Consider the following 449549-nt stretch of genomic DNA (forward strand, 5'->3'; position numbering starts at 1 on the left):
GACTCAGACAAGAAGCTCCTGCAGTCAGCATTGCAACCAAGGGTGACCTCACCTGCGCGTGGTAAACAGACCTGGGACTGAGTGAGGTGCACATGTCTGTTTTATTCCCCCGGTGGGTACACGTGACTTATTTGTCAGACTCTAGCGGACCTGAGCCTAGTGAGAGAATCCTTATTAAAATTAGGCTGTTAAATAATGACATCATATATGAGGGTGTTGTTAGTAAGCGTCACAGCTGCCATTTATTGAGTGCCTGTTATGTACCAGACGCTTTATATCCATATCCTCATTGAATCCTCCCAAAACTCTGATAAGGTAGGTGCCAAGATGATCCCCATTTTGCAGATGAGGAAACTGACGCTATGAGAGCTTCGATTGGCGAAGGCCCTGGTCGCTAGGAAATGAAGGGCTATTGTCTCCCCATCGCTAAACTGTCACTTTCCACTCCATCCTCTGCCCCACATTTCCTGAACACCTGCTCTGTGCAGGCCCTGAGGGGGACCGCAAGATGAATCATTCAAGTAGTTAGTCATTCAACAAACTCTTTTTGAGCACTTGCTATTTTGTATGAGCTTATTTATAGCCTGCCTTATTTCAGAAAGCAATTAGCTTCTTTACTTGATATACAAGAGAATTAAGATGTGAAAATGTGGTCATGAGATGGTGACAGATGGAAAATAGAGGTTGGAAAGGTCAGAAGAAGCCAGGAATGAAATAGGTACAAGAGTACAAACCGTGAGGTCCTACCTATGACGGAGCCAGATTGTCCTCTGAGCTTTCCAGCAGGCAAAGCCCCATCCCATGCGGTTCAGGGTCCATAAGACACTAACAAACCCGTTGCTGAGGCGAAACATGACTCTCGTAGGCCCTGAGACCAGGGGCCTTCCCTGGGGAGCTGGCACCGGAGCTGGCACCGTGGAGCCCAAGGAGCGGTGTCCTGAACAGCATGCTCCGTGCACGTACAGCAGAGCCTCGGGCAGTTTCCTGTGCTCCCCTCCGCGTGGCTCACGTCCCAAAGCAGAGAGGCCGCTCCGGAGAGAGAGTGACCCGCAGGCCAGGTGCGCCGCTCTCCAACTTCTCCACACGCAGGGTTTACAGGGAGCATGCGTAGCGAACTGGCACTCCACTAGCTAAACGCAGTCCTCAGCCAAGCTCCGTGTGACCTGAAAAGTGTATTTAAATAGTTTGAATTAGTTGTCAACCTTAAACAGATTTCACGTAAAAAATCCAGATTTGGGTGGTGTGTGTTTTTAAAAACGGATTTGACAACATGAGGCCCCAAGAACAAGAACTGGCCAGAGCAGAGTCCTTTTTCAGTCAGCCCCCCATGGTTCCCCAAAGCCCTTTTTGCTGTTAACTTCCCTGCCTGGCTTTGCAAGTCATTGGGAGTTTTCGGGCCTGCCGCGTTTTGGGAGATTTTGAGGTGAGGCACAGCACGGTGCATCAGAAGCGCTCAGTAGCTTGTTTATTGTGCGGAGTCCCAGGCCCTGCTCCTTGGGTTTTGGGCTCAGACAGGCATCTCTGTAACAGGTGATCTCCCAATGGACCCTGGAAGGCTAGGTGGGCCCTGGAGGGCTGGGTGGGCATGGCTGATCCAGCTACATGGATGAATAGGGTTTCTTTCAACACAACTTTTAGCAAGTACAGTGGGTTGTGAGTTCAAAGTCACGCTCCCCAACAGGGCCCTGGAGGGCAGTTCTTGTGAGTTGCTGGGGGAATCCCGAGTCACGTGCTGTAAATGACGGTGTTGCTCGACATTAGACCCACCTGGGGAACTTTTCAACCCATGCTCCCCAACCCCATGCCCAGGCCACCTCCCAGACCATTTAAATCAAGTTCCCTGCAGATGAGAACACAGGCATCAGCATTTTAAAGCTCCTCAGGTGACCCAAGGGTTCTGCCAGGTGTGAAGAGCAGGGCTGAAAAGGGAGCCCCTTCTCTGAACCAGAGCTCCCTGGAGGGGGGAGAGGCTGGAGGCAGTGAGTAAGTGGGCTGTGAGGTGCATGAGTGCTCTGGGGAGCCGAAGCAGGGGCACCTACCCAGCCTGGGGGATTCAAACTCTCCACCCCACCCCACCCCCTCCATCCTCCGGAGGAGAGGCCTGGGCTGGGTCTGGGGAATAAATACCATGCAGCCACATAAAGAAGGAAATCCAGCCAGTCCAAGGCTCGGAGGCCCCCATGGAGGAAAGAGGTAGAGCCAAAGGTTCTGGCATGGCTCTATCAAGGATGGAAGTGGGGAGTATGAGAAGAGGCCACAGAGAAGGGAGGGGGCTAAATCACAAAGGCTTTGCATGCCAAGCTAACAAAATTGAATTTGGGCTGGGGTTATCAAGGAGGACTTCTTGGAGGAGGTCAGACTTGAGGTAGGGGAAACGTAGGACTTGGAAAGCTGACAGAGAGGGGGAGGTGTGGCTATTGTGACTAGCTGCTGAAGTTAAAACTCTCAAAAACCCTTCCCTCCCCCATGTCCTTAGAAACGGCTGAATCACAAACTGCCTGGTTGAAGATGTGTTTGTCTGTTATTTGAAAGCTGCGGTTTCTCTTTAACAGATTCTGGGCCCCATCCTTTGACTAGGAACCAGGAAGGAAGGAAAAACGCATTCTCTTGCCCAGAGAGCTAATTATTGAAGTGCTGTGGGCCTCACCAGGGTGTATGGCGTCACCCGCTCTGTCCTCCAACAGCTCCGAACTTCTGACTGGTTGAAGTTTTCGGTACATTTTTATAGGCTTCCCCAAAGCCAACTGGAAGCTTTCTTTCCATAAACGCTCCCTGAGACAAGTAGCCAGGTTTCACATATTAAAATGTAAACGTCAAAAGGGTTGTTAAAAAAAAAAAAAAAAGATGCAGGCTCATTTATGAGGTCTCACTCAGCTCACGAAACCCACATCAGAGTTCAACAGCATTTGTCTTTTTTTTTCTGCAAAGCTGATGGTCAAATTATAAGGCTAAAGATCATCACTGATCACTTATTTATCCATTCACCCAACAAACACATACTGGGCATTTCCTGGGGACCAGGCCTTAAGCTGACTGCATCTAAGCTCAAAAAACTTCACAGTTTACAAAGCTGTCACTGCGATTTTGTGAGCTGTATGTAGTTTTATCCCCATTTTTCAGAGTAGGAAGTCAAGGCTCTTGCCCCAGAGTCACGATGCTAATTAGAGGTAGACCTTGACCTTGGGTCACCCCTGTTCGAACCCTCAGTTCTATCCGCTCTATCTTGCTCCTTTGTAAGCAATACCATCTAACTGTTATTGGCTTAGGTCAATAGCTCCAAGGATTCAGGTTTAGCTGTAATCAGTTACTTGCAATCAATTACTTGTAATCAATCTGTTTAGTATTTACCCCCACCTTTGAACCCTGGTTTCCCTCTTGGAGGAAATTCCCCTTTGTGAAGGAGAGAAACACTAGCATCCACTTCCCATGGCCACCATCACTACAAAAACCTAGTGAAGCAAAATTCTTTCCCAGCATCTCCTCCTGCCTAGACAGTGGACAAGCACATATGAAACATAATGTCTACCGATCGGCTACTCGTTCCCAGGGCTGCCACTGGAGTGAGTGGTGAGGGGACCCTGGCAGGTCAAAGTCAGGCTCAGTAGAGGGGCCTGGATCAAACTGTACCTGCAGCATGCCCTCGGCTGGGGTTCCTGCACTCTCTTGGCTCTGTCCTTTGTTCAAGCCTGTTCTCCAGCCTCGTGTCAGTTCTGTGAGCCCTCTCTACTTTCCAGTAAGTCCCTTCTTGCTTAAGATGACCAGAGATGGCCATGGTTATTGGTAACCAAGAATCCTGACTGATACAAGGTCATAGGTTCCCATCCTGTTTACATAGCCAGCAGGAAGTAGCCGCCTCCGTGGTGCTGTGGGCATTGATCCAGATTTTTACCAGGAAAACCATGTCTGAGGGCTGTGAAAATGTTGGCACAGTCTCTCTGGCCAAGGCCCAGGAATGATGAGAGCAGACAGACACAGTTGTCCAGGCTGCTGCCCGCGTCCTGAACAACCAGGCAGATCTGTTCCTGGCTCACCGCTGGGGTCCAGCCTTCAAGCCACCACCAACTTCGCTCTTCTGCGATTCCACTCCCACCTGGGTCCTCCTGGCCCCTTTAGGGTCCTGAGTGTGGAGAAGCAGGAAAACCCAGGAGTACTCTCTGCAGAGGAGTGACACGCTGGGGTGCACAGGCAGAGGGGCAGGAGGGCAAGGAATACGGGGGCCTGCATGCATATGTGTCAGTGGGTGCTCAGGAGATGGGCTATGAGAGACCTGCCCAGTGATCTGATCTCAGGGACTATGACAGATGGATCATCAGTCAGGGCTCTCCAGAGACAGAACTCATTGGCTATAGATATATTTGAAGATGTCTTTATTTTAGTTGTAAGAAGCTGGCTCACATGACTGTGGGTCTGCCAAGTCTGAGGTCTGTCGTGCTGGCTGACAAAACGGGCTGAGTTAATCCTGCATCTTGAGGAGGCGTTTCTTCTTCTTTGGGAAACCTCAGCTTTTGCTCCTAAAACCTCCTCCTGATTGGGCGAGGCCCCCACACTATGGAGGGTAATCTTCACTTAAATCAACTGGCTGTAGACGTTTACCACACCACACAATCCCTCACAGCCACACCTAGATTAGTGTCTGATTAAACAACTGGGTGCTAGAGCCCAGCCAAGTTGACACAAAATTAACCATCACAGAAGGGTCCTCCCCATACTGTCCCATGATTGGTGGTGTGTGGGGGGAGGGGTTGGGAGTGGAGTGGGAAACGCTCAAGCTGACATTGGATCATCTCCAGGCTGCAGAAGAGGACATGGTTCCTCATTCACACCAGGAGGTCGGGAGGGGGGGGGCGGGGGGAGGAGGGGAGGGGGTTGCAGAATGTCAGGCTGACCCTGGAGGGTTGTGAATAGGTTATTCACTACTTGAGCCTGGGCTCCTTGCTCTCCCTGTGACCTGCACAGACTGAGCCCCTTGCTGCAGAGACGTGTGCTGTCTCTCCCCTTTCACAGTGCTGCCCCCCCCCCCCCCCCCCCCGCTGCCTTAACATCTCTCTGTTTTAGCTGAAGATCCATGCATACTCTGCCTGCTGTCCCCACTGACCCTACATACATCCCGGGCCTCCTTCCTGAATGCCAGCTGCTCCGGATTCCCTCCCCTTCTCTCCTAGCCGCCTGGACACACCGCCACCACACACACCCTGGGCCTGTCGAAGCCTCACAGGTGGGATCCAGACCCAAAGGTCTGAACCACATCTGGAATGAGGACCTCTCAGCTCACAGGCTCCTACCCAGGGAGTCTCCCACCCAAGCTGGGCTACCCTCCACGCAGGTGTGGCCCAGATGGTTCCTCTCCTCTGTGGCAGGAGGCGTATGGGACCTTGAACTAGGATCTTGGAAGAAGCAGCCATAAGATGCAGATCTGAATGGTTCCATCTAAACCTCGTGGAGCTATTGCCCCAATTTATGCCCAATGATCAGGGAGCAGAACCCACCAAAGAGAGAGACCACAGCAAGTTTCTCAGCCAGAGACAGCAAAGATGATCTTAAATAGCCATGGAATTCCGGTGGCAGCCACAGCCTCTCTGAGCTGAAAGAGGTCCTGAAGGTCACACAGACACTCCCTCACCCAGGCACAAACGCCCTCCGCAATTTGTAAGAATGAACACTCAACCAGAAGGGTTTTAAAGAAGTTTTGGCAGAAAAATTCAAGAGGACTGCTGGAGAGCTGACAAAAGTAACATGATGTAAATCTGAGCTAATTATGGCTCATTTGCCCATTTACCCTTGACCTGCTGATTTACCTACTGATGTGTCTGTACCACTCCCCCTCTGCCCCCCCCCCCGCCCTGTCAGAGGCAGCATCATTCATCTTTATGGCACATTGTCCTTCCCCCACCCCCCATTCCTAGCAAAGTGCCTGCCCACAGCACGTTTCTGTAACCCATAACCGCTGCCTATGGAATGTTGAAAATGTAAACAAGGCACCACTTTATTTTTAACAGACAGGGAGACTACAGCTCAGAGAAGAGATAAGACCTACCCGTGATTCCACAGCAAGTTCGAGTTTCCAGGAGGACCCCCTGCGTGGGTGAAGGCTCCCTTTTTCTACCCTCCTGGGCTCGCAGAGAGGGCAGGCACTCATTTTCCCACTAAAGCCACAGGTAAAGGTGTTTATGGCTTGGCAGCTAACCAAGGCCACAAGCACTTCAGCAGGTCATAGTCTGACCCTGTCATCTGCTCTGTGTTTTTCTTTTTTGGTTTTTGTTTCTTTAATTTTTAAATGGTGTTAACAATAACTAGAGGCCTGGTGCACGAAATTCATGCATGGGGGGGGGGTCCCTCAGCCTGACCTGCACCCTCTCCAATCTGGGAGCCCTGATGGCTTAGGCCCACTCCCCGTGGTTCTCTGCTCTCTGCAGGACCTGGCTGCTCTGCACCCACTGCCCAGAGGCTCTCCACGGCCGGGGCGGAACACTTGCGTCGTCACCACAGCGATGAAGCAAGCATTCCGCCAGGCCGCTCACACTGCACCTCTCAGCAGCTGGCCCCCCAAGACTGGGGGACTCCAGCAAGGCTGAGGGGACTGGGCGCCGCCATCTTTGTGATGGTTAATTTGCATATTACCCTTTTATTAGATAGGATGGGTCCACCTAGCTGCCTACCTGCTTTTAAGGGCGACAGCACCTTTATCATAATTGTTTCCAAAAACTGCACTATAGCAGTAAGTATTCATACTTGTGAAAAAAATTTTCTTTTTTAGCAGAGCCCTTTCATATATTCTAACTAATCTAGTGGTCAACAGATTTCCCAAATGAAGCCACGTTCTCTCAAGATAGTACTGTGCGTTTAAAATAGGTGAATTTGCCTGACCAGTGATGCTCAATGGTTAAGAATCAACTCAGAAACCAAGAGGTCACTGGTTTAATTCCTGGTCAGGGCACATGCCCAGGTTGCAGGCTTAATCCCCAGTAGGGGGGTGCAGGGGGAAGCTGATAGATGACGTTTCTCTCTCATCAATGTTTCGAGCTCTCTATCTCTCTCCCTCTCGCTCTAAAAAAAATCAATTTAAAAAACTGATGATCTATTTTAAAAAAAGATGAATTTATTGTATGTGAATCACCTACATTCCTCTGAAGTTGACTTTTAAAAGACAGTGAAACGCCACAAATGAGTTTTATTTTCTTCCTTGTGCTTTTCTACATTTCCCAAGTTGTCTTTAATTGAAATAAAACATAGGATAATGTTGCAGATGTAGGAGGAGATGGAGGCAGGAGACTTTCTCTGATGATCTTTGGCCTGTGGTGGTCTCCCCTGCTGTGCAAGTGCAGACACAGCTGAGGGTCCCGGGAGGAGCCCTAACTCCCTACTCTGTGTGAGACCTTGGGAAATGGCTCCACCTCCCAGGCCTCCACTCGCTCCCCCACACGGAGATCTGCCCCTTCTGGGCCTGGTTCACCAAGCTGTGGCAAGTCACATAACAGACGTGTTGGGGCACTGAGCTCTAATGTCCCTGCACACGTGACCGAATCACTCCTTCTGCCATTCTGGCAGTCTCCCTGCTCCTTCCATGTTTATATTACCGAATGTTTCAAACACAGAGAAAAAGTTTTAGACTTGAGAAGGAGAAGGGTCCAAAAGAACAACCATGCCCCAGCATTGTGAAATCTTGACACCTTGTCACATTTGCTTCAGATATCTTCCTCTAAGAAATAAAACATTACAAATATAATTAAATCCCTGTGTACCTCTTTCTGATGGCATTGCCATCCCTCCCTTCCCAGAGATAACCACTCTTCTAGATGTGGGATCTTTGATATTCCATGCTTGTCCTATCTGACCGATCCCTAAAAATACATACGTAGCACAGTTTTGAATGTTTAAAACAACTGCTTGTATCACACTGTACCTACTCTACCGCCTGATCTTTTCTTTTCCTCCGCAATATCTCTGATAAAGCTTACAGCCTTAGTTTCTTTTTATTCTCAGCATATTGTTCCATGGTACAAATAGGTCACAGCGTATCTATCTGGATGGTTGTTCATGAATAATTAACCAATGTCTCATTTTCACAATTATATGTGGAGTAGAGCTGCGTCAGTGAACTGTGGATGAGAGCATCTTGAACTTGGTTGGATGTTACCCAAATCCACTCCAAAGCAGTGGTGGCCATTTATGCCTCCGTTGATGGTGTCGTGAGGGTTCCAAGCTGTCACATCCTCGCCACCCTTCTCCCTCTCCCCACATGGACAGACTTCTTCCTCTTTGCCAGTCTGCTGGATGTAAAACGGACTCTCCATTTGCATCTCTCACATGGCCAGTGAGGTTGAACCTTGTTTCATATTTTTGGCCATTACGTTTTCCTCTTTTGTGAATTGCCTGTTATTTTTAACCTTTTTTTTTTTTTAAATTGGACTGTTTATCTTTTTCTTGTTTGTCTTACACTTTCAACTTACTTCTACCAGGGCCCAAAGCAAATTCAGATTATGGCATTTCTCTGCTCTAGACATCCAATGTCTCCTCTAGAACATGCACTCTTGCCACCTTGCTCAGTGGCCCTGGATGGCCAGTGAGCTGAAAATCAAGTTCAGCCCATTATACTCAGCTCCACCTTCTCTTCCAACCTTGCCTTCCACTGCTTCCCTGCAGACACCTGAACTCCAGCCCAATGCACACAACTCACGGCATCCCAGGCTCCTGCAGGTACCATCTCCTACACCTGGCAGGCTCACCTCCCTAGTTCCACATTCTACCTAAATGCCACCTTTCCCATGATTTTATATATATATATATCCTCTCTTCTCAATTCAAAGTTACAGTTGCCTCTAAACATCACTGGTGACACTGTACCTTTCCGGTGACATTTGTAATTTCCTGTTTGAATAACACCTCACTTTACACACCGCTTTTTTTAATACAAAAGTACCTGATCCTTCATCATGCCATTTTAACCTTTATTCATAATCTAATTTTAACCTCATCTATGCAACAGCCCTGTGAGATGGAGTAGTATTATTACCCGCTTTGAGGAACAGCGCCCCAAAGGGGAACTAGCTCACCACCCCAGATCCCACACTGGCTCCAAGGCAGAGCTGAACTCAAAGGCAGGCCTCCTCCGATTCCACATCCCGTTCACCGCACCACGCCTGTCATGTTTACATGTGTTATCACTCCTTGTACCAACACCTGATGCCCCATGAGATTGTGCGCCCCGCAGCTCCCAGTCCTAGTCCCCCCGCAGGGGGGCACTCAGTGAATATACTTTGTTACTGTGCCTGTTTGTCTGCCTTACACGTCAGTCCCGTTGCCGCGTCTATACTGTGTCTCTCCTTGTTTGTATGTGTCTACACTCTGTGGCCGTCTGTTGTATGTTCGTGTCACATATACGGTGTGGTGTGAACTTGCGTCTGTGCTGTGTATGTTTCTGGGTTATGCTCAAGCTGTGCCTCCGTGCTGACCGCGCTGCCAGCGCAGGGTGTCGCGGCGTTGATGTTGTGTGAATCCCGTCTGGGTCGCCCTGGGTCGCGTCTACGCTGGGAGCCTGCACGTCCCTGCCGTCTGTGCCAGCTGCCGGTCTGTGGCTGCGCGCAGAGCTGTTTCCTCGGCAAGCGTGCGCCCGCCCTGAGCGCCCCGCGCGGTGCTTGTCCCGTGGGTGCCCGGGCTGTGCCTGCGCCCCGTGGCGCGGCCGCGTCTCGGCTCTGCCCCTGCGGCCGTGCACTCGCCGCGTGTGTGCGCCCGCCCGGCGCGCGGCGGCGGCAGCGGCGGCGGAGGAAGATGCGCGCCCGCGGCAGGCGGGGGCGGCCCGGGGCGGGCGCGCGGGCGGGCGGGGGCGCTGCAGGGCCCCGCGGCCGCGGGCTCCAATGGCGAGGCCGGCGCGGGCCCCGCTAATTACATAAGCGGGACGTCAATAATTCGCGGGAAAACGCGAAAAAGATGGCGCCCCGCGCCCGGGGGGCCCCTTCCTGAGCGCCCCGGCCCCTCCCTTCTTCTCCTCCCCCCTCCTCCCCACGGCGCCCCCGCCCCGCCCCGCCCCCGCCGAGACCCCGACCCCGGCCCCACGAGCGGACACTCGGCCGGGCAGCCGCGGGCCGAGCGCAGCCGTCTCTGCCGCGGATGCGCCTAGTGGCCAGACTCCGAGTGGGACCGGCGGACACGCAGGCTCGCGGTAAGTTGAGCGCTGCAGGCGGCCGGCCGGGCCGGGGACGCTGAGCCGCACGCTCTCCCTGCGCACGTCTCTCTTTCGCAATCTCCCAGAACTCGGGCTGGCGAACGCCGCGGGGCGGGGGGAGGGGGTTGGAGTCCTGGGGAGCCGCGCGCCGGGGGGATGGAGGGGGATGACCGGTGTCCGCGGCGGGCGCTCCGCCCGGGTCCCCGAGCCTTTGCGGAGCGTGGGTGACAGGTCTCTATTCCTTTGCCCTAAATCTTTACTTTTCCTGCTCCGGGGAGGAGTGGGGTGTAGGCGAGACCAACGGGTGCGTTTGGGATTTTGCTCACGTCCGAAGTCAGGCTGCGGCAGATTGGGGAAGGGGGAGGCCCGGCGTCCGAGTGACGGAAGAGCGGAGCGCGGATCCGTAGGGGGTACTTGTGCAGCTTTTTTCCTCCCCTCAACAACCTTTTTAAAAACCCAACGGCCGCCTTGGGAGAGGCCCCGGCGTATGAATCATCCTCGCTTCCTGCCCCCGCCTGGCCCCGCGCTCCGGGTGCCGCGGATTTGAACTGGACGCCGCCGGGAACCCGCAAAGAGGCATTTCTTTGCAGATGGGTTTGAATCAGCCAATCACAGCCCTCGGGGGCCCGCCCCGGGGGGGATGAGACGCAGGGCGGGGGGGCGCCACCCGGGGGCCCCCTCGCCCAGCCGGTGGGGCGGGGGCGCGGCGACCCGGCTGGCTCCTGGCGGCGCGGCAGGGGAGGAAGTGTCAGTTTGTGAACCTGCCGCGGCCCGGGCCCCGAGCCCGGCGGGCGGGGACCTCACCGAGCAGGGGAGTCAGGTGGTGGAGAAGGCAGGGATTCGGACCGAATGCTCTGCTCAGTGCGTGTGCGCTCTGAACTGGAGAAAAGAGAGGAATGGGGACAAGGGAGGCGGACGCGATGGCCGCGCTCCTGTCTGGAGAGCCAAGACCCCCGCCGTGCCCTGCCTGCCGGGGGCCCCTGACGTGCATACACAGGTATTTAGCTTCATATGCTCACCGACATACTGTTGTGGACATCCAACACAGTCTCACAGGAGTACACACTCAAACGGAAAATACATGGGACTCTCTCCCAGTGTAGAGATAATCATAACACCAGGTGCCCAGCGCCAAGGCAGAGAGAGAGAGGGGTGCAGGGAACAGAGGGAGGCAGCGTTTGGCTTAGTGGGGAGAGTGTGGCGGAGCTTGCAGCCAGGTAGGGCCGGAGGGGGCTTTGGGGAGGGCTTCAACTGCCATTGAAGGCTCTGGGAGTCACAGAAGGGTTCTCGAAGAGAAGAAGAAGATGGGAATTGGCCCCGTAGAAGAGTCTGGTGGGGAGGCAGGAAAGCAAGGAGTGGCCCGTTTAGCCCTGGGCGCGGGTGGTATCATTCCCACCCCCAGGTGCCCAGCATAGGAGAGGCACGAGGCTCAGGAAACAGTTATCGAATGACTCAATGGCCCAGGCAGGTGAGGCGCTAACTTAGATCAGGAAGAAGGGTGGAAAAGTCAGAGGGAAGTCACTGTGTGTAAAGTTGGCAGCTGTGGCAGCTCATTGGTTGGAGAGGTCTGATGTGCTTGGGGGTTCTGGGGACCCCAGTAGTATCATTAACAGGAAGAGTGAAAGCATTTGATAGGCTGGTGAGAACCAGGCATGGAGAGAGTAGCATGGGGGTGACAGCTATTCCAAGCAACTTTGCATCTGAGTAAAAGCGTAAGTACATTTAAATGTCCCAGCACTGGTTTCCATTAAATCATCCCATAATTGAGAGCAGAAAGGGAGATTACAGAAGACACAGATGGTCGAGTCTACACCAGTTCACAAAGCCACACAGGCGTTTTCCTTTCTGGGTAAATTTTCTCTGCCAGCTCTCCGGTTAGGAGTGGAGCGTATAAGACTTCCCGCTGCTCCCTGGAGAAGGTCTGCCCCTCAGAGAGCATGCACTATACTTGCTTATGGCAGTGATTTTCAACCCGCGTGGCACAAGAATTTTTAAAATATGCAATACCTGACTGGTTAGTCAGGGGCGCACTGATCTCTTTTCCCTTAGATTGTCAAATTATAAAATGACAACAGGTGTAGGGGAGGTGGAGGAGGGTATGGGGGTGATAAATGGTGATGGAAGGAGATTTGGCTTGGGGTGGTGAACACACAAGACAGTATACAGATGATGTGTTATAGAATTGTACACCTGAAACCTATATAATTTTGTTAACCAGTGTCACCCCAATAAATTCAATCAAAGGGGAAAAATGACAACAGCCAACACAAAAATAGCCTTCAGGTGTGAATGCCCTGAATTGAACCATAAATATAATTGCATCTTATTGGTTATGATGCATAATAAGGTTGGGTCTGATTAGTTAATTCTTGGTACCAGAAATCCTTATATACAAGTATAGGCACCTGATTTTTTTTTTTTTTTAATCCTCACCCAAGGATGTGTTTTTACTGATTTGAGAGAGAGAGAGGAAGGGAGAAGGAGAGAAAAGACATCAATTAGTTGCCTCTCATACCCACCCTGATCAGGGATCGAACCCTAAACCTGGGCATGTGCCCTGACTGCTTTTGGTACACAGGACGCTCCAACCAACTGAGCCACAGCGCCAGGGCTAGGCACCTGTCTTTTTAAAAAAGTCACTTTGGAGCAAAAGGATAGGCAATTACTACTACTATTCCTATTATTTTGTAAATCAGTCAAAATTATACCTATTTTTTTTGTCAGATTGGCAAAAAATACATTTTTGGGGTAGGCTGCAGAATTTTAGTAATTAGCTTATGTGTGCCATAAGGTAAAAAGGTTGAAAATCACCAGCTTAAGGGATAAAGCCTCAGGTTCCTAAGCCAGAGAGTGTGGTTCAGACCCCTGACCTGCAAGACTGCTTTGTGGCTGGCTGAGATTCTTCTCTGTAGAAGGCAGTGTGGTAGGGGTGGGAAGGAGAGCAGGACTTTGGCTGGGCTCTAATGCTGGCAGGTGGTTCTCGGCATCTAGAAGGGTTCAGGAATCTGGAGAAGGCGCTGCAGCGTAAATTAATAAAGAGACTAGAAATATAATATACATTTGTAATCCGTGGGGGAGCCAGAGGAGGCTTGGCTATAGGAACCAAGTTCTTTGAATCTCCAGACCCCTCGCTCTTTATTGACACAAATGCCCTAAGGCAAGGTAGATATACATATCAAAGGCTAAAGTTTGGTATACAGTAGGCATTGTTAGTTTTGGGGGAACTGCCTTGGGCTGTTCAGGTGTTTGGCCTGCAGGAGGCAATAACATGTAGATTAAAGTGCCCTCAGCTGTCTGCCAACAGGCAATAATGTATGCAAATCTTTAGGTGTGGGGAAATGCATTTAGCAGCTAAGTCTTAGCTATTCCAGCAGCAGGTAATATGTATTCAGCCCTGCTGAATCCCCAAGTTCCATCAACCTTTTGATGAAACTTCTTGCATTTATGACATGCTGGAATTAGCTTCCTGCAGGGCTCACCTGATTATGAGCCATGGCTCAACCCTGGACCAGCCACTTTCCCTTGCCAAAGCCCAGTTTTCCTACCTGTAAAATGGGAATAAGAGTGTCTCCCTTGCAGGGTTGTCATGAAGATCCAGTGAGATAATAAATGCATCTGGCACATACCACACATCACATAGATGGTGGTTCCCTTCCTTCTCCTGTGGCTGAAGCAAGGAGTAAAAAGCCTGTTCTCTTTCTCTTCCAGTAAGAGTGGAAACCGATGGAGAATCGAGCTCTGGACCCAGGGACTCGGGACTCCTATGGTGCCACCAGTCACCTCCCCAACAAGGGGGCCCTGGCAAAAGCCAAGAACAACTTCAAAGACCTGATGTCCAAGCTGACGGAGGGCCAGTATGTGCTGTGCCGGTGGACAGATGGGCTGTATTACCTTGGGAAGATCAAGAGGGTAAACCTTTTCTCCCCGGCCCCTGTCCCCAGGCTTAGCATCTCTCTGCTTATCCTATGGCCTAGGCTGGTGATGGAGGATGGAGGATTGCTGGGAAATTCCCTTCTTGTCCCTCATGCTCAAAAGCTGAATATGGAAGGAGCTTTTGCAGGTGCCAGTCTTAGAGCTAATATCACCCAACCAGTTCTTTAAAAAAGCGCCTTTCGAGCCTACAAAGCAAAATGGGATCAGATTGGAGAGGATCACAGATGACCATCTGGCTTGTTCTGTTCTCAACATTCCCACCAAGTTGTCCCTCATCCGTGACTGTACAAGTCCAGTGGCTGGGCATGTACTACCTCCAGGAGCTGCCATCTACCTTCCCTCTGGCCCACCTCTACTTTCTGGAGCACAAGGAGGGGGTCACGTTAATCTCTGTGTCCTGTGGGGACAAAAATGGGAGAGGAAGACCAGGTTCCATGGCTTCTCCCCAGCTACTTGCTCACATTGCTCCTTCCTCTCTGTGCCCAGGTCAGCAGTTCAAAGCAGAGCTGCCTTGTGACTTTTGAAGATAATTCCAAATACTGGGTCCTGTGGAAGGACATACAGCATGGTGAGTATTCCTAAGGTTTCAGACACCCCTGCCCCACCCACTCTCTGTCCTCTCCCCTCCTCCACCTCTGTTTTTTTCCTTCTCTTCTTCTGTCTCTTATTCCCGGTATCTGACCTTGTCCATGAACCCCCAAGCGCCCCTGAGATGCCAATCAGATAATCAGTTGTACATTTTCATGGAAAGGCCTTTGATGACATTCGTCATCCCCTCGAGTGTCCATGCCTTATGGAGGAGGCAGCAGCTGGAGAAGGTGGCTCGGGAGGTGCTGGGAGCGGCGTGGGTCCCGGCCTGCATCTGCCTCCTCGCTGCCCTTCATCTCCTGCTGCACGAAGCTTGGAGTCCCTCTGGGCTAGGAACAGGGAGCGGCCCAGGCAATCAGAATTGTCGTCTCTAGATGAGCACAGTGTCCCCTACCGGCATGTGAAGAAAACTAGTGGAGGCAGCTCTATCCATGGGGGGCAGAACAGGAAAGGAGAGATGGGCCAGGCAGGTGAAGGTGGGCATGCCAGTGGAGCAGGGCCAGCTTGCACAGTTGAAAGGGAGCTGGGTTGGGTATCATCCCTGCCCTCAGAGAGTTGACTGTCTTAAGTGATGGCATTCTTGCCACCATTCTCCCATCCCGCGTACATGACAGACATCACTAATGAGTCACAACACTCATATATTTTCAACATGGAGCTCCCAGCAGCCTGCCTGCCATTCATGCTCAAACAGGAGAATAGATGTGATGGTGGTGGGGTAGGGAGGCAGGCTTTAGGGTCAGATACTCCTTGACAGAGGTCTGGCTGTGCCATTTAATAGCTGCATATCCTTAGGCACGGGATATAATCTCTCTGACCCTCAGTCTCTTCTTAAAAAAAAGGAGATGATGAAAGCACTGACCTCACAGAGTGGTTAAATGAGATAATCCACATAAAATGCTTATCCCAGAGTTATAGGGGGGCAGTTTCTAAAGAATTTGTTACCATAAGAGATGATTGCAAGAAGCCTGCCAAGTAGGGGCCACAGAGCCCAGGCAGTCAGTAGAGTTTCTAAATGATCTTTATCACCAAGATGGTGTGGCTAAGGCAGACTGATTCTTTTCCAAGCCCCTCTCACCTCAATTTATTATATAAAGATCCAAAGCAATAAGGACCTCCTCTCCTGTTACCCTCTTACTGAAAGCGCAGGGAGCCAGCTACTAAGGAAAGACAGTTCACTTTAGCAGACCATGAGTAGGAGGCTCACCTGGGGAATCACTTGGCTCCCATCAGATACCTGCTCTGGGTGGGCAGGGCAGGACAGCAGCCCCTGGGGCTTCTCCCAAGGTGAGAGCACAGGCTGAGCACATCTTAGGTATTGATCCATCGCTTCACGAAGCCCAAGACTTACTGAGACCCACAAAGTGTGCAGATACTGAGGAATAAGGGACGAGAGCATTTATTGAACTCAACAAACAGGTATTGAACATGTGTCATACACCACACGGTGTATGAGGTCCTGGGGACACCCTGATGAACAGATAGCATTTCAGTCTGCTAGTGGAAATAAGACAGAAACACACATCAGCATGTATTTAATGTATTCACTCAAACCGTTCACACATAAACACATGTTTCTTCTTCAAGAGAAACAAAAAAAATGCAAAGGAAAAAAAGAGATGGAGAGGGAACCTATAGTTTAAAAGCAATCGAACAACCTTAAAATTGTTATGACACTTATTTGAGACCATTGGAAATGTGAATACTAACGGAAGGTATTGATATAAAAAACTTATTTTTAATTTTTAGGTGCAATAAAGATGCTGTCCTGGATTTCTTAAAAAAGAGAGTTTTAGTCTTTCAGAGATACATACTGAAATATTTATGGAAATAATTGGGTATCTGGGACTTGATGCAAAATAATAGCAGGAAGTGAGTGGGAATATTATCAAAACAAGATTGCCCATGAGTTCATAATTGTTAGTGAGAACACAGAGTTAAATTATAACATTTATAAACATTTTTTAAATTATTTAACATAAAAAACTGCTTAACAGATCAAGTTAAATCAGGCAGGAGAGGCTGCATGATATGGTCAGAAGAACAAAGGATTCGATGTCAAACAGATACGGGCTTGACTCCCACCTCCCTGCTTAGCAGATCAAGGGACTTAACATCTCTGGGCCTCCATTCCCCGTTTTTAGAATGGCGTGATGGCCACAGCCCCTCAGAGTGGTGGGGGGGAATCCGTGAGTTGGCGTGCGGGGCCCGGGGCAAGGCCCAGCGCACAGGCTCAGCACCTGGAATGCGATTTTTAACTCCCAGTTCCGCCAGCCAGACCCAGAGGGCTTCTCTTTTTCAGCTGGTGTTCCGGGGGAGGAGCCCAAGTGTAACATCTGCCTGGGGAAGACATCAGGGCCACTGAATGAGATCCTCATCTGTGGCAAGTGTGGCCTGGGTGAGTGTGATGAGCAGACGCTCAGACGGCCCTCACCTGTGGCTCCCCGCAACCCCCTCCACACACACACACACACACACACACACACACACACACACACGCCCCTGACAGGCAGTGCCTCAGACTGCTGGGTCTTCAGCTGGCTTCCTGCTTCTCCTCGAGCTCCAGAGTGACAGGGGCCAGTCTCTGGGAGTGAGGTCCCAGGGAGGTGACCCTTGGAGAGAGCGGGGCTTTGGAAAGTGAGATGAGTTACGGAACCTGGAGCCCCCCTGGGTGGAGAGCACAGGTGGGAGAGATGGGGCACGGAGGCTGAAGTCAGACTTTGGTGCCGCCTCCACTGGGGCCCAGGCAGTCTCTTAGTCGCCTGCGTGGACACCAGCTTGGCTGGCCTTGGTGAGAGTCCCCTGGCAGCTGGCAGGCACCCAGGTCCTGCTGCAGCCCTCCCCTGCCCTGCCGCGCCGCCTTTGGGCTGACGGCCTGGGGCCACGGCTGCGTCCTTGGGGCACCCACCACACTCCTCTGTCTAGGTTACCACCAGCAGTGCCACATCCCCACAGCAGGCAGCGCCGACCGGTCCCTGCTCACACCCTGGTTCTGCCGACGCTGCATCTTCGCGCTGGCTGTGCGGGTGAGCCCCTCATCCTTCAGTCCCTGCCTCTCCCCTCTCCAGTCACAAGTCCCGCGACTTTCTGAGCTCCGGTCTGAGTCACAGAGCCAACGTTTTGGAGGCAGACAGCGCCTCTGCCACACACTCGGCCAGGCTCCGTAGCCTTTCGGAGCCTCAGTTTCCTCAACTGTGAAATGGATGCGGTTTTGGTGTCAGGAGTAGGAGGCCCCCAATAAATGGAGCCTTACTATTAAAAGAGAAAACCATGTATGTGCCCACACTCACTAGTTATTATTGTGACTTTTATTGTGCTTATTACTATTAATGGCGATCTCCTGTGAAAGAGAGAGGATGGATTTTGGATTCTGGGGAAAAGCTCCTTGCGTCTGACTATGTTGGCGGATCTGCGGGTCCCCCTAGTGGGCATTTCCCTTGTGGCCCAACCGGCACCCATATCTCCCGCAGAAAGGCGGCGCGGTGAAGAAGGGCGCCATCGCCAGGACGCTGCAGGCGGTGAAGATGGTGCTCTCCTACCAGCCCGAGGAACTCGAGTGGGACTCGCCCCACCGCACCAACCAGCAGCAATGCTACTGCTACTGCGGCGGGCCCGGAGAGTAAGGCCGCCGGGCGTCCCCCTCCCCCCTCTGGCGGTGGCGGCTGTCTGTGGGCGGACCAAGAGTGGGAGGTTGAGTATCTCTTCAGTGGGCTAAGCAATCTGCGGTGTAACCCAGACCCCAGGTGATCCTGATGCTAGTGGTCCATGGACCACACCTGACCAGGTGTGAACCAAGCACTGTCATTACGGGAATACCCTTCTGCTGTTAGCTTATATTCAGTGAGTAGTTGCTGAATGGCCATGATAGGGCAGATCCAGTACCAGGCGAGGAACACCAGGCGTAGTGCTGCCCTGTTGGTTACAGGAGCCATTATTCTCCCATGAAGTCCCCTGAGCAAACTTGGCCCTGTTGGTGGTATTTGGGAAGAAGTGTGCGGGGCGCAGTCCAGAGGTGGGGACTGCGGTGTGGCCTGGTGGAGGGGTGCTAGGAAGTCAGGCAGGCCCGGATTTGAGTCACCATCCACCACTTGTTTTCTGAGTGACCCTGAGCAAGCCATTCATTCTCTGACTCGTCTATAAAATGGGGTTAGTGGCCCATCCTGAGCCCAAATGAAAGCAAAGCCCCTGCTTCCAGGACCTCCCCTGGCACAGCCTAGTGCTCGGTCACTGAGTTCCTTCCCTTACCCCAGTGGAGGGCAGGTTTCTGTTGGGAAAGGTTGCTGAGGCTCCTGTCTGGCTGGGGGTGCGGGCCCAGGTGACCCTGGCTCCTCTTGCTCTCCAGGTGGTACTTGCGGATGCTGCAGTGTTACCGGTGCCGGCAGTGGTTCCACGAGGCTTGCACCCAGTGCCTCAATGAGCCCATGATGTTTGGAGACCGGTAGGTGCCGATCTGTTCTGGCTCAGCCTTGAGTGTGAGGTGGGGGGACAGGGAGAGCAGTAGCAACTCCTTCAGTCTACCTGCCAGGCTCTAGTTAAGTGAGGGGGGGCATCTCTGGGGGAAATCCTCAGTAGAGGAATATTCTAGACCACATCCTAGTTGCCATTGATTTGTGGGGCTCTTAGACAAAGCCCTACCTTCTCTAAGCCCCGGTCTCTCTAAGTGTCTGGGGAGGAGGAATGACACAAGCCCTGCCCCATCCTGCCCAGGGGTTTGTAAGAACCACTGGGTGAATGGATGACTTGATCCAGCTTCTAATCAGTGGGGCTAAGCTCATGGGAGGCCTATGTGCATCAAACCAAATATGTGTGCCGGGGTGATTGTGTGTGTGTGTGTGTGTGTGTGTGTGTGTGTGTGTGTGTCAGAGGGGAAAGAGCGTGGCCACTGCAGCCCAGCCTAGCTCGACCCCTTCTCTCTGAACTCAGCCACACTCCAGGGTAGTGACACTGGGGAAAAGGGTTGAGGTAGGGGTTAGAGGGGGGGTAGGGGAGTATTTTTTTGGGGGTCTCTGTCCTGCCCGTACTCCTGCCCCCCTGGGCCTCCAGCCCTAGGAATGGGAACAAGCTGACTATGGGAAGGCAGTGGGAGGTGAGGGGGTGAGGGCGCTAGATTAGGGTGGGGTGTCAGAGCCTCGCCCACCACAGGCCTCCTCTCCACCTGCCCACAGGTTCTACCTGTTCTTCTGCTCCGTGTGTAACCAGGGCCCAGAATACATTGAGAGGCTACCCCTGCGATGGTGAGAGGATGGGGCTTGGCCCAGGCACCCTCTGTCCCTCCCAGCTCCCCCTCTCCCCCCCTTCCTCCAGGAACAATTCCATTTCCAACCACCAGGCCCCAGCTTTGCCCCTGTCCTTGAGCCCTGACCTTAGCCTGCTGCCTCACCCAGCCCCACCTCCTTGCCCCTTGCCCAGGGTGGATGTAGTTCACCTGGCCCTCTACAACCTGGGGGTGCAGAGCAAGAAGAAGTATTTTGACTTTGAGGAGATTCTGGCTTTCGTCAACCACCACTGGGAGCTCCTGCAGCTTGGCAAGGTAGGCAGGACAGGGGACGGCAGAATGGCGGGAGCCCGTTCCACAGTGGGGTTACACGGTTCCGAGAGGTTCCCCAGGGTCACACAGGGCAGGCTGGGATCCAAGTCCCAGTGCTCGCTCCTAAACTGCTGGCTGGGATTAAGACCCAGAGCCTTTGTGCTGCTGTATCCCTGAGTCCACACCTCTGAGCCTGTGCCTTGCAAGGGGCTTCCTGACCGAGATTTTGACAGTGGGCAGGTTAAGACCTCACAGGCTTAGCTGCAGGGAGCAAGGGATCAAGACTGGCTGAAGCAGGACAGAGCTGTTTGACCCACTCCAGATTACCTGGCTAGGATAGAAAGTGAAGTAGGCCTGCCCCCTGCTGGTCCTACTGTGAATAGCAGAAGTGGGCATCACAGGAGTTTCTGGATGTCAGAGGTGGACAGTGACTTGTCTAGACCCGTGGTCGGCAAACCGCGGCTCGCGAGCCACATGTGGATCTTTGGCCCCTTGAGTGTGGCTCTTCCTAAGCCTTAGGAGTACCCTAATTAAGTTAATAACAATGTACCCACCTATATAGTTTAAGTTTAAAAAAGTTGGCTCTCAAAAGAAATTTCAAGCGTTGTACTGTTGATATTTGGCTCTGTTGACTAGTGAGTTTGCCGACCACTGGCAGGGCATTTGGAGCTGAGCCAAACTGCAGCCAGGGCCTCCCCAGCCACTTCCACGTTCACCCTTAGAATCCTCTCCACCGCATGCAGAGTGAGGCATCTTCTCTCCTGACTGCCCCAAACCTTTCTTTGATGAGACAAGGATTTTTTTTTTTAACTTTTAAAAAAAGATTTTCATATAATATCTTCATTTACAGTGTTTGATAATTTATAAAAGACAAATATTAAAAGCCCTAAAATATAGGTAGAACTGGTATATTTTTAAAACAACATTTTTTGCTGATTTACAAAAAAAAATCATACATGCTTCTAGTAAAACAATTTTAAAGTATCAAAAAGCATAAGGAGTATGCTTGTTAAAAAAGCCACCCAAGTCCTGAGCAGTGGCTAGAGCGTCGGCCTGCGGACTGAAGGGTCCCAGGTTCGATTCCGGTCAAGGGCATGTACCTTGGTTGCGGGCACATCCCCAGTGGGAGGTGTGCAGGAGGCAGCTGATCGATGTTTCTCTCTCATTGATGTTTCTGGCTCTCTTCCCTCTCCCTTCCTCTCTGAAAAAAAACCAATAAATAAAAAAATTTTTTAAAAAGCCACCCAGCTTCCCACATCACACAACCCAGAAACAACTGCTGTTAACACATTTCCTTCCATCTTCTCTTCTCTGTGTACTTTTTATTACGTGGTTTAGGTTACACAGTATTTTAAACACCCCTTTTCAGTTTTCATTATGTTATAAATACCTTTTCTTATCATGAAAGAGCTTCAGAAACATTTTAAAGGCGGCGTTGATTCCCATCGTAGTTTTCCTGTTTCCTCCCCATTGGCCCAGCATTGGGAACATGCTGCTGCGAACATATTGTACGGAAAGCTTTGTCTGTGTTTCATAGTATGTCCGTATGATAGAGTCATGGAGTGGCATCATGGGTCAAGGGCATGGACACCTTTAAAGCTCTTGATATGTTTAGGACAGGAGTTACTCTCCCCAGTTACAGATGGGAACTGAGCTCAGGTGAAAAGACTTGTCTGGGGTCATGCAATAAGTCACTGGTTCTCACCTGGAGGACTCAGGAGACTGGAGGGGGGGGGGGTGTCGGTGGAGGCCTCCCCAGATGTCATTTGCCAGGGTCTGACTGTCCTGCTGGCCTGCTCCCCCTTAGCTCACCAGCACCCCCGTGACGGACCGAGGACCGCATCTCCTCAATGCGCTGAACAGTTACAAAAGCCGGTGCGTGCAGGGAAGGGAGTGCCGTGGGGCCCCCTACAAGTGGGATTTCAGTCTAAAGGTCTGTCCTACCTCGTAGCCTTTGCTCAAGCTTGCTCCCTGCCTGGGACTCCTGCCCCTTCTCTTTGACTGTACAAATCCTACCTGTCCTTCAAGATCCCGGGAGACACCCAGCTCCTCTGTGACACTCCCCCTGACCCCTCCAGCAGCGGGACACATTCTTGTCTGGGGGCTGCAGCCCTGATCTGAGGGCCCCTCCTGCCCTCGCCATCTAGTTCTGGGCCAGGCTCTGAGGGATTGACTCACCATCTCTCAGGTGAGTCAGTAGCTTCCCAGACAGACTTTTGAGTTCTTCTCAGAACCCACAGCTGCCACGCCCCTCGCTACCACCACAGGGAATGGCCAGGCTCCTTAGCACAGCATTCACGGCCCCTATGAGACCCTGCTGTGCCTTCTGCCTCTGGCCCTTTGCCTTGTTTATTCTGGATGTCAGCCATTCTGAAACCTTTGCTTTCGCTCCCATTCTTCTCTTTCATTCATTTGTTCCATCAACAACTATTTTATTGAACTGCTGCTCTGTGTCAGCCCTGTGTAGGCGTGAGGACACAGTGAGGATAAGCCCTGGTCCCTGCTTCCATCCGCCGCTGTCAGACTTACCCACTCTCTCTCCCACCTTCTCAGGGTTTGGGGCCCAGACACAGCCCTACTCTGCGTCCATGAGGCTCCTGTCCTTCCGGGGACAGTGTCCTGAGGGTAGGGCTGCGACTGAGCCCCCTCTGCAGCCTCAGAGCAGCCCAGAGGGTGTCGGAAAGATGAGGGCAGTGCCTGGAGGTGCTTTCCGTCTCCTTGTGGAGAGCAGAGAGCAGAATGAGGCTCCACTCAGGGCTGCAGGAGGCCTTCCTAAGGGAGGTGGCTTTGGGGCTGGTTGAGGCAGAGAAGAAAAGGGAGAGGAGGAGCAAGAGCCACCACAGGCAGTGGAAGAACAGGAACCACCAGCCACATCCTCAGCCTCCGCCTGGGTTCCCTGGTCCCACAGGCTTTGAGGAATCGGCGTCTCCTTAGGCCACTGTATTTTAGCTCTGGGTCCAGGGAAGTGAAGAGAGTAGTTTTAACGCTTGACTCTGCTCCCCAGGAGGATGGACCCGACAGACTCCAGAGCTTTCTCCTCCCCTACCCACCTCTAGGTTCCTCTGCGGCAAGGAGATCAAGAAGAAGAAGTGCATCTTCCGTCTGCGCATCCGCGTCCCGCCCAACCCGCCAGGGAAGCTGCTGCCTGACAAGGGCCTGGTGCCCACTGAGTACGGCGCCTCCTCTGAGCTGCGTAAGAGAGGAAAGAGCAAGCCTGGGTCAGTGCCCGGAGACCCAGGGACTAGGGCTGCAGCCAAACTCTGGATCCCAGCTCCCAGCCCCAGCGACACGCCACGCAATGGGCCCAGAGTGTGTGCTAGAGTCCAGGCAGGCAGGGAGGACCTGCACCTGCTGGTTCCGCTGGAGGCACCCTGGGGGGCCAGTCTGGCTGAGCCAGGGCCGATCCCACATGGGGACTCCTCCTGCCTCAGTCCCTTATGGACTGGCTTGGAGGAAAAGCCAGATCCGGGCACCCAGTCCTGCTGGCTGGGGGCTTAGGCAGAGAAATCAGCGTGAGGCGTCCCCGGCCTCCCTGGTGGAGGTGAGCCCCTCCTCCTGGGCGTGGGGACAGAGTATCCGGATGCATGTGCCTGAGGAGGCACCTTCTCTCTTCTGCCCATCATGCCTCCTCCAGCCCCTCCCGCCCTGCCGCCCCTTTCCCCTTCCCCCCCAAGTCTGGTGAAGGTGGCTGTCCTGCCCCCACGGCTGTGGCCCAGCCCCGCCCCGGCCCCTCCTCCCTCTGGCAACCTCAGGGGCCTGCAGGCTCTGAAGTGGCCACCCTCTGCCTTTTCTGTCTCCACAGTTTGTTGCCTCACGAATTCCAGCAGCAGAAAAGGCGAGTTTATAGAAGAAAAAGAGCCAAGTTTTTGCTGGAAGATGCTATTCCCAGTGTTAGTTTCTCATTCTCTTACTATCTCGCACACAGGGTCAGCACGTATTAGGGGAACTGTGTAGGAATTGTCCAGGCTCTGCAAGCCCAGTCCTTTATCTTCCCCAAGTTCTTTCCAGAACCTGAAGCGGGGGGCAAGGGTGGGTGATAATACCCTGTTCCCTCTGTCCAGGCGGGGAAACCGGGGCCAGGGAAGGGCAGTGACTTTCCTGAGGTCACAGCTCAGGGAGCAGCAGAGCCCAGCCTGCACTCAGGCTCCAGGGCTCGCTTCCCCCTTCAGCTGCCCACCTGGGGATGCAGTGTTTGCGGCGCCTCCTGCTCTTCATGCTCACACCGCCATCCCATTCTGCTGTCCTCCCACACCTCAGAGCGAACACTCCAGGGCTCACTGTCCACTTTTGCAGCTGAGACACTGAGACCCAGACATGGGAAGGTCATGCAGTCGGCTAGAGATGGAGTCAGGACGGGGTGACCTGCTCCCTAGTCAGGCAGGTCTGGGAATAAGAGGAATCGAGTCTTACCCTGGGAGGGTCCAGCCCTCAGAAGCTTGGCTGCACCGGCAGGCAGCTGTGTGGCCTGAGGCTCACTGGCCCCTCGCCCCTGCTCCTTCCTGTGTCCACAGAGCGACTTTACCTCGGCCTGGAGCACCAACCACCACCTGGCCAGCATATTTGACTTTTCGCTGGATGAAATTCAGAGTTTAAAGAGGTAACAGTGAGGGAGCCACCTCCACACCCCAGCAGCGAAGGCATCCTCTGGAAAGTGCAGAAAGCCTTTTGGGGGAGCGGGAGCTCTCCTAAAAGGGGAGGGTGACCAGGGAAGGCTTTCTTGACTCCTTGGACTCTGAAGTCTGGAAGAGGAGGACATGGACAGGCAGAGAGGAGGCCCATGTGTGTGCACATGTCTAACTTCAATCCAGACTCTTGGGTATGGAGTACGCTAATCTATAACTGCCACCCGACTGCAGGCGTGATGGCAGCAATGGGAGCGTGGGCCCCTGCTGGGAGGTCAGAGAGGCCCAAAGATGACTGGAGAGGTGTGTGTGGGGGGGGGGGGGGGCGTGCTGAGAGCCTATTACAGGCTCACCCTCTCTTCCCTCTCAGTGCCAGCTCAGGCCAGACCTTCTTCTCAGACTTGGACTCCACGGATGCCGCCAGCACCTCTGGCTCTGCCTCCACCAGCCTCTCCTATGACTCTAGGTAAGCTTCCTGGCAGCCTGGACTCCCATTCTACCCGCCCCCCCCCCCCCCCCACCCGCTGCCTCCACCAGCCTCTCCTATGACTCTAGGTAAGCTTCCTGGCAGCGTGGACTCCCATTCTACCCGCCCCACCACCCCCCCACCCGCTGCCTCCACCTCCCACTTCTTGCCATGTGCTCATTCTGTGAATCTGCGGGACCTGGCCTTCTGCAGCTGTGAGCCTGGGTCTGAGACCCTCTGGCTGAGTGGGCTTTCAGGTGGCTCCACTTTGATTGCTGGGTGGCATTTCTCTCTGGGTGGTTCTAGCTCAGGGCCATTTGACCAGCGGTTCTTTCTCTGGGGCTCTTGGCCTCTGCACGCCGGGAGGTTGCATGTCTGTGCCTCTGACCGCAAGGTCCCGACCCTAGTTCTGTGTTCCAGTCTCTGAGGAAAGGAGCCGTGGATTTGGAAGCCTGGTGGAGAGGAGAATGACATTCTGCAGGGTGTGGGGTCTGGGAGGGGGACAGAAACCCCAGAGGCCTCGCTGAGGGGCCAGCCCGGTTGGCAATAGCCGTCCTCAGCGGTGTAGGGAGGGTGAGCTTCTGAACTCTGGGCTCCTTTAGCTCTATTTTGGGGTCCCAGAGGTCCCTGCAAAGTAGAATTATGTATCTTGGGAGTTTTTCTCTTGTTTGGGTGTCTTTTTCTGCTGTTGCCTCTGTATTTTCACTTCTTTTTTTTTTAATTATTTTTTTAATCAGGGAGGAAGGGAGAGGAGAGAGAGATAGAAACATCAATGATGAGAGAATCATTGACCGACTGCCTCCTGCATGTCCTCCTTTGGGGATGGAGCCCGCAACCTGGGCATGTGCCCTTGCCTGGAATCAAAGCCAGGACCTTTCAGTCCGCAGGCCAGTGCTCTATCCACTGAGCCGAAACGGCCAGGGCTTCACTTATTTCTTCCTGTTTCTTCTCACTAGCCCTTTGGCTCTTTCTGTTTCAAGCGTCTGAATGTGTGCCTCTTCTTGTGTGGCCACTTCTCTACCAAGTCTGCCTCTTGCTGCCCGTGTGTGTGCACATGCCTGTCTGACTCTTGGATATGGGGTACTCTGACCCATAACTGCCATCCGGCCCCATTTGACTTGTCTAGCCCAGACGAGGGACAAGGCAGTGTAAGCGGGGCCTCTGCACAGCCTGACGTCAGGAGGCACCGAGGATGGAGCCCCGGCCCTGTGTAGGGCTGGTTTCCTAAATATAGAGCTGAAGTGCTAACCGGTTTGGCTCAGTGGATAGAGCGTCAGCCTGCGGACTGAAGGGTCCCAGGTTCGATTCCGGTCAAGGGCATGTACCTTGATTGCGGGCACATCCCCAGTGGGGAGTGTGCAGGAGGCAGCTCATCGATGTTTCTAACTATCTCTCTCCCTTCCTCTCTGTAAAAAAATCAATAAAATATATTTTTAAAAAATATATAGAGCTGGACACACCGAGGTCTGAATCCTGGCTCTGTCACTGCCCAGCTGGTGGCTTCTCCCCTGGAGCCTGTTTCCCTCCCGTGGGGCTGTTGTGAGGATCCAGTGGGTTGATCCACACCTGGGCGGGGGGGGGGGGGGGGGGGGGGCTTGGGGGGGGGCGCTGTGCCCAGGGGCGTGCTCAGGAGGCGGCTGTGAGGATTCCCCCTCATTCCCCTCTTCTGCTCCCCCCACCCACAGACGGACAGTGGGCAGCCGGAAGAGGAAGCTGGCAGCCACAGCCTACACGCCACTGCGGGCAAAGCGGCGGGCAGCCGAGCCGAGTGGACGCTGCCCCTCTGACAGCGGGGCCGAGGGTGCTTCGGGCCCTGAGAGGGCAGACGAAAGCATTGACAGCCACACATTTGAGAGCATCAGTGAGGACGACTCATCCCTGTCCCACCTCAAGTCATCCATCACTAACTACTTCGGTGCGGCTGGGCGGTTGGCCTGTGGGGAGAAGTACCAGGTGCTGGCTCGGAGGGTCACGCCCGAGGGCAAGGTTCAGTACCTGGTGGAGTGGGAAGGGACCACCCCTTATTGACTAGCCCACAGGGGGTGCCAGGAGCCCTGGAAGCAAAGAGACAGTGGAAGCCGCAGGCTCCCAGGTTCTCTTCAGGGAGTGGACGGGGAGGGAAGCAAGACACAGCTGAGGTGCCTGGCCCAGGCCCTTCTGCGCCTCCGCTCTGCCGCTCTGCCTTGGGCCTCAGGCTCATCACCCCTTTGCCCGTGTCTCTAAGGTCAAAATGCCCCCACACACTCTGCACTCCTTCAAACTGTTCCTTCCAATGTGTGTCGCCCTGGTTCTGGGATGCTTTTTCCTGAAGCCTGAATCTGTCTTTGTCCCCGATTTTGTGTCACTTACCTCTCTCTCCCCTTTTGGGTGTGTGTGATTAGACACCTACACATGCATGCTGTCCCTTGTGTAACTACACACACGAGCCCAGATAAGGGCAGAACAAGAACCGCTGAGAAAGTGGGTGAAGGTGGGAGCTTTTCTCTCCCACTTTCCTGCCCCCCCCCCCCCCGCCCCTGTCCCTCCCGATCCTGGGAAATGGTGGTGAGGATAGGAGGCTTCTGAGAGCCTGTGAGGCAGAGACCGGCCTCTTCACTCCTCAGGCCTTGGGAGTCCCGGGTCTCTGCCTCAGAGGCACCAACACCAGAGCCCTATGAAGGCTAAGGTGTCAGCTTCTGGGGTCCCAGTTTCCTTTCCTTGGCTACACTGCTACATGGTCTTGGTGACCATGGAGTGGGGCCTGGCCTTGCTGGAATAGGGGTGGCCTTGAAAACCTGAGACAGGGAAGGGGAGTGGGAGGAAAGGAAGGCATGTCCTGCTAAACCTCCGAATGTTTCTGACGCCTCCCACCCAGACCACCACACACGCAGCTCAGTACACATTCACTCACACATAAGCTTCCATCCACATGTGCTCTCACCCTCCAGGCACACACACACACACACACACACACACTCTCTCTCTCTCTCTCTCTCTCTCTCTCTCTCTCTCTCTCTCTCACACTCCCCTCTAGTGACAGCCTGGCTCCTGCCTTTGGCTCTCCCTTGGCCCTCTTCCAGGGACCATGTGCTGCAACTAAATGTGAAAGTCCTGCTCCTGCCCCTTCTTTCAGCCCCTGACCCAGCTCTGACCCCATTGGGAAGCACAGGGGACTTACCCCCTGGCTCCTCTGCTGTATCCCCTGCCCCCCACCCCCACCCCCACCCGCCCCTGAACTGACAATCACTTTCTGGGACAGGTTGGGAGTTTTAAAGGGCCTGTGTCGTTCAGTCCCCTCAAAGAGAAGCCCTTGTCAGTGGGAGATAAAAAGAATTCTTAGAACCAACATTAAAACTCATACCAATCTGGAGGGAAACCAAAAATGGGAGGGGACCCCTCATTTTTGCTGCTTCCAGAAATATTAGAAACTGACTCACTTGATTGAAAAATGGACCAACGTGCCTTGACTCGGGGTGGGGGCCGTGCACCAGATGGGGACCGGACCTGCCAACTGCTGCATGGCCTTCAGCTTGGCTGGGCTTTGCAGGCTGCCAGCTGCTAAGCGAAGGTGGATGAACAGTGAGGGGATGGTTTTTCCATTCTAGGCTGACCCCCTCCCCACCTGTGAGCCTCCCGGGGTCCCTTGGATAGTTCAGATGCCTCTTGCCTTAAGCCTCAGCTTCTACAGTGCCTTTTTGATGGGACCTCACTTCCCCTAGCTTCCCTGGTGTGGACCAGACAGGGGTGGTCTGGAGGTGGTTTCCCTGGTGTGGATTAGACAGGGATGATCTGAGGTTGGGCCCAGGTCTCCCCCTTCTCAGCCCCATAGCTGCTGCCACCAAAACCCCCAACGGGGGGTAGGTGGAAGGGGAGCTGAGAAGGCAGCACCCTGCTCGATCTGTGGCTTCCTGCCTGGCTTCAGAGAGCATAGCAACCTCCCAGGCCTGCTCTCTAGGCTTCTGAGAGCACAGGACGAGCAAGGCCTGTCACAGATGCACCGACTCTACTTGAGCTCCAGAGAGCTCTGAGCTGAAGAGGAAAAGGAGGGGAAGGGTACCTTCCCCACTTGGGAAGTCAGTATACGGCCTCGCAAGGTCGCCCTGACTCTACCCCAGCCTTTGATTCGTGCCAGATCATAGCTGCATTACTGCCAACTGACCTTACGATAATCCTGTGCACCTTCTAAAGATTTATGGTTTTGAGTTGCTGCTTTTAATAACATGTTATATTAAAGTTCTAATTAATGTGTCTGACTTGCCATTTAAAAGCTCCCTTTGAGAAGTCGCCTATCTCCCCCAGTGAACTATCAGCAGTTGGGTAGCAGGAGGAATTGGCTCTGGTTTCTGGTCTTGGTTCTCTGGAGACGGAGGAATAGTGGGACCCACCCTCTCCCTGGCCACCCTGCCACTGCCTACGAATGCTCTCAGCAGTATCCTCACCCTTACCACCAAAGGATGTGGGACCTTTTTTCTACTGTGAGTATCTGACCACTGGGGGAAAAAGACGTTAGCTGAGGGCCACAGAGAAGTAAAGGATGAGAAGTGAACTCAGAAGTTGCCCCTATTAAAATACATAAGTACAGGCACTGTAAGCTATTCCGTGCACACAAGCCTAGCGATGCAGAGTGAGTTCTGGGCGTGGTTCTGCTGGTTTGAACCTGTACCACTTTGGTCTGAGTCCTTTGGTTCAGTTCCTCTCCCTTTCCATGGCAGAGCTAATCCCTGCTGGATTCAATTCCTGGGTGTTGAGAGGGTTTAAAGTAATAACCCAATAAATATGATGGGTTATTACTTTAAATAAACTCTACATTTGGGGAAGTTTGGAGAGAGAAAAAGTCAGCTATAGGGAGGTGAAGACCAAGGATCTAACCAAATTCTGTAGTTTCAGGGGTAAAGTGTAGCCTGTTAATTCCCATAAGTGTTCACATCTGCCCTTAAAAATCTTCATTAACTATGGCTTCCCCTTTTATCTACCATCCTTTCACTTTCAACCTTTTAACTGCCCTTGGGACAAAACCACAGTTGGAGCTGGGGTGTTGTGGGGGGATGTAGGGATTGTTCTTTGAGCTGACACTGATGGAATGGAAAGACGGTGAATGGCACAGGTGTCAAGAGAGACCTGGTTTCTAGTTCGAGTTCTACAGTGAGCAGCTAAATAGACCCTCCTGAGAACAGGGGTCCTCCCCAAGCTGGAGAGGGCCTGGTTCTTTGTGGTCTGGGTTAGTGTTTACAAATCTACAACAAATAGTAATCTTTAGGAGCAAGAAATTCGAATTCTCAGAAATTCCCTAAATCAGCGGTTCTCAACCTGTGGGTCGTGACCCCTTTGGGGGTTGAACGACCCTTTCACAGGAGTCGCCTAAGACCATCGGAAAACACACATATAATTACATATTGTTTTGTGATTAATCACTATGCTTTAATTATGTTCAATTTGTAACAATGAAAATACATCCTGCACATCAGATATTTACATTACGATTCATAACAGTAGCAACATTACAGTTATGAAGTAGCAACAAAAATAATTTTATGGCTGGGGGTCACCACAACATGAGGAGCTGTATTAAAGGGTCACGGCATTAGGAAGGTTGAGAACCACTGCCCTAAATCATCAAATTATTCTTAAAATACTTCATTCTTTATACTCTTTCCTTATTGTTACCGATATCTGGGAAAAAATTGTTTAACAAATAAGTATATCAAGCTTAGCTGTATTTACAAAGAACTGGAGCCTAGAGGGAATATTTAAACCCCGGAACCAGGGGACATTACTGGATAGTTTTCAAATCATGTAACATTCAAATATCCTGGCAAGGTGAACAGTGTAAGAATCACATGTCAAAAATGCCAAAGTAAGAATTTATTTTGCTTTGAAAGCTTTTAACTTGGCACACTGCTCATGGAATTTGTATAAAGTATACTTTGTATAAACGTATTTTATTTGCAGGATAACACTTAGGACACAACAATCACAAGCAAGACTGATTAGACAGTAGCCATCTCTCTCCAACATGCTCCTGCCCTGCTTCTCCTAACCTTCAGCTCTGCTTGTTGGTGTTTCTTGCTCTTGTATTTTTATTTGATGGGTTCCTTCAAACCAGTAATGTCTCTATGCTTTTAAGCTTCCGTATTCACAGATAATTTTAAGACTTTTTCTCATTTCCTGAACTGATTTTTCTGGAGATTCCTGATGCAAAACACATACATGTCCTGAGAAATGCTGGGAAGGCATCCCACATGGAAACATTGGTCTAGGTCCCGGCCCCGTCCACAGCACTGTTTGGAGAGGACTGTGGTGGAGGCCAAACCATGCAAGGTGGAGTCATGCAGACCCTAAAAATCAGTGAACTCTAAATCTATCCTCTTATGTACAGAATAAAGATAGTCTCACCTACCGCCAGATCAGTGGGTAGAATTAGGCAATGCAATATGTTTTTAAGTGCCAGACCCACTTACCACATAGATGAAGAACTAAAAAACTCTTCCTTTAGAATAGGCTGCAGCAGGCTCTCTGAAAGGGATATTATCCAACCTCTTTGGAAGAGGCAGTAAACAGCATCAAGTTTAGAATCAGAGTTGGGGGTTCGGCCTTCCGTGCCCTCTTCCACCTGGGCAGGAGCAGGGATAGGCGCGCACCAGGCACAGGGGGCAGCCTGGCTGTCCTGGTAGTGACAGCACGCCACCCCCTTTCTGGACCTCAGTGCAGTTCCGTTTCCTCTAACCTGTAAACTGGAGACAGGCTTAATCCACTGGTTTGTAACTTCTGACGAAAACTTTTTTAAAAGCTCCACAAATCTCAGGCGAGCTCAGTACATTAAATAAACAGTCTGTTGCACTGGCTGAAGGTGGTGAAGGGCAGGCAATCCCCATACCTCTGTCAACCTCTGGGCTCTGTGGGTGAGTCTGAGAAACACTGGTCTGGAAGTTCCCCAGGGTTCTTTCTGCTTTAGGATGCTCAGTTTCAATGCTCCACTGAGCCAGCCTGTCTCCACTGAGCAAGGCACCAGAATCTTCTGATGCCGGTCACATTCAGGCTAGGAAGGTCAAGATGAATTCCCAACCCATGAGCTGTATCGAAGTGCTAATATCTCCCCAGTCCTACACACACTCCTGCAGCCCATTCCCGGACCCACTACTCAGGACTCAGGAATAACAAGTGCCATCCTTAGCTAGGAGAAATAATCTTGCTTGTCCCTGAAATTGCACCATTCACAATCCATCCTTTTGAATAAAGTGCTTGCCAGTTCCTCCAGAAGGTGACCTTCAACCCACGCACTTCTAGGTAAACAGATCACCGGGTCTATTTCTCCTGAAAACCAGGAGAGTAATTCCACCCGACACTTGAGGTGGCCCAGTGACTGCTGCCGATGACAAAACTCACCCTCATTGCCACCTCCCCTTGTCCCCCACACACCCTCCTGCCCTCACCTTGGCCACCTGTAAGCAGGAAGCACTCAGAGACACGCTCCACTGGGTTCTTGCGTGGCCCGATTGGCCCAGCATCCTCTTACAGCCTCAGGAGCCTCGGCCCTTCATCCTCTACAAGTTCCTTAGCTCCTCTGTGCTGACAAAAACAAGGAATCCAGAGATGCTGAGAGGCAGAAAGAGGCCTCCTTTCCCCAGAGTGCAGCTGATGAAGACTAGTGGCAGCCAGCAGGATCCACAGAAGGCCGCCCCCGCTCAGTCCTCCTCCATGCCCTCCTCCAGCCACTTCAAATAGTGCACATCTCCTTGGTCCATAGGAAGACTGAAGACCTCTGGGATCTCGAAAGGATGCACCAACCTTTAGGAAGAGAGCAGGGTCCTGTGAGTGACTATGATTAGCATCAGTCAGGCGATAAAACCCAGCAGGCCAGCCTCCCTTGAGGCCTCTGCAATCTGCTGCATCCCCTATCCACCTCCATAACCCACCACCCCTATCTACAGTGGTGAGTTGGGCCAGATAGCTTTACAGTCTCACAGACATGGGTTCAAATTCTAAGTCTGCCCCTTACTAGCTATGTAACCATGGACAAATCACTTACTTTCTCTAAAGGCCTACAAAAGAGGGAATGAAAATAGCACCTACATGACTGGATCACTGAGGATTAAATGAGACAAGGTACATAGAGCACTTAGCTGGTACACTGACTGGTACTGTGCATTCACTGAATGTTAGCTGCTGCCTCTATTACTATCCCACACTCATCACTGTGCCTTCCCCAACCACCACCCACCCCGATACCGCTGTATTCTCTGCTCCACTTAGAAAGTTCTCCCTGCTCCTGTTCATCAATCAAAATCCTCTTGATCCCTCAAGACCAAACAACCACTGACATTTTCCAAGGGATTTCTCTTGACATCCAAACCCACAGGAACCTCTCTCCCTTTCCCCTCTTCTTTCACTTGGCCCTCGGAACACCATGCAAGTTTTCTTCATTTTCCAGACTAAAGGAACGTGAGGCCTTGGGCTTCAGTTTCCCATCTGTCAGAGGGAGTCATAATCCTCTGCTTCCTTCCTGCAGAATGAGACACTGTAAAGCTCTCCTGAGACACACGCATCACAGCATGTGCCCAGGTGCTTACACGTTTAGGGTAATCTGGGTAATTTTACCTGGTGCCCCAGGACAATTAATTTTCTTATTTCATGGACACCTGGGCCAGTGTATGTGTTTTTATAAGCAAACATACAGTATTCAGAGAGAGTAGGACATTTGTAACACGTTAGCAGTAAGAGCTGCCACTGGTGGAGCGCTTCATGTGTCTACCTCACATACATTCATCCCAAGGGACCATTATGGCCCACATTTTATAGATGGGCAACTGAGCCACAGAAAGTATAACTAATTTGCATGTACTTCAGCTACACCTAGCAAGTAGAGTCAAGATTTGATGCTGGAAGTTAAGCTCTGGGTTTCACCATCTTAACCATGAGGCTGTCCCTCACCAGATAAGCTGTGGTTTCTTGGTAGTGCCGGTTCTACCAAAGGTGCCTATTCCCCCACCTCTACTAAGGTGGTAACATAGGGCCTTCTCTATCACTAGCTCTGAGGCCCGGGTACAGCCATCTATCTATTCACAGGATCCTGGTGGGAGTGAAGGAAAAGAGTTTCATCATCCAGTAAGTAACTTGCATCCTAGCCTCACATCAGAGTCAATCCGGATGCTTCTGAAGAACGTATCTGATCCCCATTTTAGATCAATTAAGTCCAAATCTGAAGTGGGGCTTAAATTGGTAATTTGAAAGACACCTCCAAGGGATAATAGTTATTAGCCAGTATTGTTTAGACCAGTCCTTCTCAAGCTTTTAACGTGCATGGGAATCACCTGGGGATCATGTTAAATGCAGTTGGGTTCAATAGGTTTAGGGTGAACATGAGACTCTGCAGCTCTATTAGCTTTCAGGCGATGCCAATTATTCCAGAACCACACTTTGAATGGAAGGGCTTGAAACTAGTAAGGCCCACTGACCCCTGGGCAACTCCAAGGTTCTTTCAGGAGTTCCATGAGTCCATTCGTTTATAATAATGCTAATTTGTTATTTATCTTTTCACTGTGTTGACATCTGCACTAATGATACAAAAGTGATGATGGGTAAAACTGCTAGCACCTTAGCACATGCATCAAGATGATGGCACCAAACTGTACACACCTGCACTTGCATAAAGTGAAATTCACTTAAGAACATCCTTGACAAAGTGGTAAAAATTACAATTTTTATTCAGTTTTGACCCTTGAGTACATGTATTTTTAGGCCTGTGTGACAACATGGGAAGTATACAGAAAGCACCGTGCTTGTGCCTCAATTCAATATGTCCTACACTTGTCGGACTGAGTCACAAGCTAAAACCAGACTTTCTCACGGAGCACCATTTTTAAGCCTGAGTTACTGTAAACTGTCATTTTTACAAATCATGGTTACTCAGATTTGAGGATTAGATAGACACTGTCTCAGACATGAACAACGTGAGTCCATCACTCAAAGACAATTTACATTATGTGTTGCCAATTTAAAAAAATTATGTTTTCAAGCAAAAATTAGAAGTTTGGAAAACTTGAATTTATCACCATGAGCTTTCCAAGTGTCCCAATACTTAAAGATGTTTCTTATTAAGCCATATTTTGCAAAAAATGTAAAATGATGCCATTCTTCTCACTTTTGGGGGGGGAGGGTGGAATATGGTTACTTTCCATAAAAATGCATTATTTACAACATTAATAACTAATGGTTTTATTATTGTTAATTTTTTAAAAAAATCTTAGTTTTAATTTCTAACATAGTTAACTTTTATATAACCCACATAAACAGAGCTCTTTTAGGTCCCTGATAATTTTTTAAAGTGTAAAGGAATCCTGAGACCAAAATTTTGAGAACTACTATTTTAAACTAACTCACTCTAGCCTCTCATTTTACATACGGAGAATCTGAGGGACAGGCACCTGTCCAGGGTCATATGGAAGGTTTGTTACTAGGTTTCCTGCTTTCCACACCCATTCACTTAATCCCTAGAGTGGTCCTGTCTGAGAAGAGACGCCAGTATTACCTGACATAGCTGGACAGCATGCGGACCTTGGAAGTCTTTGTCTTTATTAACTGTAAAAGAAAAAAAACAAAACACTGCTTTACCTCAGCCCAGCTCTGCAGCTGTTCATTTTCTCATCTGGCTATTTAGGAGACAGCATTCCCTCTAGGTCACCAGGCCCTGTCACTAACTTGCAAATGAATCTAAGGCAAGAACCTCAATCAGTTGATCTTTGCTAACTTTTCATTGGAACCTGGGAAAAAGGCCATGCTCTCACTCTTTCCATATCAAGGCCCATCCCCAAACCCAACTTTACTCACCAACAGAATCTCAGTGGCTTCTTCTATTTCTCCATTCCAAAAGTACCTGGAGACGAGAACAAAATCAAAGTATGATGCTCACAAAACAAGCCCACTGAAATGTCAAACCTGGCCCAGTTAGGTGACTTACTGAGGTGGAAACTTTAAAATCTTCCCAAGTCCACATAAAGAAGTCTACAGTTGGCCAAGGCGTGACAGGTCATCTAGTCCAATCATTCTAATGCATGCTTCCAGCATCTGCCTAAACATTCCTGGAGGTGAGAGGCTCGCCATTGCTTGAAAAGTCCATCTACCTTAAAGGTTTTCACATGAGGTGGTTTTTCTTATGGTGTGCCAACATCTGCCACCGAGTTGTTTTCCCCAACGTCCATATGGAGAACCACCTCAGGAGAGTCAACCTGACTCTCCTGCTGTACAGAAACTCCTACGTTTTCTCTCCTCCAAACTGGGCATCTCTGGCTTTTTCAACACTATTCTATACTCATGGCTTCCAGGCCCCTCCCCATCCTATGGAATGGGGCTACTTTTACCACTGACTCTCAATGTTGAGTGCCCATGAAAGGATAAATAAGAAGCAGAGGAGGCTTCAGGGAAGAAGTGAGCCTTACAAGACATGGAAACAAGTCCAAACGTTAAAAGTCAGTGATGACATTAAGAAAAGAGTATGAGAACAGCATCGCGTGAAGGGAAGGGAAAGAAATTTGGCCTGAAAATATCTACACTAACCCAGGGGAAATCTAAGATGACCTAAGCCACTGGCCCTGCCTCACAGAGCCATGGTAAAAGGATCAATTATAGGCCATCTGAAGGGAATGCCAGGCTGAAATTCTGTTGTAGGTCCCAAGCATTGGTTCCCAGACTGGCTTTATGTGAATCACCTATTCCACTTCTTAAAAATTCAAAGAACCAAACCCCACCCTCAGAGGGACTGATTAAACAGACCTAGAATGGAGCTCAGGAATTGGAAGCACAGCCAAACTTGGGAGCCATAGCAATAAATGATGTGAGCCACTGAGGCAATGACAATGTTGGCAAGTGGGAGGAGCTTTAACTATATAGCATTTTTCTGTTTTGACCTTCAGAGTAGATATTATTTTCTTCCCCATCTGTCCTTCCCTCCCCATGCCATGCCCTTATTCTCTCTCTCTTTCCAGGAGGGAAGATGAGGAACAGGCTAATCAGAGCGTTTAAGGCACAAGACAAATCCTGCACAAGGTGTAGTGGGATGCTAAACTATTTTAATGAAAGAAATGGGACAGACCAGACTTAACTAAAATAAAGGTGTCAATGAAATGAAAGGCAGGCAAGGCACAGAAACAGCTTGTCACATATGCCAAACTCTCGGTTTCCCAAAGAATCTAAAAGCAATGGAGATTATCTCTTTTGATAGCCCTACTTGCCTCGCTCAGGGATGGAATGCCCATTCTGGCTTCCTTGCTAACAGCAAACTAATTAATTTAAACAAAGAATGTGCAAGCAGGACTCACTATTCCTAAACTGGAGGGTTTCCCCTCCTTTCTCTATACACACACAGCACATTTTTGCTTTTGTTCATAGGATGACATAAACACACTGGTTCATTTCCTTTGAATAGAAATCACCCGTGAAGTGTTGATTAATTAAATGCCTCTGAGATGTTCTTTCACAATTCCCCATTAGTTCAGTACCCATCCCACCAGCTAGGACCTGACCTTCCACTGGCCACAGCAAAACTCACAATGAGGATGCCTTGGGCAGGATGTTCACAGAGGCAGCCAGCTTCTTATCCAGTATAGCCCTAAAGCAAAGAGAGTGACAGTCAGTGGGGCAAGTGTCCAGGACCTTAAGAGAAGGAACATTCCTGGGAGCTAGATAATCATTTAGAATGCCCCCCAACCCCAAACTCCTGGCACTTTTAATGACAGGCCCAGTCTGCCTGGGGAATAGGGATTAACTCTGGACAGAGAACAAGACCAGGATCTTTTCCTGGCCCTGCAGTAGTATGGCTGTGCGACCTTATGCAAATTCTTTCTCATTCCAGGAATAAGTATTTAAGTACCTCTCCAAGACAGGCATGTCCCCTCACTCAACCCGACTCTCCTGCTGTACAATGAGAAAATGGTTCAACCAGTAGCTTCCAATCCTTTCACCACCAAGAACTCCCTTCATTATGCCACCCCTGCTTCTATCCCACAGGTATGTATCAGGCTGCTCAGTGCTTCTGATCTTTAGGAAAAAAGCATCATAACTGTGTTTGTCTTTGGCAAATATAGGCTTGTTTCACCTTTTTTGGTAAAGGTTTCTATCGTAGCCCTAAGCACACGATCATCACCTTTGCAGACCTCTAAGACTTTTTTACTTTTTTTGACAGACTACAGATTGGACTTCCTGGTCTGATAATCTCAGATTCCTATGCAGCACCCTGGTGAACACAATACAAAGGGCTTGAACTAGTACAGGTGTCATAGAAATAGGAGCACCACCAAGTCACTGATGCAAAGAAGTGTCCCCAAACATCAAACCTCAAGCCCTCAGAATCAGGCCTTGCCAAATAAACTTCATCTGAGCTCTGCTCACTGTTCCCTCCTTCCTCCAGCTGCTGCCAAGAGAACCGACCTACTTTCTCTTCCCTGGGGTTCCAGGTTAAACAGTGCTCTCTATTTAAGGCTCCACGTTAATGTGGCATCACCACCACCTCATTCCTCTGCAAAGTTCTAGGAGCTAAATAAATCCCTGACCATAAGGAGAGGCACATGGCACAAATGTGTTTAAGCAACTGCTGCGAGTCTTGCTTCCTCAATCATATGCAAGTTCAGTGTAAGAAATTACATTTTATTAGTTCTGAAGGTGGCATGCAAACACAGGAAGTGAGTTAAACCTCTAGAAAAAAAATCCACTGCCTCATAACCACATCACTAAAGACGCCCCTTCAGATTTTAGAACACAGTAACGAGAACACTTCCTGTAACAGCAACTATGAGGAAGCCCCAAAGAATAAAAGGCAGCCCCGAGACACAGCATGGGAGCACACAGGGGGACTGCCCCAGAGATAAGAGCAACAGTCTGTACCTGGGGCAATGGGAACCAGAGGCAACAGCAAGGTGAACTGCGAGAATGCCATGGCAGGAGCAGGTAGATGCCTCAAATCTCCCATGGCCCCACAGCAAAAATGGGGTGTCTGTCTCCAGGAAGGAGCGGTAAGTGTAGGCACTTTGGGGGAAAAGGCAAAACAATGTACTAGCTGGTGATGGCCAAGGATAAAAGGGAGAATTCATACCCAGAAGACCAGTCACGAGGGCACCTCAGTCTATGGAATGTCCCCCCAAACCACACTCACACTGAAAACAGTGCTGCGAATAGCATTCCTTGCAGCTGTTCCCGTGACTCCCCACCAACATAGCTAAAAAGATGAGAGGTTACACTTAAGAATCACAAAGCATCTGAGGAAAGCCAATAGCAAGAGAAACAAAAATTCAACAAGTGAATTTACATAAGAGGACCAGCTAACAGTACATTCAAAACCAAGATTTAAAAATAAGTATAATCTCAGATTCCTATAATTATATACATCATTACAACTACTTGAAAGTTGCTAAAAGAGTAGATCTTAAAAGTTCTCACTCCTGAAAAAGGACTGTGTGAGGTGATGGATGTGCTCGCTAATCTTGTGCTGATCATTTTGTGATATATAAATGTATCAAATCATCATGTGTACTCCTTAAACTTAAACAATGTTATATGTCAATTCTATCTCAATAAAGCTGGAAAAATTAAAAATAAAATAAGTATAATTAATATCTACAGAAAGATAAGGCAAGATTATTGCATCCATAAAATAAAATCAGATTATAGGATCTGATATTGATGAAACGTGAGTAGTTGGTTATGAAAGAATAATTAGAAATCCTGAAAAGGAAAACTAATCGTTTAAACAAAAAACTCAATAGAGGGGCTGAATAGAAAAATAGATACCAATGAGAAGCAAATAAGAGAGAAGAATGGGCTCAGAAATTTTCTTAGTGTGCAGAATAAAGGAGCAGACAAGGAAAGAATATAGAAAGAATAGTTAACAAATTAATAGCTGAACATTAAGATAAACAGAGAATCCTAAAAATTATCAGAGAGAAAAAGTATTTCCTACAAAGGAATGAGCCCCTGATAAACACCTGACTGCTCATCAACAACCTTGGATGCAAGTAGAAAATAGAGATCTCTCTCCAAGCTGATACCGATCCATTTACCTGAACTGGCCTTTCAACCAGTTGGAATCCAGCCATTAGGATGATTTGCCTCCCAAGACTGAACTTCACAGATGTCAGCTGAAGTTGTTCCTTAACAGGACCCAGATGGCTGGTCCAGGAGTCCAGAGGAAAGAGTTCAGTATAGACCCTCGGTATAGCAGGAGTACCAGGAAGGTTTTCAGTTCCTAGCTACTAAATACCATGGGTATCTCTGGAGTAATTACAGTTCTTTTAGGTAAGAGCTGTTCTTCAAAGGTAATGTTAACGAAGGAAAATACACAGTCTGGTTGGAGGAAAGAGAGATGGAATCAAATGCAAGGCTAACCTGTGACCAACAATGTGGAGGCTGTTTGCTCCCAAAGACCAGATTCAACATTTGAAAACACTATAACCTAGCCTATCATCAACTTCAAGAATGTTGAGTTTTAGATCAAGAAGAAAGGGATCAAGGAGCCAAATCCATTATCCTCCAGTCCCACTAACCCTCTCCAAAGCTGCATCTATAAAGAGAAATGAAGGGGGCAAAATCCAGATACCACAAACATTTATTGAGCACCTACTACATTCAAATTACTAATGCTTAAAGAAGGGAAGTGACTTGCCCAAGTTAACACGGTAAGTGGTAGAGCCAAGACTGAAACTCTGGTCTGCTTACAAGTTCAGTGTTCTTCCACCATAACACAGCTGCTTCTAGAAATTTTCTAAATATTTGGAATGACTGCCTCCTCCTCCTCCTCACTGTCATAGTGAGCACCTCTGGGACTGAGCAAAGAGAGTATCTCCAAGAAGAAAGACCGATGGGCCAGGAATGAGGAGACTTAAATTCTCAACAGGTAGGATTCCACTGTTCTCTTAACACCTTGGATAAGCCGTACATCCCTCTGGGTCTCGTCTCCTTATATGCCCCCCCAACACGCCACTCAACATTTTAGGCCCAGCAGCAGGATCCATCAAATCATTCAGCTGTGTAGTTCATCACTGGATGGACAGGATTGTCAGAAGCAGAAGAAGGGCCTAAAAGTGGCCCCAGATAGCATCCTGGTAGCTCCCTGAGCCTCCTGGGGCAGCACCTAAGCCCCTTTACCATACCTGGCAATATCTCTGGCAATTTGCTCGTTGGGACAGTTGACAAAGACGATGGAGTAAGTGCCGGAGACATAACTGCCAGTGACAGCCGAATGGAGCTGCAGGCTAAGGGTCCTGAGCATGGGGTAAGTCAGGAAAGAAGCTGTCAGGATCTAAATGGTAGGAAAAAGCACAAGTCAGCAGTGACATGACAATTCGCTATCTCCTGCTCAAGCAGACTGGAACCAGGGCTGGGCATCATTTTTTCATATCCATTCCCCATCCAAAAAAATAATTCCTGGGATCTTGAGCTTTAGTACTTCAACAAAGTTCTGTAGATATTTACCTCTGCATTTTGCAGATGATTAAAAAAAATAGGCTCAGAAATCAAGAAGCTTGTTCAAAATCACATAGCTTTTATTTGGTTGAAGCCAGGATTAGGACTCAAGTCTGGATGACGGGAAATCCATTCTGATGGAGGTAATGCCAACTGGCATCCACTGAACTATCATCCTGTGGAGATTATAATGAATGATAAGCTCTTACATCTAATGATGTTTGAGGAGTTACCTTCACCTCCATTCATTTGTATATGTGCCAGGCACTGGGTAGGCTAATGGAAAGGGTAGCCTAATTCTAAGCAATGCAACCTGTGCTATTAAACTAGGTACTCAGGGACCATAAGGAAGGCTCTACCTGAGGGAGCAGAAAAAGGCTTGGAAGAGAAGATTCATCTAAGTTGAATCTGGAATGATAAGTGGGATTATAAGAGGAGAGGGACACATGCTAAGCAAATAGTAATATGTACAAACTCAAGAGGTGTTAAGGGATAGAGGAGTTAGAGTCTGCATGGGTCTTAGTCTGTGGGTATGAGGTCAGGAGGAAATGAAACTGACTACAACTATAGAGAAAAGGGTCAGGCTAAGGAGACTGGAGTTTGTACTCAAGTGGTATGGTATTTTTGGAGGTTTTAAGTAGCAGAGTAATAATATAGTGAGGGTGAGTAGGGTACCAGGAGAGAGGAGGGAGAATGACCAGTGATAGCCTACTTACACGGCCATTACAATAATCCAGGAAAAAGACTTGAAGCTAAGATGATAGCAGTGACAACATGAAAGGAAAAGGCACTCAAGAGATTTTTCTCACTATTTTAATGATAAACATTTAAAATAAGAAGAAATGAAAAGAACTGGAAAACACCTTCCTTCCCAGGTTCTCTGCTTGTGGAATATAATGGAGTCATTAACAGAGAGAGGCAGCTTGCAAGGAGTCCCACTGTGACTTAAGCCAGGCTGAACAAGAGGGTGTTTCTCCTGCCTCCCGCCCAGGGCTTCTTTCTTGCTCAAATAAACCTCTGTCCTCCCACTCCTTTTATGCTATTGCCTAAGTCCTGCCTCCTACTTCTTGGCAGGGCCTGAGCAGCGTTTTTGTCTTCAGCTTCAGTTTGACTACAGGCCTGACATGGTTGGGTTTTCTCATTCCCTCCCACTACCTCCACCAAACCACCAATTCAACATACTAGTCCACTGAACTAAACCAGTGACCATGCAAGAAAAAAAACACCCAGACTTCAAAAGCTTTTAGTATGTGTGCACAATAGGATTTAAATCCTAGTGTGACTACTGCTGCCTGTGGCCTTCAACAAGTTACCACCTCTCCTTCTATAAACCTTATCTAGAACGTGGAGATCATGACACTGTGCTGCCTATCTCAGTTGCTATGGGTTCACAGGAGATAGGAAAAATAATTTGTAATCACAAATTCAATAAAATTGAATTTCATGCTTTGCTCACCACTGTATCCCCAGCACAGTTCAGGGCACACAGCAGGTTCTCAATAAATACTTGCAGACTAGTGAATTAATTCATCAGCAAGATGTTATTATTAAAACTAAATAGTCTTGTGAAAAAGACAAGTCTTTGTTAGCAGTGCTTTTAACAGAGAACTAGGCAGACTAGAACACTGTAAGGAGTCCACTACATGACTCTATGGTAGCTTCTAGCAGACTCCAAACAAAAGGAACAATGGCCTGTCACCCAACCAAAAAAGCCACTCTGAGGGAAGATCTGAGCATTCCAGCCAGCAGGTAATAAGCAATAAGATTAGCAACACAGCTAATAAGATTAAATATAAGCTCACCCAAAATGTATTGAAACTCTTAGGTGAGCTCAAAGTCAAAATACTAAGTTCTTACATCTCTTGATGTTTGAGGAGTTAATTTCCCCTCCATTCAAGTGTATATGATATGTGCTAGGCACCATGGATAGGCTAGTGGAAAAAGTAGCCTAATTCTAAAGCAATGTGACCTGTGCTACTGAAGCTGAGAGCTGTGCTCTCAAGTATTATCTAAGATAACCCTAAATTTAACAAATAAGATAACTGAAGGCAGAACATTTAGAAACTCTGCAACAGAACCAAGACTTACATCCAAGACTCCTGCCTCCCATTCAGGGCTCTTGGAACCACAATGAACACAACTAGGAATTGATATAGTGGGGCCCATTTGGCTTCACTTAATCCAATGGTTCTCAAGGCAATTTTGTACGCCCAGGGGTCATCTGGCAATGTCTGGGGATAGTTTCTATTGTCATGACTGGGGAAGAGATGCTATTGGTATTTATTGGGTAGAGGCCAGAATTGCTGCTAAACATCCTCCTGCTGTACCACTGGTCACACTGAAATACAGATAGTTGTTTACATGTCTCCTCCATTAGACATATGCTCTTCAGTCCCATTCATTTCTGTATTCCCAGCACTCTACAATTCTGACAGGGAGTATGGGCTTGAGAAATGTTTGTGGACCATATCAACAAAGTGTCAGAAGCATGAAAGGTCAACCTGGAACCAAGGTTGGGCTACAATATATTAGAAAGTGACATTATATGAATGCAAAATTGATGGAAGATATACACATCACAATATTCCCTAATAGGAACATTTTAAGATAACTTTTAAGTCTACTCAACATTTTCCTATTTGTCTTTTACTACACACCTTTTCTATTTTTACATTTTTAAAAAGTATTTTATGTATTGTTTCAGTTATTTTTGCATTTTATTCTGCCTTTTTCCTTTTTTTTTTTTGGTCCTAGAATATTTGCATACCTCTAAGAGGTTATGGTTGACTTTATAGTCTGTGTTAAGGCAAAGGGGGCCTCAGAAACCACCTAGTGGTTCTAAATTATAATCCACCTAAATTTATAACCCACCTAGTTTGAAGGAATCCATGAATATTCTGAAAGACTACAACATTGTGTTTATCTATACAGTTTGCTTGTGTACAAATTTAGAACTTTCTAGAAAGATAATCAAGAAAACCTACAGGCCCCAAAAGGGTAAGAGCCACTGATATGTGCCAATTGTTACAGATGAGGAAATAAGAGTCGGAAGGAAGGAGAAATCACCCAAAAGTGATCATCAGAGCTGGGCTAGACCCTAGGCTTCCGACTCTCTCCATCTCCTGAACCACCTCCACCACTGGAGATACTCTGTAAATGGTCACTTCCCAACCTTAACATTCTAAGACATTGCTAAGACAGAAACAAAGCCCCCATAAAGGCAACATGGTAACTGCAACAGAAAGAAAACAATCTATCAAGTGACCCTTAGGCAAGAACTCACCACCAGATACCCCTGCACCTCCCTGGCAGTGTAACAGCCCAGCCACCCCAACTGACAGAGTGAAGAAGGGGAGCTAGTAAGCTTCAGAAAGAACCACACCACAGTCTCCAGGATACCGGTGGTGCCTCCAGGGCTTTTCCTGTCCATCCCCTACCTGCCTGCCCCCAGCTCAAAATGCCAAGAGCAGTAAAGGGAAGTGTGTCTTTTTCCCTCAGTTCCCAGGTTGGAGGTAAGGTCGTAGCGTGGGCACTCACCAGGAGGCATAAAAGGACAGAGGGCCGAGGGTAGCCTGGCAGAGGACACCGTGAGCCCAGCCTATCCATGGCGTCGCCGGTAATTTAGCGGCACAGCAGCAGCGAATGTGGCCTCTGGCTGAGTTGCCGGCAGGGGGCGGGAATTTACGGCCTAAACCGCCCTCCCTGCCCCCACCCTCCCACCTGCTGCCTGCCCTACTGCCCCGCCCCAGGCAGGCTGGTTGGAACGAGATAGTGGAGGGGGCGGGGTAAGAGGGAGAAATTTTTTCTGGGCAACCCTCTCCCTAGATTCTACATACAACCCAAGCACCACACGCAGACCTATAACCCTTACAAAAATAAATACAAATTTTCCCTTCCCATGCCAACAACAACAACAAAAATACCTTAAAATCCCCGGAGATGTACAGATAAAAAGACGTAAGTTTCTTGGGTATACAAAACCTTCAGAAAGCAAAACACACAAACACTAAGACATATACACTAAACTCTCCCACTTTATACAGCCCATCCAGCCAACAAGAAGTGAGATACCCTCTGCTGCTTTCCTGTCCCCCATATCAGCCCCCGCTCCCAGGATCTCCCTTCTAATCCTCCTGGGTTTAGAACACTCTTGCTCCCAACTGCTCTCCCTATGAACTCACTCAGCTGCTCTGTGCAGCCTTTCCCAGAGTTAATCCCAGGTCCTGTGTTCCCCTGAGGCACTTGGCACACACTTCTGTTGCAACATTTAACATCAACTATGGGGAGATGCAAATAAGCAAAGCAGCAAGCTTAAGACTGTTGCCCTTCAGGAGTGCAGAGTCCACTGTTGTCAGGGTTTCCAATTTTTTAATCCAGCCTTTTAATGTGAAATATCCTATGGCAGGAGAAGGGATTGAGTGCACAAGACTCAAGTAAACTTTTTAAAATTAAGGGAGCTGTTCTATATCTTGGTTGTGGTGGTAGTTACACAAGTGTTAAAAAAACTCTACGAAATGTACACTTTAATTGAATTGTATTGTATGTAAATAATACCTTAAACAGAAAGGCATTAGGGGGGCACTGGAAACCAATTCAAAACCGTTTTAAACTGAGCAGCTTCAACAAAACATATCTGGTAGCCAAATCTGGCCTGTGGGCTGCCAGTTCACAGCCTGATTGTTTTAAATTACCTGTTCGCCTGTTTTGTCCCATTCCCTGGGACTATGAATTCTCAAAGGAATGATGGACTTCTACCAGTGTCTGACAAATAAATCAGTTGCAGCCCTACTCTTATCATTTACATCATTAGCTGTGCAGACTCAGGCAGCTTACTTAACCTCTCTGAGCTTTGGGGGGATGGGGCTTGGTGAAGGATGGGCTGATAGACCTTCATAGGTCTCAAGTGAGGGTTAACAGAGTAGATTAATGTAAAAGTGCTTTGTAAAATGTAAGACCATGTCAGCATTTCAAGAGCAAGTATTCTCATGGCAACTATTGTTAACTTAGAAAATCTCCATTTGCAATGGAAGAACTTAATATCTGCGGGAAAACAGTTACAGTAAATGAGGCCCAGTGTCCTAAGAAAACCTTTATATTCAAGACTGTGATCTTGGATACCTATTACCTTATTAAGAAAGGCCACCGGTTAATGACCATTTACCTTAAATCCTGAGATGATGTCCCCAAGATTAGCACAAAACCCCACACAATTTAGGCTTATAAATGCTTGTTTAACAACGAAATGATATGGATTATAATAATGGTCATGATGAAGGTGATGTGGGGGCAACAGCGCCAAGGCTAGCAAGAAATTAACTGTTATTTGGAAGAAACTGCCTCTGGAATCTCTTCTTCCTTCAACTAAGGCGCCTTTAACCTTTCCAAATTCCATTCCAAGGTTAGATTCCAGAAGTCCAATCCTGCATTTCTGGTTTTGGCAGATTTTTCAGCTATAGTATGATTTTTAAAAAATATATTTTATTGATTTTTTACAGAGAGGAAGGGAGAGGGATAGAGAGCCAGAAACATCGATGAGAGAGAAACATCAATCAGCCGCCTCCTGCACACCCCCCACTGGGGATGCGCCCACAACCGAGGTACATGCCCTTGACCGGAATTGAACCCGGGACCCTCGAATCCGCAGGCCGACGCTCCATCCACTGAGCCAAACCAGTCAGGGCTATAGTATGATTCTTAGTGCCACTGCTTGAAGGCCCAGACCGCTCCTCTGGAGGCTTCCTATCCTCTAACTTTTCCTCCTCCTAATAGGATTTAGACTCAGGCTCAGACTCCCCTAGACTCATTCTGTATCCATCTTCTTCATCCACACTTCCTCTATATTATGTGTCTTCCTTCTCTTCAACTCCTTTATTTTGAAGCTCCTGCACCTTTTTATAGATATACAACAATTTATCAAAAACTTTTTTAAAAAGCCAATTTCAATCCAGGAAAGGATCCATATTAATTGCAGTATCAATGAAGACTTAGGCAGAGTGTAAGACAGTATTCAATTTCCTTAGGTTCATCTTTACCTCTAATTCTGGAGACTTATCTTCTTCCTTATCTATACTCTTATCACCAAAACCTGAAACTAGAGTAACTTATTATTTTCATCAATATTGATGAATTTAAAGCCCATCCATTTTTGTGGACTCTGATTTTTTCTCCCCAATGTCTTCTAGGGAAACATGCATAATCATTCACAACATCATCCCAAAGCTTCCACCAGACTTTAGTAAGAGTAGCTGGTTTTGCCCTGACCGGTTTGGCTCAGTGGATAGAGCGGCGGCCTGCGGACTGAAGGGTCCCAGGTTCGATTCAGGTCAAGGGCATGTACCTTGGTTGCGGGCACATCCCCAGTAGGGGCTGTGCAAGAGGCAGCTGATCGATGTTTCTAACTCTCTATCCCTCTCCCTTCCTCTCTGTAAAAAATCAATAAAATATATTTAAAAAAAAAAGAGTAGCTGGTTTTATATCATCCATTGCCTCTTTTATCACCACCAAAGTATCAGCAATGTTGTACTTGTTGCCATGTTTCTTTCAAATTAAGACAAGGTGTTTTTTTTTCAATACAGTCAGCAAAGTGGTCAAACATATGCTTGGTGTAATACCTCCTGAATGCTTCAATTATTCCCTGATCCAAGAGCTGATGATAACCAGTGCCTCCCAGAGGGAGAAACACATAGTATCATGCTAGGATAATAAGAAGTCTGGGTGATTGAGACCTCTGTCCAAAATTAGCAATACTCTGAATTCAAGGTTTTTTTGTTAAATAAATCTGGGCTTGATGGATAAAACAATTATGAAACCAATCCCAAAAGAGGGCAGCAGTTACTGATAGACCGGTGACTGCCAGGAAACAGGAAGAGTTTTTGTTGTTTTTTCATCTTTTTCCAAAAGACAAGGGGGCCCTAAACAGTTTGGCTCAGTGGATAGAGCGTCAGCCTGAGAACTGAAGGGTCCCAGGTTCGATTCTGGTCAAGGGCATGTACCTGGGTTGCGGGCACATCCCCAGGAGGGGGTGTGTAGGAGGCAGCAGGTGGTTTCTAACTCTCTATCCCTCTCCCTTCCTCTCTGTAAAAAAATGAATTATATATATTTTTTAAAAGACAAGTAGGCCCTAACCGGTTTGGCTCAGGGGATAGAGTGTCAGCCTGCGGACTGAAAGGTCCCAGGTTCGATTCCGGTCAAGGGCATGTACCTTGGTTGCGGGCACATCCCCAGCAGGAGGTGTGCAGGAGGCAGCTGATCGATGTTTCTAACTCTCTATCCCTCTCCCTTCCTCTCTGTAAAAAGTCAATAAAATATATTTTAAAAAAATAATAAAATAAATAAAAAAATAAAAGACAAGATTAGGGTCTTTATAAAGCAGCAGTTATTTTATCTTTTTGTCACTTGCAGCATCGGCACAACAAAATGAGGAAAATCCTGTTCTTAGCTTCCTCTAAGACTTCTAGATTGAATTTCCCCCCTAAAAGTACAGTAAGGGTGCACTTCCAAAACACGCTCCTGCCCTTGGCACGGAAGACCCGGTGAGGCACATAGGTTCTGGCTCTCATCAATTTCTGGAGTTGCCTGAAGTACTTAGGTGCCCACTGGGCATTTAATTTCGCAAACTGTAAAGATTTCCCAAGCCACCCCTTTTCCCCATGAAATGTATCTGGGTTGCCCTTCCTAGTGGTTTCCACCAGACGCTCGTACTGCATTCGGGATGGTTAGAGATGGCCTTCAGCTCCGGAACTGTCTCTCTCTCGCCCCCCACCCACCCCACCTCCCGTTTCCACCCCCTACCATCTGATCCCGTCCTTGACCCAAAAGGTTAACTCGGTCTCCGTCTTCTTGATGTTTACAGCCCGGGGAGTGCAGTAGCGAAGAGGTGCGAAACACTCCGTGATGGCCTTCTTGTTTTTCTCAATAGTGAGCGAGCATCGTTGACTCATTGAAGCCCAAAAAGCGCCCCACGTCGGCGTTACGCCTTCTTTCAACGTCTAGATACTTTTCATCGTGTCTTCCAGAGGCATGGCTCTCCGCCTCCTCTGGATACACGTCTAACCCGGGATGAGGAGGCCCATCGCCTCCGCTCCGCCTGGGGTAGCCTCATTTGCTGCCCAGGTCGCAGGGGCCACTCCCACGCCCGCCCTGGCCGTTGCCAAGAGCGTGATTTGAGAGCCGGGAGGGGGCTCGCGAGATCGCTTAACCTTCAGTTAGTTGGTTCTCACGCGCACGACTCCGCTGGCCAGGCATTCGTGGCGCCTCCGCGCTCCGTGGGAACTACGCCAGCCGCCGGGAAACGTATGACCGCACGGCCAATTGAGCAGCGCCTGAGAGGACGCCGCTCTGCGGCCCCGCAACCACGAACGATCATTGGTTTGGCTCTCACGGACCCACTTCTCGCGAGGCTTGGGAATACCGGGACCGTGCGCGGTCCGCCAGCTCCGCCTCGCTACTGAGGAGGCCGGACGGTTCGCAGTCACAGCCAATATTCAGCGAAGGGAGGTTGCGTTCCTCAGATCTCGCGAGACTCGGAGAATCCCGCCGGGATCCTGGAGCCGGGAGCCGGGAAGGCGGCCGTGGAAGCCCGTTTCTGCCGGAGGAGGCATGATGGCGGCCCAGGCGCTGTCGCTGCTGAGGGATGTGTCGCGGCTGGAAGCGCCGCTGGAGGAGCTGCGCGCGCTTCAGTCGGTGCTGCAGGCGGTGCCGCTCAGCGAGCTCCGCGAGCACGCGGCGGAACTGCGCCTGAGCCCGCTTTTCTCCCTGCTCATTGAGAACCACCGGTGAGAGGACCCCGCAGCTTGAGCGGCGTGGGGGTGGGGGAGGCGGACGGGGCGACTCCGCCAAGTGTGGAGACGGGAGCGGCTGGGCTGGAGGGAGGGCTTTACCCAGTCGCAAATAAAGGTTTTTAAAAAAACGCTGAAATTTCAGAGAGAGAAGGACCCTAGGCTGAGAGGCAAGAAATGGGATGCAAGTCCAGCCCCTGAGCGGTGCCCCTGACCATCTCCTGGCCTCTCTGCCTTCATCCTTGAAGCAGGACTTGAGGGCGGGGAAGCAAGGTTTCCCGCCGCAGGGAGGGCTCCACAGTCTTTGTGCACCAGTGCTTGACTTTTTTTCTCCTCAGGAGGAGTCCTATCCTGGCAATTTTGCTAGATCCATCAACATTTTAGATTCATACACCATTTGGTCCAGTAATTTAACATGCAGGTATACTTTGTATTCCATAATTTAGAAGAGTTAAAAATACTTGTGACCCAAAACTTTTCTACTTGAAAATATTGTAGGATCCCACTTACATGAGGTACCTAGAGTAGTCAAATGCGTAGAGAAAGTAGAATGATGGTCGCCAGGGGCTGGGGGAAAGGGAAAATGGGGCGTCAGTGTTTCATGGATGCAGTTTCAGTTTCAATGGGAGATGAGAAAGTTCCGGAGTTGGATCCTGGTGATGGCTGCACAGCACTGTGAATGTACTTAATGCTACAGCACTGTACTTACAAAATGGTTAAAACATAGGAGCATGGAGCAGACTGAGGAATTTCAGAGGATAGGTGGTGGTGGGGAGAGATAAACCGGGGAATTATATGATATGCATGTATGCATAGCCCATGGACACAGACAACAGTGTGGTGAAGGCCTAGGAGTGCGGTGGAGGAGGTCAATGGGGAAAACAAAGAAACAAAGGGGACATCTGTAATAGTTTCAATAATAAAGATAAATTTTTTTTTTTTTTTAAAGAAAAGATTAAAATGGGCCCGGTCACACCATTGACCCATGAACCAGGTCACAGTTTGATTCTCGGTCGGGGCACATGCCCAGGTTGTGGGCTCGATCCCCTGGAGGAGGCGTGCAGGAGGCAGTCCGTCAATGATTCTCTCATTGATATTTCTGTCTCTCTCTCTCCCACTCTCAGAAATCAGTGAAAAAGATGGTAAAAATTGTAAATTTTATGGTCTGTACAATTGCAATTTTTTTTTATTGATTGATTTTTGGAGAGAGAAACACTGATTTGTGGTTCCACTTATTTATGCATTCATTAGTTGAGTCTTGTATGTGAGCTGACTGGAGATCAAACCTGCCACCTCGGTATATGGGGACTGCACTCTAACCAACTGAGCCTACCTAGTCAGGACCGCAATTTTTTTTTTTTAAAGGAAAAGAAACCCTTTAGCGGTCTCTCCCCTTCCCCCTTTCATCCACTCCGCAGGTTCTGGCAGCCAGTGATCTGCTTTCTGCCTCTGCATTTGTCTATTCTGAACATTTCATGTAAATGGAATCATTGTCAAAAGGAAGCCTTTTGTGTCTGTCTCCTTTCACTTAACGCATTTTCAAGGTTCATGTTGCAGCATGCATCAGTACTTCATTCCTTTTTGTGAGGAATATTCCATTGTGTGGATATACCACATTTATGCATTTAATTGATGGTCATTTGGGTTGTTTCCACTGCTATGAATATTCGTGTACAAATTTTTGTGTGAACATGTTTTCAGTGATCTTGGGGATATGTTCATTTTTAAGGCTTTTGCTATCAAATTACTTGATCGCCTTTTAGCAAGATCATACCAGTTTAATAATGTGCTTCCTATTAGCAATGTGTGAGTACTCAGTTACTTTTGCTGCCTAAAAGAGATAAAGAAGTTATTCTTGAAACACCTTCTGAATTTACATCTGGTAGTCATCAAGTTCTAATTAATTTACTTCTTTAATAGCTTCTTAAACCTCTTTCACTCCTTCATCACCTCAACATAAACTTCTAACTGAAAATCCTTTCTCTAACACTGACAGTGATTTCTAGAAGTCAGATCTCATCATGTTAATTCTGCTTTAAAACCCCATCTTGACTTGCCATTGCCATCTGGGAAAAGGTGAAATTCCATAGCAGGACATAAAAGACCAATCAAAATCAGATTGCTGTGCTTTTTTTTAAAATTTCATTTCTTGACATTCATCTTTTTCCTTTTACCTACTTTCTTCCCATTTTTCTCCCTTTCTGATCCCAGTCATACCAAGTTACTTGTGGTTCCTTGAATGCTTACCACTCTGTGCCTTTTCATGTGCTACTATGCCCTTTACCTTTCTTCTCTTGGGTAACTTAAAAATTTGCCCAGGTATACCCTGTACCCTTTGTTCTTTACTGAGTTCCCACAGCTCCCAGCTTTAAGCTAGCATTTATCTAACTGTATTATAGTTGCCTATTTTTCTGTATCTTCCATTAGACTGAGCTCCTTGTGGTTATAGAATATATCTTATCATTCTTTGAAGCCCCAGCACAGGCATGGCACATAATAGGTACATGGTAAATGTCTAATGAACATTTAATGTTAAAGTAGAAGCTCATGTTTTGAAGAGAAGTCTGTATGGAGATCCTCATTGAGCCAGGGGTCAGATATTATTAGATCCCTTCTACCTGAAAGGACATGAACTAATGAGGTCTATGGTATCTCCTTTAGGGAACAGACCACTTTGTGTGTATCCATTCTGGAGAGATTGCTCCAGGCTCTGGAGCCCGTTCACGTGGCTCGGAACTTCAGGGTTGACCTGCAGAGGGGACTGACTCACCCCAATGATTCCGTAAAAATCCTCACTCTTTCCCAGGTATGAAATCTTGCTAGCACATAATGAGGGAACCAACCCTTAGTGACCACCTGCTCTGGGCGAGGTTCTGTGCAGGGAGATGAAGAAACATGATCTCTCGCTGTCCCTAGGGAGTGTCTAGTCTATTCGAGTGTACATAGCTAACTATGACCAGGGGAATACAAGTTAAAGTAAGAAGTTCTAAGTACCATCGGCAGTATTCATTCATCAAATACTGAGTTACTTTTACATGCCAGGCACTGTACCATATGTTGTTAGAGCTACCAAGGTAAATAAAACTTATTTCTTTCCTTAGAGGAGCCCCTAGTCTAGAGAAAAAGATTGCCATGTTAAGTCATGTTATTATACTGGCATGAACAAAGTTCTGTTGTAAAGGTTCCTAAACCAACAAATTAAAACAATTATCACTCTGGTAGTCAAAGTATGTGTTACTATTTGGATGAAGAACTGCTGCTGAGAATGTTAGGATCTGAGCAGTTAGTTTATCCAGTAGGTATTCAATTACTGTTTTTCCTTTTCTCCTCTACAGTGTTTATTCAACAGATTGGAGAAAGTATCAATTTATCATTTATGTGCCAGACACTGTAGTATGTGCTTTACCTACGTAATCTCATTTAATCTTCATTACTATCCTGTACTTAAGTATTATATTCCCACTTTACAGATAAGAAATTAGGCTCAGAGAAGTTATTTGCCCAGGGTTTCAGTTTAGCTAAAAGTGAATAGAACTAGGAATTTTATTGTTTTTTTATTTTTCTTTCATAGATATGACTGCCATTGTGTGCTTGGCTTTAATGAATGTGGGTTATTTGGAATTTTTAATGACTTGTCTTGTAGTTGTAATCAATAACTCTTAGAATTGCACACTCAGGTAATTTTACCGTCAGATGTTCACTTGTTGCCCTACCTTGGAAGATTATTTCTGATTGTTTTTTTCTTTCAGGTTGGAAGAATTGTTGAAAATTCTGATGCTGTTACTGAGGTTCTAAATAATCCTGAATTACTAAAACAAGTCATTTATTGTATTGGTGGAGAGAATCTATCTGTAGCTAAAGCGGTGAGTCAGCTGCAACAATCCACTGGAACATGCAGAGGTATTAGTGTCTTAAACGACAAAGAAAGGCTTTCTGGATTGAGAGGTGGAAGTTTAGGAGAGATGATTGTGTAATTGCAGCTTCATATAGATGGTGTCACATAAATAAATGGTGTCAAATAAGTACTAGTAAACTTCTACTTTCTAGAGTACACATATCTAAGTTATCTGTCATAGGGTTTATATTGGGTTACTTCCTAAGAAACAAAACTTACATAATTATTTTCTGTTGAGAATGCTATGTATCTTTTCCAATTATAAATAGTAATAACTAAAACAGAGTGAATGCTCATGGGACAAGGTGCATTCAAGACACTAATTTTCACATCAGTCTTATGTAGTAGATATTACTATTTCGTGTTTTTATGAATTAAGAGATATTTCCTTTCCTTACAAGGCCATTAAATCCCTGTCAAGAATATCACTGACCCAAGCTGGACTGGAGGCTTTATTTGAAAGCAATCTACTGGATGATTTGAAAACCGTAATGAAAACAAATGATATTGTTCGATATAGGGTCTATGAGGTAAGATGAAAAGCACACTTTCTGATGCCTACGATTCAGAATGCAGGAAGGGTTACCTTGGAATGCAAGATGGTCATTTAACATGCATTTATTGAGTATATAGTCTGTGTTAGGCCTTATACTAGGTACTGGGGATATAGAATGAACTCTCCACCTAGTATGTGAGACAGTCATAAAAATATGTATACTGCTTTATTAAGTACTACAGTAGAGTAGATACCATTGAAACTAGACTTTGAAAAATTTAGTTGTAGTAGTAGTAAGAAGAAATGGTTCCCATTTTTACCAGCTTTGTACTGAGTCCTGTCCTAAATCCTCACATGTATTGTCTTGGTCTCACAATAATCTCTATATACCATTATTATTAACCTCACTATTAATGGAGTAATTGACCCAAGGCCACACAATTACTAGGCTGCATATTTTATTTTATTTTATTTATTTATTTTATTTTTTAATATATTCCATTGATTTTCCACAGAGAGTAAGGGAGAGAGACAGAGAGTTAGAAACATCGATGAGAGAGAAACATCGATCAGCTGCCTCCTGCACATCTCCCACTGGGGGTATGCCCGCAACCCAGTCACATGCCCTTGACCGGAATCGAACCTGGGACCCTCCAGTCCGCAGGCCAACGCTCCATCCACTGAGCCAAACCGGCTTCGGCTAGGCTGCATATTTTAAAACAAATCCTCTACAGTCCAATTCCCTCTTCAGAGCTTACTTTTCATGCCTTGATAACTGATTTTCTTTCTGCCTCTCTAGCTGTTTCTTCTAAGTCTCCTGGCTTGTTATCCTCTATGGAGCTATTAATTGGTGGGGTTTGTGAAGGCAGAATCCCAAGCTCTCGTCTCCTTGTAATCTGTATCCATTTTTAGGCAATATTATTCATCCTGTGATTTCAGTGCCCACCAATAATGGTGATGACTTTCGAATGTAAACCTCCAACCCAGACCTATCTCTCTTTTGAGCTCAGATCTTCATGTCCAACTGTTTATTCTCTTCTTAAACATATTCTAGGCCCCTCACACCCATGTTGAAACCAAACTTCTGATCTTTTCTAACCACTTCATGCCTCTAATAAAAAACAAACCAACCAGCAACAACAAACTGGCCCTGTCTCATAGTCCATGTGGTTGGCTATTACACCTCTAGCTCATTCTCTGTGAGGCTTTGTTCTCTTGGCCACATATCCATTCAGTCATCACATTGTGTCAGTTTTTCTTAAACCCAAGCATTTGTCTTCCTTGATAAAGCCAGTAGCACCCAAATCTAAGCTACTGATCTCTCACCTGAACTACTTTAACTGCATCCAAACTAGTCTCATCCATTTTTGTCACTACTAGTCTATCTTAACATGTAGTTGGCATGATCTTTTAACCAAGAAGTTGTGGATTCAGTTCCTCGTCAGGGCACATACCTGGGTTGCCGGTTTGATGCCCGGTCAGGGCATGTATGGGAGGCAACCGACCGATGTTTCTTCTTATTAAATCAATAAACATATTCCCAGGTGAGGATTTAAAAACAAAAAACAAAATCTGGTTCTGTCATTTCTCTGCTTGAAATCCTCTAGTAAGCCCGTAGAACATACTTGATAAATGAGTAAGTGAATGACTGACAGATAGAATGCAGGCATGGATGAATGAATGATTTTTGCAATCTTTTTATCGTTACGGATTCAGGCTTTTGTACCTTGATAATAATTTCTTTTGTAAAAAGTGCACATACACCCAGATATAATGGAGTGTTATTGACTGCCTTCCATACGTGCCCCAACTGGGAATTGAACCGGCAACCTAGGTGTGTGCCCTGACTAGGAATCAAACCTGCAACTTTTTGGTGTATGAAATGACGCTCCAACCAACTGGGCCCCCTGGCCGGGGCCCAAAGTAATTATTTGTTTAGTGAAATTTTCCTACTTGTGGAGATAAATACATGTAACATATATTTTTTAAATTTCTTATAAAGTACCTAATCCTGCATTTATCATAAAATGAGATTTAACAAGTTTGGGGTTGTTTTGACCTTTCTGTTTTTCTGTTCTTTCAGCTAATTGTAGAGATCTCTTCTGTGTCACCAGAATCTCTAAACTACTGTTCCACCAGTGGGTTGGTAACCCAGCTCCTCAGAGAGCTGACTGGGGAGGATGTGCTAGTCAGGTATGTTGGCTGAGAGAGTTCTTAGAGCAAAGTGTCCTCCTTTGGAGGGCCAGAAAACAAACTTGGGACTTATCTTCCCTAGTGGAGCTTGTGCCTAGGTTGCAGTCTCATGACAAAGTATGTTCTGAAGAAAGGGCCTTTAGAAAATTGCTCAAGTGACATTGTTACAACATACTGGAACTTAGTAGAGCCCCATATGAGAATACAGCTACTTTTTTAAAAATATTGTTATTGATTTCAGAGAAGGAGAGATGGAAACATCAATGATGAGAGAGAATTATGGGTCGGTTGCTTCCTGCACGCCCCATCCTAGGGATTGAGACCGCAACTCCGGCATGTGCCTTTGACCGGAATTGAACCCGGGACCCTGCAGGCTGATGCTCTATCTACTGAGCCAAACCAGCTAGGGTAATACAGCTACTTTTGAATGACTGTGTTCCCTGTCCTTAGGCATACATGCCTGCTTAAAAAAAAAAAAAAATACATTTTTTTTTAACTTGATTTCAAAGAGGGAGAGAGATAGAAACATCAATGTTGAGAGAGAATTGGCTGCCTCCTACATGCCCCACACTGGGGAAATTGAGCCCATAACCCAGGAATGTGTTCTGACCAGGAATCGAACTGTGACCTCCTGGTTCATAGGCCAACGGTCCACCACTAAGTCACACCAGCTGGGCTTCCTGCCTGATTTTAAAAATTTGTAACCACTGCCATTTTGCATTACTTAATGTGCTACCATACATTTTTTGGTGTTGTTAAATAAATAGCACTATGGCATGATAGAAAACATGGACTTTTAAACATGAGTGAGACTTGGGCTTACATGCATCTCTGCTTATTAGCTGATTGACCTTGGGCAAATTATTGTAACCATTTTGCACCTCATCTAAATGTAGTAATGGCAAATCTATAAAGAAGGTAATATGAGGATTAAGTGCATTTATCATAGAGACCAAGACAGTGGCTGACATAGCTCCTCAAAGAAATGTTAATTCCAATCTTTTCACTCCCAGTACTCTGCTCTCTAAACCCCCTTGTCAAATGTTTCCTTGTTGATATTCCACAATTTACCAATATATCCTCACTGTTGAGCACTTAGTGTGCTTCAAATATTTTGCTGTTATAATAGCACTGTAGTTATCTTTGTGTATACAGAAGTTTGTTTTCCTTAAGTGATTTTTTGATTGTCCTGTGTTTTTTAAATGTGACCAAAGTTGTTAAACTCATATGCAAAAATCAGACACCAGTTACACTTTTTCAAAGCATTGGAAATTAATTTTGTTAATTTTTTAGTTCGGTGTCAGATTTTATGACATAGAAAAAACACACCTACAAATAGTTTTTTAGTTAATTGGGGAAATTGGATAATGTTTGGGTATTAAGTGATACCAAAGAATTACTATTAATTTTTAAATATGTGGTAAAAGCATTATAATTGTGTGAGAAAACATGTGTTTTAGAGATGTTTTAAAGTATGCAGGGGTAAATGGCAAAATGACTAGAACTGGTTTTAAAATAATTCAGCAAAAAAAAAATAGATAAAATAAGAAAAGCAAAATCTTGATAACTATATAATCAGGATTATGGTTACCTGGGGGCTTACTGTTCTATTCTCTGTACTTTTGTATATGTTTGACATATCAAGATAAAATAAAAGTTTTTTTAAAAATCTCTTAGGAGTAGCTTTATTATAGTAGAAATAATAAGTGCGCCTTAAGTCAGAAAGTCAAGATTTAGGTCTAAACTGTACCTTGTAATAAAGATGTGATTCTGGACAAGTTACTGCAATTTTCTCATCCAGTACCCTCATGTGAAAAGTAGAGCCAGGATTATTGACCTTTCAGATTTCATGGGAAGAATTAAATAAGATAACTTACATGAAAACAATTCCTAAACCATGCTAATCATATGCAAAATCTTGGCATTTCAGAGCTACCTGTATAGAAATGGTGACGTCAATGGCATATACTCATCATGGACGACAGTACCTTGCTCAAGAAGGAGTGATTGATCAGATATCTAATATAATTATTGGGGCAGATTCAGACCCTTTCTCTAGCTTCTATTTACCAGGTAAGAAATATTGATGCCTGTGGAAATGATGGCGCATGTTTTGTTTTTCTGAGTTAGTTCTGTCAGGGCAGACCAAGGATCATCATCTTTAGAGCTTATTCCCTTGAGATGATACCCAACTCATAGCCCCTTAATGAGGTAGAATCTATTGCTCTGGGAGCCATTGCAGTATTGATTCTGATTTTCTGGAAATACTACTGTTTAGATCATTAGGATTGTTTCCTGTGCATCTCAGCTACAAGAAACAAATTAAAATACTAATAGTGATATTTACAGTATATTCACAGATTCATCAAATCTTTGAGTTGTAATCTTTAGCTAATATAGGAACTATTCCAGCTATTCTGTTCAAGGACATGATTGATTAGTTTTTCTTGAACATTTCCAGAAATTGAAGATTTATTCCTTCATTAGGTAGCCTAGATTACTTCATTGAAGAAAATCTGCTTTAAAATTTCTTCCTAATAATAACTCCAAACTTACCTTCCTGTGATTTGTATCCACGTCCTTGTTCTTTGTTCTCCCTCTTGCTTGTGACAATGCTTTTTGCACCCAGCTCCATTAACACCCTGGGACCACTCTTTTTAGGTCCTTCAATATTTCCTTTTGGTCTGTCTGATTTTAAGACAACATAGTACTATAGCCTTTCACAGTAATAGTTTATTACTGTTGCTGTGAAAACATAGGACCTGCAATTTATGCTGTCTTCTTCCCCTATTAAAATATATTTTTGTAAATATCTCTAGGATTTGTGAAGTTTTTTGGGAACTTGGCCATCATGGATAGTCCTCAACAGATCTGTGAGCGTTTTCCAGTTTTTGTGGAAAAAGTCTTTGAAATGACAGAAAGTCAGGACCCCACCATGATTGGCGTAGCAGTGGACACAATTGGAATCCTGGGATCCAATATTGAAGGAAAACAGGTTTTGCAGAAGACAGGTTGGTATGACTTGTTTTAGCTTTCTTTAATGATATCTTAATTTTTAAAGTTTTTATTTAATATGTCTTTATTTATTTTAGAGAGAAAAGAAGGGAGAGAGAAACATCGATTGGCTGCCTCTTGCATGCCCTGACCAGGAATCAGACTGACCTCTCAGTACAGGAGATGATGCTCAACTAACTAATCTACAGCCAGCCAGGGCAGGGATATCCTTTTTTTTAAAAAAAAAAATATATTTTTATTGATTTCAGAGAGAAAGGGAGAGGGATCGAGAGATAGAAACATCAATGATGAGAAAGAATCATTGATCAACTGCCTCCCTCGCGCCCCCTTCTGGGGATTAAGCCTGCAACTTGGTCATGTGCCCTTGACCAGAATCAAACCTGGGACCCTTCAGTCCGCAGGCCGATGGCTCTATCCACTGAGCCAGGATTCAATATGTAAATTTGTTGGCTGGTACATTAATTGCATTGTTAAAACTGCTTTTATATATGGCAATCTTTTACCACGACCTTAGACGCATTCCTAAAAAGTCTAATTATTAGTGAATATTTTTTGAACTTGGCTGGAACAAGCACTCTTTCCCGCTACATCTTCCTCAAATAATATTCATGGTAAAAAGATGATGGGCTGGAGTCAGGAAGAACTAGGTTCTTTCACTGACTTAGCTTTTTTAATTATATTTACCTCACTACTTTAGGCCTTATTTTCCTCATTTTTTTCCCAAATCTTTATTGTTGAAAGTATTTCAATTTCCTCATTTTTAAAAAAGGGTATAACAACTACTTCTCAGGGTTGTTATGAATATTTAATGAAAGGACAGATTTTTATACCTGTAATGTCAAGGACCGGGGAAAAATTATTACAAGATGTCATGTTAAGAGTGATACTTTTGCCCTGGCCAGTGTTGCCCAGTTGGAAGAGTGTTGTCCTGTGCACCAAAAGGTCACTAGTTCAATTCCTGGTGGATGTTTCTCTCTCAGATCAGTGTTTCTCTCTCTTTCCCTCCCTTCCTCTCTCTCTCTCTAAAATCAATAAACCCATTTTTAAAAATGTGGTACTTTTATCGAAGATCCATGAGTATCTTGAAAGCACTGAATTTGGCACAATTTGGTGGCACTGTTAAAACCCTTGTGTGAAGTGTATGTTCAAAATTAATATACCGTTGTGCATCACAGTTAGTATCCTTGTTATATGTACTTTTTAAGTGCATTTTCCTATGACATAGAACCCTTTTACAATCCTTCAAAGAACATACTATTGTCATTCTCATTTTATAGATAAGGTAGTTGAAACTCAGAGAAGTTAAGAAAATTTTTTGCCGAAACCGGTTTGGCTCAGTGGATAGAGCGTCGGCCTGGGGACTGAAGGGTCCCGGGTTCGATTCCGGTCAAGGGCATGTGACTGGGTTGCAGGCACATCCCCAGTAGGAGATGTGCAGGAGGCAGCTGATCGATGTTTCTCTCTCATCGATGTTTCTAACTCTCTATCCATCTCCCTTCCTCTCTGTAAAAAATCAATAAAATATATTTTAAAAAAAAAAAAGAAAATTTTCTAAGATCATACAGCCTGTGTAGCAGCTGCTACTCAAATCCAGATCCTTTGATTCCTATTACTCCACACTTTGACTTATATATGCTGTATTGCATATGAATGTGTGTTGTAGGCTTCTCACTTGGTCTCTGGCTACATGTTTATTTTTATTTATTTATTTATTTATAAAATATATTTTATTGATTTTTTACAGAGAGGAAGGGAGAGGGATAGAGAGTAAGAAACATCCATGAGAGAGAAACATCGATCAGCTGCCTCTTGCACACTCCCTACTGGGTATGTGCCCGCAACCAAGGTACATGCCCTTGACCGGAATCGAACCTGGGACCCTTGAGTCCGCAGGCCGATGCTCTATCCACTGAGCCAAACCGGTTAGGGCCATGTTTATTTTTATATTGGTTTAGGTTGGAGGTCATAGTATATGAAAGCAAAGCACACTTTAAAAATACCTCTTCACTTAAGATAGCTATTATTTAAAAAAATAACAAGTGTTGACAAGGATGTGAAAATTTTATGTTACTTGTATTTTATTTTACCCTTGTATATATGTGGTGGGAATGTAAATGATGTGGCCATTGTGGAAAACTAGTGGTTCCTCAAAAAATTAAACATAGAATTACCATATGATCCAGCAATTCCACTTCTATGTATATACCCAAAATAATTGAAAAAAGACTTAAATAGATATTTGTACACCTGTGTTCATTAGTAGCTATTATTCACAATAGCTGAAAAGTAGAAATAACTCACGTTCGTTGATGGATGAAAGGATAAATAAAATGTGGTATACACATACAATGGAATGTTAATTAGCCTTAAGAATTAATGAAATTCCCATACATGCTGCAAGGAAAAACCTTGACGACATGCTGAGTTAAATAAGCCAGACACAAAAGGATAAAAACTGTATAATTGCACTTATACAGTACCTAAAGTTGTCAAATACACAGAAACAGAAAGTAAAATTCTGGTCACCAGGGAATGGGGACATAAGGGAATGGGGAGTTATTATTTAATGACTACAACTTTTAGTTTGAAATAATGCAAGTCCTGGAGATGGATGGTGGTGATGGATGCACAACAATGTGAATGTACTTAATGCCACTGAGCTATATGCTTAAAAATGGTTATAATGGTAAATTTCAAGTTATTTGTATTTTATGACAATCAAAACTATCTCATTATCCTTCAAAGGAACTCGATTTGAACGCTTACTGAAGAGAATAGGATATCAAGCAAAAAATGCCTCAACGGAGCTCAAAATTAGGTGTTTGGATGCAGTTTCATCTCTTCTTTATTTACCAGTAAGTAGAGTGGGAAGTTAATGAAACATAGTGGGATGTACTTGGGAGAATAAATATGTATGAGTTAACATAATACTGGTTAATTTAATATAAATGTTGATCAGATAAATGGCATCTTTCTTACTCTTAGTAAAAGAGTATAGCCTTCATTATATGACTAGTGACATTTTTTAAGTTAAAGTGGAATCATAAAATATTGGAACTGGACCAGACCTTAGATATTGCTTAATCAGCCTCATTAAAAAACAAACAAAAAACCTGATAAAATATGGGCTGGGTTTGGGGGAAGGTGCTCCAGACTTGGCAGAGATCACACAGCAAGTTAATGACAGAGTGCTGTGTTTCCTGACTTCCAGATGTCTTGCGATTTTTCTTTTCCATCCTGTAGCCTGAGCAGCAGACTGATGACCTCCTGAGGATGACAGAAACCTGGTTCTCTTCTTTATATCGGGACCCGCTGGAGCTCTTCCGTGGCATCAGTAATCAACCCTTTCCTGAACTACACTGTGGTGCCTTAAAAGTGTTCACGGTAGGCAACCCCCTCTTTTCCCCAGGTTCTTCTGGGACTCTGTTTAACACATGAGTACTGTCAGTGAGCCAGGCACTCTGCCGTGTCCCAGGGATACAAAAGTGCATAGTAGTTTCTGGCCTCTGCTATTACTATAGACTAATGAGGGAGACAGATGTGTTTACATACAGTTTCAGTAAATGGTATTAGATGCTGTGGCAGAGCACAGAGTACTATGGGTTCACAGAATTAATTCCAGATTCCTTATCTACCATCAAGTAAGTCCTTATTGTCCTAACCAGTCTTCTTTCCTAACCAGTCTTCTTTATGAGCCTTATTTATGGCATTCCCCTTCTGGCACTTAATGCTCTAGTGATACCAAACTGCTTGCTTCGTATCTCTGGGCCTTCACGTGCCCTCTGCTTTAAACATTCTTCCCTAACTTTGCTTGTTAACATCTTATTCATACTTCAAGGACTGATCAGGTATCTCCACAAGGTTGAGTGAAGAAATGTTGGTTCTCATATTTTGCATGTATTCATTCAGCAAAAACTTTTAAAATATATTTTTGTTTATTTCAGAGGGGAAGGGAGAGGGAGAGAGCTAGAAACACCAATGACGAGAGAATAATTGGTTGGCTGCCTCTGGCACAGCCCCTGCTAGGGTTTGAGCCTGCAACCCGGGCATTTGCCCTGACCAGGAATCGAACCATGACCTCCTGATCCATAGGTTGGCACTCAATCACTGAGCCACGCCAACCGGGCACATTTAGCAAATATTGATTGAGTTTTTGTTGGGGTTTTTTTGCTAGGTGCTAGGGATACAATAGTTAAGAAAAATATACAAAGATCTTCCTTTCATGTAGCTCACTGTCGGTTGAGGGACCCAGACAGTAAATATAATTGTATAACTCATTATATAATTAGAGTTGTGGTAAGGATTATACCTCTGTGTTCTATTTATTACATTATGTTGAAAATGTTTACTTATTGACCTATTAAACAGTTTGTTGAGAATAGGCACCATACCTGATTTATCTTTGTAGTCCTAGCATTTACCATATAACCAATTTATCTATTTTTTAATAAATATTATTCTTAATGTTTAATTCATTTTTGTATTTCTGTATACTATAATTTACTTACCATCCCCTCACTATTAGACATTTATACTGTAACTGTCGCACTGTAATGAATATCTTTTTTTTTTTAGTATATTTTTATTGATTCCAGAGAGGAAGGGAGAGGGAGAGAGAGATAGAAATATCAATGATGAAAGAGAATCATTGATCAGCTGCCTCTTGCATGCCCCCTACTGGGGATCGAGCCCACAACCCAGGCATGTGCCCTTGACCTGAATCGAACCCAGAACCCTTCAGTCCGCAGGTCAATGCTCTATCCACTGAGCAAAACCGGCTAGGGCTATAATGAATATCTTTGTATACAAAGACTTTTATTAACATTTAGATTTTCTTAAATTAGATTCCCAGGAGGGAATTTACTTGGGCAAAACATTAACATTTTTAAGGTTCGTGTTGCCAAATTTTTTCCTAAAGATTGTGCCATCCAGCTAACAAACTTAATTTCTTAAGCCTCAAAGGAATTGTGTTCTCTCTGCCTTCCATTTCAGGCCATTGCAAACCAACCCTGGGCTCAGAAACTTATGTTTAACAGTCCAGGTTTTGTAGAGTATGTGATGGACCGGTCCATAGAGCATGACAAAGCTTCAAAGGATGCCAAATATGAACTGGTGAAAGCACTCGCGAATTCCAAGACAATTGCAGAAATCTTTGGGAACCCATATTATTTGAGACTCAGAACTTATGTGAGTGAAGGTCCATACTATGTGAAACCTATTTCCACAACAGCAGTGGAAGGAGCTGAGTGATTTCTTCTAGAGTCTAAATCATTTTTGGACCAAAACTTCTCCTAAGGCATTTGACTCTATGTATTTTACTAAACAGAGACTTCTCTCCCCCCAGAATTATCATAGTGTGTTGAACCTAATTTTATCACCAGCATTTGTTGTGTTTCTACATAAAGTACAAGAGAGCACAAACTTGGTTATAATTGAAACATATTTTTCACATTCATTTGACTGCCTTACTGTTTACAAGAAGAAGGAAGTTTTGTTCTCCCAGAAAACTTTTGTGGATTTACTGTCTTTTTTAAAAGTTTGCTTTAGCCCTGGTGAGGTGGCTCAGTTGGTTGGAGCGTCATCCTGTACACCAAAGGTTTCAGATTTGAGTCCAGTCAGAGCACATACCTGGGTTGCAGGTTCGATCACTGGTTGGGTTGCATATGGGAGGCAACCAATCAATGTTTCTCCCTTCCTCTTTCTAAAATCAATAAACATATTCCTCTGGTGAGAATAAATAAACACATAAAATTTGCTTGAACTAAAATAGAACCAAATTGTTTCTCTTCGCCATCTTTTTTTTTTTTCCTTTCCCCTCTTCTGGTTCTACTTAGAAAGTCTTGGATAAAATTATTCTTTGAAAAACAAACCAAACGGGATCTCAAAATTATGTTCTCTATAATAAGAATAAATACTTTGAAAAGGCCTCTTTTTCTTTTTTGTTGTTACTATATTTCCTTTGAAAATAAACTTATACAAAATGTTTCTAGTATTCTTTGATGCTTTTTTTATATTTATCAATGAACTTTACGCTGTTGTGGTTTTGTTGGGGGGAGGAATGATAACTCAGAAAGGTCCCCAGACTATATTTATTGGTGGGTCTCATTGTTGAGGGTTTTGCTTTTAAAATTTCAAATTCATCAAGTTAATGTTGAGTTGATCAGAGAAAGGGAAACAAACTCCTAATAATCAAGTTAAGACGAGATCATTAGGATGGGCCCTAATCCAATGACTGATGTCCCTAAAATAAAAGGTTAGTTTGGACATAGACACAACACAGGAAATATATGAGGTCACAGCCACACAGGAGACAGCCATGTGAAGATGAAGGCAGAGATTAAAGTGATGCATCTGTAAGCCAAGGATTGCTGGCAACCACCAAAAGCTAGAAGAGACAAGGAAGGATTCTCCATTGCAGGCTTCAGAGAGAGCATGTCCCTGCTGACAACCTGATTTTGGCCTTCTAATCTCTAGAACTTAAAGTGAGTAAGTTTCTGCTGTTTCATGTCACCCTATTTGTGGTACTTTGTTAATGGCATCCCTAGGAAACATACAGAGTGTATACATAACATAAAATATGAATTGTTAACATCCCATCTATAAATCATCTAATTAGTACTTAATGAAAATTGTTTCACGAAACGTTAGAGGCCCAAGTTTTATACTAGTGAGGTTTAAGTTAATATATATACTGAGTAGCTAAAACTTTAAATTGAATATAAATCGCCACTCAGATTACTAAAATGTTTCCTATTTGTAGACAAGATGAACATTTGTTAAATTCCTTATTTTGCGTTTAATAGCATTCTCAAAAATTAGTCACCTCTGCTATCACTTGAGTCATGACAGTTTTATAAGTATGATTTTTTTAAATTCACTAGTTGTAAAGAGAAACCAGACTTTTGGTTGTAATTAAATTTAATGTTCTAACTTTTCTGGACGAGAGGTTTTATTTGGGAAAGAGTCATGCTATACCAACTCAAATTCTTTGAAATGAGATTTCAATATGATGTAGTGTATCAGGGCACTAAAACTTTGCAACTTTCTGAGTACAATTAAAACTACATAAAACAAAGAAGGAGGGGTGCTTTCTGTAACAAGGTTGGAGGTTGATTTAAAAAGAACACACGTAATAAGAAAAAGAAATCCTAATCACCAGAATACATTGCGTCGTTTTTTATGGTACCAATATGAAAACGTTTAAAGCTGTCAAGGTATGTCAGAAGCTTGCAGGAAATGAGTCCAGAGTAAGTTTCGAACAGTGTACATTCTTTCCCATCATTAATTTCCTTCCATGCCAAGGGCATTTCGGCATCAGTAGTTTCTGAAGATGTGAAGATGAACTTATAGCAACATCTGTTGTATCTGATGTGTCTTTTCCCAGAAAACCTTGAACTGTGGATGGGTATAAGGCCAACAAACTTGGCACAAATTCCTACAAACACATCAGCAGGCACCATAATGGGTACTTCTTTGAAAACTATATACATCATCCGAGCCACATCTTGGGACATAATAAAGGCCTCACCACTACAGTAATCTGGGTAGTACTTTTCTGGGTATTCAATAAGAGGGACAAATTCTTGACTAGTAGGGTCTCTATTGGGCACATCCTGGTGGATAACTCTTCCTACGTAGATATCTTCAAGGTGTTCTTTCAGATTGAGAAGATAATTTACCAAGCTTAGTAGATTGACAAACATATCTTCATCAACTTTGAGAATGAATAAGGCATTAGGGCAGAAAGTCACAGCCCACTGCGTCATTGTGATGATCTTTAGAGTTTGGTTCTCAGCACTGTCCAAAAAGATTCCTTCGATTATATCATTATTCTTATAGGACTCTTTGTCTATCTCTTGCTGGGTAGTTGCCAAAATAGGCATTCCCAAAGCAAACAGTGTGAGAATGGGATGCCCTTGGACACTGGTCATGTTACCCCAGGTTTTTCTGATGAGGTCCCGTCTTGTTCGATTTCCGGGGCTACTGAAGATAAGAGAGAGCAAAAATATGTTCTTCCCTTTACACACCTCTGACTGGCTCAAGATATAATATTTGGAAAGATTACTTCTTAGGGGCTCCATGTTCAGTTTTCTTGCTTTATCCTTAATTTCAAGAACTTTCATATCTACATAAGGCAAAGCATGCAGAAAGTATTCTTCCACAAAATCAGCCCCAAAAAACAAGGCATGAAATAGGATAACATTAAACAGAATGAAACACCACTGGTGAGTCCGAAGTCTGCAGAATGTCACCTAAATAAGAAAAGGACACATGTTCATTCAACCTTCATCTCCATTTCTGGTTTTGCCCCCCCCCCCCCCCCCATCAAACACTATATCGCTTACAACACTTAGTGGTACACTATTTTAAGTGTTTTTGTTAATCTTTCCCCAGCTAGATCATGGCCTTCTGGACAACAGGCATCATGCCTATCTCTTCTCCATACTGTAAGTTCAGTGTTTGGCACAAAGTGGAAACGGAATAAAATGTTAGTTGTTTTCTTGCCTGTTTGGATGAGAGCCTGCTTACTATATACAAGGCTCTGTGTCAAAGCAAAGAGTCCTACATAGGCACATGGATATAAAGTAGCAAGTGGCATCATTGTGCTAAAAGCCTATAGGAAAATACATGATGCTCTTCCTGGAATTGAAGCTCTTGGATCAGTTTCTTCTCTAATTACAAAGGTCAAGGGCTATTTTTCAATGATATGGTTGCTTTTGTTGGCCACTGCACGATGGCTACTATCAAACATTTACATTATTCCAGTATGACTTTTCAACTTACTCTAATACTTGATTCTGACATTGTCTGTCTTGACAAGGTTCGTTAATCCATCTGACATGTCTGTCAATATGGGCAAATTCCTGCTATCTGCTTAGCACCCCATTCAGAGATCTAGGACAGAGTGGTGCCAAGCTTCCGTCACTTTATCAAAGGAGATGGCAACTTTCCATTTAGAAGAGTATGTGCAGTATTGTAATATAATAGATCCAGGAAACATTAAAGGAATTAAATCTCTGTTCATTGGCGCTTCCATCAACAAAACTTCCCATAATAATAGGTACCTCTTATTGAATACTTGTCGTGGGCCAGTTGCATGCCTTAATCATTTAGCCATGGCAATATCCCTTTCAAATAGGTTTTTCAAAATTAAGCTGAGCATTGAGCTGTTGAGTAATTCGCCCAAGATCATTCAATGCGTAAGGGGGTGAAGTACGGCTATGATTTGAACTCAAGTATGTCAAATTCCAAAGCTCGCTCTTAACCACTGGAGCAGCAGTTCTCAACCTGTGGGTCACGACCCCTTTGAGGGTCGCCTAAAACCATCGGAAAACACATATATAATTACATATTGTTTTTGTGATTAATCACTGCTTTAATTATGTTCAATTTGTAACAATGAAAATACATCCTGCATATCAGATATTTACATTACGATTCATCACAGTAGCAACATTACAGTTATGAAGTAGCAACAAAAATAATTTTATGGTTGGGGGTCACCACACCATGAGGAACTGTATTAAAGGGTCGCGGCATTAGGAAGGTTGAGAACCACTGCACTAGAGAATCCTGACTCCTAGCTTTGACTTTTCCATGGCTGTTGAACAGGAAAAAACAACCAAACCGAAGTCCTGATATTAGAATCTGAATTCCTTTCCATTTTCTCAGTGCTGATTATTTGTACATAGAAGAAACTCCAGCCACCTCAAAGGCTATTGTAATAGATAGCAAATGCTTCAGAGATTAGAAGAAACTTACCTGCATGTTGTCTGTGAGCAATTTCAGGGCTTTGAAAATTACTGAGTCCAGATGCCAAATTATGCCCAAATGTGTCTCAGGATCAAGGCAGTCTAACAGCAATTGAAGTAAAGTACTTGGTGCCTCAGACTTTAAGGATAAGGTTTCTAGCCAATCAACCCGAGCTTTTGTCCCAGAATACCTACTGGCTGTATAGGAGAGCAAGTGCTGATCATGTTACAGCTAGAGTGAATCCAGAACAAAGAGTTAAAAAAAAAAAAAAGCAAACCTCTTCAAATGCTTCCACTCTTCTGTACCTCTCGAAACTGACCCTTTGTCTTTATGCCAGTTTCTGATGAAGTATGCCTGGGAGTTGAAAGAACAGTTCACCCACACCCCCTCTCCACAGCATCATCACACAAAGAGAAATGTCACATAGTGGCTTTGGAGTGCATCTCACACAACTGAACAGTTGAAGGAATTCATGCCCTCCACACATGCACATGCAAGAAAGGTACTAAACATCCAGGAATATGTGTCATACCAGTGGGTGCAATTTTTCTCCCCATACAAACAAATGGTGAGGTTTGGGCTATGTTTCATTGGGAAGGATTTTGAATTCCTAGTGTAGGCTATGGAAAAGCTTTACTAAATCATGTGTCATCCAACTACCTCTCCCAGGTAACTATCCCAGAATGGAAAATAACATGTAGTCTATTTTTGCCTGAATTGAAGAGACCGAGCATTTGATATTTAGCATTAGCTCTCCTAGAGCATATATATGTAGGAAGTATCTCAAACATTGTTTCCACCAGTAAGTTTACTTTCAGGAAAGAACAACATCTAGCATATTTTTATGTTTCTGTCGCAGAAGCAGTTGTGCTGAGCACTCTGTTATCTGACCAGGCTATTTTTTTTCTCTTTCTTCTTTTCACATGTTGATCTTCCTACTGGCTATTTGCATCAGTTTTTGTAATTACTTGACTAGGAATAACTCATGACATTTAAAGTTGTCTAGGTTTTCTCAACAATCATTGCTTAACATTGGAACTTTTTACAAAGTTGGAAAACCTATCCTTGAAAACCATTCAAATGAAAGGGATTTTTTACATATACTAAGTCTAACAATGAAATAGGTCTTAGAGATATTTAATTAAACATCCTATTTTGCAATTTTCTTTTCATTTTTTATAGAGCCATATATTTTGCTCCTGGGTCTCCTCTGAGCTTAAACTTACAGAATTTGATTTCTTTGTCCATAAGAGTTTCAAAGAATATATTGCCTCTAGAGCAGCTCCATCTGGAATTTCCAGTTTGAGTCATCAAACTTCTACCGTATTTGGATTGAGACTGCTGGAAACATATAGAGGTGTTTAGTTTTCTTGATTACCTTAGTTAGTACTGCCTTCCCTTTCATGGAGGTTATTTGATCTGTGTACTCATGTCTTCCTAAATTTTCTTATAATGTTGTCAACAGCTCTGTGTCTTAGAAGCCTGCAGAGTCATCCTGTTGCCTACTAAATCAAATTTGCTCTCTTGAGACTTGACTTTTCAGGACACCATACTTGGCTCCACCCCACACAGTCTTTTTAAAAAGAATTTCTTTATTGATTAAGGTATTACATATGTGTCCTCATCCCCCTATTATCCCCCCACCCCCCACTCACACAGTCATTTTTTATTTCCCATGTTTCAAGTACTGTAGATGGACTCAGGCTATTTGGAGCCCTGCTCTACCACTAACTATACATGTGATTGTCTTACATCTATATTATGTGTTATGCCTATATCAGTCAACTGAGCTGTTCAGTATAGTAGCCATTAGCCACATGCCAGCGCCCCAGAGCCCAGGACCTCACACAGGGCCCACACCAACCATTTAATTATTTTTGTTGTTTTTGAGAGAGAGAGAGAGAGATTTGTTGTTCCACTTATTTATGCATTCATTGGTTGATTCTTATATGTGTGCTGATCAGAGACCATGCATATTGGGATGGTGCTCTAACCAATTGAGCTACCAGCCAGGGTCAAAACTCCAATTAATTAAAATTAAATACAATTAAGATTTTATTTCCTTGGTCACATTAGGTAATTTTCAAGTGTTTGAGAACCACCAGAGGTTACTAGCTGTCCTATTGGACAGCACAGATAGAGAATACCATTGCTGAAAGTCCTATTGGACACTGCTGGGACAAGATACATGTAAATGTATGTGTGTGTGTGTGTGTGTGCGCACATGCACACACATGTGAGATTTATGAGCCCTTACGAAGAGATAAGGATACTTATGCTCTGAAGGCCTATGTTGAAATATTCTTTTGACCTGGGTTTCTCCATCTCTACAAATGGAGCTGATAATAGTAACTAACATGTAGGGTTGTGGTGGGAATTGAGTGCTATAACATAAAAAGTAGCTTGACACTAAAGGTTGTTTTATCTCCTTAGTTCTCAGAACGATCAGATGAGGAAAATAAAGCCAGAGGTTAAGTAACCATGCTGGGGCACAGCCAGAGTGTGTAAGAGTTGAGGTTCAAGTATAATCTCTCTTCTTTCCCTCACCAACCTTAATTTTTCGCCTTAGCACTTGCTAAAGTTTGCGTCATGTCTTATTTATCTGTCTGTCTCTTCCACTAGGAGATAAGCCCCAGAAGGCCAGGATTTTTGTGCTTTTTGTTCACTAACCCTATCTTCTTGGCAGTGTTTGGGACACAGTAGGTGCTTAGAAGGGTGTTTGACTTTGGACACGTCTCTTAACTTCTCCTCCCTCTCCTCCATGAAGTGAGGATAACAGAAAAAGTGCCGCAGAGTTGGAGCAAGATCAGATTGGAACATAAATGCGCCGGCTATGTTCCGATATTCTGGAAATAAGCTTAGGTCCAGGCTCCGCAACTGTCGAGAGAGCCGCACTGCGCATGCTCCGCCTCCCTCGCCGCTCTCCTCAGCCTGCTGCTTCCCCCTTGAGGCGGGGGCCGGAAGTGCAGCCGCGTCCGCTGGGCGCCGCGGGCGGAGGGACGCGCGGAGATGACGCAAGCAGCACCGGAAGCCGCTCCCGGGTTAGGTTGCGGACGGAGAGCGGCGGCCGTGGGTCCAGGTCTGTTCTGTATACGAGGCGGGGCCTGTCAGGGAGGGGGTTCGCAGCCGCCCGCGCTTCTGCTGACCCGCCGCACCTCCGGCCCTTGTTCCCTTCTCCCTGCAGGCGCCATGGCTGTGGAGCGGACCCGGCCGCTGCGAGGCTCTGGCGGCCCGAGCGCGCCTGGTCGGTGTGGGCCCCGCGCGAGGTCCCGGGCCCTGGGGCGCTCGCTCAGGTCAGTGCCGCGCGGAACACGCTCCCGGAGCCGGGGACCTGGGAGCGACGGACGGGTGGAAGGGCTCTGGAGTTGATGTTAGACTTGAGAAAATTGAGCCTCGGAGTTACTGCCTCGGTTTCCTTAGCTGCGAAATGCGTTAGCATTGACGTTCCAGGGCTGCCCTGAGGTTGAAAGATGAAGTGTCGAGAGGTGTATGAAGTGCAAGCGCTGTACTAACGTGAGGGACTGCGCCATAGTTGTGGGTATGCCATGGAAACAGGTGTGTATGTGGGGTGCTGCTTGAAATAAAGGTAACGGTATTCATGCCGATAATAATGGTTACTGGCATTTCTTGTAGGCTTACCGGTGTGTCAGGTACGGTGCTAAACGCTTCACATACATCCTCCTACACACAAACACCCTTGTAGGCAGCGTTGTTCATGGTTACAAGTGGCTACAACTCAGTTTGACAAGTGAGGCAACTGGGCTTTTGCAACAGGTGACGTGATTTGCCCAGGGTCACCCGACAGCAAGTGGAGTTGCAGAGCCCTCCATATATATAAATGGATCGTATATTCACGTAGTTTTCAATTCAAAAAAAGGGGCCCCTTACTCCTGTTCCTCAGCTCTTCAGTTTTCCCTGGAGACAACCAGTGTTACCAGCTTCTTGAATATTGAAAAGCTATTCTGTGTCTGTGAAAGCCTCTGTACTTTTTAACTGCTGATTATGCTCGATAAGAGAGGAAGATGAAGCCGCCTCCCCCAAAACAAAGGTCTTGCTTTTGCTCTTGACGAGGCCAGGTGCTGGTGGAGGAGAGAAAAATGCCTTCACCATGTTTTACCCAGAATGTCATGTCTCTAAGTAAGACCTATAGAGGTAGAGGTTTGGTTTGGGGAGGGTGGGGGCAGGGCAAGATGTTGATCCTGCTGCTGTCTGTGGGACCCTAGGAAAGTCACCCCATTCTTGGGCCATAAATTTCCTCATTTATTAGTTAAGGGCAGTAGTACTGACACCTTACACAAGGTTGTGAAAACCAAATGAAGTAATGTCTATGAGTAGACATTAAGCCAAAACAAATAGGAGAGTTGCCTAAGGGAACATAGGGGGTTAAAAGGGCAGAACAAGAGACCAAACCCAGGTCTCCCATCTCCCAATTTAAGAGTCTTTTTCATCACACCACCCATTTCAGAGCTTTGTGATTGTTAATATTGAGGGCAGGAGGGCAAGTTTAATCTTGAATGGAGGGGAAAAGGGCAAGATAGCACGAGTGTGGGTAAAGTGGAGAGAAAAATACACGTGGTGGGAAACTAGCCCCAAGTTGATAATGGCCCTTGATTATTAAAATTAAATGCCCAGTAATTTTGAGCCCTTGAGTTTTTCTTCCATATATCAAGCCATTTTAAGAGAAACTTTGTGATAAGATCATAGAGTTCAAAGGGATGTTAGTGCTCATGTCCCTTTCAGCCTCAGGGTCACTAAAAACTTGCCTGCTAGGTGTTTATAATAATAAAACTAACAAAAGTGCCATTTGAGTTACTCTGAGCTCTGTGCTAAGCATGTCCCTGCCCTGTTTCTGATTTTCACAACTCTCAGGGTGAATGATAGCTCAATCAGTAAAAATTTTGACTGTGAAGCATTTTCATTTTGCCTTTGTATTCAATTGTCTTTGACTGTTCCCAGTAACGGGAAGCTCACCACTCTGGAGGCAGCTATTCCATTATTAAAAAGCTCTGATGATTTAAAAGCTCCTCCTCACGTTGAATTGAAATTCCACTTCCTGAAGTTTTTCCCCTCGGGGCCTTATGCTGCCAGTATATAACACATACTCCTAGTAGCTTTCTTCTAAAAGTGTTCAGTTTAGCCTGTGGCCTTAAGAAAATTCCCTCCAAAGTTAGTTAATTTTTTTAGAGAAGTAAAAACTGGTGTTTTGTTTTTTTTTCATGATGCAGACAATGTTTAATAAACATTGAACATTGAATGCCAGTTCAATATACAGCTATAGGGATACCAAACTAAACTGTTCTTGTTGTCTATGGAAAAGCTCAAGAAGAAATCAGAATGGTGTTTTTTAATCATGCATTCTGCTGAGTTAATGGGCTTGCTTGATTAAAATAAAGATTCTTCTTTTTATTTTTCATGACAGTCAGAGATGAAGAACTGGAAAACAGCCACCCATAAGGGGTTCAGTAGCTTAAAGGGCAATCTCTAATTGTAAGGATTGGGGAAAAAAAATTTCTTAGGAGTTAGGAGAATACATAATTCTTAGAAATGGCTGGTGTTTTTTTAATAACGGTGCTCACTGAAAATCTTGTTCCTCAGTCTTCTGTGGTGTCATGAGCACATGGCATGCTGTAGGATGTCTCTTAAATAAGGATAATGGGAACCTGATCATATTTTCCTGGGTATTATAAATTTGTCTTGCGGCCATTTAAATAACAATTCCGTTTTCATTAATGTAAGCATTTTTATAATGGATTTGTGGAAAATTTTGTGTGTGTAGGTGTTAGAGGAAACCCTATTCCCTTTTCCACTAAAAAATTATTCTGGCAGATGTTTTGATGTATGTTTTTAATTGGCCAGTATTAAGTCATTAGCTGTTGTGACATTGTATAAATGTTCATCTAAAAGAGTTGTTTTATCTTGCTATGAATGCTTTTTTTAAACAAAATTTTTTTGAAGTGTTGTAGATAGATTGATTGTTAGGATTGAGAAGAGTCTTGTTATCTTGTTTTAAGTTGATAAAACTTTTGGTGAACTGATTATTTTTTGGCAGCCAAACAAATCCTTTAATAAATAAATCCTACCTAGCCCAAACCCTGATACTTCAAGAGCATTATTTTAAAGTCTATTCACTGCTCTAAAAAACAAAACTAGATGATATAATTGGTTGCTTCTACTTTTTTTGCCCAATAACATTCTTGCCAAACTTGATATTGGGGAAATTAATAAAAATGGTTTTTACTCAGCTTGCATAAAGGTAGAAGATGAGATCTAGCTTTTTGTGTAGACCTGATCTAGGTGACATATATAAAAAGGAATTTATTTTCCTCTTCCATATTAATTTGGACATACATTTTAAAAATGAGTTCGATAATCTGGTGGGAAATTGATCAGATTAGAAGGAATGTTTTTTTTTCTTTTTTTAATCATGGAAGTGTTAAACATGTAAAAAGAAAGAGAATAATAAATCTTGATCACCCAGCACTAACATCTATCAACATTTGGCCAATCTTGGGGAAAATGGTTTTTACTGATTTGCTTTATTTTTGTTCTTTTTCCATTAGTTTAGTCCCCATTGTTAGGAGTGATTTGACACCTTGGCACACTGTGTAATACTGGATACTGCAAATTTTTTTTTGTTCCAGTTAGCCCTGGAGCAATTTGTCCTTGTCCTAAGGGGGTAGGTGGTATAATCACAAAGGCACAGTGCCCCCAGATCGAGTTACAAGGTTGTGATGCTCCTGGTTGTAGCTGACTTCAGAGAGAGACAGCTTGATCTTGTTGGAAAATTACTGATCTTGAGAGCACTGACTTCCAAGTCTGTTCTGCTGCTGTTTTAGCTCTGTTGACTATAGGCAAATCACTTATCTCCTCTGATCTGTAACTTCCTTATCTGCACAGTGGAGATGATGATACCTGGGTTTTGGTGTTTTGTAAGTATCAGGAATATTTATTTGTTCAGACTTCTAAGACCCACATAACTCTGGGGCACATGATTAAGAGTTGTCACCAACTCACATGAGGCTTATAAAAAATAGACTATGTAAGGCCAGATAAGGCTTTTGGTAATTCATGTTCTAACAGGCAGTGCCATAAAGGAAGTGGAAGAACCAGAATAGCTGAGCTACCTAACTTATTAAATCTGTGTATTTTTCTTTCCCAAACATTTATGCCTGTACATCTACTACAAAAGCCAGTAATGAGTTCTGTGATTTTGGTAACAGGTCAGGTTGTGTCTAGCATGATAACTAATGTGTCAGGTTACTGCTCTAGACTTGCTTTCTGGTTGTCACATCATGGTACTTATTTTTGTGATTTTAATGCCTAAATAGGATATATTAAGGGAATCATGTTATGACTTTGATGAAGGAGGGATATATTATATAAAATACATTGTTTCATTATGAATGAATGCTTTGTAAATCTTTGTGAAAATGCATGTAGCATGTGCTAGACTTCAAAAGGAGCAAATCACACACATCAACATAAGTTTCATTGACTTATGTTTTGGAGATCATGATTTGTTAAAGAATGTTTTCTCAAATGTATTTTCTTTTGTGTGCATGGAAAAATGTCGATACAGTGTATTAACTGTTAAGTTGTAATGTTGTAACTAAGCAAAAAGTTGTAATGCCAAAATTTTTATACTAATTTTTAATACTTCATTTGTTAGTAGTCTTGCTTGAACGGTCTTTTGAGCAGAACTAATACAATATTTTGATGTGCCACAGGTAAATTTTTCCATAACCTTATGGAGAGAAAGGACTTTGAGACATGGCTTGATAACATTTCTGTTACATTTCTTTCTCTGACGGACTTGCAGAAAAATGAAACTCTGGATCACCTGATTAGTCTGAGTGGGGCAGTCCAGCTCAGGCACCTCTCTAATAACCTGGAGACTCTCCTCAAGCGGGACTTCCTCAAACTCCTGCCCTTGGAGCTCAGTTTTTATTTGTTAAAATGGCTCGATCCTCAGACTTTACTCACATGCTGCCTCGTCTCTAAACAGTGGAATAAGGTGATAAGTGCCTGTACAGAGGTGTGGCAGATTGCATGTAAAAATTTGGGCTGGCAGATAGATGATTCTGTTCAGGACGCTTTGCACTGGAAGAAGGTTTATTTGAAGGCTATTTTGAGAATGAAGCAACTGGAGGACCATGAAGCCTTTGAAACCTCATCATTAATTGGACACAGTGCCAGAGTGTATGCACTTTACTACAAAGATGGACTTCTATGTACAGGTAAGGGACCCTGGAACTGTTCTCCCCCCGCCCCCTGCCCCCCAATAGTGATTTTGGGGAAAAACCAGTGGAAAAAGTTGAGTTTAGTCCAAGCAAGTAGTAGTTAGATCTTTGTGGAAGAATTACATAACCTTCTCTGTGTTTTGTTTCCTTCTTTCTCTGTACTGGTTAGGAAGGGAGGTCTGTCTGTCTTGTTTTAAATTCCTGTGGTGCTAAGAAGAATTAGAAGTTAAGAGTTTGGGCATGGGAAGAAATACAGTGGATATTTTAACTAGGCCAGTGGTCAGCAAACTCATTAGTCAACAGAGCCAAATATCAACAGTATAATGATTGAAAGTTCTTTTGAGAGCCAAATTTTTTAAACTTGAACTATATAGGTGGGTACATTGTTATTAACTTAATTAGGGTACTCCTAAGGCTTAGGAAGAGCCACACTCGAGGGGCCAAAGAGCATCATGTGGCTCACAAGCCGCAGTTTGCCGACCACGGAACTAGGCAGTTAAGTAACTTTATATAACACTAGAGGCTTGGTGCATGAAAGTCGTGCACAGGTGGGGTCCCTCGGCCTGGCTAGTGATCAGGGCCTATTGGGGCCGGGCCAGCCAGGGAGGTTGGCTATGGGAGTGCACTGACCCCGAGGGGGCGGCTCCTGCATTGAGCATCTGCCCCCTAGTGGTCAGTGCAAATCATAGTGATTAGTCGTTTCAGTTGTTCTGGTTGCTTAAGCTTTTATATATATAGGTATCATTAAAATTTAAGATTTTGTATATCTTCCAGTTATAATGGGTATGTGTTTCTACATATGATTATAATCACTGCCCACATTTTAAGTAGTACATTTTGATAGGCATTGTAAATAATTCTTAGTGTTTCAAATGACTCTCAGCAGTTCTTATAAATGATTCCAATACCTATTCACTTTCATTGTGTATAATATATAGGGATACTCTGTATTCTTTCTTCATCCAAGATAATTTCTAATAAATATTTGAGTATTTCCTAAATTATTAAACTATTTTTCATAATATATACTGTTCTTTTGTGTAAATAAATCATCATTATATAGCCATTTTCATTTAGTGCATATTCAGTGTTTTGTTTGCATATTTTCCTTTTGAATTATTTATTTGGGGGAGAAGCCTCAAGGTAGAATCACCAGATCCAGAAATATGAATGATTTTATAGCTCCTCTTAATATCTTATCCAGATAGGTTGAATTGATGCCATGCCTACAGCAGTCTTAAATAACCTGCTTCTCCCTTAGAGTTCTACCAGGCTGCATTTTAACATTTATTTTAAAATACTTACATATGTAAATATATATATATTAAAGAAGGGTGGAGAGAGAGAGAGAAACATCCATTGGTTGCCTCCCACACGCACCCCCACCAGGGCTGAGGATGGAATCCAGGTACATGCCCTTGACTGGAATCAAGAGGCTCTAACTACTTAACCATACCAGCCAATTTTAATATTTTTAATAGTTAAAAGATACATTATTTCTCGATTGTTTTAAAATTTTATTTCTTACTCATGAAGATATGCATTTTGTTATATTACCCAAAATAGTTTGTTTTATAAAATAAACATTAAATGTAAGGCACTTTCTGGTTTTGTTTGTCATACTGAAGTTACTCCATGCTTATGCTATTTTTCTATAAGCCTGATTATTGGAACATCATCTGTTCTTTTATACTTTAATGTACTTTCCCAGTTGTGGTGAGGGCTTTTCCATGTCCTTTTTGCCTCATTATCAATGGCAGGTATTTTAAAAAAATTTTTAAAGCTTGAGATGCAGTGTTAACTCATTCGTACTTAGGTAAATACTGACAGTTGACTCATTTTCAGAACCACCTCTAGCTTTAAAAAATCTCATCAAACTTTACATTTTTGTGTGTGTGTTAATCCTCACTGAGGATTTTTTTTTCCATTGATTTTTAGAGAGAATGGAAGGGAGAGGGAGAGACAGAGAGAAACATTGATTGGTAGCTTCCTGCACATGCCCCACCAGCACTGGGGATCGAGCCTGCAACCAAAATAAATAATTCAATTGTATGTGCCCTTGATTGCAATTGAACCTGCGACCCTTCAGTCTGTGAGGGCCGACGCTCTCACTACTAAGCAGCCGGCCAGGGCTCAAACTTTACTTTTGAAGTACAATAAAAACTCCACTTACTTGAAGCAGAAGTAAATGGGACACATTCACTGAATTATTTAACTACCCAGAAAGTTAATATTTATAAAAACTGGGCCCAATCTTGCATTTTGTAATTATTCTCTTCTGTGTTCTGTTATTTTTATTCTGATTAAATTAATCAGGTTAGTGTATTGGAAGTCATGCTGTGTCTGTTGAAAATAATCCAAAGCATTCATTTAATTTTTTCTAATGTAGCATCCCTGGGACTGTTATTAGTGAGAAAAATATTTGTTACAAAATTACATAGGCATACCTTGTTTTATTGAGCTTTGCTTTAGTGTGCTTCACAGATACTGCCTTTCCCTCTCGCCACCATAAATTGAAGGCAGAACCCTATACCCATGGTCGGCAAACTGCGGCTCGCAAGCCACATGCGGCTCTTTGGCCCCTTGAGTGTGGCTCTTCCTAAGCCTTAGGAGTACCCTAATTAAGTTAATAACAATGTTCCTACCTATATAGTTTAAGTTTAAAAAATTTGGCTCTCAAAAGAAATTTCAATTGTTGTACTGTTGATATTTGGCTCTGTTAACTAATGAGTTTGACGATCACTGCCCTATACTAGCAAAAAGATTATGACTCGCTGAAGGCTCAGTGTATTTTAGCAATAAAGTATTTTTTAATTAAGGTATGTTGTGGGGGTTTTTTGACACTTGCTATTGCACACTCAGTAGACTACAGTATAGTGTAAAAACTTCTGTATGCACTGGGAAACCAAAAAATTTGTGAGACTCACTTTATTGCAGTGGTCTGGAACCAAACTTGCAATATCTCTGAGTTATGCCTGTGAAGTGTTTGTGTCATCTTGTCACTTAGCTTGTATTTTTCACTGTGGTTGAATTGGGAAATTCTGAATTTGGAAATAAGCTTATAGTGTCTTTCAGGTTAGCCCTTTGAACAGTAATAAAATGATATTGCCATAAAGATTGATGGCTAATGCTAAAATTAACATGGGATAGATTGAATGAGGTAATTATTGTGCTCATTTTTGAAATGGTAAGAAAGGGACCTGTTGTATTTTGTGCTGTTCAGTGAGCATTTATTTTTAAAATGCCTTCTATGTGAAAGACAATATAAAGGTATACATAAATAAGTTGGAGCAGAGAATACACATACTGGGATCAAGAAGGTAACCTGGTTAAGTAGAACTCTCCACATGGACTATGGCTAATCAGAGAACACCTGCCCTTTTAGAGAGGGTAGCTGCTGCTTCACTGTAGTGAATTATTGCCATGTGGGATTCAGGCTCAGAGTTGTCAGATCTGACTTAAGAGAAGCCTGCAAGCTGCCATATTGTGACATCTGGCTTATAGTCAAATAAGAAAAACAAGAGCTATACAAGAAGTATGATCAAATGATTTAGTTGAAATGTGTAAAAAGGAAATTCATGTAGTTCAGAAGGAGTGATTTCCATTTGAGAAAATGGAGCAGTGGTTTCTGTTGAGTCTTGAAGAATGGGTAGACTTTAGAGCAGGGGTGGGCAAACTTTTTGACTCGAGGGCCACAATGGGTTCTTAAACTGGACCGGAGGGCCGGAACAAAAGCATGGATGGAGTGTTTGTGTGAACTAATATAAATTCAAAGTAAACATCATTACATAAAAGGGTACGGTCTTTTTTTTTTTTTTTTTTTTAGTTTTATTCATTTCAAACGGGCCGGATTTGGCGGGCCCTAGTTTGCCCACGGCTGCTTTAGAGAGATGAGATTCAAAGTAGAGCTTTCTGCTAGAAAGATCAGCATTAGCAAACATATGACAGGGCTGAGCATAGAGAATGTAGGAAGAAAATTCATGTTAGCTGGACTTCTAGGATATAAGTAGGGAACTCTATAAGTGACTCTTAGAATGTAAAGAAATAAGCTTAGGTGTGTTGTGAAAGCCTTGAATGCTGTGAACATGAGTTTGGACAGTTTTCTATAAGCAGGAGGAAAAAAACTATGAAAGATTTTTGAGCAGAAAAGGGCCAGAGGGTCAGATTTTCTGCTTCAAGTAGACCAGTGTTTATTTTTTGTCAGTCCCAGGGCCTCTTTTTATAACATACTTTACAGTAGTTTCATCTTAAAATAAAATTCATAGAAATAATTTATCTACATGTACATCTATTTTAAAAATCAATATAATGCCTTAACTCTGTTTCAGAGGAGAAATAAGGCTGTAATTTAAAATAGTACACATTAAACATACAATTCTCAAGCATAGCTATGCTAGAAAACAGTAATCAGATGTTTGCGCCTCTATCTACTGACCGTGAACATGATAGCTATAAATACAGAACATTGTACTTGTGTCACAGATACCATCAGTGGTGTGATTTCTCAAATGATGGAAAATGCTTAACAAGTGCCCAACAAAACAAAGTATATTTTTCCTCAATTTACCTGGTAGTTACACTCTTAGAAAATTCAGAATAAACTGCAAATATGCTTTGTAAAACAGATTCTAGGCTCAGATAACTAAGAATAAGCTTTCCATTTATGGATATTTGGCCAAACCTTTAAGAATGTCATGCAAACTACAAGATAATTGTTTTGTGCATTGTCCCAATCATTGCAGTATGTCTAACATTCCTGGCCTCTGCCCAGTAGATGCCAGTAATAGCCCTCCACCCCCTAAATCATTATGACAATTGAAGCCACCCCAAAGAATTTCTAGCATGTCCTCTTAGGAGATGATCCTGCTTTTGCTGAGACTCTCTGACATAGAGAATACTAGAGGTTCCAAATTAAAGGATTAACCTGTTGCAGTTTAGATGAGGGTAAATAGGCCTAGGTTTAGGACAGTAAAGGTAGAGAGATTTTAAAAAGGAGAAGTTGAATGAAAGAGCAGCCACTGAAATAGAATTGACAGGATTTGGCAACAAATTGGGTTTGTGGTCAGATCCTAAAATGATTTCTTTACCTGCCTTAGCTCCCCAGGAATACAGTCACAAAATGCCCAATCTTAAAGATTATCTAGGCCTGCACTGTCCAATAACACTCACAGCTAACCACTAGCACTTACGGCTTTTGAGCACTAAGATGTGGCTAGTTCAAATTGAGATGTGAAATACTCATTTTTGGATTTCAAAGACTTAGGATATAACATTTTATTTATTTTTTAATATATTTTTTATTGATTTCAGAGAGGAAGGGAGAGGGAGAGAGAGATAGAAACATCAATGATGAGAGAGTATTATTGATTCGCTGCTTCCTGCACAACCCCTACTGGGGATTGAGCCCGCAACCCAGGCATGTACCCTTGACTGGAATCCGAGCCCCTGGACCCTTCAGTTTGCAGGCCGGTACTCTATCCACTGAGCCAGACAGGCTAGGGCTAACATATTTTATATTGATTATATGTTGAAATGATAATTTAACATTGTTAAGTTATATTAAGTTTTTATGTTTTTACTTTTTCAGTAATAGAAAATTTTAAAATACTAACATGGATTGCATTATATTTCTATTGAATAGCACTATTCTAGAATATTGGTTCTCAACATACTGCTCATACATTAGAGTCACTTGGCAAGCTTTTAAGATTATTGGACTCCTCAGATATTCTAATTTTAGAATTTCTGAAGGTAGGGCCCTGCATATATGCTTTGATATAGCTCCCCAGGTAATTCTGATGTCTTATATCCCCACTGAGAACCACCAACCAAGTATAGAGAGGAAACAGTCCTAAACAGTAAAGTTTCCATTTCAGTATGTTCTCATAGGGTTTGCCTAGGTTAAAATTTATGCTCTACTTCTTTCATAGTGATAGTTATTTTTCCATTGTCTGAAACAGTGGCTCTTGACCAAACCTTAAAGGTAGAATTGTGGCTGGTGTTAATTTAGTCATTTTAGGTTTTTGGCAGTGGGTCATTTGGTGCTTTTCTAGAATACTGTGTCCTTGTCATAGTGATGATATTTGTGTCCTCAAAATTTCCTTCGATTTTTTTTTTTAATTTTTATTTCAGAGAGGAAGGGCAAGGGAGAGAGAGATAGAAACATCAATGATGAGAGACAATCATTGACTGGCTGCCTCCTGCATGCCCCCTACTGGGGATCGAGCCTGCAACCTGGACATGTGCCCTTGACTGGAATCCAACCCAGGACCTTCAGTCCACAGGCTGCCGCTCTATCCACTGAACCAAACCAGCTAGGGCCCTTCGATTCTTATTACTACTTTTCTATTCTAAAGGTAACTTGTGAGATATTAATTAGTAATTAGGATTTTAAATATAATTAAAGCAAAATTCCGAATTGTCACTGTGATAAGTATAATGTCATCATAGGCAGAAATGAAACTACTTTTTTCTACAGAATCATAAGAGGCTTTCTTTATAAGCTCATTGTTGGGTTGTTGTGAATGCCTGGTAATAATTTATCCTTGGTTATGTTAGAATAGTGGTTCTCAACCTGTGGGTCGTGACCCTTTGGCGGTCGAATGACCCTTTCACAGGGGTCGCCTAAGACCATCCTGCATATCAGATATTTACATTACAATTCATAACAGTAGCAACATTACAGTTATGAAGTAGCAACGAAAATAATTTTATGGTTGGGTCACAACATGAGGAACTGTATTTAAAGGGCCAGAAGGTTGAGAACCACTGTCTTAGAAGTTCCTTTACACATTTCTAGATGGCCCAAGAAATTAGCAGTTAACCTTCTCAGAAGTTAACCTGTGATCTGAGGCTCCTCTTTGACCTGCCTTAGAGTAGAACATGTTCTAGCAACAGCTTTACTAACAGCATTCTTTATTTGTTCAGGGTTGTTGGGTAATGGACAAACATGCAAGTGTACACACGCAATCATAGGTAATGCCTTTGATTTCAAGCTCAAATTAGAGCTCATGATGGTGAAATATTTTATGATATTTTATAAGTGGAAGCACTAAGGGATGCTTTAGTCTAACACTTCTCTATAATCTGGAAAGTTACAGGAAAAGGACTAAGCCAAAAAGCTTGTGTTCAACCCCCATACTGTTAACACCATTTTGGTGACTCTGAACAAGTCCTGTTACTCTCCATGCTGTGGTTTTCTCTGCTATAAAGTGGGAATGCTAAAGGAAGTGACCCCAGAGGATCTCGTTTAAGAATACCATGGTTTGGAAATTGATTTTCCTTCTTCATCGTTTGTTTTCTTACTAATTACTCTGTTTTTCTCTTTAAGGGTCAGATGACTTGTCTGCAAAACTGTGGGATGTGAGTACAGGGCAGTGCGTTTATGGCATACAGACCCATACTTGTGCAGCGGTGAAGTTTGATGAGCAGAAACTTGTGACAGGCTCTTTTGACAACACTGTGGCCTGCTGGGAATGGAGTTCCGGAGCCAGGACCCAGCACTTTCGGGGGCACACAGGGGCCGGTGGGTTGCCCTTTTCCAAGAGTTTACATATTTTAACCTCATTCCGTAAAGCCAGGAGCCAAGAATGTGATAACTTTTTTGTTTTGTCTTTTAATTTAACTTGCACTCTCCTTTCTCAGTCATGACAATTAATCTTTTTATTCAAGTTATTATTTGGTATCTTTCCATGTCCCATTTTAAAACTCTTCTCTATCTATACACCTTTATGCTGTGAGGGGACAGTTCTTCTCTCCTGTTTCATTTATATCCTGTTGAACAGTCAGCCCCCTTTGCCTTTATCAGGCTTCTTACCTCCAAATTGAGTAAGTCCTACACTTACTGGTATATATTCAGTCTTCTTTATTTGTAGAAATAGAGCTAAAATCTTTTGGAGTGATAATCATTCCAAATTTCTGTGATCTACATATACTGTATTGAATTGGAGCTTGGTTGACAATTGATAACAAGCCACTGCCAAGAGATAAGATGAAAGAAACAGATACCTGAATATTTCCTAATAATTTTACAGCAGCCTTCATTTGTAGAAGCTGATCATTGGATTATAGCCTAGAGACCTGAGCTTCTTCCTCTATGCATTGTATTTTGGAATTTTGTGCAGGAATCATATTGAACTGTTTTCCAACCTCTTGTACAGCAACTCCCTTCCTCCTTTGTCCCATGTGCACACTGCATTCATCCCTGGAAGTCACAGATAATGCTCTTAAGCATCACATTTTATGAGTGGCCTTCCTGGACTCCCTAACAAGTTGAGTCTGCTGTAGGTTTCCCAATAATCTGTATTTTTGTCATAACACACATCATACAAGTAAGTATGATAATCTTGATTTCCTCACCAGGTGGTAAGCTCCAAAAAGACAGGGATACTGCCTGTCTCCTTCACCCTAAGGTCCCCAGGTTCCTTGCACCATACCTAGTATTCAGTAATTCTTTGAAGTAAACCTAGCTGTTTTATTGCTAAAAGCAAAATTTTTTCCCATTTTTGTTTGTCATTCCATACATTTTTTCTCTACTATCTGCTACCAATTGTTTATTGTAGGAATTAGTATTTGAAGATATACATTGACTACCAGGTAATTTTATATCTGATCAAATTTGAGAGCCCTGCTCCAAAAAATTTCCTCCTTGATGTTCCCTATGCTTTTACTATTCCCTCTACCTGCAGTGTTCTTTTTCTTTTCTTAATAAACTGTACTCATCCTTCAGGGCCCATCTTCAATATTACCTCTTCCCTGAAGTCCTCTCAGATACCCCTGGGCAGCGTTAGTCCTTGGTATTTCCTTAGCAAGAGATAACCTTTCCGCCCGCCCTCTCCCTCCCTCCAGGGCTTACTTAGATTGAGGTTCTTTAAAGAAAAGACCAGACCTAAACGGTTTGGCTCAGTGGATAGAGTGTCGGCCTGTGGACTGAAAGGTCCCAGGTTTGATTCCGGCCAAGGGCATGTACCTTGGTTGCGGGCACATCCCCAGTAGGTGTGCAGGAGGCAGCTGATCGATGTTTCTCTCTCATTGATGTTTCTAACTCTCTATCCCTCTCCCTTCCTCTCTGTAAAAAAAAAACAAAAACAAAAAAACATATATATATATCTCAATAAAAAAAAGAAAAGACCATTGTCTTTATCTTTGGGTCTCTAATATCCCTTTAGAGTTTGGTAGACATTGAAAAACAAATATTTGAGCACTTGCTATATACTCAGGCACTGTTTTAGGTGCTGGACGTATTGCTGTGAAGAAATGCAGACAGTTTTGAGAGAATGGGTTAGTCTGACCTTTGAGATCCTTGTTTGTGTTTTGTTTTCTCATTACAATGGCTTTTCTTGAGTATAGATATTGGTTTGTAGCTTACATTCTTGATGTTTTGTCTAACTGCAATAAATAGTGCAAATATGACTAGGGCCACCTGAGTTCTATTTTCCCTCCATAAGCTAGATAAGTTTTGTGTAGTGTCAGACAGACATTCTTGAGAAGAAATGTCATTATCTCCAAAACCGGTTTTACCTCTCACTTTGAAGCTAACACAGGCATAAAAGGTGATTAGTTTGGAGACTTTTCCATTCTTAGAATAATAATAACAAGAATTTTGAAATGCATATTTTTTTATAAAGTTGCTACTTGAGTGGTACCATCCTTATTGTACTCTGGTTGAGAAATTATAAAATTGGACAGCTTGGGAGAATAAACGCTATTAAACTGTTGAACTCTATTATAAAAGACTCAGACAAGCATGTTTTAACTTTGTATCTGTTATATATTAGTATTTAGTGTCGACTACAATGATGAACTTGATATCTTGGTGAGTGGCTCTGCAGACTTCACTGTGAAAGTATGGGCTTTATCTGCTGGGACATGCCTGAACACACTCACCGGGCACACAGAATGGGTTACCAAGGTAGGAAGACTTGCAAAAGAAATCTCCTTAACATCAGGTTTTGTGGGGGTGGGGGACGGGATGGTGCATGCTGCCTTAGAAGTGGTGGGTAAGCCATAGATGGAATAAATACAAGCATGATGGTGTACAACAGTGACCAGCATGTAAAAGACACTATAAATGTGAATGACTTATGGACATGGAAAGATGCCCACAATTGATAACAAGCCACTGCCTAGAGATACGATGAAAGAAACAGATACCTGAATTTCCTAATAATTTTACAGCAGCCTTAATTTGTAGAAGCTGGTCATTGGATTATAGCCTAGAGACCTGAGCTGCTTTCTCTATGCATTGTATTTTGGAATTTTGTGCAGGAATCATATTGAACTGTTTTCCAACACCTATTGTTTTCAATAGTAGGTGTATACAGGGAGCAAATAAAACAGGTCACATACAAAAAACTATATAGAATATGACACCATTTTCTGAATTTGTTCATGCACCAAAATGTTGAAGACAATTATTTCTTGTGGAATTGTGGATGCTTTTTTCCCTTTTAGGATAAGTGTATTTCTTTTTTTAATCAGAAAAGCCACTTGCATTTTGAAAAAAAAAAATAGTTGCAAGAAGTAGAATAAATAAACATGTATAGGATCTTTAGGAGAATATTGTGATGTTTTCTAGTTTTCAATAAAAGATTGCTGTGAAGATGGAATGCAGTAATTTTTTTTCAACTTTTTGTTTGTTTAAGGTATTACAAATAGTAGTACATATGTCTACTCCCCCCCCCCATTGACCTCCCCCCAGCCTTCTCTACCTCCCCTCCCTGTACTTGCTCTCACTCCCCCCAGCCCCCAGTGTCTTGCATCTGTTGGTTGTGCTTATATGCATGGCATGCATACAAATCCTTCGGTTGATCTCTTACCCCCCCCCCCCAACCCTCCCCTACCTTCCCGCTGTAGTTTGACAGTCTGTTCGATGCTTCTTTGGAATGCAGTATTAATAATGGAAATGCCATGCAGAAACATTTGAACCTGCCATGCTATTCTGTGAGGACACAGGAGTGAGCCACACAGACTGAGGCCTGACACAAATGTTAGTCTAGAAGGAGAAATACTTAATAAATAGTAACTTCACGTGTAAATACATAATTACACATTGTATTAAGTGCTATGAGGCAAAGTGTAGTGTTGTCTGAGAAAAAAATCTAGGAAGGTATCTAATTTGCTCAGGGAAAGCTTTTTGAGAAGGGACAAAATGTGAAGAATAAATTGGAGGTAGCTGTGTAGTGGAGTGTTTCAGAGGGTGCAGTGTGGCACAGGCCCTGGTGTGGAAAAGAACAGAGAACATTTGATGACCTAGAAGGACAGTGGAGCTGTGCAGTTCTTGGAGGAGGTGTAGACAGTGGCCATCATGTATGACTCGGCCATATTAAGGATTTTGGATATCACAAGTATAGCAGAAAGCATTGGTGAATACGTACTGTGAAAGGTTTTGGTGTGATTTATATTTTAAGAAAATAACTGCTCCCTTGCTGGGTAGGTCAGTTGGTTAGAGCATTGTCCTGATTTGTCAAGGTTGCAGGTTAAATCCCCAGTCAGGGCACATATAGGAAGAAAATAACTGCTAAGAAAAAAGTGGGTTTGAGTGGGGCACAGATGGATACAGGTGGCCACTTAGGTTTTTGCAGTATTCTAACCAAAAGATATCCATAGCTTGGAGTCTAGCGGCAATAAAGAAAGAGGAGGGCACACATGAAGGGTATGTCTTTAAGAAAAGCCAGTTAAACTTGCCGACTCATGGGGAACAGAGGAGAGTCAGAGGTGACTAGTGGGTTTTAGATGGGATGATGATTGTGTCTTTCTGAAATAGGTGGAGCTAAAGGAGAGCAGTTTGTGAGAAGGTTGATAAGACCACTAAACTGTAAAAACTGTTAAGATAGTACATTTTATGTTATGCCTGTTGTACCATCATAACAAGTTGGGAAAATACTCCCGTATTGGGCACATTGAGTATTTATGTGTTATATTTTATTTATTTTTATTTTTTTAGAGAGAGGAAGGGAGAGAGAAGGAGAGAGGGAGAAACATCAGTGTGAGAGAGAAACAGTTGCCTCCTGTGCATGCCCCGACCAGGGATTGAACCTGCAACCTGGGTATCAAACCTGCCACTTTTTGGTGCATGAGATTTGGTGGCTCTAGTCAACTGAGCCACACCGGCCAGGGCACGTTGAGTATTTAAAGAAGTTATATAAGGCAGTTTGGTGTTGTGTTAAAAACAGTGGACTTGGGGCCAGGACTCTGATTATGATGTCTTAGGTAAGTTCCTCTTACCTTCAGGGCATGAGTTTCATCATCTGCTAAATGTTCCTGTGAATATGAAAAGAGACGAGGGGGACATTACCATCAGGGTGCCTGGCACTTAGCAGGTCTGTCAGTTTCAGCTGAATGTGCAACCTAGGCTTCTGAATGAGTAAGCCTGACCTCCCAGCTCACTTTGTGCTGATTTACTACAAAAAATAACTAGAACCTAGTATTTATAGATTACCCCAGTGCTAGTAGAATGTTGGATTCTATTGCATTATTTTATTGTTATTTACATTGCTTTAGTTCATTTTCATTGCAGTTATGAGAGTTAATAAGTGTCTCATCCCCTATTTTAAAGATGAGGAAAATGAGAAAAAGATTAGGTGGCCTTGTCCAATGCTACAAAGTCAGTATATGGCAGATTTTAGTCCTAAGTCCAGTGCGTTTTCCTTTATAATGCACATGCTTATGAAAACAGATGATTTGTATTTTTTTCTATGTCTGTGGGCTTTTTTCTGTTCCTCACATTTTCTATAAAGTAACATTTTACAGTTTTTAAAACCAGTCCTAATGTTTGCTTCCAGACCAAAGCCAACATTAAATGCTGCCAACATTGGACATTTTAGATTCTGCTGGTAGTTTAGAGAGTCTGGTTGTAGTAAAACCCTTGGTGGAGATTAACTTGGTCGTAGAGTTTTAGCTCAGTTACTTTAGCATACAATATCATTTCAAGCTCTTTCTCATATTTTAATTTTTTTAAAAAAAGCAAGGTAACAGTAGCATTAAAAAGATCTTTCTGTAATGTGGATATTTATATTTCTAGGTGGTTTTGCAGAAGTGCAAAGTTAAGTCTCTCTTGCACAGCCCTGGAGACTACATCCTCTTAAGTGCAGACAAATATGAGATCAAGGTAAGGTTTTTTTCTCTATTATTTTGTCATCAAAGAAGACTGGCCAGTATAAGAACATTAAAATTAAATTAAAATGAAATTTCATGGTAGACAGAAAAGTGTTAGTCCAAGACATTTTAAACTTATTGCAAGGGGAATTATTCATTATCTCTTATGTTATGGGCAATTTCTAACCCTGATTTTTATTTGTTTTATGTGTGCATGTGTGTGTTTTGTTTTTTATTGAGAGAGAGAGAGAGAATGAACACAGTGTGAGAGAAACATTCACCGACTGCCTCCTGGGGATCGAGCCCAACCTGGGCATATGCCCTGACTGGGAATCGAACTGACGACTTTTTGGTGCATGGAACAATGCTCAACCAACTGAACCACACAGGCCAGGGCTAACTCTAATTTTAAAATGAAGAACAGAAAATAATCTTTAACGTATTCTGTTTTTTTATGACATGTATCTTCTACCCTCCTTAATTCTTAGGTCTGAACTATGAAAATAAAAACATTTATTTGTGTAATAAAAAAAATTTGCAAAAAGTTAACAGAGCAATCTTACATATGTTTTTAGTGCACCTTTAAAATTGTTCCATGTGGTAAGCATTTATTATCCTCATTGTGGGAACTGAGGTTCAGAGAGATTAAGTATTTTATCCAAGGCAGCACAGCACATACATGCAGAATCAGAGTTTGAACTCAACTGTAAAACCTGTTTTTCCAGTTTACTTCACTTTATATCTGACTTCAGCAGACAAAAGCCACATTAAGGGAACATGCTTTTCTATTGTGATGCATCTGTTATCTCTCCTGATTTTCTTTTATCTGTAGATTTGGCCAATTGGGAGAGAAATCAACTGCAAGTGCTTAAAGACACTGTCTGTCTCTGAGGATAGAAGTATCTGCCTGCAGCCAAGACTTCATTTTGATGGCAAATACATCGTCTGTAGTTCAGCACTGGGCCTCTACCAATGGGACTTTGCCAGTTACGATATTCTCAGGTAATGTTTCCTTGGACCTTTACCTTTGACAGTTCTTTGCGGTTTCTTTATTTTTTTGTTGCAGTTTAATAGTAAAGACAAGATTAAATATTGGGTAAACCAGTCACTTGCTTTGAGGAAATCTTTACATCAGTTATAAACAGGGTTATATGCTGAAAACCTCAGACATAAAAATGTTTTAGAGGCATAATGAGAAAGGTTTATATGCTAGAACCTAGAGGATCTAGAATCTAATTCTTCCCTTTACTCTGAGTTACTGCCTCTTTCAGAAGTTAACAAGCTTTTCTGGAAAATGAGGGTCTTGGATGGAAAGGTCTTTTACATCTCTAGTTCTAATATTTTAATTTCTGCTTCCTAGTTAGTTGAAATTTTTTTAAAAAAATATATTTTATTGATTTTTTACAGAGAGGAAGGGAAAGAGATAGAGAGTTAGAAACATTGATGAGAGAGAAATATCGATCAGCTGCCTCCTGCACATCTTCTACTGGGGATGTGCCCGCAACCCAGGTACATGCCCTTGACCGGAATCGAACCTGGGACCTTTCAGTCCGCAGGCCGACGCTCTATCCACTGAGCCAAACCGGTTTCGGCTAGTTGAAATTTTTAATTGAAGGATTGAGTGGCCTTCTGTTGACTAGTAGAAACACAGGTATTTAGAGAAAAATAGACTTGCAGAGAAATAAATAATAAAAGGTCCATGGACAAATAATTTTGTGAGACCACTCTTGGAGATTGGTGGTATCTGTTAGCATTTGGAGGCTAATGGAAGCCAGTACCATATGGTGATTAAGAGAACTTACTTTGATGATAAACAAACCTTGATTTAAGATCTAGTGCCATTGCTTATGAGCTGTGTGATATTATGTCAGTTTCTTAACCTCTCTGCCTTAGTTTCTCACCTGTAAAATAAAGAGTAAATGAAATGCCTATAATGAGGACCTAGCACAGGACCTGTTAGGTATTTATTACTTATAGCTCTGAGAAGCCCTACATAAAGAAACCTGTTTGAATTTGTTTAACCTACTGTACCTAACATTCATAGTACTAAAGCTCCCTTTTTTTTTTTTTTTTTTTTTGTTTGAGGAACACTTATTAACAGCACACAAAGTTAGTGCTTCACAGCATGGTTCAGGAAGTGCTGGCTTGGGGAAGTAGAGAAAATTGAACATTCTCTTCATTGTTTTTATGCATGACTGTTTGAGGTCAGCTCGTATGGGATCTGAGCCTATTAGCCAACGGGACTTTGATGGGCCCTGTCTCTCTGCTCATAAAGGTTGTAACAACCCCATTTATGACCTACATTTCTAACCAATTAGGTTTCCAAGCTGTCTATGCTTTGAGGAAAAAAAGACCAGAACAGATCTTGGAAAACTAGTCCAAGCTCTTCATCTTATAGGTGTGGAAACTGAAGATGAGAGAGCATAGGAGCCTTAACCAGTATCCCACAGCACACCCTAGTTCAGCATCCATCATTTATCCATCCATTCATCCATCCATTCATCTATCCATCCATCCATCCATCCATCCATCCATCCATCCATCCATTCATCCATAGCTGGGTCATCCAGCAAGCATGTGCTTAAAATACCAGCAAGCCATAGAGAAGGAACTTTTGAAAGAACTTCATACTTTGCAAAAAAAAAATCTAAGTAGTCATCATGGGGAAATCAGATCATTTACAGTTTAATTTTGTTTGTGTTTTGAATTAAAATTGGGGAGGGAATGATGTAAAGGTAAGGTAAAATAGAGGTATCGCCGTCTTTTAAATGCTTAGAGTCTCTAAAGGTTTTAATTTTATCCTTTATCATGTGTTCTTACTCAGAATATACAGTAAAGAGTCCAGAGTCCCAGTGAAAGTTCTTTTCGGTTTTGGTATTTGGAGCCACTAGCTTTAAGTAGTAAATCTATAAGATTGTTGGCTGCTAGGAAGTGATAGGTTCAGATTTTTCTTTGAAAGGGGGCTATTTTATCTCTTGCTTCCCCTTTCCCTCAAACACAAATAAAACAACCTCTTTTGAAATCTTAGTACTAATCCTGTGTCCTCAGTTGCCAAGAGCAGGTAGGGCATTTACTCTTAGAAGCAAACTGAAAAAAGGAAAGCACAAAGGGCAGTAAAACATTCAGTTCATCTAAGGTGCAGTCACTTACTAGACCTGCACCACAGGGATGTCCTTTTATAATTCTCAAGTCATCAGAAGGTGCTACTGTAAGCCTGTCAAAACCTGCATTCTATTCTGCAGCATATTTGTGCTTCAGTCTTTGGAGTCACAGGACCTCACCTTTGCTAGGCTAAAGTCCTGTCCCCTAGTTTTCTAAGTTTCTGATTATTTCCTGCTTTGCATTGATGTGGGACTTCACAGATTTTCTTGCTGTTTTTCCCAGTTTCTTTCAGATCTCTTTTGTAGGAATTTTTATTTGTCTGTGTTCATTGCACCATTGCTCTGTTCATTAGCAGATATTTATTGAGTACCTCCCTGTGTTAGGCATTGTGAGGTATCCTGGGAACTAGCAGAAGTACTTACCAAACTGGAAATTACTAGCCAGCAGAATGGAAGATTGACATTAAGTAGCTAATAACATACAGATGTTTTGATGGTTGTGATAAGAGCAACATAGTATTAGGTACTTTGAGATCTCACCTGGTTTGAGGAATAAGGGAAAGCTTCCTTGAGAAAGAGTTTGGGCTGAACCCTAAGGGTGAGTATTTGCATTGACTCAGCGCCAGGGACACAGTGAAGAGCATTGTAGACTGAGAGACCAGTCTGGGAGGCTCTGAGACTGAAGGAGCCTGCCAGGTGCGTTTAAGGAACTGAAAGAAGGCCAATGTGGCTGAAGATGTGAGTTCAATAGAGAACCATAGAAGGGTTTAGAAATCTAAATGAGATGGTAATAGGATTAGATTTTAGTGTGAGCTTAACTGATTGAAAGGGGCCAAGAATAGATATAGGGAGACCAATTGAAAACTCTTGGCAGTAGTGCAGTTGAAAGATGATGTCTTAAGGCTCAGAATTGTGGCAGTTCTGATAGTCATGAATAAATTGGGAAAATTTAGGATGTAAAATCAGTAGATCTTGGTGTTTGAATTTATGGCTTCAGTAAGGAGAAGAGGTGGATGGTTGCCATGCTTCCTAGCTTGAGCAACTGGGTGAATGAGAAACCAAGGAAGTAAAGAAGAGAAACAGGTTTGGCTAATAAGTTCAGTCTTGGACAGGTTGAGTGTGAGAAATAGGCCTTCTTCACTACTAAATCCCCTCCCTCATATCAAACTGAAGTCTGCTTCTATGTAACTCTCTTTCCCTTGGGCCCTATTTTCTCTTCTAGAGCTTGTAATGTCTTGCCTCTCACACATCCTTTACTCCTTAAAGGTGATGATCATGTATACTTTCTCTGTTCCTGCCAATTCTCTTTCTCCCCCTCTCAGCCGATCTCCTTCAGCTGTTTGTAACTTTTTCTGGTTACCAGGTCCTGCCATCTGGTTGACCTCTTGGACATAACACTAGATGGTAGCGTCCTTGTTAAAACATAGGCTAACCTAGCCTCTCATGGGGCCCAAACTTATTGTCCAGGGCAGAATTTGTAGATCCCTCATCTTGTAGTTCTTTTCCTAGGGCCTGTAAAGATAACGTCAACTTTTCTTGTCCATCTTTTACCTCACTAAGTATATAGACAACAGAGACTTAAGGTTTTTTCTGTGCTACCCTTTACCTAGATCCTTCCAATTTTGTACCTTTGTCATTGATGTTTTAGCAGCTGTGAACCTGAGAAGGTTAAGTTTGTCCTTCCAACTCCCCATATTCTCTAGCAAATACTTATGAATACATTATTAATGTTTCTGGATTATTTGGGAAACTTAATATTTCTAGTCTCTACTGTTTTAAAGAAGAACCTATGTATTTGCTACCTGCTGAGAATAGCCCCTAGGCCAGTGCTCTAGGATTTGATGAATAAATCTTTTCACCTAGTGGTAAGAATTGAGTCTTACATTTGAGTTCTGTCTAGTAGTACTTAATTAGGTGTGAATCTTTAGACAAAGTATATTTATCCTGGCCGGACTTTAGTCTTTACATCTTGGAAATGAAAATGTCACATGAGAATATGAGAGATCCTTTCCAGCTTGGATGGGCATTTGTGCTTTTACAACTGTTCATCAAATACCGCCTTTCTCCTTACATGCCTGTGTTATATTATTATGAACTCTTACCCACTTCCCCCCCTCGTTTTAAAGTAGGCTGAACTTTTTGTCCTTGTATTTTCCTTTTTATCAAAAACTTTCATTTAACTCTCTAAATTTGCTTGAATTGTGTATTGCTTTTAAATGTCTCCAGAAAAGATTACAGTAGCATAAACAAAAGCAAAGTTAGTTGCCTTCTGGTTCATGTTACTTATTCTCATCCTTGTAGAGTTATCAAGACTCCCGAGATAGCAAACTTGGCCTTGCTTGGTTTTGGAGATGTCTTTGCCCTGCTGTTTGACAACCGCTACCTATATATCATGGACTTGCGGACAGAGAGCCTGATTAGCCGCTGGCCCCTGCCAGAGTACAGGAAGTCAAAGAGAGGCTCAAGCTTCCTGGCAGGTGAAGCTTCCTGGCTGAACGGACTGGATGGGCACAATGACACGGGCTTGGTCTTTGCCACCAGCATGCCTGATCACAGTATTCACCTGGTGTTGTGGAAGGAGCCCGGCTGATGCTATGAGCCACCACCGCTGACTGACTTTGGGTGCCGGGGCCGCAGGGTTTGAGTGCAACCTCTATGGCAGCCGACTGCATGAACCAAAGTTCTCACCTAATGGTATCATCACGCAGTGCACAATCATTTACCTATGTTTGCCAGGGGGCCAGGGCTCTGGGTGGGGGAGGGCTCGTTTTACTGACATACATCACAGCATGCTAATGGATACAACATTGACTTCATTTGTATCTAGTTATGTTGGTCAGAGTAAGAGTATGCATTTTGGGTTCATCTTTCTTGAATTTTGGTTTTAAGTAAAGAAATTTAAATGGTTCATTAATATGCTAATTGGTTGCCTATAAAAACACATTCAGTCTATTATTAAAGCTTTTTACCATTGCCTTTTTTTCTTTTGAAGTTGAAGCAACGGTGCTATGATGTTTTACAGCAAATTTCTCACATGGAGCTTAGCTTTTATAACAACCAGTGTTATAAAGACCACCAAGTCCTGTGACATTCAAAACTTTCCACCAAATACCAGTTCTAAAGAAAATCTGTCTTCCAGTACAAATCCAGGTCTATAAATTGATTGATTGTAATGTACTAGTGGTCTAATCTCTGGTTCTTGGCAGAGTCAAGGTTAGCCACAGCTGAGCTGTGAGGGAGTTCTGTCATTTCTGTTTATATCTGGAGCAAGCTGGTTCTCGGTCTCCCAGGTGACTGCACAGAGGTGACATGGTGGAGTGGAAGATTGAAGACTGGCTCCCGTACTTAGGCATATCACTTCCCTGGCCCCATTCTCCTGTCTGTATAGCTAGTTGTTAAGCTAAGTGATTTGTAAGATTCTTTCTGGTCCTGCATCTGCTAAGTTGTGCAGAAGTTGACATTTGTGTTTTGTCTGATTCCTGATTTGTTTCTTTGGGGTTGGAGATAATATATAAATGAAATTACTGATACAAAGTTGTCATCTATAAGGAAATCAAATATATGAAAAGGATGGCTAAAAGGAGAATGTGGAAAATGCACATATTCCACTTAGAAGATGTAAATAATTGGTGGAAGAAATGCTTATAGCAGTTGTGGTTCTATAGAAAGGCAATGTGCTATGTTAGAAAGTATCTTCCCCTTTTGCCTCCAACTTGATGTGTGGCTTCAGGCAAATTAACTTTCTGTCCCTGGGCCCTCTTTTTTTTTTTTTTTTTTTAAATCAGATTTACAATGAAGGAATTGCCCTAGATTAGGGTTCACAAACTCACATGCAGATATAAATGAGTGATGCATGCTGGGTAGGATTGTGCTGAACCATGGAAAGCTTATTGAATAGGGCAGTTACTCAGCACAAGTGTTAGGCATAAATGAGCTCAATGTTGGCAGGTCTGATTTTTGAGGAGGAAGTAGAAATCCAAAATTTTATTGGGAAATTTCCTGATTTTAAAAAACATTTCCAACTAATTGAAGATCATTTAAAATACAGTGTGCTAAACAAATCGTGTCTATGGGCTGTCAGTTGGTGTCCTCCACCTCTCATTGCTGTAAAGTTAAAGAATACTGTGTTTCAGCAGTGGAAATGTTTTACCATAATTGTCTGACCATTCAAGTGTCCTAATGTTAGAGAGGAGTGAGGGGTCATGTTTCATTCACAGGCAGGAAAGACAACACAAGAACTAGCACCTCAGTGAGTGCTTCTGCCTGGGAACATGAGTTATTCATTCTTCTTGCTGACTATAATATAAAGCATATCCATTTTAGGTGGGGTAAAGGGGTTCCCAGAAGAGCTGAGAATGAAGCAAACTTTTTTTTTTAAAATATATATTTTATTGATTTTTTACAGAGAGGAAGGGAGAGAGATAGAGAGCCAGAAACATCGATGAGAGAGAAACATCGATCAGCTGCCTCCTGCACATCTCCCACTGGGGATGTGCCCGCAACCCAGGTACATGCCCTTGACCGGAATCGAACCCGGGACCTTTCAGTCCGCAGGCCAACGCTCTATCCACTGAGCCAAAACGGTTTTGGCTGAAGCAAACTTTATAGTGGGGACACAGCTCTCCCAGAATCTGCATTAGCAAGAGCCTGACATTGGACCTCTGACTGCTGTGAAGTTTAGAGAATTGATGGTCATTTTCAAGGACAGGTTTAGTTAATATCCATGTTGACACTAAAGGAATTAGGTAAAAGAACAATATCTTCATCCATCTCATACTGAGTTGTGTGTGAGCTCTGCTTGGTCCTCTAAAGAAATGGAATTGCAGCTGGAGTCTGTTTTGCAGGAGCCTCAGGAGACTGGGCAGTGGTGAGTGTAAATGACTTTTTCCCTCTAATGCGGCTAAACAAATAACAGATTACTGATTTCATGACCATTCCTACTCCCACCTCATTTTGAGATATATTCAGTAGCTTCAAAGCAAGTAATTCATAATAATAGTCATTTGTGGGAAATTTTTTTTGGAAATGATAAACCTGAAACTTGTATGGTGTGTTCCCCTTCCGTGTGCAGTGTGAACATGGAAGTTACCAAGGTGGTGCTTAGTAGGGCCGATTTTGACAGCAGTCCTTGGGGCAGGGGTTGGAGTCCTAACCGAGTCCTCCTCACAGCTGCATTTATTGTACCGGGGCATTTTACTTAATTGCTTTATAGATGCTAGATTTAGTCATACTATTGCCAGCTTTTATAAAAATGGAATACCAACTCATCCTTTAAAAAGATCGAACCAAGTGGGGAGTCAGTGAAAGAAGTGGTCAAAGGATAAGAAGCTGTGGTTGCTTAGCTTTCTTTCACTGAGTCAGGGGGCTGCCTTCCACACACGCTGAAGTCTGCTTCCTTAGCTCGGAGGCAAGGGTTTGCCTTTGCATCTTCTTTTGTGAAATTCTCATTTCTGAAAAATTCCAAAGTTATGAGCAGATGGACTCCATCCTTCTTTATGCGCATTGGATATCTTGAGTGACCCCGAGTTTGGTGGAAGAGAAGGGCTTCTCTCGGGTTCATACAGGCACATGACAACCCAGGCTCCAGGGTGCAGGGGTCTGGGGACAGCTGAGTAAGCATGAGGTTTGTAGCTAACTTTGTTCCCATTGCAAAGAAAGCTAGTTTCATCCGGCCTGGCCCTATTATTTGAGCCATCATTGTTGTCATAACTGGTTCTCACCTGACTTTCACACCTAGCAGAGAAATAGACTTCCTTCAGAGAGGGGGCTCTACTTTGAAGAATTTCAAAGAAAGGTTCACATGTTTGGATAGCTTCTCCTGAGTGGAAGGTGAGGACTATTGCTGTTCAATTTTAAGGTTTGCACTTAATTTTTCATAGTTTAAAATTTATTCTGGCCATTGAAAACGCTTAGTGTAAAGTGTAATTGAGGATTGTGTGATTATATTAGTATTTGCTCTCAGGAGAATGACCACTGCTCTGTATTTATAAAATACCTTAGGGAGAAAAGAAATACATTTGGAAACAGTATTATTTTAGACATGAAGAAATTGTTTCTGTTAGATAAGACATTTTGCCCAAGCAAAAGAAACAGGATAGTGGAGTCTGGCTTTACTTGCTTTGGCCAAATCCAGCCAGCTAGCTCCTTGAAGCCTTGATTGTGTGACCTGGCTTGTTGGGACCCTTGAGGTGTGTCTTCCCACCATCATTTCTAGCTTTCTGGGCCTCCTTCCCTGGGTCTCTTGTAGGCCTAGGTGACTGAATCACCTGCCTTTCTGTGCAGGGAAATGTGCAGAATCAGATCACTGCTCCAGGATGCAGCCTGGGGTAGGGCACACTGTCACCCTTCTCTTTAGGGACACGGAGTTGTCAGGATAGGGGAGAAGCCCTTTTAGGTCAGTCCTACTCAGCCTTTGTATCTGGTTATGCTGGTGATTGCCAGGATGTTGAAGACAACCAAGATACTGTTGAGAATTACTCAATCCCCAGATGGAGTGTCTGATAAAAGGAAGAGAAATGCCCACTAGGGGTGTTTGGCAGGGTCTCTGACCAGAGCTTCCCTGTGAATTTTTTCAGGATCAGTCCTCATGTGCGTGACTGAATAGTCTTGGGCCACTCCCATCAGCCTAATCAGGCTGAATGATCATGCTCCTGCAAAAAGGCTGCTGTCAAGTTGTTTCAATGTTGTTTCCAGACTTCTCTGGATGGTTTCCTTGCTTAAAGTTAGTGCTACAGGCCTGACCATTGTAAACCCACTGAATTATTATAGCTGAAAGAATCAGCTACTTCTCTTCAGGATTGTGCTCAAATAAAAATGTGTTGGCATTTTTAAAAAATATATTTTTATTGATTTCAGAGAGAAAGGGAGAGGGAAAGATAGAAACATCAATGATGAGAAAGAATCATTGATCGGCTGCCTTCTGCACACCCCCTACTGGGGATTGAGCCTGCAACCCCAGGCATGTGCCCTTGATCAGAATAGAAGTTGGGACCCTTCAGTCTGCAGGCCGATGCTCTATCCACTGAGCCAAACCGGCTAGGGCTGTGTTTGCATTTTTAAACCACGCAAATTATTCAGATGATAACAAACTCAACAGTTTTTTGGAGTCCCTGTACTCACATTATGAACAGACATATTTCACTAATTTAGATGTAGTACTCGATGAGAAGGCTCAGGTTGAAAAAGGCTGGTCTCACCAATCCAGCATCTAGGCAATGTGGCCAATTTCATCAACTCATGTTTCCCTAATTTGATGTATGTTGTGATCCAGTGGGAATGAGGGGAAGTTTATATTTGAACTGTCTGTGGGGCAGGGGGAGTAAGAATTGCTTAATTAGTGGAGTGATTGGGGTACAAGGTGTCTCCATAAGACAGGACGTTATTTTCATGCATCAGAACTTTCTTTTACCCATGAGTGATCGTGCTAACTATAAGTCATTTATATCTATACATTAAAACAGGTTCCTCAATTAGGCAACATTTGGTTAGCCAAGCTCAAGTTATTATTTGTACTTGAAAATAATAAAACTGCATTTCCTTAAAAATACACTCTGTAGTTAAGACTATTTTCTTACCTCCCCCTCCCCCCTGCAACCAATTCAGAGGGGACTTTTCAGAAGTGAACGTGTTTTAGAATGTGTTTTTAGAGATGGAACGGCCTCTTGTGATCGGAAGTGGCTCTGTTCCTTTACTTTTTCTGCATGCACTAGAGTGTAAGCCTGACAATATAATGATTTTGGATGAGGTTCAAGAGGGAAAACAATATGTTTAAAAGTAAAATGCAAGGAAGGAATTTTGGTGACAAGTGTAAATGTAAATGGAAAGGAAAAATAAAGTACCATTACGTAGTTCCGAGACCTTGGAATCATCTTCCTCTCTTTTGCCCTCTACTCAGCACATGCCCGAGTTGGTTCATTCTTTCTTCTTAATTTAAATTTGTAGGACTCCTTGTCATCAGACATGGCCCTGTACCTTTGCTCCTCAAAAGCACCATTATAGGGCAGATTTTAATTCCTCTTTTACCAATAAGAAAGCTGAGGCTTGGAAAAGTGGCTAATTGCTGAGCCCCAGCTCATCTCTTCAGACAGTTCTTGTTCTTTCTTTTCCTGCCTTTGCACTTTGACTCTTCCCCCACCCTCCTGGGAACGCCCTCTGTGCCTCTCCACCTGTCCTGGAGCCAGCCTTTAGGGCCAGCCTTCAGGACCTGGTTGACCTCCCACTACCTTTGAAGCTCTGCTGACTACCATCCCCCACTGACTCAACCTCTTTGTCTAGGACAGTTGTGCAATGTATTTGGCAATTCATCCAAAGAACCTTTTGCAGTTGGCAAAGCATTAATTTTCACCCTTGATCCATACATTTTTCACAATTTGGATGAATACCTTGTCTCCCCAGCTTCACTGTAAGATTGAGTTCTTACCCAATGCTCAGTAAGTTCTTGATGAGGTATTTTAATAAATTTCGTGGATTATCTTAGGGGCTATGTGTTATGGAGAAAAAATGACTCTGAGAATATCAGCACTGAAGCAAAATGAAAGACCAGTTACACACAGCTCTTCTTCTTGGGTCTCCTTGTTCTGCCGTATCGATAAACATCTACAGTGTTCTGTGTACATTGGGCAGAACGTTTGATGATTGCTCTTGATTAGACATGAGTAGTCCTTGCCAGTGGAAGGTCCTTGTGCTTTGTTTGCATTTTAACCACATGTTCTGTTCTCTTTGTGGTAAGATAACGATAACACCAATTTACAGAGAAAATTACCCAACGTTTCTTTATTGTAATGATTTTTAATATTCACATCTAATCCTTATGCACATGTGTATAGATTTATGTGATTGCAAGTCGTCGTTTTGCATTCTGCTGTCAGAAATGTGCTTTGAGTCTTTGCAATTACCACAATACTTTCTAATACTCCTTTACTACCTATAATTTGCTAAACCATTCATATTTTGGTGGATAGTTTCCAGTTTGGCTTTTTAGATAATGTTACAGAGAAGTTCTTTGCTCGTATTTCCTTTGAACGTGTTCCCGAGATGAACTTATTGATAAAAGCAAAGGAAATATTTTAACATTTTTGTTACGAGAAAGGGCACATAAAACACACACACACACACACACACACACACAGAGTTTACTGAATAATTATAAAGTGAACACCCAACTAACCACTGCCCAGGTCAAGAAAGAACATTTCTGATTTCTCAGAAACCTCTGTGTCCAAGAAGAAACATGTTGTGGCTTTTGCTTCATATTTATCAGGTGGCTTCCAAATGGATTAAAGGGACTTATGTTGTCATCTTGCTGGTTGGCGTGTGCATGTTTCAACACAACATCCATCACTTTTGAGCAATTATTGTCAACATGCTTCCTAATTTAGTAAATATAAAGAAGGTATCTCAAAGTTGCTTTAATTGACATGTCTTTAACATGTGAAGACAGGTATGTGTGCTTATTTATATTTCTTTTGAATTCTGTCTTCATCTTTTACCCATTTATTTTCATTACATTTTAAGGTACTATGGAAAACTTTTAGACAAGAGTCTCAAATACAATTTCATTACTCTAGGTATCACTAATTTAGATATAATAATTCAACACAAGGCATGCATTGAAATTTTCTTTCATTACATGAAAAGGATTGGTGTCAAGCAAACCTATCAACAATTCCTATTTAAGTCCCAGTAATTAATGCGATATGTCACAAATTATGCATTGCCTGTTAAAGTAATCCTGGTAAGACCTAGCACTTCAGAAGAGAGCTAATCAATAGCACTGGGCATATATAAAACTGTATTTTATTTTAAACTTTTCCTAATGAAGATGTATCACAGGTGATCAATATTTAAAGGAAAATATGGAGAATCAAGAATTAAAAGGTTTATTTTTTCCAAAATTAATTGTTGAATCTTAAAATGAGGGATTCATCAAGAAGGCAACCAAATGAGACTCCAAGGACATAGTAATCCTAGTGTTTTATTTTTACTCATTAATGCAGAGTCAGGGAAGGGCTGTGTCAGGTGTGTTTATGTGTCTGGCCTCTCTGATTTCAGGGAGGAGATTTTCCATCAGAGTTTCACAGGAGAGCAAACATTCCTGAGTTTGTTAGTTCAGCAGATTTAGCCATGTAAGACCACTCTGGAGCCAGTTGATCATTCAGGCTTTACGGACACAAAGCTGGAACTCTAAATGAGAGGGAATAAGTAAAGCAAACAAAAGCATGTTCAAAGGTTGTGTGTTAGCGTAGGGCAGCCGTGCCATTTGAAATGAATAAAACTATTGAAAAAAAAGACTGTACCCTTTTATGTAATGATGTTTACTTTGAATTTATATTAGTTCACACAAACACTCCATCCATGCTTTTGTTCCGGCCCTCCGGTCCAGTTTAAGAACCCATTGTGGCCCTCGAGTCAAAAAGTTTGCCCACCCCTGGCCTAGGGCCTAGGCTGACACAAGTAAGCATTAGAACAACTAAGTGTTAATTTCTTCATTTCTCTTTTCCTCCCTCACAAGACTGTCTTAAGAACAGGAATTGTATCTTATTCTCTATACCCATATCATCTAGAACTGGTACACAGTAAATAAACTCAGAAGGAGGGGCCAGATGGATGTGTGAATGAATGAGCTGTGGATTAGTCTACATTGATTCCCATAATCCAGTGTTCTCCAGGCGTGGTTTCCTTCCAGCACATTGGCATCACTTGGGAACTTGGAAGGAATGCAAAATATTGGGCCCCACTCCAGACCTAATCAGTCAGAAACTCAGGCTGGAGTCTGGCAGGTGTTGTGGTGCCCACTCAGGTTGAGAACCACTACTATTATCTAACCCAGCGGTTCTCAACCTCTGGGTCGAGACCCCGTTGGGGGTCGAACGACCCTTTCACAGGGGTCGCCTAAGACCATCGGAAAACACATATATAATTACATATTGTTTTTGTGATTAATCACTATGCTTTATGTTCAATTTGTAACAATGAAAATACATCCTGCATATCAGATATTTACATTACGATTCATAACAGTAGCAAAATTACAGTTATGAAGTAGCAACAAAAGTAATTTTATGGTTGGGGGCCACCACAACATGAGGAACCGTATTAAAGGGTCACAGCATTAGGAAGGTTGAGAACCACTGATCTAACCCATTCTGCCATCTACTGGAACTTTTGGGAATAGCATCTGGCTGTGAGTTGGCCTGAATTCAGTTGCTATTTGAATACATTGGGACTTCCTTACACTTAAGGTTACGGCCACTCTGGAGGCGTTCTAAAACTGGAATTGCCTTCTACTTTATTCCCAGCTATTATAGGACATGGCATGGCAAGACATCAGCAGGCAGTCTGCGTAAACTCATCCTTCTTGTTTTAGATTGTATTAGGATTGTATGGCTACTCATGGGGGTCTTTATAGTCAAGGTAGGAACATATAAGACAATGCCAGAATTTGAAGACAAATCATTAAGCAACAAAATTCAGCACAACAGTAGCAGGTTGTTGGTGGCAGCAGCATAGTTTTTCAATCTCTGAGTCCTCACCTAAAACCAACTAAACAGCATAACCAAAATAACCCAGACAATACCGATAAAAGCAGGTGACAAAGGTAACCCTATAAACCCCAAAATAAAGCAAATGGGGCAAATCAAACACTTCCACAAGAACAGCATTTCTGTAAGAAGAAAAGGAAAAAGGGAAGGAAGGAACAGAGATAATAGGTAATGGTCCTGAGAACAGGAGAACCCAAAATAGTGATCACTGAAGAGTTGGGCAGCCAATTTAAAAACGCCACTGAAGCTGGAGAGGTTCTGTCTCCTGCAACTGTGGTTGGGTGCAAGGGCCTAAACCTGAAAGGGCTGTAGCAGGGCAGCCCTGGTAAGCTCATGAGACTGACCTGCTGTCTTCCAGGACAGGGCTCCATACCAGGGAAAACGAACTAAAATAAAAATTGAGCAGGATAGAGATGGGGGGGGGGGGGCGCAGAGACTGTTTCTTTCATGGGGGTCTTTATAGTCCATATAGAAACATGTAAAACACTACCAGAATTTGAAGGCAAGGAAAGAGATGGACCAGATCTAACCAAGGATAAGAACCAGAGGCAAGAAGTCACAGAAAGCAAGCTGCCTTATTTTTATTATTTTACTTTTTAATATGTTTTTATTGATTTCAGAGAGGCAGGGAGAGGGAGAGAGACAGAAACATCAATGAGGAGAGGGAATCATCGATGGGCTGCCTCTGGCACGCCCTTCACTGGGGATCGAGCCTGCAACCCCTGGGCATGTGCCCTGATAGGGAATTGAATAGTGACCTCCTGGTTCATAGGTCGGCGCTCAACCACTGAGCCACACGGTCTGGGCGAGCTGCCTTATTTTTAAATGCCACACAAAAACAGCAAAGGAGGAGGCTCTGTGAAGGTTGAAAATCCTTTCTGAATGTAGCCTCATTCCAAAAGTCAGGAAAAATAATTTCACATAAAAATAAACAATAGAAAAGTATCAAGGCCAAATTCCATACAAAGTTATTAACACAGAAAGAGGGCTAAGAGGGAGCAAAATGATAGGTAGGCAGTGAAAGCGCACCAAGTTAAAACAACAATGAGATACCGCCTCATACTCATGAGCCTGGCTATTATTAAAGAGATAAGAAGTGTTGGCAAGCTTGGAGAAATTGGAATCCTCAGACATTGCTGGTGGGAATATGAAATGGTACAGCTTCTATGGAAAACACTTTGATGAATGACAATATGGCCCAGCAATTCCACTCCTAGATATAAAACCAAAAGAATTGAAAACAGAGACTCACAGATACTTGTATGTTCTTAGCAGCATTATTTACAAGGTGGAAACAACCTAACCGTCAACAGATGAATGTATAACAAAATGTGGTATATACATACCTATGGTACAATACTATTCAACCACAAAAACAAAGTTCTAATACATGCTACAACATGGATGAATCTCAACATGCTAGGGAATAGAACCCAGACTCAAAAGACACATTACATGATTCTACTTATATGAAATATCTAGACTAAGCAAATGTATAGAGAAAGAAAGTAGATCAGAGGTTACCAAGGCTGGGGGAGGAGAGAATGGGGAGTTATTCCTTACTGGATACAGAGTTTCTGTTCAGGGCGATGAAAAATTTTAGAAATAGATAATGGTGATGATTACACAACATTGCAAAGGTGATTAATGCCACTGAAGTGTACACTTTAAAATGGTTTAAATGGCAAATTTTATCTAGTATATATTTTACCACATTAAAAAAAAACTGTACATAAAAGTTAGCATTACATATAATTGCAAAGCTGGCTTTGGAGCTCAGCAATAAAGGCATTTCTTTTATAAAATTATTTTTAAAAAATGCTTTATAAGCAGTGCTCTTTTTAAAAAAAATATATTTTATTGATTTTTTACAGAGAGGAAGGGAGAGGGATAGAGAGCCAAAAACATCGATGAGAGAAGCATCGATCAGCCGCCTCCTGCACACCCCCCACTGGGGATGCACCCGCAACCAAGGTACACGCCCTTGACCGGAATCAAACCTGGGACCCTTAAGTCCCCAGGCTGACGCTCTATCCAGTGAGCCAAACCAGCCAGGGCAGCAGTGCCCTTGATAATATAAAAGATATATAGGAAATCACAGACATTGACAATCTTGACTTGAAAAGTGATTTAGAAGGACTGAACTCAGAATGTACAAAGGTTTTAAGAGTATCTTAACTAATGTATTTCACTATTGGTAAGCAGATAAACAAATTTAGGTATACCCACACAACAGAATACTATTCAATAAAAAGGAAAAACTAACAACACATACAATAGCATGGATGAATTTCAAGATTATTCTGCTGCGTGAAATAAGTCATACACAAAAGAATGTAAACTATATGTCTATTTATGCCTACTTCTCTTCGTAAAATGAACCTCTAGTGACAGCAGATCAGTGGCTGTCTGGGGATGGAGGTAGAGGGAAGGATGGATTACAAGGACCAGAAGGAACCTTTGGTGATGGAGATGTTCATTATCTTGATTATAGTGATGGCTTCATAGATGTATACTTATGTCAAAACTCATCAATTTGGACACTTTCAATATGGGCAGCTTATTTTATGTTAAACTAGGAGTCCAGTGCACGAATTCGTGCACCTTGAAAGGAACTGTGGGCCACAAGGCTGCAGTAGGCACAGGGGTGGGTCTTGGCTCACCCTCTGCACCCCTGCCCAGCCCCTCCCATCATGGCCCTCAGTCCCCTGTCTGCTGGCAGCCCTGCTCCTGCCACTGCTGCTCCCACACATTGATGGTCCTGGTCTTGCTTGCACCGCTGAAGGTGCGGAGTGATTGGTGCCGGCACCAGCAGCAGGTGCGAGCGGGGCTGGCATTGTCAGTGGTGTGAGTGGCAGCTGCTGCCCCGATCACCCCTCAGGAGCAGGGGGAGGTGGAAAAGCCCTCAGGGGTGATAGGGCCAGCAGCCACCGCTCGAACCCTTGGATGGCGCCGAGTGATTGGGACTGGCGCTGGGCACCAGCAGCGGGTGTAAACGGCAGCTCTGGTGTCGGCTGCAGTTGTGAATGGAGCCGTTGCTGGCAGTGGGTGCAAGAAACGGCTGCTGGCCCTGATCTCCCCTCAGGAGCAGGGGGAGGTGGAGAAGCCCTGAGGGGCTATTGGGGCTGGCAGCCACCACTTGCACCCGCTGATGGCGCCGAGTGATCAGGGCCGGCACCAGGTGCCAGCAATGGGTGTGAGCAGCAGTGCCAGCAGTGCGTGCAAGCGCTGGGTGGGACTGTCGTTTGCAGGAGTAAATAATTTTTAGTAACACCAGAGGCTCGCTCCAATGACAGCAACCAGGGCCCCGCCTTGGTCTGGTGCCCCTGCTCACCTGCTCCACAATCCCACCACGGCTGATGCCCGTCATGTTCCGTGCATGCCCCCTGGTGGTCAGTGCACGTCATAGCGACTGGTTGTTCAATTGTTCAGTTGCTCCAGTTGTTCCGCCATTCAGTCTATTTGCATATTAGCCTTTTATTATATAGGATGATACATCATTATAATTGTAAACAGTGATTTCTTGTTCTTGGTTTAATTTTCAAATCCTTATTTTCCTAAGTTCACTTCCCATTAGTGGCCAGTCTATCCCAATTGTTTTGTTTCCTATTGTAGACATTTGTCCTCCTGTTATGTGGTTGTGTTCCTCAGGTGGCTAATTAGTTTGGTCTGTGAGCTCACGCTCCCCTGGGCACTCCTCTGTAGAGCAGTGTTTGGGGGAAGGGCTGAGGACCAGGCTCTAGTCTATGTCCTTCTCACCGAGTTTAAGGAGAGAGGAGGGGATAAGACCCCAGTCACAGAACCCCAGGACCCACACAATCACTCCTGATCCCTCTGGTTTAATCCCACCTTTTCTGGTGGGATTGATCCTCGGCTCAGGGACTGTCCTTAAATTCACAGTAGGCAGCAGCCCTGGAAGGAGGCAGTCTCTCTGGGGCGTAATCTCTAACTCCATTTTACTTTTCTTCTCATGGGGGCTTTTTGCTTGCCAACATGTGGCCTGCTTGTGATGCTGGTCTCTGAAGGGAAGGGGCAGGCAGTATTTATCCCCAGACAGCAATGGGTGAGGCAATGACCAACTTTCCAGGTCTTTCCTGCAGCCTTCCTCCTCTCTGCTCCCTCCATCGGCCTTTCCCCTGGCTGTAGGCACCCTCTTCCCGCTCCCAAGCACACCCACCATCCCAGACAGACGTCTCTCCAGAGCCACTCCTGATATTTTGTTTTGCAAGTTTTAAAGCTCCATCCTTCCATTTCACTTCATTCCCCCAGAATGAATTTTGAGAGAGAGAGAGAGAGAGAAAACACCCAGTGTTAGTTTATCTTATTAGGGACCCCATCATTTATTTTTAACTGACTATAAACCATTTAATATTATTGGAGGATTAGTCTAGATCTGAAAATCAGGTTCTGAACATTGTAAGAAAACACCAAAGACAATGAGAACTACAAGTGGAAAATAGTTTGCTGATTCAAGAGCCAGAAAAATAACTTTTGAGACACATTTTGACTAATACTTCAGGACTAAATCCATTGGAGTTAGTGTTTAGTGAATGTGAGTGGTTGGCATTACCCTGTTCTGAGTGGTGGGAAAACTGAACTGTAAAGAATTCTAAATAAGTTAAAATGTGATCTCAAATAGAACATGTTGCATTCAGCCCATGCCACTGCCTCCAGGCTGTATTCTGAGTGTACCAAGATTTTTCCTGCTTAGGGGTCTTTGTACCGACATTTATTATTTCTCACAATTCAGTGGGTTGACTGGGTTGGTGGGGCTCCCCGGGCTTGCTTGGGCTGCTGCAGTCGCTGGTGGCTGGTCTGCTGATGCATGGTTGTAGATGACCTCCCTCACCTACACGTCTGGGACCTGAGCAGGGGCAGCTGGGTCTCTCCACCTGGTCTTTCAACCTGGGCTTCTTGATGACAGAGACCTTCCAAGAGGACAAAGGTATAAGCAGCAAGGCTTTAAGGTCCAGGCTCCAGAACTTCACAAGTTGCTTCCACCAGGTTCTCTTGGTAAAGCGAGTCAGGAGGCCAACAGAGAATCAAGGGGCAGGGAGATAAACTTCACATGCAAAATATTATAACCCGTTTTCTCATCTACACATTGCTCCAAAGCAGAGTTCCTCATTTGTAAACAACAGAATTATAGGAATTCTCCACCAGGGCCCAGCCCAGGGCCCAGCACCTGGCAGGCTTTCACTATTGGTCCAGTGAATGAATGAATGTCGTCACTTATTCATTCCACTCCCGTCAACAATGTAGTACTGCTTATCTAGACACACTGGCTTATACTGCTCCCTAGTGGAATGTGAGGATTGATACTTGCAACCTGGGGCCTGGGGATAGTTCCTTTCTTGGAAGATTGAATTGTAGGATTCCAGGTGACAAATTAAGGCAGTGGTTCCTAGACTTTAGCATATATGTAAAGTATGTGGGGATCTTATTAAGAACAGAAGATTCCTGAACACCATCCCAGTAAGTTCAGTAAGCCTGGATGGTCCAAATGTATTGAGTCTAGGTCTTTATTTAGGTTTTGTGATGAGTGGGTATTGGAGGGTGAAGTTGCTGTGCAGGGAACAGGGCCCTGGACTTAAGGGCAGAGAGACATGTATTGGAAAACATCTCTGCCATTTAGTATTTGTGTAACCTTGGGAAATTCACTTAACCTCTCTGATTCTCAGTTCTCTCCTCTGTAAAACGAGGTTAATGATAGCTCTCTCATAGAGTTGTTGTAAGATTGGAAATAGTGCCTAGTTACAGTGCATACCAGTTAGACTCTAACTCAATTAAGTGGGGGTTAATACTGTTGATGTAAGACAACAGACAAAGAGGTCTGTGAAAATGTAGAGTTAAAAATAAATAGATGTTCAACAACCATTACCAGGATTTAAATACTGCAAGCACAAAAAAAAAAAAAAAAAAAAAAATCCTGTCTGCTCACCATTGATGACCAGGATATAGTGCCTCAAAAATGTCATATAGCAGGTGCTCAATAATTTTTTTTTTAATGAATGAATGAAGTTCTCATAGCCTATCTCTATCGGGATGAATGTTTGTATTCCCAGTGTGCATTTCTTTATCGGCACTGGCTGTTTCAGAAGTTTGGGGTGTGTGTGTGTGTGTGTGTGTGTGTGTGTGTGTGTGTCTTATTTTAAGTTCTCCAGAGACTTCCAGGCACATTTTGTTTTTGCATACACCTCAACACCAGTAAGTTGTCAGGGTGTTTTTAGGAACCTTCTTTCTAGTGTGGCACCGTGAAAAGAATACCAGCCCTGCAGACAGAAGACCTGTTCAAATCCCGGTTCTGACCAGTAATTCTGACTAATGGTGTTTCTTTAGGCAACTCACCCTCTCTGAACCTCACTTTCTCCATTTGGAATATAAGGGAGTTTTTGCCGAGAATTCATTCTGCCCTAATGTGATAGGACTCTATAAGTCAAATTTCTAAGTTTTAAATAATCCCTTTATTATAAAAGTAATAGATGTTCATGGCAAAAATTTTTTGAGCAATGCTAAAAATAATAAATAAGGAAATAAACACCACTCCTAAGACCACTCACCCAGAAGAACTACTGTTAACATTTGGCTGAATATTCGAGTCCTTTTTATATCTCTGAATAATGTTAAGCAATAAATTGGAATCAGAGCATATATACTGCTTTGCAATGTGCTTTTCTCACTTAGTATATTATCAGAATTCTTATATAATTAATATTCTTCCAAAGCATGATTCTCATTGATGTGTAGTATGGATGGATGGGTTACAATTCATTTAAACAATTCCCTGTTGTTGGATGTTTAGGTTGGTTCCATTTTTTTACTGTTACAGATAAGCTTTGTTGGCTAGCCTTTTATGCAAATCTGTACTCACATCTCTGAATTGCCCCCATGGGTTAAATTTGTAAAGCTTTTGAGATCTATTACCAAACGGCCCTCCAGAAAAGTTGTACAAATGGACACCCTCATTAGTAACATTTGAAAATGACCATTTCTCTACTACCTCCTGCTGGCTACTGTGGTTTAATGTCACAGATGAAAAACAGTACATCATTGTTTTAACCTAATGTAATTTTCATACTGGTTAGGCTCTGGTAGCAGATAAAATTGCATACACATATTTTTACATCTTTGTAAAAATACATGTACATATTGAATGTGGGAGAGGCCATACAGAAATGTCAGTAGTTGTTTAATGGGACTATGATATAATTCTGTTGTTACACATTTTCTTAAATTAAAAAACAATCTTTGTAGCCAATGGCTGCCTGTTCCCCCAAGTCCCTCCTCTTCCTCTTCCTGGGCAGAGTGGAGACCACATTGCTGAGCCTCCCTTGCAGCAGCAGCTGGCGATGTGGTTGGGGGTGGACTAATAGGGTATAAAAGGAAGTGATGTGCACACTTTCTGGGTCATCTCTAACTTCAGTTCCTTATGTTGGATGTTGGTTCTTTTCTCTTTCCCAAGAGTAGCAACCCAACTTTAATTAAGCAAATGAGATCCCCCCAGGGGATGGCAGAGCAGCAGGGAGCCTGGTTCCTGTTTATAGCAGTCACTTCACCAACCTGGCCTGGCTGTTCCGTATTTTAAGAGAGAAATTAATTGATGAGGATGATGTTTGGCCCATTATATTTTTTTAGAGTCTTTTTGTGACAGCAGCTTAGCTGTGACCCAACAACTACAACCTCAGACTTCTCTGTAAGATTAGGGACACTTTGAATACTATTTCACACTTCATGGGGCTGGTTAGGGTCTGGGGCACAGCACATGGGACTCACTGTGCTCTTCACAGAACAGCATAGAATACCGGCCTTTATTATTCCTTCCTATAAGTGTTGATTTAACAAAAATTATACATTTTAACTTTAGGATATTTGGAAATAATACATATAATCTAAATTCTTATTTATTATGACTTATATTCTATTTATTATATTATATGTTTTATATGTATAATGTCATCTAAGTGTATTGATAGAACCCAACACAAGAATCACAATTACATACGACCAACATCCTTAGGGCTGACTGTCCCATTAATATTTAAAGGTTGCATGTTCATCTTTGGTTTTGCTGCACTGTACATTTTGAATAACGATGGTTGTAGTAGAAAAATAGAATGCATACATTGAAAGAAAAAAGTTTCATGTGATTGGTTCAATTGAATGCATTCACATTGCTTCCCTACTCTGGGAAGTACAGTATCAGGCAGTTCTCAAAGAAGTCAGCCTTCGTCCAAGATGCTGAATGCTGTCAAGAGACTTGAGCAGGCACACAAGCAAGTGCAGAAGGTACCCATCCCACAAGTCACCCATTACCTTCATGAATGACTGGGTCCATGGCCTCATGATGACCTTGGCCCATGATTCTTATCACAGTTACATAGCCCAGCTGTGACCCACCCTCTGAGCTCTTAAGGCAGTGATGGCGAACCTATGACACACGTGTCACCTCTGAACTCATCTTTTTGGTTGATTTTTCTTTGTTAAATGGCATTTAAATATATAAAATAAATATCAAAAATATAAGTCTTTGTTTTACTATGGTTGCAAATATCAAAAAATTTCTATATGTGACACGGCACCAGAAGTAAGTTAGGGTTTTTCAAAATGCTGACACGCCGAGCTCAAAAGGTTCGCCATCACTGACTTAAGGAGTTGCAATGAGACTGCTGCTCCTCCTTGTCACTTGGGAGGAGAGCCCTCTCCTCTGAGTGGGTCCTCACATGGCACCCTCAGCAGTACAGTCTGGCAGTGGTCCCCAGCCTGCCCCTTGCAGGAAGCCCAGCTTCTGTTGATCACGGTGACATGGCAGAGATGGGACACTCGAGGACAGGGGGTCTGGGTGTGCTTTCCCCCTCCACATCTTACTGTTGTAAGGACCAGTGTGGGTGAGTGATGCCAATTTACATTTTGTTGGTGGTGGTTTTTGTTTTGTTTTGTTTTTTCATTTAAAACCATCATTAGCAATTCACTTGATGCTGCATTGCCTTCATAATTATTATTTGTCCTGACTGTACATTATTTCACTACATAATAGAATTTATCTAACTAGCTCCTGATTTAGTAGTTCCAATTTTGTGTTGTAAAAATTGCTGTAATTAATATCTTTGTCGATATAACTTTTTCCATCGGATGGATAATTTCCTCAGGAAGCGGGGTAAGTTTTGACTACATATTATGGAAGACTAGAAGGATATTGTGGCAAACTCTTTTGTGTTAGCATTTTGCATGAGCAAAAAATGGAAAAGAGCAGAAATATCCTTCAGTACTTAAATAAACTATGCTCCATCCGATCAATGGAATACAATGCAACCATTAAAAAGAATGAGGATTATTCATAATAGCCCAAAAGTAGAAACAATCCAAATGCCCATCAACCAATGAATAGATAAGCAAAATATGGTATAATATTCATGCAATGGAATATTATTTAACCATAAAAAGAATGACATTCTAATCCATGCTACAACATAGATAACCTTGAAAACATTATGCTAAGTGAAAGAAGTCAGACCCAGAAAGCCTCATATAATATGATTCCATTTTTATGAAATGTCTAGAATAGGCAAATCCATAGAGACAGAAAATAGGTAGTACTGGGGGTTGGTGGGAGGGAGGAATGGGAAATGATTGCTAATGGCTATGAGGTTTCTTTTTGGGGTGATAAAATGGCTCTGGCACTAGCTAGTAGTGAATATACAAAAAAAAAAAACACACTGAATGGTACTCTTTAGGGTATGTGAATAAGAAAAAAAGAATAAGGAATCTATATTGACATGATTTGTCATTCATTGAAAAACAGAAAAGTGCAGAGCAATATCTAAAATATACCATTTTGGTGAAAGTGTTTTTTCTATTTTTGGTAGTTGAGATTGTGATGCCTCCCCAGGAATACACTGGGCCCGCCCTTACCCTGCCCCTTTGGCTGGACAGCAGAGAGCACCTACCATGTGCTGGGCGCTGAGATCATGTACAATGACTTCTATGCAATGTAGTTTCAGATGCAAAACTGAGAGATAAGAGAGACAAGTGGCTTGCCAAGGTTATTCAGTCAGCAAAGTCAACACCAAGTCTACCTAACTCCAGGGAAGATGAGTCAGAGGCCTGGGCACCTGGCGGCTCGTCCTCAGCTTCATTTGCTCCCTGTGGACTGGCCGGCTAGGGGCGTGAAGGCGGCTTCACCTCAGAGAGCATAGCTTACAAGAATGCTGGTTTATGCTTTATGCTGAGAGTCCTTTACAGTCTTTATTTGAGGACACAAGCATGGGGATTTCAGAGAGTCATCTAACTAAGGGCCAATTAGTCCCTGAGGGTATGATGAGAATATTCCATTAGTTCCTACCTGGTCTACTCATGCTGCTTGAGCCTTCTTCATCACAAAGCTGCCCTTGCTGTTGTTTTTAACTAGAAAACACTTTCTGCCCATCGGCCACTCAACAAACTCCTACTCCCCTGTCAAAACCCAGCTCATTTGTCCCTTTTGTTGTTTTCTCCTTAACACCACCATTTCTAAATGGCCCTACTTGCATCTTTATAATAATACTAGTCATATTAATACCAGTAGTTGTCATTTAGTGAGCACCCACTATGTGCGAGGCAATTTTAAGTGTTGATATATTTATTCCTTTTAATTCTCATGGGAATTATGCAATAAACGTATAATAATTTACATTTCTTACTGATGAAGAAACCACCTAGCGCGGTTAGGAAATTTGCCTCAAGTCGCACAACCAGGATGTGAAGCAACAGCTCTTTCTGACTCCAAAGTCCAGACTCTTCCCCTTGCACCACATGCCTCTCCTGCACCAGTCACCTTGAGTCGCAGATGCTGCGGTTCACTGTCTTCCCCGTTGCCCGAGGCAGGTGATGGCTCTGATTTCAGGACTGTGACCCTCTGCCCAGGAGAGGCTCTGCTCCCCAGAGCCTGATCCTAAAAATTCAGCAGGAGTGGATTGTTCCATTTGCAGGGACCCAGCCTGGAAAGTAAAAGCAGTATGTTTGTCCTCTCCCTGCTGAAGGGGCAGGCTGCTCTCTGTCCTAGAAGGCGATACAGGGGCAGGCTGTGCCTCCTTGAGGACTTGCAGATGTTTCCTGAGGCCATGAGAGCATTTCTGCTTCTTGCCAGTTCATGTGAGCTGCCGGGAAAGCCGGCTTCGTGGCCCTGCTCTTGTGAATGTCAACAAGCCACTCTAGCCAGCAATCTGGAAATTACCCTGAAATATGAAGGTTAGGAGAGGCCCACGGAGGATGGAGGCCCCATCACCAGTTTGTTGGATTCTTGCCAAAGCCCAGCAGAGGCTTCACTATAGAGGCAGCAAGACCTGGTGGTTGAGACACGCAGCTTTGCAGTCAGTTTTAGCTTTGAAAACCACCTTTGCCGCCTATGAAGTCTGTGACCGTGGGGCAAGTTTCTCCATCTTCCTAAACCTGAATTACTTCGTTTCTTTAACCAGAGAGTAACTGTCTCCTTTTCAGAGTTCTAGATAAAAAAGATATAATGTATATAAAACCCTGAGCACCAAGCCTAGCATAGTGCCCACATACAACAGTGACACCAATGATGATGACAACAATAATTATTAAACTATCCCTAGCAGATTTTTGCTGTTTGCAACTAAGAACCCTGACATACAGTTAATGCCATTCGTTGGGGGAGCAGAGCAGTTTTCTAGAAAGACAGGTCACTTGGGCCAGATGGATGGTTTCCCCTGGTCCAGGACAAGTGCTGTCTGCGAAAGTGACCCCTTGCACCGCTTCTCTGCCCTGACCCTGGGGCGTGCCATCCTTTGGGTGTGCGCATGTGCTGTCCTCCTCTGGGTCTCAATTCCTGGAGTAACCTTGGGAATGGAGAGGCCTGATGAAGACACGGTGGTCACTCTTCTGAATCCCAGGAAACACATAATCATTTCTCTGTCCCAACCACCAACACAAGATTGTGTTATTATTCTTTTTTTAATTTTTATTGATTTCAGAGAAGAAGGGAGAGGGAGAGGGAAATAGAAACATCAATGATGAGATAGAATCATTGATCAGCACCTCTTGCATACCCCCCACTGGGGATTGAGCCTGCAACCCCTGGGCATGTGCCCTGGCCGGGAATCGAACCGTGACCTCCTGGTTCACAGGTCGAGGCTCAACCACTGAGCTATGCCGGCTGGGCAGGATTGTGTTGTTTTTTGAAGAAAGTGCATAATTGGATATTGAACAATATTTAAAAGTTAGAGAGCATTTCGTAAGGATGATTTTATTTATATTATCTGGGCACACAAATATCCACAAAAAGATGGGCTTTATACAAATCTTATTCGAATCTCTCTTTCTTTTTAAATTTTATTTTGTTGTTGACAGTATTACAGATGTCTCCCATTTCCCCCACTTTACCCTCCTCAACCCATCCCCTACCTACCTCTCCCCACTTCAGATCTTCCCTACCCTATTACCTGTGTCCATGGGCTATGCATATAAGTATGTAAGTTCTTTGGTTTATCTCTCCTTGTCCTCCCACCCCCACATGGAGGTATGTCAGTCTGTTCCATGCCTCCATGCTTCAGGTCTTATTTTGTTGGCCAATTCATTGTGTTCATTAGTTTCCACATATAAGTGAGATCATGTGATATTTGTCTTTCTCAGATTGGCTTATTTCGCTTAGCATAATAGTCTCCAGGCCCAGCCATTGCTGTTCCAAAGGGTAAGAGATCCCTGTTTTTTGCAGCTGCATAGTATTTCATTGTGTATTGAGTCTTTGTTGAGCTCTTCCAGTTTTCATGTAGAGGACTCCAGGAAAGAAGCAGATAGCCTTGTGCAGTTTCGGTTTCTAATATTTTCACTGGTCATTCTTTCATATAGACTTTTCCATGTCTTGACTAGTTTTATATTTGTCATTCAAAATGTATTGATTGATTTGAGAGAGAGAGAGAGTGAGAGAGAGAAAAAAAACATTGATTTGGTGTTCCACTTATTTATGCATTCATTGATTGCTTCTTGTCTATGGCCAGGGATTGAACCCACAGCCTTGGCGTGTTGGGATGACGCTCCATTGTCATTTTTTAGCTTGTCATAGTATTCCTGCAAGTGAATGGGGCAGGGTTTGCCCCTCCACCTGTCATTTGGCACTTGGGTAGTTCCAATTTTCTGCTATTTTATATCTCTAGAAATATTTCTTTAGAACAAATTCCTAGAAGCAGACTGAGGAGTCAACAGGTAGGAATAGAGTTCCTTGGCCTTGTTATTTAAGGTTAGATCATCCTCAAGAAAGATAAAACCAACTCACACGTGTTCTCTCCTGTTCTAAAATGGAAAAGGAATACGGAAGCCGTGCCAATGAGATGACAACACAATTTGCTGAGCCAGGCAGAATTTTCTGGAAGGGGGTGGAAGGGCTGGGCTTCTCTGTGAGAATGCCCTCAACTGAAATCCCAGTGCTCTGTCAGCTTGTTCAGGGCCACCCCACCCCTGCCTTGAGCGCCTCTGCAGGAATTGTATCTTGGCAGTCAGCATAGAATGGGTGTTCTCTAGAATCTCCCACAAATTCTCAAGAGTCAAGTGCCTATAGTGGATGGGAGTAAATGTTATACCTGAACCAGGTAAGACAGCCTGGTGGAGGGAGCCCTACATTGACCCTGGATTTAGAAGACCTGGATCCAGGCAAGGCCCTGCCGTCATGCGGATGACTCACCAGGCCCTCCCTGTCACACTCACAGGGATGGCGCATTACTGACATTTCACAATTCTAGATGCATTCCTTTGACCTGGGACATTGACTCAATACCATACAGGCCACCAGGGACATGGTGCGTTCATACCCAGGGTGAACAGGCCTGTGTGGGGAAGGAGGTGAAGGGCCCCATGAAGACTCTGAAAGCAAGGAAGGAGCCCCAAGAAGCAGTTGCAGCTCAGTCTAGCCTTTCACAAAAACTCAACACCTAGGCTTCCTTCTCTCGTCGCCTCGGACCTGGGGGGCTCTCCTGGAAGTGCACAGAGCCGTCCTGAGGTTGTTTGGCCTGGACAGAAAGCTGGGATGGATGTTTCCTGTCAGCTTTGAGAATTGACCACAAATTCCCATGGAGTTGCCCAGTGACCCCACCCAAGCCACACTGTGTGTGAGTGCCTGGCCTGCATAGCTCACATCACACATGACGCCGTGACTCCTGTTCTGTGTGGCTCTCCTGTCCTACAAGTGGACTCAGCACCACGATTCAGTCTTTAGCCAAACCCAGTGCGGCTCAGACCGTCTCTGCACAGATTCTGTCTCCTTCCCCTCTTCCCCTCATTCCCTATCTTCTACCCATCCTGCCTTTTCTCTTCCTCAAACACACTAAGCTGGTTCCTGTGTTCCTGTGTGAGAGACTCGCCATGTGTGAGACCCTCTCCTTGGGTCTTCCCATGCTATCCCCTGGTTCTCATTCAGGCCTCAGTTTGATGGGCACCTTTTCCCAAGAGGTCATTCCGCTGAGTCATTTTCTATCCCCTTAACAGCCTGTGTTTTCTTCTTAGCACTGTCATTTCCAAAGATGATCTTATTTCCCCAGATATTGTCTGACTCCTTAGCTAGAACCTAAGTTCCATGAGGACAGTGACAGGGGCTGTTCTGTTCTCTGCTCAGAGCTGAGAAGGACGACAGCATCTGCAGGGGACCCATCCAGGAATCCCAGGCAGAGTGGCCCTCTCTGGGCTTCATTCAGCTCCTCAGTGGGATGTGCATATGGGCTTGGCAGCAGAGGGAGCCCTGGCTGGGCTGCGTGCAGATTGGGGTTCCTGCCCAACTCAGCAGTTGTACCTGTGTTGTAACCTGGACCACCTCCTACCCAAGTCTGTGGATGAAGCAGGCTGGACCCAGTGGGCAGAAGCTCATAGGGAAACTCTTTACTTTGGTATGAAGAGCACTTTTGAACAGAGCTGACGGGAGACAGAAGGGTAGTGCTGCTGTTCACCTGCGCCAGCTCCACGCCTTGCCCATCCACCCCTCTGTGGCTCGCTGCCCTCTGCCTCCAGGGGGCCTGCCCACCAACCTGCTGGCTCACTGAGCTCACTGGCTCCTGGGCCTATTTTCCAGCACAGATGCTGGGGAACTAGATCAGATGATCTGTGTGGGCCAGTTCATCTCCAGTTTCAGGGGCTTGGCCCAGAGCAGTTCATTTCTAATCTGCAGCCTGCGGACAGCAGGGTCTCCAGGGCGGACAGCAGGGCCTCCAGAGCATAGAGGGTGACAGATTGGGCTAAGATGCTAATGGCATGCCAGAGTTAAAGCTCAGTGACCCACAGGCCAGTACACCGGTTAGTGACCACATCTGACTCACGTGCTCTTTGCTTTGAACTGAAAGCTGGCGGTCTGAATCAGGAATGCAGCACCTAGGAGAAATATGAGCTCCAGCCTGCATCTGCTGCCGGGTTACTGTGTGGGCTCGACTAAGTCCTCTCCTTCTCAGAGCCTTATGTTTTTTTGTTTTGTTTTGTTTTTTAATCCCCACCTGAGGACATGCTAAGAGAGAGAGAGAGAAGAGAGAGAGACAGAAGGAACCGATGTGAGAGAGAAACAGCAATAGGTTGCCTCCCATACGTGCCCAGACCCAGATCAAACCTGAAACCTGGGTACATGCCCTGACTGGGAATTGAAACTGCAACCGTTCAGTGTACAGGATGACACTCCAACCAACTGAGCTGCACTGGCCAAGGCTTAAGGGCCTCTCTTCTAACCTTAACGTTCTAGGATTCTACCAGTGAACCTCAGACGTGAAAATCCTAGTGCTCGTGCCCAAGCTCCAGTTCTTCAGCAGGTCATTCTTCTTAGTTGACAGCCCAGCAAGGAACCAAGACCCCTCACCTCCATCAGCAGCCCAAGTCTTCTAGAGTATCTGTTTATTCACAGCTCTGGCTGGGCAGGTGACATCAGTTTGTGACCTGTCCGTGAACAGAGCTTGAGATGTCCATCATGAGAGAGGTGAGCTGAATCTAGTCCAGAGTCACCTGGAGGCGGTCCCACCAGCATCCAGACTGGTCTGCTCATCCTGAGGGCAGGAGAGGGACTTTGTGCCTCTGACTTTGACCATGTGGGCACCCCATGGGCAGCAAGCATCTTGGCCAAGACCTCCCTGGATGTGGCAGCACTGGGCAGACCTCCCTGCGATGAAAAGGAGCCTCTCCATGATGCCCTGTGATAATTGCATGATGTTTATAGTTCCACGCTGCTTTCCTGAAACTCATCTGAATTAACCTGAGGCACGACCACACAGGGAGAACAGGGAAACCTAAGACTGAGTTCCTGGGGCCACTCTCTGTCCTGAGCCAGCTTTTTCTTTCACCCTGTAGGATTCCTATAGGAATGAGAGACTCAGAAAGTCCAATAGCTGAATAAACCTTTCCCAAGCATTGTCTCTGTGCTAACTCCAGGCTGGGAATCAGGAATTAAAAATGAATCATTAGCTTCTTAATGCTCTGTGCAATATATATATCTACCTACACAAACACACAGTATAGAGTCTCAGGAGAATAGGTTTTTCATGAAACAAATCTTGTAGATACCACTGTAAGGATGGATACACTGGCTTTAAGGGAATATACTTGTCTTGTTTAAAAAATAAAGAAGTAAATACTAAAAGTAAAAAAAAGAATCAGACATGGTTCCTGTTCTCAGAGAGTTTGCATAAATCTTTTTTACCCTCTGAGCCCTAGTTCTGCAAAATGGAGTTAATGTTCCCTGCCTAGGGTTGTTAGATGGAGCAAATAAAAGTACACGATACTTAGTTAAATTTGAATTTCAGATATTCAAGGTATAATGGTTTAAGTACGAGTATGTCCCATGAAATATTTGGGACGTATTTATGCTTAAAAATTCGTCACAATGTATCTGAAATTCAAATTTTACTGGCATCTTGTACTTTATCTGGCAACCCTACCTCTGTCCAAACTAGTTCAGGGACTTTATGAGGTGCAACAAGAATAATATGTGAGCCCTAGCCGGCTTGGCTCAGTGGATAGAGCGTCAGCCTGCGGACTGAAGGGTCCCAGGTTCGATTCGGGCCGAGGGCACATTTCTGGGTTGCGGGCTCGTTCCCCACTGAGGGGTGTGCAGGAGGCAGCCAATCAATGATTCTCTCTCATCATTGATGTTTCTGTCTCTCCTTCTCCCTTCCTCTCTGAAATCAATAAAGAAATATATATATATTATTTTTAAAAAGAATAATATGTGAATTAATAAGGTCTGAAAGTGCTTTCCAGTTTGTAAAGTTCTGTCTCACCAATGAGTTTGGATTGCAGTGCTTTGATGGAAAAGGTTCTCTTGCAGGTCCAGGAGTCTCCTCTCACTGTGGAGATCCTACGTGACGAGGAGAAAGATTCAATGCTGCATCACAAGTGAACACCTTTTACTCTGGGGCAGTGGATCCAAAACCAATGGCACGAGAAGAAGCGGTGCATGTGAGAAAGCTGAGGGTTTTGGTTCACAGAAAACCCAAAAGAGGACCCACTAGGATGTGCACAGCACATGCATCTTCTAACTGCATCATGTCTCGAAGGCTGTGCTGCTCAGATTCCCCCTGGAGAACTGAAAAGGACAGAAAGGGCTGGAGTTAAGGGCCCTGGAGACCAGTGTCCTGGCAGGGATAGGAGGGATGAGAGGTATTTAACTTGGAGATCTGTGGATTCAGGCGACGTAAGCCATCTGCTGCCCATCCAGCAGGGGTCTTGCTTCTGGAAGGTGCCACTTCCATCCAAGGTGGCGTTTTGCTTTGGTAAAGGACCCCCAGCAGACATTCCTTTTTTGTCCAGTAGAGAAGCAGAGCACCAATAGCAGCAGCAACTGTTCACAATGTGAAGGCTGGACAAGCCCTTAGAATCCCCACTCCTCCCTCCTTCCATCTTCTGCAGAGGGAAGACCGGGCTAGAGAAATGACTCACCCAAAACCATGTAATAAGTTAGGGCAGAGCTAGGGTGGAACCCACACCTGCTGCTTTCCAAGTCACAGTCTGACTCACTTGAACTCATCCTCTCCTGAGATGTCCCCCTGCCTCCTCCCCCCTCCCCGCAAGCAGCCACTGTCCTCCAAGGCCAAACATCCAGAGACACTGCTGAGAAGCCTGTTTCCCACAGAGGAGAAGGTGGTTATTTAATAATAGCGATGATAATCTGCTTGGGGGCGGTACTTTATCGTTTGAAAAATACTTTCATGTCATTTATCTCACCTTCATCGACTCCTACCCTACTACACCCTATACTTTCTGCCCTCGTCCACCCCTGAGGTGCAGATCTCTCCCACGGAGAGGCAGGCTGTGTTACGGTTAGCGTGTGGCCTCTGGAGCCAAACTGCACGAGACTGAAGCCTGGAGTAAGATTGTGTGGCCTTTGGCAAATCACGTGACAGAGGTTAACTGTGCCTCAGAGTTCCCACGTGAGGATTACATGAGTTAGTGTGTGCTTACAATACCTGGCACGCTGTTAGGACTTCACAAATCTCAGCTACTGCCACAGCGATATTATTATTGTTGTTGCTACTTCAGAACTCTGTTCTATGGCCCAAAGCCTTTTCCATCTTCCTGTTGCTCCTTCAAAACTCAGTTCAAATTCCTCTCCCCTAGGGAGAGTTCTTTGATCCTTCTTCCTGAACAGAAGTAGATGTTCTCTAACATTGACTGCACCTACTTAAAAGTAGAAATTTGCCTATTTTCTGGTTTCTCCTAAGCTTTGAACTTCACCCCCTTATTTATCTGCAACATGTATGTGCTGAATTGATGTCTGTTGAATGAATGAGTGACCCCATTGATGCATCAATTTAGGAATCATTCTTGATTTCTTTCCTTCCTCACCCACACCCAATCCAAGAACAAGTCTTGACAATTCTATGTCTAAAATATATCCTCAGTCTGCCTCTAGGCCAGCCTAGGCCACCACCTTCTCACACCTGAACAACCTGGCCTTCTCACTGGTTCCCATGCCCCTGTCCTGCCGCCCTGTGATCCACCTTCATTCCCTCCCGAGAACCCTCTCTTGACATCTCATTGCTGTTAGAAGAAAATCTAGCCTACTGACATGGCTCCGGAGCTCTGCATAACTAGGTCCTACCCTATCTCACACCACTCTCTCCGTCACTGGTACTCTTCCTCCGCTCTGGTCTCCCTTCCAGTTCTTCCCCACCCCATAGTCCCACATTGGCTCTTCCTCGGGTCTTCGCAGAGCCAGCTCCTTCTTCCGATTTCAAGTTTAATGTTACATCCTCAAGGAGGCTTTCCCTGATCACCTTAAAGGAACGTCTCCCAGTTATTCGGTGTCACAACACCCTTTTAATCTCCTTTGTAACATTTACCATAATCGGTAAATACCTTGCTTGTTCACCCATTAATTTGCGAATTGATTATTCCACTCAATACATTGTAAGCACAAGTTCAGGACACACTTCTTTTTTCCTTCTACACTTCTTTTCACCAGAGTATCTCCAGATCAGCTCTTAATACATTTCCGATGAATGAATGACTCCCCTAGCACAGGATGAGTAGACCAAACATGTGTGCACACTTTACAGCGGGCAAAGCTGAAGTATAGAGAGGTTGATTGCTGCCTAGGTCACATAGGCTGGAAGTAAGGGCCCACTAGATTATGGACTTTTCCCATAGGACCATTTCACCTTGAAGGGAGACAGACTCGGGGTTGGAAGCCCGGCTTAGCTGATTCATAGACTCATTATCCAACGTGGAAGCAGATGGCAGACATCCCAAGGTTCTTGTCTCTAAAGAAGTAGTGCTTCTCTAGCTGGGTTGGCTCAGTGGATAGAGCGTCGCCCTGCGGACTGAAGGGTCCCAGGTTTGATTCCGGTCAATGGCACATGCCTGGGTTGCAGGCTTGATCCCTGGTGCGGGGCGCACAGGAGGCAGCCAATCAATGATTCTCATCATTGATGTTTCTATCTCTCCCTTCCTCTCTGAAATCAATGAAAATATATATTAAAAAAATAAAGAAAGAAGTAATGCTGCCAGTATGTGGCTAAGGATTACATCCAATTTCAAATTCTGGGCTGCACTTGAGGCATTGCACACACTTAATAAACACTCAACGGTCGTCAGAAAAGTGCCGCGATTGTGTGAAAAAGGAAGTCAGACCCACAGGCCTGAGAGCAGGCTTGCTCTCCCAGGACCCTCTTCAGGGCTGTTCTAATTTAGGCCTGATGGAATGGGAAGGATGTTGTTTCTAGTTCCCTTACACTAACGTGGCCTAATTTGGAAGATTTTGCCATTCCCGATTCCTGGCTGATGCCTGAGAGCAGACCCTGATTATTGCCATCATTTAAAATACTGCCTTGGCCATTGATCAAACACTGGCAGCAAGACACCATTTCTGTGAGATCAGGAGGCAAGTTCCTGGAGAGGGAGCCCGGTGACATGAGAATCCAGGTTGGGAAGTCAGAGGGCAGTGAGTGGCTGGAAAGACAGGCGCTTGGATTTCCAGCCAGCCGACTGTAGGTCCCTTGCTGACCCTCACCTGCCTCCTCTGTAAGACACGATTTGGTTCTGATGGTGGTCTGCGAGTCAGAGGGTTTGCATCTGATGTCAGGTCTGCTGCTGATGTGTGGTGAGGACCTTGTCAAGGCCCTTTTCTTTGCGTCTTGGTTTGTCATCTGCACAAGGACAGGTTTGAACCCAGCTCTGATATTTTCTCTTTCTGTGTCTTTTCCAGAGAAACAATTTCTCTTTTAGGACTGGGTTTCCATACCCTCCAGCCCTAGGAAGCCAGCATGAAATCAGCATGGCTACTTCAAAACAGTTCAACAAAGAGCATCGTAGTCCTAAAGGCCTGGGGACTTTAGGAGTCAAGTGGCCATTCCTGCCACAGCCCTAGAAGCTAGGTACACATTTCAATGACAGGTACCCACTCCAGTGAAGGAGGCTCTTCAAGAGGGCAAAGTCATGGAAGCAGGTTGGGTAGTGGTGCTCCTCTGAGAAGTTCTGGGCACTGAACCCCAAGGACATAGTACTTTCCTGGCCTGTGAGGAGATGAGGTTTAGGAAAATCAGGCATGTCCCAATGTCTTTTGAGCATTTACTGTGGGGCAGGCTTTGGCTCAACACTTTATATACATTGTTTTGTTTTAACTTGAGTCCTATGAGATAGATATTATGACCTTCATTATGCAGAGGAGACAGAAAGTAGAGACACAAAGCTAAAGTGACTTGTCCAAGGTTATACAGCTAGAAAGACCAGGATTGAACACAGCACTCTATTAGTAAACTCCTAATAAGAATAACAGTAAAAATAATCAAAGTTGCAGAAGTTTAGCTTGGCTGGTGTGTCTCAGTGGTCGAGCGTCAACCCTTGAACCAGGAGTTCATGGTTTGATTCCTGGTCAGGTCACATGCCTGGGGTTGCAGGCTTGATTCCCAGTGAGGGGCATGCAGGAAATAGCTGATCAATGATTCTCTCTCATCACTGATGTTTCTATCCCTTACTCCCTCTCCCTCTCTTTGAAATCAATAAAAACATAAACGATAAAAGAAAAAGAAAAGTGAAGACTTGTCTTATTGAATTAAAAAAAAATGTTGAAGAAGTTTAGTAAGCAGTTGTGGACATTACTCTGGACTTGAGGTCTAAATAAATGGCTATGAATTCTAGTCCTTTAATTGATAGTTTGGTGACCTTGGGCAACTCATTGGACTTATTTGGGTGGCAGTGTGTTAACATATAAAGTGGAGGCAATCACTCCTTCTACTTCATAGTGTAAGAGTAAAGGGAACAATGTGTGGGAATTGTTTAGCATTGGTGCCTGGCATTTAACAAGTGCTCAGTAAATGTTAGTCACGATTATTACTACCTTCCCCCCAGAGAGGTTGCAAAGCTTAGCTGAGGTAATGGTTGGGAAACCTCCGTGTCTGTTGCACCTGTCAGTAAGTCCCCTTTCTTACAATTATAGCAACCTAAGGGAAAGAGTTATTTGTGAAGCTCTGGCTTCATTCCTCCCCACAATGGTTCAAATTCTTTGCTTTGCAGCCAACACTGATGACGAGCAAGGGTTTGACTGGGTGCCCACTGTGACTGACGTCCTGCAGCAGATCTCCAAGAACTGCAGCAAATGCTTTTCTGAGCTTATTTTTAGACCAGAAGGTCTCTGAAGGAGGATTTCAATATTTAGCTTCATTGTATGGGGAAGGCGATTTGCAATTAATGTGAATTTATGAATTAAGGCTTTCTCCTCATCGTCATCTTAAAAAGATACCATGGAGGTAGATCAAGTATGTGGTTGGCAGACTTATGTCCAGACCTAAATGAGTTCTATTGTTGGTTATTCCTGATTCTTGAAACAATACGTAGTCATTGTAAAAAAATTTGGAAAATGCAAACAAACAAGTATGAAGGGGAAAAAAATGTAAATACCCATAAATGCAATCATTCAGAGACAAGATTGTTAATGTTTTGGTGTATTTTCTTTTGGTCTTCTACTTAATATATATATATCCACACATTGTTTTACATAATTGGGATCATAGTATAAGCCTATTTTTAAATAAAACTATATTTTTAGAGTAGTTTTTTGTTCACATCAAAAAGTGAGAGGAAGGTACAGGTACCCCCTGCCCCCACACATAGATAGCCTTACTCATTATCAGCATCCTCACCAGAGAATAGATTTGTTACAATTAATGAACCATATTGAAACATCATATTCACCCAAAGTTGATAGTGTACATTATTGTCCACTCTTGGTGTTGTACATTCCGTGGGTTTAGATGAATGTATAATACACATATCCATCATTATAATACTAGTGCTCTGGTGCACGGATTCCTGCACTTTGAAAGGAAATTAATTAGAAGGTGGCCAGGGGGGCAGGACTGGGTGAGACGGGCCAGACACACCCTAGAGCCAACCTCCTGCAGTCCCTCCCTGGCTGGCCGCACCTGGGGTGGTGCCATGGCTTAAAGGCATATGTGGAGTGAGCAGGTCCCTCCAGCAGGTGGGGTCCCTCGGCCTGGACTGCAGGGATCGGGCCAAAACCAGCTCTCCAACATCCCATGAGGGGTCCAGCATTGTGAGAGAATGGTTCTTGGGTGACGCACCCCGGAATTGGGCTTCTTCCTCTCTGGTTCTGGGGTGCATCACCCGAGAACCACCACTGCCAAGTCACCGCAGCTTGGCAGCTCCTGCATTGAGTGTCTGCCACCTGATGGTCAGTGCATGTCATACCTACTGGCTGGTTGGACGGTTGGATGGTTGGATGATTGCTTAGCCTTATTCAGAGTAATTTAACTGCCCTAAAATTCCTGTGTCCCACCTATTCATCCCCCCCTTTTCCCTCCCACAAAAACTGGCAACCACTGATCTTTTTATTGTCTCCATAGTTTTGCCTTTTCCAGAATGCCATATAATTGGAATCATACAGTATGCACCCTTTTCAAATTGGCTTCTTTCACTCAGTAATATACATTTAAGACCCTTCATGTCTTGTCATGGCTTGATAGCTAATTGTTTTGTGTTTTTTAAAAAATGTATTTTATTGATTTTTTACAGAGAAGGAGGGAGAGGGATAGAGAGTTAGAAACATCGATGAGAGAGAAACATTGATCAGTTGCCTCCTGCACACCCCCTACTGGGGTTGTGCCCGCAACCAGGGTACATGCCCTTGACCAGAATCGAACCTGGGACCCTTCAGTCCGCAGGCCGACACTCTATCCACTGAGCCAAACCGGTTAGGGCGAGCTAATTGTTTTTTAAATATATTTTTATTTATTTTAGAGAGAGGAAGGGAGAAGGATAGAGAGATAGAAATATCAATCAGCTGCCTCCCACACCCCTGATTCCTGCCACCTGGGCATGTGCCCTGCCTGACCAGAAACAAACAGTGACCTCCTGGTTCATGGGCTGACCCTCAACCACTGAGCCACAATGCCGGACCAGCTAATTTTTGTTATTATTGAATAATATTCTGTTGTCTGGATGTGCCACGGTTTATTTATCCATTCACCTACTAATAGACATCATGACTGCTTCCAAGCTTTGGCAATTATGAATAAAGTTGCTATAAGCATCTGTGTGCAGGTTTTGACGTGCACATACATTTTCAGCTCCTTTGGGCAAGTACCAAGGAGCATAACTGCTGTATCATAGGGTGAGTCTTCCCAAGTAGCTGTGGCATTTTGCCTTCCCACAAGTTATAAATAAGAGTTCATGTTGCTCTACATACTGGCCCTCCTTGGGTGCTGTGTGTCGAGATTTTGATAATTAAAAGAGGTGTAGAGCATAACCCATTTTTTCACAAAGAGTTCCCTTCGTGGGTATCATTTTTTATAGACGTATATGAGTCCAACCTAGGGAGTCCATAGACCACAAAGTATTTAACCTATCCCTTATTATCAGTTTAGACTTTTTTTCTAATATTCACTATTATCAATAACACTTTGATGAACGTTTTTGTATGTAAATCTTTATTTACATCTGCTTATTTATTTCCCTTGGATATATTCTTAGAAGTGGAAGTGAGTCAAAAGAGTACAAGCATTTTTCAGGACCCACGGTAGAAGCATGGATGATCCCCGGATGAGGCACAGAGCTGGCCTGGATCACTTTGGCAAGGTCTTCTAGTCTGGGAAGGTTCTATCGCTTTACATTCCTATCAACAGTGTGAGGCACTCCCTTGCCAGCAACAAGTATTACCAGTTGTTTTAAATGTTTCCCAAACTAATAGGTTAAACAATGATAATTTATTGTCTCAATCTGCAAATCTTTGATTACTTAAGTTTAATGTACAGTACAGGTATTTCATGCTTCTTAGCCACTTGTATTTCCCCGTGAGTTGTCTGTTCGTGTCCTTTTCCAGGCAGACTTTGTTAATAGTGGCTCTAATAATCCTAACGTTGATGCCAAACCTTGCATTTAGCCACATCTGATATGTGGCTGGGCTCCGGCAGGATTATAAATAGTCCGTGTCAGCACTGCTGTCTCAATGAAACCAGAAGGGGCAAAGTTTTCGTGTTTTACTGGAATCTGGGAGATGAAGTTATTTCGCTGAGCCACATCTATTATATTATTATGCCTTCTTTTCTTACTCCCAAAGCTTCTCTTTTCTTCCATTCTGCTCTAGCAGGAGAGCCAGGTGTGGTGTGCATGGATACTATATTTCAGTATGTGTTCATCAACCCCCTACTATGTGCTGCACAGTGGCCACATTAAAGGACTGTGGGGTCTAGAGAAGAGCCTGGGCTTTGAAGTTGGGCAGATCTTGGGCAAGTCCCTTATTAACCTTTCAGAAGCTCAGTTTCCTTTTCTTTTAAGTACCAGTGATAGCCCTCCCTTTGGGGAATAAATGCTTTACGGATGCAAAACTCCTGGAACAGTGTCTGTCCTACTATACGATTCCATTTAGCGCTATAAACACTTCTTGAGCCACTTCTGTGTATTTGACACCGTGCTCGATGCTGAGTGTACAAGGAGGAATCAGATGGGGCCCTTTGCCTTATAGGAGAAAGGCCAGGCTGCTCATGGACTCGGACAAGGCCCTCCCTGACCCCTGCTGTTCTGTGGCCCCTCATTAGTCCTGGGCCCACGGGTCATGGGTAGGTTGACAGCTCTCTTTAGAGCCCTGGGCCTTAGCTGCAATTCTGGAGCAACAGAAAGTGCCAGTCAACATTTAGTTACACAGAGTCACGACTATAATTTTCATTTTCTCTTTTCTTCTTAACATCATATCATAAGCATTTTTCCTTTACAGCACAGTTGTTAAGGGAACCACTAGAGCCAGCTATCCTTACTAAGTGAGCGTGGGCAAGTGGCTTAATCTCCCTGTGCCCTAGTTTCCCTATCTGTGAAATTGGGATAATAACAGTATCCACTTCCTGGGGGTTTTCTTAGAATTCAACAAAATACTTCATGTGTATCTCTTAATATAATGCCTAGCCCCTAGTAAGAGATCAATGATCTCGTATTACTAGTTGTTATACGGTCTTCTTAGCCACTCTTACAATGACTTTATATGATTAAATTGAAGATACAATACTTTTTTTTCTGGTGTTGGATACTTAAGGTGTTTCTGATTTTAAAACACAGAGTAAAGTATTATCCCTAAGAAAATTGTTAAAATTCATCTTGCGGTTTAGAGTTAAAGGCAGAGCAATAAATTTAAGAATTAAATGTTGAATGAGTAACATTAATACACTTAAGTTGCCTTTCAAAAGAATTTAATATCTCTGCACATATTACACGGTAACTAACTCATGGTAGAAGCATGGATGATCCCTGTGTGAGGCCCAGAGCTGGCCTGGGTCACTTTGGCAAGGTCTTCTAGTCTTTCTCCAGGCAAAGAAGCTGCATCAGCAATTCTCTCCTTCTGCCAGAGGATCTTGGATGTAGCACAGCTGAAGTTCAACCCAGCATTTTCAGCTATCGCTTGGGACTACCTGGTAGGGCACCTGTCAAGCCACATCTCCTGATGGGGAGGTTACGGGACAGAGGTTTCTGCTGTGGTTCTTCAGCCAGCAAGGCTCACAGTCAGCACTGGTGCACATAAAAGACGGATCTAGCATCTTCCATGTGCCAGGCTCTGTAAAAACATTCTCTCAGCTAAGTAAGACAGAATTTATTGGTCCCATTTTAGAGATGAGGAAACTGAGAGGTGCAAAAAGGTGCAAAGTTTCTTCTAAGGTTGCACACCTGGCAGAGTCATGACCCAGATCTGTCTGACTCTAAAGATACAAGCTCTTCCCATAGCACATGGATTACTTTTCAGTTTAATTCAATTTAACCAGCATGGATTAACACTCACATCTATGTATTACCCCTGTGAGTCTGAGAGCAGAGAGAGTAACCCAATGACAGAGACAGACATAAGTCGCAAGTTCTAGTAGTTTTAGTAGTAGGCAGATGCATGCCTGGGAGAAGTAATAAAGCCGTGTGGGAAGTTCAATTTATCTTGTGTATATTTCTGAAAGCCATCCTTAATCCTTTTAGGAAGAGGCAGGAGAGAGATAGATTGATGGACCAGGGTTGTAATCAATGAATAAACAAAGGACAGTGGGAAAACGGGGATGGAGCGACTAATTCTCACTCAGAGAACCACAAAAGTCTTAGAGGATATGGTACTTTGGTTGAGGTTTGAGGGAGAGGAAGAATCAGCCAGAGAATATTGGGAGGGCATGACGTGTTTATCCTGAGAGAAGTGAAAACAATCATGCTTTGTGTTTGCTAAATATTGCTCTGAAGCCAGATTACCCACACCCACCTCTCTCATCTTGCCCTCCTCCCCCTTACATACATAGACAGACCTACCAAAACACACTCATAAATACTCACAAATGAAACAAACACAGAAAATACACATAAGACACATCCGAGTGCACAACATACACAAATAGATAATAGCGCCCATATCGTAAGCTCACACAAATACATGTAATATTCATACACACAGACTCACAAGGATGTGTATGCTTTTATACACAAGCATGTACCTATCCGAGATCTCCCCACCCACCCACCACTCCTGCAGGCAAATAAATTCATTTCCTCATTAACATAGATGTAGGTTCACACGCAAATCTCATCCTGCCCCCCTGGTTGGAGGCCAATGACGAATGGGGAGCCACGCACAAAGGCAAGCATCACCTAGCGGGGCCAGGAATGGGCTGGCGGCCGGGCTGGGATGAAGCCCCGTCAGATGACAAACCCGCCCGCCTGGCTCCCTCTGAGCTGCCGAGCGAGCGGGGGCTGCGGCGCCCCAGAAAGCGCTGGGTCCTGGGCGGATGGTGCGAGGCTGTCAGGGTCTGAGTGTCACCCGGGGTCACGCTCTGCTCTCAGACCCACCCCACCCCTGCCATAGGCTGGGGCTCTCGGGACACCACCGGGCCGTGCGAGGGGCTTGTCCTAGCCCCGTCCACGGAGAGGAGTTCGCACTAATGCTGGTTTACTGGGGCCAGCACTGGGGTTAAGCCCTTTCAGAACACAATTCTTAAGCAGCTTTCTGTGCGGAGGGTGGCGGTGGAGTTACATCCTCAGTTTAGAGGTGAGAAAACTGCGCTCTGGGCACACAACCACTCGCAAGGGGCGGAGGTTTCACCCGTTCGGCCCTATTTCCCCCCAGGGTTTGGGGACAGCGCGTGTGAGTCCGTCTCCCCCGTGCAGGAAGCTCGCTCCTTCCGGTCTCTAGATGCCCTGGCCTGCATGGCACCGAGCTTGGCCCACAGCAGGTGCTTGGGGAGGGCGTGGGTCTTAGCTCAATGAGGCCCTCAACCAGGGCCTCAGTTTCCCCATCTCTGAAATGGGAATGGCAGCGCAGACCTCGCAGGGCCGAGGCCGGGCTCTCTTGGGCAGCAGAGGCAATGCTGCACTCTACATCCTTGTTGCTGTCGCCCTCGCCCATCGCCGGGGTTCCAGCCCAGTCCCCACCCGGGTGCGGCGCGGCGCCCCATTGTTCGAGAGGGCGGGATGCTCCCGAGAGCCGAATCCCCGCCCCGGGTCGCGCTCGCCGCCCAATGGAGCAGACGATTTGGCCCGGCGCCTGCCGCGCGGGACGCGTCCTTTGTCTGCTCCGCGGCGCCCGGTGCCCGAGGCCCGCGCCCCGCTCCCCGCTCCCCGATCCTCCGGCAGACAAAGCCGCGCGGCCGCGAGCCGAATCCGCCGGAGAGGGGCTCGCGCCACCCTCCTCCAGTCTTAGCACCGCCCCCTCCTCTTGACGCCCTCTGATTGGCTCGTGAGGCTACAAAGAGGCTGGGGCGCGGATGTGTCACGTGGGAGAGCGTGGCCTCCCATTGGTCGGACGGGGCTGCCAATCGGCGAGGGCGGGCTGTCCGCGCTCGGCCGGGTCGCTCCCTCCGCGCTGGGGCCCGCCCGCGGGGCCGGCCGCCTGTCAGAGGGAGGTGGCGATGGTGCGCCGGGTGGCGTTGGCGCTGGCGGCTGCGGCGGCTTCCCTGGTCCGAGTGCAGCGAGCAGAAGATGACTGACCGGCCGAATGACTGAATGAATGAATGGCGGAGCCGAGCGCGCCATGAGGAGCCTGCCGAGCCTGGGCGGCCTCGCCCTGTTGTGCTGCGCCGCCGCCGCGGCCGCCGCCGCCGCCTCAGTAACCGCGGCGGGGAATGTCACCGGTGGCAGCGGGGCCGCGGGGCAGGTGGACGCGTCACCGAGCCCGGGGCTGGAGGGCGAGCCCACTCACCCCTTCTCTAAGGCCACGGCTACTACGGCCCAGACCTCGAGGACCGGACCCCCGCGCACTGCTGTCCACCGACCCCTGACGGCGACCTCTTCAGCCGGGTCCCCGGAGACCCCCCCTCTTCGGGCGACGGCCGGACCCGCTCTGACCACCTCTCCGGCGCCGCTCGGCCCCTCGTCGACCGCCCCTGCGGCGGCGGAAAGCACCGCGACCACCCCTCGGGCGACGACCGGACCCGCGCCCACCACCCTCGCGGCGCCCACTGGCCCGGCGCCGACTACCCCTGCGGCGACCACCGTTCCGGCGCCCACGACCCGTCGTCCACCGACCCCGACGCCAGTCGTCCCCCGGAGCCGCGTCCCGCCCACCCCACCTGCCACCGAGGCCCCCTCGCCGCCGCCCCCTCCCCCAGGTGAGTCCCAGCGCTTCCTCGCCCGGCCGGACCCGCTCAGCGGCTGCCCATCCCGACCCCGGCCCCGAGTCTAGGATGGGCTGCGGGCTGGGAGGGACCATGTCTTGTCTCTGAGGCTCCCCAGATCTGGACTCCCAAGTCGGGGCGGGGGAGGCTCCAGCCAGCCTGCTTCCCACCCCCAGCCTGGAAAGTCTTTTGTCCCCCTGGGCCGGGCGGGAGGCTTCGCACCTCCCTCCACACGGGGCTTCCTGGCCTTGGTCAGACGCCCAGAATGGGCACCAACTTTTGGGTTCGGTTCGCCCATCCTGCCTCTCCGCCTGGGTCATTTGGGGAAGTTCGAAAGCCAGGACAATACCCCCCGTCAACCAACGAGTCCAAAGCTGAGTCTAAGGGGTTCCTCCCGAAGCCCCAGTTTCTTGTTCATTTCTCCTCGTTTATATAAACATCAGAGGTGCGTGTGACAGGTGGAAGGGGCGCCCGGAGCATTTTGTTGACAAATAGTAGCACAGACCACTTGAGGCCAAAAGAGGAAAAGAGAGATATTGTAACACCCCCCCTCCCCCGAAATAAGTGGATTCAGGAGGTCATTTGGGACAGGTGTGTATCTAGGTTGAGCACATTAATAAATTAGGTTAAATCCCTTCCTTGCACCATTTTTCCCCCCTCTCTCTCAGATACAAGGTCATTATGTTTGGACAAATACACAATTTAAGCAGGGACGTCCTTTTTTCCCTTTCCCTTAAGCTAGAATGTTAAATGTGCTGATGCCGATAAATGCTGATTTCTGTTTGAGTCTACATGGAAAATAAGGCTCTTCTTCCTGCTGGTTGAAGTCTTCAAGCAAAGTCAGAGTACTTCTATTCTCTCCTTTTTTTAAAAAAAAAAAAATAAAAATCTAAAATGGGCTTGGAACTAAACAAATAACACCTACCTTGTCCAAACGGTTTGCCTAGGTGTACTTGACATTAATGGATCTCTGACCTAATTCTTAGGCTCCGTGATTGACTGCGGAGTCAGGTATGGACTTTGGACTGTAATTGAATTTGCGGAGTTTCTCACATGATTATTAGTCTTAATACAGTCTTGAATCTTGAGTTCAAGCTTGGCATTGCAGATTATTCACTCATAAGAAGCCAAGATTGCATCTCTCCTAGCTTCAGGAGTGTATTAGCCTGCTGGAATATAATCCCTTTTGGCCTTCGTATGGAGAGATTGACATTATTGAGAGACAGGAAGCAAGTGGTTGAGAGTATGAACTCTGGAGAGCCTGTTCTTAGGTTTGAATCCTAACCTGTGAAATGAAAATAATAATAGTACAGCACTTTACTCTTCATAGGATTGCTGTAAAGAGTAAATAAGTTAACACATTTATTGTGCTTAGAGCAGTTCCTGGTGCAGAGTTAAGCGTGGTAGTAACTGTGTGTTAGTTATCCTTATGATCAGGCTGTGTGTGTGTGTGTGTGTGTGTGTGTGTGTGTGTGTGTGTGTGTGAGAGAGAGAGAGTGAGATAAAACATTTGAGAAACCTAGTAGGGACTTGTGGTGATTTTTATTTGTTTGAGTAAGGTGTAATAGAAAAAGGATGAATTAGATTTTCTGGAATTTGAAGCACACAGTAGCATTTTAGTAGCAAGATCACTTATTTTGAAGGGTCAGTATATGATAAATAAGTCTGTGTAATTGATGTTATTTTACTTTCATTATCTTTGTGTTGTTATTTTTAAATCACAATGTAACCATCACTTGCAAAAAATACTACAAATAACCAGAGGCCCTCCAAGGACCAAGTGAAAGTCATTCCTTTATTGCCTCCAGGTTCCAGTCAGTCCCTAGCGGTTACTACTGTTAATAGTTCGATCTCTTTTCAGATATTTTTCTGGGCATAGATGACCTTATACACAGGGTTTTCAGAAAATCCTGTGTGTAGCTCGGCCGGCGTTCCTCAGTGGTTGAGCATCAACCTATGAACTAGGAAGTCACCGTTCGATTCCCGGTCAGGGCACCTGCTCAGGTTGTGGGCTCCATCCCCAGTGGGGGGCATGCAGGAGGCAGCCAATCGATGATTCTCTCTTATCATTGATGTTTCTAAGTCATTCTCCCTCCCTTCCTCTCTGAAATAAAAAAAAATATATATTTTAAAAAATTAAAAAAATCCTGTGTATAAGTTCATATAAAATAGTTTTTAAAAACTTTAAATGAAATAATTCTGTACATATTGTTTTGCAACTTGCTTATTCACTTAACTATGTATCATGCCCCCCTCGCTGCCCCATGTTAGTACTGAGGTCTACCTTATTTATTTATTTTTAACAGTTGCCTTTTGTGTTGTAGAAAAGTATCATAACTTAATTAGTCTCTTATTATGGACACTTAGCTTGCTTCTGGGCTTCACTTTAAAAAGCACAGAGAAGAATGTGTTCTTGTTGAGTCCATTATATATATTATATTCTCTAATACTTTGGCTGGAGTTTTATAGACTCCAGATAAATTTTAGATGAAGTAAAGCAAGATTGATTATATTTGCGATCTGAACTGTTCAAGGCTTTTCAAGGACTAACATATACCTATGTCTGTGGTGGTATTTGGGTCACAAAAGTCTTAGGAGGATGCCCAACTTCGGTAACTCTTGTGTTTTTAAATTTTTTGTAGTTTGTACTTTTCTGTGAATTCACTATGGATTGCCTGTGATTCTCAGCGGCTGAACTGACTGGGCATATTAATAGGCAGTTTTAGCTTTACAGTGATATAATCAGGTGCAGCCTTTTTATCTGAGCATGGGTTCTAGTTTACTTCAAACAGTAAGCACATCTCTCTGACACAAGGACTGCTTCCACCTGAATTTGAGAGACCTGGTTTGGCTTACAAAGTTAGATTCCCTGGCATTTGGGAAGATGGTTGTACAGGGTGTTTTATTTTAATGCTCCTCTAAGTACTGAGTGCCTTTGATAATACGTTGTGTTGCTCTTTGAATTAATAAGAATTTCTTTCATGGAGGTCTAGCTGAGAGCTCCTTCCTGCCCCTCAGTTTGGGCCCTCTTTTATTTACAGGGACTCTGATCGCAAACTGAAACTAATTGCCCAGTAAGTAGGCACTTTTCCTCCCACAGAGCTGGCAAAACATTTGGCTGATTGGTTGGTTAGGTAGGACATTTTAAATAGGGTGAAAGGAGAGGCTGTGATACTAGAGAATAATAGTTATAACAACAGTAAGAGACTGAGGTGATAACACATGTTTGATTTGTAAGGTTATGGGCCTTTAATGCATCTATTTGACAGAGCTGGAGCAGTTACTGTCTGCTGCTAAGGTTCTAGTGCAGATGCAAGAAAAAGGGGTCCTTGCACGTTCTGTCTGATTGTGGCAGCCAAGATTGAATGCGGGACTACGGGAGAAAAAAATATGGATCTTTAGGGTCAGATAGAACGTTACCACTACCTCCTAATGGGGCTCTACATTTCAGGAAATACTTCCATAGACTTAGCTGAAATATTTCTCCCTGTGGTTAACACAGACTGGTTCTGGTTCTGCCCTTTGGAGCCACACAGAATAAGTCTGCTCTCTCTGTGTCATGACAGTTCTTCAGGGATTTGGGGACAGTGATCATGTTCCCTCTGAGTCTGGGCTAAATACCTTCAGCTCCCTCAACTGTTCTTTTTGTGACATGGTTTCAAATTCCCTCACTATCCTGGTCGCCCCACTTCTGAACTTTTAAAATCTTTCTGTATCTCTTCCAAAGTGTGGAACCCAGAGCTGGACATAATAGTCCAGATGTGTACTAGCTGTAGCCGAGAGGGCCGTTACCTCGTTCTTTCTGGATGCTTACCACGGTTGATGTCGTTATTCCTAATCAAGAGTAGCTTTTTTGGCAGCCACACTATGTTGTTGACTCATTGAGTCCATTAAGATAAGTCTTTTTTCTTTTCTTTCTTTTTTTTTTTAAACATGTGCTAGATGAATCTTCCTTTATTCTGGACTCGGAAATTTTTTTTTTTTTTAAAGTATAAGCTGAGGCATTTGCTAACCATGTAAGGTTTATTATGCTAGGTTCAAGTCATCCTTTTAGATCCCAGGTCTGTTGGTGTACCCCACCCAGTTTATTCATATTCACCTACAGGGTGTTCCTATAGCCAGAGTCTAAGGACAAGTTAGAGCAGGTTATTCTTACCTCATAGGGGAGAATAACTTTATGGATGTTAAACAGTTTGGAAGGAAAGGAATAATAGTTTAGATTAGTTCTCAAGCGTCTCTTCCAGCTCGAAGATGTGGTATGCATGATTGAGGACACATTAATGCCCCCCCCCCCAAAGATTCTTTTAAAAAATATATATTTTATTGATTTTTTATGGAGAGGAAGGGAGAGGGATAGAGAGTTAGAAACATCGATGAGAGAGAAACATTGATCAGCAGCCTCCTGCACACCTCCTGCTGGGGATGTGCCCGCAACCAAGGTACATGCCCTTGACCAGAATCGAACCTGGGACCTTTCAGTCCACAGGCTGACACCCTATCCACTGAGCCAAACCGGTTTGGGGCCCCCCCAAAGATTCTTAATCATTTATTTGTGATCTAAATTAAGAGAATAGGCCTTGTTTAGAGTTTGAAAAATCTGATTACTATGACACATACATAAATTATTACAAATGGATTTTATTTGAAAGGAACGTTCTGATAATGCTCCTAACTGTACTGGGAAATGTTTTCTTCATCTTAAAATTCTCTACTGCTAAATTCAGGGCCTTATTTGCTTATAGTTATTTAAGAATATGCCATTCATTTTAAGGAAATAGAAATTATTCAGACTCCAAAGGTAATGTAAGTCCATAATCTTATCCAAAACTTGTGGGGCTGGATGTATTTCACAATTTAGAATTTTTTAGGTTTTAGAAAGTTAATAAATACACCCCAGTGAAGTCTGGGGCAGTATCCTATAATCAAGCACATTAAAATATTTGTGGCAAAATGCATATATATTCACACCAAGTAGGATAAATAAAGACTATAAATAGCCTTGAATTTTTTTCAGCTCAGGTTTTGCTGCCAAATGAGTTACAGAAAAAATTTGGGTTTTGGAGCTTCTGGTATTTAGCATCAGGTCTGAGGGATTGTGGACCACTGTTATTGTAATTACAAACACATATAGTACTCACTATGTTCCAGGCAAAGTTCTAAATGCTTCACATATGTGATTTTTTAATCTTCACAACAATTAGGTGTAATCAAGTTATTATTATCCTCATTTTGTAGATAAGGAATCTGAAGCTTAGAGAAGCCTAGCTGTGACAGACCCTGGATTCAAACCAAGTTGTTCTGGTTCCAGAATCTGTATTATTGACATTTAAAGAAGTAGCTACAGCGTCATCTTGTACACATAAAAGGTTGTGGGTTCAATTCCTAGGTTTTGGGTTTGATCCCCGGTTAGGGCATATACAGCAACTGATGGATGTAGCTCTTTCACATCGTCTCACTCTCTCTCTCTGAAAAAACAACAAAAACAACGAACACTAAAACAACAAAAATCAACACAACACATATCCTTGGGTGAGGATAAAAAAATTTAAAAAGGAGGAGCTACATAGTAGAGAAGAGGAAAGCGTTTGCTAAAAATATTGGTTCTTGGATACTAAACTGAAAAAAACACCACACTGTTCTCTGGCATGTATTCCCTTTACTCAGTTGTGCACTATTCATTCACCTCATGTTTTTTGTTTTACAACTGTGATTTTAAATTATAGCTCTAATTCTTCCTTTGATTTGATTCTAATATGGTCTGTGACAGAGAAAAATTTAACTGTAGTCATTTTAGGGCCAGGCCCAAGACATCTCAAATTCACTATATCTTATTTCTAGGCTAAATACCTAGCTTTCTGTAGAAATTCCTTAGTCTGATTAGTTTCTGGAACATAATAGTTAAACTCCAGAACATTAGTTTCAATTATTCTGAATTATGTCCCCAGGAAGCCTTCTGGCTAGTTGAAAATTTACACATTGATATAATCTGACTAGGTCTTTTTATCTCAATTTTTTTTTAAAGACACATAAAATTAAAGTGTGCATTACTTTCATCTCAGCATTTCTAAACATGTATATGTTAACTTCCAGACGTCCTGGCACCCTTATAAAAAGAATGGAAGAAAAGTATCACAGTGCTGTTTTTACTGATGGGTAAATTATGAGTAGAGAGATTACTGCTCTAGGGCACTTAATAGATCAGAAGAGAATAGAAATATAAGATTGTGTTTGGCTGAAAGACAGTGTTAGATGATATTTTTAGTTATAAATAGCTTTAGTTTATGTTTTTTTGCCTTGATTTTGATTTTTTTTTTTTTTTTTTAGATATGATATGAAAACCTTTGTTACTAATGTTGAGATCATGTTACAGACACCTCTTCTGTGGTCCCTTCGTCTTTTTTCAAGAAAACATATGGTTTATCTGTTTTTCAGTAGAAACAATTACCCTAATTGTACTGGTAACCTTGAAGGGATATTTTCAAAAATTGTGACAAAAAAAGATAAAGATTATGTCTGAATACATATGTGTTTGGATCACAGTAAAAGTCCACTCAAAATAATTATCCTCTTAGATGTATCTAAGTACATGTGATAAATTTGTGTCAAAATAATCCCTCTGGTAATGTCACTGTTCCACAGATCACTATTATTGTCAGGTGATATCTTTTCCTATTACTTTTTCTTCATTAAAAAAAGTCTTTCGTTCCCCTTGCTAATTTATTTTTTAACTTTAAACTCCTATATGTTCCTCTCACTCTTATCTCTTATTCTTAGCCTCATCCATTCTTTCATGCTCTTTAAGGAACCAAATTATCCTCTCTATTTAACAATTTACCACTTTGTCCTTCTTCAGTGCCTTCTCAAAGCTCAATTCTTCCAAGAAATCTTTCTAGAGGAACAAAAGGTCCTTGAAGATGTCCTGGTAACAGGGTGCACAGAGTTGAACACTTTGCACTCAGAACAAAACCTGTCTTTCTCTGTGACTTTGACTTTCTTCCTTTGAATTTGTTTTTACTCTATTTAATTTAGATTATTAAGCCCACTTGAAAAGAAAATGTCATCATTTATATGGTATATAAAACATGGTATTACTTATCTATCCCTTTTTGAAAAAAGGAACTAGAAAAAAATGAGAGGAAAGTTTTGTTTTTGCTCTGGGGTCTTCTTTATTGCCCAGCTTCCAATCTCCCTCCCCTTAACCCATTCTCCTGAGGAACAATACAGAAAAAACTGTCTTAGCAGAAGTTATCTGTCTCAATTAAAAAAATCAAATACTTTGAATAAGTAGCAATTTTTTTTCTATTAATGAATAATATGAACTGGTTTTGGAGAGTAGGTGGATTGGTGCTGTATACCAGTATAAAGAGTTTAATTTGGTTGAGAAACAAATGTTTGCTCTTTTGAATGACAAAATGTTCCCTATAGAGATTTTATTAAAGTTAATAGTGAACAAAGTGCTTCTAATAAAGAATAAGTATGCGGTGTTTTATAGTTTACAAGATGCTCTTAGAATCTCCAAGACTTTGACATCCATATTTTGTTAATTTCCGAGTATTACTTGAATGAATAAAGGTTAAGCTTCTGTTTTCTGTTGGTACTTTTACTGGTGAATATTGACAAAATCGTTACAGGTTTTTTGTGGGTTTCACATTTGATATTTTTATTTCAAACTGTTGTCTTCTAAGTTTATCTTGTGAATGTAAATCTTTGGTTTAGCTTACCCACATTTATAGGATGGAAAATGGTATTTGGAAAAAAGGGTTGCTTACTTTACATTTTATTTCCTAGGTACAATATGGGGCTGAGTGTTATAGAAAAAGCCCAGTATTCATTGAAAGTGAATAGTGATGTAGGTAACAAAAGTGAACTACAGAACTTGATTGAGAGGGCTCATGTAAATCTCACTTCTTCAGATTGAAATATGATTTACTTCTCTCCTAGTGTAGGAATCTCTTTGGAATTATCTTAACATTATTTTAGTTGTAATTCCTCAAATCAGTGTGTCAGTGGCAAAGAGACGTGGTACTCTTTCACCTCTCATTTCTAATTTAATATTTAACACTTCATCAGGAAAGGTAATTAATATTAATTGAGCACATATTACAAGCCCAGTTACTTACCAGGATTTTTTTTACACACATCATGTTATTTAATTCTTTTTTAAAAAAAATATATTTTTTTGATTTTTTACAGAGAGGAAGGGAGAGGGTCTATAGAGACTTAGAAACATCGATGAGAGAGAAACATCGATCAGCTGCCTCCTGCACACTCCCCACTGGGGATGTGCCTGCAACCAAGGTACATGCCCTTGACTGGAATAGAACCCGGGACCCTTGAGTCCGCAGGCCGATGCTCTATCCACTGAGCCAAACCGGTTAGGGCATGTTATTTAATTCTTAAACAATGCAGTAGTAGTAAGGATAATATTATTATCCTTACTATATGGATGGCAAATATTTAGATTTAGAAATATAAAGTAGCTTGCTTAAACCTATCTATATAAAAACCTAAGCGACCAGACGTCCGAATGATTGGTTGACTGGTCACTATGATGCGCACTGACCACCAGGGGATAGATGCTCAATGCACAGGATTGGGCTCCCTCCTGTCTGGATCGGGCCTGTGGGGATTGGGCTCCCTCCTGTCTGGATCAGGCCTGCAGGGATCAGTTTGAAACTGGCTATCCAACATCCCCTGAGGGGTCCCGGATACGAGAAAGTGCAGGTCAGGCTGAGGGACCCCACCGGTACATGAATCTGTGCACCAGGCCTCTAGTCAGGTTTATAAAGTCCTTGAGGGCAGGGACTTCTGTTTGTTTTGTTCTCAATTGTATTCCAAGTGTTCAGCATAGATTAGATTCTCAATAAATAGTTGATGATTGAATGAGTAAAAAAGAAGGAATGGTTTGTAGCTATACTACAGTTGCAGTGTATTCTTAAGGAAAATAATGTAATCTCCTGGCCTCTTCCCTTATAGTTTAGAAATGAACTTTTCTCCTTCTTTTCCCCTTTACTACTTATGGCAAATGGAGTTCCTTGAAATCTAGCAAATTACATTATTTATTTATATTTTGTTACATAACTTTGTCCCTTCTATTTTTCTCAGTTAAAGGAAAGGAAGAACAGCAATAGACAAACACCTGCTGACTTTAGTACAAAGAGTAGCTAAGTTGGAAAAGCGGAGCACTTTTCTGTAAGTTATTTCTCAGGTCTTTCACCAGTTCTGATCTTGGGCAAGTAATTACATCTGTAAAGTGAGAGAGTTAGACTAGATTTGTGGTTTTTACTAGTAAACTGTATTATTTTGAGACCTAGGGTTCCTTGGATGTGTTTGGGAGGTCAAGTGGTTCTACTTCTGGGCCCTCCACCCCCAACTCCCACCCCCAAATCACCATCCACAATTTAGTCAGCTCCAGTCTCATCTGGTTTATATGCTGGGTTTCTTTCAGTAAAGATTTTTGAAATAGGAATTTTTCTACTCTACATTTCTACGATAATGAAATTATAGTAATCTGTGAACTATTATGCAAGCATTAAAATAATTATATTATGTTTAGTAGCAATATACTAATATACCATAGTGCAGTGGTTGGCAAACTCATTAGTTAACAGAGCCAAATATCAACAGTACAACGATTGAAATTTCTTTTGAGAGCCAGATTTTTTAAACTTAAACTATATAGGTAGGTACATTGTTACTAACTTAATTAGGGTACTCCTAAACTGGCCTTTGCTAAAAATGTCCTCAATCTGATTGCGGTACGTTCACTGAGGTTGACCCCTTCCAACTCTCCCTCCACACTCATCTTGTATACTTGTTTCGTCTATCTCCTTTCATTCATCCTCTCTATATGTCCAAACCATCTCAACATACCTTTCTCAATCCTCGACACTACATTTTCTTTCACTCCACAACGTTGTCTGTACGTGTGCGCCCGCACGTGGTATTTTGTGGAAGAGCCACACTCAAGGGGCCAAAGAGCCACATGTGGCTCAAGAGCCATGGTTTGCCGACCACTGCCATAGTGGCTAAAGCTAAATAATGAGATTATGGGTCATTTTAATTACCTTCTTTGTATTTTTCTGAAATTTCCACTGAATATATCTAATTTTAATTTCAGAATCATAAAAATAAATAAAAAATAGAAAAAAGTTTTGATAAGGTTGGTAAGCATTTATTTACATGACATCAAGTTAGTTGATATTACCTAGGGCCACTTAATTATAATTTCTGTCATTGACTTAGCAATTTTGATTTGCATCAGAGATAGTTGTTTAGTCTCAGTGAGTTGTGGTTCTGAAGAGAGGAGATTGCTGAAGAAAATACGGAAGAAAGGAAACTTTCCTGAGGCTTGACAAATCTTAGACATATGGTAGGGATGACATCTAAGATTTGGTACCTTTGGGAAGGTTTAACTGGGATCTAGAAGAGAATGAAAACAGAAGTGGTTCTTTATCCATTTAATTCTGTCTAGGGAATTTAAAGCATGCACTTAAAATTAATTAAAATAGCTTATTAAAATAGTTCTTGTTTAAATTGTACAAATTTTGAATTTATGTCATGGTTCATAGCCTTTGCTAATAGAAGGTCTTTGATTAGATCTTCCTTTAAAGATATAGAGCTCTCAAAAGTTTGGTTTCAGTCTGCCCATATGTTTTGCAATTAGATCATATGGGATTGCTTTTATTCTGGTAATATACCAGCAGCTCTATATGATATCCTTGCCAGGGAGACAGCTAAGCTCTGAGGGAAAGGGAATTTATTCAGTTAGAAAAAGGAATGTATTCTGATTAGTCACAGGGAAAATGATAAGGAGTAGGAATGTGTTCAACCTGGCTAGAGAATGGTAAATAACCTTTATTTAGTTTTAGATTGACTTTGGAAACTTTTGTTTCAGTCTTGCATGCTTCCCAGAAACTGTCATATTACCAGGAATTTTAATCTTACTATATTTTAATTATTTATTTTTTAAAATCTTTTTAAAAAAGTGCTTTTACTTGATGTATGTGAGCAAAAAGGTTAGGAGTAACAGTTAACTGTAAGGAGAAAATTGTATTCTCTATGACCATTTTAATTTTGGAAACGGTCTTTAAAGGTGAAATTTCTTCAAAAATATTCTAGGGAAAGTTTAGATGTTCATCTCTCTGAAGGAAGTTGGATGAATTGAGTACCTTTTAGATTCCCTTCAGTCCTATCATTTACAGGGATGTAATAGTTGTTTGGGAAGGGTTAATGGAAATAATAGGGGATAAGAGGAGATGATTGATATTCCAGTATAATTTTATTGTTTATTGAGGCTTGCTTGATTAGAAGAAGCTTCCCTTTGGGCTTTTTCTGCCATAGACTTCTCATTTGACTTCATATTCATTATAATCCTACCTTGTCTTTTGATTTGGCTGTTCTATATGAACTGCATTAACAATATGGCCCCATCATCCATTGATGTTGTGTGAGTTAATGAACAGTTATAAAGTGTATCAAAAACACAAAGCAATCTAGCTGTTGGGTATTATTATACTGAATTGTTGGTATGTTGCCTGCAAACCTATCCTGTTCAACTGGTTTTAGTTTTTAAGTTAATTTGTTGCTTAAACTTGTCCATGAAGGCTGAGTTGAATGGTCCAAACCAGTGGTCGGCAAACTCATTAGTCAACAGAGCCAAATATCAACAGTACAATGATTGAAATTTCTTTTGAGAGCCAAAATTTTTAAACTTAAACTATATAGGTAGTTACAGTGTTATTAACTTAATTACGGTACTCCTAAGGCAGTGATGGCGAACCTATGACACGCGTGTCAGAGGTGACACGCGAACTCATTTTTTTGGTTGATTTTTCTTTGTTAAATGGCATTTAAATATATAAAATAAATATCAAAAATATAAATCTTTGTTTTACTATGGTTGCAAGTATCAAAAAATTTCTATATGTGACACGGCACCAGAGTTAAGTTAGGGTTTTTCAAAATGTTGACACACCGAGCTCAAAGGTTCGCCATCACTGTCCTAAGCCTTAGGAAGAGCCACACTCAAGGGGCCAAAGAGCTGCATGTGGCTCACGAGCTGCAGTTTGCCAACCACGGGCAAACTAATCAGTGGAATAGCAGTCAGAAGAACTGCATTTCAGTTTTTATTTCCATTCACTTTGTGAGTTCTTGAGCACATTTTTAAATGGCTCTGTGACTTAGTTTCTCAGACTATAACATGAAGCCTGCTACTTCCAGTCTCCCAAGGTTTTTGATAAGTTATATGTGTAAATTATGGTGGGCTTTTCTCAACACAAAGGCTTTATAGAATTCAAACTGTTTTCTAGTATTCTTTCCTGATTACATGGTTTATGTAGCTTACAGTGTAATGTGAACAAGATAGCTTTTGATTAAACACAACAAAGAAGTAAACACATGCATTTTTAAGGGGCTTCTTTATGCAAAAATATTTTTATGTTATTTTGTAGTTAACAAATTTGTATTGGTATTTTCCAAAGATTTGGGATCCTAAAGTATTATTTTTCTTCCTGTACTACCTTGAAAATAAAATAATCCTTCTCATATTAAACTCATAAAATAAATCACTTATGCTTTTGTAGATCTTTAGTATTACTTTTAGTTGATCTCTTTAGAATGGGTTCCACTTAATCTTTTTATGATTTCAAAAATAATATATGTTTATTTTAGAAAATATAAAGAAATATAAAGACAAAATAGACCCAGATACAACTAAAGTTAACATTTTAGTGGTAACTACAGAATATTTTTACATCAATACTTATCTCCCTCCCTACCATTGAGGTAATTCTGTATTGTTTTGAAATTGGATGTATTGGATGTATTGTTTTGAAATTGTTGTTTAATGTAATATATTTCAAATACTTAGCACTGTGAAATGGAACACTTTTCAAATTAAGTTGAAAGTAGTACTTTTGGTGCTATTACTGTAATTTAAATGATCAAACTCTGAGTGCTTACTCTGTTCAAGCTACTATATTAGGTGTCTCCTAATAGTTACAGAAAAAAAACTATACCATAAAGCTCTTTAATCACTGACTGAATTTAACATTTTATTACTGCATACATTGCTTCATTTCTCACAGCAGTAAATTAGGTCACTTATTTGTTATGAAAACAGGTGTGGGTTCTAGAGTCAGGTATATGACAGATCAAAATGGGGAAAAATCGACCACATTTAAATTATTTGTCACGTCACCAAAAAGAACATAAATCTATTTTAAATAGAGATCTCAGACTCCATATGATGCTTTTCTTGGTACTCCTTGGCAGAACTAAACTTGTGATTATTTTTCTTGTGTCTGTTCCAGCACAAGCATGATTTTTTCTTGGGTTCAAGTGGTCTCTGAAAGCCCAAAGCAGTCTGAAACCAAGCCAGTCTTTTAGTATTTTCAATTCTGCGATGAGAGAAATCAAGGTGTCCATCTGCCTAGCTCATATATTGCCAAAAAATGCCTAGGTGCTGGGCTAAAGTATGGCTTTGACCTTCAGGAAACAGATATCTATTTCATACAGTGATCTCTGTTCTCTGAAATTTGTGAAAAAAGGGTTATAACTTTCAAATCAAAGCAATAATGAATAATAGTGTTATTGAGAAGGTTAAGTTATTAATGCATTTAAAACAATTCAGAAGTGTTTAATAACCAGCATAGATTAATAATCAGCATATACTAAATACTCAGAGTAAGCTGTCGTTATTATTAATAGTTTTTATTACCTACTTACAGTGTTTGAAAAACAGCAGAGAAAACTTTGTCAATTCTAGATTAATAAATTTACCAGGTTTCTTGACAGCGTCTGTAGACTGGCAAAACATTGGTATTCAGGAAGACTTGCACATCGTAACAGGTTAACCTTTCTAACAGGTAGTGCTAAGGTATCGAGTAATACTAATGTGCTTGACCACATCTTATCTTGTCAGAGTGGCCCAGGTTAGAGTGGCCAGAATTATCCTGTGACATGTTGCAGATACACAGGAATAGTAGTGCTCAGAACTGGACTAAATGGAAGCTGTTTTCAAAAAGCAAATGCAAAGATAGAACTCCAAGGAATCCCTGAAACAGCCATTGTCCAGTTCTGGCAGATGTATACTCTTCTGGGATCTTTTGAAGGTATCAGGCCATAGCCACAAATGACCCAGTAGAGTGAAAATAAGACTGGCCTATAGAAAGACATGACCACTCAACTTTATATTGGTTACACATTGATATTTTTGAGAGCCTGCCAAATACAACATGCACATACACATTGCAAGTCACATAATCTCCTCGGGCTTCTATACCATCATATGTAATATGGTTCTTGAGTGTTGACCTAGAATTGAAACCCAGCTCTGTCTGACTTAAAAGTCTGTGTTCTTTTTTCTTTTGACTACACTGAGCTGCATTGCCAAAGCAGATGGGAATGAAATAAAGCAGTCAGTGGCACAGAGCACATTTGGGCTTCTGTTTCTATCGCCTTACCTAGCCACCCCTGACAAGCCTATACATCGTCCTTCTCAGCACTCACTCTGAATTACAGTGACTCAGGTTTGATTTCAGTAGCTACTGTGAAAATCAAAATCAGATCAAAGAGTGTTTCTAAGCTGAAACTGGTTTGGCTCAGTGGATGGAGCGTTGGCCTGCGGACTGAAAGGTCCCGGGTTCGATTCTGGCCAGGGGCATGTGCCTGGGTTGCGGGCACATCCCCAGTAGGAGATGTGCAGGAAGCAGCTAATCGATGTTTCTCTCTCATCGATGTTTCTGACTCTCTCTCTCTCTCTCCCTTCCTCTCTGTAAAAAATCAATAAAATATATTTTAAAAAAAAAGAGTGTTTCTCAGAGGTAGGTATGGTTGTGGAGTGGAGCTAGGGAGAGGAGATAATAGTGGAAATTAGTTGAAAGTAAATAGGTAGACAACCATGATAAGTGTTAAGCAGAACCTAACAGTAACTATGAGGTTGTCTAGTCAGCGCCAGCAGGATTGGTCTAACAGAGACTGTAATGCTTATTAGCATTTGGCAAGAAATACCACACACTGCAAAATGGTAGTATCGATTGTTCTTGACTTGACAGTAAAACCTTTCATCTTTAACTTAATAGGGAATGTAGCTCAAGATGCTGATGCAAGTCAGTATGTTTTAAAAAGTAGCAGGTGAGCCCTAACCGGTTTGGCTCAGTGGATAGAGCGTCGGCCTGCGGACCCTGAAGGGTCCCAGGTTCGATTCCGGTCAAGAGCATGTACCTTGGTTGCGGACACATCCCCAGTAGGGGGTGTGCAGGAGGCATCTGATTGATGTTTCTCTCTCATTGATGTTTCTAACTCTCTATCCTTCTCTCTTCCTCTCTGTAAAAAATCAATAAGGTATATTTTTTAAAAAAAGTAGCAGGTGACATTTGATTTTATGAAAATCATAGAAGAATCTCAGACTTGCAAATGTAATGAATAGTTCTGCCAGTCACCTGAGGATGTATTATTTCCTTTCCCCATTTTATAAACTTCCCTCATTATGCAAAGTTCAGACAAAGGAGAAACTATTATTTTAAGTATAGACCCAGCTACTTCAGATATATTTGCAAAATATATTGGCAGATGATATACACAATTGTGAGGATTTGTATTTATTAAAAATAATTAAATAGCTTCAGTTTGTATAGTATCAGAACTCAACAATAACATGCTGCACGTGTACAAGGGCAGCGGTCAAGTCGAACTATGCAAATTTAGCTGTGGAGAATATATATACAGTGCAAAGCCTGGTCATATCATTCTCCTAGTTAATAATTTAATATAATTATACTTCAATATAATTCTCCTATTTAACCACATAAATAATTCCAGCCCAAAATGCTTAAGTTTCTTAATATGATTTAAAATGTCTTCATAATCTGTCTCTGTAATAATTTCCTACCATCTCCTTATGCTCTAAACTCCAGCACAAACTGCTTTTATTTCCCACAAATACCATGCTTATTGTTGTTAATAAGGCAGTCATCTGGGTCAGATACTCAGCGCTTTAAATGAATTATCATGACCTTGTTTAATTCTCAAAGAACCTAGCAAGAAATATGTATTATTATCCCCACTTTACTAAGCAGAAATTGAGACTTTGAGAGTTTAAGTACACCGAGCAAGGTCTTATAGCTAGTAAAATGTAGAACCTTGATTCCAATTCACATCTGTCTAGCTTCAAAGCCTCCTTTCTTAATCACTAAACTAACTGGTCTCTAGTTAGCTTTGCTTATGCTGTTCCCTCTGCCTGGAATTCCCTTCTCTTCAGTTTTAATAAGGGTCTTAATTATAGCAACAGAAATTGAATTTATTAAAAGGATATTGAAGAGTTCACAGAATCTCCAGGGAATTCACTTCCAGACATGGAGCTGGACATATGCCCTGTTGTGTCACAGACAAGTCCACTGAATATGCCACTGACACCACCACTGAACATTAGAGGCTATTGTTGCAATACTAAGTACTGCTGCCACTTATTATACCATAGCCATTTTCCCTTTGCCACTAGCAGTGATGGCGAACCTATGACACGCATGTCAGAGGTGACACGCGAACTCATTTTTTTGGTTGATTTTTCTTTGTTAAATGGCATTTAAATATATAAAATAAATATCAGAAATATAAATCTTTGGTTTACTATGGTTGCAAATGTCAAAAAATTTCTATATGTGACACGGCACCAGAGTTAAGTTAGGGTTTTTCAAAATGCTGACACGCCGAGCTCAAAAGGTTCGCCATCACTGCCCTAGAGCATCACGCTCATTGCTTTGGATCATTAGTCTCTAATTTCAAGCCAGGTGAGGGTGCATATGATTGTTAAAGCCTCAATCACTTGCCCATGCCCTGAAAGCAGGGAAAAAATGATCTGGTATTATGAACTTTTATGGTATGATAGCAAAATTTAAAAGATTGGTAATTTCCCCAAATAAGAAGGAATTCTGAAATAGTAGGAGATTAGACTATGACACTAAGCTGTCTACCACATCCCTTTCTTTCACTTGATCCACTTATTTGTCCTTGAAAAACATCCATGCAGCTTCCTATACTATTGTACCTTATATATTACTAGAGGCCTAGTACGTCGGGGGGAGGGGCCACGGGTAGTTGGCCAGCTGGCCCTGCCCCCTGGTCGAACTCCTGGTCGAGGGGGCAATTTGCATATTAGCCTTTTTATTATATAGGATATTACTGTACATATTTTATTTTTTATTACTTTGTAAGGATTCTTATTTTTAAAGTATTATTTGCTTATGCAACTGACTCCTTTATATCTTGTGTTCAAGTAGCCTATTGACTCTGTCTTTTTGATGTTTGTACTCTCTTACATCTACCTAGGACAGTGTTCAGCACATAATAAGTACTCAATAAATAGTTGAACTGAACATAAATCCTCCCCACCCACCACCATTAGAATGTAAGTTCCATAAGTGCAGGGATTTTTCTCCCTCTCTCGCTTCATTCTTTTTTCCTTTCCTCCCTCCCTATGCCCCCCCCCCCTCCACACACACACCTCTCTCCCACTATATGCCCAGCGCCTAGATTAATTCCTAGCATCTGGTAGGACCTCAGTAAATATTTATTAAATAAATGAATACTCCTTAATAGTAAATTATTTATCTCTGAGAATGGTATGACAAGGAAGATCATTAAGAACTATGTGATAATTTCCAACTAGACTGAATACTACAGTATGAGGCCAGAAACTGCCTTTTTCATCTCTTTTCATCTCTTCCTTCTCTGCAGAAGCATAACCAGAAAAGGGCAATTTGGAAATCTGGAATTCTTTCCCAGACCTATCATCATAATCACTAGCTACAAAAATGGCCCAAAATACCATACCTGCTTGACGTAAAACCTGTTTTTGTTGTCTCCTTTTGTATAACCAGCTACGTATATCCTGAGATTGCATCTACCCCTGAAAGAAAAGGTTGTTGGGCAAAATGTCTTGTATCTTGTTTTAAAGTATAATAACGTACGACAATAACATTTTACGTCGAAGAAATGAAGAAATGAAGTCTCATGATTATGAAATTATTTGTACAAAGGCAGTAGAGTAGCAGAGATGTACTGTAGATTAAAGTCCAGTAGCTTTTAGAGGTTAACTTTTTGGAGGTAACAGCACAATTATGTCAGTTTAAAAGAGAACTTGTTGTTCAAGCTAACCAAAGAATTATTATTAGTGGAAACTATCATCTCTGGATCCAGATTGCTTAGATTTGAGTAATTTTCTCTACTACTTATTAGTTGTGCGACCTTGGGCTGTGCCTCAATTTTCTCATCTGTAAAATGGGCTTAATAATAGCATTTACCTTACAGGGTTATTATAAGGATTAAGTGAAAACATATATGAAGTACTTAGAATGTCAGACATAAGTAAGCCTTCTAAATGTGAGCTGTTCTTTGTATTTTTTATTTTGAATAGCTGTGCACTTTCACTAATCCCATTCTCTTTGATTCTTCACTACCTCTACTTTTTTCAATTCTGAATTTGTATTGTTAACCTATTTTACAGAGAACCAGAATCTGAGATGAGATCTGGTTGTTTGCCCAATAGACATGTAGCTAGGAAATACTAGTTAGTTGGGATTCAAACCCAAATCTATCTTATTTTTTAAGCTCTTTCTATCATGGTAAATTAATATGCTAAAAGTAGTTTGAGTTTAATGTATTCTATTATATCTAATCTCTGTTGTTAATTTTAATGCATCTTTTTCCTTCTGCCACCTTCACTCTCTTTTCTGATTTGTAGTCATTGTTTTTCTGCCCATACCATAGATTTTTTTTTTAACCACCCTCGTTGGTTTTCCTTTAACTCTTTGGATTTGTAGTAGAAAGTATGCACTTTACCTGAAAGAGCAAAGCATATCCTCGCATACTAGTATAACTGTCCATTTTACTTTTACTTTTACTTTTTTGTTAGTCTAATTGACCTGTACAGTGAATTGGTTTCCAGAAGGGAAGACAGGTATCTGTTATGAATCAGATAAGTAATTTTACATATTAGCTAGGAAGGCATTTAAAGGTAAATTGCATAATTCCAAAAACTTAGTAGCATTTCAGTCAGTGTAAAAGATGACATACAAGTTTGTTAGAAATAGAGACAATATAAAAAATGCTATTGAATTGCTATAAAAACTTTTCAACTTAATAAAATACTTTTGTGCTTATTAATCATTGTTTAACTTTTGCATAAAATTTCTGTTGATAAATTCCAAATAGACTCCAGACATTTGTTGCAAACAAAAAGTAGTTTACTTAAACTTACTGCTTTAGAGAATTATTTCTCTTAACATATGATCTTTCTTGTTAACAACAGGACTTTTAACAGTTTATCAGAAAGTGCGGATTTATCTGTGCTATATTTCTTTTAGTTGATATTCTCATATAATAGGTCACTCAGAAATACACACACTTAAAATCAGTGATTAAGTAATCTTCAGGGTTTAAAGCCACAAGTGTCAGGAAGTTATTATTTTCTATTTCCTTATTGCTTAACCAAGCTTCTTTTTTCTTCTTCTTCTTTTCTTTCTTTTTTTTTCCAACCAGACAAGATTTCAGATCCTCTTTTTATTTTATATTTTTTGTCTCGCTATGTTCTACTGGGCCTTGAACTGTGTCTCAGTAAGATGGTTCAACTTAAGATTTTGCACTCATTTTTACTTAAGTAGTAGGGAAAAGGATATGTCAGTAAGTTTACAGTAGGATTTCCATTTTAACAAAATAAGATTCCTTTGTTTATCAGATCTTTGTTAATCACTTGCTATGCACTTAGAGCTGGGGTAGAGAGATGCTCCAGAGACAAATAAGATGGTTTCTGTCCTTGAGTACATATAGGATACAGAAAATCAGATGACAGGATGGTAAGTTCCATCACAGTGGTATGCACATACTATAACATCAAAGAGAGGACTCCTCACTCAGACTATTTGTGTGTGTGTGTGTGTGTGTGTGTGTGTGTGTGGGAGGGGGGTGGGGTGCAGGATAATGTCAGAGAAGGCTTTCTGGAGGAAGTTTTCTCTGAGCTGAGTCTTGGGGTGGAGGAGGGGTTAGGGTTAGGAAAAGGGAGCGGCATGTGAAAAAGTACAGAGGTAAGAAAGCACATGTACAGCCTATACAGAGGACTGAAGACCTGAGTGGCCTGAGTAGGGGAGGAGAGGATATGTGAGGATTGAACAAGGAATGGTGAAAGTTGAAGCTGGAATTTTCTGCAGTTGTGAAATAATGATGTACTTTATATATCATGCTCAGAAATTTGCTCTAAAAGCGATGAAGAAATATAAGCCTCAAAGTTACATGGTAAGGTTTGTGTTTTAGATTAGTCTGGAAACTACAGTGCACTTCCGAAAGAGTAAATGATCCCCAGAAAAGATAATTACAGGCCACTGGCTCTCTAAATTTTTTCCAGCATTAATTTTGAATTAAAGGGTTTACATGCTAAGATAATATAATAATAGGAGGGGGACATCAATTAGTTTTCTGTCCTCTCTTATTAAGCAAACATTTGAAACCTATTTTGCTTGTTGGTATAACACACAGACTTGACAAAGCCAGCAATTGATGCTAGACCTCTTAATGGATCTGCTGTTAGACTGAACAAACCTAAATGCTTCCTATGTGCCAGGTACTGTGCTAGGAGCTGAGGATAGAATGATGAATGAGTTAGGCATTTACAGTCTGATGGAAGACAGACTGGTATATAAATGCTTTAGGATACTTATGTAATAGATTAGTGGCCCGTTGCACGAAGATTCTCACAATAGCCTTCCTTCCCCTGGCTGCCGGCACTGGTTTTCTTCCGGCACCTGGGACCCAGGCCTTTGGTCTGGCCATAGCAGCAAGGCTTGGCTTCTCCGCTCCGGCTGCTGCCAGCCCCTCCTTTTTTTTTTTCCCAACTCCTTGAGCGGAGCCCAGGGTGGGCTGGAAGCCTGGGTCCCCCTGGCGACCCAGGCCCCAGCCACTCCTTGAGAGGAGTACAGGGCTGGCAGGAAGCTTGGCTTCCTCCGTCACCGGGAGCAACCCAAGCCTCCTGCTCGCTCCAGCTCCGTGGCCACCACCATGTTCAGTCCTCTTCAGTCTTCACTCCTCGCCTGTGTATGCAAATTAACCACCATCTTTGTTGGGTTAATTTGCATAGTTGCTCTGATTGGCTGGTGGGTGTAACAGAGTGGCGGGTGATGGAGTGATGGTTAATTTGCATGTTTCTCTTTTATTAGTGTAGATTATATTTTCACCTTCCATCCTTACCTCAAACCTTCAAAGTATGGGTGAGGAAACCAAGGATAAGAGAGGTTCCTCCCACCTTCATTGTCGCATATAACATTGTATAAGTTTAAGATGTACGGTGTGCTGATTTGATACACACATATATATTGCAAATGTTTAACTAATTAAGGTTAGTTAACATATCCTTCACCTTACACAATTACCATTTTGTTATTATTGCTGTGGTGAGAATATTAAAGCTGAATGTACTAAGATACTTAATTTAGTCAAGGTCATGTAATAATGAATGGTAACTAGCTATAATTCAGTATTTGATCTATCTACCTAATGTCAAATGTTTTCCATTCCCCCACCATATACATTGTTTCGCCTGACAAGGCAATGCATGTATATTTTTGAGCCGGAAGTAGTTTTTTTCTTCTCTTCTCCTAATTCTTTCCAACACTACAAAAACCAATATTGTTGAGCCTCAAAGTATTCAGTCCTTAGTACCTAAAAGTGTTGGCTCTAAAGTCATTGTCTGGATTCAAATCCTGGCTCCATCTCTTACCTTTCTGTAAATCTGTTTCATAATGTCATGTTATGAGATAATGTTGCTAAACCACTTAAAACAGTGAAAGCACAGGGAAAGAATTCAGTAAATGTTAGTTTTTAAAATGGTCTTTGAAATAGAAACTCATCTGCTTTCCAAACATTCAGGAAATTTTGTTAAAATGCATTTAAACCAACCTACTTTTTTTCAAATTAATCTTGGCAAAGAGCGTTTGTCTAGCATGCATATTTAAAATATGACCCTTTGCTCAGGGCATCAATGAATAACCTTACTATCACAAACAAAAACCTGCGAAAATATGTCTGTGAAAGTAGCATAGACACTTAAAAATTTTTTTATTATGGAAAAACTTGAAAATACACAAAAATTAACAGAATACCGGTAGTGTAATGACTTCTTTCATACCTGTCACCCACCCAGACAACCATACAGGCCAATACTGCCTCATTCATACCCCTATCCATTTACCTGCCTCCTGTTTTATTTTGAAATAAATTTCAGACATTTTATAATTTTTGTCTATGAATATTTCAGAATGTATTTCTAAAATCCAAGGCTTCTCCTATTTTTCTTAATTAGCCACAATGCTGTTATCATACCTAAGCAAAAAAAATTTGAATAATTTCTTATTATCATCAAATACAGAGTCAGCAAAATGCTTTCTTTATGATTAGGCAGAACATCTTTTCTTTTTAAAAAAATTAAATCTAGAGATTTGATTATTTTTTGGGAGAGGTAATGAAAATCGGTAATTTTCATGTTGCTTCTGACATTGCTAATTACTTTATATAGCCCAACTGAGGATGAAAACCAGCAATATAAATGGACTCGAATTGTTTGAGTAGGTTTGGTTATACTAGATTATCCAGTTTTTACGTGTGAGTAAACGAACTAAAAAAAATAATTTGTCAATGGTCATATAAACTGCAAATAATTTGTGCTGAAATTTGTCATTTGAACCATGCTCATTCCATAAATATTTATTTAGTTCAAGAAACTTACTATTTACATTTCTTTTTAAATACCTATGGCCCACATTATTTTTATAACAAGGACATTTTTCTCTTTGATCACCTAATTTCTTCCATCTCTTGTTGTCTTAGAAACACTTTCCCCCTCCTCTGCTCTATCCTAATTTTAAGCTGGTGAAGTGACTATATGGCTAATACAAGGGAAATTTTGGTCTCCAGCAGAGTCAGTTTCAACTATGAAAACAAGTCAGGCAAATGGTCTATTGATAGTGGAACTTTTCATTATAAAAAGTTCTTTTCAAATTCCTGGATAATTGTTGCTTGGTCACTGAAGAGTCTGTACTACCATTCACTAGCACCCTGGGTGTCTGAGCAGACCTGGTTAGGAATGTACTGCTTATATTGAATGAGAAAAAAGGATAGAGAAGCTGCCTCAAACATTACATCACTTAAGTCAAACATAGTACATGTTATATAGTTAATACAAAACATTAGTCTTTTTGAATATACCCTAACAAACAATTAATTTTTATTTTGAGTGGTTCTTCTGCCTTTGACTACAACCACATTTTTTACTACAATAACATTTTTTAATGTACACTTGATATATACAATATGAGTTCTAGAGGGCATTGATGAAAGTTATTTGCTTTTCTGGCCTCTCTCAGCGAATAAAATTGATTTAATGTGTCAGGTCTGGTGTTGTCAACAAAATACCCCAGTGTACCTACCTTTTTCAGTACCATTAAAAAATTTTAAGCCCTCGGACCTCATAATTTTCCCCAAATTTTACATACTGTCCACTGAACAATTCCGAAATGATAGTGTTAATGAATATGTCTTTGATATTGGTTTAGTTATATAGCCAGAATGTTTATTTCCCCGGGCTTTCCAACCGAGGAAGCTGGGCATGAACTCCTACTTTGGAAAATATCTGAGTGGGTATACTCATTTTGTTACATTACGCTCATTGTCTGTCTTTGTTTATTCAGCTGAAAAGCTGTACTTGTCTTTTACCCATTGATCTCAAGGTCTCAGAAGCTGTTAAAATGGGTAGAAAACTTGTTTTGGGAAGGGGAAGGAATGAAATTGTTATCAGATATTGACATAATGTATAATGAAGATGCTCTCTTAGGGGACAGCATAATTACTTTAGGTGGTTGTAAAGTACAATTACAATAATAATTTTTGTATGGGCCGGTTTTATTAGGGTCTTTGATTTTATATAATTTCCCTATCTTCGAGATAAGAGACTTTGATAATTTATTGGCACATATGATTTGTTTTTGCTACAGTAGAAAAACAAGTTTTAAGAACATGAACCTACTACCTGGCCCAGCTAATGATAAATTTCCTGTGGTCTTAGTAACATACACATTCGCTTGGAGGCTCCTAAAAGGTCTCCTTACCTTCATTGTTTCCCAGTCCATTCTTGGCATTGCAATCAGTAATCTTTCTGAAATGTAGATGTGATCATGTCATTCTCTCTTGTGTAAAATTCTTCCAGAGCTACCCAGCTGCTCTTAAAAAAGTCCTTCACCTGTCACCACTCCTACCTCCTATTCTATGCTGGAGCCAAAAAGAACTTGACTCAGTTCTCTATGTGCTGTGCTCTGTCTTACCTCCATGTCATTCCATATGCTACCCCCTTGCATTTGAGATAGTCTTCTCTATTCTTAGCCTGGCTAAACTTCCTCATTCTTTATGTGCCAGTTTAGATTTCTTCCTGGAAAACTTTACTTGTTTCTCCCTTTGCAAATAGGCACACCATCTTTTCCTAAAACATGGTGTGCATATTTCCCTTTTAGTACTTACCACACTATTATTGCTTCTTTGTTTTTCTCTTTGCTATGACACTGTCAGCTGTTATGAGGGTAGGGATCACGTCTTTCTTCCACATTATTGTATCTCCAGCATCTAGAAATTGCACTACCTATTTCGACACAATATTAATGTGTTGAGTGAATTAATAATCATGGACTTTACCAAGAATCTTTTCTCTAACAAACTCAGAGAGAAAAATAGTATGCTATTTTCATATTCTCAATATTTTCTCCCCATCTTCTAGTCATATTCATTCACTCATTTATTTATTCATTGTTATTTAATAGAAAATTGCTTTGTGCCTTTTAAACCTTAATACCTTGCCCAGAAGCACGCATAAAGAACATGAAAAAGGAAAACTCTTTCATACACTTAACATAGGCTTCCGATGTCCATCCTATCTAAAATTGCACTCCCCAACATACACACACGTAGTCCTTCCTCTTCCCTGCACTCCATGTTTTCCTTTCCTGCATTGCCTTTCCTCTTTACCATTAGCTATCTCCTAACATACTAGACATTTAACTTTAGTCAGTTATTGTATGTCTCCCTCATGCTGAGATATAAAGGGCATGAGGGCATGGATTTTGGTGTATGTTATTTACTATTGCATCCCCAGCACCTAATATAATGTGTGGCACATAGTGAATCAAAATATGTTTGCTGAGTGGATGAATAAATCCATGGCCTTAGATGTGCATCCTTTTTGTTTTTAAACCTTTCAGTACTCCTGATTCAGTTCTGTTTAAAATAATATGCTATTTTTCTTTTTTACCTTTCACTTTTCAGACTTATATATAGTCCTATTTTTTTTTTAATATTTTTTATTAAGATATTACATATGTGTACCCTCTACCCCCCCTCTCCCCGCTCACCCCCTCACCCCCCCGTTGTCCGTGTCCATTGGTTAGGCCTATATGCTTGCATATAAGTCCTTTGGTTGATCTTTCCCCCTTGCCCCCACCCTCCCCTACCTTCCCTCCAAGGCCCGACAGTCCAATCAATGCCTCTCCGTCTCTGGATCAGTCCTTGTTCATCAGTTTATGTTGTTCATTATATTCCACAAATAAGTGAGATCTTGTGGTATTTATCCACTCTCCAGTTCCATCCATGCTGTGGCAAATGGTAAGAGTTCCTTTTTCTTCTTCCTCTTCTTAAAGAATACCTTTCAGCTTTTCATATAATGCTGGTTTGGTGGTGATGAACTCCTTTAGCTTATTCTTATCCGTGAAGCTCTTTATCTGACCTTCCATTCTGAATGATAGCTTTGCTGGATAAAGTAATCTTGGTTGCAGGTTCTTGCTATTCATCTCTTTGAATATTTCTTGCCACTCTCTTCTGGCCTGCATGGTTTCTGTTGAGAAATCAGCTGACAGTCGGATGGGTACTCCCTTGTAGGTAACTGACTGTCTTTCTCTTGCTGCTTTTAAGATTCTCTCTTTATCTTTTGCTCTTGGCATTTTAATTATGATGTGTCTTGGTGTGGTCCTCTTTGGATTCCTTTTGTTTGGGGTTCTCTGCGCTTCCTGGACTTGTAAGTCCATTTCTTTCACCAGGTGGGGGAAGTTTTCTGTCATTATTTCTTCAAAAAGGTTTTCAATATCTTGCCCTCTCTCTCCTTCTGGTACCCCTATAATTCTGATGTTGGTACGCTTGAAGTTGTCCCAGAGGTTCCTTACACTATCTTCATATTTTTTGAATCTCTTTTCTTTTTTCTTTTTCGGTTGGGTATTTTTTGTTTCTTTGCATTTCAAATCTTTGACTTGATTCTTGGGATCCTCTTGTCTGCTGTTGGAGCTCTGTAAAGTATTCTTTATTTCAGTCAGTGTATGCATAATTTCTAATTGGTCCTTTTTCATGACCTCCATGGTCTCACCATACTCCTTGAGGGATTCATTAAATTTATCGGCGGTTTCCATAAAATTCTTGACAAACCTTATAAACGTGGCCTTGAACTCTATATCCAGTCGTCTGGCCTCCTCCGTTTCTGCCAATTGTGACCTGTTTCTTTGTCTCCGCATTTTGGCTGCTTCCCTGTGTTGATAGAGTGGCCTGCACGCCAGGTGTCCTGTAGGGCCCAGTGGCTCAGCCTCCCCAGTTACCCGGGGTGGACACTCTTGGTGCACTCTTGGTGCCTCGCTTGTTGTAGGATCACTGGGAGGAATTGACCTCCAGGCCAATTGGCTGTGGGAAGCAGCTGTGTCTGAAGTGGGAGAATGGTCCCCCTCTGACCACTGGGTACAGTGGCTCCTGGATCTAAGGAGGTGCTAATTCAGCCCCTGCCTGAGGCCACACAGCAGGAACTACGAAGAGGCTCAGCTGTGAAGCAATGCAAGCCGCTGCGGGGCCTTGGGCCTTCTCTTGGAAGTTCCGGGTCTGGCTGGCCCGGCTGCAGTTAGGTAATTATCAGGTTGCAAAGTTCTGGGGCATTCACATGCAAAAGCCTCTGCCGCAGCCCGGGTGGGGCGGGGTCTCAGGGAGGCAAAAGGCCGGAGAAAGAAGCTATGGCTGATTCTCTGCGCCCGGAGTCTCGCGTCTCAGTGTCCCGGCAATGGCTGCAAGCACCTCCGAGGGAAATCTGCCCCCAAGTTCGCCCGCTGCCGCCTGAGAGAGCAGCCTCTCCCCGTATGAGACCTGGGTCCCCAGAGACTTCCCGGAACCAGAGATCAGAGCAGTCGGGAGCTTGTGATTCAAAAAGACAGCCGCGTCCTCAGGTGCCACCCCCTTTCCGCGCGCGAGCCGCTGCGTACCTCTGCACTCAGCCTCCGCAGCTCCTCTGGCTCTCAGCGTGCTTTTCTTTTCTTCTAGTTGTAGAAATTACACTCAGCCAGCCTTCCTGTTGTTTTGGACGATGTTTGCTCCGTCCTTTGGGCTAATTTTCAATTGTTGTGGGAGGCGACTATTTCCCGGTGTTTATCTATGCCGCCATCTTAGTTTCTCCTATATAGTCCTATTTTGAGGCCATAATTTTGGATGCCCCAGGCAAAAATTGTTTATCTACTTTATTGCTTCAGGTAACTATCACTCAACTTAAGTTTGACCTCTATATCATCTAACTTCGTATCTGACTCTCACAGAGCCATGTATGTGTATTTTGGGGAGGGTTGAGGATGCATTTAGAAATAAGTCAGATGTAAAACCTTTTCTAGAATAGGGGTGGGGAATCTCTTTTCTGCCAAGGACCATTTGGATATTTATAACATCATTCACGGACCATACAAAATTATCAACTTAAAAATTAGCCTGCTATATTTGATAAAAGTTAACTCACCCCTAATACCTTGGCCCCACCCCTGTTCTAGAATCTAGGTAGGACAGGTAGATAAGTAACTATACTGTAATATAAGTTTGAGTAGAAGAATATTTACTAATGAGAAATGTAAATGGGGAGAAGCTTATGTCTTATAAAAAATGATGAAATATATCAAGCTTCCAAAAAAGTGTAGAAAGTAATAGAGTGCTATTCACTGTATACCTATCTCTCATATTTGTAATATCTGAATTTTCTCCCACATTTGCTTTGGATTTTTTCCCCATTTTGAGATAAAATGCCAGATATGATTAAAGCTTCAAGTGCTCCTTCTTTATCCAGTTTTCTTCCTTCCCTACTCAGATGTAGCCACTATTCTGAAGTTGGTCCTATGCATTTAAAGATGTTCCCATGAAATATAATTCCTTTTACACCCTCCCCACTCCAATCCCTGGTAATTACCATTCTAGTCTCTATTTTTATGAATTTGACTAATTTAGATACCTCATATAAATAGAATCATTAGTATTTGTCTTTTTGTCACTGACTGATTTTGTTTAACATAATAAGTTCAAGGTTCATCGATGTTGTAGATGTAGCAGAATTTCATTGCTTTTTAAGGTTGAATACTATTCCATTTTATGTGTATCTCTTATTTTGTGTACTCATTCATCCGTTGATGGGCATTTGGGTTGCTTCCACATCTTGGTTGTTATGAATAACTAGAAGCCCGGTGCACGAAAATCCGTGCACTTGGGGTGGTGGGCGGGGTCCCTCAACCTAGCCTGAGCCCTCTCGCAGTCCGGGAGCCCTTAGGCAATGTCCAACTGATGGCTTAGGCCCGCTCCCCTGCCTAAGCTGCAGTCTGGCCTTCCTCTGTGGGAGGCAACTAGGCAGGCTGATCAGGGGACAGTGCTGGGCCCCGCCCCACATTGCCCCACCACTGCCACTGCTGGTGGCCTCCCTCTGCAGGAGGCAACAGGGCAGGTGATCAAGGGGGCACTGGCCAGAGAGCAGCTGCACCCCCCCCATTGCCTCTCTGCTGCCGCTGGTCACCGCCCCCTTCCCTTCTCACCCCATTGCCGTCCCCTCCCTCTGCCCACTGGCACACGCTTTGGATGGCCTGGTGCTTACTGCTCGCTGGTACCCCCGCCAGTCCCACCCCCTCGCCAACTGGTCATGCTGCCATTAAGTTGATTTGCATATTATGCTTTTATTATATAGGATACTGCTCTGAACAGGGTTTGTACAAATGTCTCTTCAAGACCCTGCTTTCAATCCAGAAGGTGGGTCATATGGTAGTTCTATTTTTAACTTTTTGAGGAACCTCTAAACTTTTCTACAGCATTTGCACCATTTTAAAGTCCCACCAGCAGTGTGGTGATAGCTTTTAATGGTATAGAAAGTGATGAGTGGAATACATGAAATTAGAAGTGAAGTAGGAAGAATAGGTAAATTCCACTAGTGTGGAGATAAATTTCACTTTGCCTGCCCTGGCCTGTAGTTCAATGATTACAGCATTGGCCCTCGCACCAAAGGGTCACAGGTCACGTGCCTGGGTTGCAGGTTCGCTCTCATCCCCTGGTTGGAGCATATGTGGGGGCAACCAGTCTCTCTCTTTCTCTCCTTCCCTTCCTCCCTCCCTTCTACTTTCTCTGAAAAGCAATGAAAAAATATCCTCTGGTGAGGATTACAAGTTTCTGTTAGATATTTTAGCTAACATTGCTTGCTTCTCTAAGACTGACTAGAAAAAAAAATCTGAGATGCCCTAAATTAAATTATAGTAGGCGGAAGGGTGGAAGGAAGAGACAAGAGAGGTTAATCAGTTAACAACTGCAGGGCAAAACCAACAAAGACTGCTTACATTCCTAAATATATGTTGAAACTTTGAATTAACTTCCAGGTGGCTATTTTCCATGATTATCTAAAGAGAATAGCCAGGCAACTCCGTTTCTTGCTTGTACATGAACTTTCTGGACTGCTGCCCACAACCAGTCCTGAAGAACAAACACTTCTTCTTTATAGACTTGGTACCTATCTCAGAACTAGCGCCACTTCACCTTCTCCCACCCCCTTTAACTATAGTCAATTTAAATTCTTTCAAAACAACTTATGTCTTCTTCCCCCAAACTGTGTTCATGCAAGAGCCTCTTCAACTCCATGACAGTGGACATGTTTGTCTTTTCCACCTAGCCCTGCTGCTGGTGGTTTAGACTGCATGATCCAGGACCTGGTCTTTTTCTGGCTAGCATTTGGCTCAATAAATCCTTTCTTTCAGAAAAGCTTTTGGCCATGAAATTTTTTTTAAATAGACTATTACTTCAGGAGTGGAAAAGGAAGCCAAATAATTTCTTTTTGATTTATTACATTTTTATTTTATTTTTGTGGGCACTTAATGTAATATATATTTAATTGAGGTAATATTGATTTATAATATAAATTTCAGGTAGACAACATTATAATTTGATATCTCTATACACTATAATGTACTCACCATCAAAAGTCTAGTGTCTATCTGTCATTTTACATTTGACCTCCTTTACCCATTTGGCCCTCCTCTCACCCACCTTCCCCTCTGGTAACCACCAATGTGTTATCTGTGTCTGTGAGTTTATTTTTGTTTTGTTTGTTCATCTGTTTCTTTTTCTCTGTTTAGTTTTGTTTTATATTTAAGTTGTATTCCATTGTATACATACCAAATCTTCTTTATCCATTCATCTGTAGATGGGCACTTAGGTTGTTTCCATATTGGCTATTGTGAATAATGCAATGAATGTAGGGATGCATGTGTCTTTTTGAATTAGCATTTTTTATTTTTATTTTATTTTTTAAAAAAATATATTTTATTGATTTTTTTTTTACAGAGAGGGAGGAAGAGGGATAGAGAGTTAGAAACATCGATGAGAGAGAAACAGTGTGCCTGCAACCAAGGTACATGCCCTTGACCAGAATCGAACCTGGGACCCTTGAGTCTGCAGGCTGACGCTCTATCCACTGAGCCAAACCGGTTAGGGCGCATTTTTGTATTTTTTAGATAAATACCCAGTGGAATAGCTGATTCATATAGTAGTTCTATTCTTAATTTGTTGAGAAACTTTTACACTGTTTTGCATAGTAGTTGCACCATTTTGAAATCCCAGTGACAGTGTGTTGATAGCTTTTAATAGTATAGAAAGTGATGAATAGGATATGTGAAGTCAGAAGTGAAGTAGGAAGAACAGGTGAATTCCACTAATGTGGAGACAAATTTCATTTAGCCAGAGTGTATTTCCCTTAGATATATTAGCTAAATAAAATTGCTTGTTTCTTCAAGACTATTACTTCGGAGTGGAGGACAGAGACAAATAATTTATTTTTTAATTTGGTTTATTGACCACTGATCCTTGAGAATTTCTGAGATTGTTAACTTCCAGTAGTGCCTTAGCAATTATTGGCTAAGGAAGGTTGTGTTTTGTATTGTTTGCTAACTGGAACAAGGTCTTCAACATCATGTTGCTCCCAAATTCTTATTTGAAAAAAATGCAGCCTTCCAATCTGTGTTTAGACCACTTATGACCATTTCGATTTTCTTTTTAGGGATTGTGTGTATGCGCACATGTGCATGTGTTTTTAAAGAGGAGTGATTAAGATCCTCTAATGGTGTGTACAAGAGCAGGACTGAGCAGTGGAGTTGGAAGAGGGGTTTCTTCCTCCTCATGCCCTTATTTTTGAATTTGAGGTGTTACCCAAAAGCTTAGTCATGATGATAAAGCAAAGAACTTCATAGCTTGCAGTATAGAACAATGTTTATAGTGTATTTTGTATTTGATAATAGTGAAGAATGGCAGGAGAGTGGGAAGCATTTGTCAACATGTTTTGAGGAGTAAGAGAATTAGATAGGGAACACAAAATAGCCCACTATCCAGTTCCAAGAGAAGAAAGTACTTCTGTTAAGTGTTCTTTGGAATAATGTAAGGCTCAGCTATTTTACTTGGCTCTTAACTCCAAATCTATTAAAGTTTTAGCACTACAGACAGGTATATTTTCCACCTTGCAGTATTTATTTATTTAAAAAGCAAATAGACTTAATTTCACTGTATAATATACAGACAGGTATCTGTATGTTTGCAGAAGCAATCTTTACTAGTGACACTGCCCAGATTCCGATTTTCCTGTTAGACTGCTACAATAGTTTGTCAATAAATCTTCACCTCCAGTCTCCCCTGAATCTTTCATTTATGCTGCTGCTAAAGGTAATCTAATCACAAATGAATGCCTTATGGCATCGACCGTGGGGAAATTACTTAATTTCTCTGCGCCTCCATTTCTTTATATTATCCCCTCTCTCACCTGTACCTACCTTATTGGCTCCTTGAAAGTTTTTAATGTTCATACATGTAAAGTACATAAAATAGTGCCTTGCATGTAATAAGTAAATAAATAAGTGAACAAATAATAAATAGTAGAGATAAATACTGTTGACATTACTATTGTTGCTATTTTTGTTTTTGTCGTTTTTACTTTTGAAGGGCAACTCTGGCCACATCATTACTTTGCTCAAGAATCTTTCATATTTCCCTTTGCTAGAGAACTTTTTGGGTATCAGAATCACTTTTGAAACTTGTAAAAAAACAAACAAAACATATTTCTGAGTACCTCTACCAGAGATTTCTATTATGTAGGTACTAGAGGCCTGGTGCATGAAATTCATGCACGGGTTGGATCCCAAGGTCTGGCCGGCAACCAGGGCCAATCTGTGGGGCAACCGGCGGGGAGATTGGGGGGCCTCTGCTGGCACCAGCCTTATCCGGCCTGGCACTGGCTGCCCACTGGCCGCACCCTCCTGCCACTGCTGCCGGTCGCCTCCCTCTGCGAGGCGACTGGCGGGACAATCAGGGAACCCCCGCTGGCACCCACCCTGGCTGGCCTGGGGCCTGCAGACTGGGGGCAGCTCCTGTGTTGAGCATCTACCCGCTCGTGGTCAGTGCATGTCATAGTGATTGGTCGTTGCACCTGTCATTCCGCCGTTCGGTCGATTTGCATATTAGGCTTTTATTATATAGGATAGGATGGGACCCAGGAATCAGTGTTTTGCTGTGCTCCTCAGGTGATTTTGAAGCAGGTGGTACTCATTTGGAGAATCATTCCATGTAGGATGAGGTGTGAACTCCTTCACTGGAATTCAGAGTCCCAGTATGCCTTTGTAATATGTATTTTCTTCTTCTGTTACTTCCTGCCAGTCTTCGTTGCAACCCTAAAGTAGTTTTTTCTTTACTGACTCTTCCCTGTGTACCCCATGTATTTTTCCCAGGATAGTTTAGCATAATTTTGTAGTCAAATACATATTTATTACTAGTAATCCACAAACCATCCACTTAATAAAATGTTTAAGAATTGGCTGGGATGAATGCTAAATAATAATATCTGAGAACAACTTTACGTTTTTTGAAAATTAGGAAAGTTTCTAGGTTACATCACCGGGCATCTTAGACTGGTATTTTTAAATTGACCTTTCCGCCTGCTCTTTATGCACTCCTTTTCTCTGAATTAATTTTCCAGGTAGTATGATGAGCAAATACGTAGTTCTAGCCTTTAAGTTGCTCAGCTGTGCTCTGTAAACAGAGACACTAAGGCAAATCTAGTATTACTTGAAACAATTGGCAGTACCTGAAACTTAAGTTCTTTTATTTTTCTTACATTTTCTGTTCTATTGCTACAAAATTAAGGCATCAATGAATTTATTTAGGATACTTTTTTAGTGCATTCAGAAATCTCTGATGATCCCTTTTAGTTCTCGATTTTTGCAATCTGTATTAACATTTAAGGATGCTGCTTTGCTAAAAAATAAAATGTTGGCTTATAATAAAAAGTTGGGTGGGGATAGAGAAGGTCCTGTCCTAAGTATTTTCTTTGCCTTATCTTTTCTATTTCTTAGAATACCCTCCTAAGTTAGGTTTCATTACCCCAAATATGTGTGGTTGGACATTCTATATTTTAGAATGCTATATTAGCTAAAATTAATTGAACACGTGCAAGGCACTATTTTATGAAAAGTCTTTACAAAGAGAGCGTGAAATTTAAGATCAAAGAGCTTATAAACAATGGTTTCAGTATTTAAACCCAGGTCCCTTGACCTCATAGACTGATCTCTTTCTGTTGTGGCCTGGAGCCAGATTTTAAGTTGTTCAAATTCATTTTCTGTATTTGCTTTTCCTCCCACCTCATCTCCCCTTGAGCTCAAGGGTACTGTGAAAACTGCTATAAATAAAAAAGCTCATGTACCTTCAAAGTTTGTTAGGATAATTTTTATTTCAATCCACTTAGGCAGTGTTTGTTTATTTTTTAAATTTTATTTTTCAATTATACTTTATAATCAATATTATTTTGTATTAATTTCAGGTGTACAGTTAGTTCTTTTTAATACACCCTAGATTTGATAGGGGCCTTGCAGAATAAAATGCCCTTTCAAAAAGTAAGCCATTAACTCAGTAAATGGCAAAATGAGTTTTTTCAAAGCCTTGAAAAATGCAAACAAATGGGAAAATAATGGCACAAAAGGAAAAATTTTTTGCCTAGGTTCAGATAGCAGTTTGGCAATTTAGCATAGTTCATATCCAGAATTTCCAGAGATATTAGAAATGCTAATTAGCAGTATCATTTTATTTTAATTTTTAAGGTTATAATTAATTATTTTTTAAGTTTTAGCTATGAGACTACATTTAAATAAAATAAACAAATCCTAAATATTAAATCATGAGCATGTGTCTTTCGCTCTAAATAATATATTGAGATTCACCAGCCAAAAGCAAATGCGAGGTGTTCTAAGTCTCCAGTTGAGAAATTTTTGTACCTTGAGCAAGTCTTTTCCCCTACTGTACTTTTTGTTAATCATTTGACTCAGTGTCACTTGCTTAAAAAGAAAACAGAAAAAGAAAAAAAACATAACTCACGCAAACAATAAAACAATTGCATTTAACAGGACTAGGTGGAATTTTTTTCTTTTTTGCCCCTTCACTTCTTCCCTTCTTTTTAAGGAAGAAAGCTCTGTGGTGAAGTGGATTGATGAAGGGCATTGGAGTTAGATAAATCTGGGGTTTGAATCCTGTCTCAACTACTTTACTGTAACTCTGGTCTTGAGCAAGTACGTAGCTTCTTTAAATTCTAGTTTTTCTATTTCTAAATAACCACTGCAAGGTTGTTGTGAAGCTAAATGTTCATGCAAGTAAAATGCCTGACAAAGGCTGAGACATGATAGGTAATAGTAAATGGTAATTACTTTTATTATAATCAATAATAAGGCTGACCTAAGGATTAAGATATGCAGCTGTGTGAAATAGTTTGCTCTATTTTGCCAACAAGCCGTTGTCGTTGAGAAAACTCAGAATTATATCTATTGTAAGCTAGGTAAGATATGACCTTCAGTGGAAGACCTCACTCCATGTAACTTAAAAATAGAAGTCTCGCTCAGAAGAGTCAAGGGAAAAAACATTAGAAATAATAAAGGAGTTCATCAAAATGACTATGTAAGTATACCACAAAATCTAAGTTAATAAGTATTACTAACTAGAAGAGATAATGGGAAAAATCACAATTTTAACCATTACCATGAATAATGAAAGTTTAGAGATAATCTTAACAAGATATGTATGGTACTCATATACATATATTTTTTAGTATGAAATTTCACTGAGAGATATAAAAGAAGACTGAATAGATGGAGAAGCATACCAATGCTCATACATGGGAAAATTCAATATTGTAAAGCTATCAGTTCTTTTTTTTTTTAATTAAATCTTTATTGTTCAGATTATTACATTTGTTCCTCTTTTTTCCCCCCATAACTCCACTCCTCCCAGTTTACCACCCCACCCTCCGCCCTCACTCCCCACCCACTGTCCTCATCCATAGGTGCACGATTTTTGTCCAGTCTCTCCCTGCATCCCCCACACCCCTTCCCCCCGCAAGAATAGTCAGTCCACTCCCTTGCTATGTCCCTGATTCTATTATAATCACCAGTTCATTCTGTTCATCAGATTATTTATTCACTTGATTTTTAGATTCACTTGTTGATAGATGCGTATTTGTTGTTCATAATTTGTATCTTTACCTTTTTCTTCTTCTTCCTCTTCTTAAAGGATACCTTTCAGCATTTCATATAATACTGGTTTGGTGGTGATGAACTCCTTTAGCTTTTCCTTATCTGTGAAGCTCTTTATCTGACCTTCAATTCTGAATGATAGCTTTGCTGGGTAAAGTAATCTTGGTTGTAGGTTCTTGGTATTCATCACTTTGAATATTTCTTGCCACTCCCTTCTGGCCTGCAAAGTTTCTGTTGAGAAATCAGCTGACAGTCGTATGGGTATTCCCTTGTAGGTAACTGAGTTTCTTTCTCTTGCTGCTTTTAAGATTCTCTCTTTGTCTTTTGCTCTTGGCATTTTAATTATGATGTGTCTTGGTGTGGTCCTCTTTGAATTCCTTTTGTTTGGGGTTCTCTGCGCTTCCTGGACATGTAAGTCTCTTTCTTTCACCAGGTAGGGGAAGTTTTCTGTCATTATTTCTTCAACTAGGTTTTCAATATCTTGCTCTCTCTCATCTTCTGGCACCCCTATAATTTGGATGTTGGTACGCTTAAAGCTGTCCCAGAGGCTCCTTACACTATCTTCGTATTTTTGAATTCTTTTTTCATTTTTCTTTTACAGTTGGGTGTTTTTTGCTCCTTCGCATTTCAAATCTTTGACTTGATTCTTGTGATCTTCTGGTCTGCTGTTGGGAGTCTGTATAATATTCTTTGTTTCAGTCAGTGTATGCTTAATTTCCAGTTGGTCCTTTATCACAACATAGAGGGTCTCACTAGATTTCTTGAGGATCTCACTACATTTATCAGTGGTTTCTAGAAAGTTCTTGAGAAACCTTAAATGTGTGGTTTTGAATTCTATATCCAGTAGTTTGCTTTTCTCCATTTCTGACCTTTGTGTCCTGTTTCTTTGTCTCGGCATTTTTTATGCTTCGCTGTGTCGATAGAGTGGCTTTCTGTGCTAAGTGTCCTATAGGGCCCGGTGGCGCAGCCTCCCCAATTACCTGAGGTAGACACTCTTGGTGTACCCCCTTGTGGGCTTTGTGCACAGTCTTGTTGTAGTTAAGCCTTGATTGTTGTACGTAACACTGGGAGGATTTGACCTCAGGCCAATTGGCTATGAGAATCAGCTGTGTCTACGATGAGAGAACTTCTGTGCTGACTCCGCACCTTTGTATTTTACTTCGGCACCGCACCTCCTCTGAGTCTTGGTATACTTTTCTCTTTCCTTCTAGTTGTAGAATTTCCAGCCAGCCTTCCTGTGGTTCTGGATGATGTCCGTTCTGTCTTTTAGTTGTATTTTTGAAGTGGTTGTGCGAGGCAGCAATCTCCGGTGTTTACCTATGCCGCCATCTTGGTTCCCCCCAAGCTATCAGTTCTTGATACATTAATTATTAGAAAAAGTGGTATGGGGTTCCCTCTTTCTGGTGTCAGATATGAGGGGAATGGCGTTCTCTCTTCTTGCGACCAGTGCAGAGAGAGAGAATGTGGGGGTTGATGAAATCTTGAATAGAACTCGACGAGGTTTTCAGGGAAAAATGAATAAAACAAGACTGAGACAGAAATAGAGGAAAGCTGGGGCTGGGTGTGGCATCTCCTCTCTGATAGATGAACAGGGCCCACAGCCAGCACAGCAACATTTATTTATAGCCAAATACCAGCAAGTTTTACTAAGGGTCAATAGAAGGAGGAATGTGTGCATTCTTGTAGCTTCCTTGTAAATAGTCACCTCCGGGCAGGTCCGAATCTCATTCATTCCTGGTGCTGGACTGGATTTAGATAAGAACCCATTTCCCCCGGCACCTGGCTTTGAAGGTCAACTGAGGCATTCCCACCTCTTGGTTAGATATGCCCCCAAGATAAAGCTCTGCCTTCATCATGGGTTCAGTTGACATGAAATTAAAAGAAAGCCAGCACCTTCCCTGGCAGGGGGCCTTCCATAAGTGGAATTATTGGGGAAATTACAGTAGGATTTTTTTTTGGAGGAAATATGCCAATAGAGGGTTTTTTTTAAAATTAAATCTTTATTGTTCAGATTATTACAGTTGTTCCTCTTTTTCCCCCCATAACTCCCCTCCACCCAGTTCCCACCCCACCCTCTGCCCTTACTCCCCCCCCCACTGTCCTTATCCATAGGTGTATGACTTTTGTCCAGTCTCTTCCTGCACCCTCCACACTCCTTTCCCCCCCGAGAATAGTCAGTCCACTCCCTTTCTATGCCCCTGATTCTATTATATTCACCAGTTTATTCTGATCATCACATTATTTATTCACTTGATTTTTAGATTCACTTGTTGATAGATGTGTATTTGTTGTTCATAATTTGTATCTTTGCCTTTTTCTTCTTCTTCCTCTTCTTAAAGGATACCTTTCAGCATTTCATATAATACTGGTTTGGTGGTGATGAACTCCTTTAGCTTTTCCTTATCTGTGAAGCTCTTTATCTGACCTTCAATTCTGAAGGATAGCTTTGCTGGGTAAAGTAATCTTGGTTGTAGGTTCTCGGTATTCATCACTTTGAATATTTCTTGCCACTCCCTTCTGGCCTGCAAAGTTTCTGTTGAGAAATCAGCTGACAGTCGTATGGGTATTCCCTTGTAGGTAACTGAGTTTCTTTCTCTTGCTGCTTTTAAGATTCTCTCTTTGTCTTTTGCTCTTGGCATTTTAATTATGATGTGTCTTGGTGTGGTCCTCTTTGAATTCCTTTTGTTTGGGGTTCTCTGCGCTTCCTGGACTTGTAAGTCTCTTTCTTTCACCAGGTAGGGGAAGTTTTCTGTCATTATTTCTTCAAATAGTTTTCAGTATCTTGCTCTCTCTCATCTTCTGGCACCCCTATAATTTGGATGTTGGTACGCTTGAAGCTGTCCCAGAGGCTCCTTACACTATCTTCATATTTTTGGATTCTTTTTTCTTTTCCAGTTGGGTGTTTTTTGCTCCTTCGCATTTCAAATCTTTGACTTGATTCTTGTGATCTTCTGGTCTGTTGTTGGGAGTCTGCATAATATTCTTTATTTCAGTCAGTGTATGCTTAATTTCTAGTTGGTCCTTTATCACAACATAGAGGGTCTCACTAGATTTCTTGAGGGTCTCACTAAATTTATCAGCGGTTTCTAGAAAATTCTTGAAAAACCTTATAACCATGGTTTTGAACTCTCTATCCAGTAGTTTGCTTTCCTCCATTTCTGTCATTTGTAACCTGTTCTTTGTCTCCGCATTTTGGCTGCTTCGCTGTGTTGATAGAGTGGCTTTCTGTGCTAGGTGTCCTATAGTGCCCAGTGGCTCAGCCTCCTCAATTACCTGAGGTGGACACTCTTGGTGTACCCCTTTGTGGGCTTTGTGCATAGTCTTCTTGTAGTTAAGCCTTGATTGTTGTAGGTATCACTGGGAGGAATTGACCTCCAGGCCAACTGGCTGTGAGAATCGGCTGTGTCTGCAGTGGGAGAACTTCTGTGCTGGAGACACCCTTTTGGGGAAAGACTTGCTTCAGTGGGGCTTTCGTGCTCACTGAGTCTGCCCCCTGAGTGTGTCCCTTATGGATCTCAGGAGTTGTAATCTGGATGGTCCCACTCTGACCACTGGGTACACTACACTGGCTCTTGGATCTCTAAGGAGGTGCTAATTTAGCCTCTGCCTGAGGCTACCCAACAGGAGCTACGGAGAGATCTGCAGATTCCTCTTCTTTGTTTGGGGTTTGGAGGTGCCCAGATGAGGCCCAGCTGTAAAGCAATGCAAGCCTTCTTTTGGAAGTTCTGGGTCTCTCTGACCCAGCTGCAGTTTGTTAGGTAATTTTCAGATTGCAAAGGGCCAGGCCTTTCATATGCAAAAGCCTCTGTGCACAGCTTGGTTGGGGCGGGGTCTCAGGGGATCAACAGGGTGGAGCAAGCAGCTATGGCTGCTCCTCAGTCCTACCCTAAGAGGCCCCACGTCTCAGTGTCCCGCAGTAATTGCTGCAAGCACCTCTGAGAGAAAGCCTCCCTCGAGATCCGATTGATGCCAGACAGTCCAGTTTCTCCCCATATGAGTCTGGGTCCCCAGAGACTTACCTGGAACTGGAGTCCAGAGCAGTCGGGAGCTTGAGACTCCCTCCCGATTGAAAAAAACAACCGTGTCCTCAGTTGCCAGCCCTTTCCACGTGCGCCTCCATACCTCTGCACTTTACTTCCGCACCTCCTCTGAGTCTCAGTATGCTTTTCTCTTTCCTTCTAGTTGTAGAGTTTCCACTCAGCCAGCCTTCCTGTGGTTCTGGATGATGTCCGTTTTGTCTTTTAGTTGTATTTTTGAAATGGTTGTGCGAGGCAGCAATTTCAGGTGTTTACCTATGCCACCATCTTGGTTTCTACTGCCAACAGAGTTCTGATGGAAACATAACTATGAACAACTAAAAGAAAATGTAAAGAAGAGTAATACATTAGTGAAAGGTGATAAAGCTGCAGTTATTAAAACTTTAATATTGTACTGGTATAAGCATAGATCAACTTAATAAATCAGAAACAGATTCTGATGTGAAAAAATACATTAATGTAAGTCCAGCCAGCATGGCTAATGGTTGAGCATTGACCTATGAGCCAGGAGGTCACAATTCGATTCCTGGACAGGGCACATACCTAGGTTGCAGGCTCAATCCCCAGTGTGGGGCATATAGGAGGCAGCTGATCAATGATTCTCTCTCATCATTGATCTTTCTATCTCTCTCCCTCTCCTTTCCTCTCTGAAATCAATAAAAAGTATTAAAAATATATTAATATGATATGAAAAGAATAAACCAAAGTTTATTTAACAATTCACCAATTGAAGGTGGTTATTTTCAACTTTTAGTGATTATGAATAAAAGTGCTATAAACATTTACCAACACTTATGTGTGAACATAAGTTTTCATTTCTCTTGGGTAGATACCCAGGAGTGGATTGCTGGGTCGTACGGTAGGTGTAAATTTAACTTTATAAGAAACTTCCAGATTGTTTTCCAAGCATTCCTATTAGCAATATGTAAGAGTTCTATTTGCTAAGCATACTTTTTAGTACTTGGTATTGCCAGTTTTTTAAAAATTTGGTCATTCTATTAGGTGATTTGGTCATTCAGTTAGCTATTTATTTATGGCTTAATTTGCATTTTCCTAATAAAGGATTTGAACATCTTTTCAATTTTTATTTTCCATACATTCATTTTCTTTGGTGAAGTGTGTGTTCAGACCTTTCCCTCATTTAAAAGTTTCAGTTTTCTTATTGTTGAAATTTGAGAGTTTTTTTTGTATATTCTTTATGTAAGTCTTTGACAAAAATGTGATTTGCGAATAATCTCCCAGCCAGTAGCTATATTTACATTCTTTTAGTAGTCTTTTAAAGAGCAAATGCTTTTATTTTAATAAAGTCCGCTTTATAATTTTTTAAATGAATTTTATCTAAAAGTCTTTTGCCTAACCCAAAGTTAATTAAATTTTCTCCTGTGTTTTCTTCTACAAGTGTTATAGTTTTGCATTTTACATTTGGGGCAGTGATATATTTTGAGTTTATTTTTGTACAAGGTGTGAGACTAAGCTGAGATTCAATTTTTTGCACATGGATGTTTTAACTGTTTTAACACCATTTATTGAAAAATAATATCATTTTCCTGTTGAATTACCTTTGCACCTTGTAAAAAAATTAGTTGATATTTGTAAGGGTCTCTTCTTGCACTCTCTGTTCTGGTCCATTGACCATTGTATCTATTCTTTTTTTTTTTTTAGTTGATTTCTAGAGAGACAGGAAGGGAGAGAGAGAAACATTGACTGGCTGTCTCCTGCACGCCACCTCCCGGGGATTGAGCCCACAACCCAGGCATGTGCCCAGACCGGGAATAAAACAGGCAACCTTTTGGTACATGGGACAACCAATGCCCAACCAAGTGAGCCACACTGGCCAGGGCCATTTTGTCCATTCTTTTACCAATAACAAATTGTCTTGATTACTGTAGCTTTATAGTAAGTCTTGAAATCAGTTATGGAGAGTCCTCCAACTTTGTTATTCTTTGCTATTGAAGTTTCTTTGCTTTTTCATATTTATTTTGGAGTTAGCTTGTGAATATCTACCCAAAAAAAATCCTGCTGGGATTTTGATTGGGGTCATTGAATCTGTAGATCTAATTGTTACAGTATGCCTCTCCATTTACTTAGGTCTTTTTTGGTTTCTTTCATCAGGGTTTTGGAGTTTTTAGCATAAAGATCACACACATATTATGTTAGCTTTATACCTAAGTACTTCATAGAGACAGAGGACAAGAATCATTCACGTTTTATAGGTTGAGTCACTGAAACTCAGAGCATTAGACTTATTGAAGGTCACAGTGCTGGATAGTTAGCAGCAAATTCTGATTTTAAGGCATCCTGGCTCTGTCTAGTGTTTTTTCTACTTGTTTTCATAGGCAGAAGCTTGTTATGGTGAAAAGATGTGGACTTTGGAGTTACTCAGTTTGGGTTCCAAACTGTTCTCCAGTACTGGTTAGTTGAGTGATTTGTTTGACCTTTCTGAGAGTAATTTTCCTTATTCAAGGTACCTAACTCACAGGATTGTGGTGAAGACTAAAGAATACCATATGTATAAACTTTCTAGTGTGATGTTTGATGTACACATAGTATACACTCAATAACTTTTTTATTAGTAGTAGTAAATGCTAGTTATTATAACCTTTCCCAGAACTTGTCATCTTGTCTCATTAATTAGATGAATTTCTTTGAATTGTGGAAAAGTGGCAATGAGCCAGAGACAAGCACTAACAACATGGTCCTTAAGTTCGAGACAGAAAAAATTTCTACAAAACCGGTGTCATGTTATTCCCCCCTTTTCATGTCTACCATAAAGTAGAAGAAATGTTTTGCAGTAGTGAATTGTGATTTGAAATTTTAGTGGATACATTTTTATTTTAAAAGGTAAAGCATAAAGCTTTTCTTTAAAAGTGAAGGTTTTAAAACTTTCCAAATTTCTTCAAAGTCTGGTTTAACTCAAAAATCTCATCAGCTTTAAAATTAAGTTCCCAGCTTTGTAAAGATTTGTGACCCAGCCCTGACATAACATAAATGTGAAATGTAATTTGAGTATTACTGTTACGCTAGAGTAAAATATTTTATAAAAATAAAAACTCTGTATTGATAATTCCTCTTCCTTAGAATGAGGCCTTTCTAAGATTCCTATATTCTAAACCTACAAAGAGAAATATGGACCTAATAAAAAGTACATTTTTGAAATAAAGATACCATGCACTTAGGACAACAGGCCTATAGTCAAGATAGTATATTTCCTTGTTGTTATTTTCTGTTCTTTTGATGTCCAGAATGAGATTTGAATTAAGTATTATTACTCTTGATTCTGATATAATTATTTCTCCTTTTCTTTTCAATTAGAAAATCAAGAGAGATGTTATTTTTGTAGATGCTATCCTAGTTTTGTTAAAAAGGGTGAAGTTCTATGTTGGATAGGCAGGCTAGATTCAGAGTTGTCATACATGCATTTTCCTGGCCTTTGTTTAAATAGAGTAGGGTTTTTAATGATGAATCTCAAGGAAATAAATGATTGTATTTGAAAAAACAGCTGGAAATCCTATACATCTTTAGCTCTCATTTTCTCCTATTCTCCCTCATTCTACATTGGAGCAATTACAACATGACTTAAGCTAGAGCTAAAGGAGAAAGATTCTGCTTCTTTTAGTTAAATAGCGTTTTAAATCCTAAAACATTCCACAACTTCTTATGCAATCTATATATATATAAAAGGTTAATATGCTAAAGTGTCTGACTGTCCATCCAACTGGTTGCTATGATGTGTACTGACCACCAGGGGGCAGATGCTTAATGCAGGAGCTGCCGTGTCGCACACTGGCCATTTACAGAGAAACAGCACCATGGACCTGGTGCTGACAAAGCAACACTCGGCTTTCCCCAAATGGGACACAGGCCCTGCCACCACCCCAGAGTGACAGCCCACCATATCACCCACCAACGCTGCCGAGACCCCATGGTGCAAAATGCAGCCCACAGCCCAATCCAGCCCAGCCTGGCAACGGTGGCTGTGGGCTCCGGGTAGTGATATCACATAGCAACTCCCGTCTTCCTCTCCCTAGTGATTAGCCTCCTTGCAGTTTCTTCAGCCCAGGAACACCTTGCATTATAGCCAGGTAGAAACATTTTACACTTTAACCAGATGTCTGTGAGGCATTTTCCCGTGCCTTATCTCATTCCTCACAGAAGTCCTGGAGTAGGTAGATAGGAGACTCGGTGGAATCCTATTTTCTTTTCATTAGCCGGAAAAAAATTTAGGAAGCTTAGAAACTTGACCCGACTGAAAAGAAGTAAGAAATGGTGAACCTTGAAAATGACTTCAGGTTTTCTCACTGCACAGGATATAGTCAAACACTGCTGTAGTTAAATATTTTACCCTTCGTTCTCCCTGCATGATCTACAATAATAATCTGCTTCGTATTGATATTTACTGCTGTGTTTCTGACAGTTACCTGAAAGAGAAGTTGGGGTGCTTCACTTGGCTAGAAAAAGTTTAGCTAAATCAGAAAGCAGGTCTAATTAAGCAAGTTTATCTATATATATAAAGCTCTTGCTGGTGCCAATCGCATGCATGTGTTTCCATCTGTCATTGTCGATCGTGAACTTAGTTGACAGTTCTATTATAGAGAAAGGGTGAATAGCAGTATTAAAATATTTCTTCTAATTAATTTCCTTACAATGTGCACTGGGCCTCTAGTAATCAGATAAAGCGTTAGTCAATTCTTGCTATCTTAATTGTAACATTAGCTTTGAAAAAGTTTATTTATTTTTTTCATTGTATTGTCTTTTTTTTTTAATTAAATCTTTATTGTTCAGATTATTACATTTGTTCCTCTTTCCCCCCCCCCCCCATAACTCCCCTCCTCCCAGTTCCCGCCCCACCCTCCGCCCTCACTCCCCACCCACTGTCCTCATCCATAGGTGCACGATTTTTGTCCAGTCTCTTCCCGCATCTCCCACACCCCTTTCCCCCCCAAGAATAGTCAGTCCATTCCCTTTCTATGTCCCTGATTCTATTATAATCAACAGTTCATTCTGTTCATCAGATTATTTATTCACTTGATTCTTAGATTTGCTTGTTGATAGATGCATATTTGTTGTTCATAATTTGTATCTTTACCTTTTTCTTCCTCTTCCTCTTCTTAAAGGATACCTTTCAGCATTTCATATAATACTGGTTTGGTGGTGATGAACTCCTTTAGCTTTTCCTTATCTGTGAAGCTCTTTATCTGACCTTCAATTCTGAAGGATAGCTTTGCTGGGTAAAGTAATCTTGGTTGTAGGTTCTTGGTATTCATCACTTTGAATATTTCTTGCCACTCCCTTCTGGCCTGCAAAGTTTCTGTTGAGAAATCAGCTGACAGTCGTATGGGTATTCCCTTGTAGGTAACTGAGTTTCTTTCTCTTGCTGCTTTTAAGATTCTCTCTTTGTCTTTTGCTCTTGGCATTTTAATTATGATGTGTCTTGGTGTGTTCCTCTTTGGATTCCTTTTGTTTGGGGTTCTCTGCGCTTCTTGGATCTGTAAGTCTCTTTCTTTCACCAGGTAGGGGAAGTTTTCTGTCATTATTTCTTCAAATAGGTTTTCAATATCTTGCTCTCTCTCATCTTCTGGCACCCCTATAATTCTGATGTTGGTACGCTTGAAGCTGTCCCAGAGGCTCCTTACACTATCCTCGCATTTTTGGATTCTTTTTTCATTTTGCTTTTCCGGTTGGGTGTTTTTTGCTTCCTCGCATTTCAAATCTTTGACTTGATTCTTGCGCTTCTCTGGTCTGCTGTCGGGAGTCTGTATAATATTTGTTATTTCAGTCTGTGTATGCTTAATTTCTAGTTGGTTCTTTATCATAACATCGAGGGTCTCATTAGTTTTCTTGAGGATCTCACTACATTTATCGGCGGCTTCTAGAGAGTTCTTAAGAGACCTTAAAAGTGTGGTTCTGAACTCTATATCTTCCATTGACAATTTTGTCCAGTTTCTTTGTCTCCGCATTTTGTTATGCTTCCTTGGTGCACCCCCTAGTGGTCTTTGTTCGCAGCCTTATAGTTAAATCTTGATTGTTGTAGCTAATTCCAGGGAGGGTTTGACCTCCAGGCCAAGTGGCTATGAGAATCAGCTGTGTCAGCAGTGAGAGAACTTCTGTCCTCTAGGGAGGTGCTAATCTAGCCTTTGCCTGAGGCTATCTGGCAAATGCCTGTGTGCAGGGCTTGGGCTGCGCGGGTCGCACAGGATCAACAGGGTGGGCCGGAGAGAGCAGTTATGGCGGCTCTCAGTCCTGTCCCCAGGGGCTCTGCCTCTCTGAGTCCCAGCACCCGCTGCAAACCTCGGAGAGAAAGCTGCACTCTCTCTGACCGAAGCCAGACAGTCCCGCTTCTCCCGTTTGAGTCTGGGTCCCTAAAGACTCGCCGGGATCTGGAGCTCAGAGTCTGCGACTCCCTCCCGATTGAAAACGCCAACCGCGCCCTCCGCCGCCAGCCTGCTCTGCACACTCCGCACCTCAGAATTTGACTTCAGCACTGCGCCTCCTCTCAGTGTCTGTATGCGTTTCTCTTTCCTCCTAGTTGTAGGTCTTCCACTCAGCCAGCGTTCCTGTGGTTCTGGGTGATGTCCCTTCCGTTTTTTTGGTTTCACTTTTGAAGTAGTTGTTCAAAGCAGCAAACTCCGGCGTTAACCTATGCCGCCATCTTGGTTCTCTCGAAAAAGTTTATTAGTTGGGTGCCATGTTGACTTTAGTGCTACAGTCCAGCTAAAGTAGTTGCTTGTGGCATATCATGGCTTCCTTTTAGCAAAATTTAAGAATCTAGTAAAACTTCATTGCTTTTTTTAAAAGTTTTTGTTTGTAATGAAATTTACATTTGATAAAATTTACTCATTTGATATTCAGTTCTATTAGTTCTGACAAATGCACATTCAAGATGCAAAACAGTTTCATTACTCCTCAAAATTCCCTGTGCTTCCTTTTTTGTAGTTAGCCTTTCTTCCTACTTCCAATTCCTGGCAAACCCCTGATCTATTTTCTGCTCTTATAGTTTTGCCTTTATCAGAATATCATGTAAATGGAATCATACAATATGTAGTTTTTTGAGTCTGGCTTCTTTCATTCAACATAATGCATTTGATATCTTCTATACTCGTGCCTATTAGTGGTCCATTCCTTTTTATTGCTGAGTAGTATTACATTGTAAGGATGTACCAATTCACCAGTTGAAGGACATTCGGTTTGTTTCTAGATTTGGATGATTATGAATATAGCTACTATAAGAATTTGTATACCAGTTTTTTTTTTTTTTTAAATATATTTTATTGATTTTTTACAGAGAGGAAGGGAGAGAGATAGAGAGTTAGAAACATCGATGAGAGAGAAACATCGATCAGCTGCCTCCTGCACATCTCCTACTGGGGATATGCCCGCAACCCAGGTACATGCCCTTGACCGGAATCGAACCTGGGACCTTTCAGTCCGCAGGCCGACGCTCTATCCACTGAGCCAAACCAGTTTAGGCTGTATACCAGTTTTTATGTAAACATAGGTTTTCATTGTTCTTGGATAAATATCTAGGAGTGGAATTACTGGGTCATATTGTAAAGTATATTTAGCTTCATAAGAAACTAGAGGGTGAGGTCCCTCAGCCTGGCCTGTGGGGATCGGGCTGAAACCGGCTCTCTGACATCCCCCGAGGGATCCCAGATTGCGAGAGGGCGCAGGCTAGGCCAAGGGACCCCACTGGTGCACGATCAGGGCTGGGGAGGGACTGCGGGAGGGCTCAAGGGAGTGTCTAGCCCATCTTGCCAAATCTTGATCTGCCAGACCCCAGCAGCAGGCTAACCTACTGGTCAGAGCGTCTGCCTCCTGGTGGTCAATGCGTATCATAGCAGCTGGTCGAACAGTCAGACACTTAGCATATTAGGCTTTTATTATATAGAATTGTCAAACTATTTTCCAAAGTGTGTACTATGCATTCACAACAGTAATTTTTGAAAGTATCCTTGTCAGCACTTGATATCGTCAGGTTTTTTTGTTTTATTAATTTTGGGCATTCTAATAAGTGGGTACTCCTTATCTCTTAATGTGAAGTTTGTTCTTTGACTTCCATTCAGTGGATGTTGTTCTAATGGTTGTGTTGTGTATAGAGAAGAGAACTACTTCTACTTTTGTAAGTCATATCATGGTTCTAACACTCTTATTATCTGATATCTATATTGCACTTAGAATTTGAATAAATAAAAAAGTATTTATCAGAGCCTTAGATATATGCTTTTCTGATAAACATACTAAAGTATAATATGTGTCCAAATATTAAAAGTAGTATTTATTGCCGAAACCGGTTTGGCTCAGTGGATAGAGCGTCGGCCTGCGGACTGAAAGGTTCCAGGTTCGATTCCGGTCAAGGGCATGTACCTGGGTTGCGGGCATATCCCCAGTAGGAGATGTGCAGGAGGCAGCTGATCGATGTTTCTCTCTCATCGATGTTTCTAACTCTCTATCTCTCTCCCTTCCTCTCTGTAAAAAGTCAATAAAATATATTTTTTAAAAAAAAGTAGTATTTATTATTATACTAGAGGCCCGTTGCACGAAGATTCGTGCAATAGGCCTTCTTTCCCCTGGCTGCCAGCACCAGTTTTCCTCTGGCACCTGGGACCCAGACCTTCACTCTGGCCACCGCCTTCCATCTTCGCTCTGGACATAGTCTTAGCTGCGGCTGGAGCCTTTAGTCTTTGCTCCTCACTCCGGCCGGAGTCTTCAGTCTCTGGCCAGAGCTGCTCCTGTAGCTCCTTCCGCCCCCCACCCTCCCCCTCATAGCTTGATCACTGCTTCACCTGCAGACCTCACTGATGGGCTCCTGGGTCCCAGGGGGCCGCCTTGCCTTCGGCCCAGCTTCCCGATCATGATCATGATCACGATCACGATCACGGGCTGAAGGCAAGGTGGCTCCTGGGTCCCGGGGGTCACCTTGCCTGCAGCCTGGCTTTCTGGCGGCTCCTAGGGGTTCCTGGGGTTTCACACAGGGGCCTGGATGGCGGCTCCTGGTGTCCCGCCCTGCCTGCAGTATGCAAATTAGCCGCCATCTTTGTTGGTGGTTAATTTGCATATCACACTGATCAGCCAATGGTGATGGGAGCGAAGGTACAGTTAATTACCATATTTGTCTATTATTAGATAGGATTGTATACTTACTTTGCATTGTATTCTTTATCTCATTTAATATACAAACAATAGACCACAATTGATAGAGAAAAAGGAAGAGGAAAAGGGAGAAGGTATAAGAGTAGACAGTTATTCTGTAGAAAGTTATGTTTTCCTTTGGCTTGAGGGTACAGTGGGAAATGGTAACAATTGTTCCAGTATGATGGGTGATGACATGATCTCTGTTATATGACCTCAGTTCATAAAGCTCCCCAAATCCTATATAATAAAAGTCTAATATGCAAATCAACTGAATGGTGGAACAGCTGGTGGAATGGCAGGTCGCTATGATGCTCACTGACCACCAGGGGCAGATGCTCAATGCAGGAGCTGCCCCCAGCCTGCAGGCCCCAGGTCAGCCAAGGTGGGTGCCAGTGGGGGCCTCCGATTGCACATCTGGTTGCCCTGCAGAGGGAGGTGACTGGTGGCTGTGGCGGTGGGGGGCGGCGCTGGCTGGCAAGCGGGTGGGGGGGCAGTGCCGCCCCCCCCCCCCGCATCACCCCGCCAGTCACCTCCCTCACCAGTGGCGGCGGGGGGCAGGGCTGGCAAGTGGGTGGCACCAGGTGAGTGCCAGTAGGGGGCCCCCGATAGTCCCACCGGTCGCCCGACAGATTGGCTCTGTTCACAGGCCGGGCCTAGGGACCCTACCCATGCACAAATTTCGTGCATTAGGCCTCTAGTATTTTATATTCTGGAATCAGCTTTCTTCATAATTATAGATGGCCTACTAATATTGACAAACAAAGTAATTATGTTTTCCTGCTGATGATACTAACGTATGGTATGCAAATAAAATGTAAAGTTTCTAGATATTTTGAAGTCCTGAGCATAAATCCTTCCCCTAGATTAAGGAGTATTTGGAACAATTTGAGAACTGGTGGTGCTTGAGAAAAACACCTCTTACAGATATTAAATAATTTAAGAACAAAAAGTATACTTTAGAATACTTTGCTTATAGCTTATATTGATAATGTTTTTAAAATATTTTCAGATAAGCTTAAATTTACTAATGAGTTTTTAATGTTTTGAATTTGGATATAAGATTAAGTACTGAACCTTAATACATTTTAAATTCATATCTTTTAGTTTTTGCTACTTTGAGATTGAACAGAAGATGCCTTTATTTTTTATTTTTAATATATTTTATTGATTTTTTACAGAGAGGAAGGGAGAGGGACAGAGAGTCAGAAACATCGATGAGAGAGAAACCCCGATCAGCTGCCTCCTGCACACTCCCCACCGGGGATGTGCCCGCAACCAAGGCACATCCCCTTGACTGGAATCGAACCTGGGACCCTTGAGTCCGCAGGCCGATGCTCTATCCACTGAGCCAAACTGGTTAGGGCCAGAAGATGCCTTTAATATTATATTACATTTTATATGTCTTCTGAATATTGGGAAGAATGAAAAGTTTTGGAGTAGCATGAACCAATTTTTTTATTCTTTCAATATCTGAAGATATTGAAAAACAAGAGTGAAGTCATTGTTGAAGGAATGAAAAAGAGTCAGAAATTAAATTTTTCAAAAGCATTTCTATAATTTTGCAAGAAGCTATAGATAGAATTTCATATTCTTGAACTAGATTTTTGTGAGTGGTCTGTGTTAGTTATATTTACAAGTATTTTTCCAGTATCTATGTAATACTTATTTTGTAATCATTTTTCTTCAGCAACAATGCTATTATCAATTTACATTTCTTTATTCTATAAGATTTGCATCGTGAATTGACTGAAGATACAATTTTTTCATCTTCTTATTCCAATCTTTTATTTACTGCCTTAAAGTTTGTTCTTATCTGTAAAAGATTAAACACAGTATTGTACCAAACTGCTTGAGTCTCCAGACATCATAGTTCATTACATCTCCCAGAAAGGACTCCAGAAAGAGGTACAGGAAGACCAAGGACACATTAATTAGAACATACTATCACAATTAAAATTTTTCTAACATCAGCTTATTCTCATCAAAGTAACTGCAGGTACAAAAACACAATTAAAGCAGTAACCAGTTTGGCTCAGTGGATAGAGCGTCGGCCTGTGGACTGAGGGGTCCCAGGTTCGATTCCGGTCAAGGGCATGTGCCTTGGTTGCGGGCACATCCCTGGTGGGGAGTGTGCAGGAGGCAGCTGATCAATGTTTCTCTCTCATCGATGGTTCTAACTCTCTATCTCTCTCCCTTCCTCTCTGTAAAAAATCAATAAAATATATTTTTAAAAAAACACAATTAAAATTTTCTAGAAGATATAATGGACTTTTTACTGAGCAGGGACTAAGGTGGTTTAAGTCTGACACCTGCCAGGTGTATGAAAGGTCCAGAAGAGGTCTTTAGTATGTTCAAGGAGATAATATCTTACAAGAACAGGTGTTTGTGCATGGGGTGGATTGGGGGGCTTGTGGGACTTCTAAACAAAATTACTCTATTATATTTTTTCGGTGCTTAAAATTTTCATCTCTTGGTCCTTGGTAGGGAATATTTGAAAAAGTACAGAATGTGATTTAAATGCAAGGATTACTTTGGATACTTTTACATAAAAAACATCCCATAAATTCGAGTTCTCAGAGAAAAACACAAGTTTATTGTCTTTTCTTTGGGTCTTTATATGTCTATTTTCAAACAGTTTGGCACCAAATTTTATTTTCTTATTCTTCTTCAGGGTTCAAATCACTGTGTTTCATTGCTCTTCAGAAGCCAAACAAAAAGAAAAAACGTTGCCAAAGGTTGCAGTCTCTCTGCTAATATTTGCTTTCTACACATTAACATTCTTCTCTATAGTTTTCCTAAGAATTATAGAACATTGAAAGGAAAACTGCTCCTGAAATGACAGAGAATTTATTCCATATTTGCTCTTAGGCAACCAAATGAGCTTTTGGCATTTTATTCAGACTTGTCTGTGATTACTTTTTTGTGTCCTCTTCATATAGTTTCATTCTCATTATCACTCATTAGTCATGTTACAGACTCCTTTGTGCTGCTCTGGTGTCTATGATTCTACTTCATTAAAAAATCAGCACTTCGCCCTGGCTGGTTTGGCTCAGTGGATACAGCGTTGGCCTGTGGACTAAAGGGTCCCAGGTTCGATTCTGGCCAAGGGCACATGCCTGGGTTGTGGGCTCGATCCCCCCCAGTGGGGGGCGTGCAGGAGGCAGCCAATCAATGATTCTCATCATTGATGTTTCTATCCCTTTATCTCTCTCCCTTCCTCTCTGAAATCAATAAAAAATATATTGTAAAAAAAAAATCAGTACTTCATCTCTTTTCTTTGGCTATAGGTCCTCCCACTGCTTCTATCAATTGAAATTTTATTTCTTTTCATTTTGCCAACCTCCTAGTAAATTGCATTCTTTCTGAATTAACTCCTGTCTGGTTCCATATGAATATTAAGAACTGTGAAGGCTCTGAGATACTATTCTACTTACAAGTTAGCAAGTTTTCCTGATACATGAAATGGATGTTCATGGTACTTTACATTTATTACTGTTGCTTAGGCTATTTATTTAACTTGAGTCATTTCATTTGAGGTCAATCCCTGGGATAGGGCCTTGGATTCTAAGCTCCAAATAGGAAAGATGCACATCTTCCTGGGCTTTGCTTCAGCTTCCTTTCCTTTGGTTAATTTGGAGAAGAATGTTAACATGATAGTGTGTTTTTGTCTTGATACACCGGCTCTCTTCCTGGCACTCAGGTGGTCATTCACTTACTACTGTTAGGAATAAATGCTCTTTTTCATTCTGTCTGAAACCACGTCCTAAACCTTTCTGTTTTTGTCATTGTATTTATAGGAACCCATATTAGTAATGTATAGAGGTGTATGTGGGATACCATTTTATTCTCTACTTATAGATGGCCCACAACTTTAAATTTAAATGCAATAATTACTTTGAATACTTTTATATCAAAATTATCCCATAAGTTTAAGTTTTCAGATAAAAACATGAGTGTATTGTCTTTTCTTTGGGCCTTTATATTTCTATTTTCAAACAGTTTAAAAACTGGGCTTTCAGATCTTGTCCACAGGGTACAACAAAGCTGTGTGGCCTATGAATCTGACGTCTGATTTGTGTTTATTTTATTAGGTATTCATTTCTACCAGCAATTGTATTAATTATTGCAGAATTCCAAATTACTTCCAGCTTAGATGTTGGGGCTAAGTGTTATAGGTACTATATTATGCCCTTTTTACATATGAGAAAAGAAAGGCACAAGGTTAGCTAACTTGCTTAAGGTCATAAAATTAGTAAGTGAGAGAACTAGATTTAACCTGCAGCTGTCTGCCTCTACAGACTGTGCTCAAAACTCCTTCACTTTATTGTCATATGAGAGTTGTAAGTGGTAGATGTTATGGATTCACAATAAAAACAATAGAGATTGAGTGTATGGAGGAGTAAATTTCAGCTATTCTTGAAATAGGTTTCAATATGTGGAGAGGAGAGAGCATTTCAAGAGGAACAGAATGAGCAAAGGTTCAAAGATGGGACTAGAAAGAATATGTTCAGGGGATAATGAAGAGTTTGAATTAGCTCCTTAGAAATAACTAATGAACTTGGTTAATATTGAAGATTTATCCATTAAAACTTTACTGAAGAAAAACCTTAGTTTTGCCTCAGAGTTCTTAGATTAATTGAGTTCTTTAAAAAAATACTACTAATTATTCATTGGGAATACTGATTCAGGTTTCAGATGAACGTACATTAGTAAGGAAATGATAGGATAAAATTGTCAATCTTTTTTTTTTTTTTTTTTAGATCCTCACCCGAGGAGAGAGAGAGAGAGAGAGAGAGAGAGAGAGAGAGAGAGGGAGGGAGGAGGGGGAGGGGGAGGGGGAGGGGGAGGAGGAGGAGGAAGAGAGAGAGAGAGAGACAGAGAGAGAGAGAGAGAGAGAGAGAGAGAGAGAGAGAGAGAGAGAGAGATGAAAGAGAAACTTCAATCAGTTGCCTCCTGTATGTGCTCTGACCAGGGATTGAACCTGAAATCTGGGTATGTGTCCTGATTGGGAATCGAACCTGCGACCCTTTGGTCCATGGGATGACACTCCAACCAACTGAGCCACACTGGCCAGAGCAAAATTCTCAGTCTTTATTATAGAGTTAAACAAACTTTTTTTTTTTTTTTTTAGCTAGTTTTGCCCCTACTAGTATAATTTGGTTAGGTAACTTGTGGTGAAATTGGTTCAGCAGGAGGAATTTGGATGCATGTTGAACTTCTGCCATATTTTGGAAGAAAAGTGTTATTTTAAGCATTCTAGTCATTTTTGGTGGAGTGAAGGTCTTGCCATGAAGTTGTCATTGGCAGGTTTACAGACCACTAAACATGGCTTCCTTATTTACAAAAACCACACACACACACACACACACACACACACACACACACACAGTAGAAATAATGTGAAAATGTAACTGTCAAAGAAATGTCATGCTTATATAGCTAATAAAAATAAGAATATTGATTGAGATATGAGGCTGATTCCTTTCTGAAGTTTGGGGCTGAAGAAATCTGAACTTAACTCTAGGTTTGTAACTAACTCACTACTCAAGCTTGACATATACATAAAATAGTCACTCATATATATTTATTCATTTGGTAAATTTACAAATTAGAAGAGGTGGAAAGAAAAGGGAGATAAGCTAACACTAAAGGTTAGGAACTGAAGAAATGTGTGAGGTATGGAGTTGGCCACGTGGGAATATCTGTGTGGAATCCTTTGTTTTGACTTGTGTGAATAAACTGCTTCTGATGACATAAATTATTTTGAAGGTTAATTTCCTTTTCTAGAATAGAGAAATAAACTCCTTTATAACTTTCTATTTAAAACTCTGGGTTTTCAGTTATCTAGTAACTTTTAAGAAATCATCAAAAATTACATTAAAGATTTTTTTGAGCTAAACTTTTGTCAGAATAAAGCCATTTTATATAGTACCTTATCTATTCAGAAGTATAATTTGTATCATAGATTTCTCTGGGCTTTTAAAACCTAGGTTCATAGCTGTTTTGGATTGGGGGCTATTCCTAAAATATGTACAAAGTTTTATCTGCAGTTTATTTTAACTCTAAGTTTTTGCATGTTTGCAAAGTCCCATGTTAATATTGTGTCAAACTATGCTAAAAATGCTTTCTTCCTGATAAAATGAGTATAAATAATAGTACAAACCAAATTCTAACTGACCTTAAATGCATCTGAATTAAAAGGCTAACACCAAGGACTTTTAAATAATTTCATCTAAAGAACTGTTTGAAATGTATCTAAAGAAAATGTTTATTTTCTAAATCTTTTAACTTGAGAAAGAGATTCAAATTGTGATTGGTTTTAACCCACCGATCAAGATGACCCTATAAACTTTCTCATCTGGGATTTATCTTATCATTTTCTCAACTTAAAGTTTCAATTCTCTGTAAATTTCTTCCTAGGAAGAACATATTAACTTATGATTCCAGCTGTAGCACAATCTTGTCTGATCTATGTAAGTTACTATAGTTAACGATTTGAGCCTTAGGCTTTTTCAGCTATACAATGGGATTATTTATTATTTAATATGTTGTTATTTCCAACATGTGCCTGGTGGATAAGCTTAGGCCCTGCCTTTGGCGATTTATAATCCAGAAAAACTAATAATATATAGACCCACACACATTGGATTGTAAGGTCAAAGAGCTAGAAGATGAAGAGTACTGGAAAGGAAATTGAAATGTCAGTTTTATAAATATGAATGATACATAGTTTTATGTACTTTACTGTATATATTTCCCAATTTAAATGAACTAAGTAGAATAAAAAGTGGATTTGAACTAAAATTAGTTTTATCTATCCATACAAAGTTGTTATGAACATTAAGAAAAATAGAGTTCATTTTATTAAGAAAGCATTAAATCTTAGTTAATAATGTCTCTTTCCTTCTCTCCTTTGCAGAATATGTATGTAACTGCTCTGTGGTTGGAAGCCTGGATGTGAATCGCTGCAACCAGACCACAGGGCAGTGCGAGTGTCTGCCAGGGTATCAGGGGGTTCACTGTGAAACCTGCAAGGAGGGCTTTTACCTGAATCACACTTCTGGGCTCTGTCTGTCATGTGAATGTAGCCCACATGGAGCCCTCAGCATACTCTGCAACAGGTAAGCAGCAGAAGATAGAGGCAAAGTTAATTTTATTTGTTTAATAATAATAATAATGCTCCTGCTCTCAAGGACCAGACTGGTTTAAAAGAAGAGGGAGAGTGGCCATAGACTTACAAAATATTTCACAGACTTTTATCACCTCATTTTATATATATTATGTTATATGTAATGTCAAGATTACAAAGCTTCTAATTGACAGATTTAGTTCTTCAGAAGCACCTAAGTCACCAATTTTGCTTTGTGATAGTTTCTCTAAATTTCATGGGGAAAAAAATAATTGAGAAAGCAATCTGCTTTATGGAAGCAGTAAGTTCAGGCATTTCCAGTGGAAACAATTCTTTTTATTAACATACCATTAGAGATTCAGGAAATGTATTCTTTGATTTATTTTTTTCTCTTAACAAAATTCTCGAACAGTGTCTTTGCACATCTAAGGCTTAAACTTGATAATATATTAATTTCTTTAGCTAGTGGGAAAAAGACCGAGTTCACTTTATGTACCAGCACATTTTGGGGGACCAAAACTAGATTAAGCAGGAATTGTCTGAAAATTACCTTTAAAATAGTCTGTTATTTGGAGGTGTCTTAATCTAGTAGAACAAATCTGAGGATTTGCCTTCCCTACACTGAAAATAATTATTCTTTGACTTTGTATGAGACGTGTAGCTTTTCGTGGACCCATGTCAGAAAGTCAAAGAGGTGATGTTATGTAAAGAAAAGGGCACAAGCTTTAGAATCAATCTAACCTGGGTATGGATCCAAGATCTGCTGCCACTTAGGAGCTGTGTGTTTTGGCAAGTTATTTCATTTCTCCAAGCCTCAGTTTGTTCTCAAGGTTGTTGTGAAGGCCAAATGAGTAGAATGTATATAGAATTCCTAGCACACATCACTTAATAAATTCTGGTTTGTTTTAATTTGAAAGGAATATTGTTAGCTTAATGAGGGAATATTTTTAAAGAACTTTTAGCTCTGTAGCAGAAAAGGTTCTTTATACTTAGCAGTAGATATTTTGTATGCTTTATAAATCATAGTGTACTATTGTACAATATTGTATCATATTGTACTTCAAAGTATAGAAGTGAACTTGGTTAAGAAGTTTATGATTTCAAGTTCAACAATAACAAATTTAGGGTGCTAGTTATGTTATATAATTATTTGCTTCAATCCTCACAGCAACTCCTTTTATGTATGTTATTAAATCACAAAGGTTGTAAGTGGTAGAGAAAGAATTCCAAGTTAGGTCTTCTAAGTTCAGTGTCCTTATCACCGTACCATATGGCTTTTATAATGAGAAAACTGTTAATTCCTCTATTGAGGTTGAGAACATAATAATTGCTCACCATTGCTTCCTTTACTCCCCCAAAACATGCCTACACAAGTTATATTCAGAAGGTTCACATTTCTTATCATTTTAAAAGATGAGATTTGTTCCTTCTGGTATCTAATGACCTGTTCACTACTATCTATACTAATAAAAGGGTAATATGCTAATTAGACCGGGGTCAACCGGCCATCTTCCAGACGTCCGACTTCGTGGACAAAACCATGTTCATGGGGGCCGAGGCAGAGGCAATTAGGGGCGATCAGATCGGCAGGGGAGGGCAGTTGGGGGCAAGATCAGGCCTGCAGGGAAGGGCAGTTGGGGGTGACCAGGCAGGCAGGCAGAGAGGTTAGGGGTGATCAAGCAGGCAGGCAGAGGGGTTAGGGGCAATCAGGCAGGCAGGCAGGTGAGCGGTTAGGAGCCAGAGGTCCAGATTGTGAGAGGGATGTCCAATTGGAGAGGGTGCAGGCTGGGCTGAGGGAACCCCCTTCACCCCCGTGCACGAATTTCGTGCACCGGGCCACTAGTGTGTGTGTGTGTGTGTGTGTGTGTGTGTGTGTGTGTGTGTGTTTATGCAACCGACTGGCCAGTAGCTATGATGTGCACTGACCACCAGGGGGCAGATGCTCAATGCAGGAGCTGCTGAACTGTGATCACTTGGCAGTGGTGGTTCTTGGGTGACACACCCAGAACTAGAGAGGAGGGAGCCCGATTCTGGGGTACGTCAACTGAAAGCCACCCTCTCACAATCCGGGACCCCTCAGGGGATGTTGGAGAGCTGGTTTCAGACTGATCCCCACAGCTAGGCCGAGGGACCCCACCATGCACAAATCCATGCACCAGGCCTCTAGTTGTTAAAATAAGATTCTGCAAACACATTTGCTTTGAGTACTTCTGGAGAGATAGAAAAATGTTTACTTCTAAGCCTGTACTTAAAAGAAATTTTTAGAAGGAAGACATGGGAGCTCTAAATCTATCTCGAAGCACCACATTTCTTACTACCAGAAAGGAAGTTAAATTGACCTGAGATTAGAGGAACAGAAAGGGAAGTTGCAGAACTATGTGCTTTGGCAAGAACATATGGTAAACTATGAGGAAACACCTCTCTGTGTTGTGTTATGCTGTTAATTATATGCAGGTGAGTTAAAGGAGAAAGGAAATTGTAGGCAAATATGTGAGGTGTAGTAGGAAGGAAGTGGAATCTGAAATTAATAGATTTTGATCCATTCTTGGTTTAGCCACTTACTAACTCTATATATAACCTTTACTAAGATGTTTGACCTCTGTGGGCCTCAGTGTTTTCCTCTGTAAAATAAGATTAATATATACAACATAAAGGATTTTTGTGAGAAGTGTGTGTGTGTACCCACTTACATTGTGACTAGCACATGGATTCAGCTCTATAACTTCCTAGAAGTTGAATCTATTTTTTAAAAAAGCAAGGAATAGAATTGGTGATTCACAAATGAGGAGGATTAAGTCAACCAGACTTGGCTATGAGTAGGGATTGAGGTATTTGGGTTTTTCTAGTAGGTTAAAGAAGAAATTATTTATTCTAATGGATATATTTTCTTCCATTTTCATAAAGAAACCTATTAAACTTTTAATATTGGGTATTCTATATTTTAGAAAAACAGTAATAGGTAAAATTAATTGAACATGTGCTAGGCACTATCCCAACCCCTTTGCATGTAGTAGTAATTAACTTCTCAGAGCAGCCATATCAGGTCAACACTATTGTTATTATTCTCACTTGCACAGGAAAAGAATTGTAAGTTAGATAATTAGTTTAACTTACAAGGTAATAGCCGGTAAGCAAAAGAGTTGGGATTGAAACATTTTCGATCTAGATCTAGATTATGTATTCCTATTCATTATGCTGGCACAGCCTTTTTCAAAATCTCAGATACTGAGCAAAGAGAGTGAGTATTGTAAGAAACTTCAATGCTATGGAGTGAACTATTTGACATTTTATAGGAATTTCTTTTTAAGTACATTTTTATTGGTTTTTAGAGATAGAGGAAGGGAGACAGATAGAGAGATAGAAGCATCTATGAGAGAGGACATCATCAATTGGCTGCCTCCTGTACGGTCCCCACTGGGGATTGAACCCATGACCTGCGAAGCAAACCGACGACCTCTTGTTTCCTGGGTCGATGCTCAACTGCTGAGCCACACCGACCAGGCTATAGGAATTTCTTATGGTTGTACTCTGATAATCAGACCCTGACTTCAATGTGATGGTCATGCTATATGAATAACTTCTTGGCGTAGTAGAAATTGAGAGCATCAGAGGATTAGCCCTTCAATGAATAATTATCAATTACAATATCTATTATATTACCATCTCTTTGTGTCAAATCTGTTTTAATAAAAAAGAAGTGAGGAATAGGATTGATGACTTACAAAAGAGGACTGAAAACTTTGGAGTGAAAACAGTATTGCTTCTGCTTTTGTGAAGAAATGTATAATTTATGCAAGACCAATAAAGGATGCAAAGATGCTAAAACCAATACAAAACAGTGCTAAGTTTCTAAGTAGAGTAGTTTACAGTGGGAAAGGAACAGGAATAAGCTGAACTAATAAGTAAAGGCTTTCAAGAAAAGGTAGGAACTAACATGTACTTTCCAAGTTATGATTTGGGAAGTTAGAGAGATGAGAAGACAACTGTATCAAGAGGGAAAAAAAGTGAATTCAAATGAATTTTATAAGATTATACAGAGAGTTGAAAAAAATCTGATCTCCTAACACCTACTCAAATTCTTTCCTGTTGTAAACTCCCTGTTCCCTTTTTAAAAATAAATAGAAGTAGAAAAATGGACTCAATTCTGACTTATTTCTCTCATACATCTAATACCCTGGGAACAAACAGCTGGCTTTTTAAAAATTCATTTCCATATTCTTTATGCCAATATATTTTAGTGGGAGTTGTCCCAGTGAGCGTAGAATTTGGCTACAGGCACCAGCTGTGGGTTGAGCAATGTTTTTGTGTACAAAAACAAAGTCCTTTATGTTCTGACAGATGGCCACCCCCTCATATCACCATTGGTGTTCCAACCTGTTTAACTGGGACAGAGTTGGTTTATAATATATTAACTTTTCAATTTTGCTTTTGGAATTCATTTCTAATGTTTTTATGATTTACATTTGGATATATGTTTAATAAACGAATGAAGAAGTCACATAGCATTTTATCTCAAAGAGCAGTATGTCTAGTGAGAGCCTGAGTCTCTTAATACAGTTCTTAAAATATTTCAGGGCTGACTTTATATCTAGACAATTATATACATGTTTGAGATTTTTAAAAATGTATTCATAGTATGTTAAGGTGCATTATTTTAGACTGTAAGATAGCAAAGAAATTCTGTAGTGGTTTAATATACTTTGCATAAAATCTGTGGTTGCTGCTATACAGTGTATTTTGAAATATTTACTACTTTGTACTTTTTAAAAAAATCTTCACCCGAGGATATTTTTCTCATTGATTTTCAAAAAGAGTGGAAGGGAGGAAGGAGGGAGGGAGGGTGAAAGAGGGAGGCAGAGAGAGAACGGGGGGGGGGGGAGGGGGAGAGAGAAACATCAATGAGAGAGAGATACATCGATTGGTTGCCTCCCACACGCCCCAATCGGGTCCGGGATCAAGCCTGCAACCAAGGTATGTGTCCCTGACTGGGAATCAAACATGCGATCCTTTGGTCTTCAGGCCGACGCTCTAACCACTGAGCAACCAGCCAGGGCAGTATTTTGCACTTTTAATTATGGGACTGTGCCCCAGGACAGAGGGCAGAATTTTACTAATGAAGTAAACTTATGCTGAAATAAACATCAAGTAGAAAGATGACAAAACCTCCAAGGCTCACATTCATATGGGGCTCTGAAAATCATCTTTTGTGTAATAATTGAGAATAACAGCTACTTGTATAAACTCTTATTTATTACTTTGCCTGTAATTCTGAGAGATCAAGAAAAATTTATTTGATCACTAGGTAGGTATACAATTAGTTATTGAGGAAAGCTTTGTCATTTTATTCACTTGTTCCATTGAGTAAAGACATTGCATTTGCCAATTATGTGTCCAAAGACATTAATCCTGTGTTCAAGAAACTTACTGTCAGAGAAAAGATAGAAATGCAAATAAAATATGAATATTTATAAAGTGCATAAGCAATTCAGAGAGGTCTTGAGAGAGGAAGTTGCATCTAAATTGAGACTTGAAGGATGAGTAGAAGTTTGTATGAAAGAATTAAGGCATCTTTAGTAGATTGCAAGAGGCTCACTATTTCTTGAAGGCAAGGAATCCTATATAATAAAAGCCTAATATGCAAATAGACCGACCAGCGGAATGACTGGTCTCTATGATGTGCACTGATCACCAGGGGGCAGACGCTCAATGCAGGAGCTGCCCCCAGCCTGCAGGCCCCAGGCCAGCCAAGGCGGGTGCCAGCAGCACCTCCCCCTCCCCCGCCCCCAGATCGCCCCGCTGGTTGCCCCACAGATTGGCCCTGATCACCGGCCAGGCCTAGGGACCCTAACTGTGCAGGAATTTCGTGCACCGGGCCTCTAGTACTTGATAATGGTGGAGAGGAGGAATTGAAGGAGAGTGAGGAATGCTAAGACATAAGACTTGCCTTTTTGTTCACTGTTGTATCACTAACACCTTGCACAAAGTAGTCTCAGTAAATACTTGATGAATTAACAGATTGAATGAATGAAGAATAAATAGGGCAAGGCCATGAAGGACCTGCTGTGTGCCATGCAAGTTACTATATCCAGTGAAGAATATTGAGTAAGAGTGACATCAGATTTGCTTTTTAGAAAAATTACTCTATCAGAAGTCTGGTGGATAGAGACAGAGAACTCAGGCAAGGAGACCAGCTAGAAGGCTATTATAATAATCCAAGCAAGAGAGATTAAAGGCCTGATGTAAAGCATTGACCGGCAATGGCGCTGGAGAGCAGACAACCAATGTAAGACATATTTGGAAGGTAAAATCTACAAGATTAGATAGTTGATGTATGTATAGAATAAGACAGGCAGAGAAATAGCTCCCATATTTCTTTCTCACATGGGCACATGAGTGAAAAAATATTTCATTAACTGGATAAAGAATATAGGTAAATAAGCAAGTTGGAGGGACATGATGATGATGTTAATTTTCAGACATGCTCATTCAGTGACTGTGGGAAACTCAGATAGAGATGTCTGGTAAACAGTTGCATATACATAGTGTACCAAAGTCAAGAAATTTTAACTCGCATTTTTCATGCTGTTTTACAGGAAAACAGAACAAAGCCTCATAGCTTTAATTTTAAAATAACTTTATTTTATACCCCCATTGTTATTGTTGCAATCATACCAATCTATAGTTTAAATTAACTTTTTTTGGTACACTTTAATATTTTTTTCCTTGAAGAATTTTAACCATCTTGATCAAAAGCAGCTAACTCTACTCAGCCTCTGACCTATCGTGATTCATTTGTTTCAACAAATTTTGTACAGTACCACATGGTTTATGTTAAGCACATTATACCAAGTATCATGTTAAATTTATAGTAAAACAAATTAGACTAAAACTTGAATGTTAATAAATGGCCAGACAGGGGATTATTCAGAAAAAGGCACTGAGTGTATTGAGGTTTAAGTGTACATAATGCTATTACAGTTTGGAAAGCTCTGTGCGTTTTTCAGTGCATTTCTATCTTAAATCCTCCTTTCAATACAGGACATGATCTGTCCTCCTGGTCTTCTAATTATTACTTAGATATCAGCTTTAGTCAAATGAATGAGAAATAAAACAAAAACAAACATCGCAGTACTTTTCCCCCACCAGCTCTCGGTGACGTTTGTGAACATTAACATGTCTCAGTGAATTGATGTAGTTGCTGTTGATGGAACATGTTACTTTCCCTAAACCATTGTACAGACTCTTCTCCTCTTTTCATTTATATTAAGCCACTTCTAGGTCAGTTTGAAATTTTTAAAAGAAATATTTTAAAGTTAAAGTTTTGTTATTGATAATATTAAAATGTCATGCTGCCGAAACCGGTTTGGCTCGGTGGATAGAGCGTCGGCCTGTGGACTGAAGGGTCCCAGGTTCGATTCCGGTCAAGGGCATGTACCAGGGTTGCGGGCACATCCCCAGTGGGAGATGTGCAGGAGGCAGCTGATCGATGTTTCTCTCTCATCGATGTTTCTAACTCTCTATCTCTCTCCTTTCCTCTCTGTAAAAAATCAATAAAATATATTTAAAAAAAAAATGTCATGCTTCTTCTGAGTAGCTCCCTCAAATCTGTAGTTATGCATATGTTAATAGTAAAAATAACCAAGTTCATACAAATGCTATATTTAGTACCAGGGTATTTATTTGTTCAACACATTTTGTGCTGGATAAACAGGACAATGGAAGACCAAAGGAGCTTCTGATCTAGTAAGGTCAATAAGAAATATATACAAAACTGACCCACATCATAAAACATTAAGATAAAAAGTCAAGGGGATTAAGAAACTGGGAGATATCATTTATAGCTGGAAAAATCAGAGATGATTTCATTGAGGAGATAGCTTTTGAAGTTAGTTTTGAAGAAAGGAAAGGATTTAGACAGAAGTGGGAAAGTCACTACAGAATAGGAAACAGCAAGATTAACGTCTCAGAGATGTGCTTACACAGGATGTAAGGTGTAAGAGATGTAGGGGTAAAGGAGATAAATTTGACAAATCCTGCTGGGGTCAGGTCACAGACGCCCTTAAGGGCCAGACAAATTATTTGGATTTTATTCACAAAGCAATTTTTAGGCAGAAGAACGGTCAGCACTGTGTTCCAGCAGTAGAGAATGGATGGGGGTAAATAGGAGAAGATTAGAGACAGAATGAAAAGTAGTGAGGGCCAAAATTAGAGTAATAATAGTGAGAATGGGTAGAATATTGAAAGAATGGAGAATAATGAGAATGGTGATATGCAGTGTTTCTGTGCATAATTCTCTGGAAAGTTTGTGATTTTTACATTAATACATACACACAAATCTAAAGGTAGTTTGTATTTCTAAGTTGAATTTAAGGATTTGCTCAGTCCTAGGGTTCCTTCTCAGGCCCATACTCTTTCCCTGGGCTTACCATTCTTCCTTTGTTGCAGGCTGCAGAAATTTAATTTGTTTTCCTCTGCTTCAGTAGTTGCTCCCACCCACTGTATCCCCTGGTATTTTTATGCCTCCATAAGCTTTGCTGCTGAATGTCAAGCAGTGTCCCCATACTCATGTTCTTTCTGTGTTGCTAAAATTAATTCAAGGGCCCTTTATTTTTTAAGAGTTTTAAAACTATTCATCTTTATAATAAGGCCTGTTTGGGTAACAAACATAATAGATATGGGGAAGTCGAAAGCTTATATAACTGACAAACTTTTCTACAAATAGTGTTCAAATTTAGGCATACCTGTTTTTTCCCAGTCAATTCCTCTGATATTCATATACCTCAGCATAAATCCAGTGCCCTCCTTTTGATGCAACCAATTCTCCACCAATTAATTAAAATTTTTTAAATAACTCTATGAGTCAATCTTCCTCTCATGCTAAGTATTAAGGGAACGTGATTCTGATTAGTTCACTGAGATTGTCGTTTGCCACTCCTTCATAAAATTGCTGGGTTGAGGCCTGGGTTGAACAACCTGACAGATGATGCTTGCTCACTATTCTGATGAAGTTTTTATTGGTCCAGAATCATTGGCAGCAACAATTCTTTACGGAAGGATAAATCCACTCCCTTAATGACAGTTCTTTAAAAAAAAAATGCTCTAAATTGGGACTCCAAAGTTATAGATCTTAACAATCATCTCCAGTTTTATACGTACAGCCACATCCCACTGTCCAAGCCAGCTCCAAGAGTACTGATCAAGGACATTTTATAGAATATTTTACCTAACAAATTCCTAACCCCCCTTCTTCCAGTATTCAAAAGGTCTCATTAAACCCTTCTCTATGAACAGTGGGGCTTGTTCACTATATCTTCTATATATATAAAAGCTTAAGTGACTGAATGACCAAATGACTAGGTGATCAGTCAACAGGTCGCTATGATGCACACTGACCACCAAGGGGCAGATGCTCAAAACAGGAGCTGCCCCCTGGTGGTCAGCGTGCTCCCACAGCCAACCTCATATGGCCAGCCAACTTCCTGTGGTCCCTCCCTGTTGCAGGCCAGCCCTATAGGCCCGAATCACTGGCCAAGCTGAGGGACACCACCCATGCACGAATTCTTGCACCAGGCCTCTAGTACTTACATAGCTAAGGGAAACCTAACTTAAATGATTCTTCACCCAGTCAGGAAGACCTACTTCCAGGTTTTTTTCTTTCCCTGCCCAAATGGCAAAGCCATTATAAACTTCTCTTGCTAAAAAAGAAAGAAACTACAAATTTAATCTCAAGTTAAATATCTCTCTGCTAGGACATTTTACTACACTTAAAAGTTTTTAAAATCTTACAAACATATAGTGTTTTTCTGATCTGTAGTTTGACTTCCTTCTAAGATGAAAACGTCACACAACGTGGTCAATACACTAACATTACTACTGCCACTATCTAGTCCAGAATGAACAACATTAACATTTATTGAATGTTTATTATGTACCAGACTAAATGCTTTATATATACTATCTTTTAAAAAATATATTTTATTGATTTTTTACAGAGAGGAAAGGAGAGGGATAGAGAGTTAGAAACATCGATGAGAGAGAAACATCGATCAGCTGCCTCCTCCACACCTCCTACTGGGGATGTGCCCACAACTAAGGCACATGCCCCTGACTGGAATCGAACCTGGGACCTTTCAGTCCGCAGGCCGACGCTCTATCCACTGAGCCAAACCGGTTAGGGCTATATGTACTATGTTATAAGAATAAAATAGCAACTGATTGAAATGGTATTATTTTACAGATGAAGAAACTAAGACTTCAATAATTTGCTCCCCAACAGACTAGTAAGTGGCAGAAACAGGCTCAAACCAATGCCTGTCTGACTAGACTGCCTTTAGTAGGTCCTAGGGTTTATTAATTGAGTGGCTGAACCTCTACTTATTTTCTAAATAAGCATGATAACCATACTAAGTTTAGGTCTCATATAGACAGATTCCTAACATGAAAAATTCTCATTTGCATGATCAAGATAATAACATAATCAGTAATAAGTTATATAGTTATCATATAATCCTTAATAAGATGCAATGAGAAGGGCACATTATCTCTGTCATATTCTTCCTCAATATAACCTCAGTCTAATTGTGACAGGACATCAAAGAAACTCAAATTGGTAAACATTTTACAAAATATCTGACCAATATTCTTCAAAAGCTTCAAGATCATAAGAGACAAGGAAAGCTGAGAAGCTGTCAGATTGGAGGCTAAGGAGACAAGGCAAGCAAATATAAGGTGATATGCTGATTGGATCATGGAATAGAAAAAGGACAGTAGTATAAAAATTAGACTAAATATAATAGTCTATAGTTTAGTTAAAAGTATTAAAAATTATAGCACTGTTAATAATTTTTAGTTTTAATGAATATACCATGTTTATATGATAAGTTAACGTAAGCGAAAGTTGGGTGAAGGATATACAACTGTCTGTACTATCTTTACAACTTTTCTTTAAATCTAGTATTATTTCTAAATAAAAAGTTAATAGAATTGTTATTTGGAGCAGTTAGTCAAGGGAATATGGATAATATTACTATATTCTTATGAAGACGAAGTTGTTTCTGGATAATTCTTGGCCTGAGGTCCAGAAGAGGAATCAGGATAAGGAAATACACTTATTCTGGTGGCACAGATATCTGCCATTTTAGATGTATGACATTGTGATTAGAATATTCAATCAAATTCACAGCCTATTTTAATGTTTTAAATATCTTTTTTCTCTAAAGTTTTAAAAGAAGAGCTTCTCAAACTTATGTTAGACTTAGGCTGAAATACAAGGATGCTTGTTGCCACAAAGAAGGCTTTGTCCTGTGTCCCTTGAAAGAAAATTAAATCAGCATGACTTTTCCCATTTCAGATGGTTCTTTTCATAGCAAGAAATGTTTCCTAGAGGGTAGAGAGAGAAATATGGGACTATTCATCTTTTTTCTCCTTGGACTTGGTTTCCACTCAAAATATCTAAATTTTTTAATCCCAGAGAGAGATATATTTTAACTTGAAGTTTCTCTGGATTTCCTATGAAAAGGTACATAACTGCTTCAGCCATGATTACTTTGGCATTCAAAGTATATAGGACTAGGTTACAAATTGTTAATGTCATTATTTTGGTTCTTTATGTATTAAGTGAATTCTCTGGTATTATTTATCTCGTATTTTTCAATAATTAGGGTTTTCCAAACTTGCACCTGTGTTTATAAATTCAGTAGTTTCCAGGGAATGTTAATAACTACTTACAAAGCCATTTACAATTAACAGTATTCTTTTCTCCTGTACATTTTCTTATTTGGTTCTAACAACAATCCCAAGAGGTAGATAAGGATGATTACCTATCAAATTAAAGATGAGAAATATTAATTGAAAGGTTACATAATGAGCCCAAGCTTGGATATTTATTAAATATCAGAGTGATGAGAAGAGTCAATTCAAGGTCTTCTGAAACCATATCCCATGTTCTTTCTGTTACATTAAAATCCCATGGTTTTCATTTCTGGGTTAGTATATGCTCCTATGCTCAAGATCAGAAGTTCTTAACCTAAGAGGAGGGAAGCATGTGAAATGTTATGGTGAATATGTACATATTTCTGTGGAGGCGGTCTGTAACATATAATAACATTCAATAGATTCTCATAGAGATCTGAGATACCATCAAGTTTAAGAAGTTTTATTTTTAAATATATAAGTTTTGTGCTATGTATTTTATTTATAACTCCATAGTATGAACTCAGTAAATGTTAATATTGCCTTCTGACCATTCCATCACCTAAGGGTTCAGAACTCAAAGGCATAGGACTTGGGTTTAAAGGATTTGGTCCTCAGCACTATCAGTATAAACATTTTGTTTTTGTTTGCTCTTCTGGAAACTAAGCCACCCCTTATGCTGTCATTTCTGTGAAAAAATTAGTTCTAAATTCTAGGCACTCTGAGTTATTTTTTGTGACATAGCATGTATACAAATCAAGTATTAATAATTACCGTTTCACTAAGCGAAACTTTTGCAGTGGTTACAAAAGAATAAAAATGTTAACATATTTGAGAAGCATCTTCTTTTCAAGAAGATTATATTGGACTTCATGCTTTTTCTCTTTCCAAAATGAACTTTTGAAATGCAGAAATCTCGAATCAAATAACGGAGTAATCGTGTGGGTTTGAGAATGCTTATGGCTGTATTTCTTCCATAAAAAAAGAAAAAACACTTACGGAAGTAAGAAATAACTTTCCTAGTTAAATTAACTAAATCTTCCCAAGTTGTGGTTTGGGAAATATGACACTTTTTATTTTTCTTTGCCATTAAGTTTTACTTCTGACTTTTTAAGTAAACGTTTAAATTTGATTTTGGTAAGATCAGCTATCAAAAAATATTTTTGTACTTAGGTAATATCCTTTTTGAGTATTGAGACTTTGTCTGAATATGGATTTCCTCTAAACATATTTTAGACTATTTTCTTTAAAAAAATATAAGGAATGTTTAGCATAATGGCCCAATGTTTTCAACTAATAAAGCTATCCTTTTTTCCCCCTCCAGAAAAGGAGCTTTGCTCATTGCACAATGGTCTTTTCCATGATTGTAGATAGAAGAACACTAAGTGCAGATAGTCTTTTGCCAAAATGTTTAATTATTGAGTTTATTTCATAACAAAAGAGGAAAAATTATTTCTTTCATTACCTTTATAATATGACACAGACATGAAATTAAGAATTTATTTTCTGATGTAAAAGCTTTTTCTGGTTAGAAAAATGTTTTCTAGCTGTCTTTTTTTTTTTTTAAATTATTGATTTGAGAGAGGAAAAGGAAGAGAGAGAGAGAGAAACATGGATGTGAGAGTGAAACATCGATCGGTTGCCTCCCATTTGTGTCCCTACTGGGGACTGAACCTGCAACCTAGGTATGTGCCCTGATGGGGAATCGAACCTACCACCTATTGGTGTACAGGACTATGCTCCAACCAACTGAGCCACCCAACCAGAGTTAGCTCTCTGTTAATATTATTTTTAAATTATTGAGAGCGCTTGTAATCCACAATTTACTAATAATTTCAGGCTCTAATTTCAGTAATTTTAGTACTTTCAGTCTCTCCCTAAACTAAATTTACTTATTTATTTAAAAAGAGGGAGAAAATAATGATGCATTTGATTATCTATTTTTTCTATTTCTCTTTCTTTGTCAGACTGCCAATATGTAAACTGTCTGAGGAAGGAGGAAAGAGGAAAAGCAAAGCTTCTTAATAAATTAATTTCCCCTAATTAGAACTGTATCTTTGGTTATTTTGTGACTGCTTGAGTTAAAATTAATAACATGATAGCTAAAGGAATGCCATACATACATTTTATAGCTTGTAAATATTAGGAAGAAAATAGACAATGTTTTTTTTTATAACAAAACATGCCAAAACATATGACAATTAAAAAAAAAAGTTAAATCATTTAGCTAGTTGGTACAAAAGCACATCAGGTCTCCCTGGCTTTGGTCCTGCCTAATGTAGGAGTTGCTGATCCTTGCCCTTCTCAATTTTTAATTCTCTTCCCCAAAACCTTTTCTACCATGTATTCAATAATATGCTTTCTTTTCCTACCCACATTGGCTTCAATCTAGTAATTACCATATAAATTCTTTCAATTTTTCTAAGTTTGTTAACAGAATTTGAAAAGTAAATAACTTAGTCTGTCTATCTTTGCCTACTAGAGATCCTGACCTAACCCATTCTCCTTACAATTCTCAGGAAAAAAATTCAAGCTCTAGGACATTGTTATTATCCTCATATTCCTTTCATTTTTGAGTACTGATTATGTGCCAGACATATGCAATATGCAGTCTTTAATTCTCACAATAATCATACAGAGTTTGGTATAATTGCCTTCATTTTACAAATGAGAATGCTGAGTCCAAGATGGAATAAATACTTGATCCCAGCTAGTTACTAGCAGAACTGGAATTTGCTCTCCCTATCTCCTTAGGCTATGAATTTTCCATAGACCCTGATACCTCCCTTCCTGTGCCCCACCCTTCCCACCCTAGCCAGTGTGATGATAAAACAATGGAAATTCTGAAGATTCTCCACCCATGCATCTTAAACAAAACAAAATCTTTAAAAAGACATTTTGGTTAATGCTTGTATGATATAAATATGTCCCTATCTTGAGATGATACACATTGAATTTCCTTTTGAAATATTAATAATTTCACTTCAGAAAACATTACTTGTTTACATATTAAGAAGTAATTTTTAAGTGTTCAAACCTTGTAATAGTTGCTCATACCTATCACTGTGATAAAGTCTCTAAGCACTTATACCATAAGAAAATCTGAGAATTCCATTTGGGATAATGTAAGATATGTGTAGTATATTTGTAGTTATACTTAGTGCAGCTTAGTTCCACAATGCTTGTGTTTACTTTATAATTAATTATATAATCTTTTTCTCTGATATCATTCTCTATACCATGTTATACTTTACTAGCAGCTAACTCATATCTATAAAGAGTGACATCAGATGAGCAATTCTATCTTAAATTCTTTGTTAGTTTATTTCAGTAGTATAGATTTCTGACTTCTATTCAAACTCCAGTTTGCTCTTATTCTCTAGGTATGAATATGTGAGTCTTTGGTTCTTTCATTTCAAACCTATGGATAAGCATAAGTGGTTTGTTAACAGACCCACTTTTTTTTCTTCTTAGCATTTATACCATTGACCTTTGCTTCAAAAAGCATTCAGCAGTTTTTAACAGAGGGATACCATGAAAGGGGGTGTTGTAAAGGCTTTATTCTATAAAAGAAGTCACACAGGGGAAGCTTTATATTTGCTGAGTGATTTAATTCTTATACATGCAGAGCTTGGCCATGGGCCATGAGTAGCATGGTGGAAAAGCCTACTAGAGCAGCCTCACAATTAAACTTCCCCACTCCATTCTGTATATGTTTTTAAAAAGAGAGAAAAAAGCATCTCCTTTCCTGTTGTTCTGAGATCTACTCAAGAAAAGTGAAGCATAGTGTCTAGACTATTTAACTGTTTTATCAAGATTCTTAAAGCCATTCATGGATTTTTAAAAAAATCATCAGCTAAGGAGCATATACTACAGGGAGAAAGATGCCTGCTTAAATTAGTCTTCCGAGTGCCCAGAGCAGAACTACAAAAGGAAAATCCATTTAAAAGAGTAGCATCTGCTTTGAGAACACTGGCTGTACCTTATAATAGTAATATATTATGAATTAGCAATAATATTAATTAATTATTAATATATTATTAGGTATTCTAAGATTATACCTTTTTCTTATAGGTGTTGGATTGGGCAAACACTGTCATTAAAAATAACTATTCTTCTATATACTGAATAATCTAATGTCTGTAGAGAAATGAGAAGCAAGCCTATTTTGGTTAATGTTTTAAAAGCTTTGGAATTTGGCTAGTGAACTAGTGAACTGTTGTTAGCCATTCTCTGAAAGGTACATTATATCCTTTATAATTTTCTGACAATATAGCAAGACTTAAGTTGACTGGTTGCTTCTTGTTGAGTCATAAGATATTCCTGAAGTTCATTTTGATGAACACACATTTATGTTACTAGATCTTTAAGTAACTTGGGATAGTTTTGTATGAGACTGTATCTATATCTATATCTATATACACACACACACATATATATGTGGGGGGTGTTTCTTTTCTCTTTAAATTTTTTGCAAAGTTACTTAAGAGACATGGTTGTTAATAATCAATTTCTATAAGCATTTTAAAAACAATGCTCATCTTCTATACTATGATCAGTACAAATTTTAATTAAGCTTTAACTAAGCATCACAATTTTGGGGATTTATCTTCTGAGAACCTTGGACTTTGCTAGGCAGTTTCTCTTCAAGCATTAAGACCTCTTAGCTTTTGTTTAGGAAGTCCTAAAATTTACTGGCAGTGAGAAAAGAGATGGAGGTTTATCCTGGGTAAGGTAGAAACAGCTCACTGGGATTAGAACTTAAATTAATGGTGAATTGTGGTGCTTGGAATCTACATAATGAAGCTTGATACTCAAGGGGTGTCAAGTTGCTTGGCAGGCAAATTTCTTGTAGAAATTTAGAGTAAAACTTAGGGAAGGATAAGTAGCATGGTATAGGGGGATAATCTGTCTTTGTATAAATAATTGCTACGTGTGGACAATAATTTTAAGTTGTCTGCATTTCCTCAATAGTAAGATGAGGATTATGACCTTCACCTAGTAGAGTTATTTTGAGGATTAGAGAGAATATATAATTGACATAGTCCCTCAATGAACGATGGCTCATTGTTTTTATCATCATCATAATAATCACGCCTGCTTTCAGATGTTTCCATTTTACATTTTCTGTAAATTATTTGTTAGTCAAGAAATTGAATAACCAATCCAATATACTAGGCAGCTTTAAGATAGAAAGATGTTGATAGGATATTTCTCAGGATACAAGACTTTAAGATCTGTTATAAATAGAAGCCTGGCTTTCTTTCCCTTCTGGACTGGTTTTGTTTGAGGAAAACCCTAAAAAACATTCCATATGTAGATCTGTTTTTGGAAGCCAGGCTTCTATTTATTTATATATTATCTCACATAAAACAATAATTCTTTGGTTTGTATGCTACAAGTAGAATACACAGAGTTGAAAGTTGCTTTACTTCCATTCTGCAAAGTTTAACCCAAAGTTCCAATAACTCTCAAATTTAGAACTTCTGTTTTTACTACAGAAATAGGAATATGAGAAATAGTAGGGGATTACTTTAACTGATGATATGTGTAAGTTCTAACAATCTGAGCTTGGGCTCCTGAACTAAAACTAACAACACCATGGGACTCATTATTAGGAGCTGAATTTCTAAAAAAATTTATATTGAGAAGCAGTTCTACCTTGGATTGTCTCCCATTCTATATCACTGGTGCCAAAATCTACTCAGATGCAGCCTAAAAATTTGAGATACAGAATGATCACATAAAGAAGGGTTATACTGTTGGAAAAAAGGGAAGAATCTTAGCTGTTCTGAAAGGTAACTAGTGTAGCCCTTCACCTTTTTCCCTTCCAGTATTTAAGCTCTAAAATTCAGTTTGTGTATTTCTTGTCCATTTATTTGTCAAGTATATATTAGGTGCCTACAACAAACTAGGTACTGTACTAGACTCTGAGGATATTAAGATGGCTAAGTACAGTCCCTGGACTCAGCAAACTTACCAAGTAAGATGTATGAAATGAAAATAGTTATAGTATACTATCCATAGACTTGTGCTATGTCTTGAGGATAATAAAAACCTCCTGCATGATACAGTCTTTGCCTCAGGTCTTTAACAATGTAATTAGAGAAGTAAGATATATGTGTGTGTGTGTGTGTATATATATATATATATATATATATATATATATATGAATATAGAACAGACCATAGTTAAGGTTAAAATTTATGGTGCAGAGAATGTGAAGTTAGGAAGCCAAAAGATCTCTTTGGAGAAAAGTTGCATAGAAAAAGATGAGCCTGATAGGGAATTTTTGAGAGGTGGAGAAGGAAAGACATTCTAAGAGAAATGTTTGTAGAGGAAATAACAATACCAAGAGATATTTTGAAAGAAAATTTGACATAAATTAGTGAAATATTGGATTTGAGTGAGGTAGAGAGGACTTGAAAATGACAACAGAGGTTTAAGTTTCACTGATTGGAAAGAGGTGATATTAATGTAATGATCATCTAAGAAAAAGTAAATAGATTAATGGGAAGAGTTGGGATACTAAATAAACTATTTTTCTTTAGATTTTTAGACCTTTGGGTATGATCATCTATAATTTTTATATGGATTTAATCCAGAAAGTGATAGATGTCACCATATAGTCATTTTACATAACTGTGAATTCCAGTTAAATTACCAGAAATATTTTAATATATAGCCTGTACCTAAAGTAGAAAATTATATCAAGTTTCCAGCATCTAAATGGATATTAGTTGATACTTTCATTAAGATCCTGGTCTTCATATTCTTCATCCAGAAGCTAGGGTTGGGTGAAGGCTAGGTAGTTTTTCTTTTCATCTCCAGATTGGGCAGTGGATGCTGGTGGAACTGTGGAATGATTTAGGAATGAGATATAGCAGTGGTATCAGTTCTATGCCCCAGTGCTTAATGAACAACGATTTCTAAGCTCTGGGACTTATATTCTCCATGGCTCCTTTATCATTTATTTTAAACTTCCTAAATGTAGAGGATTAAGTTGTCACAAATTATTAGTATTAGTACTGCGTTAATAGAATATTTATGGAAAAACATGTGGGGTACAGCCAAAAGTCATACTATTTAGAAGATCCCTAAACACAAGGCCAATACTTCTAGTTGAAATAATTTCTACATTAAGATCCTCATATGATGGGATGTTAGCAACACAATTTTAAACTGATTTACTTTGCTTATTGTCTTTGCTTTTATTTGCAGTTCTGGGAAATGCCAGTGTAAAGTGGGTGTCACCGGCTCTGCATGTGATCGATGCCAAGATGGATATTATGGCTTTAGTAGGAGTGGCTGCTTGCCCTGCCGATGCAATAATCGATCTACCAGTTGTGATGCCCTCACAGGTATACACTCTTTCCGTGTCTTTTTTAAAAATCAGTCCATTGTTCTTTTTATTTTGAGGTCCTTCATCTATAGGTTGATTCTTTCTAAATAGTTTGTAAGGGTCTTTCTCCTTTAAGTGGGATGTATAGCAAGCCAAACTCCTGCAACAAAAACTTGAAAAAAAACATACAAATAAATTTCAAAAATCTTATTGGTTGGAAAGCTGTGGAAACAAAGAGGATGATACAAACTAAAATTCCAGAAAGTGTAGAACTCTTTCTACGTAGCTGATGATCATAGCCATTTCCTTTCTAGGGGACATTTGCTGATTCTGGGCAAGGCTAAGGAACAGAGGTTAGCCCAAGCAAAGGAATGCTTTTTGAGGAAAGAGACACAAGAAGAGATTTTGGCAATCATTTGGGGCTTGTATGATGGATTGGAAACTAGAGGAGCTCTAAACACAAGGCCATTTTTCTCTTAGGACCTTAGCTGACTGTGTAGGAGATGGAAAGCTAGCTGAAAAGGTAGAAAGAAACCTCAGTCTTATAGTGCTTAGGAGACAAAAATCTCTTTAAAGAGGACTGGCTACAACATACAGCCATCTCTCTCTCAAGACATTGCCAGATTTTGAAGGTGCGAGTAGGACCTGATGGGAAGTGCTGTATCTGTTGCAGTCTTTTAGGGTAGAGAAGACTCAGGCCTCTTAGGTTCTCAATTAAAAGTCTTAGAGGGCCACAACCAAGAATTGTGATGAACCATTGGTGAACTGACTCATACTGAGATTGTGAATCATCCTCAACCCATCTCAATTTCTATTGGATTGGGAATCGAACTATGACCTCATAGTTCATGGGTCGATGCTCAACCACTGAGCAACACTGGCCAGGCTCCTCAGCAGTATAAGAACAAGAAAACCACATTTAGGCAAACTTAAAGTATTAAAAAACTAAAGACAATGAATATTTCTGGTCTTTAATTTTGAAATCTTCTTTTCCCCAACAAAAATTCAGGATGCTTAGAATGGCCTTTCTAATACACCTCTATCCCCAACCTGGACCCTTTACCTTAATAAATCATATCCTGCCTTCAGGCCTTTGGTTAAAGGTTACTGCATTAGAAAGCACTTCCTGATGCTCCAGGATAAATGACAATTCCCATTTATACACACTTGTATTTTTTGATAGCACTTATCACAGTTCATAATTATATATTTATTTGTGATTATGAGTCACATAAGGCTTAGTCACTACATTGTAAGTTCCACATCAGTTTTGTTCACCATTGTACACTATCTTTAGCATGTAACTTGGCACATAGTAAGTACTAACATTTTTAAAAAATAAATGAACAAGTAAATGGAAATACATATAATACATGAGTTCCAATCCTGGGTAATGGCAGAAATGCTTTATCATATTGAGTTGATTTATTTTTATTTTTTATTTATTTTTTTTAATGTATTTTATTGGTTTTTTTTTTTACAGAGAGGAAGGGAGAGAGATAGTTAGAAACATCGATGAGAGAGAAACATTGATCAGCTGCCTCCTGCACATCTCCCACTGGGGATGTGCCCGCAACCCAGGTATATGCCCTTGACCGGAATCGAACCTGGGACCCTTCAGTCCACAGGCCGACGCTCTATCCACTGAGCCAAACCGGTTTTGGCTTGAGTTGATTTAAATTGCTCCCTAGATCTTTTGCGGGACCAGGAAACAGTCCACATTGCTGGTTGTAACTAATTATTTTCCTTGCAGCAATAAGCTAGCTGTCTTTAATGTTAAGTAAATTCCAACCTGTCCTTGCTCTGGAGATAATTTAAGGCAAAAGAAATCCTTTTCATGGTTATGATTTCTAAAAGCAGTTAGTAATAATAGAAATAAATGATTTCTCTGTTTTGAAATATAATACAAATGGAATCTAATGTGAAGCATCGCCAATACTTGATTTAAAACTGTAAGCTTAATATAAAATTAGTCTTTCGTCTAAAATGAGATTTTTTTTCCCCCGGAGTGCTGTGTTATGGTTGCCCTCTGGTGGCCACTTATGATGTTTTCATAGTCTTTATTTTTCCTCACTCTAATCTTTCTCTATACCTTGTATTTTATATTGAAGTAGACTTTAAAGTAACCTTTTTGTGATAAGATATATTGGGGGGAAATTTGGAAAGCAGTTTGACAATGTGTATCAAAAAAGTCTTAAAATTCTTTCTTGATTCAGTAGTTCTGTTTCTAGGAATCTATTCTAAGAAAATAATTCTAAATTCATAAAAAACTTTATGTTCAAAGATGTTCATCAAAGTGGTAGTTATAATGCTAAAAAATTAGACCATCCTATTTCTAACAGGGAATGAAGCAAATTATGTTATCTAGGCAATACATGGTTAAGAGCACAGAAAGTGAAATCTACCTGTGCAAGTTTCTTAGCCTGTTTTTTTTTTTTTTTAAATCTAGAAATTTGGGATAATGACAGTAACTGCTTCATGGGTTGTGAAGATTCAATGCAATCCTATATAATAAAGAGCTAATATGCTAATTAGACCAAACAGCAAACAACTGTCCAGACGACCTTCTGGACGAAGCCGGGGCTACAAGGGCCGGCCAAGGCAGCCGGGGCTGCGAGAGCTGAGTCACTTGCATGAATTCCGTGCATCAGGCCTCTAGTATACTTATAAAACTCTTAATGCAGTGCCTGGCTCATTATAAGCAATCAATAAATGGAAACTGTTATTATGTTGTCATTAAAATGTTTTAAAGAATGATATATAACAACATGAGAGTGAAAGAAGCAGGGTATAAAAATGACATGTGGGATACGTTTAGATTATTTAAAAAGCAAAATCCAAACCTCTACGGAGATGTCAAGTAACCTTTCAAAATCTTACTGACACAGTTCTTTGGGTAATTATTTTGTCTTTCTATTCTATATTTTTCTAGATTTTCTTTATTGAGCACATGTTTTCCTTAAAATGGAGGTGGGGGGACTATTTTTTAAATTAGAACTTTCTGTTCATATTATGTACTTTTTAAGAATTCAGCTCCTTCATGTATTCATAGTGTTCCATGGCAGCTTGACTGAGTTGAACACTCCTTCACTCCTCAATGACTTTCTTCACTTTAGGATATCACACTTTTCGGGCTCTTTTTCCCCATCGCAGTTGGCTCTGCTACATCTTTCTCTGTTCCGCTGTAAGCACTGGAGTGCCTCAGAGCTCAGCCCTTGGCATTCTTATCTTTTCCATTTATATGCTCTCTAAATGATCTCATTCAGCCCCCTGGGTTTAATTTAAATGTCATCTACACATGTGCTGATGACCAGATTTACATTTCTTTCTTGATCTTCACACTCAAAGATCTAACAATACTTTTGACATTTCTACTTGAAGGCTTTAATTGGCATCATAATCCTAACACATCCAAAAAAATCTCTATTTTACCCTATAAGTCAATCTGCTTTACTCTTAGTGTTCTTCATTTTGGTGACTGGCACCATTCACCCAGTTGCTGAGTCCCAAAGCCTAGGAGTTATATTTTATTTCTTTCTTTTCCTATTGCAAATATCCAATCCATCAGCAAGTTCTCTTTGCTTGACATTCAACATAACACCCAGAGTCTGACCACTGTTCATGATCACTGCTGTCATCCTTGTCTAAGCCACTGTCCTCTCTCTGAACTACTTTGACACTCATCTGATCTCTGCCTCCTCTTTTGTTCTCTCATCCCCTAACCCTCACCCTACCACAGTCCAGTCTCCACCTAACAACCAGATAATATCACTCCCATGCTTAAGGCCTCTTGGAATAAAATTCAAACATGTAACAGACGCACCCCCTCCAATCCAGGGGTGCTGTCTGTAAGGTGGGAGATACCATTCCCTGATTTGGGGTGGGGTTAGTTCCCAGAGTAGCCCCTGGGAGAGGTCTCCCCCCCCCCCCCCCGCTCCCTCCCCCCCACACCGACAAAGGGAGGATTGGGGCGCGCACACACACACACACACACACACACACACACACAAAGCATACAGCACCCGGGATTCCCAGGCGGTCTCCCATCCAAGTCCACGCCCGAACCTGCTTAGCTTCCGAGATCAGACAAGATCGGGAGCTTTCGGGGTGTATGGACGTAGATGCTAGAGGAGGCCTCTGGGAGCCCCAAGAACCCACTCAGCCCTTGGCCCCCTCTCTGACCTGGTGCTCCGTGACTTAACAGGGGGCCCCGCCTTTCTCTTTGACCTTATCTCTTGGTACTCTCTTTCTTGTTCATATGAGCTTGACCTTCTTTCTGTTTGACAGGTTAAAGTTTGCCTTCTGCCTGTAGACATGATCAGTACTTGCTATATTTTTGACAGGTTTATATATAAACTATGAAATGGTGAAATAATTGAGGAAAAGTCTTTTTGCATGTGGCAATGTATGTTTTCAAAATTTTGTCTCTGAGTTTAGTGAGAAAGGAACCATCTCTCCTAATGAGAATAACAATAAAAATAATCAAAGTTGAAGAAGTTCAGCCCAGCTGGCATGGCTCAGTCAGTGGTTGAGCATCGACCCATGAACCAGGAGGTCACGGTTCAATTCCTGGTCAGGGCACATGCCCTGGTTTTGGGCTACATCCCCGGTGGGGGGCATGCAGGAGGCAGCTGATCGATGATTCTTATCATTGATGTTTCTGTCTCTCTTTCCCTCTCCCTTCCTCTCTCTGAAAGCAATAATAACACTTAAACAAAAAAAAGTAAGTACTCTCCTTCCATATATATCATTCTGCAATTTGCTTTTTCAACCGACATTATTTTTAAGATTTATTCATCTTTATAACATATAGGTTTAGTTCACTTATTTAATTCAGTATCCCAGTGATTCAAATAGTATAGTTTTATCTATTTTCTTTCAATGATTTTTAGATTGTTTTTATTTTTTCTTTATAAATAGCTAGCCTACTTTCAGTATGTAGGCCAGGGGTCCTCAAACTACGGCCCACGGGCCACATGCAAATACAAATATTGTATTTGTTCCCGTTTTGTTTTTTTACTTCAAAATAAGATATGTGCAGTGTGCATAGGAATTTGTTCATAGTTTTTTTTAAAACTATAGTCCTGCCCTCCAACAGTCTGAGGGACAGTGAACTGGCCTCCTGTTTAAAAAGTTTGAGGACCCCTGATGTAGGCAATCAATCAACAAGGGCTTATTGCAACTCTCATCACCTTTCCCTAGAGTTTGCAATCTGGTAGAAGGCAGCAAACTTGCAGACCTGGCCAATGTAGAAGTAAGACGGGGTAGAAATTGAACTCTGTCCAATCTCTATTGGATAACTTTTTCTTGTTATCTCTTAAGATATTTTGGTTGCAGGTATGATTTATATAAAGTTACTGTGCTATCAGAGTAAATCTTTAACTTCTTAAAATAATTTACTTATTTTAGGTGCTTGTTTAAACTGCCGGGGAAATAGCAAAGGGGACCACTGTGAAGAATGCAAAGAAGGATTTTACCAGAGTCCCAATGCCACTAAAGAATGTTTTCGCTGCCCTTGTTCAGCAGTGACATCTACAGGCAGTTGTATCATAAGTAAGACCTTTCTCTAAATCTTTATTTTTAGAAGCAAAAGGGTGAATCAGTTATCAATAGGTATAAAATGTGTTCATAAAGTGCTGGGTGCTGCAGGTGAAAGGGAGTTATAAAAACAGCAAAAATTTCCTTTCAAGGATTTTGCAGTTAAATCCAAATACATATGTGAAATGAGACTTGAGAGAGGAATGAGGAAATTTTTGTTAAAAGCATATTTTATTTAATCTGTCATGACTAAAGAGGAAAGGATAAAAAATTGAGTGCCTATTCACTGTAATTATTTAGATTTCTTATGTAAGCATATTTCTTTTGTTCTCTACTGAATAGGTTTTCTGTGGCCCCATCATTCTCACAATAAATTGGACAATTAATAAATGTGTAGATTTTTAGTTTGATTCCATGTGTCTCTTAAGTTTGAGAGGAGGTAGTAGGGAAAGCTTATAACCCGTTTTGAGAACTAGTAATTGTTTTGCATTTTCAATTGGAGCTTGAGACTGGACTAAATTATTTTGGTGTTCTCTCTGTTTTAGAATTGGGTGAATTGGAACCTAAATGTGTCCAGTGTAAAGAGGGTTACACAGGCCAGAACTGCAATAAATGTGAAAATGGCTATTACAATTATGACAGCATCTGTATGAAGTGCCAATGTCATGGCCACGTGGACCCAATTAAAACTCCAAAGATTTGCAAGCCCGAGAGTGGAGAGTGCATCAACTGCCTCCATAACACCACTGGGTTTTTGTGTGAGAACTGCCTAGAAGGTTATGTTCGAGACCTGGAAGAAAATTGCATCAAGAAAGGTAAACTTCACCTAAGGTTGTAAATTTAATATCTAAGCCTAGCATTGAAAATTTCAGGACAGCTACCTTTTGCTTTATAAAACCTTCTAATCCCACAAGAGGAGTTTTCTGGAAATAGATTTTGATAGATATTTGCCTAAAGAGAATTCCTTCCATTCCTGCTGCTCTCCTGATACTCCAAAATCAACTCCAGAAATTTGAGGACCAAGACCAAGTCATTTGCAATGTTTTCACATTTTCTATTCATCTACTTTTATTTTTATGTTAATAATTTAAAAGTCCTATCATTTTTTTTTTATCCTTTACTTCCTGTATTCTCATCACCTCCAGTGATCAACAAAGGTCTTTTTAAATAGGGACCTCTAATCTAGTTAGAAGTTCCAGCTGAGAAAAATGAGTTTGTTTTAGCATCTATCCTAACTTTGGGCCTAAGTTTTCCCATGTGTAATGGAGGAAATAGTAATAATATTCCTTTTGATTTTTAAAAGAAAAGGTTACTCAAATGGCAAAATGTTTCTTATAGGGAGGTTCAGGAAGGTTTTAATACAAATTAATGATTAGAAATTCAGGATGAGTTAAGTATATTTAGGCTTTACTAGGTCACAGAGAGATTAGGCCACGTTCTTCTACAAACTACCCTTTGATATTCTGACAGATGTTGAATATTGGGCTGATGGACACTTAGCCTGTGGCAAGGGTTGCCCTTCTGCCATTTTCTTGATATCCTTATTCTCTTGTGATCCAGGCTATGAAACTCAGATTGAACCTCAGCACTAGCCTGGAGGTCCTGTCACTCATTTCTCTTTCCCACTTGGAGGCATACCTTGTCTACAGTTAGCTGTCAGGACTGTGGTGATTATTAGTTATTAAATAATGTAAAACATGCCTCTTTTTAGGATAAATTGATGTGGATGATTATGGTGATGAATTATAAAGATAAAAGTAATTATTTTGTTGAGTGATTACTATGTGCCAAGCACTGTAAACATTAAAAAATAACAATGTTATATAATATGTTATCTCATTTAATCTTTCCCATTAACTTTGCCAAGTAGATATTATTATTCCCATTTATAGATAAGGAATCTCAGTTTTAAAAAGATTAACTGACTTACCTATAACCACAAACTTCTACTTAATTCTAGAGCCTTTGGTATTTCCACTGAGCTATGCTGCATTAGAAGTACAAAGTGTAGTATGTTAATTATAAAATAGCTAAAATCTACACAAGAAAGAATTACTACACATGAAATTAAAGGAAGTTTCTTTTTTCTCTTGACTGACATTAACTTTGGGTATTTAAATTGTGTTATTCAGAAGTAACTAGAAATACAGTCCCCCCCCCCCCATTTCGTTTTTGTCTCCTTTGAACAGAAGTTTGCCCTTATGAAATGCCGTCAGACATGCTGAACTTATTGTAGTTCAAATGATTGTCATATATCCCTGTCACTTTTAACCAAGTAATTTAGAACTCAGTAGTGACATATTTACTGTCTTTGTAGGAATTTGTATGAATCTATCCAAGAGTAAAGAAAGATGGAAAATTCCAACATTAGAATTTCCCCAAATATTTTACTATAGATATTATACATTTTAAATATTAGCCATGCATATAATAATAAAGCTTTCTAAATCTTGATTCTTTTCACTATATTTCTCTAAAAGTTATTTTTAACTTGCATGACCTTAAAGAAGACTATCATGTCAACATGCCATATCAACTTCCACTCCCATGTATTTCTTTTATTGTTTCTTAAAACTAGATAATTTTGTCTTTTACATTTCATTCTCTGTTTTTATTTTCAGAAGTTATTGTTCCAACACCTGAAGGTTCTACCATTTTGGTTTCCAATGCCTCTTTGACCACATCAGTGCCCACCCCTGTTATAAATAGTACATTTACCCCCACCACCTTGCAAACTATCTTTTCAGTAAGCTCTGCTGAAAACAGCACGTCAGCTTTAGCTGATGTTTCATGGACCCAATTTAACATCATCATTTTGACTGTCATCATCATTGTGGTGGTGCTGCTGATGGGATTTGTGGGGGCTGTATATATGTACCGGGAGTACCAAAACCGGAAACTCAATGCCCCCTTTTGGACCATCGAGCTGAAAGAAGACAATATCAGTTTCAGCAGCTACCATGACAGCATTCCCAATGCAGACGTGTCAGGATTGTTGGAAGATGATGGCAATGAAGTGGCTCCCAATGGGCAACTGACTCTGACAACGTCCATGCATAATTACAAAGCCTAAGGAGCTAGACCTGTTCTCCTGAATTGTTAGACCACAGTGCTCACTAAGACAGCATCAGCCCCTGGGCATGACAAAGCCTGGGTAGAGTTTGCTGAGAAAGCAAAGGCATATAGTGCATCGAAGTCTTCAGGTACAAATTCATAATGCACTTAGCCTATTACTTTTAGTTTACCATGAAGATTTAAAGCAGTCACTGTCAATAAGGACTTGAAGTAAAGTATATTTTTGTACAAACCACATGGGAGTATAGAAAGGCTGAACCCCATAGTGCAGCCCTAATTGCATTGACCTCCAGATAGACTCTTCGGGAGTGTTCACTCAACCAGCGGAAACAGGATGATGGATGTGGAGGGGGAGAGGACTACTGGAAGACTTCATCTCCATTCCTGAAACACTTTTTTTTAAAAGGAGGTTCAGGGACAATATTCATTTACTGTACTGAAAGACATCATTGAGGAAAAGCTAATGTCTGGGCTGTATCACAATAAACAATCTTGATTGTTTCTAAAATAGGAGCAGAAAAGTCCCAACAAGGTCTTTAGAAGGGTTTCATTTTTCCTTCCAGAATTCTTGCTCAATGATAGGATTAAGGCACAAGATAAGCTTCTAATGGTACAGAGAGGAAGGCAATATCTGGAAGCAGGAAGCTGATAGTCCTCCTTAGGGTCTCAGTGTAAATGATGAATTATCTAAAAATAAGGAATATTCCTGCCTCTAGAGAAATAAGGTGTATATATTTAATGTAGCATATCTGGTCAACATTGTATTTGTATCTATTTGTAAAAAAATCATGTCATATTTTATCATCTAGAATGTATTTGTACAGCAGTTAATGGCGTTGTAAAAAGAAAATATGGGGATTGGTTAAAATAATGTAAAATAGATGGCAATATTGCTAGAGCTGGGACTCTGGTGAGCATCAGTCATTCTTATTCCCTCTTTGGACATCGTTGAAATTTTTAAAAGGTTGAATGTTTCTAATCTTTCTTTCCCTTTCTCATTCTAAACATAGAATTATGTGTTCTTTAACTTACAGATTCAAGCAATAGATTTTGAAGTCAGTGATTGTTAGCTGGAACACAGGCTGTACTCTCCAAGCTACTCACCTAATTAGACATTAGCCACTCTATATTTTATATAGATTAATGTGGAACATAGCCTCATTAAAATGCTTTTTAATGTAAAATATAGTTTTCCAAAGGAATTATAAATATGTAAGTTCCAAAAGGAAAGCCATCATATTACTTGGCGTCCCATTTTCATGCCTGTGAAATATTTATATTTATCTTCCCCAGCTCAAAAAAAAATCTCCTACATTTGAACATAGCCTATCACTCATATACCATGAGGAATGTACCATCTCTCTGCAGGGCTACAGTTCGCCTATCTTCCTGTCTAGGTGAGGGTAGTACTGTAGTTGAGTAGATATGGTTAGTCCTTGTTTTTAGGGGCAGTTTTTTCCAGAGGCCATCACTGTTGCTCTCATCTGTTATGTAGGCAGATTGTGGATTAAAGTCAGAAAAAGCAGGCAGGAGATAATTGTAGATATTTATTAAGCAGAACAGAAAATTGTCCAAGTGGTTAAAAAAGAATAAAGACTTATTAGACTTAGGAAATCTAAATTGACAACTTTGCCAACTTCCCCAGAGGAAAACCTGGAATTTGGCCATCCCTCTGTAGGACACCACTGAGTAGTTCTCAGGGTTTGGAGATGATGCGTTGGAGGACGTAAAGGCAGATAATCTACTTCTGGTAACTTGAGGTGCTCTGGATATTTATTTGGCCATTGCTCATGAGAGTAGAGATTGTTATGTTACATTACATTAAAATAAGTTATTTCTATAGCCCTTTCCCATTTGCAAAGCATCTTTGCATATGTGTTTCTTTTGTTGTTCACAATAGCCCCCTGAGGAAGTAATTGCTGTCCCCATTTTACAGATGAGGTTAAATGTCTTGTTTGAGACTACACACTATTATACTTGGAATTAGGACTCCTAAATTTGAAGCACATATTCTTTCAACTACATGCTGATGCAGAAATTGCCTAACCACAGACACGAGAAGGCTGGAAAGAGGAGTCCCATCTGTGAATGTTTCTAATTTTTTAAGTACAAGGTGCCATCCAGGGCATACACCTATGAAGGACTTTGTGGAAAGAACACAGGAAGATTACTATCTGAAGCTAGTATTGGTGATAAGAAATAAAAATATCTGTTTGTGCTTCATTAAAGTGAATTAATCCTTCCAAACGGGGAGCGAAAACCTGCATTCCCAAGCAGTTGCCACACAATGTGTGTATAGACTGTGCACTGCACATTTGAAGGAATTTTGCAAAGTGGCATACCTACCTGCCTTTCCCCGGATTACCACCCCTCAAAGCCAGGGATTAATGATGGCAAGAAATAAACATTTGATAAACAGAAGTTAACCCAACAGAGAAAGGAGTTTTTATTGGGGCATGAACCAAAGCCAAACAGTCCAGATTCTGGCCATGTAGAGATTCCTTGAAACAGACCTTAGAAGGAATTGCAAAAACAAATTACAAAAAATGTTTACCTTTAAACTTATGAACAGTCCTAGATCATGTTTTTAATGTTTCCCAATGGAATAAAATGAAGGACTTAAACATTTTTAAGTAATATTTCATGTCCCCTCTTTTTTCTGGTGGAAATAATTTTGCTTTAAAATTTAAGTCAATCATGAAGTGATCTACCACCAAAATCAGACTAGAAAACTAGCATGGAATGCATTACACAATATTCATTTCTCTAAAGGCATGATCCATCCTATGAACTATGGCATTCAGCACGAGGATCCCATCAGTCCTTTAGAAAGACTAGTACTGGAAGAGTTTTTGTCTAGAGATTAGAAATGTGTTTATTTTCAAATAAGGCTAGCTGAATATAATGGATAAATAACATACTGCTATTGAGTAATACTTTTATCTTCATTAATTCATTTTAACAAGCACTTAAACGTTTCTGACAGATGCTCTAAGTGTTGTTAAGTATGTTTGTCTTCTTATTCCCTCCCCTCCCTCACCTCTATCCTCTAGCTCCCAGAGGTCTTTTATTAAGAATTTCTCCAGTTATAGAGAAAAATGATAATAAAAACTTAACCTCATTTATACTAAGGTCCTATGGACTTAATGTGTTACTCTTAGGGACACCTGAATTTTAAGAGAGGATAAAAGAGTAGACATGGAATGGAAGATTTGGGGGGGGGGAAGAGGATTTATAGAAGCATCAAATTATATGACTACTTTCTAGCCCAATATTCCCAAGAAAATTGACCATTAAAGCAACACTCACTGACCCCGGTTTCATTTTGGTCAGATGAGTTGGTTATTTTGGAGGCAGAAAGTTACTTCCTCCTGACAACAGTACTTCCTCCTGACAGCCTCAATTGGGATTGGGTTATTAGATTATTTACATTGGTCCTATACTTTTTTGTAGGACATGTGGGGAACATTCCCTGGTTCATACATTTTGAAGTATATGGATAGGAGTTGAATTTACACATCTCAAGGAAAGCTCTCTGATAAAAGTTTAGAGAAGTAAAAAGCAACCCAATGTAACCTATTAGAGTAAGGAAAGCATTTCTGGCTTCATCCATGAAGAAGCTTGGGTCTGTTATGATCTTGATAGTAAGGAGTTTGGGAGCTAAAATGAGTTTGGTGTGTGCAGGGGAGTAATAATGGAAGATTAATGCAAGTTTTCTCTTTAACCCTGAGCCGTGACTATGCCAAGGGGAAAAGCAGGAAGAACATGCTGATTCATCTGAAGAAGTCAAATATCAAATGGACTACGGGTTATGGATCATTAAAATGTCAGTGGCTGAATGATGCTTTTTCAAAAGCAGTTGGGAATCTGTCCTACGCGCAGTAACTGCGACAGCAGCCCTGGAATGTGAGCCCAGGGCTCCAGATTTAAGTTAATGCAAAAACTAAACGATTTAAAGTTAAATTTTAATGCTAGGCACAAGCACTCTGTAATACATTAAATTTCAGCCCAAGCAATTAGAGAATGTTTCTGAAACATTAAACTTGTATTTATGTCACTAAAATTCTAACACAAATTTTAAAAATGTGTTCTCATACGTATGTTGTACTAGGCTTCATGATGCATTTCTAAATTTGTGTATGATTTGAATATATAAAAGAATTTATACAAGAGTGTTATTTAAAATTATTAAAAAATAAATGTATATAATTTGTACCTGTTGTAGACTTATTGTTTTACTTTTTTATGTGGTCAGTGGTTGGAAGTCCTTTGATATATGTCACAGATCATTTATTTTCAAACCATATCATGAAAATCTTAGACCATTCACTTGTTAACTATGCTTTTTGTTTTAAGAATTTCTTTTAAAGAATGCTTCCATCTGGCAAGTGTTGCTCAGTGGTTGAGCTTTGACCTATGAACTAGGAGGTCACAGTTCGATACTCGGTCAGGGCACATGCCCGGGTTGGGGCTCAATTCCCAGTGTGGGACATACAGGAGGCAGCAGATCAAGGATTCTCTCTCATCCTTGATGTTTCTATCTCTCTCTCCCTCTCCCTTTCTCTCTGAAATCAAGAAAAGTATATATTTTTTAAAAGAATGTTTTCCACTTGGGAAAAAAGTGCCACATTGAAGAAAATTCCCCTTCTTAGAACAAATCAAAACAACACACTCTGAGGGGGAAAACCCATATGTTAATGTATATTCTTGTTCGTGCTTTTTAAAAATTATATATATTTCAGAGAGGAAGGGAGAGGGAGAGGGAGAGAGAGATAGAAACATCAAGGATGAGACAGAATCATTGATTGGCTGCCTCCTTCACGCCCCCTACTGGGGATTGAGCCTCATCCTGGCATGTGCCATTCGCTGGAATCGAACCCTAGGACTCTCCAGTCCGCAGGCCAACTCCCTATCCACTGAGCCAAATGGGCTAGGGCTTGTGCTTTTGCTTGTCCCCTCAGATCCATTGGGATTTCCATGGAAATGTTAGAGGAAAAAAACTTGCTCCTTTTGGATTCCTTTTAGGATAAATTTGAAGGGCTACAACCATGTTCTGTGTGTTTATTAGATAACTGATAATGAGAGTACATCTTTTTATTATTTTAAAATACCCTTGGAGATCCTCTATTTTTATATAGTTTAGAGATGTTTACTTGGATGCCATTTGGAGACCCAAGGGGGTATTTGAAAAAGAAGAAAAACTAAGGCCTTTCTTTGTGCTGACAGGTTTATAAACTTCAACTGGTTTATTCAACATCACTTGTTGATATTTAAACTTTATAACCCTGTTTTTCTTTTCTAGTCACACAGGAAAATGAGTTTTATTTATAATCCCATTTTATAATTTATACATAGGGTTCTATACATGTAGATATATGATGTACATGAATTGGGTGTTGTTTTAAGAAAACAGAATAAGCCGAAACCGGTTTGGCTCGGTGGATAGAGCGTCGGCCTGCGGACTGAAGGGTCCCAGGTTCGATTCCGGTCAGGGGCATGTACCTGGGTTGCGGGCACATCCCCAGTGGGAGATGTGCAGGAGGCAGCTGATCGATGTTTCTCTCTCATCGATGTTTCTAACTCTCTATCTCTCTCCCTTCCTCTCTGTAAAAAATCAATAAAATATGTATATATATATATATATATATATATATATATATATATATAAAAAGAAAACAGAATAAGCATGGCAGAAATCTAAGCAACTTAAAATTTCAAGAGAAAGTAAATCTATAAATTTACTACAAGAGGAAAAACATACTTTTATGGTATTGTAGTCATACTTTTGATGAAAGTCCATCAGATAAAGATATTTACTAGATTGCATTGTCAAAATTGGTTGTATTCATTTTCCATAGGGATATAAAATTACACATGACTCACTATAATTAAATCAGTAACTTCAGAGTAACAGTTATGCTTAATCACAAATAATTTAAGCTAAATTCAAAACAAAATATTTTTCATGAGATAGTATTAGGAGTGTTAATTGACAAGCTAAAAAGCAGCATTCTCAGTGAATGTTTAAAAGTTATAATTTTACCTATGTTTGTTTTTCAAGATAAATTTATGAAGAAATTATTGTCATACTTATTGTACAGGCTTCCTAATACTTCTGCTAACCAAATGAAAGCCTCAAACAATGTTAAATTTAAAATGTGTTGCCAGTATATATTAATAGGTAGGTTTTAAACCTTGTATGTTGAACACCAAACTTCAGATAGCTGCAGAAAAAAATGGGCAAAGTCTTCCCTTTGTATGTAGCAAGAGTAGGTTTGAGTAATAAAGGAAGTATTTGGGAGGAAATCTTCTTTTGTGGTTTCCTTTGTGTTGTTAGATCAATTGCTAAAGTCTTATACATCAGTGTTGTTTTTCTTAGTCTCTATCCCAAATAAGGAATGTTCACTACCATTCTAACCCAACCATGTTAAAATTCATGTATAATTTCCTATATATGCTAGGTTATATAATGTCTCTGTCTTTGCTGGTGCTGTTTCTTCTATCTATAGCAGTGGTTCTCAACCTTCCTAATACCGCGACCCTTTAATACAGTTCCTCATGTTGTGTTGACCCCCAACCATAAACTTATTTTTGTTGCTACTTCATAACTGTAATTTTGCTACTGTTATGAATTGTAATGTAAATATCTGATATGCAGTATATGTATTTTCATTGTTACAAATTGAACATAATTAAAGCACAGTGATTAATCACAAAACAATATCCTATATAATAAAAGGGTAATATGCAAATTGACCCTAACAGCAGAACCACTGGAATGACTGGTCACTATGACACACACTGACCACCAGGGGGCAGATGCTCAATGCAGGAGCTGTCCCCTGGGTCAGTGAGCTCCCACAGGGGGAGCCCTGCTCAGCCACAAGCCCGGCTGATGGCTGCCAGTACAGCAGTGGTAGTGGGAGCCTCTCCCGCCTCCTCAGCAGCGCTAAGGATGTCCGACTGCAGCTTAGGCCTGCTCCCCCTGGCAAGTGGACATCCCCCAAGGGCTGCCAGGCTGCCGGAGGGATGTCTGACTGCCAACTTGGGCCCAATCCCCTGGGGAGTGGGCCTAAGCCAGAAGGTGGTCATCCCCTGAGGGGTCCCAGACTGCGAGAGGGCACAGGCTGGGCTGAGGGACCCCTCTGAGTGCACATTTTTGTGCACTGGGCCTCTAGTGTAATTATATATGTGTTTTCCGATGGTCTTAGGCGACCCCTGTGAAAGGGTCATTCGACCTCCAAAGGGGTCGCGACCCACAGGTTGAGAACCACTGATATATAGCATCCTAGAGCAAGCGGCCAGCGGGCCACATGCCTCATTTATTTGGCTCATGTTAGCCTTTGCGTTTGTCATACTTGTCCTAGAGCAGTGATGAACATTCTGAGCTCAGCATGTCAGCATTTTGAAAAACCCTAACTTAACTCTGGTGCCGTGTCACTATAGAAATTTTTTGATATTTGCAACCACAATAAAACAAAGATTTATATTTTTGATATTTATTTTATATATTTAAATGCCATTTAACAAAGAAAAATCAACCAAAAAAATGAGTTCTCATGTCACCTCTGACACACGTGTCATAGGTTCACCATCACTGTCCTAGAGAATACTTCATTCTTTGCAAACCCTTGGTAAAAGAAAGTTGGTCAATCCATAATTAGTATCTCCACTTTGTTTAATGAATACCTCTCTTATTGTACATATTTTACTGTAAATACTTGTTATTTTATGTCTTCTCCAATAGACTCTATTCCTTGAAGCCAGGGGCAATTAATTATTCTCCTGTCTCTAGTATCTGGCATAGCGCTGGCACATGTGGGTGCTCAGTAAATGATGGTATAAAACAAAAGGTACTTGACAGATATAAGAGTTGGTATGTGGAATTATTTGGTGAAGTATTATAAGAAAATCGTATTCAGTGGGTAAGACAATATAATTTTAAATATGTTTTGATTGACTTTAGAGAGAGAAGAAGGGAGAGGGAGAAACATCAATGAGAGAGAAACGTCAATCGGCTGCTTCCTGTACGCCCCTTACTGGGGATTGAACTGGCAACCTGGGCATTTGCCCTGACTGGGAATTGAACGAAGGACCTCTTAGTGCATAGGACAATGCTCAATCCACTGAACCACACTGGCAGGGCAAGACAATATTTTTAATTTAATAGAGATGTAAGCATATGCGCTTCAGAGAGTCTGAGAAACTGTTGAGATTGTATGCTGTTTGGTTTGTGAATACAGTGTGTGTGTGTGTGTGTGTGTGTGTGTGTGTGTGTGTGTGTGTGTGTTTCTGAACAGGTCCATACCCTTAATCATAGTCTCCAAAGGATCTATGATCCCAAAGGGTTAACAATTACCTGGAAGGGGATGACTTTGTGTATTTCAGCAATAAGAACCCTAACCCTTCCACTGCATAAAAATCGGTTCTGCCTTGATTCAAGAAATCCACATCTGGGAATCCTTTTTAATGAAATGACCTAAAAAAAACCCAGAATTCTGTGCAAAAAATGTATTTTCCCCCCAAAGTTGTATATAAAGTTCAAAAAAATGGGACAAACTCTAGGTGTTTAAGAACAGAGCATACACTTGTTGAGATAACATACAGATATTAAAAAGAATAAGAAAGTGATTAAAAACAGAAACAAACTTAAGTGAAGAAAACAGGATATTTTGAACATGTGCACCAGGACTCACGACTCGCATTCTTCATTGAATCATCATTTGTTACAGCAAGATAATAATTTGAAACACCCAATTGTCTGTCAGTTGAAGAATGTATTAGTTGTGGTCTATCCATATCCTTTGAACAGAATTTTATGCATTAGTCAAAAATGAATGAGTTACAACTATATACATTAATATGGATGAATCTCAAAAACATAATGTTGAGCAAATAATTCATAGAGAATATATAATATAATTTCTTTTATATAATGGCTAAAATGGTAAATGTTATTTAAAAATACATAAGTGGGAAAACTAAAGAAAAAGAAGTGAATGATTAATACAAAAGTGAAGATAACTTTTGGAAGGAAGAGAGTGATGCACAGATGACTTCAAAGGCATTGGTACTATTCTTTCTTAAGTAGTGTGTGTGTACGTGGCTTTTTCATTGTATTTTTTAAACTTTATGCATATTTATACACATATATACTCTGGTATACATGTAACATACCAAAAATTTTAAGATATAAATTGGTGCATAGAACGTAATTTTCAACTATGTTGGAAAATACAGAAAATGTTTGGAAGGAAATGCCATAATTTGGTGATATCTGTACTAAAGAGACAAAACAAAACCACTACATTTTATTTCATAATGGTAAAGAAATAAATCAGGAGGACATAGTAATCCTGAATGTTTATGCACTTAGTAAAAGAGCTTCTGAATACATGAAGCAAAAATTGTTAGTACTGAAAAGAGAAATAGGCAAAACCATAATTATAGTTGGAGATTGCAACCCCTCTCTCAATAACATATAGAACAAGTAGACAGAAAACCAGTAAGGATATAGAACACTTGAACAACATTATCACCAAATTGACCTAATTGACATAGAACAGTCACCCAACAATAGGGTATACATTATTTTTAACTGCACATGGAACATTTACCAATAGAGCATACACTTGTCCATAAAATGTCTGAACAAAGTTAAAAATATATAACAAAATATGTTTTCTTACCACATGGAATTAAATGAGAAATTAGTAACAGAAATATATCTGGGAAATTCTGAAATATTTAAAAACCAGCATACTTCTGAATAACACATAGGTCAAAGAAGAACTAAAAAATTAGAAAGTACTTTGAACTGAATTAAAATGAAAACACAACATTTCAAATTTGTGGAATGCAGCTGAAGCAGTGCTTAGAGATAAAGTCGGAGAGCACTGAATGTTTCTCTTAGAAAAGAGGAAAGATCTCAAGTCAATGACCTAAGCTTCTATATTAAAAAACTAGAGAAGAAAAAGCAAAACAAACCCAAACAAGCAGAAGATAAGAAATAATAAAGATAAGGGCCAAAATAAATACAAAAGAAAATGGGAGAAAATCAATGGAACTAAAAGTTGGTCCTTAAGAAATTCAATAAAATTTATAAACTTCCAGCCAAATAATCAGGAAAAAGTTTAAAAGGGAGAATACACACACCCCCCAAAAACAATATCAAGAATGAGAGTGGCATTATAACTATGGCTTCTACAGACATTAAAAGGATAATAAGGGAGGTTCAGCCAATACATTTGATGACTTAAGTGAAATGTACAGATTCTTACTCAAAAAAAAAAAAGATAACCTATTTAGCCCTATGTCTATTAAAGAAACTGAATTTGTATTTAACAACCTTCTACAAAGAAAACTCCAAGTGTGGTTAGCTTCACTAGTGAATTCTATGAAACACTTAAAGAAATAATACCAATTAAACACAAACTCTTCCTGAGAAATTAAAGAGACAATATTTCCTAATTTATTCTATGGGATTAGCATTAATTACTCTGATACCAAAACCAGACAAAGATATCAAAAGAAAACTACAGATCAATATCTCTCATGAACACAAACCCAAATATTCTAAAAAAATGTAAGCTAACTACAACTACATACAAAAAAGACAGTACTGGGGTTTACCCCATGAATGTAAGATTGGTGTAATATTTGAAAATTAATGCAATTCACACAGACTGAAAAAGAAAAATCATATGATAATCATCTCAGTTTATACAAAAGATAGCGTTTGACAAAGTCCAGTATTCATTCATGATAAAAATGATGATGATGAAGAAGAAAAGAAGAAAAGGAAGAAGGAGAAGGAGGGGGAGGAGAAGGAGAAAAAAAGGGGAAGGAGAAGGGGAACTGGGGAAGAGAAGGGAAGAGGAAGAAGGAGAAGGAGAAGAAAAAGAAGAAACTCTCTGCTATCAAGTTATCTTCATCTTTTAATTCCAAGGCCAAGTACAGGCCCTGGTACCAAAAAGAGCTCAATAAATGTTAGTGAATGAACGAGTGATTGAATTAGCTGTGTTGTCGTTTTTGCACTGGTAAATATGGTGAAGACATGCACTGCAGTTTGTAGGCTTTGAATTAGACAAAGGCTAACCAAAAAATAAATATACTGTTGTTTTGGGCAACACTTGTACGTAGGGATGTTTTTGAGTGACCCTAGGAACAAACAGCACAAAATTTCCTTTAGTGGAATGGTGCCGATGAAACTCATTCCTTCAGTGCAGAGAGATCTCGCCCACAGACTGGATTGAGTATCCTCAGACACTGTGGCATGTGCTGGGTAGGAGGCAGACTTAGTCTGCTATGGGGATGCTTTCGGTGCCTTCCCCTTCCTGCTTTTCTGTTCAGTAGCTTCAGAACTAACAGGCTATAGCTCAGCTTTTTAATTTCCCCCAAACATTTTCTAAATGAGCCATTGTTATTTTTTATCACCATAGCTAGGGGATTATCCAGCTTCATTTTAAGAAGCTATTTCTACCAACAGATGAGATTCTTCCAGACAAGGATAAAAACATTAATGGTTGTCTATTAAGACTCTGTTTAGTTGAGATAATAATTTTGGGGTAATTAAGCAAATTGTATAGACTCCAATGAGCCATTAATCCCCAAAGGAATCTTGTGAAATGGAGAGGCCTTTAAATTCTGTAGTAAGGATCAGAGTTTGGCAACAGTGACATTTTGAATTTCCTTCAGTAAAAATGAAAAGGTAGCAATGTTAACAGGTATTGGTTCTGCATGAAGAATTCACTTCATTTACTTATAATCTGTACCTCACCTTGCTGTGTTAAAAGAGAGAGTTAAAACATTAAAGTAAGGGTTCAAGTATCAGTTAAGTACACCCAGCAGGAGGTAGAAGTACACCAGCAACCCTGGGCTAAAGGTTACATTAGCAATTGACACCCAGTTTTGCTAAGTTTCTCAGCAACCAACAACATGGATTACTTAGCTATTACTACCTAATTAAAGGAGGCACTCTGGAAATGCAGAAAACCTCTTTAACTGACTTCTAAAATCAATAGTTTGCAGAACAGAGAGCATCAAGTTTGGAAGCAGAGAAATGTGAAGTCCAGTGAAGGCTTTACAACCATAGGATCTTGGGCAAGTTAATAGATGGCTCTTAATCCAACTGTCCCTACCTGTAAAAGAATAATGGTGCTGAACTCTTGGGGGTTGCATTGAGGTTAAATGAAATCTTATATGTGAAGCACTCCAGCACATGCCAGGTCTACAATGAATGATATTTCTCTTCCACTCTGCCTTTTCAATAAAAAGAGAGAGCTTCAATGAAAGCTTAAAAAAAAAAAAAAAAGGCACTGAGATGATTCCAATACTGAGAAGGAGAGCAACGCGGCCGAGCTCCTCAAGCTAGTTATGTGTTTCTCTAAAATGGAAGAAACTACAAAAAAGTCATGTTACTGAAGTTGCAGCAATTTGTTCAAGCAATCTTTGGCTACTACTTCTGAATGTCTGCCAGACGCATTCGGTATAGATTTCTTTGAAAAGAAATGGAAGCACATAGCAAAAGGAAAGCACTGGGAAGGAAAGATAGCTCAAAAGAGGAAGGAAATTGAGGAAGTCGGTGCCGTGGCCACTTACTTGTGGTCCTTCCCTAGGAACCTGCTCGCTCAACTGCACATAAGGGAGAGGCAAGTTTACCACCCTCTCCTACAAGTCACAATCAAGACATCAGTGCTTTGCCCTAGCCTGTGTGGCTCTGGGTAGGGGGTGTGCAGGAGGCAGCAGATTGATGTCTCTCTCTCTCTCTCTCTCTCTCTCTCTCTCTCTCTCTCTCTCTCTCTCTCTCCCTCGCCCTTCCTCTCTCTCTCAAAAAAAAATCAATTAAAAATACCTATTTTAAAAAAAGACATCAGTGCTTTTAATTTGCAAAAAGTCCAGACAGTTAATTAATTCAATTACCCTTCTTTGCCTACAGCTACTGCTGTTTTACATATTCAAATGTGCAGCTGGGAAGGGTGCTCAAAAGCTCTTCCTGGCACCTTTGGAGAGTTTTCCCAATAGTCTTTTGTTTTAACTTTATTTTTACTGTTGACACTATTACAGATGTCCCCATCCCCCCCAACCTTTGCCCACCTCCATCCAGCCCCTGGCCCCCCTTCCCTCTGGCCATCACCACACTGTTGTCTATGCTTATGAGTCATATTGCAGCGTTATTTACAATAGCCAAGATCTGGAAACAGCCCAAGTAGATGTATGGCTTAAAAAAGCTATAGTACATGGATCTCTCTCTCTCTCTCTCTCTCTCTCTCTCTCTCTCTCTCTCATTCCTCTTTCTCTAAAAATCAATAAAAACATATCCTTGGGTGAGGATTGAAAAACAGTGGTACATTTGCACAATGGAATATTATGTGGCTGTAAAAAAGAAGGAAATCGTACCTTTTGTAACAGCATGGATGGACCTGGAGATTATTATGCTAAGTGAAATAAGCCAGTCACAAAAAGACCAACACCATATGATCTCACTTATATGTAGAACCTAATGAACAAAATAGAAACAGAGGCATGGATACATGGAACAGAACAACAGCTGTCAGAAGGGAGTGGAGGTTATTGGGTGAAAGAATGTAAAGGAATTTTCCAGTAGTCTTTGACACTCTGAGCTGCTGTATGGCCAGGAAAATATCTCTCCTCCCTGAGACTCAGTTTTGTAAACTGTAAAACTGGAGCAAAATTGATCCCTATTTTATATGGTTATTGTAAGGATTGAATGCAAAGTTTAACACAGTGCCTGGCACATAGAAAGAGCTCAATGCATGGTAGCTCATATCAGTTATTCACAGAACATCAGTGCTGAAGGGGGTGTCAGTTTTGTAGTCTAATGTACTGAGTTTACAAATAAGAAAGTAAGCCCTTGCCAGGCCGGATTGGCTCAGTGGATAGAGCATTGGCCTGCGGACTGAAGGGTCCCGGGTTTGATTCTGGTCAGGGCACATGCCCAAGTTGTGGGCTCAGTCCCCAGTGTGGGGTGTGCAGGAGGCAGTCAAACTGATTCTCTCTCATCGTTAATGTCTCTATCTCTCTCTCCCTCTCTGAAATCAATAAAATATATTTAAAAAAAGAAAGTAAGCCCAGAAAGTTGAACTGGCAGGTCTAAGGTGATATCATGTTGATGTGTGTTACTCTGTCCAGCCCAATAATATACATGCTGTCCCCTTGATAGGGGGCAATTCTTGCTCTTCTCCCAATCTTGAGAAAAGTCTGGACTTTGAATTAATTTGACCAGGCCAGCGGGGGGGCGGGGGGGGCAGTTGGGGGAGACCAGGGTGGCAGGGGGGCAGTGAGGGGCGACTAGGCCAGTTGGGTGGGGATGTTGGGGGCGACCAGGTCGGCAGGTGGGGGAGAGCAGTTAGGAGTGACCAGGCTGGCAGGGTGGGGGCAATTGGGGGTGACCTGGCTGGCAGAGTGAGGTCAGAGTGAGGTCAGTGAGGTCAGGCTGGCAGGCAGGTGAGCAATTAGGAGCCACCGGTCCAGAATTGTGAGAGGGATGTCCGACTGACGGTTTAGGCCCGATCCCTGGGATTGGGCCTAAACTAGCCGTGGGCAAACTACGGCCCGTGGGCCGGATCCGGCCCATTTGAAATGAATAAAACTATTGAAAAAAAAGACCGTACCCTTTTATGTAATGATGTTTACTTTGAATTTATATTAGTTCACACAAACACTCCATCCATGCTTTTGTTCCGGCCCTCCGGTCCAGTTTAAGAACCCATTGTGGCCCTTGAGTTAAAAAGTTTGCCCACCCCTGGCCTAAACCATCAGCCGGACATCCCCCAAGGGGTCCCAGATTGGAGAGGGTGCAGGTTTGGCTGAGGGGACCCCCCCCCCCCCGCACAAATTTCGTGCATCGGGCCTCTAGTAGGTTATAACCCACAAAACAAAGCAAATATCCACAAGTCCATATGCATTTAAATTAACAACTGAATAAATGGCGGAGAAGAGAAAGCTCTTCTTTACATTAGAAATCCAACTGATAAATATAGAAGGCATGATAAAAATAGGAAATCACCAACTGGCAAATACCACCATAATCATTGTTTTGAGTAAGAATTATTAATAGATGATAAAATTAGTGGGTGAAAGTTTGATTAAAAACAGGCTATTTACATAGTCTCAAATATCACCTCCAAGATTCTTGTTAATTATAAGGAAACTAGAAGCCCATTGCACAAAATTTTGCGCAATAGGCCTTCCTTCCCTTGGCTGATGGCACTGGTTTTCCTCTGGCACCTGGGACCCAGGCCTTTGGTCCGGCCACAGCAGAGACGCCAAGCCTCTTCAGTCTTCAGTCTTTAGTCTTCAGTCTTCACTCCGGCCAGAGCCTTCAGTCTTCGCTCCACGCCTGCATATGCAAATTAACCACCATCTTTGTTGGGTTAATTTGCATAGTCGCTCTGATTGGTTGGTGAGCGTAGCAGAGTGACACCAATTTGCATGCTTCTCTTTTATTAGTGTAGATAGTAATTTTACCAGGGAGAATCTTGGCAGATACCACCTTAGCCAAGAGATTAGCGTTAACATCACCAATTAATGAGACATATTAACACCATCTGCCTCCCGATACCCTGAGAAAGGCACAGCATCATTTTTGTATTGCCAAGAAGTGCATAACCTCAACTGAATCACGAGGAAACACACCACATGACCCTGAATTAAGAAACATTCTATCAAATAGCTGGCAAGAATTTTTATGAAATGTCAATGCCATGAAAGAAGCAGACAGAGGAACTGTCACAGATTAGAGAACAGTAAGGAGACATGACAACTAAATGCAGTGTGGAATCCTTGGCCAGACAAAGGGCACTAATGGGAAACTGATGAAATTTAAATAAAGTCTGTAGTAATCATATTGCCTCAGTGAATTTCTTAGTTTTGACAATTGTGGTATGGTTATGTAAGGTGTCAATATTTTAGGAAGCTAGGTGAAGGCAATACAAGGAACTTTTTGCAACTTTTTCCCTAAGTCTGAAGTTATTTCTAAATGCAAAGCTAAAAAAGAGAGAAAGGGAAAAGGTGGCCTTTGGCAAATCTCTCCTCTCTCTGAGCCTTGGTTTCCTCATCTGTAGAGCAGGGCAATAATTCCAATCTACTTCACAGCAGCATGAGGATAAAATGAAACAATGCAAAGTAGCAATGTGCATGTATTTATCCTATAAAAAGTTAAAGTTATTCTTGCTGTTAGCAATGGCAGCTCATGTGTCTTGATGAGATGCTTGAGCTGCTAAAACTTTAGGAGGGTTGTACCCTAATGAGAAACATCTGGCTGCAAGCTACTTCCTCACAGCCATTTGATATGACCTTGCCCAAGGAAATAATAATGCCAGCTTTGTGGCTGGGTGGCTGTTGTCAGGGAGATGGCGCCAGATAGCCCAGACAGCTGGTGGTAATGACGTCACCTCTAGGCTTGGCAGAAAGAAAAGCTGTGTGGAGACAGAGACAGGGCAAAGGGCGTTATCCCTGACCATGAAAACAGGAAAAACAACTTCCCAAATAGCCTATCCTTTGTACGACTGATTCTATTTTCAGTTTCCAGGTTCACCAAAGGGTTTAGCATACAATTCAGGAACATGGTCATTTTTTTGAATGGGGCAATGGCTTAATCATAAGGACAACGCCTCACAGGCTCATATTTCTTTATTGTTCCCAAAGTATCTAATTAGATAATGCAAGTGTGTGAGCTCAGCACTGTCTGCCCTGCTTTACACACGGAAAAATCAAGGAGAAGCAAAGGGAAGGTACTCCAGGTCACAGGCCGTCGGAGGACTCTCCAGAGTCAGAATTCTGGTACCCAGACTTCCAGTCTGCAATCAGACTCCACACTAAGGTTTCCCTCACGGCCACCTTGAAGCCGTTGCCCACGGAGTCTGCTGAACACATCCCTGAAATGTCTCACCTCTGAACCCTAAATGCTAAAGTGGAGAAAAAGGAACAAACAGGGAAGACAGGCTGCCTGAAACAATGGGGACACTGACGTTTAGAGACCCGAGAAAGTCACCTTTCCCTCTTTCAGCCTCAGTCTTCTCCTGTGTAAGTGAAGTGGGGTGCATAGACCTCCTCCAGGGGTCGTGGCGAGAGTTTAATGAGGCGGTGCATGTGATGTGCCTGTCCACAGTGGCAGGAAAGAGATGTTCAGGATGTGGACGTCCTCTTCCTTGTTTCCTTTCTCAAGAGCGTTCATCTGCTGGATGGAACGTTAGTTCCTTCATTTGAGAAATGATGGTTGTATAACTCAGCCTCCCTCGCCAGAACAGCGTTGGTTGTGCATTAGTCGCTTTGAAAAACACACAAAGAAATGGCCTCCAGAGCTGTGAGGTCCTGAGACATCCATCCAGTCCCACCCTCTTATTTTACCGCTGTAGAAATTGAGGCCCAGAGAAGAGGAGTGGACGGCCAAAGGTCACGGGGAGTCCGTGGCAGAGCCAGCTTCCCTGCTTTTGGACACACTCGCCTCGTTGCTTGGACTTAGCGCTGTCAGCAACTGTTGGTTCCACGGCGTCAAGCACTGCTCCTTTCCTGGAAACGTTGGCTCCTGCCCACTCTGTCCTTCAGGATGTCATTTTACTGCTGATTCTGAGGAGGTTGAAGATCTGGGACGGGAAGAGGAACAGGCACAGGACATGTACTTTATAGGTTTCATGAAGAAACAGAGAGAGAGAGAGAGAGGAGAGAGAGAGAGAGAGAGAGGAGAGAGAGAGAGAATAGGAATATGTAGGACGCTGACTGAACTATTATAGGTATCTTAGACTGAAGTATTATAGGTATCTTAGGTCATCTTCACATCCTTGCAGGATAGGTTTTGGCTCCATTTCCCAGATGGATTGAATCACTCAACATATCTTTTTAAACACCTGCTGGGTGGAGGCACTGTGATAGGTGTCGGGGATAAAGCAGGAAACAATTCAGAATATAGTCTCTGCCCTCATGGAGCTGCCAGTCTAGTGCAAGAGGACAACATTGAAAAACAAACACCCCCCCCCCCCCTTCCAGAAATCTGTCCTTGCAAAATGCAGTAAGCGCCCGGAGGAACAGCAGGGTGGCTAAGAATTCAAGGAAGGGCTTGATTTAGATGAGAGGATTAGAGAAGGCCTCCTTCGGAAAGAAACACTTGAAGTGGAGAATGAGGAAGCCGAGGCCGAGGGTGGACTTACCAATATACACGATAACAGGGAAAGCCACCGTCAACCCGTCTTTCCACGTTATTTTCATCCAGGACCCTCCTGTCAGCCTGCAGAGGGAGGTACGAACCTCGAGATGGGAGGTGAAGGTGGGGTTCACTGGCCACGCTCTGCGCCGTCACCCAGGCGCCCAGGGAGGCCCTGTGCCTTAGAGGAGGCAGCGAGGTTACGCAGAGCCCTGATGCAGGGGCGGCCCGGCCTGGCTCCATTCACAGTTTATTGTGCAGGACTCGGGGCGAGTGGCCTTGTCTTGCGGGGACTCAGTTTACAGACCTCAAGTGCGTTTGAGACCTAAAGGTAATGGCCACTAGGAGAGCCTGGAGAGGAAGTGTTGCCGACCACTGGGCTCATAGGAATGCGCTTGCTTCAAATCAAGTGTGCACATTACTACTTGAATTGGGATTCCACAGGTAGGATTTTTCTAAAGGGAGGCGGCACCGGCTTGTCTGATGAGTTGCAATTGAAGGCGGAAAAAAGAAACTTGGAAGAACAGACTGTAAGGTTCGTGGTCACTATTCTAGAAAAGCACAGAGGCGGTTATGAAATCTGAAGGTCCGCGAGTGGCCCGCTGCTCGGCTCCCGCTTAAATTAACGGACCGTGGCCGACCTTTGCCCTCAACAAAGATGGCGCCTTCCCGGGCCTCGGCCAGGCTGCCCTCATCAAATATGGCCACCACAGGCCCCCTCTTTCCTTAGCTTTACTGGCCCAAGTGCGGGCGTCCTGCCCTTAGTTAAGATGGCGCCCGCCCGCGCTTCCCTGCCCGGCTTCACGGCGCGCGCCGCGTTGGTCCCGCCTCGTTTCCGTAGGAAGAGGCGCCGGGAAAGATGGCGGCGGCTGCGGTTTGAATTCCAGCGGCGCCGCCGGAGTCCGAACAAGAGCTGGATTGGAGGGGGCGGGGACCTGGAGAGCCGGGAGGGTCGCCACCGCAGGAGAAACCAGGGGCGAGGCCGCCACGGACACCAATGCCACCACCTGCTCTGTGTCCGTGATGGACTCGGTGTTGGAAGAGGACGTCACCCTCCCCGGGACGCTCAGCGGCTGCAGGTGCGGCCCGGGTTTGAGGGATTCGCGATAACGGGGTCGGGTGCCCGCTGATGGGGTTCGCTCTTGAGGGTGTTTCTGGACCGGGTCAGGTGTGGGGTGCGTTTCTGGGAGGGGGTCTCTTTGGGGACCCACCTGTCGATACTGCACACTCGCCCTTCGTATTGCGGGCCGTTCTTGGAAGAGGGTGTGCGGGGCAGGAGGGAGGGGGCCTCTCGGAGTGCACGTCCGTGGGAGCTGCTGGGGGCAGGACTGTGAGCATTCTGGTTTGGGGGTTCGCTTTCATCATGGGGACTTCGCTTATGGGGCCACCAAGACTGAGGCAATGGAGTGCAGTGGTTAAGAACCTTGGCTGGAGTTGAACAGAATTGGGTCCAAATCCAAGTCCTGGAGGTGGGGGCGGAGGCGGGCTAGGAGGGGTCATGGGGGAAAATGGGGGACATAGGCAATACTTTGAACAATGAAGATTAAAAAACATCCAGGTCCTTTTAGCTGGGTGACCTTGGGAGGGTGGCTTAGCCTACTTTCCCATCTGTGAAATGGGGCTAGTGGTCATATCAGTGCCTAAAAAATGATTGAGCTGCCATCATCATCATCATCAACATCAATATCAATAATGGTTGAGAGTGGCCCCCCATTGGACCTGTTCCAAGAGGCAGTTGGACTCCACATTGCTGGTGGGGCCAGTATCTCCGCCCATGGGAGGGCCTGTGGGAGCCTAGCGCTGCTCTAAGGCCGGGCCCTTTGGGTCCCTGGTTGGAGGGCGCTGGAAGGATGCCGAGGAGAGCCCGACTGAGACAATGGCTGTCTATCCAGGTCTGCTAGGGACAGGCTGCTACTTTTAGTCAACAGACCCTAATTGAAAGGGTGACTATATTATTTGTTGTGCAAACCTGGGCTCTTTGCAGAGGGAGATGGCACAATTAATATTTATGCCTGGACAGCAGGTGTAATCAAGTCCTACCTTGGAGAGAACTTGACCAATAGCTTCTTTGCTTATTGAGAATCTACTATGCATAAGCTAGAGCCAGGCCCTTTGCAGCTCCTGCTTAATTGGATCCAGTGGTAGTCCATCATGTCTCTTTGTCTTCATCTTACTTCCACAGCCCCAATATATTATGGTATGACCTCTCACCCCGATTGTCCTGTTTTCCCTGGCCCCTCTAATATTAATTCAGTATTCACATATGTTATCATTCTGACTTGTAGCAGGTATCAGCATTTCATTCCTTTTTATGGCTGAATAATATTCCATTGTATGCATGTAGCATATTTTGTTTATTCGTTCATTGGTTTGTGACATTGGGTTGTTTCTGCTTTTTTTTGGCTATTATAAATAATATTGTTATAAACATTTATTTATATAAAAGTTTTTATATGGACATATGTTTTCATTTCTTTCTAGGTATATACCTGGAAGTGAAATTGCTGGGTCATATGGTAACATTGTATTTAACATTTTGAGGAACTGTCCAACTCTTTTCCAAAGTGGCTGATGTCTGCCAGGTCATCTGGTAACTTCAGGACAAGGCAGTGTATGAGGGTCCTTATTTCTTCATAGCCTCACCGACACTCGCTATTGTCTGTCTCTTTTATGGTAGCCATCCATGGAGGTATGACATGGTATCACATTGTGGTATTGATTTGCATTTTCCTAATGACAATGATGTTCAGCATTTTTTCATGTGCTTATTAGCCATTTGTATATTTTCAAATCCTTTGCCCACTCAAAAATATGAATATGTTTTGGTCCAGCAGTTCCACTTCTTGTTATCTATGCACAAGAAATCCTCATGCATGTGCACAGGAGTCCTGTATGCATTGTAAAAGGAAAAACTTAGAAACAAATTGAATTATCCTCAGGGGATTGTGTAAATACAGATCCTTTCAAGAGTGTCTTTCAGACTGTGACCCGTGACAGCTCATGAAATTCAACTTAGTAGTTTGCAATCAGAATTTTATAAAATGGAATAGAACAGAATAGAAAACATTACAAGAATTAAGGGTAATATGTTTCCTTCTATGGGTTGTACGCAGTAAGTTTTGGAAAAAGAATGTTGTAGAATGCTTTGCGGGAGTTAAAAACGTTGAGGGAGATCTATTTGTACTGCCATGAAAATATCTTTAGGACACATTAAGTGAAGAAAAGATGCAGCAGAATGATACATAAAATTTGATTGTATTTATTTATTTTTAAACCACAACATAAAACTATGTCTCTATGTATGTAAATGCATAGATTAAGATCTGGAAGAATACATGTCTTGTGGCAGCATGGTTACCTCTTAGGAGGGGACTGAGATGGGAGTGAGGAGTAGTTGAAGAGAACTTTAGGCTTATCTATACTTTTGTATTTATATATTTCCTCTCTAAGGATAAGTAACAAAGAATGACAAATGAATTGTTGAAGGGCAAACAAAAGTGCACTTGTAATTGTTTGCTGAAAGCGATGTCCAGTCCCATCCTTGGCACTCATAACACTTCACCAATGAAATGCCTAGGCCTTGTTGGGTCTGTGTGGTGAGTAGACAATTGTTGCTGCCATATACAGGCACAGACGGAGATCACTCCTATTGAGTGGCTGTAGAGCAAGATAGGAGGATGAGATGGTGAAGCTCAGGGGAGTGTCCATTCATTCACTCAACAAATAGTAGACAAACAGCAGTCCTGATGGCTCTGCACTGATGGAGTGAGCACTGAAAGTCCTCTGCCTCTGTCCATTCAGACCTGGCCACAGCCCCCTGAGGAAGGTGGTAGGGGTGTAGAGGTTAAGAGCTTGGGGTTTGAAATCTGGGTAGCTTGGCCTTTCCAACACTGAGTAAATGTTACTAACTTTTCTGGGCCTCTGTTTCCTCATTTTAAAAAATGGCAACATTTAAAAACTGCCACCTACCACAAAAGGGCTGTGATGAGCCTTAAATGGGAGGCTCATCACATGTGGTGCCTGCTAGTGTGGGTGCCCTACAGGGTCTGATTGCTGGATTTTGCTGGATTTTGTCTCCGCTTTGTGATTTTAAGCAAATAAGTTCCTTCCCCCTTCTGGGCCTTAGTCTCCCCCATCTGTACCATGATAAAACCATACCTAAGCTCTCTATTTTTTGCTAGCATAGAAAAGCCCCGCCCCTCCTTTTTTTTTCTTGTGGGGCTCCATGAAGCCCCAGCCTTACTTCTTAGGCTAAAAATGAGTTATCCGAATGGGAAGAGGGAGCTACTTAGAACTGGAGGGGCAGCTGGAACTGACTGGAGTGTGCAGATGACAGACTCATAGCATTTAAAAGTGGTCAGGTGGTTGGAGTGGTGTCCCATACACTAAAAGGTTTCGGGTTTGATTCCTGGTCAGGGCACATACCCAGGTGCGGGTTTGATCTCGGTTGGAGTGGGCGCTGGAAGCAGCTGATGGATGTTTCTCACATTGATGTTACTCTCTCTCTACCCCAACTCCTTTTCTAAAATAACAAAACAAACAAACAAGCAAACAAACAGAAAGAACATATCCTTGGAAAATGATTATTTTTTTTAAAAAAAGGGTAGGTAAAGCCCAAGTGGAAAGTTGGCAAGAACCAGACAGGAATTTCTGGGTTACATAGTGGTTTCTTCTAAGAGTTGGGATGTCACATGTCATTTTTCAGACTTTAGTATTTGCCTATTGGAAACTTGGCTAAACTAAATTCTTTGGCTTTGTCAACCATGAGTGATCTTGGCTTGAGTAATTGATGGGCCAGTTTAGTCATTGGGAGTCATTCAGTGGCTGTGGTGGGGAGAACCCCAGATTGGGAATGTAGAGACTAGACCAGCCGTGGGCAAACTGCGGCCCGTGGGCCGGATCCGGCCCGTTTGAAATGAATAAAACTAAAAAAAAAAAAAAAAAAGACCGTACCCTTTTATGTAATGATGTTTACTTTGAATTTATATTAGTTCACACAAACACTCCATCCATGCTTTTGTTCCGGCCCTCCGGTCCAGTTTAAGAACCCATTGTGGCCCTCGAGTCAAAAAGTTTGCCCACCCCTGGACTAGACTGTAGGATGAGCTTAACCAGTAACTAGTGGGCTGTTGGGCCACCATCTGTGAAAGGTGCTGATTGAACTTGATTTTAACTTTTAAGAAAATTCAGTTTAGAAAATGGAGTTTGTCCTTCTAGAGATGCTTATGAGAGGAAATTGAGAATTATAGAAAATTAAAGGAGGCAAGTATCTCTCATTTCCACAAATGATGATTTTAAATATTTCCCTTGTCTTGTTATATATTTATAGCCCACCTAATTTCCAAGAAGGATTAGTGGTGACTTTAGTATATATGTATTTTTTTTAAATAACTGAGGACATATTCTAATTTTTCAGTTGCCTTTAAATTCTTTTTTTTTTAAATTCTTTATTGATTAAAGTATTACATATATCTCCTTTTTCCCCCATTGACCTCTCCCCGGCCACTCCCACCCCCCAGCACATTCCCTCACCCCCTAGTGTCTGTGTCCATTGGTTATGCTTATATGCATGCGTACAAGTCCTTTGGTTGATCTCTTACCGCCTCCCCCTACTACCCTGCCTTCCCTCTGAAGTTTGATGGTCTGTTTGATGCTTCTCTGTTTCTGGACCTATTTTTGTTCATCAGTTTATGTTGTTTATTATATTCCATAAATGAGTGAGAGCATGTGATATTTATCTTTCTCCAACTGGCTTATTTCGTTTAGCATAATGCTCTCCAGTTCCATCCATGCTATTGCAAATGGTAATAGTTCCTTCTTTTTTACAGCAGCGTAGTATTCCACTGTGTAGATGTACCACAGTTTTTTAATCCACTATCTGCTGATGGGCACTTAGGCTGTTTCCAAATCTTAGCTATAGTAAATTGTGCTGCTATGAACTTAAGGGTGCATATATCCTTTTTGATTGGTGTTTATGACATATATCCTTTTTGATTGGTGTTTATGATTTCTTGGGATATATTCCTAGAAGTGGGATAACTGGGTCAAATGGGAGTCCAATTTTTAATTTTTTGAGGAAATGCCATACTGTTTTCCACAGTGGCTGCACCAGTCTGCATTCCCACCAGCAGTGCATGAGGGTCCCTTTTTCTCCACATCCTCTCCAGCACTTGTCATTTGTTGATTTCTTGATGATAGCCATTCTGACAGGTGTGAGATGGTACCTCATTGTCATTTTGATTTGCATCTCTCGGATGATTAGTGACTTTGAGCATATTTTCATATGTCTGTTGGCCTTCTGTATGTCCCCTTTCAAAAAGCATCTAGTTAGGTTCTTTGCCCATTTTTTTATTGAATTGTTTTATCTTCCTTTTGTTAAATTGTATGAGTTCCCTGTAAATTTTGGAGATTAAACCCTTATCGGTGATTGTGTCGTGTCCATCACTGGCAGGTTTGGTGAGCCTGAGGAGGGGCGGTGAAGGATTAAAGAAGACAGACAAGAGAATACAGCTGGGTCTCAGACGCTGCTTCTCTGATGGAGACACAGTGCCGTGGCCAGTCTTTATTTTATAGTCAGAGCACACAAAGCAAAACAAGAGAAGTGGTCAACATGTTTACAATGTTCTTGGGAGTTTTACCTTGTTTTGGCAGCACTTGCTGCACCTCCCACAACCCATTAGCTACCTAGGAAGGAACTAGGGAGGACTGTAAGGTCAAGCTTAATTGTGCTAGGAGAGCTTGCTCTCCAAGCTGGGACTTGTTTGTGGCCCTGCCACAGATCAGTCCGAGGCTTAACCCTATAGCTGCTCCCTGCGGGTGATAACATTGGCAAATATGTTCTCCCATGCAGTGGGCTTTCTTGTTGTTTTGCTGATGGTTTCTTTTGCTGTGCAGAAGCTTTTTATTTTGATGTAGTCCCATTTGTTTATTTTCTCCTTAGTCTCCATTGCCCTAGGAGCTGTATCTGTAAAGATATTGTTACCACATATGTCTGATATTTTGCTGCCTGTGGAGTCTTCTAAGATTTTTATGGTTTCCCATCTTACGTTTAAGTCCTTTATCCATTTTGAGTTTATTTTTGTTTATGTTGTAAGTTGATGGTCTAGTTTCATTTTTTTTGCATGTATCTGACCAATTTTCCCAGCACCATTTATTGAAGAGACTGTCTTGACTCCCTTGTATGCTCTTGCCTCCTTTGTCAAATATAAATTGAGCATAATGGCTTGGGTCGATTTCTGGGTTCTCTGTTCTGTTCCATTGGTCTATATGTCTGTTCTTGTGCCAGTACCAGGCTGTTTTGAGAATAGTGGCTTTGTAATACAGCTTGAAATTTGTATTGAGATCCCTCCTAATTTGTTCTTCTTTCTCAGGATTGCTGCGGCTATTTGGGGTCTTTTTTTATTCCATATGAATTTTTGGAGAGTTTGTCTAGGTCTGTGAAATATGCCGTTGGTATTTAAATGGGGAGCGCATTGAATCTATAGATTTTTTCAGTTGTTGTTATAGTAGACACATTTTGTGTAAATCATTCTCTTGATGTTGAATTTTATGGCACCCATTTTTTGTTTTTGCTTGGTGCTCTTCTTGGAGATATATGCCAGCTTTATGTTGGGTGATCAGACAGAATTGTCTTTGGAACAGAATGGATTCTGATTTAGAGATCTGGAAAGAACAATCTGCCAAGAAGCCAAGCTGGGCTTCCATCAAGTCCTAGGTTACAGCGTGGGGCAGGGATGCGTCATTGTGGACTGGACACAGGAGGCTTGAATTCTGGACTTGGATCTCTACTTAACTACCATGCCACCCTGGATAGGCCACTGAGTTACCTGGATCTTAGCGCCTTCCTTTGAAAAATACATGGACCCTCAGGGAACTGGGTAGCTCCCATGTCAGTAATTTATAAAGCACAGTATGTTTCTAGGTGACAGTGGTATTTTGCTTCCGTTTGTGGGGTGCCTCCAATATGAAGATACCTTGCTGGGTACTGTGTCTTGTTTAATTGTCAGCTACTCTCTGAAGTGGCTGCTGTTCTCCTTTCACAGATGAAAGAAGCAAAGCCTGGAGGGGCATGTGGCAGAGATTAGGATAGAATCCAGGGTAATATCCTTTGTGTTAAACCACTCCTCCTATTATGGCTTAGTTTTCTGACAATGTCTCCAGGTCTTCACTGACCCTATTTTTATAATTCACCTAGTAAAACTTATTGGATCAGTGAATTTTGTATTTTTGTGTGATGTTCTTAAAGCATCTGAATTGGTGCCTGATTCTTGGAAGCTTAATTTTTGGTTGTGATAGGTATATTAATAATAGTAATGACAAAAACAACATATGCCACTTGCTGAGTGTTTACTATGTGCTGTGTGTTCATAGACATTCACTCATTTAATCTTTATAGCTAGAGGTATTCCCATATAACAGATTGAGTGAGACTCAGAAACTTAACTCGCTTATATTTGGCTCAGTGCCTCTGCCCCTGCTACATTTATGGCACACAGAATATTTGTATGAGTGAATGAATGAATGAATGAATGACCAACCTTACTGAAGGTCACTCAGCTATTGAGCTCTTAACCTCTGCACTGCATGCCTCCCAGGTGGCTCAGCTGTGTGCCCCTCCGTGGCCGTGGCCTGGTGATTGTCATGTGCAGACTGTCTTAACGGTCTCCCTGTGTTCAAACACTAACTCATCTCTTGTGCACATGTTTTCTCTTAGTGGCCTTGTCCCCAAGTTACCAGATGACCTGGAAGGTATCAGCCCCATTGCTGGTTTGGGAAATGGAGGTAAGTACACAAAACTGGGTATTCTCTTGAGTAAGAACAAGGGATATAGACACCAGACCATGAGGGCCCTGAGGCCTTGAGCCTGAGACTGGGCTCTGATGTCTCTGGGCCCAGAGCCTACTCTGGCCTGGCTAGGTGCTCAGAGTAGGTGCTCAGTATTTTATATATGTATTGATTTATTATTCACCTCCTTTCATAAACATGGGATTAGAGGAATTGATGTCCTTCAGGCCGTATTTCATGAGTTTTCTTTCTTTCTTTTTTTTTAATCCTCACCCGAGGACATGTTTTTCATTGATTCTAGAGAGAGAGGAAGGAAGAGGAAGAGAGAGAAACATCGATCGGTTGCCTCATGCACATGCCCTGACTGGGGATTGAACCCACAACTTGGATATGTGCCCTGACCAGGAATTGAATCCTTGACCCTACGGTGCATGGGACGGCGCTCTAACCATGGAGCACATCGGCCAGGGCGAGTTTTCCTTTTTGCTACCGCGCTTGTAAGATTCAGTCTGTATTTGCTAAACTGAATGACTGTGTGGAGGCTGGATGTTGAATTGGTGACTAGTCAGACAAGGAAGGTCTGTTGGTCCCACTGCTGAGTGGCTGGAGGCTGAGGAGAGCTCCTATCTGAACTTCGTGTGCCAAGGCCTTCCTGGCAGGCTGCTGGGTCCCATCTGCCAGCAGAGGCCCAGCATTCCTACCCAGGCCTGCCCTTTGGAGACAAATAGCTGGTTAGACCACGGGAGACGATGCCGAGTAAATAAGCAGTCTATTGTGGTGGAGCCCATTATGAGGAGACTTTCCACTTTGCAGTGTGGATTTTGCTAAGCATTCTTCATATTTTTTGTTTCTGAAAAAAGTGCAAGCTATTGTAAGTATCTGTGAGAAGTGCTAATTGATTTGTTGAAATATCTCAGAGAGATATTTTGATTTGCATTTTATTCTCTTCTCCAAAGTGATGAGATATGTGCAAAAGGGAAAAGTTTTTAGAGCAGGTCATATAAATGTCACAGGGTTTATTTCTGGAGAATGCTTTACCTTATAGGCCACCCTTAGGTTTCCCTTCAAAATATGTTAACTTTTAACACAAATCCAATAATTCTGGCTTCTGCTTTTCCTGCCCACAGGTAGTTAGAAGCAGAAAATTAGTAGGCCTGCTCCTTAATGCAGCCCATGTGTATGTCTGCTTCATGTCAGGCTCTGGGCTAAGCACTGGCAGTCAATCTTGAACAGGTTACAGTCAAGCTGAGAAGACAGACAATTAAATAAAGAATAGTTATGATAAATCATATGACAGATGTAACGAGCGGAGAAGTATAAGGTGCTGTGAGAGAGGTAAGAGGGAATTTACCCTGGAACTGGAGGAGTTGGGTCAGGCAAGAGTTTCCCAAGAAACTGATATTGGAGCAAAGACTTGAAGAATGAATGGCTCAGACACCATGCCCACTCACACCTCTGGGCCTTTGCATGGGACGCTGCTTTTCCTTTTGCTCCCTCATCTGCCTGCTGCCTCTTTAAGACTGAGCTTGAAGCTCATTGCCTTCCCTGGCTCTCCGCAGGCTGACGTAGGTGTGCTTTCCTTTCTGAAACGTACATGTTTAATTTTATTTCATTGATTTGTGTTGGCTGCTTTAAAAATACCCAGAATTAGATAACTTCTGCCACCCTGGTCTAAGCCACTGTGATCTCTGGCTTAGACTGTGCCCGCATTCTCCTAACTGGTCTTGTTCCTTAGCTCCTTTCAGTCTGTTCCCAGTGAGGCAGCCAGAGGGAGCCTGTGGAAGCCAGAGTCCCATCGTGTTACTCCTTAGCTCAGAATCCTCTGGTGGCTCCCGGAGTCCTGAGAAGAGCCTACAAGGCCACCCACAGCCTGTCCCCCAGTACTTTGCTCACCTCCTTCCTGCCCCTCTTAGTCCATTGGCATCACGGCTGGTCCTCAGACCCACTAGACACGCTCCCCTCTCAGACTTCTCCCTTCGCCCTTCCCTCAAGTCTGCCCAGTGCGACCTTCCCTAATTTGACCACCTTACTTAATATTGCAACCCTTACCCCACCCTTGGTATTTCTCATCCTTATCCACTTTATTTTTCTCCACAGTTTTTATCACATTTTAACATACTGTGTAATTGCCCTATTATTTTTTTGTCTATTTCTTCTTTCCAGAATATCAGCTCCGTTTATTTGTTCGTTTCCTAATATAGCCACATCTAGAATGAGGCCTAGCAGAGCAGAGGCCTGCCATGCGTATTTGTTGGAAGAATGCTTTCATTCTCAACACCCATCTACTCAGCAGCTAAACAGTGCCACGCCCTTTGTGCAGCATAATAGTCTGTGTCCGTCTCTGTCTTGCTCTAGATTGGAGATCTCTCGGGCCCAGCATCAGTGTCTCCTTCACTTTTGTTTCCCCAGCACCTAGTATGGTGCTTGGCACAGAGTAGGGGTGTAATAAATGTTTGGTGAATTAAAGAAGCTGTGGAAAAATTTGGGTATTGGCAAAGTCTTTAATCATTCCAAAGCAGGGCTTGGCAGTTTCTGACCCACAGCCTGCTTTTGAAAATAAGCTTTTATTGGAACAGCTTCTTTATTGGTTTATGAATTGTCTGTGGTTCTTTTTGTGCTGCAACAGAAGAGTTAGTAATGTAACTGTCTTATATTTTTAAAATAGTTTAGGCTTCATACATGACCTACAAAGCCTAAACTATTTGTCGTCCGCTGTCTTAAACATTTTGCTGACCCCTGCTCTCAAGTTAGTTGGATATGCTTTGTTTTAGTTGCTGGCATGTGAGATATCATCCTGGTCAGCAGAATAATTTTATGACAGTCAGTAAGGAAGTACATATCAGGATGTTGCTGCTTTGCCACATGCCCAGTGCATTTTCTGGTTCATCCTCTGACATATACATTGTTACATTGGGGCTAGTTTAGGTAATTTGTAAATATTTGAAATCTAATGGTTTAGAGCTTTCCCTGGACTCAACTCAGTATATCACAGCAGACAGAAAGTACCAGCAGAATATACTGTGGAAGCTATTTACGTTCTTTTTCTCTGGGCTCTGTCCCCTAATAGGGATGCTGGGTGATTTGCATACCATGATGTTTTGTCTACTTTACCTTTTTGTAGTGCTCCCAAAGGTGTCAGAAGAAACGGTGTCTCCCACAAGAGCACGGAACATGAAGGACTTTGAAAATGTAAGTGGAGACGCCAAGTTACCAGCCCTAACAAATCATGCCTGCTGCCCCTGTCTAAGTAGACCCAGGAGGGAGCCGTATTTCTTGACAGGTGTCTAGGTTGGGTAATGCCAGGGTTGGAGGAATGCTGTGTCTCTGTGAGACTGTTGCATACCTAGGCAATCGGCCCTTGAATATGTGTCCAGTTATGGGTTCTAACAGGATCAGCAATTTCCAACTTGGGGGAAGGTGGTGTATTCTGGTGCCCCGACTGTGAGGTTATTACCCTCTTGCACAGTTGAGAGGAGCTCATATTTGTCAAGGGTTTTTTTAAGATGTCAGATGCCTTATATATGGTCCCCATTTAATTTTTGCTACAACTCTGTGAGGTATTTTGTATTATCCCCATTTTACAGATAAGGAATCACATAATATTTAAGCGGCAGAGCTGGGATTTGAATCCAGGTTTTTAATGACTCCAAAGCCATTATTCTTTTCACCACATTGGGGTGACTCCTTGCATTTTGTAGGCTTCATCTTTGTTGCTGTTGAATGAAAGTGAGCAGCCTGGACCCAGTGCTGTCTGAGGATGGATTACGTGGTGATAGATCTGTCTCCTGTACTTAATGTCTTTTGGCACCGTGTCTTTCATTTGTTAGTGTGTGTGTGTGTGTGTGTGGGGGGGGGGGGCGGGGGCGGGGGGGGGGCGGGGGGTGTTGTTGTTAAGTAACAGGAAAATAAGGTTATTTCCCCAATTTCAAATCTTCTTAACAAGTTACCTGTTCAGCGCCCTCATTTATCATAGGAAGAATTAGAACTTCTTCATTTGTAACCAATGGAACCCATACTGTACAAGATAAAAGAGATATTTATCAGAGAGAGGACGGAGGACACAGAGAGAAGGACGTTCCCCAGTTGTGTTTCTCTCTCCCCAGTTGGCTGTACAGAACAGAGCAGTACTGTTTCTAGATTTAATTTAGAATACTCATTACTGCTAATAGTTATCTGCAAACCACCAGTGACCAATTGAAGAAATGACTTGTCAGATCTCTAATGGAAACAAGTAATTTCTAAGCTTGGAGTTGTTATAATTTCAACTGTACAACATGATCTATGCCGTGGGGTCTGGGGCCTCAAACGAATGAGATTTGATTATTTCACATTGTGTATAATTAAAATGTGCTCTAATATTAAATGGTGATTCCTGGTTTATCGTAGAGTAATACTAGCTACTGCTTATTGAGCTCTTGTTCTGAGCTGGGCACTTATGTGTTAGGCTCTTCATATATATTACATTAATATTAAAGCAGCTTTGTAAGATATAGTTATTTAATTTATGAAGGGCACAGTTTCGAATTTTATTTCTAGATGGAAAAATTTAATAGAATCTTAGAATTTTTGTTTCACGCTTTATTGTCTGCCTTTTGATGTGGGCTGAATCAGTCCTCTTTATTATATGTAGGAGAAACTGAGACCCAGAGGTGTGACATGGCAAAGCTGTTCTCGAAGGACCACAGCCTCTGGGGCCAGACTGCCTGCTCACCCACTTCTGCTGGGTGACCTTGGGCCAGTCATTTAACAGTTTCTATGTCGTAGTGGAAGCACATGTGCCTACCGATTCATCCTGTGTCAGCTGTTGCTCCTCTTATAGTTGTTGGTATATATATATTATTGTGATTTCCCCCCCCCCTGCTCTGCATGTGACTGAAGTTTCTCTTGCTCAAGTGTGCTCTTGATGACCTAAATACCATTTTTCTTGAAGGTGAAGGAGAGCCTTCCATGCCAGTGTTTTAGAATTTATGTGGTTTTTTTTATGACTGTGCTCCTTTGGCTGCTGTTAGGTTTTTATGGCATTAATATTTTTTACTGTAGCATTTTTAGGAGCGAATTCTTCAGTTGAAATTGAAATGACCACACTGTTCTCCACGTTTCCCTTTTAGGTCTTTATAAGTCACTGAAGATTTTCATCTGGCCTGAGCTACCCAATGCATGACCTCTATGCTGAGGTAGTCTGAACTTTCTGCGGGATGCTTATAGGAAATGCTTTTGGCATCTCAAGCTAATTTTAAAGTCAGCATGCATATTAAAGAGGAGGCAGGAATAGTTTTGATTTAAAGGGGAAACTTATGATTCCTCTTCTAGTCTCAGATAACAGGTACCTGAACATCAGGGTCTGTTAGCTAGTATCTAGCAAGACATAGGCCTCCTTCTGGTTTTGCTCAGAGTTCATCTGTTCATTAATGAATATTTTCAGATATATGCCCTATGCCAGGCTGGACTAGGGACTGGGAATTTGCAGTAGGTTAATACCGGGTACATTTCCCTGTCAAGAGGCTCACAGTCTAGTTGGGGAGATGGAGAGGAAAACAGTACAGTGATAGAGGTAAATACAGGGTGCTGTGGGGCACAGAGGATGGGCCCTGAACCTGACCTGGGGGTTCAGGGCAGCCTCCCTGGAAGAGGTGTTCCTTGAGTTGGGTCTTTAGAGACAGGGAGGGATTAGCCAAGGCAAGAGAACTGGGGGAGCATCCAGACACAAGGACTCACATGGGCAAGTGTAGAGAGAGGCATGGTGGGTGTGATGAGTTTAGAGAACTCTAAGTTCCCTTTGCTGGAAGGAGCCTCTGTGAAGGGGCCTGAGAGAAGTGAGGCCATTGAAGCGGACAGGGGTCAGATTCTGTCTGTGACACTGCTTTGTTTGATTTTGTCCTGAAGATGAAGGGGAGCCAATGATGACTTTTAATCCGGGAGGGAAATGACCAAATTATGCTCTCAAAACACCCAGAAGGGTGACTGCAGGAAGGAGCAAGGTTGGGGGCAAGATGACCAGTTAAAAGGCTGCTCTGTGTGTTCTCATGGGAAACAGGATGATGCTGAAGCTAAGGGTTGGGGTCACGAGATGTTTAGAAGAAAGTCAGAATTTCAGAGCTAGAGGAATGCCAGGAGTCCCTTCATTTGACACATGAGGACTTTGAAGCCCAGAGAGTGGGAGGGACTTCTTCAGGCTTTGAACTTGGGCCACTCTGCTCTTCTGTGCAAGGCCTCACTCTGCCATGTGCAAACCACGTGCCCTCTTTTGGATCTTTAAACTGGTAATCCATTAGTACCTTTATTAAATAAAGCTGAAGGCATAGTCACCTCTGTGGCAGACCTATGGTTGCTGGCAAATCATTTTGGTCTTCAGTGGGGGCCTGTCTTATTGGACCCAGATTCTGGTTCCGCCTATCCAGTTAGTCCAGTAGCAATTTTTATTCGTATATAGAAGAGTTTAATTCTGGCTTTTTCTGTGACCTTCTTGACAGGGAATGACGGGTAGCTTTCCACCTCTGTTAATACTACTGATGGATAGTATTATTTAATGACTGTCTAAAGTTCATAAAGACTTATTAAAAGGGATGGATTAAACAGTAATCTATATAATCTTTTATTGTGAGATGTTCATATTTCTAATTTTTCACTATTACAAACAGAGCTGTGATGAATATCCTTATGCACACATATTTTGACAGTTATGTGATTATTTTCTTAGGGTAAATTCTGCTGTCATGTCTCATACTCAGCTGCCCTGGGGTGCTGGTGTTCTTGTACCCCGGCCCTTGTTCCTTTTTGTTGAAAATTCTTGGTCTTAGCTGAGGCATTTAGTCAAATTTAGTGTTTTATATGAGGAATGGTAGGAGGTTCACATCTTCAGATTTGCTCTGTAACCTCTATGTTGTGAGTTACTTATTATACCATGGAATAGCTCCCTTCATCCCCCACTCCTGCCCCATTTTGTCATAAAAAATATTACTCTTGAGCCCACTAATCCATTTTGGGAAAACTTATCCTCAGGAAACAACCCAGTAGAAGGAAAAAGCTCTGTGGGTAAGGTGTTTGTTGCCACATGGTATATAATTGTGAAAAGTTGGGAACAAAGGAATGATTTTACATTTGTTATTTCTTTGGCTTCTTGCAGTAAGTTTGTGATGAAGGTATTTCACAGATGAGGAAGCTGAGATTGGAGAGATTAAATGACTTGCCCATGAGCTTGGTGTGATTGAGAAACTCAAAGCGGGCAGAATTCAAGCCCGGTCTTCTTGATTATAAAGCCTGAACGCTCTCTACTAGATCACATTGACGGCATAGATGCTCAGTAGAGAAATGTGAAATAATCGACAGTGAATCAGTTCAGTAGAATTCAGTGCAGTCATTTCAAATGATAATTGTGTAATTCTTCAACAACAGTGTAAGACATTAGGGGAAAGCAGTGGAATATCGAAATTCACTTATATTATAATATACTAGAGGCTCGATGCACGAAATTCGTGCAAGGGACTTGCCCCTTGCAGAAGGTCGTCTGGAAGGATGTCCAGAAGGTCGTTTGGCTGTCTGGTCTAATTAGCATATTATACTTTTATTATAGACTAGAGGCCTGGTGCACAAAATTTGTGTGCAGGTATGGTCCCTAGGCCTGGCCTGCTATCAGGGCCATCTTCCCCAGCTGCCCGCAGCTGGCCCTGCCCCCTGCCGCCACCCATCTCCGGTTCCCTGTTTGCCATCAGGTGATAGGTGCCTGATGGCCGGGGAAATGGACCTAGAGGTGGTCAGTGCACCCTCATAGTGACTCATCCAGCGGTTGTTCTGGTCATTCTGCTGTTAGGGTCAATTTGCATATTACCCTTTTATTATATAGGATAAAAAATGTATAGATAAAAAAATTCATGAGTGAAAGCTGAAAAGAATATAACAGAAATTGATCTCATAAGTTGATTTCATTGTATTCCAAGTATTGTTTGAGGTTCAGTTTTAAAATTCTGTTACTGCTACAGTACAGTGGGGCCTTGACTTACGAGTGTCCCGACTAACGAGTTTTTCGAGATACAAGCTGTCTCTCGGCTGATTTTTTGCTTTGAGTTGCGAGCTAAAATTCAGGTTACGAGCCAGCTTCAGATACCCCACCGCTAGTTGGCGCAGCGAAATTCACAGTGAATGCCACAACATCAGCCCAGCATCACGTGTCTCACTCGTTCACTTTAAGATTTGACATACGAGTAATTTGAGTTACGAGCTCCGTCACGGAACGAATTAAACTCGTAAGTCAAGGCCCCCCTGTACTAATTGTTAATAAATAGATGTTTGCCAAGAACAGTTTTCTTGATGATTTGAGGACCAGGGAGAGTATTGGAATCAGAAACTAATTCCAGAGTGTCCTTATTTTCCTAACCTCACTTAGCTGCTACTGGCAAAACCATCATACACGTGGTATTGTTTACCAGAGATGAATTCTGGACAGTAAGAGTCCATGTTTTTTGTGATGTACAGGTGAGTGGTCTAACACCTTTTGGATTTTTGAAGAGGATAACAAAATTGTTGGTGACCCAAAGATCTGCTTAACGAGGGCTTGAGTGGAAACGGATTCCTTTTGAAAGCCAGCCTTTGTTTCCTGTTTGCTAGTGCCAGGCTCTGTAGGTGCTTTAACTCATTCGGTTGTCACACCCCCCCTGTGAGGTCATTGATTTTTATCCTCATTTTATAGATGACCCAACAAAGATGGTAAGTAATGTTTCCAAGGTCACATGGCTCATAGGTGGCAGCATTGGAGGTTCAGTTCATTCTGCTGACCCCAGGGCCTTGCTCCTAGCCTAGCTGCCTTGAATTGAAAGGTGATCTGATGGGTGAACTTCAGCTTTGGAGGCCCGGGCTCTTGTAAGCCATTGACACGGATCGCCAGAGTGAGGTCTCTCGCTTAGATTTCAGTGAAGGAGGGCCTGTTTGGAGTTGCTCTGATTCTTTTTCACGTGGTTGATTTTCGTTTTTCCCTGTTTGGTGAAGCTTTAGACTTAGCCAAGGCTCTTGATAGGGAGTGAGAGTGGGAGGAAGCCAGAAGGACTGAGTAGCAGCTCTTTCAAAGTGGGGCCCTGTCCAGCTTCAGAAAGCACCACCCGTGACCATGCTGGATGTTGCCCCTTGCAGAGGCTGACTTCCACAGCAACACTGGGCTTCTGAGGCGGGAACGTGGCAAGCACAGCCCTTGCATTAGCTTACTTTTGAGCATTAGATTTCTGAGTCATATTTGGTGGGTTTTCTATTTTGAGGTATTTATTCCTACTGTATGGTAAGCTGTTTTCAGTTTTTCCAGCTCAAGCTTAAAAAAATTTTTTGAACTTGATCTCATAAAGGGAGAAGGAAAAATGAGAAGACTATTAATATGTTTTAAGTTCTTATGCTGTGCTGGGCATAATACTGAGCAATGAAATTAATTTCTTCTAATCCTTATAATAGCTCTCCGAAATGGGCATTATTATAATCCCATTTGTATAGATAAAGGAACTGAGGCAAAGGGGAAAATGAACATGACTAAAGTCATACAGCTAGTAAGGTAGTAAGGATTTCATTTATTTATTAATTTATTCATTCATTTAGCAAATGTTGGTTGAACTCTACTATGTTCTAGGGACTGTGCTAAAACCTCAGGGCCATAAATAGATAAGGTCCATGCCCTCAAGAAGTGGATTATCCTATATAATAAAAGCCTAATATGCAAATTGACTGAACAGTGGAATGACCATTTGGCAGGGGGTACGAGCTGGTGAATGGGCGGTGCCAGGCCAGCCAAGGTGTGTGCCAGCGGGCAGAGAGAGGGGACAGCTATTGGTGGGCTGTGATCGGTGGGTGGTGGCGACCGGCGGTGGAGGGGTGGGGCTGACCGCTTGCCACTGGTGCCGTCCCCTAATCTGCCTGCCCGTTGCCTCCCACAGAGGGAGGCCAGACTGCGGCTAAGCCGTCAGTCGGACATCCCTTGAGGGCTCCTGGACTGCGAGAGGGCACAGGCTGGGCTGAGGGGACTCCCCCGCTTTAGTGCACGAATTTTCATTATAGTATTCATATAATAAGCATAATAAATAATAAATGTGTTAGTAAATAAGGTGAATACAGATTGTGAAAAGTTCTGGCAAGAAATTTAGAATTAGGTGTCAGAGCATGACTTGGTGGAGGTGATAGAGATGGAGACCACTTTAGATTGGATAGTTAGGAAAGGCCCCTCTGAATTGTTGACATTTGAGCTGAGATGGAAAAGATGAGACTGAGCCACCCTGGCAAGTGCTGTGGAAGAGCTGTGCAGACAGACAGATGGGCTGGGCTTACCTGAAGCCCAGAAAGGAGGCCAGTGAGGCTGCAGCACTGAGCAAGGAGAGGATGTATACAATGAGCCTAGAGAGACAGGCCGGAGCCAGGCCATACAGCGCTTTGTGGCCATGGCAGGGAGTTCTTGTCTGAAAGTGGAGAAAAACACAGTGGAGTGACGTGAACCAGATCTGTCTGACTCTGATGCCTTCTTGCATTGCACTTCTTCAAGAAATTCTTAAATGTGTGTGTTCACCCATTCAGCCATTGGGTATTTAGTAAAACCGTCTCTTATGTTTTAGACTAGAATGCACATGAAGATATAGTTCCTGATGTCTTAGAGATGGTTTGGGTAGAAAGGCAAATAACCAGCTCGTACAAAGCCCTGTGATAACTGTTATGATAAAGAAAGTGGAGGGTATATGGAAATATTTAGAAGGGTTCCCAGTTCAGCCTGGTGGGGGTGGTCAGAGAAAACTTGATGAGGGAAGTGCAGAGAACTAGACTGGCATTGTTGTTGAATAGATAGTGCCTGTATGTCTTCTGGGCCAGTCTGGCATTGGCAATGAGCTTCTGAGGCTTATTTACCTTTCTCCTATTTTTTAAGAAAATGTCTTTACCTATGAATAGGACAAATATTTTTTCAAGTGGTGTTAAGAATTTCAGCAGTGTGTACAATGTGGGCATTCTGAGCAAGCTCCATAAATATTTTATTGCTAGCTGAGTAACAGAATAAGGTTTCTCTTTATAGGATGCAGCTGGCAGGGTAGACTTTTTTGTTTGAATGAATGTTTTATGTGCTGTTTCCTTACAACATTTAAAAGGAGGCTTTAATGAACCTACCAATTGTTTCTTGTGCTGTTCTTGTTAGCCACAAAATTGTTAACAAGAGGGCCACGGGCAGACAGCTTGAAAATATAATACAGAGTATGCTTATCATTTTCTTTTATCCAGTCATAAAAGTATGTTTATTAAAAAAAGTATTATATACTATTACCAATTGTTTTTTAAAGTGCTGGAAAAAAACCTGAGTGATATGTGTGGAGATATTAGGCATTCTAGTACAGCTATTAATATTCTGTTATATTTCCTTTTTGTTATTTTAAATTAAACTTATTGAGATATAATTTACATAAAATTTACCCATTTTGAGTTTTGGATGAGTTTTGGATGAGAGTTGGATGTGTTGGATGAGTATACTCTCTTGTAACCTCTGTCATAATGAAGATATAATATGTAAATGTATATAGTTATAATTTTTTAATATGTGTATACGCTTCTCGGTTCATGTGACCATCACCACAATCACAATATAGAATTAGTTCCATGATGCCCACATGCCCACATGCCTCTTTGTGGTCAAACCTTCTCTTTACCCCAAACCTCTAGCAGCTATTATGTTCTGTCCTTCATCCCTATAATTTTGCTTTTTCCAGATGTCACATAAATGGAATCATACAGTTTGTAATCTTTTGAGGCTAGCTTCTTTTCCTCAGTGTAATGTCTTTGAAATATATTCATGTTGTGTGTATCACAGTAGCCAAGTATTACTCCATCATATGGATGCATACTATTTAGTGTTTCACCCTTTGAAGGACATTTGGATTCTTTCTGTGTTTTGGTGATTGTTAATGAAGCTGCAGTAAACATTCACACACAGGTTTTTGTGTGAACATAGGTTCTCATTTCTTTAGGGCAGTGGTCGGCAAACTGCGGAGCCACATGCGGCTCTTTGGCCCCTTGAGTGTGGCTCTTCCACAAAATACCGACTTCTGCGCATGGGCCACGAAGTTTCAATCACACTGTACATGCGCGCCCGCATGTGGTATTTTGTGGAAGAGCCACACTGAAGGGGCCAAAGAGCCGCATGTGGCTCGCGAGCCGCAGTTTGCCGACCACTGCTTTAGGGTAAATATCTCGGGATGGAATTGCTGAGTCATGTAACGAGTATAGTTTTCCAAACTGTTATCCAGATGGGTTGTGCCATTTTGCATTCTCATCAGCAGAGTATGAGAACCCCATTTGCTTCACATCCTCATCAGCATTTGATATTATCAATTATAACTTTTTTTTTAGCTAGGCTAGTAGGTGCATAGTAGTTTTGTAGTTTTAATTTGCATTTTCCTAATGGCTAAAATTGGGTTGTTTGCTTACAGTTACATTTTGAGAGTTATTCATGTTCTGGTTACAGTTTCTATGTTGAATATGTGATTTGTAAATATTTGTCCTAATGTGTAGCTTGTCTTTTCATTCTTTTTTTGAGAGAAAAAGTTTTAAATTTTGATGAAGCCCAATTTATTGATTAAATATTTTTTTTGATGGATGATGCCTTCTCTGTTATATCTAATAATTCTACTGAGCCCTAGGTTTCAAAGATTTGCCCCTATGTATTCTTCTAAAAATTATATAATCTTACCTTGCCTTTTTTGTCATAGATTAATTGACCATATAAGTGTGAGTTTGTTTCTGGGCTCTCTATTCTATCCCATTGATCTATGTGTCTATTTTGACTATTATCGCTCTATAGTATAGTGTGAAATCAGGGAGCATAATACCTCCAACTTGGTAATTCTTTCTCAACATTGCTTTGTCTATTCAGGGTCCTTTGTGATAAATTTTAGGATTCTTTGTTCTATTCTGTCAAAAATGCCATTGACATTTTGATAGGGATTGCATTGAATCTATAGATTGCTTTGGGTACTGTGGACATTTTAGTGATATTGATTCTTCAAATCCATGAGCATGGTGTAGCCTTCCATTTACTTGAGTCTTGTTCAGTTTCTTTCATCAGTGTCTTATAGTTTTCAGAGTACAAGTCTTTTACCTCCTTGGTTAAATTTATTCCTAGGTATTTTATTCTTTATGATGCAATTATAAATGGGGTTGTTATCTTAATTTCTGATGGTTCATTATTTGTGTATAGAAGCACAACATATTTCTGAATATTAATTTTGTATCCTGCAACTTGACTGAATTCATTTATTAGTTGCAATAATTTTTTGGTGGATTCCTTTCTTTTCATTCATTAGAGAGTTAGTTGCAGACATCTTGATAGCACCCGTAAAGACTTCAGCATGTATTTCTTAGGACATTCTCTTACAAAATCACACTATTATCTAATATAAAGTTGTTATTCATATTTCCTCAGTTATCTTCACATAGCTTTATCTTTTAAGTTCAAGATTCACTGTATGATTTCGTTGTACTTAGTTGTCATGCCTCTATTACTTCCATTCATTTATTTACTTTTATTTATTAAATGTATTGGGGTCACATTGGTTAACGTGAACATGCAGGTTTCAGGAGTGGGTTTCTATGTTACAAGGTCTATATATTGCACTTTGTGCCTTTTTTTTTTTTTTTTAAATCTATTTTATTGATTTTTTACAGAGAGGAAGGGAGAGAGATAGAGAGTCAGAAACATCGATGAGAGAGAAACATCAATCAGCTGCCTCCTGCACATCCCCTACTGGGGATGTGCCTGCAACCCAGGTACATGCCCTTGACCGGAATCGAACCCGGGACCTTTCAGTCCGCAGGCCGATGCTCTATCCACTGAGCCAAACCGGTTTTGGCAATGTGTGCCTTCTTTTTTAAAAAAAATATTTTTATTGATTTCAGAGAGAAAGGGAGAGGGAGAGATAGATAGAAATGTCAATGATGAGAGAGAATCACTTATCGGCTGCCATCTGCTAGCCCCCACTGGGGATCGAGCCTGCAACCTGGGCACATGCCTTGACGGAATCAAACTGTGACCTCCTGGTTCATAGGTTGATGCTCAACCACAGAGCCACACCTGCCGGGCAGTACTTCATTTATTTGGAAGAGTTCCCTAACTATTTTTTACTTAAGATTGTCATTAAGATTTTTTTAAAGTTTTATTTTATTGTTTAAAGTATTACATACAGTATTACATATGTCTCCTTTTTCCCCCATTGACCTCCCCCCGGCTAACCCCCCGCTCCCCCCCCACCCCCACCCCCCACCCCCCGCTATATGCCCTCACCCCCTAGTGTCTGTGTCCATTGGTTATGCTTATATGCATGCATACAAGCCCTTTGGTTGATCTCTTATCCCCACCTCCAACCCCTCCCCTGTCTTCCCACTGAAGTCTGACAGTCTGTTTGATGCTTCTTTGTCTCTGTATCTACTTTTGTTCATCAGTTTATAATGTTCATTATATTCCACAAATGTCATTAAGATTTTTGAAGAGTCCAGGCCTGTTGTTTTGCAGAAAGTCCTTCAATTTGGATGTGTCTGATCAACAACTTTTGATTAGATTCAGGGCAGAAGTATTTTAAGTGAAATTGCTTCCTTTCAGTGATTTATTTCAGGAGGCACGAGATGCCAGTTTGTCTTATCAGGGTGATTTTAACTACAGTTGGCCCTCCATATTTGTGTGTTTTGCATCTGGATTCAACCAACTAAAAATACTTCGGTTGAAAATATTTTTTAAAATATAGGTTATATTCAAATAGTACATCATTTTATGTAAACGGTGAGAGCATTTACTGATTTTGGTTTCCATGGGAGTTCCTGGAACCCATCCTCTGTGGATACCGAGGGACAACTGTATATACTCTTTTAAAAAAATTAGTTTTTATTGATTTGAAAGAGAGAGGAAGAGAGAAGGAGAGAGAATGAAACATTGATTGGCTGCCTCCTATATGCACCCGGATGCATTTGGACCTCGGATCAAGCCCCCAACCTGGGCATGTGCCCTGACCGGGAATTGAACCAGTAACCCTCTGGTGCATCAGATGACGTTTAACCAACTGAGCCACACCGGCCAGGGCTGTATATGCTCTTGATTAATGTGGTGTCTGATAGGTTTCTTAATTTTAAATGTACCTTTTTCTTTTGTAATTAGTAAGCCATCTGTGGGGTGATATCTTGAGACCGTGTGAATGAATATCATGCTGTCCAGTGATCTTTCATCTAAATTTTTTAGCATTAATGATTCTCACCTGAGTCAATTATTACTATAGTGGTTGTGGAATGGTGATTTTCTGTTCCTATTATTCTACATTTATTAACTGGATTTATATTGTAAATAACAGATTCCTCTCTTCTTTCCTTCCTTTCTTTACTTATTGTCAGTGTGAAATCTTGAATTCTTTCTTTACTTGGTCATTATTTATTCTGATGTTCAGATTGTCCTAAATTTGGTTAGAGGGAACCACTTAGTTCTGAGTTGGTACAATTATAGCAAAGGTAAGCTTTCTCTAGTATGTAACATTTGAATCCATTTGTAGCCTCGGGAGCTCTGAGAATTAATGGAGGTAACATCCCTTTGACCTTATTTTGATAACCCATCTGTGCTTATTTTCTAGCAAATCACTGAATTGAAGAAAGAAAACTTTAACCTAAAGCTTCGCATCTATTTCCTTGAAGAACGAATGCAACAGGAATTTCATGGCCCCACGGAACACATCTATAAAACTGTGAGTGTCCTACTTCTCGCTGCCATCCTGGTGTCTTTCCTCAAAGTCCTCCAAGCAGCAATTTGATTAATGTTTATGCTCAGAGTTAGCATGAGTGGGTGGAGCTGCCTTCATTTCGTTTGAATGGATTATGAGGAGCATAAAGATAATAGGATGACCTTAATATTAAGCAAAGAGATACAAGATTAATTTTAAAGGAGTCTTTTTCTCTTCCTAAAATTGGACTTCTGATTTTCTATATCTCAGTTGCCTTTTAAAATTTATTTATAATTTAGACAAAGACAGTGAAATGATAGAATGTCTGTGGAATTGCAACTTATTGTTATCAACTAATTTGCCTAACTGTAGGCAAGTCATTTCAGCTCTCTGGGCTTGGTCCAGCGGGGAGTGATAATCACGGTGTCGTAGGGTGATTAGTGTGGATTAAAATGAGGGGACAGGTGAAAAGCCCCAGCACGCAGTCAGTGCTGGCCGTTACCATCATTGTCTCATGGAGGCGTCCATGGGCAGCTGAGAGTTAGGATTGTCAGTGTTTCTGTGATGTGACTCTTCTGTGTGCTTTATGTGCTTGCTTATAACTAACTGTCAGAAAAAACATCAATTTCCATCTGAAGTCTTGGCCTGCAGGCCTCTGCCTGAAAACAGACCTTGGTTCTGAAAGTTGAAAAAAGAACTTGGCTTTCTTGAAAAGGCATGAGTACAAACAATATTTCAGTGCCCATTTCTTGGCTTTCTCCAGTAGATTAGCCCTTGGCCTGGGAATTATTCCATTTTTTCTCTTCTGAAGTTTGTACCAGTGGGAACTTTTGAAGGAGGAAAAGGAACTCTGCTTGAGTTTCAGTGGATGAACTTAAATGGGCTTGTCTTGAAGAAGGATTGTACTGTACTTCTGAGGCTTTTCAAGAACTGAAAAGCTCCCTTGTCCCTTAGGACACAATGTTTTTCCTTCATTGTGGGGTGGAAAGACAATGAGGGCGTCCCCTTTTCTGGAAGGAAGTGGTGATGCAATCAAAATGTTAAAGACAAACCAGTAGCCTAAAACATTTTATATGTAAGTATGGTTATCATCTGTCTCAGAACGCGTAGGGTGATAAGAAGCCAAATCGTGTTAATTGTCTTTGCAAGGTCAGGCACTGGCCTGGGCCTTTGTACATCATCACCGTATGTTAATGCTCAAGACAGCCCTTGGCAGTGGGGCTTATCCTCCCGTACAGGAGAGGACACTGAAGCTCAGGGAAGATCAGTGACCGGCTTGATGTCATAGCTACTATGTGCGGTGGGTTTGAACCCAGGTCTGCCTACCTCATTGTACCACGCTCTTTCAGCTATTCTTTCCCATTGTCTGCTTAGATGACCTGATGTTATTGCAGTTTTATTGCAATTTAAGTTTTTATTTAGGTGTACATGGTTCAAAATTTAAAAAGCATAAAAGGTATACACTGAAAGATTTTCTTCTACCCTGTCTTCTAGTCCCCTAGGTCTAACCAATAGTGTTATTTCCTCAGGCAAAGATATTTTATGTCTAGAAAAGCAAGTGTGTGTGTGTGTGTGTGTGTGTGTGTGTGTGTGCGCGTGCACGCACACACATGTATATATAACCCCCCTTTTATATAAATGCAAGCATGTTCTGTTCTGTGTCTTGCATTTTTCCGTAACAATATTTTGGATGTCTTTTCTTAATAGTGGCTTAAGAGCCTCTGTCTTCTTTAAAAAATTGTTTCTAATCCTCACCGGAGGACATATTTTCCATTGAATCTAGAGAGAGGAATGGGGGGCGGGGGAGGGGGGGAAGAGAAAAGGGGGGGATACAGAGAGAGAGAGAGAGAGAGAGAGAGAGAGAGAGAGAGAGAGAGAGGGAGGAACATTAATGTGAGAGAGAAACATGAATCAGTCGTCTCCCATATGCATCCTGACTGAGGATTGACCCACAACCTAGGCATGTGCCCTGACTGGGAATTGAAGCCTCAGCCCTTTAGTGTACAGGATGATACTCCAATTGACCAAGCCACCTGACCAGGCTATTCTTTTTTTATAATGATATTTCATTTCATGCTAATAACGTATCTTGATTTTTGGTTTCAAAATAATGATTTCCATGTATATAAGTTTATAACTTAAGGTGTTGGGCTTGTGAAAAATAGTCCAGTGGACACATTAGCTCTCTGTTCTTTTAAATTCGCTAGCTGGAGTGCCAGTTGATTCATCAGAAAGTATAGCACTCAGAATCTGTGCTGTCAGCTCTTACACAGTTCTCTGCCCTTCTGAGGCTGGCAAGGAATCCTCAGTTGAAGGGTGTTTCTGTTTTTTTCACAAAACCGCAGTTGAAAACATTGTGCACTGTCACTCCGTGTCCTTTATCAAAGATCACTTTCTTCTGGAAAAACTTCTGCTTGTGGATGACTTCTTTAGTTCCTGTTGTTTGGCGTTGAAGACAATAATACATTCTGAGCCTTGTCTTTAGGCTGCTCTCATTCGTTAGCTCGCTTAGTCCTAAAATCTCCCATGTCAGGTGGCTTATTGATTTTCATTTGCCACATGGGGAACTGAGAGGAGAAACCTTACATCCTCACATCCTGGGCTTATGCTTCTGCAGACAGTTATAGGCTCACACTTCCAAGTTTCTGTTTGACGTTAGCATGAAGGCAGGCTGTGTCTGCCTTGTATACCAGGGTCCTCAGTGCTTAGCCCAGTGCTTGGCCCATCACAGGGACTGGTGAATGTCTATGAAGTGAAGGGATGAATACATGAGCATTTACTGACCACTACAATTTCCTCTTGGTGAAGAGTGGAGGCAGATTTGAACCCACATCTTTCTGGTCTCAAGCCCATGACCTTGCCTTTCTGGCTGACTTCTCAACCTGGGTATATCCTACAGCTATTTGGCTGAAAGGAGGGAGGGATGTCCTCTGAGATTATAAATTTTACTGGAAGTTTTATGTTTTTTAAAAATATTTTTATTAATTTTAGACAGAGGAAGGGAGAAGGAGAGAGAGAAACATCAATGATGAGAAAATCATTGATCAGCTGCTGGGGACTGAGTCCATAACCTGGGCATGTGCCCCTACTAGGAATTGAACTGGTGACCTCTTGGTTCATGGGTTGACACTCAACCACTGAGCCACACCAGTTGGGCTGGATGTGTTATTTTTATTTAAAATGATGAACATGTTTTGTGGAGTAGAATGTAAAATTGGCACGACTTACTAAAATAAAGCAGGAGCAAGATTTCAAAGGAAACCTAGATTTATAGCAGTTCTCTGCAAAACATGCACCCATATCCCTGTGTCTACTCTGTAAATTCATCTAATATCCCATCTGGGATACATTTGTGGACTGGTTTGAGAAGGCATCCACTGCCCCAACTGTCTCACGTTGTGATCCACTTGCCAAAGACTCTGTCTTTGGATTCTCATGTGAATGATGAGTCCAAGGCCATGTGTGACTCCCTTCCTTCCAGTCAATTAAGAGGAAGATGGTTGGATGGAGAACATTGTGGTGTCCCGTACTGACAGCTTGCCCTGTGTGGTTGTGGCTCTTTTGTAAGTGAATACCCTGAAATCTTAGATTGAAAGGAGATAGGCAATGACGAGTTCCCATTTATCCAGCCACGTGTTTTATTTTTTTTTTAAGCTGTAAAATGTTTCCACTTCTACAACCAGGACATGCATGATGGTAAACAAGCAGAAGTAATTGCCTTAGAATGGTAAAGGCAAACTGCGAAATTGCTTGTAAATTTGCTTGGTGGAGGGCAAACAATTTTTAAATCGGCCTCTCTTGTATGACATTTATGCCTCAATGTTTGAATGCTCTGGCTGTTAGAAGCTTGGAAAATTTACATAATTGTTCCAAGTCTTGAGAAATCTGGGGCTTTCTTTGGAGACCACCAGTGTTTAATAATTCCCTTTTCCCAGTGCCCTGAGGCTAATGAGATTTTGAATCTAACGGCTGCCTATTACGAGCATGGCGTAGTCAGTCCACGCCGAAAGCCGTTTCCCCACGGTAGACATTCGTTTGTCCTGTGTTTTTACACTGTTTCTTTTCCCCCCCTAATCTCGTCTGAAAGAATATCGAGCTCAAGGTGGAAGTAGAAAGTCTGAAGCGTGAGCTCCAAGAGAGAGAGCAGCTGCTCATCAAAGCCTCGTGAGTACCTGTCATCCTGTCATAAGCTTTCGGGTAGCCCAGGGGTTCTGATGGTGGCGGCTAAGTGGGTCAGTGAAATAGAACCTTATGCTTTCTAAGCCACTTGTTCTCCAGCTGGGCTCTGAGGAGGTTTCATTTTTATTTAATTATTTTTCAACAAACTTAAAATTTATAGGAAAATGAACAGATCTTGTCCGTGTAGCAGAATGAATTTTCACTAAGCAGACACACCTGTGGGGCCACCATCCTGATCAGAAACCAGCACATCACCAGCCCCCTAGAAGTCCCCTTTGTGCTCTGGGAACTTACCTTTCTGCCACAAAGATGACCACATTGCTGACCAGTAGTATCACCTTTAGTTCTGCCCCTTTTGAACTTTTTAGAAATGGAATCATATACTATGCATGCACCCATATATGTCTGATCCTTTCCCTCAGCAATATATTTGTGAGATCCATCCAGATCTTAAAGTGTATCATTAACTCATTCATTTCTGTAAAAACCCTAGAGCCGTGGTCGGCAAACTGTGGCTCTTTGGCCCCTTGAGTGTGGCTCTTCCTAAGCCTTAGGAGTACTCTAATTAAGTTAATAACAATGTACCTACCTATATAGTTTAAGTTTAAAAAATTTGGCTCTCAAAAGAAATTTCAATCGTTATACTGTTGATATTTGGCTCTGTTGACTAATGAGTTTGCCGACCACTGCCCTAGAGGCTTAAAGGGATTCTGAAGGCCCTGGCTTGACCTCGCATGTGTAGTATTTTCTGAGGGAATGAATGAATGAATGAATAAATGAGTAAACCAGGTTAACACATTTTTTATTTTTGTTGTAGTTTTTTTTAGAGGCACATCACTCACTATTCTATAGGCAGGGAGTCAAATCAACTTTACGAAGCCTGGAAGTCAGTAGTAGAATTCGGTTTGTTTTATACTCAGTGCCCTGCCTGCTGCAGGTCTTGACTTGGACTTGTTTTTAGTCAAGCATGTACATATGGAAGCCCAGACTCACCAAGGCTATGCACACTCCTCATACCAGCATGCAAGGCCGAGTGCTTTGTATGCAAAGATTCTCCAAACTGCCCAAACTAGTGTTTAAGGCCCTTTGGTCTGATCTTATTTACCAGTTTATTCAGAAAATATTTATTAAGCAGTTGTTCTGTGCTGGACTGGCCTCAGCTCCTGGGGATGCAGTGGTGAGCCAGACAGACACATGGGGCTTACATTCTAGTGTGACTGATGGGGATCAAATACTTTAGTAATAAATATATCAATGCAAACTGGGAGAAGAGCCGTGAGAAAAATAAAATGAGCTGTGAGAACTTAGAGCAGCGGGAGTAGATATCTAAGTATATGTCTATGAGAGGCCTGGTGCATGGATTCGTGCACCAGTGGAGTCCCTTGGCCTGGCCTGTGGGGATCGGGCTGAAACCAGCAGTCTGACATCCCCCGAGGGGTCCCGGAGTGCAAGAGGGCACTCTGCAAAGTTGCTGTGGCTCGGCAGCTCTTGCACTGAGCGTCTGTCCCCCTGGTGGTCAGTGCATGTCATAGCTATGGGCTAGTCGGCTGGTTGCTTAGGCTTTTATATATATAGATAGATAGCAGGGAAGAGACCCTGAGGAAGTAGCATTTGAGATGAGGTCTGAGAGGTCAGTAGGAATTAACCAGGTGAAAGGGTGGTGAAAAGTGTTTAAAGGGAAAGAAATGTGCAGGTCTGAGGAAATAGAATCTGCCTAGGGGGCTCAGCCTAATCTTGCAGTGTCTGGAGGCCTGATTAGAGATTTTGGTCTTTATCCTAAAATCAAAGAAAAAACAATTATGGGTTTTAAGCAACTGATGCAATCAGAGTTTTGTTTTCTAAAAGGTCGCTCTGGATGCTGAATGGGAAATGTTTGGTAGAGGGAGAGGGAGTGGAAGAGTGAGAAGGCTAGTACAGTAGTGTAGGTGACAGATTAGTGACGGAGGTAGATGGTGGATTGGAAAGACACTTAGGAAGCAAAATGAACAGGACTTGGTGGATGGGAAGGGAGCTGGCAAGGATGGGTTAGGGATCAGATCACGAGCTCTGTTTAAGAATGCTCACAGTGACTAGCTGCTCCAGCTTTCTCTCCACCAATTCTTAATCTCAAACACAGTTCACAGATACTAGAAAGGGTTCCTGTTCCTGCTACTCTACCGTTGCCCTGGCAGACCTCTTCCCTGCCCAGCCCTCCCAGCCCCTGTGCCTTCCACATCTATTTGCATTCCATCGTTATCCTGAGAGCTCATCAAATCTTGAGGAAAGCCTCGTGAGAGAGGAGGGAATTTCAGTTTGGAGAAGGGAAGGGCCATGACTAACATCCCTCAGCCAGAAAGATCAGAGCTGGCTTAGAACTCAAGTTTGTGACTTCTGGTCCAGCACGAGGTTTCAGATTCTTTTTAATTTTCATGTGTGTTTCTCATTTCTTCAACATGATTCTACATCTAAGCCAAGGGCCTCTTCCTTGGTGGAGTACGGGGCAGTGGAAAGGGCGGGCTCTGGGTTGGCTCTACCAATAGGTAGGACTGTGGTCTCTGAGCCTTGGCTTCTCAGTCGTTCCTACATCCTAGGGCTTTTGTGCAGATGACCTGCCATAGGATACGCACACTGTCTACCACAGACCTGCTCACTGGCCTTTCCCTTGACCTCTACCTGCCCGGCACTTGGCAGTGTATGTGTGATACAACCTTGTTGATGGAAAAATAGCTTTTTATTAATGCCCTCAACTCCCTTTTTGAGTTTTATGGTTGTTTTCATGGGTGAGTGTGTGTGTGTGTGTAGGGGGGTAGATATGGGAAAAGCCCCTGTTTTTCTCCAAAGAACTATAATTAGAACAGAAAGAGGAAATGTTGATGGTTAACAAGAGTAGCGAGGATGGTGTTTATGGAAGTTCTCTTTTGTACTGGGTGGAAAGCTGGATTAGACCACTTTTCTCAGCCTTTTCTCTCCTTAGGTCTTGCTCTCTGTCTTGTCTGTTGGCCCAAATTCTATGAGGAAGGAAAGGGTAGAGGGAGGGAACTAACATTTATTGAGATCCTTCTTAGCCCCTAACCCTGTGCCTGACACTTGACATGCTTTATGCATCTGACTTTACAGCAGTTCTGTGAGGCAGCCAGTATTCCCATTTGAGGTAAGAGGAAACGGGGCTCAGGGGAGTGAGGGAACTTGCCCAAGTTGGCAACAGAGCTGGGGCTGATCTGGCTCTGGAGCCCACTCTGCCTCGCTGTGAAGTAAACATATATGTTCGCTGATTTCCCATTGTTCTATTTTTCAGTTACCATAAGGGGACATTAAAACCAAAAGCAGACATATTGGCAGGAGTGAATTTTATCTCTGTAGCTTTAAAACACAAACAAAAATAATAATTCCATTAGTAGAGGAAAATTGCACCATACTGCTGAGTATAAATTTTATTGCTACAGTAACTGTAAAATACAAAGATGACAAATGAAAAGTTGGAACATTTATTATTGGGTGTATATTTTATTGGTATAACTAAAATGCAAACAAACTGAATAATGCCGTTACTTGTTAAAAATTGTAGTCAGCCTTTTGACAATGTGTGTGATGCTGACTGTAAAACACTAAGGTTTGATCTGGGCGGACAGGAGGGAGCCAGTATATTTGCACCCGCTGGGTTGAGTGGAGGGTAGGAGAGGGGTAATGGAGCCATTTGCTAGAGGAGGCTTTATGAAGCCCAAGGGCTAAAACATTTGTGGTGGTTTGAGGAAATTGAGGACTGGAAAATTCGGTATCCAAGGCTCAGGAAGGAAAAGCTTCTTTTCTAGAATTCTTTTTTTTTTTTTTTAATTATTCTTGACACTATTACAACTGTCCCCCATTTCCTCCCCTTTAGTCCAGAATTCTTGCAGCCATGTAGAATGCCCTCTTGAGAAGTGGCAGAAATGATTATGAGTCATGTGAACTCCCTACAGTACTGGTCAAGACGTGAGCTGAGGGACGGGGCTCAGGACGCTTGGTGGCATTAATCAGGAAGTGGCAGCTTTGGTCTTAGTTCAGGCCAGTGGACAATCTGTTCTCAGCTGGGGCACCACCGGAGGGTAGAATGAGGCTGCTCAGCATCTTAGCAGAGGCAGCGCTGCGGTGGCCGCGGGGACCACAGGCTGCCCTGCAGCACTCAGATCGGAGAGGAAGGAGCCCGTGCTTTGGCCGCCGCATGTGCTAGCACATTAATTCTAAGCGGGCATCACCTCATTTTTCAAATGAGGAAACTGAGGTGAAGGAGGTAACTTACCCAGAGTCACACTGAGGCCATAATAGGGTACAAATTTGGAAGCAGATCTGTTCTGCTTCAGAGCCCGTGCTCTTTCTTCCCAATTGTCCACATTGAATTCCATTAAAATGATATCATGACACTGGGGCCTTGTGAAGGCTCGTTGGTGAAAGGAAGCAAGATATGAATAAAGCCTTTATTTGCAGGCAGTTCGTGTCTGAGGCTTGGACAGCAAGTATGGCCCTCTTGACTTTCCATTGTTCTCAGTCAAAAATTCACATGGCCCGTGCATGTGCATGTCTGGTCACATGGCTCTTGGTCGGAAAAGTCTTACAAACCCCTAACGCAGGGCTTGGGAGGCTGGTGGTGAATACATTTGTCCTATTGCCGTTTTCTGAGAAACCAGCTTTAGGTGGAGCCATTTCCTTATATTATTCTGCCTTCTGGAAACCCACAATCATTTTAGAAACCCAATAGAACTGCTCTGAGTACAGGGCTCCCAAATTCATATCTGACACTGTTTTTCTTCTGGGGAGAAGCAGATGAAAGGCGTCAGTGGTTGTGGTCCTCTGTCTGATTTCGGTGTGCCATTCCCACCACTGCCTGTCAGGAGGACAGAATGTTTATTCCGTGGTGCCACAGTGATGTGAAGTCTGCATTTCATGTTAGAGTAACATGGAGTGTGGGCTGCTTGCGTGCTCTCTTCTCCTCATGCCCTAAGTAGTAGCTAGTGCTCACACATAGCAGTGTGCTGTATTTAAAATGCTTTTCCTCCAAGCCCCAGCCAGGTAGCTCAGTTGGTTAGAGCATCGTCCTGATATGCCAAGGTTGTGGGTTCAGTTCTGATCGGGACACTTGCAACAATCAACCAGTGAATCCATAAATAAATGGAACAACAAATCGATGTTTCTCTTTGTGTCTCTCTCTGTCTTTCTCTCTCTCTCTCTCTCAAAAACTAATAAATAAAATTTAAAAATAAAATAAAATGCTTCCCCTCCTGCTGAAGCATACCAACCTTTATCCCTCAGATTCATTTTGTTACATACTTTCTGTGTACATTGGTTTGTCAAGTTAGCTTTCCACCTTTCCTAACACTGGTGGAGGTGTGCTTTGTTGGAAGTTTCCTGGTGGGAAACTTGGCAATAGCTGTCAAAAAAGTCTTAAAAGAATACTTACACTTTGACCCTGTAATTCCCTTTCTAGGAATTGACCCTAAGGAAATCACTGGATAGTTTACATACAAGGATGCTTTTTCATCACAACATTGCTTATACTAGTAATAATAAACAATAACACTGACATATGTTGAATACTTTTGTTGAGTACTTTGGCCACGGTTCTCAGAGCTTTGTAAGTGTTATCGGACAAATATATAAAATCAGAAGCAATTTAAGTGTTTTAAAAATAGGGGTTGATTAAATATAGTACATTTCATATAGCAAATTATTATGTAGTCAAATGATACACATTTGTATTTATTGACACAAAAGGTGTTTTAGTGTGTTAAGCAATAAAATCGTGATGATATATAGATGATGCTTACTTTGTTTTTAAATTTGTATTTTTATTGACTCATAATTGACATTTAACATTGTGCAAGTTTAAGGGGTACAACATATTGATTTAGTACATTTATATATTGTATGGTCAGTGTTTTTGAGTTACAAATATTTATTAAAATAAAAAAGAAGCTCAGCAAGGCCCATGGGGGGATTTGTTGTTTCTTGGGGTGATTAAAATCACTACCTGACTGTCACCCTTATTTGCCTCATTTTGCAGCAAAGCAGTTGAGAGCCTCGCTGCAGGAGGCGGCTCAGAAGTTCGGCGGGCGAAAGAGGATGCTCAGAAGAAGGTGCAGCAGGTCGAAGATCTCCTAACCAAAAGGATACTCCTTTTGGAAGAGGCAAGTCTGGAGACCCTGTGGAGCGTGTGTTTCTTTCAGTGGGTTAATAACGGAGTGGGCAGAATTATGTTTCTTTCCTCATAAACTTCCGCAGACATGAGAACCATCCTCATTGAATATCTCCGGGGTTCCAGCTCTATCAGAGATGCTTGGCATAAAGAATTTATACCCTTTCACCCTGCAAACTGGCCATTATTGTTTTATTCCTGTAGATGAGGACACTGAGGTATGGAGAGAAATGCTAACCAGTCCAAGTTTAACCCTGCATTTAAATGTAGACCGCTGTCTCTAAACCCCGTGTTCTTGCCACACCACTCTTCTTATTATCTAGTTTAGTGCCTTTATTTCACTGAGGAAGAAACAGGCCCAGAGAGGGAAGCCACTCACCCAGCATTAGCTAAGCCTGGAGCCAGGTTTTCTGACTTGTAGGCCATTATGTGTCCATGCAGCCCCGCCCCGCCCCGCCCCGCGAGTCCAGCCCCCACGCCACCATCCACCGGTGTTGACTGAGGACCTGTCTGGAGGCTCTGTATGTAGCTCCTCCTCCTGATTCCAGTCAGATGCTTCCTAGGTATTCAACAGGTTTCCTCCATTAAAGCTAATATTAAGTAAACTAATTATTTCGTTCTTGGTCTTTGAAGTCTCTTATTTCATCTCACTTTTTCTACCTGCAACCCTGATTTTTCTAAGCATGTAGGAGGAGAAATAGCACCAAGAAGCGTTTCTGGATACAAAGAGTGAATACATTTGTACTGTAATTTGCAGCTAACAATGGCCTTTTTCAGTCATGATGTTCACTTCAGCCCTTGTTCATGAGCGTGTATAGATATTAGGTCGATCATATGGATGAGGAAATAGGCTCAAAGAAGGGGAGAAAGTAGTCCTCGTCATTAGTAGTAGAGCTGGGACCAAAAGAAGGGGCTCTGAGCCCAAGTTCTGAATTTTAGTTAAGATGACTGTGAGACTGCCCTAGCCCATTTGACTCAGTCGGCTTGTGGACCCCAGGGTCCCGGGTTTAATTCCAGTCAAGGGCATGTACCTTGGTTGCAGGCTCCTCCCTTGCCTGGGCCCTCCTTTGGGGTGCGTGCGGGAGGCAACCAGTCAATGTGTTTCTCTCACATCGATATTCCTCTCTGTCTTCCCCTCTCTCTTCCACTCTCTAAAAAATCAATGGAAAAATATCCTTGGGTAAGGATTAAAACAAAGAAACAAACAAACAAACAAACAAGATGATAGTGAGACTTTTAAGAGACTTAACCTAATCTTGCTCATTCATCGTATTTTTCCCAGTAAGTGCCTCCCAGTGTGTTGGGCTGCCAGTGTAACTGACAGTGCTGGGTTCAGTCCCTGTTCTGTCACTTACTAGCTTTGTCACCTTGGATAAAGCATTTGCCTTCCCTGAGCCTTTGCCTCTGTAAAACGAGGCTAGTGATACCTGCTTGGCTAGTAATTGTAATAACAACAGCAGTACTAACAATTGGTGGAGGGCTTACCACATGTGAGCACCCTTCTCAGCGTTTTACATATATTGACTTAGGTAATCCCCTCAGCAAACCTAGGAGGTAAATGCTGTATCATCCTTTAACAACAGAAAGAAGAACGTGATGACACCGGCCGAGTGGCTGAGTCACTTGCTTAAGGTGACACAGGCAGGAAGTGCCTGGCGGTCTGGCTGCAGAGCATGCATGGTAAACTGCAGTAATGTGTCTCTATATGTCAGTGTTTAGGCTTGAGTGAGAATCAAAGAAAATATAAACAGAGCTTCTTGTAAAGCCCGGCACTGAGTAAGCTCCCACTGAATAATAGGCTTGGTTGTTTGTTGTCTCAAAATATTGGGAAATGATTTTTCCCAGCTGTCATTGAGATTGACAGGCATGCCTCTTGGGGAGACAACGTTCAGGAGGCCCAGGAGGGAAAAGGTGGGGAGGAGGAAGTCATATTTTTCGAGTTTCCTGTGATGCAGCAGGCACTTGACAGAGCCTCACAACAATTCTCTGACGAGATGGTCATTAGGAAGCTGGGTCTCAGAGAGGTTAAGTGACTATCCAAGGTCACACAGCAAATAAGTGGGAGCTGGGTTTTGAGCCTAGTTTGATTTGACTTTCTTCTTTGTGGTGCAGTCAGAGGCAGTTGGCATGAGCAGTCAGAGATGCCCATCGACTCCGGGTCACTTTCATGAGCAGCAGGGCCTGTTCCCCTAACACAGACGCTGCCTGCATGATTTAGATAATTTCCTCATTAGCCTCTGTGAGTGCTCAGGAAGAACATAGAGTTTTTTACCACCTAAATCACTTTGGAGATGGAGAAAATGTACTTAGGATTGTATCGTCATTATCTGAAAAACCCCACAAAAAAACTGGGGGGGCGGTGGGGTGTGGAATGAATTTGTGTGGAGATAGTGGTGACTCTGGAATTTATGTATGTTTAAGTATTGAGAGGTACGTTACTCCTTGTTCTCATCGAGCTGTAAATATTGATCTGATTTTTCAAAACCACAACAGTTCTTATATAGTTGAGTCTTTTCCATTGGAAATGCCTATTACTCTTCAGGATACAAGAAGGAAAGATGGCTGGCAAATGTATTTATTACTGATTCTCCCCATGTAGAGTACAATTCAGGGAGGGGAAATGTGCCGGAGAAAAAGTCATAAATATTTATATTTTAATCCAATTTCCTTTCAAAGTGTTCCCAATTGTATTGAAAAATTGCATCAAATGCATTTAATTTAACTCTAGGATGTGAAAGCCGCCCAAGCAGAACTGGAAAAGGCCTTTGCAGGGACAGAAACGGAGAAGGCTCTTCGGTTGAGTTTGGAAAACAAGCTTTCAGAGATGAAGAAGATGCACCAGGGGGACTTGGACATGGCTCTGGTCCTGGAAGAGAAAGACAGGTCTGGCTCTTGTCCCTGTGATACCCTGACAGTCATTTATCTGGCAGTCCTTTCCCACCCCTTTCCCACTGGTTCCCCACAGTAAGGAAACTAGGAATGTGAGGACAGAGAGAGGTAGTAGATAGAAATTCATGCTGGAATTTGCTACTCAGGTACTAAATTTAGCATTCAGTTTTGGCTGTAAGCTTCTTGGTAGTCAAAGGATAGTAGGAAAAACAATCTTGATGGGCATAAGATTCACATTGTTCATAACATAAAACAAGTTAGTAACTCAGGAGATGCCCAGTTTTACTTGACATTGTTTAGACACTTGTGGATCTTCTTGTAGGGAACAGTTAATGTCTACATCCCCACAGTAAATACCAGTGCATTTTGTGTGACCCGTTTCTGGCATATATATATATATATATATATATATATATATATATATATATATTTTTTTTTTTTTTTCTGGCGTATCTTTTAATGTGGTCTGAGGGCCCAGATTTGTACAGTGCAAGGGGCCAAAACAATCCACACCAAGTACAGAGCTCTTTGATGGTCCAGGAATAAAATGTGTGCCATTTGGACTAAGGTGTCAGAATTAGGGATGGAGAAGAATAAGAGAGATATTTAGAAGGTAGAATCAATCACGTGTTGGCTTGAAGGGCTTGGTGGCTTATTGGATTTGAGGCTGAGGGAAACGGCTGCCGAGATACTCCCTCACCCAGATGAGCAATGGTGGGATGGTATTGCAGGTGGCTGAGTGTGGGACAGAAAGGGAGAAAGAGATGTTTTTGGGTAGAGGGGGTGGGAAGATGAGCTTTCAGTTGGGACATTTGGGTTGAAGGATTGTGCTAGCCAAGAGGAGAGTCCAGGTGGTACTTGGGAATACAGATCAAGGCCCAGATTAGAGGAGACAAACATTCATTCATTAGCCACCTACTGAGCATGGCCTGGGTTGGGTGCCAGGAATGCAAAGGGGAGCACTGTCTTCCTTATAGGGAATTCCCAAGTGAAGGAGGGGACAGATGTAAAGGGAAGATGGTGCTGGAGGTAAGTTCAGGGTTCTGTGCTGTGACAGAGGGGAGGGAGCTCTGCTTGGGTGAGGAGCAGGGAAGGCTTCTCAGAGGAGGAGTGCTGGGAGTTGGGTGAGGAAGCCTTGCCACACGAGGGAACGGCAGGTGCAAAGGTGTGGAGTCTGGCTCATTTCCAGGTAATTACAGAGGAAAGTGGTCCCCGATGAGACTTGGATTCTCATCTGTTTGGAAAAGGGAATTTGGGAAGAATTAATGCTTGTTGAGTTCTCACCAGCCCAAGCGGTGGGGTCTCCTTGGACGTGGGTAGCCAGGTCAGGGCCTTGTGAAAGGCTTTGTCTTCCTGGGGTTTCCTAGAGTCTGGCTACATAGGCATAGAAACCTGAGTTGTCAGCACTGCGAATGCGTCTGTCCCAGGGGTAGGTGTGTCCCAGCCACATTCCCAGAGACCTAAGAGCAGCCAGATGCCTACTCAGGGTTCCTGCTCGCTCTGGGCACGGCCCTCTCTGGTGGAGCTCTCCTGGGTCTAAGGTCAGTGTTTCCTTCCTGAAGGCAGGCCTGTCTAGGAAGCTAAATCCATATGAGAAGGTGAGTGCTGAGCGAAGAATTGGAATAAGGGTCTCCGTCATGCCCTGGTGAGGTGGATCCAGACTGGCCACACAGATTGGCCCGCCTTTGGGCAGGGCCCCCATGAGGATGTCCTTGTCTTTCTGGGCCCCCACCACCCTTTTCAAAGGTGTGCACTTTAGCTACTTGATTTCCTTCAGTCTGACCTTGAAGTTAGTCTGTATCTTTAAGGTAGTTGACAGTGAAGAGCCCTTCCGTCAAGTTTGGCCTTTGGATGTTTTTATCTGTTTGTGTTTTTTTTTAGAGTTTAACTAAAAACATCTAATTTTATGTAAGAGTCTGAATTTCCAGATTCTCTCGAAAACCTGGGAGGTGTGGGAGGATGGGCCGTGGTATTGCTGGGGTGTGGCCGCTCCCTCAGGTGGCCCGGCGCTCCTGCTTGGCCGCAGTCCCCGCAGGCCTGCCCCGCTCATTTCCATCCCTAGCTGCACCTTGCTGTAAGGACCTAAAAAAAGAGTTTTATCGAGGTGGAAGGTACACACAACGCAACACATGCATTTTAGAGTACAGTTTGGTGCCTTTACCTCTCCAGTGGATTATGTGATGATTTCAGAGTTGAGCCCCTAGAGGGCACTCTTACTTCTCTTTCCTAGTTTTGGGGGGTGTTGTATTGACGCTGCCAGTTCTCGCTGTATCCAGTTGTCTTAGTCCATTTGGTGCCGTAACAAAATAATACACACTGGATCGCTTATAAATAATACCTTTATTTCTTACAGTTGTGGATGCTGGAAGTCCAAGGTCAGGGTACAGCGTGGTTAGGTGAGGGGCCCCTTTAGGTCCTCTTTCTCGTTGTGTCCCCACCTGGCAGAGAGACCAAGGGATCTCTCTAGAGCTTCCTTTATAAGGCGTCACTCCAATTTATGAGAGCTCCACTGTCATGACCTTGTTTTCTCCCAAATGCGTCCCAAATGACACCTCCTAATGTCAACATTTTTGGGGACACAGGATGTTCATACAGTGCGCCAGATGCTCAAGCTGCTTTTGGCTCCCTCCTCACCTGCACCCGGGCACCTATCCTCTTTCTGCCACAGTAAGTTGCTTTTTAGGCTTAGCTACAAACACTCTTAAGGTCTTTTGACAAAATGCTAATCATTGAATGCTAAAAAAAAGTACTAATTATAGCAACTGTCACTTGTTGAGTTCTGCCATATGCCTGGAGCTGTGGAGGGCCCTTTTAAAAAGCTTATCTCCCTCCCACATAAACAAGTTATCTCCATTTTATAGCTGAGGAGATGCAGGCTTAGAGCTGAAATAATTTGACTATTGTCAGGGAGCAGTTAATAGAGGGAATTTGGGGCCTCCAGAAGGGTGTGTTGAGCTCTACCTAAGGGGGCTCTTGGGGTGTCGACTGGCAAAGCTTCCCCGAGAATAATGCCTAATGAAGTCGGGTGTATGATGGGTGTCTAGCAGGTGGAGGTGGTTGTGGAGTTGTGAAGGGCATTCTAGGTACAGGAGCTGTGGGAACAAAGGTCTAGAGCAGGGGTGGGCAACCTTTTTGTGAGTGGGTGCCAAAACCAGCAAAATCTCTGACTCAAAATTCTTCTGCGTGCCAACCCTAATTTTTTGAGAACATGTTACGCCTACTTGATATCTCTTAAGGTGTACGTATGTGAAGAACCTTGAAGAAATAATAAAATTCATTCGAGCGACAAGAACACAGTATATGATGATGAAAAATACATTTATTTTTTAATGTATACACGTACACTGATAGTCCGACAGAAAACTTTATGACTCTGTTTGATGTTATCAGTGGGACTTTTGCTGCTGCATCACTGATGACAGAGATTTTACATCAGGTTTATATTTTGTGACCTGCAGAGATAGGCACGAGCTACTACTGTCATCTGTCAGGCTACTCCTATTACGAGACTTAACAAAATTCATCACTGAGAACAAAGATTCCCAAGCGTATGTGGATGAAACCAAAACATTGGTTGGATCTAGGAAGGCAGGGAGAGTTAAGGCAGAGGCATAGAAATTGCTCTTCCCCTCTCTCGTCAATCCATGTCTATGATCTTTAAGATAACTTGTTATGTAAAATTATTTATTTATCTAAGATGCACCTACACTGAATTTATCTGAAAAATAAAAAAGTCAATATTAAGAAAAAAATTGTAAATGGAAGATTGTAAGAGAGGGTTTCGTGTGCCAGCAAAAGCTACTGGCGTGCCATGTTTGGCACGCGTGCCAGGGGTTGCCCACCCCTGGTCTAGAGGCCCAGCACAGCCTGGCTTCTGGAGAGATCTGGAAGTGTGACTCCCGAGGGCGATGAGGGGGAGTGGGGGTGGGGGTGGGGTTTCCTGTGAGAGGTGATACCAAGGCTTCAGCAGGGCCTCTGATCTCGCCCCTAAAAGCTCGGGCTCGACTGCTGCCCAGGAGTTCGTTCTTCATCTTGGAAGTCAGTATATTTTCAACTTTGCCCTGAGACGCCTCGGAGAGACGTTCTTTGTTTTTCACATTTACCAGAATATTTCTGCTTTATCGGTCATGTTTGTTTAGCCTTCAGTGCCAGATTTCTTTTGGAGAGAAGATTTCTTGGTTGGAAAAATTTAGTAATCCACAGCTGGCAGTGGTGGGGACTGTTGAATGGTTGAGCAGGGGTGTGACTCAGTCAGACAATAGTCCAGTAGCTCGGAGGGTGGATCGCCTGGGGCCAGGCTGGAAGTGAGGGGACAGTTAATGTCACACGGATTCTGGCCCTTAGTCTCCGACCTGCAAATGCGATTTCGTTCATGTTCAGTCACTGGACATGTCTACTTTGAAGATGTCTGGCCCCATTTCCTACCTCCTCCTGCTCCACTGAGCTGAGAGAGCAGTGTAGAATTAATATTGAAATCTGTTCTCTTTTAGACTGATTGAGGAGTTGAGGCTGTCTTTGAAGAGCAAAGAAGCTTTAATTCAGCGCCTGAGAGAGGAGAAATCTCAGATGGTGCCTGCTGTTGAGAATGTGTCATCTGGAGAGCTCCGAGGGCTTTCTGCTGCTTGCAGGGCTGAAAAGGAGAGAGAAACCGTGGTGAGGCCACAGGACGTGGAGGGGACTTTAGTTAGCACACCAGACTGCACGGGCCATGGGACACACATGCAGGCCCCTAGCTCACCCACAGTCTGCTTCTGAATATCATCGCCCTGTCAGCTGAGATCAGCAGAAACTTCCTGCCAGGGGCCTGGCATATTTTTTCCCTCCAGCTTTGTGTTCACAGAGTTGGTTAAAAAACCAGTCCATACCTGCTTGCCTCTGTTTTATTATGTGTTCATTTGCTGTTGTCTGGGGACTTGATCTTATTTTCATCCTTTGGATTTTCTTAGGATAAAATTGTGTTACTTTCTCATTTCACCTTTTGTGGTTAGAGGCAGCTGAAGGCCGACAGTGGTCTGAAACTGCAAGGCAGTGGGGACAGGCAGCTGCCCTGTCGGGTGTTGGTGCCCTTCATCTCATCCGCCTGCACACCTTCCGAGGCTGGGGTCACGGTCCCTCATTGAGTTTAGAAAAGGCTCAGCTCAGAGTTGTTATATTTTCCTAGGCTCTAAGAGGTGGGTTACTAGCGCCGATCCCAAAGCCTCCCGGGACCCCTCCCCGCACTAGGTGGCCTCCGCAGGAAGCTCTTTGGAAGAGGGTGGGCAGGACCTGGCAGGGCAGGTAGGCCTAGTCAGGCCTTCCCATTCCTGTGGGACCACGGGTGCTGCTGCACGTGGTATGTTCACCTTAGAGACATTCTGGATGCTCATGGAAGTCTTGGCTTCGTTAGGGAGCAGGGTCTCCTTTTCCCCTAACACTGCAGTGACTTCCTTAGCCTCACCTGTGAGTTTCAGGCTGCTGCTTTGCCTCCTGCTTCTTTGAACCCTGTCTCACTTCCTTGGCACTGTCCTTTCGAAGGCCCTTTTCATTGTCCAGTCGCCCCTTGGTTTACTCTCTGTGGGGCTGGTGGTCATCTTTACATTTTTCTTCACTTGGGTGGGACTTCGGGTGAGTTCCACAGCAAGGGAACAGCAAGTAAATGAGGTGCTCATTCTAATTGTTCAGGGGAAGCTATTGGATTATGGGTCCCTTCTGGGCACCAATTAATGTCTTTTCGTAGGCTGCACAAGTGGAGCGCCAGACAGAGAGAAATCGCTTTGAAGAGAGGATCCAGGTATGATGATACAGTTTTAAAAATGTGTTGAAGATTTATCCTTGCCTCTTTTTTTATTCTGAGTGCAATAGATAATTCTGTGTGGCAATAGCTGTCACTCATTGAATGCTACTGTCTGCCAGTCAAGCTTTAGGCACTGTGGGGAGGGGCTCTCAGTCTTTGTAATAACTCTGTGAAGCAGGCATGCCCATCTTGCAGATATGACATGTGAGGCTCAGAGCGGTGAGGTCCCTACCCAAGGTCACGTAGCTTGGAGGATAGCAGGGATTCAGACTTGCCAGTCTGACTCCAAAGCCCTTGCTCCATGGTCCCTTAGTCTCAGCAGCTGGCATTTGTGTAGCGCCTGCCGACTTAGAAAGTGCTTTCACATCCATTATCTCATTTGATCCTCACGACAGCCTGGGAGGGAGGCAGCAGTGAGTATCTTTAGAAATGAACTCAGACTATAAATGTATATGTTCAGTCTCCATCAAACCAAATTCTCTGCTAGCTTTTGTAGCATTAAGGAATGATATTAATGACCTGTTATTTCCCCCCAAATAACTGGTATGATTTCAAAGACTCTGATGTGACTGTATTCAACTTCCAGAAGGCATTGGAGTCCTTCCTGTAGGAATAGCTGTCATTTCTTAACTGATCTGCTCCCCTGCCTTTCACCCAGCCCGGTTGCCTTGAGCGGTAATACAGTAACTTGGAGCTGATGCCACTACGTTCAGCTCTACTTGGAAACATTAATCACAGGGTGACAGAATAAGATAGAATAACTGCATTTGAGTGTGCTCTTAAAGATATATACTGTGCATTTTGGTTGGAACACATCAACTTAGTGAATCTTTTTCTAATCTAATTTAGGCACTTCAGGAGGACCTGAGAGAGAAGGAAAGAGAAATTGCTACAGAAAAGAAAAATAGTTTAAAGAGGGATAAAGCCATTCAGGGTCTAACCATGGCATTAAAGTCAAAGGAAAAAGAGGTATGTCTGCTAGATCTCAAGTGAGGTTTTTCTTTATTAGCTTCTGTGACTGGCCTGTCCTTCCCTGAATTTTTAGCTTTAAGGAAAAAGTTTGTAAAAGAGCTGAGATGACTGTAGAAAGTGGGGTAGGGATCCTGTAGTCGATTAGACGTTCTTTTGGAATGTCTAATCCAGCACTGTCCAATGCAAATATGTGAGTTACATGTGTAATTTTAATTTACTAGTAGTCACATTAAAAGAAGTAAAAAGAAGCAAATATATTTGCTAATATATATGACAAATATCATTTCAACATCCAGTCAACAGAACAAAATTACTAAAGAGGTATTTAACATTTATTTTTTTATTTTTTGTTAATCCTCACCTGAGGATATTCCATTGATTTTTAGGGAGAGTGGAAGAGAGAGGGAAAGACAGCGAGAAACATTGATGTGAGAGAAACACATCAATTGGTTGCCTCCAGACCAGGGCCTGGGCCGGGGAGGAGCCTGCAACCAAGGTACATGCCCTTGACTGGAATCAAACCTGGGTCTCTTTGGTCTGCAGGCTGATGCTCTATCCACTGAGTCAAACCTGCTTAGGGCTTTAACATTTTAAAAAATCTGAAGTCCAGATATGCTTACAGCACATCTCAAGTCAGACTAACCACATTTCAAGTGCCCAGTAGCCACAGGTGATTTGTGTCTACCGTATGGGACAGTGCAGGTCTAATCTTTTGAAAGACAACAGAAAATGGAGATACAGGAGTTTTGTGGGGGCAAGGCCAAGGTAGTTAGGTAGGTACGTGGGCTGTTGTCTTTGTGACCCAAGGTGGTGGCTGGTGATTCTGTGCTGTTTTCTTGTCATTGGTGTAGCAATCTTGTGTCTCAGTTGGAGGCACAGAAACAGAGAAGCAAAATCTAGCTGTGCCCACAAGCCTCGTGGGGAAGAAAGACAATGAAGGTGTGATTGAGGGAAGTGCAGGCCTGTGAGGTGGAACAATGGGGTCCCCATCCAGATTAGGGTTGGGAAGGGGGACTGGTGCTTCGAGGAGCAGGTGTTTGAGCTGAATCTTAAAGGATGAGTAGGCGTTGGTTGGGAAGGAGGACAGAAAAGAGGAGGCCATTTCATACAGAGGGGAGAACATTGGTCAGGCATTCAGTGGGGAAAGAGCCTGATACGTTTTTGTGGAACCAAAATCAGTTTGAGGTCATCAGAGCATCAGGTGCAGAACTTAAGTGAGATGAGAGAAGAGGCTGGAGAGGTTGCCAGGGACCAGCGGTGGTGGAGGATCTATTCATGATTCACTGCTTGGGTGACACTCCACTGAAGACTCTTAAGCGGGATAGGTGTGATCACATTTGCATTTTAGCCACGTCTCTGCCTGTATCCAGAGAGTGGGTTGTAGGAGGGAGAGAATAAATGCAGGGAGGCCAGTAGCCAAGGTGAGAGCCACCTAATTCAGAAAGGCTGCATTAGAGCAGTGGTCACAGCAAGCAAGAGTGGTGGGGTGGGGCTAATTCAGGAAATAAAATTAGAAACAATTAATTAAAAGTATATGACTATGCTGTATAGCTGACACGAATATAAAATAATATTGAATGTCAACTGTAATTGAAAAATAAAATAAAAATAAAATAAAAATTAAAAAAACAATCTAAAAATGAAATAATCAATTAATTAAAGATTAGAAGTAAATTTGGGGAAATATGATGGTCAGACGTAGGAATAGAGAGAAGGACCAATCCAGGATGACTTCTGGCTGGCACCACTAGAGAGATGGTCTTGCCACCAACTCAGCATGGAAAATGGGGGATGATGGTGGGATGGGAGGTAGTGATGGGAGTGATGAGACTTTTAGAAAGTATTGACTTTGAGGAGTCTGTGGACCATCCAGGTGAGATGTCCAGGAGTCGATAGATCTGCAAGTCTAAAGCTTGGAGAGAGAGCTCATTAGGCCTGAAGGTATAGATCGGAGAGTCCCTCTTCAGCAGATGTGAGTTAAAATTCTGAGAGCTGATCACCTTATCCAAGGAGAGTGTACAGCGGGAAAGAAGGCTGAGGATTGGACCACAGGGGACATCAGAATTGAAGGTACAGGAAGAGGAATGCACAAAGAAGACGGAAGAAGGAATGGCTGTAGAAAATGAAGCCAACCAGGAAACTGGTGCTGAAGAAGCTAAAGGAGAGAATGAGTTTGAGTAATCACCACTGTCAGATGCAGCAGAGAGCTGGTTCTTAGTAATAGTAGCTGTAGTTTGTGTTGGAGTTCAGGGCCCAGTGGTGGAGCAGTTCTGGGTGCTGGCAAAGTCCAGGTGTAACTTGGTAGCTATTGGCTGTCTCTGGGTAGATGGGAGTAGCCAGGCTAGGTTGTTGGGTGGCTCATCTATATGACAATAATAATTATAGTGACAGTATGAGCCAAACATGGTTTTAGCACCACTGCACATTACCTCATCAACAATGCTAGGTTGGGTGAGCGGTGGTATCTTCATTTTATAGGTAAGGGAATTGAGTCTCAAAGAGATTAAGTTTTATGCCTTGAGTCATCTAGCTAGTAAACAGCCAAACTAGAAATCCCACTTTTCTGACTTCAGGCTTTTTCTGATGACAAAGCCCTTGATTATAAGCACAGTCCAGCAGTTAAAGCAGTTGGGCCGTGGGAGATAGGAGGAGCCCAGTTGCACACTTGGCTGCTAGTCCTTATTTTTACCCAGGTTGAAGAACTTAACTCTGAAATTGAAGAGCTCAATGCTGCCTTTGCCAAAGTCAAAGAGGCCCGCCAGAAACCAGAGACCCAGAAAGTCCAGGTAAGTGTTCAGGGTGAAGAAGTTCTCTCTTTGATCCTTTCTCCTGCTGAGGTCAGGACTTCATAGCTGAAAGGAATGGAGGAAAACTCAGTGGTCTCTAATAATAGAACCATCATTCTACTTAAACTGGCCCGGCCAGAGTGGCTCACTTGGTTGAGCATTGTCCTGTGCACTGAAAGGGGTTGATCAATGCCCAGTTGGGGCACATATGGAAGTCAGCCGATCAATATTTCTCATATCAATGTTTCTCTCTCTCCCTCTCCCCCCCCTTCCTCTCTCTAGTCGTGTCCTCAGTGAGAATTAAAAATAAATAAATAAACATATAAAATACATTGTTTTAAAAAATTATTATCTAATGAACAAAATAAACTGATGAACAAAAAAGATCCAGTGACATAGAAGCATGGAACAGACTGATGAACCTCAAAGGGAAGGCAGAGGTGGGGTGGGGGTGGGGGTAGATTAACCAAAGAATTTATATGCGGATTTGTATAACCCAGGGATACCGGCAATAGTGTGATGAAGGCCTTGTGGGGGCGGGGGAGTGGGTGTGGTGTGGAGGGGGGTCAATGGGGAAAAAAGGGGGACATGTGTAATACTTTCAACAATAAAGATAAATTAAAAAAAAATAAAACTTTACCAAAAAAAAAGTTCTTATATTTCAAAGGAAAAAAATCATCATAAAAGTTACATACTCACTAACCTTAGAACATTTGAAAATACAGAGTGGTGAAGGAAAAAAGTCAACTGTGTTTCCACCCCATGAAAGTTACTGGTAACTTTCTGTACTTTTCCTTCTAGTCTTAAAGTTATTTTTTTACACAGTTGTAGCTTCCCCCTTCCCTTTAACATCAACACCATAATATAAACATTACCCTAAGTAAGTTATTTCAAAATCTTCATATTATTTGTGCTCTAGGTCCTGAATGATGTTTATATTAATCCCCTCCCTGCAAGGTGAAAAAGGAGCACAGATTTCTTGGTTTGTTTAATGAGCTATGAAAATTAGCTGTCTCCCCCCCAACCCCCGTCTTCTAGGGATCTGAAGATTATGAAGCCGCTCTGTTGGAAAAGGCAGCCCTTTTGGCTGAGCTGCACTCAGAAAACCTCACCAAGAGTACAGAGAACCACAGACTGCGTAGGAACATTAAGAAAGTCACCCAGGAGTTGAGCGACTTGCAGCAGGAGAAGGAGAGACTAGAAAAGGATCTGGAAGCAGCCCATCGAGAGAAGAGCAAGAGAGACTGCACCATCCATGTGAGCACCCCGTTCCCTTCTGAAATAGCGGGCAGTGCAGCGGGCTGGGGCTGTCCCACGTTCATGGTTTTCGGGAGATTCACTGCAGAAAACTTAGGAAATTTGAAAAATTTAAAGAAGAAAATAACTTCACTCATCTGATCACCTAGAAATGACCAGTTGATGTCTTAACTAGTTGATGTTTCATTCCCCCTATACTCTTTCTCCCCCCACTCCCCAGGCATTGGTATCAAGCTGAAAATGCAGTTTTGTGTCAGTTTTTTAAGTTCTGTGTTCTCTCTTTGGTGTGTTGCCATGTTATGAATGTTCTTCAAAAACGTTTGTGTGTGTGTGTGTACAAGCATATTTCATCTCCTGGATGTGCCACAATTTGAGTGATTTTTTTAAAGGCTATTCTATTCAGCATTGGGTGTTAGCATAAAAAAAGAAATCTCTGAACTTGGAAAGAAGAAAATAATTTATCTTTTAGAATTTTTATTGTATTTAAACTTAAGTATTCAGCATCCTGAGAGTTACATCCAGATACACAAGCCTTGGTGCCGTCAGGTAGGAGAGGGTTGGATTGGAGTGGTTAGGGGCACTCAGGTCCCAGGCGCTCAGGCTAATGGGATTACCTGCACGGGAAGCTGGGGCAGGAAGAATCAGAGTAGAGAGCTCAGAAGAGAGAATATAGGTATCAGAGGTTAGTTCTCTGGGGACTGCTGTTGGCAGGGACACCAAGATCCATAATCTGAAATCTTGATGTTAATGCTGACGAAAGAATTGAAATGCAATGTTTGTATAGTTTAACAAAAACTTTAATGAACATTAGAGAGCAATAATGGAAATTTAGATAATTAAGAAATCGTCACCTACAATTCCAGTGAAGTACTCTTGTTTTTCAAGATCACCCTTCCGTGCTAGTACAGCTGGACCCCCAATCTAATCAGAGGCTAAATACTCTGTCAGTGTTCTTTGGTCACCTGGGCATGTCCCCAGGTCACTTCCCTTATCATGGACATCTCCTCCGGTTACTTTCTCTGTTAGGACATCTCCCATGTTGTATAGATTCCAGAGTCATTAGGTTGAATGGCGCATACCCCTCACTGAATAGATTTCACATGATTACTTAATAATTTCCTCCTCTATTGGACATTTTAGCTGTTTAAGTAATGCTACAGTGAACATCTTTGATCATTAAGGCATTTTTCTCTTGAAATCCCTAGATAGATTCTGAGGAATGAGATAATTGGTACAAATATTGTACACTAGTTAATCATGCTGACAAATGATTTGTCCAAAAGACTGGTCCAGTTTATGTTGCCACCAGCAATATTGGAGAGTACCAGTTTGTTGCGTGTTATTAAAAGACCTGTTCCCTGTATTTACTCAGTGTTGTTGAACACCAAATATACCTAGTGTAGATGCTGATGGAAATACAAGGCATGGCCTCTGAAAGTTTTATTTTTCTAAGTGAGCTGAAAATGTTATACATGACAAAATGCAAAGTAGTTTGAAATCCAGAGCTAATTAATGTAGTTTATATAGTCAGTGCAAAAGATCCTTGCAGGATGGAGTAGTCAGGGAGGCCTTCTAGGAGGAGAGGATACTTGAGTTGATTGAAAAGAGTGAGATCTGAGCAGTGTGCCTTTGTGGATGAGGTAAGGATGAGACTGGCCAGAGGGTCCTTTTACAGAGGTGCAGTTTTCATAGTCAATTTTTATATCCCTCACAACATTTTTAGGTTAACAAAACCTGTGGCATAGCAGGTTTTTTTTGTCTTTTTTTCAGTTTAAAGTAGTTTGTTTTCTTTCTCCTTCACTGCCATCATAAAAATATTCAATAAAATTTGGATGGGTAAACATGTGTGTGTGTGTGTGTATGTGTGTGTGTCTGTGTGTGTATGCATATGTGAAATATGTAATTTTTTTACACTATAACTTACTCTTGGCAATAAATAGCTAGAAAACTATATCAAAAGGGTATTTATCTTCCTATTGTCAGACATTGTTGGTCCCAAAATTCACTTATTTACGTAAACTCTGGTGTTTCTAAAATAATGTTGGGCTGCTGTTGATGAAAAGCTGCATTCTTAGGCAAAAAGGGACAGTTATTGCCTTGTAACTAAATTGCTGGAAGGATGGATGACTGGGACACTGCCAGGACTTGGTCTCTGTCTCTCTGAGAGCTGACTTCTTTATTTTGTTAATTGTCACCTGAGAATATTTTTTCCAATGATTTTTAGAGGGAGTGGAAAGGAGGGGGAAGGGAAAAGAGAGAGAGAACCATTGAGTGAGAGAAACATTGACGAGAGAGAGACACAGGGATTAGTTGCCTCCCGCACCCACCTCGACCAGGGCTATGGATCAAATCTGCAACCTAGGCAGGTGCTCTTGACCAGGAATCAAACCTGCGACCTTTCATTGCTGGAGCCAGCACCCTAACCACTGAGAAACTGGCCAGGGTGAGAGAGAGTGGCTTCTTTTTCTTGCATCCACTTCCTCCAGTTCCAAGTGTTGGACCCATCCCTGCCAGCCCTGCCGGGATCCCATTTTCCCAGTTCATTACATAGAGGAAGGGGGGCTCACACTCCACTATCCCCGCTGTCTCCGTCAGGGTGGCCAGAGGAGTGAGATACTGAGAGGCCAGCTTGGGCCCCATGCCCATTCTTCTTCGTCAGAAGTGCGCGTATGCCATCGTTGTCCGTTTCCCCTGGAACCATGTGTTTGTTTGGAGGGGCATGAGCGAAAGCACTGTTTTGTTTCATGGCACTGGGCAGGCCAGAACCACAGCTGTGCACTCTCAGTGCTTTCCTCAGGTGCGCGTGCCTGTGACTCAGCTTCTGAGCATCTCGTGACTGCTTTTCTACGTCATACATATGTTTCTGACAAGGTCATATGGCTCTGGTTTCTTTCCTTTTGTGTATGTATTGCATGACAGGTATCTCTATTTAACTTCTGGTTATATTCTAAGAATTTGGTTGTGTCCATCTCATATGAATGTTTTAGGCCTGATCTTGGGGTCACTGGCTTGCAGAGTCTGGGGAGACATCTTGGGGTGGTGTTTTTGCCTTAAGGTGCTAGCTGCATGCAGAGGCAGAGCACAACCACCGGCCTCGCATGTCCCATCAGCTTGTTCTGTTCACTGGAGCCCTCCACTCACCAGCTGCTACTGCTGGTGCTTTGGATTGAAACAAACAAACAGAGAACCAGACTTTGTCGTGTTTCTGCCCTGGCAAAGGAAAGGAACATTCACATAGTTAGCAGGCCCTCAACTTGGCATGGGGACAGTTCCATACTGAGGCACAAAGTACCGCGGGAGCACGGAGGAAGGAAGTGCTTGCAGGATCAGAGCAGGCTCTGGGGAAAGTAACTTCTGAACTGGTTCTGAAGTTCAAGTTTAAGGTTGTTAGATAGTCAAGGGAGAGCAGAGGGTTTTGCATGGAAGTTGAAGGTACAGAGGTGTGAGAATGTATGTTGTTTTGGGAGAAACAAGAATATCCAGCTTAAAGTGTTCTAATTATTTGAAGCTTCAAAAATTGTACTTCTTTTAAAAACATTTTCAGAGGTTTATGGATAGTCATGAAATTAAAAATGAAAATAAAGGCATTAGGGTGAAGGAAAAATAAGGTGACTGGTGAAATGGAATCAGTAAGTAGAAATGCAGGTTGTGATACCCGCCACAGTATTGAAGAGGGGGACTTAACTTCAGCTGGTAGCTCCTGGCAGCAGAAGTAAAAAGGGAAATTTAGTTACAAGGTCTCCAGTGTCTGTAAGATGAACATGTTAAGATAAAAGGACAGCTTTGCCAGCACTCAGGCCTGAGGGAAGTATTGCCTCTGGTGGGTTTTATAAAGAGTTCCCTGAGCAGTACACAGAATCTTTGACAATGCCCCATTCAATAAAAGCAATTTTGCACAGGGCCAGGTCAGTGTCATCCGAGTTGGTAAGCTTGTAAGCATTAAGTTAAGGTTTTCAGTCCCTGGGACTGTGTGTGGCTATTTCCCATTATTCTCATGTCTTGGACAACTACAAAGTCCGTGGGAAATACTGCGGCCCTGTTTATAGATGTGTCCTGACTCCAAGCTTTGCAGTGGCCCCCTACTCTGCAGTCCTAGATTTTATAGCATTCCCTGAATTCTTTCCAATGGTAAGCCATCAGCTCTCTTTTGGATGTGCTCAAACCATCCTTTGCTCATGCCAAAAACATTGATTGCCGTCTCACTGCCTGCTTTTAAGCATTTCAGGGGGAGACAATGCCTATCTGAATAGAGGCATATGAATTCACTGTGTCTTATTGTGTACGAACGCTGACAAGTTTGGCCCTGAGAGTCATTTCTCGTTTGTTTTAATTGCCTGTGATTGCAGTGACCCAGTGCCAGTTGACTCAGCATGTGTTGTTATGTGCAGTTTGTTCATTTGTTTATTCAGGGGACACTTCCTGAGTACTTGCAATTGTGCAGGCACTGTGGGTAGGCTGTGGGGAATACAAGTTTGGTTTTTACTTTGGAAGTGTTTTTACAACAAGGGAGGTCAAGAATTGAGGGCCTTACAGATATATCCCTTTTATTGTATTATTTCTCCTTGTCACCAGAGGGACTCATATCCCTTTGAAGAAATTCAGCAGGCTTTCGCAAAAGCAAACAAAAATCCCCCAGGATGCCCAAGTCAGTGTCCTTACTGTGATGTTTCAAGTTCCCTAGTTTCTGGGGTCTGACAGGCGGGCTGCTTGGATTTCCACATCCTTGCCCTCACATCTCTGACTCTGCTACATTGCTTGGTTTCAGAGACATAAGGCTTTCCTTTTAGTGTGTGCATGCACGAGTGTGTGTGTGTGTGTTTGTGTGTGTGTGTGCATTTGGTGAAGGTGATAGAGTGGTACATCTTTATTTTAGATTTGCTATCTCTGGCTCAGGCGTTCTGTGTGCTATTCAGGGTGTGTGGGAGAGAAGAGCAAGTCCTAGTCCTTTTCTTCTCCTGTAGAAGCAACGTATATTAGACATTGGTTTAGCCATATTCCCCAGATTGTCACATAATGCTCTCTTCTGTCACCCGCTACTCTGACAAGTGTGTGCTTCAGTACCTGGGCACTTAGCTCTGTGGGAATGTACTTGCTGGCTAAAGCCCAAAAATCTAATTAAAGTTGTACCTGCCACCAAGCTGCTAACCCAGTGTGCTATGACAGGAGCGAGTTTTAATTTCAGGGTAGTTCAGCCTGAACCCCTCCGGTCCTCACGTGTGTTTGTTGTGGGTAGCTCCAAATGAGATTGTGACAGCATCCAGAGTATCTCTTGGTGAACCGTAATCAAAACATGGCCCTTGGAGACAGTGTCTGTAGGCTGGCTGGTTAGGGCTAAGACCACAGATCTGAGGCAGTGTGATTTTTCCCCAGGGCCAAAGCTCCCCTTTATTTGTTTTAATCAGGTGTAAAGATTTTGAGTTGGTGTCCTGGTAGAATCATATGCAGTTTCAGTGTTCTATGTTGGAAGAAGCTCTGTCTTTGCAAATCCCAGTTTCTTGTAGGAGAGGCTGAATGCAGAGACTTCGGAGTCAAAGTGGGTTTGAATCCTGTTCCCGTCGCTTGTGAGCTGTTGAACTGAGGCAGGAACTGTGCCTCTCCAAACTGTGGGGTCCATTTCTTGTCAGAAAACAGAATAGTTGTAGGGATACAGGAGATATCACTTAGCATCATACCTGGCACATCATAAATGATCAGTGAACAGTAGCTGTTTTCATGATGGTGATGCTGCTGCCACCTTGGGAGCTAGAAACTTAGCCATTTTAATAGGTGTCTTTGGAATAGTGGAAAACAGGGTTGGGCTCCAGTTGGAATCAGAGCTTCAGCAGGTGTTTAAGCCTCTAAGTCAGTTACTTAACCTTTCTAAACTAATGTTTTCTCCCCTAAAATGGGATTGATTGCATCTACTTTAGGATTAAATAAATGAATAATAAAATATAATGCATGAGAAAGCACCTACTGTGGTTCCTGGCACATAGAGGTAGATGCTCACTGTATTACATTCCTTCTCTTCTTTCCTCTTTTCCTGTTTTCAGTTGTGTGGCACGTGCTGGCTCAGGCCTTTAATGACAAACCATTGGCTGCTAGAATCTAATGGACACTATCTACACTAATAAAAGAGAAACATGCAAATTGACCATACCTCCGCTATGCCCACCAGCCAATCAGAGTGATACGCAAATTAACCCAACAAAGATGGCGGTTAATATGCATACACAGGCACAGAGCGAAGACTGAAGACAGTGTAGAAGGAAGCCAACCACTGCAGAAGGGAGCGAAGCGGCGGAGAAGGGAACAAAGCCGAGGCAGCGGAGACAGGAGCGGAGCTGAGGCAGTGGAGACAGGAGGGAGCGAGGCAGCGGAGACGGGAGGGAGCGAGGCAGCAGAGATGGGAGGGAGTGAGGCAGCAGAGATGGGAGGGAGTGAGGCAGCAGAGACCGGGGGGAGCGAGGCAGTGGAGATGGGAGGGAGTGAGGCGGCGGACATGGGAGGGAGCAAAGCGTCGGAGAAGGGAGGGAGCGAGGCAGTGGAGACAGGAGGGAGCGAGGCAGTGGAGATGGGAGGGAGCGAGGCGGCGGACATGGGAGGGAGCAAAGCAGCGGAGAAGGGAGGGAGCGAGGCAGTGGACATGGGAGGGAGTGAGGTGGTGGACATGGGAGGGAGTGAGGTGGTGGACATGGGAGGGAGCAAAGCAGCGGAGAAGGGAGGTAGCGAGGCAGTGGAGATGGGAGGGAGTGAGGCGGCGGACATGGGAGGGAGCAAAGCGTCGGAGAAGGGAGGGAGCGAGGCAGTGGAGACAGGAGGGAGCGAGGCAGTGGAGATGGGAGGGAGCGAGGCGGCGGACATGGGAGGGAGCAAAGCAGCGGAGAAGGGAGGGAGTGAGGCGGCGGACATGGGAGGGAGCAAAGCGTCGGAGAAGGGAGGGAGCGAGGCAGTGGAGACAGGAGGGAGCGAGGCAGTGGAGATGGGAGGGAGCGAGGCGGCGGACATGGGAGGGAGCAAAGCAGCGGACATGGGAGGGAGCAAAGCGTCGGAGAAGGGAGGGAGCGAGGCAGTGGAGACAGGAGGGAGCGAGGCAGTGGAGATGGGAGGGAGCGAGGCGGCGGACATGGGAGGGAGCAAAGCAGCGGAGAAGGGAGGGAGTGAGGCAGTGGATATGGGAGGGAGTGAGGCGGTGGACATGGGAGGGAGCAAAGCGTCGGAGAAGGGAGGGAGCGAGGCAGTGGAGACAGGAGGGAGCGAGGCAGTGGAGATGGGAGGGAGTGAGGCGGCGGACATGGGAGGGAGCAAAGCGGCGGAGAAGGGAGGGAGTGAGGCAGCAGAGACGGGAGAGAGTGAGGCAGTGGAGAAGGGAGCGAAGCCTGCCCCTATCTTTGCTCCAGCCTCAGGAAGCCCTATTCTTGCAGGAATAGGCCCGAGGAAGCCCTATTCTTGCAGGAATCTTCCTGCAATGGGCCTCTAGTTGACTAATAAATGTAGTCTACCTTTACCAATCATGTCAACATAGCTGTAACTTCCTTCTTGGTCACCACCCACCTCTTCTCTGAAGAAAGTGTCTTGTCTCGTTCCTGTCCCTCTGATGGTTCCCTCCAGGAAGGGAGTCAGAACCCTTTGGAGTGACAGACTCGGAGTGTATCAATGTCTCGTGTGTGGGGCTGCTGGGGGAGCTGGTTTCAAGGCTGTTCCCATCAGTGTTAATATGGAATTGCTCTAGTTTTTCTGGTGCACAAACAGAAAGGAATTTCCTGATCTCTGGGTCTTATTTTAGGATTTCTATGCCAGGCTCTGTCCTAGGCACTGGGAGTACAGGACAGAATCAAATCAGACACAGTCTCTGAGAGAATCTAGTAGAGAAATAGAACAGAAGTGCAGGCAAAGAGCCAATAATAAGTGCTGATAGAGGCTGGACCACATGCTTTGGGAGCACAGAGAATGGAACTGTGCTAAGAGGGGAGGGGAAGGAGGGAAGGCTCCGCTGAGGAGGTGGATTTGAGTTGAGACTGGACGGAAGGTGCAGATGCATTCCTGGAAGAGGGAAGGCCTGTGCAAAGGCTTGGGGGCCTGAATGAGTGTGGCACAAGGGAGAATGGTAGTGGGAGCTGGAGGAGAGGGCAGGTATTCTCCATGGCATCATCCAGGTGGGGTTTAGAGAGGCGTGGTGCCTGGCAGCTGTTAAGTGACTCAGCTGGGCCTTGACCCCTGCACAGCTTCATTTCCTTTGTCTGTTATTTCCATCTTTCTGGTGAAAGCTGCATTGAGCTCCTTGCTCGGAACTCCTGCAGTCATCACAGCCAGGAACACATACTAGTTCTCTGTGACAAGGGCTGCCTCCTTCCAGTGGCTTCTGTTTATTTATTTAATTTTTAAGCATGCGGTTGCTTTGTTCAAATGAACTTTTCTGAAGAACAAACATATAAAAGTAGAGCTGCTCAGGGTGAAGCGAGGGAGGAGGCCTGGTGCTCCCCTTTCCCACCATGTCCTGCTTCTGCCACAGCCCCAGGAGCTGTGAGGCTCCACAGAAGGGGGCTTGGACACCACGTCACATACTGATTCTGGGAATTCGTACATCACTGAGTTCCTGCACCTCATTAAGATTTTGGAGAGGTTTCCTTTGTATATTTAAAGGTAACTACTGAGCACTTTGACAAGCTTTTTCACAGCGAACCTGATAAAGTAAAAATTTGATGGATGAGAACCTTCTCATTCTCCATCTGGCCAGAGATAAAACAAACGAGCTGACTGAAGAAGGAAGTGAGAGGGCCTGGCTTTCATTTCTAACGGGATTCTAAGATTATAGAGATATTTTATTTTTCAAATAACCCACTTTTTAAAAATCAGTCTGCTCCAAGGGAGCCTGACATGCAAAAGCATCACTCGGCTCAGTGTTGGTCGAGAGAGTGTACCTGTGAACCTGAAAGGAAATTGTCCAGTAAGGTAGAAATTGAAGCCACTCAGTTGATGCCTCAAATATAAACTTCTCTGTTTTTCCCCAAGTTGATAGCGTCAGTTTCTGGAAGAACATGTAGTCAGATGATATGGATGGCTGGCCAGGCTTGGGCATTGCTAATCCTAGGGCTTCTTGGGCTCCAAATCGCTAGTTTAGTGAAAATAACACAAATAGAACTGGTTTAAAATCCTGATTCCGCACCTTTTACTTCGGTTAAGTTGCTTGAACATTTCAAACTTCCATTTCCTGGATGATAAATGGATATAATTAGAGCATCTGCTTTGTAGGGTTGTTGTGAGTTGAATGAGGTGATGGTGTTTCCGGTGATGGTGTTTTTGAAGGATGATTACTGAGGGTTTTGTGGAAGAGGTGGCACTTGGTTGGGTCTTATAAGATAAGCATGCCATCTCCAGGCAGAATTGAGGGAATTCATTTTATTTTTCTAGTTGGAGGAAACTGGGTGGGTACAGGTGCAGGGCCTGGAGAGTGTTAATGAAGTGGTTGGGTGAGAGAAGGCTAAAAGGCAAGCTAGAATGTACTGCTGGGAGCCTGGAATGACTGCTTGTTAAGGTAGCTTCACTCTGCAGTCAACTTGGAGTCACTGAAGGGTTCCAGGCGGAGATATAATGATCAAGGGTGTGTGTGTGATTTTGTGGGTGAACCCAGAGACAGGGAGACCAGTTAGGAAGCTGCTGCGGTTGACCAGGTGAGAGCTAAGTTCTGAAGAAGGCAGTGGCAGTGGGCTGCGGGAGAGGGGTTGAGTGTGCAAGGAGGGACACTTTCCCCCCAGTACCTCAGCCTCTGTCCTTCTTCCTTCTTCCTTTCTAATACCCCTCAAGGGAGGAGGACTGACTCCTCCGGTTATTCAGAGTCTTGCTAATGGGTGGATTACAAGTTCTAGGTTCTTCTGCTTTCTAACTGCAGACCTCACTTGGCCTGGCCTTTGCTGGGTAGGTGACTGGCTCCTGTAAGCTGTATATACCCTCCCTATTCACAAAACACAAACAGAAACAACTCTGAGTGTTATCAGAAAGCCCTGCTCTGAGTATGAGATTTTTAGTCTTCGATCGTTTCTTATGTTTAGATCCTTTGTTCTGTGGGAGTGAGGGGCGGTTGGCAGGGCAGGATTTGGCACTTGGTTCCAGGTAAAAGCACCAAATCCTCACTGCTCATTTCTCATGTGCTCTGTATGGAGGATGTACTGTCCCCTCAGGCCTGGATGTCCTGTTGGATGACAAGGTGTGTGTGAGAGGGAGGGGGAAGAGTTGAACCTTGGGGCTGGGTGGAAGGTGATGCTGTGGCCACACAAGAAAACCTGGGAATAGAGGTCAGCCTGAAGGATGTGTGTGGGGAGAAGGGGAGGTGGCGCAGTATCATTTCCTGTGCACCTGCTTCTGTGCTGGCCACCCATCTTGCATTTTCTCATTTACCTCTCCAGGGACCCTAGGAGTTTGTGTTATTATTCCTATTTACTGGAAAGGAAATAATCATAAAGATTTAAATTACCTGTTTTAGCCACATAGCTTTTTAGCAGTAAAGCCCGGATGCAAGGCTAGGTCTGCCTGTCTTCACAGCCCTGGAATATTGAAGGAGGTTTGGGGAAACCACTCAAGATTATCAATTTTCAGTTCTGATTGTTTTGCTCAGCAGACAAGACATGCCGTCTCCATGCCTCCCCTAAACATTTATTATGACTCCACTGGTGCCAAGCACATGAGCCTGTCTGCTGTCTTTGTGTTGCCATGGTAGCTGCTCCTGCTCAAGGCCACCTGAGCACACATTCCCCCTTCCCTGCAGTGGTCTTTTTCTTCAAGCCTTCTCTTATTGCTCTTCACTTGTTGTCCAAGGTCGTTGGCCCTGTCCTGTTCTTTAGCAGGAGGGCCTCCGTCCCTAGCTGGGTGTTCCTTCAGTCCTGAGTCTTGAGAAACTAAAACATGAGCTTGGGGTATTGAAATTAGTAACCAAGGGAAGCCCATGTCATAGAGTGGTTTTCTATTTCTTTGGTCTTAACAGTGCAGTTAGGTGGAAAGAGCACAGGATTTGGGGTCAGACTGACTTGAGTTTGAATTTCAGCACTGCAGCTTAGTTGTAAAGCTTTGTGAAAGCCTCTGTGAGCCAGTTTCCTTTCTGTAAACATGGAACTAACAATACTTATCATGTAGGCCAGTGGTTTTCAACCTGTGGGTCGCGACCCCTTTGGGGGTCGAACGACCCTTTCACAGGGGTCACCTAAGACCATTGGAAAACACATATGTAATTACATATTGTTTTTGTGATTAATCACTATGCTTGAATTATGTTCAATTTGTAACAATGAAATTGGGGGTCACCACAACATGAGGAACTGTATTAAAGGGTCGCGGCATTAGGAAGGTTGAGAACCACTAATGTAGGCAGTCATCGAGGTTGGGGATATTTTATGTAAAATGCCTTGGCCCATGCTTGGCTGATAGCTGGTGCTCAGTAAATAGTAGTTTCTATTACTAATGCTTATAATAAGAGAAATGGTTTATACTCTTTGGTGTCCTGGGACCCTGATTTATGCGGACAGCCCTCATCCCCAAAATGTACACACACACAGATTTGTATAGGCTCCCAGGGGCCCATTCAATGGATCTTAGGTTAAGAACCCCTGGTCTTAGGAATGACAAAATTACATGTCCTCTGGGATTCTGGAACAAGTTATTTTATATTGGCAACTGTTTGGTTGGGGTATATGTGGAAAAAACGTGACACGAGATTAATAGCCTTTCTTAAAACATGTAAGAAGTTCTTAAAACACATAGGTAGCTGAATTAAAATTTTATAAGCAAATGAAATGGAGAATGGAATAAATTATTGCTGACACACACACATTAATAAGTGGACCTATAATGAATGTGCACATGAATGGTGCATATGTCTTACATAAACATTTTAAAATTAAAAAGTCAGCATGATCTTTCTAGGATGGCAGGCAGATTTGTTGTGAATTTAAAGATGTACCTAAGTAGCTTAACATAGATTTTCGCACCAGTTTTTAGGGAGAGGTTTCAAAGGCAAGCATCAGGTGACTGCAGTGGATTAGGATCATTGCAAAAGAAACCCAAGCCCTTGTCATAGTGTGGAAGTGAACTGAAAGTCTTGGAATCGGAGGGACCTAGGGTCAGGCAGGTGCTGTTCCTTAGTGACTATGACCTTGGATAAATAACCTGTGTGAGCTTGTTTGCTTATTCATTAAATGGGAGCAACCTCATCTACCTCATTCATCCATTCAACCAACCAACCAACCAACCAACCAAACAACAGGTATTATTACTAGTAGGTGCCGTTCTGGTTACCTATTATTGCATAACAAATGATCCCAAAACTTGGTGTCTTAAAACAATGATCATTTTGTGCCGGGGTCCGACCCCAGCAGGTCCAGGGGTTCCCAAAGGTGTGGACGGAGTTGGCGAAGAAGGAATGACACGGAGACAGTGTTCAGTTGATCAGCAGCCTAGCCAGGATCTCCAGCCAAGTTCTGGTCTCGATCTCCAGAGAGGTTCTGCTTAGGATCTCCAGCCAGGTTCAGTGTCCATGTTGTCTTGCTAGGTTCTCCAGCCAGGTTCTCCAGGTTCTCCAGCCAGGTTCTGTAGCCAAGTTCCCTCGCTAGGTTCTCCAGCCAGGTTCTGTCCAGGTTCTCCAGCCAGGTTCAGTCACCAGGTTCTAGTCAGGTTCTCTTGCCAATTTCTGTAGTCAGGTTCAGTCCAGGATCTTTTGCCATGTTCTCTCGCTAGGTTCTGTCTCTAGGTTCTGAGGCCAGTTTCTGTCCAGGATCTTTTGCCATGTTCTCTCCAGCAAAGTTCTTCTGTCTCTAGAGAACGTTCTGTGTAGGTTCTGTGCCTAGGTTCTGTCTCTGTCGGTTCTGTCTTCTTACATCTGTATTTATACCAGTTGATTCCAATCCTATCAATCTCTATTTCAAAGGTTAGGGCATTTCTTATCTCCATTCCAGGGAGTAAAGATTATGTAGCTTAAGCATGATTGTTCATAGTTAAAGTGATTAATTTCCCACCTGGCACTTAGTTAAGAGCTTTTATTCCCTCCCTAACTTCAGGGGAAAATCCCTACCTGGGGAAAAAACCTTTCTCAGAGACCTTGGTTAAAACACATAGTGCCAAGAAGGTGAGCAAACATATTAAGAACAGTATGCCATATATGCCAGGTCCCTTGAAACAGCAAGGATGGACTGGCTCCCAGAAATTTTGTTATATCTCATTATTTTTGTGGGTCAGGTATTAGTGTAGGGCTCAGCTAGGTGGTTTTCTGCTGAACACCAGTTCTCTCATGGTATTCAGCTGGTGAATGGGCTGGTCTGGAGGGTCCGTGACTCTTCAGTCACATGTCTCGTGCCTTTGGGGGAATGGCTGGAAAGCTTAGCACAGCTGGGATTGTCAGTTGCATTAAGGTAGACATACTTCCTTTGCTGATGACAGGGTTCCCAGAGAGAGTGTTACAAGAGACAAGAGTTGGAAGCTGCCAGTTTGTTAAATTTGGGCTTAGAAATGGGCACACTGTCACTTTTGCTATCTTCTTTTGGTCCCAGTAGTCATTGCATTGCCTAGATTATAACTACAGGAGGGGACATAGAATCCACAGCCCCTTGATAAAAAGAAGGTCAAGGAATTTATGGCTGTCTTTATTTTGCCATGAGTGTCTACTATGTGCCAGGTACCATTCTAGGTGCTTGAGCTTCAGCAGTAAACTAAATACACAAAAATCCCTGCCCTTGTGGAGCTTACATTCCGGTGGGGAGACTATAAACAACATTTATAAATAAAATAAATACTACCTTAGAAGATGCTATTAGGACGAATAATGAAGGGAAGGAATACAGAGAGTGAGGTTGTGGTGGGGCTAGTGGTGATTTTAGAAGGGACGGTCAGGAAAGACTGGACTGAGAAATGACATTTGAGCACAGACTTGATGGAAATGAGGAAGCAGGCTTGAGGAACTTCACAGGCAGAGAGAACAGCAAGCTTAAAAGTCTTGAGCTGGGAGTACACAGGGTGTGTAAGAGAAACAGCAAGAAAGCCAGGTTGCCAGAGCAGAATAGGTTGAGGGGAGAGCAGCAGGAGACAGAGTCAGCAAGGCAAGCCTTGCAGCCATCGTGTATTGTGAACATTACCTGGGTGAACACAAAAGTGCCTAGCATAGTGCCTGGAAGTGCAGTAGCCATTTGACACACAATAGCTTTTATTACTAACAGAACCCAGGTGTGGGAGCTCCCAGGTCCTCCTCACTCCACACACTGCCCACTGCTCAGCCACAGCAACTCCTCTGCACTGGTGCATGCTCTCATTCTGATTAGTAACAGCTGGAAAAACACAGCCAGGAAGGCCAAAAAGTAACGAATGGTTTGGAAGGTGAATCTTCATAATCTACTTCTTCTCTAACATCATTAGTAAGACAGGTGGACTTTGTCCGGGTGGCTTTTCTGATGTGGGGGGACAAGGAGTTTGTGTGTGTGCTTGTGTATGCAAGCGTGGGCGATTCCTGAGAGATCAACTTTTCATGAGAACCGCCCTTGAAAGTACTTTTATTATGGCCAATTTGCATAAGGGGAAATCCAAACAATAGTCAAATATATAGAAATATGGTGACAATAAAAGAAATGCAAATTCAAACTCTTGCGAAGAACCATTTTATACCAATTAAATTAGCAAACATTTAAGAAATGTCAGTGCTAGTGAGAAAGCAAATCAAAAGTTAGGAAAAAAATTTGTTTTATGCACAGAGCTATTCTTTGCTGTATTATCTGGAGACAATGGGGAAATAGATAAAAATGAATTGTGATATACTCATTGAAATGGAGAAATATGAAAATTGTCTATCTTTCACTGAGCATCACCTAGCTACCACATATTGTATTGTCTTTCCCATGGACCAGCAGGATGGGGAAAACCCAGTTGTAAGCTCAGGTGTACCAGCTCTGTAGATTTTTCTTATCTCTACTTTTTTGTTTGTTTTTGTTAATCCTTACCAAAGGACATTTTTTCCATTGATTTTTAGAGAGCGTGGAAGGGAAGGGGAGAGACAGAGAAAAACATCGATGTGATAGAGATACATTGATTGGTTGCCGTCTGCATGCATCCCGACTGGGGCCTGGGATTGAGCCTGCAACCGAGATAGTGCCTTTGACTGGAATTGAACCCAGTACTCTTCAGTCTTTGGGCTGACACTCTAACCCAGGGGTGGGCAAACTTTTTGACTCGAGGGCCACAATGGGTTCTTAAACTGGACCACAGGGCCGGAACAAAAGCATGGATGGAGTGTTTGTGTGAACTAATATAAATTCAAAGTAAACATCATTACATAAAAGGGTACGGTCTTTTTTTTTTTTAGTTTTATTCATTTCAAACGGGCCGGATCCGGCCCGCGGGCCGTAGTTTGCCCACGGCTGCTCTAACCACTGGGCAAGACCGCCTAGGGTTCATCTCTTAATGTTTTTTTTTCTTTTTAAATAACTTTTCTTGACTTGATGCTGTTAAACTTTTTGTTTTACAATTGTTCTTCAGTTGTGTAATTATTTAATGTGTGTGTGCTCTTTTGTAGGTTGTGGTGTAATGGAATAAATAAATCAAGTAAAATGGGAACAAATTCAAACCATTTAAAATTGTATAAAAATTACGGCTGCAGATGGACAGGGACCAATAGGAACATCTACAGTTTGAAAATGGTTTAATTTGTTGGCATGACACTAATGTGGGAATTGTTCTTATTTTTTAACTTTAGAGTTCTATTAATGTCACTTTAGTATTATTTGTATAATATAAAAAAAAACCCTTCTTTTCTCCCTCTAGAATTGAATTTCTATTTACTGACATTTACAATTCATGATAGGTTTTTGGTCTAGTTGTTTTGGATTAAAGGTTTAGGGCAATCTTATCACCATCTGTTTGCCCAAGAGAAAAATTAACATTTAATTTTGAAGGTAGTTTCTTATAAAAAATGTTACTTTAAAAATGTTTCCCCCTCCATTATAAATATAGTATATGCTTAGCATAAAGTATTTAAAAGAGGAAAAAATAACATTATTAAAAATATGATTTATAATCATGTGAGTTGATATTTCCTCTAGGTTTCCACACATGCTTATGATGGAAAATTTCACATACACATAAAATGAGAGAATGAACCTCTGTGTACTTGTCATCCAACTTAAGCAGTCAAACAACTAACCCAGTGGTTCTCAACCTTCTGGCCCTTTAAATACAGTTCCTGCCGAAACCGGTTTGGCTCAGTGGATAGAGCGTCAGCCTGCAGACTGAAAGGTCCCAGGTTCGATTCCGGTCAAGGGCATGTACCTGGGTTGCGGGCACATCCCCAGTAGGAGATGTGCAGGAGTCAGCTGATCGATGTTTCTCTCTCATCGATGTTTCTAGCTCTCTATCTCTTTCCCTTCCTCTCTGTAAAAAATCAATAAAATATATTTTTAATAAAAAAAAAATACAGTTCCTCATGTTGTGACCCAATCACAAAATTATTTTTGTTGCTACTTCATAACTGTAATGTTGCTACTGTTATGAATTGTAATGTAAATATCTGATATACAGGATGGTCTTAGGTAACCCCTGTGAAAGGGTCGTTCGACTGCCAAAGGGATCGTGACCCACAGGTTGAGAACCGCTGATCTATACCCTTCCCCAACTCCCTCTCTTTCAACACTGAAGTATTTCAAGCAGTTCCAAGACATTATTTCATCAGCTTCTCAGGATGTTCTTTTTTCCTGGAATTTATTGGGACATTGATTAACAAAATTAAATAGTTTTCTTTTAACAAATATCATTTTTACTTCAGGAAGATAAACAATCTTTTAATTTTACCAAGTAGCCAATTAATGTTTAGATTTCTCTGATTATCTCATTTAAAAATTGTTTTAAACAGTTTGCTCAAGTCATGATCCAGAGAAGGTATATACATTGCATCAATTGATATATCTTTTAAACAACTTTTCATCTTGAAATAATTTTAGACTTAGAGGGAAGTTCTACACAAATAAAAGACAAAGATGCTAATTGACTGTACCTTCACCACACCCAAGCCACGTCCACCAGCCATTCAGAGCGACTATATGCAAATTAACCCAAACAAGATGCCGGCTGGCAGCCACGGAGCTGGAGCAAGCAGGAGACTTGGTTGCCCTGGTGGTGGAGGAAGCCAAGCTTCCCGCCTGCTCTGGCCGGCTGTGGCCTCTGCAAAAGGCAACAAAGTTTCAATTATAGAAGATAAATATATCCCAGATACCTGCTTCCAGCCAGCCTAGCCTACACTGGGAGCTTGGGTGGCTGGGGGCTGTGGCCAGCCTGTAAACAGCCATCAGCCCCTCACCCAGGCTGGCCAGGCACCCCAGGGGTGACACCCCACCCCCCCACCCCCGCTGAAGGGGCTGTAGCCAGCCTGTAAACAGCCATCAGCCCCTCACCCAGGCTGGCCAGGCACCCCAGCAGGGACCCCCCCACCCTGAAGGGGCTGTGGCCAGCCTGCAAACAGCCATCAGCCACACCCTCATGGGGTAAGGGTCCCCTCTGGGGGTTTGGCCAGCCTGCAAACAGCCATCAGCCCCTCACCCAGGCTGGTCAGGCACCCCAGCGGGACCCCTACCCTGATCCGGGACACCCTTCAGGGCAAACCCGGCGGCCCCCATGCATGTACCAGGTCTCTATCCTATATAATAAAAGGGTAATATGCAAATTGACCCTAACAGCAGAGCGACTGGGAATCACTGGTCACTATGACATACACTGACCCCCAGGGGGCAGATGCTCAATGCAGGTGCTTCCCCCTGGTGGTTAGTGTGCAAGTGGACATGCTCCGAGGGCTGCCGGGCTGCTAGAGGGATGTCTGACTGCCAGCTTAGGCCCAATCCCCTGGAAAGCAGGCCTAAGCAGCAGGTGGTCATTCCCCAAGGGGTCGCAGACTGTGAGAGGGCACAGGCTTGGCTGAGGGACCCTCCCGAGTGCATGAATTTTTGTGCACCGGGCCTCTAGTATTAAAATAATACAGAGTTTTCATATTACCTTCACCCAGCTTCTCCTAATGTTGCCGTGTTATCACTGAAGTACACTTATCAGAACCAGGAAATTAGTAATTAAAAAATACTATTACTTATAGACTATTTGAATTTTGCCAGGTTTCCTATTAATGCTCTCTTTCTGGTCCAGGATTCAATCCAGGGTCCACATTACCTTTAAGTATCATGTCTCACTGGTCACTTATTTTGTAAATGTTCATTAATTTGGGCTTGTCTGATGTTTCTCATGATTACATTGAGGGTATACATTTTTGGTAATAGCACAGATGTGTTGTGCACTCATCAGAGTGTCATATCTGGAGGTGCATAATGGCAGTCTGCCTTATTACTGGTGAGGCTAGTTGGTTAAGGTGGGAGGAGGGCTCCTGAGTTTCTCCACAGTAAAGTTACTATTTTATGGGGAGGTACTTTGAGATTTTGTAAATATCTTGTTTCACATCATACTTTTAAGAATCTTAGTATCTATTGAGGATACTTGCTACAGTTATTACTGTGATGTTTGACTAATGGTAGTTTTTAATTTTCATGATTTCTTCTATACTTAGTAGTTGTAATTCTGTCCATTCTCTTGCATTTATTTATTACTAGAGGACTTTGTGCACCAGTGGGGTCTCTCATCCTGGCTTGTGGGATTGGGCCAAAACTGGCTCTCTGACATCCCCCGAGGGGTCCCGGATTTCGAGAGAGCGCAGGCCAGCCCGAGGGACCCCACCAATGGTGCACAATTGAGGCCAGGGAGGGACGCGGGAGGTTGGCCAGCCAGGGAGGGACTGTGGGAGGGCTCCAGGGCGTATAAGGCCCATCTCATTCAGTCCCGATCCTGATCGGCCAGACTCCAGCAGCAAACTAACCTACCAGTCGGAGCATCTGCTCCCTGGTGGTCTGTGCACGTCATAGCAGCTGGTTGCCCTGTTGACTGTCTGCCCCCTGGTGGTCAGTGCACGTCATAGTGACTGGGTGACCAGTCAACTGTTGGCCTCCTGTTGGTCAGAGCACATCATAGCGATTGTTGAGTGGCCTTAGCATATCATTAGCATATTACGTTTTGATTGGTTGAACGAATGACCAGGGGACCGGACACTTAGCATATTAGGCTTTTATTATATAGGATGTAGTTATTTGTTTATGTCAATATGGACTAATGGACATTTGTTTTAGTGTATAGGTTGTAAGTCATTGATATCATGATTGATTTTGTTGCTCACACTGTCCCAGATTTGACCATTGGGAGCTCCTTCAAATTGATTCCTGTGCCTTTTAACATGATTTATCTATCTATCTATCTATCTATCTATCTATTTATTTAATGAGAGCTAATTAATGATAGGGGGCTTTTGCTCTTACTAGTAATGAAGATTTTAAAAAATATTTTATTGATTTTTAGAGGAGGGGTGGGGGGGGAGAGAGAGAGAGAGAGAGAGAGAGAGAGAGAGAGAGAGAGAGAGAAAATCGATGTGAGAGCAAAACATCATCCACCTGCCTCCTGCACACCCCTCACCAGAAATCAAGCCCACAACTCAGGCATGTACCCTGACCAGGAATTGAACCAGCAACGTTTTGATGCTCGGAACGATGCCCACCCAACTGAGCCACACTGGCCAGGGCCTTGCCCCATCATTTTATTTTTATGTTTTATTGATTTTAGAGAGAGGAAGGGAGAGGGAGAGAGATGGAGAGAGAGAGAGAGAAAACAAAGTTAGGGTAGGCTTGAATGAGCCCTGTGGAATCATGTATGAACTCATGTGTTCACATTAACCTTCCCTAACTTTATTAATTATTTAATCCACAGCTTCTCCCTCTCCCCCTCTCCCCCCATATAATTTATTTGTTGAATAAGTTGGGTAGTTATTTACAGTTTTCCATTCTGGATTTTGCTTATTGTAATTTTGTAATGGCATTTAACTTGTTTCTCTGCTGACTCTCTAGTAAATTAGTAGTTAGATAAGATGCATTGTCAAATTCAGGTTTAAAATTTTGGCAAGATATACATTATAGGTGGTCATTTGTACTTCCAATAGGTGATGCATAATATTTGGTACTTCCTGTTTTTGTGATGTTACTATGAATGACCATTTGCAAAATGGTAATAATTTAATATTTTCATTCCTTATTCATTTACAGCTATATACTTCTATAAAGAAAAACTCATTTTTCATCATCTATTTAGTTACCCTGGGGTACAGTTCGTATGGAAAGACAAAATAAAAAATTCACTAGAATTCTGCAAAGGCAGTTAACTGTATTAGTTTCCATTGCGGTGGTAACAAATTACCATGGCCTTGGTGGCTTAACACAGATTTGTTTGATAGCTTTGGAGTTCAGAAGTCTGAAATGGGTCTGACCAGGCTGAGTTCATGGTGTCAGCAAGGCTGCACTCCTGAAGGCTCTGGGACAGTCCATTTCCTCGCCTTTCCCAGCTTTTGGAGGCTGCCAGCATATGTAGGCCCTGGGTTCACTTCCGTCTTCACAGCCAGCAGTGACTGCTGATGTCTTTTTGTGCTTCCTTCTTTCACTTTTAAGGATCTTTGTAATTATATAGGACTCTCCTGGTTGATCTATTTTAAGGTCAGCTGATTAGTAAACTTAATTCCATCTGCAACTTTCATCAGGTAATTTAGCATATTCACAGATTTTGGGAATTAGGATGTGAACATATAATTTGGGGGGACATTATTCTGTCTATTATAGTGATCGTTTTTTGTTTTTGTTTTAATAGTATTATGAGCTCAGATTTTTAAAAATTTTAATGTATTTTTATTGTTGTTATCCTCGATGTTCTAATTGTCCTATCCTTGGATAGTGGAAAAGCTTATTCAAGTTGACTCCTTTTTTTTTCATATCCTCACCTGAGGACATGCTTAGGGAGAGGAAGGAGGGGGAGAGAGAGAGAGAGAGACATTGATGCGAGAGCTAACATGGGTTGGTTGCCTTTTGTATGTGTCCCGACTAGGGACCAAACTCAAAACCCAGGTACGTGCCCTGACTGGGAATGGAACCAGCAACCTTTCGGTGGCACAGGATGATGCTCAACTAACTGAGCTACTCTGGCCAGGCCCCGAGTTCTTTAGACATGATCATTGAGACTTTGTTAGCTTCCTTCCTTTCTGACATGAGAAGATGTTTGGGCTCACGTTGAATGTTGCTGCCCTGGGTCTGGAGTCATCCCTCCCCATAAGGCAAGCTTTAGTGTTCATCAGAACCACTTGGAGGGATTATTAAAACACAGATGGATGGACCTGACCTACCTGCAGAATTTCTGATTTAATAGGTCTGGATGGGGCCCGGTAATTTGCTTTTGCCGTTTCCAGGTGGTGCTGATAATGCTGCTCTAGGGACTACACTTTGAGAACCATTGCTCTAAAGAACCTTATTCTTTTTGGTGGGAAATGGTACTTAGAGACTCCAGTCTGGATGCTAGGGATGGTAATGATTCTTGGCTTTTTCAGTAAAGGAAGGAAATAATAGAAAATATAAGTTTATATTGATGTTTCCAATTCAAATTTAGACTTACATATTTTAACTTCTTTTGTATTTGTATTTTTTCTCAGGCTTAAAGTCTTGGTTTTTATGACATTAATAATTACTTATTTAATAAATATACACACAGTTTCAGAATAACAATACCAATATTATTTTTTATGACATTGTACTACAAACAGTTTAAGATTTTTTTTGCAGCAGTTCCTTTTGTCCTTAGAAAAATATCCCATTAGGGATGCACAAATTACTCTGCTTTAAAGTTATTGAAATCATTTCTTTCTGTTTGGTTAACCAATCAACTTGATACACAGATTCTTTGTTTTTGCTCTGCTTTCAGTTTTAGGGAATTTTAATTTTATTTAAAAAATAATTACCTAAATATTTAAATGGTTTCAATGTAACATCGATAAAATGAGTTCTACTTTTAATTTCTGTCCCTTCCACTTTTTTCTTTTTCCTTGTAGACAGCCATTTAATTTGTTTTATGGTTAAATAAATGTTAATAAGCTGTACATACTTCTTTTTTCTCCTGGGGTCTGTCCCTTTTGCCCTTCTCCCTTGCAGCAATATATTCTAAAGATTACTTCAGGGCAGTATATTTATGGAGTAATCACTCATTGTCCTTGATAGCGTCAGAGTCCTCTCCTGTGAGCATTTATGAGAGTTTATTCCTCTATTGGTGGACACTTGGGTTGTTTCCACCTTTTGCTGTTATGAATAGGGCTTCAATATTACAAATAGTACATATTTTGAGGTAGTTACAATCACTATATACAGTTTCCTGTTTTTAATGTCAAAACATGAGCATTTCCATGTAAATGTCATGATTTAAGACAGTTTTTTTTTCTGATTATGAAAGTAATACAGACTTATATAAGAGATTTTAGAAACTGAGAAAAATTGAAAATTACCCTTAATTCCTCTGCTTAGGTATGCTGTTATTATTTTGATGTGTTCCCTTAGAGCCATTTTGTGTGAACAGTTAGAAAACAATTAGCATCACAGTACATAGTATCCTGGTTTTCTTTTTTAAATTTTTATTTATTTATTCTATATTAAAAATATATTTTAAAATATTTTTATTGATTTCAGAGAGGGAGAGAGAGAGATAGAAACATCAATGATGAGAGAGAATCATTGGTCGGCTGCCTCCTGCACCCCCCTCCTGGGGATTGAGCCCACAATCCGGCCATGTGCCCCGACCCACGGGTCGATGCCCAACCATTGTACCACACTGGCCAGGCTAGCCTGGTTTGCTTTTATTCATAATTGCATTTTTTCATACCATAACTTTTTTTATAATTCCCTACTGGTAGATATTTAGTTTCCGGTTTTGCAGTACTATAAATCAGCGGTTCTCAACCTGTGGGTCGCGACCCCTTTGGGGGCTGAATGACCCTTTCACAGGGGTCACCTAAGACCATCGGAAAACACATATATAATTACATATTGTTTTTGTGATTAATCACTATGCTTTAATTATGTTCAATTTGTAACAATGAAATTGGGGGTCACCACAACATGAGGAACTGTATTAAAGGATCGCGGCATTAGGACGGTTGAGAACCACTGCTATAAATAATATAACATCTGTGCTTTTTCCAAATTTCAGGTTATTATTAAAGTTGGATTTTGTAAGACTTTAAATGAAAAGGAAGTATACATTTTTGTTAAATACATCTACTGGTTTGCTTATTTTTGTCAAGTAAATTTCAATTTTTTCTTTTCCTTCTGGCAGGACCTTAGAAATGAAGTTGAGAAATTACGCAACGAAGTGAATGAAAGAGAGAAAGCAGTGGAGAACCATTATAAGAGTCTTTTGAGTGAAAGTAATAGAAAATTACACAGTCAAGAGCAGGTGATCAGCCGTCTAACAGAAAGTACCAATCAAAAGGACAAGGACTTGTTGCCTCAGGTATCGAAACTTTTTTCTTTTGTATTTAGATTTCGACTTGGCGTAGGTTTCTTTAAACTCTTTTGCATGAACATTCATAGAAAAACACGTTTGGTAAAAATGATTATAGCCTTCATTGCTATATATCAGAGCACTTTGGAACTTTCTATCATTTGGGCCTCAGGCACCAGGGAGGTAAGTTTGGAGAAATGGAAGCTCAGCAAAGGGAAGGAACTTATCGTGGGTCACATGACTAGTAAGTGGCAGATCCGATTCTGGCCCTGACCTGCTTTGCTCTGGTGCCCCACTGCTTCCCTGAGTAGGTCTTCCGCAGGAACTTGCTGTTCCCCATCGTGCCATGCCCTTTCACTCTACCGTACTTTCCTCTAACTGCTCCTTTTTGTCTTGGAAGACCCTTCTTGTTTGATCATGTTTGATTCAGCTCAGACTTAACAGGGACCATGATGGATCCAACATGGACAGGTATTTAACTCTGCTTCCTGCTGAACCTCATTAACATGGCAGTGGAGGGGTAAAAAGGTATAAACCCACAGGCCTAGGAGGAGGGGAGTATGCAACAACAGGTCGCTGTCTGGATGATAAATGAATGGGCAGGTGGTAACTACGTGGACTTCCGCTTTCTCCACATTGCTGCTACATGCTTTGGGATGAAAAGCTAAGAAGAAGCAAGCTGGCTTACCCTATAGAGCCCAGAAAGGCTCAGCAGGCAGTGCAAGTACCGGTGTCTTAGTAAGCAGGGCAGGGGCTGGAACACTGGGCAGTTCGATGACCTGTTTTCTTCACTAATTGGAAATGGGAGCTTTACTTTCTGGGGAGCTGAGTGCATCTGAAAGCAGAGTGGAGGAAGCGGACGTGTGTGTACCCAGATGTGGGTTCCTCTGAAAGGGGAAACATGGAAAGGTGCTGATAGAATAGCTGAGTCCCCATCGTAAGGCTGCCAGCGATGGGTCTTTCCACGCTCAGAACTTCTGAGCACGTTTACATTGAAACGTGCTTGGAGGCTGGCGTTCATCAAACAGGAGAGAAGTGTCTCAGAGGAAAGACCAAGACCAGACAGACAGAACAGATCTACATAGAGGAGATAGAAACAGTGCAGGACGGGAAGAAAACTAGACAGCATGACAAACTCAGCGCTAACGTGTTTAGGTAATAAATGAGATCAGGCTCTGGTAAAGATATTTGGAAAAGAAGGGCAACCTATTGGAAATTGGTATAAATATAAAAAGTTTAATACAAGAATTAGAAAAGTTGGAAGATAAAGAGCAAGTTTTGCAGAAAATGGGAGAGAAAAGAGGAAATTGGAGCCTTGATTGAAGAGCTCCAGTATATGATTAAGAAGTTCCAGAAAGAACAAACAGGTAAAGCAGAGGGAAGAAATTTTCAAAGTAATGGAAAATTTCCAAAATGGAAGGACAGATAGCTGTGCATTGAATGGGCCTGCTCTGTTTCTAGCACAATGGATGATAAAGACCTGCAGCTCAAGGCATATCTTTGTGAAATTTCAGAACACAAAGCGAGGGTAAAGCGAGCATCCAAAAAACTTCCAGAGAGAGGAAAATATGGGTGACATACAAAGTCTTCAAAATGACAGAATTCTCAGCTGGAACACGAAGCCAGAAGATGGGAGAGCAGTATTTTCAGATTGTTGAGGAAGAGTTATTTCTTTTTACCTTTCCTTTTTTTAATCATCACCCGAGGATGTATTTTTCCCATTGATTTTTAGAGAGAGTGGAAGGGAAGGAGGAGGGAGGAGAGAGAGAGAGAGAGACATTGACGTGAGAGAGACACATTGATTGGTTGCCTCCCACGTGGGGCAGTTGAACCTGCAGCTGAGGTATGCACCATTGACCAGGAATCAAACCCACAACCCTTCAGTCCTCGGGCTAACGCTCTGCCAATGAGTCATACCGTCCAGTTCAGAGCAGGAGCGTGATTTTCCAGTCCAGCATTCTGTGCTCACAGAGCTATTAGCAAGAGTGAGGGCAGAGTAAAGGCATTTCCAGATGTTTGGTGTCTGAAATCATTTGCCTCCCATGGACTCCTTGCAGGAGACGTCTAGAGGATGATTTTAAATGAGGAAGTAACCAAAAGGAAGCATGGAATCCAGAAAGTAAGGAATTCACCTGGGATGTGAAGCCCCAGGTGGATGGCTGAGATGTAGGGAGCCCAGATTTGAGCTGTTGAGGGAGCTTAAGTTAGAATTTCTCAAAGAAATTGAAATGGAATATCACTTATCTGGAGTATCTGACTACATCTAGAGGAATTTTTAAGTTCTTTCAGAGCAGAGGTTCTCAACCTGTGGGTCACGACCCCTTTGGGGGTCGACCGACCCTTTCACAGGGGTCGCCTAAGACCATCAGAAAACACATATGTAATTACATATTTTTTTTTGTGATTAATCACTATTCTTTAATTATGTTCAATTTGTAACAATGAAATTGGGGGTCACCACACATGAGGAACTGTACAAAAGGGTCGCGGCATTAGGAAGGTTGAGAACCACTGTTTAGAGAGTTTGGAGGTAACTTAACATTAAGTACATGGTTTAGTTTTATGAACTAAGTAGACAAACAGAACAAAGCAGTTGTTACTCATTCCAAGAAAAGTAAAGAACTGAAAAGGAAAGGAAATGTAATCATGGAACTTAGTATGTATGGCTGAGCATCAACAGTATTTTGGCCATAGTAATGTAAATGTGGAATATTGATTTACTAAAATTGTGATATAACTATTAGGAAAAGTGTGTGGGGGGAGCTGATGATATAAGAGCTAAATTTTAAGACTTCTGTGATAGTTGTTTTTTTCTGGGATTGGGACTAAGAGCTGAGAAGTGGAGAGGTGGAGGTGACTGTTTTCTATTTAAGCTTTACAGTACTATTAATATCTATATATATATAAAAGCCTAAGTGACCATTAGGACAGGTTGACCACTTGACCGGTTGACGGGTTGCTATGATGTGCACTGACCACCAGGGGGCAGATGCTCAATGCAAGAGCTGCCCCCTAGTGGTCAGTGCGCTCCCACAGCAGGAGTGCCACTCAGCCAGAAGCCGGGTTCACCGCTGGCAGCTGTGGTGGCAGGAGCCTCTCGTGCCTCAGTGGCAGCGCTACCGTGCGGCGCGGTGGCAAGCGCAGCAGGGCTGGGATGAGCAGAAGAAACACGGTGCCCAGCCCCTGCTCAGGCTCCTCCCAGGCAGCCACCACTGCTTCGGCACTGCTACATCCCTTGGGGATGGGGCCGAAACCGGCAGTCCGACATCCCCTGAGGGGTCCCGGATTGCGAGAGGGTGCAGGCCAGGCTGAGGGACCCCACCCATGCATGAATCCGTGCACCCGCCCTCTAGTATATGTATAATTGGACTTTACAATAATAAAGATAAACATGTAACAAGCACAACAGTATGATGAAAATTCTAGAAATTCAGTGTTGGCTATTTGATTCCTAGTTTTTCCTGTTACAGGTCAATGGGTTTTTACAGAAATTTGTCTCTGCTGCTTTTTGGTGTGTGTTCACCTAATTTTTCTGACAAGCTTGACATGATGAATTAATTCTGATAGGCTAAGGAATATGATGTGGTTCTTGCCCTGAATTTCTGGCAGAGTGCAGAAACCTAGTTCAGGGGTTACCAGGTGTTAAGTAGGTAGGTCTAGATCCCATGCTTGAACTTGGGCACAAGACCAGAGAAATGGTCTCCAGTTCTGCCGTGTTGTTGCTTGTCACCTCTTCTGCAGGGGTCGGGCAGGGGAAACTGCATTGTGTATCAGCATGAAGGAGCTTTACATGTGTGACCAGATCCCAGAGCAGTGTTTGCAGTCTTGCCTTTTTCTTCCTGGAAGTCAAATCTCCCCACAGATATGGATGGTTCAAGTTTTATCAAATTTGTAATATTTCAAGAGACACTGCCCTTTGGTGGTTGTGATTTACATAATCTCCCTAATCACTGCAGTAACCCCGTGGGATGGGAAACAGACCCGGAGGTCACACTGGTCAGGGGGACTCAGGATTGGAACCCAGCCCCATGGACCAGAGCCTGGGCTTTGCTCTCCGCACCTGCTGGGAGGCTGTCTCAGTGGTGCCAGAAGGAAGGTTTGTAATGACCACCACCATGCTGGCATCTGCTCTTCCAGCTGTAATCACACACAAATGGGGTGCATTACAGTTTTGTAATTGCCAGTATTTGGGGATGATGGAAGTTCCTTAGAGGACATTGTGAAGAAAAAAAGTATCTTTCCTTAAAGAGCAGGGGATAATCTCTTAATGTATTTTTTGATGAAAACTTCCTTATGATTCGTTTTGTTTCTTTAGAAATTCGGTGGCAAAGATTCAGAAGCAGTACAGCAAAATCGTTATTTAATGACTGCGGAGGATCTCAAATTCAGGAGTGAAGACTTAATAACAGAAAAGTGCTCCTCTCAACAGTCACCAGGCAGCAGAAGCATCTTCTCGGAGGTGAGCGTGCCTGAAGTGGGACGTTCACATGCGAATTCATATTTTCTGACACATGTTTGGTAATTCCTTTGATCTAGGAAGCCTCAGATTCCTTTTTGCTGATAGTTGAGCTTACAACAGGTAAGAGGAGGGGCCGTGAGTCTGTGTAATTTAGATTAGTATTCCGCAGCCGAACATTAGTGTTTGCACTGCACAGGAAACAGAAATCGCGGCTCCTTAAAACATGAACCTCATGTTTGCTCTGTAGGGTTCACCTCTCAAGAACTAGGTAATTTCAGGTGTTAAGAACATTTTCCTGTTCAAACGCACATGAAAAAGGGCACAGCAGCCCTTCCTTATCTGGTCCCAAGTTATCTTCCAGTCCCATTTTCTTTCATTCCTTATCATCACTAACAACAGCCAACTTCTTGCAGGTTCCTGAAGACGCCATCTTTGCACGCATTGTTCCATCTCCTGGAATGCCTTTTTCTTCCTTGTTCACCTGGTGACTCCTGAACCTCTGTAATGGCCCTCTAGTGTCACCTTCTCTGTGGCCCCTCCCCTGAACCCGCTTAGTAGTGATGTCTCTCTTCCTTTCTGGTGCACAGCACTGTGCACGCCCACCCATCCTAGCACTTAGTTCTTGTGCTGACATTACAGGATCCACCTTTCTGCTTTCCCCTCACTCGAGCCCCTGTGCACCGTGGGCAGGCACCTCGGAGGTAGAGAACTGACACTCGTGTTGAGCCCCAACATCTAGCCCAGTGGTTGGCTCAGTAAGTGCTTGTTGAGTGAATGAATGACTCTGTTGCTTTGTGAGAGATGCGTAGATATTGTTCTGACCCCAGCTTGAATGAAATGCAACTTGGCAGCCAGAAATGGGAAAGGAAAGGAGTTCAAGTTTTGAAAGCTGACTTTAATTAAGTTCATGCATTTAGGACAGACTCTTACACAAATTAGTTCTCTGATGAATGGCTCTGATCATGATGTGTGGTTTTGCAAAGGGTGATTCTCAAAATAATTAACTGGTGCAGCACGGGCCCAGCTATGGGAATAAACTCAGGCAGTAGGGCTGGAGCAGGGTCCTGGAGACCTGCTTGTGTGCCAGGGACCACCACTATAGTTATTGGGTCTTGAAGAGGTTCCTAGGAGTCTACAGGGAGGGGCCAGGACAGCTGGGCTAGTTGGGGTGGATGGATCAGGGGTTATTTTACAACGGGTGTAGAAGTACTTCAGTATTTTAGCATCAGTACTAGCCATTGCACTAAGTATCAGCTCAGTATCAGATCGGTCCAGAGGGCATCATTGGCTGAACAGTGGGAGCTCTTTCTTAACTTTGACCATTTATGGGTTTGCATTTTTCTGTGTCTTTGGAATAAGAGTGTTAGCATAGACTAGTGAGGAGCTAGAGCCAGGCCAGAAGTCTGCAGGCCTGGATTCCTCTCTTGGCTATGTCACTTCGTTGGGTAAGTTCGATAATTAAACCTCACAGGACTGACATTTTGTGATTCTAACCTATGTATAGTTATTTTATTTTGACCAAATTTAGTTGGGTATTAGGATACACTCTAACCTGTCTAAGGTACAGTCTATTTTGAAACAAGATAGCACCCCATCAGGTGTTCTAGATGGACACATTTAGTTAAATTTTGCTATTTTGCATCATGTTTTAGTCATGTAAAAAGTTTGTAAATGTTGAATAACATGTTCATGAATCTAGTGAACAGTCTGAGTTGGATGATCTGCACCTCTCTGTGTTTAGTTTTTTTTGGTCTGAGTGGTGTTTGTACTTTCATATAACCACAAGTAAAAAGTCACTTCATGGGCATTTCCCTTATATTTAGAACCTGATGTTTAAATTACTGTGCAAAATGCCTAAGTATTTTAGCAAAGGTTTTAATTCTGTTCTGCAAGACTAATTGCAAATTGTGGATAAGGATTTATAAGTTATCATTTAGGAATTGTAAATTTCAAGGTGTCAGTTTAAGAAATCCCGACTGTTAGAGGCTATAGTCCCCCTCCCTCTGCCCCCGCTCCCAAAGGTATACTTTTCAGATTGCAGTTCTTTATTTGTAGAAAATGTGGATTTCTTCTGCTATGCCCTTGGCCATTTTGTGTTAATTTAGGTTTTATCCTCTTCCCATTTCTACAAAGAACTTGAGGCTGTAATGATGTCCCCATTTACTCTGGGCAGTCTGTTTCCCTTCTAATTATTGTGTGATCCTGAGAATGAATGCTGGATGCTCAGGGAATTGAAGAACAGAGAGTAAAACCACTGACCATATTAAACTTGCAGCAGCCAGAGCTTTTTAGACCCTGGCTGTTGACATGTTTGGAACATCGTTGCTGAAGTTCCTGAGTATTAAATATCTTTATTGCAGGACTGTGTCATAGCTACTAAGAGAGACACCACCCATCTACCAGGCCACTAAATCGCCCTCATTATCAAGAAGTGAGCCATTAAGTCCTCTTGTTACTATCTCTTCAGATTGTGGTCAACACATTGCATGTGTTTCCTTCATGTCGTTAAGGAAGCTGGGGCAGAGTAGAAAATGCCCATCTTTGGTGTTGGAATGTCAGTTCTGCTACTTATTAGCTCTAGGACTTGGGTCAGGTCTCTTAATCTCTCTGGAACTCACCTTCCTAATCTGTAAAATGGAGAATTCCATGCTAATTTCCCGAGAGGATTAGAAATAATGTAGTGTATTAGTTAAGGTTCTTTTGGTTGCCAGAAGCATAATATACAACATTGAGTAGTTTGAGCAAAATAGCAGTGAACTGGAGTGTTTACTGGTAGCATAGGAGGGTGTCGCAGATGCCAGGGGAGAGTCCAGCAGCCATGCCTGGGGAGAGAGAACCTGCACCAGCCCCATGGACAGCAGAAGCTTCATCCTAGGGCTCTGTCTTTTTATTTATTTATTTTGTTTTGTTTTTGTTAATCCTCACTTGAGGATATTTTTTTCCATTGATTTTTAGAGAGAGTGGAAGGAAGGGAAGGAAGGAAGGGAGAGAGAGAGAAAGAGAGAGAGAGAGAGAGAGAGAGAGAGAGAGAGAGAGAGAGAAACATCAATGTGAGAGAGTCATATCAGTTGGTTGCCTCCTGCACTCCCACACACCCACCTGTGACTGAGAATCTAACCCTCGACCCTCCAGTCTGTAGGCCGATGCTCTAACTAGTGAGCAACACTGGCCAGGGTTAGGACTGTCTTTGACATGAGTCACACCCAGCAACTCCCAGACTGATGGTGTTTCAGTTCACATTTCTGAATCTCTGGAGAGAATGATACTAGTTTCGTGAGGACCCAGGGTCTAGCTCGCAGAGGAGAGAGGGGTCTTCCCTCTCTCGTCCCTGTGTTTTAGGGACAGTTCTCAGATGGGCCAAGGGGATGGTGGTGAGCTGGCTGGGTGGTATTCTTGGGCTGCAGAGAACAAACTGCAGATCAGACACAGTAGATGCATGGTGATCGTGTCTCCTGTGGGATGAGTGGCCTCCTGTCTGGGTTGTTTCTTGTTTGGAGGGACAGTGTGGAGGTTGCTCCTGCTCAGAGGTGCCTCTCCTTACCGACCTCCTGGCACCCCTCTGCCTCTATGCCAAGGAGACCCATTGGTTTGTTAGCTCTTTCTAATGGGGCATGATTCAACACAAGGGAATAGGTGATTGATGAAATGGCTCAAATGGCTCCAAAGAGTTCATTTATTTAACAAGGGTGAACATTTTGCTTCTAGGAAGATATTGACTCACTCCGACTCCATTATGCAAAATATCCATAAGACTCTATGCTCCTAAGATTCATGTGGGTCCCTGTGTTGCCTCGTAGTTATTTAGTCATCAGGTCCGCACGTATTGTGGCAGCGTTTGATCTGTGCCAGGCACTGTGCTGCTCACAAGGAGCCCTCAGACCCATAAGCAGGTGGCTAGGCCTCTTGGGCAGGAATATCACAGGTGCGATGCTGTGTTCTCATTGTGTCCTGTCCGATGGCACATGATTTCAATTTGTCCCATTACTGGCCACGCTGACTTTGATAACTTTATGAAGATGGTGCCTGCCAGGTGTCTCAGCTATAGTTATTTTCATTCGTAATTAAGTATTTGTGTTTGTGTGTGTGTGTGTGGGAGGGTGTTCTGAATTTATGTAAATACCTTGATCTTTAAACTTTCACCCACTAGTTTCCTTTTATGTTTCTTGGCTGAATTATTAATTCCCACGATGGTTGGCAAATGGTGAGTTTCCTAATTCCATCATTCCTTCTACATTTGTTAGTTGTTGTTCTACTTTACAGAAAAGCGCACTCTTCTTCCCATTTATTCATTTATTCATATCAATATGGACTCAAGAATTCATATTTTATTCAGTAGGTTATAATGTTACTACTGTTATTTATTTTGATGCTCAAATTATTCCAGAGTTGGCCTTTTCTTAAAAACATTTTTTTATTGATTTCTTTTTAACTTTAAGAGAACATTTTTTTGACAAATCACAGAGGTAGAAGAAGTAATTCCTAGAAGAAATGGCCTTAGGAAAAAGTTATGGAGGTAAAGGAAGGGCCCTTGGCGCTTAGGCGTGAGGAACATAATGGTAACATGCTGGGGCAGGGAGTGTGAGGGGGCAGGAGGGAGAAGAGGAAGGGGAAGGCAAAGGCAAAGGAAAAGGCACAGGCATGCTCCAGGAGGAGGAGTGCCTGATTTTTTTGTTTTGTTTGTTTGTTTTTTTAGAGAGAGAGAGAGGAAGGGAGAGGGGAAAGAGAGAGAGAAATGTCGAAGCATTGTTTGGCTGTCTCCTGCATGCCATCCACAGGGATCAAGCTCACAACCCAGCATGTGCCCTGACCAGGAATTGAACTGGCAACGTTTCAGTGCACGGGATGACACCCAACCAACTGAGCCATACAGGCCAGAGCCAGACGTGGCCTTTTCAAACTGGCTCCCTTGTCCTTCTGGAAACACACTGCATCATTATTTAAGCAATTCCATCTTTCCTGGCATTACAAAATTGTATTGTTCTTGATTTTCTTGCCCCAATACTGGCATTGGCCATTTCTCTTGGGATCCCTTATAGTACACATTTAACTTTATCTGCTCTATAACTCCACGAGGTGGTGATTATTGTCTACCATTTACAGATGGAATACCAAGCCTTCAGTAAATTACCTCCTAGGTCCCAGAACTGGTAAGAGGCAGAGACAAAATTTGAACCTTAAAAATAAATTCATAGTGTCCTGGCTGCGTAACTCAGTTGGTTAGAGTGTCGTCTCGATACGAAAAGGTTGTGGGTTCGATCCTGGTCAGAGCAAATACAAGAATCAACCAATGAATACATAAATAAATGGAACAATGAATCGATGTTTCTCCCTCTCTCTCTCCCCCACTTCCTCTCTCTAAAAAAAAATCAATAAAAATTCACATTTGTGAGGGCTAATTCATAAAATTACATCCCCAGTGCATACATGAGGAAACTAAAGCTCATAGAGGTTTGTTAACTAGTTACCTGGGTTACGTAGCTGCTAGGTGCAGAGCTCCAGTCACGTCTCTGTACTGGTAGCATCACTCTGTTCGGTTGCCTGTAAAGCACGACTCACTTGACCTCTTCTACTTGAATGTAAGTCCCTTATTCCTAATACTTGCCAGGTTTGGGTTTAGCAAATTTTTTTTTGAACAAGAGCAGTGTGGAAAGGCATTCTCTATAGTGTTGTGAAAATAATAACCAGAAGCTCTGAGGGATGGCTATTTGATGATGGGCAAATAGGGTAACTATGATGGTTCTCTGTGATAGCTATTTAGTGTTGGGAGCACAGCTCCACTTTATTCAGAGGGAAGTGATGGCCGGTCATTCCCCACTCCTCCTGCAGGTGGTGCTCACTGACCGTGGCCTGATCCAGAGCCCGGCACTAGGGATCACCTTTGTTTGGATTTAGAAACCAGAAGCACCCACCTAGGTTTGCATAATGTAAGGATGTGCTCTTTTAAAATTCATCTCTTAATGTCAGATACCCATTGTCATTTCCAGGAAAAGCAACAATTAGACTATGAAGAGCTGATTCAGGTCTTAAAGAAAGAGCAGGACATCTATGCCCACCTGGTAAAATCTCTGCAGGACTCAGACAGGTAAGGGTTTCTGTTTGGACATCACATATATGTGAGTGTGAGCACTTATTTGAATAAGTGCTGGTTGTTTCTGAGGCAGCAAAGTTTGCCTAGGAAGCTCAAAGTGCTTGGATGGTGACTGCCTTGTTTAAGCCAGATATACCTATTTTCTAGCAAGAATTGTCTGACTCTTGACAACAAATTTAGGATTTTCACTCAGATTTTTATAATACATTATTATAGATTTAGAAGGTGCTTCTATATATTATCTCCAGTGATCCTCACAGCAGTTCTGTGAGGTAAGTACTGTTATTCCTGTTTTCCATAAAGCATTTCCAGGAGCGGTTAAGCGACTTGTCCAAAGTCATGTGGATGATGAGTGACAGAACCCCACAACTCACTCAAGTGACTTGTGTCTTTACAGAATTGCTGGGATGATTTGGTGCCTGGGAGTATGGTGAGGAGAGTTGATTACAGGCTAGAGGTCTTGTCGTAGCCCTAGCTCTGTGTACACAGGCAAGTGGCCTGTCCTGAGCCACTGTTTGCCCATCTGTAAACACAGGGGTGGCCTCAGTGATTTCTCATAGTAAGAAATCATCTCTCTGTGCACCAAGATAGTAACAAGTGAAAGGGATGATGTCTGGGGTTCATTTCAAAACAGCACAGAAGCAGAGGAAGTGGGCAGAGATACTGTGGAACAAGGTTGCCATGGCTTCCTGGTTGGGGCTGGGGTGGGACTAGATGGGGCAAGGAGTGGAAGTCAGTTCTCGGAGGTGGTCAGGGTATTGTCCAGGCGTCTACAGTTTGGAACAACCAGAGCTCAGACCTCCCTGGCTCCCGAGCCTCTGCCCTTCCCGAGACGTCTCTCTTGAGAACGGACTTAGCTTTCTCACGCTTGGCTCTACTGGGATTTGAGGCTGGGTAATTTTTTGTTAGGAGGGGCTGTGCATTGTCTCATTTAGCAACAGCTCTGACTTTCTCCACCACAAGCCGGTAGCTCCCTTCCACGCCCCAGTTGTGACAACTGTCAGTGTTGCAGATATTGCCACTTGTTCCCTGGGTGCCAGGATTGTTTCCAGATGGGAATCACTGATGTAACTCATGAGAATCAGACATTTGGCTTACAAATGTTATCTTTTTGGGGGAGTTTTCAGGATATGTGGAAGGAAGGAAATAATGTGTTGAGTATTTAGTATGTGTTGGGCACTATGCTATGTTCTTTCCCATATAACACCTCATTTAATCCTCAAGACAATCTGGAAGGAAAGATACCACCCTGCTTTACAGAGGAGGAAATTAGGACTAAGGCCTGAGGTCATGGAGCTAGCTGTTGGTGGTTTGCCTTTTGGTGCTTGGCTCTCTGACTGCTCATTTCTGCCTCTTTCCCTACCATGTTCCAGAGAGAGGAAAGCACAGGGCTTTTGCTTCCTTTGCTTCTTTTGTTCCACCAAATCCCTGCACCTTGAAAAGACTCTGGAGTTGGGGAAACATAAATAATAGACAGGGGCGCAGCAGCGAATGGAAGAGGGAGCGAAGCAGTTAGCTTTCCCAGCCCTAATCGCACGAGCTTTGCTAAAACAATCTTTTTTCTTTTTCCCTGGTTAAATGTGTCTGCAGCCCAGCCGTATCCAAGCGCGTGCTGCGCTGTGACACTCTGGAAGGTTTTCCATCAGCCTGACAAATTGGTCATTATGATTGTCTTGAAATGGAAGTAGGTACAAGTTGCTGGTAGGGCCCCTGGCTTTGCAAGAAGACGGCTTCACAATGAGCCATCGTCAAAGCAGTGAGCATAGAAGATTAGACATAATGGTTTATTTTCCTTCCAATATATGTTGATTTATGTGTGCAGTCCGGTGGATGGAGCTGAAAGAAATTTGTGAAGGAGAAGTGGGGCTTGAGTCTGCAGCACATATACTTAGAGCAATAGCTTGTTTCTGTTTCGGGGTGTGGACTCCTTTTGAAAAGTCTGATGAAAGCTTACGGGCTCTCTTCCTAGAAAAAGCCACATAGACGGTTCCAAAGTGCTGATGGACACTCTCCGGGAACGATGGGTCAGATGCTGGTAGGGAGTGCTACATTACTTGGTGTCCGGAAAAGGAGGCTTTCTGACGTGTTAGTGTGTTTTGGTAGTCTCGAGAAATGTTCATATAGTTTGACTGTCATTGCACTGCTGGGAACTTGTCTTAAGAAACTAACCTGAGTGTGGAACAAGGCTTAGGCACCGAGTTCAGTGAAGCGTGTTTATGTTACTCCGATTTCGGCTGGGGTCTCTGTTCCTCTGGGAGCTGGGGTAACAGTTCAGACCCCTGCCGTGTGCACAGCAGTAGGAGTTCACAGTCCTTCCTGTGGACGTGCATGGCCCAATTAGGAGCCACTAACCATGTGCCTATTTAAGTTTAAATTTTAAAAAATTAGACATTTAGTTCTTTGGTGTGCTAGTCACAGTTCAAACGCTCTGTAGGCGCTTTTAGCTCGTGGCTGCTGTATTAGATAGTGCAGATACCGAACATTTCCATCAGAGGGATTCTGTTGGACAGTCCTCCCCAAGGTCAATGCCAGTTCTGGGAGGTGTGCATTTTCATGGCCTCCTCTGAGTTCCAGGTTGCTCTTTATATAGCTTAGCACTGTGTCACAGTGACCCTGAGTCATACTTGGCTCCCCCTCCTAAGATAACCCATTCCACCATGTATTTGGGCGGGGCTGACCAACCACAGTGGAGTTCTGTTGGTCTTTAAATTGGTCCTTCCCTCCCTCTTTTTGTTGACTTTCTTTGTTCTTTATTTTTCTCCCTTCCTGTCCCTCACCCTTACCCTATACCACCTCTTTTTGGAGTGACACACAAACATTCTCTCTTGTCTCCTCTCTTCTGAAGTCTGGGGGCCAGGGGACACTGGGCTCCGGAGAGCCTCCCTTTTTATGCCCAAGCCCTCACAGGCGTTTCCCAGCAGAGACATTCCGCAGAGTTAAACTATTTTCACTTATTTCCATCTGTAGCAAAAGCCTGGAAGGGATCCCGATGCGCACCGATAGGGGAGTAGTTAATGCTACAGAGCCAAAAAGTGACGTTTGCAAACAATTTCCAAATGTGTAGGGAAATATTTAAGTGAGGAACACACAACTTAGCATTGTATGTCCATTTCAACCTTGTAGTAATACTCAGGGGAAAAGATTGGGAGGAAATACAGTCTGCCGAGTGTTAATTGGTAGTGGGATCATGGTAATTTTTGTTTTCTTTATTCTTTTGTCTTATATTTTCAATTTCCTATAATAAACATATTTACTTTTATAACCAGAAACAACCACAAATGACATAAAAATCAAAGGGAAGGCTGGCAGAGTTTTGCATCGTAAAGCACAAACAGGTTTGTTTTTTAATTTCTGTGTCTTATTTTACCAAGTGTCAGCAACCTGCAGGCTGAGTTAAACAGCATCCTTGCGCTGCGGAAGCAGCTGGAGCGGGATGTGCTCACCTATCGGAATCTGCAAAAGACGCTGGAGGAGCAGATCAGTGAAATACGGAGGCGGGAAGGTACACGCTCTTGTATTTATTTCTCTCTGGTTTTCCACTTGGAGGACTGGGACTGGACTCTAAGGGAGTCCTAAACTCCAGTAGGACATGAGTCACCACAGGATTTCATCTGTGGGTCCTTTTTCGTGGTGACAGTGTTTTCTCTCCCAGTCTGTAGCCGTCTGGCTTCGGTCTTCATAGTGGAAGACCCAGCAAATGTGTGAATCCTGCAGAGCTCTGCTGCAGGACTGCTTCCCTCTGCCTCTCCTGGATTCTGTAGCATTTGATACTTATAATTCCAGGTCACCTTGGAACCTTACAATACCCCTTACAACAGCCCTGGCGGCCCAGAACGTCCGGGCTCTGCCTCCCACAGCACCCCATGCAGAGCCCGGACTACAGACACGTGAGGGTGAGGTTGCTGCTTCATAGTCAAACACTGCTTTTTGCGTTGTCGTGACCACAGTGGACTCATTTAGGGAGGGCTGCAAGATGAGGGTCCCGTGGTTCTTGTATTGCTGTGCTTCTCACAGGAATGTTTGGCCCTCTCCCTTCCTAGAACCTTAGCCCCTTAGCGTCTGGCTTGGAATCTTCTCCCTTTCTGTATCTCTAGCCTGGCATGTGTGGGATAAATTGGCAATAGTGGTGGGCTTACCATTTCTTGAGCAACTACTATGTACAAGGCACAGCGCCAGGCAATTAACTTCTCATCCCTGATCCTGACAATTATCCCGTTAGGTAGAGTAGGTATTGGCTTTATTTTACAGATGAAGGAATGAGGCTCAGGGGTGGAGTGGGACTTGGTTTACCCAGATGTGAGCCAGGACATCTTCCTTTGAAGTGCAGCTCTTCCTAGTGCATTAAGTGTAGCAGCTGTTACCCCGTGTGTTAAATGAGGTCATGTCTGTGGATGTGCCTCACTCAGTAAACAGCCTGCCCCTTCCCTGCGCCTTCCCTCCCTATCAGAATGTGACCTTTGCTGCAGAGCAGCAATTTCAGCCGTTTTCATCTCACGGCACATAAACTAACTATAACATTCTGCAGCACACCGAAAATATATATTTTTTTGCTGATCTAACAACAACAACAAAAGGGTATAATTTTGGTTTATTCACACCACTGGACGGCTATTGTTGCGTTGGCTGTTGTCATTTTTTTATTTGACAAGCTAAGGGGAAGGAGGTCAGTGCCCTGACTGCGTAGTCGGGTACTGCATGTTTTAAACATTCTTGCGGAACACTGGGTGAAGACGGCTGCTGCAGAGCAAGCGGCCCTTATGCAGGTGACTCGACTCTCTTATCTAAGACGTAGCAGGCATTTTCTGCACTGGGTATGTTCGCTACCATGGAGGCTCTGGGGCCAGTAAAAAATCCATTAGGCATTTGTTTCCCTTGAGTTCTCCCCTTGAAGGTCACATCTAATTTTCCTGTATTCTCACCTAAACAGAATCATTCCCTCCTTTAAACTGAAATCACCATTTTCTTGTGCCACTCAGGCACAACACTTGATATGCAAATTATAATTCAGAATTGGCTACAGTGAAAGCTTCTGCAGCCCATGATGAAACCACACTTTGAGACATCAGCCTGTAGAGAAAGAAGAGAAAATTACTTTTGCTCCAAAGCTTAGACTTCCTATGTGTACTTCTGTCCCTCTGTCCCCACCCCCACCCAATTCAAACTGCCAGAGATGGATTGCACTGGGACTGATCTGGGAAGGATCTATTTCTGATTTTCTTTTTCTCCTCCCGCCACTTTGTTTTCTTTTTAGCAGAAGAACCATTTTCATTTTATAGTGATCAAACATCTTATCTAAGTATTTGCCTTGAAGAGCACAATCGGTTTCAAGTGGAGCATTTTTCTCAAGAAGAACTTAAGAAAAAGGTATTTGCCTGTTACTTTCAATGCTCTTTTGGTTATTTGTTGTCTCTTGGGTTCCTGATCAGAGGTGTAAGATTCTCAAACCCCCTTTCTCTCCTTTCTTCCCTCTCCTCCCTGCTTGCCTTTGCTCCTTCACGTGCGTTAGCTGGAGAGCCCTCCCCAGGTCTGATACACTCCTTAGGCTCAAGGACCAGCCCCGCTCGAGCTGCTGTAGGACATGCTCTCCAGTCCCTCCACGTAGAGTTGGGCCACCTTTCCCTCAGGTCGCTCACCTCTCTTCTTGTACCAGGCACATCGATTCCCTTCGCATGCGGGCCTGCAATTATCGGGGTGTTGTCTATTTCCTCTGCTAGGCCGTGAGCACCCCATTTATCTCTGGTTTTCCAGTACCTGGCACACGTAGTGGGAGTTAATAGATGCTTTTTGAAAGAATAAACGTTCAAGTTTGATCAATAACTCTTTTTTAAAACTGAAAAGGTTTTTCAATCTGTTGATTGTTGGTGTGGTTAGAGTGGTTTAATATTTCAAGGTTCTAAGAATAGAATAAGAATAGGAAGTGTGAGCTCAGAGGAGACTGTTTTATTGTAAAATTATCATACTTGTATGACAGATTCAGTTTCTGTCTTGGAATAACTTACATTCTGATAGAGTGAATAGACTTGTAAATAAGGAATTGCAATGTGGAGTGCAGGGGTTGCTGTAATAGGCAGATGTGCAGGGTGTGGAGGTAGCAGAGAAGGAAAGGTTAACTGTTGGGGTTGGGGAGAAAGCGTCTCAGCATAAGTGAGGCCCTGAAGTGGATTTTGAAGAATGGATAGGAGTTTGTCTGGGTAGAGGGCTTTTTTTAGCAGAAAAGGGGAAATAGCCGGTGTAAGGCACAGAAGTAAGAAATACTAGTAGAAAGGAGAACTATGAAAATTTCAGTATTGTGGGAGGAGTAAAGCAAGGAGCATGAGGCATTTTATGTTTGAAGGTAAAGAAAACGGGACGATATAGCTGCTGCTAGTACCTACTGTGGCTGTGTTAAGGCAGGAAGTTGTTCATTTGGTTGGCATGTAGTAAGTGTCACATAGTGTTTATAGGATCAGAATATCTTATATTTCCCATTATAACCTTGAGGATTGGGTTCAGTTTGTACTCAGGTGTTGGTGTATTTTGGATGTCTGCTATAGATAGTCTGGGTGGGTAGGATTTCCCACTTTACTTGAGGGGCTAATGATTACCCCGTTAAGAAGTCCTTGGGAAATTACTGGCCATTGGGATTTGAAACTTGCTGGGAACAAAGGTGGTGTCTGCTCAATTGCTTATGTACCTGGCATAAGGAGGAGCACTGGGCTGGGAGCGTCCGGATCTCAGCTCCAGCCTGGCTGTGCCTCTGTGGAGGCAGCTGCCCTTTCCCACATGGCGAGGCGTGTTGGCTGTTACCTGCCATTTGTTCTCCAGGGACCCCCAGCTGTGGGACCTTGGGCAGTGAAGGCCTTTCCACCTCAGGCTCTTCATTGTAAAATGGGGATAATTATACTAGTCTATCCACCTCCTCAAGATTTTTGAAAAGAATAATCGACTCAAGCTTGTGGGAGTATTTTAGTAGCTGTAAATTGCTTTGTAATTGAAGACTATTATTATTACTGACACTGCTAGGTAAGTGTACAAAGAAGGCGATGCTGTAAAGTAAGGCTCTGACAGTCTCAGAAACTTCATTCTCGGGCATTTTCCTCCCAGGGGCCTCAAGTACAAGGTAGTGTTAACTGTTATTAGACTGTACCAAGGACTTTAGTGCACTGTGACCATGATCTGACTCAATTCTCGCAGTAACCCATTCCACAGATGAGGAATTGGAGGCTTAGCTTAGGCCACTTGCCCAGCACCTCTGCTGTGAAGTGCTGGCTCTGGGATTAGAGGACAGGCATGCTGGTGTTTTCCCCCCACTGTCCCCAGGGCAGCCTGAAGCCTGGAATCAGACCGCCTGGTTCTCCAAGCTGTGCTGCTGAAAGGTCTGCTCAGTAGAAAGGGCTGTGCCCAGGAGTGTCGTCCTGGGAAGCTGAAGTCTGCTTGTGGGTATCCAGTTCTCTCTCCTACCTTCTAGGTCAGCGACCTCATACAGCTCGTGAAGGAACTGTATACAGACAACCAGCACCTGAAGAAAACCATCTTTGACCTCTCCTGCCTGGGCTCCCAGGGGGATGACAGACTTGAGTCAACAGAACAAGTGGAGGTAAGAAAAACCGACCTTGTCATGTGGTAATTACAAAAAAAAACAACCCCCCAGATTTCTCAAGACTGCGCCTGTCCTGGGGAGCCTCTAGAGACATTCCTTCGGTCATGGTTGGGGTTTTGAGGGCCCTCTCAGGTCAGCAGGTCTGTCCACAGGCTTCCTCAACTTTGGGCCATGTTTGTGTGGACACGATCAGAACATTGTGATGCCTTTGGCTCCAAGCCTGGCCCTGAGGTCTGTGCTGCAGATGGCACATCTGGAAGAGAGGTGCAGTCTGAGGGATTGGAGAGTTGTCAAATCACCCAGATCATTTGGGTAGTGTAGATGCAGCCTGTAGTTCCCTGGGATTGTGTTCCGAGGGAGAGAGGCCCATTCTGTTAGTTTGCTCTGGGGAAGGACCAGGGAAGCCTTGTTCACCCCGATGACTTCTGGTCTCTGCTCATCTTTGCGATGTGCTGCCTTTGATGTTCTCTGTTCTCAGCCCGTGGTGTGCAATGGGAGGACCCCAAAGTGACAGTGAGGCAGAGTTGGTTGTTTCTTCCCTTTTGCCCCTAACTTGGCCCAACTCTCTCCTTGAAGAGCCTTACCCCCTGCATCTATTAGCCTTTTTCAGAAGACGAATCGTTCTCACCTGAAATGCACGTGGGCCTGTTTGGGGCCCCTGGAATCTTCTTGGTCAGAGTTGTCTTGAACCAGCCTGGCATGTCATGTCAATGGACGTCTCATTGCCACATCATTTCTGGGGAAAGATTTGTCGGCTTTAAGCTGTCTCCTCCCACCTTCCACGTGGGAAATGCTCAAAGGTATTGAAGCTGCGCTGGCCATCTGCTGTCTTGGAGAGGGAATGTTACTGATTTAAGCCTCCAGGGCTCTGGAGCATTTTGAAAACCAAGAATATCGGCGATTCATTTAGGGAGAAACAAGTCTCTTGGCTTCTTTTCTCCAAGGCAGCATTTTTAATAAGCAGCTCATTCTTCACCTACTTCATTTGGGTGGTAAATGGCAAATTTGTTTGTTCATTTGTCCTTTGAAAAATCTGTTAAATGTCCCATTGTGTCCTTTGGAGAACAGAGGCCTTTTCCTCTTCCCACTCTGAGGTCTTCATACCAGCCGGTTCAGATTTGAGTAATATGTCAGATTGCACTTCAGTTTGATGTTCCCTGTGAGTAGCCTTGTCCTTTGTAGCATAGTTCCCGCCATCCCCGCAATGGGAAGGGGGATGTTCCCACAACAACCTTGAGCCCAGGGAGGAGAAGTTAGGGGTGAGGGTGGGTGACAAGGAGGGGCAGCTGCCTCCCTGGGAGGGCGAATGGTTCTCCTTTGTGAGAAGGAGGCAGGAACACTGGATGTGCTTGTGTCCACGCCTCTTCTGAGCAGCAGGGCTTGCAGGGTGGGGCTGGCACCGATCCTGCTCTCTGGGAGCCTAGAAATTAGAAAAGAAAAACAACGAAGGCAAATATAGTTTGTATGATAAATTCGGTATTTTTCTCCAATATTTAATTAACCCACAGCATTACCCAATACTTGGAAAACAGAGAAAAGAAATCACCCTATAATCCTGTCACTTGAAAACACTCACAGTTAACTTGCATTTTGGCATCTTTCCTTCTCTGTTTGTGTGTGTGGACACGTGCATGCCCACAAGACATCTATACAGTTTTGTTTCTTGTGTTTTTCCAGTCACTGTTATGTTATAGCATCTTATGAATGCACTGAAATTTAACTAACTGCCTCACTGTTGCTGAACATGGAGATTGTTTTCAGTGATTCACTATTTTAAATTTACCTGCTGAGTGCCTTTGGACTCAAATCTTTTCTGGGTTTAGGATTTTTTTCCTTAGGCTTTATTTCCAGATATGTAGTTACTAGGTCTGAAGTACAAATACTATTAGATATAGATATAAAATAGGCATATCATTTATTTTTATATGCCCTCCTGCCACAACTTTTAATTTGACAAAGGGGTCCAAATAGTAGGAGGCCCTTGATGACAGTTGGTCGGGTTCATCTTCAAAATGGTTGCTGTGGCGTGGATTCCCTCCAGCTGCTGCAGCCCGCTGCTGCCCTGTGTCTGGCAGTTTACTCCAGACCACCCACAAAGACCATGCACAGGTGTTCTTTTGTTTTACAGTGCATTTAAAATCTCTCATGAGGTTACTCCTATTTCTTTACATTTATTTACTGGTTATTAATTTATGTATTATAGAAAAATGTGGTTGAGAATTGACATACGGGCCCAGCTGGGTGACTGAGTTGGTTGGAGCGACGGTCTGTGCACCAAAAAGGTTGCAGGTTCAATTCCTGGTCAGGGCACATGCCTAGATTGTGGGTTCGATCCCCTGTTTGGGCACGTATTGATGGGAGGCAACCGATTGATGTTTCTCTTGTACATTGATATTTTTCTTTCTCTCTCTCACTCTCTACCTTCCTCTCTCTCTCAAAATCACTAAAAAATATCACCAGGGGGTGGGGGCGGGTTAGAAGGGGTCAATAGGGGAAAAATGGGAGATATGTGACACTTTCAACAAAAAAACCGTGGGTGAGGATTTAAAAAAGGAGATAGAGAGAATTGACATATGGTAGTGTTTTGAGCAGACTATAATCAGGGTAGTCTCACAATCTAGATTTTTTTTAACATTTCCCACCTGTCCATCATCACTCAGCTTATCTTTTTGATAAATTTTAATGTACAAACATCAGTACACTTTCCCCTAAGTGCTCCAACATGCTTATCTTTAACTTTAATATGTTTTATAGTCATTTTTTCTTTAAGGTTAAATTTGCATACAGTGAAATGAATAAACTGTAAGTCTACATTTGCTAACTTTTACAAATGTATGTCCTTTGTAACCCCAATCCCTAGGAAGATCATGGCCCTTCTAATTAATCCCCACCCTCACCCTGTCCACTTCTCTCATCTTGTTCTCCTGGATTAGTTGTGCCTGGACTGTGCCTTTACATAACGGAACCATAAAGGATGCTTTCTTTTGTGTAATGCTTTTTTACTCAGCATGTTTTTGAGATTTGTCCATGTTGTTACATGAATCAACAGTTTATTTCTTTTTATTGCTCAGTAGTATTCTAATATATGAATAAGTTACAGTATGTTTATTCATTCTGCTATTGATGAACATTTGGATTGTTTCTGGGTTTGGGATATTGTTATAAAAGCTGATATGAATATTCATATGCAAACCTTTATGTGGACATGTTTCTTGTTCTCTTGATGAATACCCAGGAGTGAGATTCCTGGATCATTGGGTTATTGGTTTTATAAGAAATTGCCAGTATTTTTTCCATAGTGGCTTAACATTTTATACTCTCACTAACAAGCTTAACAGTCCTGGTTGATCTATATAACTGAGAAAGTTTTAATAATGAGGGAAGAAGCCAATAGCAGGAGTGGGTTCCTCCCCTGTATTTAGAAACTTGTGTGCCCTAATAGGTATACTTACGTATTCTTAGTCTGCTTATTGCTTGATAGTTAATACAGATCTGATTTGTGATCATCACTTCTATTTGATCCTCATTGCAGATTTGGATGTGGTTAGATTGAATACATTCTAATACTGGGATATTTTCTGTAAAATGACTTTTCTGATATTAGTTTGCTGTGTTTTGTTTTTCTTCTTCCAAAACAAGAGTTTCCCCTAAAAGGAAGATTAGAAAATTTTAAGTTGGGCTGGGAGAATTATGGGTAGTTGATTAAATGTATAAATTCATAGAATAAAACTATGGTGCTAGAATCCTAGACATCTCGTATGTTCAACATGCCTAGCAAGGGACTCCGCACTTGGTCTGTGGTTTTAACGCTGGTGAAATAGGGTTTGCTATACTTTTTGAGACAGTTGTGACTGATTCCCTCCCTGGGTATGGCCACCTTTCCTCATGTTTTATTGGGTTAACCCAGGTGCTGCATGATTAGATTTTCACCCTTCCAGACAGCAGAGATCTGGCCCTCTTGAGGACTTTGTACTGTCTGTTCTGCATTCTGCAGAACCTTTGGGAATTGCACTTCTTTAAAGCATTACGGATTTATGCACTTTTTATAAATAACTGTTCTTCGTTTTCAAAAGCATGAAGTTATCCTCAGGCAAGCCTGATACTCTTTATTAGCAATGAGGACATTTGTCAGCAAAATGACAGTGTTGCTGGGATGTCCATCTCAGATGCGTGACACTCCAAAGATAGGTTGATGCCCTGTGCAAAGTAGAAGCAGTGGTGCATAAACCATAGATTTCATTTACTGCTTTCTCGCTATTTGATATTTTCAATCCCATCAATAGCTATTTTCCAAAATCTTGTTACTTTGATGTAATCTGAAAGTGAATTCAGCAACGGCAGGACAACAGACAGCATATTCCATTTGCAGCAGCTCCGGAGGGGCGGGGGGCGCGCAGCGGGGAGGCGGGGGGGCGCCGTGCAAGGGCAGGGAAACTAGCTTGAGTTATTTCTTGGGGAGTTTGTCCTTAAATTATGCCTGGTCCCAGGCAGCTGTGTGTGATTTCCAGAACTAGCAACTCTAACTTTAGTTCATTTTTATTTCATGGCTTTGGCATTTGTTTTTGCCCCTTTTTTGGTTTGTTTTTGTTTTGCATTTAAAAAAAAAAGTCATCACTGACTTATTCATACATATTCATGCTACATCCTTTTTTGGGTTGCATTTTCACACCATTCCACGCACCATGTAGCTTCCGGCTGGCAAGGAAGACGAGGACACGATCAGAATTGGAGAGGGTGACGAGAGTACTTCCCTGGGTGACCCGCATTTGGAGCAGACTAATAAGGTAGGAACACGGCAGTTAACTCCTTATCCCCTCTACCCCTCTCTGTGCCCAAGCCAGTCGTCTAATCTGGGATGTGTCCCATGGGTTTCCTGTTCATTCCACCTGTATTGAGTGCCTACTGTGTGCCTGTGGAGAGCCGAGAGACTGGGTCCCTTCCTCCTCAGAAGTCACTGACTGGGTGGGAGAGCCAGTAATGAAACAGTAAACAAACATATACTTGCAAATAAAAATAGGGCTTTTCAGGGAGAATAACTTCCCTGAGTGACCAGCACCAATGAGAATTGGACTCTGTCCACTTTGGATGTTCCTCTAGTCACATAGATACTGAATATTTGGAGCAAACACTCTCCAAGTTTGAAAAAGATCCTAAAGACTGGGATGTGGTGGGAGATAGGAGGCTGCAGATTTGACATTTGCAGCCTTCACAGTGTTCAACTTCATGGAGTCACGAGTGGGAAATCATTAAAATGTAGATAGTTATGGAGAGCAAAGCCGTTAAAAGGCAGGGCTTTGGAATGAGACTTGATTCTGGGTCTCGGTCAGTATCTCTGTGACCCTGGTTAACCCTTACTTAGCCTCTCAGCCCAAGTTTCCCCATCAGTGAAGATAATAACACTTCTTGTTAGACTTGCTGTGATATTTACATAGAAATGCATACTAAGTGCTCAGTAAATGGTAGCGGTTACTATTTTTATTAGTGTGTTCTAGACTTTTCCTTCTTGGGAGGTTGCTTATTTAGATGGATGTAATAACTAGATTGGTGGCACACAAGATCCTATAAATAACAGCTCATTTGTGTAGGTCTTATCTTTCATTTAAAACCTTAATCATTTTACAAGTGTGGAGAGAGGGGTGTGATGGCTAGTGTATATCACCAGCAGTAATGAAGTCGAGGGGAGTTATTTATAGATTGGTAAAGAAATTTACAGCATTGGAAAGGGGGAAAGAATGCTAATTGCAGCACCTCAAGACATGCCCAGAACAGGCTCTAACTGGATGCATCTTTGGCACCACTCCCCTGGGACCCTCACTACCCAAGAAGGTGGATCTGGAAATAACATCTCCATGGGAATGAGGAACTCTCCACTTTCCTAATGAGGCAAACCAAAGTTACGCTAATTAGGATGTATCTGTAAAGAGCAAGTGGGCTTTCTGTTTCATAATGGGGAGGCTACATTGCAGAAATATAGATAAGTGCCCAAAGCACTGGTAATGGCCTGGGTTCTGTGCCCTTCTTAGGAAGAACTTCTAAAGAGTGGGCCATGGGGGAGGAGGGGAGAAACATGACGTAGTGGGTAAGACCCAGAGCCACACACTTAAGTGAGTTGGTCATCTCATCTTGTTCTCATGGTCACTTTGGGAGGTGGCATTACTGTCCCCATTTTATAGAGGAGGAAACTGATCTAAACATCTCTGTGCTCTTGCCAGAGTGTCTCCCTGCCATGAAGAGACTGTTTGGCGTCCCTGTCTACCCTCCCTCATTCATGTTCTCTCTGCCTTACGTACACTTGCTTATTCTCTGTCTCCATCCTTTCTCTCTCTTCCACCTGCCCTCTTCCCCTCCTCCAGAGTCCATTATTTGATCAAATACTTTGATTTGCAGATTACTGAGGATTATTCCAAAGGAGGCTGCAAAAATGGATACTTAAAGCACACAGATTCCAATATTTTGGACTACGATGGAGCCCACATACCTGGTGGCCCTGGAGACCAGAGTCTGGAGGAAGGCGAGCTTATGAACCTGCTTGCCCCGTTCATCAATGAGAAGGCCACGTCGTTACTGGAATCCAGGTAGACACAGGGCCCAGGCATTGCTTTGTCTCTAGTTTGAGGAGAATAAACTCTCATTTTGCTAAATGGATGTAGCTGGCATGTGGTGCTGTGTAATTTACCTGAGAAAGCTCCTGAGATGACTGGGAAGGAGCCTGGCCAGCCATGCAATTAAGTAATCAGGCTGCATGCTAGCGGCTGGGAGGGACTTAAGCACAGCCCATGCAGCCCGTTATAAAGAGGAGAAAGCGAGCTTCCTTTGGAGTCATTCTTAGGAGCCCAGACAGGGTTATCTGGATGTTGGCGAGAGGAATCAGTCTCAGTGACATGGCGTCCGGTTCCGCAATGGCTGAGAAACTGCCATTGTAGTTGTAACTCTGCTGTTTCATGTTGAGCTTGAACTAAAATTCTCTTCTCATTATATCTGCAGGGAGTTATATCTGCAGTATCCCTGCGTGAGGAGATACTACAGGTGTTTTTCTTAAAACAAAAAACGGAGAAACCTTTGGTACATTTGTATTGAAGATTAATCCTTTAGGAGCCATTCCCCCCACCGCCACCCCACCCCCATTCACATTCTTCTGGTTCACCAACAGCTGTTGTGCTCTCATCTCTCAGTGCCTCAGCCTCTCTGACCACTCCTCAGGGTTGCTCTGAGGAGTAAGGAAAAGTACTGTTTATGGAAAATGGCTGGCATGTGGAAGCTGTCAGTTCTCTTCCAGTACAGATGGCGAGATGGAGCTGGTGACTGCCGCCCATGCCTCTTGGCAGGAGTCAGGAACCCTACTCTTTCTCTATCCTTGGTGGACTAAGCCTCATGGACGCTTCTTTTTTTTTTTTAATATATTTTATTGATTTTTTACAGAGAAGAAGGTAGAGAGATAGAGAGTTAGAAACATCGATGAGAGAGAAACATCGATCAGCTGCCTCTTGCACATCTCCCACTGGGGATATGCCCGCAACCCAGGTACATGCCCTTGACCAGAATCGAACCTGGGACCTTTCAGTCCGCAGGCCGACGCTCTATCCACTGAGCCAAACCGGTTTTGGCCTCATGGACGCTTCTTTAGCTAAGAAAAAGGATTGAAGTGTTCTGTGTTTGTGAGCTCAGGCAGGCCAACCCCTCCCCGGTCCTGACATCTGTCTAACATTTTCTAGCGTGAGTCCTCTTGGGACGTGCCTAGTGGCTCTTCCAGTTTATTATCACAGGGAGCTAGGTGCCCACAGTCAGTGCTTGAGAAATGGAGGATTTCCTCAACATCAGAGTCCCAAATGTCCCATCAGAGTGGAAGATGCAACTCTCTCTTTCTCTCTGAGGGCCACCAAGAATGTACCTGGGTGATGGGAGCTGGGATAGTTGAGTGGGAGTGGTAGGAGTGGGCAAACTGGGGTGTGAGTGCCCCCTTCTAGTGGACAGGAGCTTCTCAGCTCCGACTGATTATTGTCCTGCAAACACACAGGCTCAGAGCTTCTGGTCTTTCAGTAGAAGTCCAAAAATTATATTCTAAATCTGTTGATTTTTAAAAATTGAGACCTAGTTACAGTTTTAAAGAAAGCATTTTATGGGCCAATACCCTGCAGGCAAGCTTATGACATCTGAGATCCAGTTCCCCGTTCCCTGTAGGTTCCAGAGGTTTATGGGCCAGCACTGGCCAGGCTAGTTATTAGAAAGTCTTTCCTACACAGGCAAACCTGCTGCCCTAGTCTCATTAAGGCTGTCATTCAGAGTGCACCATTGACTTCCATGATGGGGGGAAGGAGGGTCCGACGCTAAGGGCCCTCTTGCCGACCTGATGGGTCTGCACCCCCTCTTTAACACACTTTGCCAGGGCCCAAGCTGGCACTTGTAGTTAAATGCCTGATCTCATTTTACCCTCATATCTGCATTGCATGCTGCTAGTCTCAATTTTACAGTGTGGGAGCAGACATTTGGGGACTCGACATTTCCTTAGCTGGTGAATGGCAGAGCCATTGGAGACTTTTCTGGAAGAGTCAGAGAAACACCAATCCTCTACCTGGAATTCCCTCCAGGTGGTAGGTGGTTTTGTACTAGAAAAAGCAGAGTTTGGAGTCAGACAAACCTGTGCTCCAGTTCAGCTGTGTCATTTAGACCTGTGACATCACTCCCCATCTTGGTTTCCTCATCTGTAGCGTGCAGGGTGATGATGCTTATTCATTCCATTAGACATCTTTTTTTTTTTTTTTGCTTCCCATTTATCTCATTTATTTTGATATTGTTTTTGTTATTGCTTTTGAGTATTTAACTTTTTTTTATTTGCAATTGATTTCTTACTTTTCTATTAATGGACAGATTTCTCTTAACTTGGTTGACAACTCCCATTTTGTGGTACCTACCAACATTAAGCTCATAGTAAATACAAACAATTTTGTCTTTAATTTTCTGAATTCAATAGGCATTTTTTGAGGATTAAGTGAAATAATGGGTATAGAGTATAGATCCAGGTTGACAGTAAAGTGGGGTTTAGGTGATATTACTGCTTAAATTGTGCCCTACCAACTACTACTACTTTTCCCTACTGCCCTCAGGTAAGATTCATACCAAATGCAAGCCACTGGCCAGCCCATGATTCATGCCTCCGAGGTCATTGTGAGCCACCTGATAACCCCGGTGCAGAGCTTTCACAGACTAGGCCTGAGACTTCCCTTCAGCTTTTGAGCTCCTCCACCTTCCAGCCATCGGTAGGCCTCTGCGAGGGCCTATGGGGCTAGCAGAAGAGCTGGGCCCCTGGAAAACACTAATTCAACTTACCGTCTGCCAGGATGCTACAAGGAAGCAACATGTCCAGTAGTTACTGTAGTCTAATTAGTTGTCTTGCACTTGACCAGCCAGAGCAATTTATTCCTTGGAGGTGGAGTGAAAGGATGGGTGCAGGCCCTGCCTGGCCGGCCGCTCCTCTCCTGAGGTGTTCACTGTGTGTGATCCCAGCCCTCTCTCTAGGTGCTTCCAATTCCATTTGGCTCCATTCTCTGGAGGACATGGTTTAGGATTTTATCATGTCAATGTTTTAGTCTTTGTAGCCAAAAATTAGGTGTGAAATTTGATATCGGAAAATCTAAAAGGGGAGCCCTTGGGGATTATTTTTAAAAAAAGCTGATATAGTCTTGAGCTCTAGGTAGTAGAAGTGGGGCAGCTACTCCTAGGAAATCTGAGTCTGCTTTGCTGGGCATGGCTGTGTGGAACCAGACAGAGGCGCTGGCGAGTGGTCCACAGAAGTTAGAGGTTAGCACATAAATAGCGGAAGAGACTTGGCGTGTGTAGGCTGTGGGGGAAGCAGAGTTGGCAAGTGCCTGAATGTACAGTCCATGCTGGAGAGGGAATAGATGTTGGGGTTCTAGACAGGACCCCAGAAACCCAGGGCCTCCTCACTTCTTCCCTTTCCTTCACTGCCCAAACCTAAGTCCTGACCATCTGCCTCCTAAATAGCTCTTAATTCGCATACTTCTCACCATTCCTGTTGCTTCCTGTCCGTCCTCAGCTCCCTTCAGATTGCTCAGCATCACTGCAGTAGGCTCCTAACTAGCCCCCAGAGACTCCACTTTTGTTGGGACCCAAATCCTCAGCATGGCCTGCTAGGCGCTGCGTGTCCTGTCCTGCAGCTCTGTCAGCACTGCTCCTGCTTTCTGTGCTTCCGCCACGTTCCCTTCTCCAGTCCCCAGGATGAGCTGACTGGCCACATCAGTCTTGCATATGCCAAGAACGAACACACCCTCCCCGGACATAGGTTCATCCCTGTTTAACTGTTGCATCCAACCCTTTCCTAAGACCTTGACTTGACCAGCTACTCATGTTACATGTGCTCATATGACAGACCCAATTATCATCACTAATTTCAAAATGAGCACTCAGCATTGCAGCTTCTCTTCTCCCCTCCCTGACTGACGACCTTGCCTTATACCCGACTGAAAAAAAGCTATTTCTCTTTTCCCACCAGTGCTGCCAGCTTATGTGCTTCTATATCCACAAACTCTGACTCCTGCTGTTGGAATGGAAGAAAGGAATAGCCAAACCTGTCCAAACCATTTGGCCTCTCTTTTCTGCATCATTTGTATTTTCCTGTTATGAATCATCGCCGTTAACATAAGACATGCATTAATATCAACCATTTGGGAGACGTTCCCCCGGCACCCTCCCCTCCCCAGTTTTACTCCAGCTGCTGCCCATTTCTTTCTTCCCCTCAAAGGCAAGTTTTCTTGGAAGCCCTGTTCACATTCCCTGTATCCACGTTCTTTCCTTGCATTCCCTCTTTATCTCATTCCCGGGCTTTCATACCTTTCACGACACTTACCAAGGACAGTCTCCAAGTTGTGAAGTTCAGCTGCCAGGGGCAGCCTTTATCAGCAGCCGCTGGCCACTCTCTGTGGTCTCTGTTCAAGCCCTCCCTCCCTCTTTGCTTCTGCCTCACCGGCCTCCCAGCTTCCTTTGCTGGCTGTTGAACGTTGAGTGCCCCGGAGCTGTGTCCTTAGCCTGTTTCTCTCTCTCTTCCCTCTCCCATGGCTTTGGAGTACGCTTTGGGACTTTCAAATGTATACCCACAGCCCAGACTTCTCCAGGTCATACTGTCAGCCATCTGCATGACATTTCCACCTTCAATATTAGTCTGTCCAAAACCGAATTCCCTGTTCTCATCTTTCTCATGTCACTTAGCACCACTGCGATCTATCTAATTGGTGTAGCTGAAAGTCTAGTTTCCACAATCCCCATATTCATCAGCAAGTCCTGTTGATTCCACCTTCAACGTGCATCCCTAATTCAGCCACTTCACATCTTTTCTGCTTCCCTCCTCGTAGCAGGCTCCAGTTCTTGCCTGGACTCGGCATCCTAGCGGAAGATGACTTTAGGAACCGGGGGAGAGTGCAGTGCTTCTTCGGAGTCAGGACAGCCCGAGTGCCAGCCACTCCGAGTGCCTGCTCTGCACGTTACCAGGGGATCCTGACTCTTTACAAGCTCATTTCTTCACCTCTAAAATGGGGTTCACATTAGCCCCCATCTTACTGTCTTCCTCTGATGACTAAATGTATTTAGTATATTTAAAGGATCTGACACCGTAAGTGCTTCGTAAACATCAGTCCTTTCCCTTATGCCTTCTGTGTGACCAAGATGCTCAGGAAGGGCATGGAAACAGTGTTCAGGGCTCTGACAAGACCCAGGGACTGACCATTGCAAAGGTCCTGACTGCAGTGACGGCTTAATGAATCTGCTGTTCGGGTTTCCAGCGAAGGAACACTTGAAATGCTTTATTTAACAGCACAGCACTTTAGTATATTATAATGGCCTCTTTCACCACCTTTTACTGCCCATTTGTAAAGTCTTTTTCCTGGGTTTTATTGTGTGTTGTTTGGTCTTGAGTAATGGTCCTCCTTTGGCTAGCTGAATAGCAATTGTCATTATTTTTAATCTATATTAAGGGAAGGAGAGGAAAGGAAAATTTAGTTTAACGTGCTTAAAATACCAGAAATATTTCTAAAGTCTGAGTTTACTGAATTTTAAGATGGTTTGTGTAGTCTAGATGATTTCATATTAAAAGTGAAAAACGTACCATACATTTTAATTTTGTTTTTTATACTTTTATTTTTTGCTCTGTTTTAGTGAGCTGCAGATGTTTCATTTGAGTTGAATTGACTCTGCCCCTGAACTAGATGATCAGAATCCAGACATGAGTGAGACCATACCCCTGCCCTCAGAGGGCTCCTTGGGGAAGGTGAAACACGGGCTCCTGCTACTTCTAGTGGCAGCAGAGATACAGGCAAGGGAAGCCCAAGGTGTGTTGGAGGTGTTGGTAGTTGTAGTCTCACTGTCCCACGGGTTTTTGGAAGTAAGGCAGGCGGGAGAAACTGCAGAGAGAAGAAAAGGGATCTAACACCAATGATGGCCTGTTCTGTCCTCTCTCTGTACTGACTGCACTACTTCATCCTGCCCCACATCTTTCTCCTGGAAGAAGCAACCGCTTTCCAATCTTGCCCTATCCCTCCACTTCCTTTTCTCATAATTTTCTGTCTCAATTTTATAACCTCCTCTTCTTTTCTTTATGAATTTTTCTCTTATATTTTGAGATGATTTAAACATGCTTATTTTAAAATTCTTCTTCAGATTGCTTTGTTATTTTTATTTCCTTGAGTGTGAATTCGCTTTGTTGGCTTGTTATCTGTCTTTGATCATAGTGGGTTTTGTTGGCAAGTTTGGTTTGCCTGTGTTAAGCCCTGATCAGTCCCCCACCCTTACTCCTCCCTGCATGGTGGTTTGCCTCAACTTGACTTTCTAGATCTTACTGTAGGGTTTATGATATTTGCATGGCTCTTCTACCGTAGGAGTGAAATTTCTGGTCCCACTGCTTTCTGCAAATGCCCCTTTCTCATGACTTTGGGCTCTACTGTTTCTGACCTTTGAATAAATTTCATCTTGAATTTGAATCCTGTAGTGCACCTGAAAACATTTTTGTTGTTCTGTATTCTTGCTGCCCTTTACACGTGTTTAGAACAGAATGGAGGGGCTCCTGTGTGTACTGATACCATCCCCTGGACAGGAAACCTCTCCATTCATTCTTTACACTACAGCCTGCCTGAGCCATCTTTCCAGAGCTCGTGTGACTGTGATGCTCCCTCGCACAGAGCCTCGCAGTGGCTCATCCTTCCTTACCATGGCTGGTTCTCCCACCTCACTTTCCAGCCTCATCTCCCTGTTCTCCAGTGTGTCTTGGCTCTGTTCATATTTTTCCATGCGCACAGTGTTCCATTTTCCTTTCCCCTGGCTAGGCTCTGTCAACTCTGGAATAGTTTAATGACATTCTTCCTGCTACCGTGGTCTGGACACCTGGGATTGTTGTTCTGTAGCTTTCGGAAACGTGCACAGTGCTGTGATCCGCTTTTACCCTGTGGAGGAAGGACTGTGTACACGCCTGTCTCCAACAGCAGGCTCAGTCCTCGCAGGCAGTTTTGTACCCCCAGTGCCCATTACAGTGCCTGGCACAAGAAATACCTCACAAGGGATGCTTCTCGAACTACTCCACAGTCTTTTACACGCTGGCTTAGTTTCAGTTCCCGGGAAAGCAGAGCCTGAGATGAGGACTTGGGTACAAGTGGTTTATTTGGGATGTTGATTCCAGGGAGTAGGAAGGAGGGGTCAGGGAAAGGAAGATAGAAATGGAGGCAAAGCCAATAAGGATACATCATTGCCCTAGTTACTGCTGTGGACAGCTGGGGCTCAGTCCTACTGTCCACCCCCTGAGGGACAGCACAGACCGTGCCTTAGTGTTGTCCCTCCAAAGGATGGGAGCCTGGGACACTCACTCAGCAGCTCTCTTCCCCACTGCTTGAGTGTTTCCCCCATGTACGAACTGGTCCACACTTTCCCACTGCCCTGCTGGCTGGCTCAGCGAGCTCTGGGAAAAGTCCCAAGGCAGCAGAGAGATCAGGAAGCACTTGAGGTGGGACTGTGCATGTCTGTGAGAGCTGTCCGTCCACACAGCTGTAGCTGGAGTCCGAGGGAGGCTAAGGGCACTTGGCAAGGGGCAGAGAAAGCATCTGCTTACCCATACACTCTCGTTTAATCCTCGTAGCTGTCCTGTGGAGGAAGACTTATTTTCAAAGAATCACAGTTAGGTTTCAAGCCACTCTTGTCTGATATTAGAGCCACTGCTCTTTCAATTAAGAGCAGTCTACAGCATCCCATTATTCCACGCCTAGTTACCGAGCACCAGCCATGCACCACGACGGACCAGGGCCAGTCCGTGAGGACACCTTGGGAAAGTTGGTAGGAAACAAGGACATAGCAGGAAGCTTAGTTTTCCCACTTCTTTCTCTTTTGGAAAAACAGGCCGGACCTTCTCAAAGTGCTGCGTGAACTGCTCCTGGAACGAATCTGCTTGCCAGAGCGGGAAGCTTCCGGAGAACACCTTGAGGCTGAAACTGAGAAGACACTTAAGCAGATGGCTGTTCAGCTAAGAGGTGAACTCAGGCAATTCATCCAAGCCAACTCCTTTTCCAAGCCCCACGATGAGCTGAAGTCACCTAGGGGCGGTCAGCTGGTAAAGGTGGAGGCCTCGTCCAGGGTGAAGCTGAAAGATGCCTCGGTGCAGACCACGGCCACGGAGCGTGACCCGCTCCGATTCAAACACGAAGGCACGAGAGAGGCTTGGGAAGAGACACTGCCAGCTGCCGCATTCAGCACCGGGTACCAGCCGGAGATGGCAGGACATCAGGCCTGTCCTCTTTCCTTCCCCCATGGGGCTGACAAAGTGAGTTTCTCCATACATTACTTATTTTATACAAACAGAACCCTTAAATTCACCTGTGTTTGTCTAAAACTGGGTTTATATAAAACCCGGTGTCCCCCTCTACCTGCACTTATCCTGGCCTCTACTTAGAGGTGTGTGTCTGTTCTAACCTTCCCTAAAGTATTACTATTGTTTCCCCTTTTCCTTCCTCATCCCAGCCCTATCTTATTTGTTTATCACACACACAGTGTATATGAGAAGACACTGCTATTATATTAACAGTACTTGAGATGCAAATTTGTGCAATTTGGCTAAAATAGAAATGCTCTCATCTGCCCCAGCTCCTTTAGTTTGTACCTACATATTAGGAAAACTAGGTCTCCCAACCCCCATTTGTATGGGCGATATCATTCTATATTCAGGAAGTTTGGGTAATTGAATGAACTTAATTTCCCCGAATGTATTGAAAACCTTTTTTAGTTTAGAATTATCCTATTTGCCTGTGTCTTCAAAACAAAGGTAAATGTGCTTATTTTATAGCGTCTGTTCTGTGTGCCAGAATTGTGCTAGATATCTATGCATACATCATCACATTTAATTTTTCTGTGAAAGGCTCAGAAAATTGTCCAGAGTGACTCAGCTGTTAAGAGGAGGAGAAGCGCCCAGCCGGTGTGGCTCAGTGGTTGAGCGTCAACCTATGAACCAGGAGGTCACGGTTCGATTCCTGTTTGGGGCATATGCCCAGGTTGTGGGCTCGACCTCCAGTGTGGGGTGTGCAGGAGGCAGCCTATCGATGATTCTCCTCTCATCATTGATGTTTCTATCTCTCTAGCCCACCCCCTTCCTTTCTGAAATCAATAAAAATATATTTTAAAAAATGAGGAGGAGAAGGATATAAAACTTAAGTCCTATTTTAGAGGTAGACAGGGCTGTTATAAACCTGCCTTTCTCAGGAGGGGTGGAGCCCTCTTATCACCATAGTGGCCTCCATTCTATGCAAAGTAGAAGAAAATTTAATGATTTTCTTTGTGGTCTTTGGTTAGTCAATGAATCAGTAATCCTAAGGCTTAAGCCAGAACTCTGGTACCTTGTTGAAAAGAACATCATTGCAGTGTAACAGTGAAATAGGAGGTGGATATAATTTCGGTTGTTTAGTTTTAGAAGCAAGACAATGGACTTTACAGATATACCTGTGATTGCATCGGGCCTGACATTTAGCTACTTTGAGTCCTTGTGTAAGTCACCCGATCTTTCTCAATGACTTGAATGGGATCAGTGTGACCTAGAACCTGAGGCTGGCATGATCGCTAAATGAGGTCATGTGTGGCCGTGCCTTGCACATGGTAGGAGCTCAGTGTGTGTGCTTTCCTGTTCCCTGCCATTGCCAGGTGAGAAGTTTCATGACATTAATAAGGTGGTAGGTGGGAATCTGCTCAGCGTCCATAAGGTAGCATTTTCTGCAGTGTTATTTTAGAACCGGCATTAGGTTGACTGACAACAGTCTTCCAGCCTGGAATTGGCTTTGGCATTTGTGCACTTGCAGATATCTTTTCTGCTGCCATCTGACACACAGATTTGGATCCAAGAATAAAGATTGGTGGAGACAGAGGACCAAGCAAATGACTGTTATTTTCTAGTCCTCTATGATGAGGCCTCCACCTCCTCCCGAATAGTCCCTTCACCACCACAGGTGCTCTTGTTCTTGAACCTGTTCTCTCTCTTCTCTGGAATTTCAGGACAGAAAGGGCCTCACTTTTCTTAACTGAGCAATAGAGTCTGAAGAGCTTGTTTGAGGTCTGTCTGTCCAACCTTGTTGTACGACATTGACTGCTTGTTTGGCATCTCAGTTCTTTGTCTGGAAAATAGGCATGATAATATCTATTATTCTCTGAGCTCTGGGAATACAGTTTACTTGAGGATTCTGGGAGAATGCCTGAAAGCATTTTATATTCTAGAATGTGAAAGAAGGGGTTTTTCTTCTTTTCTTCTTGAGAGACCTTGCTGATTTTCTGATTCCCAGTGTCCCAAATATTTCTTCTTTTCCTCTCAGGTTCCTTCTCCACTACTTAAAAAATAAAAAGTAAAATAGCTTTACTTAACTATAATTCATATATCCTCCAATTCATTCATTGAACGTATATAATAAAGTGGGTTTTGAAAAATATATTCATAGAGTTGAGCAACCATTACCATAATTAATTTTAGAACATGTTCATTATTCCAAAGAAACCCTGAACCCATTAGCAATCATTGCCCATTTCTCCACACCTGTCTACCCCTAGCTGTGCCTGTTTGGGATTTTCATATAAATGGAATCATAGAATATGTGTCTTTTGTGACTGGCTTCTTCCACTCAGCATAATGTTTTTAAGGTTCATACATGCTATAATCTGTATCACTGCTTTATTTCTATTGCCAAACAATAGTCCACTGTGTGGATATGGTACATTTAATTTGATAGGCATCTTGACTGTTTCCACTTTTTGGCTATTATGAATAATGTTGCTATGAACTTTGATGTGTATGTTTTGGTGAGTACACATGTTTTCATTTCTCCTGGGTTTATACCTAGGAATGGAATTGTTGGGTCACAGTAACTCTATGTTCAACCTTTTGAGGAACTACCAGATTGTTTTCTAAAGCAACTGTTCCTAGTTTACATTTTCACCAGCAATGTGTGAGGGGTGCAGTTTCTCTACATCCTCACTAATACTTGTTTTATTATCTTTTTTTAATTATCTCTGCCCTAATGAGTAGGATTGGCAGTATTTCATTGCAATTTGATATATATTTCCTGATGACTAATGATATTGAGCATCTCTTCATGTGCTTATTGGCCATATGTGTTTCTTCTTTTGAGAAATGTCTATCAGATCTTTTGCCCATCTTTTAATTGAGCTATTTGTGTTTTTATTATTGAATTTTAATAGTCCCTTTTTTCTTTTTAAGATTTTTAATTGATTTTTAGAGAAAGAGGAAGGGAGAGGGAGAGAGAGAGAAACATTGATATGAGAGTGAGACACTGATCACTGCCACCTGCATGCCCCCTACCAGGGATCAAGCCTGCAATCCAGGCATATGCCTTGACTGAGGAATTGAACTGGCAACCTTTGGGTGCACTGGATGACGTCCAATGAAGTAAACCATACTGCCTAGGACTTAATAGTTCTTTATATATTCCAGATTCAGTCCCTCTCCTTAAAGAGTGAATATGTTTAAAATTCTCCCACTTGAAAGGCACCCTTTTGGCCTCTTAAGTGATTGTTTGCATGTTCATTCTACAAGTCGTTATTGAGTACCTTCTGAGTACTAGTTCTTGTGCTGGAAGCTGTGAATAGAGTGTGACCAAGAAATGCAGAGTCCCTGAACCCTAGAGCTTGTAGGCCAGAGCAGAAGATAGACAAAGAGCAAGAATTGCATAGGCATCTATATATATAAAAGCCTAAGCAACCGTTAAGACCAGTCGAACAAACAACATGTCTGCCAGTCTATATGACATGCACTGACCACCAGGAGGCAGATGCTCAATGCAGGGGCCGGCTGGCCAACCTCCCACGGTCCCTCCCCCTAGCCGGCCAGCCCCGATTGGCCCTGGTCAGCGGCCAGGCTGAGGAACCCCCTCGTGCACAAATTCGTGCATCGGGCCTCTAGTTTAATTATAATGGTACTAATGTTCTCTCAGAAGAATCATAGGTGGCAGTGAGTGTAAGACCGGGAAATCTGACCTGGTCTTGGAAATCAAAGCTCATTCTCCTGGGCAAGGCACATTTGAGCGGAGTCCCAATGAACGTATTGGGATTAGTGGGTGAAGTGGGGATGGGCAAGAATGAGTTCTAGGCAGAGGAGACAGCGTACACCAAGCTCTGAGTGGAAAGAGCCTATGATTTTGAAGAACTGTTAGAGGGTGAGTATTTGGCAGTGAGGAAGTGAGAGAAAGGGAGGAACTCAGGCTGCAGGTCATGCTCAGTGTGAGCTGTGGTCAGGACTTTGACCTTTGTCATAAGGGAACTGGGAAGCAGTAAAATAGTTTAAGCAGAGGAGAGGGATGGTAGTTTGCCTTTTCTGTTGCAGCATGGAGAGTGGATTAGAAAGGGCAGGAGTGAGTGTGGGAGGACCACTCAGAAGGCTGTGGCAGTGGCCATGTGAGGGTGTCCCGGAGTTGAATGGTGGCAGTGGAGGATGGAAGGAGTGGAAAGAAATCAGAGACAACTTGGGAGGTGGAATTAATGGAACCTGGTGAGTGATGAAAGTGTGTGATGAATGGAAAGGGAGGTTTAAAAAGGACGCCCAGGTTTTGGGTTGTGCTGTAAGTGGAGTTGGTGTGATTCACCAGGACAGAGACTTTCTCAGTGCTGTAGCTTTGGGGACATGGGATGATGGTATTGAAGAGTTGAGTTCTCAGTTGACTTTGGAGTGTCCGTGAGCCATTGAAAATGAAGATGTCTAGGATAGGCAGGTCCCGAGCTTTGAGCCTGGGAAATATTTATTGGATTAGTGACTCAGTAGCCACTGAAAACTGTAGTAAGAGCTGGTGCCAGTGAACTAGCAGGGGTGGAAGGCAGATTGGCCTAGATTGAGGAATGGGTGGAAGTGAGGAAATAGGCCAGAGGAAGAAAATGTTTCTCAGAAGATTGTGTTGCAAAAGGACTGCCATATATTGAACATCTGGAATGTCTAGAGCGGGTCAGTGGGTCAGGGCCAAGAGGGTGTCGAGCAGGAAAAGCTTGGCACTTGCTGGTCAGAGGAGGGACTTGCCAAGATACAAGCTCTTCAGACTGGGAGGCAAACACAGATGCCAGTAGAGGAACCAGAAGTCTGGATAGCGGTTTGAATTCAGATTTATAAGATTGGCCATGAGACTGTTGATTATGCGACCACAGGAAGTATATTCACTGTGTCTCTGTATGTTTTCAGGATGCTAAGAAGTCCCGTTTGCCCATCCTGATAAAACCATCCCAGTCGCTAGGAAGTGTGTTTCGGCTCCCAGCCACGCAGGAGGTGGTGGCCCAGCTGCAGGCGCAGATCTTGGAACTGCAGGGGGAGCTGAAGGATTTTAAAATTCGCAACAAGCAACTTCACCAAAAGTTAATTCTGGCTGAAGCAATGATGGAGGGGAGCCCAGTGCCAGACAAAACGCTACAGAAAGGTAAGCACCTAGAAAAATGTCTTCTCCGCAAGCTAGATGAATGACCCGATTGAACTGCTGGAAATGTCAGCCTTGTTGTTTAGAATTGCAATAAGTTCGAGTATAAATTTCATGAATTGCAGTGATTAATCTTGACTCTTGACAAATACACAATTGAGGGAACACAATAAGGAAAATGAATCTATTGTTTTCACTTTATTCTGAGTCTGGATACAGGGACTTGTGGTGCTCACAGGTCTTGCGAGGTCACTGCTCCCCTCACTTGGGATTGCCTGCGGTCCCCCAGATGTGATGACTTGAACCTGGACTTTTTTTCTGGCTTCGTCTGTGGATTTTTAGAATGCTCTGTAAGAGGTATTTTCCATATAATTTTAGGTTCTATCTTGGATTTACCATAGTTGCGGTTTCAAGATAAGTTGGCCTTTGGCAGGATTACTCTTCTCTCCCTCCCTTCCTCCTTCCTTCCCTTCTCTTAATCCATCCATCTACCCATGCAGGCATCTATTCACTGGTTCAGTGGATATCCCTGAGCATTTGCTGTGTCCCGGCCTCATGCAGTGGGTAAGGAGAGAGAGGAATGAGAGACCATCTCTGCCTTCTGAGAACTTCAGGTCTCATGGGATGGGCGCAGATAATTAAATTAACATGGGTCGTGGGTCGGGAGGAGGGTGCACTTCAGAGAGGAAAGATTTTATGGCAAAGCTGACTCAGCCAAACATAGGCCTGGCACTTTGTCCAGGGATTGCCATTTGCACTTACCAATGTTTTTATTTCTTGTTGAGACCCCAGGGTGCCTCAACCATGTGCTACTTCCTTCCAGAGTTTTCCAGAAGATCCTGGGGCCTCTCTGTTGGGAAGGGTGGGCATGAGTCTAGGGAAATCATTTTCTCACTCATAGTTATCTGAGAGCCCAGACTTAAACCATTTCAGACAAGCTGCAGTGTATTTATGCTTTTTATGTCCTGTTATGGCAGCTCAATAGATTAATATTATCTCATAAATTGCATTTTGCCTCCCCAGTGTTTTTATTTCCGTGTTGTATCTTGGTGTTCGTCTCAGTATTTGTTGGCAGGAGGGTTGTTCCCATAGTTAAATTCACTTTTTAGAACAGTTGCTCTGAGGAAGAGGTTGGATTGAGAGGTAAGAAGGAAGACTGCAGTCAGGGGGCTTGTTAGGAGGCCCTTGCAGTGGTCTCAGCTTAGCAGTGCTGCGAGGAAGGACAGAGGGGATGGATTTCAGCACAGGAGACCCACTGACATAAATGTGCTTGATTTTCAGACCCTGAAATTGACCAACCCAGTGACCTTGCCATCTTGCCAACATGCAAAGAGAATCCTTCTGAAGATTTTCAGAGCCCAACTTCAGTAGCTACTTACCTGAATTCCAAGAGTCAGCTTTCCACTGAAATCAGTGTGATTGGAACCGATCAGTGTAAGAACATCGATACCTCAAATGATACAGAAAACTTGAAACAGAAAATCTGTGACTTGGAAACTGAGCTTGAGGGCTACCGGAATTTCATATTTCAGCTTCAGAAGCATTCCCAGTGCAGTGAGGCCATTATCACAGTTTTGTGTGGGACAGAAGGGGCTCAGGATGGCTCCAACAAGGCCAAGGGTCATACTGATGAAGAAGAAATGACCTTTTCAAGTTTGCACCAAGTACGTTATGTGAAACACATGCAACTCCTCCATCCACCGGACCCAGAGATGGCTGATGACAGGATGCTGGAGAGCCTTGAGCAACAGCTGATAGACCAGGAATGTGAGCTGCAGAAGGAGCACAGTTCGAACATGGAACTTTTCAGTGATGTGCATGACCTGCAGAATAAGTTCAGAGATCTCTCGCCCTCAAGGTACATCCCACTGTTGAATCCTGCAGTTTCCTTATGTTGCCACTAGGTTGAAGCCAATGAGCTGAAAGGGACCATGAGTGGGGTGTGTACTGTGGAAGGCTTGGTGCTGTGGGTGAAGGCAGTTAGGCCCTGCCCAGAAGTGAAATGTGAGGCCACAGAGAATAGTGCCTGCACACATGCAAGTCTTGTATCCTCTGCAATTATCAGGGCAGATTTTGCCTTCCTCTGATTAGGGCCTCAGTAAACGTTTTATACCAGTCACTTGTGATTAGTAGTATGTTTGCTGAATGGCAGTGTTCACTTCTGGACACTATTACTGGCTTTTACTTACTGTGTTGCAGAACTGAAAGATGTCCTAGGCAGGTGGGAAGAATATAAATATTTTCCATATCTTTACCATTGAAGTTCATCTTAAAGAAACAAGCCAGTGTTAAAAGAGAAGAATTCTTAGGTCATGAAGATATGTTTTATGAGCCTAGATACATACAGCTTTGCTTCAGGAGATCTGGCAAAAATGGGATCATTTGTAAAGTTGACCTTCATTCGTCACTAATTTGAGTCAAACACATAGTTCTGGAGCCAGAGTGAATTTTTCAAGACTTTTCAAGACTTGAGATTGAAGGAAGCTTGTATTTATTGAAAGGCCGTTGTGTCAGACCTTCCAGTGGGCACTTTTCTTATTTAACCCTCAAAATCACCTGAGGAGGAGTTGTTATTAAATATGTTTTCATAGATGAGGAAATTGAGCCTCATAGAGGTTGCCCAGCCCACAGTGACCACTCTAATACTTGTGTTCTTTCTCATCCATTCAACTGGCCCCCACCCGCAGTACTGCAGTCACATGATTGTATGTGCAAACTGGGGGCAGGTGGTCACCAGTCCCACACACTGTCGTCATTTTTGGGAGGAGGAACATGTTGACCTGAGGGCTTAGTGTCTGCCAGCTGCTCTGGAGCCAGGTTACTGTGGCCACAGTTTCTGTGAGCCACGGTTTCCTCAGTGCCTCCCAATTCCTGAGCCTTACTAGGAAGCCCAGTACAGTGGCATAATAGGGCGTGGGCTCTGAAGGCAGAGCTGTGTTTGAGTCCGAAATCTTCACCATTTAACTAACTTTGTGTCTCTGAGAGTCAGTTCCCTCTTCTGTAAAAGGGGAGGTTCATACATTTAATGGAAGATTGGGAGGATCAGGTAACTTATAAAAAACACTTACTACAGTGACTAACAAACACGTCATAGACCCTCCATGATTGATAGTTAGGATCCTGACTATTCCTTGACCTTTTGGTTGAGATGAGAGAGTCCTGTCTTTGTTTTCCGGCCTATAGTTTCTGTTTTGTTCTTCATGGAATTTGTGGTGGGTTCCCTGTCCCTTGGGCACTTGTTTCTACAATTCGGAATAGGATTTTTGAAGAGTGTATGGATCTGATTGTTTTCTTGAGTCCTTGCCAATCTTACTTTAATTGGGGGCTTCATAAGGTTAAAAATATTGCAGAAGAACCTTTGTTCCAGCATTTGTTAGCTGTTCTGAAATTGAAGGAGTGACCTTGTACAGTTTCAATTTTTCTAAAAGTATATATACGTGTACAGCTGTAGGCTTTTAAAAATTGTGCTCTGTCATTTTTCCAATTAGTGTTAAGGTCACAAAAATTCAATTCTAAAATGGCACACGCATTTTCTTTCCCCCCTTTTATCAGATACAATTCATTAGTTCAGTCCCAAGCTAGGGAGCTCTCCCTTCAGCGGCAGCAGATCAAGGATAGCCATGACATCTGTGTCATTTATCGTCAACACATGAGCACCATGATTAAGGCATTTGAGGAGCTGCTGCAGGCCAGCGATGTGGACGACTGCGTGGCTGAGGGCTTCCAGGAGCAGCTGAATCAATGTGCCGCGCTGCTCGAGAAATTGGAAAAGCTGTTTCTCAACGGTAAGTGGGGCGAGGCACTCGAGTCTTAAGGCACATCAGTAATCGACCCGGGACTTCTTAGAGGGCCCAGGAGGAACTGACTCCTTGGTCCCACATACCTTCCACCCTGTGCTCTGATGAGGTGACAACAGGACCACACTGACTGCTTCTTTCTCTTGGTGACCGTTCCACTGTTCAACCTGGGCCCTGCCTTGGGCTGGCTGGTGGGGCACACAAGTGAAGCCAGGGGGAGGTGCTGCCCCTCAGCACCTGCCACATGGTGGTTGGTTCATCCATAAGAGAAGACGGAAATTGGGGTGTTTTGTTGTTGTTGTTTTGGTAAAAAACACGTGAGTTTTAAATACTGGCAACAACAAATAAACCAAAAAACCCCAAGCTGTTTTTTTAAAATGTATTTTTATTGATTTCAGAGAAGAAGGGAGAGGGAGAGAGAGATAGAAACATCAGTGATGAGAATCATTGATTGGCTGCCTCCTGCACACCTCCTACTGGGGATCGAGCCCGCAACCCGGGCATGTATCCTTGACTGGAATCGAACCCGGACCTTTCAGTCCACAGGCCGATGCTCTATCCACTGATCCAAACCGGCTAGGGCTGAACTTTTATTGGTTAAAAAATACATTCAATTGGATGGGTAGGAAGAGATCAACCAAAGAACTTGTATGCATATATGCATAATCCATGGACATAGAAAATAGGGCTGTGAAGGCCTGGGAGTGAGGGGAAGGGGGCGAGAGGGCGCTAGAAGAGGTCAATGGAGGGGGAAAAGGGGACATATTACAATAAAGATTATATATTTCTGTATATTCAAAGGCCAGAGGTGGTCAGAAGAGGGATGAAAGAAAACCTTTGCTAACCATTTGCCATATGCTAGGTACTTTAATAAATATTACTAGTTTAATAAATATTACTATTGTAAAATGTTTTTAAAAAATAATTTGCAATTTTCTGAGACTACAACAAAGAACTTCCGTATAACATTCATGCAGCCTTGTCAGTGCTTGAAATTTTGCCACATTGCTTTATCATTCTCTCTCTCTCTCTCTCTCTCTCTCTCTCTCTCTCTCTCTCTCTCCACACACACACACACACACACACACACACACACACACACACACTGAGTGGCCAGATTATTATGACCACCTGATGTTTGTAGGCAAATTAGCTATAATTTCATGCTGAAGTTGCTAGAGGGCCAGACCATTATAAATAGGGAAGCAGGTTGTTTACCATGACAGTAGAAGTGATTTTTTCTGAAGATATGGGTAAGCAACGCAATTTAAAGCCTTTGAACATGGATACACACACACACACACACACACACACACACACACACACACACTGAGTGGCCAGATTATTATGACCACCCCATCAGTACTTCGTTGGCCACCTTTTGCCTTCAATACTGCGGCGATTCTTCTTGGTATTGACTCTATGAGATGTTGAAAGGTGATGCGAGGAATCTGACACCATGCCTGATGAATAGCACTGTCCAGTTCTGTGAGATTTGATGGTTGTGGAACCAGCTGCCTTATGGCTCTTTTAACTTCGTCCCACAAATGCTCAATTGGATTGAGATCTGGTGATTGTGGGGGCCACCTAAGCAAGGTAAACTCTCCCTCATGTTCTTGAAACCACTCCTGCACAATACGAGCACCGTGGCATGGTGCATTGTCTTGTTGGAAGAAGCCATCTCCATTGGGATACGCCATCAACATGATAGGCTGAACTTGATCAGCAACGATACTTAGGTATGTTGTGTTATTCAGATGTTGTTAAACACAAATTAAAGGGCCCATATCATGCCAGGAAAACATGCTCTAAACCATAACACTGCCCCCGCCAGCTTGAAGGGTTGTACTCATACATGTGGGGTGCATGCTTTCATGCTGTTTCCACCAAATTCTCACTCTGCCATCTGCATGATGCAACTGGAAACGTGATTCATCGGACCACATGACTTTTTTCCAATGCTCAACTGTCCAATCCTTGTGTTCCTGTGCGAATTGGAGACGTTTTATCTTGGTAACTGCAGACAGCAAAGGTGTTCGAACAGGCCTTCGACTTCCATATGCCATATGCTGCAGTGTACGGCTAACTTGCCTACATCCTCAGGTGGTCATAATAATCTGGCCACTCAGTGTATATGTGTGTGTGTGTATATATATTAAAAGCATAATATGCTAATTAGACCAGATGTCCTTCTGAACAACCTTCCAGACGAAGCCAGGGCTGCAAGGGAAGCCCGTGTCCAGGGTGCCAGTGGGAAGCTGGTGCCAGCAGCCCGGGGGAAGGAAGGCCTACTGTTGCACGAATATTGTGCATCGCTCCTCTAGTATGTATATATCTCCCACGTTCAAAGGCTGTTAAATTGCGTTGTTTACCCATATCTTCAGAAAAAAATTACTTCTACTGTCATGGTAAACAACCTGCTTCCCTATTTATAATGGTCTGGCCCTCTAGTAACTTCAGTGCGAAATTATAGCTAATTTGCCTACAAACATCAGGTGGTCATAATAATCTGGCCACTCAGTGTATATATATATGTGTGTGTGTGTGTGTGTGTGTGTGTAAGAGGCCTGGTGCACGACATTCGTGCACTGGGGAGGATGGGGGGTCTCTCAGCCCATCCTGTGCTCTCTTGCAGTCTGGGATCCCTCAGGGGATGTCCACCTGCTGGCTTAGGCCCGATCCCTCAGGGTGCAGTCAGACATCCCTCTTGCTATCTGGGGCTCTTGCAGTCCGGGACCTCTCGCTCCTTACCGCCTGCTTGCAGCGGAGGTGGGAGAGGCTCAGCTGTGAGGCTTTTGGCTGAGTAGTGCTCCCCCTGTGGGAGTGCACTGACCACCAGGAGGCAGGTCCTACATTGAGCATCTGCCCCCTGGTGGTCATTGCACATCATAGCGACCAGTCATTCTGCTGTTCGGTTGATTTGCATATTAGGGTTTTATTATATAGGATAGGATATATACAGACACATACACACCTTATTTTTTTCCTAACCCTATGAGAGTAGATTGATGATATCATGTGTCATCAGTCTTCCTAGATACTTCAGACCAAGACCATTCTCTTAACCACAATGATCAAATCAGGAAAAAGTATTTTCTAATATATAGTTTATAGTCAAATTTCAGTAATTGATTCAATAATGTCTTTTATGATCCCACAGGCAACTACTGTTCTGGACTTTCCGTAGATTAGTCTTGTCTATTCTTGAACTTCATGTAAATGGAATCATACCGTAGTAAAAATATGTCTTTTATGAGTGTTTTATTCCCGATCTTGATCCAGGATCCGGCCCCCACACTACATCTAGGTGTCCCAGCTCGTTGGTGTCCACTAGTCAAGTAGTTCGCCTTTCGTCTTTCATGATATATTCCAGGAGTTTGGCTACTTGCTCAATTTGGGATTATCGGTTGTTTCCTCATGATTAGATTAGATGCATTATGTGACTTTGGCAGGAGTACTGCATAAATGACTGTGTTCTCATGGTGTCATGTTAAGGAGGCCCGTGATATCAGTTTGTCCCATTTTTGGTGGTGGTAACTTTAATTCCTAGTTAAGGTAATGGCTGTCAGATTTCTTCACTGTAGTTTACAGTATTTCTCTGTGTAATTTAAAAGTAACTAATGAGGGATACTTTGTAACTCTGAAGTATTTCATTCCTCTTCAGACTTTTATCCATGGGATTTACCATCCATTGAGGATTCTTGCCTTAGTCATTTATCACTGTGATGCTATCGTGGTCATTTTTTCTAATGCCATCATTCCTTCATTTATTATTAGATGGCATCTGTTATAAGGATGAATTCTCCCTTTATCTCCTTTTATTTATATAGTTATTGTTTGTTTATTATCAGTGTTGACTTGTAGATTCTTCTTTTATTCAGTGGATTATGTATTATCCATTCTATCATTCATATTAATGCTCAAATTGTTCCAGAATCAGCAGGTGGCAGTTCCTTTTGACATGTCTCCATCTTTTTGGGGGGCACTTCCTAGCCCCAAAGATGTTCCAGGCTGGCTTGCTTTTTCTTTTTTTTCTTTTCTTTTTTTTCTCACTGGAGGATATGTTCTTACTGATTTTAGAGAAAGGGAAAGGGGGAGAGAAAAAGAAAGAGAAACATCGATGTATAAGAGAAACATGGATCAGTGGCCTCCCATAGCCAGTCCCATTGGGGACTGAACCTGCAATCTAGGTAATCTAGGAATTGAACCACACTGGCCAGGGCTCCAAGCTCATTTTATTCTGTCTTTTCCCCTGAATCAGCCATTTCTCTTAAGTAGCCCTGGTTCATTTTAAAAGGCAATGCCATTTAAAAACCAAGAGTTGATGCTGGCTGTGTTTATTGCTACTGGTGTGTAATTGTTTCTAGGTCCTTTAGCCAAAGAACAAAGATATATGTTCACATACATATATATACACTGACACACACAATATATCTATAGATGTATAAAAAGTATGTATGTTTAAAAGTATCCTATATAATAAAAGTCTAATATGCAAATTGTCCCCTTGACTGGGAGTTCAACCGGGAGTTTGACCAGGGGGTGGGGCTGGCCAGCCAACTGCCCACAGCCCCTCCACCTGGCCGGCCTGGCCCAATAAACCCGGATTGGGGCTGGCCGCCGGACCCCACCTGTGCACGAATTTGTGCACCGGCTCTAGTATAATATATTAAAAAAATCACAGTGGTACTTCCAATTTCTATTCAGATCCACTCTGTGTTATTTTTTGCCTTTCTTCTATATTTGTGTTTCTTTTCTCCTGGCTCTCACAATATCAACATATCTGCTCATTTGCGTAATTCTATAATACACTCAGAGTTCCAGAATCGCTTTGCCCATACCCTGGTGAAATACAAACCTAAAAGAGTTCAGGATTTGTTTATAGTTATTCTTGTTTTCAGGCTAAGGGCATTTAGTCAGGTATTAAATTTAGTTATTTGGTTTCATACAGTCTTGTTAGGTTATTTATTTGAAATACAGTCAGATTTTTGTTTTCTTTCTGTTTGTATTCAATTTTAGGGTTCCCCTGTCCTTATTGATTTAACTTAGTTTTATTTTTTGAATGTGAATAACATTAATGTGGTTCCAAAGTTAAAACTTTCATTCTTTTAAATTGCTTCTATGAAGTCATTATTTTTGTCCCTTTTCTTTATGTCCATTAGTATTACTTTGCAGTCTCCCTTCCTCTCTTAAACCCTCTGGATCGGGGCTCTCAGACATGCCAAGCTTTCCGTCTGGATGGTATTTGCCAGAGTCACTAAAAACTTGCACTTACTGAACCCAGTGATTCGTTTCAGACTGCATTTCACTCAAACCCACAGCAGTTTTGGTTTCTGAGATGAAATCAGTGAATCAGTTCTGCACCCACCCCACGGGCTGCCCCTTGGAAGCTCTCCCTTCAACCTGGATTCAGAGTCGGGCCAATGGTCACTCCCTTGCTGCTGCCACCGCTCCAGATTGCCGTTGCCACCTCCCGTGGGTCATGGCAGTCCTGTTCTCCCTGGGCCCGCACTCCCACCCTGGCCCCACTCCTGTCCATTTCCACACAGTAGTCAGCAATCTTTTTGAAATGTATATCTGGGCAGTCCATTCTCTGCTCACATCAGAGGCTTTCCTGTGAGCCGTGAGGGTTAAATTAAACGGTGTGAGGCTTGTAGGTCCTGCATGCTCACGAGGATCTGCGCTTGTGAGTTAGGGGCCGAGTCTCCAGAACAGCCTGGTGGACGGAGGAGCTTGGCCCTTACAAAGGAAAGTCAGTTGCTCAAAGTCACAGAACTGGGATTTGACTCCAGTTCTTCTCTCTTCATACCTATGGTACAGATGGTTCAGGAAGGTCTACATATGTTCAGTTTAATTTCAAGATAGAACGTGGGGTAGCTTGGCCTCTGAGCCCCGGGAATGTTTTTCCTTGATTTTTTGAAGAGCCCAGCAGCCAGGCTGGTGGCAGGTTGATTCTCTAGGCCCAGATCTGCGGGGCCCGTGAGGTCCCCCAGGGCGTGGGGGCACTTGGCTTCCCAGCTTTATGGAATCTGCTTTCTTCTGGTGAAGGGTTTCCAAATAAGCTAGTTTTCATTTTATTATTGGGGAATAACGGGTCCTCAAGATGGAGCTGCACCTTCCAGGGCCCCAGTGCTTCCCATCTGCCCCTGCAAGCCTTCCACCTGGGCCCAGGAGGTGGGGCTGAGAGAGAGTGCCCGGCACCAGCTGCCCTTCCTTGCTCGTTCAGCCACCCCCTTGATTTATTTTTTAGTTATTTACCTTGACAAGCCCGGGGAGATCCCATTCTCTGTTCCTGCAAAGCAGGAGTATTTCAGTCTTGGCAGACAACACAAACATAGAACTTCATTTTCTTCTCCAAAAGGCGCAAAGGTCTCGGGAACCTCATTGCAACTCTTTTCCTTGGAGAATAAAATAGAACAGAGGTGGGTCCTTCCTAGATGCTATCAAAGGTCTGGCTCCTGAATTATGAAATGAGCTTACCACAGACTAGTTTTATATTTGAGGCAGTGGCATAGCATGAGTTCTTAAAAAATTTAAATATAGTCTTTTTTTATTAATACAAAGCAGTACATGTTTATTGTAGAATAACAGGTAAGCAAATACTCCTGTAATTGCACCATTTATACCGCAAAACATGAACACCCTGGCGTTTAATATTTTCAGACCTTTTTAATATATATTTGTATTTTTTTGTGGAAGTAGGACTGTTTGTAATCCCTCCCTTTGTTCAATTATAGATGGTAAGCATTACTCTACATTGTAAGTTCTGGTCGCTACTGAGCATTCTTTTGTATGAATGTACCATCATTTATTTAATCATCCCCATTAGATGGACGTTCAGGTTGCTCTCAGTTTGGGGCTATTGTAATGAACACTGTGCACATCCTTGCTATTTCTTTGTTAATATTTGACTGGTAGAACCCGAGAAGCAGGGTGATAGTGTGGTTTCCTAATGCTTGTCATGAGAGCTGACAAGAGTAGGTCTGGGGCCCTGCAGATTTTGTGAGTATGTGTACTTTTCTGGGGTGAGGGTCTAAAACTTAGATTTTCAAAACAGGCTGAGCCTGGCTGGTGTGGCCCAGTGGTTGAGTGTTGACCTATGAACTAGGACAGTGGTCAGCAGACTGCGGCTCGGCAAATCGCGGCTCGCGAGGCATATGCGGCTCTTTGGCCCCTTGAGTGTGGCTCTGCTCTTTATTCATTTATCAATTGAATACCAAAGAGCCGCATGTGGCTCACGAGCCGTGGTTTGCCGACCACGGAACTAGGAGGTCACTGTTCAATTCTCAGTCAGGGCACATGCCCGGGTTGCGGGCTTGATCCCCAGTACGGGGTGTGCTCCTGCTGCAGTCCCTTGCTCGTTCAGCCACCCCTTTGATTTATTTTTCTGTTATTTACCTTGACAAGCCCAGGTCCGATCGATGATTTTCATCATTGATTTTCTATTTCTCCATCCCTTTCCCCTTCCTCTCTCTGAAATCAATAAAAAACACACACAACAACAACAACAAAAAAAATCGGCTGAGACCCCAGTATAGATCAGGAACTGGTGTTGCAGTCCCAGGTTTCCCACCATTTCCTTGTGCATGGTACCTCCCAAGACCAGTAGCATAAATCGGGATGGCAGTGTTTGTCTTTAGGGATGTTTGAGTAAGCCCTGGCGAAGGTACAAAGAAGATGAAATACGTATAGTCCCTTTCCTGAGCGTGCTTGGCAGGTGCACCAGGGTTAGCCACATGAGTAGACAGCTGCTGGATCCTTCCCCTTGGCTCTCCTTGGCCTGCAGGGATGAATACATTTCTTTTAAGGCCTTACACCAGTGGTTCTCAACCTTGGCTGCACATTAGAATCACCTGAGAATCTTTTTAAAATCCTGATTTCTGGGCCTCATCCTGTGGAAATTCTGTTTCTTTGTTACTAATGTGGCCCTACCCCATAACAAATACATATTGTTTTTGTGATTAATCACTATGCTTTAATTATGTTCAATTTGTAACAATGAAAATACATCCTGCATATCAGATATTTACATTACGATTCATAACAGTAGCAAAATTAGTTATGAAGTAGCAATGAAAATAATTTTATGGTTGGGGGTCACCACAACATGAGGAACTGTATTAAAGGGTCGCGGCATTAGGAAGGTTGAGAACCACTGCTCTAGATGATGATGATGATGATGATGATAAAGGTGAAGCAATGAGGAAGGCTGGTCATTGTCAAGTGCTTCTATATTCTGGGCATTGTGCTCAGCCTATGAGGTACTTTTTATCTTCATTTAATGAATGGGGAACAGAGAGGTTGATTTACTTGCTCAGGGTAACATAGGAAGTGACAGAGTCTGGATTTGAGCTCAGACATTTGCTTCCACACCCTAACCTCCTGACCACCATGGTTTCGTGAGTCTCACACTCCTGTCACATTAGGGGTCTTGGTCAAATGTTTCTGTGGGTCAGGTCTTGCATGCCCCCACTTCTGTGATTCTCTTCAAACCAGTCCCTTTTCTAGAAGGCTTTTACTGCCTCTCCACTTTCCTTGTTTACCCCCGAGTAGAGCCAGTTTGTTCCTTCTCTTTACTGCTGGGCTGTTTGTAGCACCCAGCTGACAGTCACATCTGGGCTTATGATGCAGGCCATGTGCTGGGATGGAAAGAACCAAACCTTTGAACCCAAACCGACTTGAGTTCACATCCCATTTGGGTCAGGTAGGAGTTGCCAGGCTGTGATATTTGATCTTAATTCTGCGTAATTGGTCGCTTTTGAGCTAGGGAGTACTGTTTCAAAAGAAGCTTTTTAAATGGTGGCAGTGTACAAGGATGGATCAGTGCAGAGAGGAAACTGGAGATGGGTCAACCAATTACACGTCTGTCCTGCATAATAATTCTCTTGCTTGTTCACATATGGATTCAATAACTACATGTCCTTTCATTTGGAAAGATGAAGTCCCCTCGCTGGCACACAGCTTCTGGGGGTAGCAATAAGACGTACCTGAGAGATGGGAGCAGTAGCGCGCTCATGACATTCTTCCTCCGCTTTTGGAGTAGCCTGACAGATGGTATCCTGTGATCTGCATGCAGGCAGTTTCCACCAAGAAATTCACTGCATCAGCTGTAATGATCGCCATGTGAATCCCACTATAGCAATTTGTCATTTGGTTTTAAAGAACACTGTTGTGATGGGGATTGGGTGGAATGCAGTTGTGGAGTCATCACAAGCCCCTCAAAGGATCTCTTATTTGAAGAAGAACCCATTGCTGCTGGTGGCATCAGGCCACTTCCTTCTTTGGTCATAAGTTTTGTTAGAAATTGAGAGGTTTTTGATAGTTTTGAGATCAGTTTGTGAATGCCTAAAATCTGCCCCAGACCAAGGGTCCCCTGTCCCGAGAACTTCCCGAGGAGTGAATGGTGCCCATAAAGAACAGTGGTAAGTGTGGAGTTACTGCTGGCCTGGCCGGTGTGTGTAGAACACCTAGCTCGTTGGAAGGCTGGGCTGCAGCAGATGGCCCCTCCTCGGGGTCTGTAGGGCCCAAATCTCATCATCCGCTGAAAGTTGGTGAGCAGCCCCAGTGCAGGTGGGAGATGAACGCTGAGTTGTTCTTTGGATATGCAGTTGTCCCTGTCCGTTCGTGGTGGTCTTGCAGTCGGGACTTCTAGCCTTGGTCTTGGAACCTGACCCAAACAAACAGAGATTCCCTCTTTGAGGAGGAATGTGGAGAACAGAGAGATGGAGCCCTTGGGAGCATCCATCATGGTAGGGGCCAGTCAACCCCTCCCGGGAGCCCAAATAGCATGTCATTGCAGGATGTAAGCAAGAAGATGGAGACGTGGATGTGTGGTGGAGATGTGTGGGAATGTTTCTGTGTCCCTTGCTAAACAGGAACCTGCAGGAAAGGAGGTGAGAGTGTGCATTGGGCAGAGTGAGGGAGTGGAAGCAGTAGACCTCCTGGATTTTTCACTTGTAAAATGGAGATACTGACACTGGGCCTGTAGGATGGTTGTGAGGCCTGTTCTTTAATATCAGTGGTTATTATAGAACCATCCTCAGGGCCCGGCTCCTGGTTGCTCAGGCCTGTCTTATTCTGGTGCCCACAGAGCCCTGCAGTGGGAGGTGACTTTCAAGCACAGGGTATAGGGCTGTGACCGGCAGCCCAGTGGCTGGCATGGCGGGTGGAGGGGGAGCCCTGGCAGCCCTCCAGCCAGCTTGTGAGTTCATTCGTGGGAACCACAGACAGAAAGCAAATGTGCGAGTCTCCAATGATCTTCTCCTGGGGCTGTGGTGCTGTGAACTCTCCTTTAGGAGTCGTTTTGAAAATGGTGCGTGTGGGTGTAGTTTAATTGTAGGCTCATTTTTCAAGTACGGCTATGGAAGGGTTTGTTTTGTTCTTTAGCCACACGTTAGTTTCTTCAAAGAGCTCATCTCAGTCTGCAGTTTCCAGAGTTCTGAAGTATTTTTCAAATAAAGTTGTTAGTCTCTTTGAAATCTGGGCTCAGGTGCCTCCTTTCAAACAGCAAATGAGGACCTGCAGGAGAGAGAGGAGGATCTTTTGCCCAGCTATGCTTTGTTTCATTTTGTTTTCTTTTGTCATCCCCCTGTTGTAGAGACTGGCTTTTTCAACGGTAATCATATACTCCTTTCCCTAGTAATCCCTCTTCTGAGAGCTTTTCCTTAGGAAACAATTTAAATGCAGATAAAGCTGCATGCACAAAGATGTTTATTTCTTTTTTTTTAATATATAAAAGTGAAAAATTGGAGATGACCTAAATGTCAAAATGGGACTGGCAAAATTGTTGTATGTGCATGTCTATAATGGTATATTAATGTGGTCATTAAAAAGGATGTTTCTAAAGCACATTTAGTAAGAGACATGCTTATAAGTATGAGGTGAAAAATACAGTCATATTATCCTATCCTCATGCCAAAATGCATGGACAAAGAATAGAAGAGACTGGATTCAGTGACATGTGCATAGTGGGTACCCGAAGGATAGTGATCTTTTTCTTGCTTCCATTACCCATTCTATCCTATATAATAAAAGGCTAATATGCAAATCAACCAAACAGCAGAACAGATGCTCAATGCAGGAGCTGCCCCCTGGTGGTCAGTGCGCTCCCACAGGAGGAGTGCTGCTCAGCCAGAAGCTGTGCTCAAGTCTGATGAGCACAGCGGCAGTGGTGGGAGCCTCTCCTGACTCCACAGCAGCTCTAAGGGTGTCCGACTGATGGCTTAGGCCTGGTCCCTGTGGGGAGCGGAGCGAGCCTAAGCCATCAGTTGGACATCCCCCGAGGGCTCCTGGACTGCAAGAGGGCACAGGCTGGGCTGAGGACTCCCTCCCTTCCCCCCCCCCCCCCCCAGTGCATGAATCTCGTGCACTGGGCCTCTAGTTTCCTATAAAGAGCATGTATTCTGCTAGTATCAGAGTTTTAGAAACGGACCGAGAACCTGCACCTGTGCCACTGCCTTTAGCTTTAGTGCTGTCACGGTCTTGCTAGAACTGGAACCCGAACAGTACGAGGAGTCGTTGTCTGAACCATGTTCTTGGTAATCCTACTTTAAATACCCGGGGTTGCTATAAAGAGTGATTCAACAGATGGAATAGTGTCTCTGCAAACGTGTGAGCAAGAAATCATCAGGGAACACCTTTTAAAAATGTTTTTCTTCATGTATTTCTGCTTCTAGGAAAATCAGTAGGAGTGGACATGAGTACCCAGAGTGAACTGATAGAGAGGTGAGTGTGTAGTGTTTGGTAAGAGGGCTGCAGGTGTGGTTTCTCTGCGGGTGTTTTTAGTATTCCTGCTCCCTCCCCCTGGTAGTTTCCTGCTTCTTGTAAATAAAGCATAAACACCTGTGAAACTGAGACTGGCCACACTAAACCAAGGGGTCATGCTGTGTGTCCTGCAGCCTTCATCCAGTTGAACAGGTTATTCTGCCAGGTGCTGTGACCCAGAGGACACATTCCTCCTTTTGGCACCTGGTACCTGCAGAATAAATCCATTTGAGCCCCTTCTTGGTCTGACCCATCTTTCCTTTCCATCATGTATCCCAGGCTTCTCTGACTGTTGTTCTCTTGACCAGCGGTTGCCAACCTTTCGGACCTCACGGACCACCAGTTGGCAACTGCTGCTCTAGACCATGATGGCAGTCAGTTCACATGGAAATGAACTGGCTCCTCCTGACACCCCCATCTCTCCACTGCATTCAGGATCAGTTGTTCTTCCTGTAGCACTTGACACATAATTACATTACAGAACTTAGCACACGGTATTGTAATACTTCTGCATTCATCTTTTACTCCCAGATTCCTCAAAAGAGGAAAGGAGCTAGCATTAACTGGGTATTGGTATGTGTCAGCCCCTGCCTAGGCATTCACTTTCAATAGTTCTGGCCTTACAAGGTGAGCATTATTATTCTCATTTTTGAATGAGGAGCCTGAGGGTCAGAGTTGCATACTTGCCATTAAGAGCGGAGCTGAGATTTGAACTTGAGCCTGTTGTACTCCAACACCAGGGCTGTTATTATTATTCCACATTGCCTTTGAAGGGCAAAGACTGTGTTTTTAATACCTTTATACCTGCTCCAACCTCAGGTATCTGGCATGTAGTTGGAATTCAGAAAATGTTCACGGACTAAGTGGATTGCATACTCTCGTAGCTTGCCTCTGGGCAACTGGAAGTGTCAAGGTCTTGCCCTCCTCTGTTTTCTTGGTAAAGGTTCTGAATGCTACAGGGCTATGAGTACTTCTCTCCTCTTTGGAACTGCAGCCCTTCGGGTTCCTGGGGGTAAAATAAAGAAATAGAGACCAGTCTGGGGTGCAGAATTTATTTGGCATCATGAAGGCCACCAGCAAGCAGGCAGGGAGGTGATCACTGCTCACTGGAGGGCATTTCTGTCAGTGTTTCTGTAACTTTAGAAGAAATACTCCTCTCCCCCTGCAGTATTCCCAGTTCCACCCTCCACTTCCATCCTTAAAATAACAGATCACACCCCATTGGCAGGCTGTGGGAGGGTAAGGAAGGCCTCCCAGTCCGGAGACAGTCTGCTGAGATCTAAAGGATGAGCATTGAGGGCTGGGAGAGTGTCCATTCTTGATGCACGGGAGTTGTGGCCCCTTTAAGCAGTGTGGCTGCTGCATGAAATGCGAAGGTTGGGGCTAGAGAGGCAGGCAGGGCCTTGTTGGGCTTATCCCCAAATACTGTGTTAAGGGTCCAAAATTTGTTCTGTAGGAAGAGGGGAGTCTTTGAAGGAGGGTGAGCTGGCATTACACATGATCAGATTTGCCATCTGAAAGGCAATGGTGGTTCTTGGAGAATGGGCGGAGGGAGGCAGGGAGCCTCCTCAACCATGTGTCACCCTTCCGTTTCTGACAGGCTTGTTTCTTTCCTTCTGTTCTACCTGTTGGAGCTGTAGGCTTAGCACTCACATGGGCCACTCCTTAGCTAATTAAATGGGGGCTCTTGGCCCGTTACGCATTTTTGCCAGGCAGTGGCAAGCCCACGCATCCATCACGCTGTCTGAGCAAAGGTGCATCTGGTGTTTACCTGTTAATGAATGCATCACAGCTTTGGAGTCCTTTGCTCTTGTCTGAGTTTATGAATAATGAGACAAGAAGTAATAGGAAAAAGTGGGAGAAAAAAAGAGCTTAAATTAAGGAGCTTATCTATAATGGAGATTCACATGGGCTTTTTACAGAGTTCAGGATGTTTTTCCTCATGGCTTAGGTTGCCTTGGGAAATACAGGTTAATAACCAGATGATTGCCAGAATGGAGATATTGGACCACAAGGGTTTTGAGGTTTTTAAACCCCTAAGGCCACTTCATGAGTTTGGGTTGGTCTCTCTCATTCTCCTGGGGCCTTGAAGGCAGGCAGACCTGGGTTCAAATGTGAACCCGTCACCTGGGAGCTGTGAGACAGCGGGCAAGTTTATATGGGGCTCAGGCCCCCCAACTCTAGGTGAGAATCCTACTCCCTACTTCACAGGGTTTCTGCGAGGACCAAGTAATATAGTTCATCTCAAGTGCCTGGTATGCCATGGACTGATGCTCTCAGGTCTCTCCCCCACAAGCCAGATGGTGGTGCTCCCCCTGCTCCAGACTCAAGCCCTGAGCCCTTTTTGTCTTCTGAATGACCTTGCTGAAAATGCTCCAGGGAAGCAAAGGAGCTCCAACACAGCAAAGGGCCCAGGAATCTTATGTGTTCTGAAGGCATGGTCCTGGCTTGGGATCTCAGATTTCTCTCTCTCTCCCATGGTCAAGGGTTGAGGAAGACAGCGTACCCTACCAACATATTCTACCTGAATCTCCTGAGCCTGCAGCCTCTCACGCATTGTCTGATGGTGAAATGTCCGAAAAGTCCTCCTCCTCACAAGACCAGAAGCAAGACAGCGAGTCTGAGAGGACTTCAGTTTTGGTGAACAATTTTTCTCAAGGTAAGCTAAGCTTTACGAAGCATTTTAAACACAGCCAAGGTTTCCTGGTTTAAACAACAGTGTGTCATCTTGCCGTAGTAAGCAAGAGTGTGGTGACATTTGAATATTTCTTTGAGGGAAGGAGATTCCGGGTGGGCCAGAGCTGGTCACTCAGAGTGTCATTTATCACTGGGGAAAGCTAGGGTTGTTGACAGTGTTGATGACTGGGGAAAAGCCATTTTTGTTTTTTAAATGATGACTTATTATATGACTGACTATTTTCTTGCTCTTCTAAGTAGGCAGGCTGGAAACTCTGGTTCATTTCCTTTGTTTCTTTTAAACTCTTCCTAAGGCAGGGGCAGTAGGAAGACTCTTCTGCTTTGAATTGTACAGATGCCAGAGATCACCTAACCCCTGTTAGGTGTTTTGTAATTCTGTAAGTCTGCTGCGTTTCTCTTTCGTGGAAGCCCTGGCCCACTGGTCAGCCCCTTGCCCTGCCTCTGATCGTGGAGCCATGGGCTCAGTTGGCAGAATCAGCCTCCCGAGGCCCTACCTGCCCCTAAGCCCCCCTTTACCTCTTCGGTATTTGCAGTCTACGTTACATCCTGTTGGGGTATTAGGTAGGGCTTAGTGTTTATAATTCAGTGTATTTCAGAAGTTCAAGGAACAGTATAGACCAGAACAGTTAGACCAGGGACTGGCACTGTTTTCCTATAAAAGGCCAGAGAGTAAATATTTTAGGTTTTATGGGGCATTTCCTCTTTGTTTCAATTACTAAATCCTGTTGTTGCAGTAAAAAGCAGCCATAGATAATATGTAAACAAATGATGTGGTTGGGTTCCAATAAAACTTTATTCACCAAGGCGGGGGGGGGGGGGGGGGTGGCGTGTATTTGACCCAGGGCTGTAGTTTTCTAACCCCTGGTATAGACTCTGGACCTCAGCTGACTTCTTCTGGTCTCTCTTCTAGCGGGTTCTTTGCAAAGAGCCCAGAGTGGACCCAGAGAACAAGTCAGACACGGGCATATCCTTGCTAAGGTCCTTTCTTGACACCTGATTACACAGCAAAATGGTTTTCAAAAACTTTAGACTTTAAATCCTTTTTTTTTGTTTTAAGCAACAGAACCTCCACTCCCCCTTCCCCACTTTTTTTTTTTCAGATGAAACTTCACATGTGGGTCCAGTATGTAAAAAAGTCCGAGTGGAGGCTTTTTCCCATGGTGGCCTCCCAGGCTCCCCTAGAACACTCACAGCCCTGAGGAGCACAGTTTGAAAACCTACCTAGAGCATGAAGTACACACGTGTGATGTAACTCAGGTCTCAGCTGGGGCCTCCAGTAGCTAGCCCCCTAGATTTGCTTTCTTTGGGTTTCTGGCAGTACCCCGTTACGATTTCTGTGTACGATTTACCTTCTTTTAATTTAGGTCAGACCATGAATTGTTTGGTCCCCAGTACCACTCCTGCACTGTCAGTCCCTTTCCCAGAAACCCCGGGACCGTAGGCCTTTGTGGGAAGAGCCGACTTGACTGAGGGTGGGAGGACCAGGAGGGGCCGGGTCCCAATGCAGCAAGCCAGCTCCGTAACATCAGAATGCTTAAGATTCCACTCTTCAGAGCCCTCCTCTATGGTGCTGGGCACTTTCCACTTTTCCTCTCGCCTGTCCCTCTTTTTTCTAGTCTCTGTTTTTTTCAGTGTAGAACCATTCAGGAATCTTTAATTTTGATTCCTCTTAGGAGCCATGACCTTGGGCTTATGCCCTCCTCCTGGGTTCCCAGGCACTCCCCTGATGGGGATGGTGCTCACTGGAACCCCTGAGCAAACCCGTTGTTCACGTTCTTGGTTTGTCTTCAGAATTTTAGTCTTTGCATCTGTCTTTTCCTTTTTTCATATTCATAATCTGAATGGAGAGGGAATTTTGTGGTTTTTCCTTTTTGTTTCACTTAGCGTTATATCATAAGCTTTCTAACATGTTACAGAACATCATTTTTACTGGCTTTGGCTTAGTCCACCAAATGGCCGAACTGCAGGTTTTCTTATGTTCCCTGTTGCAGAACATTTAAGTCATTGCAGAAATCTCACAATTTTGATCAGTGCTGTAGGGAATATCTTTGAACATGAGCTTTCACCTTATTGAAGGGCATTTCTTAACCTAGATTCTGTAAATTGGAATTACTAGTCAGAAGATGTACACAATGTTTTTGGTGGTTGCTTTAAACAGGATTTGTGGTTTTAAAGAGTTAGCATTTGTCAGAAGGGTGTTATTGTGGAGGGATGGATATTTTTCTCCCACCTGTAAAGGCGAGTATACTGTTTCCTTCTCCTTGGTGAGGGCTGCATAATTAACAAGTGGTGTCCAGTTCAACTGGGAATGTGTCCTTAAGCCCAAGTGATGATTCCAGCTCCCGGCCAGACTCAGCAGAAGATGAGTTGGGCTGCTGGCTGCTGAGATTATTACCGCAGAAGCCAGCAGCATGCAATGGGGAGGAACTGGCAAGGACGGCCACAGCCAGAGCAATAAGCTCCCGGCTCCCTCCGACCTGACTAGCCACTGGAAGGCGTGCAGGGCAGCGAGGCAGGCGCAGCAGGTGTGGTGACATGACGTGACGTGACGCGCTGGGAGTCTGTGACAGGCCGTTCTTCAGTCTGGGCTGCAGCGAGGGCCTCAGACAGTCCAGCAAATGGCTTGCCACACGGGTGGCATTAATAGGAGATAGCTGAGGGTTTGGGAATTAAGTCATCTCATCAACATTCAGATTCATGGCTAAATTGCTATTTAATTAGGAAAAGATCGGTAACATTGTACTACTTTTAAATGAAAATCGTGTTGGAGGAATTAAAACTGGGTCATAACATTAGTATAATGTTTTAAAGTAAACATTACTAAGACACACGGAGTGTACCCTAATTGATGAGTTGAAGACTTTGGTTTTTCTTTGGATACTTAATGTGGTTGTGCTTTAAACACTGGTTCTGGAAACCCACCTCTACGTTGGAGCTACGCTTCCTTCTTTGTTAAAGTGAGGTATGGCAGAGGCTAAAAAAATGACATGCTCATTTTAGAAAATGTGGGAAGTTTAAATTTTTATATATTATTAAATATAATATTAAGATGTAATATAGAAGTTTTGAAAAACCAAAAATCTATACCCAAAAGCAATCTCTGTGAATATTTCAGTGTATTTCCTTCTTTTGTGTATGTCTCTTTCCTGTCTGCAAATTTTTAAATAGAGCTTTGATTGTACTGATAAGCCGTTTTGTATCTATAGTTTTCTATGGTACTATAAGGTCATCATAATATACTTTTAATAGCTGTGTAATACTACATCATAATGCATGTAATACAATTTATTTAATAATTTGAGTTATTTTCAGTTCTTGCTGTTACATACAGTGTCAAAAAGAACATTTTCTTGCATCTGGCAAATGGTTGTCAGTAGCTCTGGTGACCTCTTAAGTAAGTTCCTAGAATTAGAATTATTTGGTAAAAGACATTGAAAAGAACCTTTCTAAGGTTAATGATAAAAACAGTCCCCAAAAGTCATATACATTTATACTCATGCTAACAGGATGTATTCTTGATCGTACCATTCTCACTAACATCAAGGGTATTGATTGTTTTGTTTTTAAGACTGAAATTAGTAAGTGATAAATGGATAACATAAGCCTTTCAAAGAATTAGTCCTGAAAATATCTGGATTCATAATGGAGGTAGTTTAATCAACTCTTAGGCAATTCAGGCAGACTTCAGAGCGATCTGTTAGTTTCACCATAAGGAAGATTTTAAATTAATAATTGATATTTAGAAGAATAAAGGGCTGCATGAGAGTTAGCATTAAAATTGTATGGAATATAATTTTTCCATGCGATGTACAATATCTCTCTCGTGGAGGGCTGCAGAGAATCGTTACAGAACTGTGTCTGTGGGCTGTGGGCATCAGCTCAGCCTCCCCCTGCTAGGAAGGAATTGCCAGTTGCTGACTATCTTAGCACAGCCAGTGCCATTGGAATTTCAAGATCACTGCATAATCTAGAAATTACTCACTTTGCTAGGGGCTTCAGACCGTAAATAAAAACTGTCCTTCTTCCTGTAGACCTACTAATGGAACATATACAGGAAATTCGAAGTTTGAGGCAACGTTTAGAAGAATCTATTAAGACAAATGAGCAGCTACGGAGACAGTTGGAACGGCAAGGGCTTGAGTTTGATCAAGGTAAGAAGGACCTTCCCAAGCCGGCGCAGTCTGTGCGCGTTCATTGCCTGGATCAGCATTCTGTGCACTGGGAAGAGCATCGGACTCATGGCCAGAGAGGTTTCAGTTCAGACCCTGACTCTGCTGCTTACCTCCAGGGTGCCCTCACTTAAGCTTGCTGACTTTCAGTTTTAGTCACTTTTCTATAAAATGGGGATAGTAATTTCCATTTTATCCTGTTGTGATGAGAATTACGTGAGCTAACTTAAGTAGAGAGCCCCATTGCCCCTGACATAGTAGTCACTTGATAAATGTTACTTTCCCAGCCATTGGAGAAGTCTGCCAGCCCCCCAGACGCCTTGAATTGTGGTTGGCTCCTCATTTGCCTTTGGAAGCTGTACAGAAATAGATAGGTATTTTAAAACCACAAAAGCAGTATTTTGTCTTTTTAATAATGGATTATAAAAATATTAGCATTTTAGCAGTCTATTAAATCTCACATGCTAATCAAAAAGTCACCAATAATGCTGCATAGCCACACTTAGCTCTGAATGGGATATTTTTCCATGAAGAATTTTTAAATATTTTTCCATAGGTAAGATATTCTTATGATTCAAAAGTTGATGCCTCCATTCTGTACCCATCAGTCCTATTATCCCTTCTCTGCTCCCATTTCTGCTAGTTTTCTTCTGTGTTCTTAAACAGTTTTTGTTTTTTTAAATGTAAATCCAAATATATATTCTTATTCCCTTTCTCACTTACCCTGAAGGTGTAGAATACTTTGTATCATTATTCTGTCCCATCTTTTTCTTCAAACAATACTTTTTGGCATCATTTCTTCTTGCTCCGAGGACTGTGTCCTCATTTCGTGAAGAATGTGTCTGAGAGCAGCTTTGTGCCCCAGGAAAGTGGGAGATTGTTTGGGCCGGACTACCTGGTGTGGATCCCAGAGCTTCTGTTGATTAGTTTGTGGCTTTGGGCAAATCTCCCCAGCTCTCCCCATCTTAATTATCTTATAAGAGTCACAGAGATTAAATGAGGCAGTGTTATGAATGGGGCCTTGCTTAAGCTCCTCTCAATAAATGGTGGTTTTCTTCATCATTACCAGTTTTATTTTATTTATTGTGTAACTTTACCAGTTTAACTTTGCAGCGCTCTGCAAAGGGTGGGGATGCTGATGTCATTCCATTTTTGGAGATGAGATGACGAAGCTCTGCATCTTTATCAGAGATGTACTCAGTGGTGGCTCGCTGAGCTCGCTGCGGCTGGCACAGAGCTCCTTAACTTGAATCTTTGGACCCTAGTCCAGTTCTCATTGCTCTCCAGCCTGTTGCAGTCAGAAGGACATCTTTCCAGAGTACTGTGCGTGCTGCTGTTTGGTTCCAAATGGTGTTCGTTCTCTCTCTCTCTCTCTCTCTCTCTCTCTCCCTCTCTCCCTCCCTCCCTCCCCACCTGCATCCAGCATCCTCCCCCCCGTCAGCCCCAAGGAAATTTATTAATCTGAGTTATTAGTCACATCAAACACAGGAAAGAAATACACGCCTGGGCCCTTCACATTCGCTCTTGGTAATGCCCGAATTAGATTCATTCTGTTTTACATTTTCCCTAGCAAATCCAATTATAGAATTATTTGGGGGCTCAAATGGCCATCAGCTATAATGGAGCAGGCAATTGCTCTGGAGAGTAATTCACTTTGACAGGAAGGTTTACAAAAAGGCATTCATAAAGTATTCACGCTGGTGGAAAGACATGCTGTTCTCACCGTGTTGTCACAGCCTCCGAGAGACAAAGAAATAAATGTGGCTGCGCCTCCCCCTGCTGCCAAGTGTTCACCTTGGGAGCAGGTTTGAGAACGGCATGGCTCCTGTAATGCTGAGGACGTGGGGGAGCCCCTCTTGTCTCCTCTTTTAAGCTCACTCTTGTCTCCCTTTGGGCTCTGGTAGCACCATCTATAGTTCACAGAGTGATTTTCTTATGTTTCCTCATTATTTAAAGCTGTTTTCTAGAAACTTCTCTACCTTGAGACTGCATAAATCACTATATTTTTGTTTTTATAGGTTCTTCAAACAGTTTTGCTTGTGGTTCAGAGCTGCATAATTCTCTGACATCAGAAATTCGTTTCCTGAGGAAGCAGAACCAGGCCCTCAATACAATGCTTGCTAGAGGATCCAGAGGTAAGGCTTAAAGGGGTCTCCTGCAGCCTGGAGCCCCACCGCCTTCTGTGGCACGGGAGGAATGCAGGCACTGCACTCGGAGCAATCTAGGCTCACCTCCCGTGGCTCTGGGTGGGTCACTGAACCTTTCCGAAACTCTGTATTCTTTTCTGTACCAGGAAAACAGGAATACCTCACAGGGCTGTAGTGACAATTAAACACTGTAAAGCCCTCAGCTCAGTAAATGTTGCTTTTTGCCCTTGTTACACATCCCCTCTATCCAGCCACCTCTCATCTGTCTTAGCTCCCAGTGGGAGAGAGAAGGCCTGGAAGTATATTACTGCCACATCTCAATCAGAGGTTTCCCACTGTCAGGAAAGTTTTCCCAGTATTTCTTATAAAGATCCCTTCTCTTAATTCCTTCTGTTTGGAGCTTAGTCCCCCAAGAGCTTTCACTCACATTACCTCTCAATACTTAAAATGTTTCTGGAATGATATGTCATTAGTCCTGTTTCACAGGTAAGAGACAGGCCTAAGGAATTGACTGAACTGTGGTCACAGAGCTCGAAGGTGGTGGAGCTGAAACTTGGGCCAGTTTATTTCACTTTCCCTAGAGGTTATTCATGCTGATTTTGTTTGAGATGAAATTCGGGCTTCTGCAGATCATTCATTCACTCAGCAAACATTCCTGACTCCAGTTCTATGTCAGGGCCTGTGTGGATGCTGTTACAGAAATGAATTGAGAACTGGTCCTTTCCCTCGTGGTCTGATGGGAGACACAGCAGGCCAGTCTGTGGACTAGCCACGATGCAGGCAGACTCGGAGCTACAGATCCTGGAGACAGCATCCTGGCCAGGGAAAGCTGATCTTCAGAAGCAGAGTCTAGAGCAGTGGTTCTCAACCTTCCTAATGCTGCGACCCTTTAATACAGTTCCTCATGTTATGGTGACCCCCAACCATAAAATTATTTTCGTTGCTACTTCATAACTGTAATTTTGCTACTGTTATGAATCGTAATGTAAATATCTGATATGCAGGATGTATTTTCATTGTTATAAATTGAACATAATTAAAGCATAGTGATTAATCAGAAAAACAATATGGTCTTAGGCAACCCCTGTGAAAGGGTCGTTTAACCCCCAAAGGGGTCGCGACCTACAGGTTGAGAAACGCTGGTCTAGAGGATAAGTAGGGATTAACCAAGGTGCCTCCGGTTTAGAGGAGCAGGGCCTTTTCAATAGAAGAAGGAGAGCGGACACAGGCCTAGCAGTTAGAGATGGGGCGAGTACAGACCACTCGGGAATTACACGAGGCTGAGTGTGGCCGGGGTTGGGGGCAGGAGCACACTTGCTGGAGAAATAAGGTGTCATAGTTAAGAGTGGAATCAGAAAACCCGGGTCTGAGTCTTGGCTCTGCCACTTACTGACTGTGTGATCTTGGGAAAGTCTTAACCTCTTTGTTCCTTATTTTCCCGTCTGGGAAACGGGAGAATGCTAGTACCTTCCCTGGAGGTTTGCTGTGAAGAGTACATAACGTGATACATGTGAAGATCTTCATGTGGTGCCTGCAGATGGCTGGTACAGCACTGCCAGCAGCCTGCACTGTGGAGCGCGGGGGCAGCCCTGTGCGTGCAGTCCCGGGTAATCCGCACACTGGTACATGGAGGAAACTGAGGCACAGAGAAGGGCAGAAGCTCACTCACGGCTGTGGAGCCAGTGAGCAGAAGAGCACTGCCTCTGGGCCCGAGGTGTGTCCTCCTCAGGAGAGGGCTGTCCACAGGGCTGAGGAGTGGATGGATCCCAGGCCGCCATCGGCACAGCCCTGCTGGCCTGGGGGGAGGCTCGCATACTTTTCCAACACCCAGGGCCAGGATTTGGGGCCTGTTCCTTGCCTCTGTCTAATTTCTACCCACTGTTTGCTCTGTGAAGGCAAAGTCACTAGGTTTGCACAGCCCATTATTTAATAGAAAATTAAACAGGCCCATTTCATCCCAGTGACGTTTAATCTGCAGCCGTGGTGTTGACAGATTTATCTGCCCACAATGCATAAGATAATTGGAGTGCCAGAATCATAAATGCCAGATTAAATCTCATTCTCTTTTGTATTCTTGAAGTGCTCGAACTCAAGTGCCGTATTTGCGTAATAAGGTTGGAAAAAACAAATGGGGTCTCTTCTCAGTGGCGCATTTTGTTTGCAGATAAACAGAAGGAGAATGAAAAATTACGAGAGTCCCTCTCCAGGAAGACGGCGAACCTTGAGCGGCTCCAGCGGGAGCTTGCCTGTGTGAAGGGGGAGAAGGAAAGGCTGCAGCAGGAGGTGGGCCAGAGGGAGCAGCACAACCAGCAGCTGCGCCAGGAGCTGTGTGCCAGCCGCAGCGAGCTCAGCAGGTAGTCAGGCACCCCTGGCCTGGCGGCTCTGCGGGCGTCGGGTACTGGGCAGTGGCCACGGGACAGGGCATGCCAGCCCCTGCCCTAGTGCACAAGGACTGCAGACAGTATGACAGTAAACACCCAAACACGTAATACGTCACGTGGGAATAGAACATTTGGAGAGAGGTCTTCACAGTAAGCAGGATGGGCCCTGGGGGCTGATTGTGGCAGGGCGGGTCAGGGAAGCCTCTGCCGAGGGCCATTCGGGCAATGAGGTGTGAACTCTGTGGATAGCTGGTGGAAGATCACTGTGGGAGGGACGGGTACGGGCGGAGGGAAGGGTATGGGTGGAGGCAGGGCGTCCTTGGCCCCTGCTGGGCAGAGCAGGGAGGCAGTGCAGCTGAGGAGAGAGGCTGTGGTACCGGGGAGGGCAGAGGTGGCTAGAGCTGGATCACATAGGACCTCGTCACGTGGTCAAGACTTTGCTTTTTACTCTGAGTGACAGGAAGCTGGGGAGATTCTGAGTAGAGGGGCCGCATGAGTCTGACTTAGATTTTAAAGGGATGTGCCAACTGCTGTTTGCCGTTTCCCCTTGGACTCTGTCTTGTCCCCATGTTTCCAGTCTCTCCTGTCGGCAGTGCGAGTGCCTTGTTCTTGTGGAGTGACTGACCTCACCCTGGGTCACCTGGGTGGGAATTGGTCTTTTCCGTCCTGGCTCCTCTCCGGGCTGTGCCCACTGGGCTTCACTTCCTCATGTCCGAGTGGAGGATTAGATAGCAGGTTCCTTTCTGTGTCCGTGAAGATTACGTGAGATAATGTATGGAAAAGGCTGGGCTGTGACTGCAATTCTGAACCACGCTTGTCACTCCGGTCCACTCTCTCCCAGCTAAGGGTGGACTTGGCTGCCTGTGAGGTCCAGCTGCGTCACTCTGAGTTAGAATAACCTCTCCTCCCCGGTGCTGGGCCTTCGCAGGGTGCAGGAGAGGTTGAAATGGAGGCAGGAGCTGCTCTCACAGAACAACAGGCTGCTGCAGTCCCTGCGAGTGGAGCTGAAGGTGTACGAGAAGCTGGATGCGCAGCACGGGATTCCCAGAGGTACGGGCGCTGGTCCGGGCTTTCTCGGCTTGGGCTCTGTGTCTTGGGCTGTCATCACACCCGAGCTCACCTGGATGGTAGGTGTATTTCGAAGCAAGCTCTCTGGCCCACTCTTCCTCTGAAGAAGCCGCCGGACTCACGGAAGGACGGAGGCTCAGGAGTCAGGCCGCTGACGTGTGGGTTTTCACCGCCTTGCTCCCGCTCTGTGGCTCTCGGCAGTGTGTCTCACCCCTTGGGGCCTGTTTCTTCCTCTGTAAAGCGTGCTCGCTGGTACCTGTTCTGCAGAGTTGTTGAGAACATTTTATGAGGTCATTTATTAAATGCATCCTAACACAGTATGTAGCACATAGTAGGCACTCAGGATACGGTTTTTACTACAATTTTCTGGCTACTCTGTGTTTCCTTTTTGCCCATTCATTCAGCGAGTATTTATGGAGCACCCACTCCAAGGTGGCCATTGCTCCAGAGGTGGTCGTTGGCCCTGGTCCTCTCTATATCCTGAGAGAGACTCCAGATCAGAGTGACTTGACTGTAAATGCAGATGTTTTAGAATCAATTTTGAGGTGTGGTGGGGTTTTTTTAAAACTAATTTTCCAGATGGTTTCTCTCTATTGAAAATTTATCTAGAAAAGGGTCACAGCTTTTATTTTCTCTTCGAGTTGCTTTTCTTATTCTTGCTGTTGCCTTTTTAAATATACTGTGGCTCTTAAAATCAGCCCCTTTCATTCTATAATTCCACCCAAATAGATTTTATTACTACTAGACATAATTTCGGGGTTTGGTGTGCAATTTGCTATGCTTTTATGGCCAGAAGTGAAAATTAATTTCCAGCTCTTATTTAGCCTGTGGAATAGCAGCAATTAGGCCTGCCAATATTTTTGTTTTTAAAGTCAAGTTGTTATTTTAAATTGTACTAGGTTCTTAGGAAGGGGAGGGTGATGGTGGCGGGTTTAAAACTCGAGCGCTTTTGATGGCTGACCCTTTGGTGGAAGAAGGTGTCGAGGCTTCTCCTGCACATGTTTCAGAGTCCAGAGGAGAGATGTCGGGAGAAGGCTGGAAGGGGCAGGACCCGCTCGGTGACCTGCATGACCTCCTGACTGAGATCCAGGCTCTGCGGGCACAGCTGGAAAGGAGCATCGATACCAACAGCACACTGCAGGGCAGGCTCGAGGAGCAGCTGGGGCAGAGCGGGAGGAAGGCACTCCAAACCCTGCCCACGCCTGAGCAGCCCCTTCCACCAGACAAACACGGTACTGCTCCCGCCTCTCCTCCCTGTTAGAGAAGGCAGCCCTGTGTGTCTGTGTGTCTGCCCTTGCTCACAGAGGTGTCTTTCCGTTGACAGCAGACATGCTCTACCCTGGGAGCCAGGGGACCTGACCACTAATTAGCTGCCACCTTTGGCAAAGTAGTGTAAGCTCTATCTGGAGCCTCCTGGTTCTCAGGGAGTGGGGTTTGGGCTGCCAGCCTCCCATCCATCTAGTCCTGCCCACGTCCCTCCACTACTGAACATCCCTTTTAGTCCTTCTTATTGCCTTTAAAAGAGAATTTAAGCCTCTTATCCTGACTGTCAATGCTTTTCATGACCTGACGGGCATCCTAGTAGGTTTGAAACTGGTTCTGCGTTGCATTTGCTTGTGTTGCAGATCATCTTGCATAGCATCTGACCGATTTTGCCTCCTTACATTGTTTCAGAAATGCATCACCTCCCAAATCCTTATTTGGGTCACTCTTCTCTCTTGCTTGAGTTACTGCGGCACCCTCCAGGCTCACTCCTCCAGTCCGAAGTGCAGATCTCGCTGCACACTGCCCTGCCTCACTCCCTGGAGTGGGTCCCACGTCCTCACAATTCTGGCCTGGCTCCCTGGGCTCAGCCATTTGAACTGCGGCAGTCTCCCTGGGCGTGTAGAGATGGCTCACTCCTTTGTGCCTCTGCACCTGCTCCTTCCTCTGCCTGCATTTCTTTTCCTCCTTGGGTTAGCGCCCCTCCCTGAGCTCCCTGAGCTCCCACAGCTCCCGGGGCTTCCCTCCCTTAGCCCTGAGCACCCCAAGGGAAATGGCCTGTTTCCTTGTCTGGACAAGAGGGTCCTTCCAGGGAGGGGACTGAGTCTCCTCATTCTTTTTACTTATTTATTATTTTTATTATTTAATCCTCACCTGAGGATATGTTTCTCTAATTGATTTAGAGAGAGGAATGGGAGGGAAGGGGATGAGAGAGAGAGAGAGAGAGAGAGAGAGAGAGAGAGAGAGAGAGAGAGAGATCGGTTGCCCTTGAACGTGCCCTGACTGGGAATCAAACCTGCAACCTTTTGGTATACAGGATGATGCTGCAACCACCTGAACCACCCGGCCTGGGCAGCCTGCTCGCTCTTGTCCGGTGTCTGCACAGGGCTTGGCAGGAGAGATCCAGTGAGCTTATGAAGGAATGCTTGTGTGTCCGATACTTCACCATATTCTCCTTCAGTTCTGTCTGTGAGACAAAACATTTAACAGCTCATTTTCCTTCTCTTATTTTGCATTTTGTAGATGGCGACAAATGTCCTGTGGCAACCGATAATTCCTGTGATCTGTGTGACTCCGCCCCACCTGTGCGCCCGAGATCAGGTACAAAGCCGACATCTGGGTTGACTACAGCAGGATTGGATTTGCCAGTGGACTTTTTATTTTATTTTATTTTTTAATATTTTTATTGATTTCAGAGAGGAAGGGAGAGGCAGAGATAGAAACATCAATGATGAGAGGAAATCATTGATCGGCTGCCTCCTGCACGCCCCCTACTGGGGATGGAGCTCACAACCCCAGCATTTGCTCTTGACCAGATTTGAACCTGGGACCCAACCGGCAAGAGCAGGACTTTTTAAATTGAAGAAAAGGATGTCCCTGGTCTTAGCTTAAGAGGGTGTTTGGCAGGATTTGGGTTTCGTGTTGTCAGCATCTCTAGCTGGTGATCTTCTCCAAGCCAGTTAATTGGTGCCTTGGTATTACCAACCTCAGTGACAGCATTGGGTCTCTTGATTAGCATGGGATTCAAGGTCCTGGAGCAGCCAGACTCAGTGGGCTCTGTCCAGCCTTATCCCTCTGCCCTCATGCTCTCATACAGAGGGTCACATTCCTGCAGACACGCTCCCACTTTCTTCCTTTTCCAGACCGCCCTTGTCCCACTCTCTGCCACTCACCATGAATGCAAACTTCACTGGTGTCCCAGCCAGAATTTTTAACTCTGAGCCCTGGGTCTTCGTCGTTGTGCTTTTCCACCTCCCATGTGTCTGTTCTGATTAGACCATGGGCTCCTGGGGTGCAGGCACTGGCTTGATTCATCTGTGTGAATCGGGGTCTTCTGCAGAGTGGTGCCTGACCTGTTAAGTGTTGGTTGAATGGAATTGAGCTTCTCCCACAAGATGAATAAGCCCGGTGTGGGGCAATGTACAGACTGAGGGCCGCTCTTAGCCACCCTAGCTGGTTGAATGAAGCTCATGGAATGCCAGGTGCTGCCTCCAATAGATCTGACATCTTCCCTCTCATTCTGTAGCGTCAGAGAGTCCTCCGCTCTCTAGAAATGACATGGACTCCCTCTCCTGCGACAGTGGCAGCTCGGCCACCAGCGCCTTGAGTATGTCTCGCCTGGTCCCGGGCCACCACTTGTGGGCCAGCAAGAGTGGCAGCCACATCCTGGGCCTGATTGAGGACTACGAGGCCCTGTGCACGCAGGTTGGCCAGGGCCAGAAGCTCCTTGCCGAGATGGACATTCAGATCCAGGAGGCACCCAGCCCCTCAAGTCGAGAGCTGGAAACAAAGGTAACCTGACCTGTGGCAGAGCTGGGAGGGAGACTGATGCTCAGGAGGGGCAGGCATGGACGTGTCGGCTGCGGGCGCTGGAAGTCAAGGGGCACACTGATCTCACTGAGGCCCTGGGACGAGGAACCTGGATGTGTAACCACGCGAGCTGAGAGGTCAGGTCCCGTTGGGGGCTTCTGTTGTTTTCTGTGGGAGGCACACTTGTCGAGGCTGGTGCCCTGCATTATTGCCATCGCTTACTGGGACCTGCCCTAGGACTGCTTCGGTCTGTCCAGTCTTCCAGCCATCCTCCCGTCCTTCAATCCTCCCAGACTGGACCCAGCTTCCGTGGGTCACATTTCCTAGTCCCTCTTCTCAGGTCCTTACTGCGGACATTGGAGCCCCTGCTTTCTGATACCTTTTTGCCTTTTAGTTTCGTTTTGTTTTACTACCATATTGTAAAAGTCAGCTTCGCCTCTTACGTTTCACTAGATAATGAGCTCCAGGAGAGGGGGTAGTGCCTGCTTTGCCCACACTGTTACCTACTCCCTAGCTCAGGGCCTGGCATGGCATAGCTGCCTGGCAAATATTTGTTGAATGAATTAATCAATCTTAATAAGGTTATTCTTTTCTGATTATAAATTTTGTAAAAAATTAGAAACTAGAAAAGCATAAAAGGAAAACATAAAAATACCACATGGTGCTTAACACTTGAAATTTTGATAAATATACTTTTAGTTCATTCATAAAGCTTAATTAAACTGACTCCAGCACATATGAGTTTCGTATTTTGACTTTCAGTTCACATTATACTAACATTTTTCCTATCTCATTCAGTGTAATTTCTAGAACTTGACTTTTAATGGCTGAAAAATAAGCTAACCTGTGGGTGTACCACCACTGATTTACTCTCACAGCTGGCTGGTGTGTATCTCAGCTGTGATGATCCTTATAAATAGGTCCGTGGTCATGCCTTTGACTGGTTCCTTAGGGATGAGCTTCCCAACATGGAGTTACCTGTTCGAAGGCTGTGAACTCTTGTGATATCTCTTGCTACATCACTTTCCAAAAATATTGCTATCTCACTGCACCTTTGTCTGCACTGAGTGTTTTTGTTTATAAGTTTGTGTCCTTTTTTTGCCAATTTGATAGCTAAAAGGGGAGTGTGGTGTTTTATTTTACGTTTATTTGATAGTGAAGACAATGCCCTTTCAATTTCTGTTTTTAAATTTATTTTGTTTTCCCCTCCTGATTCACGTTCTTTGCTTTCCCATGCCCTCGTCATCCCCCAATTTGAGTTTGCTTCTGCCAGCAGAGAGGATGAGAAACTGTGCATGGCAGCAAGCAGAGCCGTTCAGCGGGTGACTGAGGCAGGAGTGTTCGTGTTGCATTACGTGCTGTTGGCGTCATTTGCCTTCCCGAGAGGCAGAGAGAGTGGTCCGACCATGCACCCTCTTCTTGGCATAGTAAATATAGTTAATGCAGGTGGTTATTAATCATGGTTATTGATTGGGCTAAATTCACCACCGAATTCTCTCATAATCTATAATTCACCCGTCTTTAAGAACAATAAATTGGTGTCATCTGGCACCAGGCTCTTGCTCAGCATGTGGAGCGTGAGCCCTGCGGTCTGGAGATTTATGCTGCCCATTAAAGCTGGCTTGTCCATAATCGTTTTCAAGGCTGCATGTAACAACCTTCTCCTCCCCGCATGCAGGGTCTCCACCTGGCGCCTCTGAGCAGGTTTGTCACCAGCGTGAGCAGAGCCAAGCTGATCCTGGAAGAGGCCGCGAGGTTACTGACGCTTCTCTGGAGAGTCTCACTCCCCACGGATGGCCAGTGCACACTCCACTGTGAACAGGTGGGTGGTGACACAGGATGCAGAGGCTCAGGGGAGCCACTACAGGCGTGTCCCAGTCTCCTGCACGTCCCGCCAGGACCTGGCTCACAGCAGTTGGGCGCGCAGTGTGGGGACTGTCAGAGGGCGAGAAGGCATTGTGCCAGGCACCAAGCTGGTGCTCCCAGTGTGTTCCTTATCCACCACCGCCCTGCTGCCCTAACCCGGCCCTGTCCTCACTCTCAGGACGTCTTTGTTGAGGGAGATGCTGTTTGCATCGTACACATGAGGAAACCGAGGCTTGGGGAGTGAGGCCCATACTCAAGGTTACAGAGCTGGTTTGAAAGCACAAGTGTCTGAATCCAAAGCATGAACTTGTTTTATGGGCTGTAGGTCCCAGCTTGTCCCGTGGCCCAGCTCCTTCCCTTCTTCTCAGAGTCTTTCAGTTCAGATGCCTCTTCTGGGCCGGCTGGTGCCTTTGTTAGTTTTCAGCATTGTATTAAGTTGGTCGTATTCAAGTCTGTTTTAACCATTTAGCACAGCAGTTCTCAACCTGTGGGTTGCAACCCCTTTGGGAGTCAAACGGCCTTTTCACAGGGGTCGCCTAAGACCATCGGAAAACACATATATAATTACATATTGTTTTTGTGATTAATCACTATGCTTTAATTATGTTCAATTTGTAACAATGAAAATACATCCTGCATATCAGATATTTACATTACAATTCATAACAGTAGCAAAATTACAGTTATGAAGTAGCAACGAAAATAATTTTATGGTTGGGGGTCACCACACCATGAGGAACTGTATTAAAGGATCGCGGCATTAGGAAGGTTGAGAACCACTGATTTAGGAACTGCTTTTTTGAATCAGTGAAAATCATCTATCTTATAAAAGGCCAGTGGCCGTAACGCCATAATGACCAAACGACCGGTCACCAGGAGGTGCATTGATGGGTCTCGCAGTGCGCCTCCGCGCTCTGGGGGTCTCATGTGGTTTTGTGCACTGGGCCTCTAGTTTACTATGAAACCATTGAAACTTCTCTTAAAAGCTCAACTTTATAGACACTTGAATGTGACTAAATTAAGAACTGTTGATCCCATGCCCATCCTCATCTCATGTCTCATGGGCACTACTCAGGAGTCAGGTGGGCAGAAGTGGTCCCAGGGTTTTGTCTGTGGGAAAACAGGTGAGCGCCCACTCTGCTGACCAGAGAAACTTGCTGGAAGCAGGGGCGCGCAAGTTGAGGAGGCATTAGAACTCTGCCTGGTGGCCTGATAGATGTGTCCCCCTGTACTTGTCTAACCTATACATTCTTGCCAAAGGCAGCAGGAAGGCAGGGAATTTTACAATCCATGTCAATACGTGTCTAATTAAGCCCCTTTGATGGCTCTCAGGTCCACCAGAAGTGGTGGTGAAGCAGCTCTCTGCTTGAAGGAGCCTGTGGAGCCTGTGCTAAGACTTCCGTCTTGGGACCCTGGGCGGAAGTTGGGGTGCACTGAGTGTTGGAAGTACGGAACCAGTCCTGGTGCAGGAAATCCTGCTTTGCCCTCTTGCAGCTGGGGGGGCCCGAGTGGACGATGGAATGTTGGAGGGAAGGAGGCCCATTGGGTTCCAGGCCCCCTTTGACCTTTCCTTTTCTTCTAACCCATTGTGCTCTCTTCCCTCTGAGGCTTAGACACAGATGCTCTGCCTCCTTCCCAGCTGCTGGCTCCTCATCTCTCATCTCCCCTTAAATGTTACGTCAAGGTCAGAAAGGGCTCCCTGTTCACTCAGCATAGCTTTCGTTTCATTATAGCCCTTATCACAAATTATAATTACATATTCATTTGTTTAATGACTGCCTCCTGCTATTTTCCACGAGGGGCAAAGTCTAAGTTGTTCATATTTTTAAATGAATGAATAATTTTCTCTCATACTATCAAACTAGTATTTGTCCATATGATTTTTAGAGCATAACGTGTCTGAACTAAACAGTTTACTCTCAATGCAACATTTTTGTCCTCAGTACATGGTAATGCCTGTGAAATAGAATGCAGTCCTTGTTCCACGCGTGTGTGTGAAGATTAACTATGCTCACATTGATCTCCCCACTCGCAAATCAGTCTAGGGACTGATCAGCGCTTGTGATGATTCGCCCCATGTTTCCGAGTCTTTCTCCGGGAATTGATGATGCTCACTTTAGCATCATAGAATTTTAGAACCACAAAAAGGACCTTGGAGATGCTCCGATATGGTTGCTGGTGGACGCAGACCCCCTGTGTGGTGTTAAATTGCCTCCAGCCACTTTTCTGGAAACTGCCCATGTTTCATACAGTGCCTTTTTCTTGGTGTGAAATGTGTGTAAATCAGATTTCCAAGTTGTCACCAGCAACCCCAATGGCTTTTCACTGCCTGGTGTTTTCTCTGAGTGTCGTTCATTTGCCTTTTGCATTTAATACATCATCCTCTGCAGTTCCTCTGCTCTGGAAAGTGTGATCATATACTTCCGTTTTCTAAGAAAGTTGTGAGGAGGGGTACAAATATATACATACATTTATTTATAAAAAAATTTTAATGGATAAATAATAACAGGTTACTTGTAGGGGGTGGGAAGGAAGAGGATGGATGGGTAGGATAGAAGGTACCTTTCTCTGAATAGAACTTGTTTTGTAAATCTGACTTTGAAACTGTATAAATGCTTTACATAATTATAAATAAAAGTAAATCAAAATGAGAAAAAAGCAGTTTCTAAGAATTCATAGGAAGATGAAACCAACAAACCTTAGTGTCTGTAGTACTGAAGGCATGACCACACAGAGAGGAAACAGTTCAGTGACTAAAACAGCAATTTGGCTGCACGGAAACACTCCAAGGGCAAAAAGAACTGCAAAAAGTTTTAAACTGTTCTCATTGATCAAGTTATTAGTAACAATATTGATACTGATGTTATAAAACTATTATATTTCTATTATAGGATAAAACAAATAACTATGTTGAGTTTTTTACTGTCAGGGAAGAGATTAAATAAAATAAAAATCAAAGAAGTAAAAATCCTGCAATCCTTAATTTAAATTGGAAATATCAGTATGGACTCATGTGTATTTGCTGTAGTTCTCTCTAATTAAAAGGCTGTAAGAGTTTCCGAAACAGAACCAGTGAACACCTCTAGTGCCAGATTGTGGTTTCTAACTACCTTTCCTACTGCTAGGAACTAGGAGTCCTTGGAGAAAGGGCTTGAGTCTAGGTCTGGGGCGGGAAGTGTGCCAGATGAGCTTAGAACATCTTTTCACCCTAGGAAAAATGAGCGGGGGGAGTGAAGTTTGCAGGTTTGTGGTGATTCGAAAAGTATGGGTTCTTGATCAGCAGCATGAGCACATCTGGAAACGAGGTGCAAATGCAGACTTGGGGGCCTCATCCCAGACCCGATGAATCAAAGTCTGGGCGTGGGCTCCCGCGTTCTGTTTCCACAAGTCCTGCTGCTGTGAGAGCCACTGGAGTAAAAGAAATTTAAGATACGCATCAGTAAAATGCAAAATGTGTTATTTGTATTCCAATTTAATTAGAATCAAACCAGTTATTCAAAAAATAAAATTATGATGCAATCAGGGAAATGTGGAGGCAGTTATCGTCACTGCTTTAGATGTGGTAATTATATTGTGTTTTTCTAAAGAATCTTTTTCTTCTAAAGCTATAAACTAAAATATTTTATGGATGAAATATGATCGGCTCCTAGGATTGATGTTAGAAACAACTTTAGGGTGAGGATGGGCAGGGATGACACAGTGTTGGCCACGATTTGATAATGACTGAAGCTGGGAGGGAACGTGCGTGCTTCATTGTCCTATTCTTTCTCCTTTTGTCAATGTTTGAGAATTTTCATCATGAAAAAGAAAGCAAACACAACACAACAGAACCCTCCCAGCCCCCGCAGCCAGGTGGGCGCTCAGGAGTGAGTCTGAGGCCCCCTAGGAGGGTGTGGTGCTGGCGCCCAGCTCAGCCTGGTGGCCTCGGGGGAAGGGTTGCTCTGTGGCAGGCTCTCTGCTCTACACTCGGCATCTCACTCCATCCCTCGCAGGAGACTTTAGAAAGTGAGGGATTATTTCCATTTTCTGGAAGTGAAGACTGAAGCCCCCTTGCTCCATCACCATCTGGAAGGGACTGAGCTGGGCTTTGGACCCCTGCTGTTTACCAAGGTGTATTTATCCTATAAAAATGAAGATTTTAGATGGGAGGAACAGCAGGCACTATCTGAATTCTGTATTTTAAGTGCTGGGTAGAATATGTACCGAGTGTTTGAGAGTGCAGGTGAAATTAACCCCCACTTGGCGGATGGTCTCACAGCACCTCCTCTGGGCCAGGCGCTGATGGTCAGGAAGAAGTGAGTTCTGCCCTCATCGAGCTGGTCCAGGAGGGAAGCAAACAACGTCCCTGCTCTCCTCACCTCTGAAAAGTCAGGGTGGTGCCCCAATGGGTCAGACTCTCCTAATACTTTCATATCTTTTTCTAAGATCTGAGCATTAAAATGTGAAGGGAAGCACCACGCACGGTGGGCACCCAAAGGAGCAGAAGCCAGCTTCGACTCCTGGGGAGAGTCTCAGGGAAAGCTCCCTGGAGGAGGTGATGCCTGAGTTGACTTTAGGAAGAGAAAGGGGCTGGCCAGGCAGAGGTGAAGCAGTCGTCCTCCCTGCCTCCCGGGAGCGCCTCATTGAGGCTCTCTATTGCAGTGTGATGGATGGGTTCTAGATGGATGGGGTGGGGATCCTCCCTATTTTACAGACGTGGGAGGAACTGAGGCTCTGAATATGGATAGAATGACTGTCCTGAAAGGTGTGGCCCTTGAAGCCGTGACCAGAACACGGGTCGTTTTGGGCTCTTAGCGTGAGGCAGAGAATCAAAGAAAAGCTAATATTTAAATTAGAATGTTTTGGAAGAACAGTTGAAGTCCTTGTAGCTGACACAGTTGTTTAATCTTAAAAGTAGGTTAAAGCAGGGAATCAAAAAATGATACATACCTTAAACATTTTAGGTTAACTTAAAACAGTTAAATGTACGTTCATTTGCCATTCTTTTGATGTAGGGCCAGAGCCTTTCCTTTGAATATGGGTCTGCTGTTCGGAGTTCTACATTTCCTTTCTTTCATAAATTACATCCATAATGTATGTCTGTCACTTCCAATTTCTGTTTCTTTAAGATGAAGAAAAAATGTAGACACATGAAAAGCAGTTTGAATGTAGAATTCATCTAGACCATGTTCCTCCCACAACTTTTACGGTTGATGCACCCACACCTCATTTGCCAGAAATGGGTTTTTATTGAGTCCCCTTTACCAAGTCTTTCCTGAAGTAGTTTTCATACAACCAGGTCTTTTCACACACATATTTCACAGGGTTACTTAATACTTAATTAAATCACACACAGTAAGTCCTCGCTTAATGTCAATAGGTTCTGTGACACTTAAGCGAAATGACATATAAGGAAATCCATTTTACCACGGACTAATTGATACAAACAAGGGTTAAGTGCCTGCAGCATCTCGTCAATGTAATAAGGAAATGATGTTGAATGAAAACGACCTTATTCGAGGACCTGCTGTAATTGATTACAGTAAAACTGCCATAAATAAGTTGGGAACGAACTAAAGTGACTCTATAAGCTAAGAGCCCAGCGTTTCCCCTCTTGGGGACAGAGGTGTCTCGATGTAGGGGAGAGTGGTCTGTGCCAGGTCACCTTACAGTCGGGGTTTTAGGAGGAAGGGGTGTGCTAACACTCTGCATGAGTCAGGTGGAGGCTTGCTAAGAGGGCCTGAGTGGTGTGCCCTTTTCCCTTCAGAGGATGGGGTGCTTGTCTTGAGGCCCTTCACCTCTGAAAAATCAAGATAGGTGCCCTAATGGGTCAGGCTCTCCTAATAATACTTTCATACCTTTTTTTAATATTTAAGCATTACATTTTTAAAAAATTAGCATTGTAGTTTTTGTTTAAAAAGTCAATCAATTCTGATAAATTTTTAAAATGAAACAAAACATTCCAAATAACATTTCTCAGGGATAATTGTTATTGACATTTTGATGACATTTCTATGTCACCAGTATTTTTGTAGACGTCTTGATGTACCCATCTGTGAATGTAGATGTATGTAATCGGTTTTATGGAACAGGAATGCCTAATATACAATAGCTGTTCTGGGCTCTTTGTCACTAATTACTATCATCCTTCAATGTCAATAAGTAGAGTTCTACAACATCATTTTTAATAGCTGCAGAATTATTCCACTGTGTGTGAGCACCGTGATTTATTATCTAGACCTTACCGATCGGTTTGTTTTTTCCTGCTATGAACAACGCTGAGATGGACATCTCTGAACACAGGCATCTTCTTGTGCTTATATTACTCCTTGGGGGTAAATGCCAAAGGGTAGAATTGCTGGGTCAGAGGGGTAAGCACATTTTATAATTTGGCAAATCTTGCCAGGTCATTGTTCCACCTGGGCACAGCCCCTTGGCGTGCTTCGCCACACCTCACCTTTGCTGGGTTTGGCCTGTTTTTGCCAACCTGACCACAGAAAATGGCTTCTAGTTTTTATCGAATACCTTTGTAGGTGAGGTGGAGCATCTTTATATGTGGTTTTGTAACTCTGCCCATGTGATATAATGTTGGATACCCTGTGTTCATTTTTCCAATGGCTCTCTTCTTTAGACTGGAGAAATGAAGGCTGAGATCACCAAACTGAACAAAAAATTATTTGATCAAGAACAGAAGTTGCAACACACCATGAAGCTTTTGCAGCTGAGCAAGCACCAGGAAAAAGTCATCTTTGATCAGTGTAAGTGAACGGTCGGGGGCGGCGCCATGTCCACTTCCTGCCTCTGGGGACTAAAAAGCCAGCCCTGGACCACCCCCTTTGGAGGCCAGACCGTTTGTCATCACACCTCCTGTTTGTGGGTTTCCTTTCATATTTCATCCTTCCTGACTCACACAGACAAATGCATTCACCCCACAGACTGTGGAGAGGCACTCTGTGCCAGGGACAGTCACCTTGCTGTGAGACGGCGTGTGGCATGTGCTTTGATAGGGACATGTGCAGGGCCCGAGGGAGCACTAAGGTGGGAGTGGAGCGGGTGCCACCATGCCCTGGGAGCTGAGTCCGCAAGGAGGAGTAGGCATTGGTCAGGTGGAAATGGAACCGTGTAGACAAAGGCAGGGAGGAAAGAAAGAAGGCTTTGTATGTGAGAAACCACCAGCACATCATGTTGCTGGACTAAGAGCTGTAAGTGGCCAGTTGAGGCAGGAGGGGTCAGGGGGACCAAGACTGTGTTGCCAAAAGGCCTTAGGCCAGTGATGGCGAACCTATGACACGCGTGTCAGAGGTGACACGCGAACTCATTTTTTTGGTTGATTTTTTCTTTGTTAAATGGCATTTAAATATATAAAATAAATATCAAAAATAGAAGTCTTTGTTTTACTATGGCTGCAAATATCAAAAAATTTCTATATGTGACACGGCACCAGAGTTAAGTTAGGGTTTTTCAAAGTGCTGACACGCCGAGCTCAAAAGGTTCGCCATCACTGCCTTAGGTGGCAGGCTCAGGTGTCTCACATTCAGAGCAGGGCATGGCCCTGTCACATCTGTGTGCAGGGCAGGCTGGTGAGGAGGAGCCAGGCAGACGAGAAGGACGCCTGTGCCGGGTATTGGGCATCCAGAGGCCGGGATGGGGTTGAGAAACAATTTTTGAGACAGATACAAGGTCAGGGTCACAGAGGTAAAACCACTTTGTGAGGTCAGCCCAGCCCCGGCCTCGGAGCTTCAGGTTATTGGGAGCAGCCCCCCCGAGTTCCTTCCGGTGCGCCAGGCTGTCTGCCTGTCACCGCCCTGTCTTAGCAGAACTGCTGACCATGGCACTTTCCTGTCCTCGCTGCCTGTGCACTCTCTTATCAAAGGCCAGCATCTCTGGGGCATTTCTGAGAAGCACAGGACATGGATTATTGTCACATAAGAGTTCTTCTTAGCCTGTGGGAGCTTTCTGAAAACAGACGGTGAGACTGAACTGCAGGAGAGAGCTGCTTAGCCGCTAGCCAGCACAAGTTCCCACTCCATGCCCCGTGCCAGGCTCGGGGACAGCCGTGAGTGAGACAGTTCTTGCCAGGTGGAGCTTTGCCTGAATGGGGAGACACAAAATGAGCTGCAGAATGAGGGACCTGCATCCCAGTCAGCCTGAGAAGGGCTTCGAGGCTCTGGACCAGTTGGGTCTTGTCACAAAGGGCCTTGTGGGCCGGATTCAGAATGAGCAGCAGGGACTGACTGGTTCACTGTGTGTGGAAGGTCCGTGGCTGAGCATGGAGGGGCTGGAAGTGGGGACACCTCTTCCGGGGCCGTGGCAGTCGCCCAGGCAGGCAGTGGAGAGGCCCGATGGGGCCGGCACAGGGCCATGGAGGAGAGGGGGTGGCTTTGAAAGGTTAAGGCAGTAGTCCTGGTAGAGTGGTGGGTGTCTGTGAGGTTCTGGCCCAGGGTTCATGTCACTGGTAGAGAAAAGAAGCACTGAGGGGACCTGGGGGAGACGGTGCCAGTGTGGTCCTGTCTGAGGTGGGCCTGCTGGAGCAGCAAGGGGGCGGGGCAGGAAGAGGTGCTTCTGTTAGGCCCCCAAGTCCAGGCAAAGTCGGAACCCACCCTATGGGCATCTCTCCTCGGCAGCCCTGAGCAGTCACAGGGCACATCAAGTCAACCCTGCTGCTGGCGAGGGGATCTCGGAAGTGGGCAGTAGGTGCACGGTGAGTGACCGGACTGTGCAGACCCAAAGGGCAGATCCAGCCCCCACGTCCAAGGTCGGTTCCTGGAATCACACGTGAGCACAGGCCAGGTCTCCGCTCTCTGTGTGACCTGGAGTACGTGGCTTTAACTCTCTGAACTTCAGACTCATCATCTCTCATTGGAGACAATTACACCAAAGGACTCAGACTGGCCAGATGGCCCAAGTTCTAAACACAACTTTATAAAAGTGCTTCGGTTTCCTCATCTATCGCATCGACGGTAACAATGCCTAAACTTCATTATACTCTTTCTGGATAGAGCAGAAGCTCAACAAACGTTAGTTCTCTGCCTCTCTTTCCAGTAGGTCGGACTGTGTCCCATGTATGGGGGTGGTAAACCATTCATAGCGCGAAAAACCTAAATGTGTCATGGCAGCTCCCATGCTAAGGTGGTGTCCCCCATCTCTGTCTCCAAGGCCTGGCACAGCGGGGACTCAGCTCAGTGCCGGGGGAGGGCCTTGCCTGAGTCCACACCGCTGGTGGCAGGCCCTGGACTGTGGCTGCCCCTGGCCAGGCTCGGCAGCTCATCCCGACGAATCGGGTCCTTGGGACTGGCTCAAACCCTGCCAGCCCTGCAGGGCTGCTTCTGGCTGGTGGCTGTGTGCAAGTGTCCCCTCCTGCCCCTTCTCCGCATGGCGACTGGAGGAGCGAGGCCCAAGGTGGTCCCTGCCGGGATGCTGAGTACTACACCTCCTCCCAGAGTCTGCAGGGGAAAGGAAGGAGAGGGGTCACCGTGAGACCCCAGGACCCCACCACTCCCTCGCCATGTCACCTGGAGTCACCCGCTTCCCTCCCAGCCTCTGAGACAGGAGTCCCTGCTGCTCAGGGTTAGTGTGTTCACCAGGTCACAGTTGTCACCAGCGAGACACCGCTGGGGTTGGCGTCTTCTTGCCAGCCTCTGCTGATTGGAGGAGCCCTGCGCTGAGTAACAGGCCTGGCTCCAGTCCGCCCTCACACTGCGAGTCTGGACTTGGGCCGCGCCCTTACCGCCCCGTCCTGGGCTTCTGCTGCAGCGGGATTTCCGCGCTCCGGCAGGCGGGCAGTGCTGTTCACATGTGGGAGGCCCTTCCCGGTGAGCATTAGCTCGTCCCCGGGGCGTCTTGTTCTTCAACATCACGACCTTATTTTAACCTCCAGGGCCGGGACACTTACTTGTTGGTGACTCTCAGGAGAGGTATGATCTCTCTCCAGAAAGATGCATCCGTCCACACACATGTCAAGGTTTACACTTAGTTCCCGGGGATTTGGGCCATTCCAAAGCACACCCCTGGACCCAGGGTAGAACTCCCTGGGTTGGAGCCCGGGATGGGGGAGGGCACCTCTGAAGTCTGCCCATACACAGCTCAGTGCCGGGTGTGGGGGCACCTCTGCAGCCGTCCCACCCACTCCTCCTGTCCTGGCAGAGCGTGACTTGCTCAGGGAACCATGTCGGGTTCCTCTGCCAGCTACAGGGCAGCTCAGGAGGGAAAGTGCCAGCGCTCTTCCTCCCTGGTCATTGGAGCCTGCTCGGTGCTGCTGGTACACGTTTGACTACAAAATGGCCCTCCACCCTGGGCTTGGCCTCCACACATGGGCTTGCTTCAGAGGGCACACCCCCTTCCAGAAGCCAGGGTATGCAGGATGCTAGTCAGGCGGAGGCCCCCCCTGCCCTGCCCTGGCCCCTCCTGGGCCTGTGGAGGTGAGCCCTGGGCTTACCTGAGCATCAGCTGGCCTTTCGGAGCCTTGGATTTGTCTGGAACGAGGCGTAGCACCCTGCTCCACCTCTCGTGTCGCTGTGAGGTTGTGGCTCAGCACGGTATCTTGAACAGGTGTCTGGTCTACCCTCTCTGATGATTATTTGGTCCTGGGTATCACCTTCACACCTCTCTCTGCCCTGTGCGCTCAGGCTTGTCTGAACTATTTGGGGTTCAGAGGGCGCCTCCCTGAACCTAACCCTCCCGTTCTCCGCTCTCTCCGCAGTGCTCATCACCCACAAGGTCCTTCGGAAGGCCCGAGGAAACCTGGAGGTAATGCCCTGCAGCTCCTCCGGCGGAAAGCCAGGTGGGTGGGCGGGGCAGGGCAGGCAGCGACCTCTTTGAACAACGAAGGTGAACCAGGCACGTGGCCTCCACACATAGGAGCACAGAACTTGCCTCTCATCTGCCACGGCCTCAGTGGCTCTGATTACCAACTGGCTGCGGTTTTCACCAGGGAGAGACAGTGCCTCGTGCCTGGCGCACAGTGGGCACTTGGGAAGTAGTTTTTGAATGAATGTTTGTAAATACGATCACGTTGTCATTTGGTAGTTTCAGCATCACAGGGTTCCTGTTAACTCTGTTCCCTCGGACACCCTCCTTCGCTCCTAAGCTTCTCCTGTTTTCCTCTCTTCCAGCTGAGGCCCGGGGGCGCCCACCCAGGACCGTGCAGCCCCAGCAGGCCGGGCTCCTGAGAGCGTGCAGACAATAAAGCTTGCGGTTCCCACAGTCTCCTTGTCACAGGCGTGGTTCCTACTTACCGAGGAAAAGAGCTGTCTGCTCAAAGGAAATCTGTTTTTCCTTTTAATATTTTCTGTCCTGAAGTTGGTTTAAGGGTTGTTGTCAGACAAGGTTCCCATGTTGTGCAGGCCTCGGCGTCCGGGCGTCCCTGTGCCCTGTGCCACCCGATTCGCTTAGTGCTCAGCCAGCCCTGCAGGGTGACGGTTCACATGAAATGATTCGTTTCGACTTGGTGATGCAGTGACTGTGTGGAGCTCAAAGCCCAGGTCCCCCACACCCAAGGGGGACAGGCTGGGTCTCGGGAATGGCCCTCAGATGTTGATAAGCTCTCTGCCGATTCCAGCCAGGTGTCCAGAGAGGAATGACGCCACGTGGCATGGCCGGGGCACCTGCACCTGGTGCCTGCACCTGGCATGGACTCGGCGGTGCATAGAGACGCCCTCAAGCAGCCCGCTGAGGTGGTGCCGTTCCCACTGGGACTGACCAGGAGGCTGTGGTGGGGACTTGGCAGTGCAGTGTCCCCACAGTGACCAGTCCCCACTGGTCTTTCCCCCCCACTGCCTGCTGCATCTGCTACAGCCCTGTCGCTGGCCTTCCTGTTAAATTGTCCTCCACCTTTGCCCTGAGCTTCGTGATGTCCCTGAGACATACACAGGGTGGGGCAGGTGAGCCTCCAGACTGGCATTTGGCCCTGAGCGGTGCTAACAGCTGCTCTGCTTTTCTGCCCCATGGCCCTGCCCACCACCTCGGTGCCTTCCAAAGCCCTCCCCGGTGGGGTGGCCGAGCGATGTTTCGGCTCCATCACTCAGTTCAGTACCGTCCTTAGTCCATGACCTCACTGGGGGTGGAGTGGCGGGCGGTCAGGATCGGGCCAGTCTTCCCAGCACAGCTGAGCGACTTGTCCAAGGCTCGTCCCTTCGAGGTGAAGCTGGGCGTGATCCCGCCTGTGCTCTCTGCTGCTGCCCTTGCAGCTCCCCGGACACGACGGTGACAAGGTGATGTGATGGCATCGGCTGCAGGCACAGGGATGGAGGAGCAGGAGCCAGGCTGGGAGTAGGGGAGCCGGCCTCATTCTGGCCTGGGCCCCACTTCTCTGCCTGTTTCCCATCAGCTGAGGGGCAGGGCAGGTGGGCAGGAAGGACCTTCTCTGCTTGGGTTCCTGCCACCTGAGCTCTCATGAGAAGTGTTGGCACAGGTGTCCCTTATACATCCAGCACGTGAGAACTCAGGTTCAGGCATAAAGTAACATGGCAGCTCCTTTTCCAAGAAGTCACACAACTGGATTCCTTAGCGGGAGCTCTGATCCGTGGCAGGGACAGCTCCGTGTGGTTCTGTGGAGGGAGCAGGAGGCCTGGCTCGTAGTCCCAAGTCACAGCCCTGTCACCAGTCTCTGCGTCTGTAAGTGGCAACCTCCCTTCTGCCCAGTGTGATCACAGCGTGGGAGCCTCAAGATTTGGAAGTAGCCAACCGAGCCCTTTCCTAAAAGTAATGACCCTCATTCAGTGTCTCTCGGTGCTTGGTCTCATTCAGTGTCTCTCAGTGCTTGGTCTCTAGGACGCTTTCACAGCACTATTTTAAGTTACCAGTGGTTGGTGAGCACAAATGCAGGTGTGTGCGTGTTGAGGGGGGCGGACAGGACAGAGGTTAGAACTCAGGTGGGGCTTAGAAGTCAGACGCGGGTTCAGATGTACAGGGGCAATTATGTGTATATTGCCTGGCATGTGGTCAGTGCACAGGCCCGGGAGCTGGGCTTGGTTGTTGGCAAGGGCATGAGCGGAAAGGTTATGAGGGCAGATACACTTTTCTGGCACATTCCCGGCCCATGTGTTTGCCCTAAGAGGAGGGGCTCTGGGAGTCCGGCCAGCCACTCGCCTCAGCCACCCACAGCCTTTCAGGAACACAGTCATCCAAGGCAAAGTGTATCCCCCCCCCCCCCCTTGAATCGTGCAAACTATTCCCAACCTTGGGCTAGTGGAGTCCCTTCCTCTGGGAGGTGGAGGAGCAGCCCGGTTTGGGCAGGATTGGGGCCAAGAGCCAACTCTGCAAATAAGGACAATTTGGACTTTAGAAAAGGCTCCATTGTCCCCGGTGAGTTAATTTCACCAGCAGCTGAATTCAGGAGGCTCTGAAGCCGTAATCTGAAAATGCATCAGTTTCCCATTGGTGAAATTAATCACCACCTATGTCCTCGGACTGGAGCTGCACCTGCACCTGAGAGGGGCAGCTGCAAAGTCAAATACACAGGAGGGGGGGAGGCACAGGCCTCCTGCACGCCCACCTTGGCCCACTTGCCCACTTCCCTGGCATCAGTCCAAAGGGTAAAATCCTTGCTCCTGCAGGCTGGCGCCCACCTGCCTAACAGTAGCCACACTGTGCATCCTCTCATTAGTTAATTTGAACCATCCTGTTCATTTTACAAACGAGAAAATGGATGGAATCACCTTAGTACAGGGGCAGGGGATGTCCGGCCATCGGGCCTTACAAGGCCCAGAAATCATTTGGTCTGGCCCTGCCAAGGCATTAAGGGTGAGATAATTAAATGTTTGACCAAATATAGCAGCTAATTTTTAAGCTGATAATTTTGTATGGCCTGCGAATGATGCTATAAATATCCAAGTGGCCCTGGGCAGGAAAAAAGCCCCACTCTGCCGGAGTATGTGCTGGAGCCAGGATTTGAACCGAGTCTGTCATGACCTGTTTTCTGTGTTGTCCTGTCCTCTGGGTTATTCCATCTCCCCGAGTGCTCGCTATTCCCCAAACAGCAGTCCTACCCTATATTACAAACCAAAGCCTCCTCACTACCCTTTTCAACAAAATGTCTCTGGGTGACCAGAGCAGGGGCCCAGAGACCCACAATTGAATTCCTCGGCCTCGCAGCCCTGAGGACCGCTTGTAAAGGGGGCTGTGGAAGGAGGAAGAGTGATCTTGTTAATAAGTTCTCAGCATCGTGGAGGCGAGAAATCTGCCTGGGGGCTCCTGACCCTGCCAAATTGCCTCTTCAATCTTGGCCATTTTTTAAGTCTAACTCAAAAATTCAATTATCAGAATTACTCATCCAGTCTCCTGAGAAGCCCAGGACTCTGCCTTCGGGGCCAGATGTGTTTCCTCTTGCCACAGCTGGGGCCTTCCCAACTCACTCTGTGGGTGTCAGGTGGGGTGGGCCTCGGCGGGTCCAGAGACGTGGGATCTCGCCGGGACTCCTAGTAGAACCCAATCTCATTTCCTCTGCAAGATTATGATGTGGAAAGAAAAAGATGGCTAACTCTGACCCCAAATATTGGCCAAATCCCTGGGGTTTGCTTGTTCATTTATCTCTGTGAAGGTTCTGCCTCCAGCCAGCAGCTTACATTGAAGTCATCCCTGACACCTCTTTCTCCCTCACCCTCTCTGTCCCGGCCACAGTCGCGGCTGTTCTATCCACTTTGTCTCCCAAGGCCATTGCTTCATTTATCTTCATCCCCACCTTGGTCCAGGTCTCTTACCTGAACCACTAGCTATAATGGCTTCCTAGTTGGCCTCCCCACTTCCACCCCTACCCACTCCAGTATCCCCAAACCACAGCTAGAGTGATTCTTTAAAATGCAAAGCTGATCATGTAATCTCTTTGGTTTAAATGCTGACTGCTTCCCATTGCACTTAGGCTGACGTACAGGTGTGTGCTGAGTTCTGCCCATTCCTTCGTTTCCTCCAGTGGCCTGCCCTCTCCAGCCTCAGGGCTTTCCTTCTGGCCACAGGGCCTTTGCACATGCTTCTCTGCCTTGCATCTTCCCATCCACTTCCCCGGCCTCCCTTGCTTCTCTTGTTAGTTGGCTCCTGTTTATGCCTTGGAGAAGTCTTCTGAATCAGGAGCCCCTGTTGTACAGTGATGTCCTCACCGGCACTTGGCCACCGTGTGACTTTCTTTGGTTATGCCTCTTCCCATCACTAGCTGGCAGGTCTGTGAGGCCACACGCCCGGTGCGATTTGCTCACCACTCCAGCCCTGGTGTCAGCCTCAGAGAAGCAAATACATTTACTCACCAAACATTCTTGAGCTGCTCTCACCTCCTTCTGGAAGAAATCACACTGGGGAGGGGTGGGGGGAGAAGGGGAGCACAGGTAGTAACTCCAATAGGGAAGACTTGTTTCTGAGCCAGCACTCTGTAACATCACGTGCAATCACCTGACAGCCCTGTGGGGGAGATGCTCTTTTCAGATGGGAGACTGGGGTGCAGAGTAAACTGCCCAAGATCGGGCCAGTGGGGCGTGGAGCCTGATTCAAGCAGAAGCTGTTGGCAGCTGCAGAGCCCAGGCCTATCCCAGTGCTTCGGCGAGCACAGTTCCACAGTTCGAGATGGTGAGTGCCGAGCGAGCTCAGGGCTGGGACTCAGTCTGCACTCCAGTGCCGCTTCTACTGGCAGCCTGCCCAAGCTTTCCGCCACCAGATCCAAAGCCCAGGCCTGCCCCTGGCTTGGCCAGTCTCTGCCACTCTCCAGGCATCAGCCTCTCCATCGTCCATAAGAGACAAACAGCTGGAGCTGCCTCTAGCTGACTCCTCGCAGGTCTCTGTCTCCCAGGACCCTTTAGCTCTGTGGATTTGACCCCATCCTCTTCCTTGGGGAAGCCATGCCCCCGCCTGGCCCCAGAGGGCAGCACTGGGCACGGTGAGCCCCTGACCTGCTTGATGACGAAGTTAAAGTTTCAGTGGTTACCAACCACCTTCCCACACAAATACGTAATCATGTCATTCTTAACAGGCATTAACATGAGAGCTTAATTACAGGTTTTCGGGGTTAAAACGATCCTTTGTTTGTATTAATGCTCCTTCTTCCAAACAGAACAGCGTGTGGTCCTCCCTGCCTGACCTGGCTTTTCTCCCATCTCTCTGGGCTCATCACTGTGATACCCCACCCCCACCCATGAGTCTTGCCACACTCCTTATAGTTCCCGAAATCACCTCCTACTCTGCAACTCCAGGTTAGCACACGTGTCTCCTGCTCTGAAATACTTGTCTCCCACACCCCCAACTTGACTCGCTCCACTCATCCTTGATCTCATCTCCGGAACCACCCCAGGGCCTCCATCCTTTCAGCCTCACTTTCTCCCACTATAAAGTGGGCACGGTCTCTTTGCCCCCTTGTAACTGGAGACAGACTTAGGGTTTTAATTGACTACAAGCAGGCAAGTTTGCTGAGACCAAAGAAGAAGGGACCTCAAATGCTAATACTACCTTAGCTGCATCCATAGAGGTATAGAGCCCAAATGAGCGGTGAGGAGTCGTGCTCTGTCTGTGACTCACCATCCTGCACTGAGAGTCTGTGATCATGTCCTGTACCAGGCAACAGGATGGATATTGGCAAAGTGGATTATATCATTGACACTGTCACCCTGGTCATCAAATTGGTTTTCCATTTATCAAACATATATATGGCAGGCACTATACCTATGTCACATTTAATCCTGCTGTTCTGCCCTTTCAATAGGCGAGGGGAATAAATTCAGTCTGCTTTGTGTTGCAATAAAATAATGCCCGTGACAGGTGGAGGAGTGTCCCCAGGACATGTCCGTTCTCTAGTCTCTGGAATCGTGACTATTTACCTAACATGGCAAAGGGAAGGTTACAAGTGTCCTTCATGTTACAGACTGGGATGAGATGCTGCGGGTGGGTTCACTCTAATCACACGAGTCCTTAAAGGAGGAGGATCTTTTCCAGCTGCTGTCAGAGGCAGACGTGGCAGCAGGAAGAGGGGCAGAGGGGCTGGCTTTGACGCTGGAGGACGGGGCCACGAGTCACGGGATGCAGGGGACCCGGGGAGCTGGAAAGGGCGAGAAGGCAGATTCTCCCCTGGAAACTCCAGAAAGAACTCAGTCCTGCCAACACTGAGTTCTGGAAGACCCTTGTCAGACCTCCGACCTCTAGAGCCGTAAGAGAATACATTGTGCTGCGTTAAGCCACCAAGTTTGGGGCTTGTTATAGCAGCAATAGAAACACACTGCAATGCCTAGCATAGTCACTGTAGAGCTGATCATATGAATTTAGAGATGGATGCCATGGGCTTGTGGTAATGCCCAGTAATTTCTTTAAAAAAAAAAATCTATATTCTTATATCGGGGGGATGGAGTAGAGAAGAAAGCAGCCCCTATACTGGGCCCCACTCTGTGGCAGCTTCTTGTTCCATAGGTTAAGGAAGACTTTGAAGAAATAAAAGTTGTTTGGGAAAATCCAGGTGCAATTGCTCTATATGCTGTGAGAGTAGAAGGGATGAAGTGAAGTGTGAGGGCCCCTCACACTTTCCATCTTGCCTCACACTATGTCCTGGGACCCTGGGGCAAAGAAACCGCCACTTTCATTCCTACTTCCTGGGATTGTTGACGGCCACATGGTGATAGAGAACGACAAGCAGGAAGAGCGACAGGCCTATGTTGTTGAAGATGGCGAACTGCACGTCGCTAATCATCCTGAGCAGCTGGGCTCGGCTCCGACGCGGTCTGCGCACTAGGTCCAGGTAGGACACCTGCCCAGAGTAATTTCTTAATGACAAGGCCCGTCAAATACACAGCCAGGGAGGTAGTGAGCTCCCCGTCCCGGAGGTGTGGCTGCAAAGTGCAGGTGGAGATGGGCAGGCACTTGAACAGAGTACTGTTGTGACCCTCAGAGGCCAGGGTCAGAAGCCATGTGACCGTGGGCAGGAGGAGGCCACGGCTCTCCCTGCAGGCTGGGAGGCCTCTGGCACCCGCGGCATCCTCCCTGAGGCGAGTTGTGATAGATGGCCACAGGACTCCATTTCTTCAGAACGCCTCTGTGTAATGCATTGAAAGAATTATTGAAATGTGTAATTATAGTGTGCATTGTAATATAAAACAAGTCTGTTATATTCATTTGATGGAACTGTGCTCCATAATGTCTATTCTCATATAAAAGATTCTGCCATTAGAGTGTTATATTGTGTGATGATAATTGTCCGTCTGCAGACACCGTCTCCCTGTCTTCATCCGGTCCCCACGCTTCCCCTTCATGTGTCTACCGGCGTGAAACCAGAGTACCGAGCTTCAGGGTTGGGGAGCATTTTGGGGTCATTCGGTCCAACCCCACATTCCACAGATGGGGAAAGGGAAGCCTTGAGGGATGAGGCATCTGCCCAAGGTCCAGAACTGGCACCACTGGTCTCTTCCCAGTCCCAGCCACCGTTTGCCTGTGGTCCCCAAACACTTTTGGGAATTGGAACCCTTTCCTCACAAAGAATCTCACATGGAACCACATACACAGACCAGAGGGCCAGCTCTGCGTGGAGCTGACAGGCGGCCCCTCCATCCCCACGCCGAGCTCCCCCAGACACTGGGGCTCTAAGGGACAACCCCCCATTGAAAACCAGTGGCCCAAGTTCTTCATCATCCAGATGAGAAAGTGCTGGCCCAAGATCAGATCCCAAGTTGTCCCCTTGGTCACGTGGAATTTTCCCTTCCCCACCCTGGCTGCCATGGTCTCCGGGAGTGTTGTTCATCTAGGTGGGAGGCCCTCCCTGCAGGCGGGGGCGTGGGTCTGTGCCAGGCTTAGGAACCCGCTGGGGACCTGCTGCACAGTGGGAGCTAAAACAGCTTCCTCCCGCCTGCACCTCGCTGGCCTGCCCGCTCAGCCTCCTAACCTGCATCCACACATGCTTAGAGCCAACACATGCTGGGCACTGTTCTGGGCCCTGGGGACACAGCAGTGAACAAAACAGACTCTGCTTACGTTTCAGCCCTGAGAGGACATAGTAGAGAAGCAACAACCCCCTCTGTTGGCGGGTGAACATGGTACAGCCAAGAGGACAGGAGAGCAGTGCAGGGGAAGGTGGCAGGAGTGTCCCAGGCTGAGGGGACAGCTGCTGGATCAGTAAATACCGGAGGCATGAGGGAGCCCGGGTGCCCGAGGAGCAGAGAGCAGGTCGGGGTGCTTGGGGGTGAGCGTTGGGAGATGAGCTTGGATGACCACAGGGCCTGTGCGCGCCTGGTGGGCCCTGGGAGGGTTGGTGTGACTTTGTGAGCGGGCGGAGCCTGGAGGGTCTGGAGCAGGTGTGCTCTGACCTGGGCTTTTGCAGCATCACTCTGGTTCCCGTGCCAGGAGGCCGGGCACATCCAGGTGAGGAATGGCTGCCTCTTGCCCCCAGTCCAACCCTGTGGTTTCCCACAGGGCCAGGATGTGGCCGCCCAGGGTGAATGCTGAGAAAAGAGGGAGCCCCCTGGTGTCCTGCCTGCCGTGTGTTAGGTAACACAATCTGTCTTGGCCTCAGAATGTCATTATCTTCATCACCCTTGTTGCCCAAGCCTCCATTTTCAACGTGTTTTGAGTAGATTCTCTCACTGCTAAATCTCCCAGCAACTTCCTGTGAATTAAGCTTCACTCCTTGTATTTTGTGCTCAAAGAAACTGTCAGAGAGGAAGGAGAACTGCCCGAGGCCACACAGCGGGTAGATGGCAGCAGGCTCTTGTCCTTGCTTCTCACTGAAGGGGGACCCCTGGGAGGGCCACGCTCAGGCCCCAGGATTCCAGCAGCGAGCCCACAGGCAGGGACTGTGTTTATGTTAAGAGTCAGATGCTGAAGCTTACCTTGCCAAGTTCTACACCTGCAATCTCAGCTTCACAACTTGCCTATGCAGCTGTTTTAATTCTCCCACTTCACAGACCAGGAAATGCATCGGTGAGGTGAACTCACTTGCTCAGGGTCGCATTCCCAGTAAATTGAGGCGCCGGGACGGGAGCCGGATCCTTGTTTCCACCAATTGGTGTCACCTCGTTAAATATCTGCTGAGCCGCAGGATGGAGCTGTGGTGGGTTGGACAGGCTGGGTCAGAGCCCCCAGACCCCCGGACTGGCAATTTCAAGCGTGCTATTCAAATCCAGCCCTCCTGTTTTACACGAACAGTCATCAAAGGCTGCTGTTAGCAGGACCCGCGTCTCTTCTGTGCGTTTGGAAAAGCCTCATCTTAAAGCATCTTGCCCCGTGCAGCCGTGACCCTGGGGGAGTCCCTGGGAATGAAGTCAGGAGCCAGGATCAGGAGGAAGGGAGAGGAAGGTCAGCCTTTGAAATGACAACGAGGTGCTGTTTTCTCAGCCGGGGAGGCAAGCCTTCGGTAACACCCACTGGGCTGCAGATTTTAATTCCAATCTCTGCAGCTGCTAATGTGCTTGTTTCTTGGAGAATAGACACTAATTGACAAGCAACTAAATAAATAACGTGTAACATGAAAGCAAACACAAGCTTTCAAGGAGAGGAAAAATAGCAAAGGGGATGAAATTTAAAAAATGCAGGGGGTTGAACAGTGTTTTCCTCACTCTGTTCAAGTGACATCAAAAGGCTTTTCAAAATATTTGTTTCATGGTGAAGACACAGTTTGGAATCAGCTGAGCTCCTGTCTCCATGCTGCTGTGCCCGAGATTGGAGAGGCTTCGAAGGACTTGGAGACACGCCAGGGCCGCCCGGAATGACCCGCCAACCCCCTCGCTTTATGGAGGCCCAGCCTGGGGCACACCCAGGGTCCCACAGCGGGTGGTCAGGCCTCCGGGAGGTCAGGCCTCTCGTGTGGATTGAACTGTGTTCCCATCTGCAAAAAAAGATACGTTGTAGCCCTCATACCTCGCATCTCAGAAATAGAGTCATTGCAGGTGTAACTAGTTAAGATGAGGTCATCCAGGATAGGGTGGGCCCTTAGAACAGTGGTTCTCAACCTTGGCTGCACATTAGAATCACCTGGGAATCTTTTTAAATTCCTGATCTCTGGGCCTCATCCTCCGGAAATTCTGTTTCTTTGTTATGGGGTGGGGCCACAACATTAGTAATTCTAATGTCCAGCCAAGGTTGAGAACCACTGATATAGAAAGAGAGAGGCCTGGGGAGAACAGCAGGTGGACTGGGAGAGATGGCCATGTGACCACAGACAGAGGGGTGAGAGCAAGGCAGCTGCAGGCTGAGGAGGGCGGAGGTTGCTGGCCACCACTAGGAGCTAGGAGAAGCGAGGAGGAATTCAACCCAGAGTCCCAGGCGCATCTCGGCCTCATGGCACCTTGATTTTGGACGTCTAGTCTCCGGGAAGGTGAGAGAATCCACTTCCGTTGTTTAAAGCCCCCAGTTTATGGGATATTGTTACTGCAGCCCCAGGAAGCACACACAGCCTCCGGGCTGTACCCATGCTCCCCGCGTGGCCAGCCCATGTGGCCCTGGTCCCTGGGTTCCCTCACCCAGTTATCCCCTGGTTACCACAGGGCTGTAACACGTCATTTTGGTTCCCCCTTTCCAATTATTTATGTAGTTCTTGCCACCTAGACTCTCAGGACCTGCTGAAATCACGATGCAATGAGTTCCACAGGCACTTCTCAGGCCTCCTAACCCAGCCTCCCACGGGGTCCCCTGCCCGTGCCCCTGTCCCTCCAGCCAGGCCACCTTGCCCCGTTGAACAAGCCTGAGTGCCCAGAGTGCTCCCCTCAGAGCCTGGGTGCGTGGTCTGCCTGAATGCCTTCCTCCGGGCCTCCCTGGGCTCCCCCAGCCCCTCCTCGGAGATTTTGTTCAGAAGCCACTTCTCGGTGAGGCCTACACTGACTGCATTTAAAGGGACAGCCTGCCCCCTGGGCTCTGATTCCACTCAGCGGCCTGGGTGTCGGGTACTTTTCAAACATGTCCTGCTTACTGTCCATTTTGTCTGTTTTTCCTTCCTAGGCTGTAAATTCATGCGGGCAGGGCCCCCATGTGTCCTGCTCGTCTAAGATGGTGCCTGGTCCTCGATGACCACCCCTGGAAGGATGCTGCTCCCTGTGCCAGGCCCGGCATTGGGGACACGGACATATGGACCTTAAGTAGCTACAGCGTCGCAGGGGACCGACGTGAGCCGATTCCAGCTCAGCTGCTCAGCGCGACAATTGGTTGCCTGGGGTACCAGGACTGGTGAGTCACTGTTCCCGGGTGGCACAGGCCTTCCACGGGGCTGCTGTCAGGGGAGCGGGCAGGTGGGCAGGAGGCCCGACCCAGGGACCCAATATGTGAAACTGAGGCCATAGGGAGGGATAAGCTCATGGGACCGCAGACAGCGAGGCCTGGGGCGGGGGGAGGGGGGGCATCCGGAGGGGGTCACTGGGATTCCCATCCCCAGCGGGGAGACTGAGGCCCAGGAAGGCGAGCAGCTCATCTGACCAGCCCCTCAAATGGGAGTCGATGTGACAAATTGGCGCCGAGGAGGGCGCCTGGCATACAGGGAAATCGCGTATCAGAGGAATAATGCTAAAAGTGAAATAAATCAGACTTCGCACTGACGTCGTAATTTTAAAAATTAACTAAGAATAAAAAGAAGATGCATCTGAAAGGACGGGAGAAGTCTCCTTTCGACAGACAGTAATTAATCCTCCACTCAGGGTTCATGAACGGCCGCCGTGCAAATGGCTCCTTAGTAGGCCTGGAACTCCCTGGGGCGCATCACCGGGAGGCCACTTCTGGGGACCCGTGGGTGGGGCTGGGAAGCTCCCGCAGTCACCCTTCCAGACACATGAGCACCCATAGTGCCCTGGGCCCCCCCAGGGGTCGGGTGCTGAGTGCCCGCAGGGAATGCGATGGAGCCTGTGCCCTCGCAGGGCTCCCAGTCAGATGGAGGGGACAGACTCTCCTACAAGGTGCCAGGTGCTGTGCTGTGGTTGGGGAAGGAGAAGGAGCTGGGGGGACTCGGGGAGGGGGCTCCTGAAGTGAGTCTTGGAGGATTATTGGGGCTTCCCAGGAGAGAAGGGCAGTGGGGAGTTCCAGGCAGAGAACAAAGCTGAGGGGCAGAAACTCCGTGGTCCCCGGATCTGCTGGAAAGTGCCCTGTCTGGAGGTCGGCACTAAAGGGAGAGCAGGATGCAGGGTGGACAGTGGGCTGGGGAGGTGCCCTTGAATACCAGGCCCAGGAGAGCAGACTGGATCCTGGGGCAACGAGTCACTACAGGGTCTGAGGCAGGAATGGCTCGATCCTGAGAGAGACCACAATGTCTGAAGTCCCATTGATAAGCTTGCTTCTTGCAGCCTGAATGCTGTCCAGAACTCCCCTCATGCCCATCAGGCATATCACTTCTTTCTAAAATAAATGTCTTCAGTTGGAAACAATCTTAAACTTAGAGAAAATTTGCCAGGTAAGGCTGCCTCTGGAGCAGGGGACCGTCCTGTGTGTGGATGGCAGGGACACCTCTCAGGCTCACCCCATTCGTTATGACAACGCACACAAATGGTGAAAGCCTCTTACTGAACAGACAAAAAAATGTAGGCTGAGTGATTAGTAGTGAAAACTGGAAGTCTCTAAAATATTCAATGACAGGACAGTTTGGTATCCTGGAGTATTATGCTGGTAAAAACATTTTTTAAAAGAATTTTTAATGACATGGGGATATGCTGACAATATAACGTTGAACGGAAAAGCAGCGTGCAAGGTGCAGTATGATTTCTGGGGTGTTAGTGAAGAGCGGAGAAAAGTCCACCAAAATGTTAATAGAACTTTTAAATCTGGATTGTGGGCTTGTGGCTGACTTTTATTTCCTTCTTTATCTTTCTGTGTTTTCTGCAATAAACAATATCACTTATATTACTTACAATAAAAAATTACAAGAAACAATATTACTTTTGGAGAAAGAAAAAAAAAACACATAAAAGTTTACGAAAGGAACCCAACACCACATAATTTGTACGTGACACTACCTTCGTGTGAAGCCGTTACAAGTCCTCGTATCTCCAGAGGCACAGGTCACCTGAATCGTGTTTACCCCCCAAAAACAGCCCCTTTGTCCTTTCGTGAGGATGCCATTTCTATAAGCAAAACAGGGGAAAGAAGAACTGGTCAGAGGGTGAGGGGCCTTGTAGGAAGGGGCGGAGAAGCAGGAGAAGATGGTGACAATTGCAGTTATGTGGCCTCTGATGGCTAGGGGAGTTGGAAGGGCTGCTGTGACTCGTTCACACTGTCTCACCCTCACCCCATTTGTGGGGTGGTTGGGTGGAATTAGGGGTACAGTTTGTGGTCAGAGAACAGAAGGCGTTTAAGAGACCAACTCAGGGACTCAATTGGTCATCATAAAAAGTCAAGCTTGGAATGGCTTATAAGTTAGCTTTCATTCACTATTTTGCCATCTCGACAACCCCCTGGGATAGACATTATTATCTCTATTTGGGTAACAAAGAAGCTAAGGTCAGGGTGGTTGAGAATCACATCCAAGTTGCCCAGGTCCCGGATGCTGGGGTTTGGATTTTGGGATGGCTCTCTAAACATCAAGTTCTTGCTGTGATAGTTACTCCATCGGGTGATGTTCTAGCCACCAAATAAACTGTGACTCCATCATGAAAATCCTAGCATTCACTCCTGGGCTGTTGTTCTAACTTCTTTCTGGTTCTGGTGAACTCCACTGCCTCCTAGAGGCTTGCCTGGTCAGCACTACCTCTCAGCACAGCACAGGAGCCAATGACTGCCCCAGAGCACTTAAAAAAAAAATTCTTTATTATTAACCTTAAAGTTAACTGAAAGGAAGATCTTGCAATGTTCCATATTTTATTTTATTTATTTTAAAGAAAAAGGGGAATTCACTGAGCAAGATAACAGAAATCTGCAGAGCAATACAAGCTACAGGCACATCAAGGGGCTTAGTGCCATCAGCTCTGATTTGCTTCAGTCTGTACACCAGGGGTCCTCAAACTACGGCCCGTGAGCCACATGCAAATACAAATATTGTATTTGTTCCCGTTTTGTTTTTTTACTTCAAAATAAGATATGTGCAGTGTGCATAGGAATTTGTTCATAGTTTTTTTTTAAACTATAGTCCGGCCCTCCAACAGTCTGAGGAACAGGGAACTGGCCCCCTGTTTAAAAAGTTTAAGGACCCCTGCTGTACACAGTCACATACCCAGGAGCAAGAAGATGGACACAGAAAGGCCCAGATTCACATTCTCCCAAGTTGATAACACTGGCTCAAAGTCAGTATCTTCCCCAAGAGTGCTGGTCAAAAAAAATCTCAGGGAAGGCTCTGATTGGTCAGGCTGTATCATGTGACCAACAAAAGCGGGGATATGCCACCAAAAACAGAATCCACCAACAATTGAAGTTATAAATATTATAATTCTATTTCTTGGCTTACTTCCTTTAGATACTCCCTGTTTCCTCCTGCTAAGAAAGATGAAAAATTGATATACTTTATTGCCTTCCATCTCTCCTTTCCCTTACTGAATTTTATAGTTATGGCATTATTCTGAGTTCTGATTTTGTAACTTTTAACACTGTATGAACTTTGTACTTCTTTATTGATTCCTTTTGGACTATAACTATTGATCACTGTTCTGAAAATTTTAAAAAATCAGCATATTTACAGTTTCTTCAGTGGCTCCTGCCTACCCTCCAATTCTTGTTAAATAATTGTCAAGGTTCATAACATTTACATTCTCTCTGTTACTATACTGGTTTTTCATAGTTTTTCTACAGGTTGGTTCTAAAAATGTTTAAATCCAATAAAATACCAGTTACATACGTTCAATTATGGAAATATTCACTGCAGAACCAAGTGATGGGATTAGAGCTGTAGAGACAATAATATGACCATATCTCTCAAAACCCTTACTGCTCAAAGGGCATGTTCTAAACGCCAAGGCCAGAGAATAATCTTGTAATTTGGTTTTCACTTTCCTCGATCTGAACTTACCCTTAGCTGCTATTGTTTCCTGGGTTTATGCTTTTTCTCTTCCGTAAGTTTCTTTAGCATAAATTTTTATATTTTAATGATTTTTAAAGTGTGCAATGTAGTGGCATTAAGTGCATTCACAATGCTATGTCTCATCAGTGTTACATAGTTTAGTAACACATGCAGGTGTTTCCTTGGTCCACATGTTGTTCTGCCCTTTCCTTCTATGAAATCACACCAGTTTCTCCAAGGCCGGGCAGCACCAGCTCTCTCCCAGGAACCATAGTTGTCTTATCCGGAGCTTCTTTCGCTGGCTTGACTTCCAGGGAACACCTCCTGCCTGGAGATTAAGAAATACTTTTCATTATCTGCGTTGCCTGTTAATCGCAGCTCTCTTCACAATAGCCAAGATGTGGCAACAACCCAGATGTCCAGGGACAGATGAACGGAAGTAGAAAATGTGGTACATAGATAAAACGGAATAATATTTCGCCTTACAAAAGAGGGAAATCCTGCTATTTTTTTACATGGATGAACCCAAAGACATGATACTAAGTGAAATAAGCCGGACGCAGAAGGACAAATACTTCATGATCTCACTCATATAAGATATCTAAAATAGCCAAGCTCGTAGAAGCAGAGAGTGGAATGCCAGGGCGTGTGTGTGTGTGTGTGTGTGTGTGTGTGTGTGTGTATCAGGGAATTGATATCAATTGGTATAAAGTTACGCTTATGCAAAATAGATTAGTTCTAGAGATCATCTGGGCACCATAATGCCTCTAGTTAACAATCCGGTGTTGTGCACTTAACATTTTAAGATGGTAGATAGTGTGTTAAGTGCTCTTACCACCACAAACAAAGAAAAAACCGAAAGGATAGCCGGAGACTTTGGGAGGTGATGGTATCACAGGTGTGTGCACATGGTATGCATTAACTAATGCAGTGTTTTGCGTAACATTTTTACCTTCAATACAGCTGTTTAGAAAAAGGAACTACTGCTCTTGCTGATGACAAAATCTCTGTCTTTCATAATGACCGCCTTGCCCAAGCCACTGCCCATGCTATTCATTCTGTTCTGAGAAGCTCTCAAGCACCGTGTCCCCGTGCAGTGGAGGGAGCACCGGGCTAGGGGCCCAGGGCCCGGGTGCGGCTGTCAGAGCTCCCCTGTTAGCCGCTACTGCTCTGATGTGCTCGCTTCGGCGCCAGCTGCTCTGTTTCCCCTCCCCATTGCAGGCCCCGGGCTCCCCACTCTGTGGTTGGTCTCTGTCTCAACAGGTAGGCTGAGGGCTCAGGAAGAGAGCTGCCTTCCTCATGAAGAAGGTGAATCAATCTTCTGGGAACTGGTTGTGCAAATTCAGACCTTACCTTCCATGAGAAATGAGTACTTTCAGGGCCTGTTCACCAGGCTTGGCCAGAAGAGAGACTCAGTCCCTCCCCTGCAGAGCTTCCCTCTGGGCCAAGGAGAAACACATTTCCAGTTTCTCTGGGCCAGTGGGTCCCCAGGAGCTACTGATGGCCTCTCTGACATTCTCCGTAGTGCCTGGGACATGATGACACAGTAAATATTTGGCGAATAAATCAGCATGATTTTATATTTTTCTTCAAGAAATGGCTTGGGATCTCTGGAGAAAATATTGCTGAATAATTGAATGAGAATATTGTTCAAAACTCAGAAGATGACTAGACTTCTGAAAAGTGTTTTCTCTGGATCCAGAAGAAAATGTTAGCATCTTTTAAGGACCCCGTGTGAATGCAAGGAGAGCGTAGCTCTTATGAAATTAGAGCAGCAAGCCATAGGAGAGGAAGCTGAGATGAACAGATTCCTCGATGAAACATGAAGATGGATGAGCTAAGGAAGATTTACAAGGGGCATGAAAAGCAATGGAATCCTTACAACATCTCTGGAAGCATCAGCAGTGGAATCAGCTTCATGGAAAATCAAATCAGTGACATGGCAGATAATCTTGAAAAGTTCCCTTGGAAGGCAGAAGAAAAAGATAACGACAGAGAGATGGTTCTTGAGAAAGCAGTACGGTCGTCGCCAAGGCAGAAATTAAAGACAGACTGTGCAGGTCAAAAAGGCCCCCTCCATCCTGGCTAAGACCAACACTTGGATAAATCCTGGTTAATATGTTGACTAAGGAAAACGTTAAAAGCAAATAACTTGCAAGGATCCAGGCAGGAAGAAGCAAAACATCTAAGAGATGACCCAGCAGGAAACATCAGGGGCTTTCAACATCCTTCGAAGCACAGACCAGTGTCTACAGAGTTGTGGCCCAAGATTATCTATTCTTCCAAAGAATCTTACACACAGAAAGGCAAACAGTCTTCACATCTGTAATCCAGGGCTGATACTAGTCCTTTCTTATGAGATTGTTAGAGAGCTAAATGGGATATGCATGTACAGAACAGTGCCTCACGTGGGGTTTTCATTCATTCTCGTTGGCTCTGATGCTCTTAATAAATGAAGATGTCACTTCTATTGGGCCATGTGAAGCTGGAGACACCTCAAACATCTGAGAGAACATATCCAGAGGGCTGATGGATCCTTGGGTTTGGAGCTCAAGAGAAGGAGAGCTGGGGTGGAGATGGTAACCAAAGCTGAGGGGGCAGATTGAACTACCAGGAAACAGTGTCCACTGTGAGAAGAGATGTCAGGAGGGCCATGTTAGGAGAGGGACATCGTGGCACCCGGGGAGGGTATGAGGCCAACCTCAGGTTTAATGTGACTTCTGTTCTTGGCTGTGGAGCCCACCTGGCAATCAATGGTCAAATAGTTACTTGACCCACAAGACATATCTTCTTGCGTAAATAATTCTGTCAGCCTGAAAGGTCTGGGAACTGCCCCAAATCATGGGGGCACCAAATTGCCCACGGCAGACGGACCCTGCTCCCCCAGGTCCATCTCCTGCCTGGGAGGGGAGCCTCTCCTCCTGGCACCTGGGAAGGCCCTGACTTTTATTTGGGACCCAGCTGATCAATCACCGATAACTCCAGGCTCTGAGTTGTCATTCCCCTCTTATCAGTAAGGATCTCCCTCCTCTCCTTACTGATCAGAGAAGACTAATTGGGACTAGGATGCTCAGTGTTTGCAGATGGTATGGTTAGGAGATGCACACATTCAAGTTTGCTCGGCCAGATTCAATTTTGCTCTAATCAGAAAGATTGAAAACTCCAGTGTGATGATGATGGGGAAAATGACTTTGACCATTTAAATATCTCCCACTGCAAACACTACTGGGAGCCGTGGCCTCTAGACTTGCCTTGCTGGGGCTGTGGGAAGGGCAAGGGCTTGGAAATGTCGTTATCTGATCTCCATATGTCAATATTCTCTAGAAGCCACATGAGGCCTTTGAATGATGACTCAGGCAGAGTGTGGAACATGATGGCAAACAGTGTTGTTGGGAGAACTCATTCCTTTGCTTGGCTCCGATCCCACCAGCTCCTGTGGACCCAAGGATGAGACCAAGCACCTGGTGGCAACATTCTGGGCTGAAGGGAGTCACATGGAGTGACGACCAGGGCCTTCGGAGAATGTCTAGATCCCCAGCACATGCTCTATGCACCTCCCTCTCTTCACTCATTCTGTTTCCTGTACTAGGAATGTCCTTTCTCTCCTGCACCATCTGGTGACCTCCTACTCATCCTTCAAAGCCCACTCAAAAAGTCCCCTCTGAAAGCCTGGCCAGCAGTTTCCCCCGGCAAAGCTGGTCACTCTGCTCTGTCCCATCATTGCATAGCATCATTATATTCTTCTTGCCTTTTCTCCATTTGTCTGCTTTTTGTGTGAAAGCAGTAGTTAGATCTGAATTCAGATCTGAACATCGGAACATTTCCGTCCCCTGTAGCTGAGGGCAAGTCAGTCTTAAAAGGAAACTGAGATAGACCCCAATCTATAATGTTGGCCATGCAGGGGACTCGCCACCCTCAGGCCAGCTCCTTTGTGTCGCATGCTCTTGGTCCCCTCCAGCTGCAGACCCTGGGGATCTGCTGGAGTGGTTTGATGGACATAAAGGACTCTGCTTGAGAGCGGAGTGGGCTCCTGTCTTTGTGATCAGGCCACTGAGAAAGTTTGGGGAGATCAGGCCTAGGGTAGTGATGGTATCGACTGGGCCCAGGCCTGGCCTCTGGTACAGTGTGGTGGTAGCAACAGGGGTGAAGGCCTTGAGCGGTGGAGCCAGAGGGTGGGTGTGAGCCCTTCTGCTGCCACTTCAGGGACTCCCTTAACCTCTCGGGTCTCAGGTACCTCATCAGGGAGACGGGGACATTAACAGGCCTTCCTTATAGGATTGTTGGAGGAGGAAATGAAATATCCATGCAAAGCGTTTAGAACAGAACGCACTCAGTGATGTCAGATGCTTGGACTTCTTTCTGGGGAGGGATTAGTGCCAGAGCTGCAGGGACAGTCTTCAGGAGGATGTGCAGGTTCTGGCCCCACAGGGTTGCTTTGGGCCCAGAGACTCTGCTCTGCAGCTGGGGAGGGGGCCGGCCCCGTGCTACTCTCTGCTGGGCGCGTGGGGAAGCGACTTTAACGCCCTGGGATGGAGCCAACCTTCCAGGAGCGCTTCCTCCCTGCAAGGCGCCTCACAAGCCCTTTCTTGTTGAGTCTTCACAAGAACCTTAGGAAATGGAGAGGGTGCTAGAGACCCACTGTGCAGACTGGGAAACTCGGGAGCCCTGAGCATCTGTAGAGGTGATGGGGCCAGGATGCAAACAAGGCCTGTCTAACTTCAGAGTACCTCGGCGTTAGCACTCAAAATCCTCCATCTCCTTTCATATTCCCGGGGTTGTGACCCCTGGTGTGGTTCTGCTCACTTACTGTTGAGGAAACTGAGGCAAGAGATGGTCCAGGGTCACTCAGCCCATGGACTGCATGGCCAGGACTTGGCCCCAGATCCCTGCTCATGCTTGGATGCCACCAGGTTGCTTAAGGGGAAGGGCCATGACGCTGATCTTGGTGCCTCTTCCTCATCCTGCCTGGGGACCCTGGAGCTGGGCTGGCAGGTGACAGAAGCGCTCTTCAATGGCGAGGCATTTACCTGGGTGATCAGTAGCCCTGTTGAAGGGTGGCGCTGGGATCATCACTGTAGCTCCACTGCTCTGTCATTTGAAATTTAATGACCTATAAATGATACTGGATAATTTGCAAATTTGACATAATCAGCACTGGCCAATTCCATTCAATTATTTGTTAATAAACACCAGGCTGGAGTTCTATGCTTCAAATTTGAAATGAAAAGCTCGGAGACCGACCAGAGTGCAATACCTGCCTCTTCTCTCGCTGAATATTTATAGGGAATTTTATCTCTGCAGGGCCCTGCAACACCCAGGGTTTACTTGCTGTTCATTTGCATTGTGGTTTTGTTTTTTTTAAAATAGTAATTATCTGAAAAGGTCAAATATTTGCTTTATCTATATAATTTAATTTCCCAAAGGCCTTTGGGATCCAAATGAACGCCCTTGTAATATCTTCATTGAAAAAGAAGATTAATTATGCTTACATGGAACCTAATTTGGCTTATCAGACCTTTAATATGGCTGTGATCGCAAATGCATTTAAATTTAGGATTATGCGGTGATCTCGGGCCCTTATTCGGGAGACTTTTAATATTTGTCATTATTTTTATGCATATCATTTTTCCCGCCTGCTTAGGAAAATTAAAATGTCGGTTCTGAAAGAAATAAACATTATGTATTGACATTGGTAATTATGTTTTGGTATTTAAGGATGCATAAAAAACTGCACACAGGGCCTCAAATATAAATTAGCAGCTGATGCCCTCGGATGGAACTGGAGCTCTCGACTTGACTCACTTAAACTGGGAACGGGCTGTCCCCGGGGATGCTGGGTGTAGTCGGGGCCAGGACCCAGGACCCAGGCATGACTTTTATTGGCACTCAAGACGGCCTGAGGCCCTGGCTGGGTAGTTCAGTTGGTTAGAGTGTCGTTCCGACAAGCCAAGGTTGGAGGTTCGACCCCCAGTGGGGCACATGCAAGAACCAACCAGTGAATGCACAAATAAGTGGAACAACAAATCGATGTTTCCCTCTCTCTCTCTCAAATCAATAAATTTAAAAAAAAAGACTGCTTGAGGGTTTGAGTGAACCCTGAAACTCTGGATTTCGTCCTGAGGTTTCTCTTTATCACTGAAGTGCTGAGTCGTCATGAAGAAGGCCTCTTCTGAACCCCTCGTTCGTATCTGTGAAGAAAGAACGGGCCTGGGGCCGGGTCCCGGCCCTGCAGCTCCGGGCTCAGTGACACGGGGCCATCTTTAGCCTCGCTTTCCTCAACTATAATCATTCGCCAGGTTCTTTCTCAGTGGACTGTCAGTTTTGCAGAGGCGGGACTGTATCTTCCGTAGTCTTGGACCTTCAGGTCTGAGTTACATATGGACTAAGTGTAGAGTTTTGACCCCTAATAAAGACAGGTGGGGGGGGGGTGGTCTTAGAGATAGTAGAGATTGTAAGTCAAAGTTTGGCTTTGTGTCAGTTAGTTATTGCCACATAACAAATCATACCAAAACATAAGGGCTTAACATAAAAACTCTTTCTTATTTTTCAAGACTCTCAGGTCACCTTGCTGTTTTGCTGACTTGGGCGGAGTCAGCTAATCTTGCTGCGCTTATCCATGTTTCTTACGTCAGCTGGCAGGGGGGCTGGGGCTGGCCCGTCTAGGATGGCCTTGGATGGGATGCTTCATGTGTTTGTCCACTCATGTCCAGGAGCCCGGGCTTATTCTCATGGCAGAACAGGCTTTGAGGGAGAAGCAGAAACATGCAAATACTTGTTCAGACTTCTGCTGGCATCTGCCTCATTGGCTAAAGTGAGCGATAAGGCCATGCCCAGCGCCTGTGGGAGGGGCCCACACAGGAGGAGGGACACAGGGAGGCAGCCAGGCTTGGAGCCAGCAATTCAATCCATCCCCACAGGCTTCGTCCTGGCCCTGCCACTAGCTGGGCGAGCAGAGGCACGGGGTCCGAAACGCTCAGCCTCAGCTTCTTCATCTGTCACATCTGGCAGAGATGTGGTGAGGTTTCAATGAGATAAATGTGTTTTAAGTATTTGGCACCAGCACATGGTGGCTTCCCAGGATTGCTTACCCAGAGGTGGAAGGATAGATGCCCCCAAATGGGCATGCAGGTTTGTTTTTAAGAGTGGACAATCAGAAGCTACCGCAATGCCCATTGGAAGGGGCCAAGTTAAATAAATCATGGTGCCCCCCTTTAATGGAATACGTTTTAGCTCTTAAGTCAATAGATCAATAGAGTGGCATTGAAAGATGTCTCTGATAGATTGTTGAGTGGAGAAAAAAGCAAGTTTCAGCACAACTTACAATGGATGATGTCATTTTTGTGTGTGTGTGAAATGGCAGTTATGTGTTTATTCCTGTTTATAGAGAGATATCTGGAAAACTAAGCCCCAAACTGTAAGTACTGGGTTCAAGATATCTAGATGGTTTGCATTTTTACAATGAATGTGCATTCTGGGGATGCATGCCTTTTTGGAATGGGGAAAAAATTTAGAGGAAAAATGTCAGGCAAAAACATAAAAACTGGTGGCTTTTAGGTCCTAAGTTATCTGAATGTTCTAAGTAGTAGCTAATAATAATGAAAATCATAAATTAATATAAAATGGAACAGCTTCTATTTATTGAAGACTCACTGTGTGCTGAGTACTTCACAACCTTTATCTACCAAGACTGAAAGATGGGCGGATCCCCATTTTCCAGGTGAGGAAACTGAGGCTCAGAAAGGGAGAGTACCTGGCCTAGCTGAGAACAGCTCCCCCATGGTTGACCAGCACTCCCTCCCTTTGACTGTCTGACCTTTGTCCCACAGAGAGGCCGTGCCACATTGGTCTGTAAAGCAGAGGTTCCCTGTGTGTGTCCACCATTCTAAGTGCTAAGTAACTTTTTTCAGATATAGGTTCTTGGGCCCCACCCTATATCCAACAAACCATTTCTCTCTTAAGGGGGCCCAGTCAGTCTGGCATGGAGGAACTGCTGTCCTAAGTCCCTTTATCTGTCCAGTGGCTCACTCAATCTTCACAACACCCAGGGAAATAAACGAAATGTAAATTGTGTCCATCACCCCCATTTTATACATGTGGAAACTGAGGCTCAGAGAGAGAAAACCACTTGCTCAAGTTCTTGGAGTCAGGGTCTGTGATTGGAGCTGTGGTCTGACTCCAAGCCTGTAGGTCTCTCCAGTGGACTGGCTAGCCTGTGGGGAAGGCCTTTTGGATAGTGACAGGAAAAGAGGGAGACTCCTGGATATTGGGGGCCACCAGGTAGCTTGTGGTGGCCAAATGCTCTCTGGCCCGTGCCCCCAGCTGGTGGAGCACAGGTGGCAGAATCCCCATGGCCCATTTCTCTGCGAGGCACCTGGAGGCTGATGCCAGTGTGGAGCTGTGGTGGATTATGGGCCCTACTAATGGCCACTGAGGGGACCCCCAGATGACCCCAAAAATCCAGCCCCATAAAACTGGGTAAAAAATGGGCCTTAACTGGGCCACTTCCTCCTCCCGCACTTCCTGGGTGCTGGGACCCTGAAGGTTTCCTCTTTCTTCCTCTTTTCAGTTTGTAGCTTCTTGGCTTATATTAGCGAATTTTTAGGGGAGTAGGTTTGCTGGGGAAATGATGAAAGGTGTTCGTAATCAGGGAGTTTCAAGCTGTCTGCGGTTGATGATGTGAGTGCTGGAGAGGGCTCCGTCGCGTTACTGACCTTCATAGCAGGTGGAAGCTAGCTGCTTGGGGACGTGGGGTTGGGGACCTAGTCTGGACTGGAGAGAGGCCCTGGCAATGTCCCCTGCACCCCCCCAAACTCCAAGGGAGCCAGTCTTCCACCACCATTGCCCCTGCCTCGGTGGGAGGGCTGAGATGCTGCCGGATGAGGGGCCCCATGATGTCAGCTCTTTGCCCCCCTGTCCTCCAACAGCCTCGTGTCTCCGCTCAGGCTCCTAGGGATCCCCTCACAGTATTTTATTTTGTTTTGTGGAACAGCTTGCTTGAGGTATATACCACACAATTTACCTGTTTAAAGTGACAGTTCAATGGCACAATTGAATGGTATTCACAGAGTTTTGAAACAATCCTCCCATCAATTTTTTAACATTTTCATCTTCTCAGAAGAATACCTTTTAGCTGTCACCCTCCGAATCCCCATCCCTTCCAGGCCTAGGCAGCCACTAATCCACTCTCCATTTTATAGAGTTCCCTGTTGTGGACACTTCAGATCAACAGGATCACACGATGTGTGGCCTTTGGTGCCTGGCTTCTTCCACTTAGTGTGACATTTTCAAGGTTTGTCCCTGTGGTAACATATTTCAGTACTTCACTCCTTTTTATGGCTGTGTAATATTCCATTGTCTTGATAAATGGGTCAATATGCCATCCTTTATTTCATAAATATTTTTCTTCTTGTTCCCCAAAGCATTTACCAATCTTAAAGAATGCTGTCAGATTAAAAACAAAAGAGATCACTGCTAAGCATTTTTCATCAGAAGGATAGCACACAAATGGGGAAAATAATTGCACCAGGAATTCCCCGGCAGCTTGCTTTATAATCGCCAACATGAGAAATAGCCTAAGTGCACTGAAATAGGGATCTGGCTAAATAAATGATGGTAATCCGTATTATGGTGTACTGTGCAGTCATGTGGATTTATAGTCATTGACACGAAATGCTGTATATGACATATAGTTGAGTCAATTATAGAATCCCATTTTTATAAAATTATACTTGCGTTCCATGCCCATCTGGAAGGCTGTTCATCAAAATGTTCACATAAATGTTTATATCTGAGGGGTGGAATTTCGGGTGGTATGTGTGTATTTTTATATTGAGGGAAAAAATAGTAAGAAAATCAGGCCTAGGAGCAAACAAGGATAGCAACATGAGATATACCTAAGGGATGTTTCCTCCCCTCAGTATATACTGGGAAGTCGTTTGCATTTATGCAAAGGCCTCCTTGCTGTGCCCTCTCTGAGAACTAGGAAGCCGATAGGGCTGGATGATCAAATGTGTATACGGCTCTGAGCTCCCCAGCAGCCAAAGCAAAGAGGGAAAGGAGCATCTATAACTTGTTCACCCAGAGAAGCTGTTCCTGAGAGAGGCTGAGAGGACTCCTGGGCCTCAGGGAGGGAACAACAGCCTCTAAAGCAGCGGTTCTCAACCTGTGGGTCGCGACCCCTTTGGGGGACAAACGACCCTTTCACAGGGGCCGCCTAAGACCATCGGAAAACACATATATAATTACATATTGTTTTTGTGATTAATAACTATGCTTTAATTACGTTCAATTTGTAACAATGAAATTGGGGGTCACCACAACATGAGGAGCTGTATTAAAGGGTCGCGGCATTAGGAAGGTTGAGAACCGCTGCTCTATGACATCCTCTGGGAGCGCACAAGAGGGAGACTTCTAAATGCTGCCTATGGGCCCCCTCCTGAGGGCAGTGAGGAACCTGGGAGTTGTGAAAGGAGGCAGGGCGAGGGGGAAGGGGGCGGGGGGAGGGGGGGGCTGTTGGAGTGTGTGTGCCCTGCGGGGAGCCCTCAGGGGCGCCTCCTCTGGCTCAGGCTCTCCTTCTCTGCTTCTTATCCTCATGAGAGAGCGGCCTGATGAGTCTCATCACGCACAGTTGGCCGCTGAGAAAGCAGAGGAGACGTCAGTTGCCTGAGCACATCCAGCTGCAGGAGGGCAGAGCGGGAACGTCTTGTCTCCCAGGTCTTGCTGTCTCAAAGCCAGGGCTCTTGGGACCCTCCACCCAGCCTCACAAGGTGGAGGCCCGTCCCCGAGGCCCTGGCGGCTCTGCCGCTGTTCCTCGAGGCCCGCTGCCTCCTCCCCTGGCTCTGCATCTCTACTGGGCTGTGAAAACCTGCTGCGCCTCAGCTTCCGCACTGGGACGTGGGAGGAGGAAGTGTGCTGATAAATGTGTGAGGTGCTGAGGGCAGTGCCTGGTCCTCCCACCTCTGGTGTGGTCCCCTCCTCTGCAGGGACTGGAGTTTTCTAAGAAGAAACTCTGAGGATGCCATTCCCCCTCTCCTTCAGTGAAGACCACTCATATTAGCAGGGTTTCTGGGTCCACTCTCCCCACCTGGCCCCTCCCCACCCCAGCCAGACCGCCTTCCATTGGGTTCCACAACTAAGCTCCTCTCTTTCTCACTCCCTAGGTGGTTCCCTCTCCCTGGCTCTGTTTCCTTCCTTCCTTCCCCCAGCGGACGCCTCCCTATCTTTTGGGTTTGGGCTTAGACACCACCTCCTCCAGGAAGACTTCCCGGATCCCTGAGCCCTCCACTGCACTTCCACAGTCCCCCGTCCGTGGCCTGGCTGTCTGCTGCCTGCAGCTTCTCCACGGCCTGGAGGGCCAGCTGGTTCATGACTCACAGCGTGGTGGCCACGCAGGGGCCAGTGGCATAGTTGACGAATGGGTGCAGAGCGTGGGCCTTAAGGGAGAGGGCCACACCGGCTGGGGGCTCACGTGAATGAACAAAGGCTTCACTTCAGAGGAGGAGGACGCTGGGGGCTGGGGGACTGTAGTAACATCCAGCAGGAGATGGTGCGGGTTGGCCGGTGGGGGACATCAGGCTGGAGTGGAGGGCAGGCCCCCTCCCTTTGTCTTCTGCCTGACCTTGGTGGGGGTTCCCCTGGATGCAGTGGTCTCTGCCTCAGAGGTGGTGGCTGGGCTGCCTTTGACAGGGCCAGGTTGGGAGGCTGGGGTGGGGCCAGGAGGGGTGATGCTGCAGGCGGAGCCGTGGCTGCCTCCCTAGCTTCCACCGGGGGTCAGTGTAGCACTGCTGTTCCTCCCACCTGCTCTGCCGCACACCTTGCTGAGGCCCTTGGGTTAGGATGTGGGTCAGTTGGTTATATTTGGAGCCCTGGAGGCAGGTGCCAGGCCAGGTGGGCTGAGGGATCCAGAGCCACTTGAGAATCAATTTTGCTTGTTTGCTTTGAATGTAGAGTTTCAGAGGGAACTTATTGGGAAAGCCACATTTCTGCAACATGGAGGGGACTAATCCCTCCCCTCTTCAAGCCCCCGAAGTGGCGGTAGCTACCCTTGTCAGAGACCCCTTCTGCCTCGTCTGCATCCACCTGGGAGGTGGGGTCCACCTCGAGGCAGTTCTAGAAAAGGGCAGATTCCAGCGTCTCAGGGAGTCTGGGAGAGTACCTAGATCGCCTGCCACCCTGCACAGTGTATAGCTTTCTGCTTGGCTGTTTAGAGACCTGAGAAACTGACCAGAGAAGGTGGCCTGATTGGCCCAAGGTCTTGAAGGAAGTCAGTGGCAGGACCAGGTTAGGGTCGTGGTCTCCTAACCCCCGGCTCTCTGATTTTAGTGGCTCCAGCTGGGGGTGACAGTATCCTCGGCATCACTTACAGCGCCCCCTTCTGCTTTCTCAGCCAACATGCAATGACCTCACAAGGTGGGCACTGCTCTCTTCATGTCACAGATGAGGACACCGAGGCGGGAGACGGGCGGGGCTCCTGGGCCAGCAGGTGGAGGCCAGGCCTCCGGCTCTCCCGCTTGGAGTTGTGTGGAGCTGCTCTGAAATGCGGGCTGCTGGGCTCCCCGCTCCAGTGGTTCTGATTCTCTAGGCTTGTGGTGGGCCTGGGGTCTACTTTCTGATCAGACTCCCCAAGGAATTCTGAAGCAAGCCATTGGCAGATCGCCCTTGGAGACCATTGTGGCCACCATCAACACTTCTCAGACTTTGATGTGCATCGAAGCACCTGGGCATTGGGCTCAAATGCCCATTCGGATGCAGTAGAATGAGGTGGAGCAGGATTCTGGAATATTTATCTAATATGTATAGATATTTTGAGTGCTGCTGCCGCTGGGGGGTCGTGGACCACACTATGAGAGCCACTGTGGCCGGGACCACACTCTCATCCCCTGGGCATAGTAGGAGTAGCCATCACCATCCATTCCGCTATCCCTCCCAGAAGAGGCTAATGTTTCATGGTATCCTGTCACTTTCTGACGTTTCCTCTGGCCTCCGGCCCAACCACACCCTCTCCTCCGTGTTCCTTACATCAGAGGCTGGGAGTCCCAAAGGGAGAAGAAAGAAAAGGCAGAACTCCCACCAGACTCATTCCTTAGGGCAGTGGTTCTCAACCTTCCTAATGCCCCGACTCTTTAATACAGTTCCTCATGTTGTGGTGACGCCCAACCATAAAATTATTTTCGTTGCTACGTCATAACTGTAATTTTGCTACTGTTATGAATCATAATGTAAATATCTGATATGCAGGATGTATTTTCATTGTTACAAATTGAACATAATTAAAGCATAGTGATTAATCACAAAAACAATATGTAATTATATATGTGTTTTCCAATGGTCTTAGGCGACCCCTGTGAAAGGGTCGTTTGACCTCCAAAGGGGTCGTGACACACAGGTTGGTGACCCACAGGTTGAGAACCGCTGCCTTAGAGGAACCCCATGGAGCCACTGTTGGCAAAACCGCTCCTGGACGTCCATGGAGCTCAGGGAGGGAAAGGAGCCGTCAAGTTCTTGGGGAAACGTAGGCAACCCTACCTCCCACGGACACCTTTTCTCTGCCTCTTTCTCATACCTTCCCAATATTACTTTCATGCCCTTCTGAATCTTGTGTTACGTTAATAGTTCCCTAAGTATTTTTAATTAGATTTTCCAAGCAAAAGAAAGTTCCCAAAGTTAATTAAAAGTTGTCTTACTGTAATTGTATAAAAGCAGCTTTTGCTTCTGAATATTAAATTGTTATAATTAAACTCTTCTATCCATTTAAAGATTTCACTGGAATGTTTATTATTCGTTCATTATGAAGAAACCGTGGGAGGAATGCTGTGCCCACAGTTCGGCGTGGGTCCATCTGATACGGGGTCCATGTCACAAACTCGCTGCCCCTCCCTGGCGATCGCATGCCTCTGGGAAAGAAAGATCGAGCCCCGTGTGAGCTGTGGTGGCTCTGTGAGCGCGGGCTTCGGGCCTGTCCCCAAACCCTGGCACATTTTTTGCATAGATTGTACCATCTCCCACTTACTGGTGCCACTCCTGCTGTCCTCTTCCGTTTTCATCAGGATGGGCCATGGGCTTATTCTGGACAATACGTGGGGGTGGGGGTGGGGGAATGATGTGTGTGCATCAAGGAAGAAACTTCAGGAGCCAGCACCTGGTTTGCCACGACTGTGTCCTTGTCTCTGCTGTCATGACCGACAGTGTCCCTGACGGACAGGCCGCTCCCTCAGCCTGGGACGTGGAGCAAGACAGGTGGAGCCAAGAGGCAGCTGACTGGAGTGGCTTCTACGCTTTGTCTGTTATTGACCTCTGCACCGGGAGGGCCTGTCTGATCCTAAGGACGCAGCCTCGATGGCCCTTTCTATGGAGAGCATTCCCCGGCCACCAAGGCAGGGTTCCTTGTCATTGCTATGAGCCCACAGCTCCCCGGGCTTTCTGATGGACAAACACCCATGCTGCTATGTCTGAGTCAACGCCTCTGTCTCCTTTAAACGGAACCCACTGGAAACAGAGACGTCTGTGTGCCTATGATCCAGGACAGAGGCCTACCATGCTTACTGGGCGAACAGCTAAGCTTTGGGGGTCAGACAGATCTGGATGCTAATCCCACTGCTTACTCGCCGAGGGAGAGTGGACACATTGCTTATCCCCTGTAGGCTTCAGGTTTGCATCTTCAGGGTGGGTCCAACAGTAGAGCCTGCTGTGGACTCCTGGTGCACGCCCACCTCTGGCTCTGTCACCGCTGGCTGTGTGACTTCAGACAAGCTCCTCAGCTTTCCCTATGATCAGTTTCCACTCAAGATGGTGGCGATCATTAGGGTGGGCTTTCACCCAATATGACCGGTGTCCTATGTGGAAGTCAGGACACGGACATGCACAGAGAGGAGACCATGTGAAGACACAGGGAGAGAAGGGCCATCTACAAGCCAAGGAGAGAGGTCTTAGATGAAACCCACCCCGTGGCACCGCGATCTCACACGTCCAACCCCCAGCATTGGAAAAGAATACGCTTCTGTTGTATAAGCCCCAAGTCTGTGTTATGTTACCAAACAAATGCAGTGATTTTTAAAAAAAGATACTTTATTTTTTAGAGAAGTTTTAGGTTCATGGCAAAATGAAGCAGACGTTGGAGAGATCAGGCAGGTGCCCCCTGACCCCACGCATGTCCACAAGCAGAACCTCCCACGATCAACATCCTGCAGAGATGTGTCCGCTCTTCCACTGGGCAGGAAGCTTCCGAGGTGCATCCCTGGCGTAGCATGGGCCAGTTCTCCATTTCTTTCATGATGAGTCAGATTCCATTGTATGGGTGGACCACGACTTGTTTGCCCATTCACCTGTTGGTGAACATTTTGGTTATTTCCACCATTTGGCTACTGTGAATAAAGCTGCTCCAAACATTCGTGTACAAGGTCCTGTGTGGACCTGTGTTCTCACTTCTCTTGGGTGTATATCTAGGAGTGGAATTGCTGGGCCGTAAGGTGACTATGTTTAACCTTTGGAGATGTGTATAACCTTTTCGCATGTACTCACCTCCTCCCCGGAACCCGGTATGGTGCTGAGGTGGAGTGTGATTGGTGGGGAACTGCCTGGTTCACACCCTGCCTTCGCTCTTCACTGGCTGGGACCTCGGGCAAGGTACTGATTTCCTGAGGTGGGCCTTATAGGTTGTTGTGCAGATTCAATGTAAACAGATACCAAGAACTTCTTCTATATCAGAGGTTCTCAACCTGTGGGTCGCGACCCCTTTGGGGGTCAAAAGACCCTTTCACAGGGGTCGCCTAAGACCATCGGAAAACGCATATATAATCACATATTGTTTTTGTGATTAATCACTATGCTTTAATTATGTTCAATTTGTAACAATGAAAATACATCCTGCATATCAGATATTTACATTACGATTCATAACAGTAGCAAAATTACAGTTATGAAGTAGCAACGAAAATAATTTTATGGTTGGGGGTCACCACAACATGAGGAACTGTATTAAAGGGTCGCGGCATTAGGAAGGTTGAGAACCACTGTTCTATATGAATCACTCAGTAAATGTTCCCTTCGTTAGGATCCCTGAAGGTACCCTCACGCACACAGTAACTGCTCAACTTATTGGCTATTTTTTATTATTATTGTAGCTCACCTTGAAGGATTTGGATATGTGAGGCTATGAAGAGATGGTGTATTTAGCTGGAGGGAGGCATAAGCAAGAGATAAGTTTCCAAAGCAAGGACGGGGGCAGACTTAGGGCCTTGAGCACCAAACACTCTCAGCGGGGCCTCGAATATGCCAATGCCAGTCTCCGTCTTGGAAGTTCCAGAGGGAAGGGGCAGATGTTACTGTGAGGTGTGGAAGGAGAGGGTAGGTGTGTACTGTCATGCACAGGAATCCCTCAGCACTTGCAGCTCTCCTCGCCATATTGTGTGATTTTGAAGCTTGACAGTTATATCCCAATTTTTTTCAAAATTTGTGGGACAGAAGAGATCTGTTGAATGCAGAGTTCCTTAGAAGGGACCCAGAAAAAAATGTGCCCTCACTTCGAGATAATCTATGGAAAGACCACTGCACAAGCAGAACCTGGCCAAGCACTTAGAGCACCACCCGAGCCTCATTTTCTTTACCTATAAAATGGGGGTGCTGACAGGGGTGCCTCCGGGGTGGTGGGGGAACTGGAGGAATTACACCCTGCTGTGTGCACATCAGCCCTTGATTGCTACGGTGCACGTTTGTCTTGAAGACCGGGAATGCTTCTCGAGGACGTGTGGGTAAATATTCCCTCCCTAAATATTTGATTTAAAGAGCTTGACTTGGAGGACAGAATAAAATGGAGCTGCGGCTTTTTGCCATGTATTATTAATATCTCTAAATGGGAGAAGGCGCGGGCTCTCGGCTGATGATGCTGTTTCTTGGAGCAGTGAGCCTTTAACCAAGTTTCACTTATTGAAAACGGGCTGCAAAGGGGAGGAAGTGAAATCTCTCTCCCGGAGGAATGATAAAGACTGGCACAGGCATCCTGCCACGTGGGCCAGGGGGAGGACGGCTGTGGGGCCTGGAGGTAGCAGGGAGAGATAAAGTAAGTTCATTTGTTCGTTCATTCATTCATTCAACCACCTTTTCCTATCACAGGGCAGTTTTGTCTTCACACTTCCCTCCTTTCTTTTTCTCTAGTCCTTCCTTCCTTCTAGTCCTCTTCCATCCCTCTCTCTTCCTTCCTCTTCCCCGCCCCCTCCCTGTCTTTTCCATTGTCAATACCCTCAATGGAGGTAGGAAATATTATTTCTGATATCTAGATGAGAAGGCTGAGCTTCAGAAAAGTGAACTATTTTTAAAAAATATATATTTCATTGATTTTTTACAGAGAGAAAGGGAATGGGATAGAGAGTTAGAAACATCGATCAGCTGCCTCTTGCACACCTTCTATTGGGGATGTGCCCACAACCAAGGTACATGCCCTTGACTGGAATCGAACCCAGGACCCTTCAGTCCGCAGGCCGACGCTCTATCCACTGAGCCAAACCCATCAGGGCAGAGAAGTGAACTTTTTTTTTTTACCAACTCCACACAGTGGGGAATGGTGGAGAGGGAATGTGAAGTCTGCTTAGGACCACAACCCACTTGCAGGCAGGAGTCATATCTGGACCATCTGTCTTCCCGTTCCAGGCTGGGCTATGGCTTCCTGGGGGTGCCAGTTCCTTCTGGGTGACCCAAAATGGGTCCATGTTCCTATTGTGGGGCTGTAGTGAGAATTAGCGCAATTATATATGTGTAAGCACTTACCCCAATAGCAGACACGGAGTAGGTATTAGGTACGAGGTAACTATGGTCTTTACTGATGCTCAAGATCGTTCTGTCTGCTTTGAATTCTAAGTCCTTCCAGTCCTTGAGGGAATGTCTCAAGTCCCCTCCTCACTGGCTGAGATGAAGGACGTGGGGGGGAAAGGGAGGATGCTCAGCTCCTCTTGGGACAGGCTGGGTCTGAAGGACGTGGGGTGGGCGGGGGAAAGGGAGGATGCTCAGCTCCTCTTGGGACAGGCTGGGTCTGACACGTCCTCAGGAAGGTGGGACAGACAGGTGTGGAGACAGGAGAGAGGCCGGGGCTGCAGGTGGAGACTCGGGGTCTGTGACTCCCGTGGTAGACAGGAAGTCCAGAAGGGGCTGCACTTGCCTGATGACCATGAAAAGAACAGGAAGTCGTGTGAAAGAGTCCGAGAAGGGGAAATCCCCGTGCTCAGCGCTGTTATGCCAGTGTCTCCTCCACTGGTGGCGGTCAGATTTCTGGCTTGGCCTCTTGTTCATTTCAATGAACAGACAATGGCCGCCCCTGTGCTCACGAAAGGGACATAGAGGCATCGGACATGGATCTGTCTGCAAAGAGCTCGCTCTCTAGTGGGCAAGGCAGGCGGTGTCTCGTGTGAAGTGTGGGGACAGGTGGCTGCAGGCCAGCTCATCCAGAGGCTCCACAGGCCGGAGAAAGCAGCACAGCAGACGCTCCGGTAAAGGGAAGACCTGCTCAGCATGCGGGGAGGACTTTAACCCCCAAGGTCAAATTGATCACAACAGGTTCATTCACAGCGCTGATTTATCTGCCAAGCAGTTATCTCCCCTGTGTGACCACGTTGCAATAGCTGTCACCCCCGATACAAGGACGAGACAAATGCCCTCTCTAGATTCCAGGTACCACTAGGAGAACGAAATCATAACTCACCCTGGAAGCCAGCGATACATATTTATACGCTGACGGGTGCAGGCCTGAGAGAGCTCTTCACTTCCCGCCTTCCCGACTGTGGAAGGACATCAGTCTCCTCTCCAGTTTGTTAATGGGGCTGCCACTCAAGCCAGATTCACCGTCACATGACCATGCCGAGACAGTTCACCATGGGAACATTTGCTCACTTTGTCCTGTCCCAGTGGTTCCCTGCAATGCCTGATACTGCTCTGTAAGTGACATTTCTTTTCTTCTAGAAAAAAATCTTTCTGTCCTCTCCCCTCCCCCCTCCCCGCCCCCACTTGTGTTCTCCCCATCTTCTTATTTAACAGAAGCAGCAAATGTCAAACATGTCTATCGACAGGAAGTCAACATTCAAGGCCAAACAAAGCCCATGTAAACTAGCCTTGGTCCATGTGGAATTGGCTTCATTTAATGAACTGGGCTAATTTTTGGGTGGAGACATGACTTGGAAAATCTAGCTATATTGAAAAAACCAACCAGGTTTCATGCTCCATATTCTCTCTGAGGACTATGTGCCCTCTCTTCACAGTTTCTCCTGTGGAACTTTTAAAGTTCTTTCTATCTTCTCAAACAGGTTAAGTGCCTACTCTGCGGACATTGAGATAGGCGTTTTTCATGCATTATCTACCATGGTGTTGGGTCTACCAGCTGGCCATTTGAGATAGGGGATGGGACAAGCTATATTCCTACTTCACTCATTACAGCAGAAGATTGCAATTTTAAGAAACCATAGCGTAATAGAGGTGGATGTGGGTGAAATGAAAATATTGGATGGGCAAGAGTTCTAAACATAGCATAAAACCATGAAACCAAAAAAGATAGACACATCACATATAATTTAAAATACTTCTGTGTGGAAAGAATGCCATAAATAAGCTGAAAGGCAAACATTAAACTGGCAAAAATATTTGCAACAAATGACAGAGAGAATATTTCTTTATTAATAAAAAGTTCTCAGAAATTCTAATGGAAGAGCAAAAGAGAAAAATGGGCAAAGGGTATAAACAGGCTCTTTCTAGAAAAGAAGAAATAAATGTCTGAAAAGACATTCAATCTCACTCATAACTAAAGAAATAAAATAAATAAAAGTGAATTTGCTTTTCATTTATTTCAGATTGATATATATTAATAAGGAATGGGAAAACTCATGTTGTTGATAGTATAGTGGTACATTGATTTAGGTGGGAAATTTGCAATATCTAATACACCCAGGAATTCTGTTTCTTTTTTTAAATTTAAATTTATTTTTTATTTAAGTATAGTTGGTATACAATATTATATTGGTTATATTAGTTTCAGGTGTACAATATAGTAATTTGACATTTTTATACCTTACAATGTGATCACTCCACTAATTCTTGTAATCATCTATCACTGTGAAAACTTATCACAATATTATTGATTATATTCCCCTTTCTCTTTCCACCCATTCTCCCAACCCCTTCCTTATGGTAACTATCCCTCTGGTCTCTGTTTCTATGAGTTGTTTTTGTTTTGTTTGCTTGTTATTTTTTAGATTTCATATATAAGTGAAACCATACAGTATTTGTCTTTCTCTGCTTGATTTCTTTCTCTTAGCACAATACCCTCTAGACCTATCTATGTTGTTGTGAATGGCAAGGTGTCATTCTTTTTTTATTGCTGTGCAGTATTCTATTGTATATTTGTACCACGTCTTCTTTGTCCATTCATCTATCTATAGATACCTAGGTTGTTTCCATAACTTGGTTATTGTAAGTAATGCTGCAGTGAACATAGGGGTGCATATATCTTTTTGAATTAGTCTTCTCATTTTCTTTGGATAAATACCCAGAGGTGGAATTGCTAGGTCATATGATTTATCTATTTTTAGTTTTTTTGAGGATTCCAGGAGTTCTATTTCCAGGGATGTACTAGAGATTGTCTCACTTTTGCATGAAACTCAGTGGTGACCATGGTGTGGTCACCCAGCCTGGGGCACACACTCTCTTCATCTATAAAATGGGAATGACACGGCCCGATTGGCTCTAATGTGACACCTGCATTCCCCAGAAACCTCCCATTCTCAAAACTTGGATTTTAGAAACTTTTTTTTTTTAATGAGGGCGAATAAAGGGAGTAGGGCTAATGCATTTAAAACTCACAATTAGTTCTTTTCTTGTAGGAGTTTTAAAAATAGCTCTTAAGATTAATTTTCCAGGGCACGTCAACATAAATAATTCGGTTGGTTAAAATCGGTAAGACTGAATCTAAAAAACACATTGCATCGTATCAAAACCAACGTGTTTCTAACAATTACAATAAATGGCAGCCACCAACTTCGGCAAAAGAATGAGGGAGACCACGGCAGGCCCTGCTCCAGGCTGGGACCCTGCCAGCTGGCTGGTTTGTTCCAGGTGGTGACAGGGACGGTGCGGGCAGTTGTGTCTCTAAGGAAGCTCGGGCTCTCACTTCCTCCGTGAGGAGCATTTGTGCAGGAGGAGAACCGTCTTCAACACGAAGGCTCGGTGTCCCCATCTGGAGCACAAGGCGGCTGGAGGCTGAATTTCCAAAGGTCGAGGACCTGGCCCGGGCCCAGGACGGAGGAGGCACACGGCCGATGAGATGATGACTCTCGTTACTCATTTGCGCCACCCCGGCTCCTCCAACTGTTCCTCGTGGGCCCCCGCCATTGCAATGTTCCTTTGACAGTTTCCAGTTTTAAAAATACCCTGGGGACTTTGTAGTGTGTGTGGGGGGTGGCGTGTGCTTGCCCGAGTGTCGTGCTGTGTGGTAAGAACTGTCAAGGACTTGGTGGTGGGAGAAGAGAAGAGGGGGCGCTGATCCTGCTGCTTTGGGGTGGTCACAATGACTGTCATGGAAGGGGGATGGTCAGGGTGGGGGAGCCCCAACATGACATCTAGTCATCAGGGGCTCCCAGGAGAGGGAGGCACATAGAAAGCAAGTTAGAGAACGTCATTCAGAGTCCTGGCTCATGGAAGGTTCTCAAGACACCAGCCCCGTGGGCAAAGGCTCTGTGGGGCCACCTGTCCCTGGTGCGGAGTCAGTGTGGGAGGTGGGTTCCCTCTGGGGGCTGCGAGGGAGAGTGTGTTCAAGGCCTCTCTCCTCCTCTGTGGTTTGAGGATCCCCATGGAGAGAAGTCTGCGTGTGGAGGACAGTGGGGAGCCACTGAAGAACTTGACACAAGGGTGTGACAAGGACCCAAGTCTGCGGGGCGGGGGGGGGGGAGGGGGGGAAGGGGAAGGAGGGGTGTTGGGCCAGTAGGAGGCACGATGGGTTTTGGAGATGTTTAGGAGGGTGGGACACTGACTGGGGAGGGGGGAGGGAGAGGTGGTGCCCGGACGGCATCTTGGTCTCGGTTTTGTCTGGGTGCAGGGAGATGGGCATCAGTGGTCTGGGCCCCCCACTCCCCAGACTCAGACCCTTTGGTGGTGACACAGCTGAGAGGTGTCACTCCCCGGGGAACCAAGGAACCTAAGCTCTGGAGGGATGGTGAGTTAAGGATGGAAGGAAGAGCAGGGCAGATGGAGCGCCTCCAGCACTTTGACTGGATATTCCGAGTCCACAAAGCAGGGAAGCTGCGGCCCCACAGACTCAGTGGCAGCGGGTCCTATGTGTGCCCGTCTTTTACATCATGGCTCACTCAGAACGCTGCCCAAACCCAGAGCCTGGCATTCAGGATTCCACCCCCCTCCCAACCTCCCCTCCCCACCCTGGGTCTGGTCTGAAGACTTTTCCAGCTTCATGCTCTGCTGTTCCTCCTCAGTGGGACCCTCTGGTGAACAGAACCACCCTGTCCCGCCTCTGGCCTGGGTAGCTGAGGGCTGCCCTCTCTGGTCCACCCTCTCCCAGCACCGGGTGCATTGCATGCCCCTGCATGCTCCGCACCCGCCCACTGGTATCCCTATATCTCCCTTATTATATACTAGAAGCCCAATGCATGAAATTCATGCAAGGGGCTTGGCCCTCGCAGCCCTGGCTTCATCTGGAAGGACGTCTGGAAGGTCTAATTAGCATATTATGCTTTTATTATTATGGATGAGCTTCTTGCTGTCAGGGGCAAGTGTCAGACTCACCTTGGTAACCCCAGTGCCTGTAGGTAGGAAGGAAAGAAGCAAACATGCATTAAACACAAATTAAATGCTGGTCACTACACCATTGGTTTTATGAATCTGTTCACAGTTAATCCTTACTCCCCTTCAGATTTGGCCTTTGAAGTCAGCCCCATTCACAGGTGAGAACAGGGGCGCAGGGGGAGTGACTTGGTAATAAGTGGCAGAGCTCTGAAGTGTGCCCTTTCTCTTCAGCTAGCTGGGTCAGTGCTTCGATGGATGGATGGATGGATGGATGGATGGATGCATGCATGCATGCATGCATGCATGGATGGGTGGATGAATGAATGAATGAAAATTAGAGGGTTGGGGGAGGCTCAGACGAACCCTGTGGGCTCTCTCATTTCAGGATTGGAAAGGTAGAAAGTCTGTCCAATAAGTGAAGTTGGTGAGGAACTGAACGGGGAAGGTCTGCATAGATCCTATATAACACAGCCCGCTGGAGAGTGGCTGGAGGAGCAGAAAGGGCCCCAACCCTTCATTTCCGGTCACCTTGGGCAGATCACTCTCATAGGGAAGAAGAAGGCTGGACACTGTCTTAGAAGCTCCCCATCCACTGTCATTCATCAGTTACCGTGACTGTCCCCATGAACGCCCACTGTCATTCACTCAGTCCCCATGACTGACCAAATATTGGCCAGAGCAGAGAAGTGGGGAGCAGATCAGCCTGTGGCCCCCGCTCCTCTAGGATCCTGATGGTCTCCGTAGTTGACCAACCCTGAAAGGATGAGACCATTTCACTGGGATCAGCAGTGGGTGCCAGTGTGCAGTCATTTCAAACGAAGCCGTGCTCTCCATCTGCCAGGCTTAGAGGCATTTTTGCTTGTTCAGTGGTGAGAACAAAGGCGGGAGGGAGCACGGGATATTGGATTCCCTTATAGACCAAGGCTCTTGAAGTCCATTATCAGATATGGAAGTGCTGAATCCTGAAGTCCCTTTCCTGACGCCCTTCCCGCGGACTCCCCACAAGATGCCAGTGCTCCTAGGAAGCCTGTTGGGCGGGTTCCGCTCTGTCTCTTCTGGTCACAAAGGCGTCCTCTCTAAGGTGGGATTAGACCAAGAGCAGAGCATGTTTGAAAGCAGATGCTTCCATTTCCCATAAAAACCACAGTGTGCTCCTCTGTCCATTCATCCTACTTCTCTCTTCATTCACTCAGAAGTGTTCATTATGGCATCTCTGATGCTCGAGGGCCCCCAGCTTCCCCGTAGAAAAAGGGGCCCTCAGCTTACCCCTCCTTCTAAGCTGAGGATTCATGAACGACTTTACTGCGCTAAGATGCTCTAAACAAGGGAAAAGGATCAATCCAGTCAATTCTGCTCGTTAATATTTTGCAGAAAGTTTCTGCATCTGGGTTCATGAGAGAAATTAGCCTGCAATTTTCGTACAATTTATTTTTCAGGTTTTGGTGTCAAGATGATGCTGGCCTCATAAAAGAAAATGAGGCGAGAGGAGGTCACAGTCTCCGGAGGAGTGTGGATCAAGTGGCCTTACCCCCGAAGTGCTGGGTAGAATTCATTAGTGAAACCCTGGGACGGCGCTGGAGTTTCCTCTGCGGGGAGGTTTCCATTAAGAATTCCATTTCTTTGATAGGTATGAGGCCATAAGCAGGTTACTTTTCCTCTTGTGTCAATTTTAGTAGATTGTATTTTTCTAGGAGTTTGTCAGTGTCGATTATATTTTCAAGTTTGTGGACATAAGGTGTCTTATTATAATGTCAATTTCTATGTGATCCAGCAGTGACATTGCCCATGTCACTCCTGACATGAGGTATTGGTTATTAGTGCTCTCCCGCTCTCTCTCTTATTCCTCAATCCGTTTGCCAGTAGGTTATCAATACGAACAGTCTTCAAAGAATCAGCTTCTAGCTTTGTGACTCAACTCTGTTGTACTCTGGTTTCTCCCATTAATTTCTGTTCTTTATTTCCTTCCTCCTACTTCCTTTGGTTTCATTTCGCTGCTTTTTCCCTAACTTCTTGAGATGAATGCTTAGATCGTTGACCTTTTCTTTTCGAATATCTGCAATTAAGGCTGCAATTTCCCCATGCGTTTTGTTAGGTAGTACTTTCATTATCATTTAGTTAAAAATATTTTCTAATTTCCAATGTCATTTCTTCTTTGACACAAGGGTTATTTAAAAATACATTTCTTTATTTCAAAACAGAGAGACTTTTCTAGCAATCTTTACATTTTGCTGTTAATATCTAACTTATTTTCATTGTGTTCGAAGCACTTTGTCTTCATAAATTTAATTCTTGAAATTTGTTGAGGTTTGAATTGTAGACCAGGATGTGATTCATTTTGGTAAATCAAAGAACCAACTTTTAGCTCTGTTAATGAGCTTTATTGTATTTTGTTCATGTTTGCTATCTTTTTCCTTACATTATCTCACTTCACTCAGAGAGGTGGAATGACTTGCTTGAGGTTATACTGCCGAAAGTGGCAGTGCTGGGATTTGACCCCAAGTCAACATGGTTCCAGAACCCATGGTCTTTCCATTATACTATTCTCAGGTTGTCCATCCATCTGTCCATCTGTCATCCCATTGATTCAACAATCCATCCGTCCATCCATCCTCCTATCCATCCTCCCATGCATTTAACAGATATTTATTTAGCATCTACTATGTGCCAGGTAACCAAGGTCCATACCCTCATGGGGAGATACAGACAAGAAACCATCAGACAGAAAGAAGCTGAATATGACCACTGAGTTGATGCCACCACGGCCTGGGTGTTGCCCCCCCCCCCCCATCCCCTGCCCCTGCGCTGACTCCCTGGCTGACCCTGTACAAAGTACCTTACCTCTCTGTGCCTCTGTTTCTCATTCGTGCAACAAAGCTTTGGACTAGAAATAGGATCTTGAGTTTCCTCTGGCCCCAAGAGTCTCTTCTAAGTTCTTAAGGAGTTCTGCGTCCTCATTCCTTTCTTCATAAATAACACCAGGTGACACTGCACACAAAGCCAAGGACAGGTGCCCATGTAGCCACAGGGGCAGATGCCTGGTGTCTGAAAGCCAAGGACTCTGTCACTTTGAGTCTGAGGACAATTTACTTGGATTCTGAGCTATTTCCATTTGCCTCAGTGGAAGTATGTTTCTCAATCACAGAGTTCGCATGTGGGGAGCCCAGAGCTACTTCCTGGGAACAAGGTGGGGTTTATTCATCAAATCAAGTCCTGCTGTGGGAGCAGACTTCATGCTTACACCGTTCCTGCATCCAGCAAATATTGTTCCGATCATAGACAAAGACAACGTGAAACGTCACCCTGAAAGTCTGCGTTACCACAGGTTTTCAATTCCAGGGACTCCGAGAAACTTCCCAACACCCACCTCTATTTTCATGCTTCTCAACTTGAACCTAAGATTAACCACTGTTGGCCATTCCTTTTCTTATTAAAAAAAAAATCAGATCATAGAAGTAATGTCTTCCCCATACTGAAAATACAGCGAAGAATAAATAAGAAAAATAACCACCCATAATCCCACCACCCACAGATAAACACTATTAACATGTTATCGTATTTCCTTCCAGTCTGTTTATGCTGTTCAGAGGAGTTGAAATCATACTTTATAACCTTTTTTCTATCCTGCTCTTTTACTTAATGTTATATCATTAAGCATTTTTCCATGTCGTTAAGAACACTTCATAAGCATCATTTGTAACGGTGGCACAATGTTCCATCTTGTGCAAGCAGTTCAATTTACTTAGCCATTCCCTAAAATTCAACATTTAAGGTTTTTTTTACCCATATTATTTTACTACTATGAACGATACTGTGATGAACATATTTTGTGCATAAATCTTTGTCTACATGTCAGATTATTTTTCCAGGAGAGATACCCAGATCGAAAACTTACTAGTCAAGCCTTGGCCAGGTGGCTCAGTTGGTTGGAGCATCATCCCATACACCGAAGGTTGTGGGTTTGATTCCCCCAGTCAGGGTACATACCTAGATTGTGGTTTTGATCTCTGGTCCGGGCCTATATGCGAGGCAACTGATCAATGTTTCTCTCTTACATCAATGTTTCTCTCTCTCTCCCTCTCTCTTTAAAAATCAATAAACATATCTTAGGGTGAGGATAAAACAACAAAACAAACAAACAAACAAACAAACACACAAGACTAAACTTACGAGTCAATTTACGTTTCAGAAATATTGTGCCCAGTTTTTACTCTTCCTGGTAGTCTGTGGAGATAGTCAATGCCCTACCACCCTCCACCAGCATAGACTGTTATCACTAATCAGAAACGTTGCTAATTGGGAGGGGAAAGTAGCCATTCTATTTCAGTTTGCATTTCTCTCACCAGCAGGAAGGCCCGATGCATGCTATAATGTCTGCCAGCTATTGTAATCCCTATTTGATCGACCTCTTCTTCCCAGGTGCTCTTTTCTCCCTGGATTCTGTCTACAGACATGGGCTCCCCCAATGAGCCACAGGAAGAAGTCACAAGCAAGCCCCGGGCCGGCTCTCCGTGCACTCTTGTTCCCTGGAGAAAGCATGCTTTGGCGATCTGTTGTTGCGTAACAAACTCCAAAACCTGGTGGCTTAAAGCAACCATTTTCTTTTGCTCGTGGTCTTGAGCCAGGACTTGGGGAAAGGCTTAGCAGGGCACTTCGTCACTGAACAGTGTGGCAGCTGCTGGGGCAGCAGGGGCCGGAGGACCCACCTGCAGGTGCTCCCTCGCTCACGAGGCTGGTGCCTAGGTGGAGTGGCTGGAAGGCTGGGCACAGCTGGGGTGGCGACAACAGCACCGCTAGGTGCCATCTTCAGCACAGGGCTGCAGGGAAGCTGGACTTCTTTCCGGCATGTTCAGCGCTCCCAGAGGCAGTGGTCCCAGTTGCACGAAGTAGAAGCTGCTGGTTTCCTAATCAGAGGCCTGAAAACTGGCATCTGTTATATTCTGCTGGTCCGAGCGACCCCAGAGCCCAGGTTCAAGGACAGGACACAGAGGCTCACCTCTTGATGCAGGGAGGGTTGAGGAGTTAACATCTGTCTAATCTGCTATAAAAGAGTGCCTCTCTGTTCCAGGGACAAGTTGTCACGGGTTCAGGGGGTGGAAGAAGCAGGGAATCGGCGGCCCTGCTCAAGGCATGGGCATCGAGAAGTCGCTCCGCCTGCAGAAAGCCACACAGCAGATCCGTAGGAGAGCCCAGACTGAAACGTCAGGATTTTATTGCCCACATTTAGTTCCAGAAGATTTCCTCCCTCCAGGGAAGGGTCTTATCTTGCTAATATGTGTGGAAACCACCAATACATGGAATGACATAAAGTTCCAGAATAGAACCATCTAGCAATAGTCTCTCCCCATTTATAGCTCCTGAAATAACTGTGGTGGGGGCGAGTGAGGGGGAGGGAATTAAAATATCTGGGTCTCTGAGTCAACAATATTGGGTGGTAGATTACATATGCGAATATGCGTAATTTCCAAATCCTTATCTTTCTTCCCCAGACAAGTGACTTGGAGTTTTAGCGGAGCTTATAAGGTTAAGTAGTAGAGGCTGAGATGATGTGGCAGGACTGGCTACTCTGGAGAATTTGGGCATTTGCCTGACACAGAGAGCTTGGCCCCATACACCCCCCTAGTGAGGATCGCCTTGCATTGGGTAGGTACCATGACAGGAAGGACTCCTTTGCCCCATTTCGTGACTTATGGAATAGTTGTAAGTTTGTACCCTTAAACACCTCTCCAATTCAATTAGTTTTTCATTTAATTAATTAATTAATTAGATAATTCTTCCTCCTTAGGGAGATTTTCTCCACCTTTTTTCCCCACCGACTCATTCCTCCACCATTTAGCCCAACGCGCAGGTCATTCTGTAAGCAATTCTGTTCCCTATGTGCAGTATTGCGACTTGGTCCTTTCTTTTTGTTTTGTTCTTCTTGTTCCATGTTGTTAATATCTCCACTTATCTTCTTTTATATGTTGATTAGGCTAATTTTAAATTCTTATCCCTTCTGGTCTCATATATCTGCTTCTTTATGGAATGTGCATTCCAGGATGTTGTTTTTCTTGTCTTATTTCAGTTTAGCTGTGCTTTTAAATTTGTAGTCATGTTTCCCTGTAAATGTGTTTTTCCTGAGAGATGTGGGTTAGAGTCAGGCCACGCGTGTGGGGGAAGGGAGGCCCCAAGGCCAATGGACTCAGGGGCCCGGTGGGGAGGTGGACAGGCCACAGCACCAAAAACCACAGCCATTTACCCTCCCCCCCTCACCAGGTGTCACCATTTCTTGCAGAGAAAAGCAGTACCTGGAGGTGTGGGTCAGAGCCTGGGGTGTGGAGGGGAAGAGATGGGGAAGGGACTGCCTGAGGCTAGTTGGCCCCCACCCCATGTTTTTCTCGGCCTTCCTCACAGGCTCCAGTAGGTCCCTGACGCTACCTGGCCCTCAGATGTGAGTCCCGTAGGTGTAAGGGAGGCACTGTGTGTCCCAGGACCGTGGTGGCCGAGAAGGAAGAGAGGAAGTAATCAGTTCCTTCCCTCTTTTATCGCCCACAACCTCGCTGGGCTGGTTCCTCCTCTGGTCAAAACCACTCTTGTACCCATTTAAAAAGGATCCCTCCTTTTCAGAGGTTTCTCACTGTTCTCTTGCTTCTTGGTGTCTCCCCACTCCAGGCCCTTCAGTGCTGGCCTCGGGGGCGGGACCCAGTGTCATGGTAACTCAGCATTTTAGTTTGCCGTCCTGCCCAGCCTCCTCTCCATTCCCCGCCAAGTTCTTGCACACCCGGTCCTTTCCCACCTTTCTGCCCCTGCCCATACACTCCCTACTACCCGAATGCCCTTCCTGGCAAACCTCTATTCATGCTGCAGCTCAGCGCAAGCGCCTGCCACCCTGCCCACGTCAGGTCTCCTCTGACCTTCCTAACAATAATGAGGGCTAGGCCCTGTGCCGAACACTTTTTGTGCATTTCCCATTTAATTCCTTCCATGATCCTGGCACAGAGAGGTTCAGTGACTTCTAGAAGGTCGCCCAGCAAGCCAGTGTTGTTGCAGAGATTCACACAAGCATAGGACGCCAGAGCCCATATTCTTAAGCACTTGATCTGCTGCCTTTTCTCAGGACTTTCCCATCTCTCTGTGCTAACAGTGACCTCTCTGGATCACTTCTATTTGTTTCCATCACCGACTCGTTCAGCGGGGACAGGGTTCAATTCCATTCCCCCACCCCTACCCCAGATTTTCCTCCTTCCAGGATAGGTGCTGTCTTGGAGAAGGTGAGGGTGGGTGGATTAGTCTGCCTGTCCCACTCCTGCCACAGACCTTTGAGGGTCCGTGCTGAGCAGAGCGCCGTGCACACAGCAGAAACCAACCAACCAGATATAAAGTCTGTCCCAGGAGGAAATGGAGGGAGATGTCGTATCTTTGCTATAGTTTATTTATTGTGCTGGAGGACTAGTTAATTCACAACCATTTATTGAGCACCTACTATGAGCAGTGTCTTTTTGACTTGGTCTTAACAATTTCTGCCAGAGAGTTTTTACCTCTTTTTTTGTGAGACCACTGGGCGGGGGGAATCAGGTGTCAGGTGATCCCCTTGCCTCCGGGGCAAACAGGTGGCACATGATTGACAGCTGATGATCTAAGAGTCTATAAAAATTGCCCGAGTAATGGAGACATTTGATTCAGAAACAAGGGAAACAGGGACTCCAGATTCTCCAAGTTTATGGACAAAAGATAAACTATTCATGAGCAAATAGCAAAACGAAGTAAGCATAATACAAAATTAATAAGACATACCTTTTAGAGCAAAGTAAAGGGATTAATAATAAACTACTATTTACTACCGAGAATTCCACTCCCTCCCTAAAAAACAACAGCCCTGTTTGATGATCATATGCTGTCGTCTTGCTACCGCTTTAGAGGTGCCGTTATTGCTAAAACCAGATTCTCTTTAGCTCATGCTGCCTCCATTTCTCCTCCTCCTCTTCCTCCTCCTCTTCCTTTTCCTCCCCCTTCTGTAGATATGATGTTTTTTGAGATCCTTTTGGCTAAAGATGGAGGCATACTTCTTAAGTGAAATATGGCTTGTTTTGTCTGGGGAGGAACTTTCTCGTCGCCCTCAGTCCTGTTTCTTTTCGTAGCCACGTTAACGCTGCCTCGCACCGACCTACTGCTCTAACTGGGAGCCCTGCTGGAAGGCAGTGGTGGGCACTGGTGGTGGGCCACCCAACTCATCTCTTTTATTTCTTGCTGGTGGAATCTTGATTTTGGTTGGGGGCCACATGCCCAGCATCCGGGGATAAATCAGGGTTGATGCAAGATAATCTCGGGGATCCTATTCTTCTGGGCAAAGGTCACTGGGATGAGACGTGGGGGGAAGTCTGGTGGGTGTTTGAGAAAGATTTTCCTGTCTTGAGAGAGAGAAAGGAAGGAGGAGAAAGGCCTTTCCACCCTCCTTTCCTCCTTCCCAGTGTCGGTCCCCGTCCCATGAGGAATGTGAGCTCCCTGTCTTTTTGAGACCCCGATGGGAAGGCCCTGAGAACCCTGGGGGGCCGATGCAGTGCCCCGATGACCCTGAGCTGCTGAATAAGACGATCCTGGACCTAAGTCCAGCTTCTTGTCACGTGAGAGGAGTCTATAATGCCATTACTTGAGCGTTTGCTCATGGCTTATTCTGCTGCTTGCAGCTGAATGCATGCACCCTGGTTCAGTTGGACAGGGCCAGGCCCTGACTTTTCTTGCACATATATGTACCCCACAGTACATAACTCACACACACACACATCACATTCTTCCTTTGAACCCTTGGCAGTATCTTCCAGTACCAAAGACATTGTTGTCTCCTTTTAACAGAGTGGGAAACAGACTCAAAGTGTGACTTACAGCAAATGATGATGGGTTTTACTTGCTGAGATTCAGATAGAAAGTAATCAGACTTGTGCTTCGATGAAAGACGTGGCACTGCCTTCTTAGAAGCTGTTGGCATTGGAGGAAAGTCTTAAAAATTGTGACAGTTAGCCCTAGCTGGTTTGGCTCAGTGGATAGAGCGTCAGCCTGTGGACTGAAGGGTCCCGGGTTCGATTCCAGTCAAGGGCACATGCCTGGGTTACGGGCTCAATCCCCAGTAGGGGGTGTGCAGGAGGCAGCCAATCAATGATTCTCTCTCATCATTGATATTTCTGTCTCTCTCCCCCTCTCCCTTCTTCTCTGAAATCAATAAAAATATATTAAAGAAAATTGTGATAGTTAATTTATGTGTCAGCTTGACGGGGCCACAGGTGCCCAGATATTTGGCCAAGCATTATTTTGGGTGTTCCTGTGAGTGTTTTTGGATGACATTAACATTTGAATCAATAGCCTGAATAAAGCAGATTGCCCTCCCCAGTGTGAGTGGGCCTCGCCCAATCAGTTGAAGCATCGATGGTACAAAAGATTGACCCTCTCTGGGTAAGAATTCTTCTAGGCTGGCTGCCTTCAAAATGGGACATCTGATTTTTCCTGCCTTAGGACTCACATGGAAACATCAGCTGTTCCTGAGTCTTGGGCCTGCTGGTCTTTGGACTGGAATCACACTGTCCGCGCTCCTGGGTCTCCAGCTCATAGATGGCAGATCTTGGGACGTGTCAGCCTCTATAATTGTGTGAGCGGGAACAAGCAGGGTTTCCTTCTCTGGACAGGGAGGAAAAGGGAATTAATACCCTCTCTGTGGCCTCTCTGTGCCAGGCACTGACTAGGTTCTTTCTGTACAGTTTCTCATGTACTTGTCCAACAGCCTGAGAGGGCGGCTCTGCTGCTGCCTCCATCACTGGAGGAAACTGAGACTCACAGCAAGGGAGCAGCTTGCCCAAGGCCACGCGAATGGTAAAGGCAGAGCTGGGGTTTGTGGGGTTTCTATTAAACCAACTGTCTGGGAGAGGCTGCAGGGATTTGTGGGAGAGCAAGCTTCTTTGCTTGTTTTCTCATTCATCCTTAGGGAGCTGTCTGCTCCCCTGTTTGGGGCTGAGACCTAAATCACCATGCAGCTCAGGGTGTCCCCTCTTCTCTCATTCATTTGAGAAGCTGAGTGATTTACAAAGACAGCTCCTTAGCGGAGTCAGATGCCATTGGCAGCCATTCTAGAGAAACGCGGACAGTTTATTTTAGCCGCAGGAGAGACTCTCCTTTTGCTCCCTCTGACCATTTCCCCCCTTTTCTTTTCTTTTTTGGTTTTAATCTCATTGTCCCCTACCTTAGTCCTTCCTCTCATGAAAGCAATTTTAACTTCATGACACTAATTAACGTTTGATGTGCCTACATTCCTTTACTGAACTGATCCTACTTGGATTCCTTCCATTGAAATAGAAGCAGACCAAGAGGGAAAAGCCTTCGGGGTTCTTCTACAGGGCGGGGTTGTATGTGCAGTTGTGGGGTGCCTGAAGATGTCAACCAAGCCTTGGTTGGGAACTGCAGGACTTATGAATGGAACCCAAGTTCCTTTGGACTAAGACGGTGTGACAGAGAGTCAGGCAGATGCCAGTGGGTGCAATGGAAATGGATGTTGAATGAAGAAGGAAAAAATGGACAAATGAGTGAATAGGAAGTTACAATGGGTAAAGAAAATTTTAAAAATGCTATTGATAAAAACATCAGTTATGAGTGCTTGTTGTGTCCCAAAGACTGTGCAAAACATGTTATAGCTATTACCTTACTTAATCCCTCCCAGGTATCTTTAAAATAGGTATTTTTACCCTGTTTTTACAGATACTGAAATTGAGAACAGAAGGTTTAAAAACTTACCTGAGCATATTCGACAAAAAATTGGAAGAACTTGGATTTAAAACAGAAGTATTTGAATCAAATAATTAGCTCTCTGATTGCTGAGTGCACTGTGTGATTTGTTCACAATCCTCACCCCCTTTCTTGCTCTGCTCCCCCATAGGTGGAGTGCCCTTTCCCACCCCATTAACTTTGGGCTTGTCCATGTGACTTTCTTTGGCCAATGGAATGTGAAGGCCACCATACCTAAGCAACAGCTTTCAAGGCATTGTTTGGTTCTGCCTCTCATGCATGACTTTTCTCTGCCACGAGAAACCATGCAACATGCCATGTTACTGTCCCTGACGAATGCTGCTCCTCCAACTGGGTGCCCAGATGAGAAAACAGATGGAGCAAAACTGAGCAGACAGACGCATACAACTGACCTACAAGAAACAAATGTTTGTACCCATAAGGCACTGGGATTTTGGGATTGCTTGTTACTGCAGCAAGAGCTAACTAATACAGTCTCCATATCCTGGAGACTATTCTACAGTGCTTCCTGGAAGAGGAGGGATGTAAACTCAGATTGGGAAAAGTTTTTATGAGACTGAGAAATAGGGAAAGTGCATTCCAGGAGGTAGAAGCTGAGTGAACAAAGTCATGGAGGTGGGACGGTACATTGGAGCATATGAGGCCAATGAGAAAACAGCCTTAGTGAAGCACCATGGGAGGGCTTGGGGGAAGACAGGTGGAAAATCAGTCCATGGAGAGCATCGGATGCTCTGCTAGGGATGGTAAACTTAACCTTGATGGTGCTGGAGGGGGAGACACTGAGGGTTCCTGAACGAGGATCATGGCTGCTCAGAATTTCCTGCCTGTGTAGAAAACACCGCTGGTCACGCCTGCCCTGTTCTAATTCCTGGCTGATCCTGTAAACCCGTTCTACCAGCATTTGCCAGCAGCCTGAAAGCTGATTTCTTTCCACCTTTATCCGATGTCTATCAGGATGGGTGAGTCTGCTCTGCTCAGAGGAGGGAGAATGAAGTTGCTTCAGGAATAACAATAGTGAGCTGCTTCTCAAATGTTTCGAGTCCTATTTATATGTTCCTAGGAGGGCGAGGGCTGAGGCAAGGGAGGGCCCAACCTTGGGCAGCTATTCTGTGCTAGCAGGGCTGGGTTCACGGGGGTGTGACCCATGGAGTCACACGGGGTTCTGCCCCAAGAGGGGTCCTGCACTTACTTCAATCCTCTGCGATCCTTCAAATGCTTCATCATTTTCGAACCAGGGGGCCCTGCATTTTCATGGTGTGCTGGGTCCTGCACATGGTTGCGCCAGTCCTGTGGCTCCGAGGCATCGTAGTCCTAGACACTTTCACACCGTGTTTCATTGGATTCTCCTGATAACCCGGGGGGTGGTCATTCTGGCCTTACTGATGTGCACACGGAGGCTCAGAGAGGTGAAATTATTTGCCCAAAATCACACAGCTGGCATGTGCTGGAACTGGGACCCGAACCCTGATTACATTGTCCCCCAAACCCACTCTCCTTCACCTGACAGGCTCACAGGACATTTTGGTTTTAAAACACCTTTTTCTTCCATTGTTTCAGCTTCAACTTCCCAACAGCCCGTGAGGTCAAAGTCATTATCCCCACAGAAGAGGAGTGACTGCTCCCCAGGAGGTCAGCGCTAGAGCAAGACTGCAGGTGAGGTTTTTGCAGACCAGGGCTCCCTGAAACCCGGGCAGCAGAGCCTGCACCTTAGGGAATGGCTCCATGGAGGCACTGAGAGCCAGGCGGTCGGACGTCTCCCAGACTCCCCCTCTCATGTCTCAGAGACTCACGGCTCCCACGGACCGTGCTCAGAGTTCACTGTTGACCTGGACCATGGAAGTTCCAGGACCAGGCTTGGTCCAGACCCTCCCCTTTATAGACGGTGGAACCAGAGGCTAAGCAAGAATGGCAGTCGCTTACCCAAAGTCACACACATGGCTGAGGCCAATCCACCAGTGGAGTCACACTCACTCATTCAGGCACCAGGTCCTGTGTTAGGTGCTGGGCATGCAGAGGTGAACAGAGCAGACACAGCCCCGCCCTCAGGAGCTCACATGCAGTGGGGGAGGGATAGGGACTGAGGTCCTCACTTCGGGGACCCTCACTTGGCATAGCATCAAGCAGACTCAACAACCTCCGATAGGAAAGTCTGCAAAACTTCTGGCTTGGAGAGGCCTGAGCCATTCTCTTAGAATTGATGCTGGCTTTCGAATCAATTTGCATAAGATGGGTCCTATCCTGCTAGAACAGCAAATTAATAGCTCATTTTGTAGATTGAGCAATCAACCCTACAGCCCATTAAATTTAACAGCAAACTGGGCTGATGATCCGCTTTCAGCTCGGTCCCACCATCAACTCCTCTTCCTTCCTCTTGACCTTTCCATTTCCTTCCATCTCCCTTCGCGTGAACCCTCCTCCGAGACCCTCATTTTCTCATTAGTAAACACTGTGTTAATTGAACTCCCCAGCATCTCTTCTGTGCTGGGGCTAGAAGGTCTTCCCAGTCCCCCAAGTGGGTTCCGTCATCTGTGACGAGCCCTGAACTCCAGCACAAGCTCATTTTGGGGCCCTTGGCCTGGCCGTGGATATGGGCAATCAATATTTTATAAAGGTGTTAAGGTGGCAATAAAAGATGCATGAGGTGGTGTGCAGGGAGGAGCTTGCAGACAAAGGAGTGCGTGACATTAAAGCTAACCTCGGTGGCTATGACTTACGTGGCTGGAATTCAGGAAGTCTGATCTACCCAAGGAAATGGGAAGATTTTTCATAAGGACATTGTCAAGTCTTTACGTTGGACCTACCAACTTAATCTCCCTTAAAAGACTTCTAATTGCTTTAGAAGCATGGGCTGTATGAATAAGTGGGTGAAGGCCCAGATGATGTGGTCAACTAGACCTCCATTAGCTGTGGCTTCCATGGATTTTGCAAGCCCCGCTAGGTGGGAGCATTTGGCATTGCAGTTGTGGCTTAGTGGTAGGGTCTGAGGGGGGTTGGGGATTCTGGGTAAGTAAGAGGGTGTGGGGTAGACTGGACTATTGGCTCCAATTCTCCACTCCACTCTGATAGGATGACACACTCATACCTTCTGCTGTGCTTTGCATTCTGCAGAGTATTAGCTGGGCTTGTCCATGGGATTTTCTTTGGCCACCACGCAATAGTGGACAAGACTTGATCAGAGGCCTTAAAGGTGCTCGTGCCATTAGGTTTGGGTTCTTGTGCCTCCGCTCTTTGCCACGAGAAGAGCACATCACTGGTGCCAGCTAGCTCCCTAACTGGCCCCTGGCTCCACCAATCCCACCCTTTCCCATCAGCCTCCAAACTTCCCCTGCACACCACGACCGACGTAATCTTTGTAAACAAGATCTGGCTGTGCACTGTTCTGATTAAGACCTGCAAATGGCTTCCTGTCACCTGCTGGACGATTCGTCTCCTCACTGGGATCCAAGATGCTCTGTGATTGGGATCCTGTCCACCTCACCTGGCTCACTGCCTCAGCCCCTCCCCACTCGCTGTTTATCCCAGGCACCCTCTGAAAAGTGCTCCCTGCGTCGAACACAAGCTTTCCAGCCTCTGCTCTTTAGTACATGCTCCTCCTCCTGTGGCCGCGTGCTTCCTCTATTCTCTGCCGGCCGGACACTGCTTCATGCTATAGAGTCCGCTCAGAGGCCACCTCCATGGGGAAGCTGCCCTAGGGCCCCTGTGGGCAGCGTCACAGTCGCCTCCCCTCCCCTCCCACACACCTTGCTCATCTTTCTCTTGTGCGGTATTTCTCCCACTGTGTTGTAACCTTTTTGCGTGCAATAAATTTTCCTTTTCCCATTTATAACCTAAATTGCTTCTAAAGAGAATAGATTAAGTTAATAGGCAAGCTTTCGTTCTGCCAAGCACCTCTGTGCATTTGTGTATAAACAGCGTCGGTGGAGGATCCAAAGTTGTCGCTCTGTAGGAGGGAGAGAATTTTGAAGATGTTGTGGGTGGTGGTGGTGGGGGGGAGGCGGATAGAAAAGGAACTTGGGGTGCGGGCCAGGGAGAGAGGAGCCCCTGAGACTGGATGCTGCGTGGGGGAAGAGTCAGTGATGTTTGTCTCTCCACCGGAGTAGCAGCTGAGAAAGACTTGGGGAGGATGAGGCATGATGAAATGGGAGTGTTAAGTTGACCATTAAGGATGTGCCTTATGTCTCCCCACCTCCCCTTCAGCGTCTGTATCACTCACAAGTGCCATGTTGGGAAGTTGACCAAGTTCAGGTCTGCTTTGGAGTGGATTTAGAATAGACACAGATTGAGCAGCCTGGGCCCCTGGTGCAGGCAGAGGGGCCCAGGAAGCTGCTTGTCTCTGGGAGTAAAGAGAAGCCATGAGGAGAACTTGGCCCTCTTGGCGTGGGGACGCCTGAGCCAGGCACCGGCATCTCTAAGGGCCACAGGCGTCGAGCTGGCCTCTGGTTATTTCCTTTCCATTTTGTCTCTCCCATCAGATTACCTCGAGGGTAGAACTCACGCAAAATCTGTCAGGATTCTTTTACTGACAAGAAATAGAAACTTGTGTCAAATTGGCTTAAAAAAACAAAACACACTAATTGGGCTGCATAATTGAAAGGTCCCAGGGATGCAGGGTCAGGTAGGGCTGGATCCAGGTGCTCAAATGATGTCATCAAATTCACTTTGTTTTCTTCTGTGTTAGTTTTGTTCCCAGCCACTGGGTGGGCCTGGTAGAACCACAACTCCTTCCTGTCCGCATAGCAGAAGGAAAACTTCTCCTCATGTCTGAGGGCTGAGACTATTTGGACCAGGTGCCCACTCGGGAATGAATCACCGTGGCTCAAGGATTGGCCAGAGCTGGGTTGTGTCTCCCTGCTGGTTCAGGGTGGGTGAGGGTCGGAATTAGTTCTACTCTGGTCACCTGGACTGTGACTGGGGGCGGGATGTTCTCCTGAAGGAACGTGAAGAGCTGATCCCAGAAGCAGGGGAAATGGATGTAGAGGCACAGAATCCACCCCAGGTAATCACACCCGAGGTCGTTAACCATCTCTGCATCACTTACTCGACACAGAAGAAAGGCTGATAAGCTTTACTACATTTGATTTAGAAAAAAAAAAAAATCAGAGAATTCAGTTTTGCCGTACTTTCAAAATCGCTCCATCTGTAAGAGTCACTAGTAAACCTGTTATTGATTGTACTGGCCTCGTAGGGTGCAAACAAGAAATAGCTTTACCTTCTCCCTCCTCTGCTTTCAAACCTGTTCTCTTGGCGCCCCCCCCCCCTCCGCCCCCACTTCCCCGGCAGCTCAGGCAGACCCCATAGATTATCAAGTATTTTAAAGTAGTTTTCAACTTGATGTTATTTTTTATAGAACAGGTTTACAAAAAAATTGAGAAGATAGTAGGAGGGTTCCCATATTATCCCAGTTTCCCACATTATTAAAACTTTTCTTTAGTATGGTCATTTGTTGCAATTAATGAACCAATATTGACACACATTATTTGATCGCTCGTAGATAGTAAAAGTCAATCCACTTTCTGGGGTTAAGAATCTCAGGCTGGTCCAAATCAGAACTTCGACCTCCATGCAATGCGGATCTCCAGCCCAGGCCTGCCCTTGTGGCGTAAGGGCCTGCGGTGGTAGGTGGTAGGGGACTTTCTCCACTCCTTTGCTCGCCCTCACTTAGCTTTCCCCCTACCTCCCCCACCAGATCCCCCACTCATGCAGGTGATTCCTCCAGGGTCAGGGCCAGCAGGGGAGGGGCTGGGGAGAAGGGACCAGCACTGTTGTAACTCGCCCATTGTGACCTCTGCTACTGCACACCGTCGTGGGAGGCAATTTGATATACATCGGTTGACTCTAATAATAAAAAAATTGAGGCTAGCTAGCATTTATATATCTTTATTTTTGTTTCACATTTCTAGCAACTCCTTTTTATTGTGTTTTACAAAACTTCTGGCTGGCAGGAAACAAAAAACATTGCTCCTTGGACAAACATTATTTAAGAAGCATTGTTCTAGGAAACCTCCATTTGACACTAGCAGCCGCTGGGAAGGAAGGAACAAGGCTGACCGATTACAGGTCCCAGGCATTGTGCGAGGGCCTTTTATGATCATTATCTCAGGCCTTCTCTTTGCAAAGGAGGCATCATTATTTCCACTGTCTAGGTACGAAAACAGGCTCGGAGATGTTAAATAATTTGTTTATAGTTACGTAGTCAGCAAGTGGCTATAATCAATTTCATTTTTCTCACAACTATTTATTACTATCTCCTTCCCGGTAAGATTGCAGACTCACATCCATTACCACGTAACTTCCTTCGCCTCTGGTCGGTGGGGTGTTTACATCCTCACCTCCTTGATTTTGGCCGTTAGCCAGTGAAGTCTGAATGGGACTGTCAGTGTGTTAGTTCCGAACAGAAGGTTTAAGAAATCCCACGTATTTCCCCCTCCCTCTGGAGAATCTGCCCCATGCTGTAGGGACATCATGGACCCGGTGGAGGCTGAGTCACCAATGAATGACTTTTAGGTTATTTTCAGGTTTTTGCTGCTAACAACAATGCTACATAAAACATATTTGTTCATGAACACGAGCACAAAATTATATGTTTGGCTACATTTCTAAAAGTGGAGTTGCTGGATCAGGGGTTATATGTTCTCATAATCATTTTCCTTTTTAATTCTGAAGCATTCTAAAATTACTAAAATGTAAATAAATGTTACTTGGATACTCATTTCCAAATATACCCACATACACACTTTGCTATATTTGCTTCAAATCTTTAAAGAAATAAAATGTCAGGGCTGCATGTGAAGTTTACCTTGGTCTTTTCCCCTCGCCCCTTGGCAAAGGTACCTGTGTGCATCATTCCCGTAAATATTCTCATGTGTCTATTTGAACTTTATTACATATTTATGTTTCCATCGGCAATACTATAGTATAGCATTGCAGGCCTAAGTTTTTTAAATAAATGCTATCATCACATATTATTTTGCAACTTGCTTTTCCCCATTTAACATTTTGTTGAGTTTATCTATGTTTATGTATGAATACCAGTTTTAGCTCTTTTAACTTCCACATTGTATTCCATTTTATTAACAAATCGCTGTTTATCTTGTCTGCTATTGAAGAACAGTTGGGTTATTTTGCTATATAAACATTGCTGCAATAAACGTCTTTGTACATATCTCCTTGTGTATATATACGTGAGTGTTTCCAGGGTAGAGAGCGAAGCAGACTTGCTGAATAGAATAGACACATCTGCAGCTTACTAGATATTGCCAAATGGCTCTCCCGAGTGCTTGTACCAATTTATATTCTCAACAGCAGTCAATTAATACCTTTTTCCTTATATCCTTGACAATTCTTGGCATTATCAGATTTTTAGAAAAAAAAAAAGGAAATTAACTTGGTGTGAAATAATACTTCATTGTTTTAATTTGATCGTCTCTACATATGTTTATTGGCCATTTATATTTTCTCTTCCATGAATTGCTTGTTCATATACTTTGCTCACTTTCCTGTTGGGATTTTATTTTGTCATTGATTTTTTTAGTCGAAATTTTATTGACGTAGTTGTTGATTCACATGCGGCTATAAGAAATAATACAGAAAGATCCACAGAACACTTTGCTGAGTTTCCCCCAACGGTAACATTTTGCAAAACAGTAGTGTGAGACCACAGTGAGGATATTGACATTAATACAATCCATTGATCTTATTTACATTTCCCCAGCTTTACTTATACTCAGGTGTGTGTGCTTTCAGTAGCTAGATATTAAATTACTGATTAAACTTCTGTAGTGGTTATAGATCTCTTTGTGTTTAAATTTCGTTTAAAGTCCATTTTGATAAGTTGTATGTTTCTAGAAAATTGACAATTTTGGCTAATATATTGCTATCATTCTCATGGAGTTCCTTTGAGTCTGAGGCTCTGTGACCCCCACGTGATGGTGTCCCCAGGACTCACATATCCCAGCACAGTGTTTTATATCCAGGCTACAGTAAGTCACCCTTTAGTTCAGAGTGATTTGAACGGATCAGAATGGGGCAGCCCTTATTTCAGATTCCTTCCTAGCTGTGCCATCTTGGGCAGGTGCTTCAACCTCTCTGGGCCTCAGTTCCCACATCTACAAAATGGGCACAATAACACTATGTCAGGGTGAAGTGAAAATGAGGAAGACGCTGGCCCAGCACAAAGTAGGTAACCAATAAACACGGCTCTCTTCTGATGTTGCATCTTAATACTCACATCTGGTCTTTCCACTGTAGGCAGAAGCCATCTGAAGGTAGGGACAGTGTCTGATGCATCTGTGCACCCCCTGGTGCTGGCCTGCACAGTCACCCAGGAAGTATCTACTGAATGAAGACTGCGCCCAGAAGAACGAGAGTGCCAGGCCTGGTGCAGCAGGGGTGGAAGGCGCCTGAGGTGGGCAGAGTCACACATCAGGGTACTGAGGTAGGCAGTATTCCCGGTGGTGAGGACTGTGGGCTCTGACGAGACAGAGATGGGTTCAGCTCCAACTGTGCTACTTGGGTGCTATGTAACCTCTCTGAACTCAGTTTCCTCATTCAGTAAATGGAATTAATAATAATAACGGCTAGCAACTAATGAATGCTATGAGCCTTGATTGTGTTTTAAGCACTTTACATGAATTACATAAATTCATGTCATCTTCACAACCCCACGAAGTGGGCAATAGTTATCATACCCATTTTACCAAAGAGAAACAGAGAAAGGGGGGTTACCTACCTTGCCCAACCCCATGTAGCCACTAGGGGGCGCCAGAGGGACTCAAGCCTAGGCAGTATGGCTCCTGAATCCAATGGTGGTTCCTAGCATGGGCGTAGTGGAGGTTAAAGGAGATATTGTGTATAAGGTTCTCTGCAGAGTGCCTGGCACATAGCGAGTGCTCAGCAAGAACTGTCACCAGTATTCCTGCTGTTCCACACAGCTCTCCTGGCCCCTCCGCTGGGTCCAGCCACAGAGGTATTGGGTTGGACTCACAGCCGTCTCTGCTGGCATCGCATGCTTGGCAATGAAACATGCTTAATTATCGAGCTATTCTTGATCTTCCCCTGGGTGTGGATGCCACTTCCCTGGCAGCCAACGGAGAGTGTGCAAGACTATGAAGCACTGATGCTCATCTTAGAAATAACTTCTTTGATACACCTCTTCCTATTCTTTGCAGAAGCGTTTTTTTCCTGGGAGCAGAAAACCCTCTTCAAATAGCAAAACAGCTCCTTTTCTAAAAGGACAAAGTCATGTAGGAACAC

At 43.7% G+C, this 449549-nt stretch overlaps 7 protein-coding genes across 18 annotated transcripts; 5 read left to right on the forward strand and 2 right to left on the reverse strand.

Moving 5' to 3' along the window:
- Positions 1–9837: 9837 nt before the first annotated feature.
- On the forward strand, positions 9838–29524 carry PHF19 (PHD finger protein 19; the record flags this gene model as incomplete). 2 transcript variants are annotated; one of them, XM_081103768.1, is made up of 15 exons in its annotated part: positions 10105–10156; positions 13872–14068; positions 14579–14660; positions 16983–17078; positions 17606–17706; positions 18151–18299; positions 19023–19118; positions 19846–19914; positions 20090–20210; positions 22015–22082; positions 23264–23425; positions 24010–24097; positions 24719–24804; positions 25200–25295; positions 26981–29524. In XM_081103768.1, 15 exons carry the CDS (start codon positions 10105–10107, stop codon positions 27321–27323), a joined length of 1806 nt encoding a protein of 601 aa, XP_080959894.1. In that variant the 3' UTR covers positions 27324–29524. The 2 variants fall into 2 exon arrangements, with proteins under 2 accessions (XP_080959893.1, XP_080959894.1); XM_081103767.1 differs by lacking the exons at positions 18151–18299; positions 19023–19118; positions 19846–19914; ... (5 more) ...; positions 25200–25295; positions 26981–29524 and having other exon boundaries at positions 9838–10156; positions 13868–14068; positions 17606–17971.
- A 1150-nt stretch (positions 29525–30674) lies between these two features.
- LOC308528224 (protein CutA homolog) lies at positions 30675–50096 on the reverse strand (the record flags this gene model as incomplete). 3 transcript variants are annotated; one of them, XM_081103769.1, is made up of 6 exons in its annotated part: positions 30675–33059; positions 35800–35849; positions 36099–36144; positions 37816–37875; positions 41408–41556; positions 49512–50067. In XM_081103769.1, the coding sequence occupies 6 exons, from the start codon at positions 49512–49514 to the stop codon at positions 32957–32959; spliced, it is 411 nt and encodes a 136-aa protein (XP_080959895.1). In that variant the 3' UTR covers positions 30675–32956. The 3 variants fall into 3 exon arrangements, with proteins under 3 accessions (XP_080959895.1, XP_080959897.1, XP_080959896.1); XM_081103771.1 differs by lacking the exon at positions 49512–50067 and adding an exon at positions 45258–45326; XM_081103770.1 differs by lacking the exon at positions 41408–41556 and having other exon boundaries at positions 49512–50096.
- Positions 50097–50165: 69 nt separating this feature from the next.
- PSMD5 (proteasome 26S subunit, non-ATPase 5) lies at positions 50166–66081 on the forward strand. 3 transcript variants are annotated; one of them, XM_081103843.1, is made up of 10 exons: positions 50272–50494; positions 53159–53303; positions 54247–54360; positions 54794–54922; positions 56972–57081; positions 59012–59154; positions 59901–60092; positions 62842–62951; positions 63340–63480; positions 65089–66081. In XM_081103843.1, the coding sequence occupies exons 1-10, from the start codon at positions 50319–50321 to the stop codon at positions 65344–65346; spliced, it is 1518 nt and encodes a 505-aa protein (XP_080959969.1). In that variant the 5' UTR covers positions 50272–50318; the 3' UTR covers positions 65347–66081. The 3 variants fall into 3 exon arrangements, with proteins under 3 accessions (XP_080959971.1, XP_080959970.1, XP_080959969.1); XM_081103845.1 differs by lacking the exon at positions 53159–53303 and having other exon boundaries at positions 50166–50494; positions 54247–54397; XM_081103844.1 differs by lacking the exon at positions 53159–53303 and having other exon boundaries at positions 50258–50494.
- A 1163-nt stretch (positions 66082–67244) lies between these two features.
- On the reverse strand, positions 67245–68342 carry B3GALT9 (beta-1,3-galactosyltransferase 9; the record flags this gene model as incomplete). Its single annotated transcript, XM_081103846.1, has 1 exon — positions 67245–68342. The coding sequence occupies exon 1, from the start codon at positions 68217–68219 to the stop codon at positions 67245–67247; it is 975 nt and encodes a 324-aa protein (XP_080959972.1). The 5' UTR covers positions 68220–68342.
- A 4508-nt stretch (positions 68343–72850) lies between these two features.
- FBXW2 (F-box and WD repeat domain containing 2) lies at positions 72851–97840 on the forward strand (the record flags this gene model as incomplete). Of its 7 annotated transcripts, none has more annotated exons than XM_081104234.1 (8): positions 72851–72928; positions 73034–73142; positions 77577–78086; positions 85420–85614; positions 87866–87999; positions 91111–91197; positions 92017–92186; positions 96587–97840. In XM_081104234.1, exons 3-8 carry the CDS (start codon positions 77597–77599, stop codon positions 96873–96875), a joined length of 1365 nt encoding a protein of 454 aa, XP_080960360.1. In that variant the 5' UTR covers positions 72851–72928; positions 73034–73142; positions 77577–77596. The 7 variants fall into 7 exon arrangements, with proteins under 7 accessions (XP_080960360.1, XP_080960359.1, XP_080960356.1 ...); XM_081104233.1 differs by having other exon boundaries at positions 72861–72928; positions 73034–73404; XM_081104230.1 differs by having other exon boundaries at positions 72861–72928; positions 73034–73404; positions 77669–78086.
- Positions 97841–134629: 36789 nt separating this feature from the next.
- MEGF9 (multiple EGF like domains 9) lies at positions 134630–221716 on the forward strand. Its single transcript, XM_081103378.1, has 6 exons — positions 134630–135347; positions 191333–191534; positions 210455–210594; positions 215985–216128; positions 216659–216928; positions 218735–221716. The coding sequence occupies exons 1-6, from the start codon at positions 134747–134749 to the stop codon at positions 219184–219186; spliced, it is 1809 nt and encodes a 602-aa protein (XP_080959504.1). The 5' UTR covers positions 134630–134746; the 3' UTR covers positions 219187–221716.
- Positions 221717–238186: 16470 nt separating this feature from the next.
- On the forward strand, positions 238187–392125 carry CDK5RAP2 (CDK5 regulatory subunit associated protein 2). Its single transcript, XM_081103379.1, has 37 exons — positions 238187–238427; positions 246062–246129; positions 249254–249321; positions 261738–261848; positions 265912–265988; positions 272017–272140; positions 274877–275031; positions 279528–279690; positions 280754–280807; positions 281660–281779; positions 284476–284568; positions 285607–285825; positions 309043–309219; positions 313526–313669; positions 319654–319751; positions 323129–323259; positions 325009–325121; positions 327205–327333; positions 332025–332120; positions 333724–333911; positions 341722–342142; positions 347036–347267; positions 348546–349122; positions 350817–351049; positions 362737–362785; positions 365311–365483; positions 369553–369672; positions 371709–371825; positions 374002–374191; positions 375147–375268; positions 376294–376518; positions 377792–377869; positions 378795–379060; positions 380757–380900; positions 387555–387681; positions 391623–391669; positions 392035–392125. The coding sequence occupies exons 1-37, from the start codon at positions 238372–238374 to the stop codon at positions 392089–392091; spliced, it is 5562 nt and encodes a 1853-aa protein (XP_080959505.1). The 5' UTR covers positions 238187–238371; the 3' UTR covers positions 392092–392125.
- Positions 392126–449549: the final 57424 nt, after the last annotated feature.

The sequence above is a fragment of the Myotis nattereri genome (genome assembly GCF_964212035.1).
Source record: "Myotis nattereri genome assembly, chromosome: 12".
Taxonomy (NCBI): domain Eukaryota; kingdom Metazoa; phylum Chordata; class Mammalia; order Chiroptera; family Vespertilionidae; genus Myotis; species Myotis nattereri.

Bases quoted from the DNA above. Each gene is read 5' to 3' on its own strand.
- MEGF9 (XM_081103378.1), top strand. From the start codon at position 134,747: ATGAATGGCGGAGCCGAGCGCGCCATGAGGAGCCTGCCGAGCCTGGGC. The intron at 216,129-216,658 runs GTAAGACCTTTC...TCTCTGTTTTAG, and splicing joins TACAGGCAGTTGTATCATAA to AATTGGGTGAATTGGAACCT. The intron at 216,929-218,734 runs GTAAACTTCACC...TTTTATTTTCAG, and splicing joins AGAAAATTGCATCAAGAAAG to AAGTTATTGTTCCAACACCT.
- CDK5RAP2 (XM_081103379.1), top strand. From the start codon at position 238,372: ATGGACTCGGTGTTGGAAGAGGACGTCACCCTCCCCGGGACGCTCAGC. The intron at 272,141-274,876 runs GCAAGTCTGGAG...ATTTAACTCTAG, and splicing joins GGATACTCCTTTTGGAAGAG to GATGTGAAAGCCGCCCAAGC. The intron at 325,122-327,204 runs GTATTTGCCTGT...CCTACCTTCTAG, and splicing joins AAGAAGAACTTAAGAAAAAG to GTCAGCGACCTCATACAGCT.
- PSMD5 (XM_081103843.1), top strand. From the start codon at position 50,319: ATGATGGCGGCCCAGGCGCTGTCGCTGCTGAGGGATGTGTCGCGGCTG. The intron at 54,923-56,971 runs GTAAGATGAAAA...CTGTTCTTTCAG, and splicing joins TTCGATATAGGGTCTATGAG to CTAATTGTAGAGATCTCTTC. The intron at 57,082-59,011 runs GTATGTTGGCTG...TTGGCATTTCAG, and splicing joins GGGGAGGATGTGCTAGTCAG to AGCTACCTGTATAGAAATGG.